This window comes from Cylas formicarius, unplaced genomic scaffold (genome assembly GCF_029955315.1).
Source record: "Cylas formicarius isolate icCylForm1 unplaced genomic scaffold, icCylForm1.1 PGA_scaffold_1__22_contigs__length_36826433, whole genome shotgun sequence".
NCBI lineage: Eukaryota > Metazoa > Arthropoda > Insecta > Coleoptera > Brentidae > Cylas > Cylas formicarius.
Genome location: NW_026844264.1, coordinates 23731778 through 24308493, shown reverse-complemented (window position 1 = coordinate 24308493; position 576716 = coordinate 23731778). Strand labels below are relative to the sequence as shown.

Here is a 576716-nt window from a genome sequence, read left to right as displayed (position 1 = left end):
GTATCTGCTACGGTTTTATTTATTCATTTATTTATAAACAAGTCTTTCTTACAGACAGACGCAGCTGTCCAATAAAAGTAATAATACTTTGTCAGTGGACCAGCTAAATGTAATTAAGAACTAATTACAGCTTTTTATTCCAGTATGTTAATTGTTATACCGTCTTAAGTGTTGTTTAAAGGCTTCAAAGCTTGGAGAGTTAGAAGAGTAGTTTGAATGATATCAAGATACAGCGAACTTTTGCCCGTTTCGAAAAATGTAGGGATTACAATTTATAAAGAAATAATAAATCAAAATTTGTTCTACGATTCTCCAAAGACTACATACAATAGAAATGAAACTAAAAAAATATCTCTGTCCATTAAATCTATAATTTATAGCATTTAAAAATTCTCGTTGTATACTCTCCAGTCGTTCGATATATTTAAAATATATTGGATTTCAGACTGAAGTAGCATATTCCAACACGGGTCTGACAGGACTGTAAAAAAGTATTATTACAGATTTTTCATTATTAAACCTATCAGTCATTCATAAAATAAATCCAAGAGTCTTTAGAGCTATTTTGAAAAATGTTTCTTACGTGCATGTTAAAAAAAAAGCCCCGAATCCAATGTAATACCCAGGTCCTTTACAGAGCTCGAAAAGTTCAGTTTGTAGTTACCTAGGTAGAGATCAGGTGGTAATTTTTTTGCCTACATAACACAGTGACATTTCTCGGGATTAATAAGCGATCTGTTCATAGAACAATATTCTTCAAAATTTTAAAAATCTCTCTGCCACAATACGTTGCTCCCTATTGTCACTCACTGACTGAACAAAAAGTACCAAATTAGTTAAGATTTATCTTTTACGAAAAAAATCCGTGCTGATCGGGTCAATTTGCCCCTTAACAATAAAGAATAATTGCTCCAAAAGTGACTCAAACAACTTGCCGATCTGACTTAGGGAAGAGATCGGTCTGTAGTTAGCTACATTACTCATATCGCCGGATTTCAAAATGGGCACGACTCAAGTGATATCTCAGTTATTTTCCAATCAGATTTTGAGAAGCTATTTTACTAAAATTGTCAACAATAAGTTATCTAATGCTGCCTCTAACTCAACATTACTCTACACATTACTTTAAAGTTTAACAACAAAAAAATAAAAAATTGCAATTTTAAATTCTGGGGCGTTGTCTCATATTTTTGGATAAAAAAAATGAATTTTTATATTATTTTTACGTGAAAAAGGTTCTGTTACTAAAATTCGTTACCAGCATCCATGAAAAGTGAACAAATTGTAATAGGGAAAAAAAGAGCGGATACGCTAGTAAGTGCTAGTGCGTTCCAGTTCCTAGTCACTTTTCACCTTAAAAACATTTGAGAAATTAATCTACGAAATATTGGACACTTACTAAATATCATCCTGTATTAAACAATTGCCAGATTTATAAACGTAAGTCATTTAAATTTTATCGAAAGTTAATCTGTGAATATAAGTTAATAAACCAAACACGAAAAACACGAACCATCGTATCAAACTTTATCTTTCGGACATCGCACTACAGCCTGCTTATGCTTATGCAGAGTGTTAGATCGTCCTTAGAGTTCCCAAGAATCAATTATTTCTTTCCATATTTATACGTTCTAGAACACCAGACAACAACGAAGACAACAGCTGCGAACACAGTAGCACGACGAACAATACAACCAAACTGCGCATAAGCAGGTTACATCGAAGTATTGACGCTTCTGCGCCAACTCTGTTGCTTTGCACAGAAATCTAATATTATCCAGTATTGCCAAATCATTTTTAATTTCATAACAATCTATTCATTTAAAAATCATGCCTAACACGGAACAAAAATGACCCCCAAGAATATACAAATAAGCAAACATCAAAATCACTGTAGACCTGTGTCACCTTCCTATAACAAAGCACTGGGTGTTTTATGGATTAAAAAACTTATCATCATATTTTTTACCCAAATAAAGAAAACAAAAATGGCTTAGATGCGATCGAATATAATGAAAATGTTACAACTGAAGCCATCAAAACTGTTCCAACAGTACCTAACCACTGTATAAATATTTTATTGTTTTTATTCAACCCCAACTAAATCAAATAGCACTAAACACATCAACAACCTTCCCGCCCCAAGAGCATCAGTAGTGCAGCGTAAACTAACCTACCGTAAACATTAAAACTCAGTTTTAATCTTCTCCTGAAGATGCCAACTTGGTTGGCGAAACGCGCGTCGGGTACGTAAAATTGAATTTCGGTTTGTGGTAAAACGAGTTATTGTGTGTTAGTACAGTGCCGAAGGTTCCAGTCAAGAGTTTGCTACCGTAAACAGTTTAACAAATAGTCTGCCCTACCGTAATGTTCTTCAAAGCAGGGTCTTAAGTATTATTGGACGATATAAACTTTGATTCCATAAATGTACTTACGCATATTGAATACTTTCTTTTTGCCACCACTGTCGAAGCGTTTTTCTTAGGTGATCGGCGGCTGTTGTTTTCGCAGCTTGTGGAGTCCCCCTGGGGCGGGTTTTCTTTTGCGTTACTGGTTTTCGTGTTCCTACTGGTTCCTCGAACTGAACCATGTTGATATGCGCACTATAATTTGAATTCGAATGGTTTATGGTCCGGAACAACTGGAAACCGAAAATTTTGACGTTTTGTCAGCAATTGTTATATTGACTATTACATAAATCATTACCAAAACGTTGATATTTGGTTGCTGTCAGTCATTTTAGTCTAAAATGTACCACGCGATTTAAATTTAAAATACTGTTGTAAAACTTTCTTTTAAAATGTTAACATTAAATTTTTCTTTTTAAACTATATACAGTGATATCTACCACACATAAAATAAATGGTTAAATAGTTAACAGCTACAAAAAACTAAAAAAAATATATTTCTTTATATTATTTTAAGTATTTGGTATGAGTTATTTCTTTCATTGATTAATTAATATTATTTTTCTCAAACGTATTTTTTAAATATATATTTCGACTTGTTATTTTTTTAATATCTTTAATTTTTATAAATCCAAAGTAAACAACTATAACAGGTAAAACTAAAATAAAACTAAACTAAATAAAACTTTATAAACTACTATTTCTCTATAAACCGAACGTTACTTAGCTTAAAGTACACAACACAAGAAAACCGCCAGCAAAAAAAGAAACTATAGAGTACAGAGTTGAACGAATTCTTGATGGACGGCATCTGCGGGTTCCTCCAGATGTTTGACTGAAATAAAAAGTGAAAAAATATACATTTGCGATCATAAGTAAGACACGAAATGAAATCTACTGAAGCTGGAATAATAAATAACTTCTTACCGATGCTTTTCCGCTTTACTTTCAAATACCATCTTATCCTATCCTCCTCTTTAGCAGGGCCCCAGTCGTGACGAGGAGTGACTGACGCCTTTATCCGCTGAAATTTATATTTTACTTACAAGAAAGCAAGAAGAAAATTTATTACTAATAGTATCGGGTTCTTGTAACACATAAATACAAGGTGTTGTATTTTATACAGTTTTTAATTTTTATGTCCTGGATTTGTCGACACATTTAACTCAAACTAATAGCAAAACCGCATTATTTCCTTTAATATTGACAGTCTCAAAGTATATATAATTTATATTAAATCTTTCATTACTCTTTGTATATTGAGCGTTTCTGGAGTTACATCTGAATGGATTTCTTTATTTTTGACAGTAAATGTCTTACATCAAATAAATCGCCACTCTCGTTGTATAGCAAATGATAACCCATGTAAGCCGGTATCCATACGATCGAAGATAGGCAGGAAATCCACCCGATATCGATGGCCCATTGCGGAAATTCTCTGGCATTATAAGACGCCCTAGTGTTGTATTGCAGGAGAATTACAAACATAACCTAAAAATGATTGTAATCAAAATCAAAATAGGTACGTTTCCTTTCTGGATAGATAAAAATTTATATATCGAAGCAAGCAATATACCCGGGTGAAGTTAAGTGATTTTTTTCTTCCAAGAGGGCCATATCCCCTTTATGTCATTCTATTCTTCAATCTTCTAAAACAAATTCCCTATACCAACCACTGATTAAAACAATATTTAGTACTTTTGTTGTAAGTTATGAATAAGTTTTTTTCTACTATAATATACACTTAATTTATTCGAACTCTTATATTGTAAAAATTTCATCTGCTAAATTGGTGGGAAGATATTTTTTCTCTTGATGAATGTCGATAAATTTTTCAAAAAGGTCATTTCATTTGAAAAAAATGAAGATAGAATGACAGTTCACAAATGCATCAAATAAGAATCAGGTACAATAAAATATCTTTGCTAAGCGATGAAGCTTTTAGGACTCGGCATGATGGTCACTTATTACAAGCCTGGTTCTCGATCAATAACTTAATGACAGTGAGAAAAAGTTGTCGTATTTAAAAACTAATCAAGTTGACATACTTACACCCAAAATAAGCGGTGCAGTTATTTTCCAAGAGATTCTCCAAAACCAAGAGATTTTATCGTTTATCATAAATTCGATGTCACTAGCAAAATTCCGTACTCCGTAGATCCATCCAACGATGATGACTTCTACGAAGCAAATCAGCACCACGGAAATTGATGCCGAGTAATAATCCATAATAGTTAGCCAGTAAATTCCGCTCTGCAAAATAATGTGCATTAAGCAATGAATGATGATGATCTGAAATTGGTGAACAACATGTGTAATCAGTTCGTCTTCTAATAAAAAAAATGTTCGTAAAGAATTACTTAAACGCACTTTTCTTACATTGGTTGTATATATTGTCGAAAAGAGCCATAATACCGCAGAACTCAGCAGAATGATTCTGTTTTTGTGCACCCTTAATTTTGGATATGCATCGGTGATGCTGGTCACAATTGCTTCTATTGACACAAACTGTAAGTAAAATTATGAAGCAGTTTCTAAAAGAGTGCGCAATAGAAAAATATTTGTTAAAATGTCAACTGATGTTTCAAAAGTCATTCGTTGTATAAATTTCTGCGTGTTGCGAAAAGAATTTTTTTACACTTAATAAATTTGGAAACAAAATTGCATACTTGGTAACACTTGATAACAGTTAACATAAATTACATTAAGGAGAGAGGAGATTTTTTACAAGAATGACTTTTGTCACATAACCACTATTAATTAGTATATATTAAAAGCTCCACAAACTGCTGTAATATTTGGACACTTACGGCACTATCTAATCCGAGAAAAAACAACATTAGGAAAAACAAGATTGCCCACAAGTTAGGCCATGGCAGCATACTGATTGCTTCTGGATAGGTAACGTATACCAAACCGGGACCCCCGGTTGCTACAGAGGACAGCGGAAGGCCAGTCTGGTGGCTCATAAATCCTATTATTGAGAACACTACAAATCCTGCAAAGATGCTGGTGCCGCTGTTGCAGAGAGCAATCAGGATAGAATCTCTAAATAAGAAATCTTACTAAATGCCAATGTCAATGCCAATATGAACATATATAAAAGTGTAATAAATTGAATAGTCCAGAATTCCATATAATGCAGAGCGTAACTAAAATTTCGCCAAATTGAAATTTACCGATTTGGGTGCTAGCCAAAAATATGCCAAACAATTTTGGAAATCTATTGTTGGTAGTACGTTTAACAGAGTAAAATTCTGGCTCTTGCAAATAGCGAAAGTATAAAATTGAGAATGAAATGTTCGCTTTTACGTACGCTTTATTGTTGTTGTTAAAGTTATTGTAACTTGCCATGTTCACTATTCCACCCCATCCAGGTCCCAGAGAAAAAAATATTTGTACGGCTGCATCACACCATATCTGAAACCATATCATATCTTTAATATCTAATAAGCAAATGTAGTTAACTAAATTCGAGACCTTTTTAAATTTTAGTTTGTTGCTGGTTAGTTCCTGTCACATTATTTTAGACTTTGTAAGATTTACAAAAGCCTTGCCTATTTCTTAGGATTGATTCAGATGAATTTCTGATGTGGGGGAGTTTAGTTTGTTTTGAGAGCATATTTTGTGTAGGGTAAAGTGTATGCCAACTCACAGGCGCAATTTTAATGGAGTTTGACTTTTTTTCTCTCAACAGCAAACTGCATTCAAAATAATAATCTGATAAATTAAATTTATTTTTTTGTTAAATAGGTATGTCAAAAATCTAGTTTTGTTACTATTTGAAAAATAAAAGCCTGAAATACAACAACATATATATCTATGCAAATATGCTCAATTTTCTTCAAATTATATAGTGCGCTGGATGCGACTATATCTCGGAAGCGGCCTTAGCAAAATTATTACTAAGGTGGATATAAAAAATTCACCGAAAATATATTTTAGTAAGTATTGTAAGTGCTGTCATACCTGGTCGAGACTTTAGCACGTCTAAACCGATTTTAATAATTAAAAAATATTTTTGGTGAGTTCTTCATACGCACTAGTATTCTTTTTTCCTGAACTCGTAACCTTCCCATCCGATACAATGGTTTTAATTATAAGCGAAAATCCAATTAACTGTTTAAAAACATAATCACTCATACAGCATTCAAGCAAAGTTTGGTGTTAAATTGTGGGAGCGAAGATCTTTTCATCGGCTGATTGCAGATTAATCCGAGCAAAACGCATTAACGTACTGGCTGACGTAAGTTTTCAACGTTTAATAGATCATGAGCAACTATTTCGAGTTGCGGGTGTTAAATTTTACATACCGTGAATAATCTGTTGGTAAAGGCTGATTATTATAGTCGATTATGCAACAAATATGGTAAACGGTATTTAAGTCACGGGTTTATTTGGCAAAGCAGAGTGAACAAAAATTGCAGCTCCGGTATTCAAGCCTCCAATCAAAAATATTTTTATATTATGTTTTTTGAAAATACTGTTTTTTATAACTGAGAAATTAATTTACACTTGAAAAATTCGGAATGCGTCATCCCAAAAAGCCAAGAAGAAGAAGGGGAAGTTTTCAGAGATTGCACAAAGATGTTCCATCAACCTGTGGACTTGTTGCAAGAGTTTGAAGGAATAGATGCCCGTCACAATCCATTTACTCTGATATTCATATACCATTCTGTCAGTAGGAGTACAGATTTCGAGAGTCTTATTTTTTAGTTTCTTGCTGAAGTGCAAGTTGACACGAAATAGACTCATTTACAAAAACTTACTTGTAGTATGGAACATAATTTTTGAGAAAGCCCATGAATTATTCATCTATTTCCGTAGGAGACAAAAGTTATGAATACTAGGAAACTCTATACTTTAAATTTCCCACAGGCTTTATGCACTCAAACCGCCAACAACTACGGATGAGGTATGCATCATACATCCCATATATCTAGCCAAAGTACATAAATCGATAAGAATATTTTCCATACTTGCGACCTACTTTCATACATTTTTTCTATGGAATATTAAAAAATATTTGTTCTTAGTTGATTTATGGAAAAAACTTTTTTTATTTTTATACGAAAATATTAAACCGCACCTCACAATACTATACTGCTGGAATATAAAGCTCTAACTCTGGACGTTAGGTAGGAACACGCTGTTGTCAAGTTTGATTGTTTCCGCTTCCCGCTTTCCGAATTTTCATCCGTTTCCTTTGTAGTTACAGCCTATATTTCGTGAGTTCCTTAGATTTTCAAAACGCTACGTTTTTGCCGGGAAGACCTATCATTGTTTTATTTTTATTATCATTATTATTATTATTACCATCATTATTACAGCAAAGCTTTCGAAAATTTTATTTGTAGTTTTCGTTTTATAACAGAATGGCAAAAGAGCAAGAGACACGCTATACATGCGTATTTAAGAACGTCACTAAAGAGGATGTATTTAATTTCACTAAGTAGTCCTTTTGGCAAAGTGGAATGAAAATCCGTCAATATTTATTTTTCGCATTTCTCAGATAAAAGAAAACATGTTTTTTCGTTTACCTTAAAATTGGTTAATTGGTCCCACTGCGGATAAATATAAAAATAAATTCCGTCCCACGCTCCAGGTAAAGTTACTCCTCTGACGAGCAATACGAAAAGTATTACAAATGGAAAAGTCGCGGAAAAATACACCGCTTTGCCCACACTTTTTATCCCCCTACTCAGACACAGGTATGTTGCTATCCAGCCTAGTAAATTGCAACCGAAGAGTGGCCAAACCACGCTTCCTAATTCGTCTATCGATTCGGACACGTGTAGTACCTCGTTGCTGAAAAAAATATCCAGTTTCAATTATTTAAAAGTTATGTGGGTAGAGACCGTACTTAAAAAATTCATCTGCGGATGTTTTCAGCATTGTAATGACGACGCTACTGTTTGGTGATACGATAGATTCATCTTCATTTCTGGCATGAAGCTAGAATGTGTATTATAACCTTAATAAAAAACAATAATCTTAAACTATGATTAAGGAACCATCTTTCTTACCTTAACGCACGCCTCTGTGTTCCACCTATTGTTGCACTCTGTCCAAGGCAATGTCGAATTGAAGGAGTAAAAGAGAAAAAGCAGCGGATAAGAGTATAACGTAACAAAATAAGTTGTTACTACAAGATTTACCACCACCACTGCAATCCCAGCTCCTGTAAAGAACAAAGTATGCGTGATGAGTAACAACTAGTGATATAAAACCTTCACAGTTCAAAAATTAGTCATGAAAAAAGTACGCAATATAAATAATTTAAAATTTTTTATTTAAAATTTTAGTTGACTTGGTTCTTAACTTAACAGTTGGAATATGGTTGGTTTGTGTGCTGTATTTATTTATAAGATGGTTTTTTTCGCTATCACTTATATTTGTTATGATAAATATATTCTTTAGTTATAAATAGAGAAAATACTGTTAATATTAAAAATAAAGTAGACAACAAAAATCAAACATTGATAAGCTGTTTTGGCCGTTTAAACAATAAAGAACTTCAAAGAAAAAACTAAAATACATAGAAATGTTACTTCAAAAGTAGATAAAAAACAGAAGTCTTTGCTTCGGCTGACTTTTATTTTTATTGTAAATGTAAAAGCACTTGCTTTGTCGCCCAACACAAAGTATTTACAGGGGACAAAACCTTTCTTTTTTTTTTTTCAAAGAAACTTCCACAGGCTACCGTAATTATTTTTGCGTCGGTTTTTGCTGAGTCGATTCCAGAAGTTTTGCTTAGACTAAACTGGAGATTAAATTTATTAAAGAAATAAATCCATATTTTTCTTGAAGAAACTGTTAACCTTATTTAAAAAGGAACCAACAATTATGAAGAATTTGTTCCTCTGGGGAATAAAACAGTTTTTAGATTGTATAAATATAATCAAAATTATCTCTAATGTTGAAACTTTGTCTAAAAAATCCTACATCCGGCAACAAGACAATCCTATTTGAGCTCAGATAATGGACTATCTAAAGTTAAGGATAGAAGTTGCGAAGCGAACAGGATTTCGCACTGTCAAGTCTCAATTGCCAATAAAACTTTTCGGTGTTCATAGTGGGAGAGGTTAATGATCTCATGAAAAAGATGGAGCAACATCCTCGCAACCCACGTATCAGACGAATAGATGTGTTTGTTTGATTTACTCCGGCTTGATTAAATTTCTCACGATATTTGATGGGTCAGAATTTAATAGCCATTTTGTTTTTAATCTTTTAGTATCCATAATAATTTTTAAAAAATGTCACTGAAGTTATATAGGTCTGTCAATTACTGGTAATTGCTGGTAGTAGGAGTCAGAGTTCGAGTTATTCGTTTGGCGCACTACACCTAGCATCTCATGTCAATTATCTTTGTTTTTTCATGGCACACATTATTTATTCATCTTCGTTGGCACGGAGACTGACACTTGGACTAAAATATTACCGAAAATTTCATATATATCGCAGTAAAATATTACATTACATTATCAATTTAAGGAAATAATACAATACAATTAAAATTATAATTCTACAGCACCGATGATATAAATAAGCAGCAATGTTATGAACGACTTTTGAAAACTGCATGAATACCGAATTTCTGGTGCAAGTCCAACAGAACAGAAGACATAAACAGAAAACATATTGAAAAAAATTGCGTTTGGCTTCTAAGTCTCAAATCGGCCAGCAAACTAAAATTTCTAAACTAAGGATATTTATAAAATGGACTTGTCTGATTTTGAACGATTCATATATTTCGTAAAATAGGAGGACCCTCAAGATTAGTTTCCATGATACGGGGTTTTTGATATTAACAAAAATGTCTTTTTTAAAATATGTTAAATATTTTTATGTTTCCGTTTACGTTTTGCGAACGCTAATTTTGTTTAACTAGATTCAAATTGTGAAGTCCCGAGAAGCCACTGACTTTATTGTAATTTTGCCAAAAAATAAAGACCAAGAAAATTGAAAAAACGTATGTCTAAACATATATGTACGGACACACCTTGAATATCGAATCCAATCGATAAAATGTTAAAAGCGTACTCTAAATCTGTTCAGTTGACATTTTATTTATAAATTGGCGATGTCTGGCTTTACATGTACGCTCTGCATTAAGAACTCAACGCACATGTTAAAATTACTCAATTATTAATCGCCTATGTGCGATCGACGACGTCACACCGTTTGCACGCACATTTACTGACCACTGCCGCCATCTGTCTACGTATACCATTCGGGCTTTTGCATATATGAAAATATAGATTTCTACAAAGCAATGACAGACAATCATGACTATAATACCAGACAAACCGACTTGATTGCCGTTCCTTACTTTAGACTGACATTCCCACGGGTTAATACAATCGATGTAAAATTATATAAAGTTTTTTCTGGTTACTTTTGAAAATCTACTGTACATTTAATTTAAAAATAAAAAGGAAAGTTATTTTATTCGGAATGCCTTTTGTAACAGTAATGAATACTTTAAGCATACAACTCTTGAATAGAACTTATAGATTTGCCATTGCAGGCTAATGATTTGATTAGTGTCTGCTACTTATCATATTTTTGCTTTTTTTTAATTTATTTTATTACTAATTTTATTGATTGATTCAATTTTATACATACTTAAAGTGACATACGATGAATAACATAACTTTCAGTATAGCTTCAAGCAATTCAAGTTCAGATCAGATACCATAACTTTGAATTAATAAAACAAGAGTTTAAATCAATTTGCAGTAAGTGAAAAAAACCAAATTGAAATTAACCAAAACTCCGTTGCGATAATGAAATGTATACCTCATTATTTTAATTTCGTCGCATTTGTGAATGTAAAATGTAAAACGTTGTTTAATTGAACTATTTTATTTTCTTATCACCATCCTATTATTACCAATATTATCGACAACACTTTTAACCAAGGGAACCTTATTCATGTGCGAATAGAATATGGTTTTTGTAGTTTTAATTTTTAATGCTTAAACCTTTTTGGGTCTCTTTTCAACATAATTTTATAAGCTTATTACTTAATAAGCATCAATTCATTAATTATATATAGATGAGTGACTCCGTTCTAACTGTTTCGCTTCAAATTTCTAAGATTCTAAAACTAGACTTTTCTAATCTTTTTATGCATATTATTCGCCTATTTTACTGCAAAAATAAAAGCCTCAAAGGATTTTACTGCAACTTCAAAATGTCAAAAACGAGAGACAAATTTCAAATTTTCCTTTCCAGGGTACTGACTCATTTATCCACGGTACTGACATAAGATGAATTTAAGTTCTAAAATCATCTAAACCTTTTGCACTCCAAGTTTGTAAACAGTACTCAGATGACGTAATTTCAACATGATTCACTAGACATTTCATAAATCTCAAGGTAGATGGCGCTCCAGTCATTCAATTCCAAATTTCAATTCAAATTCAAAAATTCGTTAAATTTTCAAGACAAAAGTTCTTGAACCGGAATTCAATGTTAATTTAAAACACTAACCAAAAAATTGTCATTTTTTTTAGTTTGATCGTAGAAATAAAAATTTATGAGGTAATTAGTTTAAATCATTTATTGCGACCGAAAAATTGACATTGACATGACACGGTACTGACATTTAACTGATATATTGTTGATTCTCTCTGAGTGACAAATTATATTATATAAAAAATATGATGAAATATGTTTAAAAACATTAATAACATAACATAACATAAAACAAAAAATGTCATCACTAGATCACTAATTAATCACCAGTGAGAACAAACAATGCAAGACTAACCAAAACTAACCGAAACTAGCAATTTGAAAATTTTGAAGTGCACCAAAAGGAATTTGATTTTTAGCCTATACTTCAAGCAGTCAAATAAAAACTAACCTTTGAAAAGAGGCGATATCCTAAATATGGTTATACATCCAGTGTTTGAAAACTGTCCCAAGCTGCTCTCCATGAAAAATAATGGCACTCCGCAGAAAAATAACATTATAAGGTAGGGAACCAAAAATGCCCCTGAAAACACTAATTCAAAGGGAAATATGAAAATCGCGTAGTAACTACCTCCTCCACTCCTATAACACAGATATGGAAACCTCCAAACGTTCCCGATTCCGATACAGTAACCCAGTGCTGACAATATATACTCGGTTTTATTGGCCCATTGTTCACGATCAGCGTTTTGCTTTTGAGATTCATTTTTAATCCCATTGATCTCTTCAGATTCTTTCATAACGCACGGTACACTTTCACTATCATAGTGGATCGCCGGATAACAACATGAGGAGCCATTCCGTCTCTTAAAGGAATTTGTAGGGCATCGATTCTCAAACTTTCCAAGAAAATATCCCAAGTCACTATGTTTACAAATGATGCCGAAATATGATCCCCACTTTCATTTTTGATCGCTTCATGTTAGTAGCATTGTGAAGTTGTTAAGAAATCTTCATTTTATTCGGTTGCGTGCAAGATTGAAAGTTAGATAGAGTGCGAGAATCGGCACCCTGTTACTATTTCGGTGGGTCCTAACAACATAAGTAGAAGATAAATAAATAATTGTATTACTTTATTGTTTATTAGAGGGACAAAGTAATATTTGTTTTGAGAAAGATTTCAATTAAATAATGTGATTTAATTTAATTCCTCGAAGAAGAAAAATATAAGTGTTTTTGTTGTTATGCGGGCAAGGTTTATCAGCGTGTATTGTACTTCAAATTGAAGGTTAAAGCAATTATCAGGGTTACAAGAATTTGCAATGCAATTTGTGAAGGGTTATTTACTTTCCGTTCCCCTATGAACTACTATTTCGTACGGATATCTTTTGTTACCGAAGTTTTGGGCCCAACGAAATATAATCTGCTTCGTTATTATCTTTTTACTTTTGAAATAATACATTTGAAAGTATAAATAATTCAAAAGTCTGTAAAACATTTTTGAGAAAAAATGAAAAATCTAAAGGTCAGTTATTCAGTCCCTTAGCCAGGCTTGAAATTTCTGCAAGTGGTGGGGGCTGTTCGAAGATTAAAATGGTTAGTTTTCAACAATTGATTAGTTTTGGTAAGTCAACTGAACCTGAAAAGCTGAAAAACTAAGTAACAACATTTAATTTATCAAAAACCTGCAAGGATATTAAAACCTAGTAATTGTGAAAACAATAAAAGATAAATAATTTTATAACAACCCGTGAAGCGAAAATTTTTCCCAAAATCCAGTTTTTTTTTAAACATAAATTTTTTAAATCATTTTAAGTCGGAATAGAGATATTGAGATGTGGTTTTTACTTGGTTGTAGCATCCTTATTTGGCAATCTAATGACATAAAAAGTCACATCGTTGGATATTTTCTTTATTCAGAAAATTATTAATTTTTGCGATTATGTCACCTGTTGGCAAGGTAATCAATCGCAATCACCAAACTCATTCATAGCATGATTGATGACCAAGGAAAAGACCATTCTATAGACTCCAAGTTTATTAAAATAGGTCAAGCCCAATCTGTGATATGGGGATGATATAACAATTCTTACAATGAACATTGAAGATTTGCAAATTTTAGCAAATACCATCAACCGAGCTGGGAAAATAACATACTATGCACATGAGTAAAATCGAACTAATAGTTACTAGCCGACAAACCCATGAAAACGTTCAATGGTAGCCAATTTTACTATTCGAAACAGAAACGTGGATGCAGAGGATGCTACTGTAATGAACTTTATTGAAGAAGAAGAAGAAGACTAACTATACATTTTGTTGTTACTTAGAGCGAATCAACATATAAAATTTAGTTTAGGTAACTTTTATAACTAAAAATATTAATTAAAGACAAAAAAAAAGTTTCAAAATTAAGTTATAAAAAATTATATTTTGCTGGGGGGCACACATTAATTTATACGGGAGAGTATTAAATAATTATTGAAATGCAAAAGTTCGAGGTCTTTGCAGTACGGGGTGACCAATACAACACAACCCTTATCACAGAATATACAGGGTGCATGAAAGAAACCTTAAATACAAAAGTCATCTGGTTTGAAACAAAGTTTTGTTTTATTATATTTTTGCATTGTGCAGGGCACTCAGTGTTGCTTGGGAAAATAAAACTTCTGTTTATTTAAATGGAACATCCTGTATATTATTACATTTTGGATTCTTCAAGTTTCTAAAAAAACTACTGAACTGTAATAAATGAGGATTAAAAGACTTCCATAAAAAGAATAATATACTCGTTTTACTGATCTTGGACAAAATATTGTTTAAAATGAAAACGGATTATTTCATTCCACCCGTGCGTAAGAACAAATTAGGGAAAACTTTGAAGGAAATCAACTTTTGTGACGAACAAGCGTAAACCAGGAGTTTCGAAGGGAAAATATGAATTATCTGCACGAAACCCGTTAAATTATTTTCTATTTTCATATTATTTTTACTTCTATATGAATTTTATTTTACTTGATCTTGGAATGATTTTTATCGCAGATATCTATATATAATTATATAATTACTATTGTATATTATATTAATTTCAGTCGTAAACTCATTCTGTTGCACGCGAATTAGTGTGACTAATTTAAAATCAATTGGACGTGTGTAGGTCTTAAAAACTGAAATACGGAAACTCTAATTGCAATTTATCTGAACTTTACAATATAACTTGTTTAATGATCCCCGTCATTGCAAATATATATTTTATTATTACTCTCTCGCATTAAAAAACTAGATATACTAAATTAATTTTAAATTAAAAAAAAGAAATCTAATTAAGAGTAAAATTCAAATGCATAAGAAAATTTACACAAAGGCTCTTCTTGAAAACCACCAAGAACTACAATTTTGGAGTCAGTATATTTTTCTACTCCATTTCCATTCCTCTATAATTAGTTTTCTCGACATTGTCCAGCACGATAAAAAATAGTGTAGACTGGATTTAATTTCGACATTGTAGGGTGAAAAACACGTGCCTAGTTGGGCACTATATTCCAGGTAAGGGTTTCTATATTTATTTGATATCGTTTCTAACAAAAAGCTAACATTGTTATTCCTCGAATTCATGTAGGTTTATTTATAACCAATCTACCTCACTAATAGGCATAAACTTGGTAAAAACCTATCGGCTCTGCGAAGTTGCGGCGATATTATAAAAAAAATACTTTTAACAGATAATATATATCAACGTTTAGTAATAAAAACCACAACGAGTGTGCTTATATATAGTTCCATGCATTTCCTAGTCTTTACATTGTCGACGACTAAACAATGGTAAGCACTTCAGCTCACAACATATATTTTTTATTAAAAATTTACCTTGTTTTTATCCAGATGAAGAATATTGGGCTAGTTTTCTGGACAATCGTAGCAGGCGTAACATGTCAAAATGCTCTTGAGGAATTTAAACAAGGAAATATTAAGTTTTCGGCTCGACTATATAAGGTACGCAAAACAATCAGAGTATTAAAGTTTTAATGTAGAAATATTAGTAACAATAATAATTTAAGAAACATACAAATATCAGAATTGTTACAATAAACCAGTGTAGTAATGTTCTATTTAGAAAAAATATACTATCAAACTACTTCAGGGTTTTAAAATATATAGAAAATTAAAAAATAATATTTCGTAATTAACATCTGTTGCCTTTTTCATTAAATGCCGAAGAGAAAAACGTTGTTCGAAATCCACCGAAAATTTTTTTTGTTTCTGACAAACTTTGTAACTACCTTTATCACCATTACTCCGATATCCTGTTTTTTTAAAATATTGGGCGTATGCTTAATGCAAAAAATTACTAAACTCAAAATAATTTTATAATAATTATTGGAACATCGAAACATAATTCTTTTTAACTTGACTACTGACGTAGATAAATGGCAGCTGATATAATTTCCAATTTATATTACCACAGTACAGGACCACATTACTCTATTTTTGAGCTTACATACTTCAGACTCATTCACTGTGAAACAGCGTTTTTATTTAATTCGAAAGAAATGCCTCTATTTCTTAGGAAGTTCTCAAGGAGAACAAGAACTTCATTATCAGCCCCTTCTCAATAGAGGTGATCTTGGGATTGACTCAGGCCGGGGCAGTAGGACGAACATTCAACGAATTCACTTCAAGTTTAAATTTACCGTCAACGCAAAATAAAACGCAGGAAGCTTTGAAAGAATTCCTGCCCTCCCTTCAGCACAATTCGGACAATCTCACATTAACGACCGCTAATAAATTGTACCTCGGGAAGAATTTAAGCATTAACAAAAATTTTGAGAACATCGCTAAGTCGATTTATCACGCGGGCGCACAAAATGTCGACTTCGCAAATGCTGAAAAGGCGGCAAAAATAATCAACGATTGGGTAGAACAGCAGACCAAGAATAAGATACAAAATTTGATTGATCCCAAGCTACTCAACGAGTTTACCAGATTAGTTCTGGTAAATACGCTCTATTTTAGCGGTAAGTATTAATGTTGTTTTCACAAATTCACGTAGTTTAAAACCGGCACATTACTGAGTATTCCCAGTTTGGTAGGACATCTTGAATGATTTTCGAACTACTCAAATGACTAGTAAATGTTTTAAAAGTTTATAAAAGTAATTGGCACTTACGAATGCATTTTCAACGTATTTATGTACTATGCATAAAAACTATATGTATCTAATAACATCTAATCTATTAACTAACTAAATGAATTAATGCTTATGGACTCCAACGACCATTTAAATGCGTCAAATATATTTCAAAGTTATGCAAAATTTTAGCACTAACTAAAATAATAAACACTAACGAAAAAACATGACACAATACAGTTAAATTTGTAGTTATAATCTATGAAATAGTTTGAAGACAAATTGGGGTTAGTGGGTCAAATTGTAAACCTCTCATGCGACACTCACATGCTTCAAGCTGCTTAAATGAATAAATAGATACCTATACTCAAATAATAAAATAACAGTTTAGAAAACTGCGGAACCTAATTTATAAAGTTTGTTTTTAAATATAGAATATTGATTGGTCTTGTGAAAGACTAATCAATACATTTGTGTTCTTATAGAAAGTACGTTGTTAGGTAAGTTTTGGAAATTTTATTGTTTTTCTGGAATAAATAGTTGAATTCATGCAAGTTTTCGTTGTTTTTGGGCCTGATCCTTCATCCATCATTTTGTGCTTCGATAAAAAAAAATTAAATAAAGCAAAAACCTTTCTCTATAGTCGATGCTTGATGTAAAATTACAATTTTGTTTACATTGACATGTTACAATCACGTAACTATAATTTACAAAGCCCTATGAAAATTTCAATGCTTTTTTTTAATTACAAATTTAATTTTACAATGTATTTAATTTAAATTACTGTGAATATGACATATTGGATTGATATGAATAATCTATTTCTGGTTATGTAATTTCGCAAAATATTTTATCCGGAGTGTATTTACACACAAGTTTTTTAATTTTTTGGCGATTCCGTTGAAATCTAACAGCGCCCCCTAGGTAATAAACCAAACACTAGGTAAATAATAGTTCTTTTTATTAATTTTTCTACTCTCTTCTGTAAAAAACCTAATTATACACGGATGTACCATGCGGAAAGCCCCACTTTACCACGCGAGTTTCTTGTTTACCGCACATGTTTTATAATATACTATTACCGCACTTTTTGCATATACTATATATATTATTAAACTAACTTAATGCTTGGTTAGTGTATTAGTCCAAAACGACCGGTCAATAACAATTGGAACTTCGATCTTAGTTAGTCTAGTTAGCATTAACTATCCACCTTCAGCATTTTCAAAGCAGTTACGAACCTTACTCTTAACATTTTTCACTATTGATTATTTATAAAGTAGTATATATAAAGCGTTGTACGTTTCTGTTCTAGGTTAAGATATACAATTTCTGCAAGTGTAGATGTTGTCAAATTTCGTTAAATTATCATTAGTACTATAAAAATTGGGCAGATTGTTAGGCGACATGAATCCACATGAGCCAAATGTTTTAAGAGTGGAGTTAACTAAAGAGTCTTTACCTCACTTAATCATCTATAGCGGACAGTAAAATTAGGCACGTTTAGAGATTTCAAAAACATATCTATTTCAGGAACTTGGACTTTTCCTTTTGAAAAAAGGCTGACCCGTAAAGGCAAATTTTATTCCGGCAACAATTCTACTGACGTTGAATTGATGCATTTGGTGGAGCGCTTCGGGTATTACGACGATCGAGAACACAAGGCCCAATTTTTGGAATTAAAATTCCGTGGAGGTAACGTTAGCTTGACGGTGATCTTGCCTCACGAACGGAACGGATTGACTGCGGTAGAACAGAACGTGGAAGATCTGCTCAAACCTCGACCGCTGCAAACTGAAAGAGTGGCCGTAACGTTGCCTAAATTCACGACGAGCAGTTCATTTGCACTTAAGCCAATTTTGCAAAATGTGAGTAACTCAATCGCAACAAAACGGGATATTACAAAAACTTTCTCTTCCTAGTTGGGACTCAAAATTGCATTCACCAAACAGGCCAATTTTTCGGAATTATCTCAGGAACCTCTCTATATCGATACGGTTATTCAGAAGGCATTCGTTAATGTTTCGGAAAGCGGCGTCGAGGCGGCTGCGGCAACAGCAGGTTTGAATTTTTGTGACCGTGGTCTAAGGTCAAAGATACAAATAGACAATACAGAGAATGTTTGAGAAATTTGATTGATTCTGATTGACTTTGTTCTTTTCTAAAACTCGACATCAGTATATACATTTCGGAATAACGGCAGATGAATCAGATAGCTGGAAAATATATTTTGCAGATAAACAAATTCAAGAAATGTAAATGTAAAATGCAAAAAATCATTAAAACACATCGACGAAACATGGTTTGATACTTATACAAAATAGATCAAGTTTTACAATTGAGCATCAAACTAAAGCTTCGTTTAATAAATGATTATTATCGTAATGCAGATGCAAGTATTCCAAGAAATTGTATTTAGTTAAGGATGTCAAATATATTAAAGAAAACAAATAATATTGGTAGTCTTGTTGGGATTTTGATTCTTCTGGTATGACTTGGAACGCAATTATTAAGAGAGCAACAAACCTTTAGGTTTCCAATTTTAATCACAATCAAAAATCGCAACTTACTAACTTACTTGGGGCTAAGAGTGTCATTTAAGTTTTATTGCATATAAAAAATAAACGAAAGTTTCCGAAGCTGATACTCATAGGTTTGTATGAAATGAATTCCATCTTTGCAGAATATGAACTATTGATTTCCTTTCGAGTGTTACACCGCAGAGGGAAAAGTGTATACCGAAAGTATTTTAATGACTTAATTCTTTGCGCGGTTTACCCCTAAGTTGCCTTTCTACTATGGGCACAGGTAATATGCCCATAGTGACTTACATCAATTTTCAAACAACCTGTATTGAAACTACTTGGTAGTTATCATTAGGATTAAAAAAATATTTCTCTTTAACCTTAGGCTATTTCTTATATATTAAAAATAATCGTTTACATTAGTGACAGGTTTTTCAAAATTTGATGTATACTCCGTTTTATTAGAATAGTTATTGTGACGTTATCATTTCCTGCGCGAAGATGTTTATTTGGATCCCTCTGGGGTCTCTTTTGTTTTCTGCAGTTTATAATAAATATAGATCTGACAGGCTTATAATAATATTAATAATAACGGATTTTAGTGCGCAACAGTATTCAACAGTTGCATACGTACTTGCATTAAAAAATAGAACAGAACAAAATAACGAGGACGGGTAGCGATGAGGTCACATTACCTACTTTTTTCTAATAAAATATTCATCAGATCATACGAGGGCGCTTGGTCCAGTCATTGGAAAATAAAATCATAATTCTAAATTGCTAACACGAGCAGAAAAAAACTTTTTTGCCAACGTACATATGGAAATCACGTTTATTTGCATTTTTTATTTTTCAGTTCTAATAACTCCTGATTCGATACTTCCTTCTCCATTCATTTCGGAAGTTACTGTCGACCATCCCTTTCTCTACTTCATCAGATATAATCGACTAATTTTATTTCTGGGACGTACTTTATAATACTTTATATAAGTTCAGAAGTTGATGCATGTATTAAAGTCAGTTAAATCCGATATTATAGTTTGATGAAAAAGGTTTATTAAAAATCCAAAAGTTGTTCGAGATTTTTAATGAGGCTAATGATAAAACATATCCAAAAATTGGTGTTCCGCTTAATTCAAGACTTTTTTGAACCTCTTAGGAAAATCACTTATCAATACGTGAGCTAAGATAAGGGTAAACATTTGAAAGCTGTTTGTTCCTCCTGAGACTAGTATAATCGAAAGCATTGAATAAATTATTTTTGATATTTTTCAGCTATAGCACCATGGCTTTCGCCACCACCGCCATCAATAACGTTTAATTGTGACCACCCCTTCCTCTTTATAATTAAATACAACCATGTTGTGTTATTTTCTAGTTTCTAAACAGCCTTCAATTGGGTATATTGAGTGAGTTATAGCCTTTGAAACTCAAAAAATACACATTCGTTTCAGGTATAAGTTTTGGTTAATTAAATCAAAGGTCCTTATTCATCACTATTCAATTAATAGTTATAAGCAGCGTATATATTCTATTTTATTAGAGTTGTTGCTCTGTGATCATTTCCTGCTGGAAGGTAATTATTTGGCTCTGTCAGGTCTCTCTGGCTGGTATATAATAATAATAAACAACATTATTCAACACAACAATTATTCAGGTACAGTAATTAAAACACTGAAGCAGAACGAATTAACGAGATCAGACAGCAATAAGGTCACATTACCTGTTTGTTTCTAATAAATCGGACCATACCGTCACTCGAAAATCAAATAACAATTTTAAATGGCCTAAGGCGAGCATAAAGAATTACTTTTTTGACAAAGTATTCAATAGAAATTACGTTTATTCGTATTTTTTATTTTTCAGTTCTAATGATATCTGGTTCGATACTTCCTCGTCCATCCATCTTGGAAGTTATTGTCGACCATCCTTTTCTCTACGTCGTCAAATATAACAGATTAGTTTTATTTGTGGGTCGTATTTTTAAACTTAATTAACTTCCAGTGTGTGTGTATTTAAGTATAAGTGTTGAATATTAGTTCAGAACGAGATCAGAATTTTCAATGACCTTAATGTATTAAAGAATGAGCCAATTAGTTCTGATATTCTAGTTTGACTAAAAATTCAAAACGCGCTCAGTTTCAATGAGGCCAATGTAAAAATATATAACCAAATTGATGTTCCATGTAATTCAAGACTTTTCTAAATCTTTGACGAAATTCACTTGTCAATACATATACATAACTGAGCTCAGATAAGGGTAAAATCAATATCTCTTAATTCTGAAAGCCGTTTGTGACTTCTGAAACTAGTATGATTACTTATATAGACTAAGATATGTTTATTACCGCAATTTAAAACGTATATCTACACAGTAGAACCAATTACAAGCTTTTTGGACATTCAATAAAGTATTTTTGGTATTTTTCAGTTATTGGACGAACGTTTTCATCGCCGCCACCGGCACCCATAATGTTTAAATGTGACCATCCCTTCCTGTATATAATTAAATACAACGATATTGTGTTATTTTCTGGTCGAAATGAAAAAGTCTAAAAATTGCAATGAAAGCAATATGCTCTTATTCACTATTTTAGTCGCTATTGACTATAAATTCTTCACGTAGATTATCTTGTTTGTTAGTTATTATTGCAAAGATACATTTGTTTTCTTCCGTATTCTACACCATTCCAGCCTTCATGAAATAAATTCAAATGATTATTAATGTTATTGTTATTTAAGAGTCCTTCAACTTGAAATTGAGTGTGTTGAGTTAGTTATCGCTTTTAAAACTAAAGAGCTTAATTATTCGTTTTGTACACCGTGTGCCAAATAAAACGATTAACTATACGATCTATATTAACTATACGATCTTATTCGTACAAAAGTTTCTTGGACTCTCCTGACGATTTAAAATATTATAATTTTGTTGATACAGAGTGTCCCAAAAGTGTTCCCCACGAGATCATCTTTGATATTTTAAATGAATCACCCTGTATATTTCATCATTTTTTGAATCCTTGGTTAAAATAAAGGACACTTTCTTTGGAAATTCCTATTCGAATTTTGTATAGTTTAGGCAGAAATTGAGGTTAGGTTTTTTTTCTTCATATTTTGATTGCCTCGTATAAAATTATGTTGTGACGCTACTGATCTAGGTATTGCAACTAAAATTTAACCACAGACTAAGGAGATGATGAAGATGATCAGTTTGACAGATGCGCCTCAGCTTATACAGGGTGCCCCAATATCTCAAAAAGTAATTAAAATTTGAATATAACTTACTTTGTGTTTTGTCCTAGATTGATATTTTGTTAATTTAACTCGCCAAAACGGCACCACCTATTTGGGACACCCTGTATAAGCTGAGGCGCATCTGTCAAACTGATTGAGTAGTGCATCATCTCCTTACTCTGTGCTTAAATTTTCGTTGCAATACCTGGATCAATAGCGTCACAACACAACTTTATACGGGGCAATTAAAATATGAAAAACAAAACACATAACCTCAATTTCTGCCTAAACTATGCAAAATTCGAATAGGAATTTCTTACGAAAGTGTCCTTTATTTTAACAAAGGACTCAAAAAAATGTCGAAATATACAGGGTGCTCCATTTAAAATAACAAAGTTGATGTGGGAGGCGACACTTTTGGAACACCCTGTTTCGACAAAATTACAGTATTTTAAATCTTCAGGAGAGTCCAAGAAACTTTTGTACGAAACTGTTTTTCGTATCTCCTATGAGTTTCCAGATCATATACTGGATCGTTTTATTTGGCACACGATCTACATTCCTTTCGGGTATTTCACACAAGCAGCATAAGTATTGGTTAATTACATCAACGGTCCTTAAAAAGCAGTATTCAATTTTAAAACTTGATATTATACTCCTTTTCATTAAAATAGAGTTGCTGTGAGGTTGTCTCTCTCGGGACTGTTTTATATTATACTGTTTGTAAAAAATGGAGATCTGGCAGGTATATAAAATAATAACAACATTTACCAATTATGTATGCACTGGAATTGCCAAGGTCACATAGCGATAAAGTTACGTTACCTACTTATTTATAATAAGTCGGATCATACCGATTCATTGAAAAATAAAATAATAATTTCAAATGGCCTAAGACGAACAAAAAGAATTACTTTCTTGACATTTACATAGAAATAACGTTTATTCGTATTTTCAGTTTTAATAACTGAGAAATCTGGTTCGATACTTCGTTCTCCATTCATCTTGGAAGTTAACATCGATCATCCTTTTCTCTAAGTGATCAAATATAATCGACTAATTTTATTTCTGGGACGTATTTTGAAGTTTAATTAGCTCCGAGTATATTTAACGAAAAAAGACTTTTCTGAATATCTTACGAAAATCATTTATCGATATATACAAATAGTAACATATACATAAATGAGCTAAGTTATGGGTAACATTCATCTTTTAATTTTGAGATCTCTTTCTGGCTTCTGAAACCATTATCATTATACAGATTAACAAACATAACAAATCATAACAAACACTTTGGACATTGAATAAATTATTTTTGGTATTTTTCAGTTATAGGAGCACGGATTACAGCGGTGGAGCCAGTACAGCCTCCACCAATAATGTTTAAATGTGACCATCCATTCCTGTATATAATTAAATACAACGATGTTGTGTTATTTTCTGGTCGAAATGAAAAAGTTTAATGCTTGCCTATAATATGGTTATATTCATTATCTCACTCGTTATTAATTTTACAATTCACGTAGTTATTATTTGTTTTTCCCCAGGAACGGTCGTTTTATCCTTATTCTATACCATTCTGAATGTATAAAGTAATAAGGTAATTTTGTTTCTAGATAGACTTCATGGAATAAATTGAAAACTTTATTAATGTCATTATTATTTATAGAGTCCTTCAATTTGAAATTGAGTATGCTGAGTGAGTCATCGCTTTTAAAATTGAATAACTTAAGCAGATGTCTTTCATTTAATCATTCATGAAGTATTGAATTAGTAACGTTTCATCAGAAACATTTTCATTTCCTTCCGGCTTTTGAGTAAACGTGGAATCTGATTTCAATGATAACAAATACCTGGGTATTGCATAGAAGCGTTGCACTTTCTAAATATGATAAACCAACTGAATTTTTGCCATTGACATTTTTCAGTCCTGCATACAAGAGCTACTACTATAGAAGCATCACGTGATTTTACTGTGGACCATCCCTTTCTCTACCACATAAGTTCCAACGGGGTCATTTTGTTTTTGGGCAGAAGTTATCTTTAAAATAAAAGTGTGATTATGAAAAATGTTATTGCTTCAAAATTAAAACGATTCTTTACAAAATAGTTTTGTAATAAATAACTAAACTCAAATTAAATCAAAAATTAAATAAAAATGAATATGGAATTAAATATACGAAAGAAATAAACATTCTTGTGTGCAAAATTTTAAACATAAATTTGATAGAGCAAAAAAGTAAATCTGGATCATATCTAAAAAGCAGCTTCATGTTCACGACTCATATGTTTCGAATTCGAATCCATATTTGAAACTGTTACGCGGAAATTTGTTAACCTAATAACGTTAACCTTATTAGACTTGTAAGGGAAATTTTGATTTTTATTCTTTTCTTCTGGTACTTTAAGCCTATTATTTTTTTAGTGGGAATAACACCAACTACGATTCCTCCACCGCCAGTTGCAAATGTTACGATCAACCGACCATTCCTTTATAACATAAAGTTAAACGGGGTTATTCTATTTCTGGGTAGAATTTTATCCGTAAGTTAAGGTCTTCCGAAAATGCTTCAATAAAGTACTGTATGTTACTTTTGTGCGTTTTTGTTTTGTAATTTGGAAACCAGAATGAAGTTTCAAATTTCTAAGGCAAAGATTTTAAAAGAGAGATAATGTAATTTTGTGCCGTTTACAGAACTGCATTGGAAAAAATACTATTTCCCACATGAATTTCTTTTAAACTTCATGCACTTCATTTTAATGGATCATGTTTGTTTAGTAATTTAATGTTTTATTCGTTCAAAGCTTAGCAAGGCCTGTTTATAACTTTATTGGGTTTCATTTTATTTTGATTGCTGGTTTAATATTATTCTATCAGTCTGATAAAAACTCTCAGAAGCATGGACATAGTACTGAACAGTGTCTATTTAATGCCTATTAACTTCTAAGGCCGTGTGAATACAAGCTAGGTAGTGCTGCGACATCTGTTGCGGAGAAGCAAAGCCACAACCACACAGCCCGTGTTTTGCCACTTTGGTTAGACATTTCCTACAGGAACAAAAAGCACTCTGCCGATTGACTAACCCTGAATGTTTCCAGCCTTGTTAGGTCGATGGAGCAAGTGCGGCAATGTATTAAAAAAAAGTTTGGAATTGATTAATTGTTGTTTTGCAGGATTTATAAATAAATCATTCTTTCTGAAACTAAGAAATAAATATGGACGATAACAATTATTTACAATTTTGGAAGGTAAGAGTACAGATATCTAACCAGAATATCTACGTTTTGAAAAGCGCAGCAGTGAAAGAACGGGGCTATAGGAGAGGCCAAGGAAATAGCACCCCAAAAACAAAACATTTTGTTAATACCTGAAAATAGCTGTATAGCGGATAAAATGGGCTTTCATTCAGAAATCATTTTTCAAATATATTTTATAGTTTGCAGATCTTTAACATCCCAACCACAATTTTGTTCACCCATTTCGAGTGTCCAACAATTTTTTAAGCTTTAGTTTACACTTGATAACGGGTAGTGATACAACTGTCCGGAACGTTGTGTAAGTTAAAAATAAAGACAATGGAAGTTCGACATCCTTTTAGTATTTCTACTGAATCAGTGTCTACCACCTTCAAGCAATTTTTTCTTGATACATCTGCGATATGATCCCTATGACCCCAAGTTATGACATTGGGATTTTACTCAAATATTAGTTAACCGCAATAAACAAGCAATATTTAATTAAAATATTTTTGGATAGCTAGTTTGAAGTCGAACGTTGGTGTATGTTAAATTAAATTAGTTAATTAGAACCAGAAACATAATTAAATAAATTAAATAGAGATGTAATTTACTGATTTGAATCGGGTAGTGCCGAAGAAAATTAGTGTGGTTGAAAACCGAAGAATTTTGATTTGTTGTGCAAAAGGGAAATCATTAAAATGTTTGATAGTTAATCAAATAAATTTATTATTTTAATTATAATAAATTGTATCTTTCCATTCGTATAATACGATATTACCTAGAAGTGCTTAATTTTCTTTTTGTATATTTGATTTATAGTGAACAGTAAGCTTCTAGCTTAAACTTTAGCTTGCGCGCAGAAACATTTATATTTATATATTTAACCAAAATAAAAATTTTTGGTAAACGTAACTTTTATTACCAATGGTTTTTTCAAAAATAAATTTTTGAAAAAACCATTGGTAATAAATTTTTGAAAATTAAAAAAATCACTAATTTTTGGAAAATGTTTAAAACTCTACCAAAAGAAATCAAGATACCTTAACATCTAATTTACTAGAAAAGGGAGTTATAGCTAATGTGAAAATGAATTTCGATTATTTTTTAACGCAAAATATGTTTTTTTTTTCAATTATTGCTTTTTTTAATACTTTGACAAGAAATTTAGGAAATTTCAGGATGAAGAAATCATAGGTTCATGGTTGAAGAAATATAATAAACTAAAAAACATACTAAAATTTCATTTAACAGGTAAGGTAAGGTGAGACGAAAGTTTAGATGTTTTAAGATTTTTCAGATATTGTAGCTAAATTAGTCTCCTTTTAGGTTTTAATTTATGGACTTTGCCCTGTCAAATATTGGGCTGATTTTTAGTCTCTTTAAACATAAAGCCAGTGATAGAAAACAGCAAAAAAGCAACCCAAGTCAAAATATGAGTAACAAACAATTTAATGAAATTGCTTTATAAAATTCCCTAACACAAAAAAAAATTGCCGCCATGATAGCAATTAATTAACATAGTACCAATAATTTCTCTGTCCTGAAATTGTCACTAATATGTTACTAAAATGTGGTAAAAGAAAGGTCTTATTTAAATGAAAAATACTTCTTAAAATGATTTTCTCAACAATTACATATTGCATAGTACACATTCTAGCCCGCGATATTCGAATTTTTCTTGGTGTATTTTGATAAAAATTGAGTTTTTCTAATTTTCAAAAACTAAATTAAGATAACCTACTGTTCGGAAAATACACTTAAGGCGCTGAAGAAGTTTATCAGCATGTGGACACATGCTTTATCGAGTGAAGTGCAATTTTATGGTCACAACCGACAAATAGTAAACTACCATCAGTGGTTAAAATCTACCAGAAACCATCGGATCGCTTCAAACTCGCGAAAAAGACGGAAAACTGGCACTTTTCATGCTAATGGGATATTAGGGAGTAGAAATCAACTGTTATTGGGCAATGTTGATCCTGTTTATTTAAAATATAGTTGTGAAAATTGAAGAGGTGGCAAACCTAATTACTATTGAAGATAAGGATTCCTCTACCACGCTGACTGCATTACCCGCAAGCGGTTTAGTACATCGGCGTCTCGCAATGTGATGTAGGTACATACAATTAGCTTAAAATAAATTGAAATGGAACGCTGTAGCGCGATCCTCGTTCCTCCTCCCTTTAATTACGTATCTGTATGACTAAACAGATAATATATTGTTTATATCGATGTACGTAAGTAGGTAACGTTAATTAAATTTTAATGATTAAAGTGTGGTTTCGGCGTACATAATAAATCAAAGTTATATTCTAATTAAAGTGCGCCGGTTAAACGTAAAGGTGTGTGTGATTTATTGATTAATTAGAAATTAGATACGTGCCGGTTAAATTCCAGATATATTAATATCAGCCACAGGGAAATAGGGAATTCCAAAAATATACGTTAATTTTCGGTCCTTATTGGACGGCGGGGGACGGTGGGAGAATTAGTTAATGAAAATAAAGGACATTGATTATAATTAAATAATTTAATTTGTATAGAGTAATTATATATCGAATCCGGGGAATTATTTTTCTTAATTTGTATCTCAACTAAAATATATTTGTTGCAAGAAAATTCTATTTTCCAGGCTCAGTCTTATACTATGAAAAGAAATACCATTACCATTCTACATTATTTATTGCAAGGGGTATACTATCTACAATTATTATTTATTTGCGAGGACTTTTCGTTGAAGTAACGAAAGTGAAAAATAAATTTTTTATATGGAAACAGCAACTTGCGATATTTAATTAAACGAAATGTAGCGAAAGTCGACGTTTTTTGTAAAATAAAATTCGCTATCTTCAGGTCGGTTTCTTTGCGTGGGCAGTCATTTTACAATTTCGGCCAAATATGGGCAACTTTTGTATTGCTTATTAAAAAAGATATTCTTCATTTGTAGTACATGGTGGTCTAAAACCTACAATATCCAGACTTGTAAGGTCAAGAGCATATTAGGTGTAACCTTAGTGATGGTGAGAGCTTCTACAATGGTTGAAATGTAATGCCATATTTTCTTACCTTCTCTCTTTTTGCACTGACAGCTTCTTCTATCTGAGCCGATATCTAAAATAACCCTTTACTTGAAGAACAATAGGTTTTCCTAGACTCAGCAATAACATTAAGTTTGATCCATTACATAGATAATAATTTAATTCCTGTATACCCTGAAACACCGGAACAAGATATTCCGTCCCCATTCAGATAATAATTTATCTATTATTCACATTCACAATAAGCTTATATCATAGCGGCAATACAAATGGCGATGTGGTTACTTTCGTCAAAAAGATTAGGCTTCCGGGAATTTAAGATTTACTTGCAGCAAATAAATTTTAATTTGAGGAAATATGGTAACATACCATTAATTTCACATTGCTTTCTTGCAGGCAATAATGTTTTGTATTCCAGTTAATAATAAACGTACGTGATGTTAAGAATTCTTTAATTTAGGGAAATTACTTAATACATATTTTGTTAATGTTGGTTTGTAGAAAATTTCAGCACAACTTTATTGGTGCAATAAGAATTTAATTTACAAAATTGTGGATTGAATTAAATATTTTGGTCTCAACAAAAACTTATTTAATGTGAACGTAATTTTATTTCTATTAAAAGGTGCCCCAAAATTATAGCAAGATTTCAATTGTGTTGACAATGAAAAACAGCGTGACGGCTGACATTTTAAAGTTAATAAAAATATTACACGAAAATAGACTAATACGTCTCTAACAAAGTCTAATATTTACGTTCGAAAGTGAACCGAACCATTTCCTTGTATTTCAAATACAACCGCATTAAAAATGTCTCCCTGTTTTCATTAATTGCCAAAATAAAAGCGCTCAGCTAAGGCGGCCATGTTTAAATCGTGGTAGCAGTTATTTTACATGAACCATGTAATTATTATGCTATGCTTATGCCCGAGACATATCAACACTCGTTTTGACTCAATAAGACCTTGCGGCATTGAACAATCAACATGGCCGCTGACAGCTCCTTAATTCGAGAATTTTCAATGTGGATGCGGCTTTTTTCAGCATTTTTTTGTGAAAATGAGATCGCTTATGGCATAAAGTAAAGGTTAACGTGTTCATATTTGGGTCCATGCACACAAGATTTTCTGTACGAAACCATCATTGACAGTAGTTACGGCTCTTATATTGCGTAATTCTATATGCTCAAACATTTTAGTGAACAGGTCTGTTTGTATGATTTAATATGGTTTGTTTTTTAATTATTTAATTAAATAAAAAGCGAATTCTAGTGCATTAGCAAGTTAACGGAATTATGATATTTAATAAATAAGATTCAATTAATTCTATGTTTGGCAAAAGTGTTTTTGGAAAGGAAAGAAAGAAAGGAAGAGATAATCGGTTTCTATAAAATATATGACAAATTAATCTATTCTTTCTAGCATTCTACATCGCCTATAAAATAACCTAAATCGCTCCCTGGGTGCACAGTCACAAAATAACAGTTCCGAGAAAATCAGTGATTTAGGATAATAAAATTTGAAATATTGAGATAATTCTTACAAAATTGAAGTCTTTATAATTATATATTGATTTGTATTATTCTCTATTTAAAACAAAAAAAAATATTGTGTGAGGTTCTTTTTTGAACTTTTTTAAATATTGCTTCGTTATTTTTTTTGCACTCGTCAATTTCACAAATAAAGTGCAAAAATTCTCAAAAAGAAGTAGATCAAAATTTTAACATCATTATATATTATAGAAATACCTATAAAAATACAATGCGTACAATACAGGTTCATTTGAGAGGCAGGTACATAGTAGTAACTTACAAAAAGTCCAAACTGGAAATAACTAAAACAATAATAAACGTGGCTTTATAAACTTTGCTAAGTAAATAACGACAAAAAACTATAACTATAACTGAAAAACAACCTATAGTTTTTGATACACATCGAAGTAAGTATTATTTCTAAAATAAGAGACACAACTGTCAGATAAGTAGTCTTTTAACAGGTAAGTAATAAACAACAACGGACCCTATAGTTTTTGGTAGAGAGCTATTATTGTTAAGATTATAAGAAACAAGAATTGTCATGCTATGTAAACAAAAGCGAAGCTATTTTAAAGTAAAAAAAAAAGTAAAAGAGACAAACTGACATAGTTTTTGGAAAATAAACAAAAAGTACTATTTTCAAAGCATATTTCAGGCTATTATAAAAGTGACTGTTTTTTAATAGCATTCCTTTTTAGCAAATCCATTAAGTCATTAAACTTTTTCTTTGGAATTGTTATGACATCTCCATAAGCAAGGGTGGACATTTTCAAAGTATTTAAAATTCGCGTCTGTTCGCATTTTTCTTTGTGTAATACTTCTGCCTCTGTCGTCAGTTTTCTATTTTGAAAACACACTCGTCATTTATTTTGACCATATCGTCAGAACTGTCCCTGATTTACTAGTTTTTTAAAACCAAAAAAATTGCCGCAATTCATCTTGACGACTTTTTACCAACTTTACGTATTCTGCGGTGATCACAGACATACTGGGTTATGCGCTGATTTTGCGCGTAAGATCATTAAAAAACAATAGTGGCACTAACTCTAGTAGCTATTGTCAAATTGTCGAATGTCAATTTTCAAAACCCTTTGGTTTTAAAGTTATAGCATACTGACAAATAAAAACATGACTGAACCGTGCGTTTGCTATCTGTTACATTACTATGAGCTGAGCTTCGTCTAATCTCCTTTCGATGACCAGTGCTGGTTTAATTCAACTTATTTATTATCCATACCACAGACAAGATATCGACGGATATAAACAGTGGTCGTGTCGCCCGTGAAATATTTAAAGTCAGGCGCATAAAAATTGAGAAGTTTATTTTCTCGAAAGGATCGAGTCAAGTCCGACAGGACATTTTACATTATTAAAGGAGGCCGGGAAGAATATATACGCCTGTGGGAAAAATTACCCATCCCCCGGCAGCGCTTTTTACCTATTGGCGAGAACGATACGTTTCTTTCAATTGATATGTAAATAATTAAGTGAGACATTCAATTGACGAAAGGACATTCGGTTGCTATTCTACTTCCTATCTATGACTCATGCATAGTAAAAATATTCGGACAACATGTTAGTTTTGTTTTAAAATAAATACTTGTGTACACAGGATTAATAATAGAAATATCTTTTTTTCCCTTTTTCCCTCAACAGACAATGCTGTCAGAGAACAAGAAAAAGAACTTTCAAATCATAGAATTGGTAACAAATTCTTAAATATCATGCCCTCAACATAAAGCAATTTTAAGCATTTCTCTCGATTGCTTCGGAATGCTTTTTCAATTTCATCCACTGACTTAAATGTCCGGGCAAATCTGTAGACATAACCTTACCATGTATTGGGATAATTATTTTTTCGTCTATGTGTTGTATTAAATGTCTAGGCAAATGTATTAAAAATTATTCTAACTTTGTTGTATAGTAATAATATTTGCATAACATGTATGTACGTATGTATGTATCTATTTATGTATGTATGTATGTATGGTACACAGTAAAACAGCAGAATTCTTGAAAACTATTAAGAGTTGGTCAAGTTTAGTATATTATTAGTATTTACTTAAAAATGAGAAAAAAAAATAATAAAAAATTAAATTCATTACGCTACTAAGCAGCTTTTGTTTAATCAATGTATTGCATTACATTACAATTAAAATACAAATTACCCCCCTAAAGAACCCAAATCCCAAAGTTTCATACAAAATTTAAAATGTAAACGTTAAGTAGGAAAATCCAAAATAATTTGAATTAACTAGTTTGGATAATTACAAGTTTGAAAAATGTGTTTTAAATAAGAGCAAATAAACCGTATTTTAACTTACATAATAAACGCAAGCTATAAGTTTAAAGTGACTTCATTGACTATAAATTTTATTACCAATATAATTCCACTTTGGTTATTATTAAATTAAGAAACTATTAACTACAAGAAACAACTTAAACGATATATTATTCAACAAGTTTGATAAATGCCATTTTAACCACAAATTTGCTTTGGCACGACCAGAGCTAGTGATTGGTAAACGAGTAAAGAACTTTATACACGTATTGCATATTACACTTTTCACTAAGTGAAGTGTGACGTGACACTAAGTATTCAAAGTTTTAATGCTACCAAAAACATCCGATCGCTGGCAACCGGTAACTGAAGTACCGAACCGCTTGTAGTAGCTGGCGACAGTGTTTAATGGATGTTTCGCACGCCTTATCAGTGCACAATTGCCTACTTTACAGTAGGAAGTAATGCAATGGCAATATGTTTTAATGTTGTAATTATTATTCATTTAAGAGGCTATTTTCATTAAAAAACATTGTTCAGTTATTTATTTTATTTATACTAGTAATATCGGAATTCCATAATAATGTTTTCACTAGGATCTTGTTTACAAGTTTAATCAACTGACAATTAAAATTACAAAGGAATCTTCCTAGGAAATATTTCGATACGTACATTATATTTTACGAAATGCAAAGGTCATTTCTGACGGCAAATATTAAATATGTATATCTAGTATCGCGAGGCTTAACAAAAAATCACGTCCTATTTTCCTAGAAATTATTGAAATAATGGGAAAGTGCGTTTCGCTGCAAATAGCCCAAAATAGCCAATTGTAGTATAGGTCGAAGATGTTATTGTAGTGAATAATTTTCCAATGTTGCTTGGTAATTTTTTGAAGATCCGTCCCATTGCATGTTTTCAGCAGAATTTTGGTATTATGTCGCTCACAAAAAAATCCAGCCTGCAAAAAATTTCCTACATTTATATTTCCTTTCATTACATATACTTCAATATATTACTTTCTATCATTATGAAATTATTAATAAAAGAAAAACTGTCAGAATATCTCGCTGCAATACAAAAAGAGGCAGATTCTTAATAAACTCGGAAAATATGTTGATTATCTCGGATATCTCCCCCTTCCCATTCTGGCTAGATTCAATTTGCAACCGAAATTTATGATTAAAGTTTGAACGACTTTGTTCCAAATCACTTTAGCCAAATTGTGCGCATTCTCTTTATTCGCCTATATCCTCATTTAATCCGTTTAAATGTTATTGGTTAAATTTACTAGAAATGTTTTAACATATTCCGAATATTTGAGTAAGCTAGCCAAATTATTTTGCATCGGACGTGTTCAAAGAACTTACGGCATTGCAGATGTTCTATTACCGCTGCTGGCGGAAAATCGACTGGATATGTGCTGAGAGTTATCTTCACTCGTACGGGGATATTACTCGTTGTTTGGTGGAACCTTGAACATAGGAATTTTTTTAAGATTGATAAGCTTTTCTTTAGGGAAAAGATCAGTGTACAGATTGGACCAACTTAACTTTTAATTCATTGAAGATTATTGTGTTAAATTTTGCATCCAACATTCAGACCAAAATTACTAAAAAGAAACAGTTATTTTTACTTACTTCATCTAACTACGGGATGAATTATTGATTAAGAGTTTGTTTGGTCCCTGTGGTGGATTGGGCATGGCAATGGGAAACGGAAGTAGTAGACGATTAGACAGGGTATCTCATATAAGTCTCTTACAGCATCTACCACTCTTATTTTAGAAGGAATACCCAACACATGATTTTATTTTTCTATTTCCGAGAAACTTTTAGGTTGTTCTTCTTAGTTTACATCAAAAGTCAATTAAACTACAAAGTTCTTTAGAGTTAATGTTAATGTGGTTTATTTTCGAACTGACTACCGAATCTGACAAGACTTGATTTGGATTTTCACTTCTTAAGCCGTACATTTTTATTATTGGCAACACTACCCTATCCATTTGTATCTTCCCTGTTGATAAATGCTTACGCAGTAGAAGGAAACAAAGGAATGGCAATTAACATTTTTACAATTGATATATCGTATACGAAGTGCCCCAAATTTGATGACCAATTACATTACCTTTAAACTCGATTTTTTTTCCATTTTTTTAAAATTAAATTAAATTAAATTTGAATAGAACGTGAAAAAGCTTAAACACAAAAAGTTTGGATTACAAAAAAAGATTAATACATAACATGAAACGTAACCTTCTGAAGCCATTGCAATAATTGCTTTTCATGCGGTTCATACATTGAATAAACTTTGTCTTTATGAAACAGATCATCGAGATCACTATTCAAGAAATGCGCTCTAGTATATGCAAACCTAGAGTACAGAATTTCATTTTTCTATGTCCTTCTGCAAAATACCTAATTATACACCTATCTAGTGTGCGGAAAATGTCATTTTACGGAACCGAGCCACTTCGGATATTTCCGGGATTTTACCGCACGGCTTTCGGAACAAACGGATGTTTTCGCAGATATTCCTGTTGTTTTGCAAAAATGTACCCAAAAATTAACGTAAACTAAAAGTGTAGTACGCAACACGTTTACTAAACTTTTTAAGTCACTCGTTTATGCTTTTACCACACTTGTTGGAGTACAAAATACAAATAAGATAGATGATCTGGATGGCTAGTTTCAGAGAACCTTAACTTCTTTAAAGTAAAAAAATCTAAAAATATATCAGATTTGATTGACTTTTAACGGAAAATATGGAAAACCATTGAAAGTAGGGAAATGCATAGCCAAACAGACGTAAATATAAATTGGACATCACACCTCATACTTCATAGGTGTTACAGGTTAATAAAATATGTGTAGGTTACCAGATGCATGTAGAGATTTAAGCGAGATATTACGACATAGAGGGTATCCAGATGATCATGCCTTGCTATATATAGTTGTGGACTTTATACGAAACGTTGTGTTAGTAGTGTGGTAGTTGCATGATATGCACTGTAAGTTGAAATGGATAAAAAAATCTTTGTACTAGGCCCATACGTTGATCAATTGATATTAATTGCCCATATTGTTAATATCCTGAAACTAGAATAGATACAGATATTAATATGTAGTAACAATAGTGGTGGGTACCCTGTTTAAAACATAATTGCTATAATAAAACAGTGCTCAGGCAGTTTTTGTTATATGTTATCTATTTGGTTTAACCACTGTAAGTTACTACTGGAGAAAAAAGTGCAGTAGCCACATTTCTCTTGAATTTTAAAGTGACAAATATGTGATGCAGTTTTACATACAAAAATTAACTTTTATTTTTCAAACGCGTGTCTGAGTGTACCGGACCATCTTAATTCCGTTCCACCATCCAAACGGACAAACAAATTTTTTGCTTTTTTCTTTTCGTTTTATTGTTCTGCCTGGGGAAATTTCTATCCCGCCGCACTTGAAATCGCGAAGCGCGCGATTTCGAACCAATAAAGGCAAATAAATTGAATGTATAAATATGCGATACAGAATAACGAGGTCCGTCAATGGTATTTTGTCAAGTGGAAGTTTACGTAGCCTTTTTAACGATGGGGGTATATTTAAACGAAAAAGAGAATTTTCCAAGTGGCCCTCGAAGGGATCGCCGGACCGGTGGTAGTTATGTCGACTGGTTCGGCCATCTCCAGGCTAAACGAAACAACAAAAATGTTCGAGTAGATTTTGTGCTATCCAAATGGCTGTATTATTTTAATATCTTGCCTTGCAAAATTCAATTAGACGTAACGAACGAATCAAGGATAAAAATAAGTACTTATTAAAGATATTATCTTGAATGTGATTATCTTCAATTCAGAACGTCTAGTTAGTTGAGACTCATCTCTTCTTGTCTTTGAAGGTTTTTCTTGTTACTTTCGAAAATCGATGAAATCGAATTTTTCGAAAGTGCGCTCTATTAAAAATTTTATATCTCAGTAACGGTAGATCCTACGGGATCTCCGTTGGTACAGAAATGATCACCGTCGAAAAAAAAAATATTTTTTGTCTGTTTGTCCGTTCTCCGTTCTTCGTTCTGGTCTTTTGATTTTTCCTGAATAACTTTCGAACCGTTGGAGCCACAAAATTGAAATTTTCCTCCTTTTTAACCCTCTACGAGGCACATCAGCTTATAAGAAATGGACTGTTTTTTGAACCTTGCTATGAAACACGATAAGTGTCCGAAATTTGAAGCAATCGACTTCATATTTGACACATAAATGCAGCTTTGCCCCGCGACGGAACCTATTGGGGGGGCTGGGAGGTCGGGAAGTATTCTAAAAAAATAAAATAGCTCGCGTGCAAGCGTCTACAAAAAACATCATTTTTCAAAAACTGTTTATGAGACCAAAAAAATTCTTGAACCAGTAGAAGCAGAAGATACGGCTCTATAAACTTTTATTCTTGACAATTTATGAACTACTGTTTTATCACCTCCGGCTTATATTGTGGAGGGCACGGCAAGAACGATTTTATAAGGAAAATAGAGCGGGTGGGAAAGTAGCCTCTTAACTACTTTTGAATCAGTTATGTAATAAGAACATAACAAATAAATTATACCTGAGTCTCGACCCTTTCAGGAAAAATCGCATCATATTTGTAGTTTACCAACTAAACTACAAATATGATACAAACGTCAATATAACAACGTCAATATGACAACAAATAATATTAAATAATGCAAATTCTTCAATTTCTTCAAGTGTAATGTTGATACTACGAGTATTTTTAGTCTCAGTCAAAATCCCCAACATGGGGGACACTCAAAAAAAAACAGAGTCAGCCAAGTTGCAAAGAAATAACTTTCTGTCGACTTTTCGCCTGCTATTTTAACATTACATTATTACATGATTACATGTATAGAATACAACGTCAACTTCGGGGAAGAACCTACCAAAGGCTGATGTAAAAACTTGGGGTTCAAAATTTTAATTTAATTAATTTGTTTCAACTACTTGCCAAAATATTAATAATAATATATTATGCAACGAGTTGGCGCTGGGCACTTTGGTCTTCAGTTTGTTTTAATAAAGTAATGTGTAAAAAAGAAATTCATGCACGTGTTGCGAACTATGACCTATGACTTTCAATCTGTGACTAAATTATCGGAAAAGCTCAAATACTATTAAGAGGACACTCGTCGTTCAATGGCCATGTTTATATATATATATATATATATATATATATATATATATATATATATATATATATATATATATATATATATATATATATATATATATATATATATATATATATATATATATATATATATATATATATATATATATATATATATACATATATATATAACTTTTATATATTTTATATATATTTATATATAAAACTTAACATTTAACAAGAAAGCATGAATGACACGAGAGATTATGAATAAATCGTTGTTACAATTTGACAGAAAAATGGCCCTACAAAAGCGAAAAATTTTATTATTCTTGGATAACTCAGCATCGCACCCCCATGAGGTAAAATTATCCTCCACCTCTAGATCAGGGTATCATATAGAATGTTATATTCTATTATCCTTGACTCCTACTGAAGCACATTTTATCATTTATAAGTCTGTAAATATTTTAGAAGCACTTTATTTTATTAAGTCAGTCTGGAATAAATTTTCGTCAGATATCATACAAAATTGTTTCAACAAAGCTGGTTTTCAAAAAAATTATGATGTTTCTACATCAATGGAATTAGATCCAAAAGATAATATTAGACTATGTACGATGCTTGAGATGAAACGATGTGTTACATAAATGAACATAACGTAAGAAACTTTTGGAAACTATGTTGAAATCCACAATATTACAGCAACTGAGGAGACTAGTTTGAACATTGAAAATTCAATTAAAAACATGATAGAACCTGAACCGGAAGAAGACAGCGATCAAGAATATGATAGTGGGGAACCTAGCACAATTAACGGCAATAATGAACCCTTAAAAATAATTACAGATATAAAAGTTGTTGCCAAAGAGGACGTCTACATTGCATTTCAACGCCTTAAAAATTTAGATCATTTTCAGTCAAGTTTGTTAAAGCAAAAAACATAAATATGCCTCAGATTAGTATCTTAGAGTTTGTAAATAAATATTTAAAGTTCATTGGCCTACTTTTTTTTTCTATAGTTTTTTGTATATTTTTAAAGAAATAAAAGTAATACATATTTACGATTTATGTTTTTTTTTCATGCACCTCTAATGAGCAGAAACCTCTAATAAGCGGACAAAACTAGAGTAACCATGAATGTCCGGTTGTGGGAATTTTCACTGTATATTACGGCACTAACTAAAACTCCCAAAAAAGAAAACAAACTGCTGCTAAAATTCAAAACCGGTTTAACGTACGGGCGACTCGGGAGCTATACGATTTCGAAACTGCTTTGTGAAGTCTTACTCCTAATACTAATTACGGGCACCAATTAGCTTTAATTAAATACCAAGCCGGTCTAATATCTATCGCAGTTAGTCTTGTTCGGTTCTATAGCGTGCTTCGAACTTGTAACAAAGTCATAGGAGTTTTGCTCGCAGTGATTGCTCCTAACTCAAGTTTTGCATTCTTCGAACTTATTAGAGATACAAAGTTAATCAGAATATATCATAAAAGAAAGGTATTCTTAGATGGGGTGGTGTAATTTTTGATCCAATGTTTGATTCAAAATTCCAAAGTTGAAATTGATTTCGAATGGTTCTGGTAAACGATGCGAATCCAAAAATTTTCTCAATTCAGCAGAACATTTAGTAAGGCACTTAACATAAATCGGTCTTTATCTCAAAAAATATAGTAATAAGAATCTAGGTCTTATGTACATTTCAATAATTTGTTTTTTTTAAATGTGTCACAACTGCCGGGCAAATCAAAAAGAGGGATTGTTACGTACGTGACGTGATTTTGTGGAATTCAAGTTCTGGCTGAGGTTATTTTTTCATTCGATGTTTAATATTCGAAAAACGAAAATAACTCTTTTGACGTTTTATACGTTTCACTACTCGGCATTCGAAAACATGGAACACTCTGGAAAATTATAGATCATGCCAAATATACTGTCAAATCATAAATAAATAAAATAATAAAGTTTGTAAAGTCCACGGACGGCATTCGGTTTAAAAAAATTAAATATTTCCACTCTCATCCCAAGCTATTATCTGCGCATTACGGTCGAATATCTGCATTCGATGAAATACGGATATAATGAAGCTAATTGGACAAAAAGTCGAAGGCAGCCAGAGAGGGGTCCTCCCGTAGTAAATGCGAAGCGAACGGAACATCGTTGTCCATTTCCCAGAGGCCACTTTCTCTATTTTCCTTGCCGGGCAGGTCATAACGTGCATGACTGGTCGCCGGACGTGCTCGTTATACATACAATAAATATGGACTAATAGAGCTCCCTGTTCAGTACGCAAACATCGTTATTTCAGCCAGATATCTATCTCCTCTCCTTCAGGTGATTCGAATGAATTCATCATGTTTCTTTTATTTACTTTCGCTGCGGGATTTTTCTTATGTCGACCCGTAGTGGCCCTATACGGATAAATCCCGTAATAAATAATGCAGCATTTTATTTATTCCGTATGCCTCTGGACGTTATTTTTACTAACACGCTAATCACTATTGATTTATGCCATGGACACCGAGAAAATTATGGTAAAGCGAAAATAAGTGTGCCTTGCAAATACAAAAAAATTATTGAAATTTTTGAACAAAAACTTTCGGATCCTCTAAAATATTCTGAGTAACTTTAGTTGACATCCCCTTATACCTATGCACAGGGTGGTCCGTTGAAGAGGGGCATATAACTTATCTCAAAACCTAGGGGGGTTACAAAAAAAAATTAAATACAAAAGTTGTTTCTATTAAAATGGCTTTTATTTTTTTTCTTCAAATAGGCACCTTTTTATATACAGGGTGATGAAACTCTCTACATTTTATTGCATTTTTGGATAATCCTTTCAAAGACAAATTCAACGATATGTGTGAGTATCGGTCTGTGATGCACGATCATTTTCAGAATTTGGGTCATGTTTAAATAACCATTGTTAGGTGGCTTATCAACTTTTTAAACTTTTTTCTATCTACTATTTTTACGAAAATAATGCTTCTCTTTAGGCAATGATAAAATTTAAAATATATTCTTAAAATACGCGGTGTTGATATGCTTCGCAAAATGATACTTTTCTATATTTTCTTAAATGAGACACACTGTAAAATTATTGGATTTTTGAATACCTACTGACTTGCCGTTTTGGCTTTTGTTCATAATTTTGTTTGATACCATTGTGCAGGAATTTCCTAGTCATTATGTTGCTACATACGCGGACGATGCGCTCGTCACAACCTTAAATGTTAGCTTAGATATTTTATCCAAAACCTATGCGGTAAATAAAATGATAATTTTTTTCATTGATAATGGACTCTCTTTAAATGAATGGGAAACAGAAATGATGCTTTTTAGTATTTTTGTTACATTAGTAATAAAACGGTTAAACAAACCAGAGTTGTTAAATATCTAGAAGTTTTTATCAACGAACACTTTACGTGGACTAATCAAGTTGATTGTTAGTTAGTAATTAAGAAACTGTCAGTTTATGCGTATGTACTTTGGCAATTAAGATATAAAGTTGATATTCAGCTTTTGTTACTTTACTGTTATTGTTAAAAAAATACAAAAAAGTAGTGGCCTTAAAAGTGCACTTAAAAATAATTTAGTAAAAAATACTTTTTATGCTATAGATGAATATCTAAATTGCAACGCCTTCGAGTTTATGCCTTAATTATCTATTTAATTTTAACACATACACTATACTTTTTTAAAACTCAATGGAGATAAAAATTTGTCTTGTCTTGTCTGATCAATGGTTTTCGAATCATAGCTTTAAAGATTTATTGATATCATTGAAAAAGAGTACTTATAAATGGCTGGATAGTTAAACTGATATCACTGGATATACATGACGGTGCGTATGTTTCACCCTACCTTGTTTTATTTTTCTGTAGTTTTTATTATATAAATGCATAGATATAAATAATGCATTGAATATATATATATATATATATATATATATATATATATATATATATATATATATATATATATATATATATACATATATATATATACAGTGTGTCCAAGATAAGGATGCGCAGCATGGGGATCTCGGAAACTATAAGAGATACAGTGTCGGTTAAATTAGACAAAAGTTGCGCATTTTGATACCGAACAAGATCCCGTTTTACAAATTTGAAAATTCCAAGCCGTTCCGGAAATATCCGAGAAAAACCGAAATATTGCGATTTCGTTTTTATTATTTTTTAAAGCTATTTGAAAAGATATGAAAAAACGGAAAACACTTTTCCATTGGCACTTTTTAATCTCTCCAAATTGACGTTAACAAATTTTCATTACAGCGTTTCGATTCCATGGAACCACCATCAACTTTGATTTTTCTTATGGGACGGAAAAAAAGTACACACAGTATTAGGTTGTGCTTTTCATTGCGAATTCAACGATGTACGATACAATACGGTTACTTATGTTTTTATCCAGAAAAATGGCTTTTTAATACATTTCTAGTATTTTATTGTAGTAGGCCATGAGATCCGAACGATGAAAGGCAAAAGAAAATGGTTGACAAGTTCGAGTTAATGTGTTTATTTATTTACTAACTCTAACTGTTCATTTAACATAACAACAAAATCCAACAAGTTAATGAAAAACAAATTCTATAACAAATGTTCGAATAAATGACCTCCATTTTCTAGGCATAAGTACGCCCGTCTCACGGTAGACTCCAAAACACGACTTAACATTTCAGGAGTAATTTTATTAAACGCTGCTCGTACTGATTGACGTAATTGTTCCTCGTTGTCAAAACATTCTTTGAATACCTCATTTTTTATGTAGCCCCATAAGAAAAAGTCCAAGGGAGTTAAGTCCGGGGACCTTGGAGGCCAAGGTGTTTCACTGTAAGTCCCAATGTATTTTCCATCAAACCGTTCAGTTAAATATTGGCGAACTTCTCTGGAGTTATGGGCTGGGGCACCATCTTGTTGGAACCAGCAGCCTTGCACAGCGCCTAGCGGTAAATCATCTAAGGCATCTTCTAAATCGTGCCTCAAGATGTCAAGGTACCGCTCGGAAGTTATGGAATTATTATAGAAAATAGGGCCTATAATCTTGCTACCAAAAATCCCACACCAAATATTAAACCCAAAGCGAACTTGATGTCTGGATAGTCTATTAACACGTGGATTTTGTTGCGACCAATAGTGTGTATTGCGCCTGTTATAAATACCGTTATTGGTCACCATACTTTCATCAGACCAAATCACTTTATATGGAAAATTAAAACTCTCATCACACATCCTGGTATACCACTCACAAAAATGTCTACGTCGTTCGTCGTCACCCGGTTTTAATCCTTGACATATTCTGAATTTGTAAGGCTTAAATTCATTTTTCCTTAAAAAACTGAGCTGTAGATTTAGCTACCCCATTCTGGTCTTCAATTTCTCTGGTAGAAGTTTGTGGATTTTCGATAACAGATTGTAGAACAATGTATTGGTTTTCTTCATTGGAAGGTTTTTGTCGGGATAATGCAGGCTTCTTAAATGATCCATATTCTTTCAGATTAAATAACAAACGCCGAAAAATACTCTTGTCAGGTTGTCTCCGCTCTGGGTATTTGTTAGAATACATACGCTCGGCTTCCACACAATTTCTTTGGCATCAGATGTAGCAAGACAGCATATCACATTTTTCTTCGTTTGTAAAATTACCTCCCTCCATTGTAGAACAAAATAAATTAGAAAAAGACAACAACAATAAAAATACAAAAACAATAACTAAAGGAATAAACTTATGATCGACTGATAACAAAGACAAATAACATTAATGTGTCATTGAAATTGACTGGATGTCATTTTGTCATGGCCTACTCCATTTAAATGCTGAAATGTATTAAAAATCCATTTTTCTGGATAAAAACATAAGTATAAGTAAATAAGTGTACTTTTTTTCGGTCCCATAAGAAAAATCAAAGTTGATGGTGGTTCCATGGAATCGAAACGCTGTAATGAAAATTTGTTAACGTCAATTTGGAGAGATTAAAAAGTGCCAATGGAAAAGTGTTTTCCGTTTTTTCATATCTTTTCAAATAGCTTTAAAAAATAATAAAAACGAAATCGCAATATTTCGGTTTTTCTCGGATATTTCCGGAACGGCTTGGAATTTTCAAATTTGTAAAACGGGATCTTGTTCGGTATCAAAATGCGCAACTTTTGTCTAATTTAACCGACACTGTATCTCTTATAGTTTCCGAGATCCCCATGCTGTGCATCCTTATCTTGGACACACTGTATATATATATATATATATATATATATATATATATATATATATATATATATATATATATATATATATATATATATATATATATATATATATATATATATATATATATATATATATATATATATATATATATATATATATTGTACTGTCTTAATTTGTTGTTTGTGAGTAAATTCTTTCACTTACTACCTACATATATAATAATTGTATACATGGGAAAATATAACGTTAACTTGGCCTTTTGGAATATGTTTAGTGTTTAGAATGACATTTTAGCTGTATTCGAAATTCGAAATGAAAAGAAAAGCGATTGCACAAATTTTCCCATCTGTGACAACTAAAAAAATCCCATAAGTAGCATTATATACCTTTTTAATATTACCTTTTTTTTCTCGGATTTCGCATAAATGTTTTACCTCCTGCATGCATGGACGTAAATTGGCTTTACATTCGTGAAAAACTGGAAGAAACAGTAGGTGTGATCATTTTCCCGTGAATTAAGGTGAATTCATTAACTAAACAGCTAACCAAAGTAGTTATTAAATATAATTGATTTTAGTACCCTTTCCATACTTTTCTTTACTTATATCCAGACACCCCATTTAAAGAGCGGTTGAACTTCAAACAATTACTAACGATAATGGATCCACTTTTCTTATACCAATAACGCAACCGAGCGGCGAAAAATTGAAGATAATTGTTTCTTTACGATTCGTCCCCCTCCCATAAGCGTCGCAATCAGCGGGGGAACAAAGTGTATGTGACGAACATGTGAATCGGGCCGGGTCCATATTATCCGTGCAATAATTGGGAATTCCCGGATCCACCCCAAATGAACGTCTCGTTAGTGAAAGATTAGCGTTGTGCGTGCCGGGGGTGTCTAATTTTATCTAGTTCCTTTACCCTCCCCCGTTCTGCCTGCGCGAAGCTGTAATTAGGGCTAGTCGAATCAGCCAGCAAAGCATCAATGTTCTCAGCAATTTGTCCGTAATGCCTTCGTTACTGCTTCATATTGTCTGCCCTTCGTAGAACAAGGTACAGTTCGAAACTTTATAATTGCTGGAACAATGAAGTCAAATAATCAGTCTCGGCGCACGTATTAATGAGGTCGGCGCCGATGAACGGGAGAATTCCGGACAGGGTTGCATTTTTTTTGCTGTTCCACATTTGCTTTGTAAAAGAATTAACAAATGTTCTTAATAATAACAACAATGGATGACATGTTATGATAAAAAAAAATAATAACCGTATCTCTACAAGAAGATACAAAATTTCCAAAACTAACCTAATAGTATAGCATAATTTATAATGAACCATTTATATATTCGTCATATATACATTATTTTTGGATTTAGAATTACAGCACATGTATATGTGTTACTTAATTTTAGTGGAATTAACATTATACTCACATTCAAATAAATAGGCAGGTTGTCTATCAGTAAGCAGTAAAATTTTTTGTTGGCGGAAAAGAGACCCAATAGCTTTCATATTTACGAAGCGACATATACAACCTGTTTATTTTTATTTATTTTTTTTCAAAGAAACTTTCACAGGCTACTGTAATACTATTTACAAAACTTCTGGATTCCTCCTGCGTGAGTTGTTGATAACGTTTCGCCAATCATCTTGCGAAACTTTAGCAAGTTCGACTCAACAACAACCGACGCAGGATGGATCCAGAGGTTTTGTAAAAAATATGCAGTTTCATATAAAAATGTGCCTGCTGCACGCATGTTTTCCAAGGTTCATAGTTTCCAAAAAAAATTGCGATTTTGTTAACTTAATTATTTATCACGACCAGATGATAATTATCATTTTCAATTGCGTCACAAGAAACTTAAGGCAGTGGAAAGTTATCTTTCACAAAAAGAAACTACTACCTGTACCATTTTTATCTTTCTCTACATCAAAGAAAAATAGGAATAAATATTTAGAGACAAAAAAGACAAAATGATCTGCTTTATAGGAAAATATAAAAAAAACTTCTTAAAAAGTTAGTAAAGTAACATCAAGTAACACTCTATCGCTGAGCATATTTATATTACAGGGCAATTCTGCTCTAGGCGTCTGGAAGTTGAATGCAGTGCAGATACTGCAGATAGTGTGACACTAGTCATTAGAAGACCAAAAGATGTGATAGAGAGAAATTTGGATATAGTTGTCGCAGCATACAAACAAACTAACACATATACAAGAACCAAGTAAATTTTGGAAACATTAAATGCTTTTTTTTCCACTTCCCTACTTCACCCGCTTATGTGGGATAAAAGAAACAAAAAAATTGGTAAATATTCAAACAAAATAGAACATACATGAACAAACGTATACTACTACGTAAAACAAGGGGGGAAATGAAACGTTGCTTATTAATGTTTGTTAACAAAATTTTTGGGTATATGTTGTATACATTTCATAACGTTTTTCTTAAATGAAGGTATTGCCTATCCCTCTCATATTTAATATATTATTATATATTATATATAATATGTAATATAATATTTTTAAAGAAAATAATTGTCTCACATCAAACACGCCACTTTCCAAGTACAGATCATAGAACGCACAATTTCTGTTGTTGCCATGAATTGCGTTAATGCACATTTTCGGGTGACATTTAAACTTTTGATGTTTGTACTATACTCATTTTCTGAAAACTAAATTCTAATTACGTATTAGCCATGGATATTATTAAAAACTGCATATGCACTGCTTAACAGAAGAAAAAAATACTTCATTTATGTTGTGATGTTATATTTTCTTTGATAAGTGTAGGAGACAGATAGATAAGCGTAAACAAATCCCTTTTTAGTGCAACATACTCAAACGAGAATCATTCACATGATAAATAATTTGATACTTACCTTTAAAAACATGTCATGAAGAGGATTTTTTTTCGTTTACACTTTTATTTTTTGACATAAACAATGAATTTAATTTAATTTAGTTTAATTAATAGGTCTATCCAACTAATTGCGTTGTGAAAGCTGTAAGGGATGTCAAATGTTTTGCAATTTCCAATCGGGAATAACAACTCCATCGATATTTGAGAAATTGCAAATTTTTAGGGAAATGCAAATAAATAAAATCTAACACAAATGACTGTCATTCTCATTCCTGAAGCAGAAGTTTTTCAAACCATAAATTCCCTTAAAGGAACATTGCTAAAAAAAGCGAATATTTTTTTTAAACATAATTTATAAGCCGAGATGTAAATAAATAGCATGTCGGTTTAAACTAGTAAGGTATTTGTGTATAGATTATCCTGAGTTGGATGTTACTGCATGATATTTTCATAGCTTGCTGGATGATCTATTTATTAGATTTAAAATACTGATGTTTCACACGTCACTTAGTGAATATGTGTGTTGTTTTGCAAACACTTCTTCAAATACTCATGTATTCAACACTAATACTTAAAGTGTCGATTATTAAACTTATTGGATAAAATACCATTATTTTAAAGGTTTGCTTATGAGGAGATGAAGTGCTTTCACGTAAGAAAGATTAGATCTAGATATGGATTCCTGAATTCTTCATATTTGTTATATTATTGCTGTGTATCTTAAAAGTTTCAAATGAGTATGTTGTATGAGTAAATTTTAGCCTAAGTTTCAGTCTATTTTATTTTAGTAGACAGAGCAAACTGTGACTAACAATTCTGCAAATCGTCAAATTGGATAACCCGAAGAGCCTGAAATATCTGATAATCATTACAGTAAACTATTTTTTGTCATATGATGGAAAAAATTTCTCTTGTTTCGAAATTAAAATAGTATTTTTGAGGACACAAGAGATATTAACAGTTCGCATTATGTAATTCTTTAAAGAATTCCTGAAATGCATACTATAAATATATTTACAAAAACTCTATTTTACTTCGGTAGTGTTCGGTTTCCTAAATTCTGCATTTTTCATTGCTTCGCCATTGTTCCGAAATTTCACCAGTACACTATGCGGTGAAGAATTTATTACGGCAATAAAAACGTTATTAGCCGGTGCCCTTCGGAATAGATTGGAGGAGGAAAATAACAAACAAGAAGTTAACTTCCATTTAAGGTAGTTAATCGGGCAAATCCCTGCGGAAAGCTCAATTTACCGTCGTGTAAAAAAGCAACGGCCATAAGATACTCACACCGATAAAATAAAGACACGTGATTTCCGGGTAAACCACACAGGAAATCCACCCCGACCGGGATCGGGTAGAAAAAAAAACGAAATTCCCTATCGGTGCTTTTTCGCATTGGTCATTATTAAACGCTTTGTTCAGCAAGAAAACCGACTTAGCTCCCAATAGCTGGCGAAATCTTCTTGTTATATGATCCCGACAATCGAGTCGTGGTAATCCTGCATACGTCGCGGGAGAATAACAAATGGACGGGAAGTTTTCGGGAAAAGGAGGCGTCGTCGGGTCCTGATTGAATCTCTTGCGGCTGTAGCATTCATTGCCATCGTGATTTTTATTTTGGATTCCCGATTTTTATGGCGCTCTATTGAACAAAACCTAACAAGTAAAAACGTCTAATTTAGATAATGCAATCCGCACAATATTAAAAGCAAATGTGTCAAGTTTTCGTAATAAAAAAATACAAAAAAAAATCTTTTTGTGCTTTATTTTTGGTTAGTTTCACGTTTTGTGGATTTGAATATACCGCGGAACTGCGTTAACTAGAGAGGAAGGGCACTAACAATCTGGTAAGCTCGTTATACCAATTAATACCTTCAAATTACGCTTCTGGCGCGGCATGATGTAACTGGGTACTTAGGGTGGTTCTGCTTCCTTTTAGACCTTTTATTTCCTTATCAAATCAAACAAGAACTAGTTTGTTCGGAAAACCAGTGACACACAATTGAAGATGAAGCGCGTGTGACGACCGCCCTCGCAACTGGGGACCGTCCATTCTAGACCATTCTAGACGGTCATGCTGATTAAGATCCACAAGAGAAAAACAGAGCAATAGCTCTAAAATTTGGCATTTGTGAGCAATTTATACTTTTCTTTTTGGTTTTGGGGTTTGCTGCCGGTATTGTGTATTTGTAACCGTTTCTTTGGAAGCTTATGCTTGAAACTCGTACTTTTGGTTTTTCCCTTTTTTGGAGATTTTGTTTAATAACAATAGACGCTTGCTGTTAAATTAAGGCCCAAATTTTTTTGTAGCTAATAGTAGTCCTTTAACGTTTTGTAATAATCAGTTTTCCACTATTCACTAAATTTTTCTATCCTTGTTTATGTTTCACCCACTACCCTTACCAACTGGGTCGCCAGGGCAGAATTAGGAGGTACCACGCAATTTTAAACAACTTTCGAGTAGTGACCACCCTCAATTTAACTACCTAGTTATCATTTAGAACTCTTTTTATGTTGTTTTGTTAGCCCGTTTGGTGCTAACAAGACGAAATGTATTCGTTACATTTTACGTGTGAGAGAGATGTCATCATTCTAAGGTACTGACGGCTTCTTCCTTACATACAAAACGATTTTGTAAAATTGAAAAATTATATATAGGAAAATCTCTATTTTGAGTGACACATTTAAAATTACATCGCGGTACAAAGAATAACAAACCAGAAAGTTCTTAAGCACCAAACCAAAACAAAGAAAAACACTTGCTTATTGACAACGAAAGACCAAAGTATTATGAACACACTATGCTAGAGGAAAAATACGAAACTTTGTTATTAGTGATAAAAGACAAGGAGGGAAGTCTATCTGCAAGCAGTAAAATTTTTTGTTTGTTTGAGACCCAATATGCTTTAATATTTACGGAAGGACATACACAACTTTAGCATAGATCGAGTTTCATATAAACATGTGCCTGCTGCATGCTTGTTTTTCAAGGTTCATAGTTTCCAAAAAAATGTTTTGCCGATTTTGATAACTTAAATATTTATTACGACCAAATGATAATTAAGAATTCCAGTTGCATCACAGGAAACTTAAGGTAGTGGTAAGTTGGATATAGTTGTGGAACCATACACTTACATAAACTAACATATATACAAGAACCAATTTTTGGAAACATGAAACATTAAATGCTTTTTTTCTGCTTCCCTACTGCACCGTTTATTAAAAACTCGCGTCTCTGCGCTCCGCACGTGCCAAATCAAACTTGTAGCTAAAGTATCAAATAATAGTATTATAATTAATAATTCAGTAATACTTGAACTGAGGTGGCTTTTACTTGATGAAAATCCATTTATCAAAATCAATAATAACTAAAAGTTCAGATTTTCACGAAATTATATATTATGACATGACAATTGTTTCGACAACACCGTGTGACATTTGATAAAGACACGGTGTTGTCGAAACAATTGTCATGTCATAATATATAATTTCGTGAAAATCTGAACTTTTAGTTCTTATTTATTTTGATTCAATAATACCTACAAATTTATCGCACCTAGTCTAATATTTGTAACGCATACGCATATTCCGATATAGCATTGCTCAAAAACTACATGTATTATTCAAAACCTGATTTTTCAAAAATGTGATTCAGTAGTGTACAATGGCACCTTTTTATCTTCAATAATAACGGACGCTTTATGTAAGTTATGTTAGTTATGCAACTTTGCAAAGTAAGAGAGCGATCTAGATGTATTTCAGGTTCCGTTTGAGATGCACTCACCCCCGTAAACACATTTACCAACGTCAAAAACACATAAGAAAGGAAAATCTGCAAATTATGTTAGTTATGCAACTTTGCAAAGTAAGAGAGCGATCTAGATTTATTTCAGGTTCCGTTTGAGATGCACTCACCCCCGTAAACACATTTACCAACATCAAAAACACATAAGAAAGGAAAATCTGCAACCTTCTAATTACGGACGGGCGGGGGTGGTTCGACCGAACCGAGCGAGTCAGCAAAGTGCCCCTTAAAGCGGCGGCGACAAATGAAGACACGTATCTGCTGCTGCCAGTATGCAAATCCCAATCTGCCGATAATAATGACTGTGATGCGTGGACTATTTCTTATTGAACTAATTTGACAGTGGTTAGTGGAACTGGCGGAACGCGCGGCTTCAGCTTTTCTAGTTACACGGATTGCGAAAGAGAGGCCCTTACGCCGAATTTGCGGCGGGGTCGAGTTTTATTACGACGATGGTTGGTTGTGTTTTAGAGAATTCGTCTGTCGGTTTTAAATCGAGAGGAATGGAAGGACGATCGCAAATTTTACTATAGTTTCTTTCTTTTTTCGTTTTCGAAACTCTTAGCAGGTACAAAATTTAGAATTAATTGCTCGCTTTGCAAGTATATTGTCTACAAATTTTTAGAAAATAAAGTATTTTTCAGAAATATTGGGGATTTGTTCAAGGGAAAATTATTATTTCATTATTTCAACTAACCAAAACAATTTTTTTTTAAATTTTACAAAGAATTTTTTGAGACGTAGATGTACGACGTAGGACAGTATAGATTTCTAAGAGGTTGGCAAAATTAAAAACATAGTGACACTGGAACATTAAAGAGAATCAGTGATCTCGAGGAACGATTTCGAACTTATTGCCTGTAGAGAACGTTTCAGTATAACCAGCACAATCGGACATAACTGCAAGTATAGTGTCAAGAACAGGCTTTGTGCTTGTATGCCGCCATATATACACTGCAATACGTTTAACCTTTGCACTCGTATGTCGTATATACGCGGCACACCCAGTCTTATCATTACAGCTGGTTGGTCGGTCTGTCATCCCCTAAGCTCATTTCTAATATTTTTAAATTGCTTTTATTAGTGTTTATTTTATATATGTTCATGTACATATTTCAACCACTTCAGTTCACATGTGCACCATTTTTGCATTTTGAAAATTACTCAGTTTTATAACTAACACTTTTGGTGTATTTTTATATTTCGAAAAAAAAAAAGATATGCGCAAGAAATTTTTACAATATGAAATTTTATATTGACGTGCTTAAAAATGATAGATTGTTATTGTTACAGTTACTAAAAGACGGAGAACCATACCTTTACCATCAAGTTTAAGCAGCAGTGAAGAAAACAAGAATACAACACAACCTGGTAATTTTGGTTCATGGCAGCACGTCACATGCCACGATCAGGTACAAGGCAGGATTCTGTTTACTTCTGGGGATTGTACAAAATCCATTGATTTTTTCAAGCTCTTTTTCACCGATGGGCTAATAATAAAAATAGTGGAACAAATAAATAACTACGATAGACATAAAATAGCACATGGTACAAGGCAGCAGGCGGGAAACTAGGTATACTTCTGAGACTTGCACCTGTAAGCCTAGACTACACATTGGTGACATCTTCGAACGGTGCTATACACTATTACCATGAGATGTAAGTTTTTTATAATTGTTTATAAATTAATTTAGATTTTATTTCTGTTTCTCTAACCTCAAGATTTATTATTTTTGTATGCCATCATTTTTTATTTAGTGTTTTTCTTTTTTTTTGTTTAGTTATTTTTCGTGTTATAGCTAAATACATTGTTGGGTTTTATTTAAATAAACATCTGCTTAAGAAAATATTTTTATAAAAAATCGCATAGTTTTTATTAAGCGATTTTTTTTAATTTTTATTTATTTTTATTTATTTTAATTTTTTTTTAATAGTCCGAGTACAGTCTACTCGCAAAAGGACATATATACGAATGCAAAGGGCTTCAGAAAATATTCCTGATTCTGGGAAATAATCTAATAACCTTTCTGGAAAACATCAGCTCCACCTTGCAAATTTATGTTGCAAAATTAATAAGCTTGCAGAACATTCTCATTTGTTTACCAAATTGATACAAGGATCCAACATCCATGAACCTGATTCACGGCACCAATAGTTGTACCTGATTCCTAAGCGCAATACCTGTGTGTCTCAGAGATCTTATCACACTATTAAAGTGTATAATGATATTTTTGGCACTGTTAAAGTATGACCATCAGCTAGGTCTTTTGAGAATTTGTCTGTTAAATTGAAGATAGTCTATTTCCCGATTGAATCTATCGATATATGGGTAGCTTACTTTGTCCGGGTAATTATATGGATATTCTTTATTTTTATGGGGGGTTAGGTGACGAGCTAAGCTGTATCAGGCCAACAACTGTCTTTATATACTTTTATTTTATCCCCTAAATTGCCAATAAAGACATTGAATTCAATTGAAATTAAAATATTTTCTTTTCGAAAACAGACGTCGGCTAGATTTTTTTACAGAACTAATCTAAGTAAGTACACTTGTTAGTTTTAACTTGGTTCAAAACTGGACTTAAAAAAATTCTTTACGCGACTAATGCCAGGCGACTAATTCCAAGCGACCAAACTTTTTCGCAAATCGACGTCACATTCCATTATTTTACGATGCTCGTTTTCGTCGAGGATTACAGACAATAAAAGAAATTACTTCGGAAGGTTTAACGCGCTCACGGAGTGCCTGCTGCGACAATGTAATAGACCCTGGCTTATTCATTCGACATCCGATCTTATCATTATCGGAAGGGGCGTTCCAATTTTTCTCTCCTTAATCGACGAATTTTTCAGAGGATTTGCACTTGTAGCGTTCGGGAAATCGAGATCGACTCGTCAAATAATTGGAATTTTAACGTTATATTCAGGTCGCCTTTACATCACGACGTGTACCTTTCTGGTAGTTTGTGTAATTTTTTTTTTCAAAACGAAAGATCAATACAACAATAATGTATTAGTTTCATCGAAATTAACAAAAATGTGAACCCAAGCCTTAGAAAATTTGTTTTTAGGGACCGAATAAAATAAAAGTCCATCAATAAAATTTGAATTTAATTATCACCTCAAGAAAATTCGACTGTTCCTAAGTAGATTAAATTTTTATTATGTTTTAGAATACTCATGATGCATAAACCTCGTAACCTAAAAATTGCATATCTCAACTGTTTATTCGTTCTATCTCAGAATCAATAGTGCGATCCCTCTTTTCTCAGCTATCGAAGTAAGCCTCTCTGCTTGTAAATCTCTCTGATTTAGATGCTTTTCGCTCTGTTATTCTCATTCTCTCTAAACATATTTTTTCCTTTTCCTTTTTCCTTGGTCTACTCTTTACTATAAGTATAGGGATAAATAGATAGAGAGAAAAGAGAGAGAAATGTTAAAAAACAAAAAGGCTTACTTCTATAACTGAAAAAATGGAGTCCCTAGTTCTTATATATTAATACTTTATACCTACAACAAATATATGAAATTTTAGATTTTCATTATCTATTTTATCTATCTATCTATTAATTTCACAAACCAGTCATCTCGAGGTAAATACAACGCGTAAATTTAGATAGTGGGGACGCTTGTTTCATCAACATGTATTATTGTATATGAAACCCTTAATTCACTAATTCACCGAATGATTTTATTCCAACGCCTATAGTCACAATTTTAATATTGTCCGCAATTCCATTTTGGTTCAGTTACTAAATTTTGGCAATTGAACAAATAGGTAAATCTCATATTTTTCCGAATCGATATTTTATTGTTCGAGTCCTACATGGAAACAGAGATTTTAAAATCTATTTCGCGCAAAAATCGTTTTCCCCCACTAATAACGAATTTATTATAAGGATAGTACGGTATCGAGTAATTTTCGTTTCTGTGAAGGCGGGATATCAAAACATTGTCGTGCGGCAAACCCTTCATAAACCAAATTACAGGGCAGGGAAAAAGTACACTCGATAACACAACTGGAAAAAATCTTATAAAACATTTGCAAATCCGGAGGTAACAGCTATATACAATTTACGAGTGAACTACCAACATGTGCAAAACCATGTTAAAAGTTAACTAATTTGTGAGGTGCACCGGTACCAATACATTGAATAAGTTTTGAACGTTTTAAATTAATTGAGGTGAAATAATCTAAATGGGCACACTTTGAAGGTATGTTAAGGTAAAAAGTTTTCATATTTTCCAAAAAAAGTGTTTCTTTAAATAAAAATTTGTTTTTTCTTTGTGGTTTTAGCTAATATATATTTGCTTATGATAGATAATATATACAGATTTATAAGAAGTTAAGAATTCATACAAAACAATGCTGTTCCTTGGCTTCTAATAATATTAGTTAAAATCTTTCTTCTGAAATATTCTGGCACTGGAAAGGGACCTTCCTTTTATTAAGGTGAAAAAAATTTATGTCGGCGTATTGAGTTCAATATTCTTAATGACATAGTGGTGAAAATCGTACATGAAGCTCTGCTATCCCTTAGAGTTGCAGGGTATTATTATAATTAAGTAGGAATTTATGGTAAACTAATAATTTAACTGTTCAATCACAGGATATCGAAAAAAAAATTAAAATTTCCTTTCCAAAAATATAGTACATTTGATATTTTCTACGAGTTCTACTTGAAATACCGAGTTAAACTTTGAATAAAATAGGTGAATGTCATTACGTTGAGGTATGTTTTAAGAAGGCCGGAAAGAATGTGGAAGCAGCAAGCAAGAGAGCAAGAGAAAACAACCTTTTGAACATTGTGACAGAACCTAAGCAATGGGTCTGAGAAGAAAATGCCAACAAACTGGACAATAAATAAAGATACACATACAACATACAACACAAAGTTTAAAGACACCTACAGCACTAGCAAATCTACCTAAGGTCGTTTTTTCGAAGAAAGCTCGATCAAAATGCCATTTTTGCTATATTTTTGGAGTGCTAATTTTTGGGTTGCTTTCAATCATTTATGAAATAGAATAAAATGGATAATTATTTTATTGTTAAATATTAAAATATAAATGTACCATTAAACTCAATTCAAAAAGATGCTTTTTATATTTTTTCGTATTTTTTTAAATGCACATTTTTGAAAATTGCGTCATTTTGTCACAAAGAGTGTGCCATTATCTTTTTTACATTGTTCCTTCTTAATTTTCAAAATTAAGAAAGTTTGATCAAGCTCTCTCTAATCTCCATAACATATAGCGTCTTTTATTCTAGAAGAACGGAGAACTCAAGAATGTCGAGCATCTTAAAGTTATCAAGGTACAGCATGGTTCTGGTTGGAATATGGCGATTTCCTATCTCAGAAAATCAGCTAATCCAAACTACGTACTTCACGTATTCCATATTTATGCAAATATTTTTTTTCCTTCTCCTAACATCCATGTCCATCCAATTTGTTACGATGACCAAGGCTGACAAGAACGCCGGAATAAGCCCGGAACAATTGTTCACGACATTTGCGTTTATCATAAACTGCTCCATAATCCAAATTAAAGTGATACTATGCCAGACCAAGCGCCTAAAGGCGCTTATTTCTTACATTTTGGTAACTGAAAAGGAACTTTTAAGATTGAAAGACACGGAAATTGTACAAAACCATATGCAGCTATCGCATTTTTGTCAAATTTCAAACCTAGCTATAGCATACTTTACTTTTGGAGTTGCGTTATCAATTATTCTGGGTAACGCCTCGGAGAGACACCAGACGGAAAAGTACAACAGCATATATAACACTACGTTAGAGAAACCATTTCCGTACCAACTATACTACTTTGGAACGGATACCCAAAAGCATACAAAGCTGTTACTGGTAGTGAATTACTTCTGCGTAACAGTAGCCGGATCTATGTTTGTTTCGACCCAAGTTGTATTTATATCATGCATAATATTCGCTTCTTCGATCCTCAAGTCGCTGCAAATCAAGTTCAGGAAAATGAGTGCAGCCCGAACAAATTTGTTGCAGTTCCTGAGAAAACTTATTCTAGAACATCAGGATGTTATTGCGTAAGTATGTTTATGAGGAATATCTAATCCCTAGTTTAGCGCAGAAGAAAGATCGCATGATGTACATGGGGATAATACTCGGTTAGATAAAGAAGTTCACAAATTTTCGATACAATTTTCTTTCAGATTTGTGGGAAAACTGAATTATTCAGTAAAATATCTGATTTTGCTGGAGTTTCTTTTAAATTCTGTTAATATGGCTTCAGTTTGCGTTCAGCTTATCACGGTAGGTGGGATATGTATGTGTTTTAAGTTTCTAGAAAAAACATAGTAGTAGTAATACAAATAGTACCGCAAACATCTGACCAAAAAATTTTAAACCACACAATATGGAGCTTATCATTTTATATATTGGTTTTGCCTATGCCCGACTAAAAAAAATTCTATAGCTAAAAAGAAATTGTTATCGATAAATGCGGGATATCATTCTTGATATTCAGTCTAGATTATGGAAGCGTCTCAATTATCTGATTTAATAATATTTCAGTCTCAGCGAAATATGTTCCTCGCTTTTCCAATATTTTACTGCGTCCTCTTCGTTACTCTAACCTTTATGTTAGGGTGGAGTGCAAACGAGGTAAAGGTTCAGGTGCGTACTTTAAAGCCCTTTCAAATTTTTGCAGCAACGTGTTAAACATGGCTGTGATTTTAGAGCCTTGATCTAACTGATGCCGTTTACGGAAGCCCTTGGTACGAAGAGAATGTAAGGGTAAGAAAAATGGTTCTTTTAATAATGATGCGAACCAACAGAGCTCTGACACTAACTGTAGGACCGTTTGATGCTATGACTACACAGTCAGCTTTGACGGTAAGTTAGTCAAGATTCTGGAATACATCAAAATTTATTTTTGTAATTTGAATCGTACATATTTCAACGTTATTTCAACAAAAACTTATTATTATGTTTCAGATAATGAAAGCGTCTTATTCTTATATTACTTTAGTGGCTCGAAGTTATCATTAGCATAAAGAAAATTATACGATTATGGTTATTAACTTATGTAAGTCGTATGAATTAATATTTTCTTAATAGAAACGTGTTATATGGACTATTAGGTCCCTTCATAACGTAAAGAATTTTGAAAATAAATGTAACAATAATAAGAAAAGCTTTTAACAATTGCATTCGGGGACCAACAAAAGATTTCCTTAATGGGCGACCTTTTAAATCCTTTTAGTAAGGGTGGTCCGAAAACTGAGAATTATTTTAAATGTAAATGAGCCATCCAACAATTTTTGCCTCGAGGCTTGCTTAAATTCAAATCTACCCGTCGCTAGAGATTATATTATTTTCGTAAAATATTTTCAATCCTATTTCGAACTTTTAAATGGATTTACCCCCAAATCCCTTTAATTCTCTTATTCTGCACAAAATCTCCGAACATAAATCTAAAACAATAAGGCCCTAATCCACTTACACTTAAGGGAAAAATCAACAGCAAAAGTCGAGAATTTCCATGAGCAACCGCTTTGCCATATTTATATTGTGGAACGTTAGGGCTGTTCCAAGGGAATCAGGATAAAATGCTGAAGGATTGATTTCACTCAAACAGCGTTCTTGGAGATAACAGTGGCTTTTTCTTTACGCATACTTGAATGAAAACAAAATTCCACGCAAAAAAATCCGGTTTAGAGGAATAACAACGAACTCTGTAATTAGCATTCTCCTACCTACCAGCTGGCGGAAAATCCAAAACAAAAATCGCGTGAATGCCCCGCTCCATAATGGAGAAAGCTGAACTACACGCTGGAATGGGGATGGATTGTAAAGTGTCCTTGTATTACGTTGAGCTTTGATCCGAAGCCCTTAAACGGTCTAATATGTTAAGTAGCTCTAGTTGGAAAGCTCTGTCGCATTTACTGCTTCTGGTCCTGTTCGTGTTCAACTATGGCCAGACTAATTGAAAGCGCTAATTAATTCCTGAAATAACTTTTGCAACGGCATGTTTAATTATTGAAGCCGGGGACAATTCAAAAACCCACTGCAAGCGTCGGCAAGGTAAGCGTTGTACGATAGAACTGGACGTGTACATCCAAATTTAAAAGAGTCAAATGCAGAAGAGGAAATTCCAAAAAATACTATTATGTGGGAAATATATTGACAAGAGTTCAATATTATAAATTAGTTCTCGACTTATAGATTAATCTGTTGCAAACAATAATCGATTTTTGAAAACTTTTTATAGATAATTATAATAATTTTTTTTTATTTATTCCTGACCTTATTTGAAGATATTTGTTAATAAATTACATTTTTTAGGCAATTCTTCGTCCTTTACAAAATGCTGCTATTTGAAATGCGACATTTCATCACAATTTTTGAGATACGCCCTTACATATCAACACTATGATGGTACATCCAGGTGGGCGGTAATTGTAGTAACTTAAGAGAATAAAAATGTTATTTTGCAGATCATAAATATATGTTTTTTTTTAACATGGTGTTGGTTAGTTTAGTTAATATTTAAAGCTCGCGTCACCAGAATATTCGGATGCATCCGGATGCTACTGTCGCAGTCGTTTTTGCTGATCATCAATATCATACATTCATTATTTCAGTTTCTGCCGAAAGTAATTCGAATGACACTTGTTTTAATGTTTGGTTATTTCCGCTTTTTCCAGGTATTTCATTTTTTTCGTTTATCTCTTCTCATCTTATCTTCGGTTTTCTTTAAAAAAGTTGTTTTTGTGCTTCCCATTACATATGGTGCTAAATTTCTTTAGACATTTGCTTAATAAACTCATTAAAAACATGTTCCGCTGCTATCCGCAGGCCCCAAAATCATTGGTGACTAAATATAAAGCATGTTGTTTTAGTTTTGACATTGTTATTTGTGGGATATGATAAATTAATCGATCTTTTCGTTATTTTATAGTATTTGAAATGTTTTACTTAAGTAATATGGCACAACAGGCGCCACTAGTCACAAGAGCCCTTCAGGACCCACAAGGATATTATAACAAAAGGAAACAGATGTTAGTTATCCCAATTAGCCCAAATACGAAAAAGTCGAATACACCTTTCAATGCTTTGTATTTTAAAGGCTGTTTGTGCTAGAAGGACCTATTGGTTTTCTATAGTGCTCCTGCCGACCACTATGAAACTTTCGCAAGATCGATGTAATTTTATTGTGCGTACACCCTATATACAGTGTCTTTCACTTCTCGCTGAACTTCAAAGTTACGGCAGCTTTGGTAAATATTAAAATATGTACTGGTAATTGGGATTTGAAACGATATTTTTTCAAATATTTCTAGACACAGTTTACACTTCTGTTCAAATAAAATTATTCCACCTTTAACAGTTTTTCTTTTATCGCCAATAATTTACCCACACCCCCTATAAACGACACACCTTGTATATAACTCAAACAATATTCGAAATATAGCTCTCGATCTCTCAGGTTTTCCGGTATATGAATTTTTCCAATAGAGTAAATGGGTTTCGAGAAAATATATATTTTTTTAAACAATGCATGACGTCATCGAAAAATGGCGATTTTCATTTGGGTTGTTCCAAATATCTGGAATACAAAAATTCTAACTCTTGATGCGGTATACGATACCGTTTAAAACAATTTTTTAAGAATCTTGAAAAATCCTGTGCATAATCGAAAAAATACTTGAAATAAAAGTTATAGTACCGGATCTTCCGATCAATTTTGCCGATCAAATTAATAATTTTCCAGAAATTTTGTTCTTACTGGAAATCAAAATAACAAAAACAAAATTTTCCAAAATTTTAAAAAATACTTGACAAATACGGTTTAGATGTGAGTATGGACTTTCACTTCTCTGTTAAACTTGGAGTGGATAATTTGAAATTTTTCACACTTATTACATTTTTGAATATAACACAAAATATCCCCAACACCTAAATTACAAAAGTTTTACCTATCGATACGTACTATATGGTAGTGTGAAAGAAACTGGCAGCTGAATCACAGCCCTTTCACAGCTCGATCGTATATACCGTTTTTGAGGAATGATTTTTTCTCGAAATCTTGCAAATTCGGTTTTGAAATTTTTAAAAATACTTCCCGACCCCCCAGCACCCCCAATTTTAATAGGTTCCATCATGGAACGAAAAACTATTTGTTCGTCAAATTTGAAGTTCGTAGCCACAAATTTCGGACACTTATCGTGTTACATATAGGTGTACGAAAAACAGAAAGTCGCCAAAAAAAGGACAAAAATTTCAGCATCGTAGCTCCAACGGCTTCAAAGATATTTGCGTTTTTATAAAGCGTCGACAAAGAACGGAGAACGGACAGACAAAAAATATAAAAACTTTTTTTTGGACGCTGATTCCATCTGTACCAATGGCAAGGCTGTACGACGTTCCGTTTCCGAGATATGATTTTCATAACCAAGCGCGTATACTTTTGAAAACTTCGATTTCATCGATTTTTCGAAAGTAACTAAAGTAATTGCTATAGGTCAATCCCACGGCATTTCCATTGGTGCCAAAACCAATCCATCAAGAAAGAGGTAATAAAATTAAAATTAAATATTACAATATTACTACACCTGAGGGGTGTAGTGCACCAGATACTGATACATCGCGCGGGCACGTTATGTCGTGCTAATAATTCAAACTCGCAAAAACCCCCACTGACAAATCGCATTGCAGTTATTAAATTTTAACCTGAAAGCGGATTGCAAATTCAATGCTCGCAGTTTGAAAAAATTGAGGAAATGGTTAATGCGAACAATACGTCTAGACTTATCGCACATATTGATTGTAACACGGGAACCGATAAAAATTAATCAAAAGTTAAATCGGATCCGGGACAGAAACTAGGGTAATCGTCAAAGCTCGTGACTACGAAATTATAAACGAATTTTCGACTTGTTTCCGGCACGCTTTTTAATTATTTCCAACTTTTCTTAACGTGAAATTAATTACTGTTTCAAATTCAGGTGCCTGGTTTTATCGACAATTAATCTTTTGCTACCGTGAGTTCCACTGATGTCGACCGTACTTAACGAAATATTATTGGCCGTAATAGGCGAAAATAGAATAAATGGTAGGTTGACTAAAATCAAATTTATGGTTAGTATAATTCTAGTGTGCGACATAAAAAAATACGCTTTGTGGAATATTACGGTTACAGTTTTATAAAGTAATCTTTACCATCAACTAGGCCGTGGAATCTTTTGTAACGTTTTCATCTCCTTTCAAATGTTACATACATTATTTAATTTTCTTCTGAGCCAATTCATCTCTGGTTAGCAGGTTCACTTCTTAGCGAAACTTTGCCATGGACATCCACCTACGATTACACAATTTCGCAAACGACGCTCTCCTCCAGGAGCAGTGTCAGTAGGTGTTATATGGCTGCTGTATTCATTGTAATCCCCACATTGCTCTCCTTTTATAGCCTGGAGGTAAATAGAAATGAAACGAGATTCCAATGTTCTCTAGGTATTCACTTTTTTTATAAATTTTTTTGACATTATGTCAGAAGAGGGATGACTCTATATAGTTCGATGATGTCGAAAAGACCACCACAGATCCACCAGTAAAGCTCATTGGTTTACTTAAATCGTTTGTCGATATGTTTGTAAACGGTGTTGTTGCAGCAGAAAATTTGTCTGTTTCTAGACTTTTCAGGGGAAACAGGGGATACAAAATTTTTTCCTCAAAAAGGGGGATGACCGTGCGTACACTGGCACATAGATAGGTAAATTTTGTTGAAAATAAGTGACACGTTTGAAAAATTTACGATCGTATTGTACCGAGTAGCTGTGCGGCCATGAAACCAAAATCCCTTTCGACAATACCTGATATCCGTGGAGAGAGCTCGGACCCGACTGGTCTAATTACCGTAATTGAGAAATGATGACTAATGACGGAGGAATATATCATTGGCGTTTTGAAACGAAAACCCTGTTACGTTTTACGGTCCTCTCTATTATATAATATATAAGACATCACCTTGCAATTTCCATCGGGCCGAGTGAAAGGGTGGCCCTTCGATGCCTGAATTAGGGCTGATTGCGTTCTTGTGTTTTTTGCCTAATGGACCATTATTGGGAATATGCGCCGCAAACCTTTCGACGTTATGGTGGCCGTAATTATTAATTTTTTCACCTTTTTTTGTGGAGGCAGGGACGTGCATTTTACCTTTGTGGCATTTGCAATACGAAAGCTAAAGTATATAAACCGGACTTCGAAACTGAAAATGTTTTTCATTTGGCGGGAAACATTTTACTTTAAGTAGCAATTTTGGAAATCAATTGGTCATTGTAATAGTAACTAAGGCAACCGGAATAACTTCAAATTACAAATTACAAACAAAATTTCTATTAACCCGATGAATGAATAGTAAGCACAAGTTTATTCATTGCATTGACAAGGCAGAAGTTATTTCATTCATAATTTTCGCTTGTTATCATTCCCTTTGATTAAACTAATTCAATGGTTTACACTATATTAGCCTTTTTAATTAGAAAGAGTAATCATTGGAAATCTGTGGTATTACTGGCAGTCACATACGTAGAAGTTGTCCTTTAGCAGTTCACTACATACTTGCAGTTTGAGCAAAAAGACCCAGAGGTTTGCAGATGCTTACACATGGCGTAGATACATTGCCTTTTTTTCTTTGAACTCCTAGTTCACGCATACTGCTCTAGAAGGACTGAAGACTATCGGAATATTTCTAACCCAATGTGCTAATTGTTTTCCTCACATTCATTTACAACGTTTGCGCAAAGCTCAATTAAATCATTAAAGCTATTCTAGGTACAATTGCAAAACCTTTTGCTGAATTATCTGCTGCTGAATACTGCAACAAAGAGGCAAAGCAAAGTTTAAACAAACTAGGATTAAGATTAATAAGTCTGTAATCCATTTTCCAGGTACTTCTGATTCGTAATCCACTGTCAGTGTTGCTGTTGTTTACAAAACTTCTGGATTCCTCCTGCGTCGGTTTTCAGAGCTTGACTGAAACTGAAAGAAGCCAACAGGATGATTGTCGAAACGTCAGCAATTTCGACTCTGCAAAAACCACACGCAGGAATAATTCAGAAGTTTTGTAAAAAGTATTACACTAGCCTGTGGCAGTTTTTTGAAAAATTAAATCTAGTGGTGTGTAATTTGGGGTATATTTTGGAATATTTTATTAGTTTTCTATATTTACGTTTTAATAACATTCATTAATTTTCCAATTAATTTTCTTTTACTTTTTATCTTTTTTTTCTTTGGTAACGCTTGGGTGGCGAAAATTGTTTTTCGTATCCCTAAGGACTTGAACAGTAACCGCTAACAGCAGAGTTTGGGTGTTAATCTATTTTACTGATCAAAACCGACCGGCCGTATCCATTCAACCCAGCACGCAAGCAGAAATGAAAAACTCAAAGTAAGGAATTAAAACTCTCTGTTTCATTTATCTACCTCTTTTGAGAACAATGAGCAACTGTTGAACTGAGTCAATTTGAACGCAAGCAACGAAAGCAAAAAAAAATAATTAAATAACATTTTTGGCGAACAACGCGGGCATTAGTGGAATGTTTTCCACACCCTCACACACCCAAATATGTCCTCGGACCGCTAATTTGAGAATTACCTCTCTATGTGGATATCCGTGGATCTGGAGCGAAAAACATTCGAACATTAGCTATATAAATATTAATTATAAAACTCGAAACGTAAAGTAAGCATAGTCATTATATCAAATGTCACCGGGGTGCCTCGAAATTAGCGCCGGAAAAAATTGCGCACATTTCATTTTATGTGTAACCGTAATCCGTGGCAAATCGTTTGGTGCGTTGCCGTTCAATCGCTCAGGTTAGGGCTTGTTGGCAGGCGGATAAATGTTGACCCACGAATATTATCACACTGTTAAATTTAATTTGAAAAGACTAGATACTGTTATAATTTTGAAGGTTTGCATGATATACTTCTTCCATCCGGAGACACAGAATATTTAAAACCTCCGAGCTATGATTACAACGAATGCTGAAAATTTGAATCGTAGGCATGAGTTTATCAGTATTTTCCCTCTACAAGTGATCTAGATTATTTTGTTCGGGTAAAAATGGCCGTTTTCCTGGCATGCACCTCAGTTTTATATTAGTGAAACAATTTTGCGCGTCTAATAATAACCAAATATTGATGAATCGACATATTGCAGTAGTTATGTTCCCATCATAGAAACTCATATTCCCGGAACATTAATTCTTCAAGATTAATCCCAATTAACTTAAAATTGTAAAATGCCTGTTTTAAAATTCTTAAGGTAGATTCAAATTTCATTAATAAAAACGTCTAAAAAACTTATTAATTACGTTAATGTATTTTTTACTACAATTTTCAAACAGCTTAAAGCCATTCCTAATTTGCTTATAAACCACTAAGCCGAAGTAAAAATAATGAAACTAATTCTGGTGCATCAACAAATGAACTAAAATTACCATTAATGGTTCTCATAGGTTTACAAATAGAGAAGGATGTGAATTCATCTAATTTGAAACCTCAAAGTACGCATAGAAAAGATTATTATTATTACTACAAAATTTTAATTTTTTACTTTTAGGGTTTAGATAGCGAAAATGCCCCTAAAACGATGTAATGTCAAATTTTCGCTAAATTGGATCGACAATTGTATGGCGCGACATACAAAATGATCAAAGGAAGGGCAGTGATGCCATGCTAGTACAAAAATGTCAAGATCTTCCTACCTTTATCGCACTATCAACTTTTCAAAGAATCGTGAACATCAGATAAAAAAACTGCAAATATTTCTAAAAACCACTCCGTGACAAAAAATGCAACTGTCAAGAATAGAATGAAGAACTATAGTTACCAATTTGACAAAATGGATTAACTTTACTTGGAGTATCATATTAATTATATCAGTATCATATCAATTATTGAAACATTTTTATATCTTTGTGTAATGGCTAACCAAAACGCATCAATAACTTTCACTAGGGAAGTTTTATCGGCTATCAGCTTTTAGCTATTTTATCATTGACTTGGATATGATGGAAACACTGTTCATATTAAGCTCCAACATATTTCCAACGGATTCCTCTGGCAACCGAGTCGTATAAGCTGGACAGACACGGCCCGATGGACCAACAAAGTCTGACAAAACGAGATAAAAGTTTATACAACCCCTTTACGGGGTCATAATAATTAATAATACGCGCATACGTCCGGGTGCGCGACATTAAATCATAAAATGTTTATATGGGGCGGCCCAGCTAATAGGTCTGCGTGCCACCGCACTTGTCCAACGCTGAAGGATGTTTTTCCCTCCTCTTTTTTTGTTAGACGGAATGATGACAAGCCACGGCGCGTTTGCGTTGTTTTCCATACATAATGTGGCGCTTTTTAATAAGAATGCATTGTGAGGCGGTTGCAGTTGGATAAGTTGGAAAATATTTGTGCTAAAATATTTTTACCTATTTGCAATTCTTAGTTCAGACATTGTTAAATACAACCTGAAAATGTTAATCTGTTCGGGAACCATTATATACAGTATATTACCCACACACTTCAATTGCAGTCTCTTTTCCTACTGCGATTTTCACTTGACGTGTCTTCTTTGGACTTCTGAGATGTGCCGACTTATTATCTTATTATCTGCTGTTCTTCTGTTGAAATTCAATGTATGTATCTATATAATTTGATATGAATTGGATGTATTTGGTGGCTAGTTAATAAAAATTTAAAAACTGTCGACAAATCAAAAAATCTGAAGTCCCTAGCTTTAGTTTTCACGCCATATATAATAAAAAATATTTCGAAATTGGTAGGAAAATACACATTTTCGAAGCGGTCCTACCAATTGAAATCAGCGACATCAAGGCGAAAACACAACAGACCAACAATAAATTAGAATTGGGAACTACTAATGCTCCATCTGAAAAAGGTTTGGACCTGATTGATTTTCTTTCTATTTTAAAAAACAAGGAATAGTCGTCATTGTTCGTACTTATATTTAAAATAATTTTGAAATTTTGGTAAACAGCGAACTGCCAATAGTTATATGACCTATATTCTAGCTCTGAGCTGTTTTCAAATAAGGCAATCTCGTTTTTCTTTCCTAAAATAAAAAATACGTGTTCAGATAATATTACCACATTTACTTTATGTTCAATCCAAGAAAAATCACATTAAGGGCAAAAACATTGAGCGCAAGTGGAAAAATATGGTTTTTCGTATTTTTAAATTTGAATCTTGCAAGCTGCTCATTACATTATCATCGCGAAAACATGTGTTATTATTATAATTATAATTATAATAATAAATTTAGACAAGATAAGTTCACTTTTTTCGCGTCTGGGAGTAGGTGGATCTCAACAGCTCAGCAGAGAAAAATTGTCATGAATCGTGATTAGTAATCGGGATATTACAATTATAATTTTTAATTAGATTTTAAACGCCACCTCCGAACAACAAGCTTGAGTCTAATAACTATATGGAAATCTGTGCCTAATTAATGCGACAAAGAGTGGGAAATAAATTAGGGGGCCCTGTCCAGGCCAGTAGCAATGTAGAGTTCTTTCGAGTGACGCGGGGCTTGGGAGTTACATTCCGACCCTTTTAAAAGGTTGGCCTTGATTAATGGATATTTGCGCAAACAAAACTTGAGTTAGTCGTAAATAAGGATTTCGGCAATTTAAAATTTTGTAATTAATTTTTGTTTGAAGAACACTGACGGACGTTGTGCTTTGTCTTTTCTGAAAAATGGGAATTTGCGTCGAAATTATTAAAGATTAGGCAACGGCAACATTTCCCAAAAAAAATTGGGTTATAAACCAACTATAAAACTTCGAAATTATAAATAAACTTTATTTAGGTGGTCTAAATCGTTCGCACTTGTCAGGTTCATTTGTGTTCGCAGAATAAACTCTTTTCAAACCAGGAATATTTTTATATTACATATATATTTATATTTATATATTATTTTTTGAGGAGAACCTAAATATCGGCATAGAGGCGTTGTCATTGAAGGACATGTCAATGGAACAAGAAGATAATATAACCACTGAACCTACCACTGAAAAAATCGAAGCCATTATAAAAAAGATGAAGAACCATAAAAGTCCGGGTGAAAATAGCGGAAAATTTAAAGAATGGAGGAGAATTTCTACCAACTCAGATAACAGAACTTATAAATGGTTTGAAAAATGGAAGTAATTCCAAAAGTTTGGAGCAATAATACCAATAAAAAGGGGATAAAGGGGATTGCAAAAACTATAGGGCTATAGCGCTTCAAGACGTCACATATAAAATACTAGCAATATCATTGAAGATTATTAGGAGACTTTCAGGGAGGATTCCGAAAATATAGGTCAACAACAGATCAGATCCTGTTAAAGCAAGTTCTAATGTACTGCTATAAACAAAATATTCCTAAATTTATGCTGTTTGTAGATTTTAAAGGAGCAGATGATAGTGTGAACATAGCAAAATTAATAGAAGCTCTAAACAACCTTAAGATAACACCAAAACTATTGAAAATAATAAATAAGTATAAAGGAAGGCAAGGTAAAACCTTAATATATACAAAGGAGTAAGATAAGGGGCCCAGTATCAACAACCTCCTCCAATTTGATGCCGGAGGAAATAATACGAAAACGCGAGATCAACAGACAAGGCACATTGTTCCATAGAAGCCACCGATGCCTAGCATACGCGGACGATGTGGTACTGTTGGCAAGAAGTAGAACGAAGGTCGAAAATAGCACCAAACAACTTCTAAGAACAGGAGAAACATTTAGGCTCCAATTTAACCTGAATAAAACCAAATTTATGGAGCTCAAGAATGGTACAGGGCGCAAAAGCAAACCAAACTTACAAGTGGGGACTAACAGGATATACGAATTTGAAGAGGTAATTGACTATATGTATTTGGGAGTACTAATAACCCACAAATATGAAGAGGAGAGGACAAGGAAGTGGATCTACGAATAACAAAATGTAACAATTGCCTGTGGAGGCTCCACAAAATTCTAATGTTAATGGAGGTCTCGAGGGCAACTAAAATTAGGCTCTAAACGACAGTGGTCCGAACAACTTTAATTTACTGTTGTGAGACATGGGATCTAAATTAAAAAACCAACAGAAACAAGGTATACAGGAAACGAAAGTATTAAGACGAATCTTTGGCGGGAAGAATAGACTGGGAGAAAAGTATGAATAGTGAAGTATACGAACTATTTGGAGATAAACCAATCGAAAAATGTGTTCAAGCAAGGAGACTACAATAGCTAGGGCACGTCACCAGGATGGAAAATAATAGAGATGTAAAAGGAGTGGCATGGAAAAAACCATTGAGGAGGGGAAAATTACACAGCTTTGGGCCTAAATGGCTTACCAAAAAGTTAATTAACATTTTTGCTGTGGAATTATCGTGGGAGCCATTAGAAAATAATTAGTAAAAGTAAATAGCAAATAGAAGTCTTGGCTCTGCTTTAAAAGGAGGCTGGAATCACTATCATCCATTTATATTTGTCAAAATAGTTTTTGATAATTATCTAGTTTTTTTTTTCGAACTACATTTTCTGGTACAAGCTACATACTTTTTCTCAATTATTTTGATTGCTGTCATAGAGATTTTTTGAAATAAAAATCACTGGTTTCCATTTGAGTTGATATATTGCGAGAAAAGTCAATATTGAATCACGGGTAAATTTTATTCTTTGACGAATGTGTTATTTCGATTTGAGTAACTCTTAATGTGACGCGAATTGTATTGTAACACCGGAGTGTTAAAAATATATCCCCATATTTGTCGCCCACATTAAATCCAACCCCACAATAGATTGTAACAAGCAAGGCACGCAGTCAAAGTACAACTTCTTTGACAAAAGCCCCGACGTCGTTAAATTTAATTCGTTTCGCAACTCTAACAAAGTTACTCTCATATAAAATTTCTGCCGTAAGTTTTGTGGCCTCGTTGTGAGTTCATATTAATGAGCCGGCCTCGGTTAATGAATCGCCCGGGATCATTAGAGTCGAACCGACTTGCGATATTCTTAAAGGGCTCCCTCTTTCCATCCAGCCCCGTTATTACGATGGCTGCCAAATAATATCAGGAGCATTGTTGTTCGACATGAACGAATGGAAATAAGGAACCGGAAAAGATATATACCGCGCTCTGTTCATATAGCACATGCACGGTCATTATTATATTATGGAGTAGATGTACTCAGGCAATTAACCCGTTTATTGGGGTGACAACAAGCTTCCGTTATCAAAAGTCACTTCATTCAGAGCAAATTCCGTGGTTTTAATGGGTCCTTCTAGTTGAATATGTGACATAAGTCAGCGCGAAGGAAGCACTCCGACCCGGCGCCGCTTTTTGAAATTGTACAACGTGTTCGACTTCAATAATAATTTTACATGAAATTTACATGAAGTAAAAATACGTCATCATTTGCACTAGTTCTGATAAATAAAGTGTGGAGAGGTTGTGGCTGTCAATAAATTTAATTTTCTACTTTTTGTGACTGTATGTAAAATATCAAAATTGTCGTCAAAAATGTGTTTTTTGTGTTTAAGTGTATAGCATAATTAGAATCTAGACTATTGTTTTTAAACGCTCTTTTATGTTCGTTAATGCATTTCTTGAAGGATCTACCTGTTTGTCCAATATCAATTTTAGGACGAGATCCGCATTTCAACCTGTAGACACCTGATTTTTGAAATTTTGGACATTTCATTTTATTGTTTTTTTAAAAAATTTCTTATGGTATTGTTAGTTCTGAAAGCCATTTTGTGTGTATATATACACACAAAATGGATGCATTTCACTCTTTTATACACAAACTTCTTAATACGCCAGTCTCAACAGAAAATTACAACAAAAAACTTAATATCATTAAACAAATTGCACTGAACAACGGCTACAATCGATCCATTATCAATAAAATTATAAATAAAAAACAAATCCAGACAACGGTATACTCTATATATCCGAAACCTAATACAGAACACGAACAATTTAAAACAATTACATACGTAGGAGAACCCAGTGAAAAAGTTTCAAAACATTTGTCAAAACTAACAACACGATAGGAAAATTTTTAAAGAACAATAAAACGAAATGTCCAAAATCTCAAAAATCAGGTGTCTACAGGTTGAAATGCGGATCTTGTCCAAAAGTTTATATTGGACAAAGACATTTTTGACGACAATTTTGATATTTTACATACAGCCACAAAAAGCAGAAAATTAAATTTTTTGGAAGCCATGGAGATTAACAAAATGAGAATTTCAAATGTATTACTTAACGATGAATTAGATTTAAATACCTCTCCATTATTAAACTTAAATTTCCACAGCAAAATTAATTAAGTACTTTTTACAAAACTTCTGGATTCCTCCTGCATCGGTTTTTGCTAAGTCGAACTTGCTGACGTTTCGCCAATCATCCTGTTGGCTTCTTCAGAGCTTGACTGAGACTGGTCAGCAAGTTCGACTCAGCAAAAACCGACGCAGGAGGAATTCAGAAGTTTTGTAAAAAATATTACAGTAGCTGGAAGTTTCTTTGAAAAATTAACAATAATTAAGGTTTTATTGTCATTTTTGGGTATATATAGTAGCATGTCGTTTGTAAATATTACATTTGCTAAAGACACGGTGTTGTCGAAACAATTGTCATGTCAAAATATATAATTTCGTTAATTCATATTTATTTTGATAAATGGATTTTCATCAAGTAAAAGCCACCTCAGTTCAATTATTATTATTACTAAGTCATCACACGTCATCAAATTAAACGAGTAAAACAACAAATATAGATTAATTATTTTATTTATTATTTATGCATTTTATTTTAATTAATATTGAACTTAAAACTCTTACTTGACTAGTATTAATTTTTGGGTACCATCGGAATGTAAAAAATGTAAAACCCATTTTATATTTTATTTAATTAACTTAATTCCGTCTTGCCTGCAAGAATTTTAAGATTAAAAACTTCATAAAAATCAACATTTATTATGATTATAAGCAACCATAAATGTAATTTGGTCTTAATATTGGTGCGGTATTGTGCTTATGATTACAATTGTGTGGAATATCAATTCCTATGCTACTTTTTTTAAATCGAACCAATCTAACTTCTATAAACTCAACAAGCCGCCAAATAGAGTCCCGGATACTTGAGAATACTAGAGTGGATAGATATCATCGAAATAAAACGGCGGTTCTCCACCCTAACGCTGTTCAATCTAAACCAATTCAAATCCAATCGAATTACACGGCGCGCCCTCGTAACCCCGTCGATATTTAAAGCCGCCCCAGCCGCCAGTTCCTGTCTTAAATGTTCCGCTGATCAAACCCTAATTTGGTTCTTGTCTCTTAAATAAACCAGATTACGTATAAAAGCCACAAAATGTTCACGTCGCATAAATGCACCAAATTCGTTTGGAAATCTAATTTTCACTCTCGGAACAGTTGTCTCTCGCCTGAATACTTAAATATTCCACGCGGACGGAAAATGTTCTCCACCGAATTTTGTTAAGTCTACCTATGCGTGGAAATTTTTTTCCTGCAACAAAAAGCGGTTCGAAAAAATTCGATAACGTCCTCCGCTTTCCAGCCCGGAATGCAAATAGAAACGAATTGTTTTCTTTCGTAAGAAAAATAATCAATTTCCTAAACCGCACGCATGGGGGAGATATGCATCTAGTGGAGAGCCATTAATGCAAATTGTTCTTCCTCTATTTTGCTGCGAACTATTACCGACCATTAGTAACCACGGCCGAGAAGAATTTTTTGTAATTTTTATTGCACCCTAAGAGGGTTAGTAATTATTATTATTCGTCCGGGGCACATGGTATAGATATTTTGAGTTTTTAGAAATATTGGAGGTAAATTTTTAATTTCCAAAAATGAGTATTTTAGACGTTAAGAAAGATTATATTAGTGATATTAAAGATAGAAACTAAACTGCTGGATCCACAAAATGGATAATCAAAAATTATGAACTGTTTTCTGCAGAGTAACATGAAAAAATATACTTGGTCAGGGATTATTTGGGAGCGTGACCATCTTATAGAGGACGGTAAATGAGAGACTTACTGAAATTCAGCAGGAGAACTGTTATTAATAATTGCTTTGATTGATTTATATACATCTTCTTTAGTTTTATAGATATGGAAATTCAAAAGAATTTTTGAATGTGACTCAGGGCTGCCCTTATTATTGAAGTGGGAGAGAGAAACATCTAGAAATTAGTTTGAAGTTCGTTACACGACAACGACTAACCAACTGCTGTAAAGTAGAATGATGAGCTATAACTTTGAAAACGTCAGAGTTTATATCACATAAAACATACCAACCTGTTAACAACATTACTCAGTTGAGTTAACTCCAAGGCAAAATTAATCCTTGCAAATGAACATTTTTTTATTAGTTATTGGGATAGGAAGGGTAACTTTCAAAATTAATAAATATAATATATAAATCTAAATATAAATTTATATTAACAGCTTGTTATTACAGACTAGACGATTTTACATATTCGTCAACGATATATATTTCTTTGTTAAACGTTGACGTTCTTGACACTCCCCGGTACACCACAGACGCTAGGAGTAGGGCTTTGGCTCGGTAAACAAAGAATTCATTAGGTATTAATTGTAATAAAACACAATTTTGTCACTCAAGCAAGTTCAAACAAGTTTCGAGCTTAATAAACGTAGGTACACACTGGCGGGTGCCTCTATAATATGTATCTTTGCCTTAAAACTAGTAATTAAATTTAATGTAATCCAAACATCAGTTGATTAGGTAAACATTTAAGCCCAGAATAAATAGAAGAAAACTAAATTGCGTGTATTATCCGTGAAATGACGTTGTTTTAGCGCAGAGATAAAAGGTGTTTTAGACGTGCAGGATGATGGGACGACAAATCCAATTTCAATTGACATTTTAACGCAAATTGAGTATTTTCAAGTGAAATTACCTGCGAAACGTAAATTTCCGTTTAGCTGGTTGTTCAATTTGAGGCAGTGTTCATTGGGTTTTTAATTTCAATTAATTTTTTCCGCGTGTAAAACTCACCTCAATCTTTATTTTGAAAAATTGAAAATTTTACGTTGCCGATAACTTGTTGCTATTCTAAAGCATCCAAAATTAGGGAAAACATTTTTCCACTTTTAGAATTCTAAAATTTCGGTGAGGTAAAAATTTACTTTCTCCTTGTGTCACTGCATTTAGCAGTAACTGTAATCCAAGTGCATATAAATTTTTATTTATTTTAAATATTTTTATAAATTCCCGCGTAAGAACTAATAATGTTAGGTTTTCCCCATGGTAACATTGTTCAATCGCTATCATATCTTCACTGTCTTTCGTTAATAATACATTAATTAAACTAATAAAATTAAATTAATTAATTTAATTTCATTAATCAATTAAATTAAATAATATGAAGTGATTTAAATTTAATGTTCATTTATTTACATCTCAATATATATAATTACGTAACCTCCGCGTTTTAATCTTGTGATCGTATTTTTACTATTCATTATGTGTGTATAAAGTCAATAAAGACAAAATGTCAGTGTAGTGCCACTTTCTTTTGGACTTGATTTTTAGAGTCTAATACCTGCAAATTCTGTAAGTGGTGACTTTTTTCTTTTTGCTCTCTTCTTATAATTCAGTAATGCTTTTCAAGTGGTTTTGCTTCCCACCGTTACTGTTCTAAGAAACTTGTTCCAGTTACTAGTGCCCCAGTACTGGTCTTCTGTTTTACAAAATTCTATTCAGTCCACAGTCTATATATAAAAATAGCTGCTTTGAGCATGTATTTCAAAGCAGTTCACAAAATGACTTGTTGTTTAAACTATGCTGCATACATACAGAGTAGCTCACCGGATTCTTTTATATCTTCAACAGAGTTTGCTTTAGCGAAAATTTTTAAATACAATATAATGAAAATAGGAGCCATTATGCAGGATATCACATAATTAGCTCATAGAACGTTTCATGATAGGTACCTTCAGGTTCCGCTATACTTATACCAAACAGCTTCTTAGATATGTTGATTATTTTGTAAAATTTTAAAGATGTAACATTATTTTCAAAAATGTTAACTCGTGTTATTGATATTGATTCAATATCATAGCTTTTTTTACAGAACAGGAAACTTTTTACTCTCCTTTGGAGGCAACTCGCAGATAACAGAAAGCATTTTATTAAAAAGTCTGAAGTCCTGTTTAAATGTGAATATCGCCATGTCTATAATGCCGGGTCGTTTCCTTAAACCAACATAAATTGCGGTGATCTGTCAAAATCCTCAGAGAGATATAAACACCTGCCGACATCAAGTCCGGTAAGCCAGGTTGATAATAAAACTTCCGCTAGCTAGAAACATTTTCTCCAGGCTTGGAGAATAATGTTCCCAAATAAAAATTCCGATTCGGTAACAATGCCTACAAATCTACTAAGTAAAAAGGTGTTCGAGTTTCAGGTTGAATCCAGAAGTTTGACAGGTTTAGAGTGTGTAAACGGCCTTGATAACATTGCAAAAGGTGCTAGATGTTCAAAAGATTCCTGTATCTAGGTGATATATTGGTTTACAGTTCAAGAGATTCGCCTTTGTTGCCTTTATAAAACCAGGCCCTTTTCAAAAACCGACAAACGCTAAGCTTAATTTTAAGACAATTGTTTGTAATTTTCCTAAATTCCTGTTAAACAAATTTGAACAATTTAGTTACTGGGGGCCAATTGAAATGTTTATGGACTTACGATATCAATCGTGGATATTAAAAACGCAATCGCGTGTAATGGGTCCGTTTCAGTGAAGACCGGCTGAAAGAAAATAGCCTGAAAGGGTCCTCATGCGAAAATTTCAGCGTCCGACTGCCGTGACGTCCGATCAATTTGACCAGCTGGGATTTTAGGGAGATTACATTCCAGCCCGTGCCCGCCACGGCCAGTGGGATTGATTTTATTAGCTAATAGTGAGCGTGCTTACACTTATGTAATGACATTTGTACAACTCTAATTCCATTACCTGAGTTGTAAATCTACGGAACGCGCCGATATATCCATTTCTCTAATGAATTGGACGCCGCACGAAATGTTTCGATCTATAATGGTTCCGGCAATTATGATTAAACTTTGCTCAATCGGTCAATTTGAGAGGAAAGATTTGTTGACATTTAATGATTTCGCAAAGGTGCGATTCCATTATTCAGTACGGCCTATGCTTAGTTTTGTAACGGGGAAAGTTCTGCGACTGTAATTATCATATTTTTAATTATAAAATATGATAACTTTATCCATTTTTTTATCCATTGACCTATACACATCAAGGAGGTTCATGCAATTTTGACAGCTAATATTAATACAAGCATAAACATTAAATTGAAAAAACTAATTTTTTTTTAAAACAAAAATCTATTTTTATAATAGTTTGTTTACCGTATTAAAAGCTTCTCTATAATTTAACAGAACCAGACAAGTGTTTTCATTTTCATCGTAGGCTCCTAATACGTCATCTAGGCAACGGTGATGATTCCGAAATTGTTAACATTTGGCGCAACCTATTTTTCAGCGGACTTATCAAATAATGAAAAACTGATAATCACAAAAATGGAAAGGAGAAGTATTAGCTACAAAAAAGTCTAGGCGTTAAGTTAACAGCAAGCGACTATTGTTATTAAACAAAACCTCCAAAAAAAGGGGAAAAAAAGTATGAGTTTCGTGTTATATAAAGCACAAGCTTAAAAAGAAACGGTTATAAATAATTCTTTCACCTTTACGGTTTTGAGCGCTCAATCCTTACATAAGCCGACCGCATAACAAGCATGTAATACATAAAAGCCGAAAATCAAAACAATCCGCTTTAAAAAAGTATAAATTACACACAAATACCAAATTTTAGTGCTTTTGCTCTGTTTTTCTCAGGTGCATGTTAATCAGCATGAGCGTCTAGAATGGTTTAGAATGAACGGAAGGGTTGAACTAGTGCTTGATAATTTGAAGAACCAGAACCACCCAGTTGCATCATGCCGCGACAGAAGAGGCCACGTGATAGGGAACGAAACTGAAATTTGAAGGTAATAATAGTGATTCCGTGATAAAGTAACTCACAGCTAGTAATCTAAATTTCCGTCTAAGCATAGTTAATCTTAAATTTTTTAGCAATTTAGATGTGGTCAGTGAAATTAAGCAAAAGCAATTATTATATATTAGGACGAACATCCAAATGAATTTAAGGTAAATAGCTGCAAAAATTGTAAAATTTTGCTTTCTGCTTTTTTTAGTGTTTTACTGGCTCATGTACCATTCGTACTCACAAGGACAGGAAGTAAGGACGAGACATGAGCTGGAATATAGAGTGGCTGAAACTAATTACCGTTCTTTTCATATCTGTGCATATGCCTATTATTTGGTACCTGTTGAAATTATGTTAATTAATATTGAGAAATAAACTTAGGTATTAAACTAAAAGCATTTTTTTGATTTGGAGTAAATCTAGCCTGTAACAAAAAGTTACAAGGTATGACATATAAAATATGTAATTTTTACATATTTACAATCAGAAAATCAATTTCATTTCCTTCCACTTAGATCTTTTCTTTAATTATACCCTCAAGTACTCCTTTATTCTCCTTCACGGGACAAAAGAAAAGCACTCTTCTAGTCGTCCCCCTCCTACTAGATATGGCTACAATCTCTGGCTATGGCTATGTTTTCATGAATACGTAGCAATGCCCTATAAATCTCTGGACTATACTAAAATACATTGAAAGCCATTCGTCCTTTCCATTAGTCCTCACTTTATACGTTGTATGAAAGCAAATCGTAATGCGTTTCAAATTGCAGTAGCAGACCAGTATTTTCACTCCTTCTAAGGCTAGCCTAATGCTATGATATGATGTCTTTTCATGTTACATAGGATTCCGCCTCAGTGTTCTCATTGGAGTCCCTCGCAATAAGTTTCAATAACTCAACAACCGAATATAAATTTGTTCTGGAAGTGTAAACATTACACTGTACAATTACAGGGAGTTATGTTTATAATTAGGTGGTGACAATATTTCCCCCCAGCCATGAGTTCGCTAATTCTAAATAAATATCGCGCAGCTCCCACGCGGGGTGGTATAGAAAACGATGTCGACTCTCGGTTTTATCCATCCGCGTGTACCGCAGGCATTTGGGGTGGTTGGGAACGAACGAATCTCGGGCCTTTTTGCGTAATTCTACAAAGCTTGTTATAACTTTGCCGCTGCCGTGCGTGTAGGCGAGTGGCAAATTGCCGTTAAACTTTCCCTAGGAACGGAAATGTTCTTAATGAGGTCACATGTTTGCTTCGAAATTGACGTGATGCGGGGACACACACGGGGTGTTTTCTCCACTAACTACCCTTTATAGAGTGTTTCATTAGCAAGAAAAAGTATTAGGTGAATATTTTGTACACCAGTTTATCCAGATATGATTCCACTACAGGATTCGAGATCCACATTTTCTAGTCGCGTTAGGTTGGGTTCCTGGCAAACAAGTCATCTCCAAATCTACACAATCACTTCCAGTTATTTTGTATGAAATACATGGGATTGAAAGTTCAAACTGCAATTCCATCACAACGTGATTCTAGTTCAATACAGTCTCATCGAAAGTCCTGACATTTTAAAATCAAATTGCATGAAACTCTGGGCACATGAATAAACTATGGTATAAGTTTATTTGTTTCTTTGTATTTTTCGAAGAATGAACTCGCAAAGTTGAGGAAATGGAACCGAAAAACCAATATTTCCAGTTCTTGTTTTTGTTTAATACAAGATCAAGGTAAGCTATAACCATTATAGGAAAATACTATGCGTTTTCTGCGACCAAAGCAAACTTCTACTACTCTCAAGTTTACGATAGCTGCTGGAGGTGCCGGGTGCATATTCCTGGTTATAAATTTTAAACAGTTATTTTAATAAATTTTACACAACGTTTTCAAATATTTATCAGTACTTACCACCGTTGATTTATTCCTCACTCTAAATTAAAATATGGTAATTTCACTGCGAATATAAGAGCGTCGTAAATTTAAACCAGTATTGTAGTTTTACTGTTGTCTGTAAAAATAGTATATTTCTATTCCAGTAATTGTTAGCTAGGCCACAGCAGTTTTATCTTACTACTGTGTTAAAATTATTGTAAACAGTCACATTTTTAAAGGTAGTCTTTAAATTGACAGCAAACTTTATTGTTAAAATTACTAGTACATGTGCTGTGATTTTAGGCTACCACAAAAAATTACTTATATATTGCTTTGATGTACCTTAATTTTTACTGTTGAATGCGCATTTAAAGACCACGTAATTTTAACCGAAACCTAATCTGCAGATACTACCGCATTTACAGTGTTCGAGACGTAAAGTAATGATAGCATTAAAATTACCAAGAACATTAGAATTAAGTATTAAAAGCCTAAACGCAATTATTGTTATGAAGTTTAGGTGTTTTATTTCTTTTAATAAATTCTATGCTTATCTCCATTCTGTCTACACTTTCATTTACTGGAAAATTTGTAGTAGTTTTGGTATATTTTTAAAGACAATTTTTTTGAAGTCATCTGAATACATGCAGACTAAAACGCTTTTAACAAAATGAAGATATAATCTATATTTAAAAATTACATGTCGTCATGGTACAGGATAGGTTTTATCCAATACATTATATTATTTGCGGTATAGAAAAGTAATGTACAAAAGAGAAGAACAGCACGCAAACACTCAGTAAACACAACAGGACCCCTTATTGTGTCTAATTTGTAAACTGCCGTCAACCCTCTACAGTAATTTCTTTTAAAACTTCAATAATCATTTGTAAACTAACCAAAATTTCAGAAATCGTTTGAACCAAGCTTATTAATAAATATTTCAATATATCTATTACGGATATTAGTTGACCATAACCGTTAAACAGTGAAAATCGTTATTTTATAGCTAGAATCACCAAATATTTCGGTTTCAATTACCCGCAAACATATAACTAATAAACTAAGCTAAACTAGAAAAATGGGTTCTTAAGGTCCGCCAATTCTTTAAATGTTACAGAAATTAACGAGAGCACATTTCGTATATTCAGATTTGCGAATATGGTTTTATATAGGGCCATTAAATAACTTATTATCTTGCCTTTGGAAACAATTACTAATTCAATTAAGAACAATATATAAACAAATAAACAATTACTAATAGTAATATCATTTCGATCCCCTTTACGCTATTTTTTCCAGTGTGAACTCTAAAAATATATGTTGAAAAAGCGGAAAACGAAATAATTTTGAGAAAGCACTCACTATACAAACAACTAAACGTCTTTCAAATAGGAGAGTCGTATTTTTTAATTATGTCCAATGAATACCCACAAAATGTACAACGAAACATATTTTAGAAGTTAGTTACGTGCGTACATAAAAAAAATTCGTATTACTTACCTATTGCTTAATAAAATAACCTCTAATTATGTTCAAGCGAAGACTAAGTGACTTTTTAAAAACTTTATTTTCAAAATACAATCGAAAATTAAGAGTTTCTGCAGCAGCAGTTACAACAAGAATAATCATAGTACTTAAAACTAAGACTTTATAGGTTCGTATCCGAAAAGCTGACAATGTGAATCTTACGGTCTCTTCATAGTACCATCGTGGCCAAATGCTGACATCGTAGATCTCACGGTGTCCTATCTTTATTACGTAGAAATCATTGTACATAACTCTCTGCAGTCTACTAATTCCTAACATTTTAGCACCTTTAGAGAATTCAAACGTTAATATGTCGTTGCACATTCGTCTGCGTACCACGTGTGCCTGCGGCCCAGGTTTTACTGGAACCTGTGATTTTAAAGCAATTTAACTAGAGAATTTAACTAATATTTCAAACAATATTACTCACGCTTGTACTTTTCGCAATTGTCCGTAGAAGTACCGGGTTTTTGGGTTATGTATATGAATTTTAAATCAAAATTAATGTACTGATAGCAAAAGGGCTGAGGTTTTACAAAACTGAAGTAACTTTAATCAATATTCTAAATTCACACAGTTATTACTGTTAATGTTACTGTAAAATTCGCAAACAAATTTAGAGTGCTGGTTTTTAATGAATCGGGCCTTATATTCGCCGTGTATTCCAGAATTACATTTGAAGAAAGTTCATTATTAAAAGTTCCATATCATGTTCAGAACTTTGCGCAGGGCGCTGTTATTGATTATTCGTATTTCTCGCGTTACTCCCCAATGCTTGTCAAGCAATTTTACATTTTAGTCCCGCAAGCTGATTGCGGTCCTGGGAATAGGAGGCGACTTTGTTATCAAGACTGTATCGTCAAATACTGTTTGTTGGTTTTAATTAACAATATGTACACATATACGCGGCACTCCAAAGACAGATGGGTGTTTTATTAATAAAATTGTTATCCGTTCGTTCGTTAGGCAAGCAGTAGTAGTGCTAATTACTTTGTGCCCACAGTCTTCGTTATCAGTGCGCTCTCCGCGCGGATAACGTTCAATTATTAGATTATTTTGGAAAAGGGCCACACACATTCCTAGTTGCCATTTTTTCAGTGTGCAATTTGTCGTTGTCGTTAGTTGGAGAAATGTATTTTTTTGTTTTCATGCCAAAAGTTAAAATTAATGTTGGCACTTATTTTGAGGTGAATGGAATTAATAATATCGACGTAGAAAATGTTGACCAGATGTGTTGGGTAAATTATTGTTTAGCAAAGGTGCTGCATCCTCAGCTATTACAAAAGCAACCCCCCCCCCAAGGCTGTTGAGCCACCGAAGGCAAAATGGCATCCTTAAAGTTATAGCCAGCATAAAAAAGATGAATAACCGTTTTGAGAAACTGAACAACATAGTATGTTTTCTTTCAATTTCATTTTAAACATAGATGAAAATAAACAACTACTGTTTGTTTATTTAAAACAATAAATCATAAAACTTATATTTGATACAGACACTGGATCCAGCCTTCCGCGAAGTTGAATACAAATACAGACCCTCTGGGTCTTCTTCACTAGAAGAGGACTTGTTTTTCTCGAAAAACTTGTTAGCCTCCTTTTTTTTCTATTTTTATCATATTTTACACCTGCATAATAGAGCTTTATATATTGGGGTCTGTTGGTCATATTCCAGTTGCGTGAAACGAGTTATGAGCAATAGGTATTGTAGCTGCTTTTTCAAAGTCCTTTCCCACAAGTTCAGCTATTTGAAATTTACCACCCTCCATAGGTTCGTTTTAAGACACTGCTTTACTACACCAGCAAAATATGTAGAAAGTGGTTTCGTAAAAACCACGTCCAGTGGCTGCAAATGGTGGGTACAGTGTGGTGGAATTGAAAGATCAACATCATGCTTTCACCCCACATTAACAACCACACTGGATTTTCCAAAGAAGCTCTGTAAGCTCTGCCAGCCAGCGAGTGGTTACTAATTGGCCCCTCTCTGTCGATGTTAATACACCAACTTGCTTTGTGCCTTTTGTGCTGATTATTTTCGGCAATGTCTTCGATACCGTAGTCATGCCCGTCTCGTCCACGTTATATATTCTATCTGGTGTTAGTTTATACTTATCAATAGCTTTAACTAAAACTGAAAAGAAACTACTAACAGAAAACCGATTAAATCCTGTAGCTCTTGCAGCTGAGGTAGCCTCTGGTTTGCAAAAACTAAAATCTGGATTTAATTTTAAAAAATTCTCAAACCAATATCTACTGGCCACCCTTGTACTTATTTCGTTTTGCTAAGTCGTATGTCAAACATCTCAAATCTTCCGTTGAAAGGCCAGAGAACCTGTCCTTCATATTTTTTATGAGTGCAGGCAGCACTTTCTCATGATTTTTATTAAATACCGCCTCAAATCTCTCCATTTTCTTCGCTGCTGCTGTATCAATATCTTAATTGTTTTTGTACAGAAGAATTTCTGAATTATGACATGACAATTGTTTCGACAACACCGTGTCTTTATCAAACATTTGATAAAGACACGGTGTTGCCGAAACAATTGTCATGTCATAATATATAATTTCGTGAAAATCTGAACTTTTAGTTCTTATTTATTTTGATAAATGGATTTTCATCAAGTAAAAGCCACCTCAGTTCAATCCTGTTAAGGATCGCGAGCAGCATGGTACCATGTAAAAGGCATAATCTACAAACTCTAAGCTATGTTCACGATGTGTTGTCGTTAAACAATATTTAAAAAAGACATATTACTATCGAGAAAATTTTCTCTTTTTATTATGATTCAAAATAACGCTTCAGTTTTTCACTTCTCGATCACACTCAAACGGAAAGCGAAAATTTCGTGAATAAATTGATCTCTGAAATGGTTTTGATCAGTTTGAATTTTATAGCTACTAGAGAAACAGATGGCGAAAGATTACAGCCAAAAGAAATAAATTTGTTGCCGGTTTCTGTAGTTCCGCGCCTCCAGTTTATCGCGTCGCACTTTCTATACAAAATCAGGAGCAATAATTCTCGAAATGTGCACAATTCATCGTTCATCAACGACATATTTTGAGTCTTAATAGGAACTTCTTGTTCTCAAACCGCTCGTGTCTCGAAACGTTTACTCAAATACCGAATGAAATACGCCATGATTGCTTTACAAAGTGATGCGGTGAGGCAGACGGTATAAGCGTTGCTCATCGGTGCTGCGAAAATTGCGGATTTTTGTCAATCAAGTTGTTTCATTATTTAGTCTTTACCGGCGTAGTTGTTAATTCGATGAACATTAAACTTTTAGGTTCAAATAACTTACGATTTACATTTGGAACAGTCAACATAAAATTCAAATTTGAACCTGATTTAAAATGCAGCTTCTATATACAGGGTTATTCGCAGTGACCTATAATTAATAGTTAATTAGCCTGTTAGTTGATCTCGGAGTTAATAGTAGTTCGATGTTAACTTTCATTTCAAGTTTTCAGTTAACGTAACGTCACTTCAAAACAGTAGATAGGGAATTCTATTTTTAGTTAAATTTTCAATTTGGTTTTAGATTAATTTAATATTAAAAGAAATACGCACAAACAGCTCGATTAATTAAATATGTAAATATATAAAAATTAAATATATAAATCGAAAATTGACACACTTCCGACATCAACATTTCGTTTCAAAAAATCACAATTTTATTAAAACACATAACAGCATAATAGTATACATTTTTGAACCGGATGCCTCTGTAAGGCCTACGTGTAAGGTTGTGGAATTGACAGGTCAATTGACCGAAATAATTTTTAAAATACAATGAAATTTATATTTATTTATTTTGTGCGTTCAGTCTCTGTCGCGTCGTTCTGGGAAACAAATGAAGTCGATATTATTATTGGGATTTCCCGAATCGCTAATCGCTATCGTATTCGGATATTGCATGAAGAGGGTTATATGTAAACTGGACATCACAAACGAATAATAATTTATTATAAAATACATAATATTATTAAATAATGGTAGATGACTAGTCAATTAAAACGTGGTCGATTGATTTGTCAATTAAGAATTGGTCAATTGTCCGGTCAATTGAATACTAGCAACGCGGTACCGTATAAGGAAAGCACACTGTCCTAAAAAAATACAACAAAAGTTATTAAGCAAATCGGCAAAAAGAAAATGCTAATAAATGCCGCAAAAATGTTAGTTAAACTGAGTGCTATTTTAAAGTTGTAGTGGCGTCTTCTGAAAACAGAATAAATACAGTGAGATGACATTTTGTATGTCATAAGTCAAACAACGGCCTCAGAACCCAGTGAAAGCCGGATCCTAATATGATTCTAACAAAAATATGAATAGTAGAATATAACGCTCAAAAAAAATTGGATTTACGGAAAAATGCTGGCTAATTTTATACTTCAATGATCATTTAAAATCAAAATAACATTTAAAAGAGGTTTCTATAGGACTCCCACTCACACACTTGTATAATTGCTTTCAATACTTGCTCCTTCAAGAAATTACAAGTGTGGTAAAAAGGACCTAATAGGATCTTAGACAAACCCAAGTGATTTAACCAGCTGCAATAGCAAATAGCTACATAGGAAAGAAGTTTGGGTAATATGTTTTAGTGTACCAGAATTACAGAAAATATAAGAAAACAATTAACCAGCAAGTTTTACTAGAACAATCGCAAGAAATACTCCTTGACAATTACAAAACTTGTAAACCTCACTGTGGGAAAGTTTTCTTTGTCATCATGCTTAGTGAAAACAAAATTGCCTTCCGGTTGGTCAAAAATTACAGAAATTATTACCGCAAAAAGTGGGAAATTACAAGAATCAGTTCATCAGCAACAGGAAGAATTTAAACGATAAATCTGCAGGATATTTTTTTTTACCATTACCATTCTAGGCAACTATTCAAAATTTTGCGGTACTTCATTTGTAGATCACCTACCTTCTTAGGGAGGTAAGTGAATACTGCAGTACGTAGATACACAATTTGACACTGATTAAATAGAAACGGTTCTATCAATAAGTGCTGATATTGTAAATCTTCTTGTTGGATTCGGGACAACTTGAGTAGGAACAATATCATATGCACAACTTTGGAAGAAGAGATCTTAGTCCTTCACTATTTTCCCAACCCTTGCTTGGCTCAGAGTAAGCTATGTCCTTGACTCGTAAGTATCACCTACCTCCCTTGTGTGAATAACTATTTAGTACAAGTTTTTGGACAAGGTATGGAACTAATTCATGTTCTATATCCCATTTTTTTTTTGTAGACTTGCATATATATCTCTTTTCCTAGGTTTGATATAATAGTTACATATCCATGTTGTGTCATTCAATTTATCTTTTATTTGTTAGTTTAGCAAATAATGATATTGTAAGGAAACAATGGATAACATTACTTGGAGCTGCCAGGGAGGCTGATAGCTTTAGAAGAGCATCCATATATGGGGGTTACATCACTCCTTTAAGCTATAGGAGCTATAGGCAGTGCAGTGTCTTTTATTGTGATATGTGATCAGCTGTAAATCGGGTTACTTGTTTTCTGGTCATTTTATTTGCCAATGGTACTTAACGGCCCATATTCAGAGTACCAAATGTTACCTTTTTTTCTAACCCGACTGATAAAATTTATCAAATAATTCTACGTTCCTCAATAATATTATTTTGTTGGTAATATGTTACTACTTTTTTTTGTCTAAAGTGTTGATATTTTTTCTGCATAATTTGTGACTGAAAATTTTCCATTTTGAACATAAGAGAAATTTTTGCTTATAGGGGGCTTTATTTCCAACAAGTCAAAATAATAATTTCTTTCCTAGGTAAAACTAGAGCAGACACCAGCAGATCGTTAATCTTCAGTGGTAGTCAAAACAACATTACAAGTTATAGAGAAGCCTGGCACAGAATAACCAGAGGTCATCAGTTTTTCAAAAGAATTTAAGGCACGTAAGTAACATTTTGTTGATTTAAATTTTGATTCGAGTTGACAGTTAATAAAATTTTAATCTATTATGAATGAACATTTTTTATATTACTTTCATCTTCTTTTTTGCAATTTTTAAAGGTGGTGACCATCTCAAATCAAGTAATAAAAAAGTTGATTGAAAAGAGTAACACTGACATGGACCGGCCTCTGAAGATGTCAAGTGATATTTTGGCGAAACGTCAGGCGAATGATCCTACTCCAGGGTCAAACAACGAACGGATGAACACCCGGATTACCACCAATACACATAGTTCCATATATATATATATATATATATATATATATATATATATATATATATATATATATATATATATATATATATATATATATATATATATATATATATATATATATATATATATATATATATATATATATATATATATATATATATATATATATATGGTTTGTGAATTCGGGTTTATTTACATTTTTAATAAAGGTTAAACTAACAAGTTTATAAAAACAAACTGTTTGCTCCGATTTACGGGCACAAATTCGAAAGAAATTAACTGGTATCATGTTTATAGGGCTTAAAGAACCAAAACGATAAAATACTTCCGATACGCCGATCCGTCTTGCTTGAATATATTGCCGTAAAAATGCAGCATCCAAACGTTGACAACCTGCCAGCGGCCATGTTAGTTGTTGGAAGCGGCAAGGCCTTATGGATAGCTCGCGCATGCGCATATTTAACAGACCTTTTCAAGATTTTGTTGAAGATTTTGTTGCATATTTGATTCACGAGTCCCTGTATTATTAGCATAGGCAGGGCCTCTATATGTCTAATAGCTATATGGTTCTGACACAGAAATGTTTAAGTTAAGCACTACAACACGATAAATTACCTTCATTATTGAATATTTTGAATGTCACTTTGAAAACCTTAACCAGCATTATCGAATAAAACCATTATTAAAATTAAATTCAGATCATTTTTCTCTATTTTGCTCGCCCCGCTCGACAAAGGGACAGACACTCGAAAAAGAAAGGTTCATTATATATTCCAAATGCCGAAGTCCGGTTGAATGTTAACGAGTTTACGTATTCAAGTTTTTTTTATTCTCTCTTCGTTATTACAAGACGTTCGGGACAAGGGGATTTTATCCCAGACGGGGCCGGAATATTGCCATCTTTTTCTACCACGCGGACCTGCCCCGCCATCTGTTCGAGTCTGTAGGACATCGGCAACCGAAAGAATGGTCAACCTCATCAAAATATAACGAAGTCCTTTCTCGGGACCAAATCACATTATAACTAATTGAAGTGGGACCGATGGTAAAAAGAGATGTTTGGAATTTTCCAAGTGGATTTTTTTACATGCGCCGGCCTCTGTTTGCACAAAGTTTCGCTAGATACTAATGAACCTTTTTAAAAAAACCGCACGACCATTACAGACTTTTTGTTCGCTTGTACGAAATTCAATGGACGCTTTCTGCCTTACGATACCTTTTCTTAGCTCCGCACATTTTGGACGGCCCTTTACGCCGTGATTATAATAATCTTTGGCTAAACCCAAGTGCAACTTTCATTAAAGTAATCTCATAGATTTTGAGTTTTCTCCACTTTAAACTTTGTTTTGGGTACTCTCAGGGTATTAGAGATGACAGACGACAAATACTCAGTCAAAAACCGTTATAGATCCTAAAATTAAATCTTTTGTAACTTAGAAGTCTCTTGCTATTCGAATACAGAATTTTGGAAAGTTAATTTGATAGTTTTCTAGAACTTTGGAAATTCAAAGACGAAACAAAATAGGAATATTTAACAAATGGTACAAACGGTTTTTTGACAGTTGAAACGGTACAAAAATTCTCGGTTAATAACAAACATATCCAGCACGGGAATATCATTTCAACTCGAATTTCACACATGCCGTTGATATTTTTATAGGGAGAAAATTTTTAATTTTTTCATTTATTTCTGGATTTTTCTTTTTAAACAAAGACTTAATAAGTCTACAGTACAGGGTTCACATCCATGTGCACATTAGTTAACTTAAAATTAATACAACTTTCTTACTTGTAGCACTCACTAATTACATTTTTTTCTCATAATATCTATTTTTTAAAAATCGAAATTAATAATAGAATATGAGAAGATCAGAATAATATTGGAAAGAAAACTACAACTTATAAAGTAGATTTAAATGGTTTGAATCTAATAGTTTGAACTACTGGCCATCTTGAGCAGACTTCATAGTGCTGAATTCACAAATCACTTAAACACAAAAACATTATACAATTCAAGAGGTTTAAAACAACTTTTAACAGCAGTAGACACAGATATTATAATTTATTGTAGAGTAAGAAAATTGTAACCTTTAAAATCTGGTTAGCTGTAAATCTTGTCCATTGGAGACCAATGTGGCGTATGGTGTTTTAAAGTATAAGAACAGGGATATGATTTCAAAAATCCTCTGTGGAACTGTTACATTTACTTTACAAATAAATAAATAAAATCCCGAAACTTAAAATAAACGTTACAAAGCAATAGAAGGTGTATTAGTTGTAATTTTCTAACTAGGTTCACTAAAGCACCACAGAAATTGAATTTCGTTCTATTTTGTAATTCTTTTTGTATTAATTAATTTATTTATTATTTTTATTTATTATGTTTACACATTTATTTATTAATTTATATCCAAAATATCCACCCAAAATTATTTATTATAGGAAAACTAAAAACTAAAAACGGTTAGACTTAGGTATAGTAGACATTATAAATGAAATAATACATCTGGAATATCCCGAGGAACCCAACAATGCAATAATGTAAAGGGTCTTTATTTTAATATATTATTTGGCATAAAAAAGAAATACAATTCCTATTTCGGTGAACTGTTTACTGATGTTAAAAAAATTATTCAAAACCAATTACGTCAAAAATTAAACTCAGTGCACGTGCGACTGTTAGACAAGTTTTACAGATTTAATACTATATATTGTTTACAGACGCCTCAATGCAATTTAGAAAATCTGTAAATCTATAAATAAAAAATAATATAGAGTATACCACTTAAATTTCAAAAGTTGTCATGTCCGCATAAGTTTCCAAAATTCCAAATCGATATTTTGAACCTTTTAAAAGCAACAGTTTCTTTTGTCACCGTATATATTATAGAGTGGAACAGGTTTTTAGTGACGAATACTAAATTGCTTAGTTTATTTCTAAGCATCTTTAGAACATCTTTCATATGAATATACCTACATCAATAAAATTAGTAAATAAACAAACATAGTAAGAAGACAAAATGTTTCTTAAGTTCTGGAAATTGTGCGTATAATTAAATTATGCCATATTTGCCATATTTTTCAGTCTGCTTTAGGACTTCAACTGATATCGACTTGTCATAGCACTGTTTTTGTGATATGATGACGTTGCAAAATCTCAAAGAGCAATAATTTTCTTTTTATGAAACAAAATGGAAAAATATCAGAAATTATTGAGCGTCTCAATACTTGTCAACTTCAACCACTGACACTGACAATACGTGGATTTCTTATTACAATCCTGACATCAATAGTCGATTCAAAGAATGGCGAAAACCTGTTGCCTCTTGAAAAGTTAATGCTTACCGTATTTGGGAATTGCCAAGGGATTATTTTTATGGAATATTTGGCGAAATTGACTAAAATTAACGCATAATATTATTGGAATATATCATCTGGACCACTGCACCAGGCACTTGTCAAGCTATGCAGGATCAGAAGAAGATCACAAGAAAAATCACGGATGTCTTGAAAGATTATTGATGGGAATTGCTTCAGCCGCAACTCTTTTCCCGATTCTTGCACTACTCGCTGATTATCATGTGTTCTCAGATTCGGAAAAAATCCTTACCAAGTGTTGGATTTAAAAGTTTGACGTAAAACGTGTTATAAAGCGGTGATACCCAAAAGAATCTTTGAGGATGGTTTTAAAAAATAGTCTATTGTTGTAATAAATGTATTCAGAGGAGAATGTGCTGAGAAACTACATTGCAATATTGCCGATGATTAAAAAAATAATAAAAACTGCAGCAAAATTCTCAAAACTTATGAAACATCACTGGTAGTTTTTTTTAGTTGTTAATTTCAGACTTGTTAAATAGACTTTAACAACTATAATAGAAATATTCTATCCTTAAGCGGCTCCAACTGCTTGACATGTTTAGCGCATCATTTTTTATTCTTATTTTGATTTTTAAAATCGCCTCCCAAAATATTTTCGACATTATTTCCGGACACCCTGCATGAACTAACCAACCGAGCTTTAGCGAATTGACAATGGAACCGCTGGATATTGTTACCGCCATACGAAGGAAAGAATAGTTTAATTAAATTAAATTAAAATCAAGTTAAAAGCGTCCGCAAATAAAAAGTGTCTTGTCGAGATTCATTATGCAATGACGGTGTGACAAGACCCTAATGAGCACTCTCGGATGGTACAACGTTAATTAACAGCCAGCCAGCAGAATATGATACCCCAGTCGCTTTTTTGACAACGAGGCCTTTTAGTTCGCGGGTAGAGGAATATATCGCAAACCGAAGCCAGATGTGCACGCCGTACGCTTTGAGGATGAATTCTTCTGGTATTTAATAATCGCCACGTTTTAATGATGCTGCTCTTTCCTTTGTGTAACTGAGACGTTTCAAATGATCGCGTTTTATTTTCGGCGACCGGTCGAGCTACATAGCTGGTATTTGCTTGAACTGCAATGATATTCATCACATTCATAACTCTCACTGGACAGATGATACCAATTCTACCTTTCTAAAGCGAAGAAAGTATTGCTGGAAATATGACAACTTAGTGTTACCTTATTTAAATTCTTCTGAAAATTCTAGACATATTTTATCTTTAGCTAACCGCTTTGGAGATATACTTAACCCTCAATTGGTATACAAATTTTTTATAAAGTAACTGGTATTACGGGGTCGCTGGTGACCTCAATTTAAAGTTCATATACGAAGAAAGTAAAAGGCGAAATATATTTTTTAAGAAATAACATAACATAATATTGAAAAAAATGTTATAATACGGTACACAATTATAAAGAATTTATTTAGTAAAAAAATAAAAAACATTATTGAAATACAAGAAAATAAACAAACTATTTACAGGTATCCGCAAAATTGGCCCGACAACTCAAACTAACATTTTCATTCATTCAAATCAACGTAATATCGGTTCTTTAGTCTTCATCAGACCAGCTGTAATAAAGAAAAACGTAATTAGAATATTAATTCTATAGTTGTTTATAATCAAATGTATACCTATATAATGGATAATAGAATAGTACCAGAAAGTCAATGCGATTTTAAACGAAAGTCAAGTACTGCGAATTCTCTTGTCATTGATGATATTGTCCGAGCCACTGACAAAAAACTAATGAGTGCCTTAATACTTTTCGATTTTTCTAAGGCATTCGATACGATTTTTCCTCCAATCCACGCGCGCTGATTAAATAGTATTTTTCAAATCGATATCATAAAATATACTGTGATAGCAGATATTCGAAAGAATTTGAAATTTTCTCTAGCGTGCCGCAAGGTTCCATTTTAGGGCCGTTATTTTTTTTGATTTGCACTTCTGACATTTTAAAATCTTTAAATTTTTGCAAAGTTTTGATTATAATAGTAGCATGGATGCAGAGGTATTTATAAATCAAGATCTTTACAGGATTAGTGAACTTTCACGTGCCCATAATTTAAAGCTAAACCCATCAAAATCGCATTTAATGATATTTGGAAATAAAAATAAACTTAAGCTACTTAAACAAAATATAAATATAATGTTAGATAATTTTAAACTACCCGTTGTCGATTCAGCAAAAAAATTGGGGGTGATCATACATTGTGATCTAAGATTTCGTGAATATTTAAAGAATATCTTTCATACTTCTGCATACTTCTCACTAAAAATCTTATACAGTAACAGGCATATTTTAAATTTTAGACTAAAATGTGAGTCACTTGTTCTCTCACATTCTAACTACTGTGATGTAGTGTATGGTTTTTTTATTGATAGCGAGTGTAAGTGCAGTATTCAAAGATTGCAAATTGTTTGTGTTCGTTTTATTATGGGTCTTTGAAAATATGACCATGTATCTGCTGCATATCGTCAACTTAATTAGCTTAAAATGGAACAAAGAAGAGCTCTTCATTTCAACATATTCGTTATAAAAATTATCCACAGCCTCGATTCACCCACTTTGCTGAGAGAGCGGTTTACTCCTAGGAGTACTATCCATTCTGTGAATTTAAGATACAGGTACAGATTAACGATGGCACATCACAGAGTGCCTTGTTTCGTAGATCTTTCACATTCAACGCAATTCGTGTTTATAATTCTTTGTCACAGGAATTCAGTAACTTAAATTTATATTCATTTAAAAAAAGGTACAAAGATTATTTGTTACAAATACAGTTTTCCTAATAATGTGTTATTAATTATGTTATTAGCAAGGGATTATATTGAGTTTTCTAATTATTTATCTTCAATTGCATTTTTTGTAGTGTGCAGTAGAGTTATGTTGTTCTTCCGATGTTGCAGGTATTTTTCATATTTTATTTGTTGTTCATGCTTTTTTTATTTCAGTAAATAGTGCGCAATTTATTAATTATATAAATAGTTCTTTAGCGGTTCAGTAGAGTAGCTGTTTAAAGCTAGACTGCGCCGCTTTTGAGCTATCTGTTTACTTTTTTTGAAAAACATTAATATTGTATATATATTTTTTTGTTATAATGAAGGCTATTTATTATTATTATTATTATTAATAATAAAAAAATGACAGTGACCTTCTCTTTTACATTTCCAATGCTGCAGTGCAGACGTTCAGAATGTTGCTTGCAAACGAGTGGACACAGAGAGCATCTCATTCTTTTTTGAGGAGGTTGCAAATCAGTGATGTCGGGTTGAGTTTGTTCTGCTATTCCGAATACTTTTCTTAATATGTTTTTTGTTTCCCTATCGATATTCAGTGAGATCCGTTCTTGTAAATGTTCTTGTATCATCAGGGTTTTTCCAAGTAATACATTAAAATTTATTCTGGAGATCTTATTTTCTAGTTTCGCAACTATATATAGTGTACGGGAGTTTACAGTCGAGATATTTAGCGTGGCAAAAAAAACTGTTAGAGGCCATCTTCTACTCTTTCTGCTACAAGAATAACTTGCACATTTTTGATACAAACTGTCAACACCTGATTCTGTAGAGTTATAGAATTCATTTATTTCTGCTTTATCACTATGGTGCATTGAAGATAGCAATATTACACTCCTGTTTGGTTTTGGAACAAAGGAAACTAGTGTTCTGTCCCCAGAACAACCAAACATTGAACTTTGTGTAGCGCGATTTTTGTTGGGCCGGACCTGTGCCCGAATGCCTCTTTTATTTTTTCTCATAGTACCGACGTACGTTAGACCTCTCGACTTTAGTTCAGATACTAATTTATTACAAGTAAACCAATTAACTCCCGTAATATTTTTATTTGTGTTTTCAATCAGCTAATACGTCCATAGTTGGGATTGATAATTTCTTTGCATTTCTTCTTAGAACATTCTTGCCAGTATAAACAAACGATAAGGTAATGAGTTTTAGCGTCACTTAGGCACATAATCTTTAACCCATATTTTGCAGGTTTAGGAACATGTGTAGTTGGTACTGCAATATTTTATAAAATTTGTAAATACTTCAGAAATTGCCCCTGCATTGTCAAATCGTATCGCGGATAACAAAAAGAAAAAAACGCTTTAGAGCCATGGTAGCTCGAAAATTGTCTCTGCCCGTTCCAGAAAGACTCTGCGTCTTCTCTCCCAGATTTAAAAACACCGGCTAGTACATTCAAACCCAAAAATGCCGTACTTAGATGATTAAAGTACGTAATATTTTTACTGTGATATTTAACACTCAATTCTGTAATCTTTGCGTTAGTATGCTCCAAAATTACTTCTAAAATATCGTCTGTGAATAAGACTTGCCAAGCCTCAAGGGGACTAGTTGGATTACTTAGTCTCGCTGGTCCTCTGAAACCCGGAAGGTGGGTGATTATATTATGTGCGGAAGCTCAATGATCACGCTTTGGGGATTAATAGACCATTTATATCTATTCTTAAAGTAGAAATAATCAGATGAGAAGTTTTCTTCATTGGATTCGTCTCCAGATAGGGAATTATTCGAGTCATCTTGAATATTATCTCCATCTGACAATTCTTTTTGGGATTCAGTGTCATGGTCTGTGTGTTCGCTTTCGCTTCGCTTTTATGAGATTCATTGCGCTTGGGGTCAGCCTTGACCCCAGTATACCCTTTAAGGGTTTATATTAAACAGAAAAATATTATCATTAATTCCATGAGTGCAAGTAATTGCATTGTATTTGTTATACAGAGTGGAAAACCGGAAATCGAACATCTTTCAATCGTCAACTTCAACTTTTCATTACAGATTAACAAATAATACACCCGGCTAGAATACTTTCAACTTTTTTAAAGGCTATTTGGTGATTTAAATTTGTTATATTATATTGTAGATATTGAAACTTTCTCAACTTTGTTAATGTTCTGCCGCACACATAAACACAAAGAAAAATACGTTTTTCATTACAGAATATAACAACAAATACGAAAAAGGAAACTACGGAAAGTGGACCTTGCCTTATTTTATGGGAGAAAACAATAGAATTTGAAATTTATTAAAAGCTATCCGCAGCAGAAAAAATTAAGTATACTTCTAATTGCCACCATCGCACAAAATTGGAGTCTATGGACTCTTGTGTTATATATTATTTAATTTATCACCTTCCAAAGCGTTATTTTTATGAGTTATTATAATATAATTTAATATATCGCTGGATGTTATGTGTTCTTGCCGAATTATAGAAATTTTTGTAAAAATGCTACAAATATCACGTATCATAAAGAATGGCGTCATATGATATATGTGTTACCAATTAGCCCATTTTTTTTACATAGATCTTTATTTTCCTAAATTAAAATTAACAAATAAATTTGTGAAGAATCTGTGTATTTTTTCATGACCTTTAACATTAGATACCGTGGATTAAAATTGTACCCCATAATACTAGTATTTGTTTTCCTTTTCATTGTTAATGGACCTGTTTTTTTTGTTTTGTGGATCTGTTTGTTTTTTGTTAGAATACAGCTCTAAATTTCGTTGAAATATTTTTTTTTTCAGATATTTTCACATTTTTTAAGTTATCGTATATGCAGAAATAATTTCCCATCCGTTGCAATTAAAATTTTTCCCATATATAGCCAACATTGGACAAAATAAAGCACACGACAAAGATATTTTATATGTAATCGCAAAGGATATAAGCGAAGTGACAGAATTGAGATGATTAGAAATTTATAGCAGTCAAAAAATGTTCCAGTTTGCGTAGGTATTCCCGTTTGCGAAATTTTAATTGGTCCTTCTAAAACGTTCCTTTTTCCTGGGGTGGTTGCGGGTGGGGAGACAAGAAAATAACGAACGCGTAACAACAGGCTCGGTTAATTCCGCCCTTCGGCACTTTTTCCCATGACTCGCCTAGCGAGTTCCTGCCAGGCAGTGTCTGAAGCGCCCCCTTTAATTAACAGAAAGTGGTTCATTAGTGCTTATTCATTAGAGCAATGAGTAATTAGCAAACTCTAATGAATGCTGTAATAATCTAAGAGTGAACGTACTTTGCTCTGCGCGTATTTTGTCTCAGACCACTCACTCTTCTCGCTCTATAAGAGATGAAGTATTTACACACAGCCAGAGCGGTAAGGTTAAACTTTGTAGTTGGTTGATTCGTATTTGCCTCTTTCTTTTGGAGAATGTTTTTTTGACATGCAACACTTGTTGATGTCTCGTGTCACATTAATTCTAAACGTTCTTGGTTCGATTTGATCATAAGGTTCTTATTTTATGGAATTATATACTACAAATGATACAGTTACAAGGAATATCCGGAAGTGTCGAAATGAATGAGTAAACCTCATTGCTCGAAATGTTAATTTCTGCTAGTTATTTTGTTTATTAAATTCTTTTACAAAATATATTTTAGAAGAACTTATCTTAGGAAAAATGAATGAATTTCTTCAAAACTCTTTTCAATTTTCTTCTTGTATGTTTTAATTTTAACATTTTAACGATTTGTCTGTGTGATCGTCACAATAACACCATCCTTTTTCAGAATTGCAGCAAATTTTAATCCTTATCTCATCTATTGCTACCAATGTGTGTTGCAGAACTCAGAAGATCACATATAAGCCATCTAAAACAAAACATATAAGTAATTCATTTTAAACCTTATAAACAAGTTAATTTTGTGGATCTGTTAAAATTAGTTCTGTAGAACAAGCAGCATGAAGTAGGGTAAAAAGATACTTAACTTAAAACATTCAATTTATAGATGAAAGCAACAGTGTAATACTTATTCTTTTAGGTGTTTAAAAATCTGTGTAATCCCGCTTAAGTGAATTTCTGAAATACATTTTTTTTCCGTTAAGTTTATTTAATACACTTAAAAAAAGCCTGATTTGCTGTACGCCTTTATACTGTTTAAACTTTTTCTTTAAAAATTTTTTAAGGCGCACTATAAATGGTGGGATGTGTTTCTCAATTCCACTGTACCTTATGGTAACCTCTGGATAACAAAAGTATCTGAAAAAAACGCTTCAATTGTCTCCATGAAACTCTATTTCTGTTAAACTATCAAAAAGGGTCAGTTTTTTTTTGTTTATTAAAATTTCTCAGGCTAAGTTATTTCAATGTACATACATATTCCCTCTCGTGTGACTTCCGCGAATTTAAGTTATTTTTCGAATGTGTTCGCGCGACAGCTAATACACAGAATTAATGTACTAATTGCAGCGTAATTATGCTAAGTATTCAGTGTTCTCGCACGCCCAGGCCAACGGGTGTTGCAACGCTATAACAATAAATTAGACAGGATTTAAGCGTGCTTTGCTATTTGACGTTTATCCGTCCATCTATCGTTATACTTTATTATTTCCTAATAGTTTCTTATGCGGGCAGCAAGTTGGATAAAAGATACTTGCGTCACGAGTGTTTAAAAAACGAGTACCTGAAGAAGTTTATATATAATGTGACGAAAATTATAAAATATTTCTTAAGAGTCGAGCCCACCCTAGCTAGTTCAAAAATAGGTGCGTCCTCCTAAAACACAAAACGAAAAACATAGGAATACGGTTACAAGAAGCAGACCGATATTTTGGTTCAAACAGTAAACAAATCTGTCTATAGGGGTCTTCGCGTGGTGAACAAAATTTAGTAATTCCTATCTACTTTTTACAAAACCTCTGGATCCCTCCAGAGTCGGATTGACGTTTCGTCAGTCATCCTGTTGGCTTATTCAGAGCTTGACTGACAACATATTCTCTAGTAAAATATCTAGTTCCCTTATCAAAACCCTTTACAGGGAAACCTGATAGTTTCGGATTTAATTCCTTTCACTTCACTGAACAATTCTAGTTAGTTTCGATGTAGAATTCCTCTTTACCAAAGTTTCTATTCCTAAAACTGTCAACATCATTTCAGATATATAACGGTCAAATTTTGGAACAAACGTAGGGAACAGCTATGGGTTCTCTACTAACACCAGTCATCGCGAATATATTTATGGAAGCCTTTGAGAAGAAAGCTCTCTACACCTTTCATCTAAAACCAAAATTATGGAAACACTATGTCGATGATGTAGCTTTTCTTATACATTTAAACTCTATACACCCTAACATACGTTTTACCATTGAGTTGGAAACTAATAATAACCTCGTATTCTTAGATATTCTTATCAATAGAAAATCAGACCTAAAATTGGGTCATTGTGTTTACAGAAAACGTACGCCCACAGACCGATACCTTAATGCATGGTCATATCACCATCCGGCTCTTGTTTACAGAGCTGTAAAACTATCTCAGGCCGAGTCACTGAAACCAGAATTAAAACACCTTACCTCTGCTCTTCTCTCTAATAATTTGCACATTAAAGATATTAGCGTTCCATCGCAAAATACACTTCACCACAACCTTCTAATAGCAATGAGGCCGAAAGCATTCCTACACTTGGCACTATGGTCCTTCCTTACATTCAAAACATTACTGACTACATATCAAAAGTTTTAAACAAATATAACGTCAAAACCAGATTTACCACTTGTCCAAAAACCTCTCATCATCTTCGATCCGTCAAAGATCAAATTCTATTTGACATGCCAGGAGTTTACAGCATTACATGCATATGCGGCAAAGAATACATTGGAGAGGCCGGACGAAAAATATCTAGTAGGCTCAAAGAACACGAAAGAGCCCTAAATCTAAGACAAATAAACTCAACAGCAGTTGTCCAACACATTCACGAAACCGGACATAAAATTCATTTAGATTAAACAATCATTCTTGCATCAATTCTTCTACCAACGAAAAATGCCAGAGTCTATAGAAATCTATAAACAACCGAACAATCTTAACCGCGTCATCTGAGATGGTGTTTATGCCCCTCATTTAACTCCGACCCCCTCAAACAATATATAAACATCTCAAGCCAGTTTCAGTCAAGCTCTGAAGAAGTCAACAGGCTGATTGGCGAAACCTTAGCAAGTTCGATTCAGAAAAAACCAACGCAGGAGGAATCCAGAAGTTTTGTAAAAAGTATTACAGTAGCCTGTAGAAGTTTCTTTGAAAACTTAAATCCTATATAGTTGGTAAAGCCTACGGTGCACTAGTCCTTTTATGGGCCCCTTAACTTCTAACATTTTTTTAACCGTTAAGAAATAGAACTAGGTAGATGTTAAAAAAAGTCTATAAAATTTTTTGTAGAATCCAAATCTGTAATCAAATATAGAGTTGTCCAGTCGAAACCACTATCAAAGTTTCGAGTAGATTTGGCACAGCTCATTTGTACAAATATTTCTGAAATATTCATCTATTAAGATCATATACCAGAACTTTCACACGACACTTAACTTTAATCACTGTGTATACTTCATCAATGATGAGGCAGCAGGAATGAAAGAATCAATCAGTTTTTTAAAATAGACCTCCAGTGAAAGGTGTGACATCGCTAAGAAGCTCTGCAAAATGAAGACGTGGGGTGTGTATAAAGGCAGAAATACTACAGGTTCTTCTTAAAAAGATCACTTCCCAAGAGTAATTGCAGGAATTTATGTCTCTTAGATTGTAGTCCTAGTTTCACTACCTAATCCTCATTTGAAAGACGAATTTCGATTAAAAAAAATTAGTTTCGACTGAATTAAACGACTATACATTAAAGATTAATATAATCCCATACTCAGTCTAAAACTTATAGATACGTCAGCAGTGATAGACACTTTGCTCGTTAGTTAGTTAGTTAGCTAAAAAACAACCCTTAACCCTAATACAAAACGGAAATATCCCAATAAACTTCAAATTATTATAATTATATACTGTTTCCTTCAGACGAGCGCTCGAAAAGTTCTTGAAACACATTTTTACGATTCAGCGAAGTTTTCATTCCGTGTACAGAGCTGATATTGCCGTTCCTCCGAAAATAATTTCTTAAGATAAGAGTTGTAAAATTCGCGTAAAAAACAAACGCTCCTTCGCGCTTGACTTGTTATGCCCGACAAACTTTTTATTAACATTGGGCTACGGGTAATAAAACTGCAAAACTATATTAATTTTATTTTTATTGGGAGATGCGCGAGAGACGTTGTCGAGAAGTAAAAATATATATACTAACGAATTTAAGTGACGAAATTAACAGAAATATTTATATATTTTCACTGGCTGAAAGAAAATAAAATGCAACATCCCTATCTACTCAAAGAGTAGCATCAAGATGGGAAGTACAAACCAAAGACCACTGTATAGGAAGTATAGTAGGAAAAGATAACTTTGTCAAATAAAACAGTAATGTATACTTCAATAGGTATAGAAGTTGTACAATAAAAATTTCAATTTTTACTTTTTAATCTGACATTCAAAATTTAAATTTTATTACCACGGAAAACCATAAATACTGACCACATGTAGATATAATATAAAGACAGCTTCAATTCATTTTTATTTATATTTATTATTTAAAAAAATTTAATGAAATGAACTTAAAAATTTTACATGATATGGGTTTTAAATGTTTGTTCTGGAATGGAATTAATTCTTCGTGAATTGAACAAAAGTGGAAATGCAGACATGGCATTACTATTAATATTATTTATATTTTATTGTTTTTCAATTATAACAAAATAATTATTTATTGTTTTGTAGTATATATTGTCAAAGAGGTGATATTGATATAGCTATTAGAACATATTGTAGTCAATATCCTCTAGTCATCTTCAGCATATGTTCCTAAAATCCACACAGTAAACTACAACATTGTCTTTCTAAATAGTAGTCTCCGCACCCCCACCCTTGTTTTTCCTAAAAGTGTTATCGGATCTGGGATATGACAAAATACTGTCGACAATGCCCCATAAAACCGTTGAATTAACATTACTGTCAGCCGCCATGTTGGTTGTTGAACACCACAAGTTCACAATTTCATGAGATAAGTTGTAGCGACTTTGGAATTTATTAGGTACTTTGGCTGTTCTTCTTTTCTTAATATGCCCTTCACGTAGTGCGTTGGCGACTATCTCACAAACAAGGTTCTACTGACAGCAGCGTCACAAAACTCACCAGGAAATCTGCTTACGACCGACACCTCTCCTGCCCTCGATCTTTCCTTGTAGAATTAATTACCGGGTTTTGTACTTTGCCCCTCTAAGTATGTGACCGAAGTAGCTAATTTTACGTTTTTTAATTACTTCAAAAAGCTCTCTCTCTCTCTCTCTCTCTCTCTCTCTCTCTCTCTCTGTACGGCAGCTATCCTGAGAACCTCCTTATCGATCACGATCCATCGATAAAATTCGGAACATCCTTCTTAGTAACATTTGGAACGCCTCTAGCCTATTGATTGACGATGTTTTTAGGGTCCAGGTTTCCAAGCCATAACGTAATATGGACCATACATAACACTGCAACATATATATACGATATACCTGTGATGGTTCTTTGACTTTCTTAAATACGCCAAACGAGTCCCTTTTGTTATGTAAAGCATCAACTTCACTGCAACGTTCTTCCATGCACTGTTCTTTTGCTTTTCTAATGTTAACCCGGATCTCTCGTTGTATTTCGGTATACATAGGTTGATTTGATCGGATCTTATATTACTTCCGGAATTCCATCAAATCGAAAATCTCGCTAATCATCCACTCCTGTTGCTTATGCTTTATGTTCTTTCGTGCAATATCTCTGTTTAGGTCTACAATTGTTGATTTAATACCCTGCACAATGTATTCAATAATATTTGCATTCTCACTTACCTCATCCTTTTCGACCGTGACAAAGGTGTTTCTCAATCCATCGTTTATAATCTTAGCGTACATGTTTCTACTGTTGGTATCTCTTATTAGCTCTCTTGTGCCTAATGAAATTTTAATGAACTTATGATGAATCTTCGGTAATTTAAGTTACGATAGCAATGAGCCAACTGTGATCAGACGAAATATCGGCACCCGGATAAGCAGCGATCCTTTTTAGATAGTTGCGAAATCGTTTATTTAAGAGAACAAAGTCAACCTGATCTATAATTATGCGACTTGAAGTTGTCTCCAGGTGGTCTCCAAGTGTTTAAGCATCGAGGAGGGAGCTGGGACCATGTGTTAGATACAACAAGTTCTCTTTCCTGGCAAAACTCGATTAATTAGTCGCCTCTTTCATTCTTAACCTCCAGGCCGAAGTCTATGCCTGCCCCTGCCCACCTTGGCGTTGTAGTCACCCATAATCAGGGTGACTTCCTCCTTTCTAGTAATTTTTAACGCAAGGTCCTACACCTTATAGAATTGTTGCACCTCATCGTCAGATTTATCTGATGTGGGTGCGTAAACCTGTATAAAATTCATGTTCAGTGGTTTTCCGGCTCGTTTGGTGATCATTACTCTTTCCAATATTGCAATAAAGTCCAAAATCGATCCATTCAAGTTAGTATCAAGTGCAATGCCAATTCCATGTCTATGGTGTTTATCCGACTGGTCACTGCAGGAGTAGTATATTGAAATGTTGTCCTTTGTAATACGACGCGAGTCAGTCCATCGGGCTTCACTCACTCCCATCATTCTTTAATAAGGGTGTGCATTTTTACTGGTTCGTGTAAACTGTTTACGTTCGATGTTGAAATTCTTCGGATAACATTCAACCGGCACAGGGGAATTCTTCGCACCCTCTGACCACCTAAGGTCTTCCCGGGTCTGAGAGGCATATCTCTATTTCTTTCTGCCATAATGAGATAATTATGCTGGGGAAAAGGTGAAGTGTTGTGATATCCCGTTACCTTCAGCACCATCAGGGAAAGACATCTCCTCAATTCATATTAAAACAGTTATACTCCTCTGACTCGATCGCTTCGATTACCAACCGAAAATCGGGGTTAGAAAAATTATATTTCTAATAACTGTGCAATGATAAGTTAAGTTCTTCCAAATATGTGATCTATTGGTTTAGGGTATTTTTTGGTTAATGACAATTAGTAACTTGCGAGGATAATTTGTAGAGGTTGATCACTGCAACTTGCAGCAGTTAGAGAAGGCAGAATTTGCAGCGATATATCGTACTTGTTGGAACGTGATTGAAAGTGTAGAATAGTACACCGTATACCGTGCGTTCAATTTATCTTAATAACATTGTAATTGGCTGTAACTTTTTTGTTTTTAGAGATATCAAGGTAAACAAAAAAAAATGTAGGGTTAGTAGCCAATTTTTTTTCAATTGAAATATAAAAGAAAACAGCATCAATTTGCTGACATATAAGCGTATATCATATATTTTTTAATGGAACACCCTGTATATTATATTGCGATTACACATTTTATATTTTAGCCCACTCCTTTTTGGCAAATCGGCAAAAATGGCAAATTTTTTTATAACTGACTACCACAAAAATAATTATTTACAAATTAAAGTAAAACAAAAACACTAAAAATAACAAGACACACTAAAGTAAAAAATTCTTTCTTGAACACATTTCTCATACACTCTAATTGTATGATGTCTTGCATTTCGTAACGTCTTCGGATTATCTCTTAACTGAAATCCTTTGCCGAAGTTCACGACATTATTACAAGGAGTTCTGTGCATGTGATTTTTTATGTGTTTTATGTTCCCTCTCCAATTCCTAGAATATTCCATGTTAAGAAAATTGTGAGGAGGGGCACCGCCTTGCTGCCCTATAATCAGCGCTGTTATATTTAGGGGTAAATCTTCTATATCTATCTATTTGGTGCTCTAAGAGTTGCAAATAATGATCTCCAGTTAACTTTGGAACCATAATTATCGGATGCAAAATACGCCCATCCATTATACCACGCCATACATTAATTGATTGATACCCTTTGGTTTTTATTTCGTGTATTTGTCTAGGATTATTTAAAGACCAATATCGGCTTGGCTTGTCTATTACAACTCTTTCTTGTAGTGAACGACCTTTCATCAGTCCATAAAATGTTTTTCTGATTATGTCTATTTAAAATATCCAAACAAAACTGTTCTGCACTTAGTTTTTGAGTTTTAAGAAATTTAAGTACATTATATTTATATTCTTTCAAAAGTGGGTGGATTGATCCTTGACAAATACCTACCACTTCATATACTCTAATGATAGAGGAAACCGGATATGTTTTATAGAATCCTAATATGTTTGCCTTATTTTCTTTATTTAAAACATTATGGTTCCGGCATATCTATTTAGCATTTAATACGTTAACGTTTTCTGCAAATGTCTTTGCCAGCCTTGGAAATATCTGTTTAGAAGGAGCTCGGCGCTCTAGATAAAGTGTAATATACTAACGACGGGCTGCGATTGCACTTTTATTATTCAGAAAGTATACTTGAAGCATATTACTCCTTTCACGGGTACTCAATTCGCCAGAAACCATTTTAGCAATAATGACTTGGACAATAATTCAACCATCATCGTTATTTACTAATATGTCAAACATAAACATATTTTTATTTGTTAGTCAGGGCACTTTTTAAAATTATGTAAAAATTTCCTAATTTTGCCGATTTGCAAAAACGAGTGGACTAAAATGTGTGTTACATTATTGTAATCGAAATAATATATTCTATTAAACACATATATAATATAAAGCGAGTTCTATTATAGTGTTTTGTTTTATAAGTCACTTGGAGAAAAACTTGGATACTAACCCTAAATATTATTTTTTCGTCCAACTTGATATCTTTAAAAATAAAAAAGTTATAGCCAATTAAAATGTTATCAAAATAAATTCGCTTAAAGACGAAGATGGACAGGACAATAACCCCGCGCTAATTCATTATCATTTTTCTATTTAAGACGAGGAATCATTTGTCATTCCATCGATTTTCCGGGTCGTTATGAATAATACAGCACCGAATTCATGACGGGGGGCAATAAAAAACCATATACGTGAAACATTAATGCGTCCAATCGCGGATCTAATAGGCGGTTATTGAATAAATAAAACAAAAATATGTGTTAAATACAGTACTTGCCACCGAAACGTTGCGTGCGGACAAGAACGGAGAACAGGCGGCAAGTTCTCAAGCCCCGTCTACCACCGATACATTATTCAAAACGGCTATTAGTCATATCGACCGACCGACCGACACACACACACACACACACATAACGTTTTCATTTATATTTTATTTTATTGTTTATGCCGCAGGATTTCCATGTGCGTGTAAATTAACCGCCACGATTTACAAGTTCGCACCGGTTTCAAAATAATACCGATAACAACCAATAGGGACGCGAACCGCGTCTCTGCATCGACTGGATCCAAAATTTACTGAAACGGCTCCCTAGGCCGAAGACTCATTTCCAATTTAAATATTTATATGATTTCTTACTTAATAATTAACACACTACCACATCACAAAATAATATAACCATTTATCTTGAAAGACTCTAATGCTGATTCTCTGCCGCGTTGATAGTGCGTTGTGTTAAAATTATTGTTCGTTTCCTTCCTATTATTGAGTGAATGTTTTTCTCACATTTTAATTTTAAATTTTTGACTTTGTTGTTGATATTTTTCGCATTCCTACGTTTATATGGTGGGAATCAAAGTAATAAGGTGGTGTTTCCAACAAGTGGCTGAAGCTGTAAAGGTCTGCATTGCGCAGATGTGTTCATTTTCATTGAACTGATATTTGATAGTTTCTCTAAAGTCCTGGATGTTTCCAGGGTGATTATGTTGTATGATAAACTTAGCAGTAGCTATCCGCTGATTTCTACGTTAATAATTATCAACGACAAAAAAAGTTGAAGTCCTCCAAACAAAAAACAAAAATGCAATTAATAAAGAATAAATTGCAGTTTACAAATATTTTCCTAAGCTTTGGTTAGATTGAGATGGGCAATGTATACTCTTCTCTCTATTACTTTTAAATCCAAGCACGTTACATTAAAAACAAAAAGCAAATAACTTGTCCATAGGTTAGGTTATATTTGTTTTAGTTCATCGCAGCACTTATTTGACACTAAAGTCTGTTTATAAATGATACGGAGTGGTCAAATACGTAATAGTAGTTGTAGTCATTACGAACAAATTTAGTGGTAGGAGTAGGTAGAACATTAATCACATAAATTGGGCATAATTCCAGGTCGGTAATGAATCGAATTATGAACATAGGATAAATACTCCCAAAGGCTCGTGTACGAGAAACGGCCGAATGGTTCGCGACGGTGAATAATGAAGTTTATGTCTTAAAGTGACACTTTATTACAAGTTGGATTGGTGCATATTTGGGTATTTTACAGTGAAGAGTAGCAGTAATAAATTATCCAACAGAACATTACATTTTATCAATATTCGTATTTTCACCTTCAAAAAAAAAGTGCTAATATGCTCCTCACAAGCTCAAATAAGTCAGACTGTTTATAAAATGCTATTGTTTCTGAAACTCTCATGAATGAAAATATTTTTTCTACTCCCTTCTGTTAGATTATAACATATTATATATTATCTATTATATACTGACCTAGCGTAGGGAAAGCGTCACTTAACCAAGCGAGATGTCTTCGGTTTGAACTTTGATGTTTGTCAATTCTGACGGTCATGTCAGTGAATGTATTCGTGCTGTTTTTCAAAAATGTACCCAAAAACTAAAGGTCGTAAAAAAAAGTATAGTACGCAACAAGTTTGGTAAACTTTTTAAGTCACTGGTTTATTAAACACTCGCTCCGCTCCTGCCAAATTAACTCGTGATTCAAATGCCGTTTACAGCACGAAATTGATTCTGGGAAATATCAACAACTACATATATTATACCGTTTCTTAATTATCCAATATGGTACATTAGTATTATTTTCTTTAATAGCAAATGTTTGATGTCAAACAACTGAAAGCTACATATTAGCCGTTTTTTTCGTTAATTACTAAAGACTGAAGATCCACATTAAATTTGCGGAGGGTACCCAGACTCAATTTTCTTCCAAATTTTCATTTGTTGCATGTGTTACACATGGATGCAAATTGAGTTGCTAATAATTATTTATTAATATTCATTTTTGTAAACCTTTGCATACCGCGTTAAGCAAACAACGCCGTTACCAAGAAAACGTTGTGTCTGGAAAAAACAGTCAATTTCTAAGCGTTGTAAACCATATGGCGGCCATTAAACATCCAAAACTTTCAGTGCATGAGCACATGCAAATTTGATGAAGGATGACCGATTCTCATCAACCTTCGTCCCGTATCTGCATCAGGACGGACATAAAAAAGGTCCAATTTCGAAACATAAAGTCGAAGGAGGAATCTTTTACTGTCATGAAATATTAAAGCGCAATCACATTTGCAGAAAACACTCCTGTGCGTTATTAAGGTTTTATTGCTGCTCGTACGTTCAGAGAGACTTATCCCTAAATAGAATTTTAAGTAATGCTCAAAGATAATAGCCTGGGAAATATTCATGTCTTATCAAAACGTAAAGTTGTATATGTTTAGCGATTAAAGTTCGGTCCTTATTTAGGTATGCATGGGGCAGGGCATGCGATATGACTTTATATATGTTAAACGGGTACGGTGGACCAAAATAAGTAAAGCGTAGTGGTGTTGGTGTTGAATCTAAGGGAATGTAGAATTTCGCTTCGCATTAATTTAAATTGTTTTAACTCATGGTAGCAATCTCAAGTATAGGCCCAATCCAACCATGTTAATAACGCAGAAAAGGCGCTCAAAAATGTACTAAATTCTTTGGAGTGTAAAAACTAAAATATTGTCGAACTTCCAAAACATTTCACTGTTTTTACTGCTCCCTTCCAACAAACCTGAATCTTTTACGAAAGCAAAATGAGGATAATATAATAATAATTAAAAAAATAATAAATTAATCATTATTAATTGATTCATAATCAATATGGTCTCAGAAAGTCCTTATTTTAATTACGACAAAAATATTTTTTACGCTCTTCTATACCGAAACATAATTAACTAAATAGTTCATACCAAAACTGGCAACGCTGTGCTTTTGAAGCTAGGCTATGCATATTAGAAAATATAGGGATCAAAAATACTATAGAATTGATGCGCCTCATACTAAAGGAAATAAATAACCTTTCATGCATGCCTCTAGATTTTACACACATTTTTCCAAAAAAATTCTACATCCGAACTTAAAATTGTCGAATTGACAAACTGTCAGCGTTTGATTGTTGAACGGCGCAAGGTCATATTGCATGGAAGTGACATTTAAATCGACAAATCTTATTGGTATTTGTCAGAATGAAAGGAGCAGAAGCTAATCAAAGTTAACCTGACCCATCACTATATTTAATTTTCTTGTGGGATAAATTCGGTTTGCTAAGTAAAAACTCCATTTTCGTCAGTTGTTGGTTAGTATTAGCGCTTTCCTCGTTTATTATAAACTGATTTGGTTAGATTTTAAAATTTAATGTTGTTACAAATTTACCCAAATTTGTATTAATATAAGATAATAATATAATATACGATAGGCTGGGTTCAATAATTTTGTTTTTGAATTCAAAAAATTGTGTCAGAATCTCTGTGCATTTGGATTTCAGTTTACTTCAGTAAGTGGGCAATGAACTTCTAACCTGAAAAATCCGCTATTTTTTATTGTTATTCACTTTTCAGAAGGTATTTTTCTCTGTACTAATTATAAATTATTTATATTTAATGAATAATTTTGACTTATACAAAGTAACCCCTTAAAAGAGAAAGTGGCCTGGAATACAATAGAAAGTCTGTCCCGGCTGTAAATGGTTAAATATAAATAATTAAGTTACTTATTATCATTGAATATAAATAATTAATAATTAGTAGTAAATTATATTTAACTTTATACAACGTACTGATAACCGTGAGTCACGCTTGACCTTGCATTAGGCCAAATATGACACTCTTCGCGATCTACCGCAAACACGGTTGATCGCATGAAAAAAAAGTTCAAACAAAAGTTGTAGAGAATTTGATACTCTACAACTTCTATAATGATTGCAAATCTCATATAAGCAATAGAAAGCGATATATTCGCGAAAAAACGATTTCTATGACCTTTGACCTTCAATATTTTAAGACGGGCGCACGATAACATTTGCGACTTTTGAGATAACAGTTAGAACGACAAAACAAAGGTTTATCAAATTTACAGCTTATTATCTTTCATTCCGAGCTTACCTTATATGACTGGACTATAAAGCTTTTCACGATTTTAACAAAATTACTGTTATACTTTCATGGTATCTAATGGAATTATAACGATCGTCGATCAAGATTTTTGCGAATGGTATTTTCACATTTCACAGGGCAAAATTCACTACCAATTCAAAATTTCCTAGATCTGTCTCATTCAATAAAATTATTTTGGTATTGGGCACTAGCATGTTAAAGAATTCTTTAATATGGCGGCAAATGTCTTTGAATAGAAGAAATTCATCGTATTTGTATAATACTCTAACAAACTCTTCTGAAGTGTCGTTGGCACTCCAGTAGTAGTCGAGTAATAGTGTCGATATCGCACGCAAAACCGAGTATAATCACTACGCATTAATTTAGATTACTCGGTGCTGAATACACACGGCGGCAATAAGCGTCGGCGCCGCTACGCCAAACTAATACGGCAGCGTAAACAGACCGCCCGTTATTGTGCCTTTTAATAACATCTAAATAAATTAATTTGCTAATTAATTTTGAGGGGGCTTTTCATTTAAAGCCGGGAAACTGTCGTCGACTCAGCCCAAAGATGTTTCTTTTCAATGTCAAGGGTTGACGAATAATTGGAGCGCCAGTATTTACACGAATTTAGCCAAATTGATTGCGTTCTATCTTTATCCAATTTAAATGGCATTTGATTGCGACTCGGTTTACTTTTCATTTGGACGCGCATTTGCCGACATCCTGGAAGGGTCCCTATAGACCCGAACACAACTGGTTAACTTCATTCCGTAGGAAATCCTAGTGGATGATACCATGTAAAAAAATTTAAGGCCAGACTTTTTTACAGGGTGAATCGTGTACTGACCGTTTATTTCTTGGAAGGAAGGAAAACTTCAAGATGATATTCAAGAAATGGAGTGTAAAGACGTTAAGTGTTAAGTAATATAAGTTAAGTAAAACTAAGTAGTATTTAATTTATATACATTAGCAGCTTAAGCATCCACAGGTATTTTCGGCGATCCCCTTGCATTTTACCCGTTTTCCACGGACCGAATAAATTACAAGTATTGAAACCTATGTATTTTATCCGAATTCACCATCTTTATATCTCAAGCAGGCATAATAAAAGCAGTGAGTTTTATATCTAATGAAAATAAAAAGTTAAACAATATTACGATTTCAAACCTCTCACGTGCTGAAATTCATCGGTTAATAAATTAATTTCCAATAAATGCTGGCCCAAATTCCGAAATTATTTGAAGCACTAAGGAGATCGTAATCTAAGTAGAGATAGTAGTTATGGTATAGTCTGTCTCAATCTTCATCTTGACCCCAACAAAACTTTAACCCTGTTATTACCTATTGTTAGTGGGAAAGCCATTAACAAAAAAAATATTCTTACTTGAATGACAAGGATGGGGTGAGCCAAGTATATTTTTTCTTGAGCGCTGACCATTTGTGGCAGTGCTGAATAATCATTTTTACTTTGCGCGTCGAAAAAGTTATTTTACGAGAATATAACAATGTGAAATATGAAACAATAAAAGATGAAACCATAGAATTATTTTTTAAAATGTGGGATTTAAGTACTGCAAAATAAACAAAAGGAATCGAATCACATAGATTACGTACTTGGAGATTTAATTTCCTTCAACAAATTAAAAGATATAGAATTGACAATAGATCCACAATACCTTGATGAAACATGGTTCGATATAGACCGCATTGTATCCAAAGGATAGGTTGATTCCATTGAAAACAAAAGACGAAAACACTTTCAAATAAAGGCAAACGCAGCACCATAATGCTCGCTGGGTCAGAAGACAATCTTTTAAAAAATATTCTTAATAACAGTGTTATTGTAATAAACAACGCAACTTTTGGAAATCCTAAGCTAACATGCAATTAAAAACCGGTATGAATGCGATAATTTGGCAGAACATAATGGGCATACTGTTTTACGTCTTCCTCCATATCATTGCATGTTTAACCCCATAGAGCATTTGTAGGACTAAGCAAAATCAAAGGCCAGAGCAGAAAATATTACTCCCACTTTAAGTCCCAGTGTTATAAATTTGATAACAATGTAATTAATAACGTACCAATTGAGAGCTCCAAAAGTTCAGTACAGCACATTATAAAAATCGAGGAGTCTTACATTTCTCTGATAGTGAAACAGAATTAGATGTTGACATTTAGAATAAAAATGTAATTATGTATAGATATTCCTAGCTATGAATTTATTGTATATATTTAATGTCATTGTTTTTTCTTAGAGTAATTTAAAAAGGTTCTAACCACATAAATACACAAAAAAATATATATTATTACCAAAACCTTTGAGACTCCGTCCCTAATGTTCTGTCCTTTAATACTTACCAGACCCGAGTTTTATTGCCGTTGGCAAGTAACTTCCATAATTGCGGGCAAAAGCCACCGCGACGAAGATTGAGACACACTATACCTGATAATACCAGTACAAGATAGTAGATCAGTAAAGGGGAGCCACAAATTAGCCGCATTTAAGGAACTGGTTTTTACTAACTTGCACTTCCTTAAGTACAAAATAGTTTTCCAAAGTATATCTTCCTTCATTATCACTATTACGAAATTTTTTTGGAAGTATTCAAACTTCAAAAATTTAAATGCGATGTAGCGCTTATCGTTTTATTATTTTGTGTATATAAATTATTGAATTTTTTTAAGTCTGGATGTAGTACTCTGATAAACTTAAAATCGCAAACGTATCATTTTACGGCTAGTGGACTAAACAACAAACTTTAGCAGATTTAATATCCCAAAAATACATTGTTTCAAATTTATATCTAATGAGTAAGAAGTAGTAAATTTTCTCTTTAAAGTATTATAATTCTATATAGCTTAATGAGTTTTTAATCCGACTCTTTAAACAGCTTGGAATTGCCAGAGAAAAGTTTCAGCAGATTTTAAAAAAATAATTTCAAAAATTTTAAGTTATAAAAACTTTGACGGGCGTTCCTGAATATCCCTGTATATGTTTTAGGTATAATTTGATTGTGCAATTACAGAAATATTTATGGGGACACATTAATCTGGTTGTAGCCACGTAAGGGCGTCGTCCTGGTACATAATAATTAGTTTACCTTTTATGAAATTAAATTAGACGAAGCGCTTAATGAAATGAAAACACTCCGAATAATTATATAACAATATGTAGCGACCGGAAGTGACTTGCTAATTAAAATTTCATTCCATTAAAACATATCCTAGTTGTGGCAAAGTTATACTTTTATGGGGTGATGGCACTACGGTTGGGAACAAGCATTTCATTGCGATTATACATATGCTTCTGCGAAAATGGTGTCGTTCTATTAAGTGGCGTGCGTTCAATTTATCATTGAACATTTTGATTTGCTTTTTTTATTTTTAAAGATATCAATATAAAGAAATAAACAAAATACATACACACTTATATTATTGTGACAAAATATTTAATAGTTAGAGTATTACATGTGTCAAAATTAACTGTAGCAAACGTGGGTTGTGTTAATAGAGTATGGTTGTAGAAAAAGTTTATGTCGCTCGTACTCTCAGAATTACAGACGAAAACATTTGTTAGTTATCAAAGGCCTTGACACTTTGTCATTGTTTTAAAAATCTTCGCTTTAATTTAAAAATAATTGGGGTTTAGCAGAAATGAGATAATAGAATGAATCAAAAAACGAAAGATTTAGAATACATAAAAGATTACAAGAAACAACATGCAAATAAAATTATCTAGCTCAGTTTTCGCACAAGATGTTTTGAAACTATATAATAATATATGCTTAGAAAAACTTTAAAAGAATGTTCCTTAATTCCACAATTTTGTGTCGCAGAGTATAAATTTCTTTAATTGGACACACACGTGTTTGATAGAATATTTTATTCCCAATGCAATGATATAAAATACTTCATATTTAAGATCACTCGTTTTTGACAGACCCGCAAAATATGAATTTTTTATACAATCTCGAAGAAGGTCGTCCATTAAAAACATGTTTTTCTGTTCCCTCCCTAGAGTGCGAAAACTGTCATTTTACCATGTCAGTTTCATTTAGTACGGATCCGTGCCACTTCTGACCGGGATATTACCGCAAGGGTTTGGGAGCAATTGTGACGGTCACGTCAGTGCATGTATTCGTATTGTTTTGCAAAAATGTACCCAAAAACTCATGGTCGTAGGAAAAGTATGTATTTATAGTAAATATAGTTGTAAGTAGTAGTAGTAGTAGTATAATATATCATATTATGCAACAAGTGCGCTAAACGGCATTTGAGTCACGAGCGGAGCGAGTGTTTAATAAACGAAGGACTTAAAAAGCTTACCGCACGTGTTGCATACTATACTTTTTCTATGACCGTTAGTTTTTGGAGAGATTTTTGCAAAACAACACGAATATATTAACTGACATGACCGTCCGTGTGCTCCCAAAACCATGGGGTAATATCGCGGACATGTCCGAACGGGCTCGGATCCGTGAGACAAGAAAGTCAAGAACTAAAGTGACGCTTACCGGACGCTAGATCGATGTATAATTAGGTATTTTACAGAAGGAAGTAGAAAAACCTTTTTTCAATGCCTCAAATGCAGTTTACCATACTTGTTGCATAATGTACTATTATATATGCATGCATGCTTTGCTGGACAATGTTGATGGTTGAAATGTTATTACAGTTATTACTATTAAAATGAATTTTCATGAATGTAGTCTTATATACTGATGACAAGCTTTGATTAGTCAGAGAGTATACTTGAAACGTGCCACATCGTTCGGATCAAAATATAAAATGTGTTGCACTAATGTAATCAGAATAAGATATAACATATATATGATATGCAACGTGTTCCATTTTAACAGTGTGTTGTTTTACATATAATTTGGACTATTTACCCAATATTTTGTTTTTTTTTGTTTATATTTAAAACAAGAAAGATATAGTTAATCAAAATGTTAACGACATAAATTCAGTAAACTAGGCTAAAACGGACGATTTTCAATTTGTTACAATTAAAATTGTAATTTGTTCAAAATGTATGTTATCGTCAGACCATTTTTTATTATTCAATAAACACAACCGCCTTCTACATCAGCTCAACCCTTTCTTGATTTACACTTCCATCTATAAAAAAAGGTTGCACAGCAAAGAATATTGTAAAATGTACAAAATGTTTACTTATTGCGCAACCTAATTTTTTTTGTGTTTTTTCCTCAGTTACACAAAATGAGGTCATTCGATTGGTCTAATACTCGTGACAACCAACAGCAACAACATTTATGTCATAGGCCCCAATCTTTATAAAATATATGATTTAATTTTAACCCCCAGCTGTTTTTGGAAATATTAAGTTACTGCAGCAATTTTTGTTTAATATGAGCCAATTTGACGAGTTGTTCATTCCCAAGATTCTCTCTAAACAATCCAAAATTTCGTTAGCGTAAAACATGGTATCATTTATTAAATAGGTGATCATTGAGGATCTAAGTGGCATAAAATACATAACACACTGACTTATTAAAAGAAATAATAAATCAGAAGTCAACCGTTTAAATATCAATATTAATCAGTTTTGTCGTTATTAAAAATTTGGACTTCCAAAAAATATCTTTCCCAGAATGCAAAAACATTTCTTCGCAATAAGGCTACTGAAATGCAAAAAACAAAAACAAAAAAGTCTATAGATAAACATTTTTGTAAAAGTATCAGTCATCTTACTTAACCAAAAACAAAACTAAAGAATTGCCAGAAAGTTTGTTAAACGCCCATCAACCTAATAAACACTTTAAAGACTGTGCAACAGTTATCGACACAATCTCGCAAGAGACAGACAGTATTCATTTTGACTCTGAGTAACCAAAACTAATGCTGAGGATGCAATTTATGTACCGGATTTGAGGTTATGCTTGCACTTTTTTGTAGATCACTGAAAAAAGTCTATAATTAAGCCATTGGGCAAAGTTTCATTTCCAAAAGAGCTCAAGCATATCAGACCCATTAGTATTCTCCCTGCACTTTCCAAAGTTGTTGAAAAACATATGTTTAATGAAATTTACCATTTTGTAACATAAAACAGCATAATTTCCAGCAATCAATCTGACTTTCGCCGAGGTTATAGCACATCTACAGTGTTCGCAGACATTTGAAATAAAATCATGCTTACGCACGTCGGAAAAAACTTCAAATTGCCTATATAAGTTAAAAAAAATAAACATTTTTAAACATTTACCATCCACACTTTGTGACACTCTGATATTGTCGCTGCTTGATTGCGGTGATGTGATCCATGGGCACCCTTTGACCTTGCGGATGACACAACTTACAATATACCCTTTAGCCCTCGCATAAAACCCTATCTAAATTCTAATAAATAATTAAATACGAAGTATCGTACAAAATATCACATTCTTTGTTTTGTAAATAAAATTGTCCATGCATAGATGCCCTAGCTAGCCGGCCTATTTTATACTTTTGACCATTATCATAAAACCAGATATATAACTGATTTTAGATTGCCACAGCATAAAACTGCAAATTTTCAAATACTTTCAGTCTATGTTGCTGCTAGTAATTGGAATATCATACCTAATCATATCAAGTTACAAAAAAATAGAACTTTCGTAAGATATAAAAAAAATCATTTACTGGAACAGGGTATTAAGCCGCAAAATAAGTGCAGAATTTTTTTATCGCTGTCTCTATTTTATCTGCCTCTCGGTCCCCCTAAATGAACGTCGTTGTATTTAGTTTTTTGTCTAAGTTTATAAAAATATTTTTCTTATTCTTAAAATATGTGTCTGCACATCATTGATATGTTCTGTTCCTGTATAATCGCTGTCTAATTTTTATATAGTCTGGCAAATAAAACGGTTTGATTGAATGATTGATTGATTTACTGATAAGAAGATACTAAACCATTGTCCCATAGAATACGTGCAGCAAGGATTACAAGCTGGAAACGAACTTTTTGACAAAGATAAATCCAAGTTTGTGGCTTTGTTATGTTTGCCGATGCCTAGGTAAAATTAGGTCAAATATTTTCTACGTTGACACGTAGAGATAGGGTTAGAGCTACAAATTATTTCTAACAATATATTGTGAGAGTGGTCTATGGGTAACATGTTTGGACTGCCTCAGAACACCATAATTTCTAAAATTATTTGCATATAACTAAATGTGACATTTACAAGCCTATGAAAATCACCAACTCATCCTTCACGTTTCATCACACATGATTATTAGGGCTCGTAATTAATACCCACGTGTCACTGCGAATCCTCTCATTAACAGACGCAATTTTTCCTCCAAAGCCAGTAGTTGAGAAAACTGGCAACGTTCTGTGCCTTTGTTTCCCAATTTAAATTAATTGCAGAGCAGCCCACTTAGGTGCTCTTCTATATTTAAACAACCACCTCAAATTGTCTGCTCGCTTTAATTAATAAAAAGTAAACAATGAAATGAAACAATAATTGCCGGGATTCTCATTCGGTTTAATTAGAAACGCCTTTTGTAAATATCGCGCACGTAACTAGGCATTTCCTCCGGTCCCAATTATTTCCTATTCTTGTATTACCATTTCTTTATCGCTCTCTCTCACCCTCTATTTCTCTCCCTTTCTCTCGTCCCTGTTTTATCTAGTTATTTGGAGAGTAATTAAAACTACGAAAATATGTGCCAGGAATATTTGCGTACCGAAAACATCCTACCGCCAATATATATATAAAACGCTGAAATCATTTGTTGTACATATTTGAAAGAATCCCGAGACGAAGACGAATGGAAATTTTGCGACAAAATGTTTACAATTTAGGAAAAAGTTACATTTTTGTAATCGAATTAACTTGAACTTTAGAACAATTGGTTCATGGTTGGCAGTTAATGCCCAAAAAATGAAGGAATTAATACAAAAATATTTGAAAGCGAGAATACAAACCTTTTACAATTGGCAGTTTTCACATCAACTAAAATATTAATTCATTTAGTGTAGTCTAGGTGTTATTAGATTTAGGTTGCGAATGTTTCACACGACGTGTTCATCGATAAAGTAGAAGAAAGTAATCTATTCGTAACCTTTTGGTTTGCTGATTCTTTATTGATTCTTGCCGGGCGTATTGCTTCTTTTTATACATGCCATATCCGTAATCTCTCCTAATTAATTTATTACAAGTAGAAGATATTGGGTTTAATTTGTACATTTATATTTTGTACACTTGCACGACATTCAATTAACAAGGGGTCAAAGAAGCGTTTGGTAAGTAGAAATTGATTGAAAATGATTTCTAACTTCTATTCGTCCACCACCTCTGTATGGTACGGTAAGCGTCAGTGGACTCCGAATAAACTGGAATGATCTCGATAAAGTAGCTAATATCGATTTTGTGAAGCAAATGTTATTTAGGGAGAGCGACAGATAGTAATGGATATTCTTGTTCTTGGTCATCCATATTGTTTCTCACTTTTCTACTTTTGTACTGAGTTCACTGTCAAGCAGACAGTGATGTTAGTATTGAGCAAATATTATGATTATGAAGTAATTTTCTTCCAGAAACCATTTTGCTGTTATCGGGGATTTCTTGCAGTATACCAAATGCGTTACCCAGCCTAATCCTTCTGAATAAATTTCTGAACAATTAAATAAAACAAAATGTCAAATCATCGCGTGAGTTATGATGAGGCGACGACTGGGTCCTGACGACATAAATTTGTAATACCGTTGCCTTCCCGACACTGTTGGCTATAAGATCTTCTTATATACGAGTAGGCGCTCTCAACAATTAATCTATTCCACATTTCGAAATTGGGTGTTCTTTAAAAAGTGCGTTGCCAAAAACAAATTCAAAAATCTTTCAAAAAATAAACTGTCAGCTTTCTGTATTTCCCGCATGATCCCCGAGGATTGTTAACTAGCAGTTCTTGAAAACTGTGACCCTGTTAACCAATGTCGCCTTATATTTTAGCGTTTACGTCTAAGTCGATCAAAAAATAGAAAATTCCGTTTTATGTCCGTTCATTTCTCTTCGTACATCTCGACGCGAGCGTGGCGGATTGGAAAAGAGTCTCCGACCGGGGCAATTAGGTAAAGTAAGCGAAGGACAAAGACAGGAACACGCCAAGAGATGCAAACGTATACATTAGCTTAATTGAACATTAGGTGAAATGAGCATTTGGACCCCATTAGTGATGAGTAGCATCGTGATTAATTAGCCTGCCGCTGTCGCTTAGTATTCCCAGCCTTCGCGCGAAAAAGAATGCTTTTCAATTCGAAATATTACGAATGGTAGTTTCCTCTGAGAGCAAAGCGCGTTGCTGGCTGACGGACATTATCTGTCAAGTTTGACGTCGATGCATCGCGAAGCCCGTAGAAGAATTTCGTGTTCCGGAACAAGATGTTTTTTTCAAAATGCAACGTTTGTATTTAGCAGCATTCGAGAGGAGCTCCAACAAATTGAAATACAACGTTTACTGATAAGCTTGCGACTTGAAAATAAATAAAAATTGATTTCATTGTGACAAAAATTCCGTGAGACTCATAACATTGCTGCCAAATGCCGGATTGAGTGTAATTTACCAGTGCCCACGCCCACGCTGATAAAACAGCCTATAATCTAAACTCCGCTTTAGGAACATTGTCATCAGGATGTAATAATAATAATATTAATAAAGGACCTTTATTCCATTTCGGAGGAGATATCTTACAAAATATATAACTGCATGGACGACATTGTTTATAAGATAAAATATAAAATTTAGCATATAAATTACATAGACATTAATTCAAAGAGGTAGAATTAAATTGTGAAAAATACATTTTTAATAATTTTAACACTACTAGAGTGAATTAAAAAGGAAGGAGATAAAAAAAAATAAATTAACACTATTATATATATACTATGTGATAGTTACTAGTTTTATGATCGGTCTCTATTATGATAAGTGTATTATTTAAGTTTTTGTTTGAATTAAGTTAGTGAGATGATTGATCTTAGTTTGAGACGGAGTTTGTTGTAAGCCTTGATAGCATTATACGTGAAACTGCTCTGGAACTGTGCGGAAGTATGTTTAGGAACGGTAAATAACCCCCTATGGCGAGTATTAACCGAATGAATATCTGATCCGAGTAAGTTTGTTAACAAGATATGTTAGACGTTGGACAAATTACTTTTTTAATCCTCGAGGATGTCACGAATTTTGTATGGGAATCTGAGACAGGCATTCTGAAGACGCTGAAGGGTAACCTTGTCCTTTTGAAGTATATCAAGCCAATCAACTAGAATACAGTATTGAAAATGAGGCGAGAATTAAGTAATCGGTAAGTTTTAACTTAATCGCTGTGTCCAGAATATTTTTATTACATAAGAGAACCCGAAGCTTCTAAAACTATTTCTGTGTCAAACCCTTGCCAATATTTACATAATTGGAATAGCTGATGTTGAAGAATACTCTTTGACACCGATCAGAAAAGAAACTTTTGAAAACTGCAACACACCAGCCCCCACACCAAAGCATTTCAGTTTAGCATTTCTTGCTATAATCACGTAATATTTTCATCATCAATTTGCATGACTTGTTTAGCTTGTCATCGTTGAATTATTCCGTAGTGCCTTTTCCAAAGATAAAGTAGACATGATGATCGGCAACGTCTGATAGAGACGCTGAATTCAACAGGAAGCATTTTTAGAAATTTCGGCTCTCGAACTCCATTTCTTTTTTTTTATTGTTTGTAGTTATTGTTATTTGTTGTTATTGTTTATAGGTTCAAATGAATGAAAGAAGAAATGAAGAGTAATTGAATGAGGTTTTAATTGTTTAAAGTTATATAATTTTATCCAGTTTTGTCTGTTCTGTGTATTTTTACTAGGAAAGGGGGGAGGTATAGGAAAGATAAGATAAAAAGGTTTTGATTAGAGCTCGGATTTTTATGCACAGGAAATGCTTAAAATATGCGGATAAATATGTCTGGTTTTTCCAAAAAATATGTCAAATATATACTTTTTTCTACAATCTAGGCACTTTTATGCCCTTTATTTTTTACATATATGTATATATATATATATATATATATATATATATATATATATATATATATATATATATATATATATATATATATATATATATATATTTAGAGAATAGTCAAACAAGGAAAAAATTTACAACATTATATTTACAATTTTTAGACATAAAAATAGTAATACTAAATTAGTAGTATTTATTAACATTAAATTAGTGATTTATATCTATAACATATTAAAGCATTATGGTAAAAACTATTTAGGTCTATAATCAGACCTATTATTATTATTGTACCAGTTGACAATTAAATACTGTTCTAAATTTTCTAAGGTTAATTTTTGTCTTTTGTAGCTTGATATGCTTTTGTTCTTGGAGAACGTCCTTTCGGCGTCGGCCATAGTAATTGGCGCGAATTTAAATTATGCAAGATGTTCTGGTTCCAAATAATGTAAATCGTTATCATCCGTCGCATCTAATGATAAAATTTTTGAAATTTTAAGTAACTTTTGAAATCCATCATTTTTTTTGTAATACTATTAAAGCTATCAAGAATAATTTTACCTACTCTCCTTCGAACTTTTTTTAACAAATGTTCGCGTTCTTCTACTATTGAGATTGATTCCAACATCGGTCCCTAATTCTTTAATAAAGCCACTTAAAAAACTAAAATTAGCTTTGATATATGTCAACTGATCTATAAGTTCATATTTTTCATAAAAATTTTTAGTTTTTTTAATTCAATCTGCCGAATCTGAAAAGTATAATACTGCGTCTAACCACGTTCCCCATCGAGTAATTACGAGTTCAGGAGATAAAGGAACATTTGACAATGTTTCTCTATAAACTTAATTTTTTTTCCGTACGAAACTGAAGAATTAACTAATGGAAACTGACATCTAATTTAATAGGCAACTCTATTTATTCCATGCTCTAAGTCACGTGGATTAGTTTTTTATAAAAAATGCTTGGATACATTCAAAAGTACATATGAAGAGGGTGGGATGTGTTTCATTCAATCACAAGCACCATCAGTGATAATTTACAGAAGAGGTTGTTAAAATCACATTAGATAAAAGCGTCAAACAAGAAAAGGGACTAGGGCTTAACCTTAGGTTACGGGATTTGGAGGCTATAAATAGAAAGTCCACAATATTGCAGATACATTTCATTTTTAATCTTATCCGGAAAATACCAGTAATAAAGTAATGAAAAGGTCAAAAATATGCGATTTTATGCTCGAAAAATAGAAAATATTCGCTTTGTGTACAACTAAAAATATGTACTATGCGCTATATGTATTTTTTTATATCATTCTATTATTTCATTCTAAAACGGGTGTATCCAAAATATTGGGTTGATATTCCTAATTATGAAAAAGATGTTTTTTTTTCTTCATTTACTTTTATGATAATAACGAAATTGTAATTCAAGACTTTTTTCCAAAAACTTAAAATTTTATGCAATCTCAATTGTTTGAAAATATTTATTTAATGCTAATTAAATTAATTAAATACTTAGCCTAAGTCTAGTCCGTCAACTTCTGTTATCACTATAATCCTTACTACTAAATGTAAGTGTACCGGAACTGCTTCACTCTGTTATTGTTAATTTTCTATCCGAGAGATTAAAAGAAATTATGAACATCCGTTGAAAAATGGGCGTTACATAGGCGTGTTTTCAATTTAAACGGGGCACGTCGTATATATGCAGTTTCGCTGATTTTCGATGGGCGACTTCTGAAAAATTACCGCCGCAAATGGCGGAAGAAGGTCATCGGTAATTTCGACGCGTGTCGATATGCGTGTCGAAATGGAAATCCGCGAATCGAGACGCGTCATAAATCCTGCGTTTGCCGTCGTCTGGTCTCGATACTCAGGCGGGAAATGCCGGAGGGAAAAACACTGAAAAAACGTTTAAGCGGATTATCGGTGTTATTTTAACAACAATTTGCGGCTGATTATGCACCGACACCGCTGCGGGTATATTTTACAGCGGGCGCGGAATCACTAAATCGCACTAGTTCTAATTAACTCGGACGTGGCGGCCGTAAATTCAAACCGGAGGCCGATTTATGGGAAACGCAACGTTGAAAATAAAAACGAGAAACCGGGATGGCGTCTATTAATTGACAGAAAGCCGCAAAATATCTCTCTCTATATATATAAACCCGCCTTGGCATTAGTGGATGTTTTGAAAACCCTAATTAGCGTCGTGATTTGTTGTCATAAATTTAATTGATGCGACACGGCAATACCCAATTAAACGAATTTAGGGATGAGCGTTTTGCGCGACGCACAGAGGTCGTTTATGGTAATTTAGACAGTAATAAAAACAAACACAGAAATCTTAACTGAACTTAAGTCGTGTAAATAGCATAGATAGGTTAATTATTTTTTTAGGTTGTTTTTCAGGTCTTACCCACATGATTATAAATAGTTAGTACCTATTATTATACAGCATATTATGTACGTAATTAGCATAAATAATTCTAGGTGTTACACGCAAATATATTTTTTAAATTTGTTCTTAAATCATATTAATGACGTTATTTCATTGTTATTTTGCTCAATTAAAACTAAAATATAATATTTTTATAAGGTACCAAAACGAATATACAAAGATTATAATCTATTGTAGAGTTATTCATCATAATTTCCAATTACTGACGTAGCTCCCAAAAAAAAAATTTTTTTACAGCGCTTGGCACTTCTTTGCCTGCAGCTTTGTAATTAGCGAGAAGGTAATAGAGCGATATAAGTTACAAAAAATATTTGCATGAAAAATATCTTTACATATTACAATTTACAGGCTTCTCAAAACTAATGTAATTTACAAAATTGTTAAAAAAATAAAAATAAGATATTGAATTGTTTTGTACTTTTTCAAATTGCTTTATGTCAATCAAATCTAAATTTAAAAGCCTTCAGTATGATAAAGAGAAATACACTTTACAAACAACACAAAACAAAATAAAAAATACTACATGTTTGAAGTGACCAATTCGTATCAGCAAAAAAAAAATACATTCAAAAATATTATGCTTTGGAATGTTTTCTTTAATATTACGGCATAAAATAATTTGTTTATTTTTTACAAAACTTCTGGATTCCTCCTGCGTCAGTTTCTGGTTAGTCGAAATGGCCAACAGGATGATTGGCGAAACGTCAGCAATTTCGACTAAACAAAAACCGACGCAGGAGTAATCCAGAAGTTTTGTAAAAAGCATTACAGTAGCCTGTGGAAGTTTCTTTGAAAAAAAAAATCTTAAATAATTAAATAAATAATTAAAATGACCGCTGCACGACGGACTGGTTCGCGCGCGCGTACTCCATTGTCGCAAAAAAAGTAGAAACATTAATTACCATCGCGTTCAATGTCTACTTGCTGGGACTACAAACTGATATAATTAAACCAAATTCGGTACACCGCAGTAATCAAAGCCGTGTAATAATTACGATGGTAGAAACCCTACAAATCTGAAATTTGGCTACAGAATATGTTCCATGCAGCTTTTGCTGACGTCAGCTATATTGGTTTTGTTACGTTTTTGTTGAGATTTATGAAGACTCATAATTTGTATTATTTGTGAATAGTCGTTTAACATCTGTATAGTGTTGCTTTCAAGTTTGGTCTTTTTTGGCTTATCGGTATTTGTGAATAATATAGGGCATATGAGTATATAATGCCCTTTTTAAGACCCTTTGTAGGTAGGTAAGATCGCTCAACGAGGCAACTGCTTTGTTCCGTTGTTGTGCATTTATTTTATCGTGTTATATTTTTCGCTTATATTATTTTAACAAACTGCGCTAAGATTCTTAAGCTGTGTGGACTTATTTTATTGTAAGGGATAAAAACTTCAATAGGTTATAGTCACAGCATGCTTTCCACTGGGCTAATATAACTGATAACAATAACAAAACTGGGTCCAATTATTCTACGATCTACGTGGAAATTTGGAATAACGTTTTTGCGAGAAGCAAAAGAGCCCACAGGTGGTGTTATAAGGAAACCAAAGCGAACGAGTCATCGCAATCTGCGGTAATTCTTCTTAGCTCAGTAGAAAAAAAATGCACCCAAATTTAATCACTTGCGGTTTGTAGCAAGAAATTTGGGAAAAATTGCCAATGTTTTATGCATATACATTCGTCGATGCTAAGCAAAATGCCAGATGTAGAATCGGTTGCTCTTGAAAAATTGAAGAGTAAGGTTCGAGGACTCGTGAAAAACCTTCTGAATTAGCAACCCATTAAAGAAGATAAACGGTCATGCGAGGGCGAGGAAAGTGTGAAAGCACTTGCTTTTCATGTCCAAAAAAACCGTTATTAGCAACAAGGCCACCAAGAAAGAACAAAACAAGCAGGATATTCGTGAACTTAAGATGAGAACAAAATACACTGGATCTGCGAGTGTCCAAAGAAAAACAAAAATAATACCCACGAATCGGAAAGAGCGTCAACGTATCCTTCTGATGTCACTGCATTATATTTCTGTACCTCTGATGATGAGAGCTAAGTTGACATTGCAGATTCTGTTGCATGTACACGACTTTTAATGAACACACTTGGTACTTGGCACATTTTGTTAAAGCAACCGACAACGAAGTACTAAAAGCAACGGCCAGGGTACTATCACAATCCAGGAAAAAGTGAATCACCATCTAGTGCAACGCGAGCTTCAAAAAAAGAAATCTCCTTTCTTTCGGAACTATTAGCAACAAAAACTTTCCTTTTCACGCTTATAAAGAAAAATGCGAAATTCGTGACAGTGGCGGTAAGCTATCGTCAGTCCGAGTTCTGTATACGAACACGTATCGTATGCTGTTCGAATAGTTCCACTGGAAAGCAACGTTGTTCAAGTTACAGGTGATAAACACATGGCCAAGTTAAAGCTCTGGCATGAACGAATGGTACACGTAAATATTTGTGCGGTATAAAATATGTGTAGACAACTTAACGTGTGTGCCCTGCAACTTAGAAAAGAACATGACTTTTACTTTACGTACTTAACTTCTGGATTTCTCCTGCATCGGTTTTTGCTGAATCGAACTTGCTAACGTTGGCTTCTTTAGAGCTTCTTTGAGCTTACATATTATTTGAAGGGGTGGAGCTAAATGAGCGGCATAAACACCGTCTCGGATTAGATTCTTTATAGATTTCTATAGACCCACGGATTTTTCGTTGATAGAAGAATTGATTACATACAAGAATTTTAGTTTTATTCTTAAGGCTCTTTCATATTCTTGGAGCCTAGTTGATGTGTTTCGTCCGGTCTCTCCAATGTATTCTTTGCCGCATATGCATGCAAGCGGTGAACTGTTTGTTATGTATTAAACCACTTAATTTTGCAGACCACGAGTGAAACATTTAAAAATTTTTTGGAAGTTGATGCCTACCTAAACATATCTTAAGAAAACCGCAAGAGATTCGACCCTAAAATTAAAAAGGTAACAATGGATTGTAACCTAGAAATTTATTGGGTATTGTTTTGATTGTTTGATACGTAAGATTTTTGCAAAGCAGAAACAGATATTTTTCACAAAGATAAAAGCAATACAAGAATAATAGTGTCAGGAATAACATTAAATTTGTTTCACAAATTACAACATGAATTCAATACTCTTCAATACTCTTTTAACTGGGGGGGCTAACATTAATATTAGAAATTCGGATAAAATCTACATAGGTAAAATCGCTAATCGGAATAAGTTTTTCTTTCATGAGATAATTCTAAATAAAGACGAGTTGACTAATCCGTATTGGGCAAATATGTCAATATGGGCAAAATAATTATTTTTGTAAATTGTCTTCGTACCCAAATATTTAAATACGTAAAATCCCGTCTGCATTCGCGGACTCCAAATATTCTAAATTATTACTACGACGAGCATGTGCTTGGTAAAATCCATTACTTATATTCCGAAGAGTTTCAGAAACAGTACCTACATAACAATAAACCTATTTTATGAACAACTTATGAAGCATCTAAACTAAAAATAAATCAAGTAACTTGTAGATATCAAAATAACATTGGTTTTGGAAAATACTGCTTTTTAATTACCGTAGTATTTTGTGCCCCATTCGTAGCACCTCACACCTTTTCTTATTGGGAAAGTAGGTTTTTTGCTAAAGCTATTGTGACCCTCTTATGGAAGACGCGAAGAATGGTTAAATTTGAGATTACTCTTCTGGGCTAGTCCTGATATCTGACTAAATATAGAAATGCATCAAGCGTTTGGTCTCTATATTCTGGAGACTTCGCGCTCCATAGTATTGTTTTTTTTGTATTTTAGATCATTTTACCGTTGATAGATATACCCCATGGAATCTCCAGAGCCTTTGTCGTTTTACGTTTGCTGCCACTGTTTAAAAAATAGTCTTAATGACTTGATGCATCCTTTTCGCAGCCGGTACTGGTTTCCGACTTCATAGGGAATATGATATATAAATTTTAGATTTCTCACAAGAATTATGTTTAAATCCCATATCATGGTTTTTAATATAAAATATAATATTATTATTCTATTATACTATTATATTTCTGTATGCACCTTAAAGCATTACGTTATATATGCGATTTTTATTTGGGACCCTGTATTTAGGGTTAAGTAAAGCCCGGCCTCTGTGAGACGCAAGAATGGAATTCACAATGATTCGTCACAGTCTTGCGCGCGCGGAAACTCGAAACAAAAACATTCAATTAATTAGTACCCGGAATTAAGCCGAATTAAAGCAGGCGCAAGTACGGTCCATTTAATTCATCAGTCCGAGCTATTCGTATTCGTACAAAGCCTCGAGAGCGAGCAAGATTTATGAATTAGCTTACTTGGAAGTGTCAATTTAGCCTAGTCGGGTCCTGTAATAAGGGCGTCTGCGGCACCCCCGCCCGGGAAGGGGTTAAACGCCGCGAGAAGGCCCTGATTAATTAGTCCTCCATGCGAGGGAGCCATGAAAGTTTACCAGTTAATTAGTAAAGCCGCTCTTTCTCTCAACCTACGGTGTATTCATAATTTGTCCGAATCGCTTCGTCCGCCCGCCTGTTTCGGATGTTGAAGATTGACTTAAAATAGGGTGCGTCTGTTTTTCTTAATTGGACGATTTAAAAAGACGTTTTTGGTAAATTACTGAAAATTAATTAAGCTTTTGATCTATTCCCTAGAAATTTTAATAAATATTTAAAATTGTCTTCCTGAATAGAAAATGAATGAAAAAAATGACTTAATTAACCGCTGCTACTTTACTGTTTGCAACATATTTTTAATTTACAGTGTATTTTGTGGTCGAAACATCACATTTGGCCATTCAGTGGAGCAGAATGTTACCCGACACACTGCATAATTACTTGAGCTTGTCTGGTCTGATTTAGATATAACGTTAGTGACTTTGACAAGCCGTAATTTGGCATTAAAATCTGTATACAGTGATTCACAGCTTAAATGATGCAGTCCCTATAACAAAAACTAACTGGTCTGAATACATCTTTGTTTATTTGAAAAAAAAAACAACTTATTGAAATTAAGTTAGTAAAGAGATTGCTAAAAAAGTGTGAATTAATTTTTATCTTAAATATGCCTTACTTAGTTAACAATAAGAAATATATATATTATATTATTATTATTATTATATATTATACAGATATTGTGTATGCGCCGAATTTGTGTGTATTTAAACGTCGCTCGGACAGTGTACTGTTTCACAGCAATAACTAAATATTTATTCTATGTAGAGCATTCTAATGCTACTAACTATCAATGTGCATAATAGGTTCTCCTCTGCACTTTATTCTTTGTAATAATATTAACAATAATTACCGTCACTGTTGAAATGATGTAAAACAAAATATAACCAAATCAAACAACTACATAATTTGAAATACTCCTGCTAATATTTAGTAAGACCTCCCTCATAATCGATAACGGCTTGTAGTTTTCTGGGTATTGATTCAACTAGTTTTTTAGTATAATCTGGGGAAATTGTGTTCGTACTTGGGTATTGTGTGATATTGGGGTACTATTTACTTTGTTTGTTAATGCCAACCACAAATTTTCAATTACATTTATAAGGCAACCAACTGCTGACCCGAAATGACGTGTGCTTCGGATCATTGTCATGATAGAACCGATAATTGTTGCCCATATTTAATTTTTGGGCACTAGCAACCAGTCTTAACACATCCAAATACATATATTGGTTCATATTTCCTTTAATGAAATGCATATTATCTACTCCTGCAGATGACATACAGCCCCATAACATCACTCCACCTCCACGGTGCTTTACCATAGCCTTTAAATTTTTCAATTTTAATTCTTCCTTTGGCTTTCTCTCATATTTTTCCAAAGGATCCAAATAAGTTTATTTTGGTCTCATCGGCAAATATTCCTGAATTCCAGAAGTTCAAATCTTTATCGATGCTTATTTCTGGTAGTTCGACCATGTAAATTATTTTTTCTCGGGATTCGTCGAGTTGTTTCGGGATTACATTTTTTTCCAAACTATCTTTCCACCTCGACACACATCTTTGGAGCACTTTTTTTTGATAATTCGATACCTCTCTTACAATCCATCTTTCCTCGCGTTCATTGAAGATCTTATTTAAAGCTAACCTTGACTTATTCTCTACGCTATTTTCGTTACAGTAATGCTTAATGATATGCTGAACAGTTTAAGGACATTAATTTACTATTTTTGCTATGTCTCTTTGGCTGTATCCATTTCTGTGAGGAATAATACTTAAATTTCTCTCAGAAATTGTAGTCCGAGGACCCCTTTTTTTTTAAAAAAATTCTTTTAACTCAACGAAAACGTTTTTTAAATGTCAATCTAATCAAAAAACAATTGCAGTAATATGTTTTGACCCAGGTTATTATTTTTGCATAATTTAAGCTGTGACGTTAATATTGCATATAATTTAATTAATTCTTTATTGTTAGCTAAATAAGGCATGTTTTAGATAAAAAGTAATTCACACGTTTTTAGAATGTTCTTTACTAACTTAATTTCAAAAAGTTGTTTTTTTGCCAAATAAATAAAGAGACATTCAGATCAGTTAGTTCTTGATCTCAATACTTCGATGTTAAGCAAAAAATTTATTTTCAGACGCATTCAATTAAATTTAGTGAAAAAATTTAGAACAAGTAATTTCCAATTTCCATTGTATGCCAGACTTTCTTGGTTTATCTGTTGAAGTATCTATCGACGTGTTAATTTTACAAAAAGAATTAACACATTCAAAGACGTAAAACATAACACAGAACTTACGACCCCAGGATCATTTCGAACGTTCAATCCAAAACTGTTAAATTGTCTTAGAGACTTATTTTTAAATCCTCTTAACGATTACAGATGGCTTGTTAATTTTTTATCAAAGCAATACCAAAGTCACCGCACGCACTTTTCTTAGGAGTAATCGCAATTAGAAAATCAATTTGGAAATTACAATTAGTTACGGACCTAGATGGCGGCACTCGCATTAAGCGTAATCAATAATGTATGTTTAGAATGCATTAATTCATTTCCCGTGCTGGCGGCAACGTGCGGGAAACAATTTCTTTCCGAAGAGGGAGATGGCGAGATGGAAACGGAAACATGGCACGGAGCGAACGAGAGAGAGACGGTTCAATCCCGCTAATGGGCAACGAGGGTCTTACTGACATTCTAACACAAGCCCTGCTCTGCATAATAGATAAAGATAAAAAACACCGATCGCTCAGTTATAGCTTGAAACTTAAAATTCCAAAAAACTTCAGAGCAACAAAATAAAGTAAAAGGCTTGGAACACAAAAAAATCAGAACTTGATTATAAAACATACGCAACTCCCTTTGGAATTTACAAAGGTTTCATTACCTGAAACAGGGAATAACTGATTTTCTTTTTATTTTCTTTAGATATACTTTGTTATGATGATGAATAAAGAAACACAAGTGCAATGATGCATTTTTCAGATTATTTTGCAATCAAATAAGTTTATCTTTTAGCGAAGTCGGGCAGTTCAATATTTGGTTGAATCCAGAAGTAGCACAGACAATCTACATCGACTTATAACTTTAGAAAATTGGGAAAACAGAGTGTAAAATGTTCAAATTGGTTTTAAGTTTTCATAAATGAAAAAAAAAAGAAGTGAAATGAGAATCATACTATCTTTGGATAAAATAAAGTTGTTTTGATTTCATAAACAAAAGTCAACCCGAAACCTGAAAATTTTGAGTTTAATATTACCAACTTCATAGAACTGATTATTTATTCCATTATAAACTTGCCCACCGTAAATTTTTGAATTAAGTTTTTTTTTTTTCTAGAAGAGTATGCCAACAGTATGAGGAGACTGGATCCTTTGCTAGGCGCACTGAAACAGGCAGGATGCAAATTACAACGACTCGTGATGACAGCTTTATTGTGTCAACAATAATGAGAAATTGTCAGCTTAATGCGGTTGAAGGGCAACAACAGCTCCATGAAGTTCGAAGGGTGCCTACTAGTGAGTGGACATTGACAAGAAAACTGAAGGAAAATAACCTGGCCCCAAAAACAACCGCAATTGGTCCAAAACTCATCGACAAGCACGCCTACGCTTTGCATGGGAACATCTGAATTGGATATTATACCAATGGGGGTATGTCCTGTTCTCAAATGAGACCAGAATATGCCTTTTTGGTAATGACCGACGAAAAAAGTGTACCGAAGACCAAAAGAGCTATTTACTGAATGAGATGAGATGAGATGGTTAATGCACGATAGGGGGTGCAATTTCTACGGACGCACGAACCGACCTTGTTTTCATCCGTAGGGGCGGCCATGGTAAAGTAGCAGGAGGTTTAACAGATGGTACCATGTGTCGACTACATTCGAGAAGAATTCATTTTTATGCATGACAATGCTAGGTCTCACACCGCAAGGCTCGTGCAAGATTACATTGCAGAAGTCGAGCTAGACTTCATACCCCAACCTCGCTCCCAGAGCTTATTGTTGCAGTAGAGGAAGAGTGGAAGAGTGGCTTAAGAATCCACAAGAAACAACGAACTTGATTAGATTTATGCTTTATAAAGGGGGGGTCATACCCATTATTAAAAAATAAGTGCAAATTGTCAATAACCCTATTTGTTTTTAGTAATTAAAAAAAAGTTAATTTGACGTGGGCAATTATTTTACTATGCTAAACCTAAAAAGCAGAAATAAATTTTAATCAATTTATACTCGTATTAAAGCACATTAAACTGTCTTTCGGACAGCATATTTTTTTATCTGGACAGTAGTTTCTAAAAACAAAAATGAAATGGAAGTTAAAAGTTCACAATGGGCCGATTTCTACGCACGCAAGTTTATATTCTAACTATGAATAATTCCGTTCACATATATCCTTTGACTCTGTAATCTTGTAGTGGTGATATCGATGGCCTCGGTTTTTCGGATTCAGAACTGCAGTGACATTTTGGTGGATGCGCAGACTCTATTAAATGTCTATGTTAATAATTAACTAACAAATCAAAAACGTCTTCGAGATATTTAGCTTGCCATGTTTTAAAATTTAAAAATTTTAATTAGTTTACCTTATACAGGAGATTGTAGAATTTGAATTAACAGACTGTTCGTTACATAGAAATACTAAATGCACTTTGCATAAATAATTAGGCATTTCTAGTCTCTTCGATATTGAGAAAAAATATACATTTCCTGATTTTGAAATGGGGATGTCCTTGTTAAAAAAATTGTAGTTCTTCTTCTAAATTTTCGGGACGATTTAAATTTTGTTTAAAAATACCCAAAAAGCTACGCAAAAATTTATCTTAATAATAACAATGATCATATAATTAAAATGAAACTTCATAAGAATAACTTTTAGACAGAGTTCCGTCTTCTATCATAGGTTGGAAATCATCATGGCCATGCGGATCTTGTTGAGAGCCGCTTTAAATAGCTCAAATAGTGGTATCTCAAATTTCTCAGGACATTTTTCGCGTTCCGACACTTCGTCTACCTCGAATCTTCCCTTTACAATTAGTTGCAACAATCTGTATCTTGGTCTCCTCATTAGATGTCTGTCAGGTTACCTCTTTTTGATAGTTACAACAATTTCCGACTCGCATCCCACCCTTTTCTAAAAATCTACGTTTGAGATCCTTTCTATGCACGATATCTTCAAAATCCTTCTTTAACACCAGAGCTCGAATGCGACCAGTTTATTGACTTGCATCTGTCTTTGCGCCCATGCCTCCATACCATATAAAAGGGTGGACAATACGTAGAAGCGCATTCTCGCACGCAGAAACTCAAGTTCCCGTTAGTAAAAAACTTTTTAAGCCCGACAAACCCCAATTCGTGCTTTTATTTCTTTGGTCTGATCCATGTTTGAAGTTATCCATGTTCCCAAGCACTTGTACGAGAATATTATTGATGCGTAGTGATTTAGTAACACTAAGGCATTAGGTTTTGTAAGTCGATGATGCTATCTGTCATAATAACTGTATCATCACCAAATCTAAAATTGTTAAGAGTTTTGCCATTACCTTTATCCTGTCCGAGCAATTGGTGAATGCTTTTTGAAATATGGCCTCACTGCAGACATTGAAGAGCAGTGGTGACAGAACGCAGCCCTGTCGTACGCCCTTCAATATTTTAATCTCTTCGGTGAAAAAAAGTAAAAATACAAGTTAATTGTCTCTAATTCAATACTAGATTAGAGAAAAAATTACCATCTATCTGCAACGACTCACCTTAAAACGAGAGCATGTTGCAACTACAGAGATGGGCAAGATAAGTTATTAAACTTAAATTAAGTACTGAAAAGTAGTTTGGGGAAATATTTAATAAAATATTGTATACAAGAAATATAGTATGTATGTCACAATACATAATTTAAAGTAGTAAATTTAGTACAAGTGCATGCGCAGATCGCATCTTGAAAAGGACGATGGATTTTAAAAAATGTTTTATTGTCGTTGCGGTTAATTAATTCTTTCTGATAAATAGAAATGAAAAGAGAAAAATTGTTGTTATTATTACCAAGTGTAGTTAGTGTCAAAAGAGTAATCGGAATCGTGGAAATAATAATATAAAAAGAAAGAGAAACTGGCCAAGGAAATGGATCGGTAGAAGCGCCGAAGGAAAAGGCATTTTAACTATGTTAAATGAAGAGTTGCTTCATGAAGATCCTTTATGATACAAAAACTTTCTAAGAATGAATAAAACATCATTTGAGAAGTTGCTGAATTTGGTGGAACGTCATATGAAAATACAAGATACGTTTATGCGTGACTGTGTATCTGCGAGAAGCAACTAAGTACACAATATATGTATAAACATTTCATTAGTTATCATTGCTAATATAAATTTACCAATAAATTGTCTTAATTACAGACTTGAAACAACACTGCTCTTTCTAGCAACTGGCGAATCTTATTGATCTTTGATGTATAGCACACGTGTTCACGAATCAACCATATCCAGATTTGTGCCAGAAGTGTGTCATATATCGTTCTTAAAACAGAAATGTAAGTCCCAATATACAGGGCGTTATCACATTCAGTACCTAGCAATATTTTATATGCCTATTTTTTAAAATTTTAGTATTAATGCAATCAGATCACACATCTATTACACCAGATCGAAAGGACTGGTTGCATATAGCCGAAGAATTTGACGCATTATGGCAGTTTCCTAATTGCATTGGGGCTTTAGATGGACGACATATAAAATTTAGAGCACCTATTTCATCATGGATCACTCCATTGTTCTTTTGGCTATGGCAGATGCAAAATACAAAATAATTTACTGTAACGTAGGAGTAAATGGAAGGACCAGTGATGGTGCAGTTTTTAGAGAAAGTGGTTTATTTAAAGCCGTGTCTTCAGGAAAATAGGCCACTGCCTGGACGAGTGTTGGAAGTTCCATATGTGATTGTAGCGGACGATGCTTTCCCACTTTGCACAAGAGTTATGAAACCTTTTCCATGTCGAGGGTTCACATATCAGAAAAAGTTGAAATAATTATTTTAACATGTGTCGTTCTTCATAATTACCTGGCTACAGAAAACTGGAAAAATTACACAGAGATATCTCAAAATGAGATTTTAGCAAACTCATTAGAAAAGATTCCACAGCAAGGAAGTAACAGAAGTGTGATGTCTGCACAATTGATACGGGAGGAATTTAAAAATTATTTTAATAGTTCAGGGAGTGTGGAATGGCAGCATAATATGATTCGGAAACATAATATGCAAACGTTTTTATTCAATAAATGTTTTGCTTATATAAATTGCAATTTTTATTATGAATTCTTTTTTGCAATAATTTGTTTCCTAGCATCATGGAAAACATTGTTAATAATGTGTTGAGTATCTAAGAAGAGTTCCTCGTCCTCCTCAAGTGCTGTTAATTGCTTGATAACATATTCACCAAATGTTTCACTTTCTGAGCGGATTTTAGGTTTGTTCAGATGGGTGGCAGTTGCAGGTGCTTGTGTCCTTCAATACATTATTGGCGCTTTTAAGAGTCTCACCTTCAGTATTGTCACATCTTTTTCTTTTCTGCATATTGTACGTAAATAAATTTGGAGTTAGACTTAACTGGAGTTACCTTGGGAGTAACTGCTGTATACGTTGAGTTTACAGGCTGAGAACCAATCAATTGAGGAACGTTATCAACTCTATTAATATTAATTTTTTGGGTAGACTGCGCCTCTTAAATACCTGTTGCCTCAGTCATAAACAGCAATTCCTAAAATGTGAGCACAATATTTAGTTATACATGTCAAAATAATGTAAATACAGTACCTCCTCATTTAACATACCAGTTTCAAAATTATAGACAATTTATTCAGATTGAGAGTTCTCACAAGAGGACTTGTGGGAGATGTTAGCAGTGTCATAATGCTATCTACAGATTGACGTGGAATACTATGTTCAAGAACAAATTGCATCTGCTCATAATACCATATGTTGGGTTTGTAAATCTGTACTCAAATAAATCGTGACTGTTCATAGTATATATACACCACTAAATTTAGTATAACCTTACCTCATCAGTTCCCATTCCACTCTTTAACGAATTCACATATTTTCCGTGTTCAGATAAAAAGTTAGTACGCATGTTGTTAAACTTTGATTTGATGTCTGTTATTGATGCATATGACCGGACACGCTTCAGTTCTGAATGAATTTGTTCAAGTGCACTATTTCTGTACTTTTCACTGCATATAAACAAGGGTGTTCCGTATACAGCTCTATAAGCAATTTTACCTGCTGCTGAGACCACGACCTAATTTCATAACTACACATCAACAATATATTTGAAAATTAACTATTTGAATTAAACCAAAGCTCGCAAAATCACAGCTAAACAAACATAACCTCATTAATAAAACAATCGGAATTAGGAAATGCGCATGTTCAGTCAATTTTGTGCAAGAATTTAGAACGTGTTCTATTTTATTGTATACAATTTGACTGAAAATGCGCGCGCAACCAATTGCATACAATTTAGGTTAAAATATTGTCCCGTGTCAAACGGTTCTTAGTTCAAAGTGGGTCACAATATTGAATCATTTGGGTTAGCTGCTTGCAGGAATGCACCATTAGCCGTTATATACACTGCCGCGCTGAACTATTTTTCTTGTTGCGATTCTGCCTATAGTCCGTCGGATAAATTTTGCTACTGACCGGGAAATTATTTAGTTTTTTTTTATTCTGGTCGCCATAGCCCTTTTAACGTTCGTGCATGCATTCACAGCGATGCGGAAAACAACGAAACACCTGTGCAAAAGAGACCACGAAGCAATTATCCCTATCTACAAGGACTCATCCAATTATAGCAATTAGTTTCCAGACGTTCTTCGCTGAAATAACCCGTGGAACGCATCGGTCATTGCGAGTGCCCTCCAGGCCCGTACTAATGACCTCCCCACTCGCCCCGGGTCTTTCCATAATTAAAAGACCGCCGTAGACGAGGATTACACTACTTTATTTATAGTCACGATCTATATTGTTAATTAACGTTCTCATTTTCAGTTATCAAGGCCCGTCAAGGCGCGCTGCCATTCCTTCCGTTCGGTTCGGTGGGTCTTGCGTTAATACGTTGTCGTGCCTCGCACTACGCGACTTCAATTAACGCGGGCAGCTACGGAAAACAAAAGTATACCTCCAGATCAAGCGAGTGCAATTTTTAATGGCCGTCGTGTTTATGCCAATATTTTCCATTTCGAGAAGAAGCCGTCAGTGTGGATGATGGCAACTGAATAAAGCAAACCTCGTAGCTACATTGCAGGAAGAAAGTTTTTCTTTAGTAATGTTGTTAATGTTTTTCATAATTAAGCATAGTAATAATTTTTGTCTATTTTGAGTTTATATCGGGTGACACAAGAAAGTGCTAAATGTCCAATTTTTTTACAAAATGTAGTCAATGGTTGCACTTCCGGTTTGAACGGAAACGACAATAACTTTCGAATTTTAAATGGCACAACCTATATTTTTTGCATTTTTAAAAATTTTTATTTAATTTTTGAAAATTGTGTCTAGGAGGCTGTGACCATCGTAAATACTATTTACCGGGTCACCTGATCATGTGAAAAATTGTAAATGAAAATTTTCGTTACTTGCCTAATGGCAAATAGCACTTAATGTAATGAACTATGAATTTTTTAGGATAAATTAGTTTTTTCAAATAGCACCACCATAGTGGGAACAAAACTTTTTAAAACCGGTACTTTTTTTGCAACATTTTGACACCAAAATTTTCAAAATCCTTTAAAAAATAAGCTCACAGGAAGAAAAAAAAACAAGTAAAAACAAAATATTACTGACTCTTCAATTAGGCATGATTGAAAATTGGGACAGTTTGTACATTTTTATCTGATTATCGATTTTGTCGTGTTATCCACTTGGATTATCATGGAAAACAATAATCAATTTACAAATGGAGAAAAAGTTGATATGTTTCTGATATACGGTGAATGCAGAAAAAACTCTCTACAGGTCCGTGCATTGTATGTAAGCCCACTATCTAGTCTTTCTTTAGAAAGCTGGTATTGAAAATGAGAAATTAACAAAATACTGGACATGATAATTTTATTAGAAGCGAAGAAATGTAAAACAATGTTATGGGATACGTCAACGTAATTCCAGCTGCATCGCATTAGAATTAGACATCTCAAAAGAATAAAAAAAACACTGCTAGCATTCTTTTAAGTACAACCTTCATCGACATCCTTATGCTGCTTAAGCTGACTTTGTAAGAAGACTTCACTGATGAGTCACGATTCTCAAATAATAGTATGTTTAACCGACAGAACAACAGATACTCGAATTATTTTATTATGTTTCATGGTGCCTCAACTGGTGCACGATATTTACAATTCCTAAGAAATGAAATTGAAGACTCTCAAAACACACCGTTAGATTTTTTTGTTTGGGGTGAAAGACCGTGTTTACAAGCTACAGCGAAGAATATCGGCTGCAGTTGAGAGTATAACTCCCGGGCGTGTCGTATACAAGAAGAAGAACATCAGTCATCCTTGGGCTTAGTTTACTTTACGTGACGTTGAAACTCACATTTCTTTGTATTATTGCACTGTAGTGCAAAAAGCAACTGATGGGAAAATTAGCAAAAGCTAGAGTTTTATTTTTAGTTTTTGATTTCGGTAATCTAGGGTTTAGTTTATTTCGCTCGATAGAAAGGTGACCTTGATCTTGACCGAAAAACAAATTTATCGAATCATTAGCCAGTGCGATTTGTCGATCGAAAGCGAGATAGTATGAAATCCAGCAAATTAGAGAACGACATACTGGTTTTAGAAGATCAACTTACGGAGTACATGACCACTTTATCAGATTACGGGCGCTACGAGAACGGCCAACATTATGTCTTATTATGTGTCATTATCTGTAGACTCTTTTAATTCAAATTCAAGATTCAGATTCAAATAACAAATACAAAGGGTACTCGAATATCTGAAATATTACGGATGCGATTCTGATACACGGTGCCTTTGTGTGTCTAGACGACAAAAAACTAACCAAAACGCAGCTTAGGGTAGTACAGTTAAGGAATGAGCGGAATTATTAGTTTGAAGAAAGAACTAATGACTAAATAACTAATAACTAACTAAATATCTAACTAACGAAATAATGAACGCTTCATTCGACCTGTAGTGTTCTAATATACTAGTGTATTCATGCATTGATATGCCCATTCACACACGGCGTAGCTAGTACGTGGATTTATGGACGAATAATATGAACGTTCAGCAATATAACCATATTTATATCTTTTTTTCTAGTTATGAAAAAATGGACAAAAGTCTATGATTTATTGTTGAGACTTAAAATTGCCTATAAAATTACGCGTTATTTATTTGTTAGGCAAACCCCAAAAACAATTATCGGAATAAAACATAGAAACGAAATTTGACCGGTATTGTCTTGACAATAAAATCAATGAACTTTGTCAATTCGATAAAAATATATGAACACATTTATTTCAGTTCTCATAACTTGCGTAATTTCCTGATTACGCAAACTTCAAAAAATCCTTTACACAATACCTATCCCACTGTTTTCTCAAACTGATTAAACTGAGAAACTTTCAATATAGTTTCCGCATTTATTGCTTCTATAGACCAACACAACTTAAATTTATGCATAAAATAAAATAAAGTAAAATATGGATAATTTTCTGCTCGAACTGAAACCGCCAAAGTTCAAAATTCTCGATCGACAATTGAGCGTTTACTGTGACCCAGTAACGGAGACTAAGTGTATTAAAAAGCATAATGGCAGAGGGGTCAGGCAGCAAAAATTTAAATGAAGACATCTCAAACCGAACTGTAATGGAACGTAGGGGCAGAAATGGGAAGTGAGTGGCGTCCGCGGCGTCGGTGTGCGGAAGAACTCGCGTATCAGAGAGGCACTCAACTTAATGAAACGAGTAATCCGAGAGCAACCTCTCCGCCTAATCCATCTCGATGCATTCCTTCGCGTTTTAATATTCATCTGGAACACTCGAATCCAGCGCTATCCTTCTTCCCCTCTCCCTCTTTTTATCCCTATGCGACCTAGACAATTGCGGAAACAGCACTTACACTAACTATCTCAAAGGTGTAACGGATATTTAATCATCAACGCTATATTTTTCTTGGCGAACATTTCTGTTGTTGCAGTACCCTGTGGCGTATTAGAATTGTTTAGTTTTAGTAGTAGATAGTTCCCCAATAATGCTCTTATTAAAAAGTTGTTTGGTGTTTTTGCATGTGTTGCAATATTATAGAGGTAACATACAGGGTGTGGTTTTTCTGTCATCGAATAAGCGAATCTAAACCCAACGCTGATGCCAATTTGATATTTTGTTCGGTTCAAATCCAAAGCCTTTGATAGGCTTGACCAATGCATTCTATTGTGTAATTTCAAAGCCATGAGATTGTCCTCTAGTTTGCTTGGTCTAATAAAGTCTTATTTCTCAAACAAAACCCAGTATTTGCCTCTCTGGAGTTGCTGGTCAAGTCGGGTGTCCGTCAAGGGTCGATTTTTAGTCCTATTAGTGGCTATTTGTTATTTGTCATTTCATGTATGCTGATGACTCATCCATATCTTGGCTTATTCAACTTATTCTGTACTACCAGGTTTTATTTGATGGAAAGTGGGAGCTTTAATCTGCATGTAAATATCAAGAAATTCAATTTGTTATGGAATTAGAGTCGTTGCAAATTATATGAATAAGGAAACTTTAAAAATTATGTACTTTGCAAACTTTCAGTCGCGCATGGGGTATGGAATTATCTTTTGGGGAGGTAGTGGTCAACTAAAGAAAATTTTCGTCGTTCAAAAGAGGACTCTTCGCACTGTCAAAAAAGTGCAATTTAGAGAGAGATGTAGAGGGGTGTTCAAGGCTGAAGGTATTTTTACTGTATATGCTTTATGAAGCATTGATATTCTTTTTTAAAAATCGAAAGAACTTCGAACTACAGATATTTCATAGATACAATACCAGAACCCTAAATGTAAATTACCCTATTTACCGTTTAACCATTGCATTTTATGTGCTTTAATTTTCACAACCTGCAGAACAGACTGGACATTTTTTACTGTTATTATAAGGAACCCAAACTAGGCTTCTGGTGTTTACCACTAATTTGTAACGTTCTCATTAATACTGTTCTTATAATTAACCGAAGCTGTGTTATTTAATTTTATTTTTTTCTGCTTTGTTATCTCGGTTAGTAATTTGTACTTCCCCATTTGGCAAGTGGCCTCAGGTATTTGATAAATAAATAAATCTTACTGTCAGACTGATAGTCCTAATGCACAACAATACCGTTTATGTGAGTTGCTGTTATCACTTAGGTTAAATTTTGTTTACATCCTGCGCCGATCTCAATTAATTAGGAACGAGGAGCAAAAATATTAGATGGTTACAAGGTTGGACGATAATAATAATAATTATTATTATTATTACAACGAATTAATCTTTATAGTTTATACAATTGACTCAATGTAAAATATCGCTTGCTTAAAGTTTTTTTAATATTAATTCTTAAGTCACTTAGTTTTTATACATAAAGGAGGAATATAGGACTTGTATCCTGTCGGAAATGAATACTTTCTGATGAGCGTAGAACTGTGCCAAGGTAAACATTTTGGAATTGTGCAAGTGGCAGAGTTTTATTAACCTTAAGGAGTGGATATTACGGCGATTTGGGAGATATGCAGCAATATTCATTTTTTTGTTGTGCTCATCTCATCTTATTAAATGGCGATGGGTCATATAGAAACAAAAGTTAGACATATTTGAAGGGTTAAATCTGACGTAAAAATGATACTCTAAACCCAGAATTAAAAACTTTTGTTGAAGAGACTAAATAGAAATATGAAGATTACGACTCAAATGATAGTGATGGAAGGTGTTTGGTATTATGAGCAACATCCTCAAAGCATATTTGTTTGCATTCATTCGAAATTAGACGGATGGATAGATAGAATCTTTTAAAATTAAAACTCATTTTCGAGTCTGATTTTAGGTACCATACATATTAAATCAAAATCATTAGTTTATTATCAGAGTTTCCGACAATTAAGGTTATAAAATTTCACATAAGAAAATATACAAAATCAGAAGCCGCAATACAATCCATTGACTTCTTTACACGGAGGTATTAATCCGATCTCGTGACCAAAAAATCGAGGATTGCTCCATTTTTCTCTTCCTCCATTGTGAATTTTATGAATTTTATACCATTAATGTGTTTCCGGAAATGTTCTGTGTCCCATATTATGAAGATCCGTCGACTTATCTCAACCAACCTCTAAAAGTGGTCATCCTATGGACAAACCATCGTAGAAATGGTCTTTCAATTGAAAATACGTAGGCAGCAATCCAACAGTTCCATGATCCCTTCAAGTGGTAGTGTGACAATGTTGAATCTTCTTGAAGTTTGATACTAATAATCGCTAGGAAAGCGTAGAAGTACGTTGGTGTATAGACCTTGCTACGTCGAAACTGACAAAATAATCTCCCCGATTTAAGGGGATCTTCATTATTCCAAAAAAAAAATGGGCAAAGCTTCTGACGATTTTCTTTTTTTTCTAATCGAAACACCATGCTAAATACGATTTTAGATAATGGAAGTTCAAAATGCCAGTATTGACCAGTAATGAGATTTCTCAACAGTTCCGCCAATTACGGGACAAGTCAGATATTCAACTGTTTCAACTGTGTCAAATCCAAATTGAAGAAGGATCAAAACACATCACAGCATTTGTTACACCAGAACAAAAGCCTTCGTTCACCTTAATGATGTACTGGTGCCTTCAACAAGCATTGAAGAGGCAACGCAGAACCTGGAAGACGCAGTTAATGTGCTATCCACTAATTTTTTTGCTTTGAACTATGAAAACAACTTTGACTGCAAACAAAGAAAAAAAAAGAACTATCGTACTTCCTGTCATAGATAAATTCTACAGTCCATTCACTAACAGGTTACCCACTTAAGGTGTTACATCATGGCAGAAATCTGAGATTGCATTTTTAAAGTTAAAAAAATAGTTTAACGAGAAAAAAGTGTAAAATTATTAAATTTACTGGGGATCCCACTATAAAGCTAAAAAAAGTTGTAAAACAGATTAATGCTGGCAAATCCCATTTTTTATTAAAGAAATATTGCTTAAAAGAATAATGGTAATCCAATTGTTGATTAAAGGATTAATGGTAATCCCATTATTCATTAAAAGTAATCCCATTATCGATTATAGGAATAATGGTAAAAAGTAAAAAAAAGATTAATAATGGCAACCACATTATCGAAATATAGACCAATATTAATCCCATTATTTAAAAAAAAAGTGTAAAAGAGGCAATCCCATTATTGAAAAAAAAAGTGTAAAACATATTAATACTGGCACTCCCATTATTGAATTAAAAAAAGGAGGTGTAAAAAATATATATACATATATAAATAATGACAATCCCATTGTTGATTAAAGAAAGGTTATGATAATATTTCAAAAATCTTTAAATAAACTTACAAGGGCAGCCCGATTGTCAGTTTGCATGAGTCAAACTTTTGAAAATTCTGTTGCTGGTTTCTAATATTTTAGAAATAGCTAATCAAAAGTCACATATGCTGAGTTAGGAAGGACGACCGGCATGCCGTTCCAGCTACGCAAGAACGAACGAGAGTACGACGTACACCGAAGAGCATAAAGCCACCAATTGGTGCTCAAATAGAAAAGTGCTTTCGTTTTTGGGGAGAGTTTTATTCAGGGTTGACACCCTAACGCCGCTCCTTAAATTAATATACATAAAGTCGCACAAAAACAGCCGAATAATAAAAATATGCATGTCTATATAAGTCCAACATTTCAATTAAAATCGTTTAGTTTGTAGTTCATACATTATTGCCCCAATCTAGTCATCACTGACCAACTCTGTAAACACTGACCTACAGGGTGTCTTTGCCTTAATCCGGCATTCAAAACAACGTCGGAATGATCCCAAAACAAGATAAGTATAGCCAATGAATTACTAATCAATACAAAATATACCAATTTACTCTTTTAAAATCTTAGTTTGAAACAGTGACGGTAAATAAGGTAGCTGTGCACCCTGTATACGAACACGCAAGAAGAACATAATTTCAGCAGAATAAAATTTTCGGTACACTTTGAACGATCGGTATAATTAATCTTGCAAAACCCTTCATCTTTCTGGGGAATATTAGACGAAAATTTACGAGCCAATATATGTTACGGCTTCATCATAATCGTAAAAAAGGGCCGGGTAAATCGAATGAGGATCAATAAACCGGCACTCGGCGAGATGAAACAACAAATTGAAGATAAGAAAATAGGTTCGGAAATTGACGGGAAGTGTAGTTGAGGTTCGTCACGCGCGGGGCAGAGAGAAGAGCAACTTGTACTTTGCAATTGCCCCGCTATTGAATTATTCAATGCTGACAATTTAGACGAGTTCTGTCCCCTGGTCTTCTGGCAGGACTGCGAAGTTGCGTTTATACAGGGTGTTAATGGTTGTCACGTAGATCTTTAAGTGAATAATATAGCTTAAACTTTTAGACATGAAAATAAAATGGTTCAAGTTTTATGTATTCGATTTCTTCGCTCCATTGCGAACACAAAAATAAACTATTCTTCAAACAATATAAGTACTGCTTCATCTTATTTTATTTACCTAGGGTGGCACTACCCAAAGGTCACTAGGTATATAGAGACTCTGCCGATGCTGATAATACAAGAACTTTTGAAGTCACCATTAAAAGAAAATGTCGAGAAGGGTCATTCAATATGCACAGAGGTGAGATCTACTTTTCAACTAATATGATCGGAGATTTGAAATGAACTAATGCAATGATCAATTCGACTGTTCTCATATTGGATGTGGCATCTTTTCGGCAGTTTTATGGCAAAATATGCCCTGATTCCAACAAATTTTCAATATAGAAATGAGTGTGTGAAGATCGATGTTTGGAAAGATAATTGTGCAAAGTGCAGGTTAATATGTGAAATTTAGGGGCATTCTCTTCTCTACGAATATGTTAGGTGTCCGAGTATTAGCGGCCCCTATAATGTCTAGTAACTAAATGCAATGTGCCATTTTTAAAGCAAAAGTTGGTGATGAAAAATAGAATGAGAGAACAGAATAAAAACTTATAAAAAATACAAGATCATAAAGGCATTTAACTGGTGACACCCCATTCATGAGTTACCGTCGGTAGGACAAGGATGTGATCGTGAAAAACTTGGACATAAAACTAAATAAAAAAAATGTGTAAATATTTTTTTGCTAATATTCCATATTCCACACTTCTCTTGTTATCTAGCAAAATGTAACTTTTTACTACTTAAGTATTCCATATTCCACACTTCTCTTGTTATCTAGCAAAATGTAACTTTTTACTACTTAAGTATGTAATAAATATATATTTTTCCCATCGGTTTGCAAAATTCATTAAGTGGCCCTTACAGGTGCGAAAAACAATGCAAAATAGTTGATGACATGATACAGTGTTTCCACTGGTTTAAAATAAATTCCAAATAAATCTTTTGATATTCAATGACCAATCATGGATGAAGTTTTCATTATTTCGCAATAATCGTATCACTAGCTAACCTTAAGGAAACAATCTTTATAATTCACATGCTATTAAACACTGTTCTTTTCACGCGCAGCATTTCAGAATTACAATATGTGAAAACAAACAACAAACAAAGCCCTGAAAATCTACACAACGTAATCTCCTTAAATTTAATCCATTAACTCTTATATTCGCGTACAGTCGCTGGTCTTTTTCGCCGGCTTGTTTATTTATTAAACGAAGTATTTCATAACGAGTTTAGAGCAAGGAAGTAGAGAAATGCAACAGGAGGCCGACCCAGCTACCCATGAAAAGTGGTCAGTGGCGGGCCTCGGGGCTCCTTCGCCCTAACTTATTCATTACGAACCCCCCCATTACTGATGCTTTTATGTAGGTCCTTTGTACCGGCCAAACATACGTTAGATGTTTAAATTGGAATTGTTGAGTCCAAGAGCTTTCCAGGCCCTTTGGGGGGTAAACAAGTGATATATTAACGTGCTTTGATTTATATGCACGGACCTGTTTCATAGTGCTTTTGGCATGCGGATTCGTTTCAAAGTAAATTGACTTATGTGAATTTGTAATATCGAAAATATTGCAAGGGCTGATTTGGCCCATTGATGGGTATGCTATGAAATAGTGTAGGAAATATTGTACCAGATACAGTAATAAATTACGGCGCTTGTGTTTTTGAAGGAAGAAAATCCGAATTCAGTATTTGTTGGAATCTTGAACCAACCTTAAAAGCGATTTAATATTTAAGTGTAAATTATCATTTCTATCATTTCTTTTACTGTAAAGCTGAAATGGTTCTGACTTCACACAATTAATTCTTTCTAAGTAAAAAAAAAAACTCTTCTGTTAATGTTTTCATTACTTTACCTGTCCTAAAATAACATTAAAAAAAAAAAAAAACTTCTGCCAAATTTTTCCATCGATTTGAATATTTACAAAATATAGGGGAATAAGACTAAAATTTAATAAATGCCTCTGACATTTGATCTAATATAGTTTTTAAAGCACACTTTATACTGTTTTATAAAATTGTGACAGTATATCTAATTGATGTCAGTATCAGAAAACTCGATATTTGCGAACTGTTTTTAACTCAATAAACATCTTGTGAACTACTAGCGAAAGTTTTTAAACATAAAATATCCGATCGCTCTCAACCTGTGACTAAAATACCGAAAAAAAAAGAGTAGGGACGAGAAAATTCGTCTTTTGATTAGTTTTGAGGTTATTTCGTAGCAGATATTTAATAATAATAACAAACAAATGAAGTTTATTCCCAAAAAATTAATTACAACAACATATATGTATAAATTATATATAATTATCCGCAAAAAGGGACCGAAGGAAATTTAGAACTGGCCAATTTTCAGTCCCAAAAGTATATGTAATCGAAAAAAAATACAAAAGATGGACATTGTTGTATAGTTTCTAAATCTTAAATTCAAATTATGAACGTCGGTTCTATATTTACTAGATAAGAGGGACATTGATTTTATATATATTACTATATGAGAAAAATTCGCACGTCTTGGTCTTTTTTAGAATCATAATCGTTCCTCATTCAACATTTATTCATCAAGTCAAACTCAACACAAAGCTAGTCTTCCAAAGTTAGAAAACTGTCACCCAACGCAAAAGCCATATCGAGGTAGATTTCTGAACCATTATCACAAACATACATCCTTATCTACTACAAAATGTACACTTATCATCAGTTATAAAGTTATATTAAATTTTAATATAACAATATGATTTAATATAATTAATAATAATATCAATAACTCACCTAGACGATTGCATTCAATATTCAATACAATTTCTGAAATAACCAAAGCCAAAAAAAGCCAAAAACTGCCATTATGTGTGTATTATAAAACAGCATAAAGCAGCCTTTCTCAGATCAATTAAAAGGCAGAATTATAAAGCCCCATTATTAACCGAACTGAAACTTTCAAGGTTTAAAACGAACGTTCAAAACATCCTTCGGTGTAATGGATGGAACCCGTAAAATCGGATGTAAAAGTCAAATTTCCTAATTGAGACTGGAACGTGGATGAGCAGGGGAGGAAAGGAGGAGGGAGAGAAACGGGGGATCAATTCGTGCTTTATGAAGGGTGTGAAGTTTGATATAGGAAAGCAATATCACAGATTACTTTCCTTGATGAGAAATGAAAATCCAAAACGCATTAAGGAAATTGGCGCGGCTTTTATATTAATGTTAATTGCGAGTCAGAACCATTCCTGCGTTTTATTTGATAATGGATTTGCAGCGAGGTGGCGGATATTAATAAAAATGAGCTAGTGGTCTAGTTGGAAAAGTTTTTGGGTTACTTGGACTATTGTTTTCCCGGATTCTTTTGCTCCAAGAATGTTTTTACAGTTTTTCTTTTTTTTTCAATTTTCAAGTACTGAGGTACCAGCCAAATGTTTTAAAGCATTGCATTCGGTCCTCATTTATTAATGGAACTTCACGAACAGCCCACATTATGTAGAACATTACTCACTGTATAGCGTAAAGTTTTTCATATATATATTTATCACTCACTTAAGATAAGAATAAAAATAACAGAAATAAATACTGTTATATTGTATTTATTAACATTCCTAAAATCCATAAAATTGAACAACAACTAACTCATGAACAACTTAGTATATTACTGATTATAAAATTAATTTTTTTTGCACTAATCCACCTGCAAAATTTTGCCAATATTATTGCATTTATTCAAAAGGTTTTTATTAAAATCCATTTAGTCGTTTAGAAGTTACGGCTGAAAGAAAATATTGAATCACCACCACCAATTTATCTTACTAAGCACATTCAAACAAAGCTTGGCTTTATTTTTTTGACCCATTTTCGAGGTGGATTTCAGGAAAGAATTCCGCGGTCTTCTGTCGACCACCTTAGTAAATAGATGAGGGAATAGTTTCTCGAGATACAGTACCTCTTTAATCACTCCGTTATTGTTCGCAATTTGGCCACTCTGTAATGGAATATAAAACGGAGCAACCGAGAAACACGTAGACAATAGATCTTCAAAATTGTTGGACAATTATATCAGAATTGTTTAGTGACAAACGAGAATATAGTTGGACAAATGAAATGTTCGGACCACGTGCTGCTTCATTTCATTTTATTGCAGACCAACCTAAATCCAACTCGAGAATACGAATTGATTCACACTATATACGTAACTTGATATAAATTTCCACCGGTCAGCAATTACTTTTTGACTCTTCCTTCTACCCCATTTGTCAGAGGCGGAGTGTACGTATTAAATATTTACGCCGTATAAGAAATTGATTGTCCTTCCTCATTTTAAGGAATTACTTTCGGGGTGTGACAGAGCTCTCTTGATAATTGCTACAGGAAAATCATAAATCCATCGAATCAAGTTAATTTTCCAAATGGAAATGGAGTTAAAACGATTTAACGATAAGGTACCTCGTAATTTTTGGTGACTCGTTACTGAGTGACTTTTTTATAGCAATATGATGAGTGTAGTACTTTTAACAGAAATGGAGGTATAACAGTATAGTTCCGCACATCAAAAATTGGTAAACACAACTTGGATGCAGCACTGGTCCAGCTCGCAAGTAATTACTAACACGTATCATCGGTTTAATATTAGCTTAGTTGAAAAACAACAAACTTCTTTTCACGTGAAAAACAAACCATAAAAACAGCGCAGTTTTATAATTTTTTATGTTTATCTGGTTTTTGATCTACAAATAGAAATTTGATATCGTGTAATGCCTGTCAGATTATAAGTATGGAATTACTGGTGTATTTATTTAGAAGTGGTTGGTCTAACTAGAAAAGAACTTGACACTCTCCATTTGAGCCTTTGGTATTTTTTTTGTATTCAACCGAACAAGAATATTACCTCTTCAACAATCGGATAGAAAACCAACGGATTAAATGGGTAAAATGAAAAATATCGCAACTAGAATTAACAATACTTTATTATTTACAAAAAATAACAACAACATACCAAATAAAAATTCGCGCGATTTTGTTAATGAAATATCGGCCTTGAACAGTTCTTCGAAATAATTAGCTTTTTACACAACTCCTCGACGAGAGAAACATAAAAGAGAAAACAAGATTACATATGTACAGAATGATTTAGTCGAACTTGACCGCTGCACGGATTTACACAGAACGTTTGAAAGTATCCTGGAGAGCGAACCTCAATCGTCAGTTTTTATCACTAGAAAACACGATATGCTGGGGAAGACCGAACCAGAAATACGTCACCGCCATCGTTTGCGGAAATGCTTGTCCATTTATTGCACTCTTGTCCAATCTGCTTCCGGCTACCATGGTCCAACTGGAACGAAGAGACAGTGTTCATTAGTAAGACCGATTTTTTTGTAGAATAATAACAATAACAATAATAATAAACAGGCGAAGTCTAGTCAACTTCTACACCAACTCAACCTTCCAATTAAACTACTTAAACCTAGAGACAAGCAAATATAATCTAGGACTATGTGAAAAAACTAAAAGAAAAACTAAAGTGTCCGTTGATTCCAAATATGTACCATTAATTTAATTTTATAATCCTTAAAGGGAAACTGTCAGAAAATGAAATAGCCATTTGTCAGATTGTTATCCTCTATCTTCTAAACATTAGTCATTTTAGCATGGCTTTAAACCTCATACTGACGCAGCTTTTTATCTCAGTAGACACAATAATAATAATAATAATAATAATAATAATAATAATAATAATAATAATAATAATAATAATAATATCTTTATTGCATAAGCAGTACAGCACAAAAAGGCTCAGTGTTTGGTACTCTAGAATCAAATGGACCAGTCAAGTTAAACATGTCATTCAGATTAAAAGGAAGAAAGCAGCAAGTAGTAAGAACGTTAATAAGTATGGGTGTTGAAGCAAAATTATTTTATTTTGTTTCATGAGAAATGAAAGCCAAGATCCCTAAACACAATAGCAAAAACCTTGGCTGCTAGTCGTCATTGGGTTGCTTGTATCTGTCATTTGTTATGTTTTTATTGAGAAATGCCGTTTCGGACGAAAATTTATTTCACAAGTAATAATTCTTAGTGGAATAGTATTAGAAAAATCATACGAGCCCACAATAGAAATTTCATTAAAGCAAATTTTAACAAAGGTTCACAAGCACATTGTATATGGTATTTTAGTAATGTGCATCTTCGTGAGTCTGAAATCTGTCCATTGTTGCATTGTTCTGTAAATAAAATATTTATATATAGAACGTGTGTTTTAGTTGAACGAAGTTTAGGTACATTTAGAACACAAAAAACGCTAGCCATTATTGTATTATCTTATTATTTTACATTTTCAATATTTTATACAATAAAATATAGTATTTAATTGAAAGCTCTGAGACGAACAAAAAATATCATTTACTTATTTCAAAAATCCTTTAAAATTACTGCTATGTCAGTGAGAAAAAAAAACATACGCATTAAAAGAATTTGAAAAGAGTTAAACGTGAACATGCGCTTTGAAAACTGGGTCGCAGAGTTACGTCACCCACTAGTACTTGTTGGGAAGGTGAGGGGAAGCGTAGGGTGTGCCGTATTTAACGTTCTTGGATGAAAGCAAACCTAAAATTATTGGACTGTAGAAATCCCTATTTTAGTCGATGCTTGAATACAAAGCGGGTGTTGTGAAATCGCAGTATGATATGGAATTTCAGTAACCAATCAAATGCTCTAACGCAGCGTTAGACCTTATATGGTCATAGTTATATTCGCAGTCGCATATTTCGCCCATAGAGCTTGATCGTCAAAATTATACTGTCAACTCCTTGATACTTGACCCATATGCATAACACCTAATATCGGGGGGTTCGGTCTCACTTACGTTCCATCCTTGTGTCGAATAAGTCTTTTGGTACAGTGAACGCAAAAAAAAATACATCGTCAGAGTTTTCATTTGCGTTCCGAAAGGAATAGAGGTGATTAACTGTGGACAATGGATTATCAGCCCTCTGTATAGCACTGGACAGGGCAGTACTAAATAACTGGTGTCGTCGAAACCGGACAAATTCGGTGAGTTAATTATATTGCAAATATCTTTTAAGTTCCTTTCTGCGATGCTGTACCGCAAATTTCAAATTAGCCTGTGTCGTAAACTTAGACAATGAACATGTGAGTGTTCTAGATAAGGAGGCCACTCCCCTTTAATGATGGACTGTAGTATTAGCAAATATTATGCGACATGTAACTTAAATCTGTGCAATATCGTAACGACCTCGTATCCCATAAATAAACCTAAGTTTTGAAGTTTTTCTACACGTGTTTTATAAAATGAATCAAAACTAAGACCAACGAATGCACAGTAGTGATTTAACTGAGATAAATCCAAGGAGTTACAGACGAGTTTTTTTTTTGTTTTTCGTAATAAGAAATAACAATGAGAGTAAATTAGTTTTAATATACCATAGGCTCGCCTAAGCTTGTAAGTAACATGTTGTAGATATGTAAATTTAGAGTCAAAATACAGGTCCAGGCTTTTACACGAATCGAAAAATTGCAATGGCAAGTAATCAACTTTTATTAATATTTTTTTCTACTCTGTCTACCTTAAAAATGATTGTGCGATTGAAATTTTAAAATTTTAAAAATTAGTTATATCGGAATTAAACACATTCATTCGTTGACGTTTACTGTCATAAATACAAATTGATGCAGCAAGCACCTCAAACAAGTAAATCCTGGTCGAAATCCTCACTGTGTCATTTAATATTATTAATTATTTGTCCCAACATTTTTCTAAAATTTTGAGGACGTGCGTTTTTCCATAAATGAAGCGTTTTATTATTATCATTAATCCTGTGACACATATTGTAAAATTTTCTTAACGGCAACAAATATTTTGTATGTCATAATATGTTTGATGCGATGAAACTGCCTTTTGTATGATATTTTATAAATGCTGTTCAAAGTTTAGTTCACTACCCAAAATATGCACAGGTTCACTTATTATTATTTCTTTAAAATACTTTTTTTTTCGAAGTGTAAAATCCGATTGATCATCGATATCAACGCCTTAGCATTGTTCAACAACTCCTTTGCTCAACCACCCACCCCAAATTGTGTAGTATTCTACACAAGACTATGATGAGAGGCAGTGCCCATTTCCACTTCCAATTATAGACATCGATAGATAACTCACAAGAATGCGAGAAAGTATGTCGACCTCATCAAGAACCTATCAAGAACTCAAGTAAAGACATGGGGAATAATATACCAATTAAGGAGCGTATCCCATGGAAAATATGCTTCACTTATATTTTATGTAAAATTAATAATTTTCAAAGTTATAGAAGGGCTTAAAAAAACAACTGTGCCACAATGAAGCCCCCCCAGGGATACATTTGGACCACATAAGTTGCTTGGTTATGGGAAAATATCTTAATTTTTCAAAGAAACTTCCTTTTTATAAAACTTCTGGCTTCATCCTGCGTCAGTTTTTGTTGACTAAAACTAGCTAACGTTTCGCCAATCATCCTGTTGGCTTATTCGGAGCTTGACTGAAACTGAAGAAACCAACAGGATGATTGGAGAAACGTTAGCTAGCTCGACTCAACAAAAACCGATGCAGGAGGAATCCAGAAGTTTTATAAAAAGGAGCACATCTTATTTGAAGAGAGAAAAAAAAATTAGCCCCGATTCCTCCAATTTTCTAAAAATCATGAATCTCCCTTGATCAAACGCAAAAAACTATGTCATTTAAACAACGCTACCAAACTTTTTTATTTTTCGAAATAAATTAAACTTGAAGCAAATTTCCTATACGAAATACAAACAGGTCAAAAGAATTTAACAGAACGTTCCAATTACTAGGTACTGATATAAAATCTAAATTTTGTTATGAAAATATATATTCTGAGAAGCGTTTAAAGTTAGGCCATTGTGGCAGATATTAATTATATTTGGTATTAAGGCTACACATGAAATTCGTATAAATTAATTTTTGTTGCCTTATATAATTCCATATATTTTAAGTGTTTCTTAAAAATTTACTATTTATCACATACCTAATCGATATAGTTTGCTTATCTTGCTAAAAAAATAACAGCAGACGACAAATAAGAGAACACGAATTAAAGTTCATAATAACTTAATTATTCCAAAAAAAAAATTAATAAAAATCAAAAAGGAACTTTTGTTGTTGTTTTCGATTGCTCCAATGTTTTCTCAAAAATTTCATATAAGCGTTACGACCGGATCAGTGCGCAAATCGATTTGGTCGGCTTTCAAGTAGCCTTAAAGACGTGCAAATCTTGTTATTAGACATATTGTTTTCGGAACTACGTGCTTAACTTGTTTGTCCTACGGTAAACGCCTGCGTTCAGGAACAGGAAGTCTGGAATTGATTTTGTTAGAATGTCAAAGCAAACAGTTAAATTGATTCTTTGAAGGCGCGTTTCAATTTGAGAAAGAAAGAGAAGGAAGAAACTGAATTCGTCAAATACCTAATTTTGGCGAATTCTATCAAACTGGTATAGTTTCGTTATAGAATAGTCAGATATCATTCAATAGTAACTAAAGTACAAGGTGTTGAATTTTTGGCATTTCTCAGAGGTAACTTGCCTATAAAAATTAGTAGTATCTAATATGACGTGAAAAGTGACAACTATGTGAGAGTAGCACTGAATTTTACACAGTGTTACTATAGGTTTGGCGATAGCATCCACGAACTTCACGAATCTATATATACAGGACATCTCACTGCTGACGCAACATTAGATATTTTGAGAAAACGGGACGTATTTGCTGAAACTTTCGACGCATAGGTTCCTGACTCTCCCAATTTTTTGCTGATTATTTTTGTAAAATATATGCCTATACTATAATTTTTTTTTATATTTATTTATTTATTGCGCGTTGTTCTGAGAACTAAATAGAGTGGATAATTTGATTGGGAATCCCTCGAGTTGCTAAGGATCGTATTCGGATATTGAAGGGGGTTATAGGTTAAAAATACATATTATTATTAAATAATGTTAGCTGGCACTGTACAATTGTAGACAAATTTGTAGCTAGTGCAGCTAGATAAAGCATATTTGGTTGAAGATAAAAAGCATGGCAATTAATAGGTATACGTTTTAACGGTATTTGAATGGTTTTCTATTCAAGACTAAATTGCACCTCAGACAGTATTTGTTTCAATTCTGCTAAGCAGAATCGTTATAATACAAACGAAAAAGATTTAATTTAAAAAATATATATATCAACGCAATTCTTCTGCAATTTTTGCATTTATAACTTTTAGATACCTTTTATATATTAACGAACAAAGAACAAGCAATGCCCAATGGTCATGGATGGATCCAACATTTGAAGGTACAAAACGAGTGCTTGCATTTCCCAATTATTTTTTACCCATTTTTTTTGCTAAAGTGTTTAAATACAATATTGAATGTTGGATGTCTGGGATATTCAAAACTTCACTAGTTTTATCCTTAAAACGATTTTAAGTTGATAAAAGAAAGTCAAACACCTAAGCTACCGAAGTTTCAGCAAACTCCTACGTCCCGTTATCTCTAGCAGACTATAGTTCTATCATCCGGGAGACACCCTGTATGTATGCGCTCATTAAAAACGACACCGTCGACCCCAGCTTTCAAAGTTATATCGCCTTTCGCAAACGCGCATGCTCCCAACAACGGCGAACGAAAAAGGACCATCTGCTTCCCTTTGACCAACTGCCGGATTGTTCTGCGTTTAGCAACTCGAAGGCCACATAAAAAGAAAACGAGACACCTCGTCGCCGTTTTACGATTTACCTTGGGATGATTTGCGCGCGAAATTTCGCCACTTTGAATTTTTATTTAATTCGCTCGTAAATTCGTTGCCTTAAATAAATACGGACCCGTTTAAAAGCGTCGGGAGTATTGTTTCATGCTACAAATTTAATGGCCGCAAAGTACTAATTGCTCGAGAAACCGTCCGAGAATTACGTTAAAAGGCGTATTGACGAGATTCCAGCGGGACGAGGCGATTATAAACTTTGTTTTTGCGTCCTCCTAAATGAAATTATCTCGCCGGAAAATTTACTTTTTCCATTAAAATTTCATTCCGTTATTGCCGCTAAACTTAATACACACTTTTGCCGTTATAAATATTTGAAGTTCGGTGTAATTTATGCCGGCAATAAGAGAAATTACGAATTACGAGTCTCAAGTTTTAAACGAGTGATTTAATACGAGGTAATTTGCAAAGTTTTGGGCGAGTGGAATTGCCTTTACCACACCGTCTGTCACGACGAGATGTTATACAGGGCGCTTCCCAACCTCTCGTAAAAGCAGGTTAAATCCAACCCGATTCTAAGACGCAAGAAAGTTTTTACTTTTTACAAAACTATATATTATGTGAGGGGGAGGAGCTAAATGAGGGGCACAAACACCGTCTCGGATGACTGATTTCCATATTGGTGACAGATAAAGACCTGAATCCCGCTTAAGATTGTTAGGTTGTTTATAGATTTCTATCGACTCTCAGATTTTTCGTTGGTAGATGAATTGATTATATGCCAGAATTTTAGTTTTATCGAATAAAATTTTATGTCCGGCTTCGCGATTGTGTTCGGCAACAGCTGATGAGTTTATTTGTCTTAGTCGTAAGGCTATTTCGTGTTCTTTGAGCCTAGTTGATATTTTTCGATCTCTCCAATGGATGGATGGCATATGGATGAAATTCGGTAAACACCATCTCAAATGGTATTTTATCTTTGACGGAGCGAAGATGTTGAGAGATTTTTGAACAAGTGGTAAATCTGGTTTTGACGTTATACTTCTTTAGTACTTTTGATATGAGGTCAGTGATATTTTGAGGAAAGACCACAGTGGCAAGTGTAGGATTGCTTTCGGCCTCATTGCTATTGGAAGGTTGTGATGAGGATATTTTTCGATGGAACGCTTAATATATTTAATGTGAAAATCATTAGAGAAAGCAGATGCAAGGTGTTTTAATTCTGGGTTTAGTGACTCGGGCTGAGATAGTTTTACGACTCTGTAAACAAGAGAGTTGATAACCGATGATTTTTGGGCCGGACATGTGACCATGCATTAAGGTATCGGTCTGTGTGCGTAGGTTTTCTGTAAACATAATGACCCAGTGTTAGGTCTGATTTTCTATTGATAAGAATATCTAAGAATGGAAGGTTATTATTAGTTTTCAACTCAATGGTAAAATAATATAAATAAAATAAAAGGTGTCGAGAGCTTTCTTCTCAAAGGCTTTCATAAATATATTCGCGATGACCGGAGATAGTGGGGAACCCATAGCTGTTCCCGACGTTTGTTCAAAATTGGACCGACAAGCATTTTTCGATTAAGGTGAGAAGGTTTGGTACCAGATTCTCGGATTTTAATATATCTGAAATGATGTTGAGAGTTTCGGGAATAGGAACTTTGGTAAAATGGGATTCCACGTCGAAAATAACTAGAATATCTTTTGTATCTAATGTAATTCTTTTTAATTGTTCAATGAAGTGAAAGGAATTAAGTACGAAATTATCAGTTTTCCGTGTAAGGAAGCTAAATATTTGGCTAGAGAATATGTTGGAGAACCAATGGTGCTGACAATAGGTCGAAGGGGTAATTCTGGATCTTTGGGATCTCGTAGAGACGTTCAGAAAGAATGAAAATGACTTTGATCATTTAATACTTTTGTATAATTTTAAATTAATTTGGAGTCCTGGAAATCTGTGTAGAATTACTGAAAGTGAAAAACTTTAAACCGAGGTTTAAATTTAAAGAAAAATGGAAAAAATTATTTAATAGGAATTTTTCAATGCTGCTCCAAAATCAAAAAAAGAAAAAAAGGATACAATGAAACATTTTTATGTGCTTAGTGCAGGAAACATCTTTTTTATTGATCCATTGGCTGAGACAAAAAACACATTGAGAAATTTTTAATATTTGTTTTCGACGAAGGTAGGGAATACACGCAGAACTAATACGAGGAACACAAAATTTAAGTTTTTGCAGTATAAAATATTATTCAATATTATGAAAAGTAAATAACACTAAGCAGTGGTAAGGGTACGATCGAGCTACTATCGCTAAGACATGTGGCGAAATTTATTTAGTAGGTTAATTCAGATAGGAGAATAAATCTCTCATCTCTTTCGACAAAGCTACAGCTAGAATTATACAGTATCTTTAATGCTTCGACCTTAGTAAACTATATCATATAGCATGCGATATTCACAGTTTGTTAGAGTCATTCACTCGAGGACTAAAACACGAAATCAGTCACAGTGAGAAAAAAAATGCATTATTGTGATTATAATTTATTTTTAATTGCGTGAAACATGTTGTTATGTAGGAGAAATACTAGCGTCGACGGCTGAACCAGCAAACGACTACGGTCATTTCGTCATTGGCAATGTACTTTTGTACTTTGTTTTGGTTATTAGAAATTCTGGAATTTTGCAGAAGTTACTAATCAATGAAATCATTAAATCGATTTTTCAACTCAACTCAAAACACTAAATAAATATAAACACAACAACTAACATATTAGCAATGCTTGCATTTTTCTTGTTCTACCTCCTCATCTTAAAGTTTTAATGAGTTTTTGTGTAATTAATCCAGTATATTGATGTTCAACATCAGCGCTCCGCGAAATGAGTCAAAATCAAATCAAATAAGAAATTTTGAGTGCATCTGCTGTTGAGATTGCATATTTGTTTGCAATTTTCTAAGATACAAAATTTCTTTGTTATATTATTAGTTGTAGATAATACAGTGACTCCACTGCAATAGAAATTGATACGCCTTGGGGGCTATGATATTTACGTAGAGATGGGCATAATCTTGCAAGCATGTCTCAAAATTTCACAACTAACCTGCACTTTGCAGCCACATACTTAACTTCTTTTTGCATGAAATTTTAATGCGATCTGGATGAATTTGGGAAAAAATGCCGTAAAAAAGTAGAATTTAAATCTCGCGCATGCGCAGGATGAATGGGCCTTCTCAAAAATGTTATCATAGTTGCTACATATTTTTCTGAATCATCAAGATAGGCAAGGCCTTTATATCTCTAGCTATATGGTTATGGGAAAACATGGAACACGAAAAACATGAATACAAATAAATAAATAAATTGATTGATTGAGTGATTGAAACTTTTTAATGTAAATATTTTTAAACAATCCTTTTGTAAATAATTTTATGTCCAAAACGTTTTATTACATATTTTTTCCTCTCACTGACGCAGCATAAAAGCACTTAAAACCGTCAACAAAAATTATTGCACGGGGGCCCTAATTTTGTCACATCTCTCGCGCCGCAAAAAATACTTATTAAAGTTACACCAAACAATTCCATTGATGTCCGAAAGTAATTGCTTTTTCAATCAAAAGAGAGTGGAGAATGGCCTTGCCTCGACGGCCGTCCTTTGCGAGGCAATGCTTTAATTATACGAGATTAAATTTAATCCAAAATTAATTTAGTAAATTATATTACCCTAGCCCCGTACCTACCGCATAATGGACGGGAACTTTCTTAATTGAAACCATAAAAGTTGTTGGTTTCACTTTTTTAATTTGTCAGCGGTATTGAAGTAATCAGAAAAAGGGGGATGGGATCGGAGTTGCGTGATTAAAAAAAATGTTGCCCTTCATATCCCTCGTTTTTTCAATATATTTGGATTCACAACTTGGTCTTAACGCGTTATAAGATTAAACCAGTTTCTCGATTTTGTGTCTCTAGAAATATTAGAAAAAAAAAGGAATTTCATTAGACCGGTTTTTCGTTTTTGTCTGGGCTACATTAGCAAGTGAAACTACGGAGTTCTTCAAGGATTTTGCCAAAGTTTTTTCTGATTTTTTATAAACGAACACGAAACTCACCAGTCAAGGGACAGCATATATATAAACTAGAAACAGTATAAAGTATATCTAATCACCGGGGGCGAAGGCACTCTTCAAACTGCCATTCTCCAAGAATATTGTACTTTCAGTGGCAATAAGTAAATTATGCATTTTTGGGGAAATTTCTTTCTTCTACATATATACAGAAGTAGAATTTTTCTTAGTTACAGAAAAAAAGGCTGTTTCATGTGCACCTTCGTAACTGATTATAGATATTCTTTCCTGCAGACTATTATGATGGGTTTATAAAAAAATTAAAAACTAAACTAAGAATTTACAAATAATTAGTTAAGAAATTCCGGGATTGATTAATAAAAATCAATTAATATTGAAATTATTGTTAAGGACAACAATTTTTATAATAAATTTTTAGCACAAGAATTGGTAATATTTATATATATATATATATATATATATATATATATATATATATATATATATATATATATATATATATATATATATATATATATGACTTTGACATATTCTTAAACTTAATGAAATATCATTAGTAAATCCCCTGCACCCTTGCATTTTCACCAATTTGAAGGGCACAAAGTTCGGCAACTCTAAATTTAATAATTGAGTTTCTTAGACCAATCCAAATGGTTTCATTGTGTTGAACAAAATAAGTTCTTAGATGTCTTTGTGTTTTTTTATCTATTTTTTATTTAAATTTTTCATAAATACACCACTTCGTGTATAAAATGATTTAAGAAGTGTTTACAAATATTTTTACAAAAAAAAGTTTTTGCAAGAATTGTATAACTATGATAAATGTTTATTGACAAGAATCTGAATTAATTAATTAATAATGTTATCGCATAACAGTTCGTACACCCTAAAGTAACCTTATTTAGGGTAAAATATTCTTTCCAGAATGTTCAATTTGCAGTTAAAGGTCAAGGTACGTTTCTAATGGCGGGAGCTTTTTAAAAGCACTTAGAGTAAGAGCTTTAGTTTGTTGCGGAATTTCTCCGCTTGTCAGAGATATGCGGGCGCTGCTTTAATATGTTTGAAAAGCTTCGTGATAATGGATTGGACTTTGATATTGAGTATATTTGACGCTTTGATATGGGTACGCAACACGTTGTGCAAAGCATTAGTTTTCATAAACTCATAGGTTTAACCTCCATTGAAATAACTTTTAAATGCTAGATATCGCACATCTAAGTGACAAAATGTTCCAGAAGCACCATAGACAGTAATTGACAAGGGCGTATTTCTAATTTCAAATTTTAATTTAATTGCTTTCTTATATTTCCTGTAATTCTTGTACACTAAAACATACTTCGTAACTATTTAAGTGTACCTAAAAATGTAGGGAATTCTGTTTAGTAAATTCACTTGTAAATACTTGTGTATGTCTATCTTCCAGTCTGTTAAATGGAAATATATAGGCATCATTGTTTCTTTAAGATCCTATTGAGTCCTCATATTTGCCACATGTGATGTAATTTCGAAAAAGAACAAGGTATTGAAAGCACAAATCGTACAAGTTTGTGAGTACGGCACGGAGATATTGACACCAAAAATGAAAACAACGATGGCACAGGGCACAGACTGTTCTACGACAAGAATAATTATTTAGCTCGAAAGATCGATAAGATGTGTTCTTATAAAAATTAAGTCATTTTCCAGAAAAATTACGGCAATGTAGCAAGCAACTCGGTCAGGGGGTGACGCGTGCAACGTATCAATTTGTGTAGAATTTTTTAGTGAACCCTTTTTTGAAAGTAGTGAGTCCTTGAACGGATAGTGATTTTGTTGTTTCGATGATGCTGAAAGTCACTTCTTGTGATTAGTATTGATTTAACTATTAACATATTAATGACCTTTAAATTTGTTGCTTAGTAGTGGATTAGGGTATGTTTGGCGGTTTGAATTTATAAAATTAGCAATGTTTGTATATTGCATAATTTGTGCCAAAATTTTGGGATTTGAATTAATGGGATTAGCAATACTCGTGTTAAAAACTAATCGGGAATCCTTTGTAGTGTTAGTATAAAAACAGTTTTTTTTTCATATTTCAGCATCTTAAACGCGGGGTTGCATTGTCTAGCTTATAGCCGTCATGATTTCGTTCTGCCGAAAGATCCAGTAGGATGACAAACATTTCATACAAAATTTCAAGCAATTTTTAGAGAATATCGGGCAAAAACCGTTATAACGCGTATTTTTGCAATTTGTAAATCGAATATGAGATTCATTTATTAAATTATATTATGTCGTTTCAACAATACTATGTATATCTACGCAATATTGAATTTAAAGGATTTATACCTGTTTCGATGTTCGCGTCGTCTAGTGCTCAGTCTCGACTCCTGCGCGGCCTGCCGACTTTGCCTTTGCGTACGGTGGGCGCAGCCGCCGAACTTTTGAGCAGTTTGTGCCAGTCTTGTTCGCACACCAGACTACCCGCAAGCATATAGTATCGGTCGCCAGGTACTAGCGGCGCCAGACACTTGCTGCACATGAAACATTTCAGGTGGAATACGTGTAGAGGTGCGCCGGGTGTCGACTGCGCCCCTGGGCCGCTACCCCCGCCACTGCGCATTACCAATTCACTGGCGGGTATCGTTTGGCCGCAGGCCGAGCACGCTCCCGAACTGCCGAACATCCTGCGGGACCATTAAAGATAGGATAACATTAAATCTCAACCGCCACAAGAGAAACTATTATTATTATTATTATTATTATTATTATTATTATTATTATTATTATTATTATTATTATTAGCTTCCGTTTGTCCGTTTATACAACAAGTTTGGAATCAATATATATACAAAGAATAGATAAAATGAAGGTCAGTTTTTAGTGACATAAAACTGCAATTGCAAAAAAATAGTTTTGTACATTTTCAATTTCTTCATGCGTTTCACAGTGTTCAGGTTAACTCCTTCAACCTATAATACAATAACTAAACTTTAAAAACTGAGATAGATTATTTGACAAAAAAGAATAATATGCCGAAAGAAAAGTAGAATTTCGTTTTAGAAAAAAGTCCGAATTATCCAAAGCAATACGAAACTATATTGAGAAATGCAATTAAATTCGCAATAACTTAACTAAGAACGATGTAATTGTTAAATATACCTTAAAAAAAAACAAAAATGAACACAAAAGTCTATTATTTCTTCGATATCTCAATAATCAGTAATAACACGTCAATCTTCAAATTGCGTCTTGATCAATGACAATTTTGCGTTGAATTAGTGAATAGTGATGCAAGTACGTTTAGAATGTGATCTTTGCGATGCTTAGTTTAATAATGGAAAACAAACTTGACGAGGACATCTCCTTAATAGCAAATATTATACCCATCAAGTGAGAAATTAAGTCAGAAGGAATATCAAAAGATGAAGAAAATGAAACCAATATAATTATTGGCCGTGTCACCGTCAATTGTGATTAATATTAATAACGACTCGAGAGTGGAAGTGAAGTGAAAACTTATTTATTTAGGTTATTACTCATAATTTGTGATAATGTGATTTGATTATGGGAAACATGGGAGAAAAAATGTTATCAAAAATACTTATCTTGGAGGCTCGAGAAATGCGGAGAGTTGGAAATTTATTAAACCATTGAGACAAGATAAAATAAAAATATAAATTGATTAGTGGGAGAAATACTTTATGGAGCTATGAACGGAAAATAGTAAAGACTTTGCAAATAATGAGAACCGAACACAAAAGACCACTCTACAATAGGTTCTCCGTTAGGAATAGAATATAAAGAAGTGAAATAAGCAGTAGGGATCAGGACTATTAAAATATGGTACAGAAAAGTTGTATGCATTATTAACTAAACTCTTTAAAAGGTGTCTTAGTGGCGAAATAATAGTTTCTCTCTCTCTCTCTCTAATTTCAACCATAGGTAAAAAAAGGTAACAAAACGGAATGTGGCAACTACCGAGGAATCTCAGTCACGAGTACGATTAGTGGAGTGTATGGAAAAATAATCAAAAGCACAATACAGGGAGACTACAGACACATAGAAGATGAAGAACATTCTGGCTTCCGAAAATCTAGAACAGACCATCTACATTGTCTCACGCATATAATGAAAAAGAAATAGCTTTTAATCAAAAACTACATCTGGTATTTATAGACCATAAGAAAGCATACGATACTGTCCCGCAGAGGAAAGCGCTCGAATATACCATCAGCGTAAATCTTTCTTGGCCCAAGACTACGATGATATAGAATACATTACACGAAAGGTTATTGAAGAATACAATGAATGGGGGCTGGAAGTGAACATTAGTAAAACAAAATACATGTAGATAGGAGTCACACAACAAGACCTATGTCTTCGAACAGGACCACATCTTATACAGATTAAAGAATATAAGTATTTGGGTTTAAACGTAGCAGAAGACGGAAACTTGGATAAAGCAATCGACGAAAAATGTATCCGATATCATCACTAAACAGTTATGGGATCAGAATATCTCAAAACAGAACAAACAAAAAATTTACGAAACGATTGTTAAAAGTGTTGTAATATATAGTAGAAGTGTGGTCGCAAAAAGAAAGGAATGGGAGAATGCTAAAGGTGACAGAGATGGAGAAGGGTTGCTGAAAAATCAGATATAAAAGAATACGGGAAATAATTCGATGGAGTCACGCACAACATTATAGATGATATAAAATCGAAACAACTCACGACAACAATGGTATGGCCATGTACAAATGATGGGTAATGAAGTACTATAAAAACAAATTCTAGGATGGGCTCCTCACGACAGAAGGAAGAGAGGAAAACCTAGGCGAAGCTGGATAGAAGGAATAAAATCAGAGATGACAGAAAGACAACCGGGCGATGAGTTATGGAACGATAGGGAAAAATGGCGATTAGGTATCGGAAGACAACCGAAAACGTTTTGAAATCGATATGTAAGTATATGAATGGTATGTATATGAATCCAGAAGTTTTGTAAATAGCATTACAGTAGCCTGTGGAAGATTTTTGAATTGAATTGATTTATTCTATATATATTTTTAAAACTCCGTAAAAGTTCGTCTCAGATGCTCTCTTCTACAAAACCTGCCGGTCAGGAGTTTTATTGCCGTCGATAGATTATTTCAGTAATTACAGTCAAAAACCTAGACGACACAATTTGAGACATAATAATTTAATTTTCTATCTACAAAGTGTTTTGACTGTTTTAGGTCTTAGTTGAATATATGTCGAAACTGTTACGACGAAGGTATCATCTAAAAATATTTCATAGTTTTATTAATAATAGATCGCCCAAGTACAGTAAAGTAGTTTATTATTCAAGACCCACGAACCTTCTATATTGAGTTCTTCAAACATTTGTTTTACCATATGGAAAATTTGAAGGAGAAATCTACTTAACCGATAGTTGAGCGTCATTCAAGAAATTAAAACCTACACAAAACCTTCACGGTTCATCGTGTACACCAAAATGGAAAAGAACCCACGATTATCGAAAGGCAATGGCGTCGACGACGAAGGGGGTAGCGGCACGGGAAAAACGGTCGGGCAGGCGGGCAACGTTCAATAGGCCGGCGGCAACATTAATTAGAAGTATCTTATGTTGTGGAAAATACCGCGCGATTGTCCGCGGGCAATCTCAGATTAACGAACCCAATTATGGCCGCGTTGTACGGAGAAAATTATTACTTGTTCTGCTGTTAATTAGATTACGGTCGGGACGGGGGTGGGTGGAACGATGGTTCGACCTAGTCGTGACCGTAGGATGGAAAGAAACGAAAGAATGCGGACGGTGACAATATTACCAGCAAAGGAGAAGCTTCATTTTAATGTAAATTAAACGCGAGTGCTTTTTCGGAAATTGCCATCGCAATCGTGTTGCGCCTTAGCTGTGGCGTATTTCAAAAATATAGGCGTGCAAATACAACCTTGATAATATCCAGCATATAAAATTCAACAATAGGCTATTAATAAGTTTACTTACTCTCGGAGAATTGTACGAAAGCGCAGAAGGGTCACGTTGTTATTTTTATTTATTTTTTGAGATTCTAGTTCTAAACTAATTTACATTTCTCAAAGAAAGTGTGAATTTCGAAAATCAATTAAATTTTAAACTTGACACTTTCCTTACGAAGCGGATACACAACAATTCATTCATAAATTGAGTCAAAAACTTCAGAAAATATAAATAAATATTTATGAACGGTTAAGTTTTCATGTTTGTGGACTTAAAACAGATTTTTCATGATTTGGTTCAACCATTCACGTTTCACGCTTGGAAATTTTAAAGCTTTCAGTTTGCGTTGTTCCACGTCATCGCAGATCGTTCACTGGGTGCAATAGTGGCACATCCACAAAATAAAAGTTCCGAGAAAATCAGTGATTTAGGAAAATAAAAACTGAAATATTGGGATAACTCATATCAACTCTCCTGCTTATTACAAAATTTATGGTGATGTGTTTATAATTATATATTGATTTGTATTAATCTCTATTTAGAATAAAAAATATTTTTTGAAGTTCCTTTTTAAATGTTTTTAAATTTTGGGCCGTTATCGATTTTTTTGCACACATTAATTTCACAATTTCACAGGTTCATTTGTGAGATAGGTACATAGTAGTAACTTAAAAAAAAAGTGGAAGTAAAAATGTGCATTTATAAGCTTTGGCATGTAAACAATAACTGCAAAATAGTTTTTGATACATGTCGAAGTAGGTATTATTTCTAAATTAAAAGAAACAATTATCAGATAAGTAGTTTTTAACACGTGAAAAATAAAAAACAACGGACCTATAGTTGTTGGTAAAGAGCTACTGTTCTTAAATTTATAGGAAACAAGAATTATGATGGCACGTAAACAAAAGCTAAGCTATTCTAAACTAAAAGCAACAAACAACTGACCTTCTTTGGAAAATAAGCAACAGGTACTATTTTCAATGCACATTTCAGGCTATCATAAAAATGACTATGACATTTTTTAATCGCATTACTTTTTAGCATATTAAACTTTTTCTTTGGAATTAGTATAACATCTCGATAAGCACGGTCTACATTAACATTTTCAAAAGATGTAAAATTCGCGCCTACTCGCATTTTCCTTTGCGTAATGCTTCTGCTTCTGTAGTCAGTTTCACTAAAAGATGTTTGATAGAAAAATGTGTCAGGAGCACCTTTTTCTACTTTGAAACCACACGCGTTATTTATTTTGACAATATCGTCTCAACTGTCCCATTGTAAGTTAAAAGAAATTTGAGTTACTAGTTTTTTAAAATCAAAAAAATCATCGTAATTCAATCTCTACGACTTTATAAGGAGTTCCCGTCTTCTTCGCGATTTTTACCACCATTACGTACTCTGCTGCGATCAGAGACACGTTGGGTTATGTGCCGGTTTTGCACGTAAGATCATTAAAAAACGCGGAAAATTCAATAGTGGCACCAACTCTCTGTAGTGGAACTGAAGTATGCCGGTATTCTTCGTTGTTAAAATACAAATGAACGAGTTTTATGGTACAATTATCTAAAAATAGCAAAAAAAATCGAAACATCAAAAACTCAAATTAGCTTAGTACTAAAATTCACAAGGGCGGTCAGTAATCGACATTATGGCTTGTCGAGTACTTGGGGTATAATGTCTTTGGTATTTTTTAAGAAATTATTGGTTTAACAGGTACGAAAAACATAAAAGAACATAAAACATAAAAAATTATTGCCAAAATTTGATAGGCAATACAAACAAATTTATAAATTATTTAATATAACTATAAAAAAAAGTTAACCAATTATTATTATTACAATTATTACAAGACTAAAATTTTCCACTATGCAGGCACTGCTACCACCAAAAACTAATGACAATTTCAACATTGAAATGAATCACTGATACGCCGTTCATTCGGTTCTCTACTCATTATTTTAGGGAGGAATTTTGGGTAAAGGGAGAAGTTTAAATGAAAAAACCCAATTTGTCTTTTGGCGGAGCATAAAACAAAGGCATTTTTTAAATCTCGATACAAAAGCATATTTTGGATTTGTAGTAGCACCCTTAGTTATCTGGTGGTGTCAAAATAACATGGCTAAAATCTGCCGAAAACATCCGATCTAACATTAATCTAATTAATTAATTCTAACCTTTTTTTAATAACATCATACGCAACAAGCATAATAAATAGTAGCGGAATGTCTACATGTCACTTTTTTTGTTAAGGGGGTAATAGGCATCACGAAAACTTACCGTAGATAATTGCTTTATTAGGACGATTATATTTAGCTCGGAGAGAGAAACGGCGGGCGTAAAAAAATAGCCAGTCACGTTTGTCGTGATAGAAATTACTTAACACTTTCGGTACAATTCATTGGACGGAGAGTCGAGACGCTAGAATACGTGATGCAAAATCGAATTAAATAAATAATCGGGCGATAAAAATAATAAAAGTTCGCGAAGTGAACAGAACCAGGTGAGATCGTGCGAGAAATGAAATGCAATTATTTTTGCGGTAATTATTACGTAGAAAAAATATTTTTTTTCCTCGAGAGGTATTGCTTAAGGCTCACGCAAGAGAAAATGGTTCACGTAATGCGAAAAAATCGCATTGAAGGGGAAATCTTTACTGCTTTCAGCATGACTAGCAAAGAATTGGTTTATAGTATGTTCTGATCAGAGAAAAAGTAAATATCATCTAACCAATATTTTTCCGTGTAAAGTCTACTTCTAGATGGTATGAAGTAATAAAACTGTGGTTTAGTTTAGTAAGACTAAATTTAATGGTAGTCCATAGATATATGTAGAATAGGAATAGGAAAAATCCTTAATGATAACACACAACATGAAAAAAAATTCATTCCATATTAAAATGTATATTATGCAATAAGTGATAAAGAGCATTTGAGTCACGAGTTTATTTGTCACGACCGGACCGTAGCGGAGCGAGTGTTTAATAAACGAGTGACGTAAAAAGTTTAAAAAACGTGTTGCATACTATAATTTTTCTACGACCGTTAGTTTTTGGGTACATTTTCGCAAAACAACACGAATACATTCACTGATATGACCGTCAGAAATGACAAACGTCAAAATTCAAGGCGTGGGAAATATCCCCGAAAAATTGCTCCCAAACCCGTGCGATAAAATCCCGGAAATGTCCCGTACGATAGATCGGTGTATAATTAGGTATCTTACAGAAGGGAGTAAAAAAAAATAAATTGCCCTCATTCCATATAGAATTTTGATATGTCTTGAGCAAGAAGACAATCAATAAGTAGAAAACTACTATGAAAAACTTTCAAGGATAAGAATTTTGTCTGGAAAAAGCGTAACTGCTAAGTACTTTTAGAGACCGTCAATTTGTTTTGTTTTTGAAAAAAATATCTTGGCAAATCGTAAATTAATGAGGGTAACAAAAATGTGTCAAGATAAAAATATTTCTAGTGTTCGTCACGGTTTCGTGAAACTTTGGTTGACGGGTATTGAAGTACCAGCAGCAAAAGAAAAAAGAGAGTTTTTATTTGTGATTTTCGGGTGTTTTCGATAATTATTTTGGAAAAAAAGGACCGAATTGGATAGAAATAGAATACGCCTAGAAATATTGCGCAACAAAAAGCTAAGAAATAAAATGTGCTGTCAGGCAAAGATTTATCAAAAATTTGAGAGAATGCACTGTGAAAAAATGTGATTATTTGCCCTCTTGAGTATTTCAAAGACGAGGTAACATAAGGTCTTGTCTTTAAGAACTTGTATTATTTGACTTTTTTTAAATTAGTAAGTAAATATTTAAAAATATATTTTGCTGGTCAGCGTGATATCGACACGATTATCGACATAATTTCTGTCTATCTGTCTATTTGTAAAGTGTTAACTAAGGGCTTACGACATTTCTAGTCGAAAGATGTAAAACACAAAAAGTTCCGGAGGCTCGAACTGGAGGCCACGCCCTGTGTAAAAGCAATTTAGACGGCAAACTTTAACATTGAAAGCCGCAACAATTAATTATCGATGTTGCTTTAAACGATCCGCCCTTTTGCTGACGTTTGGGCTCGTTAATGATTTATCTGACTTTCACACAAATTGCAATTTTACTTTGCCGATCATTAGGATTGCGCAGGAAAAAATCGTCCGGACTACGCCGCGGCGCTCCCGCCCGTTAAACGCAAATTATTGCTCATTAAAAGTATTTTTGCTGCGAAAGCCGCGCCACAGCATTCTGCTAATAAGACTCGTTGTCCTTTGTTGGGGACAAAGCAACGCCATTGTAGTCGCCGCGGAAAGCGCTGTCTATAATAATTGGTAAAAACCAAAGATTTTATATACAAACCCCTAATATTTAGAGGTCGCGTAGTTTCATGTTCCGCTTTTTGAATCTCTACTTACAAATTCTATTTTTAAGAAATATTTATGGCAAGTCATTTTTGTATCACCTTTTAGTTTAAAAATTTCCAACGTTTCGGGCCCTTATTGCTATTTTCTAACACTTTCATAGTGTTTCATTAAAAAAATAAAGTAAAATAAAGAATATAATTTATGGCACATTATTTAAGTTTTTTTCTAAACTTTCTGCTACAATATGGTCGACAATATTGTAGCTCTTCAAATCTTTGTGTATAAATTAACAAAACAACAATTAAAGCTGAAAGGGAAGATCATGATCAACTCCCTTTTCAGGATAGGAACTTTCCTCCCTGAACATTAGATACTTCAATAAACGCCCAATAAATGGTCTGAGCGTAGCAGCGTAGCCATAGTCGAGCTTGGGCCTATATTAACAGTTAAATAACAAGTTAATAGCAGCCGAGCTACAAAAATTTGCATTGCACTGGAAACCATTTTAGTAATGTGAGGTACAAAAAAGAACGTCTGGTCAGGTAAAATCCCAGATCCTTTACAGTGGCAAGTCTAGTCAGCATATGCACCATATGCAGTCCGTATGAGTTTTATTGCAATGCTATAGTATTAGGTCATCCGCATAGGCAAGATTGTCGCAGATGATCAAAGATATGATAAATATATTGAACAGAAGGGATCCAAGGGTAGAACCTTGAGGCCCACCAGAAGTTGGAACAAAAGGAACTGATCTAAACGAACTGTCGACGCTTGACCAGACAGGACCTCAATATTGAAATCAGCGAATCGGAGAAACCAAATTTTTGAGACGCTTTTTAAATCAGTAAGTGATGATCTATCTGGTCAAACGAGTTGTGGAAGTCAGTGTATATAAATTGACCTTGCTTGTTCAGGGAGTCACAGACATAAGAAGACTGCGAACGCAACTTGGTGATCTTTTCGCATAAAAACCGTGTTTATTTCTAATTTGAGCAAAAATAAATGTATGTAATATAATCTCCAATATTTTCGAAAAACTGCAGAAGATCTAAATTGGTCGGTACTTTTCAACTGCGGAAGGATCAGCTTTTTTGAGAATAGGATAGACTTTGGCAATTTTCTAAGGTTCTGGATAAACGCCGTTTCAAGTACCAGGCTTAAAATGAGAAGGACAAAGTGCGTGAGAACAGTCTTTCACGATAAAACTTGGTATGCCATCAGGACCGACAGTTATTTTGTTATTGATTGCTTTGATTGCTGATAAGACATCCTGGATCGTAAGGTTAGGTATGTTGACTAGATCAGACTTAGAGGACACGGTTGAAGATGAACATGGATTAGAATAGGGCACCGTGGCTCCGAACTCAGGACGGTGTAATAAGAAGATTTGTGTTTGTTAAAATTGCGGAAAGCTCTCTCCTTCTCAAATATCCTTACGATCGTTTTTAGGGTGAAATAAAGAAAAAAATGGAAAAAAGAAATAAAATATTTTAATAAACGAAAACAAAGAGGTACATTATGGCAGACTGTTAAAGGTGTATACATTATGTAACAACGGTGACATTTTTTGTGTTACAGATTCCACTTCTAGCATAGAATCTAAAAATCGTTCCAACAAAATTATTATAATAACAATCAATCTGTGTTCGTTACGAAATTCGTACATATTGTTATACTATTCACCCACTTGGTATATGCATTGCTTGTGGGTCCGGGTATATATATATATATATATATATATATATATATATATATATATATATATATATATATATATATATATATATATATATATATATATATATATATATATATATATATATATATGTCGGTCTAGAACGTTCTACGCCGTTTTCCGACACCTAACCTCCACTCTTCTCTATTTAACCATAGCTGGTCTGGTAATTCTCTTTCTATTAGTTCCTTTTCTATTCCCTCCTTCCAACTTTTTCTAGGCCTTCCCCTTTTATTTTTCCCTTGCGGTGTCCACAATAGTATTTGTTTCGGGATTCGGTTTTCGGGCATGCGCTGTACATGTCCAAACCATATAAGTTGTTTTGTTTTTATGTCGTCTACTATTGTATGTTTTATTCCCATAATCTCTCTTATCTTTTTATTTGTTAATTTTTCTTTTTTTTTTTTTTTTGATCTTCCAGCCGATCTCCTCCAGAAGTCCATCTCGGTTGCTAGTAACATATTTTCTGTTTTGTTCTTTAGCTGCCATACCTCACTTCCGTATGTGATGATACTTTTTATTATTGTATTATATATGGTTTTTCTTGTGGGTCCGGGTGCCTTAAAAAAATCTTGTATCTATCAAATTTCTGGTACAACGATTTAAATCACCCCGTGTAATATGTCACCGCTTGCACTTCGAGGCCGACAACGTTCTTCTCCGAAGTGAGTTTGTTCCGAAATTCGATTTTAAACCCTTTCTCGAGTCAACGCTATCAAGCTTCATAATGAAGTAATTTAAACAGAAATAAGATTATAAATTGAAACACATTTTAAATTTGCATTTAAATCACTATTCGTGTAATCAAGTACAGGCGGGCGGGGTCGCTTTGACGCCATGACGCCACTTCTCGTTTCGGCGCTTGTCTTTGCATAAACATTGTTCGGCACGCTAGGAATTTATGTCCGCAATGACCTGAAGCTTTATTCGTTCTGTTAGTTTTAAAACCATATTAAGGCCTTCATGTATAGGGGATGTATCTTTAAGGTAGGAACAGATCAAGCGAGCATTATTGCGCAACAGTTCAACAACACACGAGTTGTGTACGTGTTGCGCAGCTGTTGCCAATCCGGTTGCGCGGAGTTCGCTGCCGAGGCGACACATCAAAAGAGATGTTGCCAACAACAATGCGCACACAGAGTCCCCCCTGTCGATGATTGCTTCAAATTTGGGACACTTCCCGTGTTTTATAACAATGAGTTTTTTAAGTGTAATTAATTGTTCTCTGTTAGCCCTTTCTACTTTTATTTTTATAAATATGAATAAGCACCACGCAAATAGGGCACCTTCGTCGCTTATTTGGGCACCGACTAAACGAAAACTAGGAGAGCAGAAACTAGGTAGGTCGATATTGACGAATAGTATGTCGACAATATTTTCTCCCCACTCAACCAAGTTTGTCAACGGCTGGCCAGGAATTGATCAAGTTTCTGCAATGTCTATTCCCATCCTTCTTAAATATGTGAATCTCTGCGTGATTTTAAGAAAAGAAAGAAACTAACCTATGATATAACTTTTGAACTGCCCTCAAAGAATTCTTTCAGTAGACCACTAGGCGTCACCAATGAATACGGAAAAAGGTTTTTATTCTTTCTTTGTTTCTTTGTACAAGGACTTACATAAAACAAGATGGAGAACGGTGTTTTCGTATTCTTCCTAATGAGAAAAAAAAACGTTTCAGGAGACACTTGGCCTCATCGGTCCACCTCCAAAAACAAGACACGATTTTGCGGAAAAGCATACTCCAGAAGGAATTGAACAGTGTCCATATAAAGAAAGAGTGGACTTCTGGTAAGGTATGTCCCAAAACACAAAGGTGAAACATACTACAATTAACCTTTGGCCCAAAGAAATAAAAGAATCTAATAAAAATATGCGGATTTAACAGTAGTCTATTTCTCTGTACAGAATTTGAAAGAAGAGTTTCCAATAAAATCAACACCCTGGTTACATTTGAACAAATTTGGCATGCGGCACTAAGAGTAATTCACACTGGGCTAAAGTTAATTTGTAGCATTTGCCATAAATGCTACGCTTAAAATGATTTTCTGTTTTTTCTTTAGGGAGCAAGGTGACATGCTATTGTGTTCGACTACTCTAAAGGAAACTGCAGAGCGTTAGCGTTATAGCCTTTGTTATTATCACAACGCAATAAACATTCACATTTAAATAATGAAGGGCAAATAGTACATTATATAGACTTTTAATTAGTTATGACAAGTTTTTGTGAAAATGGGAATAATTATCGAGGAGTAAGTTAAAACAATAAAAAATCTTGAGTTCTGCAGTGCTGTGTGATACTTTGGTGTATCAATTTTACCGCATTTACGCATTTACGCATTATCTGTATTATCAAATAATTAACGTCCAACAAACGAACAAGGCATCCTTGAGGTTAGGTTGTCACTTTTTGACTAATGTTACATGCGTAGCCCAACAGCAAGTAATACAACTTTGTTTAAATGTTGAATATTAAACGAGTCCTTTGCCCGTCAAATTCACCGTGCTGCACCGTACGAAATGCACAAAGTGCTGATTATAGACTAAATACGCTCGAATTGGCTATTTAAATAGACTGAACAGCTTTGTCATTGATGTTCCGTAAAATGTACTACGATTTTGCCGTACTCGTAAATACTCCACATGAATTAAAAGATTAAATTCCAATAGAACGCTCACAAACCATTTACGGTTTTGGAAATTTACCAGAGTCGTGTTTTCCTTTTATTGCCCTATAACTCGCTCTAGGTAATCGTCGCGTCCCAGCGAATCTGTTTAACGTGTTTGACAAAGAGGGTATGATATATGGCGTTGAATGATAATCTTATCCGACTAGTAATAAAAGGTTCAATTACGAAAAATACCCCTCCCACTTTTATTTCAAATTTTAAATGGAACACCTGGCGTATTGCTTCATTTTTGAATTATATACAAAATTCTGTATACCTAAGTCTAACCGATTTTGATATTTTTTATTTTTTATGCCAAAAATCACGTTTGCAAGACGTAAACTATCTGCCAATTTCTTCATTCGGAAGGGTTTATTGTTTAATTTGAGCAAGTTTTGTTGCAGACAAAGGACTCGAATAACGGATTTCATAAGAAATTTCGATACTTATTAATACAGGGTTCGCGAAAATTAAAATTAAAATAAAAAAAAATATTTTTTTTAATGGAAACTATCCATTTTTCTATTCTTGTTATATTTAACATTAAAAATTAAGGCAATTTAATATTTAATTAATATTTTTAATTTCTGAAATATTTCCTTTTAAACAGTTGCGTATCACAAATTATATGCTGTTGCCATATAAGTTCAGTTAGTGTATGGTGGCTTTAACGGCGTTTAAACAAAACAAGTGCTAGAATGCTACCTTAAAGAAAGAAAAGCAGAGACGTTGTCCTATTTTCAATGATGAGCAACTTAGTATTTTGTCGCATTTTGCAGATACCCCTGAAGATTCAACCCGAAATGCGCCTCTTAAACATTTAGTTTACAAACACAAACCGTCAACGGATATTTAAATGGACTGAATCTATTATACATACCATTATATATTTAGATACGTTTTATACTACTTGCATTGCCCAAAGTGGAGGATATATTGAACAAATGTTACAATAATTATTATCTTTGTAAGCTATTAATTTTTTATTGATCGTTCGTTAATAAAATATTCTATTCTGTATAAATAATGCATACTGGATTCTGTGGTACACGCGGCGGTTGAACCTGCGTTCGTTCCCTACGGAATCCTTTGTAATCATCCAAAAAAATTGAAATCGGTTTCCATTGGGTGGATTTAGTGTTTTCAGTGTTTAGTGAACGTTTTAAAGTGATAATTGTCGCCGACCCCTTCGTTTTTCCCCGTTCACGCCGGTATGGAGGACGGATGGGCCCCGTTGGTCCGAGGGGGAAGCGGGGGGTTGTCGGTTTTTTTTGATATCGGTCAAAATTGTTTTTTGCTAGTTGAGCAAATATTGGTTATTTCTTCTTTGTACGTGTTGTTCCATGACCAAAAGCGAAGATCCTCGACGGAAATCGGCAATGGGCTAGGGATCCTAGCAGTCGAGCCCAACATTTTTTTGTGAAACGCATCGTTGAATTGAAATAATGCATACATACATTTGGATCTTCATAAGCGCATCGGCAAGATTATGGTCAACTATGAAATGGTAAATCATAGTGGCAGCACTTTAGCACTTGTTTTGTTCAAACACCGTCATAGCCACCTACACTAACTGAACCTACGAGGGCAGCGCCAAAATTTCCCGGCCTGAATATGAAAGAAACAAAGTAGAGTAACAATTTTGTAATGTTTTTCAATATACCTGTCCTTAACTTCAATACACTTATTACATCTCTTTATTAACAACTCAATCCCCTTAAAAATATATTCTTTTGGTTTGTCTGCAAAATGAGCTAAAACAGCCTCTTTTAACTCAACTTCGTCGTTAAACCGCCGTCCACGTAAGTACTTTTTCAAATATCCATATCGCTATGGGCCATATCTGGACTATAGGGAAGATGATCTATCTGTTGGAAGCCACACTCTAAAATGGCAGTTTGTGCAACACCAGTAGTATGGACAGGTGCATTATCGTGCAAAAGACGCACGCCTGTGGTCAGTTTTTCTCGACGTTTTACACGTATGCAGTCTTGCAATTTATGTAATAATGTTGCGTCATATTTACCATTGACAGTGGTATTAGTTTCTTTAAAATCTATCAAAAGAATTCCTTCACAATCCCAAAAGATCATGGCCATTACCTTTTTTGTTGACTGGCAGACTCTGAATTTTCTTGGAGGTGCTTCACCCTTACGACGCCACTACATTAATTCTTTTTTCGATGGAATGTCATAATAAAGAACCATAGTTTCATCTCCCGTCGCAATAGTTTCTATCACAGGCTTCGGTTCTGACCCATGGAGTTCCAAAAAAGACCGCGCACACTCGACACGGCGTTGTTTTTGAATAGCCGAAAGGTTTTTAGGAATCCATCGTTATCCATCCTTATGCATAGCTAAATGATCATGCAGGATTCAACGAACACCTGTATCAGAAAGCTTAGTAATTTCTGAGATTTCCTTGAGCTTTAAACGTCGATCACACAATATCACCTCGTCCACATCGCAACAATATCTTCCGTTATGACCTCCACTGGTCGACCAGTTCTTGAATCATCTTCAAGGGACTCCTGTCCCATTCGAAAACGTTTTGCCTATTCCTTCACTACAGAATACGAATGCGAACTTTGGCCGTACACACAATCCAGTCTTTCTTTAATAATTTTAGGTGCTAACCCTTCTTTTGCCAAAAACTTTATGACTGCTCTATACTCAATTTGCGTTATTTTCGACATTTTTTCGGATACGTCTTGTTTAAAATGCTATCAATAAAAAACGCAAGACTTCAATTTTTTTTTCGCAGCCTACTAAGATATATATTTAAGAGGAGACAAAGTTTTATCGTGATACTGGAGCTGCATCTATGTCAGGTCGGGAAATTTTGGCGCAAAACAGTTAGACTTATGTTTACACAAAATATGTCTACAATTTTGTATAGAATTTAAAAGTGAAGTAATATACCAGGTGTTTCATTTAAAATAAGAAAGTTGATATTCGCCCACGATAAATTAAACCCTCTGTATATACAAAATCAAACTAACTTAAAGGTTAGTAATGTCTCGATTAACTTTTGTGTTTAACTTTTAGCTCCATCCCTTATAGTTTCGGAGATATGGGGGTGTCCCAAGATAAACGGTAAGGTAATTAAAATAGAAATAAAAGCTGAAGCTTTTAAATTTTGTTAGTTTTGTGTTTAAGAACCAATAACGTGAACAGGCATTTAAATTAATAAATATTTTTTACAATTTTAATAGCCAATCTTATATAGATGCACCATAATGGCGACGTAAGCTACGCTTTAATACTACAGAAACACCGTTCTCCGTTCAAGCCCTCATTCAACGAGCACGCGAAATTAACTTGCAACACATGCATGCCACATCGTCTTCGAAAAAGCATTCCAGTAGAGCAGCACGACAAACACAGTTCAATTGACAGATATATATTTTATTGTAGATGTCTAACTTCATGAGGAAGGTAACAAATCGCCCTTAAAAATTTCATTTTCTGAAGTTATCACTGTTTTAAAATTGCCGTACAATAAAAAAATGCAGAAAATTCCGCTTATGTTTTGTCAGAGACTCATTCCCTTACCGATAAAAGTAGAGGGAATTGCCTATTTATCAATTTTAGAAGAAAAATATACGCGTTTCTAAAAACCTGATTTTTGGCACAAATATAGGTACTCGGAAGGGTACCTGAAAAAAGTACTCCGTTTCCAAATTGAAAATACAACGGCTCCCCCGGGGCGCAAAATATAGGTAAAAATGCGATTTATCGATAGAAAATCGATAATTTATCGATATTATGTTAGGTCCAGCAAAAATTAACAATACGATCCTAAAAATCTTGCAAGAATAGAAAATTTGACAAAATTGCGAAAATAGATGTCTGGCAAAAAAAATGTGTTGCATCCCTCTTATCTTCGTTTCAATTTTTATTTTTAAAAAGGGGGAGTTTTAAGGATCGAAATGCTAACTTTTTTATGGCAGTTAGCATTATCAGTTTTTTAAACCTAGCGTCAATTTTTTTAAATACAAAAAACCATTGAAATTTTGCTGGCGTCACATTTGCGAGCAATCGAGATTCTGGGATAAAATGGGATTGTATAAAGATCGCTAACTCCCCGGACAGACCCGGTACTTAGATAATTGAAATGTACCGCGGGACGTTTCGTTCCTACGTCGGCAATAAACTTACGGTGGCCGGTGGAGGCAGCCGGGGCTGCTGTCATTCTTTACGATGTCGAACAAATTGAGTTTTCGTCGAAACAATAATAAATTGTGTCCGGTGAGACGTGGCCCGATAATCCGAAGGTGCAATATCGATGAAAAGCCGCGCGGCGCGGTTGCATTGGCAGGCGACGGAGACTGGAGCAGAGAGGCCGTCTCCACCGTTCCCCCTGCCCCGTTTCTCGTATACATTTTTTACCGGAAACCGGACGAGATGGAGCGGGGCGGAATTCCAAAACAGAGAAACGATATTTTCGCGTATCGACAATCGCAATTAGTTTTAGCCGACGGAATAAACGGGGAATATTAATGTCCGGAAACTTACAAATATCGCGGGCATCTCTTTCATGGCTTCAGTCGTGATGCTGTTCGGTTGTAATTCGTTTTGGAGAGTAAAGCTGGAACCTTTCTGGACAAATCCCGAACCACAGCCCGATATAAAGGGATGGTTGGTTAGGGGATGGTTACACGGGGCAGCAACCAAACAAGCAAGCAAATTACGAGACAAGAACTTGGGTCGTGATTTGCTACAATTCGCAATTTTGCAAGCCAGGACAGTACGTGCTTCTTTAAAATTCATGAGACCTTTGCTAAAATTTCTCCGAACCTGACGGTGCCTATAGTTTCTATCATAAACTGATATGGATAGAGGGCAACAAATTATTGCTTCTGCCTCCATATAATCGAATCACAGTCTCAGTCTCTGGGTTCAATATAACTTCCTTTAAATGAAGGGATTCGATAACTAATAATGTTTGCCTCTAGGTCAAGACATGTTGAAGACCGCATAGACCTTGCTTAAACCACTGGGATCGTCTCCTTTGACCAGCACAAATTTACTGGTAATCACTGGAATATTGCAAAATAAGCAGCAAAACGGTGTGCGGTTCGAGGTACACGACGTGCCGTGTAACTGACCCTTTATGAGTCATGGTTGGTGATGCGTGCTTTGGAAGGTTCTATTGATTGTCGGTAAATTTGGGCAAGTGAAAGGAGGGGAATTGACCGGATTGAGCAAGATTCCAGCAGTTTCGTCTATGATGAATCCAGCCATGCAAAACAAACGATTATCTTTGGTTCAGTTGTTTTGCATAGTTCAATGTATATCTATAATCATGTCTTGGTAGACAGAAAAAATAGTGCTTACTGGAGCTCTTGAATTGGAGAAAATTATATAGAATCCTAACATTTACACCACAAGAATAGAAATACCAAAATATCAATAATTTGCTGGGTTATATCTATGAGTTTATGAGAAACCCATCAGAAACCAATGGGTAGGAATAAATTAAAATAGTATCATTAGCTTGTTAAATTTAAGTGACTTTAGCTGTTAATTGAAAATAAAATGTTGATCAAATGAACTGATGAAGTGAAAGTAAATGGGAGCTTTAACAAATCATTGAAAAAAGTTGTATTATTAAATTATAATTAATTGAACAAATAAATTACACTAAACAACTCCTCCGTACTGAGGGTTTCGTATTCAAAATTTTAAATAGACGCATAACGTTTACTACTTTTTTTTTCACGGCGACTATTTTTGGAGAGACATTTTTTCAAAAAAGCATTTTTTGACGAAGATAACGATATTAATTTATGTGGAATTAGATTAAAAATAAGCTAATAAATTAAATATGACCAAGCAAAATACTGACTACCAATTTATTTATTTATTTCAATGGTACTTACTAGTGAGTGATCTCAGAAAGCTGGTATCCACGGTAAAACCTCTTTTTATACCATTTATTGAATATATTTTATAATATTCGTGGCCATTGCTTTCGAATAGATCTGGTAGCTCCAAGTGAAATTTTTTGCATATTTCTCGGGTACTTCATTTAGAAAATTATTGCACAAATAGGAAAGGAAATTTGAGATTAAAAACTGCAAAAAATGTCTTTTAATTGCCCGTTAAAACTTAATCACAAATTTATCGTCAATTACTTGTCCGAGTCTAGCGAAATAAATATCTTAATGTTCCCAGTCTCAATAATTAAAATAATCAGTCAATTAAAGCTTTACTTTATCAAGATAAAACCTTAAAATGAAAAATGTTTGTAAAATTAACCTGCAGTTATCAATAAGATGGGCTTGTGCTAATTTGAAATTTAACTTTACATTGAGGAATCCATTAGAAACTAAGTAATTTTGACATTTTGGTATTTTCGAGCTTTCCTGGAATCAAGTTCACGAATGAATGTCCTTTATAATTCGTAGTCCGTTAAAATCCAGCAACGAAATTAATCGTTAGCAAAACCGGTACGCGATTAATTAGTCGACAATCCGCTCATCCATCCTAATCTTGTAGTCAGTCTCCGGGAAAAAATTGAAACCTCTGCGTGAGGGACGGGGTGGGCGAGAGAGATAGGCGAGCGCATCCATTATAAAGTCCATTCAAGTGTGACGTTGCATAAAATTAATTAGCCGCCGTCACAGTAAAATAGTATAGTGCCCGTGTAGCGGCGTTTTAATAACATCGGCCAACTACCCTGTCGCTGCGGCCGGCAACCCTTGATTAATGCAACCACTTTACATTAACAATCCCGTAAATGCAAATTCGGTACGTAGCCCCTCGCGACAAAAGGAACACGCGTTACTTTTACTCCTGGCCGTTTTACGTACCAGTTCCTGCAAATTCGTTTCATTAGGGAAGGCAGTTATTGCACATTTCACTTTGTATTTCGGTATTACTACGACAGGGTGGGTGTAGAGTTCTCCAAACGATATACCGCTTTCAATCCGGTATTTTAACTTTGGTAAATTTTAAGGTCTAACCGCAGGCCTACCTCGCTTTGTAACCCTCAATAAATAGATTCGCAATTCCACAATGAAGTTCCAAAACCGTACTTCGGTACTTCGTGCATATAAATGCTGAAAGCTGACCGATTCGTGTTATTGTAAAATGTTTATTATAATTATAAATGAAGATTTGAAAAAAAAAAAAAAAAAAATATATATATATATATATATATATATATATATATATATATATATATATATATATATATATATATATATATATATATATATATATATTATTATGATTAGTTATTCTACATCAAACTAGAAGCAGATACTTCACTTTTAATTAATTGTGGTGTTGTTTCCACTTGTCCACATTATACTTCTTATCAAACGTTTCCGTCTTAAGAACCCCCAATAACTGCTTCTTTGTGTAGGAATTTTCAAAATACATATTACTTCTAAGAGAAAAAATTTGAATGGTACATCTTTAGTCGATAATGAATTCGGTAGTTTTTCCACAGAATAGTAGTTGACATTGTCCACCACGAGGGCACCGTGTGGTGGAATATTGGGAATTAATTTTTCCTTTGCTTCTCTAACATCTTTTGCAGAAAGCAAGAAAGCGTTATTTACCCCACCAGCTTCAGAGCCCGCATCCAGTCTGATAATTCGCTTGCCCCGTGCAACTGGCATATCCAACGAACATTTCCTGCTGTTACCAATCCATCCTTGACGGTATCGTGGCTATCAAACCAGGTCTCATCCAATTATATAATGGGGACATTTTTAGCACGAATTTCTTGGATTTCTCTCAAATATCTTGCTTTCCACTCCGAAATTCTTCTTGATTCCATCAAAACTTGTCTCTTATTGATGATTGCGTAATAAAAACCAATTCTTCGTACAAACGCAAGCAAAGTCTCGTGGCAACAGTCAATATTCAAAACACTACGCAACTCTTCATGTAAAGTTTAAATTGTTAAAACGATATCACGATTTCACCAACCCCCACAATTCAACCAATATCAAACTGGAAAAACATCCATTATAAATCAATTTTGTTAGTGTGTGGTTTGAGGAAAATGGGGTAAAAACAACATCTTATTGTAATGTGGAAAGCCGATAGCATTAAACGCGAAACATATGATTTTAATTATGTAGGAACCGATAAGTCGAAGCATATTTTTTGAATTAAGATTTCAAACTAGCAAAATTAAAAGCAATTCCTCGATACAGCACAGCAGTTATTTTATAAAATTCTACATTGAATTTGGATTTAGAACTGGCGAGTTTTTTCTTCAATGCTCAATAAGGGCACTTAATAGCTAAAGATATCAAACGAACTATTTTTCAAAGCAATATCAACAGAACCATACAACAAAAACATGCAACATAAGAAAACAACGAACTATCCAAATTTATTTTCTCAAACGGTTGTTCCCCAGAGGTCTCATTACACCATAATTAAGTGTTGTACTTGTTGTACTCATATTGAGAATTTAAGTCAACATTTGACCGTACCCCCATACCGAGGCGTGGCGCTCTAATTGACAAAAGCTTAGATAAATAAGTTTTAGCTGTCTAGTGCACTTGTGTAATGTTTATATCCCACTCCTTGCATAATAATTACAAGTGTGGTGTGTGTGTGTTTTTTTTAAACATTTCTGATCAAGTTTCGGCCTCTACTGGATTGATTGTTTCTTCATGTCTCGTGAACAGGTTGACGACTATAACGGATGCGGGTTCCATTTTAATCTGAAAGATTTTGAGCCAAATGGTGTGTCGAGAAAAGCAATAATACCTCCTGTTAAATTTCCAGGTTTGTTCACGATGCATGATTAAACCTAACAACATAACGTATTTACTGTTTGCAATTTTTGGTTGTTGAGGTCTTGTAAACTATGCTGAGTAAATTAGTTCCGTTGGTTTTTGGTTCGTTATTTTAACAACAAAGGAATATTTCTTCGAACAAAATAGTTGTTAGTTGTTACTTCACGCAGATCCGGAAGTCAGTTCCAACAACTCCCAAATGAGAAAATGAATAATAATCATTTAATGGAGATGTCCCGTTACTTATTTTACTAAAACTGGTGTGTGTGTATTTTGAGAAGTGTTCTATTGGCAAGGCGTATTCGGAGATATGCCTACAACCATAACAATATTGTATACCATTTTCAGTCTTCCTCTACTTTCACCTCCTTGCCTATTATACCAGTGTTTCAGAACATGCAGCCTTTGGAAGCAAAAATTCAACAGTTAGTCAGTCTCATAAATTTATTATTTTTTTATAACCATTAATATTTGTTTGTTCAGGACTTATTTCCAAAACTTTCTCTGTCTTTACGGAAGGAATACTAATATACGTAAATCCGCAAAACTTGTAAATTTTTCAATAAAGAATAATAAAATAAAAAATAACTCATTCCGTTCAAGTCGACCGCGGCAACTCGCGAGTTCCTTTTTTATAACAGATCGCCATGTAATAAAAATGAAACCGTCAAAAGTGCATTCGAGCATTTAATTGGCTGTTCATAATACGCGATGCGTTGTTCTATTTGCGCGATGTGGGTTTTCAACAATCGATTCCGCCTCGTACTGTAATGGACAGTTAATGAAAAAATTAATGCTTTTTTTTAGTTATGGTGAGTTTTTGCTGTTTACTGCCCGACTACTCGAGTTTTAGAAAGGTGTCATTAAATTGAAACTACATAGGGACATAGTATATCCAGAACTGCCGATTTAATTTGTAACACTTTAACTTAAATCAATTTTTATTATCATTAACTTTGCATTCAATTTGCATTATTTTTAAATGAAAAGGTTTGCTTTATTTTAGGCAAATTAGCAGTAGCGAGCGAGCAAGTAGCAATTTACTTAGTTACCTACGTAGCTTCGTCCTACATCAAACTTCGTAAATCCGACGAATTTTGCCTTTAGAACTTAGCGTATAACAACTTTTAAAATTGTTGATTTAATATTTTACTAAGCAAGAGATAAAAACTAACCATTTTTCCGTTAAATGGGGCGCGAGTGTTCCAGATCTCCTGTATTGCCATTGGTGTTGGATATTTTAAGGCTTGTGAAGTATTATTATTAATTTCTGTTTACTAATTAGCTAAAACTTGGTAATTCCAAATTTGTTACATGGAACGATGCAATTTATTGATTTCCCGTGTAAATTACTTAATAACAGAAAACAAATTAATAGTCTAGAAATTTCTCAGAATGTAATAATAAGAGATCAACGGAGGAGGTTAATGTATATTGAAATTGAGGTTTTTATAAGGTTAGTATCTGGTTTTACGAAATAAAATCAACGGAGGAGGTTAATGTACATTCAAATTGAGGTTTTTATGAGCTTAGTGTCTGGTTTTACGCAATAAAATCAACTCACAAACTACTTTTTTGCTATACATGAAGACCCTGGTGTCATCTCAAGTGTGGCGCTTTTTGCCTAGTTTTTGGTATATTTACTTCCCATAAGTTGCAAATTCGTTACTCTAAATCGATGCTCTGGTGGAAGAGAAAGAAACGAACGGAAGGAAGATAACGCAACACCCCTTCACAAAGAATAAAGCGATGCGAACAATACGATCCGTTCTAGCAGTTTCTAATTAATTATTTGGACACGGCGGCGGGTATTAACGAGAGAGAGAAAGAGAACCTATAGCTATCATCAACTTCAACTTAACCTCACCATTTAATTAAATAACATCCCCCATCGCAACGGTCCGGCGAAAAGCATCTGCGGAAGTCAGATAAGGTCGAAAGTTGCCCCGCGTGGGACGAGATAGCAAAAGATAGTAAACATTTACTGTCAAACATCCATCCAATTAGTGCGGAGTTTGGGATTTATTACGCGGGCATATTAAAATAGAGTTGGCGGTGTTTACTTAGCGATACTTGCGCATAATATGTATAGAAGCGACCTGATGCAGAGCTCGCCGATAATTGCAGGCGGACCCTAGCCAATTAACCTTCTTACGTGGAACATAATGGCGAAATACGTGCATAAATAAGCGGCGGAATTTGCATTGTTAAAGGTACATTTGCTGTTACGAAAACGAACATTGATTCGGGCGATATTAAAAGCCCGACTCGCCGACAATTTCCGAAACTAACGATGACTATCAACTGAAATTGATTATAATTGACCCATGGGATGATTCTAGACAAGTCATTGAAAAAATGTTAAAATGTACACAGCCAATATGCACAAAAGCTAAAATTCACTGAAATTAAGAATGAAAATCCCATATGGTCACTAGAAAAATAAAGCCTATACTGGTAATTTAATTTAATTAATTTCGATGTGGCATTTCTTTGCAGGACGGGCACGTCGCTTTTTATACCACCATGTTGTCACCAATATGGCTCTTACATTGCTGCTGGAAATGTGACAACTAAAACCGTTTTCGATTGGGGTTTTTGCGTTTGATTATCCAGTTAGCAGTAAGCTTCCACCACTGAATTGTTGCAGTTTTTCTAGTGAGAAAATATAACCTTAAATTACGGACGCTATAAATAAAACTAGGCTAATGTATACCAAAGCGGAGAACGATAATATAAGTAAATCAATTGTATACGAGGCGTGTTCAAAAAGTAAAGTGACTTGTGACGTCTCTCATATGTGCACAGTTTCCTAGTTTCCACGTTTACTTTTTTTTAGACAGAAGCGTTAGATGTGTTTTGTGTGCTCGCCTGCAAGAACTCTACTACAAGAAACTGCTGACCAGAAGTGCTTCGAGGGTTGGAAAAAACGTTGGCACAAGTGTACTTTGGAGGTAACAACATTAATTTTGAAAAAATTTAAAAGTCACCTTACATTTTGAACACACCTCGTATATGAATTATTTTCCATAATTAATACAACTTCTGCGATTATTAAATTGTCCACGTGTCACTTTTACTTTTTCTAGTTGTGACTTGTCAATCACGATGACGAGCTGATCAATGGTTTCAGCCACTCTAAATAATTGTTCGACGCTATGTGTGCCTGTCCATTCTCGAATGTTGTTCAACCAAGAGATTTGTCTACTTTCTACGACCCTACAGCCCTCTAGTTTATCTTTCATTGTAATTTGTAGAATATGCTAACGATTTCCCCCGAGAACATGACCGAGGTATGACAATTTTCGGAATTTAACTGTTGTCAAAAGTTGCTTCATTCATCTGCATAGCCACCCATGGTAGTCTCAGAATCCGCTTTTGTAACCACATTCAAATTGTTCAAGGCGGTTGTTTGTGGCAGCTTTCACTACACAGGCTTCAGCTCCGTGCAACAACACAGACCAAAAGTAACATTTAATCATTCTTTGTCTTAGCTGACTAGACTGACTGAGTTCAGACTATCGTTACAAATCATCTCATCTGTATCTATTATACGGGATTATTCAATCAATCACTGGCTGCCGGCTAAAGACCACAAACTTATATATTACATATTTAGAAAATGTCACTTATTATCCTTAGATTATATCATTTTTCTATAATGCTATATTTGGAACATAATACCGTTCTAATTTGTAGAAAATGGAGAACCCACCAAAGCAAATGAGCAAGAATAGCGGTTTTAATCAGGATAACCGTGTTAAAACCCACCAGAAAAAAATGTGTGGAAAAACGTGTCTAAATCCCTTTAAATTTTCAGAAAAAAATAAGTTAAGCGTATCGCTGTTCTAAAATAAACACTTGGATAGTGCAGGATAATAAGAAATTTAGAGACTTAAATTCCATGTGAAAATTTTACAGTATTAACTAATAGCTGCATTTTCAAGTCCGAAAAAATTGTAACTTTTTAGCGTTTGTTAGTTAAAGATAATAATTGTTTTTTTTTTTCGAAAATTATGGTATAAGAAATTATAATAATTGGGTAATTGATTTAGAAGTTGCGTCAAACTAATTGGCGGTTATACTTTTGAAGCCCCAGATCTCGTCGGCATTGCAAATCGCGTGCGACAGACCTCGAGGCTATCTCTTTTGGGGCCCCCGCGACGAAGCCCCTCGGGAACGACTACCTAACTCGATTCCGGCGCCCGGCGTCACCGCCGCCGCCGCCGCCGGCGGGTGCCCCAATCAATATACGCGTCGCGGCGCTGCGGGGACCAATTACATGCCCACTTTCCCCCTAACACCGTTTGCATATATTTGCGACAAAGGGATCCTTTAGTGGAAACGTTATCGCGCGATCAAAATTCAGGGGTACCACTCGCGTATTGTAAGTGCGCCGAGGAAAGGATTTGTCTTGTGCCCCCCCCCCCCACCGGTTTCGAGAGGGATTTAGATAAAACTATTAACTCGATTCGCAAGGTGATCTTGGGAAGTCGAATTCGAGGTTAAATTTGACGCAAAAATAAAACTTTCAAAAGGGGTTGATCTGATATATTTTTAGGACAGTCTATTTTGGCATCTTAATAGAATATTTGGGCTCTAAAAAACTAAAAATTCTTCTGTTTGGTTCTCATTGGGAGTAAGGCCATGTTTACGGCAAATTATATATATATATATATATATATATATATATATATATATATATATATATATATATATATATATATATATATATATATATATATATATATATATATATATATATATATGTAATAAATCCAATCTAAAATAATCATCAATCAGCAATTGGGAATTTGTTTTAATCTAGATGATTTGTTAACTTACTTACCTACTGCGTCTTGCAAATTACAAAGCTAGTGATACTTTTTTATTTCTTAGTTTTATTTTTACAAAATTTTGTTTACAAAATGTTCTGCATGGTCTAAAACTTCAAATAATACCATCAGATATAACACTTGTTGAGACGTATACGTATTTTAGACACATTAAAACATAACGACTTTTTTTTCCTTTATTTAATATATTGAGGATTTGTTTGGTACATAATTATGTTCAAAACAAAGTATTGCTGACTTTTTACATAAGAATGGGTGAAAGATCACACCGAAACATTTTTTTTTCATTTTATTACCAGAACTTAAGGAAAGGCAATTAGGCATAATTGAAAAAAAATCTGGTGGCTTTATTTATTTTTTTTTAGTTAAACGATTTAAAAGGTTGGGTTTTATTTCTTATTTTAATGTGTGAATCCTTCATTAAACTGTAAACATATATTGATATTGATTGATTGAGGATAGCGTCAACAGAAAAAAAGGACTTTCCTTACAACTTATAATTATTTGTTTTAAATTTCTATTTTAAAGTTTTGAATGATTTCCTTTCCAATTCAGATACAGAGACTACTTTGGTTTTTATAAGAATAAGTGAAAGTCAAATATGAATTTTATTAAAAGCAGTTTTAAAAATATTTACAATTGTTACTAGATTCCAGTTATGACCATAATTAAGAATAAAAATAATTTTCGGTATAGACTAATCATGCAAATTTCGTAAATTGAGCTATTTTCTTGCAACTGATTACTAATTTACTTAATATACATTCTTGATCTTATATTTGCAGCAACTTTTCAATTATGAACAACCTTTCTTAATAAGAATTATTGATATTTTCAAAAGAAAAGGTACTTAACAGCCATCTGATGGTATTTCAATCTTTAGACTTTGAACGATGCATGACCATGATAAAAAATAACTTTCTTACATAAATTTAAGAAAAAAAAAGTTTCCCATATGCCGCTAACCCACTTATTAAATCAAACTCGAAACTAAAATGGCGTTTACTAAACTTTTTGTCTAATATACTGTATATAATGTTTTGTTATTCAAAGATTAAACTCTCTAATGACCTATGCTTATGCTTGTTTCGATCAGTTTTTAACCAAATTAGATCATAAAATAAACGTAATTCAAATTTTCTCTAACCAGTTAAAGGAATGACTTTTATTTTCGATAAACGATTTATTTTGTATTCTTATAGAGAATCATTTCGGATCATTATAAATTTCTATGGAACAGCGATCTAATCTGCATTGTTTACATAGTTTACGAATCTCAATTCCTAGAATACGAAGACAAATAACCCTCTTCGAAAATATCCATTGACGACAAACGATCAAAACCGTAAACAGATAAATTGTACGTGGTCATATGAAGTACAAGTAAATTTGCTGGATTGCTGCGTGACAGAAATTGCACCACCACAGAAAAGATATAAATTATCGCAACCATGATGATTACAAAAATTAAACAACGTGAAATTAAAACTACCGAAAGAAATTTAGAAGCTGAGACTGAGATCTTTGTGACAAACGATTGATAAAAATTAAATCGCAATGTATGAAAGTAAGGCAGTATATTTTTCACTTAACTAATTATGATTTTATCCTAATAGATCAAGTAATATATAACCAAAGAATATTAAATTACATTACAGCATAAAATACGACTGCAAAAAAAAGAAAATTGCGAGGAATAAAGATTGAGCGAATTTTTTTCAACCACCATGTGATAAAATTTGACGCAAAATTTGATCGCAAAGCGTTATATTGTCATATAACGCTATGAACCAATTCCACATACAAATTTCTCATTTAGAGACTTTCTCTAACGATTAGACGATGTTTTTATTTATTCTATTTGTTTCATATTCTCATATTTAAACGCAAATTGCACAATGCCACAATGGATAAAGAAACTAACCAAACAAATCCATCAAAAATAACGTAACTTCAAAAATGAATTTACTACAGAACTACTTTATTACTAAATAACTTGCACAAACTACAAAAATTTTCTTAAACTTAAGCATCTAAATGATATTGAAGTTTGTTATGTGGCATTATAAAATGCTCTAGTATTTTATTGCAACATTTGATGAGCACCTAACAGTTTGGAATAACTTTCTATTTTTCTTTTACGCACATCACACATTGCAAAATGCACAAACAAACGTAATGTTAAGTGATCTCACGAAAGACAGCCCTAAAGTCGTTCCTAGCCGTAAGTTCTAAAATAATAGTAATACCTATTCTAGCAACTACCAGACATTTTTTTCAAAAAACAAAGTATTTAAATATTCGGTAAATACCCAACCGAAAAAGACCTTTACCTTGACTTCAATTATTTTTATTATTATATACATACAATTTAGTTCTCGATACCTCTTCTCTCTATATAGTTCCATTTAGTCCCCTGTTCTTTACACTTAACAATTTTGCTTCGCAATGTAACACTATTGGCGAATGACGCATTTGGTGGGATCACATATTCCCACATAGGTGAAGGCGAGTTGCAAAAAAAAATTGTTTGATTCTAAGCCATTCTAAATAACAGAACTTTGACCACCTGTTAACAAATTTGCAAAATTAGGTTTCCCACGGAATACATTTCTTATAACGGATCGTATGGGTTTCGGCAAAACCAAATCTTCGAGTTGGCGTAGCAATGGTGTAAGGCGATTCTTAACCTATTTTCGTTATTTGCGAAAAAATTAACTGATTGATTTTTGTTTGATTCGGTTTTCTACAAATCGTGTATAAAACATCACCTACCTCCGCGCAACGTGGCAGCTTTTATTAGATTATCTAATCGTTCTCTCCATCTCCCTTTTTCCCCCCACCGCGCAATCATTTCCATTCCTCTTATTTGCCGTCAAATTATGTTCGTGTCTGTCATTTCAGCGTGGCGTATGATGGCACGTGACCTCGCGTACGCGAACGCCAGGGAACGTGAAAATTGGCCGCTTGGAAAATTTTCTTTGATATATATTATATTTAGTGTAACATGTGGGCGCAAAAAACTTGTATTCTGACTTTTTTCCCCACTTATACGAATTCCGCATTCGCAATTGTTGAGATGGGTGGGTAAGATAAGATCGCTAATTTCGCGCACGGGCCTGTTTTTTTTGCATTCCCCATATATCAGAAACATATCTAAATTGATTAATTACTGTTTTCCATGATAATCTAAATCGATAATAAGATAAAAATATACAAACATTCAGAATTTTCAATCATGCCGACTTGATGATGAATAGAAGCAAAGCCACCTAAGTAATATTTTGTTTTTATAAAAATGTATCTGTTTTTAATAGATTTTAAGAGTTTTGGTCCCATAATGTTGAGAAAAAAGTACCGGCTTTAAAAAGTTTTTGTTTTCACTAGGGGTGCTATTTGAAAAAACTATGTTATCCTAAAAAACTAATGTTTCATTACATTAAATGCTATTTTTCTACTCCCGTCTGTAAAATACCTAATTTCCCACGATTCCGAGGCACTTCGGACATTTCCGGGATTTTACCGCACGGGGTTTGAAGTTTATCGTTTGTTAATTCTAACCGTCATGTCAGTGAATGTATTCGTGTTGTTTTGCAAAAATGTACCCAAAAACTAACGGTCGTAGAAAAAGTATAGTATGCAACACGTTCGGTAAACTTTTTAACTCACTCGTTTATTAAACACTCGCTCTACTTTTGTCAAATAAACTCGTGAGTCAAATGCCATTTACCGCACTTGTTGCATAATATACTATTGCCATTAGACAAGTAAAGAAAAGTTTGATTTACAAATTTCGTATGATCAGGTGACAAGGTAAATAGTATTTGTGATGGTCATAGCCTCCTAGACACAATTTTCAAAAATTAAATAAAAATTAAAAAAAAAAAGAGAAAAACCATCTTATCCTACGTAGAATGATCTGTTGTTTATTATATTTACAATTTCCACATTATCTGAAAAACATAATCACCTGAGGTACATTTTGCTTTTTACCAGATTTATACCTTTTGCTAACTTTTTTTGTTGGTTGAAAAAAAGGATCAAATCAGGGCTTAGTTGCATTTCCGTCGACTTTACTACTTACATCTGAAGAGATATGAAAACCAGGGTTGCTAACCAGTCGAAGTTCGATAAACAATTTGTGCTGACTGCGCGCTTGTTCGGCAGAATCCAGCCCGGTTGTATTTCATTACACCAGTTATAATTACTGTTTGAAATCAGCTTCTGGGCTTAAAAATAGAATTACACTGCAAGACATAAAAAAAAATCTTTCAAGTAATGTTTGCAAAATTCCGAAAACGACATCGACAAACCAAAAGTTGCGGTTCACTGCGTTCATTAAAATACAAGAAGTTAACCAGCTTTTTAAACATACCCAAAGGCTTTTGATACACTGATGCCCGCTTCAACTACTTTTTCTGGTTGTTTCCACCATAATCAAATTTTCCAATAATTAAACAGTCATTAAATGTCATTACGCAAATATCAATTTTCGAATTATTCGAATTTTAATTCTAATTATCTTTTAAGTAAAATAGAAAAAAACCTTAAAACCCAACAAAATTCTAAAAAAAAAATCAAAGTGCAGATTTGTTTCCCGGTTACTTATTGTTGGAGCTTCTTTGCGTTTATTACTTTTTTCAATAGAGTATTTGCAATATCAAAGATTAAAAAAGTGTTCATTAATTTTAAAGATCACAACATAATCCCTGCATCATCAAAATTTTAAAATGATTAACGAGTGCATTTCATTATCCGGTACTCAAATTTATGCGGCACAAAAAATCTTATTAAACTAAGTGCGGTAGCCATAAACCCTGCCCGATAATCAATCTTTAACTTTTATTTAATTTATTAGATGAGTTACTTTCAAATCTATTTTATGTGTGCATTATCCTGATTAACTACAAAAAAGGATCAATATCTTTTATGACCAATCAAATTACGTGTGTTACGCGGTTAAAATACGTTTTTCCGTTAATGTGGAGTTTTAATAAAAAGAAACATTACGTTCGTGAAAATTCGATTGATTATCTTGCGTTTTGTGATAAATTAGGACCGAGCAGTGGTGTGCAGTACAATGTATTGCAGGGTAGGCAAGAGGAAAAAAATAGCGCCGCAGGCGAAAAATTTTAGGGTTGCCACGCCCTAATTATGTTTTCCCATAAAGGACATAAACAGTAGAGCGTATAGTAGGCAACAAAACCAAAAAAAACGAAAAACTCAAAAGAAACGCATATATTATATACAGCACAACACAAAACAATATACGTGGATATATTATAAAATTTACTTAACATATTTTAACTTTAAACTGAAACAAAATAAAAATCAGCAAATAAATAAATTGGGCTTCGGTCGTCCCACTTCTATAACTTTTTGCTTTTCAACAAAACTTTTGCTGCTGAATGATGCCAAAGTCTTCAATTTTTTAATGCAATTCACATCAGCACTGCACTCACACTATATATCGTACATTATATCGTACACAATATTGCCAGATTTCCAATTAGCACTGCCTAATATATTTTATGGCAGAATGGAATGATTTTGCAGTCAAATAAAATGGTAAATGAAATCATTTGGAAACAATATACAGATGACTTACAACCAAATTTCTCATTTTCTACATGAAACACATCTTGATAAAACATCAAAAATTGATCGTTTGCGTAAAATAACGTGGGACCGTTTCTTACATAGTTCTGTAATAACATCGGCATTGGCAATACCGCATGCGGCGGGCCGCGGTATCGCAGTGCATCCGACGGATCGGACGGTCCCGACTGCTTTCGTGTGTTCATCGCTTGCAGTAACGCACTGCTTTTGCTTGTCCATTTAAATGTAATGTTAAGCTTTGGTCGTGCGTTCGACTTTGAATAATGGGATGCGTTTTTTAGGTAATAATAAGATGTTGAACAGGTGGCGTTTGTTTTGTACGATATTTCCGCCTTTGCAACCGTAATAAAGACTATACTAACTTACTATTTAGAAAAATAAAAAGATGTAGGTCATTTTAACTAGCTATGGCTTACGTAATGAATGAGCGCTGTTAGATAAATAGATTTTCAATTTATGTTTGTCTTGAATAAACGAAAGGGTAGGCAATGCTTTTTTGCCTATATGTAATGCACACCACTGGGACCGAGCTAGTTATGCTACCTATTGACGACTTAACAATTCAATATGACTCTAGTGATATTTGATGTAAAAAGTTGATTCTTTAATCCTATAAGCACACATCAGCACAACGGCCAGATGTATTTTTGCGATTTACCGAAAAATCAGAATTAGAGTGGCAAGCAACCCAATTTATGAATACTTAGTCTTTTACAATATTTAATTGGCCCTTAATTTAATAGGAAGTGCTTTTAATTTTGCTGGTTTGAAGGCACAATGGTAAAATGTTCTTTGGATTTTCGGTCTCTGCAGTAGGTAGATCCAATTAAAATTACTACATTTCAAATTACAAACACTGTTAACGAACCTGTCGCTTATACAGGCAGAAAAAGCCGGAAGACGGTTCAAAGGTAACAGGCAAATAGGTAATGCTTCCTTACTGCCACATTTGATTATTTTCAACAATGTCACCATTGAAGAATAAATTCGCGAATAGTATCACACTTATTTGAATTTTATGAAAATTTTGGATATATTCTAATATATACAAAACTTCTGGATTCCTCCTGCGTCGGTTTTTGCTGAGACGAACTTGCTGAGGTTTCGTCAATCATCCTCAATCATCAGCAAGTTCGATTCAACAATAACCGCCGTAGGAGCAATTCAAAAGTTTTGTAAATAGTTTTACTGTAGCCTGTGGAAGTTTCTTTGAAAAAATTATGTTTAAACGTAATATATCCAGTGTAACTTTTACACCATTACCTGCAGAACAAACAGGATAAAATGTGGTTTTCCTACCCTCGTACAGGAAATTAAACACGTAGCTTCAAAAATGTCAAGTGCGTATCTTTTTTAACACTCAAACTCACATTTGCATTAACGAAAATATCGGTCAATTGTAAGTGGATTGTGTTCATAAATGAAGAAGGAAAACATGAAAAATTCCGCATTATTTTTGTCTGAGCCTCATTGGCATTGGTGGATCTTGAATGTCTAATAATTATTGATAGTACTGAATCTTTTAAACGACCGATTTCACCAAACAATGTTGCTAAGTGTTTTCGAATATTCTTTTGGCAAAACGGACAAAAGCATCAAACTGCACTTTTAACATAGATATAGATAATTAGACATTAAGGAGGATCCCTTACTCTTAAGAGCCTGAGCCCGAGCCTCAAACAGAACTTTTTTCATACTTATTAATAATGTTATTAAATTTGTATCTTAATTTGAGAATTTTTGGAGAAACTTTGAATTTCGACTAAAATGCGAGGACAAAACACAATTTCCCAGATAGGAATGAAACGCACGAAACTTTAAAATTTCGAGATAAAACACGAAATTTTAAAGTAAATGAAACCTTTTGATAAAAACAATGATCTATGTATTGGTGTCATTAGGGGAAATTTCAGAGGAAATAAGTAATAATCATTGATAATTACTGGATAATTAGTGGAAGTATAATGGTAATCAGTGGTCATTAGTGAAATTTTAGTGGTAACATTCGGTAATCTAAGGTAACTTTGAAGGTAAGTACAAGAAATTTTGTGAAAGGAGTTTGTGCTAGTAGTTTAAAACACATATGTTCTAAAGGTTCGTCGAAAAAAATCTAGAATCTATGTTCTGTAAAAATAGAATAGAATAATATGCTGTACATATATTTCGAAAGACCATATTGGTATTGGTATTAAAGGGGGGCGCCCTCGCGGGCGTCTAAACACTTAGGCCACCAGATGGGCCCGTTGTGCCCCTCGAGAGACCATAAGCAAAAATTAACTAAACAAACGTAAATAAGGACTACCTACATTTTTCATGGATAAAGGACTTGAATTTTTTAAATAAAAACAACAACCATAAAGTTCACACAAGAAACTGAAAATTGAAATACAATAGTTTTGCCAAAAATGAATTTTTAGGAGAAGTCAGATATTGACTACGGAACTACATTACTATGTTAATTTGTTGTCAAATTTTACGAAAGATTTGTTTAGACTGCATGTTTGTACGATCGGGATCGCGAAAAATAGTCACGTCATATTTTTTTCTACTCCCGCCTGTAAAAAATCTAATTATACACCGATCTAGCGTGCGGGAAGCGTCACTTTACCAAGTCAATTTCGTTTCCCACAAATCCGAGCCGTTTCGGACATTTCCAAAATTTTACCGCACGGATTTGGGAGCGATCGGATTTCGGAGATATTTCCACGCTTTGAATTTTGACGTTTGTCAATTCTGACGGAAATGTCAGTGAATGTATTCGTGTTATTTTGCGAAAATGTACCCAGAAACTAACGGTCGTAGAAGAAGTATAGTATGCAACTCGTTCAATAATAACACATTATGCAACGAATGCGGTAAACGACGGTAAAGCGGAACGTGTTGCACACTATACTTTTTCTACGACAGTCAGTTTTTGGGTACATTTTCTCAAAACAACACGAATACATTCACTGAGATGACCGTCAGAATTGACAAACGTCAAAATTCAAAGCGTGGGAAATATATCCGAAAACATCCGACTGCTCCCAAATCCGTGGCGTAAAATCCCGGAAATGTCCGAAGGGGCTCTGATCCGTGGGAAACGAAACTGACGCGGTAAAGTGACGCTTTCCTTACGGTGTGTAATTAGGTATTTTATTAAACACTCCCTCCGCTCGTGTCAAATAATAAACTCGTGAAAATGCCGTTTGCCGCATTTGTTGCATAATATACTATTTTCTACTCCCGTCCGTAAAATACTTAATTACACACCGATCTAGCTTGCGGGAAGGGCCACTTTACCACGTCAATTTCGTTTTCCATGGATCCGAATCTTTTCGGACATTTTGGGAGCAATGGGATGTTGTTGGAAAAAATTTCCTTGAATTTTAACGTTTGTCAATTCTGACGGTCATGTCAGTGAATGTATTCGCGTGTTTTTTTTGCGAGAATGTACCCCACAAGCTAACGGTCGTAAAAAAAGTATAGTATGCAACACGTTCGGTAAGTCACTTGTTTATTAAACACTCGTTCCGCTGCGTTCTGCTCGTTTAAAATAAATGCGTAGAAATATTGTTCTTTCCCTTAAATATTTGCAAAAAAACCTTACGTGATACAAATTGAAATTAGTCTACCAAAATTATATAAAATCAGTTTTCAAAATAAAAACATCTGTCAAAAATTTTAATTTTGTAGACCTGTGTAATTAGTAGAAATTGTTGGTAATTTGATTGATATTTAGTTGTAATTTTTGATTGAAGTTATAGCTTAGAGTGCACAGATATTCTACTGGAGCCTCCCTCGGGTAACCCTGAATTTCCGTTACCGTTCAGGCGAAAAAGCACAAACCGCATATACAAAAATATCGTCTCGAGCGCACGCGATCGAACATAAATATTCGTCTAATGTTCCCATTGAGGGAATAAGGGACGTCTAGAACGCGCGACAAAAATCGCTCTCGGAACGATTACAGCACCGTGTAGAAAACAGGGACGCAATCGGAGAACCGTATACGTAGAGGCGTCGTCATCGCCGCATCGCGGGTGCAAACGACGGAGATTCCCACGGTCTAATTTTAGAACTGAATGGCGGACGGAGGACGCCTTTAAAATCTATTTTAGAAAGTTTCGAGGAAACGCCGCGCGCTTTTCGGTCAAAGAAACGTTTCGTCGTCCCGTTTTATTTTCGTATTACGGCCGCGGGTTTTTGTTATTGATTGTAAGTGAAGTCATTAGACAGTAATTAATCAGACCGTCACAGCAATATCTATTCCTCCATTTTTTTACGGGAATAAATTTCACGCGTATGTTACATTTTTTCGAATTGTAACCCAATTTGGCCCGAGTTTCAACTCAGCAGGTATTTTTCAAATGATGATGTCTAATATTAAAAAAGAAGTAATAAAAACACACTGCTTTCTACTAGTTTCAGAACAACAATTATCAGGACCACCAGTCTCACACTATATTCCGGATAAAGTCTACGAAGTTCATCAAACCCAGATATTTGGTCGGTTTTTCCCTTTCCGTTTTGGTTTCTCTTGGGCATGACTTTAATGAACGGTTAATTACAATATGTGAGGCATACTTCATTCGAAGAAGTTCAGTACATGATAAATATTTTCAGGATTGTTCTCATTTCCTGATTGTTGAATTGATGTCAAGGAATCTGATTTTGAATGCGATGTAGCTAACAAACTTTTGTGGTACCCGTTGATTGATGTTTTAAGCAGCTTAAGGGTTGTTAGTGTTTTTTTAAATATACTCAGCAGATGTTTTTTCTTATCAAAGAAAACTCCAAAATGGCCCTCCTAGAGAGAATCGAACATAACTTGCATATTTTTAGGATTTTGTAAAATGTGGTGTTGGTACCGGTCAAATGACCTTGATCGATTGACGCGATGGTAATGTAACACACAATATAAATAAATATCACTGATCAATTAACCGGCCGATCGACAGGTCAATTGGCATAAAAAACTTTACCGGTCAATTCCACAACGCTAGTACCATGTCATTTCTGCCCACAAACTCATTTACTAATTTTTTAAATGGTATATAATAATAAACAGCGTTTAAACACAATACATTAAACAGAATGTTATATGAGTTGACGCAGCATCCAACGTCGTGGCTGTTATGCATCCCACCTAAACAAAATAAGACTCTCCTGGTTATTATATTCAATTAATATAGTATATGATTACTAATTAAGGACAAACTCAAATAGCGGAAATAGAAGTTATTAATAAGGTGACTAACCTATATTGTATATCGTTATACTTAAAGCAGATTTTAAATTGAGCTAGTTGGAAACGGCGAAGAGCAAGAGAACTACGAGCCATGAGTTAGTTTCTCAAATCGATAAGTAAGTTTATATTTCAATGAAGTTTATTGAATGTTAAGGCGGCGTGAATTATAGTAGTAGTATTTTATACCATGAAGAAGAATGACTTTCAATTTATAAAAAAAAAACATAAAATAATAATATGAGAACTGAAGCGAAGTCAGAACTCTCAACCTAAATAACTGGAATCGATTGAGTTTCTTCCGATCGATAGACAACGGGGGGCGTCGGGTTCAGAATTTTATGCTAATAAATTAAACCGGTTCTAAATAGACCGCATTGCAGATCGATGCGTTATCACACGCCATGGAAAAAACATCTAATCACGGTTCGGTTCCGTTATAATAAATTGTTGAGACCTGCGGTGATATTTTCTGTTATTTTATATTGGTCATATCTCACGCAACTCGGAAAGTTTATTTTGCCCAACGACGCTATAATATTGAGCAGCTCGGCATATTTCCAAATTTACATAGATAGTGTTATAGTTCCAATATTAAGTTTTCTTTTAATATACTCAACGACAAATTTTTTATCCAACATTTAGACCGGTCTGTGGACATATTCATTTTTTTAAACATATTTTTTGCTGCCCACTCTCAAATTTGAAAATGAGTGACTGACTGACTGCCGCGACTCACTTCGCGTTTTTCTGGTAATTTAGTCACGGGTTTGGGAGTGACCTGATGTTTTTGGTAAATTTTAAACACTGATTGTATTTTGACACCTGTCCGTAAACAACTAATCGTTATAGAATAAATAAAATATGCAAGATGTTCTTCAGACAGTCGTTCGTTAAGACTCATGACTTAACTGTCGTTTATCAAACTTGCGCGTGTGACCATTAGGACGAATACATTCACTGAACGACGTTTAACGCGACCATCAGAAATTGAACAACGTCAGTGTAACTGAAGAACCGGAAAAAATATCTCCCGTAATTTTCACGTTGGCGTAATTTTTTTTTATTGGATATAGTAATAGTATATTGAAAGGATTATCTTGTAGGATAGAAAAGAATTGTAATTCGTGACTGAAGTATAAACTGGCAAATTATAATTACAGCAGCGTTTCTATTTTTTACACTATATTAATGTTATCCGTTTCGGGTTTCACAACTTCGTGTGCATAATGTTAAACACTTTCGTTTGTCGTGACAGTTTTGTATTTCTTTGAGTAAAAACCAATATCATTATTATATCTTTTAGATTAGTACTTACTCAGTAACACAACAAACACTCCTACATAATTACTTATCTAAAAACTTTTATTGGACGATTTTTTGACCTTTGTTTATAATAATTACTTAGATTCATATATTAAAATTGATCATAAGTTTACAATTATACATTTTAGATAAAACGTATTTCTCATTCTTGCAAAATTGTAAAATCCAATAAAAAAAAGTAAATATCTAATAATTTAACTTCCCTTCTTAATTATTATTAATGTGTAGGTTGTTCTTGCTGATTAATTGCAAGCTAAATGTTATATGCATTAAATAAAACAAAACCAAACTATGAACAGTGCGAAAAGTACTACAGAGCTCATTGCAGGATTCTGGCTTTTTATTCTACGCCAGAACGAACGACTTAAAAAAAATCGCATGAAGTAAGAAACGCAAATATATCTTTTTAAATATTTTGCCGATAATTGGATTTCCAGCCACTTCGTGATTTCTATTTACTACAAAAATATTTGGACATCATTGTTATTAAAATTGATGGATCCAGTAATATTCTAGAAATAACAAAATATAAGATCTAGTCAAATTTAATTACAGTTTTAAGCGCCCTGGAATATACAGGGAAACGAAAGAGGAACGAACAAACAGCATTTTGAATTGTTTAACAAAAATGCTAAACCATAAACATCAATTAGATTTACTATTATTATCACGTCACTGGAACCCATATTTCTTTTACAATTACAGTATCGCGAGTAACCACGGCAAGTACATACAAAAACGACTTTTTGTATAGACTGATATACTCTGTATTACGATAACGGAGTCTATTAGAACACACCTTTTAAAAAAAAACTTATTGACCTTAAAATTATGACCGTTTAACCTGGTTTTATAAGAAGAAAGATCGAAATCCAATATAATAGTCAGCGATATGCAAAAAAAACTGAAAAATAACATAACGAAGAATAAAAATTACAAGTTTCGGGTTTTAAAAGATGTCCTTTATTTTAAAGCTGTACGTATAGCAACGCAGGTCAATAAAGCTTTCATCGCGGTTTTAAGAGTTATTAAAATTCGGACTTTCTCTCGGCTCGCGTACGCTCGAAAAACATCTGTTACGTGTTCGGCACAATTTCTACTGACAATTACGAAATTTTCCACAAGAGAGATGTTACTCAATAGATTAATCCCTGGGTCGATTTAAAACCGAAAATTATACGCCTTTTTAACGGGCGGTTCGAGCATCTGCTCAAATATACTTGGCAACGATGGCGGCATTCGTTATTTTAGACGCCCGTTCCACAATATCGAATAAATAAATTAAATGGAACATACAATAACATACATTTTCGGCACAAATTAAATTCACTAAGTTCGCAACTCCTTTGAAATATTACAAACTTGTGTAACAGATGTGATGGAAACGACAATGGAATCAACAATAATTTTCCTGATAGCTTGAAAATGTGCATTTTTTTTTTCAAATATAAACTAAATTTCGAATATACGAAGCTGGAAGACAAAAATAAAAAAAAAACATTTTTTTTATTGTTAAATTATGAAAACAAAAAAAATGTAGAAGGTAGCGGTTATTTCAAAAATTTGTTGGGTGTTAATTTGACTTCTACTTCTTATAACTTTTTTTGAATTTCATTAGGATGGTGGCCATCAATGTGGTATATTCTTTCGAAGCATGATATCCGTTTACGCTATTCAAACGTATTTTTCGATTTTTAAGAGGTTTCGAATTATTCGCGTTCACCGAACATAATAACACCAAATTGAAATATATTTTTCTAAACTGACCAGTGTTAACATTAATTAACTAATTGAAAAGATTTAGGTTAAAATTATTAAAAACTGGAATTCACACATACACTGATAAAGACATCAAACATCGCTATAATCCATGTTTCTATATTTCACATATCTATAGAGATATAAATGCCCTGCCTATATGGATAATAACATAAATAAAATTTTAAGTGAAATGACCTTGCGTTGAACAACCAACACGATCGCTCATTAATTTGTATGGCAGTATTTTCCCAAATTATGTTTAGATTCCGTTGCATCTTCAGGCAAAATGGAGTTAAGTGTGCGGATATAGCGCTTTAGAAAGAAAATGGCGCAAAGTGCAAGTTAGTCGGTGAAATGTAAAGGCATGCGCTGAAGATCATTTCCAGCTCAACGAAAATATCTTAGTCACGTGAGGCGCTTCAATTTTAACAGTAGTAAGGGCCCCTAATCTATTTTTTTCTCAGTGCAAAGAAAGAAAGCTAAATATGTATATTTCAACACAGCATACGGTGGGATGCTTACAAAAAAGCGATTGTAAAACGAGTAATACCAAATGACTGCAGAAAAAGAATCCAAAAAACCAAAATGAAAAATAACTAAAGAATCCATTACTTTTGTCCAATTATTTCGTTAAAAAATGTAATTAAATTTAGAGAAAACTAAAAAGTGTTTTTATTTTCTCGGTAGGGATCGCAAATACAACTAAATTACAAAAAATTGTAAATAAAACCGAAAACTCATTTTGTCTGTTTCTACCCCCCCAACAAGGTTAAGGGGAAGAACCGCGGACTTGACCTAAAAAATATGTCGGATTATGTAAGCCCTAAAAACGTAAACAATGCTATTATTTCGATCTAAATTCTTGAAAATTTAATAAAAAGTTTAAGCAAGCAAATTAAAAAAAAAAACACTTGGTGTATTTTTTATTTCGATTCGAAGTTCAATTTAAAAAGAAAAATAATCCTAACATAAAAGAGAAAGCGGCAGTTATAGCAGCGCCATAAATGCTAAATAGAAAAATAACATCACAACGGCCTAATTTCCGACAATCCCCTGTAGGACAATGGCAAATTGTTTTGGTTATTCGGTTCCCTGTCCATTACGTTATTTGACTGGATAACCCTGGTCGGTTTTCAATTTAGAATTCCTTCGGGATCTCGTGGAGGGTGTTTTATTGATTTAGTTCTTTGTGCTCGAAGGGAGAGAAGCGGTCTAATTCATAAAAAAAGGAACACAACACACTACGGCTGGGATAAATTTCGTATTTTCTTTTGAAATTTGTATTGGCGTAGCCGCTCCCTGGCGCAAAATTATATCGAAGCTGTTGTCCAATTAAACTTTAAAATTCACGCCACATCACGAGAAAGTCCACATTATGCGTCTAAAACATAAATAGTGGAAAATTACATAATTGATTTTAGTTTCCGGCTAAACTATCAGTTCATTTAAAATTGAAATCAGAATGCCAGTTAAACGTAAAAATTATTAATATCATATAAACTACAATTATACAAAGCATAGCGAACACATACATCAATGTCGCATAAAATTATCTTGGTCGAGAGTGACCACCTTCATTAAACTTTAACCTTCCACGCTAAACTCTAATTGTGGTTTTCCAGTTCTGGTAGGTGCAGCCGCTCAGTTCTTTTTGCTTTGACTAACGTCGAACGTTCAAAAGTAAAATACTTTTTTGATTGCCTTTTCGTTATTGATCCAGTTAAACCAGTTTTGGGACGATGAATAAAGTCTGTTCATCTTCATCAGACATAATGATAGTGCCAAAAATGCCAAACTTTCTTGGAAGGCCGGTCGACGAGCATTAAAGTACTACCGAGAAGGGGAAGAAGAGGTAGGTAATAGTCGTACACGTTGGAGCGGAAGATGGATTTCTAAAATAAATAAACCCTCATTGAAATTTCAGTTCTCTCGAACGTGAGGTTATCATGAGTTTGCTTTGGAGAAACGGTAAAATATCGATCCCATGATAGCAAAAACATTGACTTCGTCACACTCACACTCATCTACAGGTTTTATTATCAAAAATAGTAAATGCAGAAGTCGTAGCCTTTATTTTGATATTTTAGTTTTCAAATTTAGAAGAAAATTCAGACAGTTCCGAATCAACATTGTAATATAAGGTTTATTACACTGCAGCAACGTTTTACCTAAAACATTGTTACAAAATATGACCTTAAAAGTTAGTAGGACATCATCACACTAGAATTAGCGCTTTTAAGTTAAGATAAGATAAATTACAAAATTGGCTACCAAACTTCAATTTTGCACTTTAACACCCACAAATTGTTTGGAAAGGGCGATTGCTTGTTGAGTTTTCTCAAATAATTTGTATTTACTTCGATTGCACTTAATCGCGGTAAATTCGACCGGTTATATAAAAAGTGTTTAGAAAAGCTACATAAAACCATATCATATTTCTGGCATATAACATTTTTTGCTAACTCAAACGCTCGCGATAAAAGAAGGGAATATTTGCTGAGATAAGATTAGTTGATAAGGGTGGCCACTGGAATCGAAAGACATGACTTTGCTTTCCTAAATTTAAATTTGATGTTACTACAAAGTCACGATAAAATTTTTGTATTAGCTTTACAGGAATAATATAGCTTTAAAGAATAAGAATAAATATTAAAAATGAAATTTAAAATGAATTGTTTGGGACCCTTTCTGTATTGGAGAGGCACGAATCTGTTTTAGTTTCTTTCATTTATTCCCATTAAATTTAGTTACTTCAAATCCACGCACTGCTATTCTGTTTAGTGGTATGGCAGTGACAGATTTTTGTTGTTTTTTTTTGCTTCATATTTTAAATAATATTACTGTTTTTTTTCTCTCTGATCTTGCTTTATTTCAATTAACTTTTACTTATTTAACAATTTTCTGTCATTGTTAATTTTTGGTTATTTGTAAATAAAGTTGTTATTATTATTAGAAATAATTTAAAATTTTAGTTAATTAAACTAAAGTAAAGCACAGGATAATTATTAATTTTAGTATATATGAATATATTCATATAAAAATTAATTGCAACTATCTAATCTAAGAAGCAAGACATCTTTCAATAAATTTTCTTTTAAATTCGTCCTTTGACAATTTACAATATATTTCATTGCTGAAAATGCTCATTCAATACTCACTTATGTAATAGGTAAACCAACAATTTGTTTTGCAACGTTTTACAATTCATTTGATGACGTTTCTTTTGCTGGCCAATATTTTAAGGCGAACGTATCTCGCTTTTCACTTGCATGCTGCGAGATATTGAAGAAATATTTTTTTTTTGTTTTAAAAATTGCTCTATTTGATCTTCTTCTGTTGAAGTTGACTCTAGAGATGACTCTTCCACGAAGTTGTTAGCTTCATTTATATTTTGATCTTGATTAAATAGTGCTTTTCCCCTTTCGTTTAGGGATTCTACTATATTTGTTCAAAACCGGTTACAAATTTTACTTGTTTCCATTTTACAATTCAGCCAGGCAGAATGAACATCTCCAGTCAATAAATGTTTTCAATAATTTTGCTGTTTTTTTCGCATGATTTAAAACGTTACAGATGTCTTGTATATCTGACCAATCATTTTCGCTTAAATGTAGCTCTTCAATGCTTCCGGCCATGTATCTACAAAAGTCTTTCAATAATAAGAGTCGTTCCAACATATCATGGGTGCTGTACCATCGTGTCGCACCATCTGTAATAGATTTCTTAAGTTTCATTGTTATAATTACAGTTACAACATTTATTGTTCTGAGTCTCTTAGTCACCTTTCTAGCTATACTTATTATCGCTAGAATATCCTTTTAACTTTAACACATCATCCACGTCAAGCTGCAAAGGGGCTACAGCCGGAATTTGTAGCAATGACGCCTATGGAAGCATCTAGTAATAAATGCATCACTTCCATTTTCTTGTTCTTCATTTTCTCGAATTTCATTTTCTTGTTTACTTTCTTTTTCGTCACTAATAATATCCCGTTGCTGGTATTCTAACAAACTCACCGCTTTGAGCATATTTGCCCAATCGTCTGTTGTTATACTGAGTACTTGCTTCAGATCAACTTGATATTCTTTTAATACAGCCAATATTATTTTTGAAATGTATGAGGAAGCATGTCTTTCCTTCAAATCCCGCATCGCCAAGGTCCTTAAAACTAGACAGTTATTATTGCCAATAAATTGACCGTTGATTCCTAATATACTTCTATCAAGTCTACTTGCTCCATCAACTTTGAAAGATAATAATAACTTCCCCATTAATTCTGTCGTTTTTAACTTTTAAACTCAAAGCATTTAACGACACGGCCGTTAACTTCCTTCAACAAATCAGGAGTAATGTGAACTGAAATATTGCTTTTTTGTTTTATAACGACATCATCTAAGGTAGGTTCGATATTTAGTCGCCTTTTTTTATTTAAATAAATTTAAATAAGACATTTTCGAAACGGATTCATTTTATATCTTCCCATTCTAAAAAGGCTTAAAAATATTTTTATGAGTTTAAATTATATTATTGTTTTAAAATGTTACCTTTATATATGTATAATAACAACTTAACAAGATTAAGACACACAAACGGAATTACAATACAGACTGATACCGCCAAATTAATGTAACGAACTTGTGTAAGAAAATATTGAATTATCCCTGCATGTGCGAGCGATCACTTCACCTTCGGTTCTCCTACTTTATAGCGAAGCACTAGTGATGAGCGAGTAGATGTTCGCGAATCTTCGGTAAAGTAGTGGGAAATAGAAATGGGAGCTTCCAGGGCCGACGTGGATAGAAGACCCTTGTATCCCCGATATATCTACTAGGGGTAGGTTAAAAAATAAACCGGTTACAACCGGTAACCGAAATTATTAATTTCGTTTTCAATCATGAACGTAAAATAAAAATTACGTTTTCGTTTCCGCTTTCGTTTTATGAATTATTCGGCCAATTTCATTTTTTCGTTCTCGTTTTCGTTCCGTTCTGAGTCCCTGGTTTTAACTTAATTTTTCCTTCTTTTGCTCTTTGTAAAGTTCGAGGTAACACATACGGGTATCATTTATATTATTCGAATTACATTTTATCATTCAAGTTTGATCCTGAAAACTTGAAACGCGTTCTACAGCTTTTATCGGCGTTATACCCAACCGAAATGTCGCCAAATTACAAAGCAATAAAGTTCACTTTTTTTCCATACAAAATCGGCCACTGCCAAGGTCCGACCCTACGTTAAAAGTTTCTTTAGTAAATTTACCTCATGTAATCCTGTTTGCACAGTATCATGCCGCCCCTAGTGAAACACGACGTGCCGATATCGGCCAGCATCGCCCCGCAACATGTACACTTGAGGCATCCGTTGTGCCAGTACCGGTCCAACGCGTGCAAAAGAAAACGTTCGACGATCTTGCCGCCGCAACCCGCACATATTTTCACCGTGCCATTGTTATTGTTGTTGTTGTTCGCTATACTAGGGTTGTGGTGCTGTTGCTGGTGGTGGGGGCCGTCCGAACTTGGTGGCCCGCCTCCCCCACCTCCACTGCCGAACGCCGGGTGAGGATGGTGAGAGTGCGGGTGTTGATCGTGGTGGTGTGGCCCGCTCAGCAGACCTGAAACAGTGAGAAAGGACTCAGTGCACTAAAAAAAACTAACACGACGAGCAGGCGTTTAAAGTTAGTGACGATGTTGATTGAATAGAAAGTATCAAACGAATGAAGAAATCTTAGAGAAACAAATAGACAAAGCCAGTAAATATAGTCCTAACTCGAAACGAAACCACAATTCTTACGTTCGTTCATAAAAGAGAACAAGAAAGATACCTACATATAAAAAATGAACCTACAGGGTACTGCATTGAACTCTAACAAAAATAACAACAATCACAGTCAATATTAACCATCAAAAACTGAGTGACAACAAGAATTTAGAATAATTCGGAATATCTATTGCCAGAACGATACCCGCTAATGACAGGGCAATTAGATGTGTTAGTTATTGTTTAATATCATCGTGGATGAAATTATCGAAAACATTCGTGAGAAAAAAGGTAAAAAATGGGACATTAACAGAACTCCAAAGGAATCCGCCTGTAATCGATCAATAAGAGAGAAAAAGGAATAAATAAAATGAAAAAGGAACCAAGTAAATGTCGACATCTAAGGATTCGAGCAGAGGTGAATTAGACTCAGATTACTGATGTATTTAGACTTAAGTATAGAAAGGAGTTCTGCAAAAATTTAATAAGGATAATGAAGTAACAGGTTTTCTAAATTGTTACAACAAGCACATGTACAGAGTGAAACGTTTAAGAGGGGCCTATACTTTATCTCGAAACCTACGGGGGTTACAAAAAAAAATTATATGCAAAAGTTGTTTCTGTTAAAATGACCTTTTTTTTTCCTAATCATGGATAGTGGAAATCCGAAAAAATACGCTTAAAATAAAATTATGTCATCAATTTTGTGTTTGTGTCTCAACAGACAGATTTCTATCCATTTTTTATATGTATATTATTAAGAATATGAATATTTTTTAAAAGTTTTTTTCCATTTAAGGACCTTATTTACAAAATTCTTAAATTATAAATATAAAAGAAGTTATGTATTATAGGAAAATAATTGCCAATTAAACCACAACGGTAAGTCAGAGACCGGTACTATGTTATATAATTGACATTGCTATTAAAGTGGCTATTCGAAAATCCAGTAGTGTACAAAGTATCTCATTTAAGACAATAGAAAAATTTTACCATTGCCTAAAGAAAAAGTTAATAAGCCACCGAACAATGATGCTTTAAACATAACTGGAATACTGAAGATGATCGCTAAGAAGTTCGAAACGGTGCATCCCAGAACTATACTCATATATATAGTTGAATTTGTCTTTGAAAGGACTATCCAAAAATGCAATAAAATGTAGGTTGTTCTATTTAAAAAAATGTAACTTTGTTTTACCACCCGGCATAGAAAAAAGTGACGATTAAGAAAATTTAAAAAAAATAAAGGCCATTTTAATAAAAACAACTACCACCGTAGGTTTCGATATTGGGTATACGCCCCTGCTAAACGGACCACCCTGTACATACAATACATCAATCATGAAACAAGCATTCGAAACCAAACTACGAACTTCCAAGACGAAACAGCATAAATCCCCTTAATTCATTGCCTGCACTCATGTTCCATTATTTCAATATCAATTTTCATTTTCACTTATGAATGGCTTATCTAATTGTACAAAATAATCGACGCTAAAAGTAAAACAATGGATTTGATATGAGTTTCGAAAATTTTTGTAAGCATATCCTGAAGTAAAACTATCTTACAACCAGTTCAAAATTGAACAGAAAGAGACACAATACGTTAAATAGTAGCACCTCGACTACTTAAAAACTCAAATTTAATTCCAAAACAATTGAGCTCCTTGCTTCTCTGACCCAAATTATTATTATTTAAACTATTATAGTTATCATTAGTGTTAGTTAAAGCAACACAAAACACAATTGCAGTTTTCCTTGCCAATAACAAATGCAAATGTTTTGAGACAGTGGTCACTTCAACGTCTGTTTCTTCGAAACAGTTCCCAGGATTCTCCTGTGTAGTGTGTAGTTCAGCACCTGAATCAATTTCTTAGCCTTTCTTTCTACTTGCATCATAAAAATGCAAAATAATTTCAATGGAACGGCGGGCTGAAAATTTCGCTTATCAAAATAAATATTATTAGCTTACTGATTCCTGGGCTTTTTTGTAAAAAATATCTTTCTACATCTACAACAGCTTTTAATTGCTTTCTTCATTTTTTGCTAAAAATATTGCTTCAACTAAATGTAATTAAATTCGTGAAAAATTTAAAAAGGACACCCTGGATTTTAACTACGAATAAAAATTGATATATGAAACTTCTTACACTGAAATAGAATTATAGTAAGTTTGATACAAACATTGATTGATGTTCACGATTTTGATGAACAATCAACATAATTATATTTCATTTTCGATAAACACCCACGTTAGTCCGTGAATCATCAAGTACTTGTTTTAATTTTCATTCCAGTCAGTAGTTTCGCTCATTATCATAAATTAATTTAATTAATCAAAATTAAAAATCCTTAATGTGACGATGCACATTTACGTGGCATCCTGGAGATGGATCTGATTGGTTGCTTATTTACCACCTGCGCTTAAAATAATATTTAATATAAAAAAACAATTACTCCTCAAACCGATTTTGCGGCCGGACCCGCTCACCGGAAAACCTGCTTCCTGTTTTTAAGACTCCCTGCCGGAACTAAAAAGCCCGAAGGGATTGAAGCATGAAAATAATTTATATCACTGTGCGAAATAATGGTGATTTCCTTTTGAACTGTACGCGGCGTTCTTTTGACATTACGAGTGTACACGAAAGGTCAAATTACGGCCATTGTTGTTTGGGAGTCGACGCCATAAGCAAATCTCACCTTTAAGTTGAACTTGGGCATGATAAAATTTGCTCTAAACGCCTGATTGGTATAGTTAGGTGCATTGATATATCGATAAACGATCAACTATAACATGATTTATTTGATTTACTTAATCATGTTTCATTGCCACGTTATACAATTCATTATTATTATCTGAGCATGACAATCAACTACTCTTATTTCGTATTCCCATGGGGTAATTAATTACAATTAATTACATCACGGAAACAAATGTTAATAAATACATTAATTACAAAGTTTAAAAACGCAACCCCAAGGACGTGGGTTATGGTGGAAACAATTAAATATTAATTGAAGGCCGCTTGATATTAGATTTTTTTGTACTTTCTTCGCTATAACCATATGGCTACTAGATCATTTAAATATAGAGGCCACACACTGGTAACCCAGATACTTTGTGTATTAACTCTGGAAAATTTATGTGCATGCGCAAAACATCATTGTAGTTTGAACAAAAATCTCATAGCCATCTGAGGTGTAACAAGTTTACAGAATGAACGACCCCTATATTATCTATAACTGATAAAATATATCTTCTGATACTTAATTCGGTTAATAAAAAGAATTAAAACGTTTTAAATGAACGAATGGGAACGAAGCGAAGCTGTTGGTTAAGGGAACTTCAGAGCGAACCTCGCTCTTAGAGATTATTATTTAAGACATATATGACATTTGTGTACAAGTTATTGGGGTAAGGTTAGTTGCTTGGGTGAAAACATAGAAAACATACAGATGAACATAACCAGTGAGCCTTTGGTTTCACAAACAAAAGTACGAGAAGAAATAAAATGTGAGTTTGCGGATGATGCAGTGTCTACCCTTTCTGCAGCAACTTAGCATTGCAACCAAGACAACGGTTGAGCAAATGAAACATTATGCAGAAATTAACAAATTGATATTGAATAAAAGTAAAACTGAGATGATCGCCTTTTCAACACGGGATTTAAATAAGAGTTTATTAGTACGCTTTAATGAAAGCACAATTCAACAGAAAAGTGTTGTAAAATTCCTCGGAGTTTATGTAAACTCGAGACTCTCCTGGTTCGAACAGGTGGACCACATTCTCAGAAAACTTTCGGTTTACTGCTTTGTCATATGGAGGCTCCACCATCAGGTTTCTTTCCCCTTGTTAAAAATGTACTATTTTTCGTATGTCTATTCGTGTCTCAACTACGCCTTGGTTTGTTGGGGAGGTTCCCCACGTGCGGAGTACGTCTTTAGGATGCAGAAACGCATTTTACGGACTATACTGGTTAAGCCCTGGAATTTTTCATGTCGAAACCTATTTCCACAACACTCTTTATTGACACTTCCTAGTATGTACATGCTAAATTGTGCCACGTATGTAAAAAGTAACTCTAATCTTTATATGCCCTCAAGAAACTCAGATATTCAGTACAGTTTAAGACCGAATCGTATCATAAAAATACCTAGACATCGACTGTCTCTTACAGCAAATAGTCCCTTTGTTTTGACTGTAAAAATTTATAATAAATTGCCTATCGAACTGAAGGAGATAACTAGTCAAAATTTAAATGCACTCTTAAAGACAAATTGCTACGCCTCGCCTATTACAATATTAAGGATTTTCTTTGTTGTGATACCTTTTAATACGTATTCGTTGTTTGTTATTGTTTCTATATTTGTTATTTATCCATCAGTATTACTTATTATTATTACTATTATTAATTTCCTAATTATACTAAGATAATTTTATACTTTTACATTATACTGACAATATCCAACACTTGTAAATCAAGTCTTATGGAAATAATCTATCTATATCTATATCTTTAACATACAGAGTGTTTAACAATTAAGCAGAAAAATATTATGAAAACGGTTCATCAGGGCTCTCTTGGAATGAGCTCTTGCTCTAAATACGTGTGTGTGGAAGATTACTTGATAATTTGAGAAATTTAGGTAGAATATGTTTGTTCCTAGTTAAACCTCTATGATAAGCATTGCGAGCTGACCCTCAGAAACAACGGATGTATATCTACCAGAACCATGTTCCTTTATAGACGTCTGGTACTTAGTGATTGAATATTAATTAGGATCAACTTGCATACGGGTCGGTTGAGTCGGAGCCGGAGTCAAGACAACAATTTTCGCTCCCCTGAATAAAAATTTCATACAAAGGAGAAATATTCAATAATGAGTTTAAATTGTTAAAAGAACGGGCACATTTACAGGCATTCAGAAAATTTTCTTTCGTAATTGGGGTCTAATATGAGCGTCTGAAGATGAAACTATTTTAAAGTTCGTGTGAATTTTATGTAATGTTAGTGGAGGAAGTAATTTTTTTGACTACTTACATAGTATCAATCATGTTTGGCATTTCCTCGGCCCCGAGGTTCAATCACTCCGTTACAGTGAGAACTCCCTATAGCGAAACTCTCTATTACGAACAAAATTTGTTGTACTATTAGGTCTCTATACAAAGCTATGTATTAATCCAGTCTGCATAACGAATTTCTCACTTTCTATACCGAAAGGAAAAAGGGAACAACAGGTAACAAAATAAGGTATGTAGGTTGACTTGTAATTAATAGAGTCTCCTACCTTCTCAGAATTTCTTACCCTAATAATCTAATTACCGAGTACCTGGTCGTACTAAGTGTATTTCCCGTAATAAGCGATTATGTTAATGCCTTTATCGGGATGTATAAAAGTACACCATTGTTTCAATCAGTTCTAATTTGACTTAGTGAATACTATGAACATGGCGAGTAAACGAAAAATTTTATCTCTAGATGATAAAGTTGATTTAATTAGAGAGATAGAACGGGCGGAAAAGAAAAATGATGTGGGACGTCGATACGGACTTACACCGTCGCAAAGTTTGCTGAACATTATCGATTATCGATTTCAAGGCTTCCCAAGGATGGTTGGGGAAGTTCAGAGACATGGTATAAATTATTGACAGAAACGTCACTAGTGATTGGCTGGAGCCAAAAGTAGCAAAAAAGTACCCTGCTGACGATATTTTTAATGCTGACGAATCTGATTTTTTTACAAAATGACGCCAGATAAAACTCTTAAATTTCGAAGCGAAAAGTGTGTGGGTGGAAAACTTTCTAAAGAACGCAGTGTTAGTAGCTGCTAATCTGAGTGGGAGAGAAATAAGTAAACTAGTCGAGATTGGAAAATCAACTAACCCACGATGTTTTAAGAACATCAAGCATTTGCCGATCACTTACAAGGCAAACAAGCCTGCAGGGATGACATCACAAATTTTAAAGAAGAGATACGGTTTGCAGAATTAAAGGGGAGGAAAATATTACTTCTCTTAGATAACTGCCCTGCCCATCCCTATATTCCAAATCTACGGAATATTGAATTGGCATTTCTTCCAGCCAAAACAACAAGTGTATTACAGCCGATGGACCAGAGCATAATAAAAAATCTTAAGAGTCGATACAGGAAAAACACTTTAATGGAAATGATCGAGTCCAAAGACAAATTTTCCATTAATAATGCAGTCAACTTTATTAGCAAAGCTTGGAAGATGTGACAGCGGAAAAAATTCAACACTTCTATCGTCATGTAGGACTTATTACTGAGACAGAATGCGCATAGGACTTGGAAGATGATTAGCCACTAAACTTGTGGATAAAGCAGTTTCAAACAACAATTACGTTTACAAGTGAGGAGTTGCAAGATTTTATGGTGAATTTTTATGGGACACTTGCAAGCTTTTTACGATTTCCCGTGTCAAAGCATGGCGTGGTTTTCAATTGATGGAATACCAGCCCTTTGGTCGGGTAGTGCGAAAATTGTTCCTAATACTACCCATGTTGCCAAATATTAAGCCACGACCGCACTGTGACAATATCAAGGCAACTGCAAATATTTTTTTGTGAAGTAATTCACTCAGTTTCGGGCCAGCGCTAAAATCACGAAATGATGTTTTTTTAGTAGCTTATCCTTTGAACATAAAGTATTGTGTAAGTTAAATATCAAGTTCAAAGGCCTAAAGTTTGGAGTTTTGCAGTATCGGAAATAGTTGCCAAACCCGACAAGGCGACGATCGATCAGCAATCATTCTGGACGAACGGTTGACTGATTCGTACGTAATTCGTTCGTACCTTGATCGCCGGGATCAAAAATTTGCGTGTGTATACCTATCGATCCGATTGCGTGTCCATTCGCTGGATGCATACGACTAATGGGCCCCGGAGGTCCACCTGTGTGTCCGTGATAATTGTTGTTATCGGGCGAAGGGGGATGCGGTGACGTCAGCTCGGCCGGGCCACCATACGGATGATAATGCGGATTCATCGTGGCTAATGCACTGGCGGCCAGCTTGAACGGGTTGGGCGCGCTTGCGTACGCGCCGTACTTCTGGAATAAAATCGTTTGGGGGGATCGGAGCCACTCACTCGGCCTCAACTGGTAACTGATACGTGTGGTCGGCCCCCCTTGCTAGTGGACGCGACTATCTGGAAAAGACAAAATATTCGAAATTATATCAATTCCTTTTTCTATTTTTTCAGATTTATTTATGTAGACCGTAGAAATTTTCATAACAACCGGATTCTAAGTATCCAGGTAGGTAATCCTATTGAATATGTTTGGCACCAACTGAAATCTGCCATTCGTCATAACAATGTTTTTCCCCCTGTTAACTCCAATGTCCTCAAACTTATAGAAACCGAAGTTTTTAACATCCCTCCACATCCAACATCCCTGGACAAATTCTGCTAAACATATAGAAAAAGCAGAACAATCGTATATCCATATTGCAAATATATATTGTTTAGTATCTTTCCTAACAAAACCCCAAATAATTAAATTCTAAGCAAAGTACGGGCCTGTTCGGCCATATTTCATTCTTATAGAGTCTTTCGTTAATTCGTATCAGTTAGTCACTTTCTTATATCTATGAACAGACTTTACGATTTGCCATGGGATAGTCAGTCATATTTTACCTCGTAAACTAAGAATGGCAAAACCCATCCATTTAGCGGCCTGGGTTCTACCTTTGTCTATTACGCCTCGGTGTCGTACACTCGATATAGATAGCTCTAATTACCGTATAATTACAATATTTTCTACTACGAAACAGGGTCGCATTTTTGAAAAACTGCTGCCGAAATTGGAAAGGCCCTCTTTAAGTATTATCATTGAGGGCGAAAGCGTACCAAATGCGTCGAGAAGAAATGATGAATTGGCTGCGCAGTAAGCGGAAAATTATTAAAAATTACAAAACAAAACTTGCCGTATGGTACAGTTGAAGTAATTGATGAAACGGGTCATCAGGTTTGAAGATTGCCTCCTAACCATTAAATATTTAATGCCATAGAATTGGTGTGAGCTCAGTGCAAAATATTTTTTAAGACAGTTCCAGACAGTTCCAAAGAAAATTGGATCAGTTGTATAACACATAGTGAAAACATAATAAAAGAATACTAAGAAAAGGAGAATACACTTGATATAACGGTATCACCACACAGCAAGATTCTGCCTGGCATTTTATTGCGGACTATGCCACGACAAATCGTACCGACTATATTTTAATTATAACAATAAAGGACTCGTCGGTTTATCTGTCGGTTATAGGGCCATCCACGTTTGTGGCGTCTTCAGTTATATCAGTGGCACTTGGACCAGGTCAAAGATGGGGATACTGTACTAATGAACAAACACGAATGCAGAGTTACTGACCTGTGGTTGTCAGTTGTTGCCTCAAACCCAATTGGGTCTCACAACAACAACAAATGTGCAGTTGGTTAAATACGTAAGAGATTCTGCAGTCGTCCTTGCTTATTTGTCATGCTCTCAATGGTTGAATTGGTTATGTGTCACTGCTGAAGATCCATTAATCAAGTGTGCCACGAACACTTTATATGGGTATATTTTAAAATATGCAACTACATTTATATTTATCTATTGACTCTTACGAGTCTCGACACTAACAGATTTGGCAACAATAAGCCAAATAAGCAGGTCAGGTTTTTGAAAATTAATAGTAATTTTGTATTACTAATAAGTTATAACGCCATTCTTCATTATTACTTAAATATATAATAATGTCGATATTTATGTTGTATACAAACAATACATAGTATTTATTACGACTCCGAAAATAATGACATTGAGTAGAAAAAGCTTGAAAATATTTTATTTTAAAATTAACTGTTTCCTAAACCGGTACATTTAACCACACTTATCACGGAAAATAAAAGACTCAAAGTTTAAAGCTTTCCATTAGCCGTAACAGTGGCCGGCCGTATTTTATCCGGTTTACGACTTATTTTAACTAAACAAAATTTTTATGTTTTTTTCTGCCCGGGTTTGCCGAACTACCCGCCGCTCTTAAATTGAGTTGTAAAATCTGTAATAAAAGTGGATAACTGCCCCCTCCGAACTAATCGGATTAATTAAATAATATAATAAAAAAAGGCGGGGATTTAATTAGTTTTTGTACGGGCAATTAAGTTGGTCGACGGGCACTCGTATCTATTTTTACTAATTAACTTCTCCTTGGAATCTATTTAAAACGAGCGGCCTAATTAGACTCCGGACCAGATGAGAAAGATTGCAGCCCAATTACGTGGGATCATTAAGGAAATAATTGGCTAAAACTTCGTCCACAATGTGGGCTCAGACTTAAGAGACACCTGTCTAATATCACCTAAAGCTTCTCACTCGTCTGGGCCTAGCTTGTTAAAAAACCAATTTATTTTTTAACGAGTTTAATATTGCCCATGCGTCGCGTAGTTTTTGCCAAAATCGTGAATACCAATCAATACATATCTCATTTAAAAAAATTATAGATTGAGTTCAGAGTACAGAGTAAGTAAATAGTAAAGACGTAAGCGTAATTATAGTCAGATCTAGGTCGCAAGCAAATACATATATATTTTCGACCTGCTATTGGTTTTTCAACAATTCTGCAACCACGAAAGCCAGTAACATAGTGGTGGTCTAGCTTTATCGGGACAGAAAAACACAATTTTACTACTAAAAGAATTCTTTACTTAAACAAATCCACTACAGACACTAATTGCTAATGCTTTGTTGTTTCCGAGATTGTTTCTCTGCGGTTGTAGTTATTATTTGGGGAATAATCGTTAGTTTATAGAACTATATTGGGAACTGAGAAATATATAATACTTATAATAATTATAATAATAATCACTTTATTGAAACGTAAAGTTACGAAATGCGAATCTAACTTGACCCTAACATACTCCACAAAAGTGATTAGACGATCCTACAAGTCTTATTAAACTTAAAACTACTAAATGATGTTCCATGCTGTGCGATACTATTTGTTATGAATACTTTTAATCCAGATTGGGGGCATCATCATCATCGTTATCAAACTTTGGTTGCCGTCAGGCTATGGTCTAAATTTTTAAAATATTTAACTGTGTTAACCAAACAAGCTCTGTAAGCTTACTTTTTGCAGGTGCATCCAAACATACTTGTATGATACAAATATGTCCTTTTAGATTACTACTAACAATACTCGTATATTTTCCTTAATAGGTGGTAAATTCTAATTATTTAAAACTACTGAACCTAGATGTTCCTAAAACCCCAAAATAAATGGTAGTGATATATCCTCAGATATATCATGAAAAATATTAAATTTGTAGATTCTAGTGTCTTTACGATCACTTATTTTCTGATCTTATATACGAGATGTGTTCAAAAAGTAAGGTGTCTTTTCAATTTTATCAAAAAGCATTTATTTATTTATCGAAATGAATGTTGTCCCATTCAAAGTAATCCCCATCAGATATTATAATACGCAGGTGCCGACTTTTTTTCAAGCACTTCTGGTATAGCCTTGCGTTCTTCCAGCGATTTTTTCTTTATCTCTTCAATCGTTCCAAACCACCTTCTTTTCATGGGTTTCGTGAGTTTTGGGAACAGAAAAAAGTGGCAAGGTGAATCAAGGCAATTGTGGTTTTGTTTTTGGCCAAAAAGTTAGACCCAAGCAATATTCAGTGAGCAGGTGCACTATCGTGATGCAAAATCCATGAATTTTCTTCGTATTACTTTTCGCAAACGGCGCATTCATTGACGGTACGACCTTGTGGTAAGAACTCTTGATGTACTACGCCACGTTAATCAAAGAAAACAGTAAGCAAAAACATTTCCAGAGCGAGGTTCGTCATCGGCGTCTTCTCGGCCGTCTTGGAACAGCTTGTACCGCTTATAAACATTTTTTGTGCTCTAAGTAGCCGTTGTCAATATTCCAAGTGTTTGGCAGCACTGTATTCCATTTTTACATAAAATATTATGTTAATTCTTTGTTTCATTTTTTTGACAGCAGAAAATCGCTGAGCACACAAAACACGTTTAACGCTTCTGTCTCACAAAAAAAAAAGAAAACGTGCAAACTGGCTGAAACTGGGAACATATATTAGGGACATGTGAACCAATAAAACAAAAAAATATATCGAAGATTGAATGTACGTAGCCCGTCCAATTGCAAAAGTCAACTTACTTTTTGAACGCACCTCGTAATGAATTGTGGACCGATTTTACCCTAAAATACCAATTCACATATAGCCCGTGACAGTGTTTAATAAAGCCGACGCTTTAAAGTGACACTGTACCAACGATTATTGAACGCAGGTATTTTAGAATAGGAAGGAGAAAACAGTAGAACAAAGTGGCAGCAACGTACAAAGAGAGGGCAAAAAAAAAAGTGAAGTAATTGGAAGTCGTGTAATCAACATATCCGAAAGAGCAATAAGCAAAGCATGTTCCTAATTAAATTTTGATTTGGTTTTTGCCTAATGACTGGAATAGAAAGGGGTGCCGACCTGCAACTGTAAATTTATGTAATCAATTGGTTCGAAAATATAATAAGTAATGCGTTCTTATATTGGGGGTTTTCATTTTTAAAAATTAAGTCCTAATTTATCACGGGAAATGAACAGTATTATTAGTGCGTTCGTTGTTTTATGCGGGAAGATATTTATACTCCTAGACCGAGGTCTATAGAAAACAGTTTTTAATTACTTCATAGGTACAAAGAGCAAATGACACACTGCATGACGACATATTACTATTTTTAAAGAATGTTATAACAAAAAAGTGAGCTTTTAAAAGTTGCAAAACCATTGAGCATAAAAAGTGTGTTTGTAAGTCGTTAGTAATGGTACCAACTAAAATTAAGCATTAGGTCCCAAAATTCTTCTCTCACTGGAAGCGCTAATGTTGCAGATTTAATAAATAAAAGTGGTAATAAGATGTCACCGGATATGTGGAAAAATTCGGTAAAGGAGGTTTTTTCATAGCTATTTATTAAGCTATTATTGGTAAACCTATTTAACAGTCAATAGATTTCTAGAAAACTAAATAAATAATTGGAAAAATAATTTAAAGCTAAAAAAGGAGAAGAAGTGATGCATTTTACAGACTTGTAAGATACAAATGTTAAAAAACAAAAACAAAAAAAATTGAAAAAATACTCAAGGATTTTCAATTTATTAATAATTAACAGTAGTTTAAAGCACGATTAAAATCATGATTTAAATCAAACTCCTATTTTTTTATAGCTTTTTCATTGAGAAACACAAAAAGCACAACGTAAAAATATTATAACAAATAAAAACTAAAACACAAATCTTTAAAAAAATAAGACAAATAACATAATTATATACACTTTATGGTTACGCATTTTCCTTGTACAGTTTGAACAAAAATTATAATTTTCCCCTGTATCTTTTTGTGATGTCCACCACTATATTCCATTTACGTTTTTTATACATAAGTTTTTTAAATGGGCAAATGCGGGCATTCAACTTTATTCAACTTTTATTAGTCCAGTGTTTCCATATAAATTATTAATTATACCTAAAGACAGATTCTTTCCTTCGTGTGTTAATCCATATTTTTGCTTTTGAGGGTTCAACATATAGACTATAAAATGATATGGAGTGAGTGCCTATTTATATCGATCCTGATTTTTTTGGTATTTTTGATAAAGATAATTCTACAACATTGTCGAAGATATATTGTAAATGTTTCTACTGCTCTACAGCATCTGGGAATGCAAAATATCAAGAGCAACTGATATTAGTTTAAAAATGGTTAACCTTTTGGTAAATGGTCGAATCAATTTTTGTTCATCAGATATTTTTAATATCATATATGCCCCCAGTGAGAGACCTACACCTTTAAACAATCAGCAACGCTATTCCATCGCACATCACTTGCAAGAACTAAAACGTTGCCTCCTGCTGGACTGAATTTCGCTCTAGCTATATGGTTATACAATTTGGACTATATGTTCTTTGACTTCTGGTATTTGTAAGTCTTTGCTCAGTAAATTCAAAATATGTGCAGAGCAGCATTAGGGCCATATTTGCTGCGTTACCTCTCACAAAATTAGGTCACAAACCACTTCAGTCAAATATTGTGACAAAAAAAAAACGGGAAACACATATTCTTATGAAATTAAAAAAAAGTCAATTAAAATGACTTTTTTTTTAAATCAATGTTTTTTGATTTTTTAAATAAAAATCAAAGTTTTCCCAACACTGATAATTAATGGCTCGGAGTTAATAAAGAATTAAAAAAAAACTCCTATACAGGATGTTATTGAAGACAATTTATAATTTAATAACTGAAACTTAGGATCGAGAGACACATGTGAAAAAAGTTGTTATAATGATTGCTGCTCGGTATTCCAGAAGAAACGCTCCAAAGTACAAAACACTTGCAGGCATGCCATATCTACAGTTTTTGTTTTGTTAAACTTTTGCCTTTTATTACATTAATAATACTCAGTATTCTTCATTGCTTTCCAAAGTCCGACCCTGCACTACATCTTTACAGTACGTTAATTGTTACACTTTCTTCTACACAATATGAGGCAAAACCATTTATCTTTGAAATCACCATATCAAGAAATACCCAGCAACAGACTCTCAGTTGATACATATCCATCGCAACCACAGCGAAATAAAGCCGACCGGGAATAAATTATATAACGAGGGCTAGAAGGAGGGGGGAGGGGGTTTCTAATTGTTCATTATATGGTTCCTCCTAAATTCACTTTTAATGAAAATTAATTCTCTATTTGATTACGGGACGAAGAAGATCTCGCGCCAAGTTCTGGCACGGCAACGGCAAGCGATTGTTTTCGAATAACGAGAAAGCGGCTAAACTTAATAAATTAATCCGCTTTATAAAATAAAATAGCACTTAAATTAGTTTTTGAAAGGATATTACTTCGCCGTTTTATATATACATTTTCCAAAAAGGAAAGAGATTATAATATTTAATTACAAGGGAACCAATTTAAAAGTTTCCAAGCAAATATTCGTTTACCGGGGAGGAGGTGCGCCCGTATTAAAAAATTAATTAGTTTTCGTAACTCATTAACCGTATTGGGCCGGACGAATAACGACGAGGCAAGCGGTACGTATTTATTTATTTACTTGTAATTTTATAAATATCCGAATAGACTGCTTTCAGTAGTCGATTTCCATCATTAATAATCCGTTTGAGAGGTCAATTTTGTTCCTGATAGGAGTTTAATCAAAGGACTTAATAAATTCGAAGATCTGAAGGGTTGACTTTGATCGTTCCGGCGTATTTGCCTCGATAATTAGCGAGGAATAAAAATAAATTTCGCGGTGTAGAGGCGGCAGCAAAGCAAAATCGGTAATTATCCACGTAGGACGTCACTTCCGCTCAAGCCCCGGCCGCTGCAGATTAAACAAAAAAATTATTATGTTTTAGTTGACAACTTATGCGCTACGATTGACGTTAAATGTCGCATTAAAAGTTCCCAAAACCAAAAAAAGAAACTAGAATTTAGAGGTGGGCGAGACCCTGGGAAAGGACCCTCCTTCAAAATCGTTGTGATTCGATTTTATTAACTTTTTTTGTTGGATAGGTCTCTGAAAAATTCACTAATCCCTTGTTTTGCTTATTGCTTCAACTTAAAGTCATGGCCAACTGAAACTATTTAACAAAAGAGAGAGAAGAGATTAAAAAAAAAAGGGAGTACTTAGAATTAAACTATACCAATTTAAGGCTGTAGGGATTTCTTGAAGAATAAAGTGTCAACGAATTCTTATTCAGGGCTACATAAACTAACTAACCTAAACTGATTCCGGGAGACAAACACTATACAGGACTGAGTAATGCCTTTTTTTTTAAATCCCTAATAGTACTTCCCTCTTCTCTCTCTTGTTAAATAGTCTCACTTGGCCATGATTTTAAGTTGAAGCAACAAGTACAATAAGATTTGGTGCATTTTTCAGAGACCTATCCAACAAAAAAAAACTATCAAAATCGATCCATAAACAACACTGTATATAGAGATTTGCGCAATTTCAAAGCATCGTAGTTCTGAATGTTTGCAGCCGATTCTGTTTATCAGGACTTTCACATACATTTACAAGCAGAGTGACATGGTCCAAGTCCAAGAAAACTGTTTGTTGTAAACAACCATCATAGTAGTTTTTATACAAGGCATGATTCGCAAATGTATGGTGGCCAAAAATAAAACCTTATAATCTTTGGTAAATTTTAATGGGTGTTCTTCTCTATGCTAAAGGTTTTATATCGAACGCTTCATCGAGAAGTCTGTTAATATAATACAATATGTTCAGCATCAAAAATTATTTTCAAATTTTCTAGATATTTATCCTCAAATCGAAGGAGATAAAAACATGTGAAATTGCCCAGATGTCCACAATCTGACGGCTCTTCCCAAAAATTAGATGTTCCAGTAGTGGAGGGTCCTGTAAGAAACATAATTCTAGATTCGTCTTGCAATTTTCAACAAATACTACTATTGTATTTTTTTTTAAATGGGTCAGATATTTTAAAATTTATAAAAAACATTACAATAACACTTTCACAACACCTACCCTACAGCTATTATAAACCCATTCAATTGCCAAAATTCTAAAAGGCTCAATAAATAAATGGATAGATACTTTATTTAGTAACTAACAGGAATTAAAAAAAAAAACAAAACACAATATTCAAAATTAATGGTTCAAAGAGTTATTACAGAATTTCAAAAAATACTTTTATAACTTGAGCAGCAAATTGTTTACTTGTCTCTGTTCCTTCCCCACTCGAAAAATTAAATACAACCAGTAATGATGGTTTTACTGGCCATAAAAATTTAGAGAAGCAATTTTATTTGGGACCTAGCTTATAACTCACGACGAAGAATTAAACGGGTGTCTTATCATCATTTCGATACCCAGATTATGAAAAATAATATTTTTATCGTCCAGGAAAATTTTAAATGTTTCCGCATAATGCCGATCTTAACAGTTTTTTACTGTTTACAATTATTTTTGCCAATACATGCTTCAGTAATGATATACCACATATAAACTGAGTTTAAGTTGAGCTGCTATTTCTCTTAACTTAGTATTTTTGAGGTTATTGTACTATGCGACAAGTTTTATAAACGACACTTACGTCAATTTTTTTTTAGGCCGTCAAGACAAAAATTATGTTTTAACAAATTAAAAAAATATTTTTTGATTAATTAACAATTTTGTATATACAGAATTGTTGTAATTAAGAACAAATTAACTTTATTGGCGAGTGATATGCCATGTAAAATTAAATTGAAAGTCCCCAATGCCTAAACACGACGTGCGCTCTCTTGTAAGTATGGGGTTCAGTTTCCTAGTCGGGTAAAAGTGAAAGGGGAGGGTGAGTATTAAAACGATGGGATTCTTTTTCCTTTGGTTGGGTATTTGCCGAAGTTATAGACCGTATAATTTGGGTCAACTTAATAACAGCCGACCGGTTTACCTAGAATTTTAAAACCAATTTTAAATGTCAAGTTTTCCTTATTGCTATTTCATTTGTCCTGGGTTCCCATCGCGCTTAAAAGCAGTGTCGTAGAAATTAGAATATTTCTTTTTATCTTGTTGAACTTGAAGCTGCTGTCGACACAACAAATATCATAGAAATATTACAATTACATCATTCATTAATAACTTCGCACTGCTATTCTTAGCACATACATTTACAATCGAGTTTAGATTATACTTAGCAAGTCAACTAACTTTGATCCTTTAAAGACTGAATAAAAGTACGTATAAGGTTGTTCGGAAAGTCATTTCGTTTTTTCCCGTCAGAGGACTTAATTACGTTTTTTCGAAACCAACTTCACACTTAAGCCGCATAACCATTATATGTCTTGAGAGCTGATATTGCAAGGCTTGTGTGTGAAAAAGTTCTATTAATTCTACGCAGTAGTTTTTGGTTGGTGCCCTTTTAAATATGGAGAGCAATAAGCAGCATTTTCGTCATATTTTACTTTTTTACTTCAAAAAAAGGTAAAAATGCTGTCCAAGCGAGAAAAAAATTGACGGATGTGTATGGAGAAGGCGTGTTAACAGTACGCCAGTGCCAGAACTGGTTTGCAAAATTTCGATCCGGCAATTTTGATGTCGAAGATGCACCACGGTCTGGAAGGCCGGTCGAAGCTGACAAAGATGCGATAAAGGCATTAGTTGATGCAAATCGGCGAATAACCACACGAGAGATCGGTGAGAGATTAAATTTGTCGAATTCGACTGTTTATGGCCATTTGAAAGGCATGGGCTTAACCTCGAAGCTCGATGTGTGGGTGCCCCATGTCCTTACGGAGCGAAATTTGTGTCGTCGCGTTGACGTGTGTGATTCGCTCCTCAAACGTCAAGAAAATGATCCATTTTTGAAGCGGATTATTACTGCGGACGAAAAATGGGTTGTATACAACAATGTTAAACGCAAGAGGTCATGGAGCAGAAAAGATGAACCGGCTCAAAGCGTGTCAAAAGCCAACATTCACCAAAAAAAGGTGATGCTCTCCGTTTCTTGGGATGTCAAAGGAATCGTTTTTTTTGAGCTTTTGCCGGACAATACAACGATTAATCCTTTGTTTTTTTTGAGCTTTTGCCGGACAATACAACGATTAATTCAGAAGTCTATTGTCATCAACTGGACAAATTGAATGATTCACTTAAAGAGAAGAGGCCCGAATTAATCAACAGGAAGGGTGTAGTGTTCCACCAGGATAATGCGAGACCTCACACAAGTTTGGTCACTCGCCAAAAACTTTTACAGCTTGAATGGGACGTACTGCAACATCCACCATATTCTCCAGATCTGGCGCCTTCCGACTACTATTTGTTCCGGTCCCTGCAAAATTTTTTGGATGGCAAAACCTTTACCTCAAATGAAGATGTCAAAAACCACCTGAACCAGTTTTTTGCCAGCAAGGACCAAAACTTTTATGAGAAGGGAATTATGTTACTGTCAGAAAGATGGCAAAAGGTGTTGGACCAGAATGGCCAATATATAATTTAATAAAATATTTATTCATTATACGAAAACTGTCTTTCATGTTCCCCAAAAAAAACGAAATGACTTTCCGAACAACTCAATACGTACAGCTCTTTCCTGTATCGTAATCAAGCCAATTTTTTTTTATAATTTTTACAAATTACTTTCAATGTCGCATTTTTTTAATAAAATTAAACTGTGTAATCATAAGATCATGGTGCTTTTACAAAAGAAACATAGAGATGAAAATATGCTACCTTTTAATAACAAATGTATATCAATAGTGCATGCTTCAAAGTTTATTCAGACTTGGAAAATGCCATGAAAAATCCGTAAATTTTGGAGATATTCCGTGATTCCTATCAGGCATCTGCTGTACCCTTCTAGAACGTCTCTAACGTGTCTTTTTTAAAATTAGTCTTAATTGGCATTAAGACTTCAATACTATTAGTTGTCTAAAATGTTGGTTACTATAATTTCAACAATAGCCCATTTCAGACATTAAAGCTGCAAGATACTTCTTGTGGCAAGGTTCACAAAATGTTTTGCATGAGGATAATGTAGCAACAGAAAAATTCGAAATAAATTGTTGAGATATATCAAAATTATTTAGTATGTTCCATCCGACAAAAAGCGATTTCAAAATAAAATCGGCAGTACGCCAATGGAATCGACGACCTGGGCAGGCTAAAGGTCTTAAATTTGAGGTGACCGACATCCAGATAGGGCGGTACCAATACCCAGTGCGATATATTTTAAAATTGGCATGTTTCATTTAGCCGGGTGGTCTACAAAAAACTCTTTAATTTGATTTCGTTTCTTCTTGTCAATATTTAAAACCACAAATTAATTATTAATCTTGATAATTTGCAATCGACAGATCTCTATATATATTTAATTATACAAAAAATATAAACAATAGGCATGAAGATCAACTACCTAAGGGACTATAAGAAGTAACTGATGACTGAAGCTCCGTTAGTCAAGAGATTATAAAACAATAAAATTGGTAATAAATTTTTTATTCTGTTCGATGCGACAATAACGTTTTAATCGCTGCCAGAGATAATATTTCGAACCCGTTCAGAATGTGCAATACTGTAAGCTAAGAGCTTCTATGAAGTAAATAACTATAATCACGGCGATGACAGAGATATTTAGCCAAACAAATACATAAATATTAATTGTATTGCAAACCCTATTGCAGACTTCTTTACTTTTATACCTGCGTTCTGTTCAAACTTTAAAGCTCAAATTTTTAATGTAAAGAGTACTTTGTAAATTTCTGATGTATAGTATTTGAGAGATCGTGGTTGCAAGGAGAAAACTGATAATAGCCATAGTAAGGGTTGTGCTGATTTTAATCACGATTAAAGTCATGATGTAAATTATTTGATCTTTTTAAATTTAAAATCATGATTCAAATCAAACTGCTATTTTTTTTAATCTTTTTTTTTATTGGGACCCACACAAAAAGAACAACGTAAAAATATTATAACACACAAAAAGTAAAACTAAATAAATAAGACACATAACATAATAATATTATTTTTGCTTCTCCATTCTCGTTGTTTGTTGTTGTTTAACTTGCAGTCATATTGTGATTGACATGAAGAAATTAGGTCACAAACTGCTTCAGTGAAATATTGCGAACTATGAGGTTTTTCCTTAGTAAGTGTCAATAGTTTTGTAAAGTAGCGCTGGTCCATCTTCAGTACTTATTATTGCACATAGGGGACGTTTGACCACCAGTCAAGCACTTACTCACACATTGTCCTGACAGAGAAGAAAAACATTTTGCTTTCTCCTCCTCATAGATGTCACCTAAACGTTTTTCTTGATGGCAGCGTAAAACCAGGTGTTAATAATTGAATTAGAAGAAAAAATGCCTTTGCTATTTGTTTGCCAATCTTTACTTTTTCGGCTGTTCATGTTCGCATTACGAACTACTCAAATTAGGCTGAGTTTTTTTTTTCTTTTTCGTTCGTTTAGACTTCGCGGAGATTTCCAAAGTCTTGACAAATCTGTCGTGACTGTCGTGGAACTCCCGGCGGACGATGTAGTAGCAAGATCTACAGAAGTGTCAAACGGCATTCGAGTGACTAAAAAGAACATAAAAACATTAAAAACATAATTTATAAAATTAATACCAGTGTTAATAAATGACCAAATACGCCCAGTTTTCCTTTAAAAAAATAGTAAAGGGTCTATTGGATTTCATTAAATTTATAAGGTTAACTTTTTTTTAATACGTTGAAAATCGTGTACATTCTTGCATAAGATAAAGAAATAAGAACCAGTGGGAAACCCTTTTTTTATGTATCGTAAAATATAAAAATTAAGTAAGTATCTAAAAATTATAAACATTAACATAAATAAAATATGCATGAATTCAAATGTTGGCAAGAAAAGACAAATTGGACTTGACGTTTTTTAAATAATAAACGCCTTGATTCTTTTGAACTAGTTTTTGTGAATACCAGAATTCTACGTTTTACGAGACGGAAAGTTAAATAGAATTAAAATAAGTAATAATAAAACAAAATATTATTTACCTACCTGTATTCGTTACCTGCTGCTTATTATCACAAACATCATGGTGTGCTTTAGGTTTTTGAACTATCCCTTGAACGTCTTTCTTGCAGATTTTACAAATCGCTCTACACCCAAATTTATTTGGATCTGTTGTTTTAATGTAAAACTGCCATGTGCTATTTTCTTTTCGCCAGATATTTAAATGTTTTCACCTAATAGTCTATTTTCCACTAGCTTCACTCCTTTGATAAGCGAGACGTATTCGATAACGACAATTTATAATTCGGGAAAAAACAGGTAGCGACATAAATTGTCTTGCAAAAAGCGTGTGCTGACGAATACTTAGTGTGTTTATTATACTATACTGTTTAGAGTGGGTTTAAAATATTTTGTAATTGCTACAAAAAAAAAACTAGAAATATATATTCTTATGAAATTAAAAAAAAAAGTCAATTAAAATCAAAAAATTCATGACTTATATTTTAAATCAATGTTTTTTGATTTTTTAAATAAAAATCAAAGTTTTCCCAACATTGATAATTAATGGCTCGGAGTTAATAAAGAATTTAAAAAAAACTCAATTTATAATTTAATGACTGAAACTTAGGGTTGAGAGACACCTGTGAAAAAAGTCATTATAATGATTGCTGCTCGGTATTCCAGAAAAAACGCTCCAAAGCACAAAACACTTGCAGGCATGCCATATCTACAATTTTCGAATATTTCGACGAATACTTTGTGTGCTTATTATACTATACTGTTTAGAGTGGGTTTAAAATATTTTGTAATTGCCACAAAAAAAAACTAGAAATATATATTCTTATGAAATTAAAAAAAAAACAATTAAAATATATCGTGATTTAAAAAAAAATCAATGATTTTTGATTTTTTAAATAAAAATCAAAGTTTTACCAACACAGGCCGTAATATGGAGAATAGAAAAACGTCAGAAGTATTAACATAATTATCGGAGGTAAGAGGATAAACATAAACGTATTGTCATTAAGTAGACAAATAAGAAGTAGGTAGATTCAGTGATTCAGAAAATTCAAAAGCATCAAGTTTAAAAAAAAAATGTGATCCAACTGATCAGGCTATTTAACGAATAAATAATGGAAATTGCGGTTTCTACGACTTAATTTGCATTTATTTTCATAATTCCCGAAACCAACAGTCTTATTTATTCGTTGAGGCGATTCGTAGCCGAGATAAAGAGAACGGTTCCGGTATGGAGACCTCACACACTACACGCAACATGCGTGGGACGAGAAGTCCGTTAACATAGAAAGTAGTTTCAGATGAGCGAATCAAATTTATGCATACGATAAATAATATTTAAAATGACCTTCCTTTGTAATTTCCTATTGTGTTGATTAGATAAAGTAGTTTTCCTTCCTTTTTGGTTAGTTGTAAATAATAATTAGGCGCGAGGCCCATTTAGGCTTTTATAATTTATATCATAACAATTTTTGTCTAAAAGATTATCGACCTTATTACCATATCAGAAGCTGATTTAATAAAACTGTAAGGTTCTATAATTAAAAATCAAAACTAAATACAATACATTTTACAAAATATCTTTGACTTTCTTCGTTTCTTGTAAAGACTTATTATCATATTAATTAACATTAACGCGCATTTTCATAAATAAAACCAATTACTTTTAATCTTATTTGCATTAAAAAATATATACTTGTATGAGCAAGATATTTCAACCAGGATTTCTACTACCTGTCTATAGAATATTAAGGAAAAATTTCCAGCTTTTATTAATATTCTCTCTGATTGGTCCAGTTTTCCTGTTTGACGTAAAATTTAACATTGATATATACTTTTTGTAATAACAACTTTTTGTTTGGTGTTAAAACTCGGTTTCTAGTTATTGTCATAGACTACGTGGCAATAAATTGTCGCTCATTGCTTTTTAGAGGTAGAGTTCAAAATTAATAACACTCGCTTAGATTATCATCGAAAATAAACGAATTAAATTTGTTGCGGGTTAATAAAATTAATAATAGTAATATAATATTACTCTTTATAATAATATGAATGACGGCCTAAAAAAACACTCCATAGGTTTCGGGAAAAAGTTTCACTCAATTATAGGAAACATTTTGGAATTTATGTGCTTGTTTTTTCTTAAATGATTAGGTAAAGAAATCTCTACATATATTTAGAATTATAATCATTATTATTGGTTACTACTATTTCAAAAATATCTCATAGGTTAAGTATGAATAATCCTTGACAGTTTCGCTCATAACCATAACCAAGCTTGTCACGTCTGATTAATAAGGCCAATATATTTCATATTTTTAGAATTATAGGGACTAAACTAATAGAAAAACAATCTTTTTATGTTTTTATCACTCAACATTTTTGAATTAATTTTTGTGATGTCATATTTATTGTTTTAAAAATAGGAACATCTCATAACATTCTACATTTTACATAAATTAACAGAATATTGGCGGGGAATCCTGGAAAGTAAAATATAGTTCCTGGGATTCCCAGTTATGTAGTCAAAACATTGCCATAGTTATTTTACCACAGTCAGAATTTAATGACTCAGTGAAAGAGTTAGAGAGACCTAAGGTTCTTTCCGATTTTTTTTGTTTCTGAACTTCAAAACAAAAATTTACTGGCACAAAAAGATAAAATCTGTACGAAGTGTTAATTTAACTCTCGTATTGCATATTAAATTAGTACTGATGAAGCAATACGTCAAACCTTTAAATAAAGACGGAGCATGTTTTAAATACCTATTTGGAAATTTCCCGCTCTCTCAGATGCAAACTTAAAGGAAGGAATTTTTGTAGGTCCTCAAATAAGGCGATTAAGAGAAGATTACGACATTGTGAACACCATGATCGAATCTGAAAAGATGCAACCTTTTCAATTTCATTTTCTGATGTTTCAAGGAAACAACAAATACGCAAATTATAAAGACATTGTGGAAAACATGTTAGAGAAATTTACGGAAATAGTATGCAATATCGGTATAAAAAAAATACTTTTTGCACTTACCTCTGGACTACTTTCTAGAGATCTAGAGATCTTCCAAAAGTAAATAGGCTTAACTATTATTTAATACTTTGTTATTTAATATAGATTTTTTAATTCGGTTTTTGTTTTTCTACTAATTAAAATAATGTTTAAATCAACAGAAACCTTCATTTATTAACTCTTTTAATGTTGATAAAAAATCTTACGTGATAGAGGAAAATACTTGCCAGATTTAAATTTAAATTCATTATTTATTGTATTAAATTATAAAGAATCAAATCGAAATCAAGTTTCAAAAGTTTAAAAATTGTTGGTCTGTGTTAATAATTATATAATGGTACTCGTAGGTGCAGCCCCTACTGGTACGTTTGTCACTCAGAGAGGTCAGAGAAGGAGGATAAGCTATACCGTAAGTCGAACGGGAGTCAAAGGACCGAGGACCAAAGACAAGATTGGAGCTGGAAGAGTGGACATAAGCAAGCTTTTAGAATGGAACTGCGAAGGCAAACCGTTATCCAAATCGGGCTAGAGGTTACTTTGAAAGGTGATTTTAAACTAGTGGAAGATCGACAGCCAATGGCTGTTGACCGTACGAATATCCTGATTAATTTAGATACGTTCGTTCATTATTATCTTAGTAATGGGTGTTTTTTTTTCGATGTATAGAACTTTAAGTTGGCATTACTATTCAAGATGGCGACCGATTTAACAGCTGTCAAGTGATTTATTCTCAGTTTGGTTCGGCAACTCATCATGAATAGACTCACGCTTGAACAACGCTTGCAAATAGTGCAATTGCGAGATTGCCGTTGTTCCCGATTTTCATAAGCGAATTTTGTTTAGCGCACTTCTGGTTGAATGGCTACGTCAACAAACAAAACTGCCGCATTTGGAGCGAAGCAAGTGTATGTCGAAACACCGTTACATCCAGAAAAACTGACTGTTTGGTGCGCTTTATGGGCTGGTGGAATCATTGGTCCGTACTTCTTCAAAAACGATGATGGCCAGAACGTTACAGTCAATGATGATCGGTATAGAGCTATGATTACTAACTCTTTCATTCCTGAATTGAATAACCATGATGTCCAGAAGATGTGGTTTCAACAAGACGGCGCAACATGTCACACAGCTTGTGCCACAATCGATTTATTGAAAGACACGTTTGCTGACCGCCTAATTTGTGATTTAACACCGTTAGACTACTTTCTGTGGGGCTATGTAAAGTCATTGGTCTATGCGGATAAGCCACAAATGCTTGACCATTTGGAAGACAACATTCGCCGTGTTATTGCCGATATACGGCCACAAATGTTGGAAAAAGTAATCGAAAATTGGACGTCCAGATTGGACTACATCCGCGCCAGACGTGGCGGTCATATACCAGAAATCATATTTAAAATGTAATGCCACAAGATTATCTTTCGGATAAATAAAATTCATGTCAATCGAATAATTCATCGTTGTTTTATTGCAACTTAAAGTTTTATACATCGAAAAAAAACACCCTAAATACCTCCAAACTCGAGACAAATAAATTCTCATTACCTCAAATTAATGTAAACTACTAACAAATCAGATCCTGGGTATGTGATACGATAATTTAAGTGCAGTGTATACGGAAACATGCACAATATACTTATAAAGTATTTTTTAATTTTATGTGCGCTGGGAAAATGTATGGTTTTTACAAAATTTATTATTTTAACTAACCAAAACTAACAAAACGGTTTGCCACTTTTTGAAGAAAAGTAGGTTTCAAAATAGTTTTTACGGTGCAATACAAACAATTTCCACATGACTTGAAAATGATTTTTTAAAATCAGTAAAATCATTAAAATCATTGTGAAATCTTATAGTTGTGTGAAACCTAGTGAGCAAACTTGTCACTAATTCTTGAAATATATCAAAATTCTTGCATCAGTTAAATGATGTGGTAACTACTTTTTATCTTAACGTTATAAAACTTGAAAAATGGTAAGCAAAATCCTAAAAGACTGCAAATTTGAGCACTCAAAAAACGCAATGCGGAGTGTTCTTAATAAACTTTAATTTCCCCTGTATTAAAACTGGCAACGGGCCGTACTCGCGTTTCCGAATTGATAAATTCTGCATATTAAAAGCGATAAATTACCATGCATTGCTCTCTAAGCTCTCCCGTTATAAGCAATATTGCATTACAATAACTGTTGCAATAAGAACAGGATTTATACCGCTGAGGGTGAGGGATCGAGTCGGTTAAACCGACCCCTCCACACTCATACGCACACCGACGGACGGGGTGGAAACGGTATTATTATATTATTTTTTCGCCCCGCAAGCAGCACAGGGGTAGGAATGGACGGTAATTGTGTTTCGAGAAGGGCGAACGTAATTAGTTTTTAAAATTAGATGGATCGATCCTAAAGTAATTACGGCTTAATTGTTTTACACCTGGAATCCGGTGTTGGGTCGTTTTTTTTTCTCTCAGGCACCGAAATTAATGAAAACCGAGGTTACACATTGCGCTGAGTTAAGATCGCTAATGCGTGTAATTACACTTTTCAAACTAAATTAGAACCATTTTTAAAATTACTTATAACGAGACATCGTTTTAACAGTTATTTTTAAAATAACTTAACAATTATCCCTCTCAATTGAACAAAAAATCGCAAATTTCCCCTATAAATGCGTGAAATTAATGTACTTTGATATGAAATATCCAGAATATTGGTTGTTTAGCAATGTCCCTTATGCCAAACATTCTTGAAGTAGATAAGACTCTGTCAAATCACTGCGAATGAAAATGAAAATATTAACCCAACATTTTAGGATTGAAGCTGCAATTAAAAATGGCATTTCCAAAAACTTTAATTTTAAAGCTGGAATTTCAATAGCATCTACTATACTACCATAGTTCTTCTACGACTAAAATAGGTAAGATTTTTGCAAAACAACACGGATACATTCACTGAGTGACGTGTGACGTCACCGTTAGAACTAACAAACAACTAACCAGAACACCATAGCCAAAATGTGCCGATTGGTCCCAAAACCGTGATTAAAATACCGGAATTATTCTAAGTGGGTCGTGACCGTGGGTAAAGAAGTCTTAACATGGCTCTTTCCGTACGCTCTGTCGGTGTAAAATGCGATATTTTAGAGTAGGGAGTGCAAAAAGGTGCATATTTTTGTGTATGCTAAAAACTAAAAACTATATTACACTGTTGGTCCGTTCGAAACAAGGTTTCAACAGATCTTTAATAAAACATTGTGGCAAGATGTGTACGAAACTACTGCAAATTTGTTTATACTTTTTAAAATTATGCAGTTTTGATGGTGTATAATTTGAAGGAATTTCAGAGGATCTCCAACTGATTACAGAGGGGAGAATTTCAGAAGAATTCCTAGGAATTAAAAATAAAAATGGAATTTCACAAATTTGTGAAAATCTAAAGTTAAAATTATAATTGATGCCAGTTAAAGAAAAAAAAAACGTTCATTTTGGTGCAAGACCACCGTCCCGAGTAACAAATACCGAAAAAAACTTCTCTAGTGGATAAGAACAGAATGTATACGATAATTTGAGACTATTTACGAGTAAGCACAGAGTATATTTTTAAATTTTTAGGTTCTGTTGTCACAGTAAAGAGGTTGTACATTTTAGGAACGTATTAGCAATGAAGTTTTGAATTAATAAAATAAATGGAAATTACCGATTGATTTTCGTTTACTAACGACGGCAGCAACAAAGATTTTCTTTTCCTGTAATTATAGTAATTCGACTCACTATACCGAGCTACTTAGGCGCCTTAGGTAATTTTCTGGTCTATAAAATATCGGCAGCATGATCCGCAGTAATTCCGGTCATTAATAAAAGAAATTTTCGTTGGGGAAATAATATATTTCATATAAATATTATATTTGGGCTACACTCGGCGTTACCCAAGTTTTAAATTCCTGTTACAAGTAACTAAACTAAAGACAAATTTGTCGTTTGCATTTCGGATATCAGCAAAAGCAAGCAGGTCATAAGATACTGAACGAGGTGCTATGCAAGATGAAGTAACTACACTGTGACAAAAAGAAATGGAAGCAGAATACTAAAAATACACACGATGTCAAACAAAAATCTAATGAACCCGCTATTAATCTTAATTAAGATTCCACGAGGGAATCCAACCAGAAAAGACGCTGGACCAGTTACAAAAATAAACTAATGGTTCCTTGGTTGCCGCTCAGCTCTCCACATTTTCTACACTGATTTCACTTCGCTTATATTATTTTAACGACATCCGTGAACCATTGTCATAAATTGCAATTGCAGTTTCAGTTGTACATACCATGAACAATTTTTTAGAAATTACGAGTATATACGATGGACGAAAACATTGACGAACAGATATTCCATACCGATAAAATAAAAAACGAATGACCGCAACGCGTCTAAATTATTAATGGCTTTTACACCTCTTATTTATAATCCCCATCCGAAAAACGACAATTTCAATTAACCGATCGCCTCAAAGGATGTACTCCATCAATTAGAAAATTTTACCGGAAGATATTCCGAGATTATCACGTAAATTTACATAAATGCGGCCAATAAAAATACCACAATTTTTATTCTTCGTTCCTTTTGTCACCATTTTGAATCAGAAACTCGAATAATCTGGATCTTATTTACATACTACACCGTTTTTATCTCAGTTTTCATTTAAGCCAGGCCGGATTAAAATTTCGCGTCGTCTGCGTTTTTTTTTATTCGGTTTTTATTTTTTTTTATATTTCCGTTTACGCGAAATTTCAATGACACGGGTATCGCCTTTTTGCGATTATCTGACTCTAATTGGTCATTGAAAATTTTTGCGAGTATTATCCATAAAGCAACAAATCCGTAATAAAAAAGTTATCTTAGTATTAACAATAACCAATTTCAATGGTCCAGTGGCATTCGAGTTGAGCTCTCGTAGACTATTTTGTCTTTAGAAAAAGTTAGAAAGCGAATGCCAGAATATTAAGTGTCAAATATGTTGTGTTAAGTAAAATGGTTAGTCACAACAAACATCTTAGAAAGACTCCATTCTAATTATGCATGGCTTGCATCATAAAGATAGAAGTTTTGGTTAGTTTGGTGCCGTGATACACATTTTTTCTTTTTCTTATGTGGTTTCCAAGAATTGATCAATACTAATACTGTAGTGAGTACTCGCGCCAATTACCTTAAACCAAAGGCATCAAGTCAGTCCTTCAGGGTTGTGGGGTTTATAACATTATTTGATATAGCAATAAATATTACCTTAAAAATAAGTGGCAGTAAAATTACTTATCGCTTTGTTTATCTTGTTAACCAGTAAAAACAACCCCTGATCACGGAAGAAATGCGATAACTAATTAATGCCGTTCTATCGTACAAAAATACAGGAAGCCGAAATATATATTATAAATTGTTGGATGGGTCGACAAGTGAACCTCAGCTGGAAAATCAAGTGGTACTTCTCAGTCAACAAAAATATGACGAGATATGACAGAGCTAAAATTAAAATTCCAACGATCGTCCAGTAGTGCACTGATCTGGCGTGCGGATCACTTTAAAACGTCAGCTTCATTAAACAACGTCGCCAGCCAATTTGAACGTTTCCGGTACTCGGATGAATGGATGGACTTGAAACCATGTGGAATTATAAAACTTTGGCTAAGCGTTCATGCAAGACTCTTCGTCCATTTGATTCGTTGCGCTTAGCGAAGGTACTGTGGCAAGCAAGCATAATGCTTGTAGTGTGACAAAAAGCAATATTTCGAGAATTGTATCAGAGCATCAAAGAAATCCTACGTTGACATTATGGAGTAGGACATTACACCGTTTACAAACTTCTCATTAAATAAGTAAAGTCTGGTCATAGATATAAGAAAGTGACTAACTGATACGAATTAAGGAAAGACCCGGGCAAGCTGTAAGAATGAAATATGGCCGAACAGGTCCGTACTTTACTTAGAATTCAATTATTTGGGATTTTGTTAGGAAAGATACTAAACAATATTTATTTATTTATTTATGTATTTATGTTTAAATCTAAAATAAAATTACAAATTATTTTTATTACCTACTTAAATTACTTAAAATTATTCACATAATATACCAGTATCACTATCGCTCTCATCGCCTGTTCTAATTATTATTTGTTCTATATTATTTGCAATATGGACATACGATTGTTCTGCTTTTTCTATATGTTTAACAGAATTTGCCCAACTTTCTGGAGGAATGTTAAAATCTTCGGTTTCTATAAGTTTGAGGACATTGGAGTTAACACGATGAAAAACATTGTTACGACAAATGGCAGATTTCAGTTGGTACCAAACATGTTCAGGTGGAATCCTTAAAACTGTATGCTTTAGATTTTTTGCATAGTTATCACAGATGTATTCCTTTTGTAGGTTCAAGCTTGTAGAACCTCAATTAATTGCTTTTTGGTATAATCTTCGTGAAAATAAATGTCGTTATTATACATGTAGTTTTGGATTGTTGCTTTTGTGTCACCCGAGGAAGGAGTTTTAGTCAACTGTCTACTGTGATAACTTGCATTGTACATTACAATTACGTTATTGGGAGGAATGTTTGGAACTACTTTGTTTTTAAACCAACTTTCGAATAAATCAGTGGTGGTGTCTTCCATGCCATTAAAACTTGCCTTTTGTCAATTTTTTTTAATCTAAAACCCATGTGTTGAATACACTTCCATAAGGTAGTTCTGCCACATTTAACACCGGTTAAATTTTTTTGAAGCCTCTTAATTAAGATATCTAATGTAGGCACGCTTTGTTCCTCGTATAACTGGTAAATTTTAAGCCGTATTACATTTTGATCATTTTCATCTACACTCGAGAAAATCTCAGCATCGCTTCTTTTTTTCCTCGCTGAAATGGGATTATTCACAATTTTCCAAACAGTTCATGTTGGAATTTTCGTTAATGTGGGCGTTTCTTCTAAAGATGCTTGATTGCTGGCACCACGTTCAATGAGAGTCAAATAAACATTGCTTATTACTTCCTTAGTCTCAATAGAATAGTGTTTTCTACATTTGGGCGGGAGCATCTCCTGAGATACACAAGACTCACACATATTTTGCATAATTTGCACACGATTCAACACACGCTGTATTACACACGAAATAAGAATGATTACTAATAAACTCAAACTAAGTAGTATACCATACCAAAGAATATTAAACACAGGTAGGTAAAAATTATTTTCTATTACGGACCACAATTTTACCTGTATTTAAATTCCGAAACCTTAGGTAATAACCTTATTGCATTGTTTGTTAATGACCACCCTAGGATAATCCCATTCAAAAGCAATTGGTCACTTTCTTATATCTATAAACAGACCATACCTAAAATTCCCATTATTTACAGTACTCCGCAAACGTGCATTTCTATCTACTAAGCAAATTAATCAAAGCTAAGACAGCAGTCATTTGCAACCTTCCATTATGTATTATTAACATATTGACAGGTAGCTTCCATAGTTTTCAGCGTACACTGGAATTATAGTTATACTATTACCAAGATATACCCGAGGACAAAATCTGCAAAACGAACGATCACAACTACACTTTCTCACAAAAAAAAAGAATACGTCTCGTATACGTTCTCATAGCACGTACATTCGTCGCACGCAGCAAATTCAATTATACGGCTCCCAATTAAAAAATCCGCAGACTATAACCGAGAATTATGACGACTAAGGTTACAAAACAATTTTCCGTGCGTTTTTCGGGCCCCGTTCGCAGTAAATCACTCGTTCATTTGCCGGCCATGTATAAATCATCGTCCGCGTAGAGGAAAATGTAAGACACGGCACCTCCGATCTCCAGTAATTATAGTCTGGAAATATCTCTTTTTCTGCCGCTGTGTGTTACATCGCGGATATCCAACGTGTTCTTTTTTCGGAGAATTCTTATGATAAATTTACACTTTATACCGTTATCTTGATTTGCGCCTTTTCTGTAGTAAATTTTTTACATATTATTTCGATTTTTTCTTGGGTATCTATTTTCTACTCTATTCTAACCATTATATCGGAAAACAGGAATTTGCTGAACTAAATTCGGGACATTTTAAAAATAAGGGCAAAGAGGAATTTCAGTATTTCCCTAAGATTTTTCCTTGCTAGGAGGGATGGACATCTTTATTTAATTGAACTGTGTTAGTAATAAGAGGCAACAGCTTTCAATGCTGAAACTGATCGGTAAATTAACTGCTAACACCTTCATGAACCAACATAGCATGTACTTTATTGTCATATAAACACCTAACAGAAATGTTGATGTATTCACTGTTTTGATGGGAAAATGCAAATAGGATTTCTTTTAACTTTAGCAAATTTCCGACTATCGATTTTGCTTATAGAAAAAGAATAATGGCCAATTGGCATTTCTTGATATGGTATTAGTTTAAGAATTCAAGATGCCAAAGAATTCGATATACATCTGATTCCTTTCATTGTCAGCAAAAGTTGGAGCTATTAGGATCGGACCAAAACTACAAAATGTTTATTATCACAATCGATAATAATAAGTTGTGGGGAAATTGTGCGACTGTAAACTACATATTTACGTAACGGAAAATCTTCAATTTTCACAGGGGCCTGTTTTCATTCTTTTTGAAGTTTACTCCAATAGGTCAATAACTTAGGCATTAATATACCTACATTTTTAACTCTAACGAGCACAATATTTAAGCCTACTTAACCAAACAATGCATCTTTTACTGACTAAGAAATCTGTTTAAAACGATATTAAGGGGAAACAAAAGAATATCCCCATTCGTTAATTCAACAATTTTAATAAGGGCTATCCACGTCGAATGACTTTCGGTTTCCGCAGGCCAATATACGAAGGTTCAATCCGAGATTATTCCGGAATCCAATTGAAATGAGGGTACGATACCTAATTACTTGCATAATAATTTCAACACTGTAATAAAGACAACAAAATATATTACACTCAAAGACATTAACTCAAAATGCCTCTAAAAATGTGTGAAAATTGCCCTGCTCTCTTTCAATCATCACGTACGGTTTATTATTTACACCTATCGTCTATTCTTTTCATTGATTATTGGAACTTAATTTCCGTGTCACCTATTATGGCGTTGAAGATGCATAATATCAAGTATTGAGAAGGGATGCCCACTTCAAATAAAACAATGTTTTATTTGACAACATGGAACACGCGAAAGAAGCCATGTTTTAAATTTAAAAAAAGTGCCTAAGTGAGCCAATTTCCTTTCCTTTTGGGTGAGCAGTACTTAAGCATTAAAAAAAAAGTAAAGTGTGTATATTAAATATTTGGTATATACAAGCATTTAAAGCTTGCAATGAAGAAAGTGGTAACAATTTTTTCCTAACTTTATATGGCTTTATAAAATAAAACTTATTACATTTTTCAGATGCGAATTGTCAGCAAATAAAAAACCAAAAATTGAAGTTTCTATTTCGGTTTCCAATAAACGCATAGCAAACGTCTGCTTATCGAGGAACCCTTCAGTATTACCCACCAATCCAAGTTGTAGTGAACTAAATAAAACCTTGTAGCAGTTCATCCAGGCGAACGAAACATCTGATGTGTTTCTCGGGCCACAGCGCCCTATAGTCCAATTGATATAAAAAAGATGCTTAGTCACCTTTGTAAATTGTGTGTTTTATATTTAGCGATGCATATATTTTTTAAACGCACACAACACACAAATTTTTACATTTCATAATAGCGATATCCGTCGCACGGAATTCCTCTATTTAAAGGTACCCGGTACCCTATACCCAGGTAGTAAAATGACACGAAAATATTTTTTTTTAAGCGGCAGGCACCAGCCCAGTCGATGCACCTGGTCTAGAACGAGGTTCGTATAAAACGGAGCAGGTATAGAAATATTCACTCAGTTTTATAAAGATTTACGACTTATTATGTTTAACTATAGCTTGTTGGTTTTATAGCGAGAAAGATGCTGTAATAAACTTCAACTGGTGTCGCTTGAAGCGCAACAAGAAAATTTCTTCATTTTTTTGAGCAAGTTTGCGTAGGTCATTGTTACCGAATTAATTTACTTGGCTACTGATTAGTTGTTTTAGAAGATCAGAGATCTTTCACAACTATACTTTTCGCTTTCTATGAACCTCTGCAAGTACTGAAAAAAAACAAAAAAATCATTTGTATTAGTGTATCGCCCGCTGCAGTATAGTGATTTAATAATTAAAGTTTGTCAAACCGATCTACGAAAGACAGTAAATTGTATTTGCTAAAGTTTGTGCGCACCCATAATCTAAAAATCCACCATATAAGGATTCTAATTCTCAACAGCATCAGCGGTGCGGGGGAAGGATAGGTGGGTACCAGCGTGGCCAACTTTTATATTATTCTTATTATTATATTATTTTGTAAACTTTGATAATAATATTTTTTTTACAGCAAAGACATTTAGTTTCACATGCCTCTATACTTCGACCAGAAACATAGTGCTTTTACAATCGACCACCGAGTGATTAACGTTGCCTACTGTTTATTACTCCAAAACCGCAACCCCTAATAGAAAACCCTGCCGAGCAGACCCTTACTCGTAACTAACAAGCAGGATTTATGTACGGTTTCTATTTTTTTCGACGAACAATTCTTGAAACATGTACATAAAAAAATAGTACAAAGTAACTATTTATTACGTTCTATTTCATTACATTTCTACATAGTATTATTTATTACTATACAAAATATTAAATATAATAATAATAAATTATGTCATAAAAAATCGTGCAGAAAATCCATTTTCAACGACTCTGTCAGTACTTTTTTATGCAGTTCTTCTAGGGTCAAAACACTTCACTTTATAAGCGTCGTAGATTATACGCTAATTAGATCTGCGTGTTGCACTTTAAAAACTCTCAACAATTTTTCCTACAGTTGACTTCGGAACTTTGGTCATGTCACTTGTTTTTATTGCTGCTCTTTCGTCCCCTTCTGAATTTCCTATAAAATTGTAAACAGTCAAAACAATGTGTTTAGAATCCGAAGACAAATGGATCCGTTTTTTATTTGCTGAGGTAGCTCGTCTTCTAAATTGTCATCAGATTCGAGTAACATCTCTACTTCGTCTTCAAATTCTACGTTGTTTTCCATGTCTTCCTGTAACTGGGGAACATCTACATCATTCCACGGTCTCGACATTTTAAAGCGTTAAACAAAAGGATCTTTCAAAAAATGCTTAATTGTAACATTCTAATAAATATTTACCGCGAATATAAACTATAGTCTTAAAAAAAGTCTGTTGCTTATAAATCGAAGAATGTAGAAGACACAAAAATACAAGAAGAAGAATGTTAAGGACAAGCACACAAGAAAAAAACGATTATTTTCAAACTTACCTGCCAGATAAATAGAGTACAGGTACTTACCCTTACCCTTTGAACTATCCAGAGAAAACAGCCTGGCAGAGTCAAAGCTCGAGAATCAAGTGCATAAATACGTACTTACTGGAAGGATCATTTCCCCGCAGCACCAATGCTTAATCAAATTTAAAACGGTCCATTTACGTTTCAAATAAAAATTTTAAGTTTCTATTCATTACAGTCTATCCCAGGCAAGATATACTTAGTGCAGAATAAACATCTGTTGGAATGGATTTTACCACGGTCCTACGAAGGTCTGCGGTTAAGGAACTGTAAAATACTTAAAACGTCAAAGCAATAAATGCACTATATTTTTGGTTGTATTATAACCGATTTTATTCTAACTTACTTCTCTAGCAAACGCGCAAAAGCGCAATGCCATCTCAGCATAATATGTCATAAGCCCGATTTACAGCGCCCTGCACCTTCCGGTTTCCAGCATCCAGCATCTTTTATCATCGCAGTCTCTTGGTTAGTTTTAGGTTTTGCTCTAACATAGCCACTCTTATGCCACCGACCCATGTTGTCTTTGATATTTCTCTTTTCCTCCTTTCTGGTGGGGTCCATATTAGCAATACCTTATTTAATCGTTCGTCACTCTCCATCTTTGACTTTCCTACCGATCTTCGGAAGAAATCCATCTCTAAGGCCATAAGCCACCGCTCCATTTTCTACTACGATGTTAAGGATAGAGTTATATATCAGTTGCTTTTTTTCGCGTGATAAACTTGATGACCATAATACTGAGTTTAGACATCCGATGACCTTTCCACCTTTCAGTATTCCTTCCTAGACCTAACTTTTTGTTATACCCGTTCTGTCGGTTTGAGTTGTTAGGAACTTGTGATATGTTCCTATTTCTACATGGTTATTTGAGGTTCTTGCCCTAAACACATACATTCGGTCTTTCATTTGTTAACTAACATTCCTAGAAGTCGAGTGGTCATAAATCTTGATCGTCTGCAACATGGAGGGTGTATAGGGTTCTTCGACCTTCTCCATTTTGGGAGTACTTGAGGTAGATCTTAAAAAAACGTACGCCGCAGGCAACATGCTTTGGATATTGTGAGATTTTAGATAGCGTCGAACCAAGTTTTATTCTTGGTAAGATCTACGAAAAGTAAATGGATTTCTCTGTTGATTACAACTGTCTTTTCATTTAGTAGCATCCAAATAATATCGATTACTTCGAAAGCCTACTTGCTCTTCGATTTCATGTGGAAATTGTTCTTTCTCAACTATACTTAGAGCAATCCATGCTTTCCATGCGATTGTAATTGCTCAGCCGCTGGGCCGGGTGCTTCGTAGCAACTTTTAGTTGAAAAATAGTAACCCAGAAACCTGTAATACTACTTCTATTGTCTTGTGTTAAAACCGAACTTAGAACTTACTCTTATGTCTTATCAAAAAACCGCCTTAGGTTAGTTGTTTATCAATAAAAAAAGCGGCAGTGGGCTTTTTTATAGAGTGTATTCACCATTATTTCGCTAGCATTCATTAAACTCTAATTGACTAATTGCTAATTGACATGAGCAGCACTGAACAGAGAGAGACAATACTTTATGCTGTTCGCACAGAGCCGAGGTCGTAATAGTGAAAGATACTGACCAGAAAAATAAGAATCCATTGGCGAGAACATTATTTTCGCCTTAAAGCTATTAATAATATTAAGTTTGTAAAGTGGCAAATATTATTACAGCATAGGTATTGCCACTATATTAAGTTGAATAAGTTTACATAGATATCGCTGCCGGTGTACAGAAAACGGTGAAAAATGGCTATATGTAAACATATACTGATAACGAAAAATATTATCCGTCCATTAGGGAAACCTGGAGTGTAACAAAGATGCGCTGGGACTCTTCGAATCAAAGAAGACGACGGAAATGTACGCTGTTGTCATGTTGTCAGCGATTTCTGCGGTGATATGTAACTGTAACTCAACATCTAGTTTTAAAATATTCAAATGAGCCGCGTTTTTTTTTTTATTTCATATTAGCCCATCATTGTCTCCATTCGTTCGCCGGTCACACCAGACGAATTCAAAATAAATTATTTTATTACGAAACTAATTCGAAATAAATGAAACTTTTCAATTAAACTCGACGTATTCATTTATGGATACACACAGTCGCACACATCCGCGCAAACAATTAACTTTTAAACATTTTATTCATAATTTTAAGCTCGGGCGTAATTAAATTGTCGCAGTAAATTGGCTCAAAGCTCGCCGGATTTACTAAGCGGCAGAGAATGAACGAAGGAAATTGCACTTCATTAAACTACAAACAAGCACAATAGGTGACTAAACTTTAGTTTATAGTTAATTTGGATACGGAGTTTTTCCGACCGTGAGATGTATTCGGGAAGCTGATCGCAACCTTATTGTCGGAGGCGTATTGTTACTAAAGTTAACAAATTGCAATGGAGTTTTTCACGAATAAATCGAGACGAACTACAGCAATCACAATTAAAGTACGCTTCACATACAAGGAAAAAGGGAAAACCTTATTTTTGGAGGAGTTCAATCTGCGAAGTTCTCTTTAGTAAGCTGATTAAAATTATAAACATTTTTTTTGGAAAATAAATTCACATTAACCTGTATATTTGAGGTGATATGTTGACAGTCTTTTGTATTAAAATTCGACAGTGTAGTTTCCTGAAGAGTCTGAGCTGTTGATGCTAATTGATCCGAAACAGCTGCACCACACATTATGATTAAATACTTCGGAATGTCTAAAGCAAAGGTTTGGTGAAAAAGCTAATATTCTACGGACTAATACTGTTGAAATACAAAGCTAGTAGCATTTAAAATACTCCTCGATGGAGGACTCTTGTGGATATGTCAGCCCTTTGCTCAGGAGGTCATCAATAGGTTCCCCAGTGTTGTGCCACAATTTGTTGATTTTTACAAGCAGAATCATTTGATTATAAATTTGGGGACGAGAGTCGTGATTGAATTCACTGGTCAGGATGTTACACCTTTGCCTAACTTGGAATTCAGCTTTGCTGGTTCACGCTTGGGATTAAACCACACAAGAAAGTTTCTCGGTTCTTATATCGATGCTTTCCTAAAAAAGGACTAGGACGTGGATATTAATTGTAATAAATTGAGCAAAACGTTTTTTGCAATATTAACAATCAGAGTCTTTTTTTGGAAGGCCCATGTTGACTTTCTATTATGCCTCAGCTTGCTCGTCTATTTCGTATAATATTATAAACTGGGGACGCGAAGTGATGCGAAGAGGGTGTTCATTCAGAAATAAGGATACTTGGGATAATCTTTAAACTACCTTCGAGGCAAGAATACTCACTCACAAGACAAAGACTCCCATAAGAAACAGACTGATGTCCGCGGTTATAATACTCGAAATAGAGAACATCTTCTGAAGTCAAAACCCAAGCACATGTTGCGCAGGACCGTATTATTATAATTTCCTACCTACAAGCATAAAAACATTATCTGTAAAATCGAAAAAATTTGAAGCGTACATTATGAAAGTGTCCTGACGAGTTTCTAGAATAGTTGTCAATATTGTTGTACTGTCGCTCGGAAATATTTTCGTTCGTTATATATATGCCGGCACTGTTTTATATGTGGCTATCATATTGTTTATACACCCAATTTCATGTATCTTTATAATATACTGTACTTCTTTTTACAGAAAAAACATCTATTGTATACTTACTGGGCTTTGTGAATAAAAATATTTATCTATCTATCTTTGCTACCGACAGCATAGGAAACTTGGGAATAGTGGACATAAATAGAAGAAACATATTTTCCACAGCCGACATGCCGAAACAGACTACAGTAGATTGGGTTTAATTTTCGACAGATAACTGATATGGAGAAATAATGATGCCGTTGGATCTAGATATTTATAATGTGATTTAAATTTGGACCATTTGATTTAACAGCTGTGAGAAAGAAGGTAAAAGGTAATCACCGAAATTTGAACGCATTACATATGCCCGTCTAAAAGTTGCAGTTCAAAATAGTTATTTGATTTACTACTAAGGGATTAAATCTGTCTTTCGCCACACCTCAGTTGGTTTTTCGTTAATATGTTGATATGCATTATATTTACGGCTAATGACATTTGTCAAAGTGTTTACTTATCGATGTTTTTTTAAAAATCGGAAACTTTTCGAAATGCTCTTAAATCACTAATAATCAAAGGCGATGAAATGTCATAACTGAAAATTATTTACTTTTATAACACAATTTCCAAAGAAATGCATTTCACTTTACGCCATGTCGGTGAAATAATGTAATAAAAATAACATTGTTTACGAAAACACAGTATATAGGTAAATAGAAAAAGACCCATCCTTAATAAATATATCAAGGAACCTCTAAAGTATAATACGCGATTATTATTTCGCATTTAGCAGAAAACTTTGAAATATTCAAATCGATGGGGAAACGCGGGAAAGCTCGGCAACACCGAAGATTACATCAAGAAGAGCGCGCTTTTGGGAAAGTACTTTGAAAACTGCGGCGTTTAATGAAGATCATTAAAAATTTGACATACCCTAGGCCCATGCAGCTGCCCAATAATCAATGGTTCCTTGACGACCCATTACACAAAGGAAATAAAACATAGCGGCCCTAAAATTCCACATTAACTTTTCATTTATTAAAAATAACTACTTAATGGAAATTTTTTGTTTCAAATTTGGTAGTCTGCATTATTAAATAAACAACAGGATGACGCTACACTCGAAATATGAACAAGAAACACCACAACGACTAACCGACTAAACAATCCATCCATCCGTAGCAAAAATACTTACATTTATAGGATAGTGCACCAACAATCCATTTGGCCGCCAAAATTTGGTCAACAACAGACAAACAAACAAACAAAAAACAAAACCAAAGATCACAAACACACCAGAGTTCACATTTACATGTATCCGATCGCATAAACACGACGTTAAGGGCTACAAGACACAGGAATCCTTATTTTAATCCGACTAGCTTGGTATTTTTAACTGGCAACCAAACAGCGTACTCTCTGTCCGAGATGTCGAGCGTGAAACGACAAAATGGGTAAGACAGAGAGAGAGAGCAGCGAGATACGTCTACCGACGCGGACCGCAGACTACTGAGGCAACCAGAGCGTCGGTCGGTTCACTCCGGCTCCACTCCGAGGGAGAGTTATATTGAAAAGCAATTTGTGAATTGTACAAGTCGAGTAGTCGACACGGCTACAACACTGCTGGGGGATGACTCCCCTTTTCGGTGCTCAGGGTAGGGCAGCCGCGGAGGGGCTCTATCCCGTTCGGACTCGGTGCTCGTCGGGAGAGCTATTTTGGTTTAGTTTAATTGAAAATTGTATCCCCTCGCGAAATGCGTTTGGAGACGCCACCGATATTGGATTATTTAATCATCTGTGCACCGATCTTTTCACAAATTTGTTCAGAGAATCTTAACCCCAAAGAGCACTTGTTGCAATTCAATTCATCTGGTGCAGTGATAATACCCCTTCGGTTAAATTTGCTAAATCAAGCGCACCTTAATACAGCTTTCGATTTTTTGGGCTTTCAGCTCCCTCCTTCCCTCAAAGCTTTCCTGACAAGTAAATAGAATTGTGTTTTTTTTTTAATGTTCTTTTGAGAAACTGAGCGAAATTCTATGGTTCAATCATCAAAGTGTACAAGAAGGAGGCATTTTCATCCCTCTGTAATGAAAAGGATAAGTTAAAAATGTCCGTCTTCCTTTAAGGCTACAACTTTTCTGAACATTTATCATATATAAATGTTCTCTTAAGAAAGTGAGCAAAGTTGCATGGTACAATCAGCAAAGCTTAGTTCGGATATATGCTAAAGCGAGACAAATATTCGTTTTGCGACGCGACCTATCGAAATTGTATAGGTAATTCGACAAAATAAAAAATGATATATTTACTAGTGATAACATCCCAAACCAGTGAAGGCTTTTTTATTTAACCATTTTATTAAGCAATATATTTTTTTTGTTTTATATTGTTTATAGGATTATTATTTATGGTGACTAGAATGGTTTAAGCGTGTTCTGTCATGAAAATGAAAGGTCCTAGATTTTGAGTCCGAGATATTTTTAATCATTTGAAAGAACGCAGTAACCAAGAATCAATCAATGCAACTACCTGAAGATTCGAATTTTAAAATATATTTATAATTTTTATGAATTTGTATACTTAACTGTTATTTGTTGGTTTAAATATGTTGTTAGCCCTTACAGTTGTGAAAAAAGTAACTTATTTTGGCACTTAAGTTGCACCTTAAAACAGTGACTAAAATATTGATTGTGAGAGTACGCAGAAAGGAAACAAAGGTGAAGTTGTAAAATCCGAACAAAACAGTCGAGCAAAAGGTGACAATACGTCTACAAAACTGTGAACAATGTCAAGCGGTAAACGTATACCAAGAAAAACGGTAACCGCGATTTAAACATTGTAATTAACTATACGAACCGACGTGCAATTATCAATACTTCACTGGTCTGAGACATTATGGTTTTGTATTTTCCTCGGTATCGTACGATTGCGGTTCGATAACAGTACGATTTTCTCCAAATAATTGTCGTGCGTTAATGAGGAGCGTCCATTCAGGTCCTGACATCTCTCCTTTTTATGTAAAGTATGATTCAAATTAATCAGGAGTATGTTTTTAATATTTTTTCTACTCTCTAACTTGAACTACCCAATTATGACGTGGGCAAAGTGTCACTTTAAAATGTCAGCTTCAGAATATTTTTGGTACATTTATAACACCAATGGTTCTCTGACTTTTGCCACTTCTGATGGTTACTTAGTTAATTTATTCGAGGTGTTTTGCAAAAATGAACCCAAAAACTAACACACTCGTTTAGCAAACACTCGATCTGCTCGTGACTAAAGTTTCGATTATAAAATTTTTGCATAGCCTACGACAAATACAGCGAACAAGTTAAAGCTAGACTTTAATATTCTCTCTCCAAGAAATATATCAAAAAAGAACAATACAAAAGTGTCCATAAAAAACATTTATATTCTTCTTATTATTAATAGGTCTGCCAGATGTTTAATCCAGAGCGCTCTTCGCCTCTTCCTTCTTAATATTTAATTCTTTATACGAAACTACCCCACTCCGCACTCCTCTTTTGGATTCATGAGCTAACTTGCACTTATGCCAGATGATATCTTCATTGTTAATTCTATCCATCCTTGTGTTTTTGTTTATCCAAAATCGACCTCACATTTCATTACTCTGCCTCTGGAATCCAGGTATGGTGAGGAAGATACGGTAATTTTTTAACCATTTTTAATTGTTGTAGAACTTTGAGCTAAAGCGGCAAGATTTAGATTTTTAAAAAGCAAGAGCAAGGGGAATAAATATTACTCGACTAAAAGAAGAGTATGCTTTTTAAATAAATATACGGAATAAGACAAAAAAAAACATCATACGGTGATCACACAGAACCAGACATATCAAACTTGGGTACAGACAAAATCAGATGTGTTTATTTATTTTTTTAGGTTTTCCCGTCCTAATGTCCATATTTTTTGAATACGAGTTTATGCCAATATCATTTATCATCCGATGCTCTATAATATTATTTGGAAAATTTGACTTTTATGGAGCGAAGAACCAGAAGATTTTCGTGTTTTTCTCGGAAGTACTCTCCTCAAATGACTTAAATTTTTATTTACTTCTTTTCTAGAAACAAACAAAAAACTAATTTATAAGAGAAACAAACGACCTGTAGCTAAAGAGTAGGCATAAATATAAAACAATAAAAATAAGGCCCAATTTCGCCTGTTTGGAGAACTGTTCTTGTTCTTCACAAATGATGAGATAAAACAAAGAAATACTAAAATTTTATTAAGTTTCAGAACACATCCGCAAAACTGAAGCTATGGATTTGCACACATTTCATTTTATCGTACTGCGTTCATATTTTTCGATATTTTTACGCCATAATTCGGGCCCTACGATGCAGTGGGACATATGATCTTAGATTTCGTTTGATTTTATAACACTCTTACGCCAAAATCACAAAATGAAATTAATGAAAATATAGATTTGAAAAAGCAACATCTGCAGTTTATAATGCGAATACGGCAATGTCAATATATTATTAAGCATATTATCATGACAAAAGTCGCTCCATTTTCGCATAGACGAAACAGTTTATAACGACAGCTTGTCAATCCAAATTCCAGTGGTGGTTTCACGATATACGATGGATTACCAATTTGTACTTGCTTCCTCATAAATGAACGTAATTTAAAACATACGTAAATAATTTAAATCATGCGTAATGAAAATAAATATTCTTTATTTCCAGTACCCTAATATTTATTTAATCTTGTTAACGATCGGTGATATCAGATAATTATCCATTATCTATTTGACGAGCTTGGGAATTGTTCAAATTGAACATTGAACGCACAATCTTGACGTTATAAATAAATCGCAAATGGTGAGCCTATTCAAACCATTATTGGATTGAAGATTTTTATCTGACGAAAGCCAACCAAAATTTCCTGATTGTATTTTTAGATAGACGTATTAACTAATGTGAATATCCCGTTGCTCTATGCCGCACATGTTAACATTTTCAAGAAAATCCAAAGAGTTTATGCGTTTGTCTTTCGACAGGTTCGGTTGTCAGGTCGATTTAAAACTGCGCATTACTCTTACAATATTAGTTAAACATAATGTGAGGTTATTGCTTAAAAATAAAATTTTGTGCCTTCCCTGGTTTAGAAGGAAAAGGAAGGTTGAAGGACCCTGTCGCATAAATGGAGACCACAAAACGAACATACTATTTAGATCTGTCGTCTTGTTCGAATTACTATATACGAACACAACCCAGTCTCTATGTGCGAAATAACACACAAAAAACGCATTAGATGGTGGTTTTACAACCTTTTGAAATTCCAGCGAGTGAATCGAATTCCCGATGCTCACGAAAAGGTAGCGAACCATTTTACATAAGTTGGAAATTTTACTTTAAACTTTTCGCACCTCGATACGGCTAAGTGAGTGGCCAAGCATTCGGCTCTCCAACGTAGCGTCTTTGATGGAGCGTTCTGCAATGTCTTTGAAAATGGTCCTGTGTTCGCCGGAAGCGAATACGAATGGGCTCTTCGTAGTCGGACTTGCAACTGAAAGTATTTTCAGGGCAATATTCAAAACCGCCAGGAAAAACGAAATTCGGATTTTTTTAAAGATGATCTCCTAAGTTATGACTACCAGGCACCTAAGTGGAATGTTGTAATTAGCGGTGGCACTTGAACTGAAATTTTATGTACGGTTTCAGTTCACCACCACTTTTTACAGTGGTCTTACCAAATTATCAACAATTGTAAACAAATTTCTCCCTATTTCAACGGTGAGAAGCAATTTTGCTATCAATGTCGTAAAACATAAAAGTTTAACGATTTGTAAGCAGAAGGGTCCATGTTAAAGTTCGGATATTTTTGGTTTTAATACATTCATGTCACGTGAGGTAAGTGGCATACGATTAGTGTTCATGTCTGATACCGATTTGACGCTGCTTAATGAATAAATCCACGAAATTATTTTTTAATTATTAATTTCCGAGGGAGAACACCGCCCTTGCCGGCATACACGCATTACTACGGCAAACACCTGAATTGCGCGATAGCGTTTTGACGGATGTCGTCATTTTTTATGCAATTATTACAAAATTTTTGGCGACTTACAATTCATACGTTTATAATTAATTAAAATTAATGTTCCGAAAAATTTTATGACTAACTTTAAAGAAGACAAAAAAATCATTTCAAATTTGTAAAGTGTCGAAAAAAAAGCAATTAATACAATGTTAGAATAAATTAGAATATATACTAATCACTTAACAAGTATTAAAATTAAATTAAACTTTACTATTATTAAAGGGTTACGTAGACTATTATGCTTTGTGAAAATATCGATTTTTGTCATGGCTGAATTTACACTGGAAACTACTAAACAAAATTGTACTACAGCAGGTAAATTTGGAAATATTATTATAATTTACATGCACTGTTATAATATAAAATTTCGAAATTAAAACACTGAAATCACTTCTATATACGAGGGCAGCCCCAAAATTTCCCGGCCTGAATATGAAATAAACAAAGTAGAGTAACAATTTTTTATTATTTTTCAGTATAATCCCCCTTAACTTCAATACACTTATTACATCTCTCTATTAACAACTCAATCCCTTTAAATAAATATTCTTTTGGTTTGTCTGCAAAATGAGCTAAAACAGCCTCTTTTATCTCAACTTCGTCGGTAAACCGCCATCCACGTGAGTCCTTTTTCAAATATCCAAACAAATAATAGTCGCTGGGGGCCATATCTGGACTATAGAGAGGATGATCTATCTGTTGGAACCCACACTCTAAAATGGCAGCTTGTGCAACACCAGCAGTATGGACAGGTGCATTATCGTGCAAAAGACGCACGCCTCTGGTCAGTTTTCCTCGACGTTTTACACGTATGCAGTCTCGCAATTTATGTAATAATGTTGCGTAATATTTACCATTGGTATTAGTTTCTTTAAAATCAATTCAAAGAATTCCTTCACAATCCTAAAAGATCGTGGCCATCACCTTTTTTGTTGACTGGCAGACTCTAATTTTTTTTGGAGGTGTTTCACGCTTACGACACCACTCCATTGATTCTATTTTCGATAGAGGGTCATAATTGAGAACCATAGTTTCATCTCCCGTCACAATAGTTTCTATCACAGGCTTCGGTTCTGACCCACAGAGTTCCAAAAAAGACCGCGCACACTCGACACGGCGTTGTTTTTGAGTAGCCGAAAGGTTTTTAGGAACCCATCTTGCACTAACCTTATGCATACCTAAATGATCATGCAGGATTCGACGAATACTTGTGTCAGAAAGTTTAGTAATTTCTGAGATTTTCTTGACCTTTAAACGTCGATCCCTCAATACCGCAACAATATCATCCGTTATGACCTCCACTGGTCGACCAGTTTTGAATCATTTTCAAGAGACTCCTGCCACATTCGAAAACGTTTTGCCTATTCATTCACTACAGAATACGAATGAGAACTTTGGCCGTACACACCATCCAGCCTTTCTTTAATAATTTTAGGTGCTAACCCTTCTTTTCTCAAAAACTCTATACTCAATTTGCGTTATGGGCGATATTTTTGCGGACACGTCTTATTTAAAATGCTGTCAATAAAAAACTACTTGACCCAAATATTCAATTTTTTTTTGCAGCCTACTAAAATACATATTTAAAAGAAGACAAAAGTTTTATCGTGATAGTGGAGCTGCACCTAGAGGTTTTGGCGGTTTTGGAAAAAGGAAAAACAAGCTTTCAAATAAATGAACTAAGAGTTGAGTGAATCGATACAATTGGAAAATGTTCTGAGCGGTCGAATACAGTTATAGATAGATAGAGAGATATTGATTGAGGTTCACAAACAAATAAAATAAAATGGACATACACAATGCAGTAAAATTATGAGTTAATCGGTCAATCAGTCGATGAAGATGGAGACTACCTCTACTCAGATCGAAGAACTCTTCGATTGAATAAACAACTTTGTCCAATAAAATGTGTTTTATGTAGATAAGAAAATTAGTTGTGCTCAAGTCTTTCACATTCAGTTAAAAAAAACCGTCACCCATAAGCTTTGGAAAATCTACATTAATCTGATTTGTTTTCACATGAAATTGACAAACAAGAAAAAAATTGGTATTTATTGTTTTAACATAAGAAAGGCACTGACAAATGTAAACTCGAAATTGTTAACAATTATGTTGCTTAAAAACTAGTTAAACAACTTCAACATATTTTGTACAAAATATAATAGTAATAACTTTGCGGTAAAGTACACATACTGTCTTCATTTAAATTGAATGACCCCAAGCTATATTGATTAACCCTAAGCTATTTACTTCATCATTGTTTCAACAAGATCTATTGGAAAAACAATTGAAATTGTTAAATGTAAAATTAATGCAGCCATAATAGTATATTATGCAATTTCTGTGGGAAACTTAAATTATAAATGTCACTTTACTTCTGACTAGCCCACTAGATTTTAATTGTAGCTTATAGCACTTAGTATTTACATTTTCTGATATATTGCATAACATATTTCTGTGTATTAGTTTTTGGGTACATTTTTGTAAAACAACACGAATACCTTCACAGACACGACCGTCAGAATTGACAAATGTCAAAATTCAAACCCTGCTGTAAAATCTCCCAGACCCGTACGGTAAAATCCTGGAAATGTCCGAAGTGGCTCGGATCCGTGGGAAACGGAACTGACGTGGTAAAGTGAGGCTTCCCGCACGCTAGATGGGTATGTAATTAGCCACTTCGAATATTTACGGGATTTACCGCACGGGTTCGACAGCAATCGGATGTTTTCGGAGATATTTCCCACGCTTTGAATTTTGACGTTTATCAATTCTGACGGTCATGTCAGTGAATGTATTCCTGTTGTCTAGCGAAAATGTACCCAAGAATCATTGGTCGTAGAAAAAGTATAGTATGCAACAGGTTCGGTAAACTTTTTAAGTCACTCGTGAGTCACTTGTTGGATAATATACTATTACTAAACAAGCACTATTAGAAAACTCGTTTCAGTCATTCGTTAGTTGGTTACAATTAAGAAGAGTTAATTACATACAGGTTTTCTGGTTAATTTTCCAGAGGAGTAGACTTTGTGGATCGCTCGTTTGACTGGGACATGCGTCAATCACCTTTGTGTGGTAAAGTGTAAGGTGTTTAATTTCAGGACACTTTTATAGTACATAGAAAACACAACAAAACACACCCCTTCAGACTCTGGATTCCTCCTGCGCTGTTGATGAATCGAACTTGCTGACGTTTCGTCGATCATACTTCTTCTTCAAATATAAAAGAAGGCTTTAAATTTTAACATCTGAAGTGACAGAGAATACAGAGTACACTTGCACTTGCATTAATTTAAAAACAGTGGCAAATCCGCACCCCCCACCCTTTCCCATCCTGGAAAACTATCGACAACGCCGCGGCAAAAGGCAAGCCGCACGCAATGCACGCGCGTCACGCACCTCAACTAAGACGTCACCCTGCTCACGTACACTGGTGGATGTCATTAATTAGGCACGTATATCGTGCTCAAAGGCATGTACTGGTTGGCTAATGCTCTGTAAATACGCGAGTTTTTGTTCGAGCGCGAATTACTGCAACATGTCAATTTGTCGTCTATAAGAATCAAACTAGAAAGACGTGTCCCAAGTAGTGCTTAAGTAAATATGCTTATGTAAGCTATGATTTCGTTCAGGTCGGGTTTGCTTTCAAAATACACATATATAATAGGCATAATGAATTTTGGGCATATATCATTCGTCTAGGCATCTACCTTGGTGTGCTCTGTTTTTTGCATTCAGGTGACTCGCGAATCATTTCTATTCTCTACACCAAAGGCTATTTGACAGGTTTCTGGAAAAGATCTCGAGTTGTTACTATTAACGCGCTTATTTATCTACTAAAAAGTGGAAAATAAAAATTGGCATCTATTGTAACGTGGACAGCTTTTAAACCAAATAAAACTAAATCTAAATGCTGTTTCTTAGATCGCGATTAATCTTTCTATTCTATTTTCTAAACCTCCACAGAACAAACCAGGGAGAGAAACGTCATATGTTGTTCTACTGATTCAAAGGGAGAATATACACATGTGACGTCATAGACTTGGCTAATCCTTGATAAATAACTGTAAAGCATTTGCAAGACGCATAACCTTTGTGCAAATTTATATTTATTTTTATATTCGACTCTGAAGCAGCCCTTCCAAAATCCCTATCTGTAAAATTCGATCAAAAGGCATGCACAATCTTCAAGTTGGTCAAAATGGAATTTCAAAATTACTACAACATTTTTTACCACAAACCTTGACATCCAACATATAGAAAATTTAAATAAACATTAATTAATTTCAGCTAGCTCAGCTAATTATAATTTCAACCTGACAGAAACGCCTTTCATATTTTTTAATTTAGATTTTGGTTGCAAAAGGCGATTAAAAAATTACTCATCTTGAAATCCGCATCTCGATCAACCAGATTTTAAATAAAAAAAATCCCTAATACATCACACTGAATTTATAAAAAAAAATTCCATTAGGGTCTGGATCAGCATTTTGAAAGCTCCAAGAAGCGGTTTTTGATGACACAAAAATGGTCAATACATCTTAAATATAAGAAATTTTATCATTAATTTCAAATTTCCAATTGTTAACAGTTCGTGGATTAAATTATGTTTTAAATTACAAGGTTAGCGCCAAAATTTCCCGGCCTGACATAGATGCAGCTCCAGTATCACGAATATATATATATATATATATATATATATATATATATATATATTCTCACGTATTGATTCACGGATGGAAAAATGTGATGACACTATATTCCGGGATATCATCCGTTCGCTCGTTGAACTCCGACTGGAATCCTGCATCCGACTGGAATCCTGCAAATCTTGCATCCGACTGGAATCCTGCAGACGTTTCGCCAAAATCTCACTTGGCATCTTCAATGCTCGCGCTCCGAAAACACTTCGAACACTGGGAGGTTATCGGCGGTGCGTGCGGTATTTATACTCTGCGCCGGAGATGGTAACGGTGCTGCTTGTGCGTGGGGGGAGGTGGCTCCGCCCCCTGAATTGTCGCGTTGTTAATTTCGCCCGATCGTAGTTGCGATGTCCCCGTTGGCTGCTGCGCATCGCTCTGCTGTTTGATTATCGTTCTCCACGTGTTGGATAAATGCAGAGCGTCGTCTCTCGTATTGAGGTGTCCGGACTTTTCTATTTCGATGGCCTCTCGTATAATCCTAGTCCTAAAATCAGGAATATTAGCTATTTGTTTGCAAGTGCCGAAATCAATTTTATGGCCTGTCTGATGTTGGTGCTGAAACAAAGCAGATGTTGTTTGTTTGTTTCTTATGGCTAAACGATGTTCCTCGAGCCTGGCTGAAATTCTTCTGTTGGTCTGTCCCACATACGTCAGGCTGCACGATCCGCATGCTACACTGTATACTCCTTGGTTTTCCAGAGTAATTTTTTGTTTTGGGTTTCTTAGTATTGCTCCGATGGTATGGTCAGGTTTGTATGCCGTTGATATGTCGTGTTTCCGTAATATTCGGCCGATTTTGTCAGTAACCCCCTTGATGTATGGCAGGACAGCGATCGATCTTCGTTGGGTCTCGTCCTGCACTCGTCGTCCTTCAGGCTCACAAACGAGAGGAACAGAGATAAAGAACTGAAGAAAATTAGTACCTGTCTTCAACAAAACGGATACCAAAGGCGCACCATCAGCAAGGCAATCAGTAAACAACAACAGCCGCAGCAGAGAGTGCAGGACGAGACCCAACGAAGATCGATCGCTGTCCTGCCATACATCAAGGGGGTTACTGACAAAATCGGCCGAATATTACGGAAACACGACATATCAACGGCATACAAACCTGACCATACCATCGGAGCAATACTAAGAAACCCAAAACAAAAAATTACTCTGGAAAACCAAGGAGTATACAGTGTAGCATGCGGATCGTGCAGCCTGACGTATGTGGGACAGACCAACAGAAGAATTTCAGCCAGGCTCGAGGAACATCGTTTAGCCATAAGAAACAAACAAACAACATCTGCTTTGTTTCAGCACCAACATCAGACAGGCCATAAAATTGATTTCGGCACTTGAAAACAAATAGCTAATATTCCTGATTTTAGGACTAGGATTATACGAGAGGCCATCGAAATAGAAAAGTCCGGACACCTCAATACGAGAGACGACGCTCTGCATTTATCCAACACGTGGAGAACGATAATCAAACAGCAGAGCGATGCGCAGCAGCCAACGGGGACATCGCAACTACGATCGGGCGAAATTAACAACGCGACAATTCAGGGGGCGGAGCCACCTCCCCCCACGCACAAGCAGCACCGTTACCATCTCCGGCGCAGAGTATAAATACCGCACGCACCGCCGATAACCTCCCAGTGTTCGAAGTGTTTTCGGAGCGCGAGCATTGAAGATGCCAAGTGAGATTTTGGCGAAACGTCTGCAGGATTCCAGTCGGATGCAAGATTTGCAGGATTCCAGTCGGATGCAGGATTCCAGTCGGAGTTCAACGAGCGAACGGATGATATCCCGGAATATAGTGTCATCACATTTTTCCATCCGTGAATCAATACGTGAGAATATCATACACCTTTACGGGAAGGAGATCTTTACAGCCACCAAGTGTTATGAAAAACTAAGACAAAGGAGGGTTATTTCGCTGTGCAACTTGAATTTTCTTAAAAGCTGCCGCAACCAGAACTTGCTGCCAACATTTACAAGGTTATCTTATCACACACGCACCAGAAAGACACAAGCTATCCTGGACAAAGCTAGCAAGGCCCTACTCCAAGACCAGATCAGGCGGACCCGGTACGAAATTAGTGAGACTGAGCTACAACTTTTCAGACTCCACCTGAAACTGAGCAACAAGATCCATCAGTTGCTGTGGGACCGCATAGAATTATTAACATCATGGCGCACTGAGAAAGACAAGGACATCACGTCAAAAAAACTGTGGAAGAAATTAGAAATCCTTCAGTCAAATTCCAAAAAATCAGGACAAGTGCCAAATACAAACCGAAGCAGTACAGTTCATAATATTTCAGCATACCATCTTTCCGATACAGAAGTCAGCGTATTGAATAAAGGATTTAACTACGCAATAGCTCCAAAAAGAGTACCCGTCGAAGAGATCGTTTCCAACGTCGAAGCAAGTCTTTCCACCATAGACGAACAAGATGCGGAGTTAATTAGGCAAGATGTCGCCAGAGTCTTAAGACAGTCAAAACCACCGCAACCAAACTTAAGCAGAGAAGAAATGCAAGCCTTAAGGAATCTAAACAAAAACGAAAACATTCTAATAATGCCAGCAGACAAAGGAAATGCCACTGTCGTCATGAATACGTCGGATTATAATGCAAAATTGGAGGATATTTTGAACGACCCAATATACAAACTAGTCACCAGAGATCCCACGACATATTTGGAAAAAACAACTAAGTCCAAAATTCTCGATTCATCAATAAACGAGGATACAAAGAAGAAACTTATTCCGAGGGAAAAATCGAGTCGTTGCCCAAAATTCTACGGGCTCCCAAAGATCCATAAGGACGGGGTTCCCCTGCGTCCAATCGTAAGCGCCTTTAACTCACCATTATGCAAGCTGGAAAAACATCTGGCCAGTGCACTTCAGCCTATAGTGGAAAAGGCAGATTCCTATGTTAAAAACTCAGAACATTTCACTCAGATTTTAGGTTCTCTCAGGATGGACAAGGACGACATTATGGCAAGTTTCGATGTCAAATCCCTCTACCCGAGTATTCCAGTAGAAGAGGCACTCTTGCTTATAGAAGAAAACGAAGATCTTCCGCCATACATAATTGATCTGTCAAGACATTGCCTGAAAAACGCTTACTTTATGCACAACGGGAAAATTTACCGACAAATAGATGGAGCAGCAATGGGATCATCTCTCTCACCTGTGATTGCCAACCTCTTCATGATTTACTTCGAAAAGAAAGCAATAGAGAAGGCAAATCTGAAGCCAAAACTATGGACAAGATACGTTGATGACGTATTTGTTGTATGGCCTTTTGGCAAAGAGGAGCTTTTGAAATTCCTAGATCATCTGAATTCCATTCACCCAAGGATTCAATTTACAATAGAACTTGAAGAGGATAACAGTCTACCCTTTTTAGATGTGCACATCACAAGGACCGAAGATGGACACTTGGAACACACTGTCTATAGAAAACCAACACACACTAATAGATATCTGAACGCTAAATCTCATCACCACCCATCACAGATACAGGCAGTGGCAAATACATTAATTGCTCGGTCCTTCAGGCTCACAAACGAGAGGAACAGAGATAAAGAACTGAAGAAAATTAGTACCTGTCTTCAACAAAACGGATACCAAAGGCGCACCATCAGCAAGGCAATCAGTAAACAACAACAGCCGCAGCAGAGAGTGCAGGACGAGACCCAACGAAGATCGATCGCTGTCCTGCCATACATCAAGGGGGTTACTGACAAAATCGGCCGAATATTACGGAAACACGACATATCAACGGCATACAAACCTGACCATACCATCGGAGCAATACTAAGAAACCCAAAACAAAAAATTACTCTGGAAAACCAAGGAGTATACAGTGTAGCATGCGGATCGTGCAGCCTGACGTATGTGGGACAGACCAACAGAAGAATTTCAGCCAGGCTCGAGGAACATCGTTTAGCCATAAGAAACAAACAAACAACATCTGCTTTGTTTCAGCACCAACATCAGACAGGCCATAAAATTGATTTCGGCACTTGCAAACAAATAGCTAATATTCCTGATTTTAGGACTAGGATTATACGAGAGGCCATCGAAATAGAAAAGTCCGGACACCTCAATACGAGAGACGACGCTCTGCATTTATCCAACACGTGGAGAACGATAATCAAACAGCAGAGCGATGCGCAGCAGCCAACGGGGACATCGCAACTACGATCGGGCGAAATTAACAACGCGACAATTCAGGGGGCGGAGCCACCTCCCCCCACGCACAAGCAGCACCGTTACCATCTCCGGCGCAGAGTATAAATACCGCACGCACCGCCGATAACCTCCCAGTGTTCGAAGTGTTTTCGGAGCGCGAGCATTGAAGATGCCAAGTGAGATTTTGGCGAAACGTCTGCAGGATTCCAGTCGGATGCAAGATTTGCAGGATTCCAGTCGGATGCAGGATTCCAGTCGGAGTTCAACGAGCGAACGGATGATATCCCGGAATATAGTGTCATCACATTTTTCCATCCGTGAATCAATACGTGAGAATATCATACACCTTTACGGGAAGGAGATCTTTACAGCCACCAAGTGTTATGAAAAACTAAGACAAAGGAGGGTTATTTCGCTGTGCAACTTGAATTTTCTTAAAAGCTGCCGCAACCAGAACTTGCTGCCAACATTTACAAGGTTGTCTTATCACACACGCACCAGAAAGACACAAGCTATCCTGGACAAAGCTAGCAAGGCCCTACTCCAAGACCAGATCAGGCGGACCCGGTACGAAATTAGTGAGACTGAGCTACAACTTTTCAGACTCCACCTGAAACTGAGCAACAAGATCCATCAGTTGCTGTGGGACCGCATAGAATTATTAACATCATGGCGCACTGAGAAAGACAAGGACATCACGTCAAAAAAACTGTGGAAGAAATTAGAAATCCTTCAGTCAAATTCCAAAAAATCAGGACAAGTGCCAAATACAAACCGAAGCAGTACAGTTCATAATATTTCAGCATACCATCTTTCCGATACAGAAGTCAGCGTATTGAATAAAGGATTTAACTACGCAATAGCTCCAAAAAGAGTACCCGTCGAAGAGATCGTTTCCAACGTCGAAGCAAGTCTTTCCACCATAGACGAACAAGATGCGGAGTTAATTAGGCAAGATGTCGCCAGAGTCTTAAGACAGTCAAAACCACCGCAACCAAACTTAAGCAGAGAAGAAATGCAAGCCTTAAGGAATCTAAACAAAAACGAAAACATTCTAATAATGCCAGCAGACAAAGGAAATGCCACTGTCGTCATGAATACGTCGGATTATAATGCAAAATTGGAGGATATTTTGAACGACCCAATATACAAACTAGTCACCAGAGATCCCACGACATATTTGGAAAAAACAACTAAGTCCAAAATTCTCGATTCATCAATAAACGAGGATACAAAGAAGAAACTTATTCCGAGGGAAAAATCGAGTCGTTGCCCAAAATTCTACGGGCTCCCAAAGATCCATAAGGACGGGGTTCCCCTGCGTCCAATCGTAAGCGCCTTTAACTCACCATTATGCAAGCTGGAAAAACATCTGGCCAGTGCACTTCAGCCTATAGTGGAAAAGGCAGATTCCTATGTTAAAAACTCAGAACATTTCACTCAGATTTTAGGTTCTCTCAGGATGGACAAGGACGACATTATGGCAAGTTTCGATGTCAAATCCCTCTACCCGAGTATTCCAGTAGAAGAGGCACTCTTGCTTATAGAAGAAAACGAAGATCTTCCGCCATACATAATTGATCTGTCAAGACATTGCCTGAAAAACGCTTACTTTATGCACAACGGGAAAATTTACCGACAAATAGATGGAGCAGCAATGGGATCATCTCTCTCACCTGTGATTGCCAACCTCTTCATGATTTACTTCGAAAAGAAAGCAATAGAGAAGGCAAATCTGAAGCCAAAACTATGGACAAGATACGTTGATGACGTATTTGTTGTATGGCCTTTTGGCAAAGAGGAGCTTTTGAAATTCCTAGATCATCTGAATTCCATTCACCCAAGGATTCAATTTACAATAGAACTTGAAGAGGATAACAGTCTACCCTTTTTAGATGTGCACATCACAAGGACCGAAGATGGACACTTGGAACACACTGTCTATAGAAAACCAACACACACTAATAGATATCTGAACGCTAAATCTCATCACCACCCATCACAGATACAGGCAGTGGCAAATACATTAATTGCTCGGTCCTTCAGGCTCACAAACGAGAGGAACAGAGATAAAGAACTGAAGAAAATTAGTACCTGTCTTCAACAAAACGGATACCAAAGGCGCACCATCAGCAAGGCAATCAGTAAACAACAACAGCCGCAGCAGAGAGTGCAGGACAAGACCCAACGAAGATCGATCGCTGTCCTGCCATACATCAAGGGGGTTACTGACAAAATCGGCCGAATATTACGGAAACACGACATATCAACGGCATACAAACCTGACCATACCATCGGAGCAATACTAAGAAACCCAAAACAAAAAATTACTCTGGAAAACCAAGGAGTATACAGTGTAGCATGCGGATCGTGCAGCCTGACGTATGTGGGACAGACCAACAGAAGAATTTCAGCCAGGCTCGAGGAACATCGTTTAGCCATAAGAAACAAACAAACAACATCTGCTTTGTTTCAGCACCAACATCAGACAGGCCATAAAATTGATTTCGGCACTTGCAAACAAATAGCTAATATTCCTGATTTTAGGACTAGGATTATACGAGAGGCCATCGAAATAGAAAAGTCCGGACACCTCAATACGAGAGACGACGCTCTGCATTTATCCAACACGTGGAGAACGATAATCAAACAGCAGAGCGATGCGCAGCAGCCAACGGGGACATCGCAACTACGATCGGGCGAAATTAACAACGCGACAATTCAGGGGGCGGAGCCACCTCCCCCCACGCACAAGCAGCACCGTTACCATCTCCGGCGCAGAGTATAAATACCGCACGCACCGCCGATAACCTCCCAGTGTTCGAAGTGTTTTCGGAGCGCGAGCATTGAAGATGCCAAGTGAGATTTTGGCGAAACGTCTGCAGGATTCCAGTCGGATGCAAGATTTGCAGGATTCCAGTCGGATGCAGGATTCCAGTCGGAGTTCAACGAGCGAACGGATGATATCCCGGAATATAGTGTCATCATATATATATATATATATATATATATATATATATATATATATATATATATATATATATATATATATATATATATATATATATATATATATATATATATATATATATATATATATATATATATATATATATATATATATATATATATATATATATATATATATATATATATATATATATATATTAAATATATATCTTAGTAGGCTGCGAAAAAAAATTGAAGTCTTGCGTTAAATAGCTTTTATATTGACAGCATTTTAAACAAGACGTGTACGAAAAAATGTCGCAAATAACGCAAATTGAGTATAGAGCAGTCATAAAGTTTTTGACAAAAGCAGGGTTAGCAACTAAAATTATTAAAGAAAGGATGGATGGTGTGTAGGGCCAAAGTTCTCCTTCATATTCTGTAGTGAAAGAATGGGCAAAACGTTTTTAAATGGGACAGGAATCCCTCGAAGATGATTCAAGAACTGGTCGACCAGTGAAGGTCATAACGGAAGATATTATTGCGATTGTGGAAGAGGTGGTATTGAGTGATCGACGTTTAAAGGTCAAGCAAATCTCAGAAATTACTAAGCTTTCTGATACAAGTGTTCGTCGAATCCTGCATGATCATTTAGGTACGCATAAGGTTAGTGCAAGATGGGTTCCTAGAAACCTTTCGGCTATTCAAAAACAACGCCGTGTCGAGTGTGCGCGGTCTTTTTTGGAACTCTGTGGGTCGGAACCGAAGCCTGTGATAGAAACTATGGTGACGGGAGATAAAACTATGGTTCTCTATTATGACCCTCTATCGAAAAAAGAATCAATGGAGTAGCGTCGCGAGGGTGAAGCACTTCCAAGAAAATTCAGAGTCTGCCAGTCAACAACAAAGGTGATGGCCACGATCTTTTGGGATTGTGAAGGAATTCTTTTGATACATTTTAAAGAAACTAATACCACTGTCAATGGTAAATATTACGCAACATTATTACATAAATTGTGAGACTGCATACGTGTAAAACGTCGAGAAAAACTGACCAGAGGCGTGCATCTTTTGTACGCCTGTTCATACTGCTGGTACAAGCTGCCATTTTAGAGTGCGGGTTCCAACAGATAGATCATCCTCCTTATAGTCGAGATATGACCTCCAGCGACTAATATTTGTGTGGATATTTGAAAAAGTACTTACGTGGACGGCGGTTTAACGACGAAGTTGAGTTAAAAGAGGCTGTTTTAGCTCATTTTGCAGACAAACCAAAAGAATATTTTTTTAAAGGGATTGAGTTGTTAATAAAGAGATGTAATAAGTGTATTGAAGTTAAGGGAGATTATATTGAAAAATAATAAAAAATTGTTACTCTACTTTGTTTATTTCATATTCAGGCCGGGAAATTTTGGCGCTGCCCTCGTAGACAACCTATCGACCCACACACACATTACAAAATTAAGATTTTCAGGCATAAATAATATTCTAAATATATAAGTAACAGTAATTTAAATTTGCTTTTTCAATAACCAATTTGTAAATACCGAAACTATTAACATTACTAACATATTTGCAAAAATTATTATATTGAAAAAAAAAAAAGTGGAAAAGTTTAAAATAAACATAAATACAATATACGTGGCTACGCCGTTGAACTCTGCATAATGAATTAGTTTGATATTTGCCCAGAAATGTCAAATATTCAAAAACATCCTAATTTATATGAAAAACAAAACGAGCCATCTAAATTTTGTTTGCAACATCTTCCATTACCCCAAAAATTGAAATATAATTAGCGATAATTCTATTCGTAAAATAATCGAATTAATTTCGCCGAAAACAAATCTACAAACGCTCTCGAAAAAAAGACGAGCATCAACCAAAACACAGGCCAAACGGACGGACGTGTCTAGTTTCATTGGCATTTCAAATTGGCTTTTAAAAATGTTTTCTACTGCTTAATAATTCGGAGGAAATATAATTCTCTTGTATTACGCCCGGTTTTTATATTTTTCCGAGAGAAAAGCCGCGCATACTGTTCTGTTACATTATACTCCAACAATGGTAATTTCAAATCGTCCCGGAATTGCGCAGATGAATTTGAAATTTAAAATTGCAACTTTTTATTTTAAGTGCACGGCTCGCGCTTCTTCTTATACGGCCCTAATTCAGTGTACCGTCCTTTTTATATGTTCCCGTTTTACATTCACGTTGTAACAAGCGTTTGCTCTCATTTTTAGCGTCGCGAATTTTTGGATTTTAATGAATGGAGGTCAATATTTGGGGGCAGCTGTTCTATGGATGAAGAATACTTTCATTCACTCTAATTTAAGTTGACTGGGTTAAAATTTAGTCGTGATGTTGTTTTTTGGAATCTCTGTTCTTAACCCGTTAACCAGACAAAACAACAAAACATTCAAATATGCAAGAATTATACTACAATCATAAATGGATATAATTTGAAAGCATGATTTTTCGGAAGAATATTTTGATATTTTCAATATTTGATTGATTGGAAAAGAAATTGATAGTGTGTTACATAATTTACATCATTACATCATTTGACACGGTATTCACGCCACCTCATTCCAACGTCTTTTCCCACGAGTCCCATATCTTTCAATCGCCTCTATAGAATTAAAAATTGACTTTTCATACAATATTTTTTCTAAAGTAAGAAGAATATTTTGATATTTTGAATATCTCATTGATTGGAAAAAAAAATAGTTACCTAAAATCGAGCATAAAATCGAAGGATAAATATTTTTAAATATGTTCAAGTCTAAATCAACCCCCTATATATTGTACATAATACGAGTCCTCTAAAAAATGCTTACATGACACAGCGATTATAATTTTAATACCAACTTATTGGAAAATACTTAAAAAAAAAAACGTCTTTTCCTATGAGCCCTATATCTTTCAATCGCCTCTATAATATTAAAACTTGACTTTAACGCGTCATTAAGTGTTTAGTAAATAGAATAAGTGCTAATTTCATACAATAATTTTTCTAAAATCTTGCGAAATTGACTACTTTGATTGAAATTGATCTACTTTATTGTAGCAACCTATTGTGCCGCTTCCGCATTAATTTTTTTTTTCTATACCTACCTATCGACTCACATTTTTCCATAATACCCGCTATTATCAATCATTTCACAATATAAGTTAAATCGTCGCCATCTGGTGATCGTTCTTCTTCTTGTTCTTCTTTTTATAAGGCTTTTTCCTTGTACTCTGTAGTCAGAGACGTAGCTGGGAAGATGAGCTCCAGCTCTCATGCCATCGTATGGGGGAACGTCCAGGAGGTCTGCTCGATCTTGGGAGACTATCTTTTGCAATTTTTGTGCAGTCTGTGGTCATCCATCCGTTCAACATAATCCCTCCATTCGCGCCTTCTGTTTCGGGACCATCGTACAATATCAAGGACACCGCAAAGTTATCTGATCCCTCCTCAGTCCCTCAGCTTGTTATAGATCCTAGAGTTCTCATCCCTGCTGTTCGGATGAATCTGTTTGTACTCGAGTTTTCCGCTCTTATTTCTACACCGTATTTCATAATGGGTCTCACATAGGTCTTATATACGCGAGTTTTACCTTCTATGGTCATATGTTTGTTTCACCATATTACATCTCGCAAGTACCCTGCTATTAAGGCTGCCTCGCTTGTTTGGCATTTTACTTCGTTTTGGAGATCTCTGCTGCTAGTGACGCTCCGAGATAATTAAAACTCATGACCTGCATGACCTGCTCTACAGGTTCATTGTATATGGCCAATGTACATCTTCTGTGCTCTTTTGATATTGTTAGTGAATTAGATTTTGCTACCAATTTCTGCATGTTCTACTTGAATGCGATGTTTTCGAATTTGAAGAGTATTCTCTGTAGGTTGTCTTCATCTTCCGATATCAACATGTCATCGTCCGCATTTCAGATTATCTTTATTTCTTTGTTCCCTAGGCGATATCCCTTTCCAATCTTCTTCACTTCAGATATTAGCTCATTCATAATCTGATAGAAAAGGATATGGCCTCAGGCTGTCGCACTATCTTATTCCTGTCTGCATGAGTATTTTGCGTGTTTTTCTGCCCTCCACTTGTATTTGGGCCATATTGTCGGTATTTAACTCAAACACGATCTTTATTAAGTCTGGATAATGGTCCGGACCAAATAAAGCTTTAACCATGGCGGCCTGATTTGTCATTATCTAGTGACTTTCTTTCCGTAAATGTCAAGCAGCGAAGGATAAATATAATAACCTTAGAACCAATTTTATTTGTCTATAAATTTTAATTTATTATTTGCAAAATTTGGAGTGTATCAATTCAATCAATTTAATGAAATTGTGTAAACAAATACTGTATTATTTCCAGTTTTATTATAAAACTATATTACATTTTGTCTTCAAATTTCCTTTTAGTAATAGACAATAATCTAGCATTTACTTACTTCCTCAATATATTTTTATTCGTTTTAATGTGATAAAATAAATTTTTATCGCAATTTGCGTTTGACGTTAATGAAATAAATTTAACTGATTGAGATTAATTATTAATTCATAAATAATCCTTTAAATATTTCATCAGTGAATCTGATTTGAATGGAAGATTCTCACGTGAAATTTTAAGTTAACAACACATACCGCATCGTCGCAGAAGACATTTCAAAATTTGTCTATTTTCTAGTTCACCAAGAGCATTTATTCTAAACTGACGAAAATATTAGTATCAAACATACTTATTTTTTATCCATTCTCATATAATACGAGAATACTCAAATCAATGCGGCAATACGAAATTTTGCCCGTTCAAATGTCCCAGCGTTTTACATACTCGCCAGTATACTGTATTTCTAATTTTATTTTATGGCACAGTGTGTCCTAATTCGACACCAATACAGTGATTCGAATTAGCTCAGAAGTAACAAAGGATATCGGTAGCGTTTTCATTTTATTTTCGTCTAATAATAAAACAGCAATTACTCACCACAATAGTGTCACAATGTCGAATATTCGGTGTTCAACTGTTCTTAAGTCTCTGTAACAGCACACTATTTGGTTTTAAATTGCTTATTAACACAAAACCATTAACTTCGTTAAAAGTATTTTAATACACAAGCTTATCGGGTATTATAACTTGCCTTTTAATGCTAATACAGTGCTGGGGTAGGTTAACGAAGCCTTTTTTAATTAGATTTGTTGTAGAAAAACACGTTTAATGAACCATAATAATAGTTATAATGCTTACTAACTGCAATATTGGAGAACTAGAGTAATTTTTAGATAAAACATAAACTGCAAATATATAAACCAAATAAGGTTGCAAATATATTATTGAGTCTATACAGGGTTTTTCACTTACAACTCCGCACGCCAATAAGTCCAAAACGAAAACAAATATTTAATTTATGTAAAAAGTAGTCAAAGTGTGGGGTCAAGTAGATATTTCCTAAAGTTTAAAAAATTCGACGCCTGCAAAGAGCTGGGCGTCGCGACGCGTCGAAAAATTATTCGATTGCAGAGACTTTGGAAATACGCGCATACAAAAGTACATATTATTTAAAAACTTTTTTGTTATTTACTCAAACTTATTTACTTTACGCGTTTCTAAGTTATACCGATTTAAAGTAAACATTTCTTGATTAATAAAAAATGTGATTAACGCTTATTTTTACAAGTATGCCATGAATGTTAGTTACTATGGCAACCATTGTTATCGCAGTTATTTTAAGTGCAATTACAAACGTAAGTTGTTATTGCCGTATCAAAAAATTGTCAAATTTTGTCACAAGAAATATCCAAATTTGTTCGGTTTAAAAAAAACTAAGAATTATTATGTGAAAATGGTGCAATTTAGCAATGAGGAAAAAGTAGACATGTTACTGGTGTTTGGAGAATGCAGATGCAATTGTAGAGAAGCAAAAAGAGTTTACGCACGGCGTTATCCGCATAGAAGAGTCCCCGATGCAAAAACCTATTCAAGTTTATGTAAAAACTTAAGAGAATATGGCAGCTTCATAAAACCTAAAAGAGATAGGAACAGGACGGCTACAAATGATGAAAATACTGCTGCTGTAATTCAGCAGGTTAATAATAATCCCAAGATATCCCTATCAGAGATAAAAGAAAATACCGGTGTTACCATAAGTTCTTCGTGGAGAATTCTACATAGAAACTCTTTTCACCCGTACAAAAGTAAACTAGTTCATAAACTAGAACCAGGCGATTATGCTAGAAGAATGTATTTCTTAGCGACATTGTCCGATTTGTATAGCCAAGATGCAAATTTTCTCTCGAAAATTTTATGGAGCGACGAAAGTCGATTTCAAAATAACAACTGTCGTTTTTGGTCCGAAAACCATCCTCGTTGGATTACAGAAAGAGGTAACCAACGAATTTTTAGTATCAATGTTTGGTGCGGCATATTAAATGGATTCCTTATTGGACCTTACTTTTACGAAGGAACTTTAAATGCAGATCGCTATTTAAGATTTCTTCAAACTACACTTCCGGAACTATTAGAAGAAGTGCCTCTTGACACTAGAATGAATATGTGGCTACAGCAGGATGGAGCGCCTGCACATAATGCCCAAATAGTAACGAGGTATTTGAACCGAGAATATCCCAATAGATGGTTTGGTACTAATGGACCGGTAAGGTGGCCGGCGAGGTCCCCCGACATTACACCACCAGATTATTTTCTTTGGGGCTACCTAAAAAACGTTATCTAGAAGAAGATATGGCTGATCTCGTTAACAAAATTAGTGCAGCGTGTGCCGCTATCACAAGAAGGACTCTCCTACAAGTGACCCAAGCTCATCTGTTAAAAGTTTTTGATAGTTGTGTTCGAGCAGATGGACATAATTTTGAACAAATTTTTTTAAATGTCTTATTATGCAGTTAATTGCAATAATAATTTTGGTTATTAACTTGTAGGTATTTTACTGTTTTTTCATTTATTTATTTATTATTTATTTATTTATTTATTTTATGTTATCAGAACTAAATCGATAAAAAATAATAAATAAAATCATACTAAAATAGTTGAAATCTATTGTTTGTAATTGCACTTAAAACAACTGCGACAACAATGGTTGCCATAATAACTAACATTCATGGTATACTTGTAAAAATAAGCGTTAATCACATTTTTTATTAATCAAGAAATGTTTAAATCGGTATAACTTAGAAACGGGTAAAGTACATAAGTTTGAGTAAATAACAAAAAAGTTTTTAAATAATATGTACTTTTGTATGCGCGTATTTCCAAAGTCTCTGCAATCGAATAATTTTTCGACCCGTCGCGACTCCCAGCTCTTTGCAGGCGTCGAATTTTTTAAACTTTAGGAAATATCTACTTGACCCCACACTTTGACTACTTTTTACATAAATTAAATATTTCTTTTCGTTTTGGAGTTATTGGTGTGCGGAGTTTTAAGTGAAAAACCCAGTATAGTGTTTTCATTTCAGACAAGTGTTTTCGATACCAACTTCTAAGTAATGTTGCCAAATGTTCTGAAAATGCGGTAAATATTTCATGTTCATTTTTTCATAACAACCAACCAATTTGAATGAATTAGTAAAAAGTAAAAACTTCAGATGCTTATAAGTTTCGATGACAAACAAGATTTGCTAGTTCCAGATTAGTGACTATAACTGCAATTTTATAAGGTGCCAATTCCAAATATCGTCGGAAGCTTGGTTTGATATCCTTGCAACATAAGATAACACACAATCGTACATAAAAATAAATTACAAATAGTGGTTCAATAACCACAAAACTATTAAACCAGAGTATAGGAACATTAAAGTGCAATAATATAATAACAATAAATACATTTTTTTCTTAATTGCATTTTAATTTTAATTTCGCTAAAGTCTCGATAAGCAGATAATACCAACAAAATTAAGCTTTCCTGGGTTTAAAACTACATATTGTTGAACAAAATACAATGGAGTGTTATAATTTTCTGGAGCCACAGACAATTTCTTGGTTGTAAAGAAAATTTTGAGTGCTTTTGAATTAATCAGGATTTATTTAACATAACACCGATAACACTGTATTCCAATGCTTTGACAATATGATACGTAATAGAGTCCAACATAGCACCACTAATGGAATTTGCGTTGGTTACTTGATAAGCCTCTAGAATTTCGAAATAATGATAGTTATTATTTAGTTAAGCTGTGACTTGCCGAAATTTTTTTTTTATTATTATTACTTTTTGTAGTGTGTAGAGAGAGGCAAACTAGTACCACCGGTTAATTACTGTCATTCTTAATTTGTATTGAAAAAACTAACCTCTAAACTAAAATGCCCTTTCTATGAAGCGGCTAGCTGCACTTTGATACATGTTACCGTCCACCAAAGAACGTTTGGTGGACTGGCAGGAGTTAAAGTATAGAGTAGTTCTCCTAAAGCACAATGATTTGTACCTCCGAGGATCTATTTCGTTGTACTCGAAACGGAGATTTATGCGATATGTGTGTTCATGAGAAGCTAAACAGAGGGTAATCGGACAAGCGCGCCTGCAGTGACAGTCGAGCTCTTGGAAGGAAGCTCGGGACTATTATTTGACTGCAGAGGAATATTGACAAGGCTGATGAAATGTAAGTCTGTCAGTTTCGTTTTTATATCTGGTCTTCTAGGTATTGAAGTCAATGAAAAGGCGGACAGACTGATCCGCGACTCAATAGCTTAATTCAGTTCCTAGTACTCTCAGTCGCCTGCTCCCTAAGCGAATTATTTATCTCGTTCTTCAATATTGATCCAAGATGTACTAGGAACTGAATTAAACTATTGAGTCTGATGAAAGAGGTACTCGAAAGTACAGGATTTTTCTAAGAGAGCGAAGTAGTGCGGGCATAATGGATCATAAGATCTGAATGCAACGTTATGGTTCGGGATTCTAGATAGAAATGAACTAACAACCGAAAGTAAGAAAATTCAAGGATTCATAATTAATTAGGAAATAAGACTCACCAAAAATCCAGCAGATGGGGCCTTCGATCGAAATTACCCAGCTTTTCGTCTGAAAACAAAAGGCGACGTGTTAAAGTTTTAAAAACCGCCCCGAGAGACGAATTAAACTAAACTACGAGAAAATCAATTAAGGTGGAATAATTAATCCATCGTAAAATCCACTCAATACAAAAACTTATTTCGCCGAACGAACGGAGGAAAAAACACAAAACGTAATTAAATGGGTTTTGTTTTTCAGAAACAAAAACGCTCATCCAGTTGGGTTTCCTGTAGGTAATTGATTCTGTTTTTTCGAGAAACAATCATATAATTTAACGGCCATCGAGGCACAAAACGATTTTGAGTTCGCGTGAACACGTTTTTAATGTGCTTTAGTTGGACACGGATATCAAATACTATAGGATTCTAGAGTAGCTTAATTCCTTAAGTTCTTTATATAACCTTTGAGATGGCAAACGATACATAAACTTATTTTTTTTTATTGATATATTAGAGTAAGTTCAGGTTATCCCAAATTGCATTAAATCGAATTAAATCGGATTGGATCCACCTGGATTAACTCTCCCCATAACACGAGTTAGGTTAGTTGGTCTTGCATGGCCTTTATTACCCAAACTGATTTTTGAAAATGGTTTACCACATTTCATTTTTATTTCTAGTATCCAATCATCGCAATAACATATTATTCACTAACCCAACACTCCCTATTTTCTTCTGGTTTTTCATTGATATTCTTCTTTATTTTTTTCTATTTTCCTCTATAATTTTAGGTTGTCTATCCGAAAAACGCGGAGAAGAGGGCTCGCTTGGTAAGTTCAGCTAAATTACGAAACTTTGATCCGTCAATATAAACGGAAATAACAAGAAAATAAAATAAACAAAATGAATTTAACAACATTGCACAAATAGCACAAAAATCGTAAAACCCTGTTCTCATATATCCTGCCGCATTACGATTTCTACATCAGCTTAAACACAAATAAAAAAAAGTTCAATATTGGGTCACTTTAAGTGCTACTTAATACCAGACTTTACAATTTCTGAATTTTTGTATTTACTTCATTGACATCGTAAATTTTTTTAACAGAACTTTGGGCATAAAACCAGGTTCTAAAGCTACAGGTAAAGTAAACAGTCGAAAGTTTTATAAGTCATTTGTTACAAATCAAACGGTTGAGTTACAACGGAAACTGGCTCGAATCTATATAATGTTGTCCGTGTCTGGCACAGATTTGTTCGCGGAAGAACGATTTTTAATAAGGGATATATAAGTGGGAATGTAGAAAAGAAATAAACTGTTTTATTTGCACAAATATTAATCGAACTGGTACTAAGAATCGGGTATGCTGGAGGCCAGCAAGTTTTAAAAATACCGTTTGATGCGATGACTTGATAAGGTGATTCAGGTGAAGATGGCTAACGGTTTTACGGTCGACACCCACGCGGCCCATCTGGGGCTTTGACCACGGAATTACAGTCGAGTTTTTCTGTAAAACTTCATTTAGTGTTTTTAGCTTTAAGCATATTTGGTGAATTAGTATTAAAGTAGCTCAAACCCATCCTAAAAAACAACGACCAGGAAATTCTTTCAATAATTACTTTAAGGCGCTCCGTATTTTTGAATAAAAATAAATAAATAAATAAATATTACATGCCCCAACTGCAATGAGGTTACCCGCCATTTGTACCATTTGCAATTAGCAAGTAATCGGTTCCGCTAAGAACTGAGAAATGAAGGATTATTTAATTCGACTTAGACCCTTCATTAGTACAACGTTGATTTGCATTTTTTTATACGACTGGGCCTGATATTCGATAAAACACCTGTCTACTTAGTTATATCATGATCTTTCAACTAAATTAAGAAGAAATTTTTTTGGATCACTGGTACTATCATGATTATTTTTGTCTTGTGTATGGAATTATAAAGATAACATCCCATAAACTGTATGAGGCAATTTGGTTGCATATGATGAATCGAAAGAAATTGCCTCTCGTTAAATTCTTTTTTTTTACCATGTATACTTGGGGAACTAAAGTACATTGAATGTCACAAGGGACAAAAAATAATACACTAAATTAATAATTACAGTATAGTGACTGTGAATTAATTTAATATTTCATATTATTAAATAAATAATATTAAATTATTAATATTATCGTTTCTCACTTTGTCTGCTTTATACACTATAACAAGTTGTGTAAACGATATGACTCTATTGTTTTGTCTGTAACGTTCATGTTAGCATTTAAATTTTAAATGTTTTAATTTGGATCATTTCATCCCAATTGTTTGGAAGTGACCTATTGATAGTTGAAGATTGTTTTAGATCGATAATAATGTTCGGTTTTTGAATTTAATTAAAACATATTGGGGACAAAGGGTTTCTTTTTCTGATAAAAAATAGAATAGATTACCCTTATTATCTTATTATCTTTATCTTATTTATCTACTGGTTTGTAGTGAATACTCTGAATTTGGATATTAATATTAAAAACATGGCACGGGGCTGTGACACGAAAGCACCGACACAAACACAGCGATAGAAAAAAATATTTTCATTTAATTCATTTTCAAAACGTCTTCAAAATTTATTATACATTCCAATTTAAGGATTTTAAATTTTTTAGTGAAAAAATCATTATTTATTTATTTCACTTAATAAATTTCCTCCATCCTATTTTATTCAAAATTATTGAAGGGAACGATATGGAGCAAAAATATTAAAGAAACACATTATATTCAAAACGAACAGTTTATATATAATTATTCATCACAAACCCAGCTACTATAAAAAACATCAAAAGGCGATATCGAGACTTTAAAATTATATGTGTGTATCATGCTGCTGCAATTTTCCTCGCCATCCAAAATAGACATTTTAATTGCACACAGCCGCGTAAATTGACATCAGCTGATCATATCCGGCCCATCATGTGCGGCGTTTCATGACCGGAGTGACACAATATCTCTAAATAATTAGACACTAATTATTCAGGTTTGGTGGCTTCTCCCGATTTTAATGATTTACTAATTGGTTGCTGCTATAAATTTGCCTAAGATTCTTAGTAAATACAGCAACATATAAGGTACCCAAAAATGAGTAAATGTTCAAAGAACATTTTTAGCTGCTAAACATTGCAAATAAACTAAACTTGTTTTTACGATTGAACATCACTTATATCGCAGTGCTCATTGTTTTGCAATGGGACTAAAGAGTGTAATATATTGATATTATTCTAGAAAAATATGACACGCCATAGCTTTTGTACAATTAACAAGAGATTCCTCCCCAAACCCAATTAAATTTTAGAAAAAGGTTATTATCTAGCTTTGATTTGATCTGTTGATAAAGATGATTGAAGTTTGTTTTTTTTTTGCTACTAAAAAGCGTTTCCTCAATTTTTTTTTAACAATATCCAACAATAAAAACAATAAACTAAGAAGCGAATAAACCAAAATTGTCAAGCCTGATTCTTGCTGCAAATTGCTGCCCGGCTATTCTCTAAGGTTATAAATTTTGAAATTAACGGAAGCAAATATAACACAATATTAATTGAGAATAAATTCTAGGGATAAATTTACGAATTTTTGTGATATTTAAAATTACTCAATATTTTTTTCCATTAATTTCTAACATTATGAACATAAACGGAACCAGGGTGTTCAGTCTACCGTGAGTTATTCGGCACACCTGCTTATTAACAACATTATGGCGATTATCCCAATTCCGTTACTTATATGAACCCTTTAATACGTGATTCAGTTTTCACCGAATCAAATATTTCAAACATTTTTATGGTGTTTGCTTCGGCAAGTTTTTTGTATTTGTTTGAATATCTGCAGGAATTCAAATCGCAATCAATGTTAATACGGTAAGACAACACTCCGTGAAATTATTTATTGATTGAATGAAATGAAATATTCATTCTATTTATATATTTTATTTATTTGATGTCGACATTCAATGTTAACAACAATTAGACACATACTGTGGATTCCCAGCTACGAATCTTACATTCAGACAAGACAGAGCAAGAATGAGTCACAATGACGAAGTAAATATATAAATCGAGCTAGGAGTCAAGTTCCAAACAGGGATTTTTCGCTGTTCAAAAACAAATTGACTGCACAGGGTCAGTCATCAATCCAGCTGTTAAAAAATAGCACAGCTAACCCATGTTAATCTAGTCAGCAACAGATGTCGACTACCTACCGAAATTATAAACGAAAGCAAGGTCAACTTTGAATACTTACTTGGGTGTCACAATGACTGCAGTCGCTTCTGTTAAGTGGAAACCATGTAAGTGAATGGGACACGGAAATGGAATAGTCACTAGTAATAAATTATTTAAGCCAGCTTATCGAGTTGAATTCAACATAAGGAAAATAGCTTTTAAGTACCCTACGGCAGCAAACTCAAGGGTAATCAAACGCAAACGTAGTCTTTCTCGCCTTCAGGTGAATACTAAATGAACTTCTAAATATCCAAAGAGGGCTCGCTAAACCACTTGGACTTCTGGCCGCCATTTTTGAATTTCCTGCTCCCTCCTGTAATGTTTTTCCTCACCAATGAAGCTAAAAAAACAACACTGCAGAAGAAGAATATAACAAAGAAATAACTAAAGAAATTATTGCACGGACGTATTCGACAAACTAAAGGAAAAAAATCGTGTTAGATTAAAACACCATTTCCGTGGACTAAAGTTGAAATAATTCGATCCATTGGTAGATGCGAAATTTGCATAGCCACCGAGATTTATTCAAAGTTTAACCGGGCCGTCGTTAAACTAGGTAAACTACACGAACGTCTGTATCGATGGCAACGATAATGAACCGACGTATTTTATTATACAGAATGGACTGTAGGCGCAGCTGTTGAATCGTTGATGAACATGTGAACACATTGTGAGGTTCACATAATATTACTCCTACGTTTACGTTAACCTGTGCCTTTATTACGGCCTGTTTAGCATAGTTTAGATCGATGCTTCTCAATTCCCGTGTACATAGCCGCAACATAAACACCCACATTTCAAAGCGGAAGGGTAATACAATAAAATTGTAATATAATTTTATAATTCAAAAAAACTTTTCCTAACCAAAACTTCCACGGCTCATGAGAAATCCAGAAAATCTGTTTCCACAAGATCAGCAGTCTGTAGAAGCTAGAAGATAAAGTTTGATTCAAATATATCTGTCGATCTTGGCGCTGAAGATTGGAATGCAGCCTCGCATTGCTTTCTTGGTCAATTATGGAAATGTATCTCAGGAAGAAGCAATAGGAAAAGCTGTACTTACATTCCATTTATGCCAGAAAACAAATTCAGTGCCAAAAAAAATATTTGAAGTTTCTCGTTAAACCATAAAAAATAAAACCGTAAACAAAATTACAATTGATAAAAATGAAACTGAAAAGAATGAATAAAATACTTTTATTGGAAGAAAAAAAATCTTGACACTATAAATTTTAACATTTAATATAAAGCATATTTTCTAGTCTTCACCCTGGTCGCATAGAACTATAAAAATAACTAGACATAAAGCAGTACCCGCATACTTGGTTTCGGAATAATTTTAGACAAGTAAGCATAAACTTAATACAATTTTTTTTTCTTATAATAAAAAATGATTGCAAAAGTCATTTTTTGAACAAGCTAAGTTTCCGGTATAAACATATATTTTATTAAGAATGGTTTACTACAAGCTTAGCTGGACATATTTTCAGACAGAGGTAGGCAGAGAACACCATAACAATAAAATTGTTAAAATTTATCTTAAATCATGTTCAAAAAGTTAGGTTAGGTTAGACCAAACTGGTAAAACCGTGTATGTTAGCAAGGATACTCCGTAAAAATTAGTTAATTTATTTGGGTATTTAAGTAATTAAATTTTTTTTTAGTTTTGTTAGTTTACTTTATAGAGACTGTTCAAAAATCATTATAAACAATAATAACATTAAAATAATAAACATTAAATCCAAACTACAACCAATCACAAAACTGAATTTTCTACTCTATTCTCTACTATGGTGTTCCCGGATGGTATTGTATGTTACAGGTTTTTGTTATATGTGGAAATATCTGTTTTTTTTTTGTGTAATCCTTTGATTTTTATTATTTTTATTGTAATTGCTGATCTCCGATGGGGAATAATAACGAAACGCGATATCAGGTGTAGTGTTTTTCACCAACTCCACAGTTTGTTCTTCTCGTTCTGAGTCAAAAACGAATTAGTTTATTCTAAATTGTCAGGATTTTTGGAGTTTCGTCTCTTAATAACACATCCTGCAAATGACGTGGCAATTATTTTTGTTTTAAGGAAAGATACTGTACGTCTCCTGTTCGAGGTTCGATCCAATCGTAGGTAATAATCACTTCTCAGACCGAAGCGAACGCCTGGTCTACCATTCCGAAACGAAATGATAAGATAAGAAGCGAAGGATTACCAACATCAAATAAATACTGAGCTGGTTTACGCATTATTACAACACAATTGTTTAATTATACCGGCAAATAGCGATCGACTAATCGCGTGCTTTGCCGGGCGTGTACCACTTGGGAAAGACCTTCGATTGATATTCGCACGAATCATTGTGCAATTAAAACCAATTATCGAGAATGATCAATTATAAAAATACGATTATGGTTTTTTCGATCCGAGTATGCAACGTTGCCGCTTATATAAATGACAGACGCAACTAACCAGAACGTGTTTTGTGATCAAATCAAACAAAAACAAAATCCCTAAATGATATGGTACGCAAGATTACCTGCATTAAGTGATACACTGTGTAGCATAGATAGCATATGAATAACCATCGATGACATCTTCAAAAGAATTGTATCATCATGCGAATAAGATGATCGATATCAACCCGTGCGAGATTCTTAGAGAATAAACAAGTTTATCTCATGACATACGGCCATAAGTTTGGTAACCATACAGGCCACGGGTACATTAGCTTATCGGGAGAAGTTTCTAGTAACTGCAGTAGTGTGCGGTCTGCCATTGTCTTGCTGAACAACTGAATGAGCAGTTACTGAAGGTGGAGACAGGTTGTAGACATTATAAACGCTTGAACGTTCATTTTTCTGTCCAAAAAGCTAGGGGACCTGTTTAAAACTATTATGGTGCCCAAAACAATAATGCCTTCAATATGAACAGTCCATCAATAAGCTCTTATTCTTCGCCTTCGTCTTCTTCATCTTCCACTTCAGTGCCTCTACTTGTATGGTGATGATGAACAAACAACCTTGCTCAATATCCCATCAACGTTGTAGCATTTGCTGGACTTCCATAAGCCTAGTATCCTACCTCGTTCAAACCCACTTAATTGATGATCCATGGCACGTCTTCTTACAGGAAATATTGCTAGACGATGTTTTCAAGAACTCAAAGGTAATAAAATTGAATAGCTCTATGCAAGTATAAAAACATAAAAATTATTTTGCTGGATGTTTCTCCTAGGTCTCAGACATTCTGTACAGTCAGCATTAATGAACCACTGCATTAAGTTTTATTCAAATACCAATTATAAAATTCGCTCTCGTGTATGACTCATATATCCCTTCCTGAATTGTTTCAATTCCATCCCAAATGTACGGAAATATCTTCTTGAAGCTCCAAGCCAACTTTTCCCTATTTCAATTCATTACCAAATAGGTAAACTTTTCCTATTTATTTTGAATACTAGCGCGTTAATCGTATAATAAAGAAATGAAGAAAGAACGCCAGCGTTCACTCCCACGTGGATCCTGTAACTCCGTCTTGCACCGTCGACCTCTAACCGGTTTGTTGCTGCTCCGTAGACACCACACTGTCCCCCCTCTGCTCCCTCGCACCGTTGCCGCGTCGCTTCAATTGCCGCACAAAAATATATACCAGGAATGTACGCATGGTTAGATCGTTGTTTATCTGGTTGTAATTTTAGATACAACGAAATGAAAATTATTTTTAGAATTTTTATGTTGCTACCTTTATAGACTATCGTGCTATTATTATTGTCACGTCAACTGATGAAACATAATGACAGGCGAAAATTTCAAAAAAAAAAGTAGAGGAGTTTGAATGAAATTTCTCAGGAGCTACGCGTAAGTGACTCTAATTCATAAAAACTTCGAAATTTGGTTGAATTATAGAATGTGTAACGATTTAAGATAAGCGGATCATTCAATTTTGTTAGCAGCTGGTGAATTTGCTCTTAATTTGATAAAATTATAAGGGTTTGTTAATTATTGATTATTTACTCATTCTACGAATACATATTTTAGTTCTTCTAATTTATTCAGCAAATTTTGTTAACAATTGTGGCATATAATCTATAGTAATCTAATTTACTGGAAACTCTATTCTACAATGGTGTTCGTAATTTAAATCAACTGCCGAATAATATTAAAAACGCTTGATTATGTAAATACCCAAGTGCTAAATAAATTTATTTTTATTATCATTGTTATTATTATTATTATTATTACTATTAATTACTATTAATATATTATTACTATTAATATATACTCTGCATATATTGTTTTGAACCCTATCAGCACGGTCAATGTGTATGGCACAAAAGATATTTTTAATTAAAAATGCCAAAACTCCTAAACCCTAATGTTACATGCAATATTATTTTGCTTTATTTCTGATACGACTGCATGGTGCGTCAAATACACTCATAAATATTTAAATTATAACATAAAATGTACGCATTTTAAGAAATAACTTAAAACGAATTTTAGTCGTAGTCACTTGAGAGCCATTTTCGTGAGTCAACAACAATGTTTTTCTCTCGTGTTTGCCATTTTTTCATGTTCGAAATTATCGTTCGATCTTCACGTCTTACGATTTGCAACTATGGGTAAACCAACGGCATTCCATTGAAACCAACCTGCGGCAAACTGATTCAACGGAAAAGACAAGTTTTCAGCAAATTGCGCCCAGAATGACGAGCATATCGTTTACAAAAACTTTAGGATCAAAATGACAAAAACCATAAATTCGGTTCAGAGATAGTCACCAAAAGTGAACCGCAATAATTAAACAATTTCCTTTGTTAACCGCTCACTTTCAGTCACGCGTGTCTATAAATGTGGTCTATATGAAATCACCTTCATAACATTATTGTTATGGGAATTATTGTTTTATAAAGATTTCGAATTTACCAGATAATTAAACCAGAAATCCAAACCAACAAGGGCATGGCCCCAAATGACCCAGAAATTGCGTAATGTAACTCGTAGGAAAAGCGACCATAAGAAAAATGTATTTATTTTTTATGTTTGGTTCAATAAAAAAGGAAAATGTTAACAACTAGAGGCAAAATGTGCTCAACTTTATTCAATCGTTCGATTTGTATCGAACGAAACAAATAATTATCTCTATCATTCATGACTACAATAAACAACTACCTATGAAAATTTTTAAGTCTGAAAATTCAAGAAATACTCCAAACTGAAATTTAAATATTTTAAAAATTCAATCGCAAACTAATTTCTACCACGCAAAATATCTAATATTGCGAAAATTTCACAAATAATTTTGAATATCCCGCCACCCTGCATCCCGAAATTAATTAAAGGCTGAACGGTTTGTTAATTATAATAAAACGATTTACCTGAAACGGATATGATAATGTCGGCTAATTAGTTGATGGAAACGAATATTTTATATTATCTACATTTCAGGTTGTACGCCTATATTATATCATGTTTACCATGCCCGCGCATATGTTGTTTTATTAATTAATTTCATATTATATTTACCCAAATTGTTGCGCATTTTTTAATATTAAGTTAAAATATTTAAAACTTTATTCAGCAATCAAGCATATAAAGTAGCAAACATTCAATAATTTCAGGTAATTAGTTATAAAGAGCTAGAAATAATACTATTCCTAGATCGTTAATTACTTGGAAATTAATGCACTTTGGACAATTATGACATTTTAGTATAAGAGGAACACTCCGAAAAGGCTTATTTGTTGAAGCCTAAATTTAAAATGAAAGAAATGTGCCTTCTCAGCATTGTTGCTTGCCGCAGAAGTTCCTGTGTTCTCAGCATTGGTAAGGTCTTTACATACTAGCTATATGATTTGACAATATCAGTCGAATTTTTGTTTTCCATTTATATGAAAATTAGTTATGATACTTATTAACCCAAATTTAATCAATACATCATCCGAAAGGTGTTATTTGTTGAAGGTTAAATTTGAAATGACAGAAATGTGCCTTCTCAGCATTGTTGCTTGCCGCAGAAGTTCCTGTATTCTCAGCATTGGTGAGGTCTTTATATATCTAGTAGCTATATGACTTGACAATATCAGTCGAATTTTTGTTTTCCATGTAAATTAGTTATGATGCTTAATGACTCAAATTCAAACAATACAACATCAAGATCGACATAAAATCAAACTATTTCTCAAACTCTTTAATTATTATATTTGCTCATATCTATACCAACTGTGTTTTTCTGAACAGCGAAGATACTGATTTAGTTTACTTAAGCTCAAGAGAAACGCATACAAGATTTTCTACTTTTCTTTTAATACTAATTTTATATGGTTGGAGTAAACGGAGTGCCAAATTAAAACTTCTATACAATTACAGCAGTGTAGTTTTCAAAATTGATTTGACGCAGCTGTGTTGTAAAACACTTAAGAGCAATAATGCGGTTGAAACAATTTTTTTGTATTGAGTGATTAAATAAATCATACAAAATAAGCAAAATTTTGTTGTTACCGAAAATGTAGCAAAAGCGAAAATGCAGCCGGCTTCTGATGGCCTTCTAATTTTTAAGTAGATAACAAACGTTAACTTAATACTATCAGAAACAGAATCTTGTATGGGCAAGGAAACAACGAGGATACACCATTATCCTATCCCACTAGAACTGAAAACTAATAAGGCAATAAAACTGGGCAACCTTAGTTTTCACATTGGTAAATTCTGTCTGCCCCAACATCTTAGATGTGACGACCTCTGAAGAAGCTTGCTACTCATGCTAGCGAAACGTTAGGAAGCAATTTCAACCGACACAAATCACAGAACTACAAAGCAACAATTCCACAATCGGATAGATGCTGTCATCATCAGATCGTCGAAAAAAAAAAACACAAAACAAAAAAGTTCCACAAACGATACGCGATATTTCGTGGCATTCAGCGCATTCATCTGGATAATTTTATTCGGGCATTAGGCCGTGTTTTATCGGTTTAAACATGCGGATGACAGTACGCAGCAGTTATTTCCGGATGATGGGGTTTGCCGCGGACATTTCAATATAATAGTAAAGCAATTCACGCCGCATATAGGTAGCAGAAAAAAAGAACAACGACCGTTGTACCGCAAGAACGCCAACACCCTCGTCTGCTTGATTTATTGGTTCCCGTTTATTATAAACGTTCCGGAGGTATGAGAAAATCACGAGGCAAAACACTGTTAAGGATGTTGGATCCACTTAACATAAAATTAAATACAATTTTGAAGCCTAAATTAAAATAATATCGTATCGAATAAAGAACCTTGTTACTTTGTGTTAAACTCTTGGATTGTAGAAAATTTCAGCAGGTTTTTTAAGACCTATATGCCATAGTATTGGTCAGAGGTAAATTTCTGCTTCTTTGATTTTTGTGGCATTTATTGACCATATTTCGTCAACATATTAATCGTCATAAGATCAACACCGTGGAGGGAAGTCACAGATCCCTGAGCCTATCAATGGACCGTATCTCATATCTCGTACCTGCTGTATCGTACACAACGATCGGGAGAATCCTTAATCAAAATCCTTTTCAGATATGGTTATTAATATAATAATTAATCACTATGCAATAGCCAGACTTTTACTATTTATTGTCACATTTCATAAATTACATCTCAAAAATTATGAGCAGATATGTTTTTCTCTCTCTCCTTGGACAGATGAAAGGCCAAAAGATAAAAGAATTGCTTGTGTAAAGGCTAATTTCGAACAGAAAATTGAGTTCCATATGTATCTAAAAAAGTTGCTACTAAATGAAATTTTTGGTCCGCATATCAAATTTTAAAATCAATAACCAATTTTGATAACCCACATTTCATTTCATTTTCGAAATAATTTTTGTCCCAAAAGGTTATTGTTGAAAATAAAATCATAAACCTGTTCATAACTTCACGTCACACTCTGTTTTAAGATTCTAGGAAAGGATATTCTTTCAAAAGTGTGTATTGAAGATGATAAAGAAATCATACACAACTATGCTTATTCAATTCATGGAATTGGATAAGTATTGTAGTGTATGTAGCGGAGAAGTGGTACGACTTATATCACCAGAAGAATAAGTTAGGAACCTATATTATATATCTGCTATTAAAATTTCAACTATATGTTTTTATCTATAAAGCATACCAGTCTAAACGAAAATACTGGTAAATTAAAAAAAAATATATTTAACGGGTTACACTACATTTCCGACTTAAATATACAATCTAAGGTTGACTCAGTCCTCAGGATTCATAAAGTCAAAACCTATAGGTCGTCCCAACCCAAAAATGGAATTCGATTAATAGAATTCTACGAGACGCGCGATCCCGCTGCAGAGGTGTCTGAATTCTAGGTGAATATTGTGATGTCGCAGGAATAAACCATTGCCCGGTTCTTTAACATGATTGCAGACATACGTTCACAATTTTATGCATTTCTCTCGGAGGTCACGGCGCAAGACTTGGCAACGTCGCAAAACGACCGTCGATTGGTCCGTCGGGCCATGTTCTATATCGATTCGTAATAATAATTAAGCGTCAAATGCAATTTTATTCATTTGACAGCTAATTAAAAATCGGAGCTAAAGAAGAGTTATCGCTCTTGCTTAACGTTTGCTTAATAAGATTAATTAGGATTTTGTGCGAGTGTGTGGCCGGAATAATAATTGGCTATTAAAATTTTTTGCTTAGCCTTTTTAATACCCGGTTGTTAAATTAAGATCGCCTTCTTCGGTACATATGCGGAGCTGAAGGGAAAAGGAAACCATCATTTTGCAAAAATGGCAAGAAATCGAATTATTATTCGAATGCTGTTTACCATCACCTCTTAATCGCTTGAACCTTTGTGTTTTTTTGAACATTCCAAAGACATTTTGAGTATTGTACATGTAGAAAATAAACGCCATAAAAAGCACACCCTGTACACCGACCTGACTTCATATTTGTAAAAGTTGTCCAAATTTATGTAGAAAGAGACGGGCGAGGGCGGTGGAAAGGTGGGATAGGAAGAGAGAAGGAACATATAAAGCCGAACCAAACAATAACAAATTACCTGGAGACTTTTCATAAAATTCTATGGCCGGGTCCTCGAATGAATGGGACCCGTTATCGGAACGATACGCCTAAACGTTTTTATAGAACCGTTTTCGTTATTGAACTAAACGTGAAAAGAAACCAGAGATTTTAGCTCTCATTCAACTTCGCCCGAGTGCCATTAAAATTATTTTGTTTGGTTTGTGCATCTGGACATTTGAGAGTGGGTACAGGTCCATAACCTTCCATTTCTTTTTATTATTAAATTCTCTAAAGGTCTCGAAAAAACCTTTTATTAAAATTATTAAACGAACTAAGTAAATCACTTGCCGATAACCTTAAGCCATTTTGGAATACCAAGCGATTCATTTATGGGGCAGGGGTTATTTTCTTTGTTCTCCAGGTAAAGAGATGCATGGAATTCAATTATAACTAATATATTGGCATCTGCGAGACGCTATTGTTGTGCTTCTCTTCGGTCAGGGCCTAGCTTTTTGTACTTAGTAACTAAAGCAGCTAACGCAGCTTTCTTTTTTCAAATTTAAGTCCCTAATCATACTATATTTCGTCAACTTATTCGCAATTTCTCAGGAATTGCTTAGTTCGTAATAATTCCTACGATGTGACCTCATTTTATATGCAGATATTGTATGACCAAAAATGTAGTGCATTTATTGCTTTGACATTTTAAGTACTTTACAGTACCTTAACCGCAGACCTTCGCAGGACCGAGGTAAAACCCATCCTAACAGATGTGTATTAAGTAGGTCTTTAATGAGATGGATCGTAACGAATATTTGCAGAATCTTAAAATTTTTATTTGAAACGTAAATGGACCGTTTTGAATTTGATGATGCGGAGTATTTTCGAATAAATGGAACATCAGGTGATATGTATCGTTCTTAAGAATTTAATGTAAATTGCAATATGTTGTTATATAATACGGAGGTATTAATGTGATCCTTCCAGTACTTATGTACCTGATTTTCGAGCATTGACCCTGCCGGACTGTTTTTACTAGGTAGTTCAATGGATAGGGCTAAGTACCTATACTCTATTTATCTTACAGGTAAGTTTGAAAATAATCATTTTTGTCTTGTGTGCCTGTCGATTAACAATAGTCTTCTTCTTGCATATTTGTGTCTTCTACATAGTTCTTCGATATATTATAGATTATATTCACGGTAGATAAAGGTACGTCATAAGAATACAGATATATATTTATTAGACCCTGAAATGAAGCAGATGTTCTCCTGTTAGAAGAAGACATGGAAAGCAACGCAGAATTTGAAGAACAAGTGGAGATGGTAGTCCAACTTAATGATAATTTAGAAGACGAACTACCTCAGCAAATAAAAAAACGGATCCCGGATCCATTTGTCTTCGGATGCTAAACAAATTGTTTTGAATGCTTACAATTTTATAAGAAATTCAGTAGGCGCAGCATTAAAAACAAGTGACATAGAACGTAATACATTGTTACTTTGTATTAATTTTTTTATGTACATGTTTCAAGAATTACTGGACGAAAAAGTTGAAAACATTGTTAGTGTAGATAGATAAATTCCTAGGACGGACCTGGAATGGTTACGGCTCGGCAGAACGGTCTATAAGGGTCTGAGGTTTTGGAGTAATAAACAGTAGGCAAAGTTAATGACGGTGTCGGTTGTAAAAGCACTATAATTCTGGTCGAAGTATAACTAAAATTCTATAGATACGCCAAGGCTCTTTGAATCAAAGGATTGTTGTCACTAGAAATATTTCAGTGTTGCGATTTATGGTTATTCTTATTATAGAACCATAGAACACAGTCTGTAAATTAACAAAACTGCAGATATATTTGGCATTACCATAATCCCGCTTTCTTTTGAAATTTGATTAAATACCTTAAAATATTTCACCTATCATAACTAAAAATCTGGGAAACAACATAAACGTCATACCATATAAAACAGTAGGGAGTAGAAAATATATAAAAATGTGTTTGTACTTTTAAGTTAGTTTAATAGTTAGTATTATGACAACTGACACATGCAGTGTCCACGTATTAGCTAGTTATAAGAGGTGGATGTCCCATTTTTGGCAGACACTGAACTTTGTTATCCATATTTGCTAATATGCCCTTTAACCTTCGCCTGGTAATTGTTAAGCACGACTCATCTTGGTAGCTGAAGTTGCCCCTTTTCAAAGGTAGGTTCATAAGTTTTTATCAGTAGCTGCAAAATAAGTTTCAGAGGAAAGTGCCAATCTCATTAATTTACGAAGTAGGACCCCAAATTTGTAAAAACCTTGTCAGACAAAAAATATCCAGTCTAACAGATTTTTAATACTTCGACATAACCAAAAAAGAAATCCCGCTGAGTCAAGGCATCATAATTTTCGCTGCGATTGATGTTCAACACTTTTACCAAAATCACACATCGCATCGATCAGCTGGTATTGCTGAGGCATCGCTAAACTGTGCGCTACTAAACAAGCTGAGAATAGACGGTTGTAGGAGAATTGGTTAATATCGCCTATTCGGAACTATTTACACAGGCAGCGACAGCACCTAATAGTTAAAAAACTGGAACCGCTTTAGTATCATCCATTTATTCAAAACTCATTCTATCATACACCAGCCCTGAAGAGATTGTTAATGCTTTTGCTAAGTTTTTGAGGGGGGTGGGGGGTATACAAGACTACGCAACAACAGATCCTCAGCTGAATGAATTTTCTAATGCATTTACTTAACTGATGACACTAAATTAAGAGCATTAACACGGGTTAAGAACAAAGTATGTTGTGGTCCTGACAAAGTTCCTTGTTTGCTTGTGCGAGATTGCGCATCTGCTTTGGTTAAATCCAAGTCTTTTATTTTTAAGTTACTCCTAGCAACAAACACCTGCATGGAAGGAGGTCAGAAAAGCATCTGATATATCCAATTACAGGCCTGTATCGATAATATCGCATTTTGCGAGGGTTTTCGAGATGGATGTCGTTGCATGATAGTATTTGTAGCCCAATGAAACGCTTAGTAACCCACAAACAACATGGTTACTTTAACGGTCGAAGCACCATCAGTCATTTGGCTTGCTTTACAGAATTCACTGCTAAGGCTTTGGACGACAGGAGGAGGCGGGTAGATGTGCTATACACGGACTTTCCAAAAGCCAGGTGGACCACACTACACTGCTCTCTAAACTGAGGATGCTTGGACTTTTGTGATGATCTTGCGGCCTTTATAAAGTCATATCTGCATAACAGAATACAGTATGTGGATCTCTTCGGCACTCATCGCTTAGATTCATGGCTAGAAGCGGTGTTCCCCAGGGTAGCAATTTAGCGCCATTGACATTCTTCTATTTCATTTATGATACAAGTAGCTAACATTGCTAGCTAAATTTTTGGTGATGATGTAAAATTGTTTAGAATAATTGATAGTGTGGTCTTTGCAGAATGATAATGATAATAACCTACTCCTGAATAGAGATAAATGTTTAGCAACGACATTTTGAAACAAAACTGATACAATAACTTTTAATTACCATCTGGGTAACGTTTGACACAAAAGTCTCCTTCAGAAATCATGTCGATGAAGGCTGTGTGAGGTGCACTCAAAATGCTGGCATTCATAGTGAGAAATTCTAGAGATTTTGCAAGGGAATATACTTTAAAACTGTTATACAACGGTATGGCAACCAATATTTGACAAGTACAACACTTAAATTGAAAATGGTCTAGGGGACTACCACAAAGTGATTTATTACTAATGTGTAAGGTTCTTTCACTGTTGAATCGCAGGAGCTACCTATCATTTCAGTTTTTATATAAACTTTGTAATTCATTAGTAGATTGCCCTGAGTTGCTGAGTCAGCTGAACTTTCATGTTCCGTCAAGAACTGTAAGGGCATCACCTGTATTTCACCTAGTAACCAAGAACCAATTTTTTCATCAAAGGTCTTTTCTATCAGTTCAGTTCAATGACTTCTGTAATGATATTGACGTTTTTTTCTTAGTCGCTCAGGGTTTACCACATTAATTAAACATAAATTTGAAATTCTATAATGCATTGTATGTTTCATTATTACTTTGCTGGAAGGAATATAGTTGAATACTTATTATAGTTATAGTTCTTAAGATGAAAGTGTCTTCTAAATGGATGGTAATCTGTTATTATTATTATCACCGAAGATTGGAGAGACCAGGAACGGAAAGGAAAAAGTTCTCGAGAATTATCTATAACTCGGTTGAAATATTGTGCCGAATTCTTTGGTAAACACCCGATATATAAAACTACAAACTCGGTTGTCGTTTCTCGCGCCGCACGACCACCACACTCGCATTTTTCTACCTGACGAGCGACGTTGCCGCATCTTTAGGAGTTGTAATCGCCGGCGGCTCGCTCGCCCCTACCTCGCTCTCTAGATCTGTAGACAATACGCCGAATACGGAGATTTAGCTTCATTATTCAACCGAAACGAACAAAGGGACTTCAGTAGCTGCCGAAACAATTCAATCGTTAGATATGTGCGTTGGTTACCGGTTATGATTTATTATTTAAATTTAATTTTGTCGAAAGAAAAATGATTTGATAACTTTATAATAACAATTGTTCGGTCGGCGGCTTTTAAGGTGTACCCGCGTTTCGCGGCAGCTACACCATCCGTTTAAGATTAGATTTCGTTTCACTATTAATGATACCTTCCGCCGACAAAGGATAAACAATCACGTTTTTTTTGTACAGGTTAATACAGTAATCGTGAAATTTAAACATTTTCCTAATTTATTTATCCCACATCACACATATCGCATTTAATAGATTATGTTCTGGCAGATTTCGTATAAGCGATAGATGCAATATTTCGCGAGTTCTTGCTGATACTTCAGAAGAGTGGCGATCCAAACCGTTATTGGGAAAGAAAGATGAACCAGATGAATAGTCTCCTCCATGGATAAATTTTGCCACTTTACATGAAGATATAAAAGATTTTCAACTTTCAACATGCTCTAATCAAATATTTTCTTATTCCTCATTAAGTGCAGTGTTGCGAAGGAGTCACTATTTCATACAGAAAATATATAATTGTAGCAAGTCATCATATATATAAAAGTCCAATACATAAAAAAAAAACAAAGTACAGCACACAAAAAGAAAAAAACCTATCTAGTTTGCTACGTATTTGGTATTGGACAAGTTGTGCCCCCAGACCGCGCTAGAGGGAGTCCAGAATGCCGCCTCTCCTACAAAAGGTCAGGAACTCCTTTAGCCCATTACCGTGCATTGAGCACGGATCGATCAGGGCCGTTTCGAAGACTCCAAATCTTGCCCATGTCAAAGCAGGACACTCGGTAAGCAGATGATACGGGGTCTCCTCCCCATACACGTACCACCCTCACTTCGGGTCGTCTCCAATGCCTAGCGAACAAAGATGCCGCCTAAGCCTGCACTGTCCTGTGTAGGCCACTGTTAGTGATCTACACTCCCTTCTGGGCAGTTCAAGCAGCTCCCCGGTTATAGGGGGGGGGGCGTTCCCATCCATCATAAAACCACGCTACGTTATAAGGCATCAAGTTTGCTGACAGTGTCAATGTATTTTCGCACCGAGTTTAAACTGAAACCCTTAGACCCCGCCAATATGTTGTATAGTTTCAGATGTAGAGAATTGTTCTCCAATTCTAAACCTAGGCCCTCTAAGTAGTTGTCCAGGATGAGTCAAATAAGTGTGGCAATCGAAATTAGCTGCAAAGTCTTCTCTCGTTCTGTGGATCTCTAACAACTGATAGTAGAAAAAGATGCAAAGAAGAGGTATCACTTTAGATTTTTGAAAATAAGGTTGCCTATAATCTGTATATCCTATATTGGCAACGATACGTTGTTCCCCATTGGAGATAGAAACTTCAAAAAATTTTACCAATAGGAGTCAACTTCAGAAATAAAAATGTTTTACTTCCCTCGAATATTAGTGCAAACACTTCTTAATTACTACTTAATTACTAGGAATCGTCAGGAACAAAAATCCTGGCTACGAAACATCAGAATCGAAGGACTATGAGAAGTAAGAACAGATAATTATTTAGACCCTAGGTAGTTAAACTTTAATGACAAGACGCAAAGATTAATGCTGCAACACTAAGAATAAGTGCTCATCCGATGATTCACCAAATACACCTCCGGCGATAATATTTGTAGAGCTTTACTGTATCATTCAGACCGAAATATGTACACCAAATGCTATAATATATTTTTTCTACTCCCTACTCTAAAATACCCAATTATAATATATCAATTATCACTTCATGACGTCAGCTGCGTTAACCATGCTATTTTTGTTTATAGATCTACCGGTAACAACTTTGAATAGTAGATACACCAAATAAATCTTCTAGTGATGAAGATAAAGAGAAGCTGGACAACTCAGTCCATTTAAGTGAGGAATACCACTGAAGATGCCACTTGCCACTTACTGTTAACCGAATATGCGCCTTGGGAAAAAGCTACAAGCAGTTAGGTTATCTATCATTAAGAAAATGTTTGTCAACTTGCATTCTCTAAAATAATGCCATGGGCTTCTCGTTATAGAGGCAGCATAAAATAAATGAAAAATTTTAATAAATTGCGCACCTCGTATCATTGAAATTAATATGGCAAATTAGAGGGACGTCACAATTTAAGGGAAAAAGTTTGAAATGTGTATGCCCATCACGAAATTTAAATTTAAAGCAGTTTTACGGCAACCACAAAACGGCATCGCAACAAGTTCAGCAAATTAATTACATCACATAATGGGCAGCTATAATATTACGTGGGTATTATATCTTGAAGCGAAGAGCAGCACTTATTTTTGGGCTTGCCTTTAAAAAGGTCAAGATCGAGCCATTAATAATTTTGATTGCTCATAAATTGCGTGGAGCAATTTCCAGCATTTTTTTTTCAATTAAATAATTATAAAAGCTTGCTTATTTACGAGCCATTCGATGTTGACGACGCACGTGCACATGCGACTTATGCCGGTGGGAACGCCCATCATTACACGAGTTTCTTTTACTAATTGAAGTGGTGTGGTTTCTGAGGGTGGAATTTTGCGTGTAAAAAAAATTAATGGTAGTCTATTTCCAGAAAATGAAATTTTGTCAATAAATATCCCCGCTTCACATAAACATGTATGTTCTATAAATTAGACATGCGAAATCACCAGTAATATAAAAAAACTAATTCTAGTATAAAATATTTCAAAGCCCTTTTAGTGTGGTTTAAAAAATAAAGTCTAAGGAGGGCATAATGGTTTATAAAAAGATAGAAGAAATTACAAACTTGGTGTCCGGAAATAACGTAGAAACATTAGAAAAATGCCGACTTAAATTTGAACTGATTGCCTTCTAGTGATCAGTGTTATAATTGCTTCTCAATAAATTAAACTGTTATACAATTACGCATACTTTAGTTTTGATATTAATTTCGATTAAAGATGTGCATTAATTATTGAAAAAAACATATTTTTCATCGCAAAAGGTGCACGATAATGAGTTAGTTGTCACATTTTTGGTACTATACAGGCTTCCGTAATCTATGCCTCCTAAGAATAAAAAATTTTCATTTGCTCTCGTCGGTACTGCTTCATATCTATATATCCGGTAAATGGCCAAAAGTGAAATCAAAGCCTATTTATTAGTATCGGATTTATAATAAAAAGTCAAAAAAATTTTCTTGTACAAAGTTTACCTACCTACGCCCATGGTCGACACCGAAATTGAGTGGAACTGGACCGAATTTCAAAATTTTCTACTATTTTGCGCCTACAAATGTGATTTCCAGTTTTTGAAATGGGATAATTATTAAAAATAAAAGATTGATAGACGCGTTCCGTATAGTATAGTAGATAGTATTTTTCGCGGAGTTGAACAAAGAACCTCAGATGCTAACCTCAACATCAATAAAAGAGCAAACAAAACCATTAAGCCACAACTAACAGTAAGAAATAAATTACCCAAATAACGAAAGGAGGCCAACTTTGACGAGTCGTTTGAAGGCGAGTGTGTTCGTTTTACGCCATTTTAAATTTAACGTTCGAAATTATACTGCCCGCGAGGATGACGACCGACGGAAGAGAGGTGACTCGACACGACCCGGGCGCGAATGGTTGGTCCCTTATTAAAACGAGACTTTAAAAGAAGCTGCATGTGGCCAATTAGGAGAATAAATAAATTGAATAGGGCTGTCACTCTATATATTTGACAAGCCTGGGACTCGGGGAAAGCGGACTTGCGGCGGGTTAAATTAAAAGAGGACATATCTCCTTCGCATGTAGCACTCTTCAAATAGCCATTATCATGCTATTTAAAAAATTCGAAAATAATTTTTTACGCATTTAATGATTAAGATTCTTTCTAAATATTTATATGTGTCATCCAGTTTATTAATCCGTTGGCATTTGGCAGCCAGACATGGAATATTATGGAAGTTACCTGCCGACGGCAATAAAACTCGGCTCCGGTAGGTATTAATGGACTCTCAAACGTTTTGGTAATGATACAATGTTTTTTTGTGTATTTAAATGGGAATTAAATTACACCAAGAAAAAACAATGACATTAAATATGTACAATAAAGTCATAGCTGGGAATATTTATACCTAATTACATTTTCATTCTAAATATCTAAATCTAATTCTGTTTAACCATCAGAATCGTTATTGAGAATAATTGTAATAGTAGTTCTGTTGTTTTGTAAATTAAGAGTCCTTACTTTTTATAATATGATGTAGGGTAAAAGTGGGATAGATGCCCCACTTTTTGTAAGCTGACTATAACTTTCTTTTAAAGCACTATTCGAGTGAGTTATCTATTTGTAACAACTATAGTCCTTATACTTACTATCTACTGATATCATCATTCAATGCATACCGTAGATTTGTATATATTCGGCTCTAAAAAAACTTATTGTTTGAGGATAGACGCCTACTGTATGGGGTAGTTGCCCCTGGCAAAATTTCGACATGAGTATAGATGCCCTACAATGGGATAGATGCCTCCGTAATAAAGAAAAAAATTCGTAGAAAATTAAATAAAACGTTTATTTGCTTCCTTAGTTCCAATAATATATTATAAAGTTTTCTATCCAAATATACCGTAAAACTAAAGGAAATGGCACATTTATAGGAACAAATGGCTCAGTCTTTCAAGCATTCTTTGGGTAAACTTAGCAACTTAACCGACTTTTATTATTTATTATCAAATTTATAACACTGGGACTTAAAGTAGGGCTAACATTTTCTGCCCTGGCCTTTGATTTTACATGGTTAGATTGGTTAGTTGGTTAGTTTGTTTGTTGGTTGGTTAGTTTGGTTCCACAAAGTAAGGATGTAAAACAGTATGTCCAGCCTGTTCATCCAAATTATCGCATACATACTGTTTTTTTGATTGCATATGAATTTAGGAATTTCAAAAGTTGCGCTTTTTTGTAATCGAATTCAAAATAAATATCATTTTCTAACAAACATTCTTGAATTTCAGTTTTTGAACTTGATGAGTCTGGTGCTTTGCATAGCAGACGGCTGTGGTAGCTTGCGTTATATATGATAATAACAATTTTATTGGGAATATTTTTTAAAAGATTGTTTTGAAACCAATTTTCAAAAAGTTCGGTACTTGTATCTGTAATCTAAGCTAGAATCCTTAATATTCTTTACAGACAACAGCAAGCAACAAACAAATTCGTCTTCTGACCCAGAGTGCATTATGGCGATGCGTTTTGCGACAGTTTTGAGTGGAATCAACCCATCCTTTGAATACAGCGTCATGTGTATCGAATCATGTTTCATCAAAGTAAATGATGGATCTGTTGTCTAATCTATATCTTTCAATTTCTTGAAAGTAATTAAATCTCTAAATGCGTAATCTGTGTGATTCCATTACTACTTGTCTTTTGTCTATTTTGGGGTACTTAAATCCCATTTCACAAGCAACTCTATGGAGGGTGGCACGTCTTTTATTTATATAGGCTTATATGTGTTTCATTTTCTTCTAGCTTCTTTTTCAGCTTATCCAAGGTAGGAACGACTTCGCTTTGATAAAAACAATATATTTTCCTTCTTATTAGGCTCACTATGGTGAGTTTGAAAATCACTACTTTTATTCTTTTTCTTCAATTCTTCACTATTAATAATATCCCTTATCGACGATATTGGTGTTGTTGTAAATAGAGAGGTTTCTTTTAAAGCTTCTGGTTGAATAAATCCTATACAAGTTTCATACACATTGTTCACAATCCGTTTTGAATCAATCGATAAATGATTTGTTATGTTCTCGTAAAAAAACTTTTTCGAAACACACAGTAAAAACGATTATTCAACTCTCAAGAAATATATCAACAACAAAGAAATATAACTGAGCCACCCCTGCCGTGTCACTCAAGTAAGAATAAATTTTTTGTTAAAGGCTTTATCCAATAACAATAGGTAATAACATGATGAAGATTAAGACATACTATTCTTGAAATTGAAAATGCAGTAAATGATTTAAAAAACACTACGAGCTATATTATTAAGAGGCGGATAATGTATCTGCTACTTGCCAGCAAGGCAAATTTTTATCTTTTTTTATAACTATCTCGCATTATCATCCTGAAATTAACCTATCTGTTATCAACAGTCAAGTGTGATGTGACAGTACGGCATATTGAATACTTGTATACAAATTGAAGGGCTGGGCAGTCCTTTTTAAATATTGTTAAACTTATGTTTTGCTGCAAAAGGTCTAAGTTCGAGAAGAATTTGAATAATGGAAGTAAGCAAAAAATGTAGATGTCTTAATTTTTCTAATCGTTATCTTCTGTGATTTGGTATCGAATTATGCATTAACCTTAAATCCAAAGAAACTAATGCTGTCGTCATATGGCCACAGAAATTAGATCATTCTAAGAAAATGGGGGAATACTGTATAAGAGTTCTATGTGATTACACAAAAGTCGAACTCTATTTACAAATTTATATTTATTCCCGTGATTTAAATGGTCTATTCTCAGTATTTCAATATGTAAATTAGATTTTCTAGACTTTTGCCATGCAATCCTGGCCCCAAGAAATAATACAATTTTTAATCGGTTCAAGATTGCCAAGAAAAAACAACAAACGACTTCAGAGTATTTTTAAAATTGAAATTTTTTCACACACAGCATGAAATAATAAGATAAATGTCAAAAATTACATCTTAGTTTCAATCTTAGGCTCATTTTCTTTTTAAGGGTCGCTTGTTTAAGTTTATTTTTCTGAACAACACCTACAGAATATGTATATAAGTTTGACTGTCTGCACTTTGGGATCCAAAAAAATATTTTTTTAAATTTGTCTTGTCATAGTCATGTCAAACATAAATAACTAACCAATTTAAAAATAAATCGGAGTGGGCAAGACGATCTTCAATAATATATTATTTTGAAATTTGGAGATTTCGGCCCTGTGTCATGGAAACAAAATCACCTAGATCCATAATTTATAAAAACAATTTCCTTCCCTAATAATTTCTGCAGCAATTAATTATTTTTTCATACTTTATACTGCTTGCACTGCTTCAGAAGGCTTGTGCTATCGATTTGTTGTGCTAACCTTTTTTTTATTCATTGTCGATCTCTTGATATCCGTTTTTCTGTCTCCCCAGTACTTCTTTAATTTCTTTCACGTTTATATTATTGCACAAGCAGCCTTTCGAGAGTCCTGCTTTCCCTTTGCATATGCCTGACACCATTCTTCCGAGTCCTTTTCTTCCCCAGGATCTAAATTTTCGTGGGATCATTTAACAACCGCTTGATAACACAGGTTTGCAACATTAAAGTTTTTGACAGATATTTTCTTGCAAATAATAACGGGAAAACAAACGATATTTCCAAAAAAAGTTATTTTTTTATTCAGTAAAAAAGTGGAATCCTAGTTAAAAAAAAGTGAAAAAAAAACCTTACTCAAACTTTTTTGAGTGAAATCTTCTTCTTTTTGCATTGCAATTCCTTAATATGCTGATGAAACATCTCTCCTTCTCTCTCTCTCTCTCTCTCTTCGCTAACTGCTCCAGGATTTTCGAAGTTTTCGTCCTTAGAGTTCCCGGAAACCCTGGCGTTTTTCTCGACGTTGGTCATTGTTTTTTGACAATCCTTGTCTTTGCATAATTTTCTTATATAGTTCTTTTGGGGCGGTAGGTAACGATATATCAACTGGTCGAATAGCAGAGTCAAGATTGGGATACACAATTTGTTTCTTAAGTTTTCTGTTGAATCGTTGAACACTACACGAACAAAAATAACAGTCATCACTGTGATTCCTAGGCTCTCGCCATACCATAGGAACACCAAACCTTAAACCTTCCTACCTTTTTGCCAGTTTCATAATGTTTTGACGCAAACGGAACAAACAGTATGAGGAGCCCAGGACTTGTCTTGGTCGCCAATTTTTACACCAGAATAAGCGTGGTATACATTTTTCACAAAAGAAGTTATAGTTTGCCTTTGCTTTACTATGACATAACTACTACAGATATAACAAAATTTATTTGGATTGTTCCCACACTGTCTACTTTCCATATTTATACGTTCTAGAATATATAACAACGAAGACAACAGCCGCGAACACACTAGCACGGCGACCAATACAACCAAACTGCGCATGAGCAGGCTACAACGCTGAATTGACGCTTCTGCGCCAACTCTGTAGCTTTGCAAAGAAATCTTATATTATCCAGTGTTGCCAAATCACTTTTAAATTCATAAAAATCAATTCATTTAAAAATCATGCCTAACTTGGAACAAACATATTCATTCATTAATAAAATAACATTTTTAAGATATACAACGCTATAAAAAAATAACGTGATAGAGCAAAAATGTGGCATTTTTGGAAAAATGGCCTCCAAAAATATACAAATAAGCATACAGCTTTCAAAAAACAAAATCACTGTAGACCTGTGTAATTCTTTCTGGCTAGAGGTAGCCGCGTTCAAATCGTTGTATTATTCGTCGCGTAGCAGTGGTTGCAAACTCAGTATTATAACTGACCTGTTCAGGTATCATTGATCTCTGTGGAGGACCGTCAAGCTTTATAACAATAGCCGTTGCCTAATGACTCACGCGTTAAGTCGCAAACTCTGCGTCGACACTTTCTCATTAAACGCACCAAACAAACCTCGTCGATACGCAACGGCCTCGCAGTATCCATGGATCTCTCCCGTAGTCACTCTTGTCGCTTTTCAAAAATAATAAATAAAGATGTAAAATGACCTATCGTCATCTTCTGACCATTTATCTAGCGACCGGCTCGGTCAAGGAATTTAGGGCTCCGCTATCTTAAATACGGACAAAAAAGTACGATAATTTATTATTAAAGGACATAATAACGCTTTAACATGGCGGTTTAGCCGGAACTTTATACCGTTTACGTTGAATAATTAATTATACGCGAGCATGAGTTTGACGTTTAATTTATTAGCGCCATAAATTAATAATTTACCAGCATTAAAATTGTGTGTTCTTTTTTTCCGTTCCGTGTTTACGGACCCGCGCGCGCATTCCCGGAATATTTTCAGTCCGGTCACGTCTGCCCATCATTATAGTCATAATACGATACGTTTCCCGTGGCATGTCGTTCCTTAAAAATCGGCAACACACGGTTTATTTATTTGTCTTCTAGCTGTGATGGATTATTTACGCTGGAATCACGTAGCGGTCGCCATGGGAAACAACAGCCGCAACAGCAGATTTGGTTAATGAATTCGTAGCGAACCGCCTACACAAATTGTTCGTTAAAAAACAGCGTCGACGTACCACGTCCGTCCCTATCTATCTCTTTCTATTTTGACTATAAACAAAATAACAAGCCTGTTGTCCGATATAACTTATAAAATGTCGCTATTTTTTATGAATTTTCAAAGCCACAAAATCATTATTAAGTTAGATTTGTTGATTTTTTTTTCCTGAAGCTAAGCCAGGCTTAAAGGATTGCGGAAACTACCACGACTCCAGTACCGTGAAAACTAATATTCGAGTATGTCGACACGGCTTCCTGAATATATTTCTGCGTGTATTCCCAAAGTTAGTGAGGCTACTAAACACCATTACTCTCCCAGGGCAATCCCACTAGCTCCATGTGTGCATAGCACTAATAGCCTGTAAAAAAATGTATGAAAAAACCTATCTTAAACGATGGATAATGCAACTTGAATGACTCTAATACCAAATGGAACCTAAAACCAAATCCCAGCAAAACTGAAGGCACCTCTAAAATACACCGGGATAGAAAGACATCGTACCAGGCGCATCATCGAGGCAAAAGTTTTTCATTATATTTTGAACCCACCTACAAGATTACTTTTGAAAGGCAGAAAAAAAAGTATAAACACAAAAGTTTGAAGATTTTTGCTCTATTAGCTTATGCAAATGTCAGAAAAAACGAACGACGATCGAAAGCTGCCAAAATGACAGCAACATATATATATATATATATATATATATATATATATATATATATATATATATATATATATATATATATATATGATGACACTATATTCCGGGATATCATCCGTTCGCTCGTTGAACTCCGACTGGAATCCTGCATCCGACTGGAATCCTGCAGACGTTTCGCCAAAATCTCACTTGGCATCTTCAATGCTCGCGCTCCGAAAACACTTCACTCGGAGCGCGAGCATTGAAGATGCCAAGTGAGATTTTGGCGAAACGTCTGCAGGATTCCAGTCGGATGCAAGATTTGCAGGATTCCAGTCGGATGCAGGATTCCAGTCGGAGTTCAACGAGCGAACGGATGATATCCCGGAATATAGTGTCATCACATTTTTCCATCCGTGAATCAATACGTGAGAATATATATATATATATATATATATATATATATATATATATATATATATATATATATATATATATATATATATATATATATATATATATATATATATATATATATATTTCATTTAGCCGTTTTCGAGATATTTCAGTATAAATATCATTATCATTCGATTTCTGGACAATAGTCATATTGTTTAAAAATGCTTGTTTGCAATTGTTTTAAGAATATTCTACTTTTGATAACTAATCAAAACTAAATATCTAGTAACTAACTAAATATATGGGTTATACTGATGAAGAAAAACGCCAAAAAATAAAATTATATTATTCAAACGGACATAATGTTGCAAGGGTTAAAAGAAAATGTCGACAAATATATCTGGGTAGGATTCATTCATTCAATAAATACAATTAAAAATGTAATTAAATAATTTGAGGACCGTCACACGGAAGACCAAGACAATAGAAAGAAATTTTGGTGAAGACAATATATTACTTTACTTTTAAGACAAACTATTATACTATTACCACACTTGACATGATGACAACAGCAGGTGAATTTAATAGGACGAATAAACATTTTTGGTCCACCAATAATCCACACAAAATGCAGGCAGTGAAAATCCAAGGATGTGGTATATTGAACAATATGGTGGTCGAACCAATTACAGATGAAGGATCCCTGATTGACCAACAATATTTAACTTTCCTTGCAACAGAAATAGAACAGTTGTCAGAAAATGTGCCAGTTAGGAATTGTTTAAGTATAATTTGGCATTAAGATAACGCACCTCCATCTAATATACAACCGGTTTCCGATTATCTAAATAAAAAATATAGACTTTGGATAGGTAGGCAAATGGCCTGCCACCAGCGCCGACCTGAATCCTTGTGACATTTTTATGGGGATATTTAAAAAATGAATATTTTTAAAAATTTAAAAGATGATAATGAATAATAAAACGCGTACCATTTCTGAACTCATCAAGCCTGCCCTAACATACACAATACAACAATCACAGTTAAGAAACAGATGGGTCAAGCATATAAGAAACGAACAAAAGTCTACCCTACACCCGAAATTAAAATAGCATATCATAATCACATTTAAAAACCTACACGAAGGATTGCAAGTAGCAATATTGTTTCATCGGCGAGATGAAATTGTAAAGTAAATTGTATATAAAAATAGCAATAATAATAAATAGCAGTCTGTCAAAAAAAGAAAAGAAATATATAGTGATTTCACGATATCAACAGCTACTCCAATGAAATTGAAAACGCTTGTAAAAAGTCATATTCCCGAAAGGCAGGTTGTTGGCCTTTCTTTTTCGAAATAGCTTTTTTGCTGGAGAATTAACCCATGACACTCGGAACGTGTTGAGTATGAAGGAAATTACGGAAATATACGACTTATTGCAAGTGTTTTATTCTCGATTTTTCGGAAAATGTTTTGTGCAGTAAAGGCGAAAACCAGGACTATGCAAAAAATTATAACAAACAAATTAAAATACCATTCAGACCATACCAAAATGTATTAATTGAACATAATATATTATTAATTAACAGTACAAGAGAATAGTAAACCGCTGAACATTTTTTTAATGAAGTTTTTGTATATCATTTTTGTTTGTATGTAAATTTTGTAAAGCAGACTTGGCAAATCGGACAACCTCGTACAAAAATCGTATTATTTGATTGATGTTTCATACATACCGGATATTTTATAGATAATTGTAAATCCTGCGCCAAATCTTTTTTCTTTTAAGTATTTAAAACTACTTTTAATTTTGTATCAATATACCCACCTATCTAATATTAGGCCCGTAAATCGTAGTATTATTCAACTTGAATATGAGTTCAGCAAATGTAACTTTTAGGAACTTTTTTACTACCCGACTCTCAATTTATCTTCACAAGACATTCGTTGAATATGCCAATGAAATTATTTTGTGAACCTTTGAACGCGCAGCAATATTATGAGGATGTGACATGTTGAGGTTTTTAGAATGTATTATTAAGGTGGTCGTAATGATCTTCGTATGAATTTTTACAGGTAATAGCAAAACTTACGTTAGAAAAACCAGAAATTCCAAGTCTTTGCAAATAAACTTAAGAACTAATTTGTCAGAGCTGTCCCGCGCGGTTCGTAAAACGTTTATGATCCGTGGCCTTAACTGCGCGAGAGGTCAAGCGATTTATACCTAAACTCGTTTTAAACTTTGAACGGCACAAACAGGTACAGTGGACACAATAAACTTCATGTTGAACTTCCGCATCTGTCCCTTCGCAATAAATTATTTAACTGGTAAAGTTGGTCGTTGAATTTTATTTTGAAGGCGTTGTGTCGGAATTAATAGACAGTTTTGGTATATTATTTTATCCGATCTTGGGCGCAAACGCGGTTCAACGACTTTAACGGATTTGATTATTATAATTAATACCACAGTACTTTCGTAACGTTCACTAAAAGCTCAGTAGATACTATAACTAATTTTTATTATATATTTAAAAATTACAAATTTATGTTGACAATGAAGATTGGGTGCATTCAGAGGTGTTTAGCAGCTGAGCTATAACATCACATTATAATCTACGGAGATACACTTTATCTAACTTAATCAGGCTTGTTGTTGCTTCTATGTGGTTCAAATACAAATATAATTTAATGGATGGTAATTTTGCAGATATGTGTAAAATTGAAAGATAAAAGAAAAACCGAATGGATAAATATAAAAATAATCATTAGAGCAATGTTCTGTGTTAATTATGTTACAGTCATATTTGAGTAGGGGTACTTGAGGCGGACAATTTTGGGTTTCTAAATGTAAAATATTGTTTAAGTTAAGAAGTATTAAAACTGCTCCGTTATACTATAAGCGGAATGTTAGTGGATTTACTTTTTCATAAAAAAGCAGAAAAGAGAAAGCTATTCATATCTAAAAATCATTGTAACTTTATTTTAGATAATGTCCATTTCATTGAGACCTTTCTTACGGCTATGGTATTATACATATGTCTGGGAAACATTATTAATATTATTATTTTGAAACAATAACAAAGAAAAAAAGAGAAAATCTTTTTACAAAACTTCCGGATTCCTCCTGCGTCGGTTTTTGCTGAGTCGAACTTGCTGACGTTTCGCCAATCATCCTGTTAGCTTCTACAGAGCTGTGAAACTTCAGTTTCAGTCAAGTCAAGTCTTTACTTAAACGATTTTTCTTGTCTTTAATATTAATATTCGTCAAGATCCCGTGGAGGTGGAAATTCATCGTGGAGAAAGATATGATATGATGTATCTAAGTCACTAGTGTAGTGTTTTTTTATACAGATGTCGAACCTTTTTGTGCCCATGACACCATTGCGACTACTTTGATTTCTTTCTCCTTCTGCTTTCATCAGATCATATTTTTCAGGAGTGTCTGTTATATCGGTTTTATTTGTTTGATAAGGGTGCACTGGGTTATGGATTTAATATTTCTGAATACAATTTTACTTGTATAAGGCGGGTTTGGCTTGGTAGAAGTAGAATATTCCTTATTTATTTAAAATTGCCTTTGACATTTTGCTCGATTTTAATTCTGCTCAAGCATTGGCTTCCCATACTATTAGTAGTGATATACTGCTGCCATATTAGGTTGGTTGACATTGTTTTATAAACAGTTACCTTAAAGATCGCCTATATACAATATGCAAGATTGTATGTATAAACAGGACTGCCCAAGAAAAACCAGGAAGACGGCTATCGGTCGAACTAATTAACAAAAAGTTTTTAAAAAGAGTTTTTTAATTTTTTTATTAACATTTTCTATATTGTTCGTTACATTTTACTTTACACCAACAAGTTTAAGTCACAAATGTACCGCAATTTATGAATTACGGTTCACTTACTGTAACATCAATGTATTCCCTATTATTTAAAACAAGAAAATTACCATGGCAATTTATCATCTTTTTTTAATCATCCCTCGGATTAATTAGAAACCCGACGTCAACAATACAGAGTTCTTTTAGCCCTCGTTCCACGATAAAGTTACATGAATGGCGCAAATTTCGCGGCAACTTTCGGCGACAAAAAATGTACAATTTGTAATCAGACCGTTCCAACAGAGACGACGTAATATTCAGATCTCGTGACAATCGCATCTGACGGTCCTTCAATTCACTGACTTGGTTATGATTTCGATGTTCGGATACCAACAAAATAGTTTTGGTTGTGTTTTTGCAACGGAAAAAGAGCATATTTATTCAAACTTAAACCCTTTTGATAAATGACACTTTAGTCATGGCTTTCTTTTGTCACGGACAAAGCGTTTAAGATATATCGAAGTTATGGTGCGCTAGTATCTCTATATATATATGCCCGCAATTTATGTATGGATCTTTCTGATGGGTTGGTGTAATAGTACTTAATAATAGGTGTTTCGTGCGTGTTCAAAATGGCTCCTTGGCACGAAAATGACGTAATGACAGTTGTACTATCCATTCTAGCCCTACAACTCTGTTTTCATTCGAGTAATCAATAGTTGCTCTTTTTTTTCTCAAAAAAGTTCCACAGGCTACTGTAATACTATTTACAACACTTCTGGATTCCTCCTGCGTCCCACTTGCAAACCTTTCGCCAATCATCCTGTTGGCTTCTTCAGACCTTAACCGAAACTGACTCGCATTCATCATCATTCTGTATCTGCTCATATATTGTTTAAGGGGGCCTAGATGGGAGCTAGATGGGAGGCATAAACATCGTCTCAGATGACTGATTCCCATATTGGTGACAGGTAAAGACCTGAGTTGAGGTTAAGATTGTTTGGTTGCGTATACATTTTTATAGATTCTCGGATTTTTCGTTGGTAGAAGAATTGATTACATGCAAAAATTTAACTTTTATCTTGTCGAAAGATTGCTTTGACATTTCAAAAACTCTATAATGGAAAATACGAAGCACCAAGATAGTGTCTGTCCTGCTCAACACTAAACAGGTTCGCTTGGATAATAAATTAAATCATTATTAACTCGCAATGCCCTAATGAGGAATGTTCACAATTGGTATGTTTCTACAAGTTCGTAAAAAATTTTTGTTAGGGTTCATATTTCCCTCCCATTCGAGGACATTAAATATAGTCACCACTTGCAAATACTTATGCTAGCGCTTTATTATGTAAAATGCGCCTAAAAATTTTATCTAATACTTTATATTTGCGGCTTCTTCTTGCAATCAATCTTTCATAGTCTAGTCGACAGATGGTCCTATTCGTTCCTATTGCGTATTTCAGATGATCTAGTTTAATTTATCTTATTTTACACTAGTCCATAAAATTTGATACCTTGTCTTAAAAACGGTGCATGAAAAGGTTTTTCTTCATTTAACTTGTAAATTTGGATATCATTATTATCATTAATATTGTTATTACTATTATAAACAAAGTTGGTTTTCGCTAAGGTTACCGACTTTCTCTCCCTGAACAAGAATTTGCGGATAACCCATACGGATGTAAATGTTACTAGCGTTTTTCACATGTCGATGAGGTCAAATAATCTTTCTTGTAAAGTATATCACGTCTGGTGTATACTGTGGGATATTATTCTTGTTTTCAGCAAAATCCATGCATATATCCTAAGTGAGCACGACCAGCTGAGATAAATGGATAAATATAGCATATACCATTTTGAAATACAGATTATGGTTCTCTCCTTTCAATTTTTAGATAGATAGTTATCTAAAACCCATCATCAAATCCTGGACATATTTATCACTGGTAAGACAATCAAGATAAAAAGAACTATTTTGAACTTCGACCATCTTTATTATTAACTTTCGGAAAGCCATCGCCACAACTGGTCAAGTATCTTTCTACGTTATCAGCTGAATACTAAATAAGCTAAAGGCAAAAACATCAACTGAGAACAACACTGGAGGGGGAAAAAATTGAAGGAAAACCATCAATGAAAATGTAATCTTGATGTAATTACTAACTCGGCTAAAAAATTTGAAATTAATAAGAAATAATAAGAGAAATTTATCAATGTAAACTATTTGAAATTAAGGAATTCCTGGCAGCAGATATCAAGAATAACGGACTTGTATAATCAACTCTCAACCCCATTGATACACTTATCTAAATCAGACGCACAACAATCACATCGACTGTTGAAATATCAAAGAGGACGTAATACTTTTGAACGATTTCACGTCGTTAGTCTGAGTATTTCACTATTTTTACGTTATATGAGCTTGCGACAGCAATTTGAGCTTTTTGTTATACGAGATAATATATTAAGTGGAACAGTCCTATTTGCGGACAAAGATATTGTTATTATACTGTACCTTATTCTCTATTTCTCTTCTAAAATAATAATTAGTGACCCCCGTTTCGCGATTTCACTATTATTGAATAAATACTAATACGGACAGACAGTTATCCCAATTAGAACACAATGCGTCGACGTAACAATGTAACGGGTAAGTGTTTTCCATATGCGTTCGTCGTTAACCAACTGGGGCCTGCCTCCTGATGGTAGCCGAACTATCGATTTGAAATTTAGGCATTTTGTGAATTAGAGGCTGGCCGGTGCCGCGACAATACGTCCAAATGACAAGTGAAATACGCAAATGATGAAGAATTGTGAATCGTGTGAATGGGGGTCATAATGATCTCCACCGCATCGCGTGATTGTGTTCATTCTCCGGGCGGAAAGTCGACCTGTCGTAATGAGATATTATTGTCCGGCCGCTAGGCGCTATCTGCGCCGGTCCTGATGCTTCGTGGCGGCTTCGTCGTTGCTTTTGCCAACCCTTTATTTTTCGGGATCGTCGGGAAGTTCCAGTGGCGCGTTTTTCTAGGCCTGCTCATCCTTTATATCGTGATTGCTGTTAGTTTTGGATTCAGTCAGGGCTTCACATTAAACATCTATTTGCAAATTCAGTGACTTTTTGTAAGGTTATTCAAATTTAACTTTATTTGGTTAATTCACAAGAGATCTAGGATACAGGTTTCATCAATAGGGAAGGATGGTCTTCGTACAATTCTATAGCAGCCATATTAGCCATATTTATAGGTTTATGCACTAAAGAAACATCATTATTCACATTTTTTTTTTGTGTTTAACAATCCAATATGCTATTTGTTGACACTGCAAAAATTGAAAGATTCAAATATATTTTTCTACTTCCGTCTGTAAAATACCCAATTACACACCAATCTAGTGTGCGGGAAGCGTCACTTTCGTTTTCCACGGATCCGAGCCACTTCGGACATTCTCGGGATTTTACGCCTTGAATTTTGACGTTTGTCAATTCTGACGGTCACGTCAGTGAATGTATTCGTGTTGTTTTACCCAAAAAGTAACGGTCGTAGAAAAAGTATAGTATGCAACACGTTCGGTAAACTTTTTAACTCACTCGTTTATTGAAAACTCGTTCCGCTCGTGTCAAATAAACTCGTGAGTCAAATGCCGGTTACCGCATTTGTTGCATAATATACTATTGTTCGACTTAAATTTCAATTCAGGATTACTCTATAACGGATGGACATCAGTCACAAGTTTGTGCGGTAGGTTTTAACTGTTTTGCATAATATTGAAGAAATGAAAAAAAATTAAATATTCACAACCCTCAAACGAGAGTGTGATTATATAGTAAGGAGACAGGTTAAAAAGTTTTTACGCGTTCAAATTTACTCTAACAAGACCTAAATTGGTTTTGGTTCGTACTTCAATTTTTATTTTAATGACGTCATAAAGACATTTAAAAAAATTGTCTCATACATACTTTTTTGGGACAAGGAAAAAAAGGTACCACCATTTATTACAAAACCTAATCAAATAGGACCCTCATCCAACTTTTCTTTTTGTACTGGAAAAAACTGTTAAAAGCATTGTACTTCCTTATATTAAAGGTGGTGATTGGACCCTAGATTGCCTTGCTAGAATCTTCATCACCTCTACTGATTTTGTGTTTGCAGTATTGTAAATACAATACACCGAATTGTGGAAGACTAGGACTAAAACTAAGCTTGTGACTCGCAATATTGTTGTTCTTATCTTGAATTCTATTCTATTGTTTCAGCAATTGTTGCTTTTCTGCTCCTTATACCTTATAACAAGTCCCATCCAACAGAAAAATGAATTCAAAGTTCAGAGCGCCCATGCATTTTCAGGGCATATTCCCTATTCCCTCATTTAATTTTTGACAGGGCTACGTATTTCCTGAAATTTTTGTTCTTGAAATATTTGACGCATAACAAGATACTCTTGCTTCTTCCAAAATTTGAGACCGCCTGATACTAAGGTCACGGTAAATCACAAAGCAGATAATCCCTGATTTTATCATGAAATCAGGTTTCGATACGATCGATTATTTCAAACTAATTGACAGAATTTGAAATGGGATCTGATCTTAAAAAACAAAATTTAGATCCACCCGAAGTTTTAAAAAAAAATAGAAGTTATGTAAAAATATTTTATGGATTTGTTCCATTTTAAAGAATTGCCAGTTGTCACCGCGACAGGGACTCACTTTATACAAGCACTATCTGTAGTGCTTGCCTTCAGCGTCCCTATTTTGATTACGTACTTAAATTGTGAATATTTATTCTTATGTAAAAAAAAGTATCTCACCCTGGTGACAATTTTCGACGACCCATCATACGCGTACGTATGATACGTATATTAATTGAGCTGTACGATTTCAATATATCTACGTAAATAGAGGCAATTCAAACATACAATATGGCTAAATTGAATATTACATAATGCAAACGAAGATTGAATAATAAAATAGGGGTCGTGGCCCAGGCAGTAGGATGGCGGGGGTCAGGTGGCGAACGAACGAACGGGACCCCCTAATTTCGTCCGGGGGATGAACTCTATTGTTAAGAACCCTAATTTAAACATTTAATATATTTGGTATTTAAAACCAATTACGTCTGTGTGCTTTGGAAACGCTTACCGAATTTAATAACAATACGCCGCTCTGGGACAAGAATGCCGCCTTTCAAGAATACGTATCAAAGAAAAAGGTTTTTCGATTATTTCGAGTTCAGAAAGTCTAATGGTACAAGTCGTTTTGCCCGAAATAATCAGCTTGTTAAGGAGTTATTCGACGGAGTTAATAAAGCGTACGGCAAAATTAAACGAAAATATGATCACTGCGTTTTTTCTTTTTTATTGAAACGAGACATTTGAATGAAAATTATTAAACCCCTGAACCCCATGCATGAAGTTCGAAGTCTGAATGCGTCAATTAAGAGCAAAAATATCGTTGAGCTGTCGATCGGTACCGTGACGTCACTGGTTTTTGCTTTAAAGCTGTATTTCTTCTTCAATTTAGTGGGTAAATAACAATATGCAATAGTTAAGCGAATAGTACGGTCGAAGAAATACAATAAAAAATGTCTTAAAAAGAGGAAAGACATTTAATATCAGGGATAATCATGACAAAAATTAAGGAAGACAAGAACTTCTATTTTTTAAAAATACAAGATATATGTTATTATATTTATAGACATTCGATATTTTTATTTTTAAATCGATAGTCTTGTTATTGGCAATTATCAGACACGCCTTTTTGTTGCCTCTAAAGTGATTCTAAGTGCAGATTCAGAGCCCATCGCGATTATGTAACGTGTCCCTTTTAAAAGACAAAGTTAATCAAAATAGAAATTTCCATTTTTACTGAATGCACCCTGAAATTAAGTCAACCCCAAATGTACGTACTAACGCAATTTTTGTCATTAGTCTGATTTTTTTCAAACGAGTAGCACGAATACATTCACTGAGTAACCTGCGATGTGAACATCAAAATCGACTTCTCCTTATAGTGCCGTGACCGTTTAACGATCGTTGGTATCAGGCTGGCCACCATGTTGACAATCATTGTTTTATTAACAGCTGCACGAAACAGTTCGATCGAGGATTTTCCATACCATTGTCTTAGATTTTTCAACCATGATGTTCTTCTCCTTCCAGGGCCTCTCTTGCTATTCACTTTTCCCTCCATTATGAGGTGCAGTATGGCATACTTCTCAGGGTGACGCATAATATGTCCAAAGTATTCTAGCTTACGCTGCTTGGTTGGTTAAAATTATCTCCGGATGTTTGTTCATTCGCTCTAGTACTACTGCGTTATTCACTCTATCCACCCAGCTGATCTTGAGTAGACGACGGTACATCCACATTTCGAACGCCTCTAGACGCTTGATGGTCGCGTCAGTGAGTGTCCATGACTCCATCCCATATAGGAGAACCGGAAGTACGTAACATTTAACCATTTTCTTTCGCAGTTTCAATGTTAGATTATGGTTACAGAGAACTTTTTTCATTTTTACGAATGCTGCTTATGCTTTTTCTATTCTAATTTTAATTTCATTAGATGGGTCCCATTTATCGTTGATGTTACTGCCCAAGTAAGTCAACCTCCCAACTCGTTCCAGAGGTGCACCTTCCACATATATGCCATCATCCTGATGTGAGACATGTTTACTAATGTTCATATATTTAGTTTTATTAACATTTAGTTTAAGTCCGTACTGAGCACACGAGTTAGTAATCTGATTCATCAACAATTGCAGATCTTCGTTGGTAATTGAAATGATTAAAGTCTCATCGGCGTATCTGATGTTATTAACAGTTTTACCATTTATGATCACTCCTGGCATGTTGTCGCTCATGGCCTCGTCAAAATTTTCTTCAGAATACAGGTTGAACAACAAAGGCGACAGAATGCATCCCTGACGCACCCCCTCTTGATCTTCATATCATCGCTGAGATGCGGTCCAATTCTTACTACTGCTTTTTGATTCCAATACAAATTTTGAATAATTCGGACACCTCTGGTATCTAACCCAGCCCTTTTAAGAAGTTGAAGCAGTTTATCGTATTGTACTTTGTCAAAACCCTTTTCAAAATCAATACTACATAGATATACATCATAATTCACGTCTCGACATCTCTGAATCAAAATCTACAAATGTCAAAATATCATCTGTGCCTAAAATCTTCAGAAAACATCCGATCGCTCCCAAATCAAAAGTACCATAAATGTCCGAAGTGGCTGGCTTAAAGTGACACTTTTCACACGCTTGATCGGATTTCAGAAAATAATCCACATAACATTTCATTAAAAAAACCGACAATTAACAAACGTTGCCCAAAGGGCAAACAAACAGTGAGTGTCACCATTATTCTAAACATATCATGAAAAAAAGTCGAGGCAATGTATATATAAAAATTGTCATCGTCAAATTACATTCAAATTTTATTTAAAACCAATTAGAACGAAAGGTCAAGTTTCAAAGGGAAAATACAGCCTATAATTCGAGTTTTATTTTTAATATGTGTGGTATATAATGTTTTTAAGTTCATCGATCTGTAATTCAGTAATTCAACCAAATATTAGAGTTATTGTTATATGCCAAAAGTCCGTTACGTGAGTGACAGAAATTTTGACAAAAATCTAAAAAGTTAACAACATTTACACCTTAATCCCGTTGAACTTAATTGAATGCAATATTTTTGGTCGAGATTTCACAAATAACTAAAAGAATTTCATTTAACACCTGTGCTAAAGTAAAATTTCGTGGATTGGTTCGCACGAAATCGTGATACCGAAGAACAAACATAAACAATTAAAGGTGCGGATGCAAATCGAAAAATGTTTATTCATTGCCCCCGTGAGAAATAACAATATTTCATCGATCGGTATTAAGATTACGAGGGCCGGCAGCAGGTGGAGCCAGTCGCTGATTAATATGGAAATGCCTAATGTGATGCTTTAATTGAGACATTTAAATTTTAAAATATATGCCCCCGCGCGCGCGCGTATCTGTGTGCCCTTTGATTGCTTTTTTTTATTCAATCGCGGTCAGTCCTTTTTTAGCAAATTATTCGGGGAAACTTCAAGTTTGCTAATGTTCCCGGTTGGACTTTTTATTTTATTTTTAAAAATAGAACGTGTCAAAAAGAAGAACCTTCCTATCGGTGTGGCAGTATGGGTTCTTTTTACTTGCAAAAACATTTAAAAGATAGTGGATAGAAGGATAATTCTCAAGATTTGCAAGATTGCTTTTACTCGATTATTTAAAGGGATTAAAGAAAAACTTTAGGTGCAAAAGTTTTGACGTTTTAATTTTCGAGATATTATAAAAGCTAACATTTTCTTAAATGGGATATTCCCTGTCTCAATAACTCAAAGAATTGCATTTTTTCATGATTGAAAATTAATATTTTGCTTTGTCCTAAATAGCTAAAATATTTGAAAACAATGTTTTTGAAGGCGATTATTGGTAAAGTCTGTTCATAGATAGAAGAAAGTGACTAACTAATACGAATTAAGGAAAAACCCGGGCAACCTGAAAGAATGAAATATGGCCGAATAGGTGGGTACTTTGCTTAGAATTTAATTATTTGGGGTTTTGTTAGGAAAGATACTAAACAATATTTATTTATTTATGTATGTATTTATGTTTAAATCTAAAACAAAATTACAAATTACTTTTATTACCTAGTTAAATCCCATTAAAACTTGCCTTTTGTCAATTTTTTAAAATCTACACTTCCATAAGATAGTTCTGCCACATTTAACACCGGTTTCATCTTTTTCAAGCCTCCTAACTAAGGTATCTAATGTGGGCACGCTTTGTTCCTCGTATAACTGGTAAATTTTACGCCGTATTACATCTTGAACACTTTCATCTACACTGGAGAAAATGTCAGCATCGCTTCTTTTTTTCCTCGCTGAAATGGGATTGTTCACAATTTTCCATACAGTTGTTTGCTGGCACCACGTTCGATGAGAGTAAAATAAACATTGTTTATAACTTCCTTAGTCTCAATAGAATAGTGTTTTCTACATTTGGGCGGGAGCATCTCCTGAGATACACTAGAGTCGCACATATTTTGCATAATTCGCACACAATTCAACACACGCTGTATTACACACGAAATAACAATGATTACTAAAAACTTAAACTAAGTAGTATACCAAACCAAAGATTAAACACAGGTAGGTATAAAATTATTTTCTATTACGGACCACAATGTTACCTTAATTTAAATTCCGAAACTTTAGATAATAATCTTGTTGCATTGTATGTTAATGACCACCCTTGCAATTGGTCACTTTCTTGTATCTATGAACAGACCATACAAAATAAAATTCAATTGTGGGTGTTGGTTTCCATCTTTCCTTTTTGATTATGTTTAAAAAAAACAGTATACAAAAAATATTAAGTATGAAAAGTTAAGTATGTTTGGGTGTTACAACGCGGATAATAAAACAAATATTCAAAGGACAATATCATAGTGAGCATGGATGGTACATGGAATGTGGGCCATGAATAAAAATACGTAATATCATTTACGAAATGCAAAATAAAAAGTATGTCTCTACACAATACGCAAGCAAACTAATATAGTGTAATAGTGTTCGAACTAGTCATTTGACTGCCAATTTGGTTCCCAGAACGACGTGTTGGAGACGTAATGTACAACATAAACAAATAAATAAAAATTTCGTGGTACATTTGAAATTACTATTGACCGGTCAATTGACACAAAAAAATTTGACCGGTCAAATCCAAAACCTTAGTTATATCGGATGAATATCGAAACAGCAAGAGTATATAAAAAATAAGGACAAAAATAGCAAATAATGTTTCTTTTTCTGCTTATGTGCCCACATGCTAAACATCAGACGGTAAACCCATAATTTGCCTTTGTATCATTCTTAAAGTGATCAGCGCAGAACATGGTTCCATTATCATTATTTGGAGTTTCAGCAAATTAGTTATTATTTCTAAGATTTTCTTTTTATTTCTTTCGTTGTTTTTTAGTTATTAATTGCTGCTATCGCATATATTACGAGTCCGAGACTTTCTTTGAAGTATTTTTTTTTCTAGGTATTGCAACTGAAAGGAAATGTGAAGTGTCCCAATCCAAACCAAACAGTGAAAGTCTAACAATATGACTATGTTAAAATTTGAATTCTCAGGTTTATTAATTATGTGTTATCTTTGAAGAGACAAACATACTCTTTATTACTACTCGATAGAATTAGCTTAATGTGAACACCTGCTGCTGATATCCCTAAACTATCAGTAGTTTGTCCGTCCTAAAATTAGAAATGCGTTGGTAAGGCTAGTTCGAGGAATGGCTTAATAAATTTTTCCAAATTTCACCGAAATGACTGTACTTTTACTTACTTAAATCCTACTGCGACTACTTTTCATTGGTTTTTAAATTTCTTTTCTATTTCAAAATGCGTTCTTCCTTACCCATCCTTTTTGAATACGGACTTATTACGACACACGTAATTATGTCTGCAGTTGTTTTAATAATTTTTCGCCCGAATACAAGATCTATCAATGCCTACCGTGTTCTCTAATAAATTCCGGCGTTTCAAAAGTCGATCTATCCAAGCGTTACGCTTTTTGTGGTTCCGAATCTGCGTGGGAGGCCTTGCTTATATCCGCATTGGGCAACTTGTACCACTATTATTAGACATTGTTCAACAACCGGCCACGCCATATTGACTGTCAAATGAGGTGCTTAATCACTTCTGTTTCTTGTCGTATTAATTTGTCCATTCGAGTTCGCTCACGTCCAGACTAACTGCATTAATTGCTTTCGGGTCTGCTCTTTTGTTAGTATAATGCGCACTGGCTTGGGAATTATTAACAATAAAACTGGATATATTTCCTCCATACAATGCAAATATTAAATGGTGGTTTTTAAAACGTAATTGGGAAACTTCTTCGTTGTTCATTTGAAGCTAGAGTCCACTTTACCAGTTACTACTACAGATATGTCGATTTGAAAAATTATAAAAAGTGTGGTAGCGAGTTTGTTTCTACTTAGTAGCTAATTCGAACGTTAAGATAAAAAAAATGAGTATTACATTTAAGTAAAATACAAGAATATAGTACGACATGATTCTATTGTCTGAGACCCAGTTGTTGCTGATACTTAGGAGACTTGACAAGTCATTCCTAAATAAAACTTCCTAAAACACCAAGAAGTCGCCCATCGATTAACCAAAGTCATATGATTATAGTCCGGACCAAATAAATTTTAAGTTTGTCAATTTCTGGCGACTTTCTTTCTACAAAGGTAAGGTTTTCCAAGCACTCAAGATAGGCTGATCCTCAAAATTTCCATTCATAAAATGTCTCTAAAATTCTTTTTATAGTTGCAAAAAAAGTCCAAAAAGATCGATAGTTGCCGCCCAAAAAGAGAATTAAGTATAATACTGGATCTGCATTGATGCATGTTTAAAAATTTGAATGCAAGAAACTTTATTGCATTAAAACTAAATATTACGGGTTCATTGGTGATATGAAATAGTCGAATATACTAGATCTTGGTGGCTCTTCTAAGGTTAGTTTTGATTCGTTTAGTTAAAAGACGAAAACTTTTAAAGAGAAATATCCCAAATGAAAAATCTGTTGATGACTTTTTAACCATTAGTTTTAAAAATATTATATTTAAACCATTAAATTCAACGTAAAAAGTACGTTTATAGAAACACAAAATTTTGCAATCCCGCAGGCCTCGTCTACCTCTTTTAGAAATAGGAGTTTCTTTTTAAAAGCGTTCAATTTGACCCACCAGCCAGTAGATGACAAATTTGCTGCTCCCCTATACTAAAAATACGGCAGAACGTTCCCAGTTCCGTTTCCTTAATTCCGCTTTGTATGAAATAATAACGAAACGACAATAATTATACAAAACTAAGAACATTAATCATGGGCAAAATACCGCGTAGAGGTCCCCGTTCCCCACAACAGTTACGGCACGGATAAAGCCGAATTTGAAATCTATCTCGCCAAGACTCCGGGGCTAATAAAAGCAAGGAAGTGCGGCACGGGATGCCATAATAGGGATCCATAAAATATAGCGATAAGTTTGAAGGGAGAGGGAGAGAGAATTAGCGCTCGTCGGTTACGTTATCAGCGGGGAGGGTCGCACGTTTTAAGCCCGCGATTTAGATAAATCCGATGTCTACAACTTCGAAACAAACAGACTTAAGATAGAAGCACCAACGGTCGGGTAAAATTTTGACATTAAACTCAAAGCCGATTCCGCCTTATCAAAATTTGTTCGCTAACACGGGAGCTAATTGGGATACGGGCGAGTTCAAATGTACCGAAACTTTTTAAGCGCATTTTGACGTTAGGAAATCCAACTACCGTTTCGACGGTATTTTTTGTTTTTTTGATAATAATTTTGTATTAATTTTTACCGATAATAGATAATATTACGGGACGGAGCAATAAGGATAACGTTATAACGGGTGTTTTTTTTCGATATATAGAACTTTAAGTTGGCATTCCTGTTCAAGATGGCGACCGATTTAACAGCTGTCAAGTGATTCATTCTCAGTTTGGTTTGGCAATTCATCATGAATAGACTCACGCCTGAACAACGCTTGCAAATAGTGCCCAAATGGGCTCAAAACGAGATTGCCGTTGTTCCCGATTTTCATAAGCGAATTTTGTTTAGCGATGAAGCGCACTTCTGGTTGAATGGCTACGTCAACAAACAAAACTGCCGCATTTGGAGCAAAGCTAATCCTCGAGTGTATGTCGAAACACCGTTACATCCAGAAAAACTGACTGTTTGGTGCGCTTTATGGGCTTTTGGAATCATTGGTCCGTACTTCTTCAAAAACGATGATGGCCAGAACGTTACAGTCAATGGTGATCGGTATAGAGCTATGATTACTAACTCTTTCATTCCTGAATTGAATAACCATGATGTCCAGGAGATGGGGTTTCAACAAGACGGCGCAACATGTCACATAGCTCGTGCCACAATCGATTTATTGATAGACACGTTCGGTGACCGCCTCATTTCACGTTTTGGACCTGTGAATTGGGCTCCAAGATTGATTTAACACCTCTAGACTACTTTCTGTGGGGCCATGCAAAGTCATTGGTCTATGCGGATAAGTCACAAACACTTGACCATTTGGAAGACAACATTCGCAGTGTTATTGCCGATATACGGCCACAAATGTTGGAAAAAATCATCGAAAATTGGACGTCTAGATTGGACTACATCCGCGCCAGCGGTCATATGCCAGAAATCATATTTAAATCGAATAATCCATCGTTGTTTTATTGCAACTTAAAGTTCTATACATCGAAAAAAAACACCCCTTAGTTATTCTTTCTTCTTCTGTTGTTCTTGCTCCGCCTTTATAAACTCTTGTCTTTGTACTGTTAGCAGTTTTTTATAGTGCTTCTACCATTCTTTACTTAATTTATAGAGGTTTTCTCTGTTCTCTTTGTTTGTAGGATTATCATGATCTTGTAGTCCTCCGAGCTATTATATTTTCTTCTTTTTAGTTTTTTTTTACTTTTAGTTGTTTGAGATATATGTCATCCATTCTAAGATATTTTTGATTAGTTTTGGTTAGTTTAGCTTTCGCTCGCAACACAAAACGACATGCATGTAGTGAAAATTCGGTTCGCCTGGAGTTCAAAATCTAACAAAATCTGAGGACTGAATCATTTAACTTAACGAACAGTGAGTGGCTCGATAAAATTTAAATCTTTAGTTAAAATACGGAAGTCCATGCGAACTGTGCCTTTTTTAAAAGCGTGAACCATAAAATGTGCTTCTCCGCAGGGTCCGAAGTAATTTGTTAAAAAAGATTCTCGCTCACTCAAAAACACCTTGCATAATTAAACCGAATGAAATAAAACGCACTACCGCTTGGTCTATAGGTCCAAACAGCCCCCCAACACTATTATACAACGGAGTTTCGCCGGAAGTGGACACCGATGCAATACCGTAACACCGGATAACCACCGTTCCCCGAAATCGTTTGGCCGCAACTTTGTCTCGTCGAGCTAATATCGTCAGCCTTGCGGTCATCTTCGGACACACTAATTGTTTATAAATTTCGAGTTTCACTCTAAATCCCTCTACTCGGAAATTAACCTACCGTTTCGTAGTCGCGGAACTGTTAAATGTAATAACGACTTTACCTCTTGCAGGGAAGCGAGTTGCTTGTCATTTTACGATACGGCGGATCGCTTGAGGAAATTGAATAAAATTATGATGTTTGCTTTTGAATAATTGTTTACACATCATAGCTAAAAATGTGCAGTAACAATTCTCTGAGATCTAAACTTATTTTACTTAGACAAACCTATATATTTTATTGGTATAACAATTATATAAAACACTTTACATATTTTTTCACTTGTTTTGGAGATATTGGCAAAAGAAGGAAATTTTCATGAAATTTCATAGTGCTTTGACTAACAATTAAAGTCACCCTTATATTTGATATATTGACATATGTTTCGTCAATTTAAGGTGAAAAAATTATATGCTTCAAGTATACTATCAGAAAAGTAAAATGTAACTGATAGGCGTCGCAGCGCGTATATAATACACTTTATCCAGAACAGTTGGAGTTCCTTCCAATCAGATATTTGCAAGACTTGCAAATAAATTTGAAGAAACCGGTAACGTAAAATCTTGCTCTCTATGGAGAAAATAAAGCAAATATATTAGGGTTTCTTGAAGCACATCCAATTTTTTCTGTTACCACAGCCTGTCAAAGAGCAGTTCGATCCATTCAGTTTTGAAGAAATACAATTACACTTCATTTAAATTTCACTATTGACGAACAATGCCAAAGGAGATACAGTTTTCGATGGAATTTTTAAATTGATATAACGAAAACTAAAGTATAAAAAAAATATTAGACGACAAAAGTTCGTTCATTACGAAATCAATATTCCTAAACAAATACATGAAATAAAAACACAAATAACATGGCAGCAAGAAGTGCCCCGCCTTACAATGTCATCCGGATCAAAAATTTATGTTTCTAAATATGTATATATCGATCTCTAACTATTGGTTGATCGGCCAACAGTCCCGGCTTGAAGTTAATAGATTTCTCATAAAAAATCCAGTGCACAGAAGTGCTTGTGAAAATGTCGTGCAACATCGGCAAATCAACGGATCCATCAGTTAAGAAACAAAAATCTGAGGATCACAACGGTACTCAAATACTAAAATATTAAAATAGTAAGAGAATTTAATTAATTCATTAAATCTATTTGGATAGATCTCTTGCGAAATGGGTGAGCAAATACAAAAATATGGGGCTAAGAATAGGAAAGGACATGCTATTTACACTGTTCTTCGCAGATTACCAAATGGTTATTACTAAAGAAGAAGACTATCCTGATTAGGAAACTCAAAGAAGAATGAAGAATATGATGCGGCAGGTCTTCAGATGAACTTCTGGGAGCAATCGGATGTTTTCGGAGATATTTCCCACGCTTTGAATTTTGACGTTTGTCAATTCTGACGGTCATGTCAGTCAACGTATTCGTGTTTTGCGAAAATGTAGCCAAAAACTAAAGATCGAAGAAAAAGTATAGTATGCAACTCATTGGTAAACTTTTTAAGTCACTCGTTAAATAAACATTTGCTCCGCTCGTGTCAAATAAACTCGTGGGTCAAATGCCGTTTACCGCACTTGTTGCATAATATACTATTACCAAGTATGGTGGGATTTAATATGCTACAACTCGAACCGTACTTGCTTAAAATCTGCTTCTACATAGCTAATGCGTAAGTCCTTTTTCTATTCCTTAAAATGACATACAGATGTCTAGTTTCTTGGCAGCAATTTGACGTTGTCCTAAATAATCCGCTTGGAACATAGCATATTAGATACAGGGTGTTAGTGAAATTATATCAAATGGCAAAAATACTCTATTTGCATTCCGGAAAAATGGCTCCAAAAATTTCGTATAAAATGCTTGTCGTCCCAATGCATCTCTCGGAGGACCGATATAATCACAGCCGAAAAAGAGGAAATAAGGCTTGTAAAATCTTGCAAATTCGCTTAAACATACATTGATTGATTGATACATTGATTGATTAGGTAACTACGCTGAATTTATTTAAATTAATTTTAACTAGAACAACGGTAATCTCCCCCAAACCCCAAAAAATATTTTTTTCAGTATTAGTGTTAATCAATGCACCAATTAAATTCATCCAAACAGAAAAAAAAGATTAAGTGATCTTATTAGTTTGTCTACAAACACTTTTATGGTTTTCCTGTGTAATAATACTAAAACAAACCGCAAAAACTAATTGGTTTCATTATGACTGTTAACAACATTTGGCCACGATTAATTTAATACGTCATTAAAGATTTTTGCTCCTCGTTCCTAACTAATTGAAATCGGCACAGTTTCTAAATATTATATCCCATTTGGAACCTATAAAATATCGACTCGTCATCAGAGTAAGGGTCCAGTAACTTTTTTGTTTTTAGAGATATCAAGGTAATTTTTATATAATTTCACAAAATTATTTACAAATTAAAGCAGAATAAAAACAGTAAAAATTACAAGACACACTAAAGTAAAAAATTATTTTACTATTCTAAATACTGCTTGCACTTGAATCGTATGATGTAACGTTTCCGGATTGTCTCTTAACTGATTGATTGCCTCTGAAATCCGTTGACGAAGTTCCACATTATTACAAGGAGTTCTGTTCTGTTGGCTTTTCAATCCATAGTTCCGCCGTTCCCTATCCAAACCATTGGATATTCCATGTTAAGAAAAATTTCAACTTGCACAACATTGTGAGGAGGGGCACCGTCTTGCTGCCATATAATCAGTGCTGATATATTTATATTTATTTGGTGCTCTAAGAATTGCAAATAATGATCTCCAGTTAACTTTTGATGTATAAATATCGGACCGAAAATATGCCCATCTATGACACCACACCATACATTAATTGATTGGTACCCCTGAGATTTTATTTCGTATATTTGTCTAGGATTATTTAGAGACGAATATGGCGTATTTTGTTTATTACACCCCTTTCTTGCAGTGAACGAAACTGCATCCTCCTTTCAGCATTTAGTTTTTGAGTTTTACGAAATTTAAATGATTTATATTTATATTCTTTCAAAACTGAGTGGATTGATCTCCGAGAAATAGTTGTCTCTTCATTTACTCTAGTAATAGAGGAAACTGCAAGTGCTTCATAGGATCCTAATATGTTGGCCTTATTTTCTTCATTTAAAACATTAAGATTCCGGCATACCTTTTTAGCATTTAATACGTTACCGTTTTCTGCAAATTTCGTTACCAGCCTTGGAAATATTCGTTTTGAAGGACCTCGGCGCTCTGGATAAAGTCTAATTAATATACTGAGCTGCGGTTGCAGTTTTATTATTCAGAAAGTATACTTGAAGCATATCACTTCTTTCACGGATGACAACAATAATGACTTGAATAATAATTTAACCATCAACGTTGTTTACTCATATGTCAAACACAAACATATTTTTATTTGTCATTCTTTGAAATTATATATATTTTTTTTATTTTTGCCGATTTGTTAAAGAAGAGTGGACTAAAATATTGTTATATTGTTGCATCCTTGTAATCGGAATAAGATGTTCTATTAAACACATATATAATATACAGAGTGTTTCATTTAAAATAAGGCTTATAGGTATTGATATTGTTTTGTTCTATACGTCACTTGAAAAAAACTTGGCTACTAACCTTACACTTTGTTTTTTTTGTTTACCTTGAGATCTTTAAAAACAAAAACGTTACAGCCGATTAAAATGTTATCAAGATAGATTGAACGCACGGTACGAATGAGAATTTTGTTGTTGTTTGTAGACGACGTAATATACTATAATTAATATACAATAAATTGTTACCAAGATAAATTGAACGCATGATACAATGAAAAATAGACACAAGTTTCCAAAGCTCTTACTTGCCTTGATTAATTGATTATTATTGCATTACATCTTTCAAGCTTCCTCTCCATTACGACTGGCAGTGGAGAGGAAGGTCACTTAAGTAAAAAAAAAAGATCTCCTAAAGGTAGAAGGTCTATTTCAAATGCACTCGGTTAACACTTTCCAAGTTTGTATAGTAGGCAGTATTGAACATTTTGTAAAAACACAAGGAGTAATAACATTTATATCCTGACATTTTGAACTACAAGGATATGGTGCTGTTGACATTCTTTAGTATCCTAATAAATAGTTTTTTAAAAATGCATTGATTACTTCTTATAATCAATGAATGTGAAATAATGGCCATCGTCTTCAAACCGCCTGGCGTGGGGCACTCCCTTGCCGAAGTCAAACGAATACCTCGAGCCCCATAGCGCGCCAAGATGATTGATAATCACCTGCTCCGTCCGTTCGTTCGGCGAGCTTGCTGCTTTACGGCCCCAACAACTAACGTGAACTGACGTCACTTCATTAACTGAGCCTAATGAAATACCACGGTTTTACTAATTGAATGTCCATGTACAGCATAATAGGATTCCCATATCAAACCGATGTGGAAACTTGATTAAATTAATATATCGGGCCCAGCGTCACACCCTCTAAATTACCCTCCCTCCCCCCAAACTAGTTGTTAATCGTCTACAACTTCGTCGCTATCTAATATTTGGATTTTGAAATTGCGAAACAATGTCGTCGATGATGAAACATGTAGTAGACCGATTTTGCATTCGAGATTGATCGACAAGCGGTCGTTTCTCGACTAATTGCAGCACTAAAAACTGAAACATGAAATTGCCCCCAATATTTTAGATCCACCTTTACGCCTGATCAGTGCATTAATGCAATCATCCCTGTGAAATGCATTTTTTAAAATTCATCTCGAAATAGTAATTTAAGCGTTAAAAACTATATTTTTGGAGAAAAAAAATCCATTAATATCGAACTCGAATTAATATCCATTGTGTGTTTCGGTACCGAAGATATTAACTGCCCTTGTTATTTTGTAGTCGAACTAATAATAATAATACTATACAGGATGTTCGGAAATATATTACATGTTCGAGTTTAAATAAGGAAGTCTAAGAAAATATTTTTTCATTTTTAGCATACTGTTTTGAAAAATTTAGTGCACTTCGTCTGCAGGTTACTAAACTGGCCTGCGTTTCCACTGCGTTTTTCCGTAACAGAAATGCATATCGCGATATCAAGTATCACCTTTCTATAAATTAGAAGTGCAGGGTATTCGGGCCGAGAATAAAATTGTCGTTTTGTCGCTAAATAATGACACTCATTGACGTAAAGCAAGAGTAACAATTTTTGAGGATTTGTGATTCTGGTTAAGGCAATCTGTTCTATTTTGCAATATCAGTCTAAATAAATAAAATACAGCTTGCATTCTACTCTGTACATGCTTATATATTGTTTGGGGGGGCGGACTTAGAGGAGAGTCATGAACATTGGCTCGGATGACTGATTCCCATATTGGTGACAGGTAAAGACCTGAGTCGAGGTTAAGATTGTTTGGTTAGTTTAGATTTCTGTAGATGCTTGGATTTTCCGTTGGTAGAAGAATTGATTACATGATTATGAAAATATCATATTGTTTATATACAAGATGTTTATATTTTCTTAGACTTCCTTATTTAAACTCGAAAACCTAGTACATTTTTTACATTTTATTTTCATTTATTTAACTATAGAGACTTTTGAATTCCTCACAAAATTTTAGAGATATTAAATATCCTATATCTAAAAGATGACTGACTTCGTCTTGAATATATCTGAATTCAAATATTGAAATGAAAATCAGTGACGCCACAGAAGTTTAGACCAGGAACACCAACCAAGATTTAAGGCACGGTCAAGGTTTAGAACTGTCAAATTTACTTATGGTGTTTACTGGATTTGGTTGTGGTATTGAATATATGTTAAAATTAAAATAAATTGCAATATTGTATATTGTCAATAACGCAGCGATATCATGATTGACAACCGCAATGACTTGAGACTAATTGTTTTGAAATTGAAAAAGAGCGTAAAATATCTCCTTTGTTAATTTGGCGTTTGATTACTGTGAACATTCAATTCAAACATGCTGTAGACTCCTTTCATCTCAAATGGAATTTTATCTTTGACGGACCGAAACGTCGACAAGTTCGATTCCAGAAGATTTGTAAAAAGTAATGTAAAAATCGTTTCAAAGAAAAGAGTGACTTTTATAAGGTTGTCCATTTGGTTGTTACAATGCTAAACGGCGTTTAATTTTTGCTAATAGTTGGTATGACAATGGCGACAAAACATGGCGATAAAAAACAAAAGAGAACTACGGAAACGTTACTATTTTGGCTTCCCTCGTAATTGGAGATGAATGTTTGACAGTTTCATGCGCTGAAAATCAAACATATATATAGATGCATAACGTAAAATTGGTATGATTGCTGTGTAAACTTAGTTTTACTTTATTGGACCTTGACGTTCAGACGTCGCTAATTTGTCTCGAGCGGGACGAGTTAAACTGTGAATATTTATGAACTAAATCGTATGCAAGACCTTTTCAATTCAAGACGTATTTTGTGTGTCATTATTTTTGGAAGCTAAGATCAAGATGTACCATTTAATATAATCGGTTTATCTGCCAGTTTTGTGTTGGCTTTTAATATGCCGCGTGGTAGGACATTAAGTGCAATCGAAAAACAGCCAATTCTTAACTTAATTGGTAGATCTCAAAATGTGATTTTCTTTTTTTTTTTTAATTTGGAATCGAAAACTATTGTAAAAAAACGAGAGTTATCGGCTACCGAGGTATCTTCAACAGTACTGGCGAGTGTATTAGCAAAGCAGTATTGAAAACACACCATAAATTGAATCGACTTAAGCTTCCAGAAAAATATGTAACAAAAGGTGGCTTGTGGCAACATGTCATATTTAGTGATGAAAAGTACTGAAGGACGTAAATATTATTGGCAGGGTTTGAGGTGTGATAGAAAAGAAAAATTATGTCTCGGACAATTAAAGGAGGAGGTTCAGTTATAGCTTGCGCCGGTACATTGCCTCCTTAAAAGCCGAACTGGCATTTATCGATGATTGTAGGACTGCCGTTTGTTATCAAGCAATGTTACGCGATTACCTTTTACCAGTCATTACTCTGACCCTTGGCTTGAAGACTTTGGTATCTAGTTATTAGAATGGCCAGCAGTTAGTCCAAACCTAAATGCGATAAAGAAAGACTGGGGGATATTAATAAGGAAATTATTTGATCAGAAATAGCCAAAAATAAACGATAACAATAAGAGATAATTTTTTTCAAATTACAAATGTATAGATGGTAGGCTATTTCAGATTTTCACCACTATTAAATAAAAAATATAACTAATATATTGACACTTTTATTTGTGACATTTGTGTGTATTATTTATTGTGTGACATTTGTGTGTATTATTTATGTAAATAGTGCACACAAAAGTATTTTCAGAAATATTAAATTGGTTTTAAACGAAATGTTGAAATATGTATGAGTCTATACTTTTTTCCCATTTTAGAACGCATACGAAAATTGATTCTCTCTTATCATGAACCACGTAGGTAAACAAGAAAAAATTGAAAAAGTTGCAATGTACGCTATTCGCGGTTATTTTATCGTTTTCTATTAATGGCTCTTGTAAGCCTGAACCGTCCGACTTTTACTTCAGCGGTCTTTCTTCATCCTGGCCGTTGTGGCCGTTGATGGATGTCGGCCGTGTCACTCTTCAACAGCCGGGCCGTTTCTCACGACACGAACCGGATTCCACCGCACGTCATCCTGCGCGATGCATTCCCAGTTTATTTCAATAATACGCACTACCTGGAAATCGACCGGTGTTAATTCTGCTTTTTGTCTGGCTTAATAGTTTCGAACGCTAAAGGTTTTATTAGTGCGGGAATTGTGAATAATTATCAATAACGCGCAGTGAACGCCATGAATTATTCATGGCAATTGATAAAAAGCCAAACCTGATGCCACGGTGATTTATTAATTGTTGATCGGTTTGATAACTACAAGAAATGCAAGCATTCGAAGCAGTAAAATTGAACGTAAATTAAGGCAAAAGATAATGGTAACCTGAACCATGTAACTGGCTGTGTAACTCCTTATACAGTGCCCAACGAACAGTTAGAGGAAATTCCATAATAAGAAATAATAGTAATAACAATAATTATTTATTTCCAACAGCCCAAACATGTTAATAAATAAAAGAGAAAACTAAAACTAATATTAACAAAACCAAACAAAAACTAAAGTAGCAAATTGCAAAAAATTGTTTTTAACAGAGGTGGAAGATTGTCACAAAATAAGTAGTAGAAAAGCGATTGCAATTGGAGCATTATAGATGGGACTCTCCATTCAATTTTGGAAAAATGCGAAAAAGAATTTTATATTGTCAGTCTGTGCGGGGAGAATGAAAGGATAATTGCTCCAGAAGAAATGTGATCTTCGAATTGACGAGTTTATGGAGAAACGATGATGACTGTAAGTCATGACGTACAGTCAACCCACATGGCAACTCTCCAACCTCAAGGTCCCATTGGTACCAGTGGTGGAGGATGATATTTATACTCTCTAGATATAACACACTTAAGAAGTCGCTTTTGAACGGGAATTCAACAGATTAATTATAGCGGTTATAAAAAGGAGACCATGAAACTTACCCCTCACATTGGAGTAATACAACAGTTTAAAAGATGCATTAAGGAAATGTTTACAGTTTCCCAAATAAGGGATATACGTGAATCTCTCATCAAACTCAATTTCAAGATCTCGTACTTTAGTAAGTCTGTTTAAGGCCGAACCATTTATAGAGAAATTGAAATAAAGTGGATTTTTTGATCGAGAGCAAGAAACCATCATTACAATTAGTAATGTTGAGATTATTATTATCATTATTATCAGTAATATTATTATTGGCCAGACATCACTGACTAAGCTCATCAAGCCCCAAGGTCAAGATATGAAGATATGGAAAAAAATCGGCACCTTTTTATTCCCGACAATGTTTTTTAGTTGTTTCGCGATACTGTCGGCAATACTATCATTCTTTTAAATATTTGCATCTACCCGAAGTGGTCTATTTGCTACAGCTGACCAGGTGTAGCTAAGTAATAAAACGGGAGATTCTGTTCATTTTTTATCGGTCATCGATAGCCGTAGGTTGAAAATAATCTATAAAAAAACCATATAAATTGGAAAATATTGCATAGAGATAATGAAGATGCTCTCAACGGAGTTTTAACGGGCTTCTAAATGTGTTATAATTCTCCCTTTTTAGTAAACGAAAAAATCATTGATTTAAATGCATATCATTACCTCGTATATTAAAATCTTAATTTTACGTTACAAGAAAATGTTGAAAAATTCTGCAGAATTGCAGCATTCTGCTGAAATTGCTATTTAAATTATTGTAGAAAAGAAAAGCAGCAGGTCAAATGAAACTTGCCAAAAAAGTAACAGAGGACAATCAGAAATCCTTGACGCTAACAGAAAATAAGTGATTCGAAGAATAGTTCACACTTTTTTAAAAAGGAAAAAGCCGGCATAATTGTCATGGAGTTTGGACAAGAGAATAATATTTCTTTAATAAGTAGACAATTGCTATGGAAAATCTTGAAAAATATCAATTTAGTCATCGAAAAGCATAACCGCAAATCCCTTTTTCTGGAGAGAGTTGGAATTGTTTGTTGGTGAAGAAAATACTTGAGTACTACCGCATGGACATTTGTTTTCTCGATGAGATGTTGATTAGGAGGCTTATGCAGTATACTCAAAGCGGGATAAAATATTACTAGTGTTCGTTAAGTTTTGATGAAGAGCTGGTCGAAGGGTATTAAAATATTATCGGCAAAAGGAAGAAATATAGTAACGACCACGTACAATAATGTCTTCCAAGATCACTCTGAACAGATAGTAAAATATCTTTCGAGTGTCGGGTAGTGGTTATCGTATTTTGAAAGAATCCGTGGAGGATATAGCAGAAAAACAAGATATGTATTACTATCCTGCGCTTACCATCGTATTTCTATAAATTAAGTACAATAGAACTCATATAGGTGAAACAATTTGGCGTTAGAAGAAACACTACATTTAAAATGAAAGAATGGAGAACTATCGAAGAGCTGTCCACCATGTTAATAGAGGAGTTTCTACTCCCGTAATAAATTGTATATTATTCATTGAATTAATTGATAGGGTGTTCGGCCATATTTTGACAACCACCTACTGCTTTATTTGTTATATAAAACAATATATTTTGGCTGTTCGTTGTGTCAAAATATGGCCGAACATATAATATTTTTATGTAATACATTTTACTTGCTTTACTTTCGTTAAATTTCTTATTACATCCCAGACGTACAGCTTTGTTGTGTTTATGGCCGTTGCTTTTGACCGATAACAATAGGAAAGCCACTGAAATGTACCTACAATCAAATGGTCCTACCTACTTTTCGTAAAAAGATATAAATTTAAATTCCAAAATAATGAATTCGCTTTAAGTCGGTGCCTTTTTGCATGTAGAACGAGCTTTTATTAACCCTCAAAATTTAGAAGTCGAATATAGAGCTTGTATTTCGCATTATAGTTGAAAAATAATTTATTTCGTTTAGGCTTTAGACGGGCGCTTTTTTCGAAACTGGAACCTCGAGTTACTGCGCTTTCCAGATTTCTGAGAGAATTTCACGTCAGCTTTTAGACAATGCGACGGGGAAATTTTCGTAATTACTTTAAATTCACTAAGTTACTTAATTTAATATCGTTTAATAGGAAAACAGTTATTTTTCAATAGAAACATGACATATCCGCTGCAATTGTTTTAACACCGCCAATTCTGGGAACTTTATCGGGCCAAACCCGTCCAGTAAATAACAGAACGAAATAAATCTCGCAGACACTTTGTAGGCTATTCTCCGTTATAACCGCTGTTTATTTAATAAGCATCAAATACGATGCCACGGGCGGAGAAAGCTAAAAAATAATATAGCGCGCGTTGTCGTAATACGTGTATAAATAAGTGCACGATAAATTATTTAACGTGAACCAGAACAATTCGCCCCGTTACAATTAGGAACTTAATGAAGCTCCTTCCCAGATAACGCGAACGGTCTGCGATAAATCTTTGAACCGTAAGCATCGGAAAAGGTGAAAATACTAAGCCAACTTACTATACCTGCGTATAATAAACTATTCGAAGTTTTGGTTAGTTTAGTAGACACGAGTTGCTGAAAAGGTGAAGCGGGATCGGTGGGCAATTAGAGTTTCTAGGACGCCGTAAAAAATTTACTCTCTTTTCGCATTTGTCATCTCTGTGTTCACTTTAGACCTCCCTCCTGCCACCCCCTATATGGAGAAGGTATAAATAACCAGCTAACCAATTCTAAACCAATTCTTTCGCTTTAACATCGTGCAGATTAGATATTTAGATCTGTAGAAATGATTAATGACAAACTGGATAAATTCCAGCACATAACCTTAAAACGTACTTGAAAGCAGAGAGGTAGACATAACCAGAAAACTGTAACTGAAAGCCTGCTTTCCGTATATTTATTATTGTTAGTACTATTAAATTGTAAACATATAATATTATATATTGTAAATGTTATAAGAAAAATAGAAATAAGACGTTGGTTTTAGTTCTAGACTAAGTCGGTCCCAACCCGAAACATTTTTTGTTGGGTGCCCATCTTGGATCAAGGTTCGTTAATTTTTTTTTACTCCCGCAGGTATAGTATATTTAGTTGGAACTAACCAAGGCCGCTAGATGCAACTTAATATAGAACAAAGTGTTGAACAATCTTGATGTAAAAGAGAGCAGAACTAGAACTAAATAGAATCGTTGATGGTGTAATTTAATATGCGTTTCACTTTTATAGACCGCTAATCAGGCCCTGTTCCCGCGTTCTCGAGTCGTAGTCAGGGCCGGGCCCAGCCCATTCGGGCCGCTCTTCTCAATATTTAAATTATCTGATGCCGAGCCAATCTACTTTTTTATTACTGTTTTTTAAAGCTCGTTAAAAATAATTTTATGAACCTCAAAAAAGAAAGAATAAAACATATATAAAACATACTGATTATTTATTATATTTAATTAATAAATAATCGGCCATTATCAAAATTGTGAGTTGAAAAAACTTGAATACGGAGTTTTGTTGACCGCGTTGCGTATCGATGAAACATACGCGAGACATCACATGCACATTACGACAAATTCGACCCTGAAACCGACATTAATTTGTCACCTTCCGTCTCATTTATGCCACGGCTTAATTGTTCTAAATCGAGACGAGGTCCTAATTAATTAGTGTAATCCGCAAAGATGTTAGGGCATCGAAACACCCTGTAGACAATTAGGTCAGATCGTGTAATTTAGTAGACAAACATGTAGGACAAATTAAATCGACTGATTTGCATCACCTGCAGGTTAGTTAAGTAATCGGATTATCTTGTTTGGTAGCGCACAATTAAAATAAATGTCATTTTTCCGAATATTCAGTTAAAATTTGGTGGTTTTAACCTTCGATGGATGCATTTGTAATCTCCTTTATGCAGTAATGGCTAACGAACAAATTTTAACAATTCATTGTTTTCATTCAAGCATTGGCAGATGTAATTTAAATGCCAAAGTGAAAATTATAAGCTTATAATTTATTTTTTCTACTCCCTACACTAAAATTTCCAAATATGCATCGATCACGCGCACGCAGTGTGACTTTAAGAGTCCAGGTCTGATATAGAGATCCGGTACTTTAGTCACCGATATGTCTGATGGTCACTTCATATGTCACTTAGTGAATGCATTCGCGCTTTTTGCACCTTGATATACTTCTTCAGTGACTCGCTCTGCTACTATGCTCTGCTGTTGTGAAAGTGACTAAAATGGCATTTATAAAACTTGTATAATATATTAAAAATTCGAATATCTAAATAGCTGATTATTATTTGTATTCTGTTTACCATTTAAAATATATTGATTGAAGATTAACATTTATTTATTATTTGGTGCATTTCCGCGTGTTACCGGTGTTCTTAAGTTATCACTTCTCAGGATCCAAGAGTTCGTTGGTGATATACTGTACGATCTAGCTAAAGATCTAAATTTAATAATATGTATTTATATATTTATATTTTATTTAATATAATCTATATTTCGAAAATGGTTTTTTATATTTTTTGAGAAATTTAAGTGAATTAATGGGGTCATAGAAGCTGACTTTTAAAACAGCGACAAAGTTCCATTTAAAAAAAAGCAACTAATAAATCGATTGTCTGAATGACCCACCCTCAAAGCATTTTGGCGTTATCCAGAATAGCGTGTCCAAATACGTAATACGATTTCGCATAAAATGCTTCATTTAAAAGACACCTAGTTACATTGAGCAAAAATTGCTATTGTATATTAAAGTCCTAAACGAAAAATTCTGTTCAATAAAGTGGCACTTAAAAATGAAAATCTCCACACACACACTTCCTTGTTTCTTCCCAGAAAATGTAATGGGAAAATTCTGAAAAATAGGGGCCATCTTCATTGTTAAACGTCGAAAAGTCTTATTTGTTGAAGCCGAGTTTGAAAATACTCGCATATAATGAATGTGATAGATATATGCCTAAATCGACCACTTTCGCTTTCTCGAAACTCACCAACAAGAAAAGGAATAGGGACAAAGATCCATGGGCCTCGGAAAAACGCGGCAAACGAATTGGACAAAGCGCCTAAAGCGCCTATTTCAAATGCGCAGCCCTTGGTCGAAAGAGACGATTATATACCACTGGCACAGTAGACGAAAATAGCTATCGGTTGCCAATTTGTACGTCCGTGCAAATACAACTAGTTAAAATTAAAAAATTTCACATATGGGACTCAAATTGAATGCGCGCAATGAAAAAAAAAAAACGTTTGATAAACGATGCGTACGCAATTAATTTTCGCGGGGCGCAATTCGAAAAATCGACTAAAAAAACTTTTAATTTTATTTACAATGCAGTTTTTTACGGGCGGGTGAAAGATTCCGTGTTAATTTCGATCGAGCGAACAACGCCGCCGCTGCCACGGCCGAGGGTGGGAGGCGTTTGCGAAATTAAAAATATCGGCCGGCTATCGGGTATACGTGTAAACGGCGTCACTGCGATATTGCTTTTAATTAGATGCCGGATAGGTTCATTTCGAAAGAAATTTATGCACAAACGGACCCTCCCACTCCCACAGACCTTACTTTTCAGCTGTCATGTTTTATGCTTAAGTTTATGCTTATGTTTATGCTAAAAATAACATGAAAATATATTTACAGAATATATTGACACGGTCTATATTCCAGCCGACGTGGATACCTTGACTGACGAAAAGGATATGAACGATAACATAAATCCATAAGAGTTTGAATGATACAGCTGTCCTTCAGCAGTAATGTAATTCATCAACTACTGAAATTGAATGGGACTCATCAGAGGATGAAACCCTAGAATTCAAAAGAAGACGTATGCTTTCTGCAAATGACAGACTTGCTTCTACTGTCAAATGGAAGAAATGTCAGATTGAATACACTCACACACCTATATCCGATGAATGTGAGCAACTAAAAAATAAGCTTTCTAGAAAAACTCCGCTTGATGACGAAGTGATTGATTTGATTTTAAATCTTACATTGCTTTGCGACTTTTAAAAACTGATAAAACAATTACTCAAAGAAATCTTGCATCTGCGTTATGATAATCAAGGTCACCTCATGATTGTTCATGCTAATAAAGCCCGAAGGGGATTTAGAATCTGCCACAGCCACACAATTTACGTTTGAAATAAGTGTAATAAATAAATAATTTAAGAGTAAAAAAATATGTTTTTATTCTTTTTTATGCTTGGGATAATATGGGTTAAAAATTGTTTGATGTCTCTGATTTTTATTGACGCAAATAATCCAGGGGTGAACCTCAGAGGACAAAATGTACACTGTAATTGCTCTGTGGAATTACTCTGCGGTTTACTCCTAGCAAACATATAACTGTATGATACTCTAGCACCCACCAAATATTGAAGTAGTACTGAAAACAATTCTCTATGTATAATTTAATTTACACATTCTTTATAAATAAATTATTTCAATTTTCATCACTATATAATTTTGCCACCACTATTTCTCAGAAAATACCCTTATACATCATTGACAATATTTTACTTGTTTGACGACAATAATGGAAATATAATTTCCCGAATACTTCAGCTCCGCTTATAGGGTTTTGTATACTCGATCAGATAGATATTTGCACTGGGGACGGTATCTGATTGTAATATTTTCTTTATTATATTCCTATATACAATTTTTCCCCCTCACAGCTAACTGTATTTTTTCTTAGCGTGGCGCAATCACCTTCTTGCATTTTGGCTACCCATGAAACGAAGTTATAGAGGATTTCACCACAATGTTTGTGGGCCAAATTTTTCCCATGGGGCAATTTAATCACTGCCAGAAGATATTGAAAAAGGAGTTTTTCGTTAGTTTCGCTTCCCTTATACCCCCAGTAGAGTTTCCTTACCATTTTGTGGAATTTGGAAATCTTGAGAATCTGAGGAAAGAAGGACCGACGTCTTGTGAGATGCCCATTTCGAATATTATGTAATGGTTTTGGCCTCACTGCAGTTTCGCATCGACTCGCTGCCCTTGGCACTCTTATCTTTACTTGTAGTTTTTTTTACCCTGCCGTGTTTTGAAGGGCTCAGAATGCAAATGAACGTCCGATCTGCCGACACGCGAGAATTAAATATAGCCGACACGGAGGGAGACGGGCGGAAATGAGAATGCGTGCGGGAAACGTCGCCAGGAGAGGTAGATTAGGAGAGGGGTTGAAGAGGGTTTATTAATTAAGAGAAGCCCAATCACGGCTGACATAGCAAGTTGTCCATGCATGACATTTTGAATATTGGAATAGTTAGAGAGGTGACCCCAATTTCCAATAATATAGACCTTCATATGACTATTTAAAATGTTAAACTTTAATAGCTAAAAACACGTTGGAGAAGCAAAAAATGACACATCATGTATGTTGATTTTTGAGGGAATTTTCCGTTCCTGTAGATTTCCCATAACAGCTTTCCCGATGTGTCCTTCTTTTTGGAGAACCTGGCGGATTCTATCTGATTTCTGATTAACTTAGGAGATTTGGTTTCTCCGAAAACAAAACTTTTTCTCTAAAATAGCGTCGATCGCGTGGCAGTATCGGTTGGCTCTACACATTTTCAGTCGCCTTCGTTAAGCTGTTATTTCCATTGTCTTTGTATCTTACGCCATGTATTTCTGGTTGCATACTAACCCATAGCAATACGTATAGTTACTCCAATTATTCTAAGGTGACTTTTCTAAGACGTTATTAGTTTGTTTAGTTAGTATTCCGCTATTTCGTTGGTTTTTATTAATTTAATTGATAACCAATGCGAATTAATTCTTAATTACAATTATAATATTTTGAATTTCCGAGGGCAACGTGTGATTTTGCAAAATTGTCCCTGTTCTATTATATGCGATTCAAGATGGAAAGCTTGTCAGACTTGTTAAGAAGTACAGCTCGGGGAGAAATTTAAAAAGGCTTTTTATATTATTGTTTATAAAGGGGTGAATTATTTATTTATTTAAGATCTCTGAAATACAAACAGAAAAAAGACCAAAAATAGTAGGTATCTCAATATTACAAGGTATTATCTATAATAAAATTAAATTTAAAAGTTATATATTTATTCGTATTATTATTTATTCAGAATTTAACTTAAATTCTTGGTTTTCGGAATATGTTTCAAAAATCAGTGTTTTCTGTTAGAATCAACTATAGCCTTTTATACGTATCAACATTTAGAGACCATTGTTATAGGAATAATTTGTAGTTTCTTATAAACATTAAATTAAAGCATATATTATCACTAAGCAGATATCCCAGATCTGAACAAATTAAAATATCAGACGACCAGAGGCGAAGTGTTAGATATGATGAATGAAGCCATAGCAACTATACCACAAGAATTGCTAACCTCGATGGTTTGCCAAAACTATAAAAGATAAAATGGACAGTAAATTGAAATCAGATAAGAAACACAAGAAAAAAGTATGGATGGTAGAAGAAATTCTGAATTTAATGGCAAACAGAAGACAACAGAAAGTCCGAGGAACTGAGGATGGTTACAAAAAAGAAAATTAGACATGCGAAAACGGTGTACTTCTCCAACGAATGGGCAAAGATTGAAGAGTATTAAAGAAGACATGATGACTTTAAGTTAAAGCAATTACAGGATATAAGCATAACAGAAAAACTAAAACGATGGGTAGAGTATATTGAAGAGCAATTTGAAGATGAGCGAAACACGGATACTGGCGTACAAGAAAATATAACTGGTCCACCAATTAACAAAGACGAAATAAAGAGAGCCATTAAATTTGCAAAAAAGCAGAGAGCAACAGGACCAGATGATACTACTAAAGAGGTACTAAAAATATTGCGAGAGAAAGCAATTGCATTATTAGTTAAGTCGTTAAATTTTATATACGATAAAGCAGATATACCATTTGACTGGTTGAAGTCGACGTGTATCCCGATTCCTAAATTAGCAAAGGCTAGAAATTGCAATGAACACCGCACCATAAGTCTGATGAGTCATGTCTTAAAATTGTTTCAAACAATAATACATCAAATAATTTACCCCAAAATTGATGAACACATTGAAGATACTTAGTTCGGATTCCGCAAGGGTCTAGGTACAAAGATGCATTCAAATTCTAACTCAAAGATGGCGAGATATGGACTGCGAGGTATTTAGAGTATTTAGAGTGCAATAGGAAAAAATTATTTAAATACTAAAAACAACAAGAATTGATGACAAGGACTTGAGAATCATTGCGCAAATGTGAAAATAGGATATAATATGACTGAAAGCAACTAATCTCAATTTATACTCGGAGACAATATTTCAAGAAACTTGAGAAAATATCGAAGAAGAAATAGAAATACATGGGGTAGTAATAAACAACCTAAAATATGCAGATCATTCGTTCTACTGGCAGATAATTTTAAAGGACTTCAAAAACTCCTAGATCAAGTAGTAGTTTCATGCAACCGTTACGGTCTTAAAATTAACATCAAAAAGACCAAACTTATAGCTGTAACAAAAGAACTGTGGATCGGCCAAAGTCAACTTGAAAGGGACAAGAGGATTAAATATCTGAGACAATTAAATAAAATCCAGAATTGAACAAGCAAGAGCAAGGTTCATACATATGAGGAAAGTGGTGTATGGACGCGAACTTAAAATTCACCTTAGACTGAGAATGGTCCGATGTATGGAGTTGTATGGAGTAGAACCTTGGACTCTCACAGAACTACCTTTAAAAAGCTGGAAGCTTTTGAAATGTGGGTGTACAGGCGCATGTTGAGGATAAGTTGGAGAGATAGGTCACTAACATAGAAGTCATGAACAGAAAGAAGAAAAATAAAGAAATCATTGCTAACATCAAGATTAAGAAACTCTCATATTTCGGCCATAATATGAGATATTGTGAAACATACAACATCCAGCCTTTGAACATTCAGAGCAAGATTGAAGGAAGACGAGGCTCAGGAAGAAGAAGAACATCTTGGATGAAAAACCTACAACAGTGGTGCGGACAGCTGTAAATAAAGTATTCATAGTCAACCTGATTGCTAACTCGTCGTGCGTTATATCCGTCCCGTTATAACCTATTTTAATAACTGCGTACCATATCTAGTTAGTTCAGTGATTTTTAGGAAGTTTTAATTGGTGAAAGCTATGTGAACAGTCTTCAGTAGTTGAAAGGTATTCAATATTGTGTTTGTGAGTCATGGGAGTCAACTTTTTTCCTGTTTTGAGTCGCGCTCCCTGCACGTGCACTGCTCCAAGCTGGGCTACAGACAGACTACACGGTGCGTTGCCTAGTGAGTTTACTGTTTACCGTTTATTTTTTGAAACATCTATCAAAATGCAGATTGCAAGAAATAATAATCCATGCAAGAGGTGCGACAGTGTAGCTGGATCTGGTTTAGTCTGTGTGAAATGTCATAAAAGTCCCGAATTTGTCACCAAAGGCGATGTCGCGATAGCTGTCCATAGCGCTTTAACTGAAACGAAGTGCTCCGATGTTACATTATTATGTTGAGTAGAACTACATTGTCTAAAAAAACACCTCTGATAGGAAGTCTGCATGATACGAGCAAATGCAACTTACAGGCTGCCGAGAGGCCTGTTAGCTTTCATGTCACGAAACTACATCCGGAGACAACGGCAGAAGATATCCAAGCCTACCTCACTCCAATAGTTAACAACGCTCGTGTGGACAAAGTAAATTCAAAATATCCGAAATATTATGCATCCTTCAAGGTGACTGATCGTAATCGTTTTTTCTCCCGTCCCGCGGGGGTACACCCCATCAAGTAACTGGGACTTTTCCGTGTGATCGTGGGGCACTCCGAATATTTGCCCAGAACGTGCAGGGCCGGCGAGGCGAGATCGATATGTTGTCTCTGTTCGTGGATAATCACTTCGATGTGGTATGTATGTTTGAGCATCATGTAAAAAGTGAAGACGTTCTAAAAATTTCATCCTGCAGAGTTACTACTGTAGGAAAGGCACCACCAAAGGCAATATATGTAAAAAATAATATTAAGTGTGAAGCATTAGATCTTGATAAATATTGTGTAGCTTTGCGTGCCGAATTCTGCGGTATTTTGTTCCCTACGATCGATACAGTGGTTATAATTGTTTACCGTTCTGGTTCAAAGGGTGGTTTTAATACCTTTTACAACATACACCCTTTCGACCAACAACGAATTTTAGATCAACATATGTTTTATTATCTACCTATCTATATTTACGTTTTCTGTTAAATTTTAGATTCCATCGTTTTTACACTTTAGAATTGTATTGTACTTTTATAGGGTATGTCTATTGTATATTTTGAGATATTGCTTTTACGTATGGAATTTTTCTATTCTATTATTCTATTAAGTTGTCAGCATAAATCTTTCTTTTTGCTTTTGTACTACTGACGCGCCATTTGTTGTAAAGACATTTTATGTAAAAAATGGCTAAATAAATCTATTTACCTATCTATCTAACATTCGGTAAAAAACGGATATGGCACATCAAGAAGCAAATATCACAGAAACACAGCATTTTGTTGAGTACAGATAAACATTTACTATCAGTACCATCCAAACTAAGAACCGCAACAATCTTAACTAACGGTGGATTTTAATAATAAATAATTCTATACAAAATCGTTGAAACAGGTAAGCTAAGCTTAATATTATAGCGAATTTACTCAAGTTAATAATTGGCAAACATTAATAATTTTTAACAATAAACGTTCTCTGAATATTTAACATAATCTTGAATACAACAACCTCAAAATCGAACTGCAGAGAAATGCTGGAAAGTACTTCATGTTTAGACGACATTGCATTCAAAGGAGATCCGACAAGTACGACAAAATCGCCCCTTCCTATTATAAATAATATTCAACAAATATGAAAAACGTAAAACAAAATTGAATTGCCCTGCCAGTTCTTGAAAATTTTTGCTTTTTATTCAATTCTAAATATAAACTTAATTAAGTTGAACTTTTGAGCATTCAAGTATTTCAAGTATTTAACGGAGTAAGTCTCGCAGAGGAGAAGCTTTTTTTTTATTTTCTAGATCTAGATTTAATTCAATTACAAACAAAAACATGCAATCTTTTGAGCATAAACACGCGTTATAGTACTTCGGACAATTTAAGCACGGCGTCAACGTTAAGTTGATAAGTAAAGTGAACAATGCCGTTAATTAATTTCCTAATTTGCTGGCATTTTTATGGAATTAAATTGTTAGGACGTACCAAAGAGCGAAATTCCCGTGCAGCCGGAGGCATTGTGTCGTTACCTGAAACAAAATGGGGGATAATCAGAATAATGTTTTAATGAAATTCATTCATAGCGTAAATATTTTAATTAAATTTTGGAAGAAGGATTTAAAGTTTGTACAAGTTTTTATAGGGATAATATTGTAACCCGTGGATTTGATGAGCCCTATATTTAAGCAAAAGTAATCAGGAAGTGGAAATGGTAAGCAGTTACCTAGTAAACGTTAATTCAACCATTTTGGACTTAGCTCAATGTTAGCTTATCGCTTGATGACCGACGCATGAAGCATTTGCAGTACACTGTTTACCATATTCGACAAGCAATTCGTCGAATATAATAAAAATAGAAAAATATCGCCTTTCTCAACGAGAAAACGATTTTTTTTTCACTTTGTACCTTCAGAAAGTAACATAATTTATTTGATGAGAGTAAAATATTCTTAGAAAGCTTATTGCCTATATTCAGATGTCAGATATATAGGGTGACTAAAAACTAAAATACATTGCAGTATAATATAATGCGAATCTTGTCCATTTTAAATGTTTTTGATAGATATTTTTTTCTTAATTGCCAAATTTGTAATTTAGTTGATAACAAATAAAAAAATATATATATATATATATATATATATATATATATATATATATATATATATATATATATATATATATATATATATATATATATATAAATTTCACTTAAAAAAAAGATTTTTGCGCATAGAAACAGGAAATAAGTATATCCAAAGCACATTGTAAGCTTTAGAAATATGATTGAATTTGAGATGCACTTTACACTGGACTCCTCTTTGTTAAGTAAGTACGTCCTCAAAATATATTTAGGCTTATTAAAACTAACTTGATTTAAAACATAAAAGTTTATAAAACAGCCTAACTACAATGGTATTGAAACTGCATTAATGTTATATATTTTTTGGGGCGGTATATAGAAGCCTCTTGGTAAGGATGGATAGGTAAGGTGGATACTTCCTTATAGTTAGAATAAATAACTTTCATTACCAAAAATTCAGTTTTCTATTATACACTGTGTCCCGTCATAAAGCAACAGAAGAAGTATAAACAAATACATAATGATAAATATTGATAAACGGTTAGTTTTTAAGCAAAAGGGATGACTATTTTGTAATATGAAATCAAAAGAGTCAAGCTCTACAGAATAAAAAAAATAATCAAAAAAAATTGGGCTCAAACTGTAACTGAATTCGCATGTCTTAACATCAAACTAGTACATTAATTTTAAATTCATTTTTTTTTCGTTATTTAATTATTGTAATTTTTAGAAAATTAAATTTCATTGTACCTTAGTGTCATTTCTTGTTCTATGGAAGACAAAAGTTATGGTACAATCTGTATTATTGTGGTTGGTTTCTTGTATCCGGATCCTAGAATCTAGGAATGGAGTATAGTGTGTTTCAAAGTATATCGTATAAGTATTTAATTACTTAGGTCGTAACACATTTATACTTGTTGTAACCGGGTAACAGAACAAATAATAATTTATTCATAGGGATAAGACAGGGGCGAGTCAAATAGATGGTATCACGTATCGACTGATCAGTGGAAGTATTGAATAATCCGCTGTCACTTGTCATTAGGTACAAAAGAAATTGTGCAAAATATTTATAAATGTTTAATAAGCAGAGGATTCGTTAAACATAGCAATTATCAATCTTCAACTTTTTGAGAACTAACTTTCCAGAAAAATGCTGTACAGTTATTTTAAAAATTCATTTGCATACAAAATAACATGAATCTTAATGACGATCCTGAGCGTGAAACAGAATTTTATTTTGGACAAACCCGTAATCATTTAGGCAATTATTGATAATTTTCTAATGGTATTAGTAAGTAAACATAATATACTAATAAACATGGTATACGTTGAGACAAGGAATAACCGTTGATCCAAGAAATCCTAAATGGTATTGCTACACCTGTTGCTCAATGGGAGGATATGTTACGCGACATCCTGTATAGCACGAAATAAAAATATTTTTGGCCTACATGTTTTCCATCACTCACAGGTTAAACCGCGCAGTTTACTTTAAGTTTCTGGATTTTTATCGGGACACAGCTATTTAGTAAAACAAACGCACCTGACGATGGAACCGCTTGACGGATTTGTTGCTTATAAAAGTCAATAAAATTTACAGCGCCTTAAAGTCGCGATTTATTTATCCGTCGCGCACATCCGTCCCGACCATGCAAAATGGTAAAACATAAAAAAGCGAATCAGGAATTTAATCAAAGTAATCCCGGGCAGTAAAAAAAAATACGAAACGCGCGGCGGCAGCCAATTGTTTGAGTAATACGAAAATACAAAATTTAATTTAGTTTTATAGCGGAACGGGCGTGTACCGTTATGTGTACATGTCATGTTCCATATGTTTCCATTTATTGCACCCGGCCGATATTGCGATGACACCCTTAATGAAATCAAAACGAGCGGGGCAAGAGGGGGGCCAGCGCGCCATCAAAATAAATTGACGCCCCGCCGCCGCCACCGCCGCCGACCAACCCACCACCGCCCCCGCACCCCAAGCACCCCGCTCCCCTCCTATCACCCTAATACGGAACGCGGACGTTTTTGTTCAAATTGGGGTTATATCGGAACGGAATCGCTGTTAAAGCGGCCGCTTAAGTGCGATACTCTGTTACACTTTTCATTTTCGCTCGATTTTTGCCGAGGGGACACGCGAGATTACCACCCCGAGCCGATAATTCGATTTCGATTAATATAAAACCGCTGTCTTTGCTGCTGTTCCGATTAATTAGGAAACTGCAATTAAGCCTGATGTATTTGAAAAAAAAACGCTGTTTGACAAAGCGGTAACACCCATACTCGCATAAAAGTAGGCAGCTACACCAATTTGTATCACAATGCATTAAAATAATAATAATAATACGAGTAATAATAGAACCTCATTTTCTTTGTTTTCTCATCCTCTTTTCTTACTCTTTCCCCTAGTTCAAGCGCTCCTCTTTTCTTGTATGCTTTATTCATTCACCTCCTTTTCTTACCTGCCTGATATGAATAATCAATGATAGTCAATATTATCTTTTTTTTCTCTTCAATGCCACTTCTTCATATTTTTGTTACTAAAATACTTGAGGACATTTATGTCATCAGTTATTTTTATAGCCTTTTGTATATTTTTGCCGCTCATTCACAACTCTCTCCGCACTTGCGCTTTTTTGATGGTGTCAGTCAAAGTATTCGTGTTGTTTTGATTAATGTAATACTATTTACAAACCTTCTAGATTCGAATTTGCTGACGTTTCGCCAATCATCCTGTTGCTTTCTTCTGAGCTTGACTGAAACTGGCTCGTATTTTACTCTGTACCTGTTGAAATATTGTTTAAGGGGGACGGGGAACGTGAACGAGAAGCAAAACGTTAGCAAGTTCGATTCATCAACAACCGACCCAGGAGGCATCCAGAAGATTTGTAAACTGTGATGAATGGAATGTTCAATGTTAAATATTCTTGGTCATTTTTTTATAATTAAAATACTGCTACCTTTCTTTTAAGTATACCAACATTTTTGAATTTTGAATCATTCGCGGAAACTATTTTTAATATTGAACTAATTTAAATTAAATTTAACTAACTAATTTAAAACATAAAACACTCAATCGCAACACTCATTAGTGAGAGAATGCTTAATTTTCTTCTACTCACCGGAAATTGCCTTTGCATTTTTACAATACGCCCATGTTTAGTGCCTACGTGGCCACTCGATTTTAACTTGTCTTGATTCGCCTACAATTGCATTTATAAATGAGTTGAGTTTCAACTCGGATAAATATTTTTGCTTTTGCTAGACGTATGGTTTGATTTCGAGACAACGCTTAGTACACATGAGGACATTCCCTTTTCTTATAAAAATTGTTTACCGAAGTTGCACTGTATTACTAACAAGATTTAATTAATTTAAATGATTAATTTCCTGTATTTTCGTTCTTTCCGTGGTAACGTGTGCCTCCGCCCAGTTTTCAATTTCTTTTCCATTCTATAAATAAGTCCGGTGCCGCCCGTCGACCTGGACGCATAAACAGTAAAGAAAGCTATCCATCTTAGATCCCCATTTCCAATATTGAGGATCCGACGGCGGCGCAAAAGCGAAATTGCAATATAGAAAGGCCTATATTACCGTTCCGCTGACCGTAAAACCGGCCAGATGATGAAAAAATAATAATCTGCCTTTCCGTGTCGGTCGTCTGGCGTAAAGATATTGACCCGAGGGACGAGAAGATATTGTTTTCCCGAAAATTATCTTTTTTATAATGGGTTTCGTTAGTTACACAGGGTGTTCAACAGTTCAACAAATTTTTCAGGTTAATGCATGAAATAAAATCTAATTTAAGCTTTCTATGTACCGTTAGTGAGTTAAATTATTACTTAAAGCTGGTGTTAGAAACAGATAAATTCTAAAAGCTTCTTATACGTGGATACTGCAATGGAAATTCTTATAGCCCGAAAAAATAGACAGTAAAAATATATTGATATAATAATTGATTATAATTAATATTTAACGTTTTGCAATGGTTGTAAATTCTTAATTTTACATTTGTTTTTTTTTTTAATTTTATATCATGATTAGCAAAGTTTATTATATGTAATAGTGTATTATGCAACAAGTGAGGTAAAACAGCATTTGAGTCACGAGTTTATTTAGCACTAGTCGAGCGAGTGCTTAAAAACCGGTTTTCAATAACAATGTTTTCTAATCCAGGTTTAGATAAATTCCCGGAATGTAAAAAAATTAAAAGTTCACTTCCAGCCTCTTCAAAAATGATATGTAACGGTATATAATGTAACAAGTTTTATAAACATCACTTTCGTCATAGATTATTTTAGGCACAAGTGGGGCGAGTGTTTAATAAACGAGTGTCTGAAGAAGTTTCTAAACGTTTTGATACTTTGCAAAAATAAAACCCCATAAATACATTGTCAAATGTTAAAACACAGTGCACCACTTTGCGCATGTTTGATAGGTGCAGGTGGGTATACTAGACGAGAAGGTAGAAAAACAATATTTCAACATAGTTCCTTTTAATCAAGCAAAGCTTTCCTCTAGATTACTCGATAATTAGATGCAGAATAAAAAAAAATTGTAATGCAAACTGTTTACATATTACATATTGCATAATACCTAATAACAATTATAATGTTTCACCTTTGACTAATAATGGTTAACTTCTTCTTCTTCCATTAGAGTCAGTAGCAGTAGCAGTAGCATCCCTCACGACTCCAAAACTCCTTGTTCATACTTCGTTGCTAAGAAACTGATAAACTGATAGTTTCGTATTTAATTCTTTTCACATCATTGAACAACAAGGTTTTTGCCCCCTCCTTTAGCTCCGCTCCCCTCAGAGGGTATATAAGCAGGTAGAGAGTGCAAGCCAGTTTCAGTTTAGTACTGACGAAGACAAGAGAATCATTGGCGAAACGTCAGGAAGTTCTTTTAATCAACAACAGCCGCAGGACGAATGCAGATTCGTAAATATTATTTTGGTGAATGTTATCATATTTCCAAGAGCGGCAGCCCGTTTCAGATTACTGAATTTTAACTTGTGTCTTTTATCAATTCTAACAAGAGTCGAATAAAAATGGTTTACTAACATTTATTCCTTATAGAACAGAAAGTAAATCAACTTCTCCTGTCAACAATAATTTTTTTTTCTTTCATCATCCAAACTATTTGCATACGCCTCGTATCCGAGGCGCATGATTTTCGTGTGAAATATCTTCTCTATCATTAAGAAAAATATCATAGCACAGGTATACAGGCGTACCTTGAAGTGATACCGACCACAGATTTAAGGAGAGTGAAGCAATGTTCATAATATCCCATACACTTTGGTTTTACTTTTTATATCCGAAATTGTTTTAATTATGTGATCTTAAAAACCAGTGGGAATTTTCGAGTATGCTCGCATATTTTCTTCACGTTTGTGCGGAAATTATTTAGTACTTTTGATTAATTTTGATTGATTTCGAGTTGAATTTAAATAAATTTTACTAATCATAGAAAATTTTTTTTTTTTTAACCGGTAAAGATGCCGAATTTCTCTTTGCGTCTCGAGTACGGTTTTCGTCAACTTCTAATGAACGCTTTTTGCATGGATGACGCTATACAAATTAAGAGCTTCGCTCTCCTATAACAATTTTTGATGTCATAATGATATCTCGTTAAATAGCCGGTATCAACGTAGCAATAATTAGCCTGTTTGCGGTGCGCAAAAGAAAAACAATCCTGAGTGAAATATCATCACGCGATCGTCGCTTGATGTCTTCGCGTGCTGAAAAAAATGTCGCGAAAAAGTTGATCGATGGGATTTGATTGATTGAACTTGTTCTCCTACATGATGCATTTCCCTTAATTGTTTATGACTTATTCCGTCACGCTGAATTAACGTGATTTATTGCTCAGCAGCTGACCTACGCTATACGTCAGGTTCTGCACACACAATACGAAGTTTTTTTGATCACCCTTTAACGACGGTGGTCTAAATTAAATGTATTAGTTGCCGAATATCCAGGCTATATGGTAGGTAACATAGGCCAACAATTTTTTGATTTTTGAAAGTTGATTTCGATATGTCATTTGTTTCTTTATAATTTAGGCCTCCTAAATTTAAATCTAATGAGCAATTTAAACATCATTTTTATTAGTATAAGAGAAAAACCCAATTAAAAAACCTAAATTATTCCATTCCATTCCCTCTTGGCCCAAAAACTTTGTTTCATTTCAATTTCATTTCATTTCATTTCCGGTTCGTTCCATTTCTTTTTTATCTTGGTGGAACCTCCCACCTTGTTCCTCACTGACGGCACTGATGACTTTCGGAAAATTGGTGGCTGTAAAAAGTGTAGTTTTATACTTATATTGCATTCCATTTCCTCAAACTTCTTTAACATTTTTTCTACAATGTCTTTGTAATTTGGATGTTTGTTGCCTAGAAAACCTATTATAACAGTAAATAAGACCCATGCAACCTTTTCAGATTCGATCATGGACAAAATCTTGATCTTTCATTAATAGCTTTATTCCAGGAGCGAGAAATTTTCCACATATGTATTTGAAACATGCTCCCTCTTTCTTTAAAGCTTTAACGTCTGCTTCATCGTTCCGAATTTAATATACATCATACATAATATATACTTGAACCCTTTTTGCCTAGTTCTTTTTCACCCAGTGTGGCTGCCTGATTCTATCTGTTTCTACTATCTCAGTCATACAAAAAAACAGGGGTAAAGTCTGTTCATAGATATAAGAAAGTGACTAACTGATAAGGAAAGACCCGGGCAAGCTGTACTAATGAAATGAAAATTATTTGGGGTTTTGTTAGGAAAGATACTAAACAATAATTACTTATTTATATATGTATTTATGTTTAAATCTAAAATAAAATTACAAATTATTTTTATTACCTACTTAAATTACTTAAAATTATTCAATATATCAGTATTACTATCGCTATCATTGCCTGTTCTAATTATTATTTGTTCTATAGTATTTGCAATATGGATATATGATTGTTCTGCTTTTTCTATATGTTTAACAGAATTTGTCCAACTTTGTGAAGGGATGTTAAAAACTTCGGTTTCTATAAGTTTGAGGACATTGGAGTTAACACGGGGAAAAACATTATTACGGCGAATGGCAGATTTCAGTTGGTGCCAAACATGTTCAATGCGATTAGATATACATATACTGTATGCCCTAGATTTTTTGCATAATTATCACAGACGTATTCCTTTTGTAGGTTCAAGCTTTGTAGAACCTCAATTAATTGCTTTTTAGTATAATCTTCGTGAAAATAAATGTCGTTATTATACATGTAGCTTTGGGTTGTTGCTTTTGTGACATATGAGGAGGTTTTAGTCAACTGTCTACTGTGATAACTTGCATTGTCTATTACAATGACGCTATTAGGAGGAATGTTTGGAACTAGTCTGTTTTTAAACCAACTTTCAAATAAATCAGCGGTAGTGTCTTCATGGTAATCCACAGAAGAATCTTTAATATTTTTCGCCCTCAGAGAAAGTCCATTTGGAATTCAACCATCTTTAGAGCCAGCATGCAAAATAGTTATTCTTTTACCTCTTTTTGATGGCGCGTTTGCTTTACACTTATCAGTTGAGTCAACCCAACGCTTTTCCGGGGTATCATAAGTGTCGAACCAAGTAAATAAAGTAACAATAATTTTTTCTAGATATTCCAGTCGCCATTTCCGAATTCTAAAAGATTTCATTAAAACTTGCCTTTTGTCAATTTTTATAAATCTAAAACCCATCTGTTGAATACATTTCATTAAGGTAGTTCTGCCGCATTTAACACCGGTTTCATCATCCTAATTAAGATATCTAATGTAGGCACGCTTTGTTTCTCGTATAACTGGTAAATGTTACGCCGTATTATATCTTGATCACTTTCATCTACACTCGAGAAAATGTCAGCATCGCTTTTTTTTCCTCGCTGAAATGGGATTATTCACAATTTTCTTTTCGTTTCTTCTAAAGATGCTTACTTGCTGACACCACGTTCAATGAGAGTCAAATAAACATTGTTTATAACTTCCTTAGTCTCAATGGAATAGTGTTTTCTACATTTGGGCGGGAGCGTCTCCTGAGATACACTAGACTCACACATATTTTGCATAATTCGCACACGATTCAACACACGCTGTATTACACACGAAATAAGAATGATTACTAATAAACTTAAACTAAGTTGTATGTCAAACCAAAGAATATTAAACACAAGTAGGTATAAAATTATTTTCTATTAAGGACCACAATTTTCCCTGAATTTAAATTCCGAAACTTTAGGTAATTATCTTGTTGCATTGTTTGTTAATTAATAAAAGCAATTCGTCACTTTCTTATATCTATGAACAGACCAGACTTCATATATCCTGACTGCTGACTTATTAGAAGTTCCACAAATTTAAAGTCACCACAAATCATCGAACAATAGTCCTTGATTTTATTTGATTTTTTCAAGCAGTAACTCCAGATTTTCGTAGCACTTTCTCATTTCCACAGTACCGGCAACAGATACAGAAGCATGAACATTTCCGTTGTGCAAAACAACGGCTTTAAAGCTTCTCTTGGATTCTAGTTTGTGCCAAGTTTCTTTATTAGATTACGAACATTGGTGCAATAAACAAGTGCACCACTTTGTTCAAAACAGTCTAAGTTCTGTTTGCACTTCCTGAAATATGAGATTTTAACGTTTTGTGCAGGTAAATTTTAATTTCGAAGTCTAGATACTAAAATTTCGAACCTAAGGCGAACGTAAGTCTCTCACTAAGTCACTATGTTCTGCTTGTGAAAATAATTATAGTTGCTGAGAAACACTCCACATATCACGAACATCACTAAGAGTATCTTTCAGTATCTATTTGAGCATCTATTCAGCTGCACTGGTGGCATCTTCTAAATTGACTGGATTCTCAGATATTGGGACCTAAACGGATAAACAATGTTTTTAAAATTTTTAGTATTATTTAGAAATAGAAGTCTGGTGATGGTGATTTGTTTGCTCTCTCCATATCATAGGTATTCCAAACGGTAGGAATCGCCTGGTTTCCTTATTCCAATGTTTTAAGTCCTCTTCATATACCTTATAAACAACATGTGACGTCCAAGGTTTGACTTGATCACCAATGTTAATGATCTTACATTCGGAACGAACCTGTAAATTTCTAGTTAATGTTTTGATTGGCTTTGATTTAAGGTGACCAAAATTAAAGACAAGACAAGAATAATTGTTAAGGGCACAACGTAAAATTTGTTTCTATCAGAAATGACAACACATATTGTAGAAAATTTTTAGATGCATAGAAACTTCAGATTCCTCATCTTAATTTTTTTTTTATAAATCCAAGAACATGAGCGTTGGTACAATAAAAAAAAATATATATATAAAAATTATTTATTTGCTTCGAATAGGTCATATTTTAGAGGTAAAATCACTAATCGGCAAATTAATCCAATTTTTTTTTATTTTACTTTATTTGGCAAATTCGTACCTAAATATATTTCCATTATGTCTAGTTCAAGAAATTAAAGCTAAAAGTAAAGTAATCAATGAGCAATCCGGCAACTATATACAGCTTAGGTAATATATAAAACTGTGGCTGCGCCTTTTGTTTTTAGTTTCAGTTGACTTTCGTTGTCAACTGTGCTCGACGAAATCTGAATCCGCTACATATTTAATTAGCTACCAGATAATGAGATACACGAGCTTAATTAGTGAAAAGTTTAACAAGAGTTTTTGTAAAACAGAGATGTCGGCATTATAAAGGGTTTCATTAGAGCGAAATCCTTCTTGGGGCGTTTAATTGCTGAACTTCTTTAGCAATTGCATTTAATTAAAACGTTTTTATTCATTTGCGTATTATTTAATCACAGTCAACTAGCAACTGTCGACCAGTCCCAGAGAATATTCACTCAATTAATTACACAGGTCTACAGTGATTTTGATGTTTAAAAGCTGTTTGCTTTTCTATATTTTTGCGGGCCGTTTTTCCAAAAAACGCCATATTTTTGCTCTATCGCGTTATTTTTTATAGCGCTATACATACCTATGACATGAAAATGTTTGTTCCATGTTAGGCATGGTTAAATGAATTGATTTTTATGAAATTAAATGTGATTTGGCAACACTGGATAATATTAGATGCGTCTACAAAGCAAACACGAGACCCTAGGAATGACAGTGATGATTGTTAGAACGATTCAACAGAAAACATAAGAAACAAATTGTATATTCCAATCTTGACTCTGCTATTGGACCAGATGTACCGATACCTACCTCCCCAAAAGAACTAGAAAACGTGATATCGTCAGAATCAGAGTAATCTAATTCCGACCCAGATAACTCAGATCTCATACCAGATTTCAGAGAAGTGTTTAATCAGAGCGAATTAAACGATTTAATTAGAGATTTGCACCTTCCAAGGGATGCATGCGAATTGTTAGCGCCCAGACTTAGTGAGAAGCATTTACTGGCACCTGGCGTCATATCAAGCTTTTACCGGGATCGCGAAAAATAGTTATGTCAATATTTTAATCAGGACGGACTGCTAGTGTATTACAACAATATTCCTGACTCAGTTTCAAAATTAGGGAATGTGCCGTATATAAAAGGAGAATAAAGCCTGTTTATTGACTCAAGTAAGGGTAGTTTAAAAGTAGTTTATAGCACAATGGCAACGAACTGGCCTCGGTTCCCGTTGAACATTCGGTACATTTAAAAGAAACGTATGCAAATTTAGGACTTAAGAAATCCGCCGCATATAAAAGAGACAGCTTAGTTGACCCCAAAAAACTTTTACTGCCTCCTCTTCATATCAAACTTGTTTTGATGAAATAGTTTGTTAGAGCCCTAGCCAAAAATGGATAGTGTTTCAAGTATTTGTGCGAGAAATTTACAGCCATATTTGATGCCAAGATAGGGGAAGGTATTTTTGGTTGGGCCGCAGATAAGAACATTATGCAAAGACAAGGAGTTTTAAAACACAGTGACCAATGTCGAGAAAAACGCCTGAGTTTCATTTAATGAATTGTGAATTCTAATGACGAAAACTACGAAAGTATTGTTCAACTTATGTGACAACACTTTCATCGTTCAGGTTGTAGCATGAATCACTCTTGAAGTTTTTTCTCGAAAATCTTGGGGCAGTTAGTCAAAAATAGGGAGAGAAGTTTCACCAGGAGCTTAAGGAAATGGAACGGCGATACCAAGGAAGATGGAGTATAATGGTGATGGTGGACAACTGCTGGATATGAGATAAATGGGATATTCCCTTAAAACAAATAGCCGGACAACGCAGCTTTCTGACAAAAAGACGAAGATTTTACTCAAAAAATACTGAGTTAATTTTTTTTAACTAACTTTTAACTGAATAAAGCAATAAATGAGTCTAGAAATATATTTTTTTCCTTTAATATAAAATAACCTTACCTGTTACAAACAGATGCATAGAATTTTTGAAATCAGCCTACCAAAATTATATAAAATTTAATTTTGTAGACCTGTGTTTTTTATGTTGATATTTTCGAAGCATATAAATTTTAAACTTAATTATTAAGGAAGAAGAATACTAAATTAACATTAATAATTAGGGTTAATATTAATTAGTATAACATTATAATTATATAGTTATATTTAATAATAATAATAATATCAACATAAAAAATTAACTGAGTAATAATTCACAATTTTTTCGTCTATTCCAAAGCCACCGTGAAAGCTAACAGTTTCGAAGTATAATCTATCGAAGTATAATCTAGGGATATCACATAGGCCTTATAGACCATAGATCTAGTTTATTAGCAATAACCTTTTGTGTTCACAGATCCTTCCTAAAGTTAGAACCTCTTTGAATATATTTATTGATTTTGTTCTGTGAGTGTCAAATCCTGATGCACAATCAACAATCAACCATTTCTAACGCTTTTAAAAATTTCAGTCGCTGAGACACCACGTAATAATACTGGAGCTAAATGAGCTACACTACTAATTTAAAAAATAAGAAGCGTATCCCAAATCATGAAAACCAGACATTTTACGATATGTGAACTCTACTGTATATCAATTTTATTTTCGAATTGTGTGTAAGTAATTAATCCAAGTTTTTCCTTCCCTCTGCCTATCTCTTACCCTCTTTGAATTAAAAATTAATTTCTTTCCAACTATCTCGCGCCCTTTCTCGGTATCCGCTTTGATAGTTATAATAATACTTCAGAAAAAAGCTTTGCGGTACTTTTAATGTAGATCCGAAAATTATAAAATTACCTTAAATACTTTTTGTTACTAATAGGTTGCAACGTAGGGTATTTCTCATTAAAACTTTTGGAAGTTGTATTAATGTTCTTATTACGTTCACCATAAATTTAATATAAATTCATCATTAATTCACTTGGACAATTATTTTGCTCCGTTTTACTCAAGAAAATATCTTAAGGAAAGAGTAAACGTTAGCGATTATTATTAGCAATGCGGGGGTCAATAAAGGTCGGACAACGTTCTGAAATTAAAGAAGTGTACTTCCATATTGCAGAGAAATTAATGTTCATTTCAAAGAGGGTAAGAGGTAGGTATAGGCAAACGAAGTTGGAGCTAATTTCTAATATACAGCGTTTACCGTTTAAAAAACGTACTAAATTGTGTATCTAAAACTTGCACGCTTAAATTAATAATTATATGTTTGATTCACCCATTGCTCAAATATAAAAAAATGCCGCCCCAATACATGATTGAATTTTACGACTACGAACGTTCTCCGTTCCTGGAAATTATCCACAAACCGATTATCCTTGACACAGGGATTCTTTTCTTACATTCCTCCCAACCCCCGGGCGGCGGTAACATCGTCGTCGATCTACCGCACAGCGGCGCAACTCCATGAAACCACCTGTTAGTCTCTAAAGACCTTTTACTCCTCGCGAAACGATCATTTAGCACGGGTTAACTTTTATTACGGGTTTTTTACTTTAACCGGGAACGAGAGCGAAGAAGCCGACTCGTTTTCTATTAACTAATAAGATGGAGGTTATTTTAAGCTAAACCAGCCGCTAATCTTCTGAAGACGTGTTTATTTTCGCTGATAACTATTTACCGTTATCATCTATTACCAGATTTACGAGAACCAGTAGTATCGTGAGATGCGACATATCCTTCATGGATGAACGTCTAGCCAATTATGCCAATTAAACACGTCTCAATCATATTAATATAAGGCTTAACAACCGTGCAGTGACAAAACAACAAAATAAGTAAAAACAATAATTTCTTATTAACTATAAATTAGTGTTACCAATTCGCAACAACATTTGGAAGATGCGTACAAATACTAAGAATAAAACTCCAATTTTATTTATGAACCGATTCAAGAATAATAGCATATTATACAACAAGTGCGGTAAACGGCATGTGACTCACGAGTTTATTTGACACGAGCGGAGCACAGCGGAGCGAGTTTTTAATAAGAGAGTGAGATAAACAGTTTACCGAACGTGTTGCATACTATACTTTTTCTAAGACCGTTAGTTTTTGGGTACATTTTCAGGCACATGGTCAGAATTGACAAACGTCAAAATTTAAAGTGTGGGAAATATCTCCGAAAACATCCGATTGCTCCCAAATCCACGCGGTAAAATCCCGGAAACGTCCGAAATGGTTCGGATTCGTGGGAAACGAAACTGACGTGGTAAAGTGACACTTCCCGCAGGCTAGATCGGTGTGTAATTAGGTATTTTACAGACGGGAGTAGACAAAATTATTTGTTTGAAAGACATGCCAACGGATCGCCCGAAGTAGCAAGACGCATAGGGCTGAAATGGGTGTAATGTGGTTAAATGTATCTAATTTGATTGCAAACCAAATTGTATGTTGATTAAGTAAAATTGACCTTTCTGTGGGAATCGACAGTTTTATTTGGTCCACATGGTTGTTTGTTCCATTCCTAGGTATTCGTAGCAGCTAATGATGTATTAGCGAAATTTGATTAAGCTAGAAAGATGAAATTATTTTTTTATATGGACTAACTAGTTATGTTTCGTAGGTTGATTGGAGTTAAGTCGTCAAAGTGAGCTATTATCCATAAAAAGAACTTTAATCAGAAAGAAAAGGGTCGAACATGTGATATTGTAAAAAATGAATCGAATCGATTCTCACCATCGCTGAATAGGTTTTTATAGGAATTTGCAAGGGGGATTTGAAAAAGAACGTATGATATCAAGGAGAGCGGGTTACCAAATATGGAACAGTTGGTAAATGAATTCATGATTGAGCTTCGCAATAATTTATTGCTGCAAGGAAACATATAACAAGATAATTATATTCCTTTATTATTTCTGGTGATGATCAGATGTAGAGTTTTGACTATAAAGCATTCCACCGTGACCAAAATATATAATTTTGGTTTTTGTTTAACTTATTATTAGACAGTTGGCTATGGGAATATATTTCAAAGATTCCTTTTGAAGATCGTCATCCATGCTAATTTACTTAGCACTGTGTTGTTTAATCGAATAGTTTAAATCTCTTAAGACGAGGTTGGAGAGTGCTGATTGGGATTAAGGAACAACTTCAAGAATGTGGATTTCAATAAAAACAAATGTTAGCACAGGACACAGCACTTTAAAATAACCGCAACTGATAAAATTTTTGAAAACGTTTTAACCTCAGTATTTTTTAATAAGAAGAAATTCGAAAAAAGTCTTCGCAAATTTCTTGATGCCGACAGAAATTTATTCCTCAGCCTCAAATGTATCCAGGCATCATTGAATAATGCCCGGCAAATAAAACATATTTAATTAGAAATAAATTATCTGCCATTGCCTGCAATGAGATACGGTGTTGCGTGCGAATCCGCGTCGTCGGAAATTCTTGCAAACAAAGAAAAAAAAAAGAAATACCACGTAATCATCTGCAATTTCAAAGAGTCCTATTAAAATATCTCGTAAATTTATCACGGTAAAACGCTTGAACACACACGACTCCTTTTATCTTAGACGGAAAACGCAATTGATGCAATCATTCGCGATGGCGCTGGAAACTGATGGGCTGATTAATTCAATGACAAAATCAAAAAATTGTTAAAAATGTTGAATCAATAATAAAGTAAGCATGTTGAAATATACCACCACAAATAGCTCGATCTTCAATTTTCCCTCTATTTAAGGTATTAGAATGAAGATAATAATTCGGATCACATAGACTTTGAAATATCTTATTTTTTATTAAAATTGGTTTATAATACCTTTAACAGCTTTTCTCAAAAAAAAAATCGTTCCGTCTGATTAGTAATTACCCCTTTAATTGCAAGATTTTTCAAAGAAGAAATGTCTATATTTTCTTATTTGGTTGTATCTAAGTACTATTTTTGGTTAATTATGGTTACAACTATTTTTTTTCTCTTTGTGTTTGGTAACTTCAGATATCATCATCGTATAATGTTGCATATACTAACCTTTTTTTTTGTTATTGACATAATAGGGTACTTTTTGTTTATTCCTTCAATATATTTTTTTATGTGTAAAAGTAACGCACACCAAATATCAAAACTCGAAACCCAACCGGCTCTGATCGTGACGTCAGACCGTTACAGTATTATTCTCAGGTTATAGGCAGATAATTATATAATTTACGTGTATTTTTGGGTCGTGTAAAGGTGTGTTTGTATTTAATCTAAGTTAGTTTGTATTTGTGCTTAGTGTGCTTTACATGATAATAATATAAGCAACATAAAAACAATATTTCAAATCGTGCCATCCTGTTTGACTACAACCTATAAAACGACAGATAAATTTTGTATTCGTCTACCAGAAAATAAAAGCCGTGGTTGTTTGTTAATATTATGTTCAAGTGTCACTTTAAACACCTTGCACACATTTTTAGCTGTTCGAACTTGCACGCATCCTATTGCAGTGCTGATCTATATAAAATAAAAAATATTTTAAGTTCTCAGTGCCAATAAACTTTAAAATGAGTATTTAGATTTCTAAAAAAAAATCTTTTTCTTATTTTGTTGAATAATTTATATTTAATTTGATATGCCATTTGAATTTTAAAAATTAGAAAATTTTAAGCTAGTTACAATATTATATTGATTTAAAACTAGTTACTAAATTTTCTATAAACACACCTTTTAGCTTTACCACAGCGAACATCAGCAAAAGAAAAATTTTCAGTGTTTTTTATGTAAGATGTCATCATGAACGTATCCACTAACCGCAAATTATCAGATTGCCCTGCGCTCATTTTCAAAACTTTTTTTTATACTAAACACAAGATAACAAAATCAAGCGACAGAATCAAGACTAAAATTAAACACACCAAGACGATCGCGTTGTTGTTCTCCAATGCTTTCTCTATGCTACCATCCGGATGGGGCGTAATCTTACGAGCGAATTGACGTCACAACCTGTCACAGCCAATGACAGCGCGTTTCAAAGAGGATTTAAATTTTACAATTTTTAATTGCTTTTATTTGTTACAAGGAACTACGAAATTATTTTTTGTCAACTGTACTTCTTTTAATAATATAAATTTACTTTTGTAAGCAACATTTTTCAAATTTAAATTTTGTTCAATCCCGATTTACCCGGGTTCAAAGTATATGCACAATTTGAATAATAAAATATACAGGACGTTCCTCTCTGCCAGACTTGATAATTAACTTTTTAACATTTCGAGTATGCCTTCAGAGAAAATTAGAATATATCTAAAATTATGGATCTTGTATTAAAATTTTGCGAATAATGCGGCTTGTGAATTTTTTTGATTAAATTTGATTTCAAATAATTCCAAGACACACTTGAATCTTGAACGGCTTTATAAAGATTAGTTTCAAAGGTCTTAATTAACGCTGCAATAGATTTTATCCTAAAAAAGAACAATTTTTACTACAGGAGACTAGAAGGCCTAGGTATAAATTAATATATTAAACTACCCCAAAGCACAGTTTTACAAAACCGAAGGAACTTATTAGAAAATTGAAAATCAAGATTTGTGGTTATGTATTTATGTTTAGTTTCTTCGCACTACTGGGTGCGCATGTGAAACGTTTCCTGCGTGGCTAATACGTAGTATAAATTACCTAATCAATAAGACAGGTCTACAATATTTAATTATTTTGAAAACTGATTTTATATAATTTTGGCAGGCTAATTTCAAACCTTCTATGCATTTATTTTGCAAATCTCTAATTAAATCTGTTTTTTTCTTTCCAAGGCTACTGTAATACTTTTTACAAAACTTCTGGATTCCTCCTGCGTCCGTTTTTGCTGAGTCGAACTTGTTGACGTTTCGCCAACCATCCTGTTGCCTTTTTCAGAGCTTGACTGAAACTGGCTCGCATTCTACTCTGTACTTCCTTATATATTGTTTGAGGGGGGCGGAGCTAAATGAAGAGCATAAAAATGCGGTTAAGATTGTTAGGTTATTTACAGATTTCTATAGACTCTCGGATTTTTCGTTGGTAGAAGAATTGATTATATGCAAGATTTTTAGTTTTATCGAATAAAATTTTATGTGTGGTTTCGAGATTGTGTTCGGCAACAGGTGATGAGTTTATTTGTCTTGGTCAAGCTCTGAAGAAGGATGATTGGCGAAACGTCAGGTTCGACTCAACAAAAACCAACGCAGGAGGAATCCAGAAATTTTGTAAAAAGTACTGTAATTAAATCATTTAATTCGTTCTGGTTAAACGCTTCGGGGTCCCTGAAACTTGGTGTGAAATCTGAGTTATCTAGGTCGGAGTTAGATTCCTCTGATTCTGATAATATGACGTTTTCTACTGGTCGAACAGCAGAGTCAAGATTGGCATACACAATTTGTTTCAACAATCATCACTGTGATTTCTAGGCTCTCGCCATACCATAGGAACAGCAAATCTTAAACATTTCTTCCTTCCTTTTTTACCAATTTCCCCGAACACAGTAGCACGGCGACCAGAACAACCAAACTACGCATAAGCATGTTACAACGCTTCTGCGCCAACTCTGTTGCTTTGCAGAGAAATCTGTTATTATCCAGTGTGTAAAATCATGCCTAACATGGAACAAAGATATTCATGTCACAGGTGTAAGGTGTTAATAAAATAATAATTTTAAGCTATAAAAAAAATGACGTGATAAAGCAAAAATATGGCGTTTTTTTGGAAAAAGGACCCCCAAAAATATACAAATAAGCAAACAGCTTTCAAACATCAAAATCACTGTGGACCTATGTAATTATTGTTTGCATAATGACGTTTGAGTAAAAGTTACACGATTGCAACATTGCGAAAAAAACCACGTGCCCCTATCTCGAAGACACATCGCAACGAACGGCTCTGTAGGAAATTTCAACCAATTAGAGCAAAACGTCTCCATGTAAGGGGTTGTAAACGCCGTAACGAGACCACAGACCGGTGTTTTGCCTGACAACTGGCCGATTGATGTCGCTTTAAGGCGCCAAGTAACGCTAATAGGACAGTTATTGAATTTGTGTTGGGCCCGCTATCACTTATCGCGTATCGCTGCGTAGGGAAAACACCATCAAAGACGTATGATGAAGTGATAATTTATTTTTCCTTAAAATACGATATTCGACAGGTGCCTGCAAATAATCTCGCATTTTTTAGTGGTTTAACTACCCAGACAATGAGAATACTTTTAATTCTTTTATGTGTTTATTTTAATCCAAAATGGCTTTTCAAAAATGTTTCAGAAAGTCAAAATTTGAATTTCCTCGTAAATGCTATTTTTCCTATCATTTCAATGTAAGTTTTCATTGTTAGTAATAGTTATGAATCGTCTTTTTGGCCATTTGTTTGAGGTTAGCATTCAACGACGTCTGGCTCTAACGTATTATTCCTAACATAACCGCTGAATCTATATTGATCACAAACAAATTAAAACTAAATCATAATTCTGCACCACTGCTTTGATTGTGATAAATTTAATTCAAAATATTTTTTTTTTCGAAAGTGTATCATATTCCTTTTTACTTTACTTAGGTTTAAAAGTGACCGTGCTTTTATTGCTCTGCAAGATGAAAATGATTAAGATATATAAAACCTAAAACCCCTGTTTCTGTTTGTTGTTATTCTCATTATTGTTCGTTTTGATTTCTGTATGTGCGTTTTCTTATCAGTAACCTATGGAAAAATTATAAAATGATAAAAACAATAATTATTATAATTATGAATATAGAATTACGGTAAAGGCCTTGGAACGAAGACGACCAGAAATAATCAAATCACTTATTAAAACAAAGCAAGAATGAAAGAATAAAGGGTTTTCTAGACAGCATTGCAATTGAAGCATATTAAACGTAAATAAAATAACTTAAGACAGCAAATATGGACGCATTTTCTTTTGTTAATGTTCACCTGCACATTTTATTGATTTACAACATATTTTTATTGATTTAATCGATATGAATTCTTGCGTATGTTCGCTTACGTATCCACGCAGTCTGAAATTAATTCAAACTAGAAACCACATTTTTTTAGTTTCTAAGATGAGTGATGATCGGTTTTTATAAATATTTTTGAAACTTCCAAAAATAATCACTGAGTAAACTTTCTACGCTTTATTCGATGAACTTGAAACATAGATAAGAGAGTCATTCCGTGCCGCCAATATATTTTTGAAGAGCAATATAACGGCAATATTATATTTAAGTTCTTGCAACGCGTCGTATTAAATTTTACCCGAAATAAACGCAAAGCGAAAGACAAAAACGACTGCGGATTAATTGAAATGTATGACTTGCGTTTATTCGAAGTACCGCCACTCGTAACAGAAGACAATATCCATTCAGCAGACACCAGCAAATGAAAAGAGAGAGTCAGCTGTTTATACTAAGAAAACATGTAAAGTTAATTGGTGGTTAATGTAATAAGAAACTCGTTTTCGTGATCTCGATTTTGCGGTTCACGATTCAGTGGTTTCAGTATTTGCCGGGCTAAGAAGGGAAACGCAGGGGTGAACTCTGAATATTTTCAAACAAACGATAAACCATCGGATGAAAACTCAACGTTTCTTGATGACTGGTACATTTTGGTTGAAAGAAACCATAAAACTGATGCATTTAATTTTTATTCTAATAAAACTATGCCTACAGAAAAAAATTGCTACCTTATTAAGGAAACTGCGTTAACGGAACAAGCGTTGCATGCTTAGATAATAGACCTCATTTGTTGATATATTTTTCTATGAAATCTATAAAAGTGTTTTAGAAAAAGATGTAATATTCGAAATAGAATTATAATCTTATGTTCTCGTGTGGTTTTTAAGATTCAGAGTGCCAAAACTTGTTGTAATATGTCAATCACAACAGGTAGCACGTCAGCAATGTGTTACTAAGCTAAAGTAGAAAATCTCGAAATCTACAGTAATGTACAGTAGAACCTCGATTATCCGGGCCAGCCGGGACCGAGCCTTAGCCGGATAATCGAAAACACGTATAATCCAAAGACCTTTTTTTATTATGTATTTTTTAAAATTTATTTGGATAAATACATGTGTCAAACAAAGAGAACAAAGGTAATACAAGATACAACATACATGTAACAAAAAATAAAATATAGTGTATACAAAATGTATACAATAAATTATTTTTGCAAAAATAAGTACGTTTACTGCATACCTTGCTTCTTGATGACTTGTCTTGATTTCGCAATAATTATTCTCATCATTATCACTACTTTTTTCAGAATTTTCTTCAGAAGTCTTTTTAATTATGTTATCGTCATTTATGATCTGATACGCTGCTTCCTTGTGATCACATTCTATCCAGTCCTGTATTTCTTTATTGTCTATTTCTTCCAAACCATTTATTTGCAAGGCTATAGATGCAATGTTTTCTATCGATAGCACACTTTCATTTAACTGATTAATATCTCCAATGACGTCATTATTTTATAAAATGATTTTTAATGTTGGTTACCTTTACTTAATTCCAAGCACGAGCTACCGCATGTATTGCCTCTTTCAAATTTGGACGTTTCCAAAATTCCACAATGTCGCGTTCTTCCAAAAATTGAAGCATAAGATCTTTTCTATAAAGCCTTTTCATTGTCTCTATAACCTCTTGGTCCATTGGCTGGGCAATAGATGTTACATTCAGCGGAAAACATGCCACGAATATGTCTCCATCTTCTGACTTAAGTTGTTCTACATTAGGATGCGATGGAGCATTGTCCAGTAACAATACAACCTTTGGTAGAAGATTATTTTCTTTTTGATGGGAACTTGGGGTATAAATTACCTGCACCAAAAACCACTGTTTCAAAATTACTTTAATTATTAATTAAAAAAATGATTAATTAAAACCCTCGGATTTTTGGATTTTCCAATGACAGCTAACCTAACCTTATGCGTTCCTCAGGCATTGGCAGAGCACAAAACTCTGAAACGGTCTTTGTTTGCTTTGAAACCTAAAAAAATTTAAAAAAATTAAACAAAATATGTGTATGCACATGTGTAAAGCTAACCTGGTGCACTAGTTTCTGAGCCTGCAGCAAGTGTTCTTTTTGGTATTGCTTTCCAATAAAGTCCAGTTTCGGCCCCATTATACAATTGGTCAGGTTTTAAGTCGTGCTCCGTAAAAAAGTTTATCAAAATCATAGCAAAATTCTACCATAGCAACGTCATCAGCACTTAATTTCTCCCCTTGAACAGCCAATTCTCGTATTCCATGGCGTTTTCTTAAATCTGTAAAGCCAACCAGAAGATGCCGAGAAGTGGCCTTTAATTTTTAATTGCTGGTGAAACTTTTCAACTTGTCTAGCACACATAGGTCCTGATATCGGAACCCCTTCCGATCTCTTCGGCAAGAACCACCTGCTCATAGCATCATCAAGTTGTCGAAAAGGAGACCTTTTAGTGATTTTCGATCAGAAATAGCTTTAGCACTATCTGCTTTAGCTACAAAGCTCTGTAATTTGGCTTTTCTCTTTACATTGTCACGAACTGTTTGTTTTCCAATATTATACTGTTTAGTCAACACAGAAACACTCATGTTATTTTCAAATTGTCTTAAAATTTTAATTTTTTGATCAATATTTAAAACATTGCGCCGGTACACTCTACTTTGTAACTCTGTTTAACCGTTACAACGATATTTTTTTTAAAAAAATTATAATGATTAGCTGCGGATATGCAATATTCATACAAAACTTTATGGGCTCTCAACTACATATTCTGCCAGATTGTTCAAAACCAAACAAGAATTAAGAGGTTGTTGGCCATTTATGTATATGACATTTGGATATTTATGCTTTACTAATTTTCATAACTAAGTTTTCTCATGAATATTTGAATCTCAGGTTTTGACACGCCTTTCTTATAACCAAGTTGACATCATCAGCAGATGATGCAAACAGAATTAGTAGTATATTATGCTTGACATCACGTCTCCTATAAGATAGATATATCAATTTTAACTTCCTAATTACCTACATAGTGAACCAAAACTAAAATGAAACAATTTTCTTCCAGTTTTACTGCTTTCTTCCCAAAACATCAATCATCACTCTCATTGTATTTTTACTTTCATAGTCGCTACATAGTTGATCTGTACCGAAAAAACTCTTTCTGCTAACATAATAAAGGCTCCATTGAGTACAGCAGTTTGTTCGGACAAAAAAAAAAGAATTCCTAATAAATTTTTGTTGGGATCAATGAAACCATTAAGGTGTTCGTTTTTTCATCGCCGAACTTATCAAAATGAATCGAGACATAACGTCGGTGTTACAAAAGCATTCTGGGTAACGAAAGAGTGGTGCCGTGAGACTTCAAGACTGCAGACCATTCAAGCATATCGCACGTATTCTCGAGATGCGGGCCGAGCGAGACCAGATGCCCAGAATCGCCACAACGGTCGACACAGTGCAGGGCCGTATTCAACAGTTATTCGGCCACTTTCGATAATAATACCTCTATAAAAATTAATCAAAAATTAATGAAGATATATATATACAATTTACTTCCATTCTATAACAAAAAAATTGCGGAATTTCCATTTCCCGGCAAGACTGCACAAATGTTTATAACACTGAAGAGAGATTTGTGGTTAGTTTAAGGTAAGTCAAATATGAAATAGATACATTTACTACATACATATACTAAGTAATATAATAGTTACTACTGAATATTGTACAATGACAGTTGGAGGAATCGGACCGTTGTTATATAAGCATTTCATTTCATTTAATTTGATTTAATTTAGTTACGGTTTAACCAATTCACAAAACTATTACATTTATTAAAGGCAAATAGCTCTGGAATCTTCTCGATTAAATAGTATCAATATTGAAGGCCTCAGTTACAATCAATCATCAGTTGATCTGATACCCATTATAGATATGCGCATTTGAAGCCAATAATCTTAAAAAAACTTTCTAAACGGCTTCGATGTTATCTATATCGCTTGCATAATATGGAGACCACAGATGCACAGCCCAATCTAGAGCAAACCAAAGGGATATAGAGGAGTCTAAAACAATGTGGAGTAAGTTGGCCACTATTGCGCACAACAAACCCAAGAACTCGCATAATCCTGTTTACCACTTCCGCAAAATATGTCGCAAAACTTATTTAGAATTCAAGAAAACACTCAAGTCTTTAATTCTAGTGACGGCCACGATTTCGACTCCATCAATGCGGTTATGAAACTAATAATTTTAGACAACATACAAACACTATCAACGTTGCTGTTACACTATCAACTCTCCTGAATATCTTCAAATCATCCGCAAACAAAAGACACTGCGATTCCGAAACTACACTCACAATATCATTTATAAACAAGTTAAAAAGGATGGGTACAGTGTGGAAACCTTGGGGGACTCCCGAAAAAATGTCATTTTTACCTGAGACATAATTGAACAACTAATTAGTTGGTTAGTGATTTCTTATTTACTAATTTATATATTAATTTAACAATTTTAGCATTACGAATGAAAAGACTTTTGAGTCAGCAGTTAATCAATACGATTTACATCCTCTTGATCCTGATATATCTCATGTTCCTTTCTGCATGGTGAGTCCAAATGAGCACGTTGATAGGTACAAAATGTTCTCTTGCTTGCCTTGCTGCCCTTAAGACATTTTGGACTGTAATGATTATTGTAAACTTTTAATAGAACACTCAACTCAATAGCCATATATAATGGATAGTTAATAGTTAGCAGTGAATAATGATGATAATGTGTCAAACGTTCTTAAGAAACATGTAGTTGGGTAACCAAGAATCGCAAAAAGATTTCGATATCTGCGTATCACGGGAAGTAAACATGAATTTAAGAGAAGCAGTTATTTAAGGTAAAAAAGCATTTTCCATTTTATTAAAAACTAGCCTTAGTAGACGTAGATACTAGATACTTCGGCTTGCACGGAGATGCAGAAAGAACATACCTAACCAGTTAGTTGATTACAAAAATCTTATAATTTTTTAATTCTAATTTCATTATTTGCTTGACAAAGTTTACTGACTGGTTTTATTATTATTATTATTATTATTATTATTATTATTATTATTATGTGGGCCCAATGGAAAGGTTATCATATACATACGGCGCTTTTTGATTTCTACACACCTCTTTGCACTAAACGAGTAGTGAGAGTGATGAAGAAACACCGCAATCAACTTCTTTCAAAATATAAAAAATCCAAAAATTTACAAGATTGGGAAGATTGTAAAGAAATTAGAAACTTATTTAGTTTTGGGGTATCACAATAAAAAAAAAGCCTATCTTGACTTCACTGATCTCACGTAGTCCTAAAAAAAATGTGGCCGAACTCTCGATCATTTAAATGTTTACAAAAGATCAAAGAACTCCAATGAAATACCGCGTCACCTTAGAAATCCAAATTTAATCAACAAGCATTTTATAGACTCTGTGACACTAATGTCTCATCCTCCAAGCAATGAAACCTTTAGGTTAGGAGTTATTTAATTTTATTTTATCCCGAATAAACTCCACTGCTTCAGAAAATGATGCTTAAACTGTGCTGTCCAATAATCGTGCACGTGTTAACACACATTTTTAATTCATGTATTGAGAAGGGAGCATTTCCTTTCCACTATGGAAAGATGCATTAGTTTTTCCCGTAGCTAAAATTAGTGCTCCAAAGAATGTATCTGATCTTAGACCTATTAACTTATTGGCAACGCTTTCAATATTCTTTATTATTTTGATACAAATGGTAAAATGTCAGTCTGGGTGTTGTAAAGGGTTCAGCGCCTCAACAGGTCTGTTAAAAGTTCTCGATGATGTTATGCTGGCTGCCGATAAGGGAAGGCTTTTGACACCTTTATTCACACCTTTTTGTGTGCACAACTCTTTATCATAGATTTAAACCAAAAACAATCAGATTAATTCGTATTTACTTAGAAAAAAGATCAGTACAGATTGATAATAGGAGGTAGGGGGCATTAGCGTTGGACATAGATCAAGGTTCTCTTCTGGGATATTTGTTCTATGTTATCTTCACTTCGGATATGATGACACCTAATGACATGCAAGTTTCTCAAAATCTGAAGCTGCTGAAGTTTTAAAGAAGTTAAATGGAAGTTTAGAAAAGATTGCAATATACTCACATAATAATGGGCTAACCTTAAATCCAAATAAGTCGGCCATTATTTACTTCAGATCTTTCAAAGACTGGGATAGTAAGCTGCTTGAACAATGTTAAAATACCGGTTGTTCCCCATTGCAAAAACTTGGGTGTTATTTTTGATAATAAATTAAAGTTCAAGACTGAAGTTTCTAAAATTATACAAAAAGGAACTTAAGGAAATTATAAAAATAACACATATTTTTAACAGAATGTCCAAAAAATCATTGTTTGAAGCGTTGGTCTTGCGTCACACAAACTATCGCAATTTTGTATTTAGTCCTTGTTTAGATTTGGCCACTAAAGCCATACCACAAAAAGTGAAAGATTGAATATGAAACGAATACATGAGTCGTTTCATATTCAATCTAACACTCAAAGACCATGTTAGTGAAAAGCTAAAAGAATTACGCTGGCTTAACATCGCCGATAGACAAAAACTTCACCTAGCTTCCTTTTTACATAAGATGCTCAAAACTGGATACCCGGAATATCTGATGGAAAAAATTGCGACCCGGAGTACTGAGCATAATCGTCCTATAAGTTTCAACAATCTTTATGAGATACCTAAAATGCTCAAAGCTATGCCTCGAAATTCATTTTCTTATGCGTATACCAAATTGATAATCCGATACTCCTGTTCGGAAACTCATCCAAACCGTCTTTTAAGAAAAATTTTAAAAAGAAACTGGTAATGGAAATTATATAAGTTATATTTTTGTACTTTTGTTAAATGTAGATTAGCCTTGTCAATTTTATTGCTTTAATAATTATTCTATTACTTTAATTTTTATTTTTGAATATTTCAACAGTATTACTTTTTTTTCCACCTTTATTGTTATTGTTAGTTTATTTCAATATTTATTTATGGTATTTGGTGTGAAATTTCCCTTACTGTAGGTTGATTTATGGATTTTCTTTACATGCACGGTTAAGTCAACAGCTCAGCTGCCCTTCGCCGAGTTTTTATTTATACTCTAATTTTAGAACATTCTCTAGAATAAATTCGTGATTTTACTTTTTTTTTGTAATTTTTGAATGATAATTTTGGTTTGCCTTATAGTGCATTGGTTCATGTTCATGAGCGAGGAAAATGGAAAATGCACACGAAAGTTAAAACAGTGTACAGTTTGCTAAAAAATTATATCAAAAATTAAAAGATACATGACATTATCAATTTGATAAAATCTTAATTTGTTGGGTTTTTTGCACCTGAGTGTACTATCAGCGTGCTAATTAATTTCCGAAACACAATTCTGAATTAAAATTTAGTCCTCCGACTAAATAATAATATACCTGTATATTAATATATATAACAGCCGCATGGCGGGACTAAAGCGTTCTATTGAGGAACGCTCGGCAAGTTTTAAATTTAAAATCAAGTTGGCGTCTAATTCGCAGCGAGAGTGTACGTTTCTTTTCCATTATGCCCCGACCGCGATTGTACGAGTTAATTAGCCAACTTCTATAGATTCAGCTCGCCAAAGTACCCAAACATTTATATTAATTAATAATTTAAACGGCAAACGGGGAGTCGGTATTTCGGAACGACTCGATCTCTTTCCCCCGTAAGGGGCGCACCGTCGAGGTTTTTATTACTTTATTTCAGGTAAAAAGCTTTTGTACGGGAGAAATCCGGGCAATTTCGAACGAAATAATTGGCACAGATGAAACATGCCATTAAAGGCATTTAATTGTAGATGTTTAATTAGCATACTTTTAAAGTACCGCGTGTATTTTTCAATGCGAAGGTGTAATTAACATCGTCTGCCACGCTCGAGGCACGTTGGTACGGGCTAGACGGAGACTCTTTTAATTGGCCTATTGTTGATTTCGGAGTGGAGGGCGGGGGGCAGTTTTTTCTATTTTACGAGGAAGTCGCGTTAATATTTGAGTCTTTTTTAACAACACTATTTGAACGAATGAAAAATGAATCATGAAACGTGTGCATATATTCATCGTTTACTCTTGGGACTGAGTAGAGCATTGGTCAGCAAATATGTTAAATGAAAATTGTACTTACAACCTTTACTCAGTCTGACCCTCCCTCAAGAGCTGGCAGTGACTTGAATTTCGAAAAATGTTCAATTGTAAATGCCATCACAAGGTACAAGTGAGAAAAGTATCTTTTTCCAGCTATGTGGTTATGAGCTCGAGATTGCTACATGACTGCCGAGAAACGTTTTCCAGGGTGGCAGAATGTAATTCTGCAAATTTCGTCTATGTATTCACTCATGTGGGTATTACGGACAATGACAGTAATGCTCATATCTGGAACCGGTGACTTCAGTTAGAATAGCAGACAATGTGTTGTAGAGTTCTCTCTACTAAGAAAAACGTAGAGAGAGAGAGAGAGAGAGAGAGAGAGTGAGAGAGAGAGAGTGAGAGAGAGAGAGAGAGAGAGAGAGAGAGAGAGAGAGAGAGAGAGAGAGAGAGAGAGAGAGAGAGAACGAGACTACAAGTAATATCTCCTAGGCCGACAAAATACTCAAATTTTCGATGAAAAGGAAGAAAAGACTGGCTATGCTAGCCACTGCGCAAAGGTACCAGAAGTTGGAGCTGACAATGCAAACAAACCGTGAGGTGCAGTCACCTTTTTTGCCTTTATTTCAACTCCTAGCCTATAAAACAGAATTTTTGTGGATAAACTAACACAGGCCAACAGGCAACTTGGTTCATGCGATTTTTCAACAGTTCCTGAATACTTTTTGGGTGCACAATCCAAAAGAGCCTTCAGATCTTCCCTATCAAGTGTAGCTTTTGAGATAGTTATTATAAATTATTTGACGATCATCAAATTTGTCATCTCGCTTCAAAGCCTTCAGAATTTGCTAAAATTTTTTCACTAGAAATCAAAGGTTCGTTGATCACGTTTTGTTTTCCATGCATCATGGTGTGCTCATGTTCGTTTATTGAACATTCGCTCCGCTGTGTTGCGCTCGGGCCAAATAAACTCATGACTCAAATACCGTTTTTCTACTCCCGTCTGTAAAACGCCTAAATACACACCTACCTAGCATGCGAGAAGCGTCACTTTACCACGTCAGTTTCGTTTCCCACGGATCCGATCCACTTCGGACATTCCCGGAATTTTACCGCACGGGTTTGCGAGCAATCGAATGTTTTTGGAGATATTTCCCACGCCTTGAATTTTGACGTTTGTCAATTCTGACGGGCACGTCAGTATTGTTTGGCTAAAATGTACCCAAAAACTAACGGTGGTAGAAAATGTATAGTTTTGGTTAGTTTGCAACACAGTCGGTAAACTTTTTAAGTCACTCGTTTATTAAACACTCGTGAGTCAATTGCCGCTTACCGCATTTATAACATAATATGCTATTACAATATTTGTTGTATAATATACTACTCCGTTTGACAGTTCAATAATTATTGATTGTGGTGCAAATTTTGTATACAAAATAGGTTGAAAATGGAAGTATTCTAATATTTTTTTCATGAATTTGTTTATTATACATAGACACTGCAGCCATATTGTAGCCAGTACATGAAGAAAATTTGCAAGAATTAAGAAATAATTTTATGGCCACCTAAAAGATGTATTATGCCAAAGTAATCCAGTTTTTAGAGAAACTTGCGTTTATTTCACAAACCAACCATCATTCGAAGGGGAATTTAATTTTTAGATTGTGTAATAACATAAAGGGCGTTTCATTAAAAAAATGCAATTTTAACCATGTTTGCATCCAGTAGGCAATTGGTTTGATCAACTAATTTCGATATTAAAAAAATCTATTCAACACCTCTCTAAGCTACTACTGACTACTGTCTCCAGTGTTCTAGTAATAAAAATTTAATTGAAGCTATGTTTTGGTCAGAAAAATGAAGAAAATGATTATTTTCTCGAAAACCGCTGAAGATAGGTATAAAAACGTATTATTCAAAAAGAATCATAAAGTATGAGCGGATCGGAAAATGCTAATGCAACTTTTTCGAAGAAGCGGCAATGCCGCAACGTTAAAGATATTTTAAATCCATAAGGCATCGCCGCTTATGAAACAATTATTCAGAACAATCCAACAACCGTTCGCCGTAAACGTTTAAGGTACCACCAACCGTGAAATACCCCGCAGAAAGTAATACCTTAATAAGATATGTGGATACGGTTGTCGATAGGTTACCTAGGTGTTATTTCAATACTGAAAAGGTATTCTGCATTTATTTATTTAGAGGCCAATGTTTAAAAAGTAGATAAAAGTCATTTTAAAAGTTTGAGATGGCGGTTACGCCACCTGGCGACCAACTCGAAAATCTGCAAAATATTTTTAACGGTCTATAACACGTGACCCAATTCTTAGCAATGCCCACCCGGTGTCATTATAATGTACAGCACGTTACTTTGCGCAGAGGGGATCATGGCAGTTCTTTCCGTAAGTTGTTGAATTTCAACATCATGTTTAGAAAGAGACTTACCTTGCTCACAAGTATTAAAAATAAAACTATCTTAACATGAAAGTATGCTTTTAAAATATATAAATACAACAGAGTTGTGTTTTCAATAAGTTAAAACCCTGCAGAAGCGTATTTTCCACCCCGTGAGAAATGCCGACTAGTAATCACCAGACGTACCAACATTCCAAACTTGCTTCAAATTTCGAATTCGAATTTTCAGCAGTCCGTCACTCCACGCGAATGTTCGCAGAAAATGAAAATAATTAATAAAACGTCCGAAACAAACATCGCATACGTGAAATGATGGAAGACAACGGATTACGACGGAAGTAATTATTAATTAAAACAGGAAACTAATTATGAGGATGAATAATGGGTTATAAAATGACAGCGTTGGCTTTAAATATTTCAATTTTACTTTCTATTCGCCATTTGAATCTGTGTAGGATTTTGTTTTTTTTTTCTATTTGCACTTCTCATTGTAAAGTTTATTCATTATTTATATTATTTTTATTCAAAGTGCGGATCTAAACTTTTTGATCTTGTTTTTGTGAGATTTAAAAAAAAAAATTAAACGTATTGACCCGAACCAGCATAGATCAATCTTAACTAATTTGGTACCCTTTGTTCAGTCAGTGAGTGACAATATGGAGCAGGGATTCTAGACTTGTGCCTTTTACATCCATTTCTTCAAAGTTTTTGATAAAATACACCGCCCCACTCTTGCCGTGAAACTGGAGAATTTCGGTGTACACCGTGTTTTGCTCGGCCTCCTTAAGAGTTACTTGTAGGGACGATCTCAGTATGTTGTTGTAAATGGGATAAAATACAAGAGTACAAATATAACTTCAGGGGTTATTGTTTGCCATTTCCTGTATGATGTTGGCCAGTGTTTTTTCATAGTCCTTGCTCATAGTACGCAGATGATCTAAAAATTTCAAAATTGCTTCACTCGCAGGCAGACTACGTCTTGTTTTATAGAGATTTGTCATATATTGAAGACTATTGTTATCTGAACAGATTGTTTGTTAACCCTGAGAAATGTCACTGTTTTGGTTTACAAAAAAATTCGCAGAAAAGTGATCTCTACCTAGGTAACTAAAAGCTGAACTGATCGGACTCTGTAAAAGTCCTGGATATTACATTGGGTTAGGGGCTTCTTTTTGAGATGCACGTAGAAATTATTGTTCAAAAAGCTCTAAAGAGTCTTGGGTATATTTCGCAGGTGACTGATGGGGCTTAACAATAAAAAATCTTTAATAATACTTTTTTACAGTCGTGTCAGACCCATAAATTCAGTATTTACGTAGAGAAAACTAACAACAATTAATTGAATACTAATTACTTTTAAATTAATGAAATTATAATATTTAAACCTTTTTTTTTTGTAACATTGTTTTTTGTCGAAATAAATCAAAATCAAGATTGAGACTGAGAAGATTGAAAACAAATTTTAGATTTCTAATCAATTTGAAAGCCATGTATGCATTCATATATTTTTATATTCGATATACACTGCACTGCAGCTGGGTTGAATGTTTTTGTCTTAACCTACCATTGTGGCAAGCTTAAGAGACAGCAAAGCAAATGGGCTTAACAAAACAGTTTCTTACAGATAAAAGAAAAAAGCAAATCGATGAGACGACTTTACAAATCTACTTATTAAATATTAAGCTATTTCTTAACTTTTGATACATTTACTTACAGATTTCTTTTTAAATTATATAGCAAATAAGAATCCACAATTTACTATTAATAATAATAATAATACTAAGTATTAATAACCAACCAGTAACTATAAGGTACTTTCTAAATGTTCAATTTTTCACTTGCTTTTATTTGGCAATAAATTTTAAATTTTTTTACAGAATATTTGATTAAAAATGGAAAATAACAGGGTAAAATATTAATATTGGAAATAATTAATTTCTCGAAAACCAAGGTACAGGATTATACAAAAATAACTAAAAATTGATGGCGGAACAGAAAATCCAATATTATTTGCAAAAAAGCGGCAAACGAAGCCACTGTGAATTACTCTTTATACGTTTAAGATTAGTAAACGTTTTTTTAATGCATTTGTTAATAGGTTTTGTTAATATTATCTAAGTAAAAGTCTACCATTGCGGATTTAGAAAATTATTTCCTCTCACGCTATATGCCATTAGATCTGGCATATGTTATATATAAACGTGTTATAAAAAAATGTTTTATAAAAAATGCTCAGTTTCTTCAAACAGTTGACAATCAAAATCAAGCACTTTTTCCAAACTCTCAAGTTTTCTCGACGAGCGACGTGGCCGAGAAATTAGGAAGATTTCTTTGAGCGTCGCCGTATTAATCAAATAACTCTTTTGCCCGGGGAAAAGAGTAATTAGCCGTGTATTGAGTTAATAACAATCTCTGGGGAATTATAGCGCTGAATACTCATTTAATTAGTTCATTAGCTGTTTAATTGATGTTACAAACTTCTGAAATGCGCCGTAAATAAACTTCTGGCGTGTTTTGGTCAGGAGTGGGATGTATTTTCAATTAGTTTCGCGTCTGTTGTTGCGTTGTATTTGCCCGAGAGAGAACTGCGATCGATCGGAAGCGATTTCGTTAATCGAACGGACTAATTGATACTCGTCCTCCCTTTGTCTGTACTTTTAAACCTGAAGCGGCCTAATGGCGGATTTACTCTGATGTGTTTACTAAATATGTTATATCATAAAAATAAATACTGCGTATTGCGAATGTATAGAGCATATCATACTGAGGTCATGAAGGATATTTTAGCACGTATCTGAATATGTCATGAAAAGAGAATTTCGAAGTATGCATGTTCAATTCTGAACAACGTACAATGTACAACTTCACCAAACCATTATTTTAAATAGGTGGACTAAGATTAGTCCTCTAGAGCTGCTTCCATCTTTTAATAAAAAGATTCAAGATAGAACTATCAAAACTGTAATAACGATTGGTTGGACACAAACTAATAAATTTATCTTCCTTATTTGCGGGATTAATTGCGAATGTCAATTACTTTATACTGAGACAATTACATATTAGGACAATATAACAATAACTTCACTTCTTTTTGTAAATATTAATCAAGGCATTTCATCTTGCTGTTTATAAAACTAACCAAAATCGTGAAAATAATGAGAAAACGTACTGTTGTGTCATGGATAAAATGAACCACGAGTCATGGTCCATGACCATCATTTACCGTGTGTCCAATGGCCGCATGATTTCAGCAATAAAATAGTCCACACATTGAGCAATGGAACAATGTTAAATAGAAACGTAGCTTGCCATATTATCTTGTGCCATCGGCAGATAATTTAACACAACTTTTGTTTGTGAAGTATTCCTAGAAACTTGGGAGCTAAACTACTCGTCAGACAAATGTTGTATTAAATTATATACCGATGACAGTGATTAATATGTTCTGACTACGGTTCTATTTAACTTACAAATATCTTCCAGGGGGCAATAAAACTAGACTATACTGGGTAGCGTATTGCTGATACCTCCTATGGTACGAGGCACCCTAGAAAAATGTATGCCGAATCACAGTATACAATGTAGGTACCACTACTTGCTAAAAATAGACTCTATATTCTCTCCTGCGTTAGAACAACCTGCATTGAATATTGAAGCGTCCAAATCCAAATTGCTGACATTTCGCTAGTTGGCTTTTTTAGAGCTAAACTGAACTGGCTTGCATTCTATTATCTAGCTTCTTAGGTACTGTTGAAGGGGGACGGAGCTAAAGAATGGACATGAACATTGTATTCTTTGCCGCATGTTGCTGTAAATGGTTGTCTTAAACGGAATTTTGTCTTTGACGGATCGAAGATGGCGAGAGAGTGAAGAACAATTGATATATGGTCGGTACTGTCACACACTTGCCATTGTGAGGTTGCTTTTTGACTTTTTTTTTGCAAATTGTGGTGCAGCGCATTTTGTGATGGAATATTATTACAGAATAGGGCAGATGTTAAGTGTTTTTAGTTGTGGATTCAGTGATTCGGATTCAGATAGTTTTGTAACCAAGAGAGTTGATAACCAATGATTTTGGGTCCGCATAGTGATGGGACAAGTGTAAGTGTAAATTGGGAATCAATCATCCGAATTCTTTAGCTCCATCCCCCTGTGGAAGTTTCTTTGAAAAAAAAAATCATTTTGTAAATAAATGTAATGAAAGAGACTGGCGTAATTCGCCAGGTCATAATTTGAACTTCTCCCATAACAGAAAGCAGGAGCCGAAAATTGCCACTGAGAGAAATTTTAATACACAAATATTTAAACGATGACCGCATAATAATAATTATAAAATAAGTATAATTATCAACGGATTGAATTCAATTCTACAATAAACACTTTAAATCAATAATTTAATAATAGTCGATCACCGGCAACGGCTGGTTTTCCGCGGTATCTGTTTAAACAATTTGTTGTAAATGATTTATATATGGCTATTTACATATCTAGAGCGTCATTAATTCAAAATGATCACAGCTATTTAACTCCACGCAATTAAATTTGCGCGAATTGTTTCATTGACGCTCAATAGTCAAATATCTAGTAGCGAAAGTTGTTGGTCAGTTTAATCCAAACCCAAAATCATTAAAATGCACTAGGCTACGACTATTAAAATAGAAAAATAATTTGCATCAAAGGAGACCTTTCAAAATATTAAGTTAGGTTATTGCCGATTGAAACAGACATATTCCAAAACCAGCGATGTGTATTATTATATTGACAATACGAAAATTATTTCCATAATTTGTAAAAGCTGTAAAGCATATTTTGTACGGAAACCACATTCCGTAGAAACTGTAGGTTAAGAAAATTTTTAACATTTTAATTGTTGCTGATTTTCAATTTTCCTTCCTGACTGCAGTGAACAGCAAAAACATTTATTTTTTATGTTGTATTTATTCTTTTTCTCGTGAGTCTAACTGCAAGGCAACAAAGCCTATTATTATTGATTATTATTAAAGATGACAGCATATCTCGATTCAAGTGAACAGAAAAAGAAAGGAAAATAACAGAAAACACTCAACAAATTTTTAAATTTTTATGACATCCCAATAGGAATAGGCAAATGACATTTTTTTCTTAGCTCCGCTCCCGAATAGGCACTCACAATCACTCTTATTATTTTTTAGGTAAAAATAGCCTTCTTCTTGTAACGGTATCACTGACGAGAACCCAATATATAATTATATTTTAAAACTACATCCACATTATACTACACATTATTTTGTGTATAATATTTTTTCCTGACAAGGGCTGGAATGAGAACGCAGGTGACAATAAATATGTAATTTTACTATTTGCAGCGAAAAGATTTAATCTATATTCACATTCTTCTATAATTGGTTCTAAGCTTCCGATCAAGTTCGGGCAATATTACTAATGGGCATTTCATCGGTCTCCTATTATCTTTAACTTTTCGGCATATTATAATACTCGTTTAATTACTCGGCAAATTGCACTAATGGTTCGCAAACTTTGTGTGTCGGCAGACTTGGCCAATTAAAATTAATGATTTAGATTCGATTACTATACTAATTCAACAAGATTTAATTGTAGTTCCGACTCCAAAGCTACGTTCAATATTTAATTAAGGTTATAAATTAAATTATAAATAAATGAAAGAATACTATTTTAAGAAATCAGCCGTGCAACTGTGCTCTATTTATAAACGATTTTAAAACTTTATGTGACATATAATTTATGCAATGCAGTATTCTTAATTTCTTAAAGAAATTTATTTAGCTTAATAGTTCACTATAAAAATAAATTTAATTTTATTCCGGCCAAAAATAAGTTTAGAACCGAAAATACATATTATTTTGTGTTTTCTACGAAACATAATCAACTCACGACACATTTGTGAAAACATCAATCCCATCAATTCCCGAATAACCCCAATTAAAACACAAGAAGAATCCGAAAAAGGGATATATGTCTTTTGAAACCATGGCGGTTGTTTCGCTAGTTGAAACAATTATATTATTAATAACAGTTTGTTATTAGAGTGCAATTCGCACATTAGTAAGTTAGCCGCTAATGTGAAGCGCTGACGAAAGGCAGTACTTATCAAATCCTGTCATCCTCTAGGTGACTAAAGCGTCGATTTTAAAAGCAGCAATATTTCAATATGTGCCGTCCGAAAGCGTTCCTGAAATTTCGACGGAAAGCTTTTAATATTTTGGAAAACGCATTAAGTTTATTTGTATAACTACTTAAAACCCTCGGCTAGATTGGCTCGCTTACAAAAGTTGTTTGTAGATGGAAACAGGCGTTAAAAGCTGTTTCGGTTCTGCGGTTTACTGGTGCACACACAAATTACACGAGTGCATGCCGTTATGCAAATTATAATTCAAATTCGTGTATCCGTAGATAGATTTTTGGTAACTCCCGTTTTTAAAATAGCAACATTTTTTGCCGTCTGGCTGCTCAGCATCGTAGGAGAAAATATCAATACATATTCATAGCATTATATCACAAAATGATCAGACAGACATGGTTTTATCCCGCGATGCTGATTTTGATAAGTACATCTAAGGGTTTTAGATGTATTCCATTTATAATGCACTGGTTATACGGTTCTTTGACAGATAAGTATTCTATTACTGTATTCCAATAAGCCCAACCCCCCAACCGCAGCCAGTACAATAGGAGCGAGTTTCCTCTGCTCGCAGTAGCCTTATTGCTTGAAATTTGACCAATTTCTTCCTCTTTTGTCCACAGAACAATATTTGGGTTTTCTGGAGAGGGCAGCTTGGCAACAGATTACAGTAAAAAATGTTGATACCTTTTTGCAGTAACCTTGAACACATCTCCATGGCATTCACCTACGTTTTTAACATATTAGAGTGTGTACTAAGTCAGTTTGACAAGGTGTTGTAGGCAATGCATTTATTTATTTCACAAACTGAACAACATAAAACCATTGTCATGATTTAAAAGAATGTCTATTCAGCAACTTTTTATTTGATTTTGGAACCATAGCTAACCAAATATGATTTAACTCACTGTGCTAAAGAAGAGTGGTAAATAGGGGAACGCCACTTTAGTCACCACTTTGATTTGACACGAGCGGAACGCAATGGAGCGAGTTTTTAATGAATATCAGCTTTCTGTTGCATACTATATGTTTCCTTTGACCGTTAGTTTTTGGGTATATTTGCGCACAACAACACGAATACATTTACTGACATCTGACCGTCAGAATGATCAAACACCAAAATTCAAGGCGTGGGAAATATCTCCGAAAACATCCGATTACTCCCAAACCGGTAAAATCCTGGAAATGTCCGAAGTTGCTCGGATCAGTGGAAAACCAACTGACGTATTAAAGTTACCCTTTCCGCACGCTAGATCGGTGTGTAATTAAGTATTTTACAGACGGGAGTAGAAAAAATATTTCGTCCACTCCGCATTCTAAAATATCCAATTATGCACTGATAAGGCTTACGCAAGGTATCGCTGATAGTTTTGTTGAGTACGGAAAATAGGGAGGCATATTTAAATGTTAAAAAAGTTACTCGGAATTTTGGGCAAAATCAGAAAACGTACTAATAATCCATTTGAATTGTCAATGTTGTCGTCTGTTTCGAGTTGAATTGGCAACACTGCAGGTGCCTAAATATTTCAAAAAGATTTTATAATGTTGCTTTAAAAGTGCCTGTAATATCAATATGGCCAATTCCTCTATAAATCTACAGGTAGAAAGTTATAATAAAAAATGCATGTCTAATGTGATAAACAATTAATTATGTGTTTTTTCTACTCTCGTCTGTAAAATACCTAATTACACACCAATCTAGCGCGCGGGAAGCGTCACTTGACCACACCAGTTTCGTTTCCCACGGATCCGAGCCACTTCGAACAGTTCCGCGACTTTACCTCACGGGTTTGGGAGCAATCGGATGTTTTCGGAGATATTTACCACTCCTTGAATTTTTAGGTTTGTCAATTCTGAGGGTCATGTCAGTAAATGTGTTCGTGTTGTTTTGCGAAAATGTACCTAAAAACTAACGGTCGTAGAAAAAGTATAGTATGGAACTCGTTTGCTAAACTATTTAAGTCACTCGTTTATTAAACACTCGCTCCGCTCGTGTCAAATAAACTCGTGAGTTAAATGCCGTTTACCGCACTTGTTACATAATATACTATTGTACCATCGAAAAGAAAATCTATTGCCATAATTCTTAACGGGGATGCGACAAAATAACGTTAATAACAAAACAAAATGACAGTGCTATTTCCAAATTGCGCGCGACAAACGGAATTCATCAATAATATCCCTTTGGTACTAACTACGATTACAAACGCGCAATTTAATCTTCTTTGTCAATTTAAAAACGACAAAAATTGTGGAATATTTGCAAACTGCAACCGGTTAAAAAACTTTGAAAAATCACCACAGAATTTGTTTATAGCTGTGGCACATTTGCAACGTCCTCTTAGGTATACCGGCTGTATTAATTTTAATGTTAAATTCTAACGGTTTTACTGTTGGCGGTCCAAATTCCGTCAAGTTTGCATTAGATTCTATTACCCGGATTACGAGGGTGGAACTTGGAAAGTAATAGAAATCTCTCAAAATTACTTTAGAAAAAGAAAATTTGTTTTATTTAGATATGGTTAGTTTTTTTCATTAAATTATTTTATTTTCGAAGTTATTTAGCATCTGTCTTTGCCTTCCATAAACATTGAGTTGTTTTTATTATTAACATCATTATTCCCAAAAAATGATTCATATTTTGTTAAGTGGTATAAGAAAACGGTCTTAAAGTATAAGTTAACGACTTTAATTGGCATATCTACAATTTGAATTGATAAAGGTAACGTTCCCAATAGAATATGCAGTTGTACAGAAGCAATTATTATGCATGCTTTATTATTTATTCTATTTCTTCTGAAAAAATAAATCCGCTTTGTTCACTCGTAACAACACCTTGCTAACAAAGTTTTATTACTTTAGTTTGATCGTGGTTAAACTTGGAAATTATTTAAAAATTCAGCAATAATGCATGTAAACTGTGCCAAATAAATATAACTACCAATACTTACGCTGAGCAAATAATCGATCCACTCAATATTTTGACAAATTTTAATAAATATTTTTTAAATTTAAATCCGATTTTAGTATTTGCTTTTATTTTATGGGTCAATTTATCGTTACTTCCAGTTAGTAATACATGTAATATAAATGACGTTTCACTTTTAAAATTACATACTTTCAAAAATCTCGAAGACAAAAACCTTTCTCTCTGTTTTTACCATTCCACCACCAACCTCTATATTACAGAAGTTGGCAGTAGTGAGAACCAGATTTGAAACAGCCGGTATAGATTACGTTTTGCCCCGAATAAAACGCAACCGTCAAAATAAATATAACAAACAAAAAGCGTTTTCCGGATGAGGCTCGGGGCTAATTTTAATGCTGTTTGGCAATGGCCCTAAAAGCTAATAGATTTTAATTGAATTTTATAATTTGCGTTGCCAAAACAAAACTTTCGCATTAAATCAAACTCCATTTCCTATCGTCGGCCATCAAAAAATGAATTAACCATTTTACCTAATGGTGTTGTTAGGAAAACACAAAATTTCAATTTTATAAAGCGTCCCGCAATTCGTAAAATGTTAAAAGCGTATCTAATTTGTGCCTATTAACTGAACTTAACTCAAAATTACTTCGCGCACTTTAATCCGGCGAAAAATTTATACACTCACACTGTTTGTCCATTAGTAATTGCGGAATGCGTGGTTGCCGTTCCGCCAATGGCGACATTTTAACATTGAAATTCGATTAATAAAAAGATTCCCAGGCCAAAATTTATCTTCGCTTTTCCAGGCGTATATTTAAACCTTTTGCGCTGATCAAACCGACAGCTCATTTCAATTTGTTTTTTAAACATACAGCTTATCCAAAAATCTATTATATTCCAGAATGAAGTTTAACCAATTAAAATATAATAAATAAAATAAAATACCATCGATTAAAATTAAAAAAGCTTATTCTCCTATAGGGCTTAAGTATTTTCAAAATAGCAACACTTCCGGTTATAGCTAAAGTTTACCCCTTCATTCGTAAAATTTTCCATGTATCGTCCATTTCATCATGGAACTTTCCCGCACTTGAGGTTTAACATGCTCTTTAATATATTCTTTTTTGAGATGTCTTATATATTTCTATCAAACATGACGTTGACAGGTCGCCAAAATAAGTGTCATTGGCAAACAAAAACCAGACAATTCCAAACGCTGTTAAACTGCAAATATCAACAAAATGTTTAGTCGCACAAAATTGCACAATTCTCTGTGCTTATGAATAATATTTTCATCTTCTAGTCTGCTTTATTTAGGTAGAGTTTAGGATCGCAGCGATGAATGGGCAAGTTAGGTTTGCATGTTCTGACAAAACAGAATAGATGAAAATGAAAAAAGAAAACAAAATTTCTTTTTATAAATTTGTTGGATTTTTTTGGTAGTAAGTCAATTAATTTGAGTATTTTTTATCATTTCCGGAGAGTCTACCATGTGCTCTTGCTGTTTTGTTGTTATTAAAATATTAACATTTATTTGAACTCTTAGGCTAGCAATTTTTGTATCATTTTTTTTTTACTGGTTTTTATTCTGGCGTATGACTCAATTTGTAGGGAAAGAGTTATTATTATATATGAATTTAACAATAAAAATATACATATCAGGACTGGTTTTCCCCGATTCCTGGTGTATTTTTTAAAACAAACTTAAATGTAATCATATGAAACTATAATCAATTAAATTTGCTGAGTAATGCTACTTTCAAAAATTTTTGACAAGTGGAAACGATTTGTTAGTTTTACTGTCACTCTGTGATTACTAAATTTGTCCTATACATGAATGACTTATGATATAGATCGAGTAAATTTTTCATTCGAAATCGCATATGCAACATACATTTTTGATAGTTAATACAGATTGTTCAAAAAATTATTCACAAAACATTTTGCTCAAATGGAGAAAACGGCATTTTTTAATATTTTTCCCATACTCAAAGAGACCTGCTGCCATAAGACTAAGAATTCTATGAACAAACATGATCAGATCTTAAAAGAAATATTAAAAAGAATAAAATAATATATACAAATTCAGCAATACGCACACCTATACAAATTAAAGTCATTAAAGCAAACAAGGACAGGAATCTTTTTGTCTTGGTGGTTTCAAATTTGGACCGAAGATCCAGTTTTTTTACTCATTTATTTTTATGGTTGTAGTTTTTAATTTATTTGGCAAGCGTAACGAAATACTTCGTTTTTCACCCAGTCGAATATGACAGGTGAACGAAATGCGTCTAGGTATTGGAGTTACGGTCTTTACAAAAAATCATTCACTCTTACGAAAAACGATCCGACATGCTAGAATTTAGTCAGTGCGAAGTGGACATCGTGTAACCGGAGACACGGGGGGGATGAGAGCCGGTCCCATGGGGGAGAGACCGCCACTCCAAAACGTTTTACCTAAATGGGCTTTCATTAAGTGAGGAATGCTTTGTGCATATGTGATGTCCACGCTGATTGTGTACGGCCCGGACAATGTCCGTTACCGCGGCTCCGCTGTGTATAATTTAATGCTCTATAGTGTATTTAATTACGGGAGCCGCCTTTTGATCTCTCTCCGGAAACCGGACGTCGGAAGCGCCGCTGCACTCGACCTTAGACCACTCGCTACTCTCTCCACCACTACGTCGCGGACCGAAGGTGATGCGGAGGAGATTAATTAAGTTTGCTTTGTGGAGGTTTCGTTTCTTTTGTTTTCCGCCACGTTTTCAGCGCGACAGGGAAAATTTCGTCAAAATTTGTTTAAGCTCTAAACGGGTTCGCTATAAATTTTGGAAAACCCGTTACAACGCTGCAGTCGCTTTATTAACTAATAACCAAGTTAAATTTTATTTATTAACTGCCAAAATAATACGAGAAATATTTCAAAATAAATTATATGTTTAAATAGGATTCAAGGTGCCCTCGCTATGAAAAAGGACTGTGCTTTCATAGGGAGAGGAAAGGGCGACTGTACAGGAGAAAACATTTTATCCTTCCAGGACCTGTACCTCTGGTGGTTTCTCCAAGCCTATTTCAAGCAGAGATGTACGCAATATTGAAGAGAACCTTAATAGAAGGGCAAAAGTCCCATGTTGGCTCCGTGAAGGAAACTGTCCATTGCGTTTAGATGCCGATATTGATGGGAAGGCTGATAAACTGCTAAATAAATGACTCGGAAGACTGCCTACATCTATCGGCGCCACAAGACTAAGAGCCAGTGCGACTATAAATGCTGCTAGTCCTGACAAACGACTTCCATTTAAGAAGGCAGCTTTATATTATGAGGTTTCGTTGAATATCTATCTAGGCTATATATAGATATAGAGGAGAAATGTCCATTTCATCTCCTACCCTACCGCGCAGCATTAGGAGGCATAAGATAATGAATATTGGTAGCTCATTGAACACAAAGAATTATCCAGACAGCGTAAAAGAGAGAGACTTAGAAAATTGGGAACGAAAGCCCTACAGAGAGAGTTTTCTTCTTGTAGAATTTAATTTATGAATTTTATTTAGCAAAATAATACGAATCTCGGTCGCTTTTTACGGAATTCTGCTGTGGGTTCACTTGTGGCAGCAGCAGGTCATTTCACCTTGAAGACCGGACATTTACAAATGTTTATAATAATAATAAAAAAGTGTTTATTTAATTAAGTGAATATAAATTTTATAAGAAATTTAGTTAGCGTAGTTTATTTCAGCTTTATAGGAACCTACATTAAACCTACCACAGAAAAACTCTTCAAACACAAAACGATATACATAATCACGCGGCACGAGATTTATTAATGTTAATATATATAATATAAAAAAAACTTTAGTATATTTTAATTTATATCTGAAATTTATTGCAGTGGAATACTATTTTATTAAACCTTGTCTGAAATTAATGATCACATTTTGGACCACCTTGTATAAAATAAAACGTCCCTCTAATCGAATACAGATATTTAAATATGCACAACAAACCAGCAAACCGCCGCCGACGAGCAAAAAAGTTCCAATCCGCCCGAAGGGATGAATACTGAAGTAGAAAATTAATTCAGGCAATAAAATATATGTTTGAATTTGCAATTCTAAACGAAAATAAATGCTTTAGTTTCCACTTAACTAATTTTAATTAAATATATTTTCATAATTGAATACTAATCGGGCATAAAATACCTTTGCCAGAAAATCATTTTTTTTTTGCATTTGACACATTTAACGCAGAAAATCTCGGTTCACATCTACCCTTGAAGATAACCCATACATTTGTAAACGTCCCCATTGAGAATTTATCGTACGCGCGTGGACGCAAAGACGCAAACATAAAATTCTAAAAAAGATTCTTTAGCTGAACAATATTTTAGTTTTTGCATGTACAGACTTATTTTGTTGTACATTTTATTTGTTTTCCTGATATTAGTTTATTCTCTTTGAACTAAAAACACTTTTTTTGTGTTTTATTTTAAACTAATTCGTTCATAAAATTTCATGCACAGCATCGCAAAAAACATATGAGGTATCCAATCCCTATTTATATTTATCGTTTTTTTTTAATTTGTACACTTTTGTACTAATTTTTGACATTAACCTTACTCGACAAGGAAAATATTTCCTTGCATTTTTTTTTGCATCATGTACCGGATGGTCACGATAATTCGTCTATGAATAATCAATCAATGACTGAATAAATAAATAGTTGAATTAATCTCTGTGTCAATTATGCAACAGAGCAATTGATAAAATATTGTCCTATTAAAAAAAACTTTTGTAGCCATTTTTATATCATATGTTAAAATTTTAAACGCCCTGTTACGAAAAACAACAACCTGGTGTACTAGGAGGGATATTTGCTCTACTTATTGTTTTCCGAATAGAGGAAATTGCCCTCTATACATGTAAGTTGAATGTATTAAATCAAAACCTAATACGCTAACAATAACAATTATAGCCTTTCGTTCAACTAAAAAAAAACTTTCTGAAATTTTGCTTTGTTCAATCACAGATCCGGTCGGAAAATAAACTTCAAGTACATACTCGATAAGTTTGGAATATTATTATATATATCTCAATATTAAATATAAAAATGATAGCAGCTTAAGCTGACACAAAGATATGAGACGAATTATCCTTTCTTCTCCCTTAAAGCGGTACGCTGCTGCTGTCAAGAGCAATAACAACATTATTAAAAAAAGTAAATAATTAGTTCAATATCGTGCGGGCGTCAAGATTAAAAACTTTTCCTCCTTTTATGTATTTTAAGCGTTCTTGCGTTTACAAATGTAATTTCTCACGCTATGATATGACCAAAGTTTTTCTCATATTTCTTACGGACCCGCGGAGTTTAATAAAAGCTGCCACCCATAAAATCCAGCCCCCGTATTTTTAATTATTTTTCGACGCTTTCGGGATATATATTTCGAAAGTAATTTTCTTTAATTTTCCCACCAAATTACCTTCTTATGTTTTAATTAAGGTTTTTATTAAAAACACGGGGCAATTTAGCTTTTTAACTCACTCGCTAAGTGTTTTTAATTTTTAATTTACTATTGGCTACTATGATGCATTAGCATATACAAAATACAGAACAACCAGCCGCTCATTAACAGAACAGGATGGGATAAGTATAGTGAATATGATTCGGCTTAAGACTGCTTAAAATATTTTTAAATCAATGTTTAATCTGATTTTTAAGTCCAGGTTTAAAGTACTGCTTAAATTGTACAAACTTATACAGAATTTGGCTTCATTTCAACCTCTCGTGCCCTTCGCGCCATTGTTAATCAACTGGCAAAACGTCAAGCTAACTATGGTACAGGACAATTGCTATATTAGGTTGTCGAAATCACCAATTACTAAATGAAATTGTTCTTTACAATTTGTGACAGATCATAAAAGTCATAAGATCTGTATACGTCAAATTTTTTATTAGATTTTCTTCATTGATGTATCTACTGTATATGTTTGTATATGTTCGTGATAGTTCAAGTTTGGGTTTTTAATATTCTTTGCAGAAAACAGCAAACAGTTTAGAATAAATCCCTCTGCTGAATTAGAGTGAATTATAGTGATGCGTTTTCCTTTATTTGAAGGTGCTTTTGTATTACAATTTTTAATGAAATCGACCCGTCCTTTGCATACTGCATCGTGTGTAACAAACCAAGTTTCTTCTAGGTAAGTTATAGATCTCTTCTTCTTGGATCCATATTTTTACAAATCACTCTATGAACGGTGACACGGCTAATAATAGCATTGGTTTCATCATGCTCTAGTTTCCTCTATAGTTTATGTATATATTTATATTTCCTTTACCGAAACCAGATTGTTTCTATTTTAGAAAAGAAAGGAAGGAAGCAAAATTCCATCTTATCACATCTTATTCACTATTGTGCAGTCGTTGAGATTGAAAATCACTAACTATGCTTTTTCTTTCATTCAATAAATCACTGTACTGCAAGTAGGTGGGTTTCTTTCAAAGCATCTTGTTTAATGAATCCTCTACTTATTAAACGTTATAATGACAAGTGATTTTGGCGCGACATAATGGAAAAAGTTGGTAATACACATTTTTTTCGACACTGCCATTTGATATAAACCGACAAGTAGTAACAATAGGTCGCCATTACATCTTAAGAGAGGATCCGTCAAAAGCCAAGACACACTAGATGGCGTTCTTTTTACAATTGAAATTTTTAAACACATTGTGGAAAGTCTCTAAATATTAAGTGCTAAGTAAAACTTTGCCTTTAAGTTAATATCCTAACATCATACCAAAACTACCCACATATGTTTCTTCATGTCTGGCGTAAAGAAAAAAACTGCGACTACAAACAACAAGTCGGGCATTTAATGAAGAGGAAAGAGGGACAAATAAACGAAACAACCATTACAATGATTAAGTGGCGAGTGTAAATCAGAACGTCATTGCGGACTAACTTATACTTTGATGAATGGTCCGCGACCGACATGTTTTAGCATTAGAATTGTGTCTCTTGAACCAACGCCAAAAGAATGGTGTCGTCGGGGCTTTTTTTTTTGTCGCGCCTTTTTGGAAAATTCTCTACGTGTCTTAAATTAACCTTTGACTATTTTCGTGGCATTCAAAGTGGCAAAACAAAATATAAAAAAACTACTTTTGCTTAACATCTGCAGGTAGTGCTCTGCTGGGACATATCGAAAAAATATGAGTAAAAAACCAAGAACAGTTTGAAGGTTTCAATAGATAATTTCGGTAAATATAAGAGTTATTGAATAGATGATGATTTTTTTGAGAGGAACTCGATGGTGAAAACCGGAACTCCATATTCAGTTCAATATTTATGTTTAGATTCATTTTAATATCTTTCTTTTTTCCTCAAAATACGAAATGTTAATTATTTGTTGCACGAAGCATGAAGTTTGCAGCTCGCGACGAAATCAGAAATAATTAAATTAAATTAAATTAAAATTATGTCGTCAACTTTCTAGTCTAAAAGGCCCAGTCATCTTCATTAAAAACAGTCGAGTGTTTCCGGTATTTTAGTCACGGGATTGGATGCAACCCGTTGATAAACTTTTGCAGACACTTATTTATCAAAGTTGTTGCATACACTATTGCACATTCTTCATGCACTTTTTGAGTACAATCTTCCATATAGCTTCTAGTTGACTATTGCTTATTTTTCCCTTTTTAACATACGAAGATACTAAGCCGAACAGAGAAAATATGGTATACAGTATGAAGGAATTATAGAGGAGTTCCAACTATTTACAGAGGAAATCCAAGGAATTGTAAGAATAAAAGAAGTTACGTAGTACACTTTTGCCTCTGTGGCTTGCCTTACCATTAGTCTAAACTTTGATAACCACAGCCTTCCTTATTTAACGAATGAGTGTAGTTTTTCAAAGAAATTGCAGGAGGTTACAAAATTTGTATATTCACATTTTACGAATTTGCCATGCGTGTGGTACTGATTGAAAATCTTGGTATATCAGCTTAAGGTAGCCATCACATCAACAGTCGAGTGGTTTTTAGGTTTCAAAGATTTAGCACACGGCCCCCTTGAGTTTCGTTGGTAATGAAAAAATGTTGGTACCCTCACTCGAAGAAGTACCCGCCCGTACTATTAGAACAAAGCACGAACCATTTGCAAAGATGACAGGTTTGTTTACTTTCCCCGATTAATTAACGCTAATAAGTTAAGTGAGGTCGCCGCATGGTTCGTTGCAGCCTAACTATAGCCAAACAAACCAAAACGCCGCCGCCGTTCCAATATGGCGGAATATTTGATCGGCAAACATAATACGAAAGGTAAACGTTATCAATCGATAGTGGTAGTTAATTTTCCAGATAATTCGATGATTAAACAGTGCCTACTACATTTGATTCGGTTCCACTGAAATGATGTAATTACGTTTGCATTAACCCGGTTATTTGTGCAAACCGAAATTTTGTTATAAGTTCATTTTCGCCCCGCAGTGATTTGGCGTTAATTTTTGATATTATTGGGTTAATAGGCGGTGCAATTATACGCGCTTTACTTTATTAGCGTCATACGTGTTGTTTATATTTCGCGATTAAATCGCGGACGAGTCGGTTAAACAGCGAGCGTTCTCCGTGGGATTGGATGCGAATAATAATCACAACGTATCGATCACAGAGAAAATCCTTTTTGTGGTTCCCGTATGTTGGTCGAACATAATAATAAAAAGCAGGTGCATCGTTAATTGTATTCGACTCGTTTAACATACTTCAACAAACATTTTAACCTTCCAAAAATACAAGGTTTTGGCAGGTTGTCGAGGAAAAAAACTGATAAATTAATACTAGACAAACTAAAACTTCAATTATTTTCCAGGGCATCACACAATGTCAAATAATAAGGAACTGTCAGTATAGAACACACTACTTTACAAGAATTAATTAAAAAAAGGAAACAAATAGAAGGGGACACTTTTGTGGATATTTTATTAAATCTTAGTTAATAACGGGTGCCAGCAAAGAGTACCATTCAATTTTAGTAAAGTGAAAACAGAAATGAAAAACAAAACACCGGGAACAAAGCAATCTAGAACCATGATCTTCTATATGGTGTGATAAATAGATGAACGAGCAAACATAAAACTGGGGATGTTATTCGGTTTAAATTTATAAGATTAGCGTTCGTGCTATAAATTAACAAATTCTTGGTAGTGTTATCAGACAAAATAAGAAATCCACTGAAACAGTTTTTCTTATATTTGACCTATTAAATGAGGCTTTGCACGATTTTGCAAGTCTGAATTTATTGTAAATTTATGTACATCGTAGTATATTGACTTTACCACACAAAAATCGCATATATTATTTATTTATTTATTACAAACCAAAACGGTTTTCCAAAAATTGTGGGCACATCACACAACGTAATCGAATTAGATTCCCACCCTTCGTGGAAACTAAAGGAGATCCGAGTAGTTCTTTAAATTAAATTATCCTCAACTTATTTTTTCATATTGAGCGCCATCTTGGATTTTTAAATCTTGTTGTTAATTCATCTCCAAATAAATTCGAAAAGGCTTTTCTGATAGATCGAAATTAAAGAAATGCAAGGCACAAATTTGTGAGAAAGGAAATTAGAGCTATCTACAAACTGAATCCGAAAAATATCGATAAAATTCTGATAAAATATCTCCGTTTGGGTAAGCCGAAAGATGTGTAATAATTCTGAAAATACGTGCTATTCGGCAAAAAGAAATTGGGAAATGCCGTACGTTTATGTGATGTTTACCCTGAACTAATTGCCTCGCTAATGCTTAGAACGACAAGTGAGAGACGCGGGAAATTATGCAATCGATTCTAAGTGGTCTATTAAAGGGAAAATAACATTACCTATATAATAGGCACGGTTAACTAATCGAACATTCCAAGGTGATTAACGTCAGTTTTAGTGTCGTGGGCATCTATTTTACATGTCCGATACATTTGTTGGACGAGTCAAGTAATTGCGAATCATCAGAAGATTTAAATGAAACCATAAATGGTGAAGCTTGGTTTGACACTTAATAGAAATAGTGTATACTTCCATAACGGTGGAGGTATTCGTTGTTTGGTTTGGTTTATACCGAATGGAATACTTTTGTAGTAGTAGAAGCCTTATTACGAGCCCTAACAACTAAATGTTCGGACGATGTATAAAATGATAAAAAAGACATTTTTATATCAATATAATTTTTTTTCTGTGTCGATTATTTTATTTATTAATTATTATTATTTTTATTTATTATTATTATTATTATTATTTTATTTCGCATGAATCACAAAGCAAAATAACGGAAACATACCAAATTTGCTGACGAATAAATATTCGGCCGGGAATGTTGATTGATGGTAAAATGTAGTGTGCTTAGATAAATGAGATGTCAGTTCGGGTTGTTTCTTTCAAGTTTGTATAATAGTTGATAAGAAAATGACGCGTGGTGTTGCAACAAAAAAAAAGTGCGAGAAATCATCATATCTCAGTACTGCAGAGGTAAATCAATGCAAAAAATTTCAAATGACTTGAATATTGCAAAATCAACAGTCGGGGATAATATAAAAAAGTATGGAGAGACAGCTAGTGTTAGCGTTCATGGTAAGTTCAGGCCGACCCCGTAAAATCACTGAAACACATCGTCGTATTTTGGTCAAGATTTGTGAAACTAGCAGACGAAGCGTCTTACGACAAATTCAAGCCCAATGTCTCCAGCGAATGTTGTAGACAATGGATGCATAAGTCTGGTTTGAGTTTTTATAAGGTAAGTTTACAATTTTTCCTGTTTCAATATAAAAATTATTAATATTCTATGATCTATTTTTGTTAAAAGCAAAGGAAAAAACATTATTAACGTATATTCAGAAGAAAAAACGTTTGGATTGGGTAAAATCTAAAATATCCTGGAATCAAAATTTGATGTGTGTGTGTAGGCGATTTTCGAAAAAGGGTGATTCGTACAAAATCGCCTTTCACAAAGATTGTCTAAAGCGCACGGTAAAATTTCCCCAGGATGTTATGATATGGGGGTCTATGAGTGGAGACTACGAGTTCATCGATGGTACTGTAAATGCAGAAAAATACCAACAAATTTTATCAAGAAGTTTGATTCCATCAATAGAACGAACTTTTGGAAATGAAAATTTTATATTTCAACAAGACCTGCCATACTGCGAAAACAACAAAAATGTGGTTTGGGGACCATAATATGAAAGTTTTATCGTGGCCATCATGTAGCCCCGACTTGAATATTATTGACGGACGAAAAGGACTTTGCGTAACAATCCTCAGTGTACAGTTGCAGCATTAAGGGCAAAAATCACCGAAATTTGGAACACTTTCACCCCCGAATATTGCAAGACTTTGGTAGATTCCATACCAAAACGTATAAAAGCTGTTATTGCCGCGAAAGGTGGCGTTACTTCTTATTAATGTTCGATTTAAAGTAAAAGATTTAAATGCGTCCGAATATTTATTTCTCAGTAAATTCGGTACGTTTTTGATATTTTGTTGTGTAATTTATGTGAAATAAAAAAATAATTCATTACGATAGCACTTTTTGATATAAAAATAAGTGCGTAGTTTCATTTTTCAATCGAAAATTCAAAAAAATCAATTTAAAATAAGTATAAATATGTTTTCTTATTATTTCGTACATCGTCCGAACAATTAGTTATTAGGGCTCGTAGATGTTCATGCCTTGGGTTTATTAACACCCTGAAAAAAATATTTTTTTACACGCGAAACAACTATTACATGAAACTTTTACCTATTTACCAAATAATTTTAAGACACTATCGGTTTAATCTCCAGTTCAGGGGTCCGCGTCAAAACAAATTTTCAATTTTTGTTACGGAAAAAAAATTGCACATAAAAAACTAAGGTTCCGTAGAAAAAAAAATGGTGTGCTGTAGGACAGGAGATGATATGTGGCATAAGCCCATAAGAAAATTAATAATGAAATTTCTTCTTTTTACGTCAACAGTCAGATATATTTAATTGGTAAAAATAAATGAGGTGGCTAAAGTAAATAATGAATTGTATTTTCTATGGACCTCTTAATTGGATAGAAAAAGTGCCGTTTTCCCTTAAAACGGCGAAACTTTTTACACGTGCAACGATTGCACTGAATTGAATTGAAATATTTTTCCTCTTGGTATTACATCAAAATCATCGAATTAGTAATGGCGGCAGTAATTAGTAAAAATATAGGGCGTACTTCAGTGTACGTACGCCGGGAAATTCGCTATGGGAGTGATGCAAAAAATGTTCCACAAATTTAATTTTTTCTAATTTTGGAAAAAAGAACGAATTACATACTAATATACATAGATCCAATTATGTTTTGGTTAGTTCAACATTTTTGGGACGAGATTTCAAAAACGGCATTCCAGCAACCGTCTGTTTCGTTTTCCACTCACACAGCTGTTCTTTTTGGTCTTCAGTTCAATAAACCGGTTTACCTGTTTCCATTATTGAGCAGTTTATACATACATTACAATCGATTCCGTATTGCCAACTATCCCCGTATTATAAAAACGTTTTAAAAGAAGGCGTTCAGCCACGCCTCCCGTCAATCGCGCGATTGACGCGCCATCGATGAAAAAAACGATCGAACGACGATGAGTTTAAAAAACAGTAACGAACCGTGAAACGATCGGTAATAAAATAACAAATAGTCGCTGTCAAATTATAACAATTAAGTATCAAAGCGCGTATGAAGTAAAATGCGGTGCCGCTTTCGATAAATGACTGGATAATAATGCCACGTGGTCCCAAAAAACTGCAAGTAAGGGTACTGAATGGGCCCCAAAGTCAACACTCTTGTTTTCGTCTCGGGAGTATGATAGGATCAAGGCGAGAGAAAGTCAACTAGGTGTTACGATAACCCTGACCTACATTAGATTTTACGATTTGACAACCGTCAAAGTCAGCTGGATACCTACAATCAATTTTTTCTGTCTTTCTTGCACCACTTTTCTGCACTTAATTGTAAAATTAGCTTCTTAGTTTTTATGGAAAACATCAAACATCAAATCAAAATTTAACTCAACATATATTTTTTTTTATAAAGCTAAAAACCAAAACAAACACAAATAAAATAACTTATGTCACTCGTGCTGTCGAAAAGTTTCTTAAATAAGATAAAAGCAAATATTGTGGCAAACAGTTTTCTCTCCTTTACAAGGTAGACTCGTGGCACTCTCCATCTAATATTTAATGGTTAACCATTAATCATCTTGAACATTTTTTGTCGTTTTTACAGTTTTTTTTTTTAAATTAGTGTAAAATAAGGGCGAAATTCAACGATCCAAATTTAAATTACATAAGTTAATATTGTCTGAATGACTTTTTTGAGGAAAAATGAAATGATAAAATACCACTGAATGTAGCTATAGGGAAATACATAGCCAATTGTTCCATAATATAATATAATAAATAATTTAAACCTTATCATATTTTGAAAAACAAAGTTAGGCAACGATATAAATCAAATTGTTTAAAATAAAAAAGTTAAATAAGGGAGTTAATGGCAACTTCCGGTTACCGAGATTGGTACAACTTTGAAACTCTTTCAAAACAGAAATTTTGCATAAGCATCGAGTTCAAAAATTCATATTTCTAAGTTTTTTCTAAGTACTTAAAACTTTTAACGAATGTCTTAAGGAACAATGTATATGCATAAGCTACAATATTTTTGAATGCGTGATAATTCTGTCAATCATGCAAACCAACTTTTATTTTTTACCATTTTTTTACATTCTACTCTGTTCCGCTATCGCAAGATATATGTAATCTTGTATTGTATATCAAGTAGTGGGTTAGTCGGTTTTAAACTAATTTTTTAATAATAAAATAATTTATTACATGTATAAACAATACATTTAAAGTTGTCAGTGTGAGTTTTCGAAGTAAACATACAATGTATATAACAAACAGTTTATAGTTATAATAACATTGTTCTGTTAAAATGTGTTTAATAGTTTTTATAAATTTAAACGGAGAACAGTTGTTTTTGAGAATTGCTGGTATTTTGTTATACAGTTTAATATCAATGAAGTTAATGGATGATTGAGTTTTGTTTACACGATGATAGAGAACACACAGATCATTTTTATATCTGTCATCATATATGTGAAAGTTCGAATTCTTTATTTTTGAATTTTCTTATTTTCATGGACATACATTATGCACTGAGTGTTTAGCGTCCAACAAGTTGGCTTGATTCTCGAAGGTGCGCGATTACATCTCTATATGCTATTTTTAGAAACAAACGAACGGCTTGCGCAATCGCAATTGTAGTTTTTAAACTAGCCGCTAATTGATGCTCCCCAATTTAAAATTGGAACAAAAGCAAACAAAACATAAACCCATAGTCATAGCGATGTACCAGACAAATAAACCAAATTTGTTCTGAAACTTATTATCGAAATTAGCAAGAAATCTTTGATCCAAATGCGATACGATTATTTGGCAACATCTTTTGTTCGGTAGGTGATGCGATTGTCAGTCTGGCATCGACCTTGGTCGTAGCGTTGGATCTGGTAGGGTTACAAAAAATAACTTCTGTGATCCGCATTGGTTCAAACGAAATGTCGCCTCAGCATCTCGGGTGAGGTATATATTGATTTATTGGATTATATCATGTCTTTTTATACAACTTCTGGATTCCTCCCGCGTCGGTTTTTGTTGAGTCTAACTAGCTGAGGTTTCGCCAATCATCCTGTTGGCTTCTTCAGAGTTTGATTGCTTTTATATTGTTTGAGGGGGCGGAGACTGATACCCATATTGCCGCATATGCATGGAATGGAATTTTGTCTTTGACGGATCGAAGATGTTGAGAGATTTTTGGACAAGTGGTAAATCTGGTTTTGAACTTAAGAACTTTTGATATGTGGTGAGTGATGTGTTGAATATAAGGAAGGACAACAGTGGCACGTGAGGGATTTCTTTTGGTTTCATTGCTATTGCAAGGTTGTGGTGAAATGTATTTTGTGATGGAACGCTTAATATCTATAATGTGTAAATTATTATAGAGAAGAGCAGATGTAATGTGTTTTAATTCTGGGTTCAGTGAGTCGGGCTGAGATAGTTTTACGTCTCTGTAAACAATAGAGTGATGTGACAATGCATTAAGGTATCGGTCTGTGTGCGTAGTTTTTTCTGTAAACACAAAAAAAATTACAGCATGTCATTTCAATAACACATTTTTTCTAACATTTCTTAACATAATGTTCTCCACATAAGTCAACAGCCTACTCTTATAGTAATAATTTAAATTAAAATCGAATATCTTTTCATTTTTTGAAAAAAAGTGGGTGGTCTGTAAAAAAATAAGTACGCAACGAAGCTTGCATTTTTAAAAAGAATGACTCACATTGATATATGAATACGTTTCTATTCCGTCATACACCGAACAACATTTACTTTTCTACTCGGGCGTGATAAAGCACCCGGCCCAAAATTGTAGTTTAGCGCGACCACATCCGTTTAAAGTAATAAGAGTGGGTTAAATGTCGACCACTGTTGCCATAAATAACCTACAAGTGATTCAACAATATTGGTTATCGGTCTGTTGGCATGCATGCATACACTGACCCTATATAAATGATGCATATACGTGTGTCGGGTTACGTCGCTTTTTATGACTGACTGGGCGTACGACAACGTACCTACAATTCACATACCAACGATAAATATGGCTCCCAGCAACAAATTTATTTCAGGATATACTGGTTCGCTGCTAAAGACATGCTGCTCGCGTTTATGCGGGAAAAAATAAATCTAATCGAGACATTATCCGTCTATGGACTAATAAAAGTTCTGTCTATAATCCAAGCAAAAACTAATTTTAAACATTGATTGTTTCCTATATTTCGTTTCAGTTCTTATATGTAATTTGCAAATAATAAATTAAAAATTTATACCCGGTGTTCCACTAAGCATCGCTCTCAGCTGTATCTGGGAAAGTATTATGATTTATTTATATCTTACAACCTAACAATAATTAAGAGTTTTTTTTAATGGAAAAAGTACATGTAATTTTAGCTAATAGTGTTGAGGATTAAAACCGAGGACAAATTCGAAGATAGTGATAAATACAAGCTAAGCCCTAACTGCTTTAGTTTTAAGATACGGCATCAGCAGTCCTCATGATTAAGAAAATTTTTGGCAGTTTATTAATTTTATATGGATAGTACTAGAATACTATAATACCATATCCAAAAAGTGACTTTTGAAGAAATACGTTATAGATAGAAATACGTGTCCTTAGATTATAATTGCAATCGTTTTGCACGCGTTACTAACAAAGGTACTTTTTTACAAATACTAATTTTTCTAGTTCTTAATTATTACTTAATATCCATACGGCCATGGTATTCGGATATTGTTATAGATATCAAGAAAATACCACTTTTTAAAAATACAGTATTTAACGGCTTATTTTTTTCGTATTAATTAAAATATAGATAAATTCCTACTCTTCTTTACTATTAGCTACAATTGCACATACTGCTGCACTTAGAATTTTTGTTAACTTCGTATACAGTGCCCCCTGGAGCTTACTGTTAGGTGCACAGTATCATTGTTTATACCGTGGACTGTGGACCGTGGAATAAGGGACTGGAATTAATACATTGCAATTTGAAAATCTTTGACAATCTTCATATCAAATTGGTTAAGTTCTACGTTTAATATCGCAGATAGAAGATACTCTGAAGAAGCACTCATGCTAACGAAACGTTAGGAATCAATTTCAATCGATGACGATCTTTAAGACTTGAATCAGGAAAACAGTTCAAAGTTCGTATCATTTTTCGTTAATAAACCCTTCTTTTTTATCAATAAACCTTTTGAATGCGATTCAGGGATGGGGATGGGGTTATGAGTTATATTTGTCAAATATGTCTTGTCTTATCCAACCAACAACCTATTGTGCGAACATTTGGAAAGTCAAAAGTTTTGAAAGGGAAGGTCGGAAAACTTCTCGACCGGATAATGTTTTGAATTTTACTTCTACCCGTTGAATATTTGTTTAAATCTTGAGATGTTTTGAAAATAATTAAAAATTCTGTCTTTTAAAGAACCAAATTGCAGGTTTTATATTTGTAGGTTTTGAATTGAAGGAAAATTTCTTACAGACACAGATGAAATAACCACACTTATCACTGCAGCCAGTTTTTTAACAAGCTTCACATTAGCTGCTCATATCCTTGTCTTCTTTGCAAATTTGCTATTAAGTCATATTTCCACAGAACCAAAGTGTTGTAGTTCGCACATACACAAATAATCTAAAATTCATCGTGTCAAATATAACTGTCGTGATGGTTATCGGTAACGCATAAATAATAATGCATTTTCAACTTCAAATTGAACTCCAACCGCAGGATTTATAGCGGACATAGTATTGTTTTCATAGCGATAAACCAGAGCGCAAATTCGTTCTGGTCAGCTTGTCCGTAATTTTTGGTTCATTGGATTGTAATATCTCGGAAATTATGCAATTTCAACGACAATATTATATTCTGCGCAAGAATTCCAAATAATTGTCGTTTAAAGACCTTAACTAGTCCTTTCCGACATACACAGTGAGTCTAGTTCTAATTAACCAAAACTAGTACCAGAAAGTAATAAAAAATAAAAATATTAATAAAAAACAAAGTTACTTAAACTTACGGTAACATTTTAAATTTAATTAAAACTTAGGCATTTCAAAACCGCAATTTTTAGCCAAAGTAACAGATTCAACGTTCTCTAATTCTAAAAATCCCTTGTGCCTCTGCGAATCCATTTTAATCTACCGCCTATCACAATAGGGTGGAGTTGAAGCCGTCGTTAAACACTTTATATGACACCAAAGAGGAAAAAACCTGCGAAATCGTACTTAATGTCATCGTTGGCAATCGACTAAATCGAAATAGATGGGATTTGAAACGTCAAAGAAAAGAATGTCGTCTCGAATGTGCTTAAATGAGAAGATTGGATGGTTTTTACTTCGATCGGTGTGTTAGAGGTATTTTTTAACACTGGCTACCAGTTATCACTTTTTATACATACCGTCGGGTGAAGAATATACGGTAGCAGCGCATTTTTGGGTTCAACATATTCATTTTAGCTGTGTTTAGTTTAGTTATGATTATTATTGTTATAAAGTTGATAATAAAAAATATACTGGGTGATAAAGTTTTTACGTGTATTTTCCTTTGTAGACTACATACTTGAATATCAATTGTCGTGTTTTTTAGTTTACAAAAACAAAAATTAAAAAACGCAAGTGCACCGTCATCTTGCACTCTAGCTAAATTAGTTAGACATAAAAATCGCCTAATATGCCCCATACTTTAAAGAGACAATAAAAGTTTGGCAGCTGGAAGACTTTGTCGATCCAAGATCGTGAAAAATTAAGTTACCGTCTTGAAAATGGAATCTTTGCAACTACATCCAGTGACTATGTCAATTCAACTGGAGTATATTTCTAATCACCATAAAGTGGAGTGAGAATAACCTGACGGAGTGACTTTTGCCCATTTGTCACTGTATCACATATATGCAGGTACAACTGGCAATAATGTAAGCTCGATGCTGCACGTGGCACTTCCATTTCCTTGAGCTTGCCTTAGATTAGTTCACGTATGTTCATCATGTTTTTTGTATGGTGTTGTAAAAATAATTTTAGGAATTTAGCATCCTAATTAATAGATAATACAAGTACCCTGGGAGGTAGATTGAAAAAACTGGTGGAGAATCGGCGCTCACATATCAAAAAGAAATTGACATTATTAACAATGTTTTAACGCGGGCAGGCTGGGGCTATCCACTCAGCGCCATGGATTTTAAAATGTTCGTCCCTTGGTCTGACTGGGTAAATTCCTTGTTAAAGAGACGTTGGAAGGGTAGTAATAAAAAATTGGCAAGTAATATTAAAGCCGAGTAAAAGATTCCTCTGATCTAATTAAAAAACTCGGAACGAACTATTGAAAACGAGTCCAACGTCTTAGTAAAAAATTATGCATCTACCGAAGTGGTACCAAATACTGCTACTTCGATTATGGTTTGCGGATCGGTCTCAAGTACACTTCTGTCACCTTACTTCATATGTAAGGCCGAAAAATTATGGGACACTTGGACAAGAGATGGTCACCTAAGCTTATCTTACCAATTTTTGAAGGATCTATGATACAGTCTAGATGTAAAAGAAAACTGTTATCAGCGGAACCAGGTCAAAGTGTTTCAGCGCCGAAACAATTGGAAGAGTCGAACGACGATGATGCCTATGAAAATCTTGAATTAGCGGACAGCGACAATGACGCAGACATCAGTAAAGATGAATAGGAAGTCGAATACTTTTTTCCTACGTTAGAAAACACCACCAAGGAACAATTCCTGCTAGTGAGATTTTTGTCTCGTTCTCGCAAAAAGACAAAATTTGGCTATATCTGCATCGTTAGTGAAGTCTAAGAAAGAGAAGAATTCTGATAGGATAAAAAAGTACCATTATCTTTACCATTATTTTTTTTTAATTTTATAAAATTTATAGCAATATTCGCTCGTTTTAGATAGTATACGAAAATCCAGTAAGAACAGTGTGATCTATCTAACCCTGCATAGTCAATCTCATTCTTTTGTAAAAAACGGCAAAATGGTTGAACGAGGCCGAGAGTGATTACTTTATATTCAAAGCACTACTACTGTGATGTGATCAATCTCCATTCATGGTCTAACATTAGTCACTGTTTTTTCATAATGTAAGTCGGCTCCATTACAACATATTTTAACATTAGTGCCTCTCTCTTTTGCTCATAATGTAACAACTAACATAAAATAAAAATAAAAATGAGAAGATGAATATACGAAATTGTTTAAATAGCGACAAAAATAAAGTTTAAATCTCACCCCGTTTTACGGTACCTGAATTCATCGAATGATTCTTTTGTTTCTTAACAATTTGAAATGTGAAATACAATGGTAATAACAGTAATAATAATAACTTTATTTTTTATCTAAAAACGATCTATTTATGGTAATATGGATATATTAATTAGTTCACAACTAAGAGAGTTGACGTTGAAGTTGCATAAAGCTAACGTCGACTAGACATCAAACATATATTTCACAATTCGTTCAGTCTTCAGTTAAACCTACCACACATTTGACAAATGTTTACAATTGGAACATTTATAGGTTCAACATTTTAATAGGTGGTATACCAAGTCTGCTTGCAAATTCGGACGGTTGATAGCCTTATCTAATAATTTATAAAAGAAGATAACTGACACGCATTCTTTTAAATAAAATTCATAATTTAAATTTCTTGGTAGATATGAACAAAAATTTCGGTACACCATTAACCGTCCAACTATGACAAGGGTAGATTGGATGCCACACAAGCGATGCCTAGTTTAGATCGAACAAAGTAATAAGTAAAGTAATAAAGTAAAGTGCTTTCAAAGCAAAGATATTGACTCAAAATTTACAATTAAGTACAATAAAGCCATAATCAATAATTTCATCTTTTCGACTTAAAACCGGAACCTTACACTTCCCTATATTCAGGGGCAAATCTTCAGGTACACGGGAATGGGAAGTTCTCGAAGGCTACTCTAATCATACCAGCAGAGTTACTGTTCTTTTTCGGAGCAACAGGTCCTTAAAGAATAGACAATGTGACGATGGCCCTAACGAGCTAGATCCGGCCCTGCCAGCGACCAAAAAACTATGGAAAGTGGAGACCAGCGCCTTTCGAGAGACGCCTAGAACATTTCTGCTCATCTCGAGAAAACTTGAAACTCACCTACTATTGTTTGCTATTTGCTTATATAAATACATGTGTAGTAAAGGATAAATAAAGAACATGTAACACGCCAGAAGAAATTATATTTATTTAACGTATGCGAAAATATTTTACATTTTCCTTGAATGTATTTTCCTGGAAATTCTTTTTCCGCCCTATATACGTGTAGAAGAACAAAATACGTGCTCACCATTCTTAACTAGCAAGCAACCAACTTCATTCAATTAAGTTGAAACCGAACCGTTCTATAAGAGATATCATCGAAAGCCGTGTACAAACGCTCTTAATAAGTGCACTAACCAATAAAAACGTGAGGACGCTGATGGGCAATTAGAGATCGTAAAAACTTTTATGAACCATTATCAGCGCTGTTGGCAGCCTAAGTAAATTATCTTTCTTATGTTGACATTACTTTTACGTTATAATAGCTTTACGGCTATCCCTTTTATTTGATTTTGAGTACTCGGTCCCAGAACGTTTTTTCCTGATAATATTTTCGAGAACAAACTCAAAATAAGAAAATTTCCACTCCACCAATCCACAAATCCATGGGAACATGCTATTCGGATGCTTTGATGTTATCTATAAGGGACCGTAATATGCTTTAAAGCTGTGGTGCCTGAAGACATTTTAAACTAATTCCTAATAACAAATATTACCCTTTTAATTTTGTTCGTGTGTACGGCCATAAAGAAATAGATGGAATGCAAATTGCGGCAATTAAACTCCACCGAACAAATATAGCACGTTTAATTTGCTTTTTAAGCACGAAACCTTTCGGTAATTGCTAGTTTTAAAATATATTGCCGTGATATGAAACTCATTCGAACTTTTTAAAATTGATCTTTTTGAAAATTGCTAGAAAATAGTCGAACAGAATAGTCAATACAGTAAAGCCTGCTTGCTAAGCCATACATAGTTCGACAGAGCTGTCGGTTCGAATTGAGAGTTTAAAATTTTTAGATTTTTTTTTTTTGTAATTACTTCAAAAATCTTTCGCTGATCTTGACAAAACTTGATACGTTTTGTGTCTTTATTTTGTGTGGTTAAAATAAACTTATTCATTTCAAGAGGGTGAGAAATCATTTTTCTTATTATTAAAACGTTCTTTGAGTAATTCATTAAAAACCGATTATTTCTATAAAGTTTGACACCTTAGACCTTATATCCCTAAAACCAAGCAAATTGGGGCACTTGCTTATATGACAAAACAGACTTATTTTTGGCGAATGATCTCTTTACTAAATTCTAAAGTATAAGTAAGAAAGTTATTTTTAATTTTATTTATTTTTATTTTAATTAAATTTAAAATTTAAATTATTTTTGGACGACAAGCAAAAAAGTACGATAATGTATATTTCTGCGTATTGTTTAAAAATAAAAAATTAATCAACATTTTGGTATTCTTGGTATTCTATTTAATTGTCAAAAAAATTTAAAAAGAAAATTTAATTTTTTCCATTCTTAAAAATATAAAAAAAATTGTGTGCGTGTATTTTATAGTAAATTATGCACAAGTGCGGTAAACGATCAGAATTGACAAACGTCAAAATTCGTGAGGTTATATCCCGGAAATGTCCGAATTGGCTCGAATCCGTGGAACAACAATCCCACGTTGTTAAGTGACACTTCCCGCACGCTAGATCGGTGTATAATTTGGCATTTTCCAGAAAGAAGTATAAAATAGTATATTATGCAACAAGTGCGGTAAACGGCATTTGACTCACGAGTTTATTAACACGAGCGGAGCGACTGTTTAATAAACGAGTGAGTTAAAAAGTTTACCGAACGTGTTGCATACTATACTTTTTTAACGACCGTCAGTTTTTGACCGACAGAATTGACAAACGTCAAAATTCAATGCGTGGGAAATATCTCCGAAAACATTCGATTGCTCTCAAATCCGTGCGGTAAAATCCCGGAAATGTCCGAAGTGGTTCGGATTCGTGGGAAAGGAAACTGACGTGACTTTTTTCTACCCCCGTCTGTAAAATGCCCACCGATCTAGCGTGCGGGAAGCGTCACTTTGCCACGTCAGTTTCGTTTCCCACGGATCCGAGCCACTTCGGACATTTCCGGGATTTTACCGCACGGATTTGGAAGCAATCGGATGTTTTCGGAGATATTTCCCACGCTTTGAATTTTGACGTTTGTCAATTCTGACGGTTATGTCAGTGAATGTATTCGTGTTGTTTTACGAAAATGTACCCAAAAACTAAAGGTCGTAGAAAAAGTATAATATGCAACACGTTCGGTAAACTTTTTAACTCACTCGTTGATTAAACACTCGCTCCGCTCGTGTCAAATAAACTCATGAGTCAAATGCCGTTTGCTGCACTTGTTGCATAATATACTATTTTGAAATAATACTCCTGAGAAAATACGTCCTGCTGATCAATAATATCTTTTGAAACTATGAATTTTTATGAGCTTTTTTTACGAAGTTAGGTAATTACTTATACACTAATTAATTAATTATATATTATATTTTACTTATTGTTTACTCACCATAATGACTGACTTTATAGGCCAGTAAAGTAATTAAAAAACGAGAATCGCTAACCTTTGATTTATATAAAACAAGAGAAAGGCAACAATCAACTAGCCATCTTTTTCTAATGTCAAATTCTGTTACGCAGTTGTCATTCCAATTCAGATTTTGCGCACTCTGTCGGTTTTTGCAAAAACTCAAAAAAATCGCCAAAATAACAGGACCGGTTGGTCCCGAAGTTCAAACAAATCGCCCAGGTGGAAGATGAATAAGACTATTAAATAAAAGCGCCAATCAGCGCGGCGTGAGTCGACGTAAGCCGACGTAAACGTTTGGCGCGCCGGCGCGATTAATTTGACTAAGGACCAAACTTTGTTTCAATTTATCAAACGTCTCGTGTCGTCGCGTAATATTCCGGTCGGCGCGTAATTATTTTTGAATATCATAATTAAACCGGGGGGGCGACGTATAAATCAATCCCGGGGGTCAATAATGAAGCCGGTATGTAACTATCCGATGGCGATGATATATACTGGCGAGCGCCACGTTCGTTATAATCACATATTGGCAATTAGTTAGAGAACTAAATTGACCGCCATCATTATCCTTGGATGATTTATTTTAAGCGATCGGACTCGGGTTAAATTAGAGCCCCGTGAGCTTGATTGGCGCTGGCGTTGCCGCTGCTGCAACCCCCCGCTCTGTAGCCGTTGCAGCAGGTCGATGTCATCAAAAATGCCAGCGCATGCAAATGTTAGCCTTGATTAAATCGAAGCTTCATCACGAAAATATGGTCGCGGCCACACCGAAACAGGTTTGATTGAGAGCCCCTATACGTGTCCACTTTTAATCGGACGTCCGTTTCGACGAATTAACCTCCGACAGTGGCTTTTTTTTTCAAATCGAACCTAAAACGCATCGCGAAATCTCGTCCAAATTCGATCAAGCCTCGAGTAGTTGACCGCCACTCAAAATTTGTGCAAATTTTAGCCCATAGGGCGTGATCCAAAATATCCTAAGATATTCCAGGCAGGACTATTCGCGCATCAGTTTTTCATTAACGAATATCAGACTTCATTTAGATACATAGTGTTCCTTATTTGGATCCAACCAGGGTGGCGCGATAAAATATATACCTTATTGATCACTACTTTTAAAAATGGTTTTAATAGGTGCCCATAAAATATCTTATTAATCACATCTATCCAAAAATGTGTTAATAAGTGCCGACAAAATCAAAACACAATCACTTTAAAAATATTATTAATTATACAAGGTGTTTCATAAAAATACAACACAAAAAGTGGAGTTTCTGTAACTCGAATATTTCTAAAACTCGAACCACGTACCGCAATTTCGGGGAATTGAAAATTGTTAAAAGATTTGTGTAGTGATATTAGTTACATTAGTCGTGGACTCAAATGTCGAAACGTAAAGCGTTTAACTCTTAAGGAAAAATTAAAATTAAGTGCCGAAGAAAAAAACAAGCACAAGAGTTTGAGATTCCTCCTACCACGTTATAAATGCATATAGAAATCAACTTATAGAGCCAAGAAGGACATGGCCTGGTTACACGTTTTCTCCATTTGATTTTATTCTCCTATAAAGCCTGTCAGTCGTGCACTTTCATTTCTTCAGGTTATTTTCAACAGCTTAAATCCATTCCTCTTCTTCTAGTTATCCCACCGCTCAGGATCTGCTTAGAAGAACGTTCATCTCCCAGTCTTGCTACATGTTCCAGTCACCTTAATCCTTGAGCTCCTGCAATGTTTGTTATGGATAGTTCTCCATAGAGCTCTTTAAGCTCCATATTAGTCCTTTTAACCACTGATGCTCACCTTTTTTTCCACCAAATATTCTTCTTAATACTTTCCTTTAAATATTTCTAATGCTTCGGTCTCCCTTTTGTTGAGCTTCCATACTTTTACATCCATACAAGACAGTGGGCCTAATCATCCTTTGTTTAAGACTCCTTGACACGTTCCTTGCTCTTAATATGTCATGTAATCCCCCCTAATATTTCATAACTCTTGCTATCTCTTCTTGAATTTCATGCTTTTCCTCACAATCTGATGTTACACCCTAAAATAATTATTTTTTTTTAGTTAATTCATTTTCAAACCTGCAAAATTTTGGGATGTTTGGTTAAATATGGCACTAGTTTTCAAACCACTTTTCCTAACCACTGCTTCCAATCATATGTTAAATAATGGTGCCGACAGCGGATTGCCTTGTCTTACCTCTTAGCTCGGAAGCCACACTGACACCGGCCTATTTCTTTATTTTCTATTCATTTAATCTATTCTTGATAGCTATTGCCATAACTTTGTATACAGTATCAATTAGTGCTTTACCTCTGTAATTATCGAATGCAGTAATATCTCCCGTTTTATATATTGGGCAGATAATTCATTCTCTCTATTTCACGGGCATTTTTCTTGCCACTATATTGCTTCAATCACGTTATCAACTTCTTTGAAAAACAAAGACAAACTTTTAGAAAAACAGTATTACTATAATTTAAACTCCAAACGAAAAAGAATTACAACAATAGCGTTTAAAGCTCAAAAATGCTTTGGGGGCAAAAACAGCGCGGAGAGAATTATAGTTGCGAGTAACATGAGTTCAGAAAAGTTAAAATTGTCCAACACGTTATTTTAAGGGCATAAAATCGTTAGCTGTGGCGTGAGCAAATGAAATGTATGTATGATATGTGGCTCAAAAATTTTGATAAAATCTTTGTTTATTTACTTCTGCAATTATTTTTTTTTATATAAAGATTTATAAACTGGTATTCGGCAGATACTGAGGTTTTGTTATATTTTGATGCGGATTTGTAACTACATTCAATATGTTTTTCTGAACAAATGGTGTTCCAGTAGCGTCAAACAATCCAAAAATACCTCCATCTTTATAAAGGAAGATTAAAAATATGATGAAAATAAAAACTTACTTCACACTTGTTAACATGGAAAAAACAAGAAAGCAGATTATTTTTGAGATATGCCCGGTACATTTCACTAATTAGCAGATATAGGAGATATTCTGTTGAGACAGCATTAATGCAATAATGTGGTGAGGTGACCATGACCATAGGGCCTAGGGACGACCAGATGTCGAAACACAAAATGAGACGTGAAGCACACCATTGAATTAAAAATCACCCGTCTACATCAAAAACAACACTACTAATAGACAATTGAAGAATTGTGCCAGATATCATAAAGGAAGAAATTCTACACCACGTAAACACAAAACACGGAAAAGCGATGGTCCCAGGTCAACTTCCTGCTCACATGCTCAATAGATTCTGTAGGAAATATGAATGAAACTGGCCAATTTGCCATCAGATGTAATATACACATCTAAGGAATAATGGTTGAGCGCAATTTTCATTTGAAGCACCCCAAACATAAAAACTGTATTTATAAAGATTTGGATTTCGTAAGTCCTTGGTATGCGCAAATCTCAGATGACTCAGAAGTTGAACAAAGAACTGTTCTTTAGCGTATACTCCGAAAAATCTCTATACCATACGTCAATACAGTTAGTTACTTAAGTGACTAGTAAAAACAAATCCGGGATAGAAAAATCAAGAACAAATGGTAAAACTCTGAGAAAATTATTTGGCACCAGAGATATAAAACTTAACTGTAGAGTACGCCTTGCATAATGTTAAATTTTCTCTGCGCTACTTTACAAAGTGGATTCTGACCATTCAATTTTCAAATTGTGGGTATATAGAAGCATTTTGAAAATAGCAAGAACAGATCAAATAATGAACAACAAAGTACTTATAAGAAAGAATAACTTGAAAGACACCATACCAAGACAATTTATAGGATACAGATATTTGGCTGATTACTGATTTTGGCGGTAAGAACCTTGGGTAAAAGGAAGAATTAGGGCGAAGCAGCCTCCAAAATCAACATATTTCACGCTGACAAAGTTAATGAAGAGTAATATACAATACTGAGTTCATATCATCTGATCATAATGCTCACTTTAGCATCACACCACAAGATCCAGTTATTGTATATTGTTAATGGTCATTACAAGAAGGAATGCCAAAGAATAATGAAGTGATGTAAAGGAAAAAACAACTCGGGGCCCTTTAATAATTTTCCTCCCATAGCGTTTAGTGTTTTGGCAATCCTGGGGATACGGTGGGAGCGGTATCCCGCAAACCGGGGACTCTTGATTGCATTCTGTTGTCTTGAGCAAATTGATTACAGTTCAAATTAAAGTTTTTGCCGGCAATGATTAAACATACATGGAGCCCGCCAGTGGTGGCCGCTCGCTCGTCCATAGGTGGATGTATCTGTGTGAGTGAGTCTGCCGCGCTCGGCCGCAATGCCGTTTTAATTACGGGTCCGCGCCTTCACAATGGCTCTCATCTAATTCAATATGTTAGTTATTTTATACGTACTAATAACTTCCACTTCGAAATAGGTAATATCGTGTCTGGTTGGACGGGAAACCGATATCGTGCGACGACGGTTAAAATTTAATTACTGCGCGGGCGTTTGTTTCCGTTTTCGTGTTTTTTTTTTTTAAGTTAAACGTAAAACTTTATGGCGGTCGCAAGTATTGATTAGAGCGAAACTCCTTATCGGGAGTATTTAATTTTTCGGCAACAAGAGCGCTTCTGTATCGTTATGAAAACTAATTTATGTCTTTCGTGCGACTCCCAAAACAATTACTGTACAGGATGTGTCAATTAGAGAGTAAATGAGTAAATTTTATTATCTCATTGGTTTCAAAAGTGATGAGAAAATTGTAAATACAAAAGCTGTAAAGATTGTAAAGATGCACCGACGAATAATAAATAATGTCGAATAATCTTTTTCTTCATGATAAATAATACATACCTAAGCCTAATAGCTTTTCCAATATTTTAATTTTTCTAGAAAAATGGTTTTCACACTCTCACACGCAAAAAATTACGCTAGGGCTATTTTTGAAGGTAGATCACTCAGGGTGCACAAAATAAACGACTATATTTGGATATCATTGGATCATATATATAATTATTTCTTCTGAAACGGCATACAAAAATGAACAACTTTTATTAACTCATTTTTAATAATTTGTGATTTATTTTAACTTTTCCAATATTTACCCTTCTTTCTGTCTAAGACTTTTGCTATAATATTAGTTGGCCATGACAAAACTATTAGCCAGCAAGGGCTCCATTAAGATTAAAAAAGGAATAGAAACCATAGACAAAGCAACAGACAGACAAATTTTACATTCACATAAAATGTAAATAATTATAAATCACTATTACTACAAATTAACTTACCTTATTTTTTTTTATTATTATGGCGCAATAAATGTTCAAAAATATGCGCTTCTACTTGGATACACATGTTTGTATATTTTCTTGGACGTTTCTTAGCATAAACGGAGTTAAACTCCTGCACGCGTCCCGAACCCTATTTTCCATATCTTTCGGTGTTGTAGTCTAGTGGTGTTAAGTCACATGATCGAGAGGGTCATCCAATGAATATTACCGGTCCGTTTCCGTTTGTAATGATTATACAAAAAAGTTTGAACTTCTCGATTTCGCTGAAACCACATTTTTTGGATCTCAATTTTATCAACTTCGAAGAAATTAAGGTAAAACATTCTGCATAAAGTTTTAATGCCTACGCTCGTTAAGTGGTCTACGAAAAAAATATGGTCCAATAACATTAAGTGACCAATGGTTTTAGTATTGCACCTCCCGTGCCCAGAATGGGTTGAATGATAATGCATGTTATGACGATTAACTGCACCATTACTGCGAAAAGTAGCTTCATGGAAAAACATTATTTTCGACAAAAAAATTGCATCGGCCTCCTTGCTTACAACAGTGCAGAAGTTTACGCTTTGTTCAAAATCACGGTCTTGAAGTTGTTGGGGTAGTTCTATATGGAAGGGGTGAATTTGTGTTTCCTAGTGGTGCGACTAACGGAAATGGGGATTATCTTGAACTTGAAGCAAAATTGCAAATTTTTTTTCCTCATCGGTAGCTTTCCATTTTTTTATATTCAATTCAAGAGATTGTCTAGTTGATATACTTCTACTAGGGCAAAGTGTTACTGCCAACCAAGAATTTTTTTCGCCTCATCAGTTTATAAATCATATCAATTAATTCAGCTTTAGAAAAATGCACAGTTAGTTTTTTTTTATTTACCCACACCACATGGGCGGCCAATATTATAGCAATAGCCTTCGACAGAATGAAGGGTAAATATTTGAAACGTATTAAAAATAGGTATATAATATACTTAATAAAAGTTGAAGGCCTTTGGAAAATCTTAAAAAAAAAATAAATACATAAAATCGAGATTTTTCGTTTTAAAATGATCTAAATATATTCGTTTATTTTGAACACCCTGTACCATCTAATTTAAAATCTTTTACGTCATCTTCGAATAACGCTAATATCAAATAAAAGTAGTCGTAATTTTTCGATATGTATTATTTTTAATAAAAAAGTTGGAGAATTTTATAAAGAATTCAAAACAAAATTTGAAAATAAGGTGCTTTTTTGCGCCACTCCGTATATTTTTAAGTTTTAGAACTGTGCATCCTAACAATCTTTCCAGTTTAAGTATTTACTTTTTTCTCATAACTTTTGAAGCCAATGAATTAATTTTTAAAAACTTTACTCTATCGTTGACTCAATATAGCTCTTTTCAATATGTCACATCTTCGATAAACAAACCTATTGGCATGTTTCAAATTCGATAAAATTAGGGCAAAGTTGCGTATCGATGAGCTTAAATATTGAATTTGGTACTTCCGAAATATAGTGGAAAAACTAAAATTTCTCGGTGTTATTCGTTCACAAGTTGCTTTTAAACTTTGCAGAAATACAAAATATATCCTCTTCGTTGGAACTTTTTGAGCTTCATCTTTTGTCGAAGTTGAAAATCCTTCACGGAGGTTACCATTTCCTTAAAGGATTTTAACAGTTTCTTTTATTTATTTTTTTAAAAGGTATTACAAACTTCTCTTATGGTCCGTTTAAGAAAGTTAGACAAAATTATGCAAACAAATACAAATTGAAATAATCGAAGCCCACCATTTTTTAAAAAAGGAGGTAACTTGTAATAAATCATTGTAATGAAAGGGACTATTTGCAACAGCAAAATTTAAATATTTTGAACATAGGAAAAATTAAAGTTGGTGATCGTTTAAGAATACGTCGTAAAGAATTGTAGTTGTTGTTGTTATGTGCTTTTAAGAGCACATAACATGGAAGTTTGTGATAGTATATATATATATATATATATATATATATATATATATATATATATATATATATATATATATATATATATATATATATATATATATATATATATATATATATATATATATATATATATATATATATATATATATATATATATATATATATATATATATATATATATATATATATATATATATATATTTAGGTTTTAGAACGTCCTTCGACGTTGTCCGACACCTAAACTCCAACCCCGTCGATCTTCTCAATCTTCAGGAGTCAGATTTCTTTCACTCATGCATAGCTTTTTGCCACTCCAGTTTTGGCCTGCCTCGTTTTCTTCTACCTGTTGGTTGCCAGTGGAGTATCCTTTTCGGCCATCGGGTATTTGACATTCTTTCCACGTGTCCGTACCAAGTAAGTTGTTTTTTCTCTATATCCTGCGTTATTGTGCCTTCTAATCCCATCCGCTGTTTTATGGTATCGTTTCTTATTCTTTCTCTTCGTGAAATGCGCATTGATCTTCTAATTGCATCCATCTCGACAGCCTCAACCCTTTTCTTATGTCTCTCGGAAATTCTCCATGTCTCTGATCCATATAGAAGGGTGCTTTTTACCATTGCTTCATAGATATTAAATTTCCGTTTCTTGGATATTTATTTGCTCCACAGGATACGATTCAGAGCTCCTATTACTTTTTTGGCTTTGACTATTCGTTTTTCTATTTCTTTTGCATCTGTTCCAGTGTTGTCGAATGTGATGCCCAGATATTCATATTCCTGACATTGAAGGATTTCTTGGCCATTGCCTAATTCCAAATTTCCGAGTGAGTGAGTTCCCACACATAGATACTTTGTCTTTGCTATGTTGACTATCAAGCCCCATTCTTTATACTCCTCTATTAGTTTTCGAGTCATATATTGCATATCATCTTTATCATTGGCTACTATGACTTGGCCGTCTGCAAACTGAAGAGTAAACAAGCATCCACCATCAATTTCTATTCCCATGCCCTGGACCTTTCTTTTCCATTTTTTTAGTGCCATTGCCACATATACTTTAAAAAGGGTGGGGGAGACACAGCATCCCTGACGTAGTCCTTTATTCACCATGAACTCCTCCGTAATGCATTGGCCGACCCTTATACTTGATTTTGATTCCCTATATAGTTCTTTAAGGGCTGATATCTAGGTGTGATTAATATTGGATTGCTCTGAGATCCTCCATAGCTTTGTTACTGAAACTGGGTCGTATGCTTTTTGTAAGTCAACAAATGTTAGGTGCGTTTCCAAGTTCCTGGCACTTCTCTCACACTACTAGACTAAAATAAATTTAAATAAAAATTTATCCATAAAAGGCTGTTGGTACAAAGTGGCCATCTTTGGACTTAAAATAGAGAAAATGCTTAATAGGAGGCATCACATCCAAAGTAAGTAGATAGTAGTAGATAGTAAGCTTAGCTAAATACTGCTTTCCGCTAAGCGCAATTGCTAGGAGCTAGGAATATGAGCAGCAGTGCTGCACAATTGGCTTATTATGTCTTCGTTCAATGTAGACTTGGGTATGGACTTCTATTTTGGGATAACTTCCAAAAAAAGTGTAAGTAAATATCTTTGGATTCTTTTATGTTTGTATTTAAAGACAGATTTCTGTGTGTTTCACTCGAACTGAGTATTAATCAAACCTTACCTGTGACCTATAGGTACTCAGAAAAATGTGGTAGCATGCCTGATAAAAAAAGCCAAAAGCAAAATTTGGCACTATGTTTTGCAAAAAGCTTTTTATTCCTTGGACCAACCAACCAAATTTAAGATGACATATTGCAGAATTCTCCTAACTTGCATATACGTATATATAAATAGTTTTATTGTTATTTTAGTATTTTAAACTATGGTCCATGTCATTGTCATTTTATTTATTTTTTTTCTTATTGTCATAATTTGGAACAAATAAACCATAATCTGTCTATCCATCTATGATCTAGAAAAAGTTAGTGGAACAAAGTATCAAATAATAATTTTTTCAGATAAAAAAATTAAGAAGAATTTCATCATCCATCGTCTATTACACGCTGACCAACCGTACGTACAAGTTTGGCTAGTACAGGTTCAGGTTTTCCCGACAACGTCCTGGAAAATCTCTTCGTGCTGAATTGTCCCGGATTTTTCAATATTTCCCACTCTTAAGTCGTAGTTCTGGTTAATATCGAAATTCCCCTTAATAATTAAAACCTTCAACAATCCGGAAACAGAATTCTGGTTTATATTTGCGCATAATGCTGCCGCACTTTTCCATAAAACGAGTTTGCTCATACAAAGTAAGGAAATATCAACACTAGAATGTCTAAAAATGTATAAAGAAGTTTTTGTTAACTGTACAAAAAAACAACTGGGGTTGAAAAACATATCTTTCATGATTGGATTAGCACTCTGCCTACCAGGTACTAATTCAGAGGACGAAAGAGTGTTTTCAATTATAAAGAACTTTTGGAGTAGCGAAAAACTTTGAGCACTTTGAAATCAGCCATGATTACAAGATGCAACGGGAATTCAAGTTGTTTGGGGTTTTGCAAATTCCTTTTAAAAAATGATGTTGCTCTAAAAGCAATAGGCAGTCAAAATAAGTATTATTTTAAGCAAGAGTTGGTTTTAAAAAATCAATAGGCATTAAAATTTAATTGATATATATTTTCAATATATATAAGATAAACGTTTTTTAATATCCTTTTTTGTTGTAATAAATTTAAAAAATATATATTTTGTTTGGTGTATGTAAGCGGCCTGGATTCTTCTCCTTGTCTATTACGCATTATTAAAGAATCTCGTGCTTACCCGACAGTTACCAAGTAACAAATTATGGGAGAAGGATGTCTACCACTTAACAGTATTGTAGACCTAATTTTTTTTATTTTACCTAAAAGGTACCCTACAAACTAAATAAAATGGTGTAGCAAAAGCTGAGAAAACATATTAAAAAAAATGCGATCCGGCAATAAAATTCTTGTAGTAATAATAATTAGATAAAGTATACAATTCCGCAACGTTTATATTACAGAAAAAGGTAATTAGAGGGCTCCAACAATTTTAATTTAGAAAATTTAAGATGACGGCCCGCACAAACCGCTGAAGAAAAAATACCGCTTTCCTCCCCCGCTCCCGCCGCAAGTACTGCCGGCAATATTTTCGTAATTGGAGGACGCGAAAAAAACCCTTAAATAAAGAATGAAAAGTAAATGAAGCTTTGAAAAAGTGCATTAAAGAATTTCCCCGTTATGAAATTTCTCAATCAAGTTAATTAGTAATCTGTTAATTAATTAAATCTCATCATCAGTGTATAGCAATGCGAGAGAGAGGGACCGAGAAAGAGTTAGGAGAGGAAGGGGGTGTGGGAGGCGGCGGCAGAACGGCTCCGGCTGCCTGCCACTTCAAAGTATTGCAGAACAATTTCCTATATATCGTTAATTAGACAGCGTTTGTAATTAGTGGAGCCAGCAGCAAGCAAGCGGTCGGATCGATTTTTGCAAATATGCCGGCTTCATAAATAGGCGGCGGCGACTCTCTGGTAACTCGAACGTTGGACTAGGTCGAAAACATATTTTCAGTTGCAGATAGGTATGCAATTAACAATTTTTTTTATTGCGTTATATAACAAATGCAACAACTGCAAAACTCCAAATTTCTGGTAACATTTATACAGGTTTTTTCACAACTACTCACAAAGAATTAATGTTAATTAAGGGGGTGATTTTTGGGTCCATTTTAAAAAGAAAACTTCATTTGAAAATATGTCGTAAACGTTTGAGGGTGGTAAAGTTTTCAAAGATAAAACATATTTTTTTAATATCTGTAACACCACTTTAGATATTGTTATGAAAGCATTAATGTTAATCAATTCTAAAGAAATTTAATGTCTGGATTTTTTTCCAACCAATGTATGGTTTTCGCTTAAACAAATAAAAACCTCTTCTCTGCATGGTCATAAGAATATCGTTAATATGACAGCAAGCAGAGAATTATTATCATTATTATTTATTTCCCAAGTAATTGTCTAACTGTTTTATTAAAATGCTAATACGTAATACTAAATACTAAAATCGAGGTACGTAAACTGTGAGCTGTATTTTTGAAATCTTTTTAATTATTTCTTATCAATGCAGTAGGCTGTGTCTGTAAGAAGTATTAATTCTGTTGTCAAGGCGGTTGTTTAACAGTTGTTGTTGACATCAGTTTATAAATTCAGTTCTTCGCGTCTTAGTAATTTGGTGTTAAAATATCCGAGCCCTATTATTTTAAAAAAGAAGGGTGGAATTTACTAATGAGCAGTTGGCAGATATGCATTTTATGTATGCTTTGGCGAACATTTACACATATACAGAGCAGATTGACTGGGGGCAAATAATCATTTAAAATGGGTCCATCACAGAAATTGAAGAAGCAGTTTTAAATTCTAATGATGACAATACTGAAAATAGTACTAGCACGTCTAAGTTTGGAAAATTTTCCCTTGCGTGTTAATTTTTGTCAATGGTTTTTGGACAAAATTGCGCATTATCCCTTGTTTGACCAAGAAATACTAATTACACTAGTAACTAACCAAAACTAACCTTTCCAGAAATGCAATTAGAAATTTCCACATATTCCACATATTTGGGTCGATGAAATGTCCCATGCAGTTGTAGAATTTAAACATCAAGAACAGTTTTCGGTGAATGTTTGGGCTGGAATTGTTGGACCCTTTTTCCTGCTAGGAAAAAGCGTGGAAGTATACATCACAGAGTGCGTGGCAATACGAGGGAAAGAACTGAAACGTGTATCCGTGGTGGAGGACGCTTTCAACAAATTATCTAGTTTATATGTTCTACTCTCTTTCAAAAAGGTTGTTATTAATTTATTACAGACAATTATGTTAAAAAATAATAACAGTAGGTAGTGTTTTTTTTTTTAAATAAGGATCGTTAATTATTTATCGCGTTGTAAGGATGTTATGTTATTTCATTAAAATTAAAAAGAACAATCTTCTAATTGTTGGTAACTAAGAAGTAGATATTTTGCTTTGGATAAATATTTTATTTTTCACAAAAAAAACTTCCCGATTTAACGTGCACTAATTAATTAAAATATTATTTGTTCAAAGACAGTGACACGCCACTGATTTCCTTACAAAAAACATTTGTATTCAGTTATGAGCAGATTTGATCCCTTAATTTTTTTTAGGGAAGAGATTTTTTATTTTTTTTTTTAATTTTTTAAACCGAAAACCGTAGATCGGATTGAAAAAAAATCAAGAAATTACATTTCGGTAGAAATGATTGGAGATTGTAAGATTAATTTTTATTTGACGAGAAATCAGTGGCGTAAGGTGGCATTAAAAAATATATTTTAATATTGAAAACTTTACCACCCCGCATCTCAAAAGTTAAAACGTCTAGGACATATGTTCATATTATTTTTTTTATTTTTTAAATTTTCCTATTTAAAATAGACCCAAAAATCGCCCCTTTAATGAATGACATTCAATCAGAAAACACCCTGTATAAGAGTAGAATTCATTCCTTGGACTTCGTATACACATCTATGTATTATTTATTATAATGATTGAGACTCATCTGGGTCTTTAAAAAATGTACGGATGCCTCATACATTATGAGGCATTTGAGGGCAGTGTTGCCGCATAGCTAAAACTGTAGCAAGAACTTTGATTTTTTAAACGGGATCTCAGTATATTGCTGCATTTTCGGAGGGGTTAGCACTTCCAGATCATTCTTGTAGAAGCGAATCTCAAGATACCTAATTACTTAATCTCAAATGTCTCGGATGAAACAAAGCTGGATTCAAATTCTCATTGCTCTTTTATTTAAAGAATTCGAATGTTCGCTGCGGATTATCGCTTTCGTTTTTAATAGTTTCTTATCGAGTAATCGAATAATATTTATACAAAATCGTGATAAAATATTTTACAAAAATGATTAGAAATAATTGATAACGAAGCCAAAAAATAACAAAATATAGGTTGTCTCATTTAAAAACGAGAAAGCTATGGATATTTTTCAATATAATCGGCAACACTGGATCACTTGATAAAAGAGAGTCAAAAGCCTCCAAAATTTCTACGTTCCGTTTTTACAAAACTTCAAATATAACCTACATAGTTGGATAAAGCTATTTAAACATTGGGATTGAGCTAGTAGCAGCGAATAGGAGAGGTTTTTAATTTGCTATACTACATAATGCAATTTTTTGGAATTATCCGAAATTACCTGCAATTATTAATTTAAAAATTACCTGTGACATGTTAGAAATTGTATTATTTGTGCCATATTGACAAATTTTATATGGTTTCAAGTTAAGACGATATCGAGTTAGATATTTTTATATTATTTAACTTTATTATTCAGCGAATAACTCCTGCACCTGTCATCAGATATGCAACCGATTTTTATTCTTAGAAACACAGATTGGCAATAATGTATGCTAAAATAAAGTCACCTAAGCTTTAGCTAAGAAAAAAATACTTGCCCTTGTACAATCCAACACTACAGAAAATTGCTTAAGCATAACGAAAAAATTTCCCAGGACCAAATTGCAATGGAAATACGTGGTTGGCCACAAATATGTACAGCAATAGCACGATTTCTTCATGCAAATCGGCTTATCATCCACGATAATAAACAATTTATATACATAAAATTATAAATAACATACCTGATTGAAACCGATCCTTTCTATCGTTACCTGAAAGCAAAGAAACGAACATTAATTAGAAAAATATATGTTACGTTTTTAAACCGAGTCAAAATTGTAACTTAACTTGGAATTTAAAATTATTTGCGTCAAAAATAACAAAGTCACTATCTACACACTACAAATAATTTATATAACGTCTATATATTAGCGCGCTCCGACTTCCCTTTTCCACTGACTCCTAGCGAACAACGCAGCGACTGGTAGAGAGAGGGGTGGAACATTCGAGGCGTCCGAGGCCGGGTCAGAATGTATCTGTGATGGGAGGTGATGAAATTTAGAGTTCAGATATTTATTGGTGTGTGTTGGTTTTCTATAGACAGTGTGTTCCAAGTGTCCATCTTCGGTCCTGGTGACGTGCATATCTAAAAAGGGCAGACTGTTATCCTCTTCAAGTTCTATTGTAAATTGAATCCTTGGGTGAGTGGAATTCAGATGTTCTAGGAATTTCAAAAGCTCCTCCTTGCCGAAAGGCCATACAACAAATACGTCATCAACGTACCTTGTCCATAGTTTTGGCTTCAAATTTGCCTTCTCTATTGCTTTTTTTTCGAAGTAAATCATGAAGAGGTTGGCAATCACAGGTGAGAGGAATGATCTCATTGCTGTTCCATTTACTTGTCGGTATATTTTCTCGTTGTACATAAAGTAGGCATTTTTCAGGCAGTGTCTTCAGATTCATTATGTACGGCGAAAGATCTTCGTTTTCTTCTACAAGCAGGAGTGCCTCCTCTACTCTCTCTCTCTCTCTCTCTCTCTCTCTCTCTCTATATATATATATATATATATATATATATATATATATATATATATATATATATATATATATATATATATATATATATATATATATATATATATATATATATATATATATATATATATATATATATATATATATATATATATATATATATATATATATATATATATATATATATATATATATATATATATATATATATATATATATATATATATATATATATATATATATAGATGTTAATCATTGTCTCTGATTCTTACTTTTCTTACTTAATAGTCCTCCATTGAGAAAAAAACAACAAAAAAATGTTCTCCATACATTAGAGCCACATATGTGGATGTAATAAGTACCTGCATTTTTTTTAGGACGTTGGTTGGTTGTTGTTTATTATTACGCAGAGACCAAAACTTTACTTTGGGCGGGCCTGGGAATTTTTAATCTTGTATAGAAACTCTCGGTCAAACATATGATATGGATATTATTTTTCAATTTTTTATAACGCATCTTTTTTAACCAGTGCCGTGGTTCGAGCCATTCTCCTTCAGTTACAGATACAAACGTCTTATAGTTAAGTTGTCTGCTGGTAATATTATCAATGCGTTATTAAATTTTCTTGATTTTGATTTTCCATTTTTCGATTACATCCCATTGCTTTCGACAAGTGATTGAACAAAAATCGTTCAGCATCCTGTATATTCAAAATTCCATTGCATCTTCGACGGTTTGAAGTGAAAAGTTTCCTTTACGACTTACCCAATTCGGTACGGAAACGCCTACAGTAAACGGATAGCATCAGCTTTCCCCCCCATAAATTTAATATGGTACATAATACATGACTGGTGATATTTGCAAAAACTGAAGCCCTAATGATGGGAAATAACTAAAACACAAATCCTATTTTTTTTTTTTTAGAAATTATTCTTGAAATATCGAGTTTTGTGATCACTTATTTTTAAATTAACTTGGCAACGCGCAAATGGGACTTCTGAGAAAATCAAGGACTTTCTTAATAGTTTTGTTACATCAAAAATTCAAAGTAATAAAAAAGTTAACTTTCAGTTACAGATACAAACTTCTTATAGTTAAGTTGTCTGCTGGTAATATTATCAATGCGTTATTAAATTTTCTTGATTTTGATTTTCCACTTTTCGATTACATCCCAATCCTTTCGACAAGTGGTTGAACAAAAATCGTTCAGCATCCTGTATATTCAAAATTCCATTGCATCTTCGACGGTTTGAAGTGAAAAGTTTTCTTTACGACTTACCCAATTCGGTACGGAAACGCCTACAGTACCCGGATAGCATCAGCTTTCCCCCCCATAAATTTAATATGGTACATAATACATGACTGGTTGCGACTAATAAAAAAGCCATAAATTCTTCAGCCGAGGCCCCGTTCATTCGCCAAATTGATTTCGTTGTATATTTATACGTAGAACGTCCTAATAAAATGCCTTTAAAAGTTATGCACTTAGTGAAGAGATTAAAAGTTTGATAATGCCCCTCCTCCGAAACTTCGAAAATGTTACGGTATCATTATATAGTCGGTGTCGGTGTAAACACGAAACTTCAATTTATGGAGGGATAACGGGTATTAGTCAGCTGTCAGTTTAATTAAATAAGCTTAATTACGTAGCCCCGAATAGTTTGGGGAAGAATTTTCATACGCGTATATCAATACGAGACTCCAGGACTCAAACATGATAATGACATTAAGGAAAGTGTCCCCGGATCCCATCAATAATGCAGACACGACAAATTGACGTTCAAAGTTTTATTTCCAGGCCGACGCGCACAACGTTCGACAAACTAGTAGGAAACCGTTTAATCTATGACGTAAAATTTAACGGACATTTTAAGCTTAATTTCGGACGGGGATATATAGAACAATTTTAAGAAAATTACATTTTATATCAACCGATTCTAAATCAACATCACCCCTTAAATAAATTTTAAAAAGTAATTGTACTACATTTGTGAACAAAAAATTTAAAAAACATTTTAATTTAAAAGTGGACAATATAAATTGTAGGTGATACGAACGTAGATTCACAAATGCTTAGTTTCCAAAGTGCAATACATATGACTACAATTAAGTTGGTGGTGGTTTTCTTTCATCATTTTCTTTAGTGTTCATTTTTTAGAACTAAGTTTATTGTGATCAAAAGGTCCATACAGTGAATGTTCAATTTTCATGGTTTTTATTTAGTCACTCGAAAACGAGGCAAGATACGCAAGCAACTCAAGAGTCAAGAAAATTAAATCTAGTTAAAGCAAAATTAGCCCTTTATCATTATATATTATGCTGCGAAATTTCAACAAAATCGGGCAAAAACTGCTCAACAAATTGTAAAAAAGACATATCTTGTAAAATAAGCTTTCTCCGAACCTACGCTTATTATTTAAAGAAATTGTTTCAATTAATGTTCGATAAGATAAAAGAATATAAGGTTTAAAATTATTTTGAATTAATTTGATTTTTTAAAAAATGAAACACACCTTTTCTGACTACCGTCTATAACTCTTGCTATCTAGTGAGCTGTGAATATTAAAGACAGTGGAAAAAAATCATTTAATGCTCGTTTAAAATAGCATATTTTGCAACAAATTTAATAAACGACTCTTTAGTCACGAGCCTAAGAAATTTATGTACTGCAACTATACTTTTTATACGACTATTTGTTTTTGGGTCCACTTTTGCAAAACAGCACCGATACATTCACTGAGTTACTTAGTACGACCTGGTTTTCTTTCTTGTATTACTGGCAAATGGCAAAATACCATCAGTGTTATAAATATCTACGAAAAATATCCAGTACCCTCTCAACCAGTGATTAAAGTAATGGAAATAATTGCTCGAATTTACTCACGAGAGTTTTGAAGGAGAAATTTTGCTCACTCATCATTAACGCATATTTGGATATTTTAGAGTAGCTAGTAGAAAAGAAATATTTTTTACTCCAATTTTAAAAAAATCACAAGTGCTTCTACCCCATAGAAACAATAAAAGATTTAAGAAATAAAATCGTAAATGCGCAATCATTAGGCAATTTTTGCTCAAAACTTAATAATTTTAATCGATTAGGAATTGGTTTCTTAATACTCTTAAATTTCCAAATTTCAACAGAATCGAGTGAACATTTGTTTATTTCAACTTTAAAAAAATAATCTGTGTATCTTAAAAACTCTGCATTTCATATTTTTTAACAAGGTATCTATCGCCCTCTAAAATATTGTCTATTTTGGAAAACCGTGTATGAGAAATATTTTACTAATTCTCAATGAAATTTAATCAATACCTTTCTATTCGATTTTGATTATTGACGTTGTAGTACCTATAGTAAATATCTCTGATTTTTATAACAAGTCGTTTAAATTCAATGTAGATCTGAGCTCCGCTTTGTTTCGAGCGTACTTTACGCAGTGGTTTCGATTAAATAAGCAATTTCCGAAAGAATCTCATAAAGTTCGGCTCCAAACTCTCGAACATTTGATATTCATAAATCTAAACGACGTGACGCGTTCAATTTAAAAGCATAATTAACAAATTCCACTTCGAAACTTGATTAAATCGGAAATGTTATAGTTTAATTGGCTTTAATTAAAGTGAAAAACATACAAGACAATTCCGCGGTTTAATTAAGCCCTAGCTATGTGAGTGATGTTCCCTATTTAAGTTCTATTGATCAACATTTCTCGGATTTCATTAAGATATTACCTGCCTGTCTTCCTTTTGTTGTGCCCCTTGCGAACTGGAACGAGCTACTCGAATAATTGGATCAACCCTTTGATTTGGAGCATAACCCAATTCCTTATCGCAATCTACGTTATTTTTATTTCTATGCATGTTTTGACAAGATATTTGGAAAGTCTTAAAACAAGCGCATAATAAAAATGTGCGTCAATTTTATGCCAAAATTAACGTGATATTTGCAAAACTGGAAGCAATGCTGATGATGACGAAATAACTAAAGAACAAATCCTATTTTTCTTTTTTAGAAATTATTCTTGAAATATCGAGTTTTGTGATCATTTATTTTTAATTTAACTTGGCAACGCGCAAATGGGACTTCTTAGAAAATCAGGGACTTTCTTAATGGTTTTGTTCAATTTTTATCAGATTAGATTGCACACAACACGAATCCACAACAGTTACATCAAAAATTGGAAGTAATAAAAAAGTTCACCTTCGACGAAGACCACCCAATTGAATCAAGCTTACAAAAATTCAGAGAGAAGTACGACGGCGATTATAAAAAAAAGTAAGTTTAGATTAAGAACGTCAAACCTCTTAGGGTAAATGTACAGCAGAACAGTATATCATCTCGTCCACAAAATTCCATTAAGCTATTAATAGCATAGGATGCCTCAAATCAAGCAGCAACGTTAGATGTCATTATGGTCTTGTGGTCGTGTACTTGGTGGTCGCCATTGCCTGCATCTAGTGATTTTTACAGCGTGTGCACACTACTAGGTGCGAAAATCATTTTCTTCACTGAATGAAGGTTGTATTTTGAACTGTCACTTATACCGGTGTTGTTCATTCTGTATTAGTACAGGTAAGAACGAATTTGTTCGGTATACTTAACAGTTAAGGCAGAACAAAAGAAGAAATATTCATGGCAATATATGTACCTAGCATTCGGTTAATTTACTTATATAATCAAAAATATATAACAAAGAAAAAGTTATAGGATGTAAATCTTTAACAGTATAATTTACATAGACCAGTAGGACAATGATCTCTTAAAAAATTATGTTTGGTAAGAAGGGGGACGCGATACCATATTTATGACTCAAATTCAAATTGTGGGCATCATACATCTACATTTAATTTTTTCAAGACTTTACACACTTTACTTTTACTGATTATTTTATTAAATAATACTAAGAAATGATAATGCCGTCTTGTCTCCACGTTAAAGCACCCAAGCTCCTTCTGATCTGATAGCGGACACAATAATTCCGTAGTCTTGCACCGTACTTGAGAAAACCGGGACGTTTAAGACGGGTCTATACCTTATCTCGAAACCTACTGGCGTTACAAAAAAAATAAATACAAAAGTTGGTTTTATTAAAATGAACTTTTTTTTATATTCCTAATCGTCAGTTTTTTATATACAGGGTGGTAAAACAAAGTTATATTTTTTAAAATAGAAAACCCTACATTTTGTTGCATTTTTCGATAGTCCTTTCAAAGACAAATTCAACGAAATGTATAACTTTTTTCCATCTATTATTTTTACGAAAATTATACTTTTCTCTAGGCAATGATCAAATTTAAAATACGCAGTGTTGCCACGTTTCGAAAAATTATACTCTCAATTTTCTTAAATGAGATGCTCTGTGTATTATTGGATTTTCGAATAGCCACTTTAATAGCAATTTCAATTATATAAATGAAACTGCGATAAGACTAAACTATCGCATGATTTCTTTAATTTTTACTTCAGCAATTTCAAATAATTGTATTTTCAAGAACTTCGTTAAGATTGAGGTGTTTGAATGTTCAAACTTTCACAGTTTCAAAGTCCCTTTTTCAAAAAATTTTTCTTTCTTCCAAAGAGCAAAAAATCGTAAAAACAAAGTACAAATTTAGCATATTTTCAGCTTCTTCACCGGTGACAATTCTCCCATTCGTATTTTTCGAGAATTAGAAACTTGGCGCGGCTGTACACGCAATTGATTAAAGTGAGCCCGTTTTAACGAACCGACCAACCCTTTCGTTTTCATGCGGCCCCGCGCACCCCTCGGGCAATGAGATGCCTACGGAGGGGTTAAATTATGAGCATATTTGGGGTGTCATAAATATCTCCGAATTGTCTCTCCTCTCTCTCGTTCTCCCTCGGTCGGAGTCGGCAGCTGCATCCAGCGTTTTTCGAAACTGTTCCATTCGATAATATTTTTATTACCTTAATTGATATGTCGCTTGGGCGAGCGAAATTAAATCAAGAACGGACGGACCAGGACAGGGGCGATCAAATATTTAATTAAATTTTTAATTAAGTTATTTCGGTGATGCTTTCGAAAGGGTTGGACCAAAGTAAACCTTATGAAATATGGATACGCCTTGTGCGCGGATTAGTGCTGGCGATTGATACGATTCGGAGACGATTACGAAATTTACGGTAGAAAAATAAAACGACGGCTGTTTGATGTGGGTGAATTTCTCCACCTCCACAACTTCGCTGTGACGTCATACGGGGTGTATCAGTTTCAAATCCACATAAAAAGTTCACATACGTATGTATCAACAAACAAAGTTTTAAGTCCACAGGCTACTGTAATACTTTTTATAAAACTTCCGGATTCCTCCTGCGTCGGTTAATTTCGTTCCAGTTTCAGTCAAGCTCTGAGGAAGCCAACAGACACCGACGTAGGAGGAATCCAGAAGTTTTATAAAAAGTAAAGTTTTAAGATTATAGTTTTGGTTAGTTTGCTTTTGCTTTGATATGCTCATGGTTTCTGTAGTGTTGTTATTCATAGATTAATAGATTGATAATGGCTACAAGCTGGTACTTTATGTGGAAAGGATTCCAAACCGTGGCAGAGAACTCCAAAACTGGTCGCACTAGCGATTGGTAGAGTGTAAAAACAGCAGTAACTGACTCAAAACCCTTCGCCATAGTAAACCAAGCATCCCCTTGGCTTTCGCAACTCTTTTATCAATGTGGCCTTCGAATATCAAATAAAACCCCGTGTGGGGTTGCTAGTCCCCCATCGGGCGCCTCCCCAGGTGGCGGATAGGGGAATGCCTCTCAGATATGAGTGGTACCGAGGAAATGAAATACTTGGGGCGGACCAAAACTAGCACTGAGCAACGGCAGCTGGTTGTCTCAAAACTGAACACGGGCGATAGTTTGAGAAACAATATTTGGCTGTGTTTCAGACAACAGACGGCGTAGTGGCATTCACTGAAACGGCGTTTGTACAGCGGTGTAGAAGGCAAAGGAAAACCACTACACTAACCTTTTCCCAGGAAAATCTTCATGGCTGGAAAATATTCAAAAACGGCCCTCAGTCCCGGGCAGACCTTCAATGGTCAGAGGGTGCGAAGAATCTCCCGGCCAGCACTGAAAATTTGCACCTGGAATATCAGAAGTATGTTTGAGGCAGGAAAGATCTATAACACAATAAACGAAATGAACAGATTGAATATTGACGTGATGGGTATCAGTGAGATGAGATGGCCAGGAAACGGAGAATGTCAAATGGAAGATCACATAGTCTACTATGCTGGAAACAGTGAGAGACACCATTTAGGGGGTGTTGGTTTCATCATAAATAAAAAGTTGAAGTCTTCAATTATTAGTTGTCTGCCATACTGTGACAGAGTTATTTTGCTAAAGCTCAGAGGAGAACCTTTTAACATAAATCTCATTCAAATATATGCCCCCACATCGGACAAAAGTGAAGAAGTAGTGGAAGACTTCTATGCTCAAATAAAAGAAGTGCTTAAGAACGTTAAAGCAAGAGAGGTAAACTTAATAATGGGGGATTTCAATGCCAAAGTGGGACGCGGAAAAGAGGATGATATAGTGGGTGACTTTGGGTTGGGAAAGAGAAATGAAAGAGGAGATAGACTCGTACAGTTCTGCAGAGAAGAAAGTATGATAATAACGAACACATGGTTCAAACTCCCACCAAGACGTTTGTACACTTGGAAAGCCCCAGCGGACAAGCCAGATAACATCGTAAGAAATCAAATAGATTTTATCCTAATCAACCAGAGATTTCGAAACAGTTTAGTCTCTGTCAAATCTTACCCAGGGGCTGACGTTCCATCCGATCACACTCCCATAGTATGTGTACTAAGAGCTAAACCACGAAAAGCTCATATCACCCGAACCACACAGAATAAGAAAAAATATGACATCGACAAACTCCAAGACAAGGAAATACAACAGGCAGTGGAAAAGACAATAAGTGAAAAACTACAAAAGACACCACTAGATGATACTCAGATAGAGAGAACGTGGACAACTTTCAGGGATTCAGTGACCCAAGCTTGTGATCAACATCTGACTTCTGACAAAAATCAGCAAAAGAAGAAACAGTGGATGACCGACAAGATCTTAAAGATGATGGAGGACAGAAGGAAAGTAAAAACTACGAACACCACAGAGTATCGACAGATTCATAACGCCATTAAAAAGGAAATTAGAGAAGCTAAAAAAAGATGGATGATTGAGCAATGTCAGGAGATAGAAGAACTTGACCGTAGGCATGACACGTTTAATATGTACAAAAAAATCAAACAAGTTTCAGGCAGACATCGAAAAAGAACACCAGAAAACATTATGGATGAACAGGGGAAATTTATCTGTGAGGTGAACGAAAAACTAAAAGCATGGCAGAAATACATACTTGAACTCTTCAAAGACGATCAACGTCCAGTGAAACCTGAGCAAGCAAAGAATATGGAAGGGCCAGTTATATCAATGGATGAAGTTAAATTTGCCATTGAAATCGCTAAAACCAGAAAATCACCTGGTCCCGACTATATATCATCGGAAGTACTAAAGATTATGGATCAACACTGTATTACCACCTTGACGTCATTATTTAATAATATATATGAAAGTGGCACGATCCCGACTGACTGGCTTGTTTCATCGTTTCTCACCATACCAAAAAAAACCAGCCCCAAATCGTGCGGTGACTACCGTACCATCAGCCTTATGTCACACGTGTTAAAAATCTTTCTTAAGGTAATTCATGCCCGCCTGTATAAAAAATGCGAAGAACACATGGGCGAATCGCAGTTCGGGTTTCGCAATGGCTTGGGAACTCGAGAAGCATTGTTTGCAATACAGGTCCTTATTCAGCGATGTAGGGATATGAATTGCGACGTTCACATGTGCTTTATAGACTATGCTAAGGCTTTCGATCGTTGCCAACACGAGACAATGGTAAGAGTCCTACATGAAACGGGCTTGGATGGAAAGGACATAAGAATCATCTCTAATCTTTACTGGAACCAGAAAGCAACCATCAGGCTTGGAAATGATGAATCAAAAGCCTTGGAAATTAAGCGTGGTGTCCGACAGGGTTGCATTTTGTCACCCTTGTTGTTCAATCTCTACTCTGAGAAAATATTCAAGGAGGCACTAGAAGACACTACAGACGGTGTTAAAGTAAACGGCGAAGTAATTAACAACATCAGATATGCAGATGACACGGTTCTATTGGCCGACAGCTTGGAGGGACTGCAAGAACTTATCAACAGGGTTACACACACAAGCGAACAATATGGGTTGGAACTGAATATCAAAAAGACTAAATACATGGTTACAAGTAAATCTATTAATCAACACGGTGTGCTGTATTGTAAAGACGAAACCATCGAGAGAGTGAACAGCTTCACCTACCTTGGCTGTAACATCAATGAATCGTGGGACCACTCCAAAGAAATAAAGTGCAGAATAGAAAAGGCCAGAACAATATTCACACAAATGAGGCGCTTTCTCTGCAGTCGAGACTTCAATATGGCACTCAAGAAGAGAATCATAAACTGCTATGTCTTCTCAGTGTTGTTGTACGGGGCCGAGGCTTGGACGTTGTCCGAAGCAACAGAAAAAAGGATAAGGAGTTTTGAGCTGTGGATCTATCGAAGACTCCTGAGAGTTTCATGGATGGACCGAGTCACCAACGAGGTGGTCCTCAGAAGAATGAACTGCCAATTAACTCTCATGAATACCATAAAACAACGCAAACTTGAGTATTTGGGCCATATTATGAGAAACCCCGTCAAATATCGCCTACTACAGCTGTTCCTGCAAGGTAAAGTGGAAGGAAGAAGAGGACCAGGTAGAAGGAGAATATCCTGGCTCGCTAACTTGAGAAAATGGTTTGGCGTGACTTCCGTCGATCTGTTCCGCGCGGCAGCCAACAAAATAAGAATAGCCATGATGATAGCCAACATCCGGAACGGATAAGGCCGTCAAAGAAGAAGAAGAAGTGTTTAATGGCGCTGTGCTGGCACGTTAGAAAATAATTAACTTGCACTTTTCGGTTTTTTCGCAATTTAAGGCCATCCGCGTCCATCATGTGTGAAAATTAAGAAAAGCAATGCCATTGAGTACGAACCCTGTGGCGCACTGTAGGGCCACAAACTCCGTAAGTCTCGATAGATAAGAAGCCAACAGAGCACAAAGTGATCCGTGCACACCGAAAAAGTCTATTTTCTTAAGCAGTATCGAACTTTATCGAACGCTTTAGAGAAATCGGTATACCTACATCAAACGATTTCAAAATATACTTACTGTACTAGGTATATGGTACTAGATTGATTACCACTAAACACTTTTTATAAAATCCATGCTGTCCCACAAGCAAACGACCACTCGATGAAAAGAAGAGCTCTTGAAGAATCTTGATTCGAAGACCTTACCGACTTGAAAATTCGGATAATCTGAGCACACTGCCATCTTTATGGATAGACTACGCAGTTCAGATATTTATTATACAACAGATACAATGGATATTGTATAGATGCACACACATTTTTGTCAGGACTAGAGCCTTTTTTAATATTAACAATTTAGTTAACAATGCAGTTTTTGTCTGCTCTTTTGTAATATAACTTATGATAATGCCTGATGCACCACCACTTTCTCCACTCACGTCTACCAGCGGTGGATTTTTATTATTAACGTAGACTATTAAGATATCCTGAAAAAAGCTCAGATATATCACTAGTCTTACAGGCCTTAGAATTATTGGAATATATTATACCGAGGAAAGAGTTATTTTTCTTTTTACTAGAAACAAAAGACCAAAAGTGTTTTATCTCACTCCTGAGACTATTTTCAGTTTTGTAAACATCAGCTTTATTATCACTTTTTTATAAGACTTTTTATTTCTCTGCACAATTCATAATGAAGGGAGTATTTCTTCTAATAATATTACAAAAGTACCAAAAGTACTCACTAAAAAATTATATATACACATAAATTAAGATTGAGTTAATGGTGCAATTAGATTTGCTACGTGCTCACTCAGAAGTTGTTTGAATGTGAAACTCCTAATTCTTGAGATCCAACACTTAACCAATTTAATAATGAGAACACTCTAGAATTTAGTCTTGACTAGATGGTATTTTTTATTATTATAGTTATCACAGACGAGTAAACTAAGTCAGATACTTATTTCACCATCTCACTCTTTGGTCCAAATAACGAGGTACCGTCCTCGCTGAAATGCTTTCAATATAATAACTGGCTGGCTCCTATATGGATCTAATTGGAAGGCATAAGACCAACTCATACTCTCCAGCAATCGGAAAGTCTCGAAATCGTGGAAAGTCGAACAGGACGAAAGGGAATATCCCTATTCCACATATATATCGTCAATATTGGTTGGAATATTAAAAGTACGATAAAACACGAACCCCTTTGTTTTACTTTGCCTGTTGACAGCTAACAATTACAAATACGAATTATGCAAATCTAGCGAGATGTCAAACAACATAACCAAAGATGTTTTCGGAAGATGAATTGAATTATAGAACTAAAATTGATAATTATCTTAATTACAAAAATACACTCGACTCCAAGAGATATACAAGGTGAGTTGAAAGTTCGACTCTACACAAGACATTACTAATTTTTTATTTCGTTTACTTCTGACTTTAGATTTAGAACTGGGAAGAAATTACAAATATAGTTGACTCGTTACTTGTTTGAAACCAATTAATTGCAGTATCATTAGCATTTCCATGGACATTTGATATTATTTGGTAGAAAAGAAAGATAAACAAGTAGAAAATTTCTAAGTGAATTCTTAGTGTTAAATTTAAATTATAATATGAAAATGTGAAATTACAAGCCGAATGTAGATTTTGACAAGATGTAGTTTTAAAATGCTTGTCGGGCATATAGCCGATCTAGTGAGTAATTTTACTTTTTTTATCAGTGTAATACTTCCCAGAAGACACGACGCGAGCCTCGTTGACTACTGCGGACCACTCTGGAACCGATCGGATGTTTTCGGAAGATTTTATTAGCCGATGGTAATTTAACGTTGGCCAGTTCTGACGTCACGTCACACGTAACTCAGTAAATGTATTCGTGCTGTTGAACAACAATGTAATTAAAAACTAATACTTTTATAAGAAATATAGTATGCAGCACGTTGATAAACTTTTCCATTCACTCGTTTGTTTAACACTGTCTAACTCTACATCTCTATCGTCAGTATACAGTGTGTCCCAGAACTGCACACCGTTGGGAAATCTTTGTTTATGGATATTTTGATTTTTTTTCGTTGGATAGATTTCTGAAAAATGCACCAAAACTATATTTTGTTTATTTGTTCAACTTAAAATCAAGGCCAGCTGGGACTATTTAATAAAAGAGATATAAAAGAGAAGTACTATTAGGGAAAAAATGGCAACGAATTCTTATTCAGGAGTACTTAGAACCCAAATATACCAAGTTCTATAATGTTTCGATACAGGGAATTTACAATATCGTTTACTCACCGCTTAAGGCTGTACATCGTTGGATTTTTTTTTGTCGGATAGATCTCTTAAAAATGCACCAAAATCTTAGTTTCTTTTTAGATCAACCTAAAGTGATGGCCAATTGGGACTAATTGTTGATGTCAAATATCCCGAAAGGCTATTAAGGATATCTTTAATAATAAAACATAAAACCTAGAACATAACAACTACATAAAACCTAACTATACTAATTTCCATGAAGTTCGCTTAAGCATTACTATTGTAGACTGTTTCTTTATGGTTGAATTTTGATAATTTTTTTGCTGGATAGATCTTACTAAAAAGAAATGAAACGGTTTTTTCGTGTAGCAGCGACTAAAGTCATGGCTAACTGACACCGTTTTTTGAAGTGGAAAATAGAGAAGTACTTTTAGTAAGCAAGTAAGTAGTAAGTAACTAGATCAATGACCAAAGTTTCTAATGTTTTAAAAAAATAAATATTGTAAACCCTGTAAATAGCGATTATTTTGTATGTGACTTTAAGATCTTACAAATTTTAATTATACAATTTTCAAAAATAATGACAAAAAAGACTTTTTAAGGGACATCTAATTTTTATCATCTTAAAACAACATCATTAATAAATCTTAGTATTCGAAAGATATACACACAATTAAAATATAAATTGGGGAGTGAATTTGACAGTCGAACATTAGCTTCTCCATGACAAACTTGATTTTACAAAGCAAACAATTTTGTTAGTTCTGTTATTTTCATTATTAGATGAGAATTAAAAATTATTTTTTAATTAAAAAATTCGGCGCTGTAAAGTCTGCTTAATTGATATCTAATTCTCTCCAATCATATTTAGTTTTAAGAATTACCAAAATTGAGCTATAAACAAACATTCTTCAGGAGTCATGTATTCGAGCATCATGGAAATTAGTATAGTTAAGGTTTATATAGCCCTCCCTGAATAAGAATTCGTTGACATTTTCCTAATAGCTCTTCTCGATATTTGACTACAAAAATTACTCCCATTTGGCCATGACTTTAAGATGATGTAAATAAGAAACATAAGGTTTAAGTGCGTTTTTGAAAGAGTAATCCAACAAAAAAATATATCAAAATCAAAAAGAAATCAAATATTTTACAACGGTGTACAGCCTTAAGCGGGGCGCAAACAATATTTCAAACACCCCGTATTGAAATATTATAGATATTGGTATAGTTGGGTTTTAATTACTAATGAGCAAATCAAACAGACGGCGTAAAATTTAACGAAACTTAAAATTTATTTCGACTAAAATAACTAAGTCACACGCGAACAATAATTATATTACGTCTATTTATGTGAGTTGACTATTTATATTTGCGCGATGGTCTCCCATTTCGCCTCTAACTGGAGAACGCGGGGCTACACAATCTGCTCGCGGTAGAGGTGGCGTCTGTGATCTCGCTCCGATCCCGAGTTCTTGGAACGCAGACGGAGGGGTGCCAGGGCTTGGTCGCGTCCATTCGGCTCGCTCGTCACAATACCAATAATATATTTTTTTTTAATCGTTTTTATTTGTAAGGAGCTATTATTTCTATTGTGTATACAACTAACAGCATATTAATAAAATGTACATTCTTCAAATATTTTCTGCAATTGAATTGATATTTCAGTCAACTTATAGCTAGCAACACAAAACACACCACAAAATATTTATTATTTTCTTAAACGCCACGAAAGGTCAATTTTTAATAGCGTATTAAATACAGTAAACTAACTAAAACTAACCAAAACTAAGATTGAAACGGTAGGAACCCTTTAAAAACAGTTATCGCCAGGCGAATCGACAAACCGAAATACCATTTGTTCGACAATTTAAAGCTATTTTAAATAGGTGTGATAAACCATTCCGCGATAAGCATCTAGGTAAAAATATAAGCAGAAAAACAGGTAGGATGTTCGTACTCTTTGAGAGACCGAACCTGAGTCGGTCAGATATTACCTGAAAAGGAATGTGCAACTCAAAATATATATGACGATTCTAGATATTTATCTTTGGAGCTTCTTTGAATTGGTAATTTTTTTAGAACTGGTTGTATTTACATAAACGACATACATTTTAGTAGTGCAACATTTTGCGTTCATGACAAAATTATTTTAGAAATCAGTTTGTGTACAATAATTAATAATTACGTTTCCTTCTTAACGTGAGAATAGAACAAGAAGAACAATTATAACGCAAATGTAACTTTGTAAATTATACACACATAATATTTAAGTCAACTACTTATAGGTCGCTATGCTACAAGTTCGATACACGCTACTTCACTCGCGACTCTAATAACTGAGTTTATTAACTCGTGACTGAAAAAGTTCTTGAAACCCATGACTAAAGTACCGGTTCGCGGCCGTGAGTAAAGAAGTTGACGTCTTATAGTGAGTATCTTAATTTTGGGACTATAAGAATATATACATGTTTAAATTTTACTCATTTTATACGCCCTAACCTGACGCAGTTTTTTATGAGTGATTTTTCAAAATCCTAAATGAATAAATTATCTAATATAGCAATGAACTTCAAATCATGGTGCAGGTAAAACTATACAAAATAAGTTATAATTTCTGCCGTGTGTATTATCGGTACCGTATTTCAAAAAGAACATTTTGTATTTTTAGTAAATTGGTGACTTTTGGAAAAAGAGATTTTTTAGAAAGCTCAGATAACTGATCTCTTGGGATTGCTATGACTCCAAGTCATTTTTAGCATATCTCAATCTTTCAAATTTTCTTTTGCCTTTTTACCACCATTTCTTCTGTATATGAAGAGATTATTCTCATTTTTTTAAAATGGAAAACTTAGACGCTACCGAACGAGGAAACGATGAATAGAAAGAAAGAGAAACTTTTTCAAAATCTAGACGATCAAAACAGCTAAAAATAAAGTAAGGCCCCAAAAGTGCGCGATTCTGTTCAGCGCAGTTTTAAATAGGTATGTAGCTAAAACTAAAAAGTAGGAAAAAAAGCCAACATTTTGGTTACCCTGATATTCTTTCACATTCTTTCTCTTGAAGTTTTATACAAAATAAAGTGTTAAGAACATGATGAGATGAAGAGAATTGAGGAACTTTTAAATGCATTTAAATAATTATTATTTACTTATAATAAAGACTTCATTTTTAAGCAAAAAAGTGAATTTTATATAGTAAACTAAGAAGAAATCACCACAATAATATAAGGAATTAAAAAAAGTTACTTAAAATTAATACAGGAATGCCACGGAGCTATTACGGTCCTTTTAAAAATACATAATACATTATAATTAAGAATTCCCTAAAATTAATTTTATTTTATTTAATTAGATGGATATTTTGGTAACGAACAGTAATTCCACCTAGTCCATTCTACTGAACCAGTTGTAAAGAAATCTAAGACACTCTACTCCAAACTTTATGTACCAACTGTAATTTAAGAACGAACATACAAATTTTGAGTAACACCGGACCTACAATAGGGAGTTCCAGTTAACCGAGCGCATCAAGTTATCAAAATGATATCAAATAATGTTGTAGGGTGTGCGTCGCACAAAGTCCCAAATTGTACAAAGCGTCGGACAAAGCAAAATATTGCTAAACCCGCAGTCATTATTCCTACTAATGATGTATCCAGCAGTATCCCATTTCGACATAAACAAATTGTGGTCGGGCTTGTTTGATATATTATACAACTCACCCGGTGTCGGAATTCTTGGCGTGCAGTATTAATTGTTGTTTTTTGTCGCCGGTGTAGTTATAATTAATTTATGGTTTGTTTTATCTTTATTCGAACGTACGTCTGTATCATACCGAGTATTGTTTTCCAGTTTTATTTGATCCACAATATCGTTTATTTTATATCAGGGTTTGCGTACTACGATAAATCCTGATAAATAGGATCATTTAAACAAGTTACAGATCAATAATAAGTTAAATGTCCATAGACTTTTCAGACCGCTTTCCGCAGAGTTCTTGGATTTCAAATTTTAAAAATATATAGTTAAGATTGGAAACCTGTGTTGTTACTAAATTTGACTGATCATACTAAATCTGAAACATAGCAACATTAAAAAGTAAACCTGCACGCCTTGACTTCAATTTTATGAGAATTCAGCAAAAATTTCAAAAGAAAACCCGGTAATGTTAAAATCCTGGACTATTGCAATTAATATGCACTTTCAAATCAAAATAATATATTAGGCAATAAGTTTATCAAACACTACTTTAGTCACGAGTCTGGTTTGGTACAAGTGAAGTGAAATGGATTAGTTGTAGCTTTGATATATTAAAAATTGTTTCTCTAGCTTCAAAGTTATTAAGCTATTGTATTATATCAGCATGGGGAAGGAAGAGGCACTGCTGCGAAAACTGCGTTTTTAATGCAAACGCTAATTCTTCTTCAAAAGGCCATTGTGTGTCGTTTCCAAGCCTGTGTCGCACAAATGTTGCCCTGTTTTTTGCAGTGTTGCAATGTTGTCAAAAAGTTAAATTATCCCGGTTCAAAAGAAATTATTTATATTTACAAGTTTTGGTTATCTGCAGCACAAAATTAAAAACCGGAAGAAAACTATCAACTAGGCTCAAAGAACACGAAAGAGCCTTACGACTAAGACAAATAAACTCATCAGCTGTTGCCGAACACAATCACGAAACCGGATATAAATATAAAACTAAAATTTTTGCACGTAATCAATTCTTCTACCAACGAAATATCCGAGAGTCTATAGAAATCTGTAAACAACCTAACAATCTTAACCGCGACTCTCTCTACCTGTCACCGTTATGGGAATCAGTCATCCGAGACGGTGTTTATACCCCTCATTTAACTCCGCCCCCCTCAAACAATATATAAGCAGGTACATAGTAAAATGCGACCCAGTTTGATGACTGACGAAATGTCAGCAAGTTCGACGCAGGAGGAATCCAGAAGTTTTGTAAAAAGTATTACAGTAGCCTGTGGAATTTGCTTTGAAAAATTATTTATTAATGTTTAGTAAACGAATGTCTGAAGAAGTTTATAAATATATTGCTATAATATACTTTATGAGCAACACGATGATGAATGCAAAATTATCAGAATTGAAAAACTTCAAAATACCAGTGACGATAGTGATTAAAAGTGACACTTTGCGAACTGTTCATTGCATAATTGGCTATAGAGTAAATGAATTTGAAAATCTGCTAGTCTTTGTTTGCAAAAAGAAGCTATTGTTATTCTATAAACAGTTTTTCATGACATGATGGTAATAATTGGAATTTGATGTAATCAATTATAATTCTGTTCACTCCCAAAAAACATGCGCTATTGTATGTTATCCAAAGACTTTGACTTATTGGGTTTCAGGGTGTAAAAATTTAGAACAATGATAATACCTACTTATAACTTTCTAAATACTTTTTGCAGCTCTTGGCAGATAAAAGCTTAGGAAATTAAAAATCAGAAGTCAAGCGACTCCTTAAACGAGTGCATACTATACTTTTTCTTGAACCATTAGGTTGTGGATGCATTTTTGCAAAATGCATTTACTGAGAACTGACAAACAACTAATATCGCTCCTAAACTCCTGACTAAAGTACCTAAAGTGACACTTTCTGTACGCTTTAATTAGTATATAATTAGGTATTTTAGAGTAGGGAGTAGAAAAAAATAATTAAACGTTTACTAACGTTGAAGTTGTCTTTCTAGACATCCGCAGTCGAAATTTTTTGACGACCATCGCATATGTCCATTTCAATAAGACAACAATTGTCAATTCGTTAACACCTCGTTAAGGACAAAATGGTGTAAGTTTGAGTGAATGATGACAAAACAAACACGCCACGTAAAAATTCGTTTTGAACGTTTTCCGACTCCTTTTTGCGGCATCATTTCGGAAAGAGGAACACGTTAAATATCTTCTAAAATATTTGCTCGCGCTCGGCGACAAACATCTTAACGTTTTACACAAATATTGACGGGAAATCGTTATATGGTCATCGCCCAACAAAGAGATTTCTTATAACGATTTAAGTCAACCGACTTGACGCAAGGTGTGTTTGTTAAAACTTATTTGTCGGGAAAATCATTTTTTGGTTGACTTTTATTCTCTTCGGCGGTAGGCGGCCAGTCAAAGTCTGAATTCCTGGTTTGCTACACCCCTAAATTCGCCACAATTTTTTCGAGTGCAAGAGGATATTTAATTTGCGTGGAGATGAATTCTTCAGTAATTGGGAAGGTCAAAATGCGATTATTTTTATTAATTCTTAGATTTTTAAATAAAAATAAGAGTGTAAACATTTAGTTCCAGTAAATAGTCTAAAGTTTTTGAGGGACATACCACAAACGTTTCAGGAAATGTTACAAACTTCACAGTAATTGTGATGACTATCTAATGCCGTTTGATAAAAGCAACAAGAATAACCTGCAAGGATTCTGTTCATTATTTCTGTCAGAAAAATTGTTTCTGACACTGTCTTCTTTCTAGCTACCGTATATTCTGCCTGAATTTTTGTATACTTGAATTTTTGCCAGGTTCAGCCATCTTAATCATCCTAATAGTAAATATACTATTGTAATTAAATTTTATCGTTAGGATATTAGCGATATCATTCAATTGAAACATTTACTATTTACTGGGTTGTATATATATTTATATTATGGGTACGGAGATGTAGTTTGTAATGGTTAAACCAAAGAGATTTTGTATTTAACTGGTTACATTACATTGATCGCATAAAATGTTCAAACAAATTGAACATTGTATTCAGCGTTTCACCGAAGAATATTCGAATAAATTCTGAGCGTCTGACTGAAATTAGCACAGTTTGTTCATATTAGCAGCAGAATTATGTTAAGCGGTCTTGAAATGAAGATGCTTATTGTGTATTGACAAACACTGCCAATCAAAATTATAATAAATAGAATAGCATTGAAAAATCCTTTAAACTTTCATAGACGACTACCTCTTTTAATTTTTTGACTCGTCGTACGCGACAAACAATGAGAAATAATAACACAGGTCTACATTGATTTGGATTTTGGAAAGTTGTTTTCTTATTTGTATATTTTTGGGCTGCCCTTTTTCCAAAAAATTATGCCCAAAAATCCAAGCACTCTTCTATTTGAACACCATTTTAAACCGCTTATGCGCAGTTTGCTTGTATTGGTACTATTGGTACTATGGCTACTGTGTTCGCTGCCGTTGTCTTCGTTGTTGCATATTTTTAGTGTTCTAGAACGTAAAATATGGAAGGAACAACCGAAATAACTTTTGTTATATCTGTTGTAGTTATGTCGTAGTAAAGCGGGCGACCAAGACAAGTCTTGAACTCCTTATGCTGTTTGTTCCGTTTGCGTTGAATTAAGTAACTGACAAAAAGGTAGGAAGACACGTTTTAAGCTTTGGTGTTCCTATGGTGTGGCGAGAGCACAGTGATGGTTGTTATTTTTATTCTTGTAATGTTCAAGGATTCAACAGAAAAAACAATAAACAAATTGTGTATTCCAATCTTGATTCTGCTATTCGACCAGTTCCTCATGGACCAATACCTACCGCCGCAAAAGAACTAGAAAACGTCATATCGTCAGAATCGAAGGAATCTACTTCCGACCCAGATGACTCAGGTTTCACACCAGAGAGCCCGAAATGTTTAACCAGAGCGAATTAAAAGATTTAATAGAGATTTGCACCTTCCAAAGGATGCATCTGAATTGTTAGCCTCCAGACTACGTGACAAACATTTAGTGGCACCTGACGTCACATCAAGCTTTTACCGGGATAGCGAAAAAGAGTTATGTCAAAAATTTACTCAGGAAGAATCGCTAGTGTAGTACAACAATATTCCTGGCTTAGTTTCAAAATTAGGGAATGTGCCTGTTTATTAACTCAAGTAAGGGTGGTTTAAAAGTAGTTTATAGCACAATGGTAACGAACTGGCCTCGGTCCCTGTTGAACATTCGGTACATTTAAAAGAAACGTATGAAAATTTAGGACTTCTTCTGAAGAAAATAAACTATCAAGGACATCATTGGATGCTCTTAAAGAGCTGTGCATGCTCCTAGGACAACAGTGGGTTATACAAAATTTCCATGCTTTATTTGCGAGTGGAATTGTCGGGCAAGAGACAGACATTGGACTCAAATATGATGGCTCACTACAACCCGCCTAACACCTGTTATCAAAAATGTATTAGGAGATAGCTTAGTTGAACTCAAAAAAGGTTTACTGCCTCCTTTCATATCAAACTTGGTTTGATGAAGCAGTTTGTTAAAGCCCTAGACAAAAATGGACGGTGTTTCAAATATTGGTGCGATAAATTTTTGTTGGATAGCAGATAACAACTACTGCTGGATGTTAAAATGAGATATGCCCTTAAAAACAAACAGCTGAATGTCCAGACAACTCAGCTTTCTGGCAAAAAGACGAAGATTTCACTCAAAAAATCTGAGTATAACTATACAGAATAAACTATACAGAATAAAAAAATTAATTATTCTAAAAATATAGTTTTTTTTTTAATATTTGCAAAAAAAGTGATACAAATAAATCCATAACATTTTTTAAATCAGCCTAACAAAATTATATATAAATCAGTTTTCAAAATAAAAACATCTCTCAAAAAGTTTAATTTTGTAGACCTATGAAATTGTTTTTAAATCCAAAAGAGACTCCGAGCACACCGTCAGTTAGTGAGCGCACCCGGTAGCGAAAGTTGATTTGCGTAAAACTTAAATTTGACGGGTTTTTGTTATCGCGCCGTTTCATCCCCCGTCGCCCTTCCTTCCCGACCATTTGCGTATCTCTGTTCAGCAGAGGGTTTTTAATTAAAGTCGAAGGTAATTCCCTACTAGAATATGGTTGTCGTTAAAATAGATTAAATTTAGGTATATTTTATTAAACTGCCGACGTCTTTTTTGAATGTAAATTAAAAGTTTTTTGTTGCCATCGCGATTTCGATTTCTAGGAAAACATGTATCGATTACCAATCAATTTTTTACCAGGTATGTTCCTAAAAAAGGTAAATAATTGAAAACCTTATTTTACCACATTTCAGTTTGCCTACACCAAAATAGTTATGCACAAAATACAAATTTTCATTACGTTATAAAAACGTAAAAGTTCATCATCATTCAGTTATAGAGTAAAATGTCTTTAATTTTGGAGTACAATAAAAATGAATGATGACCGTTTCACCTTTTGATGAAAGACTTGTTCCCTAAATAAGTGCTTTATCGAGAATGAAGGAGGAATAAAATATGTATATTTATTTATTATTCAGTTTGCTATGCTTGGAAGGTCTCACATATTCAGTTCATCTGGCAAATTAATAGACATCGATTTTGAAAAATATGTGACTGACCATGTGAATAAATAATAAGAAAGGCTGATAGCATATGGAATCAATTTCAAGCGCGCATTTTCAATTTTTGCACGATATATTAAAAAATGCATTTATTTATTCTTTTCTTTCTATTTTTAAAATTATTTCGGTCAATTGACTGGTCAATTGATACAAAAAAAACTGACCGGTAAATTCAACAACCCTAATCACGTCCTTTAACCAAACATACATAGAAAAAGAAGCAAGTAAACACTAGGTAAACAAGGCATTTGTGCCCCCTTTATAAAAATTAACAAATTCATGTTTAAAAGAAAAGGTTTAAATCGGCTTTTGAAAAAAACACAAAAAAAAATGTTAGAAATCAAATCAAACTAGATCATAAATCCAGTCGAAAACATGTATTCATAGTTTGCCCATAATGCCATACAATATGCATCAGTCGAATGGAATAAAATCGATACCTAATAAATAAATGTGTTCAAAAAAATACTTTTTAGGATTTTCAGTTGCGCATTTTATTTATTTATTTATTTTTATTCAGTTACCCATATTTTATTAATATGTATTCTTTATTTCTTGCACAATAATGGATTTTTTGATTGATTTCATTCATCAGCAAAATTTAACTACAGTACGATGAATGTTTATGATCACATAATTAAATATTTTTAATAAATTTTAATTTAAGCTCGCCCCTGTAAAATTTTGAAGTAGCTAGTTCACGTACGCAAAACGACATTAAGCTTGAATAAAGCGTTTTTTTCTGCCAAAAAAAAAGAAATAATTTTTTTCCGAAATACGGGAAAGAAATAGTTATTTAGAATTTTGCGCAAAACCAAAAGAAGTACTAATATACATGGTGTTCCATTTTAATTTGCAAAGTTGTCGTCTGTTTCGAGTTAACTTGGTAGCGCTACAGGTTCGTAAAAATTTAAAAAAGAGAGCGCATATTTCATTAATTATGGCACAATATTGGATTTTTCGATTGATTTCATTCATCAGCAAAGTTTAACTACAATATGATGAATGTTTACGATCAAATAATAATTAAATGTTAATTTTCTATTTATTTAATTGGATTGATACAGTACTACTGAAATAATATTATTATTAAGGGTGATTAATGTTGAATGTTCTATTAGAAATTATGGAGAACTAATTAGGTTTCTTTTCAAATTTGGTATACGGTCATTTGGTTTGGAAACAGAGGACAACATTGGAAATTCAGATGGAACATGATGTGTACGTTTTCTGGTTTTATTCGACATCCTTTTTGTTAAGATTACCCTATTATGCCTATCTCTTGGCCTAACTTCAAAAAAGATTTTTTTTCCAGAAAAACTGTGAGAAAACAGCGTTTTATTAAAGCTGTATTTTTGTGAGCTTTACAAATTTTGCAGGGGATTAGCTTATTTCAATGACAAATACGTAGCTTTGATGCTAACCCATACAGGTTGTCCGAAAAAATTATATTTCTGAAGAAAAAAATTGAGTAATTTTTTATTTTAGATGCAACCCTACATATTCGACATTACCGTCAAACATTTCATCAAATCTCCATATATGTCGATGTACACCGAAAACAAAAACCGAAATCTTTTCTACGTGGCAATGCCAAATAAATACGGTTGCATTAAAAAAATAGTTTTTGCTGTTAATAAAAACTTTTCAGAAGTAAAATTTTAAATAAATTACCATATCTAAAGCAGTGTTTTTCTGCAAAAAAAAAGAAATTATTTTTTTCCGAAATATGGGAAAGAAATAATGATAAAATTAATAAAATATTTAGAATTTTGCGCAAGACCAAAAGAAGTTACATATATACATGGTGTTCCATTTTAATTTTCAAAGTTGTCGTCTGTTTCGAGTTGACTTGGTAGCGCTACAGGTGCGCACAAATTTAAAAAAAATAGCGCATAGTGCGACTATATTCAAAATTAAAAAAAAGTTCTCCAGAACTTCGAATAGACACTCAAAGTGAATTATCCTTTATATTATTAAAGTTATTTCAAAGGATTTGATTTGTAAGGATCATGCGGTTTAGTAAGAAAATAAAGAGACACCAACCCTTCGATTTGATACCTCTCCTGACCAGAGAAGTCCTTAAAATGTTTCGTTATTTTTTTCGCGGGTAACCAACACGCTCGCCCACCGGAACATCATGGCGGCAACAGCATTTTATAAATTAATAGAATATGAAGAAATTAATTAAATTCCGTGCGCAATTAAAAAAGTCCGTGTTGATGTTGATAACAAAAAGTAGAACAATTACGTCCTTTTTGTAGGTTGCCGCAGCACCGATACGATTGCAGTTTCCGTCGAAAAATTAATTAAATTTAAAATAATGAAGGGCCGCCCGAATAGAATTAATATGCATCCTTTTGTGTATGTTTTTTAATTGACGTTAATTGAACCTTCGAATTATTAAAAAATAACCATATCGCAAAACGCGTAGCTGCCATCGATCAATTATATATTGCTTTTTGGGGAACCGAACAAAATTTTTATATATTAAAAATTATTCTCATCTCTAAATAACACGCACGCAGTACTCGTATTACCAATAATAACCAAGAAACAGTTTTTGTGATTTTTCAATTGGCATATTAATATATTGTAGTTAATGAAACTAAAACATTCTCCAATTAACATATTTAGAGATTACTTGTTTACTTTATTACATAGAATATATGAGGTGTGTTAAAAGTGACTTTTGTAAATGGGCGAGCTACGTAGACTTGATCTTAGATATCTTTTTGTTATGCTGGTACACATGTCCCTAACACATGTTCACAGTTTCAGCCAGTTTGCAGGTTTACTTTTTTTTTGTCAGACAGAAGCGTTAGACGTGTCTTGTGTGCTTGGCGATTTTCTGCTGTCAAAAAAAATGGTACAAAGAATTCGCACAATTTTTTTTATAAAAAATTGAATACAGTACTGCAAAACACTTGAAATGTTGAAAACGGCATATGGTGATCTGCTTTGAGCAAAAAAAATGTTTATAAGTAGTAAAAGCGGTTCTAAAATGGCAGAAAAGACGCCGATGAGGAACCCCGCTCTGGACGCCACCAGCACATCAATAACTGAGGAAAGCGTTTAAGAAGTCAAACAAATAATCTCCAAAAGGCTGTTAAACGACGTCAATGATGATCCTGATATGTTCAAAGAGGTCATAACTGGTGTCGAATCATGGGTATACCAAATAGACCAAAAAAAGCACGTCAAGTTCGATCAAATGTCAAGGTTTTGATTACTGTTTTCATTGATGATGGTGGCATAGTACATCAAGAGTTCGTACCACAAGGTACAGAGTATTACCTTGAAGTTATGTGCCATTTGCGAAAAGCAATACGAAGAAATCGTTCGGAATTGTGGGAAAACAATTCAAAACCTACTCAGTCATCGTTGCCTGTGTCTCACATTTTGGCAAAAACAAAATCACAATCAAGCTTCGGCCACCACATTCACCGGATATTACCCTCTGCGAATTGTTCCTGTTCCTAAAACTCAAAAAACCCATTAATGGAAGAAGGTTTGGAACGATTGAGGAGAAAAAAATCGCTGGAAGAACTCAAGGCTATAACAGAAAGTGCTTAACACAAGCGCTTAGAGGATTGGTAAAAACGTTGGCAAAAGTGTATTATATCTAGGGGGATTATTTTGAAGAAGACAACATTAATGAATAAATAAAATAAATAAATAGTTTTTTATAAAACTTGAAAGTCAACTTACTTTTTGAACACACCTCGTATAGAAAATTTATGGTATTCCATGCAAATTTTTCCAGACTTTTATTTTAGAAAGCCCATGAAAAACCTTCTAAACGTCGACAAAATAAATTTTATCTTTTAAAGATATTGACTTCTTAGAGTTTGAAATAGAGAATTTTAATTATTTATAACATATTTAAAATTCGTGTCATATTGTATCTTAATAACTATCAAGTTTTTCTATGAAGCAACTACTTATCAAAATAAAATAATATGAAAGTTGGTGTTCCTCCAATATTTCCAACATAAACTATGAAAGAATATATAAAAATATATCTATTTGCGACATGCGTACACATTGCATAAAATTAATAATTAATTGTACATTATTTAAAGTTATCCTTTATTATCTCGAAAGTATATCGATTATACAAAGTGTTATCTTAGGATCAAGGGACAAATAGCAAAAATACTTGTAATAACAGTTGCAGCTTGGCATTTCGGAAAAATAGCTAAAAATTTTTTTTATAAAATAGTTGCCGTGGCACTGGATCTTCCGGAGAAATAAATTACTCCAGGCAATAAATTTTGTCACGATGCCCGGTTGCCAAATCGTACAACCCCGCGTTTAATAAGTTCATATAAAAAAGCTGTTTCAGCGGATTTTCCCTTCCCTATTCTCTTTTAAGAGCACTATTGGTAAACTCGTGAATTCAAATCTCACAAAAGACTTTGTTCTAGTATTAGTAAAATTTAAAAAAAAAACGAAAAAAACTGATTAAGCGTTCTTATTATTTTGTCCATTAACACTATAAATGATTCACGATTAATTATTTGCAGGGACATTACTTATCTCCTAAATTAAAACCCAAACAATATATTTTTTCAGTGTTAGTGTCAATAAGATTTTGGCACCATAAGTTTACTTGATTTAGTACATACATAATATGAAAAAAAAACGAAAAAAACTGATAAACAGTCTTCGAGGTGGTCTAATTTCAAGAACAAGACATAATCACATAAATTCAACCCCCCAAATTTTAATAATTCAAAATATGAACAAAAAATCAAATCTGCTAACACGACAAAAGGTACCCGACTCGATTCGCGATTAATGGTTTATACGAACATTGCTAATTTCAGCAATTCAAGACCATTAATTCGCCAATAATTTAGTCACGCACAGTCACAATAGGTTCGTTTTATAACAAAATCTTTAACTCACCGGAGAATTCACTATTTAAAAAAAATATTTTACACACATTATTCAGTAGTTCAATTTTATTTTTTGTTTCTAAACATTCAAAAATTACTATAACGGCACATCTAACCAAATATTTCTCTGTGTGATGATGCGCATAAGCTCACTGGGATGGTCTTAGATGGCAGTGTTTTGCGGCTTGTCTCTGATTTCACTTAACTCGATGATGATTTGATGACGACAAGTGATAAAAGAAAATTAATATGTACTTTGTTTCTGGGATTTGAGTAGTGGTTTTACCTATTTATGCGCAACAATGCTCTGCTCTTATTGACTTTAATTACATTTTATATTTTTAAATACGTACCCAAAGATAGTTTAATTTTATATGTTATACAGATTTAAATTAACCAATAATCCTGACCGTTCTGAAAGCTTGTAATGTGTGATAAGGGTAGAGTGATTGGAACTAGCATATCTTGTTTGTCGTACCACCTAATAATCATCTAAAATTATTGCTCTTCGTTACTAATTAATTGAAAATAACCGGAAAAAATAAAAAAGTTACAGGGGTTGCGAATATACAATGATTATTATTAGAGAGGAGATATAATAGTGTGTTATTCTTTTAGAACCGAAAATATCATTCTCGAATACGTTTCATTTTAAAAATTCGAAAAAATTAGTCATCTACCTAAGTATTTCGAAATGAAATCGAGGCTGCGGTTTTATGATATATGGAATTTAAAGATCACACCACAAAATTCAATTAAAAATGGTTTTTTTCATAAAGCAAATTTTGAAAAAATACGGCGAGAAAAGTGCCACATCCAAAATAAAAATTGTTTATTGTTGAACTCGGCAAAGTCCTAGTGATTAAAAATGTGATTTGAAATAGTAGGTTTAACTGTTTGAAGACGAGTTTTGAAATAACTCGCGCATGGGCATAGTCAAGGCCACTATACTTCTAGCAGCTGGCACATCTGCCATTATATATTTCCTTAATATAGCGATAAATTACCTGCTTCAAATCGTGCATGATGGCTGGCTTTTTGGAATAAACCTTCAAACAACATGTTAGGCCAACCATACCAATACACCACACCAATAGTTAAATGTAATTTTGTTAGATGCCAAAACTTGCAGTGACCATGATGTTACAGGCGCAATTTCTACATCTATTATTATTTGTAATTGAAGGAATTCCAGTAAAAATCAAGTTTTATGATAACTGTTCTCAAAATTGAAATAAGATAACTTTGCATATATCATAGGCCAAGAAATTCGGGTCCGGCAATATTCAAAAAAAGTGAATTAACTAACCAGTCGAAAAGTCATACAGAAAGGAAATATAAATAAATAATCAACGATTTATCATTACGAAGTTATTTTATTTGATATTTGATTTGATTTAATTTTTGTTTGTTGGAACGTATACTTTATAAGTTATTTTATCTTTTCAGTACACTAAGAACATCAAAAGCAAAATCCTGACGGCATTGAAATAGATACGTTGCGTAGTCGAAATCGTGTGATGCACTGGTAGACAAATTAACTTCCCGAAGAGAAACCAAAACTGATTTAAACTACAACATAAAGGAGACGTATATGAGCATTTAATAAAACAGTTCCGAATTTAATCTATTTTAACGGGCCACCATTGTCTCGCTTAAGGAATTACAGCTTTAATTAACAACAGAGCGAGAAGAATTTTGCCGCATCGCGCACTTCTAGCCATGTAATTCTACATATAATTCAATTTAAGTTACTAATTGGTTCTCGTATATGGTGCAGGCCGCACTTCTTATATCCGTTGCGTAATTGGCTTTGCTTAAATTCGCTCTGGATATCGCTTGATGTCATTTCAATGCAAATCCGTGAGAAAATGTCACGAGACCCTAACTACAATAGAATATAATAGAACATAATAAGGTTAATATTATATATAAGGAGAATGTCTTATTAAACAATTGGAAACGGACGCAAAATGAGCAGGGCACATAAAACGTCTAATAGAAGAAAGATGGTTTAGAGGTATCCCTACAGAGTACACTCTAAATACTGTTATCACTATTACTAACCATCCGGTCAACCACCTCTAAAGTGAATTTCTGAGTTAGCAACTAACTGAGCACAGTTTAAGTAACTGGTCTGCATTAATAAGGATCAGATAGAGACATTCTAGAACCAAAGCACTTGAGGAACCAATCTTGTGGAAGGTGGATGGATTCTATTAGGAGGGACTTGCGTGAAACCTAAAAAAGGTACCGTACCAGGTAGAACACACTAATTTTTTCAAGTTTTATATTTTTTACATACTACGTTAATTTTAGACTAATAATTAAAATATTCATTTAAATAGAGGTTGAATGTTGCAGATGAATATTGACGTGCTTCAACTGAACATAATTATGCAGTTTTAAAAATTATTTTTCAAAGACTTATGTGGTGTTATGCGTAACACACAAGAGAAACCTTTAATTGCAGAATCAATATTTACCTACTCCGAAAGATTTTCCACATCTGAGGATCTGATGTTGGACTTTTTCTTATATCTCATATTTTTGAAACCATAATAAGTAGTAAAATGAACTACTTAAAACTAATGAAATTCCATCTAAAAGTTTGGAAACTAGGCAATTTCGTAAGGAAAACATGACATGACATGAATAATTTTCATTTAGCTTTGGTGACATCCAATTTTTTTGAAATATACAGAATGCGGTCTTGATTCATTATTTTTAACCTAAAATAAATCACCGGATTTACTATTAAAATACTAAAAATATAAAATGCGACAAAACGTAAAGAATACTAATTGAAATCGTTATTATTGGCTCACGGGCTGGTTGCAACTCATAGATCCCCAAACGAGAAAGGAACATTACGTAGAAAAACTAGTTTTATGAATATTCCTCTGGTATCTGAATTAAAATCGAGACAACGTCGCTCCCGGGACTCTTTAGTATTAAACCAAGAACTTTAATATGTGTTGTAATTCTTCGAAGTTGTTAATTAAAAGTTTTAATTTCTTCGCCCAGACAATACGGCCGGAGTTAAGGCAAATGAAACTTTGGAAGTTTTATTACCTACATGTTTGATGTCATGTCTTCTCTCTCATTGGCTTTTATTAAATTCTCGTTGAATTAACAAAAGTTCCCTCTCGTAAGCTGAAGTTTAAAAAAAGGTGGGCGAGAAATGAGACGGCACATATTAATTTAGCTACTGCAGAAACTTACTATTTCCATTTATACAGGGAGTCCGGAGATTTCAGAATTTTATGTAGACCGAAGATACTCCCAAAAAAACGTGGTACAATAAATGTTCTCCATCATTAGGGAAGTTAAGAACGGACATGTCACCGCATTCGTTGCATTTTACATACATAGGTGAAAACTGTTTTTTTTTTTAAATACAATTTTTTTTAGAGCATAAAAAATTCGAAATTTATTTAATAATCGAGTTTAATTTTAGTTTAAATCAATAAAGATGTTTGATAAAGGCCATTTTTGTCGTGAGTTTGCTTTCATAAGCGAGTGACTTTATACTTTATATCATTAGTTTTTAGATAAATTTTTGCAAAACAGCTAGTGATATATGACGTCACCATAATAAATGACAAATGTCAAAAATAAATCAACAGAAAACAACCAATCGCTTTCGACTTCCCTGACGAAGGAGAACATCTGACTGTAATACGGTCCTTATGACCTAAGTACAGAAAAGATTAAATATGCGGTTAGAAGCACTTTCTGATTTTTTTTATATGACAAACTTATTTTGACCCACCCTGTACGCTTCTCATGGCATATACTTACCAGACACTCTGTACAATAAAAAATAATGGTACACGTAAAACTGCTGATTCCTTTACGATTTAGCCAAACTTAGTTTATATGCAAGGCGTCCAAGTGAAATTAGTAGGTGTCCAAATGAAATTATTGCTCGATTTTTCTATTTAACTTCATTTTAAACAAACATTTTTTTTTTGCATGAAATGTTAAATGTTAATCATTTGATTTTTTAGACCAATACTGTATTTTTGTATTAAATTTTTATTTTTTATGGAAGATTTGCAAACATTGAATTCGCCATCCTAATCAGTGTGCTAATGCTAATTTTACCAGCTTCGTATCTTTAAAAATAAAAAATGAGAGTTACTCATTAAATTATAAGGTGACATTTTAGAAATAAATATCGATGAGTCTGAGCATTTTTCTAAAAAACCCTTAACGTGTATTGAACTTATTCGTTTTTCATGAACGTACTGTATATCATAGAAATACTGAAAAGAAAAATATGAGTTCTTATATTTCGCTTGTTATATACCATCCGGATGGCACTTTTATTCTGAACGGCGACGGTACTCATTTGAACGTATTCATTTCGAGCCATTGTCTTGATCTGCCGTGGTCGACCATGTAAAGTACCACAAAAAAAGAAACAAAAGGTCGAAACCAGTTTTGGCGGCACCGTACGGCGTGGCGTATGCTTATTTATTCTTCGCTTAATGCTACACAGAGTGTTCTGACCACACTAAACCCAACACAGACCTCGAACTCGGCACTTTTGCGAGCTATTTCACAGTTATTATTAGAAGCAGGCGGTTTTTTGATACCGTAAAAACCAGCTCATAAAAGATTTTTTTCGGGGCACTGTAGTTTTCAGTTCTAAAATACAATTGTGGCTCTTTAAACAAAACACTGGCAGGAAATTATTTAACGCTTGAATTCCATTTTTGAAATTTTTTTAAACAGTAAGTACAGAGCAGAAACGACTTACTAAATACTTGACTAAGAACCTATGGAACTTTTAAACAGTCTGATGTTGATATGTTGCGATTCTTACAGAATAACATTCTATTATCAGTTAAAAAATTTGTCAATCGACAAGTTTGATTTGACAAATATTCAAGGATTTGAAAAAAAATCCGAAGTAGCCAGTATTGCATTAAAGAGGATTTTCAGCAATTAATTGTTTTGTTTAATATAGTCCAAGACTACACAAAAAAAACACAGAATTTCAAACATTACATAATATTTGGCGATCCAGTCTAAAACTCTCTTTTACCATTTAGATTGGTGGGTCCCAAAGTGGTCCAACCCCCAGGGGTCCACGGGAGACTTGGCGGGGGTCCAGCTTGGCGTGACAAAAAATACGGTTATATGGGATTTATATGGAATATGAAAGAAATGTAACCGCAGGGGGCTCACTGGGACTAGCTAAATTTTGAAAGTGGTCTATGAGAAAACAGTCTGGGAACCACTGATTTAGATGAATTCGTGACTTATTACGAAATTGGGACACAAATTAAAAAGAAAAAAATTAAGCGAACAAAATAATTTTTCTAAATTCTTACTATGACTGTGCACAGAAATTAATAACATCGTTGGTTAGTATAAATGTGAGAAAAATTGACGACCACTAGAAGCTTTGGAAAATCAAGCGGACGCATTATAATTATTACTTATCTAAGCAAAACTACCATTTATGTGTGTTTTAGACTTTAGGTTTTGTTTACAAAGTTTACGATTTCAATTATATAGTTACCGAGGAGCAACCATTTTAGAAGGCGGGGTTATTCGATTGGACCACAAACAAGATATGCTGGATATACAGCGCTACGTCCAGCATTTCATACCCAAAATTATTTTTATTATCCTTCGCCCATGATTCATTCATTAAATTATATGCTGTTATTTCTTTACCACCCTGTTTGTATACCTATCCTATACTTTCTTAACTAAATATTCTAAGAATTAAGGCTGATACAGACGAAACAGTTTTAAATAAAGCATTGATAATTTCGTTATTTTCCTTTGCCGCATTTACTTCAGCAACAGGTGCTTCTCTTTTCTTTCAGAAAAACGAATTTCCACAATTGAATAAGGATAAGATTTTCGATAATTTCCTCTTCGGCATTTTTGCTATATCATCTAAATTTTAAGAGGGCTGGCGATTACTTAGCTTTCTCTAAAGATTATCAGAAAGATGTTCTATGGGGTTTAGGTGACCACTCCGAAATGGGCAGTTTATCTAACATTTGATTTATTCTCGACATCTTCACTCGTCTCAATCCTCATGATTTTTTGCAAAAAAACATACTGTGACATAGCTGTGTCCTTGGACCATGAAGTCTGTTTCTTACGGTCACGATTTATATTAGTTTTCCTTACCAGTGAAATAAATGCTAGCAATGTTGCTTTGCAGGCAGGATTTCGGAGTGCTGACTTTACCAAATGGTATTCCCCAAGTATTGTTCCACTTCTTCAGACAAAGTTGTTGCTGTCAGCCATTCATCTGGCCAAAATCGTGACTTTTCAAAAATATTCCTTCCCAAAGCATCAAAATTATTCATTCATATTCGTATTGTGAGATAAATCTAGTATAATGCAATGAACAACGCAACAAGGCGCTGGAATATGATCAATATTTTCTATAAAAACATACTTTTACACTTTTACAAAAAATGTATTCACTTCATAGATTTGACTGAAAGTATTTTTCTCAATTTCCTTATAATGGGTGTTTTTTTTGGCCATCATCGTTTTTGAAGAAGTACGGACCAATGATTCCACCAGCCCCTAAAGCGCACCAAACAGTCAGTTTTTCTGGATGTAACGGTGTTTCGACATACAGTTTTGTTTGTTGACGTAGCCATTCAACCAGCAGTGCGCATAATCGCTAAACAAAATTCGCTTTTGAAAATCGGGAACAACAGCAATCTCGTTTTGGGCCCATTCGACGAATCTACGCCTTACTTGATGATGGTTTGGCTTCAATTCTTGCACGAGTTGGATTTTGTAAGCACGTAAACCAAGATCCTTTCGCAAAATCTTCCATAAAGTAGATGGACACACATCCAATTTCTGTGCTCGTTGGCGGATGACTAATTCGGTTCTTCCTCAATGCTACGCTCTACATCAGCAATAGCTTCTTCTGTACGCACCGTACGGCGTCTCTGGGGATGCGAGTTATCAATAAGAGTAAACGTGGTGCCAAAAAGTGCCATGGTTGTTCAGGCGTTAGTCTATTCATGATGAATTGCCAAACCAAACTGAGAATAAATCACTTGACAGCTGTTAAATCGGTCGCCATCCGGAACAGTAATGCCAACTTAAAGTTCTATACATCGAAAAAATACACCCTATAGTTCAAAACACTCCACTGTGTGAATGTTCTTTTTTACATTTTTTAATCTATCTATTTTAATTAGAGTAGTAAGACACACCAATGGATGGTATATGATCTTCCTTTAGAATCCACATGGTGTCAGTTCGGAATTTCGGTTTATACAAATAGACTATAATTAGAGACTTGGCGTGGTAACCTCTTACGCACTTAAATACACTTATAGAGCATTTGAATAGAATATTTATCGTTAATTAACCATGTTAAACAGAATTTCCTAATTAGCAATAAGAAAAATAAGATAATCTGTGTGACAATATAACTTATAAATAGAACATGCAATGCGGTTACACTGTGTAAACATGATGCGTCGAATAGTAAGCGAAACGGAAGTAGATAAACGCAACGTATTTATCGTTTATACGGGCTGCAAAAAAATAAACAAGAGATAAAAGTTATACGGCCACCTTCTTGATAAATTCGGTAAACACATAAAAGTAGTCATTAAATTTTTACGGGGCCCCAATTTCCTTCGTGGGAAAGATGCGGTTTTTTTCGGCGCGCTACTTACGGCATCTGGTGGAGTTTTGCTTAATTTCAAGTCAAAACAGGCACCAGGAATGACTTAAAATAAGTAATTGTACAGGGGTACAAAATTACTCCTAATGTCAACAGATGATGACAAACCAGAACCGAATCATGAGCTAGATCAAGACGATTTGGCAACACCGTGAACTTAAAATAAAGCAATGTACTGGATGTCTGTACAGAATTATTCTTAATGCCAAAATAAGGCAATAAGACTTGACCGTAAGAGGGCGCTTCACTACACTTCTGGTTTCAAATTACCGTAACTTTTTTGTCAATATAATTTTATTAATAATAACAAATAATTTTCTGAACATTGTTAACCAAAAACGTAATCCTGATTAAACAATAAAAATAATATTGAATAAAAATTTTTGGCAGTAGAAAATGTTTAATTTGCATGAAATGTTGTAGTCCAAATTTGGAAATGGATTTTATTTAATTCAAAGAGGTACAATTTATTTTAAAAAATAATTATAAAAAAACAGTGAAAAGCTGTTCGGTGGTCTAAAAATGATCACCGGGTGAAAATCTAAAAGCTACATATTTTAAAATTGTGGAACTTCCAGCTATATAAAAAACAAATAGGGAAGCTAATGCACAGTCGCGCCTGTGGATGTATACCTACGAATATAGATATAATATTAGAAATGATTGTATCTCTGCATGATTGCAGAAGTAGTCAAACGATGAGTTAATTTTTTTAGAATATAGTAAAAATCCAACTCAGTCATTTCAGAGTATATTTTGCTTCCTTTAAATATTAAAATCCAGATGCAGAGAAATCGCGTGATTACTGAAACCGTTTTAATAAGATAAGCACGTGTGTGATAATCCAGCCTTATCTTGTTATACTGCGACTCAGTAAGTATTAGTGAACCGTGTTGTTGATATTTATATTCTTCCGTAAATAACTGATAACAATACTACATAAATTCTACTCTTGAAGTATTTGAGGCCTTGACGTATTAATATCGGTTCTTCCCAATGAAGTTTAGTTAGTTTTTCGTGATATTAAAAAAAAATTTGGTCTAAGTAGGTATTTAAGAAAAAAATATCTGATGTAAATAAAACATTTTTTTTTGTTTTTTGCCTATAGTTATATATATAGTATATAGCAAATATTATGAACTATTTATTTTATTGGTGTTTTTACAAATAATGGCAACATGGCTTTGTATCCTATTTTTATTGGTATTATTAAAAACCACCTAAAAAAATGTAAAACAAATGTAATTTAATAGTTGTATCTTTATTTTTTTAACTGTGTATAAATATTGACATTCAGTGCTTTATTAAAAAGTCTAACGAAACAATAAGCAGAGCGACATTTCAAATTTGTTGTGCGGTCTTAGTCGTACTATTTTGACGAAATTTTCATAACTTCGTTTTTAGTTTCAGTTTTTCAAAAAAAAATCCTTCCGTTTTTTAAAATTTGACCATAGCACTGCATTCATAATTTTGTTTAAATCAAATCAAAACAATTGCGATAATGCCCCACTTCGTATTGCTGCGTTGCCAGTTTGTCTTCAATTTACGTAAAAATATCTTTAAATAGCTCATTTTCAATATTATTGTAGTTCTAATATTTTTCGAAATATACACATTTTATCAGTATAGTCGAATTTGAAAAAAAGCCTAACATATATCATATTTTTTCTTTTTTTTTTAGGAAAATTAAAGAATTGAGAAATTATGAAGACTTTGGACAGAATGCAGTTTTAATGTTTCCTATAATAAAAAAAAAACAAATTTTAAGATCACCTGAAAAATACTCATTTTACATGGAGCAATGCAAATACGGTGGGCATATTTAAGGGATAGATACTCCTAATAGGCCCGCCCAAAGGCAGCTTTTGTTGTCAAGTACATTTGTGTCATGCAAGTGAGCAAGCAGCGTCGAGATGCAGCTACTTAAAAGAACTTACGCAGAATCTTATTGGTCGAAAGTTCGGAACTCAAAAGTCAACTAACGACACTCTCTACCGGTCCAGTTAACCTTGATCGCACAACAACAGCACGCAGCCGAAAAAAGAGTTAAACGTCTGACATCTATATTTACAAGTCAAGGACAACGGCCCGTGAGGGTCAGTTGCGGCACTAAAAGAGTCTTTGGGTGTTGGCGGCAATGCGTTTTGTTATTCCCAACGAGAGCTTGGTTTGCCAACACGCGGGAAAGCGTCGAAAAACATTGCTGCGCACGTACAATCCAAACCAGCGTCTGTAATCAACTGACGTCTCGATTCACGCCGATCGCAGAAATCGCGACTGATCGTGCCTCGTCGGAGGTTTACGCTGATCACCTGGTGCAACGTTTAACCGAGCGGCGTCGAGCGCCAAGGTTCCAACGCCAACTCTTGGAAAGCCGAGGAATTTATCGGGTCAAAGAGAGGCGGGTACGTATACAGAGCGTTTGCGCGTTCGCGTTGCCAGTAAAATGCCGATGCCGCATCGGATATATGGAGAGGCAGGGCCTCGATAAAGACAGGTGACAAATCAGTGGGGTTTGATTGGGTCTTGGAGAAGGTATCGGGTCTGCCTTCGTCGTGGTCACCTGGAGATCGGTCGTTTCCTGGTCATCGTGGTCGTCGCCGACTAATTACGCTCGTTGGGGGATTCGGAAGATAGGACGTAAATGATGAATCTGACCCGCCGAGATGCATCCATCACTTAGTAGATTTGATTTGATGCGTTATTTGTGAAAGTAAAGCCGAGCCAACGTCCGGATCTATATTTTGGTCCCAAGTTATCGCATATCTCAGATGAATAATAATCGGTGTCCGAGATATGTGCCGATACGTCTCTCGGTGGTGTTCGATCATTCATCGGTTGTCGTTACCTTGCTAATGGGGCCTTCAGTCATCGAAATATTCCAAGCAATGTTTATTTTGAAAAGCCAGCGGTAAACTTAAAATTGTGCAAAGTTTACAACATAAGTTGCACACTTGATTGCGAATTTAATATTAGATCTCGGCTCAACACCATTTATTTTTATGGAAATGTTGAGGGTTTTATGTGGAAAGAAAAAAGGGCAAGTGTTACAGCTTGCTTGAAAGATGAAAAATTCAACAAAACAAATCGGGTTTTGCATGAAAACAACATAACTTGTTCCTTTGTGACCGAGCCCACGTGCAGCACCACATAACTCCTGAGACCATGAATTTCTATTTATTTATTTTTTTCTGTGAAAAAAATCATAATCGGCCCTACACACCGAATTACTACTGCCACACTTGCAGAAAAAATCATCTGTATTTTCACCTGTAGCTTTGCTGATGATTTTTGATCTGCATAGACTTAGAGCTTTGATTCCATAAAGGTTCGCATCTCTCCTAGAGAACCTAATAATAATATAACCTAGGTTCCAATTTGTTCACAGATGCATGAAGTTGTTATAATCTTAGATTTTGAGGCATTTAGTATAAAATATGCAAATTAATTTGTTTAAATAATTAAACAAAAACCATATAGTTATATCAGGTGTATAATTTATACTCAGCTTGTAAATTTAACAGGACTCTGGGAAGATATTTGGATATTTATGACGGTCATCATTAAATAAACTTTTTTTTTACTTTTAGAAATAATTTTAAACTGCTAAATGGAGACCATGTATCGGTGCCCATGAAAGGCCTTACTCTCACAAACCAAAATCAATCAATTTCAGAGTCGGCATTTACCTCATACACAAAAATAAGGCAAATAAGCTGGGATACTGAACGGTTACCAAATACACGTCTGTCCGTACTGTGTAGGTACATTGAAATTCTCCTTTAGAAAAAACTTTTCCGAAATTCTGCAAATATCTTTGAATATTCCCGAAACACCCTGAACTTCCTCGAGATACCCCAAAATATCTCGACATTCTCCGAACTTCTTCTGAACTTACCCAAAACAGTCTGCACTTCCACGCAAGTCCCACCAAATAAATACTCAAAAATATTCTAAAAAACCTTGAATCTCCCTATTTGCCTATCGGGTTTCCCACTCAAAACTATTCCATGTTTTTGGGAAAAATCACCATTTGGGACACGAGTCGTTATTGCTAGTGAAATATTCTGACATACATTACGATTCAAAATCGGCGGAAAATATCGAATGCCATATAATTATTTACGCTACAGCGGATTCATTTGCATAATACAACCAACGTAATATATCTCGACGTCTTGGCCCCTTGGCTACTACGATCCTATAGTTAAACCCCATGAATCGTGCTTCAAAGTGCTTATTAACAATTTTATCCACTTCCACGAATCGCATCGCAAGCGGCTCTAGGTATAACGTTTGCTCGGTAATCTATCACCGTTATCTTTAAAGTCGATATCGAAATCTTTATTTAATTTTTAACCTTGCGCCCCTTCTTTGCAATTAAAATTTCTAAACGTTAGACCAAACTTATTACTCAAGTGAAATATACAGAAATGTTCCTTAGAAGTTGAGATCAAAAATTAGTTTTTGAAATTAATTTATTTTTTATTAATTAATAAAGGCCGAAAAATTATGATAGAGATTGAACTTTGCAATGGAGTAGATTTACTTAGTACAATGATAACAAAGTCTCACTTTTCGTAAATCTATAGACGCTTTGCTTCAGCCTCTTATATATTATTGTCGATCGAAACATTGGGCAATTTGGAGTTTACATAAATACAAGGGTGGGGAGAAAAATTTCCGTCCAGATCAAGAAGAACGATGTTTTTATTTTTTTTTGCTTTATTTTTCAACACCATCTCCATCAACACTGATTTGTCATAATGGTGTTCTAATTTGGTTATTAAACGTGGATTCATCAAGTTCCACAAAGTACTGATCTACAGCGTCGATAACTTCTTCGTTGGTCTTAAATCTTTTACTGCCAAGCCATTTTTTGAAGAGAGTAGAGAACTTCAATTGGTTGATTCTGGACATTGCAACAATCGACGAATACGCTATTATGTTATCGTGATCAAACAGAATTTGTTTCTTAGTCAAACGAGGTCGTTTAATTTGCACCTCGTGCTTCAAACGTTACAATAACTCTACGTAGTATTCACCAGTGATAGTTTTACCTTTTACAAGGTAATCAATGTATATAATTTCTCACGCATCCCAAAAATGGTAGCCATAACCTTGTTTCCGGATAAAATTGTTTTAGCCTTCCTCGGAGTTGGTTCCCTTTTTGAAACCCATTGTTTTGACTGTTCCTTATTTTCAGGTGTGTAGTGATGGACCCAAATCTCATCAACAGTTATGAATCAACGTAAAAATTCATTTAGATTAATTGTCGGTAGAAATGTTTTCTCGAATCAGTTTTTGGTCGAGCACACAGCTTTTCTATACTCGAATAGTTGTGCAAAACGTTTCGCACACTTTCAGCTGATATCCTACAAATCTCAGTCGCTTCATGCACTTTCAATCTGCGGTCTTCCAACACTATTTGATAGATGGATTTTCTCAATCATTTTTGAAGTTATGACCTGAGCGAGACTCGTCAGAGGTACTCACACGACAATAAGATTACTTAATTCACTTTTTGAAATAAAACATTACTAACCATTTCTACTCGGCACTTGACTTATTATGGGACACAAGTTGTAGTGGTAGACCAGCACATTGGTGCACTCTAAACTTTGCAGATCAAACGCGAGCTGCTGCTTCCATATAGGAACTTTTACCATAAGGACGCGCGATTTTTAAGAACGGTACAGAATAATAATGAAAAACTCGCAAATTGGATGGAAAAGGGATGAATAAAAGGAACTTTTTAGAAATATTGGTTTAATATTTGCCCAACATTTGTTTCAAAAGTAATTAGTTACATAAACAAGAGCATTGTCCTTCAAGCATTTAGACAACAGGGAAGCAGTATTAACCTCAAAAACTGACAAATTTTAATCCGTTTATCCTGCTATGAAACCTAAATATTCGAAGTTAATACGTACAACTTTACCTATATCTAAATTGGCAAGCGAAATTTTCTGTGATATATCTTCTTTTTCTTCAAGTGTCGTGTCCTCCCAGAGCAATTGCGATCAGTCGCATGATCTTCACTTTGTCCGCAGGAGATTTAAACAATGTGGTGGTGCTTACTCCATATCACTGACGAAGATTTTTAAGCCAAGACGTTCTTCGGCGACCAGGAACTTGTTTTCCCTCTATTTTTCCTTGCATGATGATATGGAGCAATTCATATTTTTTATTTCTCATTACATGGGCAAAATACACCCGCTTTCTTCTTTTAATGGTATTAAGTACCTCTTTCGTTGTTCATGTGTTGCAGAATCGCTTGATTCGCCACTCTGTCTTCAGTGTATCTTCAACATTCTCCGGTGAGCTCGCATTTCGAAAGCCTCAATCCTCTTACACATTGTTTCAGTGAGGGTCCATGTTTCCATACAGTATGCTAAAGACATAGCAACGTAATTACCGTATTCTTAAGGGAATTCTTAAGGCTCAGATGGTTGACACATTTTGCATGTTCTTAAAAGAAGTCTTTAGTTGCTCTATTCTGTTTTTGATTTCTTGAGTTGAGTCCCAGTTTTCATTCACCCAGCACCCCAAAGACTTGTATGATTGTACTCTCTCCATTATTTCTTTATTTACGCTGATATCTGTTAAGTTATTAGTTATATTTTTGTTTTTTGCTGATGCCTATCCATTTGGTTTTCTTTACATTTAAATGTAGACTCATTTGTTTGTTATGGTGTGTTACCGCTTATAGAAGTTGTTGTGCTGTTGCTAGTAAAACCCTGACTCCTTGACGTCAGCGTTCTTTCTTCGACGGCTTCCCTGAAGATTTTTTCTGCATATAAAGTCAACAAGAGGGAGAGCTCACACATCCTTGTCGAACTCCTCTCATAATAGGCACTTCTGATGGTTAAGTCTTATGTGAGCTTTTGATAAATACTAAAATAATTCTTAATTCTTAATATTAGCTCTTGTAATGTGAATACACAAGTGATTATATTGTCTCAAATTTTCGGGTTTTTACCTCTTGATTTTTTTACAATACCTTAACATTCGCTCAGCTCGGACAGATCATTTCCAAATAACGAAATGGTATCAGATGTCCTGCTAAGGAATTTTGCCCCACACAAATGGTTTGGTTATCTAAATATCCAGTTTTCAAGGGGCTAAAATATTAACCTTAAATATTCTATTAGAATGTTTATTCAATTTAACTGTTCACCTTTGGGGCGCAATGAAAGGACTCTATTCGTCTCATGGAATATAATTTCGTTTTATTGTAAACCTACACCCCATTAGGACGTTAGATTTTTACTTATTTCCTATCCACCTCGTACCCAGAGCTTGCAATTTCGCTGTAAATGAAATTCCGCGAACTCCGGGAAAATCCAAACTAATAAAACATGGGAAGCAACTAACCACCGCGGCGGCACCGTCAGAATGCGTACGTACACGTACCTGCCCTCAAAAAGAATCTCGCCGCAGTAAGTACAACATGGAGTGAAATACGATGGCATTAATCTTACGGCACTGTCCAAGGGGAGGCTCTAAAACAACGCGTCCGGACGCCACTTTATAGGAGATTTGAGCAATGAAAAAGTCTCATAAATTAAATGCCTCGGCGTGTACATTATTAATGCCAGTGCCGTAATGAAATACCTACATAGCTTTAACTTCTTAAAATATCGTGTAGTTAATTTGCTTCCTCTTTATGGTGAACGGGATAGGACCGTGCGATAAATTTGTCGTGGAACGGAATGCGAGAAGAATTTTACGTAAACCTACGATTCTTAAAAGTCAACAGGTATATGAACGATCCGCGTTTTTTTTTTGCTTTTAAGGTAAAATATAAGTTGTCTCACTCAAAGCAAAATTCGCGTACCATACCTCCTATAAATCCGATTATTTCAATTTTTCTCAATAGAATTTTGACAGGCTTGCGTGAATTTTGAAAAATATGAAGGCCAAGCTATTAGTAAAAAACAAGAAGTATTCAAACGACACACGTGGTGGAGCTCCATTACTGAAAAATTAGAGATAAATATCATCAGTTGCTATTACCGTCTTTGTTTTATTTTGAGAATGGGTGTTTATTAATTCGTTACTACCTTTTTTAAAAATTATTTCTAAATTTCTAAAAGTCCAATTTCTCAAAGATCCTGCACCTCGAAGAATCTAGCTTCAATTATTTAAATATTAAAATTGACACTTCAATTTCAGAGGAGGTGAGACCTAAGAAGAAAACCCCTGGAAAAATAAGAAAATAAAAACTGCTAGACTTCAAGGATTTGGAAATCGCAAATGAATTTAAAAATAGAGGTTATGAGAATTGATGGGCAAAACAAAATTAATTATTATAATAAAAAAATGATACTTAGCAGATTCTACAGCAGAGAATTGAGAGGGAGGTATGGCTAGTGGGACAGGGGGAGTCATGCAGTATAGAAGAATGTTTCTTAATTTCGTTTGTTACAATATTGGTCAACTGTTATTAGAACATAAAATTCGTATTCTTTTTTATTGAAATTTGTTGTAATTTGATTAGTACTGTGAAGCATCACAACCAAAATTTGAATTTTATCACGGGGAATATGTGCTTGCAATTATACACAAAAATATTAGATCATTTTGCTTTTATTATCTTTATTATTATTTGTGCATCTTGAATTTTAATTAAACAATGTTAAAAATAATTTTCTATACGTCGAATATTCTCGCGCAGATGCCAAATCAGGATTACATTACCACTGATAACTACCAAATCCAAAAAAAAAGAAGTGCTGTTAAAATCTAAAATAATTTTATTAATTACAAAGAGTAATAATAAATGTACTTTATGATTTGAAAAAAATACTACCTGCAGATATAACAAACCGCGACCTAATAAATAATAATAATAAATAATAATCATTCATATTGAAATTTTCAATTAACAAGCAAAAACCATCAGAATAAAAATCAAATTCAGTGTTTCGTGGATCGGTTTGACAATAGTACATTATGCATTAAATTTGACGAACGCCACTTTAATTTAATTAGGCACGAGCGGAGCGAGAATTTAATAAACCAAAGACTGAAGAAGTTTATTAACGTCCTGCGTACTATATTTTTTTACCACTAGTTTGTGGGTACCTTTTTGTGAAACATCAAGGAAACATTCAATGACTGATGTCATTGGTGACTTTAATGAATTTACCATAAATATCAGATTGCTCCGAAACCTCTGATGTCTTAAGGTGATACTTTCCGTCCTTAGTTGGGAGTAAGGAAACAATGTAGCTACTAGACACAGCGTTCCAAGTTTTATCAAATCCAAACTTCTTTGGAAGACGCTTAGTTCGCTGTGCCAATTGGACTGGAATTGGACAATCTCAATAGCAGTCACATCAAAATTGAGTTTTGATTGTGAACGCATTAATTAAATGCTTCCGTAAAGTAATTAATTAATTCGACGAAAAAACGCGAAACAATCTAATAGGGTTAGAATTAATATATTCATTTTTCGATACACAGGTTTAATTATTCAGGTCGGTCTAAAAATAAACGAAGTAAATTGCATGTATTTCATAAATTTTAAATTAATATATTTAATTTATAATTAAAAAAATATGGGAATAATTGAATTAACCCGGTCGGGGGACAGGAGGGTGGGTAGTGGATGGGGACGGAACAAGGGATGTACGTACGTTTTGTAATGAACGGTCTGCAATGGACATTTTTTTAATTAGAGGGTAACATGCATACGAACAGACATTTCAAATTCGTCGGCTATTAAACAATAGGCTGAAATTTAATTCTGTTTTCATTCCCTGAAGGCATCGATGGTCGATAATTAAAAATTTACGTTTATTTAGGCGAGTTCGCCATTGCCGACTCGATTGTGCGCGTGCAAAAATAAAAACTTGGCCTATTGTTAACCTTTGTATTCGAATGGAAACGAAAATGTCGGGTTGATAGGAACAAAGGTATGTTTGCGTGGGACAAATATTAATTTGTATACTCACATCACCGGCTCTTTTTTGAAAGTAAACGAAAAATTTGATCTGGATACTGCCTTCTAACCGGCTACAATATTTATTAGGTTTTTTCGGCAACGTCCTGGAAAATCTACTCGTCCTGGATTGTCCCGGATTTTTCAATATTGTTATATTTTATCCCCCAGAAAATTTATTAACATTGGCAACGCCGCAATTCCTCGGTTCCGAGTATGAACAAGTTTACTTACACAAGGAAATATCAGCAATAGAATGTCTAAAAATGTATAGCGAACTCAAGTGCAAAATAAAAGCTCGAAAATAGGAGTGCTTTATTCCCCTCATTAAAAATTATGCACCAGGCATGAATTAAGTACAAATCGTAATTCCATAGAAACAACTATAGTATTACTTCAAAACATACCACATTACTCAGAAATTCAACCCGCAATAAATAAAAACTGTTTTTTTCTACTCCCGCCTGTAAAATACCTAATTACCCATCGATCTAGCGTGCGGGAAGCGTCACTTTACTACGTCAGTTTTGTTTCCAATGATTCCGACCCACTTCGGACGTTTACTGGATTTTACCGCACGGATTTGGGAGCAATCGGATGTTTTTGGAGATATTCTGCACGGTTTGAATTTTGACGTTTGTCAATTCTGACGGCCATGTTAGTCAATGTATTCGTGTTGTTTTGCGAAAATATACGCAAAAACTAACGGTCGTAGAAGAAGTATAGTATGCAACACGTTCGGCAATTTTTTTTAACTCACTCGTTTATTAAAAGCTCGCTCTGCTGCGCTTCGCTCGTGTCAACTAAACTCGTGAGTCAAATGCCGTTTACCGCACTTGTTGCATAATATACTATATTCTACTCCCTTCTGTAAAGTACCTAATTACACGCCGATCTAGCGTGCGGGAGGCGTCGCTTTACAACGTTAGTGTCATTTCCCGCGGATCCGAGTCACTTTGAACAATTTGGGGATTTTACCGCACGAGTTTGAAAACAATCGGATGTTTTCGGAAACATTTCCCACGCTTTGAAATTTAACGTTTGTCAATTCTGACGGTCATGTCAGTGAATGTATTCTTCGTGTTTGCGAAAAAGTACCCAAAAACTAACGGTCGTAAAAAAAGTATAGTATGCAACGCGTTCGGCAAACTTTTTAACTCACTCGTTTAATAAAAACTCTCTTCGCTGTGCTCCGCTCGTGTCAAATAAACTCGTGAGTCAAATGCCGTTTACCGCACTTGTTGCATAATATTCTATTATTGTATAATGAAACATTAAGAAATGAAGATGAACTATTTGACGAAATATCTTTAATAAAGGAATTTGAAACCAATGAAAAATTGTGTTTGTGTCCGATAACTTGAAGTTTTTGATAATTGTACAAAAAGGCAATTGGGGTTTAAGATAGTTGAGTTTGCACTCTGCCTGGCCGATACTAATGCAGAGGAAGAAAGAGTGTTTTCAGTTATAAACAACTTTTGGAGTAGCGAAAAAATTTAACTTCATGTGAGCACTTTGAAGTCAGCCATGATTACAAGGTGCAAGGGTAATTTAAGTTGTTTGGAGTTTTACAAATTCCTTTTAAACGCCCATGTTGCTCTGAAACTATTAAACAAAAACAAAATTTAGGATGGGCCATAGGCATAGGGAGAAAATTAAATTAAAAAAAAACATAACATATGAATTGGTTAGGTAATAAACATACACTCCTAATTATTCAAAAATGTAGTATGAGGTATCAACAGTAATAACGGTATTAGTAAAATGGCGAGTGCACAATAGATATTAATGCCATTATTTTAAAAGTTTATGACTTTGGCCTGATAATCCTAGTTTTACAATAAAAGAAAATGTAGAAAGAACACTGTACTTAAATGATTGCAGGGAAGAAAGTCAGCAGATCAAGTGGATCCTTCCGAAAAAGTGAGCTGCAAAAATCTTTGATGATGGACCGCAAAGTCCTTTTTCACTTTAGAGCAATGAAATTGCTGTTGACGAAGAAAATACATATGCATAAATAATCTGTAATGGCGTTTATTATATTCATAGACAATATATCCACACGACCTAAATTGATCGAAAACCGACCGCATCTTATAAACATGGACAAATATCAATCAACTATTGAATCCGCATAAAATTATTTTTTGTCTTCCTTTCACCGATCTAGCGTGCGGAAAGCATCACTTTACCCCATGAATTTCTTGTTCCACGGATCCGAGTCCCTTCCGACATGGCTTGAATTTTCAAGATTGTCAATTCCCATTACCCAAAAACTAACGGTCGTAGAAAAAGTCTAGCATGCAAATAAACTTATGAATCAAATGTCGTTTACCGCACTTTACTATTGGTTTTATTATACCGCATCTAATCTAACTAATCACTTAATTTTTCAAAGGAAGAAGTTTTGTAAAAAGTATTACAGTAGCCTATGGAGGCTACTGTAATACTTTTTACAAAACTTCTGGATTCCTCCTGCGTCGGTTTTTGCTGAGTTGTAATTGTTGATGCTTCGCCAATCATCCTGTTGGCTCCTTCAGAGCTTGAGTGAAACTGTCTCGTATATTACTCTGTACCTGCTTATATATTGTTTGAGGGGGGCGGAGCTAAATGAGGGGCATAAACACCTTCTCGGATGACTGATTCCTAAATTGGTGACAGGTAGAGACCTGAGTCGGGGTTAAGATTGTTAGGTTGTCTATAGACTTCTATTTCTATATTAGAGTCTGTCTCGAAAGAGCCCAGTGACGTCAGATGCACAGATCCGCCGCCAGTGGCGTGGATCAAATCGTTCCGGTTGTTTACGTTTCATGGCTTTGTTTTGAGGGTGCTTATATTTCGTTCATTTTTATAGACTATTATTTTCCTTTTGGTTGCAGTATCTTTGTTAAGGTAAAGGATTTTTATGAAATATTATTATTTACGCCAGATAATTTAGATATTTGCTAAATTTTCTATCACAAAGATTTAATTATTAGCAGTCGTATACACATTTTGCTTAAAATTAGGAAATAAATATAATATGTGCTGGTAAAGGACAAATGAGAAATTTAGTTAATTCTAAAACGATTGCAAAAGCACCATCAGTACATTTTATTGGGCAGTAAATACACTGGATTGGACAGTAAGAGTATGTAAATGTACTACAACAAGGTATGTATGTCTTATGTTATTCAACATTGTATTGAATGTGTTACTGGTTTTAGTGTCTAAAAAGAAAAAATATTTTGGATAATTACAATACATTAAATTTTTTTGTATATGGAGGAAGACTGATGACAAATAGAAAAGCACTAATGGAATCACATGACATTCGATTAAAAAGGGTCAAACGGAGAGTGCTTCAAGCGTTGACAGCTTGGGATGTGCTGGGCCAGAAAACTTTAGTTTACTTCAAAATGACGTCGGTCTCTGTTATATGCTTTTTTCTACTACCAGTTAAGAAAGTAATAAAAAAAGCACTGGTAACTTGACTCGAAAGTGTCCAATATCACACCCTTGATGAAAAAAATCACATTAGTTGTTAAAAGGACCTTTTTCAAACATAAAACGTTTTGGTTCTTTGACAATGAAACGTAATTTAGGTATGATATAAGTACATATTAGGTTACATTACTAGCATTTCGATTTATTACTTTTTCACCACTTGATATTTTTTTAACCGTAGTATTGAAAAGTTTTTCTTATTTAAACAAAATGCAAAATTGATATTTTTTTCTTTCATTGCGAAAATTTAAGTAGACTCACAGGCTTCCAGGACTTTGCCTTTGAAATTTGCTTACTGGCCAGTAAAATTGCACTTTCGGGATTTGTTACATAATCTACGATTTTTTACTGCTTCAGCTACATAATTATTTGTAGTATTTGTTTTTCAAAATGTGTTTTATTTATTTTTTATACCTTTTAATAACGTATTTTGATTAATTATTGTTTACTTATTATTGATGTACCAACTTATTTTCCTATTCGATTAAATAATTTAATATTTTTCCTGTCTTTAATCAGTGATATGCTGCTCCGCTAAGCTGGAAAATCACATCCGACTTTTGGAAAGTTAGGGAGATATTGACGATTTGTTTTATTCGGGATAGTTACCTTTGTATTGTGTTTAGTTCATTTAATTGTTTTAGTTTTTCTTAAAAATTTCCAGTAATCTTCGCACCATTAACAAATTGAAAAAAGCAGTATGTAAATTATTAGCTATACACCTATACCTAAAATTTTCCAGTTGTAATGAACAAAAACCTAGAACAATGTACTAGAATAATAAACATCATAGGTATTAAAAATATGGTGAAAGCGCCAGATATTGAATAATAAAATATACGCAATTTCATCTTTCACCTACACGATAAAGAACGCACAATGACGAACAATGACGTCACTGGGCTCTTGTCAATTGAGACAGACTCAATCGACTGTCAAATAACACATTGTCCCTATTTAGATATAAAAATAAAGTGATTCAAACAAAACTGGTATTTGTCCATCTCTATTAGACATTCTACCGTTTGCTCCATCGAGATCCCGCGCGAAACAAGACTCGGAGTGGTCGCAAACTGTCAGATATTCGAATATTCGAAATGGTAGTGCTAGCGGTTTCGAACAGCGGACCCACCAACAGCCGAGACGTAACGAACAGAGAAAATTATACGTAATATAGTAATAGATAAATAAACAGAATTCAGTGAATTGTAGGTAGTAAAGTCATAGCGTAGGTAGGTTAGAGTGCAGAACAGGAAGAGAACCTCCAAACAAATAATTTTTCACGACGATTGTATGTATCATCCACACAAAAGGTGTAACGGAACGAGGTAAAATTGATTTAATATTTTATAGTAGCTCACAAGAAATGCAATTTGCATGTTTACATTTACTTAATCCTTTGTAAGTTAATAATTATAAGTGTATTCAGGTCATTGCAAAATATATCTCAGATGTACAGAAACAAAATGTCAAGCATCAGGAAAGGTTGAAGATAATGGTGTATTATTTTTAAGGAAGAGGCAACACAATCCTGAACACTTGGAGGGCCAAATAAAAAAAACTATATAATTATTAATAAATTTCAATTATGTTAATGTAATTTTAGAAAGGTGTCTTACTAGTTTTCTTCAACTCAATATGTACCTCTATGCAAAGGTTGAGGCAATCGAGTTTATCTGAAGAACTGGGAGATTTGACTAGAATTCTGGAAGCAAGAGCGTGGCCTAGATATTAGTTTGGTTATACAGTATACGGAAAAAGCTTGGCATCAGCTATTTTTCTCGCAAACCCCTGTATGAAAGGAATCAAATTTAGGAGTTAGGGATAAAAAATGATTTTACATTGAAATTGTCGGTTCTACCCTTCATTAAGTATTGGCACAATTTTTTTTTTCAGGGATTATTAATTATTTTATACTTTTTCGGCAGGTAGCCTCTACCTTTGTATATGTTAATAGAAGCCACACTATATATTGCAAAATAGCAGTAGGTATTTCATATTTCTTGGCACTTTTTGAAGTCCTAATTAAATACATTTGATGTTGACTAAAAAAATTACTGGTAACTCCTAGTACCGTGTATAAAGGTAGAGGTTACCTGTTATTCTTATAGGCTTTTACTTGCACAAGGCAATCTGGATTGTACGTCAAATACAAGGAAATGTGGATGGAAGAAATTGTTTTCTGAAATACCATGTGTTAGGAATAATTATTAATGCTTGTGTTTCAAATTTTTGTTTCATTTCAACCATTTAAACAGTTTATGCAGAATATTTTCTTGTACACCAATGCAACAAAAGCTTTGGTGGTACCATCAGGAATGGACTTGTCACCAAGTAGTTTTCTGTACTTCCTGAAGCTCTGAGTCTAGAAGCCAAGTCCAGGATTCTGCAGATTTGCAACAAGTACATTTTAATGTGATTTTCATGTGGCTATGAGAAAGATCTCACTTTATTTGTAAAAGAGACTAGATGTTGGGACAGGTTGCATAGTGAATCCAGTTAGCTCATAATCGGTTTAATTGCTGTCATCAGGTGTAGTCCCTACCTATTTTGCTAAAAAGCAATTTTCACTTATCTATAACTTATAAAAGTTAAATTATAAATAAATTATAAATATAATTATAAAGGTTAAAATAATTTAGTAAGGTGCTTGTTTAAAAGATGAAGTTGTTAATGTTGTAATTAATAAAGTCTAGATAAATTTGATTTGGTAGACGTCAGCTGGTGGCTGCATAAATAAGGGGCGATAAAGACGAAAAAATATTCACATATATATTCACGGGTTAATAAAAAAATATTCTTTTGAATGAGGGTTGAGATTCCCTTCAATAAAATTTGTGTGGAAACAATAATTCATCGTATGCAGAGAAATTCCAATGTGCACCAGGTGTACGTCCTGTCCTTTCAAACAAACAACGTTTTGCTAATTCGTATTCGGATTATACCTGTTTGGTGTCAGCTGTCAAATTACAAACATTTTAACGAAACATCTATATTATAATAAACAATTGAATGTTGCATTCCAGGTAATGTTTTGGGCAGAGGAGTTGGCGCTTGGAGTCAAGAAACTGCCTGCTAGATTTTCAGTAGTAATTATTAGATTACAGCCCAAGCTAAGACAGTCGGAAAACCTAGAGGTATTTAACTAACTTAGATTTTATCCGTTAATTGATTTTCTGGTATGCGAGCAATCAGCAACAGAAAATATTCCTTATACCTTCCTAAGCAAAATTGTTTTGATTCACTATATAGAATTTGCAAATTATATTCCGAAATATACATTTCAGAAAACAATTTATGCTTTTAACACAAAATTGATAATTTAGGTAATTTTATCAAGTAAAATCACCCCAAAGTTTTTGATTTGTGTGGACACATTTTGTCTGCAATTTTGTTTTCTTTGGGTAATTATAATTAACAGTTGTTATTCCACACAAAATAAGGTGCATATTAGCCGTAAAAACGTAAAATTATTAAATATGTTTGTATAGGATACATACGTGTATAGCTTTTCTCAAATTTTAATTCTTTGAATTTTTAAAATATTTGTAGATATTTTTGGGTTGTCAAATTTTGGTCATCCATATTTTAAAAATTATTTAAGCTGTACAATTCATATGTAACATGCTGTGAAAGAAGACTCCTAAATTTGCACACCTGCTATCGCTCAAGATCGGTATTATTCTAGAGGTGATGCCAAGGAAATCCTACTAAAGCAATCGAATTATATTATATTTCCCTATACATACTTAAACCCGCCTTGATTGCTATTTGCTTCGTGTGGTTAGGAGAGGAAATTAAATCACATTCTAAACATTTTGAAACATTTGAAATTAATTAATATAATAGTATAAGTATTTTATACAGATTCTTTAATCTATAACTACATGGGAATTCAATGTTACTATTATTTTGGTATTTTCCAAAGTTTTTCAGAAGTTTACCTATTATTTCGAAAATCATTTAACTCGTTTTTGAATCGCTATACCCCTCAAATCCTCTTACCTACGGGAAAACAATTCCAAGCATCATAAAACATAATCCGAACGAAATACCGGGCGGCGTAACTCTGTTGAAATTTCGTTGAACAATGTACGAGAGATTTAGTTTCGTATTTAAATCTACTCGAATAGATTTTATTCAAACAATTCGGGATCGGAGAGTAGGTCCTCGCATTATTTGGAATATTATGCTTTGTGGTGCCCGCGTCTAGAATTAAATTACAAAATAAATAATAATCTGCAAATTTTATGTTTGTTGGTACGCGGAGAAGGTTTTGTGGTAAACGTTCGATCTACAGGGTGAGGACAAACTCTTACAGCTAATTGAAAACCATTTTTTATAAAAACAGTATGTAAGCATATCTCCCAAATTACTTCCATGGCGCGAATGTTCGATATTTTTTGAAAAGGAGATCCCAAAAAGTGGCGAAGAGTTAAATAATTCTAATAAAAATAGTCAAATAGTAATTTTGCAATACTAAACACTAACATCAGAATGTAGCGGAATTTGAAAAAAGTGGAAGGTAAGGAAATTTACTCCAAATTAAATTTCAATTTAAAAAATAATGTTTATCTCAAAAAAAGTAAGTATACGAACTTTCTTAATAAAAAAAGGTTATTAAAAGTTTTTCCCCAAAAGTATAGAGTGGCTCACCTATGAAGCGGAAAATTACGCTATGGATTAAATATGCAGACATAAAGGGGAGGAACTCTATCGCAATAAATATAAATAACAATGGAAATATTTTTTGATGGGTACTACATATTTAATTAAAGCACTTATTGCTTTAGTTAACCCTCTTTAAATGAGAGTACGCCAACGTTTTAACCCTTTTGAAGTATAAAGTGTTTTCCTTAATTGACAAGATGTTTTAATTAAGTTCAAGTTTTTAGGCACACAAATAAGTAAAATATGAGCCTTTTCCAGTCACGCTACTTCTGGCGTTTCGGATTTTTTTTCTTTTTAATTACGCTTTAGTTGGCCACTACTTCATAGGAAAATTAGGCCGGATTATAACTAAACTATAAAGTATAAAAAGAAATTTACGAGGTAGCAATCGAACCCACAACCTCCGCCAAGTCGGGTTGGTAGGTCTAACGCCTTACCAACCGAGCCATGTTTAAGAATATTTGAAATACTAAAGGTATTTTGAGGTTTGCCAGATCTGACGGTGACGTCACTTGTTGCTCAGCAAATGTTTTCGTACTGTTTTGCAAAAATGTCCCCAAAAACTAATGGTCATAGAAAAAGGTATAGTATAAAGTTATTCAGACACTCCTTTAATGAAGACTCGACCCGTACGCATGGCACTAAAATGTTGGTAAAACTTGTTGCACAATTATGCATTGAAACTTAGTAATTTTTATACAATGCCGGAATTCAAATGTTGCCGGTAACAAGTATATGCTTTTTCAGACATTTTTACTTTATGTATCATCCCTTCGTAAACAAGAAGCACTTATTATATGACTGATAAATATTTCAAGGATCTGTCCGTTAGCATGAGAATAGTCATGGACCCGACAGGTGATATAAAAGTTGTATTTAAGCGCAACCCCCAGAGAATCGGACTGTTACATTTCACGTGCTAGATAGACAGTAGACATGCCAGCATCCGGGACTACCGTAGTTAGTGGAGAAGTTAAGTGATTACACATGGGAACTCGCTTGAGGTTTCTTTTGCGTTTTTTACGTATGAAACAGCTTATGAATACATGGCAGAAAAATACTCTCGAGAATATGATATGCATTTAAAGGAATGAATGAATTAAATGTAATTTAATGTTTACCGATGACACGCTTTTAACTGTTCTCGTGAATATTGAAAATACGAAATATATAAGCACGTTCACAAATTATTACGTATGCGTTATATAAAACTGGATTTAGATTGAGGGCTTTGGGTATTGTCAGAATCGAATGTCTGAAGTCGAACTGATTGCAGACTTCATTTCTACACCAACATACAGAACCATTTTGCAGGCGGTGGTCACAAATGTGAATTTCGTTTAAACTTATGACAACATTTAAATATGTGTGTGTTAGTGAGCAGAAAAGACAGCACAAACTAAAAACAATGACAGTTGATTCCACGCATTCAACTGCCAGCTACAGGAAAAAGTAGTTAAATGTATAAAATCAAGTGTTAGGAATCCTTTTCTTATAATACTGTTTCGTTCAGAATCATGCTTACTACTTGAGGAACAAAAATTAAATGAGGATCAAAATTTGATACCCCATTAAGTGAAACCTGCAAATAAACAATTTAAAGACAAAACATACACAAATTAGTTGCTAAGAAACAGCAGGAAATTATTAACTGTTTTGTAAATTAATTATTTTCAATCAGTTATTCGAGATTTGTAAATGTGGGTGAAAATAACCGTTTAGTTGCGACAAAAGATAAAATCCAAGAAGTACTAAGGACGATGAATTTGACGAATATTAGGCAGAGTTTCAGTGTTCACTTTTTATTTTAACTTAGACAGTATTTATAACAGCATTAAGCTCTCGCACTATGAGAAAGATGTGATTTAGATTTAAATTTATTGTTAAATTTCCAGTGACCGTATGTGAGTTGATTTAAGTCCGTTGCAGAATTATTCGTCAAGGTTTTCTTTGTAATAAGTTCTTCCTTAACCCTAAAACTGATTGTATGTATTCATTCATCTTGTAAGAACTGTTGCGCTTTGCTGCTTTACAAAATGATTAGCATGAGAAAATGAACTTAGGCATTTTTATCCGAGGTTTAACTAGTTTATTCATATCAATGTCCAAGTCCATAAAAAAAAGTAAAAGTACACAATTAAAATGAACTTAATTTAAAGTCTTTTATTCTGGTAATAATGAAAGACAGAATTTAAAAAAAAGAAGCAAACTTCTAACAAAATATTGCTTAAGTCACAGTTTTGTATTGGTAAATAATTACATTTCGTTGTCGACAAAAAAAACTATCGAAAATTTGTCGAACTATTCATGGCTCACCTTAAAATTTTAGTTGTGATAGCAATAATCATGGGTACGCATTTTAAAAACTGGAAAAACAAATTTAATCAATTTACAGATAAAATATTTTTATAATTTTTAGGAATTTCGGAGGGTAATACATGGTAATACAACTGACGATAATGCCAATATCTTTAAAATACTAACTAGCTTTTATTATAAAAATAAAAAATCAGGAACTATTTGAATTCAATAACTACATAAACGAGTCACGAGGGCAAAATAATAATTTGCACAATATTTTTTCACGTAGTCACTTTTTTCTTTTCAGTACCGTCATCGTTCCCTCTAAAATGTCTCTGGATATCCTCAAGAGTTTTTCCTTTTGTTTCCGGTACGAAGAAATAAATTAAAACAGCACCAAGCACGCAGCTCCCGGTGAAGGCGTAAAACGGTACATAAATTCCAAACGCGTCCGTCATAATTTGGAAAAATTTTGACACTACCGTCGCTATTATCGAAAAATAAATATCGGCCAAACAGAGAGCGAAAGCTTTAACATTCGCGGAAAATATCTCACCCAGTATCACCACCGGAATAGTCTGGAGACCTAGAGAAAATGTCACTACAAAGCCGATCAAGGCCACGATCGGAATGAATGTCAAACCGCTAACATCGATTTGGGTTTTTAAATAGAAATACGTTCCCTGGACTATCAAAGCGGCCGCGCTGCCTAGAATGGAAACCAACAGCAGCGGACGTCGTCCGGTTTTATCCACTATGCTAGAGCAGAAACAGGAGAGGCTCAGTTGCACGGAAAAGTATATTATCGATGCTAAATCTGAGGAAAGATTGCTCCCCGCTTCTATAAATATTTGTTGCGTATAAAATGTCATTGCTGCCGTCCCGCTCAGCTGTTGCGCTCCTCTTAGTATCAGCATTATATATACCGCCTTTCTATTCACCTTGTTAGTGAACAGGTCTAAGAATTTTCCACTGTTTTCAGTCTGTTGTTTAACAGCCAAACTGATTCTGGTAAACTCTTCCTCGACGTCGTTAGTCCCACGCAGCCTTTGGAGATTTTTCTTGGCTAACTGAAGATTATTTCTCATTACGAAGTAATACGGTGATTCCGGCATCAGCAGAAAAATTAATATAGCGAGCAACGGGATGGCGCTTGAGACCAAAGCGGCATTTCTTATACTTAAATAGGATCCCACGATGTTTATGAGCAGGAACCCCAACGCGTGGGCAACACTGATCCCGGAACCAAGCAATCCTCTTATTTTCGGGCTTGATATCTCCCCGATATACATCGGAGCTGCGGTGCAAATGAAGCCGTCAGCGGCTCCTGCCATAAATCTAGCTATATGGATAACTGCGACGGATTGAGCGTAGGCCACCATGATCCACGCTGCGAAATATGGGATCGAGCCTAATATAAAAGTTTTCTTTCTTCCCAGGAAGTCCACTACTACCGCCACGATTGGCCCTCCAAGGAATGATCCTAATAATGGCATTACCGCCATCCATGATCCTTGTTCGTTTGAAACAAAAATCGTCGAAGTGTTGGATTGCAGTTTTGGAAGAGACGGCGAGGTCCAGCTGTAATGCATGCCGCTGGCTATCATGCTTAAGTAACCTAGAATAAATAAAGAACTTAACGAATTGTAAATAACTCAATTTGATCGAAAGTTTAGACTACGGTCATGGATGAAAAAAATGGATCCAAGCACTAATAACTAGGGGAAAATATTCCACTCAATCGTTTTTATTTTCCAACTGTTTGTATGTTGCTTCCGTGTAAAAACATAGAAGAACTTCAAATCGAAAGCTTGTTAAATTTAGAACATCCCTACTTCACAAGCTCATCTTAAGGCAGAGCATAGTTCACAATGGGACTTTATGTAACTCAAGATTGCTAAAGTCCTATAGTTGTTTAATTTAATTCTATTAGTAAGACAATAATGTTATTTATTTATTTCCCATCTATTTTGATAATTAAAAAAAATCTCTTCAAGATCGAAATGCCACTGCAAGCTTCATTTATGAATAATAGATTCACTAATTGTAATTGATGCAAAAACAACATTACATCCTTGTCCCAAAATTAAATATTGGATATCTTTCTTAATGCGTCACGCCGCAATTCTGTAATTAAAGTATTCAAGGAAAATTAACTTACATGCTATGGCTGCCAAATATTGAATAGTGAGGTTTCCTTTTATTGCAACCGCAACCATTTTCACTCATTTGGTTCCCGCCAAGACTAAAAGAAGTTCGCTTATTAAATGTTAACAAATTTCGCAAACAATATATACATATGTATGAATGAAAGAATGATTAGATATCACTGCCGTAATCCTTCAAGTGCCAGCGGCGTGCTTCAAACAGTCAGTGTGTATGTGTTTGCCGCATTTTTTATGTGTTCTTGAGGGAAACTCCATTATCATTCAATATCAAAGAATGCCGTATTTAAGATTCGGACTCTCATGAAGTTCCTGCAAAAGAAAGCTTTGAATTCACATTTTAAAGTACTCGAGACTACTCCTAAGCATGGAATTTGAGGTCCGAAGAGCTGCGCTAGGATTGAAGGAACTGGGAAACTAGGGATAGAAACCGGGGATAGAGCGAAACCGGCAAGCCTCAGGCGAGAATCAAGGTAAATTTTCTCTGAAGACGGACAGGATTGATACAATGTGCTTGCGGGGACCATACGGGGATCCCTACAAAGACTCTCTAGAAAGGCCTGTCGGGTTAGCACTTCGTGCATCTTAATCTCAATTATTAAATAGCGCAGGTTCTTTCTGCATCGGGCGCGAGGAATTGTGGAATTAATTTTTACTGCAACACTTTTTACGAAACTTTTACAGACCGATACCTTCAATATCACCATCCCGCCCATAAATAATCGGTTATCAACTCTCTTGTTTACAGAGGCGTAAAACTATCTCAGCCCGAGTCACTGAACCCAGAACTAAAACACCTTGCCTCTGCTCTCCTGTCTAATAATTTCCAAATTAAAGATATATATAGGCGTTCCATCAAAAAATATACTTCACCACAACTTTCCAATGGCAATGAAGCCGAAAGCAATCCTACACTGTGGTCGTTCCTTACATTCAAAATATTGCTGACCACATATCAAAAGTTCTAAAGAAATATAACGTCAAAACCAGATTTAAACTTGTCCAAAAATCTCTCAACATCTTCGATTTGTCAAAATTCCATTTGAGATGCCAGGAGTTTACAGCATTCCATACATATGCGGCAAAGAATACATGGGAGAGACCGGACGAAAAATATCAACTAGGCTCAAGGAACACGAAAGAGCCTTACGACTAAGACAAATAAATGCATCAGCAGTTGCCGAATACAATCACGAAACCGGACATAAAATTTTATTCGATAAAACTAAAATTCTTGCATGTAATCAATTTTTCTACCAACGAAAAATTCGAGAGTCTGTAGAAATCTATAAACAACCTAACAATATTAAGCGGGACTGAGGTCTTTATCTGTCACCAATATGGGAATCAGTCATCCGAGACGCCATTTACGCCCCTCATTTAGCTCCGCCACCGTCAAACAATATATAAGCAGGTACAGAGTAAAATGCGACTCAGTTTCAGTCAAGCTCTGGAGAAGCCAACAGGATGATTGGCGAAGTTCGACTCGCAAAAACCGACGCATGAGAAATCCAGAAGTTTTGTAAAAACTATAATGGTGGAATGGTTTATACCTCAGAACCAACGACGACTGATAGGAATCCTGAATTTTAATTTTATGCAGATTCTGCTAAACAAATCTTTGTAATTTTATTAATTAACCAAGACAACATATTTCTCAAAAATCATTTCAGCTTTATTAGATTTCTTATCAAATAGCAATGACAGCATAATTGTCACATTTGTATTGGGTCAGTTCTTTTATCGCAGTTTTGGGAACCTAGACTAAATGTTCACTTTTTCGGGTAGTTTTTTGTGATGAAATTAATTAAAATTATATAGCACATTATCTTACAGAAAATTTATTTTCTAAAAATACAAGAAGACATTTTTTTACCTTTTAGCTACAGCAAAGAAAAGAATTTCAAATGCCAACTTTATAGAGTTGACAAAAGTCTGTTTCAGCGTTATTTGTAAAAATGAGTTCTCCCTAGACATCGTAAATAATAAAATATACTTGCAATAATATCCCAAACCATAAGCAATGTCTTAGTTTTATTTGAAGACTTCAGGTCGTTTCCACTCATCAGTAGGAAAACAAAACTAAATCCATATAAATATATGTGGGGGGGCCTCGTCGCATAATTACTGATTCAATATTTATTTCAGTTAAATATACAACATTTGACATCTCCTGCTACGTCACCGCCATTGTTCGAATTTTTGGAATCAGATTTTCCTGTTATTCTAAATCCTAATGTGTTACGTAAAGAAACCAAACCATCCAACTGCACCCGTATACTCATCCATTCTATATTGTTGTTTGAAAAGTGTTTATTGTGTGAAAAATCTAAGACTATAAATTGGATTGAAATATCTACGGCAAAGCCTTAATATTTTTGTCGGACATGTAAGAAATTTAACGACCAAGTGCCTCTGCACTTAAACACACAACAAACGCCTCGAATTAAAAACAAAGCTTAATTAAACCGATTTAAGTATTAGGAAAGTAAAGGTATATTTATAAATTCCCAACATCAAAATAATTATGATAGCGTCTCATAGTTTTGGATTTAGCGATTGGCGGTCATAAGATTAATTTCAAAGCAAACATCGAATCTTATAAAGATTTCCTTAATAAATATTTTTTGATTTTTCTTGCCAAAATATGATCTGTTGAGTAGACAGGCAGGGTGATCTACAATAGCGTGTTCCTTTCAAAGTTCCATAAGACTGAGAATTGCGAAGTAATAAAACTTTCAGATTTGAGAACTAGATATGCAACATATTTTAGAATTAATTCAGAAAATGCAGTTCAGCGGAAATTGTCTCGTTATTTTGTTTATATTATATTTTATTAAAATTTTAATTTGTAAAGGTTTCTTTTCTTTCAGTTCAGCCATTTGACATTTATTTAAAGTTCTTCCCAAAAAGTTGCAGATAAGTACAGAATGACGAGTTTACATATTTTTAAGCTTACCAATAAAATTTTGATTGAAAATATAAAAAACCGCAAAAATTAAAAAATTTCAAATAGAATTCCCAAATTTTTTGGATATGTCTTTTTCCTCATAAAAAAATATGTAAAAATACCTAATAATTTCACTATTGTCTAGTCCTAATGATTTTTTAAATATTCTTGAAAATAGCAGTCACTAGTAATAACGACTCCCATCCATCCAAATAGGTCGTGAAGAGAAGTTTATCTCCCTTCTTGTTTCTTCTTCCTTCTTGGGTCATATCCCTGGATAAATTTTATTTAGAAAAGTTTATATGTAGTTATATGTGTGGTTTTGAAAATTCTGATAAAACAATGAGTTTAATAATACAAGACAATATAACCATAACATCATAATGTTTATAACGAAATAGTCTACCTATAGGAACAAGCAACAGTAACTTTAAGTTTAATATCTTCCTTAATTCATAAAACGGACTGAATTGGAAAAAGGATTGTAGTAACTTTTTGTAAAATTTTGTAAAATAAAACATTTCAGTTTAGTTATTGGAAATATGCTAAACTATACTCGTGACTAAAGTGACGTTTATGAAACCTGTAGCCCCCCATAATATACTATTATTAAGTTACGAATATCTTTAAAACATCTAAGAAAGTGTTGGATGAAATTTAGTTTGTATTTCTGAATCTTATAAAGTACATAGATCGAAATTTTTTACTGGATGATGGGTGGGATTATTTTGAACCTATAACGTACTGTTTTTTCTCGCAATATTTGTACTAAAATAAGAATTATTATTTGTAAAGGTGCTAATATTCTTTACATTTTCTAGAAGATATTTTTTAGAAATTGAAGTATGGCACTTTACAAACAAACAAACAAAACTAGTTCAGGGAATTTAAAATTATTTAAAAATGTTTGCTGTTTTGAATGAACAAATAATATAAAAAAATTGTCAATGCGGACAAAATGTAAAATAATTGTAAACTTAATTTGCTTCATTTCGAACATGACATCTATCACCTTTATGTATTCGAATATGTATTTGAATTTGAATCAAAACAAACCTAAAAAAGGCGGGTCCATATTTACAAAATCGAAAACGAAACGTCGTAGGTACAATCACTCAGATACCGTTTTGTATAGCGTAAAAAATAATAAAACTCCTATTAATTCTTTTAACTAACAATTTTTTTCTAATCTAAAGTCCAGTAATAATATCGAGAACGGCTGTTATCTCTAAAAAATGATACTTTGCATAAGGGCTATATGGTGACATAGATTCAAATCATCCCCGCTAATCGACAAGTGAAAACTTTCTCACGATGAACCAAGCATAGATAGAAAATTAATCACTGAATTTAATTCAAGAGGTGGTTAAAATTAATGAAATTATTATTGTAAGCGTAATTTTGTCTATCGTTACCGCCTAATTACATAAATTTATAATTAAGAGCCAAACATAAACCTCTTCTTCAGTGAAAAAAAAAACAGTTTTACATCAAATGAACACATATAGCTTTTTTTATTTTTAAGCAAACAAACCGAAAACAAATGTTATTATAATGTTTTCTTTGAGATCCACCCTGGACGTACGTATTGTAATACAGTGTATTTACGCCGGCTCTCAGCTTATTTACACCGCCGAATAAATAAAATTAATGTGTCTCCCGCTTCCTCGAGAGGACTTTCTTTTGGCGACAAACGTCACAACGAAAGCAATCCCTTATTAAGCTCATCAGTAAATAATGATTTTCGTTTACCCGACGCAAACGTGAAATTTATTGAAAGGGATCCCTTTTACGTACTATTGAGACCGCTATGCGAACTAAAGATGTATTACAAACAGGATTACAAAACGAAACGGTATTGGAATCGGAGACGTGTAAGTTCGACGGGAATGCGGCAGGTGGCTTTAAGCTTCTTCTCCGGACATTATTCTCGGGACGGATGTTGCTAGAAAACTGAGAATTTTATATCTTATATTATATATAAATACGACTTCCGCCAATCCCAAATGTAATGCAGGTGAATTTTCGTTTTCCTTAACAAAACCGACGCAACTGAAAGTAAACCGGATATTTCACAGTATTATCTGAAGAACAGATCAACAGATTTACTTCAATTTACATATGCTGACGTAAGCGTTACAAAATATTTTGTGCTGAACATCGTTTTTTTGTTTCAGTTTAGTCAAGAAATAATAAAACAAGTCATGGAAAATAAATAAGGAGTTCTGAAGTAAATCAAAATTTCAGAGTCAAGACAGATTTTATAAAAATAACTCAGCATTTCAATGTCAATGTCAATGTCAAGTCAACCTTAATGTAGTGGGGGGTCATTTTTTTTTAATAACGCAGCCCTAACAAGAATATGAAAAACTTATGCCTACATCAAATTTTCAATTCTCTCTTACCAGATCTTTGTTTTAAGTGAATGCGTCTGAAACATGATGCAATTCGAGGAGGGCCTCCTCTGTTGCAAATAGGAAATTGGCAATTCGTAGAAAATTTTCAAGCAGCAAGACACGAACCGCGACAAACACTAAAAAACTGCCCGTACACTCACGAAAAATGTTTTAAAAATTTTAACTAAAACGCATAACGTATGCGTATACACATTGTTAGGTGCTATCGACAATAATTTTGAAGTAACTCATAATTATTTTTTTAAATACGTATGCAATTTAATAGTATATACATATATACCAAAGATAATTAAGCTTTCAATTTATTATTCCGTTATATTTTAAGCATAGAATTTAGGTGCTTAGGTGCTGTCTATAATTTCATTTTTTAAGGAGATAATAAAATTTTGTGTCTGTACTTATTTTTGGAAAAGGCAAAATAGTTAATAAAAAAAAAACATAAAATCAATAATTGGCCCTAGCCAACTTACCACCGCAGACTACTCTAGAAACATGGCAGTTTGAGTTTGATACTGGCTTTGGATTTAGTCACACAATTCCACGAAGACTACAATGAAAATTCCACTAATTAACTCGTTACCTAATTTTAGCCACTTTAATTATGTATGATACAATCAGTGCAAAAATCATGTATAAAATTTATATTACTTCGTAATAAAAAATTTAAATTAAATGTGCTACATTTCACACCACAGTCAAAAAAAAACGGAAGAGATGATTTTTATGCAGATATGATTTGACTAGAAAATATACTCACCTAAAAACATCTCAAAAATAATCGATGCAAATCGATGGCGAATGCCACTGGTAAAAATAAAAGATAGTATTATGCACCTAAAAATTCTTCGTATTGCAAATTTCACAAATGTAGAAATATGTTTTTCTATTCCCTTCCGTAAAATACCTAATTATACACGTGAGCTTCTTGCCCCTTCGGACATTTCCGGGATATTACCGCACGGGTTTGGGAGCAATCGGATGTTTTCGGAGATATTGCGGCACGGCTTGAATTTTGACGTTTGTCAAATTCTGACTGAATATATTCGTGATGTTTTATAAAAATGGACTCAGAAACTAACGGTTGTAGAAAAAGTATAGTATGCAACAAGTTAAGATTTTCAAACGACGGGATTCGTTTTTCAAAACACTTTTTATTGTTTTACAAACAGGGCTACGAACTTTAAATAAAGTTTTTTTTACCAATTCCTGTTTTAATGATAGTTGGATAATGACATTTTTTCATAATAAAATTTATCTGCAATTTAAGGTCCAAGAATCGAGTGAAAACAGCCTGTATCAATTAAAAGTTTAATTGCACGTTCTTTGGATATACGGTAAACTGTTGTTAATTTCGGTATACATTTCTCATGTCATCTCGTTGAGTCGCATTGGTTCGTTATTGTAAAATCTTAAGAGATTTGATTTTCGATTTCAGGGTGTTCGTCAAAATTTTGAGTGTTATTCAAATATTCAATTTGACTTGCAAATTCAATATTTTCAGTATATTCCTCTTGGTAAATATTTTCATTTTCAAATACCGCAGGTGTTTTATCTGTTTGTACCTCGTTATTTTCTTCGATTTGGTATAATTCTTGAAGAATGAAATTTCTAGGACCAGCTTAATTTGATTATTTTGACGTGGTATTATATAGTTTGTTCTCCTTGACATAGGTTCGGGTTTAATGTTAGGTACCTATTGGTTTAAATACGTTTTTAGGTGGGCCAAAAACTTGCAGGAACATTTCCTGAAACTTCGCGTGATTGAGGCATATTAATTTTACCTCTGGGAAAATTATTAGTTTTAGTTTAAAATTTTGGTCATGGCTAATTCTCTACAGCTTGAAGTTTTAAGTCTTATAATACTTTGTAACTGTCCTAGTAATCCTCTAATAAACGTCTTTAAACAAATTTGATCATACTTACGTAAATGAATTACTTTACTTGCATTGTCCATGGTATCGACAGGAAATGCATTGATTTTTTGAGCAAGGATACTTCTTAAAATTTATAATCTTTTCCCAAAATGTAAAGGATGTTCATTTTTAAAGGGAGTGGCCATAAATAAATCTTATTCTAAACATTCCAAGTTTCGTCTATAGCCAAAACAATTTAACAAAGCTGCTTTAATATTATTCCACGTTGCTAACTCTATTCTACATCCTACTAGACTTTGTGCGCGATCAACAAATTTCATTCTTATAGTCCTTAATAAATATTGTTTTAAAATTTCTTCATTTCCGTGGCCATAAATTGCATAAACGAAATCTCCAGCTGATAGAAAATCATTTAAAGTGTTGGGATCACCATTATAAGACAGAATAGTGTCTATAAACATTTTTAACGAAGTGTAATTTACACCTGCATTTGAAGATTGATTAGAATCCATTTTTGAATTGATTTAACTATTTTCTACCTTGTTTTCCACTAAGTTTAACAAAGTAAAGAACGCACCTAAATTGTCGACGTCTTTATCTTCATTTTAATTTTAATTGATTTTGTAATTTCTTAAAATTAAACGTGAAACTAAGAATCCTAATATTATTATCAATATCAAGTTGTTTTCTTAAAAAGAGATATTCTCTGTATTAGGTAGTACGTATAACGCCCTCCACCCACAATTTAAAACTGTAGAAACTATAGCGCTCGGAAAACAAGTTAACAACTCCCGTCGAAGGAAAATAAATAAATAACAAGCAAGTTCGCATTATTTTTCATGATCTGAATAAAATTTTAATTAATTAATTGCTTTTTTGGTTAGTGGCTTATGTATCTAATTACGAAAAAATATTATACAATACTTTGCTGAATAAGTAATATTAAATTTCAGATTTGTGCAGGGTGAGACCATCTTATAGAAAATATGGGGTTAGTTTGGAATTTGTTACGAAGAAATGCACTGACCAGAATAGCTACTACACATCTTTATTCCTTCTTGTTTCAAAACATAATAAATCCCAGGTTCAAAAGGCATGCGAGATCGAAGCAGATCTATTACTGGGCGTGCTGAAACAAACGCCTCCCGGATGTCATGTAACAAAGTCCTGCAAAATATTAAACAAATGACGCTAAGGCAAAATGTTCCAAAAAGATCACCCTACTGGAAAGCTACTTGCTTCTACGACGGCCACAGAATACTCTGGCATCATTTGTTCGCTTTCTATAGATTGTTTTTCACGAATTTTACGAATTGCGGTACCAGCGAGTCTATGGGAATCGGCTGGGAGCATCCACTGACAAACTGGTGATATAACATCAGGATCCAGGCTAGAAATGTTTGTTTTCCCTGTTAAAAAACTCACCGAAATGCCGACAAATAAAACCGTAGAAACGCCTATTGGTGTTATCCAGAGGTACGACAGTCGGAAAAGTGAAAAGATATTCGACTCGTCTGGGTATTCCTGCATAAAATGAGAAAGGGTCAATACGATTATGATAATTAATGCGTTCCTAAAGTTATTAGGCAATCATTTTTATTTCCGAATGAAGTGTTCGTTTCACCTGTTTTAATTTACCTAACAAAAATTTTAATTTTCATTGGAGCATTGAAAAAAACTAAATTTACCTAAATTTTTTAAATTATTTATTACTTTGACAGCATTTCAGTTGTTATTTCGTAACAAGTAAATAAATAAATAAAGTTCCACAGATAGAGAAAAAGCAGGAAAATATCGTTAAAAAAGTTGTTCACAATCAAAGTGTATTTTTGAATCTTAACTATCTATGATAAAAAGATAAATAAAAGAATATTGTCTTGGGTTTTCTAAATATTCTAACTGCGTTTCAAGTTTCAGTTCACTGAAATTTACGATTGTGTGGCATTTGCTAGGTCAGTTCGGGTGATCTTGCAAGCCAATACACAAATATTACTGGTTCTTGTGTTTGTAATTTCTATACTGTTGAAGGAATAACAACATTTTTTCATAAAATGAAAATGTGTTTATAGGCGAATAATCTTACAGCATTCATCATTTTGCAGCATTCTAAACTACTAATTTTAATACTCACTAATTATCATTAGCCTTCCTGCTTGCAAAAAAAAGGTTATTATTATTTCATAAAAATTTCAAAATTTTAAAATATGTTGCGCATTCGCCATTTTGTCGAGAACACTCGTCAACGATATTAAAACATTAAACACGGGTTGGGAGCGATCGGAGATTTTTAGATTTAGGGATTTTGACGTTTGTCAGGTCTGATGTATCTGTGCCTTTTTTGCAAAAATGTACCCAAAAACTAATTATGTAGGGAAAGTATAGTAAGTAACAAGTTTATACTCTTCTTCAGACAGTTGCTCCGATCGTGCCTAAGCAAAGTCATTACTGACGTGTGTGTCATTAGATGAAATTTGATGTACCCTTGAAAATTAGTTATAAAAAAATTGGAATCTTCATTTTAAAAAATAGTCGATCACGTCATATACCAAAGGACAAGTTGTATAAAATTTTCTTACATCAATATCTGCGCAATTTGAAATACTAATCGACGTATTCGAGCATCTGTGTGGAAAGACATTTTTTTGATTTACTGAATTTATTCCAACCGCATTATTTGAACCAGGCATTTGAGCTTTAGGGTAAATCTTGTTGTTTAAGATTCTTTTACATCTTAACCTTAACTCACTCAAGTGAGGAGTCGTATTCATTGTTCAAAGATTTTTTTATGATATTTTTGTAGCTAAGGGATTATTAGAAATCTAGGAATAAATGGGTAACTTACTATAATTGTTGCGTTGGTTCCAATGCCATATTTGTCGTAACAACCATCGACAGACACCGGCAACTTGTGGGGCACTACCAGCTTTGCCGCTGCGACCGATTGTGTTCCGAACGATACCAAACCGGCCATTAAAGCTCCAGCTATGGCCCCGCAAACTGCGCCGTATGAATTCGCCCATGGTACCAACATTCCCAGCGTAAAAACACCGAAAGTGGTACCTGCTGCTATCGCAGACAACGACGTAGCCATCTAAATATTAATTTATTGACAAATATTATCGAATAATATAACATTGTACTTGAAAAAAAGTGAAAAAATAAGTATTCATCATTCGCCGCCATTTAATTACCTATTATATATAGGGTGGCCCATCGATAACGCGTAAGGCATGGCATAACATACCCGTAAAAAAACAGGTAGTTAAAGAACTAAATAAAGATGACGACTAAACGAATGATTAATAACGGCACTGTGTTTTTAGTGTCTTTTAAAATGGTTTAGTAAATCACCATAATTGTCATTACCGAACTGATACCATTTCAGTTTTTTCTTTTTTAGTTTTTGTACCTAGAATAAGTCAAGTTTTCGACATAATACATTTGAGCATTACTTTCTGTGTAAATTAACGATAACTCATTATAATCACAAAGTATATCTATGAGACACGACATTTTAAGTTAAACCTGAAAGTGACTACTGGCGAATTTACCCTGCAAAGAATGACACCTACTGCTAGCACTCCTCCCATATGCTCGACAACGTAGAGAAACCCGACAGCGACGATTCCAAGTCCCAACACGACGGTTTTCACTATTATCATGGAAGTTTTCTCGGTCAAGTCTTTTCGCAGGCATCCTTTAACGAAATCCTCCAAGACAACTTGAGCTGTCGAATTTAATACCACCGACAATGAGCTAAAATATTATACGAAGGTATAAAAAAAAGAGTTTGGTTTCATTAAATATTTAGTAACAAAGCCGTTTCAATTTACTATTTGAAAATATTTAATTCAATTATTTCGTCAATGCATAAATTGTAAAATTTCTACTACGCCATTCACAAAAAAATCTGAAAATATTTTTTTTTGTACACTGCTAGTAGCTTAAAATGAATACGTTAATTTTACCACTTACACTTTACCTTACTTCTACTAAATACTAAGAAAACGGGTTTAACTTGGTAGTAGTTACAGCAAACGTAACTTTTTCAAAATCAATTCCCTAGTTTTAGATCACTGATTCGATGAGAAAGCGCAAAATGCCAGCACCAACCTTAATCCGGCGCCAAAAACACCTGCAATGAAGAGACCGGGGACACCTCTCAAATGCCCAGCGGTTTCCATAACAAACAAAGGAAGAAGTTGATCGTCCGATTTGATTCTTCCAGCAGAATGTGGATCGCATGACGAGTAGACCGCGTATACTAAGATTCCGGAATAACAACAAATAGAAACGAACAAAGAGACTCCTACAGTAAAGAGAGCTACCGATCTGAAACAAAATAAATGACTTCTAGGCCTCCCAACAGAACATATTCCAGTGAAAAATTAAATTTTAGGATTTGAAAAATTATAAATTAAAAGTGAATTTAATCTAAGTATTATTTTCAAACGATTTCGGATTATGACTAACCATATGTAATTGTTCAAAATGTTAAACAATTTTCTTACATTTCTGTCGACATGTTGTTTGTCCTAGTGGTAGGCCAATTATTTAAAAATCACATAATTCTAATCAGATATCCAGAAAAATCAGTTTAAAGGAACGGCAGGGAATAGTAGTTTAGTTAAAAAATAGTCATAATTTAAAACGTTCGCTTACATTTTTGATTGTTTGACGTTGGGTAAGGACACATATCGTTGAACCATGGTTTGATTTACGGAATTAAAAGAAGTCCAAAACGTGAACCCTCCCACCAGCACACTGAAAAAAGTGTACCTTTCATACATACTAGGGGTGAAGCTAAAAGAACAAATATTAGAAAAGAAACGTTTGGCAACTAGAGACAGTATACTTGAAGAATTCAATTCGTTTTCCTTTATTATTAATATTGATAATAGCGCTAGCTCCACCAATGGAATAGCTTCCTAGAATAACGACAACCAAAACTGAAATGAACATCGCCATGACTTGCCACGTATCGGACCATACTACTGCTTTTAAGCCGCCCTAAAATAATTATAGGATTACGGGTTGATTCAAACACGACTGCGGATTTTTTTTTATTATTTGCATTATAATTTAATTTTAAGAATGTATTTGTTATTCAGAGGTAACGGGGGAAAGATTGGTACAAGAGTGTGGGCGAATGAAGTAGCACTTTTACCACCAACATTATTAATAATAGTATATATCGCAACAAGTTTAATAAACGACACTTATTTAGTGATCGATTTGTTTAACTAGGAACGGAACTTGTATTTAAAGAAGTTTATGACCGTGTTGTATACTATATTTCCTCTACACGGTGTTCACCGAAAACATGGTTAACTCGTTTAATGAAACCAGCGAATTAAAGTGACACTTTGCGTATTAATAATTGTGAAATAAGTTAGCAAAAGGTTGTTAATCTTTCCCACAATCTTAAAATTCAATTACAACCTAAATAATTGAAAAATTCGGCAGACGATTATCAACCAGCAGCTAATGATATACGTGTTATCAAAAATCAAGGACTATAAATCTGGCCAATTTAACTCGTCTAGTTAAATTGCCAATATTCGAACCTTATGCGAGAAGACACATTATCTTATCTTATCGCTGAAGAACCTTCGAATGTCAATTTGTTTATTCACACGTTCAACTTACCAAAAGTGTGTAAAATATGCATATAACGGTGACTATCGTACCAATTAAATGAATATCTGCTCCGGTCACTAAAAACTAGAACTCTATCAAACATCGATTTAAATATTAATTTCCCATACCTTGATTAAAAGCCAACGAAGGAACATAAATAATTATTGGTAAGAACATCACCTAAAATTAAAAAAATAATATTCCATCAATTTATTGACGAAATTAAAAAAACTTACCTCATCTAGAACAAAAAATACTGATGCTACAGTACGAACATATCTGTTGAATCGCAGTTCCAGGTACTAAAAATCAAATCATAAGCATTTGGAAATCGAGATTATAAACGTTACATAGTCCCTTATGAATCTCGGGAGTAAAGCGGCACTTTTCATATCGATATTATTACCAATGTGAACACTTTACAATACTTTGTTATTAGTGTCTACGTTATAAACATAGGGAGTGAAAAGTTACTTTTTATACCAATGTCATAAAATTGAAGAGGTCTGTGTTATTTGATCCAAATTAGGAATGGGAAAAGTTAAATATTATTAAATTGTTATCAATACAAATTAACAGTACTGCTTAAATCTTTACATACGAGGTGTGTTCAAAAAGAAAGACGCCCCTCCCCCCCGCCAGATATAATACACTTGTGCCAACGTTTTTTTCAATCCTCGAAGCACTTCTGGTAAGCACTTTCTGGAAGAGCCTTGAGTTCTTCCAGCGATTTTTTCATCTCCTCATTCGTTCCAAACCTCCTTCCTTTTATGGGTTTCTTTAGTTTTGGGAACATGAAAAAGTCGTAGGTGCATTATCGTGAAGCAAAATCCATGAACTGTTTTCCCACAATTCCGAACGTTTTCTTAGTATTGCTTTTCGCGAACGATACTCTTTATTGACCGTACGACCTTGTGGTAAGAACTCTCGATATACTACGCCATGATAATCAAAGAAAACAGTAAGTAAAACCTTCACATTTGAACGAACTTGACGTGCCTTTTTCGCTCCTGCGACGGTCCTTTTGTCCAAACTTGAGCAGTTTCAAATTTTGCTACTACATGTTTCATGCCCAAAACGTCAAAAAAAATTGTATGGCACAACCCGATAGAGATGCAGTACCACTTATAAACATTTTGTTTGCTCAAAGTAGATCCACCAAATGCCGTTGTCAATATTTTAAGTGTTTTGCAGCACTGTATCCCTTTTTTTATACAAAATTTTATGCAAATCCTTTGGTCCCTTTTTTTTTTGACCGCAGAAAAACACCGAGCACACAAAACACGTCCAACACTTCTGTCTCAAAAAAAAAAACCTGCAAACTGGCTGAGCCTGTGAACATATGTTACAAACATGTGTACCAACATAACAAAAAAAAATCGAATATCGAATGTACGTAGCCCGCACAATTACAAAAGTCAACTTACTTTTTAAACACACCTCGTATTTTTACTTAACTGTCAAAACTGATGAGACATTAATTCAATTCTAACTGAAGATAGCAATGAACTACTTTTTTGTCACGAAGCTCTGTATTTTTAGCAGCACTTTCGCAAAAACTTCAGGTGTACGCTTAGAGCTAAATATCTCCGCTAGAGGCAACAATAAGAAAATAATTGTACGGAAAGATGTTTTAAATTCCTTGTTAAATAAATTGCCATTCTTGGATAACATTTGCAAATATTCTTTAAAACTCTGTTTGTATACCTCGTAGGACGAGTTAACTTGGAGTTTGCAAAACACGGGCACATAAACAAAAGCCACCGCCAATCCGCTGAGCCATATCGACACCACAATCAACCAATACTGGGTGCCAAAATTGTAAATTTCGGCGGGGCTTCCCAGAATCGTCACCCCTGAAACGTAACTAAAAATACACATTCATTTAACCCTGGTAGATTTTTACAGATTTAGTGAGTTATTCTAAAATGCAGCATATAAAAACAGATCAAAAATGAAGTTTTGCCCTTTAATTTAACTATATCTCTTCTGAGTCCTTAAGGCAGGATAAGGCCAGGGTGCATCGCATCGTACTTTTAAGCATAGTTTTAGAGACGTAGGTTTGACTCGTCTCTTTCATAATGCAATTTCATTCTTTCGCTACGCCACTGCTCTTGGGCGAAGTTCAGTTGTCGAATATGCAAATCAATATGGCTCTTGTCCGGAAATATTGTTTATTTAATGATAATTTACGTTTTAATTTAAATTTACCAAGTAAAGAAGCTCTTTGTTTCACACATTCGGCATAAATATTTATAACCATTTATTACTGTTATTTTAATTTATAATATAGTCTGTCTCAAAGTATATCGCCTTAAATAAAATATTATGTGTATTTAAGTATAATAAAATCACATTAGTACTATTAGAAGTTACAATGACTCCAAATATACCGGGTGTTTCATGGTTTGATTAGTTCCATAAGCGGTGATGTTCTATGGATCTAAAATATTTTTAACACTGCGATATTGATGCTTCATCAGAAAAGCGCCAAAATTTTAAAGGGGACACCGTGTATATTATTGCATTTTCTCATCCGCTAATACTTGCTGATTATTTTTGAACAAAATATTCTTATAACCTATTTTTAGTGGTTTTCGAGATATTAATTATTATCTTTATTTTTCATACAATGATGTAGATTAGGGTACATTATTCTTTAATATGGTAAAAAAAAAATATAAAAAATAAAATTGGTAAAAAGTGCTTTTTAAAATGTAACACCCTGCATGTTATCACATATTCTAAAAGCAAATTAAATTCCCTTTTAGGAATAGTTTGGTTTCTCAAAATAAAAACAAATTTCTCGGAAAACTGGATTACTTTGGCATAATTCATCTTTTAAGTGGCCGTGAAATCCGTCTTGTGTTAAATAATTCATTTTCCGTTAAATACGTCATTGTTGATTGTAGTTAAAATTTTGTCGATAAAATCGGTTCAAATGGAAAGAAACCGGCATTCTAATGCTGTTTTAATGAATTTATTTTTCTACTCCCTTCTCTAAAATACCCAATTATGTTATTTTATCACGTCAGTTTCGTTTCTCACAGATCCGAGACACTTCGGACATTTCCGGGTTTGGGAGCCATCTAATCTAACCAAAACCTTTATTACTATTCATTTGAATTAACACATTTTGGTAAAGATGCACATCCCTTAATGAATAAATGAATAAATCTTGAACCGAAAATGAATTACTTAATATTTAACATAACCTAAAAGGTGAATTATGCCAAAGTGATCCAGTTCATAGAGAAACTTTCATTTCATAAACCAAACGACTTAAGTAGCATGATATATCATTCTCTTAGAATATGTGATAAAATACAGGGTGTTTTAAAAAATGCACTTTTCACTATTTTTGTATCTAGTAGTCACATCATTAGTTTTGACCAACTCTGTATAATGTAGAATTAATTTCGATATTAATAAATTCTGTTCGAAACCTTCCTAAGCTATGTCCAAAATTTTAACTATATACTGGCTCCAGTGCTATGTTTTGGTCGGAAAAATAAAGAAAATAGTTATTTTATCGAAAACCGCTAAAGATAGGTATAGCAATGTATTACCCAAAACAATGAAAGTATTAGCGGATCGGAAAATGCAATAATATACACAGTGTCTCCATTAAAATTAATGTTGATGCTACTTTTTCGAAGACGCGGCAACGTCGCAGCGTTAAAAATTTTAGATCAATAGAAGAGCATCGCCCCTAATGGAACTAATCAAATTTTCAGTACAATTCGTCCCGTTCGCCATAAAAGGTACCATCAACCGCGAAACACTCTATGCACAAATTATCAATAATTACCTCAATAATTACGTTTTTATCTTACAGTTTTTAATGAAATAAACTCATCCTTTGGACAACGTATTGTGTGTTTCGAACCAAGGTTCATCTAAGTAAATTATAAATGTTTCCTGGCTGCATATAAATCTATTTTAGGTTATTTAAATCAAACTTTACAAAAAAATCTATAGAGAGTGGTACGACTAATAATTATATTCAATCTTTTAGGTTCCTTTACAATTTAGCCAAAGTAGGAAAAATCTGATTTTTTTATGTTTAACTTTTTTTTCTTTTATTCAATAATTCACCCTTAACAATATCCTTTATTAAGGATATTTAATGAATAACTATGTATTAAAAATTCAGACACATTTTTCTCAATGTGTTTTGCATCTAATGACTAGCCATTTCGACGGGACATAACTAAAAATTAGTGACATACTCGTAAGAAGAAACGCGTGGTAAAACGCCTTATTTAATATTGCCACCGATATCAGCCGACACGTGGTCGACATATGCCTTGCCCTTGTCTTATGCGTTACCTATGAATAAGTTATTGATTTTTAGGTTTTCCTAGTAACAATCGGTATGAAGATCGTAATTAATTTTTGGGTATCTCAATTTCCATTACCTAGCTATCAGTGACAGTGAAACAGGTATCGCCTTGAGGTTCTTATTGCCGGTCAGATACTCCCTAAGAGTTTGGCCTTCTTCATTTTTGCAGTATTTACTCCCGCAGCCGTAGTAGAGACCGGTGAGCGCCGACAGGATGAGCATAGCCGCGAACACTGCGTAATCGACTACGCTGAAGTAGTAGACGTCCATCTTATCGTGAATAAATCTGAAATTGAAGCTAATTCTGATGTTATTTGAAATCTGTTTTATTTTTTTTAAAATGCATATTTTCGAAAAACACCCTATAACTCTAAAACGTTAACAGATATTCATGTGTGGTCTATACCATTATGGTTTTTATGAAAATTGAGCCCCATCAGAGATCGTTGTTAGATTTCTTCTTTAGAAAGGGGCCTTACAAATTTGTTTGTTATTTGTTTAGTTTAAGACATTGCACAAAGAACTGAATATTGAATGTCTGTAAAATTTTCATGGCAACATTCGGATTTGATAAATAGGTAATTTGTAAAAATTACGCATAAATTTTAGTAGGTAGATACGTTTATAGTAACACGAGCAATGAACCTTTTTCTAAAGGTTGCAGACATTTGGATGTTTACTTTACGACCTTTTCAAGGCTTTTGCTTCAAACGGAATTTACAAATACTGAGTGACACACTATGCAAATTGACAAAAAACAGAAAACAGTATTTGGGAACAGTAAATTTCTCGAGAGATCGTAAGATGTTGACTTTTTTTGTAAGCAGTAGAAGCTGAATGAAAAAGCGTGATGATGAGATTCATACTTACCGGGAGCTATCCTTGTAAATGTTCAGCAAGCATAAATACGACCATTTTATGTTTAACTCAACAGCGATACGTCGCTTAATATACATGCACCTCACGATAATTTATAAAGGTTACTGTCATAAAAAATTTGTTAACGCTAAAATAAAAATCGATGTATATATATATATATATATATATATATATATATATATATATATATATATATATATATATATATATATATATATATATATATATATATATATATATATATATATATATATATATATATATATATATATATATATATATATATATATATATATATATATATATATATATATATATATATATATATATATATATATATATATATATATATATATATATATATATATATATATATATATATATATATATATATATATATATATATATATGTATATATATATATATACATCGTGTGTATATTTTCTTCAAATTTTCTTGGGTGTTCGATCTCTCGAAAACAAATAACGTAATTTCTTTAAATATCTATTAATGTTTCTTTTTAATATTCTTATTTTGTATGTGACATAACAATTGATGACATTTGACGTTGCATTAATATATTACATATTTAAAATAAACATAATTTGTCAGCAAACATTTTATGTGGATTGGAATGGCATGCATCATCCCCTAGGCCAAAAAAAATGAAGGAAATATACACAAGACGGTTCAAGAAACTACATCCATGAAAAATTCACATATATACAATCATGGGTGAAAATATGCAATTCTACCATCAAATTTTGACTGACTACGATGTAGACAACAAATTATAAAACTTTACTCAAGATTTTAATTATTAATCACAGATAGGGTAAAAAATATCAATAGGTTAAAAGAAGAAATCTCAAATATTTTAAATGCATTAAAAAATATCGTACTAAAAAAAAATATTGACAACTTTGTAAGGCAGCAAAAACAGAAATGCGAGAAAATAAATTGGATTCTTTACTTAAAAAAAAAACAAAAATAAAATACAAACAATTAAAACTGCAGAATGGATTTTCGGACACAGTGAATGTCAAAACTATTTCTCATTAACGTGTAATAAAATTTTGCAAAACAGATACACAACTAGCGTACACCTTTTGTTGTGCGTGGTTAACTGGGTGAAAAGTCATATAGTTGTCCCTACTGAATTGAATAATGTAATAGTAATGAAGCTGCCTATTTGTTTAAATTTACCTATTGTTATCCGTTGATAAACACCAATCCCAAACATAGCAAAGGAGTGCACGTGAGATACTTTTACAAATAGAAATAAATTAGATCAATTGATACTTATTTAATTGGTATAAGTTCTACTTTAATAAGGGTAGTGAAATTTAAACGCTGCGAGCATATCGAGCCCCTACGAGTTGTATTGTACCAAATATCAGTTTTAATGACCCAAGTTTAGGGAAAAGGATTAAAATAATTATAAATAATTTCGAGAAATTGATGTAATTTCTGAACAGTAAATAAACATATAAATAAAAGTATTACAAAAGTTACACTACTTTAGGCTACGAGCAAGGATATAGCCAGAACAAAATTTTCGTCATATACATGAAATTATTTTATAATACCTACTTACAACTCTTTTTAATCAATTAATTTATTGTTGAAGATAGTATTTTCTTTTTTCTTTTCTTAACGGCACCTTTTAAACATAATTAGAAAATTAGAATTACAGAATTATTTGTTTGTCTCTATCCGATCGACTTAGAAAAAAAGGGTAGGAGTGACGGATTTTAAAATAAAAAAAAATGGAATAATCTTTATAATGCGATGGGGCAAAAGTGATTTACAATTTTACAGAATCATACATTTGTAAACCTTTATACGTACAGTATATATTAATCGCAATATGCCATTTTAAGAATAGTTTACTTGAACTTGCACGATCTTATAACGCCAAATGAAAATCATAAATCGTTCAATCAACTCCTCTCATATTAAACTTGCAACTAATTATCCTTCTGTTTTGTTTGTAAAACATATGATACAAAAATTGGGGTACATAATAAATAACGCAGATGTTTCAGAAATTGATGATAATTGTGAATGATTGATTAATAATTAAAATCGAAGTAAGTACCTACTTGAAGTGAAATTCGATCTAAAATTGGCGACAGCACCAAATGTATGAAACTGTGTGCGTATACATTATAACACTAAACGATTTAACATTGAACCAAGAACTTTAAATACATCGCAACTGCTTTGAGATCTTAATTTATTATTGAACTGCGATATCTTGAAGCCAAAATTTTAAAACTATTTGTGGATTTTCATCTTACATTAGACCTAAGAGAATAAGAGGCCTTGAGGCACTAATAGAAAAGTGAAGCATACGTATACAGGGTATGAAAACGCAAACTAGAACTAGCAAAAATTTGAAAATTGCTCCAAATTTACACTAGCTCTAAGTATGGCGCCCTAGGTTGCTACAGCAGCATGTCAACGCTTTTATATTTTTTAATGCGCCCATTATTTAATTAACTTTGTGGCACGGTTTTTTCATTTTTCAGAAATTTATGTTGTTATATTTGCTACTAATTTTTTGAAAACTTTTGCCCAACACTAATGGTTAGTCCAGTAATGGATTATTAGGATGTTAATATTGCAACATAATAACCTTTACATCTCAGCCACATAATTTCTAAAAAAAAAAGAGCATCTGCAACCAGTTATACAATAAATTTTTAGAGCTAAGGATGGACCAATTCAATTTCAACGGTGGTTCATAAAAACAACTGTCATTTCTACACCTGATTTTACGGGAAGAGGGATTAGACGGTTTTATCTTATCCAAGTAAAAAACGTAAATGGATGGTCACCAAATAAATACAGTTGTACAGCGTGTACTTACCAGATAAGAGAACAATCAGCGAAATGTCGGATTCGGTGCCATCTCCACAAAATCCGGAACCTTCATCATCAACCGTGACCCTGGTGGAAACTGATGAACAGGTACATAAATCCTATGTATATATTTTAGAATAGAATTGACGTGTTGGAAGTTGCGCAGCCACTTGTGTTGTAATTCGGCAACAAAAATGCTGTGTCATAACTTAAAGAGTTTATTAGCCCTAAAATTCGTCAAACGTCATGTAAACGTGCGAAAATCGCACTTTGCCGCTCCTTTGAATGGAGTGCGAGTTATCGATCTCACGCGAATTGTCGCCGGTCCATATTGTTCTATGATACTAGGCGATTTAGGCGCGGAAGTTATCAAAATTGAGAGACCTGGGGCGGGCGACGAAGCCAGATTATGGGGGCCCCCTTTCATAGGCGATACCAAAGAATCCTGCTACTTTATTACATTTAACCGAAATAAGAAAAGTGTTTGTCTCAACTTGAAATCTCCGGAAGGTCAAAATATCATTTGCGAATTAGCAAAAACATCAGATGTGTTGATTGAGAACTATGTTCCTGGAAAACTTGATGAACTGAATTTGGGTTACAACCGTTTGAAATTTGTTGCACCTCAATTGATTTATTGTTCCATTACGGGCTTTGGTCCCGAAGGGCCTTACAGCAACAGACCTGGTTATGATGTGATTGCTTCTTCCATGGGGGGCCTGCTTCATATCACTGGTCCAAAAAATGGTGAACCTTGTAAAGTTGGTGTTGCTGTTACTGATTTGGCAACTGGTAAGTGAATCAATTGTTTAATAAGTAAAGCGAAGTACTAATTAATTATTAATCATAATATCTTTATAACCTTGATTCCTGAATTTTGATGTTGCATAGAGTCTTAAATTGTTAAGACCAATATTTTTTTTAAAAGTAAATGTTCGAGACTACTTTAAATTAATTTAATTTAATATTTATTTTCTGCCATATATTAACATATTAGCAACACTTGGTAATACTGAATTTGTTTAAAACTTAAAGGAAGTTTAGAGTAGAAATAATAGAGAAAGAATACACAAGTGAACAGAAATGAAAAATAGTAATAATCCTTTTTTTGTGAAATGGAATGCTAATTTACAGCTGCAACTTTCACGAAAAACTCCTGAACCTTTTTTAAACTTATTTTAAACAAGTTGCTAGGCTTTCCATTGCAAGTAATTTAATAATAATTTATATATGCTTTATTAGGACTGTATGCGCACGGAGCAATAATGGCTGCCCTTATTAAACGATTGAGAACAGGTAAAGGAGAAAAAATTGACTGTAACCTATTCTCAACGCAAATCGCTAGCCTCATAAACATTGGGTCAAATTATTTAAACGCTGGAAAAGAAGCCACAAGATGGGGTACAGCACATGAAAGTATAGTTCCCTATGAAGCATTTCCTACCAAAGACGGGCATCTAACAATTGGAACTGGGTCTGATAAACAATTTCAAGAACTCTGTCAGAGGCTAGGGAATGAATTTTTAGCGAAAAGTCCCAAGTTCTCTACCAACAAATTAAGAGTTGAAAATAGAAATGAGCTAATTGAAATCTTAAGAGGCATATTAATGACCAAAACAAATAAGGAATGGTTGAAGATGTTTGAAAATAGCTCTTTCCCCTGCGGTCCAGTGAATAATCTTGCCGGTGTTTTTGATGACCCCCACGTTAAGTATATCGGCATCGTACAAACCTTGGACCACCCCATTGCTGGAAAAGTTAAAGTTGTGGGTCCACCCGTCAAGTATAGTGGCGGTGGCAACGAAATTCGCACAGCCCCGCCGACTTTGGGCCAACATACCGACGAAGTGCTAAAAGATTTATTGGGTTATGACGATGGGCGAATTAAACAATTGAGAAGTCAAAAAATTGTTAGCTGATTCAAGGAAATGAAGATTTAGTAATTGTTTTTGTTTTCATTCCATTTTGGATTTCTTCAAAATTGTTATTTTACTATTTTTGTGATGTTGAATCAATAAAATCTATTTGAATTGCTTGTAGTTTTTTCTTTTGGTCATTGTCTGTGAGAAGCATGTGTTTTTTATGCAAATGTGACGCTCCTATTTGTGAAATGAAAAATTTGGTAAGGTTTTGCCTGCTTCTGAAGAAACAATAAGAATCTTCAAAAGAAAACTAGAACAAACTTCATATTTGAATTTTCATTTCTATGCTATCTAGTGACAGCTATATTACAAATTTAGTAATTTCTAGAAATTTTTTCCGAAACCTTAGTTGGTCATCATGAGATTGCTGAAACGTTAGCAAATTCAACTCAACAACAACCGACGCGGGAGGAATCCAGAAGTTTTGTAAATAGAGATTGCAGAACTCCGACATGATTTCAATTTTATTTCGACAATGTAGTCAATGAAAAATTCAGAGTGGAACTAATTTCTTTTGCAGGATCACACGGTTCCTAGGGTAACTGTGAAACTGAAAAAGCCAAAAACAGATAGAAAAGTTAACTGGACAACAGACACTGTAGATAATGAAAATTTAAACAAGAAGAAATCAAAATGTAAGTTATAGGTGTTCTTAAGGAAAGTTAATCGCATAGCTTATGGCCGTGATAAGAGATTTATTTATCAATGTAATGCTACAATCAGTTGATAGATTTCAATGAATCTAACAGAATTATTTAAAAATAAGATATCTATATCTGGAAAATCGAGAGTATTCATAAAGGGGGTAACTTTAAGTTTGATAAACGCCATTATAATTTGGCATGAGTGGAGCTAGTGATGAATAAATGAGTAACTGAAGTTTATCAATGTATTGCATGTGTACTTTTTCTACATTTAGTTTTTGGGCACACATAGCCATTCATGACTAAACTACCGAAAACATTCGACTGCTCTCACACGTGTAACTCAAGTACTGGAAATGTCCGAAATGACTCCCGACCCTGCCTAACGAAATTAATATCCTAAAGTGACACTTTCCTCACGTTTGATTCGTCTGTTATTAGAGTAGAAAAAAAAAATACAAATGTTATACTTACAAATACAAAAAGTCATTACTGCATTCATGGATTTTAACGATTTTTCTTAGACAAAGAAAGTCCATGACAACACAGAATTCTATTTTTTTTAATTTATGAGAACACTGTCTAACATGTGAATAGTAGATTTCATATCTTTAGCAACCGATTATAATTTTATGTTACATTGCAGGCTGTTGCGTTTACAACAAACCAAAAAAATTTGCTGAAAGTTCGGATTCAGATAGTTCCGAGGATGAATGCGATCACTGCAAGGGTCACGTAGAAAAAAGGAAAAAAGGAGTTGACAACAGTGTTGCTCACGGTGACGTTCTCGACTCAGCTGTTCCAGTCGCATCTGAACAGATTTAAATCAATGATTTGTATATATATCTTTAAGGTGTAATTTTATATTTTACTTATTTATTAATAAATGTCCTGAAACCTGTATATGAAAAGGAAACGGAAAGGATAAATTAAAAGTCTTTTATAGGAACAAAATCTTTTTAATAACAAATTTCTTAACACAAAATCAAACGCGGGTAAAACGTAAAATTAAAAAAGTAATCTGAGTATTAAAGCCGTGGACAATTTATGCAATGAGAAAGTCTTTTACTGCTTTGCTACAAACCAAAAGGTCATATGTATATTTGCCTTACATTTTATAAAATAAATACTATATACCTAGTCTTATAAAAAATTCCATAACCTTAAATCACCCATTGTATTGAAGTTTACAATTGAGAAGTTATCACCAAAAATTAATATTATGCTTATCAATAAACCAAAAATATGAGCTGAAAAACTTTACTATTGAAAAGAACTTCTCAATTCATCTGAAATTTTGGTTTGGCTGGTTGAATTTTTTTTTTAAAAAACTGCTGAAGATTAGGTTATACGGAAAAAATTTTGATTTTAAAAAAGTATAAATAATCGACACCACAAAAAACTAAAAACAAAAGGCTGTTACTAGCGGCTAAAGAAAGGCTATTTTTAAAAAGTAGCCGTATGAACACATTTCCTATATTAGCACCGGATTTTATTATCACTGGTTTGAAAACATTCTCTTTGGAAAAAAAAATTATTTGGCCCATTATTTTGTTTTCAAAATATGATATTTTGTGATAAGAACGATATTATACATAGCAATGCTAATTCAATGTAGTTGTTGAGGTTATGGAATTGCTATAACACAAACTCTAAAATATATTTACAGTGCACACTTTTCTTATTCACATTACCGATATTTGTTTGTCTTTTTCCTGTTTTTCCTGAGTTCAATGCCCATGGGAAAGTCTCTTTTGTCCAGACCAAGCTGTTTCATTTTTGACCTTGACCGCCAAACTTTAATCTTGTGATCGTCCGAAGTGGTAACTAACATTTCTGGATCTTTGGGATTAAAAGCCACTGAGTTGACGACATCCTGATGGGGAAATTTTGCCAGGCAGACCCCATAATGGCGGTCCCATAGGTATCCATGCTTATCTTCTGCCCCACTGCAAAAAGAAAACACTATACTTCAGAATTGATAAAGTTAATGTAAATTTTACAGGGTGTCGCAAATATTTTTGACACCATGAGTCAGATATCCCTATCTCCGCCATATTTCAGAAGCTAATATTATAGTCACATATGTTGAAAAATTCACAAAAGATTACGCCAGAAGGTGTAGAAGCTAGGACAAAATAAACCAATCACAGTAAAACGGAATGATTGTTAGTTTTTATATCAACTTTATTCCCATTTTTTTTTAAATAATGGCGAAGGAAGCTAGGCAACATTTTCTTTGTACTTTAGGTGAACACCTATGACTCGTACAGTGAATAATATACTGAACTCAGTGGAGTGGATACGCGAACGCTCAATACGTGTTATAAAGTGTCGCGTTACCCTACCTTCCAGAACTGCAAGATCCAATTTTTCGGCAAGGTAATGCTAGAGCACGTTGCGAATTTTTATAAGTAAAAACGCTTATAAAATAAAAACAATTCCAAAGAGTTTCAGAGTTATCCAGAAAGAAACGAAATGTTGGATAACGTTTTATTTGTTTGTGACTTTCCGACTATTAGAAATTGAATGACTAAGAAAAAAAGAAAAATTTATTGTACTTTTGGTAAACACCTATTACAAATTCTGTCAATTCTATACTATAAAAGGTTATAAACCGCCAACAAAATTAAAGAATAGTTGCGCATTTTTATACCTAAAAACGCTTATAAAGTAAAAAAAATCCAAATTGTTTCAGAGTTAACCAGAAAGATGCAAAATGGTGGATAACCTTTTACTTGTTTGTGACTTTTGAATTATTAGAAATTGAATAACTGTAATAATAAGAAATTGGACTATGAAAAAAGAAAAAGCAACATACCTGGCAACATATTCATTGCACACATCCAAAAATATAAAAAAGCACTCGTTATTAGGCGTATAAGCCTTATGCGCCCTTAACATGGTACCCACTTGTTTAAGAGTGACCAAATCAATGACATGTATGTCTATTTCTTGGGCAATTGGCGGTGGATCTAACGGATTGGGTATTACATAATTCTCGGGCCATGACCTGCTATTTACATACAAATATCTAAAAAAAATCGACATATTAGTGAATTTTTTTTTTTCAATTCTAACCCACCGGTGATCAGGACTCAGGCCCATACCCACGATGTGACCGTGTAAGTCAATTAGATGGTCCACTTTATCGAATTTATCGGCAACCTTGTCAAAATCCAGCCAATCGGGATCAGCGGAGGGGCTACCTGACCTCATTTGCTCCTTCCTCTGTTCATGCAAAATTAACCTCTCCTTAAGGGATGGTCCGGGGTCCATTTTTTTAGGAAAAACAAAAGGTTTGATCCGTTTGAAACCAATTTGGTGGGGGGTGTAGGTCTTATTGCCTGTAGTGAATATTAAATATTTATCCTTTAAAGATTCTGCTTCGTCTGAGGAATCAGAATGGTCGTCGTCGTCAAACCCCTCATCCTTGTTATTGTCATCCTGATCCATCTCGTAGTCACTGTCATCGCCCGCTGCGGCCTCGCTTTGCTCAAATTCCACTTTGCGGTATTCCGAATTGTACCATATTGGATTGGCGAAGTCGCTGCTGACTCTTGCATGGTTTAGTATGGGGATATCGTCAAATACTATAATAATAGAACTGTCATATAAAGTAGTACATGTTTAAGTATACATATAAATAAACAATACATATTTCCGGAAGTAGCCTGCAAAACTAAAATGCTTTCTTAGGTAGTTAGACGCTTGCCACTTTTATTTAATCACATTTGGTGCTCAAATGAATTTTACAAAGTACCCCTTTTTGTTATTTTTTTTATTTTAATGAAAAGTATCCAATCCTGCATAATTTTCAGACTTACCTGCTTTACTTGAACTAGGAACGTTGTTCATGTCCCTGTGGCTAACTGGATTTCCATGTTCGAATATGACACCCTGATCGACTGGTACCCCCGAATACTCAATTTCCTCTAAACTGATATTTTCAGAATTTGGAAGGCAATTTGCTATCATGATCGCTCTTATAGAACTAGCGTTCCGATTGTAGAAACGAAATAAACAGTGTGTTATCGGTACCAACTCCGATTCAGCTTCCTGTGAAGCTCTGTTTAGCCAAAGATGAGAACTACTCACTAGATGCGCCAACCAATGCAAATCTCCAGATAGAAGATATTGATCGCTATACCAAGTGCCGAAAATATCATATGGCTTGTTCACAACTCTACACTGGAGTTCGAAGCCATCTAAAAAATTCATTTTTTTTTATTTTCCGAAAAAAAGTTCTTATTTTTTTTTGTAAAGCTGACTAAAATTTCAGTCAGATGGGGAAAACAAACGGAATTTTTTTTTTCAAATCTCACTTAATTTTTGCTATTACACACCTAGGTTGAAGACAGCTATTTCGCCAGAAGTACTATGGGTAGTTCCAAAATGTACCCCAGAAACCAAAAGTAAAGTATCAGTTTCATTGAATTGTGAATACTGTGTATATTTCCATTTGAAGTGTTTCATGTTTTTGCTGTATTTAATACTGGCAGGATAGTCTGAATTCCACACCTACAATAAACATCGATTCACTTTAGAAAAAACAGCAATATTAACACTTGCGCCTTTAAGTCCTTAGTTTTTGGATTATTATGCCATAAAACCTTTAAAATATTATGAAAGCCAAGAGTATTGGATAAAAAATATTCGGATTGGAAAAAATTCGCCCATATCTACGATTATCGACTAATTAATACTTGCCGGCCCTTTTTTTACAGAAACAGAATTAATTAAAATCTAGATATTTAGGATTTAAAATAGAATTTATTTTTGGTATTTGCATAACTTCCTGGCATGAATATATGAGCCCCCTATATTTAACATACTTCAAAAAATAATAAATAAAATAAATCTAAATCAAATAAAAAATATACACTTGCAATTAATTAGATTATTAATGTTTTATTCAAAAATGATAAAAACAAAAAATTGTAATGAATTTATTTTTACACTTACAATAATTTCTAGTTCAGTTGCACATTTGGTGTTATTTTGTGCAAATTTTAAAAAAATACTGATCCAAGAAGAAAAAGGAAAAGCTTTAATTGGGGTGATCTGCGTAATCTGCGTAATTGTAACCACCTTGCTTTTAACATTTAATGCATCTAACTGCTCAGAGTAGACTTACAATAATCCAAAATCTTAAGTGAATCTTTGAATACAATAGTATTGAATTTATGGATTGTCGAAGCGATAGTTTATTATAAAATCGAATTCGACAGCTTGATGTACTCAATTTAATTAGGAAGTATTACTTACACTAACAAATCCATCCTTGGAGCAAGTAGAAAAATATTTTCCGTTATGTGAAAAACTAACATGCAATACTTGATGGATATGATCAGTTAGCACTTCAGTTTGTACAACAGGTATTTTATAACACAAACGTTTAAATTCCTCATACCATGATTTCCCTAAAACCAAATTAATTAAAACACTTAACTCTTTATAAATATTTTGCTATATATGGAAATATCAGACAAAACTCTATGATAAATAGTAACACAAGAAATTCAGAGCTAATTGATATATTTAATTAAAAAATTTCATTTACCTGCCACAACGGGCACCGATTTATCAACCAAAAAATTCTTATAAAATAAATCCCTCCACAGCAAATCATTTCTGCTGGCATCCAACCACAATTTACATACTCGGCCTGCAGATCCTAGTTCTTTGTATGTGAGGTGTTGAAATATTTTGTAAAGCGCAGGATAGGGCAGGTAACACCAGAGGCTGCCCTCGGTTTCGTTCATTTTTAAGGATTGCTTCTCGATTCAAAAATTTGCTTATGAACGGAACGCGAACGTACCTAAACTTTTGACAAATGAATGTCAAAATCAAAACAGAAATCAGCTGAGATGTTTTCCTCTGGTTGTAGGGTGGTGTTCCATGATTTACAGCTTATGACATATTCTGTGATGAGTATGTTCGGAAATCGGAAAGAAAACTGCTCAAAATAAAATTAGTTCTAGTAAACATAAGTTATGTATCTATATTGCGGGTAGTGCATCCATTTAATATCTGAAAGAGCTAATTTCGAATGAACGTAACGTAAAATACAAGGTTGTGTTTTTTGCCAAAACTTTTGAATTAACTTTTTAATTTAAATTTGATTTGGAGCGCACTATAGGGCATGTCACTCATCATGTGTCATGCGTAAAAACACAGTTACAGGCCACCGAAATTTTTGATTCTCTGTGATGTGAAAAAATTATAATGAATATTTTAAAGTAAGAGTATTTTTTAATAAAAAACCATGAGTGTAACACACAAACTTGACGACCTCGTGCAATCTGTGTCTTTGTATACTCGAATTCCGTTATTATTTCATCTCTATACACTACCATTTTTAATATTTTACCCAATATGGATCTATATCTGGATAGGAATTTACGGTTTTTGGGAACACTATGAAGGAGGATTCATCGGTGTAGCGGTAATTGGAATCATGCAAGTTCTTTGCTGCTTAGCATGCTATTGGTCTGTCCATGTTAACTGTTTTTTCTCCTGTAAAAAGGTGTTTTGAATTTAGTTAGCATAGGTACAGGCTTTTAAATATTTATTTATAGGAAAAAGATCCCTTGAAGGCTAATATTGTAAAGGTAATTCCCACGCCCAACAATGGGAAATCAGAATTGGTGTTTTTAAAAAAAATTAAACAGCACAATGATGACTGGCTTATTTGGTTCATATTTCAACAAACCAAATATATATGGGACCCTGACAAAAAAATGTTTCGAGGAGTTGAATTTCCTGTCAACAGATCATTCATGGAATATATGTCTTGCAAAGGTTTCCAAGAAGAAGACGATGTCAAAGAAGCTGAGCTACTTTATGGCAAAAATAATCTTGAAATGGTGGTTCCTGAATTTATGGAACTATTCACTGAAAGAGCAACAGCTCCATTTTTTGTTTTTCAAGTATTTTGTGTGGCCCTTTGGTGTTTAGACAAATACTGGTATTATTCAATATTTACTCTTGTCATGTTAGTTCTATTTGAGTGTACTCTGGTTCAACAACAGTTAAGGAATATGGCAGAAATACATAAAATGGGTAACAAACCTTACAGTATATTGGTCTATAGAAACCGTAGGTGGAGATTAATGTTGACTTGTGAACTTATTCCTGGTGATATTATATCAGTAACTCGTTCTCAAAAAGAAAATTTGATACCCTGCGATGTTTTGCTATTAAGGGGCTCATGTATTGTAGACGAGAGTATGTTAACTGGGGAGTCTGTTCCTCAAATGAAGGAGGCTATTGAAAGTGGTTGTGATCTCTCAAAAGTCTTGGATCCTGACACTGATGGGAAAATTCATGTTCTCTTTGGTAAGTAATACTTTATTCATATATTTAGTTTATTTCACAGATCCAGTAAACAATAATAATATAAACTAAACTAGATATGTATTCATTTTACTTTACATATCTGAATTTTATTTATTTATTTTTTTAATTTAAACTAACATGTTTTCTTGCAGTCACGCTGAATGCTGCAAAACAAATAGTTTTTGTTAGTTCCTTTTTGGCAAGCTCTTAATATGCATGTGTGGTGGTGTTTTTAATAAGCAAACAATTATAGCATATGGATGCTTCAACATTCTGTCAGACTTAAACCACCTATTTTGAAAGTTTTTCATAGCAAGTACATTTTTTGTATCTTTGATATTAGGCTACTGCCAAGCTAGCGACCTGATCGCCGCGACATATAAGTTGAGTTCCCAATGCAGTGTATTGATTATTATGGAGCCTGCCAAGCTTCTGATTCTTGACAGGGGCTGATTTTGAAAACTCTCTTATGAGCGTTTTTGAGACTTCGCGACAAAATCGCTCCCCATAGTTTCTTTGGGTAAATGGTCATATCAGCGCTCGAACGTGGGAAAAGCATAAACATTATAGTTAGCAATTGAATGACCCTTGCTTGATTCTAGAGATTTTAAGTTTTTTGGAATCGGATAGAAACTATAACAAAGGATCATCAAAAGTGCCCTGTAATTTCTTTATTTCTTAACATTTCGAAACTGCAGCAGAAAAATGCTGTCACTGGTTATAAGCGTGTCCATGTGCAAAGAATTTACAAGACAGTGTTTGGAACGCAAATTCTATGTCGCCGCGACCAGGTCGCAAGTCTGGCGGTAGCCTAAGAATTCAAATCCAGAATTAACAACTCAAAAGAAATATATTTGAAAAAATTAGGCGAGATATATTAATTTTTAGAGACAACCAGTTTCACTGAAACTATGCGGAAATTTAAAATATTTAATTTACATTTTTTTGTATTTAAATTTAATATTCAAAATATCTACAAATATTTTTTTAACCACTACCCAAAATCGAGTGACAAATTTGTGCAAAGTGAAAAAATGTCAGTAATTTTGGACTTGTGTTGCTAGGTGTAAATGATTGGTCAAGTAAATAGTTTAAATTCTCTTTGATACTCTTGCTTTTTTTTGTCATTAGAAGATTGATTTACAATGTTGTCTATTTCAAATATTATTCTTCAATATTATTATTAGAATTATTGTTATGAACTTGAATGTGTAGAAACGCCATAAGCTAAATAAATAAATATTATTTTTCAATCATTTATTCATCCATTTACACATAAATACTCTTACAACCTTGTTTCTCTTTTGTTTCTTTTGTCTTCTAATACTAATTAATAATAAATATTGATTGATAAATATATGGCGTTTTTTTATTTAAAATTATTCCTGCCACAAGGATCTGTAGTAAAGAGGCATGTAGAAAAAAACATTTTTAGGAAATAGTTGATATGTACTTTAAAAGTTAGCCATTATATCTTATTTTAGGTGGTACAAAAGTTGTTCAACACACACCACCTACCAAAGCCACCACTGGCCTTCGGCCTCAAGATAATGGATGTGTCGCTTATGTCTTAAGAACGGGTTTTAATACCTCCCAAGGAAAATTGTTGAGGACTATATTGTTTGGTGTCAAAAGAGTTACGGCTAACAATAAGGAGACGTTTGGGTTCATTATGTTTTTACTAATTTTTGCTGTTGCTGCTGCAGCTTATGTGTGGAAAAAGGGGGTTGAAGATCCAGAAAGAAGTCGTTACCAATTGTTTTTAGAATGTACTTTAATATTAACCTCAGTTATACCCCCGGAGTTGCCCATAGAATTATCTCTTGCTGTCAATACTTCCCTCTTGGCTTTATCCAAGTTGGGTGTTTACTGTACCGAACCGTTTCGTATACCTTTTGCCGGAAAAGTTGATATATGTTGCTTTGATAAAACTGGCACGTTAACCAGTGATAATTTAGTTGTGGAAGGAGTAGCTTTGGCGGAGAATGACTCCAAAGTTACCCCAATATTCAAGATACCTATGGAAACTGTGCACGTGTTAGCCTCGTGCCATTCTTTAGCACAATTAGATGACGGTTTGGTAGGTGATCCCTTAGAAAAGGCCACCATTACCGCCATTGACTGGACGGTGACCAAGGCGGACTGTATGATTCCGAAAAAAGGCAAATCACCTGGTTTGAAAATTTTTTTCCGCCATCATTTTTCATCCGCCTTGAAACGTATGTCAGTTATTGCCGGATATAATCCACATGGATCAACAGACACAGTTTATATTTCGGCTGTGAAAGGAGCACCTGAAGTTCTCAAGACTATGTACGCAAAGGTTTGTAATTCTTTCTTTTTAGTTCATTTTAACTATCGTATTTTATCGGCAATGAGTAGATACTATAAATTTATTCAAAGGCCTTGAGCTCCATCATCCTGCGGACCTAGCGAGAAACAATTTTTTATTCCATTATAGAAATTTTTAGGGTATCAAATATGTAACAATATTTTTAAACTTTATTATTTTTAGTTGTTTAAATTTATTTTCACCAATTTTCGTTGTAATTTCTAGAAATCTAAAATCTAATTAGTGCGGTAAATTGTTTTGCATAGAAGAAATTTTTTTGGGTACCCTTTTCATTTATTTTCAGAGGGTCAAAAAAAAAGGTTTCTGCCTAGGGTTAGCCAAAACCATTATAATGGACTTATTGCAACTTACTGTTTGGTATTAACAGGTCTAGAAAGAAACAATTTGCAGCAAAATATAGACAGTTGCAAGCTGCCCAGCAAAGTGTTTTCTGTATTTTTTAGGTTCCCCCAAAATATGACGAAGTCTACCTAGAACTTTCCAGGAGAGGAGCTAGAGTGTTAGCTCTTGGTTACAAAGAAATCGGTCAACTATCTAGTCAAGAACTTCGCGATTTGTCGCGAGAAGACATTGAAAAGGACCTTCGTTTTGTCGGATTCGTTATTATATCGTGTCCATTGAAAAGCGACTCTAAAAACGTGATCAAAGAACTTCAGTATGCTTCGCATAGAGTGGTGATGATTACCGGCGATAATCCTTTAACTGCGTGTCACGTGGCAAATGAATTAAAATTTATATCGAAACCGCTGCTGATATTAAATGAGAAATCAAGCCAAGAATTTATGTGGGAAAGTGTTTACCAAAACGGTAACCTGTTGCCGGTCGACCACGATTACAAGGCGTTAATTAAAAAATACGATTTATGTATTAGCGGAGACGGTCTGAACCACCTACGGGACAACTACCTCAATTTCCTCAATCTAATACTACCACACATAACCGTGTTTGCCAGATTCGCACCAAAGCAGAAAGAATATGTTATCGTTCAACTGAAAACTTTAGGTTACGTTACGCTAATGTGTGGAGACGGTACTAACGATGTCGGGGCATTAAAACATGCGGACGTGGGCGTGGCAATATTGGCTAACGCGCCGGAGAAATTGCCCGATCTGAAGGAACAGAAAGAGCGGGAAAGAAAACATAGGGAAACGAGGGAGCAAGTACTGGCGAGAACCGGCAGACCAAATCATGTAAGACCGCTAATGGAACAGAGAGATCGGTTGCAGGGCAAAATGAATAAGTTGATGAAGGAACTGGAAGAAGAGGATCAGCCCCAAGTGGTAAAATTGGGCGACGCTAGTATCGCCTCACCTTTTACTAGTCGGTTGTCTTCAATTATGTGCAGTGAGTTTGTTATTAATAAATTTTCTTTCCTTCTTTAATACAGAAATATTGACCCTCATTTGTCATTCTTTCAATGCTTGTAAGTATTTCTGTTTCCAAGAAAAATGTGAAATTGATGAGGGAAAGTTTGAGTTGTTAAATAATGTCCAAAACATTAAAATTAGTTTGAGTTTTATAAACAAAATAAATGTAAATGAATCGCGATTCAACCTAGACATTTACCTAATCACAAAAATTACGCATGCCTGTATTCCTTTTCCTTTTAAGTCACTTAATATGGTTTGACTCAATCTTCATCGTATTGGCTTTCAACGATAAAACAATAAAACTTTTAACGATGTTATTACCTATTGTTATTGGGTAATGCCATTAACAAAAAATGTATTCTTACTTGACTGACAATTCAGCTAAATTTCTTTCATTCTGATATATTTCTAGAGTGTTGACTATATGTGCAGTGTTGAATAATTGTTTTTACTGTGGGTTTCGAAAAAGTTATTTAAGAAGAATATAACACTGTCGCGCTGAAATGTATATGACACTTTAGTCAGTCTAGGACTTACTCAACAAGAAGCTTTAAAAAAAACCTGCCTACTACTATAAACGCAGTAGTGATTTTCAAACTCACCATATAGAGAATAGTGATCAGGACCTAATAAGAAGGAAAATATATTGTCTTTATCAAAGCGAAGTGAAGCTAGGAGATGAGACTAATATAAATATAAAGGCGCCGCCCTCCATAGAGTTGTTTGTTTTGTTTTGTTTAATTTGCCTTGATCACGACATTGTATCCAAAGGATGGGTTGATTCCACCTAACACTCACAGGAAAGTACCTTGAAATGAAGGAAAACTCATCAGCATAATACACAATGAGTCAGAAGACAGATTTGTCCCAAACTGCTTGCTATTGTCTGCAAAGAATATTAAGGATTCGAGCTTTGGATCAAGTGCTGAATTTTTTGAAAATTGGTTTCAAAACAATCTTTTAAAAAATATTCCCAGTAATAGTGTTACCTTAGCCGTCTACTACGCAAAGCACCAGCCTCATCCAGTTCAAAAACTGAAATCCAGGAATTTTTGTTAGAAAGTGATATTTATTTTAACTTAAGTTATAAAAAAGCGCAACTTTTAGAAGTCCTAAATTCGTATGCAATTAAAAAGCCGTTTTACTTCCTCCATATCATTGCATGTTTAACCCCATGAGCATTTCTGGTATCAAGTAAAATCAAAGGTCAGAGCAGAAAATTTTACCCCTACTTTAAGTCCCAGTGTCATAAATTGAGAGCTGGAAAAATTCAGTACAGCATATTATATAACATTTCTATACAAAACAACATAAATTCTATTATAATTAATCTCAATGTCGACTCTGATAGTGAAACAGAATTAGATTTAGACATTTAGAATAAAAATTCAATTATGTGTAGGTAATAATAGCAATGAAATTATTGTATGTAGTTAAGTCATGTTTTTCCTTAGTGTAATTGAATAAGATTATACCCACCTAAATAAACAAAAAAAATTTTAATCAATACTTATGAGAGTCCTTCCTTAATGTTCTGTCCTTTAATACCTACCGGAGCCGAGTTTTATTGCCGTCGGCATTTGCGAGCAACAGCCAGCACGATGAACATTGAGACGGTCTATGCAATTGTAAAAACGAATTTTGCCCCTTGTGTTGTTATTAAATTTATTACCTTCTTACCAAATTCTACTCAAAATGTTTTTGTAGAGTTTAATTTTTTAATTTGAAAGATTATTTATTTTAGTTTGCCATATAATCAAGCAGGGGCGGTGCACTCTGGTCACTACCCTGCAGATGTTCAAAATTTTGGCATTGAACGCACTGATTTTGGCATACACCCAATCTGTACTCTACTTGGACGGCATCAAACTGAGGGATATGCAAGCCACCTTGCAGGGGTTTTTACTAGCGTCTTGTTTTCTGTTTATTTCACGATCCAAGGTAAAAGTGTTAAAATCGCCGATTGTGCCTTAACTGTATTTTTTTGTAGCCTCTTAAGACATTATCAAAACAGAGACCCCTGCCGAACATTTTCAATTTTTACACTATTCTAACGGTTCTCCTGCAGTTTGCGGTCCATTTTGTGTGCTTAATATTTTTGGTTCATCAAGCGAAATCACAAATGCCCGCGTAAGGTTACGACAAAGTAGAAGATATGATTTAAAATGCTTCCGATTTCAGTACCGAGGAGCAGCATAACTCCACTGAGCCAATTAAAAAATTAACTGAAGAGGAGGAGGAGGCACTTTTCGAGCCAAATATTGTAAATAGCACCGTTTATATTATATCGATGGCTCTACAAATATCTACATTTGCAATTAATTATAGGGTAATTCTTAATTTTATAGCTTTTTTTCTAAGGTCTTGGTCGAGGTCGATGTTTAAATTCACACACAAATCCTTTTTAACCGAATTTAATTGGGATATTTTGGCAATTCTAGGGTAATCCTTATATGGAAAGTTTGAAACAGAATAAAGCACTGCTGTATAGTATTTTAATTTCGGGGGGTGTGGTTTTGGCGCTGACGTTGGGTCTGATGCCTGAACTTTCTGCCCAATTTGAGCTCATTGATTTTCCACCCGACGTGAGTAGCAGCGGCACCAGAATTTGCTAGTTAAATAGCATTATTTTTCTTTTAGTTCAAGGTGACGTTGGTGCAAGTATTATTTGCAGATTTCTTCTTTTCATACTTTGTCGATCGAGTGTGTCTATGGATTTGTGGTGAAGGTCGGGTGAAACTGTCGTAGTCAAACCCGGTTTTAAATTAATTTATTCAGTGCAAATTAAAACATTTTGTTGTGACCATTCCAATGTGTAATGTTAAGTATGACCATGTTGTGGACACCCGAGGTGAATAAATCATTTATTACTAGTTGCGTACTCCATGACCCTATTAGCGTAAAATATAAATTTTACAGGTAAGTGGTTCTTTGCAACTAAAAAAATATATTTATTTTATATCTTTTGTTTTTATTTTCCACCTTTTACTTCTTTGTTTTTCAATTATTGTCAAAAAAATTTATAAGGATTTTCATAAAAATTGTATAATTATAGACCGTTACAATTTTGGGTAGTCTTAATTTAAAGACAGTTTATTTATTTTTGATATAATGATAAGATTTGGTGAATTGTTTGGATTTCCCTCTATCATTTTCTTGTTTTTAGTTTTTTATGCTTATTTTATTTTATTTAATTGCATTTTAGGTAAACCTTTTTTGCTTTTAACAGTGTCGTCAGTCGCCATAACTTGTTGCCGATTAATCACTTTACATAAGCAAGCATTTATTACTATTTTATTTTTAACCAGTGCGTTTTTTTCTACGGTAATGAATTTTTATTTTTGGTAATACCGAAATTTTCAACGTATTTAAACAAGCAGACCATGGACAACTTGCAAATCGCAAATCGCGTAAGTAGGCCGTGCATACTAGATATAAAATTCGACATTTTATAAATTATTTGTTCGCGTTCTTTGCAAGACATTTATTTACCTTTATTTAAAACGATGATGAACTCTTCGAACGGAAACAGCATTGGGTTGCATAGGCTGGAAATTAAAAATTTGGAACCTGACGCCGTCAACATTTTGCTCGTGGGTGTAATAATTGGTAAAAAGAAACCGAAAATATTTCAAAGGGAGTCAACCAGGGCCGTTTGGAATTTCACGTTGCGCGATTCGCCCCAGCATTACATTAATGTCGCTATGTGGGCCCCGCCTGAGCAAGTCTTCCAAGCCAATGATAGATTCAAAACCGGAGATGTCGGTAAGACATATTGCCGAAGTTACGGTTTTACTTTCAATTTTTTTTTACCTGTTGGTTGGCGTTCAAATAAATGAGGTTGAGATGCTGTTTATTTTAAACTTAAGTGTTCAGCGATGTGTACTTGTTTTCGTTTTGCCTTCTTTGTCGTAGTGGAGCTTTTAAATCCTCAAGTGCAACTTAGACAAATGGGTGATAGATCAGAACTATTTCACCCTATGGTAACGTCACCGTTTAAGTTAAGCATGTCCGAGAAGTCTGCCATTGTGAACCATCCTGGTAACAGTTTTTATTTGAAGTTGCTCAGATATCCCACAAAACCGACGGCCGCATTCTTCCCATTGCAAGATATTCAAAATAGTGGAAGAGCACTTTCAGGTATAGAGTTAATTAAACTAAATAAGTGAAGATAAAAGAAAATTGCAATTCCTAGGTTTTTTTGTCGATGTTTTGGGTGCGGTCAGAGGGTTGGGGCCTATTCGAACAGTTACCACGAAAAATGATGAAACTATACAAGTGCGTGAAATAGAAGTTTTTGATCACACCTGCCCTAGTTTAAGAATCACCCTTTGGGAACCCGACCTGATCCATAGGTATTTAATTCTTTGTGTAAATCATGAAAGCATAAAAAAAATTCTAAATTCGGACCTATAGCACTCTCGCACAAATTTTAAAATTCCTCCAATATGTAGGTAACATCTTTGTTTTATTATATCTATTAATTATATCTATTTTACGATGTGGATTGTATTTGACAAAGGCACGGTGTTGTCGTAACAGCCGTCATAAAGTAATAAATTACTGTGAAAATCTGAACATTTTTTCTTCTAATTTAATTGTGTTAAATGGATTTTCATCAAGCAAAAGCCACCTCAGTTGAATTATTTGTAACAAATTTTAGGTCCGATGCGTGGAAACCGCGGTATACCATTCTCTTCCTTACCGATTTAACTGTCGATTGGTCCAGTTTTGGACGCGCTTATGTCGCGAAAGCAACTGGACGAACCATTGTGACGGAAAACCCGATCAGCAAGGAGGCGGAGTCGCTTATCGATTATGTCAAAAACGCGCCAATTGAAACATTCGACATTGTCGAACGATTACTTACCTCTCTACCAAGTAGTATGATTAGTTATTCTTGCAGTATGGGACACTGACTTTTTTACAGATACCGCCACTCAGGAAGTGGTGAACGTTAAGCAACTGCAAGAACGGATCAACGCATGCGTTGATAACGAGGAACACCAGGGGAACAGATCCTTTAGTGTTTTTCTCTTCGCTTTTGTTAGCCACCTGGATCTAGATGGGTTATCGCAGACCCTCATTGTAAAATGGTAAGTGATTAACCTTTCCCGCCAAAGTGACTTTTGCTGTGTTGTGCTTCTACCTATATGAAAATTATGTTGTGTTTGAATTGGCATTTATCCCAATATTAAAGTTTTATGACCTTTTCAAATGCCAAACAAATGAAGCCAAGCAATGAAGATCGGCAACAATTACGGCAAATTCTTTTCTATTTTGCGCTTTTCTTAGTAATGTGCCAAGCCAGTCACGTCTCTGATGTTCTTTAGCCAAGAGCATTGTCGACGTCTGGGACCGCGTTTTCCCTCGATCTTACCTTCCATTATGAGTTGAAGGAAATTGGATTTGTTATAGAGATATATCGTTTTTCTTTTCCTTATTGTATCGAGAAGCTCGCGTTCCTTGTTCAAATTTGGAGCGTGATCCTTCACATTCTGACCTACACCCACTTCTCAAATACTTTCAGCTTATTCGTTGTGCTTACTTTTAATGTCCGTGACTCACAAGAACCATAACTTTTGTCCTTTTTGTATTTATCTTAAGACCCATCGAGTCGCTTACTGTGGATATCTTATCTAACTGTGTCATTGGCGTATCTCAAGTTGTTCAACCATCTACCATTTACTTTTATGCCGTCCTCTGCTCCCTTGAGTGCACTTGACGTATCAACTCTGAGTACATATTAAAAACCATAGGACTCAGCACACACCCTTGTCTAACTTCACGTTTTATGGATATCATTGTTCTTTCGGAGCCTTCTAGTCTTACTGACGCCACTTGATGTTCATACAGCTTTTGAATAATTTTAAAATCTTGGGAGTCTAGGCCTCTACTTTCAAAAATGCTAATTTCTTTGGTTTGATGCTAATGCAAATGTTCATATACATTAAACAATAGATAACTCCCTATTATGGAGGATGGGTTCCTTCATAATTCAAATTTAAATACTTTAGTTTTAATGACCAAAATTTAAGACCAATAAAACAAAAAAGTATTATCATATTTGATTGTCAACTATTAAAAATATGCCAGGGAACTGCGAAATAATACAATTTCTCGGATTTGTAACATCAAAGAGAAATTTCTTTCATTTTTAGAATTTCAAAGAAAATATATAAAGGAAATTTAAAACAAACTAGCAAAAATTATTACTTATGCTAGAATAAAAAACTAAACGTGGCCGTAAATACAAAAATGGCGTAATGCATTCTTAGTGTAGTCAATACTTTCTACTAGAAAGATGGTGCGAAAAACGTTTTTATACAATGGAAGTTTGAAACGGCAGTATTGACCAGTATCAATCCTTCTCTACCTTTAGAGAAAAATTCTTGGTGTAGGTTGTACCTCCTTTGCCGTCTACTGCGCTATTCTATTTCACCGCTGAAATCTTACTGCTTTGTTAACGACAGTAATCTCTACTGGAAACCGGCTAAAGTTCGCAACCAAAATTACGAAGTGCCAAACAACCACTGGCAGCGCAGATTTCTAAACCAGTTTAGGAAGCAACTGATTCAAAGCACTTCGGTTTTTGTTTCCATAGAAAATGTTCGGTTGCTATAGGGTAAAACTAAAAAGTTATAAATCTGTTTTTTTTCTATTTTTATCGAAATTTATACACTTTCATTTCTAAATGAAAATGCATTCAAAAAAGGTTAGCATTCGTTTCCAGTAAAAATATTTCCTTACACTCCCGGCTATATATACAGAAAAGTTTGAAATATTTTTTTTCAATTTTAATCGAAATTTACGCACTTTTATTTCTTGATGGAAATGTGTCCACGAAGGTTAGCTCCCGTACTGGAGCGCAGGAGAATAGTTTTACTAGAAACGAAATCTAAGCTTTGTCGGCACATTTTCATCAAGAAATGACGGTATGTAAATTTCGATTAAAATAGAAAAAAATATATTTATAACTTTTTAGTTTCACAGTATAGCAACCCACCTACGAAGCTGCAACCGAACCTGGAGACGAAAGCGAAAGATCTATTTAATTTGAATCAGCTGCTTCCTAAACTGGTTTAGATATCGCCGCCGCCGCTGGTTGTTCGGCTCTTTCCGTAATTTTGACTGCCAACTTCACACCGGTCTACTGGGACACGCTCTTTTAGTAACGTTCTAAAATATTTCTTAGCGTCCGCTGTAAAACTGCAATGAAAGGGGCGAAATGTGAAAACACCGGTTGCCCCTCTGTATTCGAGAACGAAGATACCACTGAGTCAGAAGTAACCTTCGACGTTAAAGTTATGTTGTCTGATCACACGGGCACCCTTACCAATTGTCGATTGAGCGGGCAAGCAGCGGAAACGGTTCTAGGCTGTTCGGTACGATAGGGGTAGTTTTGATTTAGCTCGAAAGAAACCCATTGGATATTTTAGGCAGCCGCATTTCATTTGATGTCTGATGATCAGAAGTGCGATTTGAAATGGAGGTACTTGATGGAACGTTGCAAAATTCGCATCGCAGTTTTATTTATGACAAGTCAATATCCAACTCTGTCCATTTTGAATGTTAGTCTGGCCGACGGTCTGGAGGTTGCGAAAAAGTTAGCGGTTCTCTAAGGGTGAATTATGTTTTGTTTTGTTATTATTTTTGATAAATTATAACATGTTCTTTAAAATGTCGGAAATAAAATAAACTAACCACGGTTTCAGTTTCATAAATTGACTGAATTAGGTGGTCATTTACTCAATTTTTTTTTTTTCAATCGAAGTTATAAGTTACCCAACTCAGCATCCGTCGACCCGAATCCCTAACGGTATATTACAATACATCATTCCTGACGTTAAGCGAAATTTACATTAAACTAATAAAGCTACATTACCATAGGAATTGTGGTCAATATGCCGGTAGCCGCAAAAAGAGCTAATAGAATTCGAGACAGCAATGTTATATCCTAAATTTGTATTTAAAATCGTTTTATAAAAAGGAGCGTTGGCTAGCGAATCACCACGTTAGTTTCACCTATTAACTGTTACTTGTGAAGACTAAAGGAGTTTTTGAGATATATTTTATTTAGTCTTTGGGGGATTCCGTATTACCACTGTACATTTTTTATTAATCGAACCGGCGAACTCAAAAAATAGTTTTTTGTAACGTTGGCATGAGCACATAATATATAGAGAGAAAATACTAACTGAGCTTATCTCGACTAAAATGGCAATCTGCCTGGGAAGCTTTAGGAAATCCACCAACTAACCATCTTGTTATGTTCTTGTTAACGTAGTAGTAGACATTTCAAGTCTTTTCGAGAACTAAAAAAACTCGGCATTTGTGGGTAATGGGCAAATGATCATAAATAATTGCGCTTCCCATCTTTTGAAACAAATAGGGAAAAAAAAGAAGATATAGTCTGTGCTAACAGGTAACCCGTCGAGGAAAGTAATGTTGAAGATTCAAAAGACTATATCAAATTTATTTTGGGTAAAATAATCTTATGGCAGCTGTAATACCAACAGTTACTAAGGTATCCCCAAGAATAACGAGAATATTAGGATGTAACCCAAGTTCTATGACTCTCCAAGGTACCAATACCTATGTGCTGGGCACTGGAAAAAGGTATCTAAAATTTTAAATTCAATGGTTGTAAATGATTGGAATCGAGGTATTTTAAGGCGGATTTTAATTGATACTGGGGACGAAGGCATTTCACAGTATGTAAGTCATTTAAGTAATGTTTTAAATGAGGAGAATATAGAGTTGGCTCATATTTTTCTGAGTCACTGGCATCATGATCATGTAGGCGGTTTGACAGACATTATAAGTAAATTGGGCATCAGAATAAGTAAGTCATTTCCATGTAATTCTTAATGAATATATTGACAAGTGGTTTAGAGGACTGTCATGTTTGGAAATTTCCAAGATTGGATGCTGAAGATATAGTACAAAAATTTGAGTTATTTGAAGATGGTCAAGAGTTTGTAGTCGAAGGTGCTACAGTGAAAGTATTCCACACTCCTGGTCATTCAACTGATCATGCTGTGTTTCATCTGTTGGAAGATAATGCTGTATTTAGTGGGGATTGCATACTGGGAGAAGGTACATCAATATTTGAAAACCTGTATGACTATATGAAATCTTTAAATCTGATTTTAAAACTTCAACCTTGCGTCATTTTTCCTGGACATGGCAACATTATTTATGTAAGTTATAGGTGGGTAAATTTCAATCATAAATTAACACATTGCTAGGACCCTGCCGAGAGGCTTAAGTATTATTTGTCTCATCGTCAACAGAGGGAGGATCAAATTATTGAGGTTTTAAAAAAGAATATAGGCAAAGGTTTTACCGAAAATGCACTAGTGTTGGCCATATACACAGGTTTGTCTGAAAAACTAGTCAAAGCTGCTGAGTATAATGTTAATCATCACCTGCAGAAACTGTTAAAGGAAGGTAAAGTTCTACAAATTGGAGAATTATGGCAGTATAATAAATTGTAATATATATATATATATATATATATATATATATATATATATATATATATATATATATATATATATATATATATATATATATATATATATATATATATATATATATATATATATATATATATATATATATATATATATATATATATATATATATATATATTGACAGTGTTTAACATTTAGCTAAATAAAACTATAAAAAAAAATTCCATATTTTTAATTACATTTTATACATTTCTATCTCAGAATTTTCTGTCTTGGCTATTTTATAGATGTAATAAATTTTAATATTAATATGCATTTATGATTTGACCCCTCATACAAAATTAACCCTCTAGATATTACCGAAAAAAATAGATTGTAATTATATTCCCCATATCCAAAACAGCTGTAACTCTAAAATTTTGTTGAAATATTTTTATTTTTATTTATTTGAAATATGTTTAAAGATAGAACAATACAAATCAGTTTTGTTAAAGATTCTAGTTTTATAGTTTTAACATATACAATCTGAATTTCAGTTGAAAGCTAAGCAAATAAATAGAATATATTAAATAAGTTTAAACGGCTCAAGGAAAAAAATGTCAATAAAAAAACAATACAAATTATTTCAAGTATTATTTACTTGATAATTCATGGTAATATAATTGGCAACATACAAAACTGAGTAGTTAAATAAATAAACGCAAAGTAGGTTTAATTAAAAAAAAAATTAACATCACAAAATATTCCTAAAAATCACCGTCGTATTTTTTTCGAAGGGGGTGGTGGCATTATGTCGCAGTCCTCATTATAACTTTCACGTTCAATAAATTCCAACAGTTTCTCCTTAGTAACTGGCTTTAAAATACTACTAAATACAGCTACAAATGATACAACAGTAGTAAAAGTAATACCTAAGACACTGCGCTATTACCTTTGGCAGTATTGTAACTGTTGGGATATACTTTGTCAGTTCTCTCCCTCATGAATACCCACTGATCATTTTCGTATTTGCATTCGATTATTTTGTTATCGAGATGTTTAACGTCTTTAGATTTTATTTTAGCAAAGGGCTGGTCTAACTGCCCCACATAAAGATAGCCTACTTTTTTTGGTATGATGCCGGGACCATTCTCGGTTACTATCTTAAGACGGAAGTCGACTGAATTCATGCTCAAAGGCTTCCATTTTAACACTTCGTCACATCTACCAGCTATATAGGGCTGTAATTATTCATCCACAATAAACTTTTCTTATAGTTTAACTATGATTATATAATTAATGATTAAAATGGGGATCAGCAGAAGTTATTCAAATCTTCAAAATTTTGGAAAACGCGAGTTTGATTGTACTACTTATTACCGCGGAAAAATGTCAAGAAGAGAATAAGACCTAGCCCATTAACTTGTCTGCGAAGATTGGGTTATTACTTAATATGCAAATAAACTACTAACAGCGGTCTTTTTTCGTTTTATAGTATTAATTTTTTCAATGCTAATTAAAGACCAAACCATGGCGGTGAGTGTACTATTAGACTTTTTGGAAAATGACTTTCGGTAAAAACTTGAAATATTGGTAACATATAAGCGAATATGAACTACCTATGTAAAATATTTTTGACCATGAGGTGTCAGATGTGCTCGTAACGTATATTAACTTTTTTTGTTGTTATGTTAATGGCAAACTCTATGTATTATTACATTTTTAGATTCTGCGAAATATTCTAGAACTTTTTTAGATAACATGTACATATTCAGAGATAAAAAGTACTTTTAAAAAAATTTGGCAACAAACAACCCGATATAAAATAATCTTTTTTTTAACATTAAATTCTCCATAAAGTCTAATAGGACACTCAATAACATGACACATAACGCTTTTTACAAAACTTCTGGATTCCTCCTGCGTCGGTTTTTGCTTGGTCGAAATTGCAAAAACCGACTCAGGAGGAATCCAGAAGTTTTGTAAAAAGCATTACAGTAACCTGTGGAAGTTTCTTTGAAAATTGACACATGACACTGAATAAGCCTGTATAAACAAAATGGTCTATGCTTGAGCTTTCCTTCCTTCTACTTCAAGATCCCCATTTATATTTTATAAACATTTTATGTTCTTTTTTGTTGTCATGGTACCGTTAGCACTTTTCAACAGTACCAAATATTACCTTCTTAGGAGGAGAAGCCAAGGATAGCTATAAATAGACAATTTGAGAAAGCCTATCACTCAGACTGAGTAAATTTGATCAAAATAAAGTTAAAGTGAAAAGCCAAATTAAAATAGAAAATTTCTATAGGAGATTTAAAATGTTTTCACAAAATTATCTGTTTAAGAGGGTAGGCACTTACATCCTTGGAAGGCTGAAAAATAAGTCCATCGGGTTTATGGGACAGAGACTTGGCAAATTTTTCACTCAACAAACTGGCCGTTTGGGAAATGGGCCAGAAGTCTTTCTTTCTTATACTAAATGGTTCTGTAGATTTGTTTATTAACATTCGCTCCATAGCCGCATACCTTGGTTTAATAATTTCCACATCCAAAACGTGAAGTCTTGTTGGATAAAAGAACTCTTTACCAATATTTTGCCCTTCAAATTGTATAATATCATAAGCTAAATATCGGGGTATATTTTCTTCACCCACTTCATCAATAACCATTTCCTGTATAAATGCAAAAATAATAATCCAACTATGTTATAACCTATTTAATCTTATGTTGTTTTGTTTACCCCATCAAGTAAAGTATCCTTCAAATGCTTACTCAGGTCTTTTCTATGAAGAAATGTTAGACCATTTACTTTAAAGACAGTATTATTACGATCAAAAAAGTACACTTCATCTTTTCCGTCAATAAGCATCATATACCTAGTGCCATCTGCTTTCCAAGACACTCTGAAAACAGTTTATGAATGAACCGTTCCTTTATTTTTGCCAGTTCAAAGTGGCTTATCTACCTATAGGATTTTTCTTTTAAAAATTTTAAATTGTCAACGGTCATTGAAACTGGTTGACATCCTGGAAATTCTTTATCTTTCCATCCACACATTCTCTGAACCTTTCTTTGCAATTGAAAAGCCTTATCAGGCTCATCAAAATATTCTACATTGGGGACGCCTTCCATGAATTTTGTTGTAGCATCCTTGTGACGTTTCAATTTTTTTCTAGGTGGTCCAGTATTGTTTTGTCTAACAGCACATAGAACCATATTTTTTTAGTTTAATTTCCATAGCAATACAATAAACGATACTTACTCTGAAGATGAAGTTGATGCTGTACTTAAAGATTCATGATCATCACCATTTTCATCATTCCTATCATCACTCTCAAAGCACCATTCAGGCAAATTTGGTGGAGGTGGTTTGTCCTCCAAAACATCATATCTTTTATACAATTCCTCCAGGTAATCATCTTTGTATATCCCAACAGGTCTAACAACCAAAATTATAGTTTTTTTCCTCAATTTTTTTTTTATAAGAACTGTCTATACCTAGCTTGTGCAAAAGTTTGAAGAGCAACTTCAAGGCTGAAATCCATGTTCTCCACCAAGTACGATACTATAAGAAACCCAGTTCGGTTAAATCCATGTGTGCAGTGCACTGCTATACTTTTTAAAGGGTTTTGTGATATAAAATTTGACACTAACTGAATAAACATTTTCGTTTGCTCTACAGATGGAGTCTCTCCGTGACCCCTACATTGTAACTTAACATATCTACATCCGTAATCCTGAATTTCTTTCTTATTATAAAATCTTGTAGTATTGGTAAGATCTATCCACAAACCAAACTTAATCTAAAAAGAAAGGTTATCTCTAAACTGAAAAGCGAATGCAAAATGTCTTGCAGCAATATACTGAATAAATAAATACTTTAAATAACCTTTTTGGCATTGCATATGTCGAAAAACATTTTTGGGTGGAACCTACATTCTGGCGGTATCTGATCGTCAAAATTACTACTTAGCGGAGTTTTGAGCGCCATAAATTTGCCTACAATTAGCTGGTGGCTTTTTCTAGGGCAATACAACCACCGCTTCGGTGGAGGACCAGGATTACTTATTGGTCTACTCATTTTAGGTTATGCAAGGGATGATGAATCCCAATATCCTAACAGAAAAACATTATCGTATTTTCCTGTGACTCTTTACTGCATTTTAAAGAAAACGATTTATCAAGCAGCACTCACAAATTAGGCAAATTAGACCAATTTACACTACTTGCGTTATTGCCAATCAGTCGGTCAATAAAACCATAGAAAAATAATTTCGCACGAAGTAGAAAGTTGAATCCGCCGTAACAATTCACATAAAATTGGGCAATATTGTCTAGGTCATTCGCGGACTTTCTACATCCATCGACGATTTTTAGATCACTACTGAGAACATTTGAGGAAAATTAGTGTATTTCCGAAAATTGCCATTCCTGACACTCACACGTTTTATTTTCTCTTATAAAATAATTTCATAAACAATTTGCAAGCCTACTTTTACCCATTCCCCAAAGTCGCGGTAGCGTGCTCCACAAGTACCTGGTATACCTATGTAGGCAAACAATAGTATTAAGGTCGGATTTGGAGTTGTGTCAATCGCAATTGATTCACTTTGATTCAATCACTTCATAAGATCGAAAGACTGAATTCCTCTTGCTCGTAACGAATTGATCACCTTGTTCGCTCTCGCTGGCGCCCTGACCGGTCTGAAGTGACCGAATACAGGACGACCTATCGACCGACCGTACCAAAACAAATCGAATTCGTCTTGCGGAATACGATTCATTTCAATGGTTTAAGATTTAAATGCATGACTGAGACAGGCCACAAAAAAGGAAAGGGTGTATTGTTATAATATTATAATATTATAGTATTGAGTTTCGCCATCGATCGGTAGATTTGCTTATGTGTTGAATTGAATATTGAATTAAATACCTATACATATGTACATATTTAGTTTAAACAACTTAATGTATTACTGGTACAACCCAATACGTATTTTGATAAAGTCATGATGTAATAAAAAGCAGAACACAGCTAAATATTATACTAACTAAAACAACAAACAGAACATATAGACATAACAATAACTCAAATTCAAATGAATCTGAATCGGTCGTTCGAACTGTTCAGATTCAGTGAATATTCTAGTCACATATCTAGTGATCTAGTGACATGTTCACTGTACTTGAAAGCAACAATTACGTCATTGTTCTAATAATTCGTACTTTGTTTAGAATCGGGATGGGCGCCCTCATACATTCTTTTAAACAGATTTTAAAAAGGTTTTAGATAATTATCGGCACACACAGTTACTACATATAATAAATAATTGTTGAAATATACATATTAAAAAAAGAACAGCAACTTGCTCAAATTATCATTTATATCTAGCATTACAATAGACAGCATAAAAAGTATAAAAAATAATTTGTAGAGAATATTCAATAAAATATTACCATAATGGACAGCAAAAAGTATTATTTATAATTAAAAAACTCTTGCACACTATAAAAAGTTTTCCATTAGCATTTTTATAAAAGTTGATCAGTTAGTGTTCTCGTCAGTCGAGAAAATTGTTTCGAGGAGGATAAGTGACGTTATCATAATATCTATAATACCTCTTATTTTATTGGATTGCATGCCCACCGAGATTTAAATGTGGAGACATTAAAAGAAAGGACCAACAAATTTGAGCGATGAGCGGATATTTGAAATAAATTCGAGCTCATAATCTAAAATGTTTTGGTTTTATTGGATGCTCCTACTTTTTATCATCTTTACCATATTTAGAGGTTTGGAACACAGCTTAATCATTCACGCATTTTTAAATAGGTTTAGAAAATCTAAGATATCTTTACGCTTCGTTTTTTTACATACAAATTAATGTGAAACAAATTATGTATATGTATTTATAATTGTTATTTAATAGAAATGATTATATAAATATATATATATTATATATATTACAACTAAATAAATTATATACAAGCAATTATAGCATTTAAGAAAATTGTGCTGCAATATTGCTGGTTGTTTTATTATTTAATATTTCAATCCAGTAGCCATCTGGATCAGTAATGAAAGCAATTCCTTTCATTTTCCCATCATTGGGCTTTTTAATGAAATTAACTCCCAGTTTTTCAAAATGTCGGCAGGCTTTATCTACATCAGGGACTGCAATTCCTATGTGACCTAAAATGTTATTACATTATAATATTTAACATTTACATGTACGTATCCAATTACATTTACACTCAAATTAACTCACTCAAAATATAAACTAAAAACCTACCAAATCCTTTCGGATCTTGATTTCCATTATGATAATTAAAATTTGCATCATTTTCAGTTCCCCAATTACTGTAAAATAATGATATTTATTTAATCAGCTATTATTATGTTAATCTTACTGAGTAAGTTCAATTGTTGCTTTTCTACTCAGCGCCCATTCAATTCGTTCAGTGGAACTCACAGGGGATTCAGGAGTTCCACTTTCATAACCCATAAAATATAAAGAAAATTCCATTGTGGGAAAATCTAATTTCGTCAAAAGTTTCATTCCTAGAATTTTTGAGTAAAATGGGAGAGATTTTCGTGGATCTTTTATTCTATACATGGTTTGCTGCATGATAAAATCCTACAAATATCTCGCTGGTAATATTCGGCATGGGTGCTTAAACAACTCTACCTTTGTTTCATCTGGTGACTGACTGCACAAATCTAAAGCTTCTGTAGTGGTTATTGGAGGCTCTTTTGAACGATCCATGGCAAATTAAGTAAATGAAAATTTTAAATGTACTTTTTCTATTTTACGTTTATAGTGGATGAGACATAGAAACCGGGTTTGTCAGTTCGTCCACCCTTAACCTTATAATAATTTTAATTGATGGTTCCTGCTCACTCAATAAGCGGATAAACCAAATAGATATTAGATAATATACTGAGCCTTCCACGGTAAGAATTGAAGCCCCGCAAGCGGCATTGTTAATTTCGTAGAGAAGGTAATGATTTTCCGCGCATGCTTCTACATTTCACCTACTAATTTCCACGCACTTAACTCGTTTACCCAGAATATTCAATGAGATCTAGGCTATATTTTGAGGAAATACTATCGTAACAATGCCGTATCCCAACTTCAAGTTAAGTTCAAGTATGCGTTTCACAAAAAAATGTGGGGCAAGACTGCTAGGATCATTCGCCTATTGCCGACTTCCGTCGAGGATCTTCGCTTTTGGTTTTGGACCAACACGTACAAAGAAGACATATAACCAATATTTGCTCAACTAGCAAAAAAACAAATTTGACCGATACCAAAAAAAAAACCGACACCTCCCGCTACCGCCGCGGACCATCCGGGCCCATCCGGCCTCTATACCGGCGTGAACGGGGAAAAACGAAGGGATCGGCGACGATTATCACTTTACAACGTTCACAAAACACTGAAAACACTAAATCCACTCAGTGGAGACCGATTTCAAAATTTTAGGTCGATTACAACGGATTCTGTAGGGAACGAACGGAGGTTAAACCGCCGCGTGCAATGTTCCACCACAGAATCGTATCCCAACTTATTAACGATCTGTCAACGGCCATGTTGGTTGTTAAGTCGCAAGATAATGATCATTGAATAAAAATGGAATTATATATATCGCTCATACTCATTTAGGATGGTCGGATTAATATTTAGTTTTTAACCATTGACCTCGCGGCATTAAACAACTAACATGACCGATGACAGATCGTCATTAACTTTGGATGCGGCATTGTACGACAGTAATCTAGGCAAATATGGGTTAAGTGTCTGCGCATCGCAGTTTAGAAAGAAAATGGCGCAAAGTGAAGGTTGCGTGCAATTATACGTATGCGCGGAAGATCATTCTCATCTCTACGAAAAAATCATGGCCACCCGCGCATCCATTTTGCAGGATCATGTAACTTAATAGCTATATGATATGCTTCAAGTATATGAAACAGACAAGCACAGGACGTACTAAAGAGAAACTAACACTTGAGCCATAGCTATGGTTTTTGGAAGGATTCTAGGTTATAAATTTTTTTAGACAAACCGATTGTCACATAAAATTTTAGCTGTTAGTTATGTTTCGTAGCGGTTTTATCATTCTAAATAAAGCTATACTAAATTTAAAATACACAAAAATTGGAAGGACGATAAAATTCCCGAGGACAAATCCTCTTGCTCAAAGGAGTTTAATATTAAAAGCTAGTAATTATTCACCAAACTTTCTTGGAGCCAATCATTTCGCGAAAAGTTTGGCATTAAGCATACTTACATGGCTGGGGTTCACAAAAGACGATGAACAGAAGGAATCTGAACTTATTATGACCTTAAAACGTGCAGTCTTATGTACCCAAAGAGAACAATACGATATGGCGGAGCAGATGTTGCACTTAGCTTTGCGTCTCGCTCAGCAACAGCAGAATGAGCAAGGCATTCTCTATTGTTATGACTTGATGGCAAATCTAGCTTTTGATACGTACAACTTGGACAAAGCAGAAAAATTGTTTGTTAATGTGCTTCAGTTACTAATTGGATCAGGGGCATCACAAGATGATTTGCAGGTACACACTACAAGTAAACCAGGTAGGTAGTTGAATTGAGAATTGTGATTGAGTTTGTAGGTTATCCACATCAGCTTAAAGCTGGCCAGAATTTGTCAGTTGAAAGCAGATTTGGAAAAAGCTGATATAGGATATAGGTGGTGTTTAGAGCAAATAGAGAAAAAGAAAAATGAAAATGAAGATGCTCAAGTATTATTTGGTGTAATTAATGATTGGTATGCCCAATACTTACTTGATATAGGAAACAATGAAAAATCTTTGGAATACTTAAATGAAGCATACAAAGTATGTAGTGAAATACAAGGTATTTTACTTTATTGCAATAGTATAATAATAGTGCAAAAAAATCAGTGCTAATTTCCTAATTAAACTAATCTACATTTTTATTTCATTAATTCCTAACTGATAAACATCAGTTTGTGGAATAAGCTCCTTAACATTACCTTTTAATTAATTTTTGTAATTTACATCAAGTACAAACAAAACAACTCGCAAAATTGCTTTTAAACAAGTAAAAATTGTAGGTAAAAATAGTGAAAAAAGTATGCTTCTCTTAAACGATTTGGGTATCACCACATTCCGTGCCGAAGATTACACCAGGGCAGAAAAATATTTGAAAGAAGCCTTATTGATTGGTAACAGCCTAGATGATAAGACCCACGTGGGTGTAGTTCATGCTAATCTAGGACTAGTACTGTTGCAAAAAGGTGTATTGAGTGAGGCAGAAAAATATTGCAAGGGTGGTTTGCAATTAGGTAAGGTTTACGGTAAATATTTTAATCATTACTTCACATTTTATGTTGCTCACAGGTAAAAAACATGATGATCAGGAATCAGTGGAACAATCTAACTATTGCCTTGATCAAATAAAACTCAATCTAGGAATGTAAACTCTATTTGATAGTATGACAGGTTGTACAAATTAAATTAAATGTATGTAAATATGTAATTTTTGAAAAATAAATATAAAAATAATGTGTTTGCTTACTAAGTACCCCAAATCAGTTTTAGAGAGATGTTTTTCATATTTAGTCCCAGAAAAACTAATCTTTAATTCTAAGCTCATTAACTATTCAAATTCTGCAACGATTACCATCATACCAACACCTATAAGCATTGCACCAATTTGAAGCATTGTCTGTAAAACAGTGGGTTTTTCCTCATCTAACAATTCAGGAATAACGGACACTAGAGCTATATAAATGAAACCTCCTGCAGTGAATGGCAGTATCCATGTCACTGCCAAAGCTCCCGTGGCATCTTGGGCAAACAAAGATATTCCTGTTCCTGAAAAATAACATATGCCCTAGAATGTTTATTGAATATATATATATATATATATATATATATATATATATATATATATATATATATATATATATATATATATATATATATACATATATATATATATATACATATATATATATATATATATATATATATATACATATATATATATATATATATATATATATATATATATATATATATAATATAATTTTTTAGAAAATAATAAGATAGTGTTTTTCCATCAAACCCATTCCCATTATGTAGCTACCATAGGATTTTCTTTGAGATTATTTTTCCCAAGTTCACTGTCACCTTGCACTTCAAATCACCGTGCCTTGTCAAACCAAACCAACAAGGACCAATCAAGTAACAAGTTTCAGATATCCCTAATATGTTTTTTTTTGTAATACTTTTAGGTAAAAAATAGTGAAGTAATGTTTATACTAAATTATTTATACAGTGTGTTAAATATTGACAAACTAAATAAATACAGATTTGAAGTTTTGCACAGTCACAGAGGTTGATAGTTCACATTTTTTTAAATCTTGGACTGAAAGTTAAATTCTAAATAAAGCCCACTTTAAATATACGAACAGGTTATTTGAAAAAGGTGTTCTGAATATTATTCTAACCCCACATACCAAATTTCATAACAAAATTCGCATTTTTACTACTTACACCTACCTACACAAAATCATATCAATATTTTATTTTTATTTATTTGATAAACTAGTGTGCCATGAAAAGTAATAATTTGACACTTCATCATCAATAATATCAATCAGATTAAACTTTCAGTTTAATACATAGAAGTTCCATTTAGTGATCATTGTGAGCTTTTTTTCAATGAAACTGGAAGTGCTATTAAAATCGAATAACTACAAATACAAATACAATATATACATTAAGTCAGAAGATATTTCATTGGTCCCAACATCAAAAACTATAAAGCAAAGTTCTTACATACATTAAAAGAAAATGATGAGAATAAAAGATTAGATTATTATTCCTCAATGGCTAAATCAAAATTTTTTTATGCGCTTGGAAGAAACAGTCCCAAGACCAGTCTTTTAAGAAATTAGCTTTCCAGAACTTGACGAGTATGCACACAGAATTGAAAAATGTATTTGAATAAATGGAGGGCTAGTCGGGCAAGATGAAGTTTGATAAATTACCATTTGAAATGAAAATTATTGTTTTTTAATATTTTTTTAAATTACACTATTAAATTGACCATATCGTAGAGAATTTTTCTTCCATGGCGCAGTATTTTATCAAATAAAAAAATCAACTTTTAATAATTTTGTGTAAGTATTGACCAAAGTAATGAAAAAACTTTTCTAATAACTATTTCCGATATCTCAAACACGAAACAAAATATCAAAAATTGGCCCTGTTTGTCATTACACAGTAAGTCGCTTTTAAAATTTAAATTACAGTTGAGTCTGTATGACTATGAAAAACTTCAAATCTGTATTTATTGGGATAGACAAATGGGACTGTCTTTATCTTAAATGCACACACTGTATAATAAGTTAGTTGGATTAGGCTGGACAAGTCAACTAAATACACATTTGTCTTGCTCAATCTGTTATTTGACATTTTATATCAGGTTCTACCCATAATTTCTAAAATGTTATTCAATGTTTACCTGCGACAGCTCCTAGCGCAGTAGTCAGTTGCAACAACATAGCATTTCTTCTTGAAACACCTGACTGTAACAAAATAGCAAAGTCTCCTATCTCATGTGGCACTTCGTGCAATAATATTGTTATTGTGGTTACAACACCAACAGTTCTACCAGCTAAATAGGAAGACCCAATAGCTAGTCCATCGGTAAAATTATGACTAAAGTCAGCAGCTAAATTTAAATAGCCCGCCACTTTAATTTCCTGAGACTGATTTTCTGCTATAACACTCTTATCGCTAGTGGACTTTTGATTATTTTTGTTAGGCTGTACGTGAGAATGGCTATGAGATCCCTTCATTATCCTTACAAATTTTTCAACTAGAAGGAACACGACAATACCTGCTAGCACCCATAACCCCACAGACATGTCATGGACATGACCCCCGTCTTCATGACTGTGACTGTGGCTGTGAGTATGAGAAACTTCCTTGTTTTCATTAGCCATGGTAGAGTGAGGAATTAAATGAAGAAATGCGTCACCCAGCAAACCGCCTGAAGCAAAAGCCAACAAAATTTTTAATTTTGGCTGCTCTTTATCACTCCTATCAATTGGTAGGAGAAACAAAATAAAAAATGGAGCAGCGCTTATTAAAAGTGTGGAACCCATAGCATATAGCCATAACTGATCACTATCTGCTCTTTGTGTGTTGTGTTTATTTTGCGGAGATTTGCTTGAATTTTCTTCTTCGCTGCCTCTTTTTAAATTGATTTCATTCGCAGCTTTCGAGTACTTAAAGGCTGGATTTGATTCAAAATCGTCATGTTCATGTTGCTGCGATCCGTGAGAATGACCATGACTTTTTGTTAATTTTATATGAAAAATAAACAGAAGAAACACTAAAATCACATAGTTCCTTCTATACATGGTAATTTATTGTTAAATTCAAAATTTTGTAAAAAGGAAATTACATTAACTTAGCTAAATTACGTGTCATATTTTATAGGTTAGGGTTGGAAAATGCTGCCATATTTATGCTGCGTTCGGTACACACAAGTCATAGACAACTATTGGTTGGTTAGTTTTGGTTAGTGAGACAACGGCCTCTGAAGTTAAAATACAGCTCACTCTTCAGCACACTGTCTGGCATTCCAACGAAAGGCTGAGGTTCAAGATACAACGTTACCGCCGTATCCTGGGCTAGTCTACTTGAAGACACACTTTGTGCTTTTCATCCCGTGAAACTCTAGTGCATCAAAATAATATAAAACAAAAATAAGTTAACTTGCTCACTAGATGACATTAAGAAGAATTTTATTCATTTTTTTTATTCGCAAATCCTTTACTAATTGCACATTTCTTCGTTAGTGTTTTAAGAAATCACATGAAAAATTTTCTTTAAGTTATAGTTTTTATAAATGAATATATTCTGATATTCTGAAAATTATCCTACATTTAATGAAGGCAAAAATATGTTGATCCACGTAAATAATGTATCATCGATGTTTTCACTAAAAAACAACTTTTTGCTTTTTATTTCTAAATCTAAAAATAACGAACCCTGTCAGTTTTAGGTTTTTCTTAATAATAATAATAATAATAATAAAAAAATGGAACTGGGAAACAACAAAAAGATCAAAGCCTAGTCCGAATTCTGAAAAATTGCGATATATCTATAGCGGTTGAAGTTAAGGTCAAAACGTGTTCAGAAGACCATTATATACATGAGCATGCGCGATTCATTTTAAAACTTGCACTCAATCGATAAGACTTTGAGATGTTCATAGATCAATATGGCCGCTCACAGTCAAATTCCCTTCTCTACGAATATGTCATAGCTACCCAAGGGGCCTTAATTTGATAGCTATCTTTTATTTCTCCAAACGATTTGGCAGTCAGAACGGCGCGGGTCTGAAAATCAACATTTGATAGTCTGATTATGGTTATTCTAATACAAAAAAATGATATTGAAGTCTAAAAATAAACTAAACAATATTTGCCGTATTCAGGATAGATTATATTAAAATGAGATATTTAAATTTGCTTTGGCCGATTTGTTATAAATAATTTAATATAACACTTTTATATTATTCTATTATTCCTTTAAGGCAGCGTTTTGTGCAGTTTTTTGTCCAATTTTCAAAAAATGTATAAATATTTTTGATAAAATTTGTTCCATTTTTAAACATTAAACAAATTGTTCTACTCCCTTCTCTAAAATAGTCAATTCATGTCCGTTTTCTAGAGGTGTATATTACCCACGGATTACAAAAATGTACCCAAAAACTAATGGTCGTAGAAAAAGAATAGCATGCAATACGTATTCTAAACTTTTCAAGTCAAATATACTCCTGATTCAAATGCCGTTTACATTTTGCATAATATACAATTGTACAAGTATGATTCATAAACTATAAAAAAATGTTAAACGACATTAGGTGCCATTTCTTTAGTGTCCGATTGTTTTTTTCTGCCATATTTCGCTTTTATCTTCTTGATCAACTAATAGAAGTTTATTATTGTTAAAATGGAAAAATGTTTTATTGCTAATGTATAAAAAAGTTGTTCTGTTTTTAAATGCTTAATTCCATAAAATTATAAAAACGGAGTATTTAAAGTTGAGAAAAATAACTTTTAAGTTTTTGTTTACTCTTATATCAGAAAACGCCATCAGGGGGCACGCAAGCTCACTCACTAACGCAAGTAATAGTCAAGTAAAAAGTCTTTTTAACGATTTATTAAAATACATTAAGTCATTGGGAGTTATCGACATTTATTTCTAAAAATGTTGGAACAATAAAAAAGATTTGGATTTGACTCAAACTTAACTATGGTTAACATCAGAAAGTTTTGTAGAAACTAAGTTTTAAATTTCAAAATAACAGTTTGCGCACTCTGGTCGTACATAATATATTTCTATCGTAGTTCGTTTCTCAAAAACCGTACCCCGTTGCTGTTACTGGAACATCAGGTATTAAACAACAACAATTAACAAGCTATTAAACTGGTAGGTAATTAAAATGACGATTTTGCATAAAATTGGAACACATTTTGAGAAGAAATTGTTGAACAATTGGGGTTGATTTGGCTAGCAACTGCTCCCGTTTAAGCTGACTTGTCTTCGTTTTTTGTTTTTTTAAACATTTTTTATACATATTTTTTTCTTTTCCCTCTTCTGATATACGCAGTTTTGCATTGTTCAAGCGTACGCAAAGGGACAGTTCCAGAGTTATGTTTCGAGAGCCACTTCGGTCATTTCTGGTATTTTAGTCATGGGTCTAGATGTTTTCAGTAGATTTTAGCCAAATTTAATTTAACGTTTGTCAGTTCTCATAATCACGTCACACCTCACTCAGTAAATGTACTTATGCTGTTTTGCAAAAATGTACCTAAAAACTGATAGCCTTAGAAAAAATATAGTATGAAACACGTTGACAAACTTCTTCAGTCTCGTTTATTAAGCACTTGTTACGCTGGGCTGCGAGTCACGAGTTTGATTTGTTTTCAGTGTTTAAATAATGGAGAGCCATCATTTAATGAAAATCATCGATGTACACTTACACGCCTTTGAAACCATTAAGAACTTCTTGAAACATACTATGGAAAATTCTGGAATTGGAACGAAGTATATAAATATAACAATTGAATATTTTCATGTACTTCGGGCCTCCCCCCCTCATTTTTAAATAAATATTTTTTAATGGTCCTGATTTAACTAATAATGTTTTATTGGAGTACATATTCATCAAAACTATGAAAAAAGTTAAATATATTCAATTCCAGGAGCCTTGATGCTAACAGTAACTAACAAAGCGCAACTTTATTTCATATTATTTCGTTTTATTGCTGCCTTTCTATTCTTGGAATGAAGTAGGTAACATATACAACTAAAGCTAAACCAAAACAAACTTAAACCAAAGTTTCGTATGGTATCGTTTTTTATTTTATGTTTGATTTAAAATTAAACGGCTGCACAAAGAAGTTAATTATTTAAACAATGATTTTTTATATAGGTTTACTTAATACAATATGCATCATCTGAAAAATCGTCACTATAATTTTCGAAATTTTGATAGTCATTAAACAAGTCTACATCCTCGGCGGAATTCTCTCTACTGCGATTCCTCGAAACAGAACTGGTGTTTTTAGATCCATATCGTCTGTCGGATGTATCGTTGCTATTAAGAGATTCGCTCTTATTTGAACGCCAAGAAAAAAATGACTTTCCAGAGGTGTTGCGATTATCGCAACGACACGTGGTAGATGATCTCTCGAAACTCACTCGCATTTTTCCACCCAATCCTAATCTTCTCAGTAACCGCCGCTTATTCATTTTGAACTTGTGGGTAATGTCTCTGATGAAGCAAGTAGGACCGTCTCTAATAATTAAAAACAAGTTATAGGTTACCTGAATATACCATAACTTTTCTTACATATAAAGTTCATAATTAATTTGTGTAAGTTTAGTTGGTATAAGTATGGTTTCTGCAATTTATCTATTTAAATTTTACAAGAATATCGAACTTGAAGTGAGGTAGCTTTTACTTGTTGAAAATCCATTTAACAAAATAAATAAGAACTAAAATTATATCTTTTCACATGACAATTGTTTCGACAATACCGTGCCTTTATCAAATGTAATATTTACAAACTGCCTGCTACTATACATACCGAAAAATGACAATAAAACTTTAATTAATATTGTTTTGAGAATTTGAGTTTAATAATGGAGAGGTATTTAAATCTAATTGATCATTAAGCAATACATTTGAATGTCTCATTTTCTTAATCTCCATGGCTTCTTTTCTACTTTTGATAGCTGTATGTAAAATATCAAACTTGTCGGCAAAAATGTGTTTTTCTGTGTTTAAGTGTATAGTATAATTAGAATCTAGACTATTGTTTTTAAACGCTCTTTTATGTTCGTTGGTGCGTTTCTTGAAGGATCTAGGGTAAAAGTGGGATAGATGCCCACCTGTAAGCTGACTATAACTTTTTTTTTAAAGCACTATTCGAGTGAGTTAACTATTTGTAACAACAATAGTCCTTACACTTATTATCTACTCATATCATCATTCAATGCATACCGTAGATTTGTAGATATTCGGCTCTAAAAAAAACTTATTGTTTGAGGATAGACGCCTACTGTATGGGGTAGTTGCCCCTGGCAAAATTTCGACCTGAGTATAGATGCCTTACAATGGGATAGATGCCTCCGTAATAAAGAAAAAAATTCGTAGAAAATTAAATAAAATGTTTATTTGCTTTCTTAGTTGCAATAATATATTATAAGGTTTTCTTATCCAAATATACCGTAAAACTAAAGTAAATGGCACTTTTATAGGAACAAATGGCTCAGTCTTTCAATCATTTTTTGGGTTAACTTAGCAACTTAACAAGGTCTATTAAAAATTATTTAAAACTTTACCGAACTAAATTTAGGAATAATAAAACTTAAAATAAATCCGTCCCTTAGGACTTCTTTGGAAAAAAACAAAGCTTCCTTCTTAAAAAAAAGTAACAGTAATCAATATTTTCAAATAATCAAAAAATATAGAGATACTGTTTACTTTGGCCAGGTTACTTATTCTTTGAATTCACTTTGGCCAGGTTAGCTTTTAGAGCTGCAAGCTTCTTCTTGTGCCCACATATATTACAGCAATCGCCATATAGAGTGCAATCTTCGTGTAACCAGAGTTTACACATCAGGCACTGAATCCAGTCCGCCGTGGACTTGGTACTTGCATAGTCATCGAAACATTCTCTGCATTGAGTATTTTCTTTATAAGATTTAGTCTGGTCAGAATCTGATTGATCGAACTCTTGTTCACTTTTAGAGCTAAACCTCGGTTTTTTCTTCTTGTTGATCAGGTTTATCGATCAAATCATTTTCAGTTAGTACTTTTAGCAACAATTTAAACATCTCGATTTAATCCTTGAGCCCTTGTAATAGACAAACCTTCTGTCTGGCGAATACTGAGTTCTGGGTGTCGGTCAAGAAATGATTTGAGCCAGTGCTGACCGGCCATATGTGTCTCTTTGTTAAAAGAATTTTCCAAACCCAGTTTCTCGGCAAATTCAAAAGCGAGTCTTCTTACATCCTGTCGTGTTGTGGAAAATCCTGCCTTTTCTAATTTTTGTATGTGCGCTACGAGACGTTTCTCGTTGTCAAAGTCCAGTGTGGGGTATTTTCCTGAAAAAGAAGAAATTAATAGGTACAGAAAAAAAACTGAGGATTCAAAAAGGACAAGTATGAAAAAACAAACTAGGAAGACGGTGCCTAAATTAAATTTGATTAGGGCAATTTATTCCTCTATTAAGTAAGTAAGTTTTTCACAGCTTTTTTTAGCATATCGCCTCCTCAAAGTTCGAGATGGAATACCATAACGACGAGATATTTCATTTACACCGACTTGGCCTTTATCCATTTCCCCAAAAGCTTTGCAAAGGGCTCCTTCAGACCAAGTAGCACGAACGGGTGCCCCAATTTTCCTTTTATATTTTCGCGGCATTTTGTCTAAAATAAAAAATGAAATTAGGTGATACGCTGCATTATTTTTTACAAGTACAGTGAAGTACGACATGTAAAGGAATAAACAGCTCATAAATAAACTGGAAAGTCAATTTTCCTATTAACTTGCATATTAACTAGATAGGTTATCTAAAAAAATCTTACCTATAGCCTAAGTACCTGTGAATAAGTCAAAGAGGATATATGCCTCTAAGGGCGTCTATACTCAGTCAATAGTGGGGCCTCTATCCTTTTTAGTAGGGATAGACGCCCCAGCAAATAAATAAAAATACTTAAATAATTTCGTAATTTTATAAACACACCATAAATATAAATGATACATACTATTTAAATAACAATACACACTTAAAATTTACCTTCGAAAACGAAAGTTCTGAAGACGTCAAAATGTCACTGTCACAACAATCATGCAAGCGCGGTAAAATTTTACAAGCGGCGACACGTGCAGTCCTGTCGAAACGCGTGCGCAGACTGTGCTGTGCGGAGCGAGGTTTGTCCGAGGAACTTGGTACTAGAGCGTGAACTTGGTTTTAAATTCTCTTTTTTTAAGGTGCGGCGTCTATCCTCCAAGGGCGTCTATCCCACTTTTACCCTACCTGTTTGTCCAATATAAATTTTAGGACAAGATCCGCATTTCAAAATTTAGACACCTGATTTTTGATTTTTTGGACATTTCGTTTTATTGTTTTTTAAAAATTTTCCTATTGTATTGTTAGTTCTGAAAGCTATTTTTAAATCACATTTTGACAAATGTTTTGACATTTTTTCACTGGGTTCTCCTATGTATGTAATAATTTTTAATTGTTCGTTTATTAAGTTTCGGATAAATAGAGTTTACTGTTCCCTGGATTTGTTTTTTATTTTTAATTTTATCGATAATGGATGGATTGTAGCCGTTGTTCAGTGTTTTTTTTTAATGATATTAAGTTCTTTGTTGTAATTTTCTGTTGAGAGTGGCATATTAAGAAGTCTGTGTATAAAAGAGTGATATGCAGCCATTTTGTGTGTATAAGGCCCGTTTCGACCTGTACTTAGTCAGGTGTAGGTCCTTATTAAAATATTACTTTAATTGAAAAAACTCCTAAAATGACAAAACCGATCTGTAATGATGTTAGAGGACAAGGCGAATAATTATTAAATTTTTAAAAAATTTTAATATTATGAATTAGTATGAAAAAACGTATGTTTTAAAAATATTTTTAATGCATTATGTATAATATTAGTATATTATAATCTAATATATTTAATAATATATTTTTTTGCAAATTAGCTAGTTAGTTTGAGAACATAATGTAACATATGTACAGGTAAGAGTGGGGATTTTTCGAAAGGAGTAAGGCACTGATCTGTCTATGATATTCAAAAAGTGTTAAATATTGCAGTTCATACAAACAGATAATAAAACATATTTCGTGGATGTGAGATTTGCTTTTAGGTCAAGAGTTAATCTTTCGAATAATTTTTCTAATTCTGTTATTTATATTCAATACTCTTTTTAATGTTAATTTTTAATAATAATTAAATGTTTGTTTTAGTGATCAAGTGTCACTTTGCTCAATCCCATTCGAGCGTTTTCGGTGCTTTATTCGCCGATTGGAAGCGATAGAATATTTTTGCTAGATACTTAAAAACCTGATGGTATTTTAATATTTGTCAGTTCTGATGGTTCTGAGTTCATTCCGGTATTCAGCGGAAGACGGGAAGCATCAAAGTAGGTATAGGCATTTATTGCAGACAATACCTTAATAATTTTACAGGAAACTTTACTTTAGTCTTTTTGTTTCGATTGTTAAGTGAAGTAATTTAAGTGGTAAAGGTAAAAATTATCAATCATTACACAGAAAGTGCTCACTATTACACAATAAGACAGAATTTATCCAAATCAAAACGAAAAAACATTGTAAATTATTTTTTTACAACTTACCTCAATGTCCGCATATCAATAACTCTGGTGGCATGTAAACTGGCCACTAAAAAACTTGAGCTCAAAGCATAACTGATCAGATATCCAGCGGCCTCGCCCTTCAACCAGTCACATAATGTCTCGCAAACCCAGTCTCCCTGGGCAAGCATCTCTTCCAATTCCTCTGACAATCTGAACAATAAGTTCAACAAATTAAGCTCCAATGGAAACCAGAAGTCGATGATTAGGCTCTCCATTATAAATTGCGCTATTAGGAACTGAAAAATGAATATAAATGCGAGCTCCCTATGCTGACGATCTGCAGTTACCTCAAAAAAAAATTGCGCTCGCCCCAACTTCCGGATGTTTCTTGGATAAATTCTAACGCTCCACAACAAAAGAAACAGAGACAATATGAAGATGTACAAAGACATTAGGGGTCCGTTTCCAATCACCCTCGGCACCCGAAAGATTTGAATTCCTGCCGCATTTAGACCGGAAACGGTCAGGGACGCCCAGAACATACCCATGTAACATTTACTTGAATTTAAGGTGCTGGGTTCCGAAAAAAATTAAAAACGCACCAACAAACTGGGTTTGTCAAACTGACATTCTTGAATAATTAATGTCATTCATATGCGCCTGGTAAACAGTTTTTGATAACAGGCCAACATTTTTAGGTGTGCTCCGCGGTACAGGGAAAAACGGACAAAAATCATAGTTTTGCCAAAAATTTAATTAAGTCAAATATGACATGTTTTTTTAAATACAACGCGAATCCATATAACTAACCTAGTAAATTAAGTTTAAACTCGACCTTTACTTAGCTTAAAAAAAAAAGAAACTTTTTTAAAATTTCTACACAGTTCCATATTATTAAGGAAGGAACCATTTGTGTAGGTTTAAAATAGATTTCAACTGACATGAAATATAAAATTAGATATGGGAAATTTTTGCAGGTTCTTAAAAATCATTTTGTATATATTTTCTCCAAATTATTTAATCCTCTTTCCGTTGTATTTTAGGAAATTCCAAGGATAAGCAATATATGAAATACCTTAAATATAAAAATTCAGGTGTCAATTGTATCATTTCTATTACTCTTGGATTGATACAACAAAAATCTCAAATTTAAACAATTAAAAATTAAGTAATATAAGCACAACATATAAAACAAAAATGAATTACAACATATTAAAATAAGAAAACCTATCTATAATTTATGTTGGCTTTATCAATATTTCTTATTAGTTGTAAGTTAGCTGGAATCATCAAAATCGGAGGAGCATAATTCACTTAGATTAATTTTATGATCATCAGTTTGGGAATTTCTAGAAGTAAAATGATATGCAAATTAAATTTAATCAAATGTGCCAATCAAATATATATTATATATTCTCTGCTGCAATTGAAACAAATAAAGATCTTTAACTATTTAGTTAACCCATTTCAAGCATTAGTGAATGATTTTATGAAAGAACCGATATATTATTAATAACTCTTTACCTCCATACCACATGAGAGATTCGCCAGAAGTGGTTCCGATTATAAGAGGAACTTGGTTAAAATTTCCGGATTCCAAAAAGGGCAACGCTAATTCGGTGACGTAAGCATCTTCATCTTCCACTTCGATCACGGGACCAGACTAGAAAGGCGTAAAACGTGTTCGTGTAAAGCGCTTGCAAAGAGAAAATTCGAAATAAATTGCCGTAATTTTTGCTATTTGTTATAGAAGTTTGCTTGTTTTTCAAGAATGACTCTGGGGCGGTAGCATAAAGCGCAAAGTTAAAGAGAACTGCTAAAAATAGAGAAAAAGCACAACCAATAAATTTGAAAATATAGGATTGCAGCCTTCTTATTTTTATTTGTAATACTATTGTTTTTATAAATTCCTTAACAGAACAAAGTACTTTTTACAAAACTTCTGGATTCCTCGTGCTTCGGTTTTTGTTGAGTCGAACTCGCTAACATTTCGTTAATCATCCTGTTGGCTTTTTCAGAGCTTGACTGAAACTGGCTCGCATTTTTCTCTCTACCTGCCTATATATTGTTTGAGGGTGGCGGAGCTAAAAGAGTAAAACATCGTCTCGGATGACTGATTCTCATATTGACAGGTAAAGCGTGAGTCATGGTTGCTTATAGATTTCTATAGACTCTCGGATTTTTGAGAACGAAATAGTAGGTATTTCTTCTAGCAATTTTGATCCCGCTAACCAAACAACTTTTTCGTGTTACACACACACAATGTGTTTGAGGTCACATCTATATAAACCGCCTAATAAAGCTTGTTATTTGCAAGTACGAAATATTTCTTTTTGTTTTTAATTATTGAGATGGTAATTATTTTAGGTTATTATTTAATGTTGAGGTAATTACATCAATAAACTCGCCCATTTTTATTAGTACCTACTTACTTCATTAGGGTTCACGTTAAATCCATCTACTAACAAATCGACAGGCTGAGTTTGAAGGAAATCTTTTATTTCAACGGTGGTATTTTTCTCTGAAATTGAATTGCGAACCCAATTCAATCTTGAGCAAAGCACATCCGCTTTGGCATATGGCTGCTCGATATAATCCTAAGCAGAGAGATAGCATGTTACTTCTACAATAGTATTGGCGATATTGAAGAGGTAATTTACATTACCGGCAGACATTTTGTTGACGATGTGAGCTCCAACAGATACAACTCCAGCATTTTCGCCGAATATAGTCACTTTTGCTGGATCATCACCAAAATATTTGATATTTTTCTGAGTCCACTTTAAAGCAAGCAACTGATCTTTGAAGCTCACATTGTCCAGTACAACATTATCCCCGGTAGACAATCAACTGAATACTCCTGATCTGTAGTTAACTACTATCACGCCTTTGTTTACTTATTTATTAGGAGTTAGCACTATGTCTGTAGCACATCCTATCTTCATTCCAACTCCGTATATAGAAAACTTTACGGGTAATAGTTCAGTATTGTGGAAATGTATGTATTGATTAGTTTTTGTATATATTTTCTTAAAAACAAATTTTAGAATAGCATTTCGCTTTACAACTACTTTACTACTTTCTACAAAGGAATCCCCCCAGATATCGATAATCAGAATTTAATAGTTATAACAACAAAAATATGGAGAATATGAAGAAGTCAACTGCATAAGGATGTAGAAGGCAAGAAGAAACCACTACATTAATGATCCGCATGGATTTCTCTAATACAATCACCATGGCTGTGAAACAACAACCTAGTTCAACTCTACAAACGGTAAGGTATATTTTTCTATAAATAATGAAACTTATTATAGAAATGGAGGTGCAGTTGCAGTTGCAACGTTGTGTCATCAGTTTTCAGTTTTGCTCCTATACCAGACAGAATTATGCTATTACAACTTAAAATAAATACGATCAAGCTCAATATTATAGAGGCATATGCTTCCACAGCTGACAAGCCCGATGATGAGTTCGAGCTGGCTTACGAAAATATAAACTCTAATGTTGAAAAGGGTAGGCGCGATGGATATGTCGGCAAATATGAAATAGGAACAAAAAATGCAAGAGGCGACAGACTAGTAATTCTGCCTAGAGAAAAATTGCACAAACACAAACATCTTATCAAACTTCCTATGTACATGGAAATCCCCACAGGATAACAGAGAGAGACTAGTAAGAAATCAGCTTGATTACAAGGCATCACGACGGCAAATACGACATAAAATTAGAGTAGCAAAAGAAATTCTGTACAGAAAAAAGTGTGGAGAAATAGAAGAATTGCAACAAAAATATGACAGCTTCAATATACATAAAAAAGTGAAGAACTCACGGGATTACAAAAACGGATTCGACCCAATACATTATACGACACAAACGACAATTTCATAATAGATACAGAAGAAAAACTATAAACGTGAATAAATTATGTGGGAGTTCATTTCTAAAATCATAGACAAAAAGTTGATCTTGAACATATGGAAAGAGATGAAGGTCCTCAAATAACAAAGGAAGAAGTCTTATATGCAGTGAATACGCTGAAGATCAGAAAACCACCATGAACCTGTGTTAGTTGCATCTAAAATACTCTCCCATGGTTCCACAGGTATTGGGGCCTGATGGTAATCTTATAAAATTTACCGGAAAAATAGTTTGATAAAATCGTTATAGTATACTATAAGTAAATTATCGTCGATGATAGGTTAGACTGAGGAGAAGGAAAAATATGTCTTCGAATTGAAGTTTTTTTTTTGAGTTTGAATTGAATTTGAACAGAAGAATTATAACATGGTATTTTAAGTACTTGACAGAAGCAACAGACCTAGATATTTGGTACTGGTACAAATTCTCTTTCATTAATTTTTTGTAAATTTTAAAAGTTTTTCAATTCTAGCGGACGGAAAAATGTGGCAAAAGGTTATTCATTACATGGTATCACTGCACCAATCTTTATTGATATAAAATTTAGAAAACCCTTAATAATATTTTAAAATCCTATAAAGGGCTGTTTGCCGTATTTATAGAATGTATCGTTCCACATGGCAAACTCGTTAGCTTTCCTTCCGTGTTTAAGTTCTAGAGTCGTGTCGATGTCTAAATACTGAATGTCCGTAGACGAAACTGGCAGCCAAGTCACGTTAAGGAGCGGATCTGATTCATCAGGGGTGGGATTTCTACAACAAACAAATGATTCCAGAGATCACCGAAAACAACTGACTTACAGGGTCTTCGCGAAGTTAGTCCACAGTCTGACCAGCCTGTCTGCGGTCAAGGCGTCGTCTTCGCTCAGTGGCAATGGTAATATTGACAGTTCAAAAATATAAAAAATGTCTTCAGCGTGCGATACATTTCCAGTCCCTGTGTAAAATCATAATTTACTTTACCGAGAATGGCGCATTGCAGTGGACATAATGTTTCAAGAGAACTAATTATATAGATTATTACAAAGTCGATGACTTCTTAAAGGGATCTAAAAAAACTGAGGGAGATATGATCAGACATAATGTTTCAAGAGAACCAATTATATAGATTATTACAAAGTCGATGACTTCTTAAAGGGATCTAAAAAACTGAGGGAGATGTTATCATGTTTGGATGCAAACATAGAAGGCTGCGGTATACATCTTAAAAATATTCTCACTTTTGCAGTATTGCCAGATCTACCTTAAATTCATAACATCTGTAGAATTTTAAATAAAACACCTTGTAGCTTATTTAACTAATCTGAGTATAATTCTGAATTTACTTCACCTACAAGCGGCGTTTATAGACAATTGTTGTTGATTTTAGATAGTAGAAGTTAGATGTACGAAATATATTTGAAATTGTGCGTAGCTCGCAAAAAATGGGCCACTAAGGTAGTTTCAAAAAATTTAATAATAATAATAGATAATAATAATATAATAAATTGAATATGCAATACATACATACTCACCTTCGACCTTAATGTGTGTAAGGCTAATAAGACCTTCATAGGAGAATTCGTAAAAGTAGACAGGTGAGTATTTCGATTGGAGTTCCGCTTGCTTTAATGACGATGTTACGAACATTGTGTCACTGTTATACTGAAATATGATACTGGAGTTATATTGTTTCATGTACCAAACGCTTGTTTTGCTCCACCTCGATAATGGCTCCAAAATTTTTTGAAAAAGTTCCGGATTTGCCTACGTAGGCTTCTTTGATTATATTTCCAACTTCATTCCATTCGACACCATCTAAGGGTATCAGACTGTAGGGTATCAAGCTACTGCTGTTGGTATCATATTCTAAAGCAGTTTCGGCAAGTATATCCCAGTCTTAAACAAATCGTTAAAAGAAACAATGATGTCTTCAGAATTTATAAAAAAAAGATAAAATCATTTCAAATGTCGAATCTATCCTAAGCAAACTGCCATCTCAAACATCTAATGACATTTGATTTGAAAACTCAAAAATCCTTAAAAATCAAAACCTCCTAAATCTAATATTTCATTATCCAAAAATCTCTAAAATCTAATCGCGACATCGTAATCCTAAAAGTAAGATAAAGGAAATGCTAAATGCTACAGTGGTCATGAACACAAATAAATATCAGGAAAAGATTCAAGATGTTCTTACAAATGGATCATATTGGCAAATTAAAAAACATCCTAGGTCATCTATGGAACGCAACCGTCTCTATTAGATTCCGTGAAAAAGTCTGTCACCCCTCATGACTCTAAAATTTCTCATCTTTACTAAGATTCATAAACCAGGACCTTCGACCTATTGTCAGCACCATTGGTTCTCCAACATATTCTCCAGCAAAATATTTAGCTTCTTTATTAAAACTGTTTACAGGGAAAACTGATAATTTCATACTCAATTTATTTCACTCCATTTCACTGTTTTGCACAATTAAATAGCATTGCATTAGATACATAAATTATTCTGGTTAGTTTCCGATGTAGAATCCCTCTTTGCCAAAGTTCCTATTCCTGAAACTCCCAACATCATTTCAGATATATTAAAATCCGAGATTCTGGAACCAAACCTTCTGACCTTAATTGAAAAATGCTTGTCTATAAACGTCAAATTTTTGAACAAACGTCGGAAACAGCTATTGGTGCTGGTTCTCCATTCTCATCATCAGTCATCGCGAATATATTTATTTATGGAAAAGCTACGTCGACTATACTTTTGTTATTTAGCCCCATATTCAAGAATCCCTAGTAGATTTTCTTAGGCATTTAAACACTTTACCTCTGCTCTTCTCTCTTATAATTTCCACATTTAAGATATTCAGCGTTCCATCACATAATATACTTCGATAGCAAGGAGCCCGAAAGCAATCCCATACTTGCCACTGTTGTCCTTCCTTTCATTCAAAACATCACTGACCACATATCAAAAGTTCTAAAGAAATATAAGTTCAAAACCAGATTTACCACTGGTCCAAGAGATGCCAGGAGTTTACAGTATTCAGTGCATATGAGAGACCGGTCGAAAAATATCAACTAGAACTAGAATCAAAGAACTAGAATAGAACTAGGCTAAAGACTAAGATGCATAAACTTATCAGCAGTTGCCGAACACATTCACGAAACCGGAAATTTTATTCCATAAAACTAAAAATCTTGCATGTAATCAGTTCTTCTACCAACGAAAAATCCGTGAGTTTGTAGAAACTTATAAGCAACTCAGGTCTTTACCTGCACCAATGGGAATCAGTCATTCATGGCGATGTTTATGCGCTTCATTTAGCTCCGCCCCCGCAAATAATATATAAGCAGGTACAGAGTAAAATGCGAGTCAGTTTCAGTTAAGCTCTGAAGAAGCCAACAGAATGATTCGCTAAACTTTAGCAAGTTCGACTCAACAACCGCCGAAGCAGGAGGAATCCAAAAGTTTTGTAAGTATTACAGTAGCCTATGGAAGTTTCTTTGAAAAAAATTTATAATCTATTTGTTCCATTTTACTAAAATTTCCGTTGCAAAAAACTAAACAAAACTAACACTCGGCATTTTGCCATAAGTTAAGTCGTTTAGGTAATCACGAATTATATGAAAGGAATAAGAAATTAGTTTTGGTTAGTTACCTCCATAAAACATGAGAGATTCGCCAGAAGTAGTTCCGATTATAAGAGGAACTTGGTTAAAATTTCCGGAATCTAAAATGGGAAAAGCTAGTTCGGTGACGTAAGCATCCTTATCTTCCACTTCGATCACGGGTCCAGACTGAAAAACCATAGAACGTATTGATATAAGGGGCATGTAGGGATGCACATTCGAATGCAACTATTTCGCGTATGTAACTATAAATAGCACAGGACAATTTCATAAAAGGCAAAGTTGAAGAAAACTGTCATAAATAAAAAAAATGGAATTAATACATTTAAAAATGTAGTATTACAACCTTTGTTTAAATATTTTTTGGTTTTAGGAACACTTTAATGGAACGGAATAAAAGAAATTTCTTTTTGCGAGTTTAAACTTACGGTGAATTTATCACATTCCAAAAGAATGTTACTTGGTCTAGTCAGTTGTTACCCTACTAGAATTATATATTATAATAATAGATAAAAACTCAATAGCTTTGGTTAGTCGTTGCTACCTCCAGAATTTACGCATTAAATTTTATTTGAGTCACATGTCGCATCCTGTACGATAAATGAATCAGTTGGCTCTTAATTGAAACAAATTAAAAAGGAAATAGAAGCTACTTACTTGAGGGTTCGCAAAGAATGCTTGCGTCAGTACATCGGCAGGCTGACTTTGAAGAAAGTCCTTTATTTCAGTAGTGGTATTTTTCTCCGAAATAGTTGCATCTATAGATTTGGCGATATCGAATGTAATTTGTTTGGGGTTGTCTTGCGATTCAGGTGAAAATTTAAGCAAAGAACATCCGCTTTGGCATATCGCTGCCCGATATAATCCTTAACACACACATTGATTTTAGAATTCGTATTAGACTAAAGCGAAATTAATTACCGGCCGACTTTTTGTTGACGATGTGAGCTCCGACAGATACACCTCCAGCACTTTCGCCGAATATGGTCACTTTTTCCGGGTCACCACCGAAATACTGAATATTTTTTTGTGTCCATTGTAAAGCTAACAACTGATCCTTGAAGCCGGCGTTGCCTAAAATTACATTATCTCCCGTGGACAACCAACCATAACCTCCCAATCTGTAGTTGGAGGTAACTATTACCACGTCTTCATTTACTAATTTGTAAGGTGATAGAAATGCATCTGTGCTGCATCCTGATATAAAACCACCCCCGTATATCCAAAACATTACGGGCAATTTCTCGGTATTCTGAAAATTTGTTAACTGTGGATTTAAACATAAATAAATTATACTTAACTATTAGAAGTAAATAAGTTATATGAGGAGCATAACCGCTCAAATATTTTTTGAAAGCATTCCAGATTTTCCTAGGTACGTTTCTTTGATTATATTTCAATCTGTTGGTATCACATCAGTCTTAAAACAATCGTTAAAAGAAACAGTGACAAAAGACTTTATAAAAAATTGCAATTTCTGAAATTATATTTACCCTTAAATTAATTTTTGTTTATATTTCTTTGTGATTGCGACTAAAATTATTATTGTTCAGTTCCTTGACCTCTATTGGGATGAACTTGTGTTCTATTTTTGCCAACAACGTAAAAAATGCAGTAATAACTTCCCTAAGTAAAAACTAAATCTTTCACTTACGTTTAGTGTGGGTGTGTAGACGTTAAGGTTCAGGCAATCTTCTTGTTCGTTGAGCCCCGAGCTTGTCACATTTTTCATTTCAATGCAACACGGCCCTGAATTCTTTGCATCTAAAACGCCTTCCCACGGTTCCACCGGCACTGGAGCCTGATGGTACCATTATTATTATCTTTTATTTTTTACCCAAGTGTTTAAGGTGTTAGTTTCACAAAAACACATTTTATGCAGGAATGAGACATTTTTTACCTGAAATCTTAAGTTTCCCAAAGGAGCTTTTGCGAATGGGATTCCTCGGGAGGCGTATATGGTTTTGTTCCTAAATGTAAGTTCAGTGCCTCGAATTTTGCCATTTGTCGTATCGACTATAAAGTCTGCAAACTAAAACCACAAAAGACTATATTTTTATTCCATAGTTTCTTTCGGATCGACTACTTACCGCAGATGACAAAAATGAAACAATCAGTAGCAACTGCATGATATTTACTACTCAGATGTGTTTATAACAATGGTTCAGATGTTCAATCTGGGTTTAAATAGTAGTGTGAAGAATGTATCATTATTATCATCACAGATACATATTTTGAAGTGTAAAAATTACTGATTTTAATTGAGGTGATACAGGGTATTAAAAAAATATTTCATTTTGATTATATGGTCTAGTTTTTTATACCAACCGATACAGGCTCGGTTAAATGGTGTGTACTTAGATGCATAATGTCCTGAAGCAACCAAAATTGAATTGTAAGTGTATGGTGGTGTTCAAATGATTTCTGATAAAATTCGTTTTCAGCCCTACAATTTTTGAATATATTTTTTTTAGTTGGAAATAAATGTGCTAGGAAGGAAATACAAAAACAAAAAACTTTATTTTACTGAAATATCCCTTAGACCACCTCCTAAGATTCAATTTGTGAGCTTCGGGGCATTGTGCATTTAACCGACCCTATATTTTTAATGGTTTAAAGGGCATTCAATTGGAAAAATGTTCGCCTTGTATGGAAACTGTCCAAAACTGAACGAATATTCATTATAACTTGACATGAAAAAAAAGTTGCAGGAGGGGAAATTTTACATATTTTTTGATTGAATTATTGAGCACATTGAAATTGCAGCCAGGGTGTTACTACTAGTATGCGTGATCTGAAGGCGGCAGAGAAGCCGCCATATTACAATATTGTGGTAGTCATGCCTTTATGATGTTGAAGCCACTATATATTACTGAAAACCCACACGTAATTAATATCAGTTTTATTTAAATGGATTTGCGGAATTGGTGAGTAATATTAAGTACTTCAACATATTTGTTAAGCAGCAAATGATAAAATTAAAAATCTGAATAAGATACTGTTTTATTTCGAAACATGGGAAGTAAATAGAAAAAATCGTGAGACTAAATACTTGTAACTATTTGGACTACTTGAAAAACGGTAATTCGCATGATATTAGGAAATATAAGTTGTGGAAACCTCAACAAATGTTATACTAAATAATTTGATAATGTCGGTAATTAGAAAAATGTCACTATCGAAAATCTCGTTGGTTTATGTTATTATTTTTTCAGTCAGACTCAGCCGTTCACTCAAAAAAGGTATACAATACACCGCTAGTACGTAAAAGTACGCAAACTTTTCGTTTCCTCTTTAAGGAGGAAACTGATGAAAATTCAATTGGAAGTGATTGCCGGCGCTACGACATAAATTGCAACCTTCTCAAATCCTGAATTTAATAATGTTGTTTTCGTATTAACGTATCAGTATTTACTGATTAAAGCCTTGAAGTTTATTGTTCTAGGTAATATTTTGAAAATGGTGTTTATGATAAAACGACCGCGTAATGAAAATTATTAGCAATATACAGAGTGTCTCATAAATCCCTCACAGTATTTAACATTGATACTTTAAATGGAATACCGTGCATGTTATTTCATATGCCTAATTCCAATAGTTTCTTAGATATTCGGCTTATTTTGAAAAATTTTAACTGAATTTGAATTTTCAATTGTTGTAAGTGTGTTTATGATTAAAATGCTCGGATGCATAACTTACTTCTACATGCCTATGCTTCCGACACCGCTTTTCAAAGCCTTTATTGTAATTTAATATTTTGATTTTGATAAATTTTTACATTTAATTTATATCCAAGGACTTAATCAACATTGCAACTGGCAGTCTACATCACCGATTTGTAGCACCTGCGTTTTCAATTATGTGGTAGTAAAAAAGAAGTACTCTAGGCCTGTATAAAATACAGAGGATTTTTATTATTGAATTGTGTTGATGACATCTTTATTCTAATCCATATAACGAATTTTCTCTACTTAGGCAGTATTTGAAAAAAAAATGCTTCGTTCGTTTACTTCCATTTTGTGAATGTTCTTCCTTGTGGTCCAGGTTTCTTTATGAGTTTTGCTGGTGATTACTTTGTAAACTGAGCATTTTATTTCGAAAATGTCATTGTCTGGCAAGAATTAAAAGGAAAATACGGAATAATAACAAAACAGCTGAAGCATTAGGCAATTTCAACTATAAAAATTTGACACGGATTTCTTACGAGTTCTGTAAATAAATAAAAACGAAATCTCCGGTTTACGACAAATTGTGTATTTATTTTCGTGTCAAACATTTTAAAATCCTATAAGAGGTTGCTTGCCGTAGCTATAGTAAGTTTCGTTCCACATGTCAAACTCGCTAGCTTTCCTTCCGTGTTTAAGGTCTAGAGTTTTGTCGATGTCTAAATACTGAATGTCCGTAGACGAAACTGGCAGCCAAGTCACGTTAAGGAGCGGGTCTGAGTGATCAGGGGTGGGATTCCTGCAACAAAGGAGCAATGCGTGATAATGCCAGCAAGCGAAAAAAAATCTTACGACTTACAGTGTTTTCGCAAAATTGGTCCACAGTTTCACTACTCTGTCTCCGGTCAAATTGTCTTCTTCGGTCAAACTTCCAAATATCAAATCGAAGACATAAGCCATGTCTTCGGCGCGCATTACATTGCCCGTCCCTGCGCAATGGGAAAACGATTAAATTAATTCAAGTCAACACTACTGCTAATTTCATATTCCAATTAGTAAAGTTCTAGTATTTTTTCCGCCGATGAAAGTAGTAACGGAAGTAACTTCAAAAGAAAGTGTACATTTTTAAATAGGATAAGATATCCTGTATCCAGTACAACTTCACTGATTTTACCGACTTTGTGGTTTCAATAATAAAGAAGTATACAATAGTGCTAGGCTAAAAATCATATTAATAGTAATTGATTTCAGTTGATTAGGTTGATGAAATATCATCAAATAGGAAAGATAATAATTTTTGTTAACATGCTTATTTTGCTGTTTGTTGCGTTTTATATATTTCATTTTCTTAATTAAGCGAAATTAATTAGTAAGCATTGCATTTTTATTACTTCTTTCTCTAATTTTAAGACAACTGTCCCGATTCAAATTTCCCGCGATCTAATTCTATAAAATTAGTAAGCACTGCAATTCACGATGCCTCAGGCGAATATGGTTCCGATATTTACTATAGAATCTGCAACTCCTTTTTTTTATTAATTATTCAAATCGAGAAGTTGTGTGGCAAATAATGAAAGTTTTGTGTGAATTTTTCCAGGAAGAATGATTTGGATATATTGCGTCGATTATTCGAAGCGATAAGCGCTCACTAGCAACCATAACGTCAGTACGAACTTTAAAATACTGCAATACTTAATTTCCAACCATAAAGAGCTACATAATACGTTTTAAGTACTCACCTTCGACATTGATGTGTAATTGGGTCACAAGACCTTCGTACGAAAATTTGTAAAAGTAGACGGGTGAGTATTTCGATTGAAGGTCCGCTTGCTTTAGAGCCGCTGTTACGAACATGGTGTCACTATTATATTAAAATATAGCGCACAATATATTCTGTGTAATCTAGAAAATATTGCTTGGCTTTACCTCGACAACTGCTCCGAAATTTGTCAAAAACGAACCGGATTCGCCTGCGTAGGCCTCTTTGATTATGTTTCCAACTTCGTTCAAATCGACCCCTTCGATGGGTATCAAATCGTAGGGTATCAAGCTGCTACTGTTTGTGTCGTACTCTAGGGCAGTTTCGGCAAGTGTTACCCAATCTAAACGAATGTCACTAGTTTGTAAACATAAAGAGTTTTCTTTGAGAAAAAATCAATAATTGAATTATTTATATGCTTAGATTCAATAAAAATATCGCCAACAAAGGAAGTTCTACAAAAAAAATTAAATACTCAAATGTAAAGTGTAAACGTTCATGAAAAGTTTATTGGGATGTGAGTTACATGAAAGTTCTAAAGCTTGGATTGAATAGAAAATCACAAGAAGATATATTTTGCAATTTCCTCATAGTTCACCGGCTACCAAAAATTTTAAATTTATATTTACATTATACTCTTATACGTGCAGGTTCACAACTGACATTATTAAGGTTATATAGGATATTTAATATCCTCTACCGAATCCTACTCTTACAATTAAAATTTTATCTTTCATGGTAAGTTAATTGTTATTTTTCATTATCAATTAACCACCGAGCGTTGGTGCCTGTTTTATAAAACAAGTTGTAGAATATAAATAATTATTTACCTCCATACCACATGAGAGATTCGCCAGAAGTAGTTCCGATTATAAGAGGGACTTGGTTAAAACTTCCGGATTCCAAAAGGGGAAATGCCAGTTCGATCACGTAAGCATCTTCATCTTCTACTTCAGTGACAGGTGCAGCCTTTTAAAATTATAAAGGGTGTTTAAATAAAGTATGTGAAGCTAGAAAATTTGTCACAAACCGTGATGTTTATAGTTTTAAATTTATAGTCATCGGAATTCTTGATGGTGAGAATTTGCATTGCAATCTTGCAGATAAATTTTAGGCCACTAATGGGTAGTCCTTTTGGGACGAATAATGAGTAAGAGGATATGGTTAAAAACAGAACTATTTAAGATTTTGCAGCCTTATTCAAAGTAATATTACATTGCAGCCCGTCTTAAAGCCACCACTACAGACGACCTTAGTTTTATTCCATAGTTGTTTTTCGGATCGACTACTTACCGCAGATGTGTACCAAAATTGAATTGTCAGAGGGTTGTTGTCACTGTAGAGTTCAAATGAATTCTAATAAAACTTGTTTTGAACGCTACAATTTATAAATATTTTATTTTCAGGAAATACAAAAACAAAAAAATTAATTTCACTAAAACTTGAGCCTCTTCATACACAACTTCTATCCCATTTTATCGACCCTATTTCTTTAATTGTTTTAATGTTATCTATGCCAAATAGCACAGCACATACACCCTGTATCTCATACGTCTCTCACAGTATCTAACTTTGATCATTTAAATGGAACACCATGTATATATACTCAATTCCAATAGTTTCTTAGATATTTTGATTATTTATTATATGCCTATATGCTTTTGATAATTTTTTACATTTAATTTATGTCAAAGGACTTAAGGAACACTGTAGCATCCGGATTATGAACTATGTGGTTGTATAAAAGAAGTATTCTTGGCCGGTTCAAAATAGAGAGGAATGATTTGATTGTGTTGATGGCGCATCTATTCTAATCTACTCGTATATAATGTCCATATAACGAATTGTATCTACAGGTTCGAGTTTTATATTCCTTGTTCCTTGTGCTACAATGGAAAATAGCCAAGTATCCGAAAAAGCATAGTCATTGGATATGTACGATTTTAATTGCAAAAATTTGACACGGATTTCCAGGGAGTTCTATAAATATACAACAAACGAAATCTTCGGTTTACGAAAAATTATGTTAAATGTTTTAAAATCCTATAAAAGGTTGTTTGCCGTAGCTATAGTAACTTTCGTTCCACATGGCGAACTCATTAGCTTTTCTTCCGTGTTTAAGTTCTAGAGTCGTGTCGATGTCTAAATACTGAATGTCCGTAGACGAAACTGGCAGCCAAGTCACGTTAAGGAGCGGATCTGACTGATCAGGGGTGGGATTCCTGCAACAAGGGAAAAATGGGCGATAAGGCCAGCGATCGAAAAAAAATCTTACGACTTACAGTGTTTTCGCAAAATTGGTCCAAAGTTTCACTACTCTATCTCCGGTCAAAATGTCTCCTTCCGTCCAACTTCCAAGTATATCGAAGATATAAAAAACGTCTTCGGCGTGCATTACGTTGCCCGTCCCTGCGCAATAGGAAGAAGAAGAATTAGGTGGTTAGGTGTCCCACAAATGGAATTCACCAGGCCAGTTTGGTTTTCATTCATGAATAAACTCAATTTCTTATTCCAATTAGTGGAGTTGTGGTATTTTTTGCGGAGATGAAAGTACAACACTTTTGCATAGGTTGCCATAATATTTCAGATTGGTACTAAATAAGACAAACAACAATATGCTGAAATATTGGTTAGTTTTGGTTAGTTTTGTACCTTTGAAACCGTACAACTTTGAAACTTTAACCACATATTTAGTAATTTGCAAAACCGAAATAGACTCATAACTTGATTTGAGAAAGTTTGACAAAACGAAATCATAATCTTTAAGTCCATAAGCATACATATTACAAATTCTCGTAGTTTCGAAGATAAAGAAGGAAGCAATAGTGCCTTCTTAATGTTATTTATTTATAAGGGGTCAAGCATAGACAAAACCAATAATAAGAATGTGGCGAATAAGACAGTAATAATCCTCGTATCATTCATACTGTGCCTTTATCGCAACTCAGTCCCAAATTTGAATAGAGCTCCGCGTGTACGAGTTTTTCTGTCTTTATAGATGAAAAAAAAAAAAACTGGAAAATCGCTCAATACTGTGTGTTTTAATCTATTCAGTTTGTGTTGCAATAAGGGGAAAATGATCCATAATTCCTAAGGTTAATATTATTTGAACTGAGGTGTTGTCGAAACAATTTTCATGTAATAATATATAATTTCGTGAAAATCTGAACTTTTAGTTCTCATTTATTTTAATATTATTTATTTTTAATTTTTGGGACGATTCTGCTCTGTAACTAGTCATAAACAAATAACAGGAACCCATTATTAATAGATAGAAGTTCAACTTTTTATATTATATTCATTTTATGTTATGTAGGTTTATAATTCGTATTTGATGATATCATGTTTTTTCCGCCACTTAACTTTATAAAATTGGGCTCTTCTGTAGCTCACGTTGGTGCTGGCGAGTGTGGTTTCGATATTTACAATGGAATCTGATTAGTCTTTTCTACGGGGTCAGATCGAAAAGGTATCAAGCTCTACCATAGTCACTTACATTAGACAAAAATGGCGACGCAATAATAATAGTCATTAGCGGCCACTAGCCATCACAACCTCATTACAAACTTAACGTATTACACATCACCTATCAAGTACCCACCTTCCACCTTAATATGGAATAGGCTTATAAGGCCCTCGTACGAAAATTTGTAAAAGTAGACGGGTGCGTATTTCGATTGGAGTTCCGCTTGCTTAATTGCCGCTGTTACGAACATGGTGTCACTATTATACTAAAATACAGAATAAAATAATACACCCTGTTGCAACTAACAAATATTGTTTCGCTTTACCTCGACAACTGCTCCGAAATTTGTCGAAAATGATCCGGATTTGCCTACGTAGGCCTCTTTGATTATGTTTCCAACTTCGTTCAAATCGACACCGTCGATGGGTATCAGATCGTAGGGTATCAAGCTGCTACTGTTTGTGTCGTACTCTAGGGCGGTTTCGGCAAGTTTTACCCAATCTAAACGAATGTCACAGGTTTGAAAAAATCAAAATATTTCTTTGAAAAAAAAAAAAGAGATATTTATATGGTTAGTTTCAATAAAAGTATGACTAAAACTAGGAAGATTTTCTCCAAAGAAAAGTTGTAAATGTGTATTTAATAATTTTCGATTTTCTACATTTATGTTATATAAATTCCCATAGGTTTCAGAAAATTTTCTCATGGTCCACATTCAACATTTCAAATTTATATTTGCATTGTATCATTGATATTATATTACTGATTATGATTATTGAATCATAAATGAAATCTTATTTTAAAATGTCAATCATATCAATTCATCCATTAGTATTACGCAATGTTTACGAACAGCGTTTTGTTTTAGCTTCACAGCAAGTTAGGTTTCTAATCAAAATGACTTTCTTTTAATACTATTAATATTATGCAAAAGTTCAGTTAGTTGAATGTTATTTCATTATTTAAAAGCGAAAGTATGTTAATCGGGATTTTTTGTAATCAATTAATCATCGATCATTGGTGCGTATATATTCTGCCACACATCTTGTAGAATATAAATAATTGCTTACCCGCATACCACATAAGAGATTCGCCAGAAGTAGTTCCGATTATAAGAGGGACTTGGTTAAAATTTCCAGATTCCAAAAGCGGAAATGCCAGTTCGGTAACGTAAGCATCTTTATCTTCTACTTCTGTTACAGGTGCAGCCTGCAAAATTGTTGATATAAAGTATGCGCAGGGAGAAAATTTGTCTTAAATCGTGATGTTTGCGGTTTTGGGTGTTTAATTTAACATCATCCTAAGTCCTTGATGGTTAGAATTTGCATTGGCAGGTAAAAATTTGACCCACTTGTTGAAATTTCATTAATTGAATATATGTTTTCCGATATCTATATATTCGCTCATGGGATATGACCGCCATCAAAATTTGTTTACTACAATATTTAAAAACGAATCATGAAGAGAAACATTTTATTACATTCTCAGTAAACGAGCAATTTTAATAACACCAAAATAGCAAAAATTAAATTTTATCAGTAATTTGGGTTGGGCTGAATTCAGGATTCTCCGGTGAAAATATTTCTAATTCTTAACGAATCGCTGTATTGTATAAAAGAAATTACTGGTAAGACTAGATATCAATAATGTCAAATTTTTCGAAAAATCAACGGGAAAATCTAAAATACATTTACGTGCCACAGAAAACTTTTGAGATAAGATAAAGCTGCAGTAGGTAAGTTACTTACTTGAGGGTTTACATAAAATGCTTGTGTTAACACATCGGTAGGCTGACTTTGAAGAAAGTCTTTTATTTCGGTAGTAGTATTTTTCTCCGAAATAGTGGGATCTATAGACTTGGCGATGTCGTACGCAATCTGTCTGGGGTTATCCTCTGACGCCAATTCAATTTTAAACAAGGAACTACCGCTTTGGCATATTGCCGCTCGATATAATCCTAACACGGGAAAAGTATATTTACACGCTAATAAAAGATTTTGCAACGTACCAGCTGACTTTTTATTAACAATATGAGCTCCTATAGATATGGCTCCAGCGCTTTCGCCGAATATAGTAACTTTTTCTGGATCTCCACCGAAATTCTGAATGTTTGCCTGAGTCCATTTTAAAGCCAACAATTGATCTTTGAAGCCGGCGTTGCCGAGAATGACATTATCTCCCGTGGACAACCAACCATATACCCCCAACCTGTAGTTGGCGCTAACTATTATCACACCTTCGTTTACTAATCTTTTAGAGCTTAAAGCGTCTGAAGCGCATCCCGCCTTAAAACCGCCTCCGTATATCCAAAACATTACGGGTAATTTTTCGGTATTCTGCAACAGTGTTTCATTATCATTTTAAATATAAATAAATAATTAGAACAAAAATTTGAATTACTAAACATTTTTTTTAATATTTCAACAATGCAGTAATATAACGGGGTTTACCTTGAAATACCAATCGCGTTATATACAGCTTCACTTGACACTGCATTGTCAAATCTGGTCAATTGATAATTAATATATCATAAAGTCAAATGTTCTCACTCACGTTTAGAGTAGGTGTGTAGACATTAATATGCAAACAATCTTCATCCACTGATATTAGTGGGTTTGATGTATTATCATTTTGGATACAACATGGCCCTCCATTGGTTCCATCTAAAACATCATTCCATGGTTCCGCCGGCACTGGAGCCTGATAATGTTATTTTTAAGTAATTTTTTAGTTTTCATTTCACGCTTTTTTGTTAGTTCCATATTATACAAGTCGTCCAGTTATCAGAGTTGTTTTTTTATGTGCATAATACTACAGTATAGCATAGAACCTTTGAATTTATCGGAATATATTAAAATGTAACCTTATTTTAAGTCCTTGGATTATGTAAAAAGGGTTTTAATAATTAGTGTTTAAGTAATTTTGTATTAAAGTGAAATAATAAACCGCATTTTATATATAAACAATTATAAAAACTTCCGGTCTTATATCTATTTATAATATATAAATATATAAATTTCTTCAAACGTAATACGAACTTGATTAACCTTAATGTACTTGTCATTTACCCATCGAATGGGAATAAGATGGTTTTTGTTGCCAATTCGACGTTAGTGGCAATTCTATTATTAAAAATTGTTGTGATACATAAAATTCAGTGGCCTGAGACGACCAGGTGCTCTGATCAATAACACAAAAGTTAATCGATAAGATTTTTAGAAGATTTCGGAAAACTGAAAATAACGACTCCTAATTAATTCAAACTAATTCAACTGCACAAGAATAGTAGTAGCACCCAAAAATAATTTTGTCATATATATTCCGAGTCATTTACCCAATACAACAATATGCAAAGAAAAATTATTCCTTACAAAACAATTTCTTACCTGAAATCTTAAATTTCCTATAGGAGCTTTTGCAAATGGAATTTTTTGAAAGGCGTATATGCTTTTATCTTTGTATGTAATTTCGGTGCCTCGTATTTTACCATTTGAAGTATCTACTATGATTTCTGCAAACTAAAATCGCAATAGAATTTAATTCCGCATTTGCCTTTCAGACATTAAGACTATTGATGTTTACTTACCGCAGATGAAAAAAATAAAACCGACAACAGCAAATGCATGTTATTTAGTATACACTTTTTGTGGTTAGTAGTCAATTTATAGCCAACAGTAACGTGATGCAGAGTGGCGATGTAAAAAAGGTATTGTTGTTATCACTATTATTACAAGTATTTTGAAATTGAAGTATCAACTGAACAGAAATTATCAATTCTAGCTGATGCGCTATAACGTGTCTGTAAAATATTTATGTCGATTTGTTAATTTTAACTGGTTTTGTATTTCCAGCATCCGTGAATATCGTCACACCTCGACGGTTTACCTGCCAAGGTAAAGCTAATAAAGTCAATCGCATATCAAAAAACAAAAATAGTATATGATACGACTGCGTAGTAGTTTTGATTATAAATAAAATAAGTTCTATTGAAAAGTATGCAGACGACGTCCTAAAGGAGACACAACAACTTTATTGGGGTTCTTGTTCGTTGAAGTAAATATTTTTCACTATAATATAAGTTGTAGGTATGTATTTAAATCATGGAAGCATAGGACAACATGCTTCAAAAAAGCTTTCACGTGCTCTACCAAGAATAATTCATCCCTTGCCCGCAGCGACATGATCAGGCTTAGGCATCGTAAAGTCTGTTATTCTAAGATGAGGATCGTCTTCCGGTCTTCAAGCCTGAGGGTCTTAACCCTCAGTTTTCTGTCGTACATTTTTTCGTACTTATTCTTTCGAATAAGTCAATCACCGTATGTGCGTGAGTTTCCTCTGATCCATGATTTGATTTTATTCGTCACCGATTCATATGATGCAGGCTATGGACCTTTTGTTCTATTAGAATATCAGCTATTATAATAATATATAGCTAATAGATACTAGCAGCGGTTCATCAAAATATATCCAAGTAGTGAGGTGGACTCGTCGATCAGTGTTGGAAGTGCGACAAATTCACTCATTTTTTTTTAAATATTTGGGCCAATCTATAACATTCGAAAACCAAATTTTTAGATATATGTTATTATTATAAGAGTGTTTACATTGAATAGGTGAATCATAAATACTTCAAATAATACAATAAAATTAGAACCAAAAATTTGTTTTTCAAAGTTATCTATCGAATTATGACAATATTCTGACATGAGCTTTAATTACCGGTGTAGGTTTACAGATTTGAATTTAACAACGGAGCCGCATTTAAATAAAATTGGTCATTTAGCAATAGATTTAGTTTTTTCCTTTTTGATTGATTATGTAAATGAATGGCATAGTAAAATCTTAACTTTTATATTTATACGCCCATTTATTTTCGTTAATGCGTTTCTTAAATGTTCTACCTGTTTGTCCGATATAAATTTAAGGACATGATCCACATTTTCGGATTTTCGAGTATTTCGTAATTTGTTGTTTTCAGTTTTAAAAGCAAGTTTATGCTCAAATTTAGGTAGATGTTTCGACATTTTCTTGCTAGGTCCTCCTATGTATTTTATTCTTCTATAAATTTTGTGTTCGTTGTTTAATATGGGATAGGTAGAGTCGCGAGTTAAAAATTGTTAAAAACTATTTGTTTTATAATAATAATCTAAATCTCCCATTTTATATGTTTGTTAATCTGCTTAGATTAGAAGCAAAAATTGGTAATCGGACAAATAGTTTAAAACATTTTATTTCAGTAGACATTGAAACTACAGGAAAACGTTTTTATTGCTGATACAGCAAGCTATAATGTGGGTATGAAAAATTACAGTTGCTGTAATGAGCTTATCCAATTAAGTAGGCCGGCTAACCGCCGAGTGAGCAGAAATTCGGCTTTTAACACATATAGCATGCTACGTAGCATGCCTTTGGCTAGCAACTTCGGTTGGCCAGACCATCTGGTGTGGCTAAGGGCTTGTTCTAGAACTCCCGTTTCCTAAAACAATAATAATATTGCATGTGCTTCTCTTTGTGTGTATTTCGGACAATTTATATTTACCTTGAACCATGAAGGTGGTCTATAATTTATATAAATCGAGAGAAAAAAGAAGAAAAGTAGGCCATTACCAGATATTACTATTGAAAAAGTATTAAGTAGAAGAAAAAGTTATACTCGGAAACGTAGTAAAGATATTTACTCAAAAAATAAATGGATATGTGGATGTAACAAGTTAAGTTAAATAAATATTCAGAACCATAATGAAAAAGTGTCAAAGGATGGAATATTTTATAAAAAATTATTAAATGCATTAATTTTTTGGGGAGTTTTTGAATTGACTTTCCGTCTGAGCGCTACTTCCGAAAATCCCGGGAATTTCATGGACTTCTTTTGGCTAAATTAGATACAAGTCTAAGTGAGCCCCTAAAAAATTCTTCGATATTTAAGGGCCCTTACAAATAACATATAAATAATTGAAGAAATTGGATTAAATTAAGTTTTTTTGCAAAAATTGAAGAACATCTTCAAATTTTTTCCCCGAGCCCGCCATGATTCCCCATTTTGGGCCTCTCCATATTGGTAGACTTCGCATCTACGGTACGGAAATCGAGAAGCTAATAAAGTTAAAGTCTTTTTTACCCTATAGTACCTCAGAAAAACCACACGCTCGGTATCTAAGTGGGCCGTGACAGTTGGTCTTTATATCACCGTACAAAACAATAAACCAGCAGGTGTACTTGCTATTAGAATAGTTTTTAGCAGTAGATACTAGCTGCATTTGGTCAAAATCTATCCAGTTGGTGAAGTTGGAAATTTGAAAATCCTTATGGATTAGTGGACGAGATGCGATTTGTTGATTAGAAGACTTATTTAGTGTTGAAAGTGCCGCAAGTTTACTCCTTTAAACGCTATTAGGTTCTTTTATTACTTGTTTGTTTTAAATATTTACGTCAATCTATAACAAGCGAAAACCAGATTTTTAGATAAGTATTTTGATTTTAAGAGTTTTTGCGTTGAATCTGTGAGTCATAAACACTTCAAATTATCGACACCTTCAATTCCACATTTTTGTTAAGCTCTGCATATTAGAAATAAAAATTAATAATCGGACAAATAGTTTTAAAATTTTTATTTCAGTCGCCTTTTAGAGTGTAGGAAAACGTTGAAACAATTAAATCTAAAGACCCCGGCAACAGATCGGAGATTTTGCTAATTTTTTCTTTAATGGATTTGCAAAAATGTTACTTTTTATTTCCTTTTCATTTCAGTAACAAGTTTATTATAACGCTACTAAGGGGTGTTTCTTTTCGATGTATAGAACTTTAAGTTGCAATAAAACAACGATGGATTATTCGATTGACATGAATTTTATTTATTCGAAAGATAATCTTTTGGCATTACATTTTAAATATGATTTCATATGACCGCCACGGCTGGCGCGGATGTAGTCCAATCTGGACGTCCAATTTTCGATGACTTTTTCCAACATTTGTGGCGAATGTTGTCTTCCAAATGGTCAAGCGTTTGTGGCTTATCCGCATAGACCAATGACTTTACATAGCTCCACAGAAAGTAGTCCAGCGGTGTTAAATCACAAGATCTTGGGAGGCCAATCCACAGGTCCAAAACGTGAAATTAGGCGGCCACCAAACGTGTCTTTCAATAAATCGATTGTGGCACGAGCTGTGTGACATGTTGCGCCGTCTTGTTGAAACCACATCTCCTGGAAATCATGGTTATTCAATTCAGGAATGAAATGAAAGCTCTATACCGATCACCATTGACTGTAACGTTCTTGTCATCATCGTTTTTGAAGAAGTATGGACGAATGATTCCACCAGCCCATAAAACGCACCAAACAGTCAGTTTTTCTGGATGTAACGCTGTTTCGACATACACTTCAGGATTAGCTTCGCTCCAAATGCGGCAGTTTTGTTTGTTGACGTAGCCATTCAACCAGAAGTGCGCTTCATCGCTAAACAAAATTCGCTTATGAAAATCGGGAACAACATTTTGGGCCCATTCGACGAATCTACGCCTTACTTGACGATGGTTTGGCTTCAATTCTTGTACGAGTTTTATTTTTTTTTAACACGTAAACCAAGATCCATCCGCAAAATCTTCCAGAAAGTGGTTGGACACAGATTCAATTCCTGTGCTCGATGGCGGATGGACTCATTCGGGTCTTCCTCAATGCTACGCTCTACAGCAGCAATAGCTTCTTCTGCACGCACCGTACGGCGTCTCTGGGGATGCGAGTTATTAATAAGAGTAAACGATAAAATGGACTTAGTGCGCGATACGTATTCCGCACAGAACCATTATTTTCGAAATAAAATTGCACTATTTGCAAGAGTTGTTCAGGCGTGAGTCTATTCATGATGAATTGACAAACCAGACTGAGAATAAATCACTTGACAACTGTTAAATCGGTCACCATCTTGAACAGTAAACCAACTTAAAGTTCTATACATCGAAATAAAAAACACCCATTATAAAAACCACCTAAGTGACTACTAGCGGGCTTGTAATTTGCTAATGCAGCTCAGCTATAAAATGGCCGTAAGTAATGAGGCTGGACTTTGCTAAACAACCGCCAAATCAGCAAAAATTCGGCTCTTTGCAAATGTCGCATACAAGCGACCTTCCTTTGGTTAGCATCCTCGGTGATGGAGGCGTTGTTCTGCCGTCTCTTAAAGCTGGTGTGAATTTGGGCCCCAGCATGAACCATTCTTGGCCTTTCAAAGTACCACTCCTACTCTCAGAGTTCGCAACTATGAGCACCAGTCCAGAAAGTAATAAATTTATACTCATTTTAACTATATAATAGCTAAGTATGGTCCCTCACAATTCCACACGCCAGGTAGATAAGTTGGCCGTGACAGTAGTTCTGTCAAGCAGCATGTACGTGCTATTCTAGTCAAAATACAGAATTGAAATTTGCACATCTTAATGGATTAACTGACAAGAACCGGTTTGCTGATTAGAAGGCCCATTCAGAGTGTGCACTATATTCACTTATGTTAGTGCAGAGGGTTAGCGGAGGGTTGGATATTAACGATTGTGACCTGTACGTCACGACATGCACTGGTCGATCACGCCACTTTACAATAAATCCAAAATAAAATTTCTGTTTTATTTCAAAGTGTTCTATATTTTTCGATTAAACATATTTTAAAATCCTATAAAAGGTTGTTTGCCGTAAGTATAGTAAGTTTCGTTCCACATGGCGAACTCTTTAGCCCTCCTGCCTCTTTTAATATCCAGCGTTTTGCCAATGTCTAAGTACTGAATATCCATAGGCGAAACTTGCGGCCAGGTTACGTTAAGAAGTGGATCCGACTGGTCAGGAGTGGGATTTCTACAAAGAAACACAATTGCAGAGTAGGGTTAACGAACATGAAAAAACGACTTACAGTGTTTTCGCAAAGTTTGTCCAAAGTCTAACTAGTTTATCTCCCGTCAAACTGTCTTCTTTCGTTGATGGTAGTATCAAGAATGGATAGATATAATAGTTGTCTTCAGTGTGCATAACATTGCCCTCCGTACCTGCGCAGAGTGTATGATTTGCAAATTATATCCCAATTGGTTGGTAGCTTAAAATTACCAAATTACCATAGTATAACTGTCATGGTAATTATTCTACCTAATAAATTAGAGTTTCTCGCTATGTGTTTATCTTTTACTAAAATGGAAAAAATCAGAAACAAAATTCTATATAACCCATTACCAAACACTATTTTCTATCACCCGTGCCTTTTTGATGGAAGATCGTTGCTTCAATTTGCTTACATAAATTGCCAAAAAAAAAAAAACTGAAAATATTTGGTCAAATTTAAAATTATGTTTCACGTTTTGAGACAGAATTTTATATCACTTTTATAATAATAATAGCAGTATATACAGAATGTGTGGAAATTCGGCGATCGGTTTTAGGAAAACTGAAATTGTACTAAAGTTGTAGCAAGAAATAGGAAGTTGCGGAATAAGTGTTCTATCCAAACTTACTACTTAATTGTTATAATATTCCTACCGCGGTCTTCGGTATAACCTTTATAATTGCAAATACGTAATTTTGTTTGTAGAAAAAGCTCTACCTAACAAGTTTAGTTTTAGCTCGTCTGGATAAAAATTAAAGCATTCCGTACGTGGAAAATTTTCAGCTATTATTCGGCAAGGAAGCGCAAGCAACTAACCATAACACCTGCCTCTGGTGTATGGAAGTGCCGTCCATCATTTTCATGATATTTTAACGGGATGTTCCACACCGACTTTAGTGTAATCAAAATATTTACTAGTTTCCCATAATACATCGCAGAAATTTCCGAAATATATAAAAATTCCTTTGTGTTATCATAGATCACTGTTGTTAAATACTCCTCACCTTCGACTTTAATGTGAAATATGCTGACGATACCTTCATAGGAGAATTCGTAAAAGTAGACGGGCGTATATTTCGACTGGAGTTCCGCTTGCTTTAATGCTGATGTTACAAACATGGTGTCACTGTCATACTAAAATTTACCATATAATGCTCCAGGTAACATCCACCTTTTTCTTTTACCTCTATAACGGCTGCTAATGATTTTGAAAATGATCCGGAGTTGCCGACATATGTTTCTTTTATTATATTTGCAACTTTGTTCAAATCCACACCATCTAAGGGTATCAAATCGTAGGGTATCAAACTGAGGATGTTGGTATCGTATTTTAGTGCAGTTGCTTCAAGGGCACTCCAGTCTAAAAATTTCATTAAAAAGTGGTTAGGAATATGTATTTTTATGTATTTATGTTTTTTTTGTCCAACGAATAAATGAATTTTTCATAAAATAGATCTTGGGTTTATTGCATAATGCTGGTTTAGAGAGGCTTTGGAATAATAGTTTATGTATGAGTATACCAGTTTAGTCTCGGTCAAAGATGTGTTTAAGATCTACAAAAAGTTCAGCCCACTAATGAAGAATACCAGATTCAGATTCGCTTCCCGATACTCTTTTTTTAAGAAGGTTGATTCAGACTATCTGCACTCTTTTTTTTATTTCGTTGCTTGTAACGAAGTTCATACCTTCATACCACATGAGACCTTCGGCAGATGTAGTTCCGATTATGAGGGGGACTTGGTTAAAATTTCCGGATTCCAAGAGGGGAAAAGCTACTTCAGTAACGTAAGCATCTGAATCTTCTACTTCGATTATCGGTCCAGTCTGTAAATTGGTAAAGTTATTGTTACTCCATTGAGTTGAGAATATTTAATGTTTAAAACCGCTTTTCTCAACCTTTTTTCGAAGGCACAATACCGATAATCTAGAAATATGTATTTCAAATTCGAAATAACCGTTTTTGAAATCAATAAATCTTAAAATTTGGCATTGTACTCCAAACTATTAGAAACTCTCAAATTAGGATATATTTTAGATGTTCTGCTTGAATTTTACTCACTACATCTGAAAAATTATAGTTTTATTAATTATTGTACGCTAATAGGTAATGAGAGGTTCGTGTATGAGCGTTGTGGGAACCATAATAATTGGGTCTATAATGTAAGTAATTTAATGGAGTCAAAGTCAATTTTCTTTTTACAAATTGACGCATGCGCACCAGGAATGTGGAATGTCGCAGAAAACCTAAATTATCATTTACGGAGAGGTGAACTGTTTGAGTTTTTAAGGTCTATGGTTTCAAGGCAACTTTATTCCCTTTTTATTGACAAAAAATGTCCAGAAAAAATGTTAATTTAAGCCGACCATAGTTGATAAAAATCAGTTGAAGTTGGGAGAAGAGAGTTTGCAAAAAGATTAAAAAATCTACTGTTAAAACTAATCCTAAATTAGCAGTAGTTACGTACTTGAGGATCCGCAAGAAAAGCTTGACTTAACACATCGACAGATTGACTCTGAAGAAAGTCTTTTATTTGAGTAGTAGTATTTCTTTCTGAAATCGTGGGATCTATAAATTTGGCGAGGTTGTAAGCAATTTGTTTGGGGTTATCTTGCGATGCTAATTCTATTTTGAACAAAGTGCATCCACTTTGGCATATTGCAGCTCGATATAATCCTAAAACGCAAAGAGCCATTATCCGAACAATGAAAATTAAGGTCTAGAACAATGCAGTACCAGCAGACTTCTTATTGACGATATGTGTCCCAATGGATATGCCTCCAGCGCTTTCTCCGAATATGGTAACTTTTTTCGGGTCACCGCCGAATTGTTCAATATTTTTTTGGACCCATTTCAAAGCCAATAACTGATCTTTGAAGCCGGCGTTTCCTAGGATTACATTATCTCCCGTAGATAACCAACCAAAAACTCCTAATCTGTAGTTCGCCATTACTACTATCACGCCTTCATTTACTAATTTGTAAGGGACTAGAACCGCGTCTGTAGCACATCCTGCTTTAAAACCGCCCCCGTATATGGCGAACATTACCGGTAACAACTCGGTATTCTGAAAATGTGTAAATTTGAAAAAAAAAACATTGTTAATGTTACAGTTCTATTTGGTAAAGTTAGTTTATGTATGAATAAAATTTCGGGCTACAACAATATATTTATATACCTAATTGAAAAAAAGATTTAACAGATAAGAACTGGAATTACCTTTTTTGACAAAATTGCAGTAAAGTGAATATTTCTTTTTATAAAAACTGACCCAAACATAGTTGCTAGCTATTTATTTAGTATGTTAAAAATGACAAGCTACTGTATTAACTTTTGAAATGTCTCTTTAACAACTTACGTTTACATTGGGAGTGAAGACGTTAATATGCAGGCAATCTTCACTTTGTTGCAGCAACTGGGTTGTCGTATTAACCGTTTGGTTAGTTAGGGTTGAGGGACCATCAAGTTGAATGCAACATACGGCCGTATTGTTTGAATCCAAAACACCCTCCCATGGTTCCGCCGGTACCGGAGCCTGAGTTTATTGTTATTATTTATTATTATATATTATAAGAAAGTGACCAATTGCTTTTGAATGGGATTATCCAATGGTGGTCATTAACATAAAGTTTGGGAATTTAAATTCAGGTAAATTTGTAGTCCGTAATAGAAAATAATTTTATACCTACCTGTGTTTACTATTCTTTGGTTGGGTATACTACTTAGTTTAAGTTTATTAGTAATCATTCTTATTTCGTGTGTAATACAGCGTGTGTTGAATCGTGTGCGAATTATGCAAAATATGTGCGAGTCTAGTGTATCTCAGGAGATGCTCCCGCCCAAATGTAGAAAACACTATTCTATTGAGACTACGGAAGTTATAAACAATGTTTATTTGAATATTATTGAATGTGGTGCCAGCAAGTAAGCATCTTTAGAAGAAACGGCCACATTGACGAAAATTCCAACAACTGTATGGAACATTGTGAATAATCCCATGTCAGCGAGGAAAAAAAGAAACGATGCTGACATTTTCTCGAGTGTAGATGAAAGTGATCAAGATATAATACGACGTAAAATTTACCAATTATACGAGGAACAAAGCGTGCCTACATTAAATATCTTAATTAGGAGGCTTGAAAAAGATGAAACCGGTTTAAATGTGGCAGAACTACCTTATGGAAGTGTATTCAACACATGGGTTTTAGATAAAAAAAAAGCAAGTTTTAATGGAATCTTTTAGAATTCGGAACTGGCGACAGGAATATCTAGAAAAAAATAGGATTTACAGAAAACAACAAAGGCCAATTATTTACTTGGATGATACCTGGTTCGACACTTATGATACCCCGGAAAAGGGTTGGGTTGACTCAACTGATAAGTATAAAACAAACACGCCATCAAAAAGAGGTAAAAGAATAACTATTTTGCATGCTGGCTCTAAAGATGGTTGGATTCCAAATGGACTTTCTCTGTCTGCGAAAAATATTAAACATTCTTCTCTGGGTTACGATGAAGACACCACCGCCGATTTATTTGAAAGTTGGTGTAAAAACAAACATTCCTCCTAATAGGGTCATTGTAATGGACAATGCAAGTTATCACAGTAGACAGTTGACTAAAACCCCTTCCTCATGTGACACAAAAGCAACAATCCAAAACTACATGTATAATAACGACATTTATTTTCATGAAGAATATACCAAAAAGCAATTAATTGAGGTTCTAAGGTATACAGTTTTAAGGCTTCCACCTTACCACTGTATATTTAATCCCATTGAACATGTTTGGCACCAACTGAAATCCCTATTCGTCGTAACAATGTTTTTCCCCGTGTTAACTCTAATGTCCTCAAACTTATAGAAACCGAAGTTTTTAACATCCCTCGACAAAGTTGGGCAAATTCTGTTAAACATATAGAAAAAGCAGAACAATCGTATATCCACATTGCAAATAATATAGAACAAATAATAATTAGAACAGGTGATGATAGCGATAGTGATACTGATATATTATGTGAATAATTTTAAGTAATTTAAGTAGGTAATAAAAATAATTTGTAATTTTATTTTAGATTTAAACATAAATACATAAATAAATCAATAAATATTGTTTAGTATCTTTCCTAACAAAACCCCAAATAATTAAATTCTAAGCAAAGTACGGACTTGTTCGGCCATATTTCATTCTTACAGCTTGCCCGGGTCTTTCCTTAATTCGTATCAGTTAGTCACTTTCTTATATCTATGAATAGACTTTATAAGGTGACGCGACAATTTTAAGACAATATTTTAAGAAAGAAACAGCCAAATTCAGTGGGTGGGAAATATTTTACCTGAAATCTTAAGTTTCCTAAGGGAGGTTTCGCGAATGGGATTCCTCGAAAGGCGTATATGCTTTTGTTCTGGTATATAACTTCGGAGCCCCGAACTTTCCCATCCGTGGTATCGACTATAAGGTCTGCAATCTAAAATTTATTATTATTAAGTATTTTGTCGCTTCTACGCGAAAAATAACTAAAGACAAAAAGGGCTCCCTCTGTCGGTGTGCAAAACAGTGCCGATCTTTCTCCACACTTTGCTATACTTTTCAAGCCGTTCGCTAGGCTTATCGAGGTTGTAATGGATATCTCGTATGGATCAAGTTTGTTTAATTGCATTGTGACGGGGTGGATTATTATTTGCCATTTAAAAAAAATACCTAACCTTGTATTATTGTATATTAAGGGTGGTCGTAATATTGAATCCCAAATGAGTGAAAATAAATTAAAACCAAGTATGACACAACGTATTCATTTGTAAAATGTTAAACAATTTTTATGTATTTTGTTCCATAATAACTTATTAATAAGTTTATTTGTTATTAGTATAAATATTGCAAAAATTAATAGCCTATTTAACAAAAGAGAAATCTTTTGGATAATGCAATAACTCTCTTGGTATTACTTACATGAGGATAAAAAATATTAATATTAACAAGGTGGGGAAAAAATTCTATCTTATATTGGCAACGTCGATAATATTCAATTTCCATGAACTAAATATGTTTCGAAAATCCCTCTATACACATGTTCGAGGCACCTGACCGGAACAAGACCCTGAAAGGGAGTAGAGATCTGTCGCCCCGTCACGTCCTTGTCAACTGTTTGATCTAATTACTCAACGGGAAAACTTTGCCCTCTCCCCTCTTGTCTCGAATACGGAAGACTTTGTGTGAAAAAGGTGTATTTAAGCATAAAAGTAAAAGACAAAGAAACAAAGAGTATAGAAAACGTACTTTAATTGAAATAGAAATAAACGGAATACCTTAACATAGTAGAAATTTAGCAACAGGCGATTTTTTTTGAGAAAACTAATATGTAGCTAGTTATCGAAAGATCGTCACAGTATCTCCTAAATTGTGTCGAAACTTCAAAAAAATGGCTGGAGATCGATACAAGTACGAATATCGAGGGCCAAACTCAATTCAGTAATTTGAAAAACAATTTTAGCAATACGTAAATACAATTTATAAAAAAGGGATGACCATCGATTAGGGGGTAACTACAATACATTAAAAACTTAACGTTATATAAATAATTATATGCTTTAATCAGAGAAAAAATGTGACTACTTCACTAATTTAACCGACCTTGTAACTTCAATAACAATGAAGTTTGCAATGGTCCCGACTTGATTTTGTTCACACTGTCTACATACCAAAGCTAGAAGAATAAAATTTAAATTTAAAGTCATTAAATTTAAATATAAATTTTAGTAAGACATTTACGTTTCTAGTAACCTTTCTAAATTCGTTGGGACAAAAGTAAATAGGGTATTCCATTTAAAATAACAAAAGTATAACGTGTAACGTAACAGTCGTAAATCTAATAGCACTGCTGTTAGCATTTTTGAGATCTGCATGTTCAAAAACCCCCAGCTTTGGCTGTTCTGGAGGTATTTAAACGTTCCGGTAATTTTTACTAACCCGGTATATACATATATTATTAATATACTTACCGCATGTGAAAGAAATAAAAGACTCAATAATAATTTCATGATATTAATATACACAATGCCTATAAATATACTACTATTGAGTTTAGAACCTTACTTTATAATGAACAGAGTGAATGCAACCTGAGATTAAATTGGTACGCGAGGTGATTATCATTACAAGTGTTTTGAACTTCAAATCACCAGTATTTGTTTAATTTCGACTGGCTGAATATACGTCCACCAATAATATAGCTCGCGGTATTTCACTTATAACAAGGTCAACCGTAAGCAAAGGGAAATAACCATGTGATTTTCTGTTAAATTTTCGTTGGGATAGAACTTAATTCATGACATTTTTATAGCGTTTCCAAAAAAATTGTAAAATTTTAAATTATTATGGGAATTTTACTTAAAATGAAAATTAACAAGCTAAGGAGGATTGCTGAGATGAATTACAGCGTTTTCTTTTTGTGATAAATAAATATGTTGACAAATAAGTGTCATTGTGATAAACATAGCAAATAGGCAAGCATCTGCTAAATTGAATGCTTCAAACGATATCGAAAAACATGTGACTCATATGCTCTTCAGAATTATCTGAATTTGTCATCACAGTTCGATTTAATTTTGTTCCATGGACACAACTTAAGTAAAACATTTTCAAAGTGGAACATTTAGAAACATGTAAGGTGGAAGATAAATAAAAGTATTAATGATGACATCACTACGAAAGGTGAGGACAGAATAAATATTTTACATTTATTCGCTGTTTTAAAACGAAAGTAAAAACAGGTTGTGTTAGATATTAAATAGGAATTAGCCTATTGGCTGGAATCACTTTTATTTTATAAAAAAAAACCGAAGATACGAGTTGATTTACATCCACAAATTTGTGACTGAAGTTTTTGCCTCCATTTTATGTCATTGAGTCATTAAACTATTCTACAAATTATAATTCTGAAACTCATTCACTGAAATTTTGAGTTTCGGGTTTTTAGTTTATTATTCATGCTATTGCAAAATTATCTGAGATATATGACTTTGTTAGTGTCTTAAATACTTCTTGCTCTTTCCACATAATTTTTTAGTTTTCTTATATGATTTTCAGTAACATCACCCTATCCAAGGATCTCATAAGTTATTATTATTATTATTATTTATTAACCACGTTTCATACAATCGGTGCAAGTCATTAAATATATAGAGGTATAAGAACATATAGAAAAAGTAACATTACAGAAAAACTGCTGCTTTACAACTCATTAAAATTGTTGACAGTGTCAGCTCGCAGCGAGTAAAAGCAATGCCGTTAATGAAGATCGTAATAAATTTTGAACAATATTAAATCAGTCTGTTCGTGTTTTGAGCTGTTATCAGGTCATGTTAACTACTGCATTTTGTATTCACTCTTCTGAAAATTGACGTTTTAAAGATTCAAATCCAGGAAATTTGTCTCTTAAAATTTTAAGTCACTTTGTTTTTGTTTACACGTTCACAAATTAAATATTTTTTAAAAATATTTATCTCAGGTGGTACGTGATACGAAGCTTTTGCACATAACGAGAATATCTGTTTTATTTTCATATTAATGAGGAATTATGCATCTATTATGATGAGCAATCAGGAGAAAATTTGTATTTAAGAAATAATTTCCATAGTTGATACACTCTAAAAGATATATGTGCAAACAAAACTGAAGGAAAAGGAAGGAGAAATTTGAGGAATATTTTGATTGGGTGAGAACAATCTTTATTTATTAAATAATGTATTTATTTATTTAATCAAAAACCTATGAAGGGTTGTTGACTGTAGGTATAGTAAATTTTATTCCACACGGAAAACTTAGCTTTTCTATGGTGTAAGTACTGAATATTTGTTGCTAAGACTTGAGGCCACATGACGTTAAGAAGCGGATTCGACTTCTGAGGAGTAGGATTTCTTGAACCGAATATTGCCAGAGTTAGACGGTTAGAAAACATTAACGAAATCAACTTACAGTGTTTTGGTAATATAGGTATATCAAATATGCGACATCTTCTGAGTGCATTACTTTGGCAGCACCTGTGTAAAATCCATTAGTTACTGCAAAAATATCGGTTCGGATTACTAGATAAAGGCCATTTTAGTCACCAGTATGATTTATCATGAGCGGAACAAAGTGGTGCTAGCGACTAACGAAGTTTACCAACGTATTGCATACGAACAACATGTATTCATTGAGTGATGTCTGACGTGATCGTCAGAACTGACAAATGTCAAAATAACATGAGTGACTAAACCCGTGACTAAAGTAACAGAAATGTCGGAAGTGGCTCGCGACCGTCGATGACGAAGCTGACATCTTACGGTGGCGTTTTCCGTGCACTGACCTCAAACTCAAGGCAAAAAATAGCGGAGTCGTAGCTACATATATATCGTGTAATTGATTACAATGCATTAATCTGCGGTTCCTTGGAAGATGGGCTAGATGGTGGGAAATTAGGTAGACATATTGCAACTAAATATATAGATGCTCTGTAGTACAGGAATTTTTGAAACGACAACGAAAAAAATTTTTTTTTTAAACAAAGCGTTTCTAAGAGTTTTAAAATATGCTCAGATCTTGTCAAATATTCTGCAAAAACGAATTTGCAGATCGCTGTTTAGAAAAAAAATTGGGTAAATTGCAGGTTAGTGAGTGAAATTTAGCCGCCCGAGGAGCATTAATTTTTGCTCTACTAGTTCTATATCTATATCTATTCTATAGAGCTAGAGCTAGGGATAGGGCTAGAGCTAGAGCTAGAGCTACAGATAGCGATGGAGCTAGAGTTAGAGTTAGAGATATAGTTGGAGATAGAGATAGAGCTATAGCTAAAGCTAGAGCTAGAGATAGAGATAGAGCTAGAGCCTGTGATAGAGCTAGAGCTAGAGATAGAGGTACAGATAGAAATATATTTAGATATAGAGATAGAGATCTAGATGATAAAAATATAGAGATATAGATATTCGTCCACTCTTTCGTCTTATTAAAGGAAAAGAGTAAGCGGCACGGCTTTCCGCGTTACCCACGTCTTTTACGTCTTTTTAGTTTGATGGTCTAATACATAATGCTCCTGGTCAAGTGTCGTGACCTGCTTTTAAATCTTTCGCGGGTACGCATCAAAAGTAGACCCGAAATCTCAGCAAACACCGCAAAGCGACTTCCTTTTGTGATCGGCTCAAGTCCGTTAAAAGAAATAATGTAAACATAACATATATATATATATATATATATATATATATATATATATATATATATATATATATATATATATATATATATATATATATATATATATATATATATATATATATATATATATATATATATATATATATATATATATATATATATATATATATATATATATATATATATATATATATATATATATATCCTATACCAGGTGGTCCGTTTATGATGGGATGGGATGATACTTTAAATTCTTCGGATATTCTGAGATAAGACATCATCCGATAATAAACGAGCCACCAACGTTAGCAGCACTATCTCTCTTCGAAGGAAGAACATGTTTTTTACCTGGAATCTTAATTTTCCCAAAGGAGCTTTTCCGAATGGAATTCCTCGATAAGCACGTATGCTTTTGTTTTGGTACTCCATTTTGATACCCCGGATTGTGCCATCTGGGAGATGGACTTCCAGGTCTGCAAACTGGAAGAAATCAGTGCAATGAGTTACCCGAAGTGTTAGAATAGATTTGATCATCAGGGAATATGTTGGGAAGATCCGATTGTTCACTAATTATTAATATTGGTGTTCATCGTTATGTATATTGATAATACAAAGTTGCAATGTTAATGTTGCGCTCAAGCATCGAAAACGCTCAGTGAGTGAAAAAAAAAAGCCACCACGAAATCAGATATTTTTCTCGTTGTCGTCGTTCTTGTTGTCCACAACGTGTTTAGAGAGCTCCTAAATGGATCTTACCTTTCAGTGTGTTTACGACTGCGGTCCAGTTTATTTATGTTTGTTTTTAAAAACGGCATGAGAAAGGAAAATAAATTTGCGCAACAAGGAAGGGAGAGGAAAGGTGGTGCAGTATCAAACCAGTACGGTACCATGTTCCATTTTCTAAAAATTAAGAACTATGTAGTTTAATTGATTGATGATTGAAAGATCAACTTAGATGTTTCGAATTGTTTTTTAAATTTAAATTAGGTTAGAGCTTTTGATGTGCTTAAAATATTACGGCCAAAACTAATTAATAACTGATCATCGAGAAAAAGATACTACAACACAATGAATCAAGAAGTGCACGCATTTGGTCGTGCAGGCTTAAAACTAGTTCACTGCGTCTACAAGCTCGCGTGCTAGAAGAAAGTTTATTGTTTTTGTGGATGGATGCTAACTTAATATTGACTAGCACCTTTTATATTCTTTCAATATTTTATATACCTTTTGTAGAAACAAATTTTAGAATATGGTCATGTTACTTTTTTAGATTTTTATTTGGATATAGCGGTGTTTAATGTGTTTTATATGTACTATGTACATAATACACAGCGCCACTGCACACAATTTGCTGATCGAACACATACTGTAAATTGGAAGCATTTAGGCAAGAAAATATTCTCTTATAAGATGTTTTTCCCGTCATTTACAAATCTGAATGCAAACAACTAAAGAATGGTTTGTATTTCCGGCGTCTTAAAAAAATGGCCCGCTGACGTCAAGTTTTGACAAAAATAGTAATCAGATGCCATTGTCAGATATTTTCATAAAAACCAAATTCTCAGTACATAAAGAATGATAATTCAGGCGTTCAGGACGTTTCTCACAACTCACGGGGCAAGGTAAATATTTGACATGTATTTTCGAAATACTAACTCGCATTCGTTAAGGTTTGGCAAAATTGTAAAAAACCTGAGAAAACTACATCTTTCAACTAGACGTCAAGCGAACGCTCCATCGGGCAACTACCAAACATGCACCGTAACAGATACAATGGTAGATCCTTGTAAAATAGAACCATCTGTGGTAATCATAGGCGCCGGAATCGCAGGACTTTCTGTGGCTCAGAGACTTGCCCAGTGCGGTCTGAACAAATTTACTGTTTTGGAGGCTACCGAAAGGTAAGTTTCTTAATGCCTCTGTATTGAGACTATATGAGTTTTAGGGAACCGAAAAAGCATTAAAGAAATACTAAATATTTGTTTTTTAGATTCGAATGCACCAAAACTTATAAACAAATAAAATAAGCGATAAATTACGAGGATCCTATGAGATAAAGCATAATTTCATATTTTCTTAAATGTGCCCTTTTGTTTTGCGGTCGGTATTTTTCTCCAAAATCTTGATTATTTCAAAGGGAACACCCCATACATTTTGAGATTCTGTGTGAAGTTCTAAACATATTTTATGTAAATGTAAAATGATCTATACCTATGTCTAACCGCTTTTGAAATATTTGATTTGGCTTAAGAAATTTTGAACATACATATTTTTGTCATTTTTGAAAAATTGATAATCATATTTGACAAAATAATAAAAAAAGATGCTTAAGTTTACGTTTTTGTGACTGTTGTTGTCAAATTTTATATAGGCAGCAAATATCCACATTTTCATCGCCTAACCCCAAAAATTGAAATGAGTTTCTAAATTATATCTCAAAAATTTTTTAATAAACGGGTATATTTAATCGCAATTATTGACTTTTAGAGAAATAACGAAGTTAGTCTATCACATAAATTTGTGAAAATATAAATAATGAAATTGGAATAGAACTGTGAACTCCATGTCAATACAAAGATGGCAGTCCTGGGACTGTTTTATTTTTGTTGGTGTTGTTAATGGTAATATTAAAAAGTCGGCAGCAGGTTTTTTAATAGGTACAAGGACAAAGAAAATACTTATTTTCTTCGTTAAGACCCAGAAACCAAATTTAAAAAAAATAGTCTAAACACACTTATTTGTACTACCAGACTTGTACGTTACTTTGAAATGAATTAAAATCTTGGTTAGTTAGTTAGAAAACGTAACAACATTTTCGTTAACAACCTCAAAAAAGGTTAGTTTTCCTATAACTAATTATTAATATACTTACTTAATTATTTAAATTCACAACCTAGTTTGCAAAGCGATTAATATAACTCCCGCTATTTAAACAAATGATAATTTGCAAAAAGTCCATGGAATATTAAACAATCCTCCCATTAGGTTTGGATCTATATATTATGTATGTTTATCACATTTTGTATATGAAACTAAAATAGCAAGCTACCTTTTCCATCCAAACAGCGTTGTGAAGACAACAAATGAGGAGGGTCCAAAGATGTCGTGGTCGGTGAACAACAAATAATTACGAAAGCCTTTTATATATGCATTAGTATAATGTCTGCCTGGCATTATGTTGTGGATGATAATACTATCGCTATCCATTACAGAAAACAAAATATATTTGGAACCTTAATGTTTTTGTTTTCACAGTTCCATTGCTGGCTTGTACAGGGTATCAGGAAATAATGAAACGTAATAGATACTATGGTTACTGAGAAATGGTCAAATCTAAAAAAATTATAAAGCGAACTTTAATGAGCACGACAACTGATAAGAACAAGAAACTCGGTTTTCTATGAGACGAAAGGTTCTTGGCGCGTTTGTAGAGACCCAATGCGCACAAACTACATCCATAATACGTATAATCATCGGTCATATCAAAGTGCTTTTCTCGTATGTTTCGAGGGTAACGAACGGGATAAAACACTACTTATGATCGGGTATCAATAAACCAGATTCGTCCACCTACGGAGGTGGACGAATATTGAAATAACAAAACGTTAGTAATTACTAGAAAGATTCTCTGGGGCAGAACGCAGCTCGAACAACGACAATCGTAGAGTCAATTGTAAAAAAGCAGAAGTCATTTCATTGACCCGGTCCTATCCAAGATTAAAATGCGTCCATAAGCATCGCAGTAATTTCAATAGAACCGGCAAGGGT

At 33.9% G+C, this 576716-nt stretch overlaps 22 protein-coding genes across 47 annotated transcripts in view; 9 read left to right on the top strand and 13 right to left on the bottom strand.

Annotated features, from left to right (window-relative positions):
• The window catches only part of LOC132696944 (uncharacterized), a 16049-nt gene extending 13125 nt beyond the window's left edge, over positions 1-2924 (bottom strand). Inside the window, exon 1 of the mRNA XM_060662102.1 lies at positions 2436-2924. Within this exon, the coding sequence (XP_060518085.1) occupies positions 2436-2590 (155 nt within the window). The 5' untranslated portion in view covers positions 2591-2924. The remainder of the gene's footprint in view (positions 1-2435) is intronic.
• Positions 2925-3067: 143 nt separating this feature from the next.
• LOC132696322 (sodium- and chloride-dependent glycine transporter 1) lies at positions 3068-12647 on the bottom strand. Its single transcript, XM_060661076.1, has 12 exons — positions 12466-12647; positions 12286-12417; positions 8435-8589; positions 8272-8363; positions 7949-8216; positions 5725-5828; positions 5219-5456; positions 4788-4916; positions 4461-4661; positions 3729-3899; positions 3336-3432; positions 3068-3243 (listed from the first exon to the last, which is right to left on the bottom strand). The coding sequence occupies exons 1-12, from the start codon at positions 12632-12634 to the stop codon at positions 3179-3181; spliced, it is 1821 nt and encodes a 606-aa protein (XP_060517059.1). The 5' UTR covers positions 12635-12647; the 3' UTR covers positions 3068-3178.
• Positions 12648-15526: 2879 nt separating this feature from the next.
• On the top strand, positions 15527-25312 carry LOC132696323 (alaserpin-like). 5 transcript variants are annotated; one of them, XM_060661082.1, is made up of 6 exons: positions 15527-15656; positions 15717-15827; positions 16402-16849; positions 18496-18830; positions 18885-19023; positions 24650-25061. In XM_060661082.1, the coding sequence occupies exons 1-6, from the start codon at positions 15654-15656 to the stop codon at positions 24766-24768; spliced, it is 1155 nt and encodes a 384-aa protein (XP_060517065.1). In that variant the 5' UTR covers positions 15527-15653; the 3' UTR covers positions 24769-25061. The 5 variants fall into 5 exon arrangements, with proteins under 5 accessions (XP_060517065.1, XP_060517061.1, XP_060517060.1 ...); XM_060661078.1 differs by lacking the exon at positions 24650-25061 and adding an exon at positions 21354-21869; XM_060661077.1 differs by lacking the exon at positions 24650-25061 and adding an exon at positions 24051-24368 and having other exon boundaries at positions 15528-15656.
• Positions 25313-54942: 29630 nt separating this feature from the next.
• Positions 54943-59292, top strand: LOC132696785 (odorant receptor 49b-like). Of its 4 annotated transcripts, none has more exons than XR_009618083.1 (7): positions 54943-55092; positions 56140-56928; positions 57055-57154; positions 57416-57517; positions 57581-57736; positions 57839-58927; positions 59189-59292. XR_009618083.1 is itself a non-coding variant. In XM_060661809.1 (7 exons), exons 2-6 carry the CDS (start codon positions 56159-56161, stop codon positions 57890-57892), a joined length of 1182 nt encoding a protein of 393 aa, XP_060517792.1. In that variant the 5' UTR covers positions 54943-55082; positions 56143-56158; the 3' UTR covers positions 57893-57929; positions 59189-59292. The 4 variants fall into 4 exon arrangements, 3 of the variants coding, with proteins under 3 accessions (XP_060517792.1, XP_060517791.1, XP_060517790.1); XM_060661809.1 differs by having other exon boundaries at positions 54943-55082; positions 56143-56928; positions 57839-57929; XM_060661808.1 differs by having other exon boundaries at positions 54943-55082; positions 57839-57929.
• An 89347-nt stretch (positions 59293-148639) lies between these two features.
• On the bottom strand, positions 148640-453273 carry LOC132697193 (LIM domain only protein 3). 3 transcript variants are annotated; one of them, XM_060662501.1, is made up of 8 exons: positions 452867-453273; positions 415709-415738; positions 338816-338859; positions 272017-272065; positions 213386-213703; positions 206037-206388; positions 160816-161153; positions 148640-148974 (listed from the first exon to the last, which is right to left on the bottom strand). In XM_060662501.1, exons 5-7 carry the CDS (start codon positions 213540-213542, stop codon positions 160844-160846), a joined length of 819 nt encoding a protein of 272 aa, XP_060518484.1. In that variant the 5' UTR covers positions 213543-213703; positions 272017-272065; positions 338816-338859; positions 415709-415738; positions 452867-453273; the 3' UTR covers positions 148640-148974; positions 160816-160843. The 3 variants fall into 3 exon arrangements, with proteins under 3 accessions (XP_060518484.1, XP_060518482.1, XP_060518483.1); XM_060662499.1 differs by lacking the exon at positions 338816-338859; XM_060662500.1 differs by lacking the exons at positions 272017-272065; positions 338816-338859; positions 415709-415738; positions 452867-453273 and adding an exon at positions 246307-246605.
• An 18344-nt stretch (positions 453274-471617) lies between these two features.
• LOC132697126 (facilitated trehalose transporter Tret1-like) lies at positions 471618-472943 on the bottom strand. Its single transcript, XM_060662418.1, has one exon. It carries the CDS (start codon positions 472941-472943, stop codon positions 471618-471620), a length of 1326 nt encoding a protein of 441 aa, XP_060518401.1.
• A 717-nt stretch (positions 472944-473660) lies between these two features.
• Positions 473661-494615, bottom strand: LOC132696085 (sodium-coupled monocarboxylate transporter 1-like). 8 transcript variants are annotated; one of them, XM_060660680.1, is made up of 16 exons: positions 493712-493942; positions 491598-491733; positions 490804-491013; positions 488090-488249; positions 486619-486684; positions 486511-486562; positions 486392-486459; positions 485598-485752; positions 485405-485545; positions 484856-485074; positions 484294-484498; positions 483585-483833; positions 482168-482266; positions 481967-482106; positions 481770-481909; positions 473661-473813 (listed from the first exon to the last, which is right to left on the bottom strand). In XM_060660680.1, the coding sequence occupies exons 2-14, from the start codon at positions 491681-491683 to the stop codon at positions 482026-482028; spliced, it is 1791 nt and encodes a 596-aa protein (XP_060516663.1). In that variant the 5' UTR covers positions 491684-491733; positions 493712-493942; the 3' UTR covers positions 473661-473813; positions 481770-481909; positions 481967-482025. The 8 variants fall into 8 exon arrangements, with proteins under 8 accessions (XP_060516663.1, XP_060516656.1, XP_060516660.1 ...); XM_060660673.1 differs by having other exon boundaries at positions 473663-473813; positions 481967-482266; positions 493712-493940; XM_060660674.1 differs by having other exon boundaries at positions 473665-473813; positions 481967-482266; positions 484315-484498; positions 493712-493938.
• LOC132696088 (E3 ubiquitin-protein ligase PPP1R11) lies at positions 494342-497983 on the top strand. Its single transcript, XM_060660684.1, has 3 exons — positions 494342-494582; positions 496917-497031; positions 497687-497983. The coding sequence occupies exons 1-3, from the start codon at positions 494505-494507 to the stop codon at positions 497863-497865; spliced, it is 372 nt and encodes a 123-aa protein (XP_060516667.1). The 5' UTR covers positions 494342-494504; the 3' UTR covers positions 497866-497983.
• Positions 494589-496507, top strand: LOC132696087 (succinate--hydroxymethylglutarate CoA-transferase). Its single transcript, XM_060660683.1, has 2 exons — positions 494589-495266; positions 495717-496507. The coding sequence occupies exons 1-2, from the start codon at positions 494669-494671 to the stop codon at positions 496391-496393; spliced, it is 1275 nt and encodes a 424-aa protein (XP_060516666.1). The 5' UTR covers positions 494589-494668; the 3' UTR covers positions 496394-496507.
• Positions 497984-498012: 29 nt separating the features above from the next.
• Positions 498013-502862, bottom strand: LOC132696086 (F-box/WD repeat-containing protein 5). The gene is made up of 7 exons (XM_060660682.1): positions 502604-502862; positions 502309-502463; positions 501387-501561; positions 500868-501248; positions 500126-500633; positions 499862-500074; positions 498013-498989 (listed from the first exon to the last, which is right to left on the bottom strand). Exons 1-7 carry the CDS (start codon positions 502803-502805, stop codon positions 498731-498733), a joined length of 1893 nt encoding a protein of 630 aa, XP_060516665.1. The 5' UTR covers positions 502806-502862; the 3' UTR covers positions 498013-498730.
• Positions 502863-503195: 333 nt separating this feature from the next.
• Positions 503196-510886, top strand: LOC132696262 (endoplasmic reticulum transmembrane helix translocase). The gene is made up of 9 exons (XM_060661001.1): positions 503196-503569; positions 503622-504381; positions 505866-506704; positions 507178-508078; positions 509849-510045; positions 510095-510234; positions 510286-510433; positions 510546-510689; positions 510745-510886. Exons 1-9 carry the CDS (start codon positions 503309-503311, stop codon positions 510850-510852), a joined length of 3498 nt encoding a protein of 1165 aa, XP_060516984.1. The 5' UTR covers positions 503196-503308; the 3' UTR covers positions 510853-510886.
• A 709-nt stretch (positions 510887-511595) lies between these two features.
• Positions 511596-515807, top strand: LOC132696263 (meiosis-specific with OB domain-containing protein). 2 transcript variants are annotated; one of them, XM_060661003.1, is made up of 7 exons: positions 511596-511869; positions 512020-512244; positions 512300-512459; positions 512768-512985; positions 513035-513200; positions 515300-515489; positions 515544-515807. In XM_060661003.1, the coding sequence occupies exons 1-7, from the start codon at positions 511611-511613 to the stop codon at positions 515724-515726; spliced, it is 1401 nt and encodes a 466-aa protein (XP_060516986.1). In that variant the 5' UTR covers positions 511596-511610; the 3' UTR covers positions 515727-515807. The 2 variants fall into 2 exon arrangements, with proteins under 2 accessions (XP_060516986.1, XP_060516985.1); XM_060661002.1 differs by having other exon boundaries at positions 512768-512988.
• A 633-nt stretch (positions 515808-516440) lies between these two features.
• LOC132696777 (beta-lactamase-like protein 2 homolog) lies at positions 516441-517611 on the top strand. Its single transcript, XM_060661791.1, has 4 exons — positions 516441-516723; positions 516780-516949; positions 517000-517307; positions 517356-517611. The coding sequence occupies exons 1-4, from the start codon at positions 516602-516604 to the stop codon at positions 517602-517604; spliced, it is 849 nt and encodes a 282-aa protein (XP_060517774.1). The 5' UTR covers positions 516441-516601; the 3' UTR covers positions 517605-517611.
• Positions 517612-517973: 362 nt separating this feature from the next.
• Positions 517974-521834, bottom strand: LOC132696513 (mRNA-capping enzyme). The gene is made up of 9 exons (XM_060661378.1): positions 521761-521834; positions 521455-521681; positions 521064-521368; positions 520828-521004; positions 520531-520761; positions 520306-520468; positions 519926-520237; positions 518515-518803; positions 517974-518461 (listed from the first exon to the last, which is right to left on the bottom strand). Exons 2-9 carry the CDS (start codon positions 521644-521646, stop codon positions 518337-518339), a joined length of 1794 nt encoding a protein of 597 aa, XP_060517361.1. The 5' UTR covers positions 521647-521681; positions 521761-521834; the 3' UTR covers positions 517974-518336.
• A 1733-nt stretch (positions 521835-523567) lies between these two features.
• LOC132697125 (lactoylglutathione lyase) lies at positions 523568-524695 on the bottom strand. Its single transcript, XM_060662417.1, has 4 exons — positions 524255-524695; positions 523977-524203; positions 523859-523926; positions 523568-523758 (listed from the first exon to the last, which is right to left on the bottom strand). The coding sequence occupies exons 1-4, from the start codon at positions 524330-524332 to the stop codon at positions 523568-523570; spliced, it is 564 nt and encodes a 187-aa protein (XP_060518400.1). The 5' UTR covers positions 524333-524695.
• Positions 524696-525157: 462 nt separating this feature from the next.
• On the top strand, positions 525158-527079 carry LOC132696516 (tetratricopeptide repeat protein 19 homolog, mitochondrial). 2 transcript variants are annotated; one of them, XM_060661381.1, is made up of 5 exons: positions 525158-525609; positions 525655-526146; positions 526207-526450; positions 526671-526901; positions 526957-527079. In XM_060661381.1, the coding sequence occupies exons 2-5, from the start codon at positions 525664-525666 to the stop codon at positions 527034-527036; spliced, it is 1038 nt and encodes a 345-aa protein (XP_060517364.1). In that variant the 5' UTR covers positions 525158-525609; positions 525655-525663; the 3' UTR covers positions 527037-527079. The 2 variants fall into 2 exon arrangements, with proteins under 2 accessions (XP_060517364.1, XP_060517363.1); XM_060661380.1 differs by having other exon boundaries at positions 525159-526146.
• LOC132696515 (protein catecholamines up-like) lies at positions 527028-530112 on the bottom strand. Its single transcript, XM_060661379.1, has 2 exons — positions 529091-530112; positions 527028-527433 (listed from the first exon to the last, which is right to left on the bottom strand). The coding sequence occupies exons 1-2, from the start codon at positions 529992-529994 to the stop codon at positions 527216-527218; spliced, it is 1122 nt and encodes a 373-aa protein (XP_060517362.1). The 5' UTR covers positions 529995-530112; the 3' UTR covers positions 527028-527215.
• A 2821-nt stretch (positions 530113-532933) lies between these two features.
• LOC132696458 (uncharacterized) lies at positions 532934-541747 on the bottom strand. Of its 5 annotated transcripts, XM_060661274.1 has the most exons (7): positions 540150-541747; positions 539917-540081; positions 539413-539568; positions 539009-539147; positions 537832-538833; positions 537524-537780; positions 532934-533446 (listed from the first exon to the last, which is right to left on the bottom strand). In XM_060661274.1, the coding sequence occupies exons 5-7, from the start codon at positions 538030-538032 to the stop codon at positions 533083-533085; spliced, it is 822 nt and encodes a 273-aa protein (XP_060517257.1). In that variant the 5' UTR covers positions 538033-538833; positions 539009-539147; positions 539413-539568; positions 539917-540081; positions 540150-541747; the 3' UTR covers positions 532934-533082. The 5 variants fall into 5 exon arrangements, with proteins under 5 accessions (XP_060517257.1, XP_060517256.1, XP_060517258.1 ...); XM_060661273.1 differs by having other exon boundaries at positions 539917-541747; XM_060661275.1 differs by lacking the exon at positions 539413-539568 and having other exon boundaries at positions 539917-541747.
• A 155-nt stretch (positions 541748-541902) lies between these two features.
• LOC132697124 (uncharacterized) lies at positions 541903-557730 on the bottom strand. Its single transcript, XM_060662416.1, has 25 exons — positions 557490-557730; positions 557290-557421; positions 556457-556603; positions 555912-556239; positions 555652-555860; positions 554974-555112; positions 554229-554404; positions 554039-554168; positions 552720-552846; positions 552476-552659; positions 551268-551406; positions 550640-550780; positions 550418-550519; positions 549538-549667; positions 549317-549477; positions 549024-549124; positions 546914-547045; positions 546668-546814; positions 545935-546265; positions 545671-545879; positions 545043-545181; positions 543107-543282; positions 542919-543048; positions 542206-542341; positions 541903-542157 (listed from the first exon to the last, which is right to left on the bottom strand). The coding sequence occupies exons 1-25, from the start codon at positions 557526-557528 to the stop codon at positions 541971-541973; spliced, it is 3972 nt and encodes a 1323-aa protein (XP_060518399.1). The 5' UTR covers positions 557529-557730; the 3' UTR covers positions 541903-541970.
• Positions 549253-551727, bottom strand: LOC132696459 (acylcarnitine hydrolase-like). 2 transcript variants are annotated; one of them, XM_060661280.1, is made up of 5 exons: positions 551268-551727; positions 550605-550780; positions 550418-550539; positions 549538-549667; positions 549253-549477 (listed from the first exon to the last, which is right to left on the bottom strand). In XM_060661280.1, the coding sequence occupies exons 3-5, from the start codon at positions 550530-550532 to the stop codon at positions 549291-549293; spliced, it is 432 nt and encodes a 143-aa protein (XP_060517263.1). In that variant the 5' UTR covers positions 550533-550539; positions 550605-550780; positions 551268-551727; the 3' UTR covers positions 549253-549290. The 2 variants fall into 2 exon arrangements, with proteins under 2 accessions (XP_060517263.1, XP_060517262.1); XM_060661279.1 differs by having other exon boundaries at positions 550418-550780.
• Positions 557731-562533: 4803 nt separating the features above from the next.
• Positions 562534-576054, bottom strand: LOC132696049 (pyrethroid hydrolase Ces2e-like). 2 transcript variants are annotated; one of them, XM_060660591.1, is made up of 11 exons: positions 575998-576054; positions 573297-573428; positions 568096-568227; positions 566119-566295; positions 565497-565827; positions 565228-565436; positions 564448-564586; positions 563947-564122; positions 563767-563896; positions 562799-562931; positions 562534-562743 (listed from the first exon to the last, which is right to left on the bottom strand). In XM_060660591.1, the coding sequence occupies exons 1-11, from the start codon at positions 576004-576006 to the stop codon at positions 562557-562559; spliced, it is 1755 nt and encodes a 584-aa protein (XP_060516574.1). In that variant the 5' UTR covers positions 576007-576054; the 3' UTR covers positions 562534-562556. The 2 variants fall into 2 exon arrangements, with proteins under 2 accessions (XP_060516574.1, XP_060516575.1); XM_060660592.1 differs by lacking the exons at positions 573297-573428; positions 575998-576054 and adding an exon at positions 569759-569869.
• Positions 574298-576716, top strand: part of LOC132696050 (peroxisomal N(1)-acetyl-spermine/spermidine oxidase-like) — a 6488-nt gene continuing 4069 nt past the window's right edge. The window contains exons 1-2 of one of the 2 annotated variants that reach the window (XM_060660594.1): positions 574298-574570; positions 574619-574849. In XM_060660594.1, the coding sequence (XP_060516577.1) occupies positions 574524-574570; positions 574619-574849 (278 nt within the window). In that variant the 5' untranslated portion in view covers positions 574298-574523. The remainder of the gene's footprint in view (positions 574571-574618; positions 574850-576716) is intronic. The other variant, XM_060660593.1, reaches the window with a different exon arrangement.

What these genes read in the sequence shown, in the direction of transcription:
- LOC132696087 (XM_060660683.1), top strand. Translation starts at nt 494,669, where the DNA reads ATGCTGTGTCATAACTTAAAGAGTTTATTAGCCCTAAAATTCGTCAAA. An exon ending in TGTTACTGATTTGGCAACTG is followed by an intron (nt 495,267 to 495,716) that starts GTAAGTGAATCA and finishes ATGCTTTATTAG; the next exon opens with GACTGTATGCGCACGGAGCA.
- LOC132696088 (XM_060660684.1), top strand. Translation starts at nt 494,505, where the DNA reads ATGTCGGATTCGGTGCCATCTCCACAAAATCCGGAACCTTCATCATCA. An exon ending in TGGTGGAAACTGATGAACAG is followed by an intron (nt 494,583 to 496,916) that starts GTACATAAATCC and finishes TTTCTTTTGCAG; the next exon opens with GATCACACGGTTCCTAGGGT. An exon ending in AAACAAGAAGAAATCAAAAT is followed by an intron (nt 497,032 to 497,686) that starts GTAAGTTATAGG and finishes GTTACATTGCAG; the next exon opens with GCTGTTGCGTTTACAACAAA.
- LOC132696086 (XM_060660682.1), bottom strand. Translation starts at nt 502,805, where the DNA reads ATGAACGAAACCGAGGGCAGCCTCTGGTGTTACCTGCCCTATCCTGCG. An exon ending in ATCGGTGCCCGTTGTGGCAG is followed by an intron (nt 502,464 to 502,603) that starts GTAAATGAAATT and finishes ATTTGGTTTTAG; the next exon opens with GGAAATCATGGTATGAGGAA. An exon ending in TGCAATGAATATGTTGCCAG is followed by an intron (nt 498,990 to 499,861) that starts GTATGTTGCTTT and finishes TTCTTTTTGCAG; the next exon opens with TGGGGCAGAAGATAAGCATG.
- LOC132696516 (XM_060661381.1), top strand. Translation starts at nt 525,664, where the DNA reads ATGTTTCGTAGCGGTTTTATCATTCTAAATAAAGCTATACTAAATTTA. An exon ending in CATCACAAGATGATTTGCAG is followed by an intron (nt 526,147 to 526,206) that starts GTACACACTACA and finishes TTGAGTTTGTAG; the next exon opens with GTTATCCACATCAGCTTAAA. An exon ending in CAAGGGTGGTTTGCAATTAG is followed by an intron (nt 526,902 to 526,956) that starts GTAAGGTTTACG and finishes TGTTGCTCACAG; the next exon opens with GTAAAAAACATGATGATCAG.
- LOC132697193 (XM_060662501.1), bottom strand. Translation starts at nt 213,542, where the DNA reads ATGAATCCGCATTATCATCCGTATGGTGGCCCGGCCGAGCTGACGTCA. An exon ending in ACACGCAATCGGATCGATAG is followed by an intron (nt 206,389 to 213,385) that starts GTATACACACGC and finishes TCACTGTTTCAG; the next exon opens with GTCTGCTGAGCGGGCCACAC. An exon ending in TGCAAACAGGATTACATGAG is followed by an intron (nt 161,154 to 206,036) that starts GTAAATTTACTA and finishes ATGGTCCCGCAG; the next exon opens with GATGTTCGGCAGTTCGGGAG.
- LOC132696263 (XM_060661002.1), top strand. Translation starts at nt 511,611, where the DNA reads ATGATGAACTCTTCGAACGGAAACAGCATTGGGTTGCATAGGCTGGAA. An exon ending in ATTCAAAACCGGAGATGTCG is followed by an intron (nt 511,870 to 512,019) that starts GTAAGACATATT and finishes TCTTTGTCGTAG; the next exon opens with TGGAGCTTTTAAATCCTCAA. An exon ending in AAACGGTTCTAGGCTGTTCG is followed by an intron (nt 515,490 to 515,543) that starts GTACGATAGGGG and finishes TGGATATTTTAG; the next exon opens with GCAGCCGCATTTCATTTGAT.
- LOC132696785 (XM_060661807.1), top strand. An exon ending in TTTGCGTTCAGCTTATCACG is followed by an intron (nt 57,155 to 57,415) that starts GTAGGTGGGATA and finishes ATAATATTTCAG; the next exon opens with TCTCAGCGAAATATGTTCCT. An exon ending in CTACACAGTCAGCTTTGACG is followed by an intron (nt 57,737 to 57,838) that starts GTAAGTTAGTCA and finishes ATTATGTTTCAG; the next exon opens with ATAATGAAAGCGTCTTATTC.
- LOC132696085 (XM_060660673.1), bottom strand. Translation starts at nt 491,683, where the DNA reads ATGTATATTAAGCGACGTATCGCTGTTGAGTTAAACATAAAATGGTCG. An exon ending in TCACTGTCACTGATAGCTAG is followed by an intron (nt 488,250 to 490,803) that starts GTAATGGAAATT and finishes GTGTATTTTTAG; the next exon opens with TTACGTTTCAGGGGTGACGA. An exon ending in GTTTTTGGCGCCGGATTAAG is followed by an intron (nt 484,499 to 484,855) that starts GTTGGTGCTGGC and finishes ATAATATTTTAG; the next exon opens with CTCATTGTCGGTGGTATTAA.
- LOC132697125 (XM_060662417.1), bottom strand. Translation starts at nt 524,332, where the DNA reads ATGGATCGTTCAAAAGAGCCTCCAATAACCACTACAGAAGCTTTAGAT. An exon ending in AGTCACCAGATGAAACAAAG is followed by an intron (nt 524,204 to 524,254) that starts GTAGAGTTGTTT and finishes AGATATTTGTAG; the next exon opens with GATTTTATCATGCAGCAAAC. An exon ending in TCAAGATCCGAAAGGATTTG is followed by an intron (nt 523,759 to 523,858) that starts GTAGGTTTTTAG and finishes ATAACATTTTAG; the next exon opens with GTCACATAGGAATTGCAGTC.
- LOC132696515 (XM_060661379.1), bottom strand. Translation starts at nt 529,994, where the DNA reads ATGTATAGAAGGAACTATGTGATTTTAGTGTTTCTTCTGTTTATTTTT. An exon ending in TGCGCTAGGAGCTGTCGCAG is followed by an intron (nt 527,434 to 529,090) that starts GTAAACATTGAA and finishes GTTATTTTTCAG; the next exon opens with GAACAGGAATATCTTTGTTT.
- LOC132697126 (XM_060662418.1), bottom strand. Translation starts at nt 472,943, where the DNA reads ATGATAGCCAGCGGCATGCATTACAGCTGGACCTCGCCGTCTCTTCCA.
- LOC132696458 (XM_060661273.1), bottom strand. Translation starts at nt 538,032, where the DNA reads ATGGGTATGTTCTGGGCGTCCCTGACCGTTTCCGGTCTAAATGCGGCA. An exon ending in GAGCGCAATTTTTTTTTGAG is followed by an intron (nt 537,781 to 537,831) that starts GTAACTGCAGAT and finishes TTCATTTTTCAG; the next exon opens with TTCCTAATAGCGCAATTTAT. An exon ending in ATTGATATGCGGACATTGAG is followed by an intron (nt 533,447 to 537,523) that starts GTAAGTTGTAAA and finishes TTTAATTATTAG; the next exon opens with AGACGGTCCTACTTGCTTCA.
- LOC132696262 (XM_060661001.1), top strand. Translation starts at nt 503,309, where the DNA reads ATGAGTGTAACACACAAACTTGACGACCTCGTGCAATCTGTGTCTTTG. An exon ending in TCAAGACTATGTACGCAAAG is followed by an intron (nt 506,705 to 507,177) that starts GTTTGTAATTCT and finishes TGTATTTTTTAG; the next exon opens with GTTCCCCCAAAATATGACGA. An exon ending in GTTGTCTTCAATTATGTGCA is followed by an intron (nt 508,079 to 509,848) that starts GTGAGTTTGTTA and finishes TATTTATTTTAG; the next exon opens with TTTGCCATATAATCAAGCAG.
- LOC132696513 (XM_060661378.1), bottom strand. Translation starts at nt 521,646, where the DNA reads ATGAGTAGACCAATAAGTAATCCTGGTCCTCCACCGAAGCGGTGGTTG. An exon ending in ACATATGCAATGCCAAAAAG is followed by an intron (nt 521,369 to 521,454) that starts GTTATTTAAAGT and finishes CTTTCTTTTTAG; the next exon opens with ATTAAGTTTGGTTTGTGGAT. An exon ending in TTAAAAGAAAAATCCTATAG is followed by an intron (nt 520,469 to 520,530) that starts GTAGATAAGCCA and finishes AACTGTTTTCAG; the next exon opens with AGTGTCTTGGAAAGCAGATG.
- LOC132696459 (XM_060661279.1), bottom strand. Translation starts at nt 550,532, where the DNA reads ATGTTCGTAACAGCGGCTCTAAAGCAAGCGGACCTTCAATCGAAATAC. An exon ending in ATTACACATCAATGTCGAAG is followed by an intron (nt 549,668 to 550,417) that starts GTGAGTACTTAA and finishes CCCATTGCGCAG; the next exon opens with GGACGGGCAATGTAATGCGC. An exon ending in ACCAATTTTGCGAAAACACT is followed by an intron (nt 549,478 to 549,537) that starts GTAAGTCGTAAG and finishes CCTTTGTTGCAG; the next exon opens with GAATCCCACCCCTGATCACT.
- LOC132696049 (XM_060660591.1), bottom strand. An exon ending in TCTTCACTCCCAATGTAAAC is followed by an intron (nt 565,828 to 566,118) that starts GTAAGTTGTTAA and finishes ACACATTTTCAG; the next exon opens with AATACCGAGTTGTTACCGGT. An exon ending in CTTTTCTTGCGGATCCTCAA is followed by an intron (nt 564,587 to 565,227) that starts GTACGTAACTAC and finishes ACCAATTTACAG; the next exon opens with ACTGGACCGATAATCGAAGT.
- LOC132696322 (XM_060661076.1), bottom strand. Translation starts at nt 12,634, where the DNA reads ATGAAAGAATCTGAAGAGATCAATGGGATTAAAAATGAATCTCAAAAG. An exon ending in CGACAATATATACAACCAAT is followed by an intron (nt 4,662 to 4,787) that starts GTAAGAAAAGTG and finishes ATTATTTTGCAG; the next exon opens with AGCGGAATTTACTGGCTAAC. An exon ending in CTGCACCGCTTATTTTGGGT is followed by an intron (nt 3,900 to 4,460) that starts GTAAGTATGTCA and finishes AATCATTTTTAG; the next exon opens with GTTATGTTTGTAATTCTCCT.
- LOC132696323 (XM_060661077.1), top strand. An exon ending in TTTCGGCTCGACTATATAAG is followed by an intron (nt 15,828 to 16,401) that starts GTACGCAAAACA and finishes TCTATTTCTTAG; the next exon opens with GAAGTTCTCAAGGAGAACAA. An exon ending in GGCGGCTGCGGCAACAGCAG is followed by an intron (nt 19,024 to 24,050) that starts GTTTGAATTTTT and finishes GGTATTTTTCAG; the next exon opens with TTATAGGAGCACGGATTACA.
- LOC132696777 (XM_060661791.1), top strand. Translation starts at nt 516,602, where the DNA reads ATGGCAGCTGTAATACCAACAGTTACTAAGGTATCCCCAAGAATAACG. An exon ending in GTGCTGGGCACTGGAAAAAG is followed by an intron (nt 516,724 to 516,779) that starts GTATCTAAAATT and finishes AGGTATTTTAAG; the next exon opens with GCGGATTTTAATTGATACTG. An exon ending in TAAATTGGGCATCAGAATAA is followed by an intron (nt 516,950 to 516,999) that starts GTAAGTCATTTC and finishes CAAGTGGTTTAG; the next exon opens with AGGACTGTCATGTTTGGAAA.
- LOC132697124 (XM_060662416.1), bottom strand. Translation starts at nt 557,528, where the DNA reads ATGCATTTGCTGTTGTCGGTTTTATTTTTTTCATCTGCG. An exon ending in CATTCTTTGCGAACCCTCAA is followed by an intron (nt 545,182 to 545,670) that starts GTAAGTAGCTTC and finishes ATGGTTTTTCAG; the next exon opens with TCTGGACCCGTGATCGAAGT. An exon ending in TACACACATTAAGGTCGAAG is followed by an intron (nt 542,342 to 542,918) that starts GTGAGTATGTAT and finishes GATTTTACACAG; the next exon opens with GGACTGGAAATGTATCGCAC.